The 576716-nt window shown below is 40.8% G+C and overlaps 6 protein-coding genes, 4 long non-coding RNA genes, 4 other non-coding genes and 3 pseudogenes across 40 annotated transcripts; 11 read left to right on the forward strand and 6 right to left on the reverse strand.

Annotated features, from left to right (window-relative positions):
- The first annotated feature begins 12596 nt into the window (after positions 1 to 12596).
- Positions 12597 to 12856, forward strand: LOC107000999 (small ribosomal subunit protein eS27 pseudogene; annotated as a pseudogene).
- Positions 12857 to 48598: 35742 nt separating this feature from the next.
- On the forward strand, positions 48599 to 48714 carry LOC114671251 (U5 spliceosomal RNA). The gene has a single exon (XR_003721125.1). It is a non-coding gene; the product is annotated as a U5 spliceosomal RNA (small nuclear RNA).
- An 8580-nt stretch (positions 48715 to 57294) lies between these two features.
- Positions 57295 to 72988, forward strand: SPIC (Spi-C transcription factor). 2 transcript variants are annotated; one of them, XM_015152579.3, is made up of 6 exons: positions 57295 to 57468; positions 59143 to 59188; positions 59848 to 59941; positions 61708 to 61820; positions 64927 to 65035; positions 68412 to 72988. In XM_015152579.3, the coding sequence occupies exons 2-6, from the start codon at positions 59186 to 59188 to the stop codon at positions 68837 to 68839; spliced, it is 747 nt and encodes a 248-aa protein (XP_015008065.3). In that variant the 5' UTR covers positions 57295 to 57468; positions 59143 to 59185; the 3' UTR covers positions 68840 to 72988. The 2 variants fall into 2 exon arrangements, with proteins under 2 accessions (XP_015008065.3, XP_077810929.1); XM_077954803.1 differs by having other exon boundaries at positions 57316 to 57468; positions 61756 to 61820.
- Positions 72989 to 146678: 73690 nt separating this feature from the next.
- LOC144332995 (uncharacterized) lies at positions 146679 to 154829 on the forward strand. The gene is made up of 3 exons (XR_013401285.1): positions 146679 to 146741; positions 154512 to 154613; positions 154706 to 154829. It is a non-coding gene; the product is annotated as an uncharacterized LOC144332995 (long non-coding RNA).
- Positions 154830 to 171419: 16590 nt separating this feature from the next.
- On the forward strand, positions 171420 to 270312 carry MYBPC1 (myosin binding protein C1). 18 transcript variants are annotated; one of them, XM_015152592.3, is made up of 34 exons: positions 171420 to 171803; positions 191297 to 191332; positions 193995 to 194036; positions 194556 to 194597; positions 203995 to 204033; positions 204900 to 204935; positions 206570 to 206680; positions 208825 to 208973; positions 209269 to 209386; positions 212132 to 212183; positions 214235 to 214291; positions 220052 to 220218; positions 222301 to 222433; positions 224391 to 224515; positions 225675 to 225780; positions 226762 to 226928; positions 228726 to 228888; positions 230172 to 230278; positions 230608 to 230741; positions 243668 to 243827; positions 245150 to 245254; positions 246513 to 246701; positions 247589 to 247723; positions 250903 to 250956; positions 251904 to 252071; positions 254528 to 254616; positions 257558 to 257753; positions 259395 to 259534; positions 261362 to 261521; positions 262211 to 262347; positions 264450 to 264636; positions 267047 to 267105; positions 268833 to 268875; positions 270032 to 270312. In XM_015152592.3, exons 1-33 carry the CDS (start codon positions 171779 to 171781, stop codon positions 268854 to 268856), a joined length of 3612 nt encoding a protein of 1203 aa, XP_015008078.1. In that variant the 5' UTR covers positions 171420 to 171778; the 3' UTR covers positions 268857 to 268875; positions 270032 to 270312. The 18 variants fall into 18 exon arrangements, with proteins under 18 accessions (XP_015008078.1, XP_028685639.1, XP_015008069.1 ...); XM_028829806.2 differs by lacking the exon at positions 267047 to 267105; XM_015152583.3 differs by lacking the exon at positions 250903 to 250956.
- LOC144332993 (uncharacterized) lies at positions 176574 to 185478 on the reverse strand. The gene is made up of 3 exons (XR_013401283.1): positions 185364 to 185478; positions 177633 to 177744; positions 176574 to 176709 (listed from the first exon to the last, which is right to left on the reverse strand). It is a non-coding gene; the product is annotated as an uncharacterized LOC144332993 (long non-coding RNA).
- A 9302-nt stretch (positions 270313 to 279614) lies between the features above and the next one.
- CHPT1 (choline phosphotransferase 1) lies at positions 279615 to 309090 on the forward strand. Of its 8 annotated transcripts, none has more exons than XR_013401281.1 (10): positions 279615 to 279934; positions 286116 to 286238; positions 293841 to 293988; positions 294254 to 294395; positions 296480 to 296564; positions 299865 to 299996; positions 302944 to 303102; positions 303500 to 303625; positions 306334 to 306534; positions 308920 to 309090. XR_013401281.1 is itself a non-coding variant. In XM_077954817.1 (10 exons), exons 1-10 carry the CDS (start codon positions 279662 to 279664, stop codon positions 308962 to 308964), a joined length of 1344 nt encoding a protein of 447 aa, XP_077810943.1. In that variant the 5' UTR covers positions 279615 to 279661; the 3' UTR covers positions 308965 to 309090. The 8 variants fall into 8 exon arrangements, 5 of the variants coding, with proteins under 5 accessions (XP_077810943.1, XP_077810944.1, XP_028685640.1 ...); XM_077954817.1 differs by having other exon boundaries at positions 306334 to 306444; XM_077954819.1 differs by lacking the exon at positions 279615 to 279934 and adding an exon at positions 285196 to 285273 and having other exon boundaries at positions 306334 to 306444.
- Positions 308946 to 318405, reverse strand: SYCP3 (synaptonemal complex protein 3). Its single transcript, XM_015152594.3, has 8 exons — positions 318061 to 318405; positions 317498 to 317564; positions 317305 to 317339; positions 315199 to 315316; positions 313848 to 313947; positions 311572 to 311670; positions 309129 to 309233; positions 308946 to 308999 (listed from the first exon to the last, which is right to left on the reverse strand). Exons 1-8 carry the CDS (start codon positions 318254 to 318256, stop codon positions 308946 to 308948), a joined length of 774 nt encoding a protein of 257 aa, XP_015008080.2. The 5' UTR covers positions 318257 to 318405.
- A 4222-nt stretch (positions 318406 to 322627) lies between these two features.
- LOC144332996 (uncharacterized) lies at positions 322628 to 324049 on the forward strand. Its single transcript, XR_013401286.1, has 2 exons — positions 322628 to 322754; positions 323922 to 324049. It is a non-coding gene; the product is annotated as an uncharacterized LOC144332996 (long non-coding RNA).
- Positions 324050 to 324085: 36 nt separating this feature from the next.
- On the forward strand, positions 324086 to 331235 carry LOC144332994 (uncharacterized). The gene is made up of 2 exons (XR_013401284.1): positions 324086 to 324237; positions 330679 to 331235. It is a non-coding gene; the product is annotated as an uncharacterized LOC144332994 (long non-coding RNA).
- Positions 325725 to 412839, reverse strand: GNPTAB (N-acetylglucosamine-1-phosphate transferase subunits alpha and beta). The gene is made up of 21 exons (XM_077954804.1): positions 412528 to 412839; positions 378736 to 378821; positions 372168 to 372287; positions 370686 to 370727; positions 368135 to 368340; positions 362674 to 362738; positions 362270 to 362404; positions 352945 to 353106; positions 352355 to 352534; positions 351970 to 352140; positions 349946 to 350069; positions 347957 to 348160; positions 346064 to 347166; positions 343470 to 343669; positions 343033 to 343252; positions 341946 to 342059; positions 339860 to 339945; positions 339500 to 339598; positions 335634 to 335801; positions 330269 to 330359; positions 325725 to 327811 (listed from the first exon to the last, which is right to left on the reverse strand). Exons 1-21 carry the CDS (start codon positions 412642 to 412644, stop codon positions 327734 to 327736), a joined length of 3771 nt encoding a protein of 1256 aa, XP_077810930.1. The 5' UTR covers positions 412645 to 412839; the 3' UTR covers positions 325725 to 327733.
- On the reverse strand, positions 347269 to 347372 carry LOC114671158 (U6 spliceosomal RNA). The gene has a single exon (XR_003721048.1). It is a non-coding gene; the product is annotated as a U6 spliceosomal RNA (small nuclear RNA).
- Positions 372042 to 372142, forward strand: LOC114671210 (small nucleolar RNA U13). Its single transcript, XR_003721095.2, has one exon. It is a non-coding gene; the product is annotated as a small nucleolar RNA U13 (small nucleolar RNA).
- LOC114671148 (U6 spliceosomal RNA) lies at positions 378469 to 378577 on the reverse strand. The gene has a single exon (XR_003721044.2). It is a non-coding gene; the product is annotated as a U6 spliceosomal RNA (small nuclear RNA).
- A 24594-nt stretch (positions 412840 to 437433) lies between the features above and the next one.
- Positions 437434 to 438276, forward strand: LOC114675486 (insulin-induced gene 1 protein pseudogene; annotated as a pseudogene).
- Positions 438277 to 461853: 23577 nt separating this feature from the next.
- LOC697558 (10 kDa heat shock protein, mitochondrial pseudogene) lies at positions 461854 to 462395 on the reverse strand (annotated as a pseudogene).
- Positions 462396 to 464907: 2512 nt separating this feature from the next.
- DRAM1 (DNA damage regulated autophagy modulator 1) lies at positions 464908 to 512883 on the forward strand. Of its 2 annotated transcripts, none has more exons than XR_013400567.1 (7): positions 464908 to 466798; positions 480883 to 481004; positions 488402 to 488469; positions 491811 to 491953; positions 503556 to 503614; positions 509473 to 509565; positions 510470 to 512883. XR_013400567.1 is itself a non-coding variant. In NM_001193971.2 (7 exon segments), coding segments are annotated over 7 exon segments (717 nt in total). In that variant the 5' UTR covers positions 466237 to 466667; the 3' UTR covers positions 510515 to 510879.
- The last annotated feature ends 63833 nt before the right edge of the window (positions 512884 to 576716 follow it).

Here is a 576716-nt window from a genome sequence, read left to right on the forward strand (position 1 = left end):
GTGTCATCATGGCTCATGGCAGCCTCAACCTTCGGGGCTCAAGCGATTCTCCCAGCTCAGCCTCGCAAGTAGCTGGGACTACAGGTGTGCAAAGCAAATTAAAAACTTTTTAATTTGTTAGTAGAAATGGGGTCCCATTAGGTTGCCCAGGCTGAGCTTGACTTCTTAGACTCAAGTAATCCTCCTGCCTCAGCCTCCCAAAGTGTTAGGATTACAGGCATGAGCCACTGCACCTGGTCAAAACTAAATGTTTAGATTGTAAGTCTTTGGAATTTTTTTCTTTAGACAACCATGTAGAATTGATCTCACCTCAAATGTCATCCTATTTAAAAATTGCAACCTACCCTTTTAATACAACTTCTCACCAAACAGATTATAATTTACTTGCTTATTATGCTTATTATTTATTGTCTTACATTCACTAGAATGTAAGATCTATGAATGCAAATATTCTTGCCTATTGGTTCACTATTTTGTTCCTGTACATGGCCAATAAACAGATATTTAAATTCCAAAATAAGTTTTTGAGGCCAAGGCCATAAATATTAGTTTAATTCTTGAGCATATATTCTGCAATATGATTAAACTTGTTTCCTAGGATAGTCATAACTGAAGCACTTGTCCTAATTTGATACAAGAGGCCAAACCATCATCTTCAAGGAAATTGTGATATTTGAAGAGAAGCCACCAGGTGGTGGTGTTGTTTCAGACTAATTCTTACTAGAATCAGGTCAATTGGTCAGTTTACTAAAAGATGAGTGGGCAGTTTCATCCTTTTCAGATCTTATGGTCCAGGAATCACTAAGTTTTAAAATGTGAATGTTTTAATGCAGTTCAAGCAAATAAAATAATTCAAAAACTCCTCTGATTAAAGTCCCAATAAGATCAAATAAGCTCAGAATTTTAAAGCTAGAAAAATCCTCAATTTCAGCCACCTCAATTACACATAAAGAAGTAAAAACAAGCTAGACAGGACAGCAAATTTGATCATTTAACCTAGCCTGGAATAACTAGATTATGATGTCTTTTGTAAATGAGCCATGATCTATACATTTCATAAATTTCTCTTCAAATACATGACTATGCCTCAAGTATTTGCTGTAGTTTGGGGAAAGGATTCCCTATTTAATAAATGGTGCTGGGAAAATTGGCTAGCCATAAGTAGAAAGCTGAAACTGGATCCTTTCCTTACTCCTTATACGAAAATTAATTCAAGATGGATTAGAGACTTAAATGTTAGACCTAATACCATAAAAACCCTAGAGGAAAACCTAGGTAGTACCATTCAGGACATAGGCATGGGCAAAGACTTCATGTCTAAAACACCAAAAGCAACGGCAGCAAAAGCCAAAATTGACAAATGGGATCTCATTAAACTAAAGAGCTTCTGCACAGCAAAAGAAACTACTATCAGAGTAAACAGGCAACCTACAGAATGGGAGAAAATTTTTGCAATCTACTCATCTGACAAAGGACTAATATCCAGAACCTACAAAGAACTCAAACAAATTTACAAGAAAAAAACAAACAGCCCCATCAAAAAGTGGGCAAAGGATATGAACAGACATTTCTCGAAAGAAGACATTCATACAGCCAACAGACACATGAAAAAATGCTCATCATCACTGGCCATCAGAGAAATGCAAATCAAAACCACAATGAGATACCATCTCACACCAGTTAGAATGGCGATCATTAAAGTCAGGAAACATCAGGTGCTGGAGAGGATGTAGAGAAATAGGAACACTTTTACACTGTTGGTGGGATTGTAAACTAGTTCAACCATTATGGAAAACAGTATGGCGATTCCTCAAGGATCTAGAACTAGATGTACCATATGACCCAGCCATCCCATTACTGGGTATATACCCAAAGGATGATAAATCATGCTGCTCTAAAGACACATGCACACGTATGTTTATTGCGGCACTATTCACAATAGCAAAGACTTGGAATCAACCCAAATGTCCATCAGTGACAGACTGGATTAAGAAAATGTGGCACATATACACCATGGAATACTATGCAGCCATAAAAAAGGATGAGTTTGTGTCCTTTGTAGGGACATGGATGCAGCTGGAAACCATCATTCTTAGCAAACTATCACAAGAACAGAAAACCAAATACCGCATGTTCCCACTCATAGGTGGGAACTGAACAATGAGATCACTTGGACTCAGGAAGGGGAACATCACACACCGGGGCCTATCACGGGGAGGGGGGAGGAGGGAGAGGGGAGGGATTGCATTGGGAGTTATACCTGATGTAAATGACGAGTTGATGGGTGCTGACGAGTTGATGGGTGCAGCACACCAACATGGCACAAGTATACATATGTAACAAACCTGCACGTTATGCACATGTACCCTAGAACTTAAAGTATAATTAAAAAAAAAAAAGAAAAAAGTGAAAAACAAAATATTTTGTTACAACAGGACTATATGGACAATAGAGTTAATTACAATCTATTTTTAAATATTATACAAAGTTGTTGTGGTTTAAACAATATACTACTGGCCAAAAAATAAAGACTACTGGAATAGGAAAAAAAAAAAAAAGAACTTAGCATTTATGTGTGTTCCATTGCCTATTGGAAGTTACATTCTGTTGTTCAGATTTTATTCTACAAAGAAGAAACCCATAAAATATAATAAGTGTAAATATATAAGTATAATAAATATAGGCTTCATAAGGGCTTATAACTATGTATATTTATAATTGTATTTTAAATTTAGGAGCAATTTGAGATCATAACTAGGTGTGTGAGTTTCACAAATCAGGATATTTATAGTGTTTCAAACATGTTTCCTTTTAAGGACATGTATTTTGCCAACAAAGCACAATTTCTCTTTAGACTAAAGGTTGTTATTTTTTCAATTAAGATACAATTCACATACCATAACTCACCATTTTTAAATGTACAATTCAGTGGTTTTTAGTAGATTCACAAGGTTTGTAACTGTCACCACTATCTAATACCAGAACATTTTCAGCAGGCTGAATAGAAAGTCTGTACCCATTAAGTAATAATTCTCTAGTCCCTGCCCCAAATTCCTGCCTCTGGTAACCTCTCATCTACTTTCTTTCTCTATGAATTTGCCTAATCTAGGTAGTTCATATAAGTAGGATCATACAGTATTTGTTCTTTTGTGTTTGGTTTATTTGGCATTATGTTTTCAAGGTTCATCCATATTGTAGCATGTATCAATATGTCATTCCTTTTTATGGCTGAATAATATTCTGTTATATGAATATACCACAATTTGTTTATCCATTCATAAGTTAATGGACATTGGGTTGTTTTCACTTTTTGGCTATTTGAATAAAGGTGCTATTAACATCTCTGCACAAGTTTTCGTGGGCACATATGTTTTCAGTTCTCTTGGGTATATACCTAGGAGTGGAATTGGTGGGTCATATGTGTGTTTAACTTTTTGAAGAACTACCAAACTATTTCCCATGGTGGCTATGCCATTTTACATTCACACCAGCAATGCATCTGGGTTCTGTTTTTTCCACATTCTCACCATCACTTATTTTCCACTTTTTAAATTATAGCCATCCTACTAGGTGGTTTGCATCATGGTTTTGATTTGAATTTTGCTGATAAAAACTAATGATGTTGAAAATCTTTTCACATGTTTATTGGACATATGTATATCTTCTTTGGAGAAATGTCTATTCACATGTTTTGACCATCTTTCAATTGGGTTATCTTTTTATTGTTGAGTCATGAAAGTTCTTTATATATTCTGTGTACTAGATCCTTATCAGATTTACGATTTACAAATATTTTCTCCCATTCTGTGAGTTTTTTCACTTTGTTGAGCATGCCCTTTGACACACAAACTTTTTAAATTTTTTATTTGTTTGTTTGTTTGTTTGAGACAGAGTCTTGCTCTGTTGCCCAAGCTGGAATGCAGTGGCGCAATCTCGACTCACTGCAAGCTCCGCCTCCCAGGTTCACGCCATTCTCCTGCCTCAGCCTCCCGAGTAGCTAGGACTACAGGTGCCCGCCACCACGCCTGGCTAATTTTTTTGTATTTTTAGTAGAGACGGGGTTTCACCATGTTAACCAGAATGGTCTCGATTTCCTGACCTCGTGATCCACCCGCCTCGGCCTTCCAAAGTGCTAGGAGTACAGGCTTGAGCTATCGCACTTGGCCAAAAGTTTTTAATTTTGTTGAAGTCCAGTGCTCTGGTTTGAATGTGTCCTCCAAAGCTCATGTGTTGGAAACATGATCCCCAATGCAACACTATTGAGAAGTGGGACTTTTATGAGGTGATTAGATCATAAGAGGCTTTATCTTCATGAATGAATTCATGTTGTTATCAAAGGAGTGGGTTTGTTATCACTAGAGTAAGTTTGTTATGAAAGCGAGTTCTGCCCTTTCTCTCAAGAGTGCTCTCTTGCCCTCCCACCTTCTGCCATGGGATGACAGAGCAAGAAGGCCCTCACAGGATGCAGGCACCTTGATGTTGAACTTCCCAGCCTCCAAAATTGTGAGAAGTAACTTTTTCTTCTTTATCAGTTACTCAGTCTGTGATATTATGTTATAACAATATGAAATGGTTTAAGACATACAAGTTATCATTTTTTTCTCAGCTGGGTGTGGTGGCCCACGCCTGCCTTCCTAGCACTTTGAAAGGCCGAGATGGGTGGACCACCTGAGGTCAGGAGTTCAAGACCAGGCTGGCCAACATGGCAAAACCCTGTTTCTACTAAAGATACAAAAATTAGCCACGTGTGGTGGTGCACACCTGTAATCCCAGTTACCCAGGAGGAGGCTGAGGCAGGAGAATGGAGGTTGCAGTGAGCCCAGGAGGTGGAGGTTGCAGTGAGCCAAGATCGCGCCACTGCACTCCCGCCTGGGCAACAGGGCAAGACTCTCGCTCTCAAAAAAAAAAAAAAAAAAAAAAAAGTTACCTATTTTTTTTCTTTTGTAGCTTGTGCTTTTGGTATCATATCTGAGAAACCATTGCCTCACCCAAGCTCACAAAGATTTACTTATATTTTCTTCTAGGAGTTTTTTAGTTTTAGCTCTTACATTTTGATCTTTTTCTATTTTGGGTTGATTTTTGCAAATCATGTGAAATATGGATCCAAATTCATTCGCTTGACCAGGCTCAAGTGGCTCATGCCTATAATCCCTGTACTTTGGGAGGCCAAGGCAGGCAGATCACTTGAGGCCAGGAGTTTGAAACCAGCTTGGCCAACATGGTGAAACCTCTCTCTACTAAAAATACAAAAATTAGCCAGGTGTGGTGTTGCATGCTTGTAATCCCACCTACTTGGGAGGCTGAGGCAGGAGAATCACTTGGAGGTGGAGGTTGCAGTGAGCCGAGATTGCACCACTGCACTTCTGCCTGAGTGACAGAGCAAGACTCTGTCTCAGAAAAAAAAAAAAAAGCCCTGGCATGTGAATATTCAGTTGTCCCGGCACCTTTTGTTGAAAAAAGTAGAGTACACTTCCTCCATTAAATGGTCTTCACAACTTGTCAAAAATCAATTGATCATAGATAATATAAATGTCTTTTCTTTTATTTTTCTTTTTTTTTGAGACAGTCTCACTCTGTCACCCAGGCTGGAGTGTAGTGGCACAATCTCCACTCACTGCAACTTCCACCTCCTGGGCTCAATTGAGTCTCCTGCCTCAGCCTCCCAAGTAGCCGGAACTACATGCGTGTGCCACCATGCCCGGCTAATTTTTTTTGTTGTTGTTGTTGAGATGGAGTCTTACTCTGTTGCCCAGGCTGGAATGCAGTGGTGCAAACTCGGCTCACCACAACCTCCACCTCCCAGGTTCAAGTGATTCTCCTGCCTCCGCCTCCCGAGTAGCTGGGATTACAGGCACCCACCACCATGCCCGGCTAATTTTTTGTTTGTTTAGTAGAGATAGGGTTTCACCATGTTGGCCAAGCTGGTCTTGAACTCCTGACCTCAGGTGATCCGCCCACTTTGGACTCCCAAAGTGCTGGGATTACAGGTGTGAACCACTGCGCCCAGCATCTTTTTTTAATTTTCTTTCTTTTATTCTTTTCTTTTTTTTTTTTTTTGAGTCTTGCTCTGTCACGTAGGCTGGAGTGCAGTGGCATAATCTCAGCTCACTACAACCTCTGCCTCCCGGGCTCAAGTGATCTTCCCACCTAGGCTTCTGAGTAGCTGGAACTACAGGTGTGCACCAACACACCCAGATAATTTTTGTATTTTTAGTAGAGACAGGGTTTCAACATGTTGCCAAGGCTGGTCTCAAACTCCTGTACTCAAGTGATCTGCCTGCCTTGGCCTCCCAAAGTACTGCTGGCATTGCAGAAGTGAGCCACCACACTTGACCCATCTTTTTTCTTTTTTTAATAATTTTAACTAATTTTACAAAAAAGTCAGTATTCATTTCAAGTTACTACATTACAAATTTATTTCTGAATTCTCTCTCTCTCTTTTTTTTTTTCCTGAGACAGAGTCTCTCTCTGTTGCCCAAGCTGCAGTACAGGCACACAATCTCGGCTCACTGCAACCTTCACCTCCTGGGTTCAAGCGATTCTCGTGCCTCAGCCTCCCCAGAAGCCGGCATTACAGGTGCACACCACCATGCCTGGCTAATTTTTGTATTTTTAGTAGAAACGGGTTTTCACCTTGTTGGCCAGCCTGATCTCAAACTCCTGGCCTCAAGTGATCCACCCACCTCGGCCTCCCAAAGTGCTGAGATTACAGGTATGAGCCACTGTGCCCAACCTCTGAATGATCAATTCTAGTCCATTGATGTATATGTTTATCTTTGCGCCAGTACCACACACACTGAGTTGATTTTTTTTTTTTTTAATTTCGAGACAGAGCATCACTCTGTTGCCCAGACTGGAATATGGTGATGCAATCATAGCTCACTGTAGTCTCAAACTCCTGGACTCAAGCAATCCCCCTGCCTCAGTCTCCTGAATAGCAAGGACTATGAGTGTGCGACACCATCCCTGGCTAATTTTTTAATTTTTTGCAGGGATGGAGCCTCACTATGTTGCCCAGGCTGGTCTTAAACTCCTGGCCTTGAGTGATCCTCCCACCTTAGCCTCCCACAGCAGCTGTTGATTGTTGTAGCTTTGTAGTAGATTTTAAAATTAGGAAATGTGAGTCCTCCAACTTTGTTCTTTTCCTACTTTGTCTTTGCTATTCTGGGTCGGTCCCTTAAATTTCCATGTGAATTTTAGAATCAGTTTATTCATTTCTGCAAAAAAAAAAAAAAAAAAAAAAAAAAAAAAGGCAGTTGGAATTTTTATAGGGATTACATTGAATCTGTAGGTTAATTTGGGAAGTGTCTTAGTTTGTTCCTGCTGCTATAACAAAATACCTTAGACTGAGTAATTTATAAACAATAGAAATTTATTTATCACAGTTCTAGAGCTGGAAAGTTCAAGATCAACACACTAGCAGATTTGGGCTTGGTAAGGATTGCTGTCTGCTTCCAAGATGGTGCCTCTTGGTGCATTCTCATATGGTTGAAGGACAAAAGGCATTGAGCACTCCTTTCGACCTTTTTTTTTTTGAGATGGAGTCTCACTCCGTCAGCAGACTGGAGTGCAATGGTGAGATCTCAGCTCACTGCACCCTCCGCCTCCCAGGTTCAAGGGATTCTCCTGCCTCAGCCCCACAAGTAGCTGGGACTACAGGCACGTGCCACTACACCTGGCTAATTTTTGTACTTTTAGTAGAGACAGGGTTTCACCATGTTGGCCAGGATGGTCTCGGCCTCCTGACCTCGTGATCCACCCGCCTCGGCCTCCCAAAGTGCTGGAATTACAGGCCTGAGCCACCACGCCCGACCACCTTCAACCTTTTTAAAAAGAGTACTAATCCATTCATGAGGTCAGAGCCCTCATGAGTTAATCCTTTCACTAGAAGTCCTACCTCTTACTGCTATCACATAAACAGAGTAGTTTCCCCTTATCTGTGGTGAACTTTTCAAGGTTTCACTTACCCATGGTCCACCTCGGTCCAAAATATTCAATTGAAAATTCCAGAAATAATTCATAAGTTTTAAATTGCTTTCTATTCTGAGTAGCATGTTAATATCTCACACCATCCTGCTCTGTGCTGTCCTGAATGTTAATTTTATTTCTTTGTTCAGCATATCCCTGCTATATATGCTACCCACCTGCTAGTCACTTAGTAGCCATCTCAGTTATCAAATCAACTGTCACAGTATTACAGTGCTTGTGTTCAAGTAACTCTTGTTTTACTTAATAATCACCCCAGGCTGGGTGCAGTGGCTCATGCCTGTAATCCCAACACTTCAGGTGGATCACCTGAGGTCAGGAGTTCGCGAACAGCCTGACCAAGGTGGTGAAACCCCGTCTCTACTAAAAATACAAAATTGGCAGGACACAGCAGCTCACGTCTGTAATCCCAGCACTTTGGAAGGCTGAGGCGGGTGGATCATGAGGTCAGGAGTTCAAGACCAGCCTGGTCAACCCGATGAAACCCCATCTCTACTAAAAATACAAAAATTAGCTGGGCATGGTGGTGCGTGCCTGTAATCCCAGTTTACTCTGGAGGCTGAGTCAGGAGAATCACTTGAACCCCGGAGGCAGAGGTTACAGTGAGCCGAGATCATGCCCTGCACTCCAGCCTGGGCAGCAGAGCAACACTCTATCTTGCAAAATAAATAAATAAATAAGCCATGTGTGGTGGCACATGCCTGTAATACCAGGTACTAGGGAGGCAGAGGCAGGAGAATCACCTCAACCCAGGAGGCAGAGGTTGCGGTGAGCTAAGATTGCACCATTGTACTCCAGCCTGTACCACAAGAGCGAAACTCCGTCTCAAAAAAAAAAAAAAGAAAAGAAAATCACCCCAAAATGCAAGGGTAGTGATCCTGGCAATTCTGATATGCCAAAAAGAAGCCTTTGCTTTTTCCAACCCTCTCTTCCATACTACTCGTTTTCCAACTTCCATGCTTTATACTCTGATGCAATACTAGTAATCAGCAGTGAGGAGATCTAGTCCTGGGCGCTCCAGAGCATTGTCATCATATAAGGTTTGATACTATCTGCAGTTTCAGGCATCCACTGGGAGTCTTGAAACATATCCCCCATAGATAAGGTTGAGAGGAGGGTACTGGGTTGAATTCCAACATATGAATTTTGGAGGGATACCTATATTCAAACCATAGCAGGAAGTGGTGTCCTCTTAACAACATTTATGGGCCAGGCACAGCAGCTTATGCTGGTAATCCTAGCATTTTGGTAGGCCAAAGCAGATGGATCGCTTGAACCCAGGAGTTTGAGACCAGCCTGGGAAACATGGTAAAACCCCATATCTATTTAAAAAAAAAAATTAGGCTGGGTGTGATGGCTCACACCTATAATCCCAGCATTTTGGGAGGCCAAGGCAGACGGATCATGAAGTCAGGAGTTCAAGACCAGCCTGGCCAACATAGTGAAACCCCATCTCTATTAAAAATACAAAAATTAGCTGGGCGTGGTGGCACACACCTGTAGTCCCAGATACTTGAGAGGCTGAGGTGGGATAACTGCTTGAACTTGGGAGATGGTGGTTGTAGTGAACCGAGATCATGCCATGGCACTCCAGCCTGGGTGACAGAGTGAGACTCCCTCTCAAAAAAAAAAACAAAAAAATTACAAAAATTAGCTGGGCATGGTGGCACACACCTGTAATCCTAGCTACTCAGAAGGCTGAGGTGAGAGGATCGCCTGAGTTCAGAAAGTCAAGGTTGCAGTGAGCTGTGATCGCACCACTGCACTCCAGCATGGGAAATAGAGAGAGACTGTGTCTGAAAAAAAAAAAAATTAATTAATTAATTAAAAACCATAAAAAAGCAATATTGTATAGGCCAGGAGTGGTTGTTCACACCTGTAATCCCAACACTTTGGGAGGCCAAGGTAGGTGGATCACCTGAGGTCAGGATTTAGAGTTCAGCCTGGCCAAATGGTGAAACCCCGTGTCTACTAAAAATACTAAAATTAGCCCGGCATGGTGGTGTGCGTCTGTAGTCTCAGCTACTCTGGAGGCTGAGGCAAGAGAATTGCTTGAACCAAGGAGGCAGAGGTTGCAGTGAGCTGAGATTGTGCCATCGCACTCCAGCCTGGATGACAGAGTGAGACACCATCTCCAAAAAAAACCAAAAAACAGAAAAAACCCCACAATATCATGTCTTCCAATCCATGTCTATGTGATGTATTTTCATTAATTAAAATATCTTTTGCGTAGCACAGTGGCTCACACCTGTAATCCCAGCACTTTGGGAGGCTGAGGCATGTGGATCACCTGAGGGCAGGAGTTTGAGACCAGCCTGGCCAACACTGTGAAACCCCATCTCTACTAAAAATACAAAAATTAGCCAGGCATGGTGGTGTGCACCTATAATGCCAGCTACTCAGGAGGCTGAGGCGGGAGAATGGCATGAACCCAGGAGGCAGAGCTTACAGTGAGCCGAGATGGCACCACTGCACTCCATCCTGGGTGACAGAGTGAGACTCTGCCTCAAAAAAATATATACACATATATATATATTTTTTCAATGTTTTGGAGTTTTCAGTAACAGGTATTATAGTTCTTTGGTTAAACTTATTTATTTTGTTGAGACAAATGGTTCTTAACCTGACATTCTGTTAATTCACAGTAGACTTCTGGGAGCCTGCACACCTACTAAAATTATTTTCAGAATTTTATCTCTGTGTGGCATGCATTTTTTTTTTTTTTTTTTTTTTTTTTTGAGACGGAGTCTCACGCTGTTGCCCAGGCTGGAGTGCAGTGGCGCGATCTCGGCTCACTGCAAGCTCCGCCTCCCGGGTTCCCGCCATTCTCCTGCCTCAGCCTCCTGAGTAGCTGGGACTACAGGCGCCCGCCACCGCGCCCGGCTAATTTTTTGTATTTTTAGTAGAGACGGGGTTTCACTGTGGTCTCGATCTCCTGACCTTGTGATCCGCCCGCCTCGGCCTCCCAAAGTGCTGGGATTATAGGCTTGAGCCACCGCGCCCGGCCTTTTTTTTTTTTTTTTTGAGATGGACTCTTGCTCTGTCACCTGGGCTAGAGTGCAATGGCACGATCTTGGCTCACTGCAACCTCCGCCTCCTGGGTTCAAGCAATTCTCCTGCCTCAGTTGCCCGAGTACCTGGGATTACAGGCGTGCGCTACCACGCACGGCTAATTTTTGTATTTTTAGTAGAGATGGGGTTTCACCATGTTCTTCAGGCTGGTCTCAAACTCCTGACCTCGTGATCCACCTGCCTCGGCCTCCCAAAGTGCTGGAATTACAGGCATGAGCCACCGCATCTGGCCCATGCATTCTTTTCTCAGAAAGACAGTCTGGAACCTCTATCAGAATCTCAAAGGATCTGTCTGTGACCTAAATTTTTTGTTTTGTTTTGTTTTGTTTTGTTTTTGAGACAGAATCTCACTCTGTTGCCCACGCTGGAGTGCAATGGCACGATTTCGGCTCCCCGCAACCTCTGCCTCCCAGATTCAAGTGATTTTCCTGCCTCAGCGTCCTGAATAGCTGGGATTGCAGGCATGCACCACCACACCTGGCTAATTTTTGGTTTTTTTACTAGAGACAGGATTTCACCATGTTGGCCAGGCTGATCTTGAACTCCTGCACCTGGCCTGTGACTTAAATTTTTATTTTTGTTTTTATTTATTTATTATATATAATAAACAGAAATGTATTGGCTCAGGATTCAGGAGGCTGGGAAGTCCAAGACTGAAGGGCTGACATCTGGCAAGGGCCTTATTCTGTGTTATCCCATGGTGGAAGGGCAAAGAGAGGGCAAGAGAGAGCCAAAAGGTGGCCAGACTCATCCTTTTATAAAGAAACTTTGATGCCTGGGAGCAGTGGCTCACATCTGTAATCTCAGCATTTTGTGAGGCTAAAGAGGGTGGATCACTTGACCCCAAGAGTTTGAGACCAGCATGGGCAACATGATGAAACCTTATCTGTATAAAACATTTAAAACTCGTCCAGGCACGGTGGCTCATACCTGTAATCCCAGCACTTTGGAGGCTGAGGTGGGTGGATCATGAGGTCAGAAGTTCGAGACCAGCCTGGCCAATATGGTGAAACCCTGTCTCTACTAAAAATACAGAAATTAGCTGGGCATGGTGGCGTGTGCCTGTAATCCCAGCTACTTGGCAGGCTGAGGCAGGAGAATAACTTGAACCCAAGAGGCAGAGGTTGCAGTGAGCCAAGATTGCCCCACTGTACTCTAGCCTGGGCAACAGAGCGAGACTCTATCTCAAAAAAAAAATTGCCTAACGCAGTGGCTCATGCCTGTAATCTCAGCACTTTGGGAGGCCAAGGCTAGCGGATCACCTGAGATCAGGAGTTTGAGACCAGCCTGACCAACATAGAGAAACTCTGTCTCTACTAAAAATACAAAATTAGCTTGGTATGGTGGCACATGCCTGTAAGCCCAGCTACTTGGGAGGGTGAGGCAGGAGAATTGCTTGAACCTGCGAGATGGAGGTTGTGGTGAGCCAAGATTGTGCCATTGCACTCCAGCCTGGGCAACAAGAGTGAAACTCCGTCTCAAACAAACAAACGAAAAAAAAGTAAAAAAATCCTTTCTGGCAGTGATGACCTACCCACAAGAACATGCCTCTTGCAAAGGATCTCCTTCATTCCTCTTCAGAAGAGGAGAAGAGGAAACACAAGAGGAAACGCCTGGTGCAGAGCCCCAATTCCTACTTCATGGATGTGAAATGCCCAGGATGCTATAAAATCACCATAGTCTTTAGCATGCACAAACAGTCGTTTTGTGTTTTGGCTGCTCTACTGTCCTCTGCTAGCCTACAAGAGGAAAAGCAAGGCTTACAGAAGGATGTTTCTTTAGGAGGAAGCAGCACTAAAAGCACGCTGAATCAAGATGAGTGGGAAACCATCTCAATAAACAGGTTTTGGATCTAAAAAAAAAAAAAAATAGCTGGGCATGTTGGCACACATTTATAGTCCCAGCTATTTGGGAGGCTAAGGTGGAAAAAATCACTTGAGCCTGGGAGGTGGCTCATGCCTGTAATTCCAGCACTTTGAGAGGCTGAGGCAGGCGGGTCACTTGAGTCCAGGAATTCAAGACCAGCCTAGGCAACATGGTGAAACCCAGTCTCTATTATTAAAAAAAAAGTTCAAAAAATTAAAAATTAAATTATTTGTTACATAATTTTTAGAGGAATTTATTAACTACCCAGCTATGCATTAACTAGAATAACTATTTATATAGTTGGTCAAATTTTGTAGGCTATAGGACAGCTGTTGTTTCTGAAGTTGAAGTTAGTTAATATATTTTAAAAAGTGAACACTTGCATGATAAAATATACTACAATAGGACTTGGAAAAAATGGAGTGAAAAAAAAAAACTTGGTTACTGACATTTTTGCTGTTAATGTTGCACTGGCAGGAAAAAGAAATTAGGTGACTTTTTTGATGTAGGGTCCAAAGGAAAGGTTCCTTTTGGCCCTCTGAAGAGTACTGAAAAATCAATCCACAAAAAGGCAGATTAATTGAAGAAAATACTTACAACAACTGGGGACAGTTGGTGCACATCTGTAATCCCAGCAACTCAGAAGGCTCAGGCAGGAGTATTGTTTGAGGCCAGGAGTTGGAGACCAGCCTGGGAAACATAGAAAGACCCAGTCTCTAAAGAATAAAAATAAAAATGAAAAACAAAAACAGAAAAGACATATGGATTTATTTAACATGTATACACAGGAGCCTTTAGAATGAAGATCCAAAAATACAGGGAAAATTGTCCTTTAATGTTTAGGTTTACAAACTAGAACAGCGGTGTAGAAATGTGATTGGACAAAAGGGTTATGACCTAATGCTAGTAGCCTGAGTAGGACACCCAGAAATGCCTGTGTGTCTATATTCTTTTTGGCCTCTCTGGGTATTTTTTTTTTTTTTTTCTGGTTATGGGGCAGGACCCTCTCTGAAATGGAGAGTCTTAGGATCAATAATCAAACAAGACAGGTCAGATAATTTTTTTATGGCCAATTTTTACACAGAAGGGTAGAAGGAAAATAAAAGTAATATTTTTAGGTTTTATGGTTGGCTTTGGGGAAAAGGGGTTCTGGTTTCTATGATCTGCCTTGGGAAGAGGGATTCTGGTTTCTATGGCTAGGTTTTGGGGAGAATGGGACTGTAAGAACATCAGGAGAAAGAGGAAAAGTTTTGCTTCTGAGGCCTTCATCTTGGGGGTATTGTGTTTTTCTAAGAGACAGGGTTTCACTCTGTCACCCAGGCTGGAGTGCAGTGGCATGATCTCGGCTCACTGCAGCCTCAGCCTCCCAGGTTCAAGTGATCCTCCCACCTCAGCCTCCCAAGTAGCTGAAACTACTACACCACCACACCCAGCTAATTTCTAAACTTTTTTTTTTTGTAGAGACGGTGTCTCACTATGTTGCCAGCCTGGTCTCAAACTCCTGGCCTCATATGATCCTCCTGCCTCAACCTTCAAGTAGCTAGGATTACAGGCACATGCCACCATGCCTGGATATTTTGTTTTTGTTTTTGTAGAGACAGAGTCTGCTGTGTTACCCAGGCTGATCTCGAACTCCTGGCCTCAAGCAGTCGCCCGCCTCAGCCTCCTAAAGTGCTGGATTACAAGCATAAGCCACTATAATCAGCCGGATATTGTTTTCTGAGTCCCAAAAGTGAGCATAATGATTGTTATAATTGAACATAACTGTGTTAGTTGTAGCTGAGAAAGCAAAGGCTTTGGAATTTTATTTAAAAGCAAACAAAGCCATGCGTGGTGGTGCATGCCTATAGTCCCAGCACTTTGGGAGGATGAGGCAGGAAGATTACTTGATCTGGGGAGATTGAGGCTGCACTGGTGAGTGATCATGCCACTGCACTCCAGCCAGACCAACAGAGTGAGACCCTGTCTCTAAATAAATAAATAAATAAATAAATAAATAAATAAAAGCAAACAAAATATATCTAACCAATCAACAACTTGAAACTGCCCAATCAATCCTATTGACTTACCAGTGATTAAAATGAACTGTTGGCTTTTTTTTTTTTTTTTTAAAGAGACAGGGTCTCCTGTCACCCATGCTGGGATGTATGGCACGATCATAGCTCACTGCAGCTTTGAACTCCAGGTCTCAAGCAATCCTCCTGCCTCAGCCTCCCAAAGAAAATGGATTATTTTGAACAAAAACATCTGATGAACCCTTTTTCCAGACCTGATTTTCTGTCAAGCTTCTGTTCTGAATCTCCAACTACTTACTAGAGAGTTCTTTATGGGATATTCACTCAAGCTTCATATGTCTAAAACCAAACATATCTTTTTGCTAACTAAAAAGTAAAACAAACAACTCTAAAAATCGGATTTACTCTCCCAACTTTCTTAGTTCTCTGCTCAGTGAGCCAAATTCTACCTCTCCTTGCCATGTATGAGTTAATGCAGAGGGCCTTTCTCTGGCCTCACAGTGACCAAATCTTATTCATTCATCCTTTATCTCCTACTCTTGGACAGCAGCCTATTTCTCCTCACCCTCAAATACCTTTGAACACCACCACTTTGCATCTAAAGTCTGTCCTCTACTAGGTACTGAATAAAAGTTCACAGAATATATCATGTTAGTTTCTTTATTAGAAACCTTTAAAACTTGTTGCCCAAGGATGTTCGTAATTGTTGGTTACTATCTTAGTCAGTTTTCTGCTGCTATAATGGAATACCACAGGCTGGGTGATTTATAAAGAAAACAAATTAATTTCTCACAGTTCTAGAGACTGGAAAGTCCAAGAGCATGGCATTGCTATCTGGTGAGGCCTTTATGCTGTATCATAACATGGCAGAAGGTTAAGCAAGCTTGTGAGAACAAGAGGAGAAATAGAACTGAACTCATCCTTTTATCAGGAGCCCACTTCTGAGATAATAGCATTAATCCATTTATGATGGCAGAGCTCTCGTGACTGAATTACCTCTTAAAGAAAGCACCTCTTTTTTGTTTTGTTTTGTTTTGAGGCAAGGTCTTGCTATGTTGCCAAGGATGGTCTCAAACTCCTGGCCTCAAGTGATCCTCCTGCCTCAGCATTCCAAAGTGCTGGGATTACAGGCGTGAGCCTCTGTGCCCAGTCAATAGCACCTCTTAATACTGTTATAATGGAAATTATATATATATTTTTTGAGGTGGAGTCTCGCTCTGTTGCCCAGGCTGGAGTGCAATGGTGTGATCTCAGCTCACTGCAACCCCCTCCTCCCAGGTTCAAGCAATTCTCCTGCCTCAGGAGAGTAGCTGGGATTACAGGCACCCACCACCACGCCCAGCTAATTTTTGTATTTTTAGTAGAGACGGGATTTCACCATATTGGCCAGGCTGGTCTCGAACTCCTGACCTCATGATCCCCCCCCCTCAGCCTCCCAAAGTTTTGGGATTACAGGTGTGAACCACTGCGCCCAACTGGCAATTACATTTCAACATGAGTTTTGGCAGGAACACTTAAATCATAGTAGTTACTTACTTGTTTAGAAGGCTAACTTTTTAAGGGCAGCGTCTTTCTTCTTCTTCTCTGTATCCCTAGTGCTACCATACTGGAGTTCAATAAATGTTTGTTGAATTCATGAAGGATGAGGCTTGACTTTCTTAGCATTCAAATACTCCCATAATCAGATCCAACTGATTACCTCCCTCCAGTTCAGTCAAACATTGTGGAATTGCGGGGAAACTCACTGTTCCCAGGACTCTGTAGATTTTGCTTCTAAAGTGAGGTTTGCCATTATCATCGGGAAAGCCATCCAGCCACTCTGTGGTTCAGATTCCTCTGCAAAATGAAGGATTGGTCAAGAGTGAAACCTCTTAGACTAAATGCATACAAAGCACCAAGGCTGGGCGCGGTGGCTCACGCCTGCAATCCCAGCACTTTGGGAGGCTGAGGCGGGTAGATCATGAGGTCAGGAGATCGAGACCAGCCTGGCTCATATGGTGAAACCCCGTCTCTACTAAAAATACAAAAATTAGCTGGGTGTGGTGGCGGGCGTGCCTGTAGTCCCAGCTACTCGGGAGGCTGAGGCAGGAGAATGGCGTGAATCTGGAGGCGGAACTTGCAGTGAGCCGAGATCGCGCCACTGCACTCCAGCCTGGGCAACAGAGCGAGACTGTCTCTTAAAAAACAACAACAACAACAACAACAAAGCACCAAAGACCTTGAACATGCAGAATCAGACTGTGATTCTGCACCTCTACAAGCTCCCAGGGGATGCTAATGCAGCTAGATCCACAGACTATCCTTGCTATGGTCTGAATATTTGTACCTTTCAAAGATCATGTTGAAATTTAATCCCCAATGTGGCAGTATTGAGAAGTGGGGCCTTCAAGAGGTGACTGGGCCATGAGGGCTCTGCTTTCATGGTGGATTAATCCATTTCTGGATTCACGGATTAATGAATTAATGGATTGTTGTGAGAGCAGGACTGGTGGCTTTCTAAGCATACTCAGTCTCCTTACCATGAGACATCCTGCACAGCCTTGGGAGCCTGCAGAGAGCCATCACCAGCAAGAAGGCCCTCACCAGATATGGTCCCTTGACCTTGGACTTCTCAGCCTCCATAACTATAAGGAATAAATTCCTTTTCTTATAAATTACCTGGTTTCGGGTATTCTGTTTTAAGCAACAGAAAGACTAAGACAACCGTTTAATTACGAAGTTCTATGTTCTCTGGCTTATTTATTGTCTTTTTCATGACTGACGCTATAAAGTTCTGTATATTGCTTCTCTTCCCTGAGATGCTTTCTCTATTCATTTCCCTCCATATAAGTCCAACTCATCTTTTCAAGCTCTTTCTCCTGGGCAAAGCCTTCCCTGACTACTCTAGTTCCCCAGTTCCTCCCATCTTTCTTTTTTCTATTATAGTATCCATTGTTGGCACTTGGAATGTTACACTAATCACCTACAACTATTAATTGTTGCTTATCATTATGTATACAAGTAACCAGTTATATAGTTATATATATTTTTTCTTTCCTGGGAGGCTTACCATAATGCCTCAGGTATAGTAAGTTGCAAGTTTTGTTGAATAAATGAATGAATGAATGAATGAATGAATGAATGAATGAATAACTTACTACAGTATTGGTGCTCCAGAGAGATAGCAAATGTTTCAGTATTTTATAAAATTGTTTTCCAGAACATGGAGGAAACTGCCAATTTGGAATTTCCCCAGCCTATTCAAATGAGGCAGTCCAAGCTAAGCAATAATTTGATCCATTCAAAAGTTAATGACATTAAAAATATCTTAAATATTGATATTAAATTTCAAATTTCTCTTGAGCTTCTGAAACACTGGCATTTGCTACTGCTGTTTTTGTCTCACTTTTCAAAGCCAAATATACACAATATATTATGCATGAGAAATTAGCGTCATATTGCATAAAAGATTTGTCCATAGAGTATGATTTGTTATTATATCATGATTTCAACAGCCTGGTCAAACAATCTACTTTATACTAAATATCATGCTGCATATCAAATAATGAAGTGGACTTTCTGCCTGTTGAAAGACAAAGAATCTTTATTATTGATATAGAGAAGTTGTTTTAAATCTTAAAGTTAAAATAAGGAAGTTCTTTGAATATTGCTTAACTCACTACTGTGGGAAAAAATGTAGAAGCATTTCAGAACCTACCACTCTATTTTGCATTTCTATTGAACAGTTGCTTTTTTAACCAACTTGCAATATTTGTTTTATAAAATATACTTTAACTCAAATATCAATTTGTCATTTTTGACAAGAGTAAATAACTATATTACATATTACCAAATTTTTGATCAGATAAATATTTTGGATGTAAGTCATTATAATTGAAATTTACTGTAAAATCTCTTGGTAAACTTGTAAAGTACTAGCTCCACAAATGTAAAGCTTTATAATCATTACTATGCAAAACATATAATATTTCTGCAAATGCTGGAAAATATAAGCTAAATGAGTACACCTAGTAAAAGTAATGTATCACTTGAATAGGAGCTATAAAGTATAATGGATCTTATTCTTAACAGATTTTAGCCATTTAAGTTTGTTTTCTTTACATGCTAAAGAATTTCTGTTCTTAGTTTAGTTTATATACTTCTGATGGAAACTTCTCGTCACAAAGTAAAGTGCAAATTCTCAGAAGACAGACGTTAATATTCACTTTTAACCAGCTTTTCATTTATTTAATTCTCTAGCGTCTGATAAAATAGTTATGAGAGGAGGTCATCTTTAGTTCTGGTTTTGCAAAGCTCTCTGTCACCTCTAATCTCAGTTCTTCAGAATAGAGCAACACAGAATATGGAATTCATAGAGACCAGAAGAGCTGACTCCGACCTGGCATTTTTATAGAATGCTTAGAGCCAGAAGAACCTTGGAGATCTCTTTGTTTTACAATTGGGGATGCTGTGGCCTTGAGGTCACCCTGCTCATTAACTTGAACTCTTCTCTTCTTCAGTCCATAGTTCTTTCCATCTTGTGAAGTGAGACATGGGAAAACTAAGAATATTAAGAGCATCAGAAAACACAGGTAGGTGAAGGAGGTAACAAAATCTCTTCCAGACGGCTGGGAAGCTCTACCATTTGCAGCTTGCATCTCCACACCTGGCTCAGTTCTCAATGGCTGCCATCCTTGGGAGGCTTAAACTTCAACCAGTGACTGGCACTTACTAGACTGTTGATTAGACAAATGGAATATCTCTAATTGGGGTTTATTATCTGTATCTGTCACAAGATAACCACATTTTTCAAAAAGGAAAGCAAATGTTTACTTTATCCCACAGATTCTTATTGTGTGTGCACTGAATGTTCATTACATGTACTTCCTTCTAACCTTTATCAAGTGCTTACTGTGGGCCAGTCAGTATGCTGTTTGCTTCAACTGCATTGCATAGTCCCTGCTTGTCTGCAGGGGATACGTTCCAAGACTCCAGTAGGTGCCTGGAACTGCAGATAGTATCCTGAACCCTATATATACTGTTTTATCCTATATATACAAACCTATGATAAAGTTCAACGTATAAATTAGGCACAGAAATAGATTAACAACAATAACTAATAATAAAATAAAATATAGCAATTATAACAATACACTGTAATAAAAGTTATGTGAATGTAATCTCTCTGTCTCAAAATGTCTTACTGTACTGTATTCACCTATTTTCCTCAACCAGGGTTGACCATGGGTAACTGACGTCAAGGAAAGCAAAACCACAGATGAGTGGCAACTATTGTACTTCATTAAATCTTTATAGCTGAGTGCGGTGGCTCACACCTGTAATCCCAGCACTTTGGGAGGCCGAGGCGGGCGGATCGCCTGAATTCAGGAGTTTGAGACCAGCCTGGCCAACATGGTAAAACCTCGTCTCTACTAAGAATACAAAAAATTAGCCTGGCGTGGTAGTGGTGCCTGTAGTCTCAGCTACTCAGGAGGCTGAGGCAGGAGAATCGCTTGAACCAGGGAGGCAGTGGTTACAGTGGGCTGAGATTGCGCCATTGCACTCCAGCCTGGGAGAGTAAGACTCTCATCTCCAAAATAAATAAATAAATAAATAAATAAATAAATAAATCTTTATAAACAACACTATTAAGTAAATACTATTATTCTTCCATATTTTAAAGGAATGAAATTGAAGCTTAGGTAAGTTAAGCAATTTACCCAAGGTGCATAGCTAGTAAGCAGCAGAGCTAGAATTGGAGTCCTAGCTGTCTGACATCAGAACCAGACCTCCTCAGCACTGTTTCTGTGCTCTGCCTCTGGGGAAAAAAAACTGGCCTACCCAAAATAAGAAATTTCCTTATAAAAAAACACACACACACATACACACATACACATATGAAAACTGAAAATATTTACAAATTATTCTCTAAATGGTGTGTTCTTCTTTTCCTATTATTTGGGAAGAGTAAGTACATAGTCGATACTATGAGAAACTTCAGACTAATTCACCAGTCTTCTTTTTTTTTTTCTTTGAGGCAGGGTCTTACTCTGTCACCCAGGCTGGAATGAAGTAGTGTGATCCTGGCTCACTGCAGCCTCAACCTCCAGGCTCAAGCAATCCCCCCACTTGGGACTGCAGGCATGTGCCACTATGCCTGGCTATTTTTTTTTTTTTTTAATGTTTTGGTAGAGATGAAGTCTCACTATGTTGTCCAGGCTGAGTCATTTTCAATTTCAATTTTATTTTTGCAATGCATCATTTTAAATATATATATATATTTAAAATTTGTGTGTATATATATACATATATATATACAAACCTAACTTCCTCACCCAGAATCACCTTCTCAGAACGAATCACTTTTTTTTTTTTTTTTTTGGAGACAGATTTTTGCTCTTGTTGCCCAGGCTGGAGTGCAGTGGTGCGATCTCAGCTCACTGCAACCTCCACCTCCCAGGTTCAAGCGACTGTCCTGCCTCAGCCTCCCAAGTAGCTGGGATTACAGGCATGCACCACAACACCCGGCTAATTTTGTATTTTTAGTAGAAACGAGGTTTCTCCATGTTGGTCAGGCTGGTCTCGAACTCCTAACTTCAGGTCATCCACCCGCCTTGGCCTCCCAAAGTGCTGGGATTACAGGCGTGAGTTGCTGCGCCCGGCCAAACTAATCACTATTAATGGTCTTGTGTTTATTTCTAAATGTATTATATGCATATACAGATGCATGCATATTTCCTTTAATATAAATAGCAGCATAATATTTACACTGTTCTGTACCTTTTTACACTTAAAAATAACATATCTTGGCAAATATTCTGTATCAATACACGTAGAGTTACTTTGCTCTTTTCAACAGCTGTAAAATATTCTGTTGGGTAGATACTGGGAAGAAGATGAACTGAAAAGGTAGAAATTTATTAACAATAATACATAGCATTTCTCAGGCTCTGTTTTCTATACATAAAACCGTAAGACTCCTAACCCCCATGCAAAGCCCATGTGTGTGTGTTCTGTCAGCCTACAATGGGGAGATATTCAGGTGCACTCTCCGATGTGCCAACACACAGAAAGGTTCAAGCCATGTGGGGTAATCCTTTCCCCATCACGTCTCATAAAAACCTCTGTGTCAAAAGAACTTACTCAGCTGGGTACAGTGGCTCATGCCTGTAATCCCAGCACTTTGGGAGGCTGAGGCAGGCAGATCACTTGAGGTCAGGAGTTCGAGACCAGCCTGGCCAACATGGTGAAAACTTCTCTTCTAAAGATACAAAAATTAGCCGGGCTTGGTGACACATGGCTATAGTCCCAGCTACCTGGTGGGCTGGGGTAGTAGAATTGCTTGAACCGGGAGGGGGAGATTGCAGTGAGCTGAGATCGAGCCACTGTACTCCAGCCTGGGAGACAGAGTGAGACGCCATCTCCAAAAAAAAAAAAAAAGAAAAAAAAAAGAGAGAGAAAAAAAGAACTTAGTTCTTGGTTTCAACATGATACATAAACTCTTCAAATCAGAGGGAGTAGCAACATGCAACATTCGGAATTGGCTTTCTCCTACAGTAACTGATTCCTTGGAATATGAATCTTCTTAGAAGGCTCCTGGTCTTTCATGCAGATAGACCTCTGGTGGGCCCTCTCCGGCTAACCTCCCAACAGTCCCATTTGGCTCTCAACCATTTAATGAAACTATAACCATTAACTCAAGATGAGTGATTCCAGTCTTCCCCGCCACCCCCTGAATACACATAATGAGCTGCTCCTGCAGAGTCAGCGCCCCTCCTGTAAGCCTCATTGGCGTGCGTGGAGAAAAGTCACTTCCATTAATGGACACCAAAGTTGATGTTATTGCTGTCATTTATAGCTTAGGAAAGTGAGGTTAAGTACTAGCTAAGGAAAGAAGTGGGGCTGAAGTATTCATGCAGGGGACTGTTATTAGTCTTCTGTTCCCCCAAACTGCCTCTCCAGAGCTGGAGAACCCCTGTCTATCCACAACCATTTGAAGCACAACCTGTATTTACACTCCTATTACATTCTGAGTTTATCATGTAGAGCTGTGTGCCCTTGGTCACTATGCATGTTTGATCATTCATTCATTCATTCATTCAATAAATATTCATCCCAACACTTTGGGAGGCTGAGGCAGGTGGGTCACTTGAGGTCAGGAATTCAAGACTAGCCTGGCCAACATGGCAAAACCCTGTCTCTACTAAAAATACAAAAATTAGGTGGGTGCAGTGACTCCTGCCTGTAATCCCAGCACTTTGAGAGGCCAAGGTGGGCAGATCACCTGGGGTCAGGAGTTTGAGACCAGCTTGGCCAACATGGAAAATCCCTGTCTTTACTAAAAATACAAAAATTAGCCAGGCATGGTGGTGGACGCCTGTAATCTCATCTACTGGGGAGGCTGAGGCAGGAGAATCATTTGAACCCAGGAAGTAGAGGTTGCAGTGAGCCAAGATCGTACTGCTGCACTCCAACCTGGGTGACAGAGCAGACTCCATCTCAAAAATAGATAAGGCTGGGCATGGTGGCTCATGCCTGTAAACCCAGCACTTCAGGAGGCCAACGCAGGCAGATCACCTGAGGTCGGGAGTTTGAGACCAGCCTGACCAACATGGAGACACTCTGTCTCTAACAAAAATACAAAATTAGCCAGGTGTGGTGGCACATGCCTGTAACCCCAGCTACTTGGGAGGCTTAGGCAGGAGAATCGCTTGAACCTGGGAGGTGGAGGTTGCAGTGAGCCGAGATCACACCATTGCACTCCAACCTGGGCAAGAAGAGTGAAACTCCATCTTAAAAATATGCATAAATAAATAAAAATAAATAAATAAATAAACAAATAAATATTTACTGAGACCTGGCCATTGAGCCTGGGCATGCTTGCTCCTGGGGCTTTGTCCCAAAAGAGGCACAACTTGAAGCTTTCAACACGTAAACAAGTAGGTAAGTAAGATATACACAGATCGCAATAAATTCTCTGGAGGAGAGAAAGGGTAAGGCGATAAATTGTAACTAGGAAGAAGAGGCTGTTTTAGAAGCACTGGGAAAGGGCTAAAAGAAGGTGATGTTCCAGCTGAAGCCTGAATTGTGGGAGTTAAGAAGGAGCCAGTCATGCAAAGACTGAGGATAAGCATATAGGCACAGTGGAGAGCAGCTGTTGGACCCATTTGGCTCATTTCAGCATAGTACAATGTGTCACTCAAAATGTACCTCTCAAATAAAAATAAATCCACATTGCTTTGCCAAGGGCTAAAACATACTTTAAGGCCAAGTATTACCATAAAATTTTACTTAAAATATATTGAAATAGGCCGGGCGCAGTGGCTCACGTCTCACGCCTGGAATTCCAGCACTTTGGGAGGCTGAGGCAGGTGGATCACCTGAGCTCAGGAGTTCAAGACCAGCCTGACCAACATAGCAAAACCCCATCCCTACTAAAAACAACAAAAATTAGCCAAGCGTGGTGGCACATGCCTGTAATCCCAGCTACTTGGGAGGCTGAAGCAGGAGAATCACTTGAACCTGGGAGGCAGAGGTTGTAGTGAGCTGAGATCGTGTCTGGGCAACAAGGGTAAAACTCTGTCTCAAAAAAAAAAAAAAAAAGATATTAAAATAGTTTATATTATTACATTTATTTATTTATTTATGTATTTGCAACCTCCACCTCCCGCCTCCTGGGTTCAAGTGATTCTCCTGCCTCAGCCTCCCAAGTAACTAGGATTACAGGTGTGCGCCACCACACCTGGCTAATTTTGCATTTTTAGTAGAGATGGGGTTTCACCATGTTGGTCAGGCTGTTCTCAAACTCCTGACCTCAAGTGATCCACCTGCCTAGGCCTCCCAAAGTGTTGGGATTACAGGTGTGAGCCACCATGCCCAGCATTACATTACTTTAATAAATTTTTTAGTGTATATTATAAGTGATGACCTTGGCTAGGCGAGATGGCTCACACCTGTAATTCCAAGCACTTTGGGAGACCAAGACAAGCAGATCGCTTGACCCCAGGAATTCAAGACCAGCCTGGGCAATATGGCAAAACGCCATTTCTATAAAATTTTTTTTAAAAAGCATTTAAAAAATACATATATAAGTGATGATCTCTATTTGATATTGACTGAGTCAGCCTAATATATTCTTTCAAGACCCTATGACATGTGCCAGATCCTGTGTTGAACTCTGGTGATAAAATAGTGATAGAGAGAAAGTTTATTTTAAAATGAATGCTGGGGCCAGGCGCGGTGGCTTACGCCTGTAATCCCAGCACTTTGGGAGGCCAAGACAAACGGATCACTTGAGGTCAAGAGTTTGAGACCAGCCTAGGCAACATGGTAAAACCCCATCTCTACTAAAACTACAAAAATTAGCCAGGCGTGGTGGTGCATGCCTGTAGTATCAGCTACTCAGGAGGCTGAGGTAGGAGAATCGCTTGAATCTGGGAGACAGAGGTTGCAGTGAGCCGAGAGCATGCACTGTAGCCTGGGTGACAGACCAAGACTCTGTCTCGAAAAAAAAATTTTTTTTTAATACTGGGTTGAGAATCAAAGACCAATGTTCTAGTACCAGGTTCTCTCTCTCTCTCTCTCTTTTTTTTTTTTTTTTTTTGAGATGGAGTCTTGCTCTGTCAGCCAGGCAGGAGTGCAGTGGCATGATCCCAGCTCACTGCAACCTCCACCTCCCGGGTTCAAGAGATTCTCCTGCCTCAGCCTCCCAAATAGCTGGGATTACAGGCACCTGCCACCATGCCCTGCTGATTTTTGTAGTTTTAGTAGAGATTAGCTTTCACCATCTTGGCCAGGCTGGTCTTGAACTCCTGACCGCAACTGATCGCCCACCTTGGCCTCCCAAAGTGTTGGGATTATAGGTGTGAGCCACCATGCTGGGCCCCAGATTCTCTTTTAAACCAGCTTTATGTTTTGGGACCAGCCAGTTAACCTAAATTAGGCAACATAGTTTTCCTTTTTGAGCAGCATCAACAGCTTGGGATAGATCAGTGATTTTTCAGACAGTTCTATGATGCCTTTGGAGGGTCAGATGCGAGGTGCAGTCTCAGTTACCTTTCACTAGGGTAACTTTCCTGTGTTTTATCTGTTGACATTCCATGTGACAGTCTGTTGTAAGAATATGTTCCACTGGTTGAAAAAGAAAAAGATTTGAAAACCACTGGATCCCCAAATTTCCTTCTGTAATACAAGATATGGATATAATTGTGAAGAATTTTTTTCTCTTTTCTTAGAATTCCTTGCAAACTATATGTGTACATCATGTTTGAGACAACTCAAGAATAATATGAAATATTGGAACTAAGCTATGAGGATGCAAAGGCATAAGAATGATAAAATGGACTTTGAGGGCTACACATTGAGTACAACGTACACTCCTCGGGTGACAGGTGCACCAAAATCTCAGAGATTACCACGAGAGAACTCGTCTATGTAACCAAAATCCACCTGTTCCCCAAAAACTATTGAAATAAGAATAGTTAAAAAAATAATAATTTCATTGACCAACAAGAGAAAAGAAGGCTGGGCGCTGTGGCTCAAGCCTGTAATCCCAGCACTTTGGGAGGCCGAGACGGGCGGATCACGAGGTCAGGAGATCGAGACCATCCTGGCTAACACGGTGAAACCCCGTCTCTACTAAAAAAAAATACAAAAATCTAGCCGGGTGAGGTGGCGGGCGCCTGTAGTCCCAGCTACTCGGGAGGCTGAGGCAGGAGAATGTCGGGAACCCGGGAGGCGGAGCTTGCAGTGAGCTGAGATTCGGCCACTGCACTCCAGCCTGGGCGACAGAGCGAGACTCTGTCTCAAAAAAAAAAAAAAAAAAAAAAAGAGAAAAGAATAACATGAAATAAAGTGAATTGGCTGGGCGCAGCGGCTCATGCCTGTAATCCTAACACTTTGGGAGGCCGAGGTGGAGGGATGTCCTGAGATCAGGAGTTCAGGACCAGCCTGGCCAACATAGTGAAACCCCATCTCTACTAAAAATATAAAAAGTTAGCCAGGCATGATGGTGGGCACCTGTAATCCCAGTGCTTGGGAGACTGAGGTGGGAGAATCACTTGAACCCAGAAGGTGGAGGTCGCAGTGAGGTGAGATCGCACCATTGCAGTCCAGCCTGGGCAACAAGAGTGAAACTCCATCTCAAAATAAATAAATAAATACATAAATAAATAAATAAAGTGAATTGCTTCACTTGAATGAATGCAGAAAATATATTTACTTTTAATATAAATATGACATTGTCCTCTAAGAATACAGAATGTTAACCAAAGCTCCTTGCCCTTTCAATTAAAAAAAAAACATATTTAATTGTTTCTGATTTAAATTCTCCTTGTTCTATCAGAATTGTTGAGAACAGTCTACACACATTGGAATGGACTTCTTTTCTCCTTTCAAAATACTGACAATCTTTAACAATAAGGAAGGAAATACCAAACTGGCAAAATGCGGGATGTGAAAATGGTGCTATGGGCATGAGAAAACTCCTCCTATTAAGTTAGCAAGTTTCGAGTCCTTTACAAAAAGAAGAACTGACTTATTAATACCAGCTTTGCTTAGTCATGTCATTTTTTTAAAAGTTATTTTGCTGTTATGTATTGACTTTTTCGCTGGCATCAATGTGGGAATCAATGTCACATGAATTCGTGTCATGCTAATTTTTTCTTCTTCTTTTTGTCTTTGACAGCTATCTGGGGTATACAGATGTTATGGATCTGGTAGCAAAGACCTTCAGTCATTCGAAAAACTTCACACCCCTTTCTTCTCTTGTTTGAAATACTTAGGCTATGCTTCTTTCTTTAGACTATGCAAGACCATTGTTGCATGATATAGTGCTTGATAATAGATGGGGAACTTATTTGGTCATGAACATGTCAGGCACTCATTGTCATCCCCTGAAAACACTGTGCAGTAAAGTTGTTTTTCCTTGATTTTTCTTTTAATTAAAAAAAAAATTTTTTTTTGAAACAGGTCTTCTTCTGTCACCCAGGCTGGAGTACAGTGGCTCAATCACAGCTCACTGCAGCCTTAACTTCCTGGACTCCAACAATCCTCCTACCTCAGCCTCCCGAGTAGCTGGGACCACAAGCGTGAGCCACACACACCTGGTTAATTTTTGTATTTTTTGTAGAGATGGGTTTTTACCATGTTGCCCACGCTGGTCTCAAACTCCTGAGTTCTATGACAGTGTCCAGCTTGATCTCTCATTTTGGGTAGTCTCCTTGGCCTGGCAGCCAGGGTCTTCCTAGGGCATCCCTATTTCTGGACCCCAACCTAAGTCTGCATTCTCTGGACAAGTCCCTCAAGCTCCAGGTCTTTCTGAACTCCTTCCTTAGTGTCCAGTGACTTCAATATGAGCAAAACTCTGTCTCAAAAAAAAAAAAAAAGAAAAAGAAAAAAAAGAAATTCGCACTCAAGTATTAGGAAAAAAAAAAAGTGGTATTGTTTGCAAGTAAACACATTCATTGTGATTCAATAATTTTCTGAAGAGTTATGAATACCGCGGGGTTTCAGGTAGTTAGAAGGAGAGATGGTTTCCCATTGCCAGCTTTCTTAGCATTCTTTTCAAACGCCACCACAGAGAGGGCCATCGTTGCTAAATGAATGTAAGCTGCCTTTTTCTCATTCAATGAAACTTGCTTACTCATAGCTCACAAAGTTCCTCTGAAGATGATTAGTAAGCAATATTTCAAAGTTTCAGCAAAAACACTGAAGGAGGCTACCCATAACTATTGGATTTACATTAGCAGTGTGAAAAGAAGTCACATTGCCATATCAGCTAGTCAATGTTTCTGCTAAATTTTTTTTTTTCCATTAAAAAACTGCTTACACACATAAAGAGAAAGAGGACTTCACAAAGAAATGTAGAATATTAGAGCTGGAAGGGAGCTTTGTGATCATCTAAGCCTATGTACTTACACAGAAAAAAACTGAGGCTATTAAGTTACCAAAGATCATCCAGCTGGTGGCAGATCTCATTTCTCAGCTACAGGCTCTCATAGCACCCTTTAGAGCATGACACCAGTAACACTTCTTTAAAAATTAATACATAATAGTTGTACATATTTTGGGGGTGCATGTGATATTTTTATACATACATACAATGTGTAATGATCAAATCAGAGTGATTGAGATATCCATCTTCTCAAACATTTATCCTTTCTTTATGTTGGAAACATTCCAATTCTTCTCTTCTAGCTATTTTGAAATATATAATGTATTGCTGTTAGCTATAGTCACCCTACTGTACTATCAAACATGAGATCTTGTTCCTTCTAACTGTATTTTTGTACCCATTCACCAATCTCTCTTCCTTGTCCCCTGCCTCACTTCTCTTGCCAGCCTCTGGTAACCACCAATCAACTCTCTACCTCTATGAGATCCACTTTTTAAGCTCCCATCTATGAGTGAGATCATGTGGTATTTGTCATTCTGTGCCTGGCTCATTTCACTTAACATAATAACCTCCAGTTCCATCCATGTTGCTGCATTTTACGGGGTTTTATTCTTATGTATGGCTAAATAATGTTTCATTTTCTATGTACCACATTTTCTTTAACTATTTATCCATTGGTGGACACTTAGGCTGATTCCATATCTTGGCTATTGTAAATGGTGCTGCAATAAACATGGGAGTGCAGATAATTCTTCCATACTATGATTTCCTTTCTTTTGGACATATACTCAGCAGTGGGATTGCTACATGATATGGTAGTTCTATTTTTAGTTTTTTGAGGAACCGCCATACTGTTCTGCATAGTGCTTGTATTAATTTGCAATCCCACCAACAGTGCACAAGAATTTCCCTTTCTCCACATCCTCATCAGCATCTATTATTTTTTGTCTTTTTGGTTATAGCCATTTTAACTGGAATGAGATAATATCTCAGTGTGGTTTTGATTTGCATTTCTCTGAGGATTAGTGATGTTGAGCATTTTTTTACATATACTCGTAAGCCATTTGTCTTCTTTTTGACAAATGTCTATTCACATCTTTTGTTCATTTTAAAATCAGATTATCCTTTTTTTGCTATTTAGTTGTTTGAGTTCCTTAATATTTTGCCTATTAATCTCTTGTTGGATGGCTGGTTTGCAAATACTTTCTCCCATTCTGTAAACTCTCTCTTCACTTCATTGATTCCTTTGCTGTGCAGAAGCTTTTTAGCTTGATGTAATCCCATTCGTCTATTTTTGTTTCTGTTGTCTGTGCTTTTGAGGTCTTACCCAAAAAGTCTTTGCCAGACCAATGTCCTGAAGCATTTCCCAAGGTTTTCTTCTAGTAGTTGCCTAGTTTCAGGTCTTAGATTTAAGTCTTTAATCCATTTTGATTTGATTATTATATATGATGAGAGATAGGGGTCTACCTTCATGCTTCTGCATAGGATTATCCTATGCAGTTTTCCCATCACCATTTATTGAAGAGGCTGTCCATTCCCCAACATATCTTCTTGGTGCCTCTGCCAAAAATGAGTCAGCTGTAAATTTGTGGTTTTATATCTGAGTTCTCTATTGTTTTCTATTGGTCTGTGTGTCTGTTTTTATGCCAGTGATACATCCACTTGTCATTATTTGATTAATGCCTATCTCCCCCACTATTCCTTCTTGATTGCAAGAACCCTGTCCTGGCCGGGCGCAGTGGCTCACACTAGTAATCCCAGCACTTTGGGAGGCTGAGACAGGTGGATCACTTGAGGTTAGGAGTTTGAGACCAGCCTGGCCAACATGGTGAAATCCCATCTCTACTAAAAATATAAAAATTAGTTGGGCACGGTGGCACATGCCTGTAGTCTCAGCTACTCAGGACACTGAGGCAGGAGAATTGCTTGAACTCGGGAGGTGGAGGTTGCAGTGAGCCGAGATCGAGCCATTGCACTCCAGTGTACGCGAGAGAGGGAGATTCTGTCTCGAAAAAACAAAAAACAACAACAACAAAAAACCCTGTCTAGTTTTCCTTGCTGTTTGACAGTACAGTGTCAGACATGTAGTCAGTGCTCAGTAAATATGTGTTGAATGAGTATCAGGAAACACAGAATAAACTATCAATAAATTATCGATAAACAAAAAATCAATAGTATATTTAGACTGGGCGTGGTGGCTCACATCTGTAATCCCAGCACTTTGGGATGGTGAGGTGGGAGGATCATTTGAGCCCAGGAGTTCAAGATCAGCCTAGGCAACTAGGCAACAACAAGACCCCATCTCTACAAAAATTTTATTTATTTATTTATATTTTTTGAGACAGAGTTTTGCTCTCATTGTCCAGGCTGAAGTGCGTGGCACAATCTTGGCTCACTGCAACCTCCGCCTCCTGGGTTCAAGCGATTCTCCTGCCTCAGCCTTCTGAGTAGCTGGGACTACAGGCGTGTGCCATCACACCCAGGTAATTTTGTATTTTTAGTAGAGACGGAGTTTCACCATGTTGGCCAGGCTGGTCTCGAACTCCTGACCTCAAGTGATCCATCCACCTCAGCCTCCCAAAGTGCTGGGATTACAGGCATGAGCCACTGAGCCCGGCCTTATTTATTTATTTTATTTTTTGAGACGGAGTCTTGCTCTGTCTCCCAGGCTGGCATGCAGTGGCACAGGGTCTCAGCTCACTGCAACCTCTGCCTCCTCAAGTGATTCTCCTGCCTTAACCTTCCGAGTAGCTGGGATTACAGCACCCACCACAATGCCCGGCTAATTTTGTACTTTTAGTAGAGACAGGTTTTCGCGATGTTAGCCAGGCTGGTCTCACACTCCTGACCTCAAGTGATCCGCCCGCCTCGGCCTCCCAAAGTGCTGAAATTACTGGTGCGAGCAATTGTATCTGATCCCCCAATTGTTTTTTTTGTTTTTTGTTTTTGCTTTTCTAATTAACCAGTTGTGGTGGCATGCGCCTGTAGTCTCAGCTACTTGGGAGGCTGAGGTGAGAGGATCATTTGAGCCCAGGAGGTTGAGGCTGCAGTGAGCTGTGATTGCACCATTGCATTCCAGCCTGGACTATAGAGCAAGACCCCGTCTCAAAAAAAAAAAAAAAAGAATGAATGAAAAAGAAAAAAGGAAAACAACAACAAAAAGTCATATATTTAGTCTGTGGAATAATTGTCAAACTCTCATTCACACCTTATATGGACATGCTAGTTAAATTAGTCGAGGATATGTTAGATTCTACTACAGTAAAATATAAACCTTGAAATCTGTGGCTGGAGACAAAAAGATTTTCTTTCTTTCTTTCTTTCTTTCTTTCTTTCTTTCTTTCTTTCTTTCTTTCTTTCTTTCGTTCTTTCTAAGAGAAAGTCTTGCTCTGCTGCTCATGCTGAAGTGCAATGGCGCAATCTCAGCTCACTGCAACCTCCACCTCCCGGGTTCGAGCGATTCTCCTGCCTCAGCCTCCTGAGTAGCTAGGATTATAGGCGTGTGTCACCATGACCGGCTAATGTTTGTATTTTTAGTAGAGATAGGGCTTCACCGTGTTGGCCAGGCTCAACTCCTAACCTCATGGTCCACCCACCTCAGCCTCCCAAAGTGCTGGGATTACAGGCGTGAGCCACTGCGCCCAGCCAAGATTTACTTCTTATTCATTGAAATTCTATATGTGCCAGGCAACCTATCTCCATCTTGTAGCTACTTCTTCTGGAGCATGCATCCTCCAAGGTCCTTGTAGCAGGAAAAGTGCCAGATAGAGGCAGCATATGGCACTTCCACCTATAGTCCTTTGGCCAGAATGAATCATATGGCCCTATCTGAATGGCAAAAGAGGCTGACAGTCTTAGGGAGAACGAGCTGTCTCTGCTTGATCTTGTATGCATTAATTATAATAATAGGCCAGGCATGGTGGCTCATGCCTGTAATCCCAGCACTTTGGGAGGCTGAGGCGGGTGGATTATGAGGTCAAGAGATGGAGACCATCCTGGCCAACATGGTGAAACCGCATCTCTACTAACAAACGCAAAACTTAGCTGGGCGTGGTGGCGCATGCCTGTAGTCCCAGTTACTTGGGAGGCTGTGGCAGGAGAATCGCTTGAACCTAGGAGGTAGAGGTTGCAGTGAGCCGAGATCGCGTCACTGCACTCTAGCCTGTTGGCAGAGAAAGACTCTGTCTCAAAAAAAAAAATTAATAATAACAATCATGCCCCTAGCAGTCTAGTGGCTAGGATTTTTTTTTTAAATCTTGAATATTTATTGAGCACTTACTTTGTGCCAGGTCAAGTGCTAGGTGCGTGGCCTCCCAAAGTGCTGGGATTACAGGCATGAGCCACTTCACCTGACGTGTACATTGATTTTGTACCCTGAGAATTTACTGAATTCATTTATCAAATATAGAAGTCTTTTGGAGGAGTCTTTAAGATTTTCTAGGTATATGACCGTATCATTGGCAAAAAGATAGTTTGACTTCCTTTTCCAATTTGGATGCCCTTTATTTTGTTTTCTTGCCTGATTACTCTGGCTAAGACTTCCTATTTATTTATTTACTTTAGTTTTCAGAAAACCAGAGGTAAAAAGCTAACTTTCAAATTTCTCTTTTTTTGCAGGCATGCTTCTTTTTTTTTCTTTTTCTTTCTTTCTTTTTTTTTTCTTTTGAGATGGAGTCTCGCTTTGTTGTCCAGGCTGGAGTGCAAAGGCATGATCTCAGCTCACTGCAACCTCCACCTCCTGGGTTCAAGAGATTCTCCTGCCTCAGCCTCCTGAGCTGGGATTACCAGTGCCTGCCACTATGCCCGGCTGATTTTTGTACTTTTAGTAGAGATGGAGTTTCACCATGTTGGCCAGGCTGGTCTCGAACTCCTGACCTCAGATGATCCGCCCCCACTTGGCCTCCCAAATTGCTGGGATTACAGGTGAGCCATTGTGCCCTGCCACAGGCATGCTTCTGCAGACCAATACAGAAAACACAGAATACGGCCACGTATGGTGGCTCATGCCTGTAATCCTAACACTTTGGAATGCAGAGGCGGGTGGATCACCTGAGGTCAGGAGTTCGAGACCAGCCTGGCCAATGTGGTGAAACCCCGTCTCTACTAAAAATACAAAAATTAGCTGGGCGTGGTGGTGCATGCCTGTAGTGCCAGCTACTCGGGAGGCTAAGACAGGAGAATCACTTGAACCCCGGAGGCAGAGGTTGCAGTGAGCCAAGATTGGACTGCTACCCTCCAGCCTGGGTGACAGAGCGAGATGCTCAAAAAAAAAAAAAAAAAAAAAAAAAAAAAAAAAAAAAAAAAGAAGGAAAGAAAAAGAAAAAAAAGCAATACAGAATAAATGATTTAATGTATGTGAAATGCTTAAAACAATGCTAGACACATAGGACATTCTCAGTTAAGGATAGCTGATTTTTGAAAAGTGATAAAATATAAATATTAGTGGAGCAGAGTTGAAGTTGACCCTCGCTTAACCTATAGTTATCTCAGAACAGGTAAGGATCCATTGCAAAGTGTTCTAGGGACCTAGAACTTCATTCAATCCTAGAATTATTTACCTGGAAGGGCATGGAATTGGGAGACTGGTAGACCTAGGTTCAAATCAATCTGATTAGTAACCTTTTGAATGCTTTAGTTGTCAAGTTGGACTTTGTTCTGACATTTCTGGGTAGTCTAAGATCCTTAGAACAAACCACAGCTGATTATTTTTATTTTTTCCATTATTTTTTATGTTGTATTTTATTTTGAGACAAGGTCTCATTCTGTCGCCCAGGCTGGAGCGCAGTGATGCCATCTTGGCTCACTGCAACCTCTGCCTCCTGGGTTCAGGCGATTCTCCTGCTTCAGGCTCCAGAGTAGCTGGGATTACAGGTGCACACCACCATGCCTGGCTAATTTTTGTATTTTTAGTAGAGATGGAATTTTGCCATGTTGGTCAGGCTGGTGGCAAACTCCTGGCCTCAAGTGAGCCACATGCCTTGGCCTCCCAAAGTGCTGGAATTACAGGCATAAGCGACCACTCCCAGCCTGTTTTATTTTTTAGAGGCAGTGTCTTGCTCTGTTGTCCATGCTGAAGTGCGATGACACAATCATAGCTCACTGCAGCCTCAAACTCTTGAGTTCAAGCCATCCTCCTGCCTCAGTCTTCAGAGTTGCTGGGAGTACAGGCGCACCACCACACCCAGTTTCAATAGCAGGCTATTATTATGTGTGCCCAGAAGGAAAGAACAATGGAGAAAAGCGTGAACTTTAGAAGGTCACTGTGCTTGGTTCCACCACCTCCTAGATTTTGACCTTGAGAATCTGTGTAACTTGATTTCCTTCATTGCATAATGGGACTGATAATACTGCTTACCTGGAGGTAAAATTGTTGGGCAGATTAAAAAGAGCTAATACATCCAAAGTGCTTAGAACAGGGAACACCCAGAATATTCTAGATAATTGATGAATGCTAGCCCTCTTGTTATGGCTATGCTGAGTATGCCTGTGGTGACCAAGTCTTCCTGGTTAACCTGGGACTTCTTTTTTTTTTTTAGATGGAGTTTCACTCTTGTTTCCCAGACTGGAGTGCAATGGCATGATTTCGGCTCACTGCAACCTCCGCCTCCCGGGTTGAAGCGATTCTCCTGCCTCAGCCTCCCAAGTAGGTGGGATTATAGGTGCCCGCCACCATGCCTGGCTAATTTTTTGTTTTTTTAGTAGAGATGGGGTTTCACTATGTTGGCCAGGCTGATCTGGAACTCCTGACCTCAGATGATCCACCTGCCTCAGCCTCCCAAAGTGCTGGGATTACAGGTGTGAGACACCGTGCCCGGCCTAAAATTTGAGGGTTTATTATTATTATTATTATTATTTATTATTATTATTATTGAGAGAGGGTCTTGCTTTTTTGTCCAGGCTGGAGTGCAGTGGTGCGATCTCGGCTCACTGCAACCTCCGCCTCCTGGGTTCAAGCGATCCTCCTGCCTCAGCCTCCCAAGTAGCTAGGATTGCAGGCATGCGCCACCATGCCCAGCTAATTTTTGTACTTTTTGTAGAGAAGAGCCTTCACCATGTTGACCAGGCTGGTCTCTAACTCCTGATCTCAAGTGATCCACTCGCCTCGGCCTCCAAAGTGGTGGGATTATAGGCGTGAGCCACTGTACCCCACCAATTTCTCTATTACTATTATTTTATTTATTTATTGAGACAGAGTCTTGTGCTGTTGCCCAGGCTGGAGTGCAATGGCACAATCTTGGCTCACTGCAAACTCTGCCTCCTGGGTTCAAATGAATCTCGTGCCTCAGTCTCCCAAGTGGCTGGGATTACAGGTGTGCACCACCACACCCAGCTGATGTTTTTGTATTTTTAGTAGAGACAGGATTTTGCCATGTTGCCCAGGCTGGTTTCGAACTCCTGAACTCAAGTGATCTGCCTGCCTCATCCTCCCAAAGTGCTGGGATTACAGGCGTGAGCTGCCCTGTCCAACAAGACCAAAGCACTTTTTTTTTTTTTTTTTTTGGAGACAGAGTTTCGCTCTTTGTTGCCCAGGCTGGAGTGCAATGGCGCGATCTTGGCTCACTGCAACCTCCACCTCCCGGGTTCAAGATTCTCCTGCCTCAGCCTCCCGAGTAGCTGGGACTACAGGCATGCGCCACCATGCCCGGCTAATTTTGTATTTTTAGTAGAGATGGGGTTTCTCCATATTGGTCAGGCTGGTCTCGAACTCCCGACCTCAGGTGATCCGCCTGCCTCGGCTTCCCAAAGTGCTGGGATTACAGGCGTGAGTCACCGTACCTGGCCAGCACTTTTAATATTAAACAAATAAATGGAAGCTATGTACTCATTTAAGAAAGATAAATAAAAACAAGTAAGAAAATTATTTATCTGATTTTGGGGGAATCAGTGATGAAGGCAGTCACAGTGGCCATTGGTTAAATCAAGGAATACATGTTTGCAAAGCAAAAATTGTTGAAAGCTCCTCCCCTCACCCAAAGCAAACACTGATTAAAATGGTGGCTCTCTGAGCACTCTTGTGTCACATCACTTATTGTCATGCATTTGTATAATTATCCTATACTTTACAAACTTTTATTTGACAATAATTTGTATAAATTTCTTCATTCCTTTTCCAATCTGCTTATACCAGTTCCGGGCTGAAGGTGGCCAGAGTCTCTCCAACAGCTAAAGGACCAGGTGGGAAACAGCCCTGAAAGGACACCATCCCATCTCAGGGTGGGTCCACACCTACAACCACACCTACACTCACTCAGACTGGAACCATGTAGACATCCCAATAAACCTAACATACCCATCTTTGGGATGTGAGAGGAAAGTGGAGTACCAAAACAAATCCATACAGACTATGGAGAGAAGGTGCCAACCCCACACAGGAAGTGCCAACCCCACACAGGAAGTGCCAACCCCATACAGGAAGTGGCCCAGGCCAGGAATCCATTTGTTTTCTCATCAAAGTTAGAGCCAAAGGACAAAAGAAGATGGTCTGAAAGGGCGTGTTATTTGAGGGCTTGATGTGTGTTCTTTCAGTTTGTGGCTTGGGTTTTAATTTTCTTCACAGCGTCCTTTGAAGAGACAAAGTTAAATTTTAATGAAGTTCAGTTTTTTGAGCCTTTTTTTTTTTTTTTTTTGAGACAGAGTCTCATCTATCACCCAGGCTGAAGTGCAGTAGTGGGACGGCTCATTGCAACCTCCACCTCCTGAGTTCAAGCAATTCTCCTTCCTTAGCCTCCCAAGTAGCTGGGATTATGATATTGGTATATAGAAATACCCTTATATTTTGCAACCTTTTTGTGAATTTCTTAGGATTGTAATCATAACCAATCATATCATATTCAAATAAAGACAGTTTTACTTCTTCATTTCCAATCTGAATACTCATTCCTTTTTCTTGCCTTATTACATTGGTTAGGACCACCAATACAATGTTAAATAGAGGGATACACAGAGCCTCACTCTGTCACCCAGGCTGAAGTGCATTGGTATGATCATGGCTCACTGTAGCCTCAAACTCCTGGGCTCAGGCAGTCCTCCCACCTCAGCCTCCCAAGTAGCTAGGTTTACAAATGCAGGCCACCACACCCAGTTTAACTTCCTTTTAAAAAGAACTAAACTTTTCTGGAACCTGGACCATGGATATGGGGCAAAAGGTAATCCTGCTTAAAATGTAACTTTTAGGCTGGGTGTGGTAGCTCACGCCTGTAATCCCAGCACCTTGGGAGGCTGAGGCAGACGGATCACCAGGTCAGGAGATGGAGACCATCCTGGCTAACATGGTGAAACCTCATCTCTACAAAAAATACAAAAATTAGCTGGGCGTGGTGGTGGGTGCCTATAGTCCCAGCTATTCAGGACGCTGAGGCAGGAGTATAGCGTGAACCCGGGAGGCGGAGCTTGCAGTGAGCCGAGATCGCGCCACTGCACTCGAGCCTGGGCAACAGAGGGAGACTCCATCTATTAAAAAAAAAAAAAAAAGTAAGTTTTAGCATGTTCAGCCAGTGTTTAAATGCATGCTGAAGGTTTTGTTTTTCATTTTGTCAACACCTAGGAGGGTTTCTTTATTCTATTGAGGCTATGTATTGATGGAATATTCCTGTGTTTTCAAAGCACATTTTATTCCTAACTGTGAAAAATTTCTTCCAAACGAGGAACATATATATTAAATTTGTGTTACAAGAGAAAATTTTAGCTTTTAATTTTTAAAAGGTTTTATATTTTTATTTAGTTAGTTGTTTATTTATTTATATTTTGAGATGGGGTCTTGCACTGTCACCCAGGCTGGAGTGCAGTGGTGCTATCTCAGCTCACTGCAACCTCTGCCTCCCAGATTCAAGTGATTCTCCTGCCTCAGCCTCCCAATTAGCTGGGACAACAGGCGTGAGCCACCATAGCCAGTTAATTTTTTGTATTTTTAGTAGAGACGGGGTCTCTCCATGTTGGCAAGGCTGGTCTCAAACTCCTAACCTCAAGTGATCTGCCCACCTTGGCCTCCCAAAGCGCTGGGATTACAGGCATGAGCCACCGCACCAGCTTTATATTTTTTAAAACTAGATGATTAAAAAATTCAGAGTACCAAAAGGTATATAGTGAAAAATAAGTCTCCTACCTCTGGTACCCAATCTCTAGTCTTGCCTAGAGACACCCATTTTTAGTAATTTATTATGAATCTTTGCAGGCTATTCCATGTATACCATGTATAGATAAGCACATACAATATTTAATGTATCTTTTTTTTTCTTAGAGAGACAAGGTCCCACCATGTTGCCCAAGCTGGTCTTGAATTCTTGGGCTCAAGTGCTCGAGTGATCCTCCCGCACTGGCCTCCCAAAGTGCTGGGACTACAGGTATGAGCCACCCTACCTGGCCCAATATATCCTTTAAAATATAAATTAAATTAGGCTACACATGGCATGGCTCCTCACGTTTTTTATTTCATAATATAATATACCTTAGGATTCCATATTGATATAAATAAATGATTCATTCTAATGGCTACACAGCATTCCTTTCAGGTGGATTACCATGGTTTGCTTCATAATTCTTTATTGATGGACATGATTTCTTTCCTATCTTTTGCTGAAATGAATACTTTTTTATTTTTTACTTTTTTTTTGAGACAGAGACTCTCTCTGTTGCCCAGGCTGAAGTGCAGCAGTGCGATCTCATCTCACTGCAATCTGTACCTCCCAGGTTCGAGCGACTCTCCTGCCTCAGCCTCCCGAGTAGCTTGATTATAGGCATGCACCACCACACCCAGCTAATTTTTGTATTTTTAGTAGAAAAGGGGTTTCACCGTATTGGCCAGGCTGGTCTCGAACTCCTGACCTCAGGTGATCCACCCACCTCCGCCTCCCAAAGTGCTGGGATTATAGGCATGATCCATCATGCCCATCCAATGAATATTTTTAAATTTTACTATTATTATTATTATTATTATTATTTTGAGACAGTCTCACTCTATCACCCAGGCTAGAGTGCAGTGGCGAGATCTTGGCTCACTGCAACCTCCACCTCCTGGGTTTAAGCAATCTTCTTGCCTGGGCCTCCCCGATAGCTGGGGTTACAGGCATGTGCCACCACACCTGGCTGATTTTTGTATTTTCAGTAGAGATGGAATTTCACTATATTGGTCAGGTTGGTCTCAAACTCCTGACCTCAGGTTGTCTGCCTGCCTCGGCCTCCCAAAGTGTTGGAATTACAGGCGTGAGCCATTGCACCTGGTCTGAAATGAGTACTTTTATATACATATCCCTGTATATATTATTTGTGAGTGTATCTGCAAAAAAAAACAGAAAGAAAAAAGAAAATCCTAGAAGTACTGCAGGTAGAAGGGATACAACATGCTGTTTGTAATCTTCTGAGACTTGATTTTTTATTCAACATTGTGTTACTGAGATTCCATTTCATTACTGCATACTATTCGGTTATGTAAATATACTTTACCCTTATTCTGTCAATGGGCATTTGAATTATCGTCTCCTTTTTGCTATAATGAACAACACTGGTTTGCACACATTTATCTATGTCCCTTGGTATACATTAGCCAGAGTTTCTCTTGAATGTATGCACACAAATGGTATACATATTTGTGAATGTCCAAATTTGACAGATAATACTAAACTAGGTTCCAAAATGATTGTGCCAATTTACACTTCTGCCACCGATGTCTGAGTTTCAGTTGGTTATCTTCTCCTAGTTGCTTGTCTTTCCATTTTCTTTAATTTTTTTTTTTTTTTGAAACATAGTTTCACTCTTGTTTCCAAGGCTGAAGTGCAATGGCATGATCTCGGCTCACTGCAACCTCCGCCTCCTGGGTTCAAGTGATTGTTCTGCCTCAGCCTCTTGAATAGCTGAGATTACAAGTGCCTGCCACCACGCCCAGCTCATTTTTTGTATTTTTAGTAGAGACGGGGTTTCACCATGTTGGTTAGGGTGGTCTTGAACTCCTGACCTCAGGTGATCCACCCTCCTCGGCTTCCCAAAGTGCTGGGATTATAGGCATGAGCCACCTTGCCCAACCTCATTTTCTTTAAATTTTTTTAAAAATTGTTGTTTTTAAAATTTAAATTGGCAATACTTCATTCCATAAAACGGAATACGTGGTGGCTCTTTTCATTTTATTTAAGACACTTTTTAATTATTATGAGTCATGTTTGCCCCTCTAGATTGATTTCTACCTCCCCTCTGTCCCAGAAGGCCTACCTATATGAAGCTCATCAATGGGCTTTAAATTTCCTACTTTCTACTGGAGTTTGGCCAAAAAGAGGAACCCCAGCGGGAAGTTGGAGGGAACAGAATGAGGTCAGGGTTTTTTTCTTCCTAGCCCTTTCCCTGCGAGGTTGCATGAGGTACTGCATTTCCTGGCCAAAGGATCCCTGTCTTAGAGGATTCTCCTTCTCTTCCAAGTTCTGTTTACCTCTCCATCCCTCCTGTTGGTGGTGGGAGCTCCTTTACTGCTAACCCTGGCTTCTTGCATTGTTTTCTTGATAGTTCCCCAACACTCTGTTCCTCTTGTTATAATTAATCCCTTTGTAAATAAACTCTAGTTGAATCATCTCCACCTGAGTTTGTCATCTGTTTCCAGTTGAAACTTGGCCTGGGCCAGGCACGGTGGCTCAGGACTGTAATCCCAGCACTTTAGGAGGCCAAGGTGGGTGGATTACCTGAGGTCAGAAGTTCGAGACCAGCCTGGCCAAAATGGTGAAATCCTGTCTCTACTAAAAATAAAAAAATTAGCTGGGTGTGGTGGCGGGTGCCTGTAATCCCAGCTACTTGGGAGGCTGAGGCAGGAAAATTGCTTGAACTGGTGAGGCAGAGGTTGCAGTGAGCCGAGATTGTGCCATTGCACTCCAGCCTGGGTGACAGAGCAAGAGTCTGTTCTCAAAAAAAAAAAAAAAAAAAAAAAAGAAGAAGAAACTCTGCCTGATACAGAAGTTCTTCACAGTAAGATTAAGGTGAAATGTTTGAATTTTCATTTGATTAGTATTTGTTTTGTATTTTCTTCTCTAAAGAAGTTCTTTTCAGGCAGGCGCAGTGCCCTGTAATCCCAGTTACTCAGGAGGCTGCGGTAGAAGAATTGCTTGAACCTGGGAGGCAGAGGTTGCAGTGAGCTGAGACTGCACCATGGTGCTCTAGCCTGGGCGACAGAGTGAGACTCTGTCTCAAAATTAATTAATTAATTAATTAATTAGCCAGGCATGATGTGCATGCCTGTAATCCCAACTACTTGGGAGGCTGAGGCAGGAGAATCACTTGAACCTGAGAGGCGGAGGTTGCAGTGAGCCGAGATTGCACCACTGCACTCCAGCCTAGGTGATTTTGTCTCCAAAAAAAAAAAAAAAAAAACACAAAAAGTGCTTTTCTACTTTGAAATGATAAGGATAAGGATATTTACCATCTTTTCTCTTAAAAGTTTAAAAGTTTTGCTTTTGCATTTATGTTCTTAATCCATTAAAATTTGATTCTTATATTTAGTGTGAGGCAAGAAAGTAATTTGGTTTTTTTCCGTCTCGATAACCATTTTTCTTTGGCTCCAGATTTTGGATATTATTTTTTTTTTCCTAAGTGACTGACTTTGCCATTTCCTCCATATTTCAAAATATCAGTCAGTATTAGTCAAAGAAAGTTGCTGGAGTTATAGCAATCAGGGACAAAATGGCTTAGTGTGCAGATGGGTGAACCAAAAAAATAAAGAAAAAAGAACAGACAAAATGGTAAAAACAGTTTTTACTTTTTTTTTTTTTTTCTCTCTTTTTCGAGATGGAGTCTCACTTTGTTGCCCAGACTGGAGTGCAGTGGCATGATCTCAGCCCACTGCAAGCTCCGCCTCCCGGGTTCAAGCGATTCTCCTGCCTCAGCCTCCTGTGCAGCTGAGACTACAGGCGTCGGCCACCATACCTGGCTAATTTTTGTATTTTTAGTAGAGACGGGGTTTCTCCATGTTGGTCAGGCTGATCTCGAACTCCTGGCCTCGGATGATCCTCCCGCCTCAGCCTCCCAAAGTGTTGGGATTACCAGCATGAGCCACCACAACCCGGCTGATACACACCATAATTTATTAATGCATTCATCCATAAAAAACACTTTATTTGTTTCCATATTTTGGTTATTGTGAATAATGCAGCAATGAAAATGGGAGTGCAGATACCTCTGCAACATACTGGTTTTCTTTCCTTTGGGTATGTACCCCGACGTGGAATTGCTGGATCATGCGGTAATTCTGTTTTTAATTTTTTGAGGAACCTCTGTACCGTTTTCCATAGTGTCTGCACCAATTTACATTCCCACCAATAGTGTACAGTGGTCCCTTTTCTCCAACTCTATTTAATGCATCAGAAGAGATGGAGACAAATAGGCATCTAGCTGCAAATTTGGTGAACTCTCAAACCTACATTCCTTAAATATCAACTTGATGTTTAAAGCATTTAGGAGTGCATCCAACTACAAGAAGGGTGAAAAAAAGATCCTTTCTCTTTTTTTTTTTTGAAAGGAGTCTCACTCTGTCACCAGGCTGGAGTGCAGTGACGTGATCTCAGCTCACTGCAACCTCTGGCACTTTGGGAGGCCAATACCAGAGGATCACATGAGCTCAGGAGTTCAAAACTAGCCTGGACAAAATGGCAAAACCCCATTTTATCAAAATCACTTGAATCACAGTTTCAAGCGATTATCCTGCCTCAGCCTCCCAAGTAGCTGGGACTACAGGCACACGCCACCACACCCAGCTAATTTTTTTGTATTTTTAGTAGAGATGGAGTTTTACCATGTTGGCCAGGATGGTCTTGATCTCTTGACCTCGTGATCTGCCTGCCTCGGCCTCCCAAAGTGCTGGGATTACAGGCGTGAGCCACCGCGCCCGGCCTCTTTCTTTCTTTATTCTTTTTTTTTTTTTTCTTGAGACAGAGTTTCGCTCTTTTTGCCCAGGCTGGAGCGCAATGGTGCGATCTTGGCTCACTGCAATCTCTGCCTCTCTGGTTCAAGCGATTCTCCTGCCTCAGCCTCTCAAGTAGCTGGGGTTACAGGCATACGCCACCACGCCCAGCTAATTTTTGTATTTTTTGTGGATACAGGGTTTCATCATGTTGGCCAGGCTGGTCTCAAACTCCTGACCTCAGGTGGTCTGCCCATCTTGGCCTCCCAGAGTGCTGGGATTACAGGTGTGAGCCACTGCACCTGGCCAAAAGATCACTTTCATCAGTGCCCCCAAGCAACCAATATAGTCCTCCAATGAACTGGGACCCTCCCTCCAGAAAGGCACTCAAACCCTCAGCTCTCATGTTCTCAGAACACATGAGCTGCTAGCTCTCTCTCTCTCTCTCTCTCTCTCTTTTTTTTTTTTTTAAACAGAGTCTCATTCCATCACCCAGGCTGGAGTGCAGTAGCATGATCTCGGCCCAATGCAAACTTCACCTCCCCGATTCAAGTGATTCTCCTGCCTCAGCCTCCTGACCTCAAGTGATCTGCCCATCTCAGCCTCCCAAAGTGCTGGGATTACAGGCATGAGCCACCAAGCCCGGCCCTCTCTCTCTCTTTTTTTTTTTTTTTTTTTTTTGAGACAGGATCTTGCTCTGTCACCCAGGCTCTGTCACAGCAGCCTTGACCACTTGGGCTCAAGCAATCCTCCCACCTCAGCCTCCCAGGTAGCTGGGACCACAGGCATGTGACACCATGCCCAGCTAATTTTTGTATTTGTTGTAGAGATGGGGTTTTGCCATGTTGCCCAGGCTAGTTTTGAACTCCTGAGCTCCTGTGATCCTCCAGTGTTGGCCTCCCAAAGTGCTGGGATTACAGGTGTGAGGAGCTGCTATTTCACTTGCTGCTCTCTTGCCTGAGTCACCTTCCCACAGATGTTCACACGCTTAACTTCCTCACCTCCTTCAAGTCTTGGCTCAAATGCTACCATCTTAATATGGCATGGCTTGATCACTCTGTATAAAGGGGGACCCTCTCCCATTCTAGATTCTCCTTACTCCGCTTGGCTTTTTATTCTTTCACAAATTATTCATCTTCTACTATGGATTCTAATTCATGCATCAGACCCATGCTTATTGCAGAAATGATACAAAGACAGGAATCTCTGTCTGCTTTGTTCATTGATGTATCCCAGCATCTAGAGCAGCAGCTATTGGTGCTCAGTAGATGTGCATGAGACGAATAAAGGAAGACATCCCAGGGACTATCATGGAGACAAGAGCAGATCCCTCAACTCCTCCATGGTTTATCAAACATTTTTTTCCAACCCATATAATCCAGTCCTCAGAAGGAATTCTGCTAAATAGACTTCGCCAATATCCTTACATTTATGGTAATATTTTAGAGCTCATGGTAAAGTGTTGTTCTGGATCTTGTCTATCTGGTCTACTTTTCATCTGTCTCTGCATCTCACAAGGGGGCTGGTCTCCTTGAACATTTCTGAAATATTCTAAAAATCACGGCCTATCACACCCTGCATCCATCTTCACAATAGTGATGACATTTGTTCAGAAATGGATTGCTTCCTCCTCCTCACTTGGGAGGCTGAGGTGGGAAAATCACTTAAGCTCAGGAGTTCGAGACCAGCCTTGGCAACATAGTGAGAGCCTGTCTCAATCAAGTGTTTCTTCTTTCATATTTACCCACATTGGCACACCAAGAAACATGAATTGAGACAGTCCATATGTTAAGTATAGTGTTATCTGATGGCAAAATTATTCCCATTTGAGTATAGGAATTTATTTTTTTTAATTTTCTATTTTATATTATTTTATTTTATTTTTGAGACAGAGTCTCGCTCTGTTGCCCAGGCTGGAGTGCAGGTATGTGACCTTGGCTCTCTGCAATCTCCGCCTCCTAGGTTCAAGGGATTCTAGTGCCCCAGCCTCCCGAGTAGCTGGGATTACAGGTGCATGCCACCATGCCCGGCTAATTTTTGTAATTTTAGTAGAGACAGGGTTTTGCCATGTTGGCCAGGCTGGTCTCAAGCTCCTGGCCTCAGGTGATCCACCTGCCTTAGCCTCCCAAAGTATTAGGATTACAGGCATGAGCCACTGTGCCCAGCTAAGCATAGGACTTTAAATAAGAAAAAACTCTTGCAATTGAAGGGAGCAGAATAAGTTTCCAAAACGTTTTGTTGTTGGTCTCGCACTGTCATCCAGGCTGGGATGTAGTCGCATGATCATAGCTCACTGCAGACTGGACCTTCTGGGCTCAAGTGATCCTCCCACCTCAGCCTCCCAAGCAGCTGAGACCACAAACACATGCCACTATGCCCAGGCTATGTTGCCCAGGCTGGTCTCAAACTCCTGGGCTCAAGCTATTCTCCTGCTTTGGCCTCCCAAAGTGCTGGGATTAGAGGCTTGAGCCACCATGCCCAGCCTGTTTTCCAAACTTTCATAATTTATTTCTGTCACAAATTTAAACTATTATACTTAGGCAAGAATTTTCACATACTGAAAACTAATTTTACAATACTGAATGATGAATGTTTTCACTCTTAAAAGCAAAATCGTGTCACTGTACTCCAGGCTGAGTGACAGAGCAAGACCTTGTCTTAGGAAAAAAAAAAAAAGGAAAAAAAAAAAGAAAAAAAAAAAAGAAGAAGCAGCAGGAAAATTGTTTCCTTAGAATTTTTTTTGAAACTTCACTTGCTTTGTTAGTTGACCTTCTCTTATCCCTTGTTCCTTTTGTCTGTCATTGTTTATTATTATTTTAGTTGTTATTTTTTTGTCTGTCATTATTATTTTAGTAATGTTTATGATTAGTTATGTTTTTTGAAACATACAAACCGTATATGTAATACTTCAGTGAAATAAACACCCAGGAGCCCATCTCCTGGCCCAAAAACAATTTTTTTTTTTTTTTGAGACAGAGTCTTGCTTTGTTGCTGATGCTAGAGTGAGGTGGCATGATTTTGGCTCACTGCAACCTCCACCTCCTGGTTCAAGTGATTCTCCTGCCTCAGCCTCCCAAGTAGCTGGGACTACAGGCATGCACCACCATGCTCGGCTAATTTTTATATGTTTAATGCAGACAGGCTTCGCCACGTTGGCCACGCTGGTCTCGAACTCCTGACCTCGGGTGATCTACCCACCTTAGTCTCCAAAGTGCTGGGATTACATGTATGAGCCACCACGCCGAGCTAAAAAAAAATTGTTTTGATAAATTATGTGCCACACCTAGACCATCTATTTCCTTGTCTTTCCATTCCTAAAAGTATCCATTGTCCTAAGTTTTGTGCTTATTATTCCCTTGCTTTACTCACACACACACACACACATATACACACACGCGATTGGTGATAGATAGATAGATAGAGACAGATAACATATTGTGTAGTTTTGTTTATTTTTGAACTCTATAGAAATCTTATCATATTTTAAGTGGTTTTCTAGGTTTTCCTTTTTTCCCTGAATATTATGTGTTCAAGATTCTTCCATGTAATTGCACTTGGCTATAGTTTATTCATTTTCACATTTCTATATTCTATTATGTGAACATACCACAATTCACACATTCTCTTGTCACTATGTATGTGAGTATATATCTATCAGACCTACATATGTTTGAGTTTATCTGTCTATACTTATATATCTATAGATAGATATAGATATATAGTTTGTAGTTCTTTCCCCTTATAAACAGGGCTGCTAAACCGTCTTCTTTCCACATATGTCCTGATGCTTGTATACAAGAGTTTCTCTTATATATATGCCTGAAAAGGATTTGTGAGCTAAACTTTGCTAAAGACTATTTTCTTAAATGATTGTCCCCATTTAGACTCCTATCAGCAGTGAATTCTCACTGATGACAACTGGAACCAGAAATGTATAGCCAGTTATAAGCACGTAGCTAAAACTTGGGATCCCATTAATGTGCCAGTTTCCTAAACTTCTTTGAGTTTAGAGGACTCCCCCACCCTTCTTCTCTAGTCCCAGTTAACCAGCTGGCTTCTGTAAGAACAGGATGCTTCTTCTCTGTAAAAAGGACATTATTACCCCGCTAATTAATTTTGTTAAAACAGGGAGAGTTGCCACTCACAAACTGCTAGAAAAAAAATTCTTAACCAAAAGGACATAAATTTAAAGCAGAATCAATTGCAAGTCTGTCTTCTTAGTAAACTAGAAAGTGAAAATAGGCATTACAAACCCACTAAGAGATGAAGGGAGGAGTCGTTTTCCTCTTCCCTTTCCCAGGCTGGTAAATGGCTTAGGTTTAGAAACTTCTGAGGCCAAAAGGGAAGAAGCAGAGGGATATGTGTTCTTCAGGCTTAAGATAAAGATGTATAAAGAATTTGGTAGACCAGCCTGGGCAACATGGCGAAACCCTGTCTCTACAAAAAATACACAAATTAGCCAGGCGTGGTGGTGCGCACCTGTAGTCCCAGGTACTAGTGGGGCTGAGACAGGAGGATCACTTGAGCCGGGGAGGTCGAGGCTGCAGCGAGCTGCGATTGCACCACTGCACTCCAGCCTGACACAGTGAGACCCTATCTCAAGAAAAATAAAAAAGAGGCCGGGCACAGGGGCTCATGCCTGTAATCCCAGCACTTTGGGAGGCTGAGGCAGGTGGATCACGAGTTCAAGAGATCCAGACCATCCTGGCCAGCGTGGTAAAACTCCGTCTCTACTGAATACTAAAATTAGCTGGGCGTGGTGGAGGGCACCTGTAGTCTCAGCTACTCGGGAGGCTGAGGCAGGAGAGTTGCTTGAACCCGGGAGGTGAAGCTTGCAGTGAGCCGAGATTGCGCCACTGCACTCCAGTCTGGTGACAGAGCGAGACCCCATCTCTCGACCCCCCACAAAAAAAGTCTAGTATACTCTGGTTTCTCTTCAGATTATATCAAATTTTCACCTTTTCCTAAAGATTTATGTGGAGAGGAACAATTGTGAGTCTTAACCCAATTTTTTGAGGCCTTGAATCTTCAAGGCGATTTTATTTTATTATTATTTTTTGAGACGGAGTCTCCCTTTGTCGCCCAGGCTGGAGTGCAGTGGCGCAATTTCGGCTCACTGCAACCCCCATCGCCTGGGTTCAAGCAATTCTTCTGCCTCAGCCTCCCAAGTAGCTGGGTTACAGTCATGCACCACCACACCCAGCTAATTTTTGTATTTTTAGTAGAGATGGGATTTCACCATGTTGGCCAGGCTGTTCTCAAAATCCTGACCTCAGGTGATTTGCCCACCTCGGCCTCCCAAAGTTCTATGATTACAGGCATGAGCCACTGCGATTCAGGGCTAATTTAAAAAGAAAAAAAAAGAAAAAGAATTTAGCTGAGATTTAGCCCACCTCTCTGTGCCTGGAATTAGAATGCAGTAATATACACCAGAAGATCCTCAGAGTTTAGCTGCTTCAGAAAGACTAGAAAGTGCCCTTTCACCATCAGTCATGGTTCAGAACACACCACTAAAAAAATCACTACCTCGGCCAGGCGCGGTGGCTCAAGCCTGTAATCCCAGCACTTTGGGAGGCTGAGACGGGTGGATCACGAGGTCAGGAGATCGAGACCATCCTGGCTAACACGGTGAAACTCCGTCTCTACTAAAAAATACAAAATACTAGCCGGGCCAGGTGGCGGGTGCCTGTAGTCCCAGCTACTTGGGAGGCTGAGGCAGGAGAATGGCGTAAACCCGGGAGGCGGAGCTTGCAGTGAGCTGAGATCTGGCCACTGCACTTCAGCCTGGGCGGCAGAGCTAGACTCCTTCTCAAGAAAAAAAAAAAAAAAAATCACTACCTCGCTGGCACCCCATTGGGGACCATGAGAATGGGTCTGTAGTCTCATCTTTCTCTGTGTAGCTGTGCTGTTCCCTACTAGTTCTGTGTCAGAGAAGTTTCCTCTGTTGGTGTAAACACTGGTAGGAGCCATTAAAGTAATTATGATCAATACACACAGCCTATGGGGCATAGTTGTGCAACTTGATAATCAGGAAGAGGTACCAGACATGGCAAGGGAAGAACTGGGTTTGAGCCCTGGTTCTGTCACTTACCAGCGAGGCTGCAGGTCCCAGACATGGTAAAAGCAGAGCACTTTTGGTGCTAAAACAGCTATCATGATGTGTGTTTACTCCTGTTCTCAAGCACCATAAAAGCTCTCAAGATCAGGTGCGGTGGCTCACGCCTGTAATCCTAGCACTTTGGGATGCCGTGGCGGCCGGATCAAACGAGGTCAGATGTTAAAGATCAGCCTGGCCAACATGGTGAAACCCTGTCTCTACTAAAAATACAAAAATTAGCCAGGTGTGGTTGTACACGCCTGTAATTCCAGCTACTCTGGAGGCTGAGGCAGGAGAATTGCTTGAACCTGGGAGGCAGAGGTTGCAGTGAGCCAAGATCGCGCCACTGCACTCCAACCTGGGCGACAAAGCAAGACTCTGTCTCAAAAAAAAAAAAAAAAAAAGCTGTCAAGAGCCATAGGACATAAGGCCATTGTTATCACATTCTTCTTCTCATCCTCACTCCATATAAGGAAACAAAGTCAGACAGAATGGTTAAAAACCTTTGGTTAGAGTCAGGTAGAACCGGTTTGAAAACCTCCACCTCTATCTTTTCCTAGCTGTATGACCTTAAATATGCTACTTAGCCTCTCTGAGTCTCTGTTTCTTCATCTGTAAAATGAGCGTAGTTAAGAAAGCAAGACCTAGGCCTTTTTTTTTTTTTTTTTTTTTTTGATACGGAGTCTCGCTCTTGTCACCCAGGCTATAGTGCAATGGTGCAATCTTGGCTTACTGCAACCTCTGCCTTCCAGGCTCAAGTGATTCTCCTGCCTTAGCCTCCCTAGTAACTGGGATTACAGGCATGTGAAACCACATCAGGCTAATTTTAGTATTTTTAGTAGAGATGGGGTTTCACCATGTTGGCCAGGCTGGTCTCAAGCTCCTGACCTCATGTGATCCGCCCGCCTCGGCCTCCCAAAGTGCTGGGATTACAGGCGTGAGCCACCACGCCAGGCTGAGCATGTATTAAAACCAGGACTGTCCCAAGCACATTACATAGATTCCCTGGGATAAATTTCACAGTAACCTTACTTGTAAGTAAAATTATTATCCACAATTTACAGAAGAAGAAACTGAGAGATTAAGTTATTTGTTCAGGTTTACACAGCTAGGAGATTTAGAGTCCCAGATAGAACTCAGGGACAATAATACCACCTCACATCATTACGTGAGATTTAAATAATCAACTGTGATAACGTGGAAGTGAATAAATGACAACAGTGGCACAAAGAATGGGAGGTGACGTAAAGGGAATTATCCTTCTTCCAGCATACATAAAGTGGTATAATATTAACCCAAAGTAGACTGTGATAAATTAAAAATTCATATTGTAATCCCCACAGCAACCACTAAAAAAAAAAATCTACAAAAGTATATCATATAATCAGGCCAGCCGCAGTGGCTCATACCTGTAATTCCAACACGTTGGGAGGCTGACTCAAGAGGTTCAGCCCAGGAGTTTGAGACCAGCCTTGCCAACATAGCAAGACTCCTATCTCTACAAAAATTAAAATTAAAATTAAAAAAAATTAAAAATCCACACACACACAAAGAAAATAAAAATATATAATCACATTATAAAGAGATGATAGATGAAATAAAGTGAAATAATAAAAATATTCAATAAAAAAGAAAGTAAGAAAGCAAGAACAAAGGAACAGAAAAAAATGGGATCAATAGAAAACAAATAGCAAAATGGTAGACTTAAACCTAGCTATTTCAGGAGTTACTAAATTGGACTAAACACTAAAAAGGCAGAGATTGTCAAACTAGATTAATAAGCCATATCCAACTATATGCTGCTTAAAGCGACATACTTTAAATAGAGACACACAGACAAGTGGGACAGGTTGCAAGTGAAAATATAAATGATATATACACTAAGGAGAAGAAAGCTGAGGTGGTTAATATCAAAGTAGACTTCAAGACAGGGAAGATTACCAGAAAAAAAAAGACGGAAATTTTATAATGATAAAAGGCTCAGTTTATCAAGAACACATAGCAATTAATTCTGAGTATGCAGCTAATGAGAAAATTTCAAAATACATCGTGCAAAAACAGAACTAAAGAAGAGAAATAGACACACTCAACAATTATAATTGGAGATTTCCCTTACACTAATGTATAGACCACGAAGACAAAAGAAGTCCCTCAAAATATAAAAGATTTGAACAATATTATCAGCCAACTAGATATAATTGATATTTGTCAGCCACTGCATTTTATAGCTGCAAGGTATACATTCTTCCAAGTGCAAATTCAGTCAAGATGGACTCCATGTTGGGCCACAAAACATGTCTCAGTAAATTTCAAAGAATATCTATTGCAAGTAATTATTATTAAAATGAGAGTGAGGTTAACTATTTGTCTCATAATCTCTGGTTCTATGATTCCTCCTACTCAAATGTGAGGATTTTTTTTTTTCTTTTTCCTCTTTTTTTTTTTTGAGATGGAGTTTCGCTTTTTGTTTTGCTTTTTGTTTTTTTTTTTTTTGAAACAAGAGTCTCGCTCTTGTTGCCCAGGCTGGAGTGCAATGGCGCGATCTCGGCTCAGCGCAACCTCCGCTTCCTGGGTTCAAGCAATTCTCCTGCCTCAGCCTTCCGAGTAGCTGGGATTACAGGCATGAGCCACTGCGCCCAGCCAGAGTTTTGCTCTTGGTGCCCAGGCTGGAGTGCAATGGCGCGGTCTGGGCTCACCGAAACCTCCGCCTCCCAGGTCCAAGCAATTCTCCTGCCTCAGTCTCCCGAGTAGCTGGGATTACAGGCATGTGCCACCACGCCCCGCTAATTTTGTATTTTTAGTAGAGATGGAGTTTCTCCATGTTGGTCAGGCTGGTCTTGAACTCCCACCTTGGCCTCCCAAAGTGCTGGGATTACAGGCATGAGCCAGTGTGCCCAGCCTTCTTTTCTTTTTTTAAAAAAAAATTGAGATTGGGGGGGGTCTCACTATGTTGACCAGGCTGGTCTTGAACTCATGGCCTCAAGCGATCTTCTCACTTTAGCCACCCAAAGTAATGAGATTATAGGCGTGAGCCACCGCACCCAGCCAAGCATGAGAAGTTTTCTAGCACCTTCTCCCCAGTCTGCTAACAATCTTTATTATTTGCTTATTGGAGTTTCCAAAGATCTTGACAAGATTAAGACACAATTCTGTAGTCACTTCAACAATTAAATTATTTAAGAAGAAATTGTGAAGAATGACAAGAGCTTGAACTTGATCTCCATTTTTGGGTTCTGCAGTTCTCTATTCTCAGAAAACACAGTCTTCCACCTGAAGTGTGTCACCATATGATTTGTGTGCCAGCACATGTGTTGCTTAAGATTTTCTAAAATAATCTCCATGGCCACTGAGGACAATGAACTTCTGCAAAAGTGAATCTGTCAATCAGGGATCCTCTCTTCAGAGCCCTTAGCTTATTACTCAGCTCATTTCTGGAGTCGAGGGAAACATTGGTGTCCATATATTAAATAAATATACTGCAGGGGCTCCCAAATTGGAGTTCACTGGCCCTACTGGGAGGGTTTGCCTGAAAATGTGCACTGATGGCATTTTCCTGGGAAAATAACTGCCAGCTTTCATCAGATTCTCAAGAAATAGGAGTTTTGACTTCTCAAATGCTAAAAATCTATTGCGTTATCTTTTCCAGTTGCCAAAACAACTTCACCTCTTAACCCCACAGAGAACTCTAAAGCTGCATTTCTGTTTTCTCATCTGTAATGTAGGGTTGTATCCAATAGGCTGTATGCAGTGTCTCACACCTGTATTCCCAGTACTTTGGGAGGCTGAGGCAGGAGGATGGCTTGAGCCCAGGAGTTTGAGACCAGCCTGGGCAACACTGTGAGACCCCATCTCTACAAAAAATTTAAAAATTAGCTCAGCATGATGACATCTGCCTGCAGTCTCAGCTACTTGGGAGGTTGAGGCAGGAGGATAACTTGAGCCTAAGCCTAAGAGGTTGAGGCTTTAGTGAGCTATGATTGCACCATTGCACTCTAGCCTGGGTGACAGAGTGAGAGCCTACCTCAAAAAAAAAAAAAAAAAAAAAATCAACACACTCATTGACTTCACTAAGGAAGTTCTAGGCAGCAATCCTAGCTTCCACTGAACACTTTTGCAAGGTTTGTTTATTAATATCCTGCATAATCAAACTCTAGAGACAATAGTTGGGGAAATGCTAGCTTAGATAGTTCACTTGTTGGCTGGGCGCAGTGGCTCATGCCTGTAATCCCAGCACTTTGGAAGGCTGAGGCGGGCAGATCACTTGAGGTCAGGAGTTTGAGACCAGCCCGGCCAACATGGTGAAACCCCATCTCTACTGAAAATAGAAAAATTAGCCAGGTGTGGTGGCAGGCGCCTGTAATCACAGCTACTTGGGAAGCTGATGCATGAGAATCACTTAAGCCTGGGAGGTGGAGGTTGCAGTGAGCTGATACGATGCCACTGCACCCCAGCCTGGGCAATAGAGCAAGGCTCACTCTCAAAAAAAAAAAAAAAAAAGTTCACTTTTTTATGGTCATAACACCTTGAACAGGCCTGACCTCTTCTGATTTTGGACACCAAGGAGTGTAGGGCCAGTTTAGTACTTGGATGAGATCCCGCCTAGAAATATCAGAGTTTTAATTTATTTACATTAAAACAAACAAACAAAAATATCGGCCAGGCGTGGTAGCTCATGCCTGTAATCCCAGCAATTTAGGAGGTCGAGGCAGGCATATCACCTGAGGTCAGGAGTTTCAGCCCAGCCTGGCCAACATGGTGAAACCCCATCTCTACTAAAAATGCAAAAATTAACCCAGTGTGATGGCATGGGCCTGTAATCCCAGCTACTCAGGAGGCTGAGGCAGGAGAATCACTTGAACCCGGCAGGCAGAGGTTGCAGTGAGCCGAGATCACGTCACGGCACTCCAGCCTGGGTGACAGACAGAGACTCCATCTCAGAAATAAAAATAAAAATTAAAAATTAAAAAAAGAAAAAAGAAAGTTCAGGCTGGGTGTAGTGGCTCACGCCTATAATCCCAGCACTTTGGGAGGTTGAGGCGGGCGGATTACCTGAGGTCGGGAGTTCAAGACCAGCCTGGCCAACATAGTGAAACCCCACGTCTACTAAAAATACAAAAATTAACCAGCCTGAGTAGCTGGAATTACAGCCTGGCCTATATGGTGAAACCCCGTCTTTACTAAAAATATAAAAATTAGCTGGATGTGGTGGTGGCCTGTAATCCCAGCTACTTGGCAGGCTGAGGCAGGAGAATCTCTTGAACCTAGGACGTGGAAGTTGCAGTGAGCCAAGATCGCGCGATTGCACTCCAGCCTAGGGGACTGAGGGAGACTCTGTCTCAAAAAAAAAAAAAAAAAAAAAAAAAAAAAAAAAAAAAGTTCACTGTGTTTACATTCATTTCAAATACTCACCACACCTGTAGTATTAATATGTGACAAGTATGGGCTGGGTGCTGCGGAGTTTGCCGTTGGGACTGAGCACCTGGTCGAAGGCAGCCTCAACCGCACACACAGGGCTCCAGGGCTGAGAGCATGCACATGAAGTGGAATTAACCCAAATTTGAATCTGGCCCAGCCCACCTCACTAGCAGTTGAAACTTAGGGAAAATCACAAAACATCTTCGAACTTCAGTTTAGATTCCTCATCTGTGACATGGGGGTGCACAGGTAACCACTGCCATACATGACTTTTGATTATTTTAGGACTTGATGTGTATGTTGATCTGGATCCTGCCTCTTCTCCAACTTTGCTTCTTAGCCCCCAGGAGCATTTCCTGCAGCCTCCTCTCCTCCTCCTGCTTTTTTCCTGTGTCTTGAATGCCAAGCTCATTTCCATCCCAGGCTCTTCACACCTGCTGTTTCCTCTGCCAGGAGGTGCTCCTCCAAATATTTGCATCTCTGCTTTTTGTTTTGCTCACTCCTTCATTTTTTTGAGACAGGGTGGGGAGGCAGGGCTTGGGGGTTTCACTGTGCTGTCCAGGCTGGTCTCGAACTCCTGACCTCAAGTCATCCTCCTGAGTAGTTGCTTAGTGGGGATATAGGCACCAGACACCCTGCCCGCCTGCTCACTCTTAAGTCTTCTTGGGTTTCAGCTCACACCAGTTTCCTCCTCAGAGATTTTTCCTGGCTATTCGCACACTCTCTTCATAATCTTTCTCTTTTGTATTGTTGTTTTTGACACTTCTTATGTAACACTTTTCCAATGTGTGTATTTTTTTAAAATCATTTCTTCTCATAAGGATTTGTTCAGGGCTGTAGCTCCTGGACATGGGGCAGTGCCCAGAAGAGTGAAGAGCTCAGTAAAATGTTGAACGAATGAACCAAATAAGGTGGCTTGAAAAGGGTGTAGGCTGGCATAGATTAAAAACAAATCAACATTAGTGATTACCGTTTTATACTTGTTATTATAAGATCTACATATCAGAAGAAGGGCTGTGTGTTTACATTTGCATAACAAATTGGCTCAAAGAAGTAATTGGTCCAAAACAATAGTCCCATATCAAAGGTGAGGTCAGGCTCCACAATGCAAAATTGAAATTACTGGCAGCTTTGATCACAGGCTCTCTTCACTCTCCCCACCCACAAGGTTTACAAAAAATTCTTAGGCGGTTTTCCCCCTGGCCAAAAGGTGACAGCTATTAAAATGGCAGGTTTCAGGTGAGCCAAGTGAGAGGCAGACATGTGTTTCAGGGCACAGGAAGGTTATTTCCACCGCGTACAAGTGGATGCTGCTTTGGACACTGATGGACAGGTAACATAAAAAGGGTGTATCTGCAGGGGGATGAACTGGGAAGAAAGTATTATAGGTGGAGGGAGCATCTCATAATTTCCATCAGAGCCACCCCAAATAAACCTTCAAGCCAAGTAAGAGAACGGGACCTGCATTAGGAATGCAGCAGCCTCAGGTATGTCCAACCACATGGCCACCCATAAGCTTCTCCTAACCATTTTGGAGCCCCTACTGAATTTAGATGTGGAGGAAAGCAAGAGCATGGATTCCATTATCCCCACTCAAGTGAGTGGCAAGACATAAGGCTAAGGTTCAAGAGCCTTGAATGTCAGGGCAACGGCCATAGGCCTTTAAGCTCTCTAAGTCAGGCGATCGGTGAACGGCAGTGTAAGTAAAGGGGTTTAGGAGGGAAGACTGATTTGGAGAGTCCAGAGTGAAGGCTGTTGACAGTGCAGGCAAGAAAGAGTATAGAATCCAGAATTGGGAGAGAAGTAATATGCATTAAAAAAAAAAGAAGGGTGGGCCTGAGTTGCGTGGGTTAGAAGTTTCCAGTGGGGCTATGAAATCTGAAGAGCTACAACCTAAGTTGGGCGGGGTTTCATGGGGTTTGTTCTAATGCTTTTTTGCTTTTTGGCTGATGGGGTGCAAACTACTATGTGTCTCTTCAAAATAATAGCCCCTGGTGTCTACTGGTAGTATCATGAAATAGAAATTGTGAAGGCACTGTATCTTTTAAAAAAAATCCCCTTTTGAAGAACTTCCTTAAAAACAGCTATTTAATGCAACTCTGCCAGTGTGTTCTTGATGGTTGTGTCTTAACAATTCTAATTTTAAAAAATATTACTATTTTTTTCGTCAGAGCCATCACACTGGAAAATAATTTTTTATTTTCACGATAGCCTTCCGTTGAATTTACCATTCTGATATTAATGAAACATTTCTATAAAGGGTTGAAGTGTCTTCCCGGTAAGTTCTCAGCTTATGTTTTTCTAAATATCTTCTAATCACTGTTCATTTTTTCCTTTGGCCTAATGAGTGTTTCTCATTGTCTGCGTGTTCAGATGCAAGAAATATTAAGCAATCGTGGTAATCAATAATGTTTTTGAGCTTTTTCGTCCCTTTAGATTTGCTACTTTTAATAGTTGTGATAGTCTTGTGAAGCATTTTAGTCAAAGAGAACATGTTCATTTTTAAGCATTTAATTCAAAATACAACATTCAGTGCTTCTGCACTTTTGAGTCAAAGCAAGTAGTTGAAAATCATTGACATGACTTTTAAAAAATATGTACTACTGATAATATTCACTAAAGACCATGAGCCAAAGAGTGATTTCTGGATTTTCTTCTATTTTCTTTTAACTGACATGATGTAGTGATTTCAAAGAGCCAAATAGAATTTTGATGTTTAACATGTTATGTTGATATATGATGGATATGTATAATATTGGCATTAGATTACATCATCTCATTTTATTATTCAGCATTAAATACTAAAGAGTAAACACATTGTGTTTGCGGGAAAAATACTAAGAAGATAAACACTTATATAAAAAGAATCGCTGGGTTTACTTAATGGAATGATAAACAATTTTGGACCCACCACAGTTCTTTTTATTATGTGGGTTGGTTTTTGTTTGTTCCTTGTGTTGTTCTATAGAATGTACAGTTAAAAGCATTTAATTGTGGGTCTGTGTGATAATTGTTTATCTAAAGTAAAATCAGAATTACTTAGAGATAAGAAAGTAAATAACAAAATTCTAGACCAGTTTTCTTAACCTAGGATTCAAACAAGTCCAAGATAGTCTTCATAGGCTAAATTTTATTTGCAATTTAAGCCCAATTTTCATGGGAGGAAAAGGATGGCTTTTGCCAGATTCTCAGAAGGCAATATAACACCAAAGAAAGGTTTTTAAAAAAGTCCTACTTTTATAAGGCTATGCTAAGGTAAAAAGGATTTTGATTTTCAGAATTTTAGAATATTTAAAGTAATTTTGAAATACTTACATATACTTTTGAGTTATTTCCAATTTCTCTTATCAATCAAACAGCTTAGATAATTAACTATAAAGCTATTTTAATATTTAAAACATTTTGTAATCATGGAAAAGCAAAAAGAAGTGTCTGGGCCGGGCGCGGTGGCTCAAGCCTGTAATCCCAGCACTTTGGGAGGCCGAGACGGGCGGATCACGAGGTCAGGAGATCGAGACCATCCTGGCTAACACAGTGAAACCCCGTCTCTACTAAAATATACAAAAAACTAGCCGGGCGAGGTGGCGGGCGCCTGTAGTCCCAGCTACTTGGGCGGCTGAGGCAGGAGAATGGCGTGAACCTGGGAGGCGGAGCTTGCAGTGAGCTGAGATCCGGCCACTGCACTCCAGCCTGGGCGGCAGAGCGAGACTCCGTCTCAAAAAAAAAAAAAAAAAATTCAAGAAGTGTCTGTAGAAAATTTTGTAGAAAAAAATTTGTACTCATCAAAGAGAATTCAGGAGGTACTCTTGGTTTATGTAAGATATTTTCAGAAAATATCTTTGAGCAAGATCTTATTCAGAATAAAATTAGAGACTGCATTTAATTTTGCTTTTTAAATATTAATTTTTTTCAGGATTGTCAACTTATTTTATTTTGTTTTATTTTCTTCAAGCAACAACTGCTAAGGAACAGAATTGTCAATTTATTAATGAAATATGGTAAGTTGACATTTTAAAATTTTCTTTACTCTGTCCACAGAGGATGTCTATAGCATAATAATTAAAATTTTTTTTCTTTACCGACCATTCATTTTAAAAGTAAAATATATCGATCATATTAATAAGGATATGAAATAGTTTGCAAAGCAATTCAATTTTAGGTCTTGGAGACATACTTTAGAAAATAAGAGCATTTCACTTTTAAAGAACAATTCACAGGTTCTGTTCCATTGAAGATATTTCCTTGACCCTTTTTTCTAAATCACTCTCCTCTGCTCTACAACTCCTTGCTAAAATTTTGCAATAATGTTAAATACTATACTACAGAATGAATACCATTCTCTAAATACTATACTATCATGGAGTGGGTTTCACCTGTGATTGATTTTGTGCCTCAGGGTTCATTTGGTGATGTCAGAAACATTTTTGATGGTCACATCTGTGAAGGTGCTACTGGCAACCAGTGGGTAGAGGCCAGGGAAGCTGCTGAACATCATACAATGCATAGGCAGCCCCCTGACAACAGAGACGGCCAGCACAAAATGTCCATAGTGTCAAGATTGAGAAACCCTCCTTTAGACTAAATACTATTTTAAATCAGGGAGATTCAGTTTAACTGGTAATTCTAAAACTCCAGAATTCTATCATTGTTCCAATAGACGTGTGTTGAACAAGACAAGCTGGGTCAAGCATTTGAGGATGCTTTTGAGGTTCTGAGGCAACATTCAACTGGAGATCTTCAGTACTCGCCAGGTAAAGATAAGTCATTTACCCTCTTCTGCTGGTACATCAAATGGCTTGTTGGTCACATACACATATAAGAATAATGATCAACTGATCAGGTGTGGTGGCTCACGTCTGTAATCCCAGCACTTTGGGAGGCCAAGGTAGGCAGATCACTTAAGACTAGGAGTTCAAGACCTGCCTGGCCAACATGGCGAAACCCTGTCTTTACTAAAAATACAAAAATTAGCTAGGCATGGTAGCATGCTCGTAATCCCAGCTACTCTGGAGGCTGAGGCTTAAGAAGTGCGAACCCGAGAGGCAGAAGCTTCAGTAAGCTGAGATGGCGCCACTATATTCCAGAATAATGATCAGAACAGAGAAGACCTTTTCTTTGTTTTTTTCCTTTTTTTTTTTTTTTTTTTTTTTTTGAGACGGAGTCTTGCTCTGTCACCCAGGCAGGAGTGCAGTGGCGTGATCTCGGCTCACTGCAAGCTCCACCTCCCTGGTTCAGGCCATTCTCCTGCCTCAGCCTCCCAAGTAGCTGGGACTACAGGCGCCCACCACCACGCCCGGCTAATTTTTTCTATTTTTGGTAGAGACAGAGTTTCACCGTGTTAACCAGGATGGTCTCGATCTCCTGACCTCATGATCCGTCCATCTTGGCCTCCCAAAGTGCTGGGATTACAGGCGTGAGCCACCGTGCCCGGCGACCTTTTTTTCTATAATTTAATTTTTTTTTTTTTTTGTAGAGAGAGAGTCTTACTATGTTGCCCAGGCTGGTCTGGAACTTCTGGACTCAAAAACGAGAAGATCATTTTCATTTTTACCTGAAGCATCCAGGATTAATTCTAGCAAAGGCAAAATATGCCCAGGAGTATCTAGCCTAAATAAAACTAAAGTCTCACATACAAAAATGCGGAGAATATAGAGGATGACATTCCACACAGGAATACAAAGATACATAATTATCTGCTATTAGAAATATCTGGTTGACATTTATTTATCTAATAGACAGTTCATTTTAACTATTCACAAAAGGCTTTTAAATTGTTCTAATAAATCTTATAGACCTTCCACCCACCCAACAAGATATATTCTACCTGGAAGAATAAGTATTTTTAAATTTCCTCATCCATTATCCTATGGACTATGTAGTCTAAATAGAATGCAAATATGTTGTGTATTAAGTTTACACAGGGTATTACAGAGTGTTCCAAGATAAGAGAAATCATGTGAGCTGGGCATGGTGGCTCACACATGTAATTCCAGCACTTTGGGAGGCCGAGCTGGGTGGGTCACTCGAGCCCAGGAGTTCAAGACCAGCCTGGGCAACATGGCAAAACCCTGTCTCTACAAAAAATACAAAAATTAGCGAAGTGTGGTGGTGTGAGCCTGGAGTCTCAGCTACTTGGGAGGCTGAGGTGGGAGGATCACTTGAGGCTGGGAGGCACAGGCTGCAGTGAACCAAGATAACACGGCTGCATTCCAGCCTGGGTAACAGAGAGAGACCCTGTCTTAAAAAAAAAAAAAAAAAAGAAAGAAAGAAAGAAAAGAAATCATGAGGTCTCAGCCGACAAGGAGCATGTTCTCCAAATGGGATATGTATAACAGTATCCATAATAGCAGCGTAATGAGATAAACACCACAGGAGAAGTGCAAAGTGGCAAGAAAACAGATAAAAGCAATTGCATCTGTAAGTGCATATATGTACACACACACACACACACACATATATATATATGCACAAATACAAACTTCGACTTTTTTAGTTTCTTTCTCTGATTTAAAATTAGATTACAAAAATTACCTGGCTTTAATCAACCATCGTCCTCATGTCAAAGGAAGTTCCAGCTGCTATGGAGTGTTGCCTACAGAGGAGCCTGTCTATAATTGGAGAACGGTAATTGTAAGTATCAGACCATCCGTCAGTAACAGTCAAATATCCTATTCTTGCCAGGCTTCCATTTCACATACACTGTCTGAAACCCAGCTTAAAGACAGCAATGACTATGAAAATGGTTTCTTCTTTCTTTTTTTTTTTTTTTTTTTGAGATGGAGTCTGGCTCTGTCACCCAGGCTGGGGTTCAGTGGCTCAATTTCAGCTCACTGCAACCTCCGCCTCCTGGGTTCAAGCGATTCTCCTGCCTCAGCCTCCCAAGTAGCTGGGGTTACAGGCATGCACCACAACGCCCAGTTAACTTCTGTATTTTTGGTGGAGACAGGATTTCCACATATTGGCCAGGCTGGCTTCAAACTCCTGACTTCAGGTGATCCACCCGCCTTAGCCTCCCAAAGTGCTAGGATTACAGATGTGAGCCACTGTGCTCTGTCTGAAAATGCTTTTTAAGGACCATCAGCTGTAGTCTGAAATTGACAGTCAACATGGATGATCATATGCTGTTAGGAAGGAAGTGACCCTTCATCATTGCTCTGTTTAGCCTCAGACTGGTTTGAACGACTTCTGTAAAAAGGAGGTGTTTTCAGGATGTTCACATCAATTGCTTCTCCTTAGTCCATCTGAGAAATTGCAAAAAAGTTTCCCCTAAAAACCACAGGGCAAAGGTCCAAACTGTCCCTGCACTGGCTTTACCTACAGTCTTGTATTAGCCTGCTCTGTTTTCCTTCTCAAACTCAGTGTTATCTGTATGTATTGGACCAATTCATTTATATTTTATTAATAGCAGCACCTGCAAAGGGAAACGTCCTGCTATCTCCACATTCATGTATTCTTTTCATTTTCCTCACACATCCATTTTATCAAGCAGTCTTCATGGGATGAGGTATAAATGTGAATTGGTTTTTATTTTTCTTCCGTCATTACCTTCAATCATGCCATGTCAAATGTCCTTTTTCTGTTTCTATAAATTGTTCCCTTGGGGCCTCTTCACAAGACATTTTATTTTAAGAGAGTGCTTCGGGCTGGGTGCAGTAGCTCACGCCTGTAATCCCAAAGCTTTGGGAGGCTGGGGTGGAAGGATCACTTGAGCCCAAGAGTTCGAGACCAGCCTGAGCAACACAGCAAGACCCTGTCTCAAAAAGAAAAAAAATTTAAATAAAAATTTTAATTAGAGAGTGCTTTGGTTCCAGCTTAACCTCTTCCACCTCCACTTAGGATTCCCAGGTAAAATGAAAGATGCCCAATATTTTTGTTTACTAAATCTGGCAGCCCTACTTCTTTCTACTTCAACTCCCATTTTCTAGCACGCACCTCACAACCTCTTATCCCTGGGGACTCCTTGCTTGCTGGTCAGTCTTCTTGACTGGGGTGTGGAAAGACAGCTCAAGCCCACCCCTTCCCGATGTTTAACCCTTGGAAACCCACATATTCTTGCCATATGTAAATAGTAGGAGCTTGGGCTGCTTCTTCCTGTCCCCTTTCTTTATTCTGCCTTCCCTTGGCTGTCATCTTTCTTTCTTTCCCTCCTTCCCTTCCTCCCTCTCTCCCTCCCGCCCTCTCTCTCTCTCCCTCTCCCTCCCTCCCTCCCCTTCTTTCTTTCTTTCTTTCTTTCTTTCTTTCTTTCTTTCTTTCTTTCTTTCTTTCTTTCTTTCTTTCTTTCTTTCTTTCTTTTTCCTTCCTTCCTTCCTTCCTTCCTTCCTTCCTTCCTTCCTTCCTTCCTTCCTTCCTTCCTTCCTTTCTTTCTTTCTTTCTTTCTTTCTTTCTTTCTTTCTTTCTTTCTTTCTTTCTTTTTCTTTCTTTCTTTCTTTTTCGACAGGGTATTGTTCTCTCATTTAGGTTGGAGTGCAGTGGTACAATTGTAACTCACCGAAGCCTCAAACTCCTGGGGTCAAGAGATCCTCCTGCCCCAGCTTCCTAAGTAGCTGGGACTATAGGCATGTGCCACCACGCCTGGGTAATTTTTAAATTTAAATTTTTTTGCTCTGTTGCCCGGGCTGTAGTGCAATGGCACCATCTTGGCTCACTGCAACCTCTGCCTCCTGGGTTCAAGCGATTCTCCTGCCTCAGCCTCCCAAGTAGGTGGGATTACAGGTGCACACCACCAGCCACAGCTAATTATTATTATTATTTTGAGACAGAGTTTCACTGTTGTCACCCAGGCTGGAGTGCAATGGTTCGATCTCGGCTCACTGCAACCTCCGCTTCCCAGGTTCAAGCGATTCTCCCGCCTCAGCCTCCCTAGTAGCTAGCTGAGATTATAGGTGCCTGCCACCATGCCCAGCTAATTTTCGTATTTTTAGTAGAGACGGGGTTTCATCATGTTGCCCAGGCTGGTCTCAAACTCCTGACCTCAGGTGATCCACCCACCTCGGCCTCCCAAAGTGTTGGGATTACAAGAGTGAGCCACTGAGCACCCAGCCAATATATTCTTTTTTTTGTACTTTTTTTAGAAATGGGGTTTCACCATGTTGGCCAGGCTGGGTCTCGAACTCTTGACTTCAGGTGATCCACCTGCCTCAGCCTCCCAAAGTGCTAGGATTACAGGCATGAGCCACTGCACCTGGCCTAATTTTTAAAACTTTTGTAGAGTTGGGGCCTCTCTGAGTTGCCCAGGCTGGTCTTGAACTCCTGGGCTCAAGTGATTCTCCTGCCTTGGCTTCCCAAATTGTTGAGATTACAGGCCTGAGTCACCGTGCTGGGTCCTTTCTTGTCTTATAAAATTTTTATTGTTTTCATTACTTAATTTATCTTCCTAGCTGCCTACTGACATCTTTCTTATCTCCCCTTGCCTACATGGGCATCCAGCACAGGAATGGAAGCCCATCTTCCCTTTCTGCTGGTACCACGGGCTTTAAGCAATCCCTTCTTTCTTGTAGGGAGGGTAGGACATGACACGACTCACAAAGCCAAAGATTACCCTCTGTCCCCTGGTCCTCTCCTTATGTGGGTTTGATGTTAGTGCTGCCCTGGGAGCTATCTGGCTGGCTGCAGTTGGGGGTAATTCCTTTAACAACCTGGGAGGGGCTTAGCCTCTTTTTCCCCTAGCTTTTGACTTCAGTCTATAATAGGCCACAGGGAAAGTCTCACTTAACATCCTGCTACATTATTTATATAGAACAGTGCTGCGGACTTCTATTTTGAAGGAAATATTCATCAATCTCTGCAGAACATAACTGAAAACCAGCTGGTACAACCCACTGTTCTCCAGCAAAAGGGGGGAAAAGGTACGTTGATCCATCATTCATTATCTAGGTAAAAGAACCAGATCTTCCTCATAGCCACTTTAAAGGGAATTTATAACTGAGTTTGGAATTGTATTTGCAAAATATTCTCTTATCACAATTGAGAGTAATTTAACTCTGACTTCTTGAACCAGTCCAAGCCATTCATCTTGGGTGAGACGTCATATGTCTTTTTTTTTGAGACAGAGTCTCACTCTGTTGTCCAGGCTGGGTCTGAAACTCCTGGATTCAAGCCATCTGAAATGCTAGGATTACAGGTGTGAGCCACCACACCCAGCCTCCTATTTTTAAACTTTTAAATTTTTATTTATTTTTCACTTTTTGAACTTATTTTGTTAAAAATGGAGACACAAACACACACATTAGCCTAGGCGTAACAGTGTCAGGATCGTCACTGTCACTGTCTTCCACCTCCCCATCTTGTTCCACTGGAACGTCTTCAGGGACAATAACACATGGAGCTGTCATCTCCTATGATAACAGTGCCTTGTGGAATACCTGCTGAAGCACTTGCCTGAGGCTGTTTCACAGTTAACTTTTTATTTTTTTAATTTTAATTTTATTATTTATTGATTGTTTTACAGTTAACTTTAAAAGAAAATTAAGTAGAAGGAGTATAATCCAAAATAATGATAAAACGTATATATAGTAGATACTAGGTGATAGGAATTTTTCAGCTCCACTATCATCCTTTTTTTTTTTTTTTCCTCTTGTTGCCCAGGCTGGAGTGCAGTGGCATGATCTCAGTTCACTGCAGCTTCCGCCTCCCTGGCTCAAGCAGTTCTCCTACCTCAGCCTCCCGAGTAGCTGGGATTACAGGCACCCACCATCATGCCTGGCCTATTTTTTGTATTTTTAGTAGAGACGGAGTTTTGCCATGTTGGCCAGGCTGGTCTCGAACCTCTGGCCTCAGGTGATCCAGCCTTCCAAAGTGCTGGGATTAGAGGCATGAGCCACCATGCCCGGCCAGATAATTTTTTAAAAATGTGATTCAGGCAGCCCCCCTGAACCAAAATAGGTTCAGAGAGACTCCCTCACCAATACATTTTATTTATTTATTTTTATTTTTATTTATTCATTTATTTATTTTTTAATTTTTCTGAGACAGAGTTTAGCTCTTTTTATTTTTTTAAATAAAAATATTATAATACTCATGGTAAAAGACTCAAACTAAAGTACAAAGTGAAAGTAAAAGTTCCAGTGTATTTTACATATTTTTAGAAAAGCTTTTTTTTTTTTTTAATTTTTCACATGTACAAGTATATGCATATCCTTTGAAATTACAAAGGGGGTTATACTCTTGCATTTTTTCCTGTAAATAATATATCTTAAGTAAATTCTGGGCACGGAGGCTCACGCCTGTAATCCCAGCACTTTGGGAGGCCAAGGTAGACAGATCTCTTGAGGTCAGGAGTTAGAGACCAGCCTGGCCAACTTGGTGAAACTCCGTCTCTACAAAAAATACAAAAAATTTAGCCGGGCATGGTGGTGGGTGCCTGTAATCCCAGCTACTGGGGAGGCTGAGGTGGGAGGATCACTTGAGTCCAGGAGGTTGAGGTTGCAGTGAGCCAAGATCAAGTCACTGCACTCCAGCCTGAGTGACAGAGTGAGACTTCAACTCAAAAAAAAAAAATTAATTAATTAATTAAAATAAAAATAGATAAATAAATAAATAGATAAAATATATAGCTGAGGGAGTCTTTCTGAACCGCTTCTGGTTCAAGGAGGCTACCTGATTCACTTTAAAAAAAAATTATAGGCCGGGCATGGTAGCTCATGCCTGTAATCTCAGCACTTTGGGAGACCGAAGTGGGCAGATCACTTGAGGTCAGGAGGCTGAGGCAGGAGAATCACCTGAACCCGGGAGGCAGAGGTTGCAGTGAGCTAAGATTGCACCACTGCACTCCAGGCTGGGTGACAGAGCAAGACTCCGTCTCAAAAATAAATAAATAAATAAAATCTAAACATTAAAAATATATGGAAAACTTTAAAAGATGATGATCCATTAAGACTGACTTGATCACTGAATGAGAGGCAGAGAGTTTTGTTTAAGTTGTGACTTTAATTCACGATGTGTTTTTTGGTAAGTCCCTTTTTTCATTTCTCAATTCATAAACTCAAGATAATATAATATAAAAGATAATCTTTGTAAAAATGTTTGAGGTCTTTGGATGAGTGATAAATGTATCATACAAAAGTACTATTCCCCAGAGACTGTTTAAAGAGTTTGGGAATCCACTAGTATACCTCCTCGAGGGAAAACAGAATTTGGCTGCAAATTTTTAGCTACTGATAGATCTGGCAGAGCACGGTATTTACAGACTAACTCTGAAGTCACAAAATGGGCTGTCACTTTTGTTCTCCTGGGCTGTCATGCAAAAGAAATCCTATCAACTGAACAAACCCCACACAGATTCTCTCAACGTCCTGCCTAGTTATTTTGAAATATAAATGGCCATGTTCCTAAAAAGACAAAACTTCTAGTGGTACCATTTTATTTCACAACAATGAGAAATATCACAGTGTCCACTGCATTGTGAAATAAAGAAAGTGATATAAAAACATTTTTGGCATTTCCATTTGAGTTTTTCTTTTTTATTTTTCAAGTAATTGTGCAGACCCAGAGTTAGCATTTTTGCCTAGGTCTTTAGTATTAATTTTCTTAATATTACCTTATATTTGCACTTTACAAAGTGCATTTACATCCCTTAACTCATTTGAATAAAGCCCCTTCAAATGACTTGCTTTCTGGAAGTGGCTTTTTGAGGCTTCTCTTCAAAACCGCTAAACTTTGTGGGCCATTTTGCTCAGTATTGTTCTGTAGAAAGTTTTGTTTTGTTTTGTTATTTGAGACAGTCTCAGTCTGTTGCCCAGGCTGGAGTACAGTGGCTCACTGCAACCTCATTCTCAAGTGATTTTCCTGGGTTCAAGCGATTCTCCTGCCTCAGCCTCCCAGGCGCGTGCCACCACGCCTGGCTAATTTTTGTATTTTTAGTAGACACGGGGTTTCACCATATTGGCCGGGCTGGTGAACTCCTGACCTCAAAGGATCCGCCCTCCTCGGCCTCCCAAAGTGCTGGGATTACAGGCGTGAGCCACCGCGCCTGACCGGACAACATTCTTAACCTCTCCACCAAAGAAAGATCCAGCTGAAACTTCAGTAGGCCAGATAGATCCTTGACCTTCGAGTCCCGTAAAATGATGCCATCATGCATGTGATGGCATGTAAGGGCAGTGAGTAGGAGAAAAACCAGTCTCGATGCAGCTTTTAATTCGGTAGTCGCTGAACAAACCCTTCCTGAAGATGTTCTTGGTGTATAGCCACGGTGGAGTCTGACCTTGTTTCCCTTCATTTTAGGCAGGAAGAAGCTGCGACTGTTTGAATACCTTCACGAATCCCTGTGTAATCCAGAGATGGCATCTTGTATTCAGTGGGTAGATAAAACCAAAGGCATCTTTCAGTTTGTTTCAAAAAACAAAGAAAAACTTGCCGAGCTTTGGGGGAAAAGAAAAGGCAACAGGAAGACCATGACTTACCAGAAAATGGCCAGGGCGCTGAGAAATTACGGAAGAAGTGGGGAAATTACCAAAATCCGGAGGAAGCTGACTTACCAGTTCAGTGAGGCCATTCTCCAAAGACTGTCTCCATCCTATTTCCTGGGGAAAGAGATCTTCTACTCACAATGTGTTCAACCTGATCAAGAATATCTCAGTTTAAATAACTGGAATGCAAATTATAATTATACATATGCCAATTACCATGAGCTAAATCACCATGATTGCTAAATATACGCTCATATTTCATGGTTTACTGGCATCGGAAATACCTACAAATTTTAAGGATTTCTCCTTCTGTCTCTTTTTTCCCTCTTTTGAAGAAATTTAGAATTTTTTTCTTAAAGCAAATACTAAAGAGAAAAAAATTAACTTTATTGTTGCTTTTATCAAAGAGCATGTGATCTATACTAACTTGTTGGGAAATTCTACCAATGAAAAAACTTTTTTATAATACTTTGTGAAGATTCAATGAACAACTTTATTGTTTCTTTTTTTTTTTTTTTTTGTGACGGAGTCTAGCGCTGTGTCACCCAGGCTGGAGTGCAGTGGCGCGATCGGCTCACTGCAAGCTCCGCCTCCCAGGTTCACGCCAATTCTCCTGCCTCAGCCTCCGAGTAGCTGGGACTACAGGCGCCCGCCACCACGCCCGGCTAGTTTTTTGTATTTTTAGTAGAGACGGGGTTTCACCATGTTAGCCAGGATGGTCTCGATCTCCTGACCTCGTGATCCACCCGCCTCGGCCTCCCAAAGTGCTGGGATTACAGGCTTGAGCCACCGCGCCCGGCCAACTTTATTGTTTCAAATGATCAAGCCCATTTGAAAGTATAGATTAAATGTCCTTGCTCTGCTCTTACTATTCTCTCTCTTTTTAACATTTTTATTTTTTTATTTTATTATTTTTTAAAGAGGTCTCAGCCAAGATAATTTTTTACTTTTATGGATTTAGGAGTACAAATGCAGTTTTGTTGCTTTGATATATTGCATAGTGGTGAAGTATATTGCATAGCATCCTCATCACCAGAATACTGAACATTGTACCCAATAGGTAGGATTTCATCCCTCATACCCCTGCCATCCTCCCACCTTTTGGAGCCTCCCGTGTCTATTACTCCATTCTGTATGTCCATTGCTAAGCTCCCAACTTACCCACTTCATTTTATTTTAAAAATTGTTTCTTTTTCTGCATACTTCAGTGGATGCAAAGTCTTTTTCTTTTTTCTTTTCCTTTCACAGACGATGACAGCTTTTTCTGTTTGTTTGTTTGTTTGTTTTTGGCTGCTGACTCCCAAACACAACACTGACAGTGACTTATAATTTTTAATTTTTCTAAGAGGCAGACCCTACCTCCGAAGCTCTTTGATTTGGCTTTTCCCACTTCAATAAGCTGGTCTAAATTCTTGCTATCTTCTATGCAACCACCTTCTTCTAGATTAACAGTGCCAGTACAGATGATTTGACTTATATATTGATTTCAGCATTTTCTTGTCATGTACTCAGGTAAGGAAATTCACTCTTGTATATCTGATGGCTTTATAAAAAATCATTTACAAAAAAATGACTGCATATGATAAAGCCTTTGTGCCAAAATGGGTTCATGGCTTTAAAAACATCACTAGAAATGTCTATTCAGGTTCCTTAGCATTTTTTTCTTTCGTTCTCTTTTGATCTTACCCATTTTTACAACTTAAAGCTTTTTTTTTTTTTTTTTTTTGAGACAGGGTTTCATTCTGTCACCCATGCTCAAGTGCAGTGACGCAAACATGGTTGAAGCCCAGCTAATTTTTTTTTTTTTGTAGAGACTGTTTTGCCATCTTGCCTAGGCTGGTCTCTAACTCCCAGGCTCAGGCGATCTGCCCAACTTGGCCTTCAAAAGTGCTGGGATTATAGGTGTGAGCCACCGAGCTGGCCCCAAAACTTTTTTAATGTTTAAATTTTACTATTATGCTAAGGAGGAGTTACCCATTTTTTAATTGCCTTTTTTCTTCCTTATTAGAGAGGGGTAAGGAAGAAGACTTGGTCAGCAGAAAGCAGGTCTTAATTGCTTTTTTTTTTTTGCGGGGGTGGGAGTTTGTTGCTATTGAGTTGTTTGAGTTCCTTATATGTATTGGATATTAACCCCTTATAAGATGTCTGGCTTGAAAGTATTTTTTCCCATTCCATAAGTTGTCTCTTTACTCTGGTGATTGTTTCCTTACTTTTTAGTTTGTTTGTTTTAACTACACATCATAAACTAAGGAACTTTTTAGTTTGCTGTAATACCATTTGTCTATATTTAATTTTGTTGTTCATGCTTTTGGGACCAAATCCAACATATCTTTACCCAGACCAATGTCTTGTATGTTTCCCCTATGTGTTCTTCCCTCCCTCCCTCTCTCTCTCTCTCTTTCTCTCTTTCTCTTTTTCTTTCTTTCTCTCTCTCTCTCTCTCTCTCTCTCTCTTTCTTTCTTCTTTCTTTCTTTCTGAAGGCTGTCATCTGACCCCCCTATGTTTTCTTCAAGTAGTTTTAGGGTTCTTGCTCTTTCTTTCTTTCTTTCTTTCTTTCTTTTCTTGTTGACAATTTTCCTGAGCAAACTAATGAAGGAATGTTTAAGTTTTTAATCCATTTTGAATTGACTTTGGTATATGGTGTTGAAATAAGGGTCCAATTTTATTTTTCTGTGTGCCGAAATTCAGTTTCCCCTACACCATTTATTGAATAAAGCTGCCTTTTTCTTCTTGGCATATTTGTTGAAAATCAGTTAGATTCATCTTTGGGCTCTCTAATCTGTTCCATTCATTGATATATCTTTTTCTTTTTTGCCAATTCCATGCTGTTTTGATTAGTATAGCTTTGCAGTATAGTTTAAAATCAGGTAGTGTGATACCTCCAGCTTTGTCAACTTCAGAGATCTCTGAAACAAATACCTCCAGCACTGTTCTTTTTGCTCATGGTTGCCTTGGCTTTTTTTTTTTTTTTTTTTTTTCAGTTTCATATGAATTTTAATTTTTTTTCTTTTTTTAATTTAAATTTTTATTTTGCTTTAAGTTCCAGGATACATGTGCAGAATGTACAGGCTTGTTACATAGGTATACATGTGCCATGGGGGTTTGCTGCAGCTATCAACCTGTCACCTAGGTTTTAAGCCCCACATGCATTAGGTATTTGTCCTAATGCTCTCCCTCCCCTTGTCCCCTACCTCCCGACAGGCCCCAGTGTGTGATGTTCCCCTCCCTGTGTCCATGTGTTCTCATTGTTCATCTCCCACGTATGAGTGACAACATGTGGTGTTTGGATTTCTGTTCCTGTGTTAGTTTGCTAAGGATGATGGTTTCCAGCTTCATGTCCCTGCAAAAGACTTTTTTTTTTTTTGAGACATAGTCTCCAAGGCTGGAGTGCTGTGTCACAATCATGGCTCACTGCGGCCTCAACCTCCTGGGCTCAAACAAACCATCCTTCTACTTTAGCCCCTAGAGTAGCTGGTACCACAGGTGTGCATTGCCAGGCCTGGCTAAGTTTTTTTGTGTGGAGGTAGAGATGAACTCCTCAACTCAAGCAGTTTTTCCACTTTAGCCTCCCAAAGTGCCAGGATTACAGGCTAGAATTTTTTTTTTTTTCTTTTTTTGAGACAGGGTCTCTTTCTCTTCCCCAGGCTGGAATGCGGTGACACAATCATAACTCATTGCAGCCTTGACCTCCTGGGCTCAAGCAATCCTCCAACTGCAGTTGCCCATGTACTTTGGACCACAGGCGCACACCATGACTGGTTAATTTTTTGTAGAGATGGAGTCTTTTTTTTGTTTTTTTGATGAAGTCTCACCCTGTTGCCCAGGCTGGAGTGCTATGGTGTGATCTCAAGCTCACTGCAACCTCCACTTCCCAGGTTCAAGTGATTCTCCTGCCTCAGCCTCCTGAGTAGCTGGGATTACAGGCATGTTCCACCATGCCCAGCTAATTTTTTGTATCTTTAATAGAGACGGGGTTTGAGAGCCAGGCTGGTCTCAAACTCCTGACCTTGTAATTCATCCACCTTGGCCTCCCAAAGTGCTGGGATTACAGGCGTGAGCCACCATGTCTGGCCAAGTCTCACTTTTTTGCCCAGGCTGGTTGGTCTTGAATTCTTGGGCTCAGGTGATCTTCCCATCTCACCCTCCCAAGTGCTGGGATTACAGGCATGAGTCACTGTGCCCAACCAAGAGCTGATTATTGAAAAGATCCTGGCACCTCCTGCCCCTCTGTCTTGCTTCCACTCTCTTATCATGTAATCTGCACATTCTGGCTCCCCTTCACTTTCCACCATGAATGGAAGCTACCTGAGGCCCTTACCAGAAGCAGATTTGGCACCACGCTTGTATAGCCTGCAGAAACATGAGCCAAATAAACCACGTTTCTTTGTAAATTACCTGGGCTCAGATATTTTATTGAGCAACAGAAACAGACTGAAACAGTATAAATCCTTGTCTTGCTCCAGATCTTACAGGAAAGGTTTTGAGTGTAATGTTAGCTGTGGGCCTCTCATAAATGACCTTTATTGTGTTGAGTTACATTTCATTTCATTTCATTTCTTTTTTTTTTTTTTTTTTTTTTGAGAGTCTCACTCTGTCGCCCAGGCTGGAGTGCAGTGGCACGATCTTGGCTCACTGCAACCTCCTCCTCCCGGATTCAAGCGATTCTCCTGCCTCAGTCTCCCAAGTTGCTGGGATTACAGACACATGCCACCACACCCAGCTAATTGTTTATATTTTTGGTAGAGATGGGGTTTCACAATGTTGACCAGGCTAGTCTTGAACTCCTGACCTCAAGTGATCTACTCACCTCAGTCTCCCAAAGTGCTGGGATTACAGGCATGAGCCACCGCAATTGGCCTTACCTTTCTTTTTAAAAATTTGTGCTCAAGGGTATCCTCAAAGAGGTATATGCCCTTTATATCTAATTTGGTGAACACTTTTTTGTCATCTTTCTCTGTCTTGCTCTCTCTTGCTCTCATTCTCTGCTTAGAGAGTGGAAGATAAGAGAGTTTTTATCATAAAAGGATATTAAATTTTGTGAAATGATTTTTGACATCTAATAGATGATTATATGGTTTTTGCCTTTCATTCTGTTAATGAGGCATGTCACATTTATTGATTTGCATATGTTGAACTATCCTTGCATTCCAGTGATAAAAATATTTCTCAAAAGAAGACATGCAAGTAGCCAACAGACAATGAAAAAATGCTCAGCATCAGTAATCATTAGAGAAATGCAAATTAAAACCACAATAAGATATAATCTCTCACCTGTCAGAATGTCTTAAAATGTTTATTATTATATTTTTAATCGTCCTGTACTTTATTTTAAAACAATGTTTTCAGGAGAAAACAAAAGATAAGTGTTGGTGAAGATGTAGAGCAAAGGAAACACTTGTACACTGTTGGTGTAAATGTAAACTGGTGTAGCCATTATGGAAAACAGTATGGAGCTTCCCCCCCACAAAAAAAAACCTAAAAATAGAATTATATGATCTAGTCCCACTTTGGGTATTAATGCAAAAGTCCTGAAATCAGTTTGTCAAAAGGATATCTGCATTCCTATGTTCATTGCAACACTATGCACAATAGCCAAATTAGGTAATCAACCTCTGCCCATCAACAGATGAATGGATTTAAAAAATGTATTGCATATACACAGTGGAATACTATTCAGCCTTTAAAAAGAAGGACATTCTGACCAGGTGCAATGGCTCACATCTGTAATTCCAACACTTTGGGAGATCAAGGTAGGCAGATCACTTGAAGTCAGGAGTTTGAAACCAGCCTGGCCAACATGGTGAAACTCCATCTCTACTAAAAATACAAAAATTAGCTGGACGTGGTGGTGCATGCCTATAATCTCAGCTACTTGGGAGGCTGAGGCAAGAAAATGGCTTCAACCTGGGAGGCAGAGGTTTCAGTGAGCTGAGATGGTACCACTGCACTCCAGCCTGGGCGACACAGACTCCATCTCAAAAAATAAAAATAAAAATAAGAGAAGGTAATCCTGAAATTTGTGACAACATTGACGAAATTGGAGAACATTGTGCTAAGTGAAATAAGTCAGGGCCAGAAAGGCAAATACCACATATTCTCATTTATATGTGGAGTTAAAACAATTAACTTATAGAAGTGGAGAATAGAATTGTGGTGACAGAAGCTGGAGGAGGGGGAAATGGGTATGTGATGAGCAAAGGGTATACAATTTCAAACAGGGAGAATATGTTTTCTCTTTTTGTGCATTCTATTGCACAGCATGGTGAATATAGTTAATAGTAAAGTGTTGTACATTTCAAATTGCTAAGTAAACTTCAAATGTTCTTGTCACACAAAAAAGTTAAGTATTTGAGGTGATAAATATGTTGACTAGCTTGACTTAATTATTTCACATTGCATTCATAAATCGTAACATCATTATGTACCCCATAAATTTTTCCCCACGCAACTCCCTCTTTACAGAACCCACAAATCTATACAATTATCAACTGTCAATTTACAATAAAAAAGAAAACTTTAGTGGATACCTTGAGTCTATATTTTCTCTGCATTTCCACTCATGGTCTGTAACTGTGTGGCATTCAACAGATGACAGCCTAAGGAAAATGCCACTTTCCTTAATGATAATAAAAATCTAAAGCTTACACCTCCTACAAATCCCCTTCGTAGTTGACCTTTTTCTTGGGTAGATCCAGGTGCTAATGTTTCTTGCTATCCTGCCATGAAGCCATAGGGAGGTGCTGTTGCCCTGATATCTATCTGGCACATGGTCTCTTCCCTTGAACTAGCCCAGCGGAAACAGGCTAGAATAGAATGAAAACAAAAAGACTTTATAAAGGCTGGAGACCAGCAAATAGTAAACTCAAGAAGGAACCAGGATATAGGCAGTCTGGCTTGAAAGCTATGGCTTATTCTCCACATTTCACAAGGAACCCTGGAAAGAAACCCTTTGTTTCTTTCTTCATGCTTGGCAGGTGAGTGTATATGCCATCTGTATTACCACAAGGCAGGAAAACTTTCTAGACTACATGGGCCACTTCAGTCCAGGCCAAGAGCTCCCTGGGCCTGACCTCTGAGAGTTTAAGAATGCTCCAGTGTCCTCTTTTCCTTCATGTCCCTCTCTCTGGTGGTCTTGGGTCCCTTCCCCAGGGACTCTGAGGAAAAGACATGATCAATCCAGAGTGACTGAGGGAAGGTGGACTTGATATTGGCCATCTCCAAGTGTAGTCTATTTCAATCCCTGCTAACCTCAAAGCAGGACTGAGATTTACACCCATGCCCCCACAAAGAAAACACCTTATAAAGCATTAATAAGAAACACAAATTTTGGCTGGGCGTGATGGCTCACACCCATAATCATAGCACTTTGGGAGGCCAAGGCAGGAGGATCACTTGAGCACAAGAGTTTGAGACCAGCCCAGACAACACAGTGAGACCCCATCTCGATTTAAAATAGCAACAACAGTGAAGTTAAAAAGAAACATAAGTTTTACCAAAGATTGAAAGGACAAATGGCCCCTGGGCAATGGGAACTTAAAAAATAAAAATAAAAAAAAGAAAGGAGAAAGGGTAAAAAGGGTGTATCACACAAATCATTCAGCCAACAACTTAATACAATTCCATCAACATTTAGTTCTCCCCTTAGCTCCTCCCGTAACCCATGACAACTTGATGGGTTCATCTTGACATTTCTTCCCCAAAGCCCCCAGTCAGCTCTAATTCTCTTCCCTACATTACACAGAGTTGCTTTCTCTCAGGCAGAAGCCTGGACTCTGCCTTCAACGCAAAAAGCGCTGACCAAAGCCCATTTCTGCAAGCGGGTTCCTCCTTATAAAGACATGCTCATACCAGTGCTCAGAGATTAAAACCCTCTTCCTCTATTATGAAAAATGATGTCCTATTACAAACAGGGTCATTCTTCCCTGCCATGGCGTGTGCACCCATCGGCCAAGGACAAGGAAGGAAGACTTCTTAGTTTTATTCATGGCCCCTCAATCTCTAGTGTATGGTACTCCATCCTCCATTTTGTCACTTTCATCTGGTTGAATGGCTCAGTTAAACTCTTCTCCACTGAGCTGGAGGTCTGAGAAGCAAACTTGACCTACTCACTGTGCAACCCATGGGCAGCTTCCCATTGCTAGTTTTCTTGGCCCAGGTATTATGCATTAAACTTCTGCTTCCATGTCCTTCCTGTCAGTGCTTCCTTTATTTTATTATTTTTGTAGACCTGATTTTATTTATTTTTTAAGAGCTTTATTGAAGTATAATTGATATACAATAAAAACTACACATTTAGTGTATACAATTTCATAAGCTTGATATATGTGTACACCCATGATACCATGACCACTATCAAGGAAATAAACATATCCACCACCTCCAAAAGTTTCCCTGTGTCCCCTTGTGTGTGGAGGGTGGGTCAGGGAAGGTAGGTAGGTCAAGGGCGTCCCAGTAGTAAGAACTCATTTTTTTTTTTTTTTTGACACAGAGTCTCGCTCTATTGCCCAGGCTAGAGTGCAATGGCGTGATCTTGACTCACTGCAACCTCTGCCTCATGGGTTCAAGCAATTCTCCTGCCTCAGCCTCCTGAGTAGTTGGGATTACAGGTGCCCACCATCATGCCCAGCTAATTTTTGTATTTTTAGTAGAGGTGAGGTTTCACCATGTTGGTCAGGCTGGTCTCGAACTCCTGACCTCAGGTGATCCACCCACCTCGGCCTCCCAAAGTGCTGAGATTACAGGCATGAGCCACCGGGCCTGGCCTAGTAAGAACTCTTAACATGAGATCTACCCTCTTAACAAATTTTTAGGAATACAATACCATATTATGAACTATAGGCACTATGTTAGTCTCATGCTGCTAATAAAGACATACTCGAGACTGGGTAGTTTATAAAGGAAAGAGGTTTAATTGACTCACAGTTCCACATGGCTGGGGAGCCTTCACAATCATGGTGGAAGGCAAATGAGGAGCATAGTCATGTCTTATATGGCGGCAGGCAAGAGAGTGTGCAAGGGAACTTCCCTTTTTAAAACCACCAGATCTCGTGAGACTGATTCACTACCATGAGAACAGTATGGGGGAAACCGCCCCCATTATTCAATTATCTCCACCTGGCCCTGCCCTTGACATGTGGAAATTATTACAGTTCAAGGTGAGATTTGGGTGGGGACACAGGCAAACCATATCAGGCCCTATGTTGTATAGCAGATCTCTAGAACATTTTTGTCTTAGCATCACTGAAATGTTATATACCTTGAGCAACAACTCTCCCTTTCCTCCTTCCCCCCTACCCCTAGCAGTCTCTGTTCTAGTGTCTCCTTCTGAGTATGACTATTTTAGATATCTCATATAAGTGAAATCATGCAATATTTGTCCTTCTTTGACTAGCTTATTTCATTTAGCATAATATTTTCCAGGTTCATCCATGTCATCACAAATTGGAGAATTTCTTTCTTTCTTTTTCACAGTGAATAGTACTATACACACATACACACACACACCACACCACACCACATTTTCTTTATCTATTCATCTGTTGATGGACATTTGGGTTGTTTCCATATCTTGGCTATTGTGAATGATGCTGCAACAAATGTGGGAATGCCAATATCACTTCAGTATTCTGATTACAATTCTTTTGGATTAAATTCTTTTGGAGTGGGATTGTTGGATCTCATGGTAGTACTCTTTTTAAATTTTTGAGGAACCTCCATGTTGTTTTCCATAGTGGCCATGCCATTTTACATTCCCACCGACAATGTACAAGAGTTCTAATTTCTCCACAGTCTTACCAAGACTTATTCTATTTTGATAAAAGCCATCTTAACAGGTGTGAGGTGACACCTCATTGTGTTTTTGATTTGCATTTCCCTGATGATCAGCCATAGCACTTCTTTTAAATCACTGGATGCTCCTCTGAGCTCCACGCCATTGCACTCCAGCCTGGGCCACAGAGCGAGACTCTGTCTCAAAAAAAAAAAAAAAAAAAAAAAAAAGAAATTAAATTAAATTAAAATCCACTAAGAATGGCTTGAGGTATATGCAACTTTCATTTTTTTATTATTTTAATTTTGACTGCGGCCTTGCATTTCTTTCTTTTTTTATTTTAATTTTGACTGCTTCTTTCTTTTTCTTTTTGAGACAGAGTCTCACTCCATCACCCAGGATGGAGTGCAGTGGCGTGATCTTGGCTCACTGCAATCTCTGCCTTCCAGCTTCAAGTAATTCCTGTAGCTCAGCCTCCCAAGCAGCTAGAATTACAGATGTGTGCCACCATGCCTGGTTAATTTTTGTATTTTCAGTAGAGATGACATTTTGCCATGGTGGCTAGGCTGGTCTTGAACTCCCATCCTCAAGTGATCCACCTGCCTCGGCCTCCCAAAGTGCTGGGATTACAGGCGTGAGATCCGCCTGGCTTTTTTTTTTTTTTTTTTTTTTTTTTTTTTTGAGACAGTGGCTCTGTTGCCCAGGCTGGAATGCAGTGGCACAATCTTGACTCACTGCAGCCTTTACTTCCCAGGCTCAAATGATCCTCTCGACTCAGCCTCCCAAGTAGCTGGATTACAGATGCCCACCACCAGATCTGGCTAACTTTTATATTTTTTATGGAGACGGGATTTCACTATGTTACCCAGGCTGGTCTCGAACTCCTGAGCTGAAGCCATTTGCCTGCCTCGGCCTCCCAAAGTGCTGGGATTATAGGCATGAGCCCCCGTGCCCGGCCTGCTACTTTCATGTAAACAATTTCCTATGATTTTCCAAGATTCAAGTCCCCTAATTCTAGGTTTTTAGAGGTAGAAATCATTCTAAGACTCCTGCTGGTTAGTGTCACATGGATAACAGCATGGTTTAGCTTCTAATTTTTTTCAAGGGATATAATAAATATAAAGTGCACTAATATTTACTGTATGTTGTGATTGATGTATACACCCATAAAACCAACATCCAGACCAAAGTACAGAATATTCCCAGCACCTTCTAATGTTCCCTCATGCCCTTTCCCAATCTATATCAACCTTCCTATCACATAAGTGAATTCATATAGTATGTAGCGCGAGACTCCCTCTCAAAAGAAAAATCTTTAAATATCTGGTAGAATTCAGTGGTGAAGTCATTTAGTTCTGGGCTTTTACTGCTGTTTTGTTGTTGTTGTTGTTGTTTTGGTTTTTTTTGAGACAGAGTCTTGCTTGGTCATTCAGGCTGAAGTGCGGTGGCGCGATCTCGGTTCACTTCAATCTCCACCTCCCGGGTTCAAGCAATTCTTCTGCCTCAGCCTCCTGAGTAGCTGGGACTACAGGCGCCTGCCACCGTGCTCGGCTAATTTTTTTGTATTTTTAGTAGAGACTGGGTTTCACCATGTTAGTCAGCATGGTCTAAATCTCCTGACCGTGTGATCTGCCTGCCTTGGCCTCCAAAAGTGCTGGGATTACAGGCATGAGCCGCCGCGCCCGGCCTTTTTTTTTTTTTTTTTTTTTTAATTTTATTTTATTACTAATGCACTCTCTTTACTATCATAGGTTGTGGTATTATATTTTTATTTATTTTTTATTTCTGTATTTATTTATTAGAGACAGGGTCTCAGTTTGTCACCAGGCTGGAGTGCAGTGGCGCCATCTCAGCTCACCCAAATCTCTGTCTCCCAGGTTCAAACAATTATCCTGCCTCAGTAGCTGGGATTACAGGTGCACGCCACCATGCCCGGCTAATATTTGTCTTTTCAGTAGAGACGGGTTCGCTATGTTGGCTAGGCTGGTCTTGAACTCCTGACCTCAAGTGATCTGCCCGCCACGGCCTACCAAAGTACTAGGATTACAAGTGTGTACCACTGCGCCTGGCCTTATATTTTTAAAAATTGGTCTTTGTCCTTTCTTGGCATGCAGCTCCTAAAACCCTTCAAATTTCCCCGAGTGATAGGAGTATCTTTTTTATTTCATTTTATTTTTAGAAAGCTCTTGCTCTGTCATCCAGGCTGGAGTGCCATGGCATGATGACGTCTCACTGCAGCCTGCCTTCGTCTCCCAGGTTCAAGCAATCCTCCCACTTCAGCCTCTTGAATAGTTGAGACTACCAGCATGTGCTACCATGCCCAGCTACTTGTTTATTTTTTTAGTAGAGACGAGGTCTTTCCATGTCGCCCAGACTGGCTTTGAACCCCTGGCCTCAAGCAATTCTCTGGTTTCAGCCTCCCAAAGTGCTGAGATTACAGGCATGAGCCACCACACCCTAGCAAGAGAGTATCTTTTACTATTTTTAACAAGTCCCCTTTTATCACACTGAAGTTTATGCTAATGAGATGACTTAGGGTGGGGCCTCTAGATAGCCTAAGGATGGGGCGTGTACCAGAAAGAGCCAGTGATTAAAGGGTGTGAATTTTCAGCCCCACCTACAGCTGTGGAAAGGAGATGGAGACTGGAGATTGAGATCTTTTTAAATTTTATTTTATTTATTTTTATTTTTTTCTTTGAGATGGGGTCTCACTCTGTCACCCAGGCTGGAGTGCAGTGGCGTGATCTTGGCTCACTGCAACCTCCACCTCCCAGGTTCAAGGGATCCTCCTGCCTCAGCCTCCTGAGTAGCTGGGACTACAGGTGCCTGCCACCCCGCCCGACTAATATTTGTATTTTGCTAGAGAGGGGGTTTCGCCATGTTGGCCAGGTTGGTCTCGAACTCCTGACCTCAAGTGATCCATCTGCCTCGGCCTCCCAAAGTGCTGAGATTACAGGTGTGAGCCACTGCGCCCAGCCAGAGATTGAGCTCTTTAGAAACTCTTGAACATTGAGATCGGGAAAGCTTCAGCTTGGTGAAGACATGGACTTGCTGGAAGGGTGTTGTTAAATTAAACAGCTGGTCTCTATTGTTTCAGGTGTCTTAAATTCCTTCTAGATGTCCAGAATAAATTATAGGAATTTGGACCAATTGAATAAGTGGGCAGTGTTAGTGCTTGTTCATACACCTGGTCTCTTTGAGGATTTAAGTCACAGTCAGGTCTCCAGTTGATGTACGTGTGGGTTGGGGTACCTTCTTAAGGTGTGAAAACATGGATCCAGGAGTCTATTACAACTCCAGGCTTCAGTGGGCACTGAGATCCCGCATTAAAACATTTTTAACAACTGTATTTCTTGACGTTTCTTGACCACAAATCTAAGCTCAAGATACCTTAGATTTGCCCTTGCAAAGTGATGAAAAAGTGTTTTGAGTTTGGTGGATGGCTGCCTCTCTCATTTAGGCCTGGGTGGATTTTAAGGGCATGGATAGATTCAAGAGAGAAAGAGGACTGCAGGTAGGGATTGGCTGTGCTTTGCCATGGTTGTGTGAAATAGAGTACTTCAATAATTTTCTGGCCAGGCTCGGTGGCTCACGGTTGTAATCTTAGTGCTTTGGGAGGCCAAGACCAGCCTGGCCGACACGGCAAAACTCTGTCTCTACTAAAAATACAAAAATTATCTGGGTGTGTTGATGTGTGCCTATAATCCTAGCTACTTGAGAGGCTGAGGCACAAGAATCACTTGAACCCAGGAGGCGGAGGTTGCAGTGAGTGGGGTTCATGCCGCTGCACTCTAGCCTGGGTGACAGAGCAAGACGGTCTCAAAAATACAAAAATAAATTTTCTGTCAGGGGTAGTCCCAACTTACTCCAGCCATGAATAAAGAGCAGAAAGTGGAAGATGAATCTGTAGCATCCAGTTTTCTCAGTTGTGGACCACAAGATTAAAAACCCAAAAACGGAGTGCCACATGAATCTGTTATATAACATATTCATGGTGATCTTGAGCCAGAGAAGTAGACGTGGTTCAAATAAGAGATATTTGCAATTTGTGCAAGAACAAAGCTTTGCAAAATGTTTGGATTAGCTGTCAGAGGTAGCTTTATTCTCTACAGCTGTAGGAGCTAGGGAAGATTCTCTTTGACAAGTAAACCCATCTGGGATCTGCAGTGGTGAATTAATCAATGAGAGGTTGATGAGTCCATATGCAGCTCAAGTAAGCAAATGGAATTTCTTATAATAAACTTTTTTTTTTTTTGGTTGTTTGGGGTGTGTGTGTGTGTGTGTGTGTGTGTGTAAGAGACAGGCTCTCGCTCTGTTACCCAGGCTGGACTGCAGTGGTGAGATCATAGCTCACTGCAGCCTTGAATTCCTGGGCTCAAGCGACCCTTTCACCTCAGCTTCCCAAGTAGCTGGAACTACAGGTGTGCACCACCACATCCAGCTAATTTTTAATATATATATCTATATTTTTGGTAGAGACTAGGTCTCCATACGTTGCCCCTGTTGGTCTTGAACTTCTGGCCTCAAGCAATCCTCCCACCTTGGCCTCCAGAAGAGTGGGATTACAGGTGTGAGCCACTGTGCCTGGCTAATAAACACCTTATGATGTAAGTGAACCAATAAGATTTTATATAACCAGCATGTTTTACATAAGCAATTAAATTCTAGCAAGTCATGCAGTGAAAGATCACATTTACAAGCTTTGCAGTCAGAATGCTATTTCTCAGAATACTTTGTTTCTTCTCATTAACTGAGTAAAAGCAAGAAAATTGATTGGGATACTGTGAGCATCAAGTAACCAAAAAATTCTGACATGAACTGGTTTAAACAATAACATTTATTATGCCACTGACCAAGAAGTCCAAACTAAGAGTGGGCTACAATCATGATACATTCTTGCTCTGGCTTCAGTGTTAGTTGAGTCTTTGGTCTCCTATTCTTGCCACTGGCCTTCACACTGCAGTTCCAGATACATCTCAACACAGCAATGTTCAGAGGCAGAAAGGGTCATTTCTTTTTTTTCTTTTTCTTTTTTTTTTTTTTTTTTTTTGAGATGGAGTCTCGCCCCGTGGCCCAGGCTGGAGTGCAGTGGTGGGATCTTGCCTCACTGTAAGCTCCGCCTCCTGGGTTCACGCCATTCTCCTGACTCATCCCGAGTAGCTAGGACTACAGGCACCCGCCACCATGCCCAGCTAATTTTTTTGTATTTTTAGTAAAGACGGTGTTTCACCGTGTTAGCCAGGATGGTCACGATCTCCTGACCTTGTGATCTGCCTGCCTCGGCCTCCCGAAGTGCTGGGATTACAGGCGTGATCCACCGCGCCCAGCCAAGAAGGGTCATTTCTTCCAGTGTCTCCTTTCTGGTCATGAGGAAACTACCCAGAGACCCCCAGAACACATCTCCTCATGTCTTAGTGACCAGACCTGGCGCTCATGCTCAGCACTGAATCAATCACTGGCGAGGAGAAGGGGACAGCTGTGACTGATTCAAACCAAATAGAATCTATCTCTGGAGGAGGAGAAGGGTCACTGTAGGAGAGAAGGACACACACCTAAGTAAAATGAGTTTTTCTTGGAAGGAGAAAGGGAGTAGTGAATATTGAGTAGGAAACCAACAACTTTTGCTCTAGTCCACCTCTTCGACTGCTCATGTTTTCTGAAAACACTTAAAAAATGTTCATGCCTTTGTGGAAATTATTCAAATACTCTTTAAGGGATGGCAACCCTAAGTATCATCAGGTCACTACCTCCAAGCCCAGGATTGCAGTGAAACGTTCAGTCGTCTCCTCTGATCCATGACTGAATTTGCTCTTCCAGCAATGCAGCAGTCCAGCAATAGACAACAATATAAAGTCTGATCTGGAAAGGAGAGGAGCAGAAAGCAACTCCCACTTATCTATAACACATATTAACACGTATCTTATCCAAGAAAATGTGGGACATATACACCACGGAATACTATGCAGCCACAAAAAAGAAACAAAATCATGTCCTTTGCAGCAACATAGATGCAGCTGGAGGCCACTATCCTAAGTGAATTAACCCAGAAACAGAAAAGCAAATACCGCATGTTCTACTTCTAAGTGGGAGCTAAACAATGGCTACTCATGGACATAAAGATGGCAACAGTAGCCACTGGGGACTACTAGAGTGGGAGGCAGGGAAGGGGGTAAGGGTTGAAAAACTACCTATTGGGAATTATGCTCACTACCTGGTTGACAGGATCATTCATTCCCCAAATCTCTGCATCACACAATATACCCCTGTAACAAACCTGCACATGTAATGTACCCCCTGAATCTTTTATTTATTGTTTATTTATTTATTTATTTATTGAAACAGAGTCTTGTTCTGTTGCCCAGGCTGGAGTGCAGTCCAGCTAATTTTTGTATTTTTGGTAGAGACAGGGTTTTGACATGTTGGCTAGGCTGGTCTCAAACTCCTGAGCTCAGGTGATCCACCTTCCTTGACCTCCCAAAGTGCTGGGATTACAGGTGTGAGCCACTGTGCCCAGCCCTGAATCTCAATAGAAGTTGAAATTATAAATAAGCAAGCAAGTAAGTAAATAAAACACGTGTCTTGTAAGTAAATAAGTAAAACACGTCTTTTCCAACATCACAGGAGTTGTGAGATTCCTGCCTGAGAGCGGACATTCTTTGGTCATCCCCTCAGGCTGGCCCTATTTCCACCGTCTTCAGGGAATACTCTTTATCATATCCTCCATAGGCCCTGCTTCTGCCTTTTGAGATAATTTTCCTGTTTATGTTTTTCTGTGGCACTGTCTGAGATGGGCATTAGAAAGATGTTTTTTCTTGGTGCTATATAGCAATATGTTCATATGTGTTCAGAGGTCTGGGATTGCCAGTTCTACATTTTGGCATTTGCTACTGACAACACCCTTCTTCCTAGGTGCTGAATTTTGAAGTAGTAAACTTTCCTGTTTGTAACTAACTGAAATTAGCTTTGCCTCACTTAGGTGCAAAGGGAACTTGCTGAATGGTATTAGATAGCCTACGGAATCTCCAAGAAGGCTAGAGAACATGCGGTCAGACAAAGCCCTGAACCACACCAAAGATCTATTCAAGAGAAGACATCATTGTCACTGTTACCAATCCCTACTTACCTCTAGTTTATGTCACTCATATGTCACTGAAAAGAACCAGCATAGCATCCACAGTATTGTGGCTGCCCCCAGAAACTCTCCGCCTGCAACTGCCATTGTGTTCAGAGATGGTTCTCCATCATCCCTGCCTCTTGACATCCCTAACCTCCCACTGGAATTCTTGTGGAGGGGGTTTCTTATTGGCTGAGGTTTCTCTGCTTCTTCTTGATATCCCTATCTCCCTATTTAAATTCTAGGGGAAGGGGCTTCTGATTGGCTGAGGCTCAGTCAGGACCCCATGTTTGGCTGTGAAGAAAACTAGAAAATTGATTATCTGGAACTCTCAACTCTTATACTGGGAGACTGTTTCTTCTTCCTACCAAGACACAAGATCAAGAATTCCCCAAACATAGGAAGGAGTTCAGATGCTGGGCAGCCAAAAAAATGACAAACGTTTATTAGATTTTTAAACCATAATAACAAGGATCACAGCATGTATAGTTTAATTCTAAAGACCTTTGCCCCACCTGGCTAATCTCCAAAAATACTGTTTGTTCTTAGTACTTCTGTGGTCATAGGAATTTAAATAGCTCCTAAACAACTTTTCCTTATCTTTCTGAGAGGGCAACTTCAGCACAGAATTTAAATTCTCCAAATATCAAGTAAAATTGTAACTTATATTACTATAACTGAAGCTAGTCTAAGAAATTAAAGTCTATAATTTCTAACTTTCTCAATATAGAGGCTTTCTTTATATGGTTTCCTTCTTTCAGGAAGCTCTTATAATATTCCAGTTTTATGATTGAATTTCACTGAAATTAAGTTTGAAGAGCTTAAAATAATGCAATCAACCGGTTACAATTATAGAAGATAATTGGTGCTGCCTCTTTGCCCAGGAGCACTTTCTGGCCGCCAGAGCTCACTTTGAGGACTTGAGGGGTACCTTGGAAGTACTCAGGTTTTAATGTCCCCTTGGGAGTTGTTCTTAATCAATGACAACTGGGAGTGGTAGACACATACCTCTGTTTCTTCACTCTTAGTTGGGATAATTCTGAGACATGTTCTACACGGTTTCCCCAGAATTACCCAGTAGGACTGAGTTCCAGTAACCTGCTGGATAACTTGCCTTCAACTGGCTTTCTTCTCTTCTCTGTCTTACTTCCCTACTCTCCTACTGATGCTTCCTGGACCACCTCTTAAACAACTAACATTCACATTCTTGTCAGAGTGTCTGCTTCTGAGGGTGAAGGAGAACCCAACATAAACCATTAACTGAATCAAGTTACTTATGATACTCAGTTGATCAATTATAAATAAGAGCAGTGGTCAGGTAGTCAGAGCTTACTAGAATACTAGTATGTTTGCTAACTGACTCTCTCTGTCTCTTTCAGGCAAGCTACACCAGAAGTCAGGGTGGGTGTTAACAGTTCCATTTTATAAATGGAGAAACTGGTGCTGGAAGAATTTTAATATCTTTTCTAAATTCATACAGCTAATAAGTCCATTTGAACTCAGGTCCATCTAATTCTTTCTACCATTCCACACTACTCACTGACTGAGGACTATCTAAGGAATGCATTCCTACAGATTCTCCACCTGCGGCAATGTTAGATCTCTATAACGTTATCATTTGCCAAAAAGCGTTTGCTAAGTTTATTCAATGTTATTAGCAAAAATCATATGCAAAATAACTCCCTCTTCTCTGTCACTGTTAATGGGAGTATACATGAGTACAACCTTTGGAGGACAACATGGCAATTATTTTTTAAACTTGTATTTTAGGTCCAGGGGTACATGTGCAGGTTTGTTATATAGGTAAACTTGTGTCACAGGGATTTTTTCTGTCTTCTCATTTTGAAACTTCTAATTGGTAGACCTAATGAATTAACTCTAGAAGTCTTATCATTTTTATTCTCTTTTTGTATTTCTTCTACTTTCTGGGAGACTTTTGTCAACTTCCTCTTCCAATTCCTCATGTACAGTTTATTTTAGCTATTATATTTTTAACTTCCAAGTGTTTTCTTGTTTTCCGATTGTTTCATTTTCATTATATCTTGTTTTTATTCTACAAATGCACTATCCTTTGTCTCTGTAAGATTATTAATTACATATGTAGCTTTAAGTTTTCTTCCATTTCTGGTATAATCTCCTTTCTTTCCAAGCCCCTCCTTTACTTTATGTTTTTCCTACTTGCTTTCCCCTCTCTTTTATGTTTGTTACTTTCTTCGACTGTCTATTGATTCTTGTCTCTTTACTAATGTTTAAGTGTGAGGCACTGAAAAGCATTTATGGATAGAACTTGCTGACTATGGGGTCCATTTTAAGATGATATAGTTGGGAGCAGGATATTTTGGGGGGAACCCAAATATCATCACATGGAGAAAATCTTTCTTAGAAGAATATTCCAGTCTTCTGACTGGAGGGGCATATGCTTTGCCCTCTAACCTAAATTGGAGCCATTCTGATTCAAGTTATCTACATAATAAAACTGATCTCCTAGGAGAGGAAATAGTTACTTTTTTGGATAGTGGACTCAGGGATGTATTTGTTCCACTTAAAGATTTACAACCAACTACCCTATTTTCAACACTACGTTGACCTCTGTTTTCCATGATACCTGCTGCCCTCAAATTCCAAACTTCTTAAGTAGAGGAAAATCCACTTTGCTCTTAAGTTTCCCCTTCTATGAACACATAGATTGAGGTTTTCTCTTCTTAGCCAAGACAGTTATTATACCTCTGTTGTATCAGCTGTGAGTCTGTTTCTTTTTCCTTTTTCCCTTTTTTTTTCTTTTTTGAGACGGAGTTTTGCTCTTGTTGCCCAGGCTGAAGTGCAATGGTGCTCTCAGCTCACCACAACCTCTGCCTCCTGGGTTCAAGCAATTCTTCTGTCTCAGCCTCCCGAGTAGCTGGGATTACAGGCATGAGCCACTACACCTGGCCAATTTCATTACTTTTTTTTTCACTTTTTTTTTTTTTTTTTTTTCTGAGATAGAGTTTTGCTCTTGTTGCCCAGGCTGGAGTGCGGTGGTGCTATCTCGGCTCACCACAACCTCTGCCTCCTGGGTTCAAGCAATTCTTCTGCCTCAGCCTCCCGAGTAGCTGGGATTACAGGCATGCTGCCCGGCTAATTTTGTATTTTTAGTAGAGACGGGGTTTCTCCATGTTGGTCAGGCTGGTCTTGAACTCCTGACCTCAGGTTATCTGCCCGCCTTGGCCTCCCAAAGTGCGTGAGCCACTGAGCCCAGCCCAATTTCATTGATTTTAAAGAGAATGTTAGATATTGCAGATGTAAAATTATAGGCTGTGAATGATATTATTTCCTCCAGAAAAGATTTATCTTAGCTTCAGTTGAGGATAGATTAGGAGTAGATCACCTTATTCAGTCAGAGACCAGGCTAATTCAAGACAGTCTTTACATTTTATAAAGACTACAACCTATTTCCCTTTTTACACTATCTCTTGGGGGGAATCCCTGCCCATATATTATATTTGAATTTCAAGATTCTATTTTTAAAAGTCTGTTATATGATTTTTAAAATTTTTCTTTTTTTGAGACAGTCTCACAGTGTCCCCCAGGCTGTAGTGCAGTGGCAAGATCTTGGCTTGCTGCAACTTCTGCTTCCTGGGTTTAAGCAATTCTCCTGCCTCAGTCTCCTGAGTAGCTGGGATTCCAGGTGTGCACAACCACACCTGGCTAATTTTTAAAAATATTTTCAGTAGAGATGGGGTTTCACCATGTTGACCAGACTGGTCTCAAACTCCTTACCTCAGATGATCTGCCTGTGTCAGCCCCCCAAAGTGTTGAGATTATGGGCATGAGCCACTAAACCTAGCCTGGTTTTTAAAAATTAATAAGATGAGAAATTTGTAAACTTAGACTTCTAAAATTATATTTACTTCCCAGGGATAAGAGGAAATGTATCATATTGTGGGAACATGGTATAAAGCTATAGAATTAACATGGTACTTTATTTTGGAGAACAAATTTTACTCCATGGAATAGTTTGGTTCTGTGTCCCCACCCACATCTCATCTTGAATTGTACTCCCGTAATTCCCACGTGTTGTGGGAGGGACCCAGTGGGAGATAATTTGAATCATGGAGGTGGTTTCCCCCATACTGTTTTTGTGGTAGTGAAAAAGTCTCATGAGATCTGATGATTTTATCAGGGGTTTCTGCTTTTGCATCTTCCCCATTTTCTCTTGCCACCACTGTGTAAGCAGTGACTTTCACCTCTTGCCAAGATTCTGAGGCATCCCTGGCCATGTGGAACTCTAAGTGCAATTAAACCTGTTTTTCTTCCCAGTCTCAGATATGTCTTTATCAGCAGTGTGAAAACAGAATAATACAGTAAATTGATACCAGGAGTGGGGTGCTGCTGAAAAGATACCCCAAAATGTGGAAATGACTTTGGAACTGGGTAACAGGCAGAGGTTGGAACAGTTTGGAAGGCTCAGAAGAAGACAGGAAAATGTGGGAAAGTTTGGAACCTTCTAAAGAGTTGTTGAATGGCTTTAACAAAAATACTAATAATGATATGGACAATGAAATTCAGGCTGAGGTGGTCTCAGATGGAGATGAGGAACTTGTTAAGAACTGGAGTAAAGGTGACTCTTACTATGTTTTAGCAAAGAGACTGGTGGCATTTTGCCCGTGCCCTAGAGATCTGTGGAACTATGAACTTCAGGGAGATAATTTAGGATATCTGGTGGAATAAATTTCTAAGCAGCCAAGCATTAGAGGTGACTTGGGTGCTGTCAAAGGCATTCAGTTTAAAAAAGGAAACAGCATAAAAATTTGGAAAATTTGCAGCCTGACTTTGCAATAGAAAAGAAAATCCCATTTTCTGTGGAGAAATTCAAGCCAGCTGAAGATATTTGCATGAGTCACAAGGAGCGGAATGTTAATCACCAAGACAATGGGGAAAATGTCTCCAGGGCTTGTCAGAGACTTTTGCAGCAGCCTCTTCCATCACAGGCCTGGAGGTTTAGGAGGACAAAATGGTTTTGTGGGCAGGGCCCAAGGTCCCCATGCTGTGCACTATCTAGGGACTTGGTGTGCTGTGTCCCAGCTGCTCCAGCCATAGCTGAAAAGAACCAACATAGAGCTTGGGCCATTACTTCAGAGGGTGCAAACCCCAAGCCTTGGCAGTTTCCACATGGTGTTGAGCCTACAGGTACACAGAAGTCAAGAACTGAGGTTTGGGAACCTGCACCTAGATTTCAGAAGATGTATGGAAATGTATGGATGTCCAGGCAGAAGTTTGTTGTAGGGGTGGGCTCTCATGGAGAACCTCTGCTAGGGCAGTGCAGAAGGCAAATGTGGGATCAGAGCCCCACGGAGTCCCTACTTGGGCACTGCCTAGTGGAGCTGTGAGAATAAGGCCACCATCCGCCAGACCCCAGAATGGTAGATCCACCTATAGTTTGCACCGTGCAGCTGGAAAAGCTGCAGACATTCAATGCCAGCCCATGAAAGCAGCCCAGAAGAGGCTGTACCCTGCAAACTATAGTGGCATAGCTGCCCAAGACCATGGGAACCCACCTCTTGCATCAGCATGACCTTGATGTGAGACATGGAGTCAAAGGAGATCATTTTGGAGCTTTACAATTTCACTGCCCTGCTGGAGTTTGGACTGGCTGGAGGCCTTTAGTCCCTTTGTTTGGGCCAATTTCTCCCATTTAGAATGGTTGTATTTACCCAATACCTGTACCCCCATTGTACCTATGTATTAACTAGCTTACTTTTGATTTTATAGACGCATAGGTGGAAGGGACTTGCCTTGTCTCAGATAAGACTTTGGATTGTGGACTTTGGGGTAAATGTTGAAATGAGTTAAGACTTTGGGGACTGTTGGGAAAGCATGATTGATTTTGAAATATGAGGACATGATATTTGGAGGGGCAAAGGGTGGAATGATATTGTTTGGCTCTGTGTCTACACCCAAATCTCATCTTGAGTTGTATTCCCATAATTCTCACCTATTGTGGGAGGGACCCAGTGGGAGATAGCTGGATCATAGGAGTGGTTTCCCCCATACTGTTCTCATGGTAGTGAATAAGTCTCATGAAATCTGATAGTTTTATCAGGGGTTTCTGCTTTTGCATCTTTCTCATTTTCTCCTGCTGCTGCCATGTAAGAAGTGCTTTTCACTTCCTGCCATGATTATGGGGCCTCCCCAGCCATGTGGAACTGTAAGTCCAATTAAACCTCTTTTTCTTCCCAGTCTCAGATTTGTCTTTATTAGTAGTATGAAAACAGACTAATATACTCTAGATTAGGGACAATAAAAATTATTATTTTATAATTAATTCCAACATGTCAAAGATAGAATGCAGCATTTTAATGAATTCTTATGCCAAATTGCAAAATGATTTCTCACTTCTGGCAGGTTATTTCAGTCTATGCACCCCAGGAGTCATTCTCTTTGAACTCTATGGGAAAATTTCAGAAGCACTGATTCTATCTAATTCTACTTCTTTCTCTTTCTTTCTTCTTGCTTTGGTAGCCAGAAACTTCAAAACATTACATAATAGACATTCAGTAATAATCTTATTAATTTATTCATTTATTTAAGCACTCTAATTCATAACTTCTGATTTAATTTTCACTTTTTTGTCTATACTTGGTTTCTATTTTTTTCTTATCTTTATCCAATATGCTTTTTGTGTGTTTATTGTCTGCTGCTCTATAGTCTTTTGAGGTACTATATCAATCTATTACTTATATCTATATACATGTACCTATCTATTGCATTGAGTATTTTGTTTATTGCTTTTTTTCTTTCTTTCTTTTTCGAGGTAGAGTCTCACTCTGTCACCCAGGCTGGAGTGCAGTGGCATGATCTTGGCTCACTGCAACCTCTGCCTCCCAAGTTCAAGCAATTCTCCTGCCTCAGCCTCCTGAGTAGCTGGGATTACAGGTGCTCGCCACTGTATCCTGCTGATTTTTGTATTTTTAGTAGAGACGGGGTTTCACCATGTTGGCCAGCCTGGCCAGACCCCGTGATCTGCCTGCCTCAGCCTCCCAAAGTGCAGGGAATACAGGCATGAGCCACCGCACCTGGCCTCATTGCTTTTTTTGTAAGGTGACAGTTTCCTTCAAAGACAGTGACATGATTTGTTAATTTTATGTAACCTTTTTATTAAATCACTGGGAAATCAACCTAATCTAATACAAAGAAGTTAGATAATCAGCATTAGAGACATTTGGTGTTTCTTAGACTATGTAAAAAGTTTCTTAGACTTTATTTTTCTATACTTAAAATATGTAAGACATTTTAAAATACAAGAACAATTTTCTACCTCTCTTCACATTAATACAAAAAAATAAACTACAAGGAAAACTATCAGTTATATGTATTTGCCCACATGAAATTAGTATTTCTTATAGGTTTCTCTATGCAAATTTCTTCAGAGGCAAAAACAACCCAACATTTATTATAGATATTTTTAGAAACATTTCTATGTAGGGACTACTTGATATCAGCATGATGTAAAAACATTTTTGTAGAGCAAGAATATCCTATCATGTCCACTGAGTGGCAGAAGGAATATGTCAATCCAACTCATAAAAATATTTTGCTATCTTATTACCTTCATACTGAATAAGTTATTCAACTCATTTGACTTTGGTGGAGTACAGAGACTTACTTTGGTTGGTAAATAAATAAAAAATAATGAAGAGAACTTAGTCATAAATTCCTTGCCTAGGCCAATGTCTAGAAGATTATTTCCTAGGTTATCTTTTAGGATTTTTTTATAGTTTGAGGTCTTACATTTACTTTTTTTTTTTTTTTTGAGACAGAGTCTTGCTCTGTCACCCAGGCTGACGTGCAGTGGTGCCATCTTGGCTCACTTCAGCCACCGCCTCCCAGGTTCAAGCAGTTCTCATGCCTCAGCCTCCCAAATAGCTGGAACTATAGGTGTGCACTACCACACCTGGCTAGTTTTTGTATTTTTAGTATAGATTGGGTTTGCCATGTTGCCCAGCTTGGTCTGGAATGCCTTTCCTCAAGTGATCTACCCGCTTCAGCCTTCCAAAGCACTGAGGTTACAGGTGTGAGCCACCATGCTCTGCCACAGTTATGTCTCTAATCCATCGTGAGTTAATTTTTGTACATGGTGAGAGGTAGTAGTCGTTTCATTATTCTACATATGGTTAGCCAGTTTTCCCAGCAACATTTATCGAATAGAGTGTCCTTTCCCTACTGTTTATATTTGTCAACTTTGTCTAAGATTAATTGATTGTAGGTGTTCAACTTTATTTCTGGGTTCTCTATTCTGTTCTATTGGTTTATATGTCTATTTTTGTACCAATACCATGCTGTATTGGTTATGATAGTATAACCAAACTTGTAGTATAGTTTGAAGTTGGGTAATGTGATGCTTCTGGCTTTGCTCTTTTTGTTTAGGATTGCTTTGACTATTCGGACTCTTTTTTTGGTTCTGTATGTATTTTATAAGACTTTTTCCAATTCTGTGAAGAATGATGTTGGTAATGTCATAGGAATTGCATTGAGTCTATAGATTGTTTTGGGCAGTACAGACAGTACTTTAATGATGTTGTTCCTTCCAATCCATGATCATGGACTGTTCTTCCATTTGTTTGTGTCATCTACAATTTTTTGTAAATGTTTTGCAATGTTTTGTAGTTCTCTTTGTAGAGGTATTTCACCTCCTTTTTAGGTATATTTTATTTTTGTGTATGGTTATTGTAAATGGTATCATGTTTTTTATTTGGTTCTTAGCTTGAGCATTATTGGTGTATAGAAATGTTACTAAATTTTGACTAGGCACAGTGGCTCATGTCTGTAATTTCAGCATTTTGGGAGGCTGAGGTAGGAGGATCGCATGAGTCCAGGAGTCTGAGACCAGCCTGAGCAACACAGGGATACCACATCTCTTAAAAAAAAAAACAAACAAAAATTAGGTGGGTGTGGTGGCACACACTTGTGGTCCTGGCTACTTGGGAAGCTGAAGGTCAGAGGATCACTTGGACCCAGGAGGTCAAGGCTGCAGTGAGCCATGATCATGCTACTGCACTGCAGTTTGGGTGACAGAGTGAGACTCTGTCTCAAAAAAATAAAAATAAAAATAAAATTAGAAGTGCTACTGGTTTTTATACATTGATTTTGTATCCCGGAAATTTGCTGAAGCTATTTATCAGGTCTAGGAGTCTTTTGGTGTAATCTTTAGGGTTTTCTAGGTATAAAATCATATCATCAGCAAAAAGAGATAATGTGACCTCCTCTTTTCCTATTTGGATGTCTTTTTATTTCTTTCTCTTGCCTGATTGCTTTGGTTGGGACTTCCAGTACTATATTGAATAGGAGTGGTGAGAGTGGGCATCCTTGTCTTATTCAAGTTCTTGAGGGGAATGCTTCCAGCTTTTGCCCATTCAGCATGATATTGGCTGTGGGTTTGTATAGATGGCTCTTATTATTTTGAGTTATGTTCCTATAATGCCTAGTCTGTTGAGGGTTTATATCATGAAGGGATGTTGAGTTTTTGTTGTTTTTGAGACAGGGTCTCACTCTGTCACCCAAGCTGGAGTGCAGTGGCGTGATCACAGCTCACTGCAGGCTTGACCTCCCAGGTTCAAACAATCCTCCCACCTCAGCCTCCAGAGTAACTGGGACCAGAGGCAGATGCCCAGCTAATTTTTGTATTTTTTGTAGAGAAAGGGTTTCAGCCTGTTATCCAGGCTGTTCTCAAACTCTTGGCCTGAAGTAAGCTGGCCACCTTGACCTTCCAAAGTGCTGGAATTATAGGCATGAGCTACTGCACCTGGTCAGATGTTGGATTATATAGAATGCTTTTTCTGCCTCCATTAGAATGATCATATGTTTTTGTTTTTAATTCTGTTTATGTGGTGAATCACATTTGTTGATTTGCGTATGTTGAAACATCCTTCCATCCCAGGAATAGAGCCCACTTGATTGTGGTGAATTAACTTTTGATGTTAATTCAACTGCTGGGTTCAGTTTGCTAGTATTTTGTTGAAGATTTTTGCATCTATGTTCACCAGAAATATTGGCCTGTAGTTTTCTTTTTTGTGTGTGTCTTTACCAGATTTTGGTATCAGACAATACTGATTGCATAGAACGAATTGGGGAGGAATACTTGCTCCTCAATTCTGTAAAGCAAATGCAACAAAAACAAAAACTGAAAATTGGAACATAATTAAACTAAATAGCTTCTGCACAGCAAAAGAAAATATTAATGGAGTAAACAGACAACCTACTGAATGGGAGAAAATATTTGCAAGCTATGCATCTGACAAAGGACTAATATCCACAATCTATAAAGAACTTAAACAAATCAATAAGAAAAACACAAACAACTCCATTAAAAAGTAGGCAAAGGACATGGACAGGTACTTCTCAAAAGAAGGCATACAAGCAGCCAAGAAGCATATGAAAAAATGTTCAACATCACTAATCATCAGGAAAATGCAAATAAAAACCACAATGAGATATCATCATACACCAGTCAGAATGGGTATTATTTAAAAGTCAGAAAATGACAGAAGTTGGCAAAGTTGTAGAGAAAAGGGAATGCTCATACACTGTTGGTGGGGTTGTAAATTAGTTCAGACCCTGTGGAAAGCAGTTTGGAGATTTCTCAAAGAATTAAAAACAGAGCTACCATTCAAACCAACAATACCATTACTGGGTATTGGAATTGCTGATTTGAAAATCAACCATTCTACCAAAAAGATACCTGCATTTGTATGTTTATCACAGCGCTGTTCATAATAGCAAAGATATGGAATCAAACCAAGTGCCCATCAACAGTAGATTGGATAAAGAAAATGTAGTAAATATATACCATGGAATACTATATAGCCATAAAAAAGAATGAAATCATGTTCTTTGCAGCAACATAAATGCAGCTGGAGGCTTTTATCTTAAGTGAATTAACATAGGAATAGAAAACCAAATACCACATGTTCTCACTTATAAGTGGGAGCTAAACATTGCGTACGCATGGACATAATGCTGGGAACAATAGACACTGGGGACTCCAAAAGGCGGTGAGAAGGAAGGGGGCAAGAATTGAAAAACTATCTCTTGGGTATTATGTTCACTATCTGGGTGTTGGGTTCAATCAAAGCCCAAACCTCATCATCATCAATATATCCGTGTAACAAACCTGCACATATGCCCTCTGAATCTAAACATTGAAAATAAAAATAAAAACATGTAGAAGAGAAGAGGACTTTTAAATTTATTTCTTGGATTTATATTTGGTGTTTTTTATTTTGTTTGTTTGTTTGTTTGTTTGTTTTTGAGGTGGAGTCTTGCTCTGCCATCCAGGCTGGAGTGCAGTGGCACGATCTCGACTCACTGCAACCTCCACCTCCCAGGTTCAAGCGATTCTCCTGCCTCACCCTCCTGAGTAGCTGAGACTACAGACACACACCACTACCCATGCCCAGCTAATTTTTGTATTTTTAGTAGAGACAGGGTTTCACCATGTTGGCCAGGATGGTCTCGATCTCCTGACCTCGTGATCCACCTGCCTTGGCCTCCCTAAATGCTGGGATTACAGGCATGAGCAACCCCACCCAGCCAATTTTTGTATTTTTAGTAGAGATACAGTTTCACCATTTTGGCCAGGCTGGTCTTGAACTGCTGACTTTAGTTGATCCTCTCATCTCAGCCTCCCAAAGTGCAAGGATTACAAACATGAGCCACTGCGCCCGGCTGGTATATGGTTTTTGATAAGGAGAAGATGTCTATCTGGCAATTCATTTGTAGGAGAAAGGAAATCACAATTAAATTAAATAGTTATAGCTGAAATTAAATAAATGAAAGAGCATTACAATGAGGCATATGGCATAGAAAATGTTACTGATATAACAAAATATGGTATTGTGCTTTTTAATATGAGTGGTTGACAAGTATTAAGTTCCTTCTGTGAAAGTACACCAGATTTAGAGTAGAAAAATCTGAGTTTGAATCTTCATTCTTGGACAAGTGACTTAAATTATTTGAGACACAAAGAATTATTATTATTTGTTGTTATAATATAGATATTACTGTCTCTCAAGGCTATCATGAGGGCTAAATGACATATCTGCCCCACAGAACAGCTATATTTCCCCCAATTAAAACTGACTCCAAATATAACTCAATCCCTTGTTTTCTCACTGAGAAGTCCAAAAAATAAGTTTTCAGTTACTTGAAAATACAAACTTCAGCCGGGCACAGTGGCTCACGCCTGTAATCCTAGCACTTTGGGAGGCTGACGTGGGTGGATTGCCTGAGTCCAGGAGTTTGAGACCAGCCTGGGGAACACAGTGAAACCCCATCTCTACTAAAAATACAAAAAATTAGCCGGGCCTGGCTGCATGCACCTGTAATCCCAGCTACTTGGGAGGCTGAGGCAGGAGAATTGCTTGAACCTGGGAGGCAGAAGTTGCAGTGAGCCTAGATTGCTCCATTGTACTCCAGCCTGGGCGACAGAGGGAGACTCCGTCTCAAAAAAGAAAAAAAAAAGAAAAGAAAAAGAAAATACAAACTTTTGGGTATAGATTAGTCAAATGACTACATTTAGTATAGTAATGTTATTACTCATAAATATTTAAAATTACATATATAAAATAATATAGAATAATTCATAATTATATCAATAATATAAATGCGTTATTGGTTTAAAGAGATATGTATGGGTGCCAAGTTGACAAGGAGTGGACTGGTGATGGTTGATTTTATGTGTCAACTGGACAGGGCCACAGGTTGCCCAGACATTTAGCCACACATTATTCTGACTGTGTCTATATTATTCAGGTGTTTCTGGAGGAGATTAACATTTGAGTTGGTAGACTGAGTAAGGGAAATCGCCCTCTGTTGTAGTGGAAGAACTCAAACTGTTCTTTTCCTCTCATACAACAAAAATCAACCCAGAAGACTTCTGTAACCTGATGTGTGTGAGATTTTCCCCACCATCAAGCAAGCAAGTGATTCTGCAGCGGACACCAGCCAGATGTCCTCTGGTTCAATTCTGACACTATCTACCTGCAGATAGTGTCAAATCCCACAGGCTGAGGGCTCAGTCCCACAAGACTGCCTCCCCTATCTTCCAGGTGCCAGTCACAAACCTGGGCCTCCAGAACTTCTGATTGACTTCAAGTTGAAGTTCCCATGACTCTTTTTTGGTTAATTTGCTATAGTAACTGGCAGAAATCAGGGAAACACTTACTTACATTTACTGGCTGATGATAAAGGATATTACAAAGGATACAGATGAAGTAAGGCACAGGATGTGCTATGGGGCTAAAAGCATGGACCTTCCATGCCCTCCCTGGGCATTCCACCCTACAGGAACCTCCACATGTTCAGCTATCCAGAAGCGCCCCGAACCCTGTTCTCTTGGGCCTTTTATGGAAATCTTATTGCATAGGCATGATTGACCACCATGTAGGAAAATGACTGGACAAAAAGGGTGTGATCTAATACTATAAACCAAGTCGGGAAACGCATTCAGATTCTTCTTGACCTCTCTGTGCAGCATCCCTTCCTCTGGCGTATATGGTAGAAACCCTTCTGAAATGGGGGTCTTTTTTTTTTTTTTTTTTGAGACGGAGTCTCGCTCTGTAGCCCAGGCTGGAGTGCAGTGGCCGGATCTCAGCTCACTGCAAGCTCCGCCTCCCGGGTTCACGCCATTCTCCTGCCTCAGCCTCCCGAGTAGCTGGGACTACAGGCGCTGCCACCTCGCCCGGCTATTTTTTGTATTTCTTAGTAGAGACGGGGTTTCACCGTGTTAGCCAGGATGGTCTCGATCTCTTGACCTCGTGATCCGCCCATCTCGGCCTCCCAAAGTGCTGGGATTACAGGCTTGAGCCACCGCGCCCGGCCTGAAATGGGGGTCTTATGACCTTACTATCAGACAAGGTGGGTCAGAGGATTTCTTCATGGCCAACTCATTGATTGATTGATTGATTGATTGAGATAGGGTCTCACTCTGTCACTCAGGTTGGAGTGCAGTGGCAAGATCTCAGCTCACTGTAACCTCTGCCTCCCTGGCTCAAGCGATCCTCCCTCTTCAACCTTCCAAGTAGCTGGGACTACAGGCGCACGCCACCACTCCTGGCTGATTTTTGTATTTGTTTGTGGAGATGGGGTCTTGCCATGTTGCTGAGGCTGGTCTTGAACTCCTGGGCTCAAGGGATCCACATGCTGTGGCCTCCAAAGTGTTGGGTTACCGGCATGAGGCCTACATGGCCAACTTTAAGGTATTAATAGAAAAGTGTCTGGGCATGGTGGCTTATGCCTGTAATCCCAGCACTTTGGGAGGCCAAGGCAGGTGGATCACCTGAGCCAGGGGTTTGAGACCAGCCTGGCCAACATGGCGAAATGCTGTCTCTACTAAAAATACAAAAATTAGCTGGGTGTGGTGGTGCATGTCTGTAATCCCACCTACTTGGGTGGCTGAAGCAGGAGAATCGCTTGAATCTGGGAGGCAGAGGTTGAAGTGAGCTGAGATCATGACCCTGCACTGGGCAACAGAGTGAGACTCCATCTCAATAAAAAAAAAAAAAAAGAAAGAAAGAAAAAAAAAGAAAGGTGAGGGGAGATTCACGCCTTGGAAAGAGAAAGGAGCAGGTAAAGGGAGGGCAGAAGAAGGTCAGAGAGAGAGAGTCTGTTTTCTGTGGCCTATTTCTGAGGTCTAAAGCACCCTGACATTATAACAAAAGCTATGGGAATTATGAGTCAAGAACCATGGGCAAAAACCTATACACACGTGCACACACATACACACACGCATGTAAACACACATGTCATGCCACACCCTCCCTAATGTGTGTGGGCCTCATTCAATCAATTGAAAACCTTAATAGTGCAAAAAGGCTAAGTAAGAAAGAACTCCTGTCTGACTGCTTGAGTTGGGACATTGGTCTTTTCTTGCCTCTGAAGTCAAACTGAAACCACTTAACACCACAGGCTCTCCTGGTCCTCAGGCCTTCAGGCTCAGACTGGAGCTGCACCATCAGCTCTCCCGCATCTCCAGCTCACTGACTGCAGCTCTTGAGACTACTCAGCCTTTATAATTGAATAAGACAATTCATTATAACAAATTATTTACACATATATACACACACACACACACACACACACTATTCTTTTGGAGAACCCTGACTAATATAAGCTTTTACAACAAAACGCAACATACTTGGTGGCTTTAACAACATAAATTTATTTCTCACAGTTCTGGAGGCTAGGAAATCCAAGATCAAGGTGCCAGCCAATTTAGTTCCCAATGAGGGCTCCCTTCCTGGCATGCCAATTGCTATCTTCTTGCTCTGTCCTCAAGAGGTGGGGAGGAGAAGGCGGGAGAGAGAGAGAACTCTTTAGTGTCTCTTCTTATAAAGACACTAATCCCATGAGATCAGGGCCCCACCCTTAAAGACCCCTTTTAACCTTAATTACATCCTTACTCCAAATACAGTCACATTGGGAATTAGAGATTCAAAATATGAATTTTAGGGGACACATACATTCAACCCATTGCCAATATTAACTTAGAGAAACTGCTTTTTTTTTTTTTTTTCTTTTTTTTGAGATGGAGTCTTGCTCTGTTACCTAGGCTGGAGCGCAATGGCACGATCTTGGCTCACTGCAACCTCCGCCTCCTGGGTTCAAGCGATTCTCCTGCCTCAGCCTTCTGAGTAACTGGGATTACAGGTGCCTGCCACCAGGTCTGGCCTATTTTTGTATTTTTAGTAGAGATGGAGTTTCACCATGTTGGTCAGGCTGGTCTCAAACTCCTGACATTGTGATCCACCCACCTTGGCCTCACAAAGTGCTGGGATTACAGGTGTAAGCCACCACACCTGGCCAGAAAAAACTGCTTTTTAAAAGTGTTCTCACTCTACAGAATGTTTTTAATTCCAATTTTTACATGGGTCTTTAGCATCCAAGTCACTGAGGCCGCTTTTTAAGCCACCAACCCAATTTGTCCTTGCCATCTGAGTTGTTTCTATAGCTCTCCTTGGATCACTTGTGATTCCATTACAAGAAATGTCATCACAAGACCAAGTACTCACTTGCAAACATTAAGGTGATCTTTTTAATACAAAAAAACCCAAAAAACAAAAAACAAAACAAAACAAAACAGATGGCTAGGATGCGGAGAAAAGAGAACTCTTCTTACACACTGTTGGTGGGAATGGAAACTAGAATAGCCACTGTGGAAAACAGTATGGAGGTTTCTCAAAAAACTAACAATAGAACTTCCATATGATCCAGCAATCCCCCTACTGGGTATCTACCCACAGGAAAAGAAATCAATTTATCAACAGGATACCTGTCCTCACATGTTTATCACGGAGCTATTCACAATAGCAAAGATACGGAATCAACCTAAATGTCCATCAACAGATGACTGGATTTTAAAATGTGGTATATATACACAATAGGAAACTGTTCACTCATAAAAAAGAATAAAATCATGTCATTTGCAGCAACATGGATGGAACTGGAAGTCATTATCTTAAGTGAAATAAGCCAGGCACAAAAAGACAAATACCACACATTCTGACTCATATGTGGGAGCTAAAATATTAGCTCACATGGAGGTAAGAGTGAAAATATAGATAACAGAAACTGGGAAGAGTGAGCTGAGGGGAGAGGAGGGAATGAAGAGAAGTGAATTAAAGAGTATAAACATATAGTAAAATAGAAGGAATAAATTTAAAGTGAACTTTAAAAATCTTGCTGACACCAACACTCACAATTGTGAAGTCACATCCTCAGAAACAATAACTAAATCTGTGTTAGATTTTTTTGTCTACATTTTTACCAATTTTATATGCCTTTCAGACAAACATTGATCGAGGTGGTTTCAGACAAACAACTCTTCCCCAAACAGAACTTTGTTGCACAAAATAAAGTAATTGCAAGAGTGTGGCAGTGTATTAGTCCGTTCTCACACTGCTATAAAGAACTACCTGAGACTGGATAACTTATGAAGAAAAGAGGTTTAATGGACTCACAGTTCCGCAGGCTTAAAAGGAATCTTGACTCGGAGGTCTTAGGAAACTTACAATCATGATGGAAGGCAAAGGAGAAGCAAGCACTTTCTTCACAGGGAGGCAGAAGAGAAGTGGTGGGGAGAGATGTCACACACTTTTAAACCACCAGATCTCGTGAGAACTCACTATCATGAGCACAGCATGGGGGAAATCTGACCCTATGATGCAATCACTTCCCACCAGGTTCTTCCCCTGACACATGGGGATTACAGTTTGACATGAGATTTGGATGGGGACACAGAGCCAAACTATATCAATCATAATATAAGTTTTTCTAAGGATTCAAAAACAGGGAGACTCTTAAGTCTCCTATTCAAAGTCTCCTTTGAATGAAACATCTTATAAACTTTCAAACTTCTTCTTTTTTTTTTTTTTCTGAGAGACAGTGTATTTGGGGAAATTACATTTTTAGTCCTTAAAGATCTACTAGTTGAACTCGAAGCTTGTCTCTTCTCTGGACACTGGTACTCCCCAGGGACTTGTTGAGACACTCACCCTCCCTTGGCCACTTTGGAAAACTCAGTTTGATTGTTTGTTTAGAAGGGGGCCTTATGTTACCCTTCTGAGCATCCACATGGCATCGATGCAGCAGGGAACATTTGTTGAGCCCTTATTATGTGCCAGGAACTCTGCTAAGGGCTTTTACATCTTATCTTACTAAATCCACTCAACGACCCAGTGGTGGTACCAACAGGTATCTTGGGAGGTCTACACAAAGTCCACCAAATCTCCATCAGGGCCTCAAAATAAACAATCTAAATAAAGAGCCAAACCAGCTCTAAACAAATCTCCTCACATCTCTTTCCAACCACACTGCTGCTCCTAAGCCCTTGCTACATAGGAATTCTGGACCTAATATGCAATAATTATCATCCACACAGATGAAGAAAGTGAGACTCTGAAAGGTTATGATTTGTGTAAGGGGTCACAGTGAAGAAGGGGCAGAGCTGGGGTGCAAGTCCAGGCTGACTGACAATAGAGACCCTGATCTAACTAACATACTTACTGAACAAAGCTGGTGAAGTGAGTTGACCGGGAAGGAAATTTCATTTGCTATTCTTATTCAGGAGCATTTCTTTTCTATGGACTGTTCAGGTTTTCAAGCCCAACCTGCATCATAATATACAGCTAGTCCTCACTTAACATCATTGACAAGTTCTTGGAAACTGTGACTTTAGGCGAAATGACATATAAAGAAACCAGTTTGACCATAGGCTAATTTATATAAACAAGAGCTAAGTTCTTATGGCATATTTCTGGTCATGAAAACAGCACCAAATTTCTTTTTTTGTTGTTGTTGTTGTTTTTTTTGAGACAGAATTTCGCTTTTGTTTCCAGGCTGGAGTGCAATGGCACAATCGTGGCTCACCACAACCTCCACCTCCTGGGTTTAAGCGATTCTCCTGCCTCAGCCTCTTGAGTAGCTAAGATTACAGGCATGTGCCACCACGCCTTGCTAATTTTTTTTTTTTCCTTTTTTTGTATTTTTAGTAGAGACAGGGTTTCTCCATGTTGGTCAGGTTGGTCTCGAATTCCTGACCTCAGGCGATCCACCCACCTCGGCCCCCCAAAATGCTGGGATTACGGGCATGAGCCACCACGCCCAGCCAACATCACCACATTTCTAAATAAAGATCAAAACACTTCTCATGTTAAACATTGAAATGAATGTGAGTTATACATATGTTCAAGAAAAATTAATAAAAACAAGATAATGATTTACCCAATTATTTCAGTCAGGATCTCAGGAGGCCGGAGCCTGACTGAGGCACTCAAGGCACAAGGCAGGTCCATCCCTGAACAAGACACCATTTCACCGCAGGGCACACTCACAACCACACCCATACCCACTCCCACACCCACGCTTACTCACCCTGGGACCATGCAGTCGTGCCAGTTAACCTAACATGCACACATCTTTGGAAGGTGGGAGGAAACTGAAGAACCTGAAGAACATCTATGCAGACATGGAGAGAACATGCACATTTCAGACTGCAGCCCCAGCTAGGAAGCATTTTTTTCCCTCATCAACATTATAAGGAAATGATGTTGAAAGAAAGGACATTTTGTGAGGACCTGCTGTACTGAGATTCTTCTCCTATACATCATACAATCACGCTTTCCTACACTAGGGTCAAGAAAGAAACCATTCAGCCAGGTCAGGCGTGGTAGCTCACGCCTGTAATCCCAGCACTTTGGGAGGTTGAGGCGGGTGGATTGTTTAAGGTCCGGAGTTAGAGACCAGCTTGACCAACATGGTAAAATCCCATCTCTACTGAAAATACAAAAACTAGCCAGGTGTGGTGGTGTGCGTCTTTGGTCCCAGCTACTTGGGAGGCTGAAGCAGGAGAATAGCTTGAATCGGGGAGGTGGAGGTTGCAGTGAGTCGAGATTGTGCCACTGCACTCCATCCTGGGCAACAGAGCGAAATTCCAGCTCAAAAGAAAAAAAAAAAAAAGAAAAGAAAAGAAAAGAAAAAGAAACCATTCAGCCTCTCACAGTGTGTGTGGCATGCCTAATTTTGTTAAAGACCACCCCGCTACACTCCTGCACTAATATTAAGAATTGGCACCAACAGAATTTCAATGAAACATTCCATAAACTGCCAAAAGAGATGAGGTCTCAGCATGTTGCCCAGGTTGGTCTTGAACTCCTGGCCTCAAGCGATCCTCCAGCTTCAGCCTCTCAATGTGCTGGGATTACAGGTGCCAGCCACCACAGCGGGCCCGAACTTCTTTATTAATTTAAATGGAAAATGCCCATTCATTTATTCAGTGAACATTTATTGAACCCCACTGAGCATTGCGAGGAACACAGGACAGATGAGGTCCCAACTCTCATGGATCTCACTTTCTAGAAGGGAAAGACAGATCATGACCAAATAAATAGTTAAACAAAAATGTCCTAGTGCCCTTCAGAGAATCCCAAGTGGAACATGAAATCAAGATGGTGAAGGGGGTCCATGTTACATCAGGTAGGCAGGGAAGGCCTCCCTAAAGAGAGAATCTCTGCATTGAGACCTGAAGAACAAGCCAGTCATGTGAGAAGCTGGGGGCAGTGTGCACGTGATGAGAGAAAGAATGAGATGAGATGAGCTGGAGGGCAGGCCTTGGAGGTCAGGGCTGGAGCGTGATTTGATCCTAAGGGCCATAAGAAGGATTTGAAGAACATTGAAGGAAGCTAAGAGGGGGAGTAACACGGTCTCAATACTGAGGTCAGTTGCATCCCCTGCCTGGTTATTTATTTTGTGTCTTTTGCTATTATGTCTTTTCCCCTCCTGCCACCCTGAGTATCAATCCACTGATACCTGCCGCTACTCAGGGACGCTTACGGCTTTTCATTTTAGATGATGATTTTCTTCTTTTGGAGAAAACTCAGCAAGCACAAATTCCTCCCTAAATTTTTCATGGTACTTTTTTTTTTTTTTTTTTTTTTGAGACAGAGTCTTACTCTGTTGCTCAGACTAGAGTGCAGTGGTGCTATCTCAGCTCACTGCAACCTCTACCTCGCAGGTTCAAGTGATTCTCCTGCCTCAGCCTCCCAAGTAGCTGAGAATACAGGAGCGTGCAACCATGCCCAGCTAACTTTTGTAATTTTAGTAGAGACGGGGTTTCACCATGTTGGCCAGGATGGTCTCAATCTCTTGACCTCCTGATCTGCCCACCTCAGCCTCCCAAAGTGCTGGGATTACAGGCGTGAGCCACCGCGCCCAGCCAGTACTTTTAATAATTGATCCAAGGCCGGGCGCGGTGGCTCAAGCCTGTAATCCCAGCACTTTGGGAGGCCGAGACGGGCGGATCACGAGGTCAGGAGATCGAGACCATCCTGGCTAACACGGTGAAACCCCGTCTCTACTAAAAAGTACAAAAAACTAGCCGGGCGAGGTGGCGGGCGCCTGTAGTCCCAGCTACTCGGGAGGCTGAGGCAGGAGAATGGCGTGAACCCAGGAGGCGGAGCTTGCAGTGAGCCGAGATCGCGCCACTGCACTCCAGCCTGGGCGACAGAGCGGGACTCCGTCTCAAAAAAAAAAAAAAAAAAAAAAAAAAAAAAAAATTATTGATCCAGTCCTTTCTGCTATTAATGGGTAACACAGTCTACATCCTCAGCAAAGGGTTGATTTGCTAGGGATAAATGACTTTACCATTTGCGATGTCCTTCTAAGGATTTAGGTGGAGAATTGTTTCTGGGGAACCCAGATTTAGAAAGAGAACATGCAGACAATTTGTGGCTCTACTTGACCTTGGTCAAGTAGACTATAAACAAGCACTGACTGTAAACTTTTGGACATGATGCCTGATTAATTATTTTACAGCTTCTATTTACCTTCATGGACTTTTTAGATGTTGTTTGAATACAAGTCTATACATCTAATCTGCAAATCACATCACACCAACATTATATTAACAAATTGAGGACAATTTTAGAAACAGAACACTGTTTTATGAAAACAGCAGAAACAAAACTTGAGTTAAGGACTTGGGTGCTTTCTTACCCATAAGTCCTTTACTTAGGAGCTTTGGGGATGTCGCCCATAAATGAGGAAAACATGATGTGTCACCTTCAATACTTCTTTTGAAGTATTGTAGAATTGAACACACAAATATCATTAGAATATATTGAACAGAAATGAAGACACAAATATCATTAGAATATATTGCATTCTGTCTTAATTTACTGAAGCAAAGTGTTACAAACTGAGTGGCTTAACAACAGAAGTATATTATCTCACAGTTCTGGAGGCTGGAAGTTCAAAATCAAGGTGCCGGCAGGGTTGGCTCCTGAGGGCAATGAGGGGAGGATCTGCTCCAGGCCTCTCTCCTTGGCCTGCAGGTGATCACTTTCTCTCTGCGGATCTTCACGCATGGTGGCTCTCCATGTATGTGGATCTTCTCTCTGTGTCTTCCTTCTATGCATGTCTGTCTCTGTGTTCAGATTTCCCCTTTTTATAAGGATACCAGTCATATTTAATTAGGACTCACACTATTCTACATCCCTATCAACTGTGTTTCCAAATAAGGCCACATTCTGGCAGGGCGCTGTGGCTCACGCCTGTAATCCCAGCACTCTGGGAGGCCGAGGTGGTGGATCACCTGAGGTCAAGAGTTCAAGACCAGCCTGGCCAACATGATGAAACCTCATCTCTACTAAAAATACAAAAATTAGCTGGGTGTGGTGGCGGATGCCTGTAATCCCAGCTACAGGGAGGCTGAGGCAAGAAAATCACTTGAGCCTGGTAGGCAGAGGTTGCAGTGAGCCAAGATCATGCCACTGCACTCCAGCCTGGGCAACAAGAGCAAAACTTCATCTCAAAAAAAATTTTTTAAATAAAAATATAAAAATTAGCCAGGTGTGGTGGCGGGTGCCTGTAATCCCAGCTACTCGGGAGGCTGAGGCAGGAGAATTGCTTGAACCTGGGAGGTGGAAGTTGCAGTGAACCAAGATTGCTCCACTGTGCTCCAGCCCGGGCGACAAGAGCGAAACTCGTCTAAAAAAAAGAAAAAAGAAAAAGTCCACATTCTGAGATACTAGGGGTTAAGACTTCAATATATGAATTTTGCAGAAACACAATTCAATCCATAACACACCCACATAGAACTTTGTGTTGTGTATCATAATTGCATAATATTTAATATATTTCATATCTTCCAAACTGTTAATGAAAATGACAACCTCTTTTAAGTTAAATATTTACTCAAAATGTTATGCCATTTAAATGAATCAAGGTTTAGGAGAATATCTAGTCAAAACCCTCTCACTAAATTGAAGAGCTGAAGACTGAAGAGGACAGGTGAGTTCTGCGCTGTCACATGGTGAGGTGAAATTTTTATTTCCCCTATTCAGTGTGGTCTCTGTTAACTCTCATAGTCACAGTGCTGGAAGCTCTTTGACCTCCTGCCTTGCAGACTTCATCTCTCCTCTCCCAGGGCTCTCTGCCTATAGTAGATGTCTGTTAGCCCTGCATGAATAGTTGTCTTGACTCTGGCCAAAGCATTCGATGTTAATTAGTCCCTGAGCACTGACTATAAACTTTGGGACATGATGCCTGATTAATTTTTACAGCTTCTATTTACCATCCTTGACTTTTTAGATGTTGTTTGAATACAAATCTATATGTCTAATCACATCACATCAACATTATATTAACAAGTTGAGGACAATTTTAGAAACAGAACACTGTTTAATAAGAATAGCAGAAACAAAACTTGAGTTAAGGACTTGGGTGCTTTCTTACCCAAACCTCACCCTAGAAGATTTCCTTTAATCCTTAACTTGTCATGAATCCTTTGATCACCATATTTTTTCCTTAAAAATGGAAATTGCTTCATCTTTTTTGTTCTGGTTATATCCACATATCTATATTTATAAAAAGTTCATAGGCCAGGCGCAGTAGCTCTTGCCCGTAATCCCAGCACTTTAGGAGGCCGAGGTGGGTGGATCACTTGAGACCAGTAGTTCAAGACCAGCCTAGCCAACATGATGAAACTCTGTCTGTACTAAAAATACAAAAATTAGTTGGGCATGGTGGACATGCCTGTAATCCCAGCTACTTGGGTGCCTGAGGCACGAGAATCGCTTGAACTCTGGAGGTGGAGGCTGCAGTGAGCCAAGATCGCACCACTGCACTCCATCTTGTGCGACAGAGTGAGACTCAGTCTCAAAAAAAAAAAAAAAAAGTTTATAGACAGAATATAAAGACTCAATAACCACCATTTTAGGTCTCCTTTTTCTATACATGTACGCACATGCATATACTTTAAAAAATGATGCCATTAACATACATTGTTTTGTAACCATCTTTTTGCATGGAAAAATTTCACATGAATATATTTCCTTATTGACAAGCAAAACTTCATATCATCATTTTATAGCTGCATCGTGTTCCTTTGTGTAGCCGTCTTACGATGGACTCAACAGATTGACTCTCCAGTCTTAATCTGTGACATTTTCCAGTAAGGTTTTCAGATTTCATGTCAACTTTTACCTCTTTCCTAGGGGGCCGGCCCTTTTAGAGTTCAAATTGCAAGTTTAGCAATAAAAATAGAAACCCAGAGCACTGACACCTGAGCTGTAACTCATGTCAGGTCACATCCTGCTGCAGAGTGCCACCATTTTTCCACTGTGAAACATTACTTGACCAGATTCTCAAAATAGCACTCCCTCTTTTTAGCATGCCGGCGTCTCACTTGTGTTATCTGGCTCTCTTGAGCCGCCAGCAAGAATTCTCAGCTCCTAGGCCTCGGAGTCCCTCTGCTCCTGTGCCAGACCAGACTTAGCAATCAAGGCACGACGTCGGGGAGCTGCAAGCGATTGGGCCTTTGGGACAGCAAGTGGGAATGCAGACACACAGAGCCGGCCAGCTCCCTGTCTCCACCTGTGGCAAGATATCCTGGTGTCAGGCATAGGAATATTCTGAGTTGGGGATAAAAGGTCAGGGGTGCAGGCTTATGGTGTGCTCTAAACCCAGCCTAACTAGCTCCCATTTTGTATACGCTGTTATCTGTAAATTGCGGAGCAGGTTTAGTAAGGTTATACATTTTTCTTTTTTTTCTTCTCTCTCTTTCTTTCTTTTTTTTTTTAAGAGGTGGGGGTCTTGCTATGTTGCCCGGGATGGTCTCAAACTCCTGGGCTCAAACGATCCTCTCTCGCCTCAGACTCTGGCATACCTGGAACTACAGGTATGTGCCACCAGGCCCAGCAGAATTTTCAATTCTTTAATTATTACTAGAGGTAGTGTAACCTAGTGAAAGTGCATAAGCTTCAAAATCAGACTGTCCTGGGTTCAAAACTAGCTCTGCCACTTTATTCATGGAACCCTGCACATAAGACACTGGATACACACTTACAGAGCAAGTGTATTGAATGTATACGTTTGTGAATTTGTTTTCCCAGCTGTAAAATGGGCACGATAATAGTACCCACTTCATAGGGTTGTTGTGAGGACAAATTGATGAATGCATAATTGGCTTACAAAAGGTACTCTGTAAATGAGAGCTGCCAGAAGAGAAGAGAAGAGATCTTAGCACTCTTCTTACTGGAGTCCTTTTTAGAGTCCTCATGCTGGATTTATTTGTTCAACAAATAGTTATTAAACAGGTACTATTTTAAGTACTGAGGAGATATGTTGACTAAGACACTGTCCAGGGGTGGGATTTAGAACTATCTCATTCATTGAGTACATAGTTATTCACTGACCACCCCTCCTTATTTTTTGAGACAAGGTATCACTCTGTTGCCCAGGCTAGAGTGCAGTGGTGTGATCATAGCTCACTACAGCCTCAAACTCCTGGGCTCAAGCAATCCTCCTGCCTCAGTCTCTCTTATAACTGGGACTACAAGTGTGCACCACCACATCTGCCTCCACCGTCTGTTAATCAGGTACTGAGTACACTATCATCTTCCTCCAAAATGTCTCTTGTGTCTATTTACTTACCTCCGTCTCCATTGCCATCATCCAGTCAGCCTCCTAACTCATCTCCCCACTTCCACTCTTGACTTTTGTTGTTGTTGTTGGGGGGACAGGGTCTTGTTCTGTCACCCAGGCTGGAGTGCAGTGGCATGATTATAGCTCACTGCAGCCTCAACCCCCTGAGCTCAAGTGATTCTCCTGCCTCAGCCTCCCAAGTAACTGGGACCAGAGGCGTGTGCCACCATACCTGATTAATTTTTAAATTTTTGTAGACAAGGGGTGTCACTATGTTGCCCAGGCTAGTCTTGAACTCCTGGGATCAAGTGATCCTCTTGCCTCAGCCTCCCAAAGTGCTGGGATTACAGACATGAGCACCGTGCTCAGCATCGCTCTAGACTCAATTTTACCCATTTCACAGCCAGAGTGATCTTTCAAAACTGTAAAAGATGGTGATGAGATCATGCTGCTCCTTTATTAAAGCACAAACCCTCATTAACAATAAAATGCAAACATTTTACCTTGGCCATGGGGCCTTGCATGACCTGGCCTCTTCCTACCTCTCCAAAATCAGTTCAGCCCACCTGTATCCACTCTCCCTCTATGTCCCACAGCCTGTCAGCTCCTAGAACTGGGCCAAGTTCTTTCCCACCTCAGGGCCTTTATCAATGCTGCCCCTGTCTGAAATGCCATCTCCTAGGCTCTTCAGATGACAGGCATCTTCTCATCCTTTATACATCAGCCTAAACATCACCTCTGCAGAGTGGTCTTCCCTAATGACCATCATTTACTCCCTAAGACAGCAGCCTTCTGACTGTTGTATACAATCTGCATTTATTGTTTTTATGTATTTGCTTATGTATTGTGTGTCTCTCCCACAAACAATATAAGAATATAGTTTCCTATAAGATACTAAGAATATAAGCCCCATAAGGGGAGGAGCCTTGTTTTTTATTCATTGTAGCTTCTTTGTTGCCTAGGACTATGTGTGTCACATAGTAGATATTCGATAAAGATCTGTTACATAGAAGAATAAATGGAGGGATTTCTGCTGTTTGAAAACCCCAGTAGAGTATACTGCCATACCACCCAGAATGGGCCTGATCTTGTCTGGAAACCTCCGACGATAGAAATTCTGAATCTTGGCCCAATGGCTCACATCTGTAATCCCAGCACTTTGGGAGGCTGAGGCAGGCCAATAACTTGAGGTCAGGAGTTCAAGAGCAGCCTGGCTAACATGGTGAAGCCTCATCTCTACTACAAATACAAAAATTAACCGGGCATGGTGGTGGGCACCTGTAATCCCAGCTACATGGGAGGCTAAGGCAGGAGAATCACTTGAACCCGGGAGGTGGAGATTGCAATGAGCTGAGATTGCACCACTGTACTCCAGCCTGGGCAGCAGAATGAGTGAGACTCTGTCTCAAAAACAAAAACAAAAACAAAAAACAAACAACAAAAAAAATTCTGAATATCAGGTTGGCATGCTCCAGGACAGAAATCTTTTGGGGTGAGAACTTATTATTCTATCGGACTAGTTATTTTTTGAAAATCAATAGAATGTTACCTGGAGGGGAAAAAGGGAGAGTCTGTTTCCTTTAGAATAGAAATGAGGACACTCCAAGTAGCAGATTAAAAAACAAATTTGTATTTAGGGACAGGACGCGTTACTTCTTGCTCCGTAGGTCCACTAAATACTGTCCACTAAATAAGACCTGGTGGGGCAGAGGAAAGAGGAGGGCCGGTGGGGTCCGGGTCCTGGCTTCCCATTCCCTAGCCCACCACATACGAGCCAGGTGACCATGGGCAAATTAGATAGTGGCTCTGAGTCCACTTGAGCAAAAAGTGGACCCCCAGGTTTTCTGTAGGGTAAGTGCTCAGTACATGTTAATTAATAATTATTCTTTTTATTCTGTTAAAAAGATTTCTTGGACACATTATTTCCTGTTTAAAAGACACTAATAGTCAAGGCTTAGCACTGTGCTGGGCATGTCAGAGATGCTTAAAAAGTGGAATGCAACATAGAAAGTACAGTGGTCAAACCTGAGCCTGCATCAGTGTCAGCTCGGGGTGAGGGGGCTGGTTAAAACCTAGGGCTGGACATCCCCACCATGAGTTTCTGATTCAGTCGGTCTGGTGGGGCCTGATAATTTGAATTTCAAACAAGTTTCCAGGTGCTGCTACTGCTGCCTGCGGCACCACACTTGGAGAATGACTGACACAGTGGTTAAGTCACCCACTCTGGTGCCAGACTAACTGAATTCAAATCCCAACTATACCTCCTCACTAGACACATGATCTTGAGCAAGTTGCTTAATCCTTCTGGCCTCAGGTCTTTCATCTGAAAATGGAGATAGTAATAGAGTCTTCCTCATGAGGTTGTTAGGAAGTTTAAATGGAGTCTCACATTAATAAGCATTGATTGTTACTTGTTAATACATGCCAGTTAAAATGAATTAGTAGTAGGGCTAGCTTACAGAATTTTCTGGAATTATGCAAATGTTCTATTCTGTGCTGTTCAATCTGGTAGCCACTAGCTACAAGTGGCTATTGAGAATTTAAAATGTCACTGGACCACTTAAAACCTGAATATTTAATATTTTTAAATTCATTTCAATTTAAATAGCCATATGTGGCTAGTGGCTACCATATTAGAGAGCACAGATGTCTGCTTAGAGTTCCTTCTCAATACATGGGCAGAGCCTTCTTGTGGCAGTGCTTTGAAAAGCTGATAACGCTGGGTAAAGGCCTGCTAATGTGTGAGTCTACCACTTTCTTTTTTTTTTTTTTTTGAGACAGAGTCTTGCCCTGTTGCCCAGGCTGGAGTGCCGTGGTGAGATCTCAGCTCACTACAACTTCCGCCTCCCGGGTTCAAGCAATTCTTTGCCTCAGCCTCCCGAGTAGCTGGGATTACAGGTATGCACCACCATGCCCGGCTAATTTTTGTATTTTTAGTAGAGACAAGGTTCGCCCTCTTAACCAGGCTAATCTTGAACTCCTGACCTCGTGATCCACCCGTCTCAGTCATCCAAAGTGCTGGGATTACAGACGTGAGCCACTGTGTCTGGCCCGAATCTACCACTTTCTAACCATATGACCTTGAGCAAGGACCTCAGTTTCTCAGCAGCATAGCCTCATCTGTAAAATGGGAATAATAGCACTGGCCTTACTGACTTCTTCAAAAATGCTGTATGTATTTTAATGTGCTAACTAAAAGTAATATGGTAAACCCAGTACAATTGCAAGGATATTTTTAAAGCAATATTTCACTTCTTCAGATTTTCTTTTCCATGATCTTCTTTAAGGACAAGAACTTTATCATTCAGCCTTTTATGTCCATAGTGCTCACCTGCTCATCACATAGTAGGTCCTCATAAATGTTTGCTCAATTAAAATGCAGCTTCCAGGTCAGGCGCAGTGGCTCATCCCTGTAATCCCACCACTTTGGGAGGCCAAGGCAGGTGGATCTCTTGAGGTCAGGAGTTCAAGACCAGCCTGGCCAACATGGTGAAACTCCCCCTCTACTAAAAATATAAAAATTATCTGGGCGTGGTGGTGGGTGCCTGTAATCCCATCTACTCTGGAGGTTGAGGCAGGATAACCCGGATGCTTGAACCTGGGAGGTGGAGGTTGCAGTGAGCCGAGATGATGCCACTGCATTTCAGCCTGGGTGACAGAGCGAGACTCTGTCTCAAACAACAACAACAACAACAAAAAACAGCTTCCATATCAAACATCTTTTAATTTGTCCTGTTATATAAAGATGTCTAAAACTTGTGGTAAAAGGAACTATGTATGTTAATTAAACACACCGATATACTTTAAGAAGTTATTGTCTAAATGTCTTTCTAAAGTGATATCTATTTTGTTCCAATTACAAATTATTCATGGTTATTCCTAAAACTGGTAAATGCAGAATATTATAAAGAAAAAATACAATTCACTCATAACCCTCATTAACATTTTGAGACATTTCTTTCTAATTATATGAGTGGGACTGTGCATTCACTCATTCCTTTATTTATTCAACAAACATCTTTTTAGTCAGCGCTACGGGCCAGACACTGTTCTAGGTGACGGTGATACAGCAGGGACCAAAACAGACAAATAACCTTTGCCATCATGGTGTTTACATTCTCGTAGAGGATATTTAAAGACTCAGGAAAATATACAAATTTAACAACCAAATCAGGCTAATGATTTTGTTATTGTTCAGTAAGCTGTTTATTGTTTCTTCCCTCTTCTATATGCTGGGAGCATTTTTCTTTTCTTTTTCTTTTTTTAAGCAAGATTGTCCTTGTTACACTGCTTTCTGAGCCAACATAAAGGCCTTGTTGGGGTAAAAGGAAAACTCAATGTTTAAATTATGACTTCAGGAAGTTTATCCCATGGCGTGATCTTCTTAGCGGACCGATGACTGCCCAGTGGAGGCCTCAGAGTGCAGTCTGGAGTATCCTGTCCAGAGAGCCAGACAATCCGAGTCCAGGACTCAATGTTCACATCTCAGGTTTTACTGAGTGGTCAGGCATCACCATTTCTTCTTGTGACTCTGAAACATGTATTTTGGTCTTGAAAAGAAAGTTTCCTGGAGGTATCAGAACGCATATTGTTTGTAGTGCATCGTCTTCTATTTCTACAAGACTAACCTGGCTAATTACCCTGTCCCTTTGGAGGTTCTGATGAAAACAATTAAAACTTAAATCTTGAAACAGGCGAGAGAGTAGTGGGAAGCATGGAGGTGGTTGGAGGGTGGGGGTGGAGCGAAGCTCATCCTGTAATGGGCATTGTGGCCCCTGGACAAAGAGCGCAAGGACAGTGGGTCCGTTTCTATGTCTGGGCCATGACCATCGTGCCTCCCTCCTTTTCACACTGAGTCTCTCACTTCTCATTCCTCTCGTTTCTCCTCTCTCCCACAGCCCCACACCTTTGTCCCATAGAATCTGCAAAAAGGAAGAGAAGAAGACTGTATTCCTCAAAATATCAAGGACGAGGATATTGTCTGACTCGGGAGTAAACCAATGGCATATACAAAGGTGCTTAACATCACTAATCGTTGGGGAAATGCAAGTCAAAACCATAATGACGTAGCTCCTCACACCTGTTAAGATGACATTTATCAGAAAGTCAAATGATAAGTGTTCATTGAGGGTGTGGAAAAAATGGAACTCTTGTACACTGTTGGTGGGATGGGAAATCGGTTTGGCCATTGTGAAAAACAATGTGGAGGTTGCCCATAAAACTAAAATAGAATTCCCATATGATCAGCAATTCGACTTCTGGGTGTTTATCCAAATACATTGAAATCAGTATTTCAAGTTGCTAGCTACACTCCCATGTTCATTACGGCCTTACTCACAACAGCCAAGACATGAAAACAACCTAAGTGTCCACGGATGAATGACAAAATAAAGAAAAGATGGAATGTATACATATACAATGGAACATTATTCAGCCATAAAAAGAAGAAAATCCTGCTATTTTAAACAACATGGAAGAAACTGGAGGACATTTGCTGAGTGAAATGAGCCAGACACAGAAAGTCAAATACTGCATGATCTCACTTATATGTGGAAAGTAAAGAGGTTGAACTCGTAAAATCAGGAAGTACCAAAGGAGGTTCCCAAGGGCTGGGGTGTTGGAGAAATGCGGGATTTGGGTCAAAGGACACATTTTCACTGATAAGATGAATAAGTTCTGGAGATCTAATGTACAGCATGGTAACTATAGTTCATAATAATGTACTGCATACTTGAAATGTTCTGAGAGAGTAGATCTTAAGTGTTCTCATCACACATTAAAAAAGGTAAGTATACAAGATAATGGATAGGTTAATTAGCTTCATTGTGATAATCACTTCACAATGTGTATGTGTATCAAAGTATCTCTTTGTACACTGTAAGTATACACAAGTTTTATCTGTTAATTCTACCTCAATACAACTGGCAGGGAAAAAATAAATCCATGAATGAATATAACCGCTGGGTAGAGGGAAGTGTTATATTAACACAAAGGTAAGTCATCAAGAGGCATGGTTTTTCTTCTATTGTCTAGAAGGGAACAAGGAAGATGTTGATTGGTTGCCGGTGTCTGCCCATCAAAGTCCGATCCATGACAGAGTCTAGACGTGAGGAGGCATTGCATGCAATGAATAGCTCCACAGAGCTGTAGGTGATGAAGACAATAGCTAACTTGTCTCCATGCTTCAGGATTTTAATGCTAATACCTTTGGATGACATCTCGGCTTCTCTTCTTGTTTTTCATTCCACATTCTTCAATGCACTGTTGACTTTACCTTATGCAAAATGCAGCCATTAGCCACAAAGGGCTTTGCTACCAGACGGAGAGAGAATATAATGTAGTGTACGATTGTGGATCAGCACTGTCCAACAGAAACATAACGAAAGCCATAAATATAATTGCAAATTTTCTAGTAACCATATTAAAAACAGAAAAAGAATAGATGAAATTAATTTTAATAATGTTGGTTGGGCACAGTGGCTCACATCTGTAATCCTAGCACTTTGGGAGGCGAGAGCTGGCAGCTTGCTTGAGCTCAAGAGTTCGAGACCTGCCTGGGCAACATAGTAAAACCCCTTCTCTACTAAAAACATAAACAACAACAACAAAAAAACCAAATTAACAAGGCATGGTGTTGCATGCCTGTGGTCCCAGGTATTCGAAAGCTGAGGTGGAAGGATTGCTTGAACCTGGGAGGTTGAGGCTGCAGTGAGCCCAGATCGCACCTCTGTACTCCAGCCTGGGTGACAAAGTGAAACCCTGTCTCACAAAAAAAGGAAAGAAAGAAAGAAAAATTAATTTTAATAATGTCTTACCTAACCCTGTGTATTCAAAATATTATCATTTCAACACACTATCAATAGAAAAAATTAATGAGATTTTTATATAGCATTTTATACTAAGTCTTCAAAATCCAGTATGTATTTTATACTTAGAGCACATCTCAACTCTGGCTGCACCACATTTCAAGTGCCCAAGAGCCACAGGGGCTAGTAGGAAGTGTACTGGAGTGCAGGTGTGGCCTCTGCAGCCAGAAGACCGAAGTGTATAATCTTGGGAAAATTACATAATCTCTCTGTGCTTCAGTTTCCTTGTCTATAAACTGGGAGAAGTTATAGTACAAACCTCATTTGGAATTGTTATGGAGATTAAAAGAGCACTTAAAACATTGCCTGCCACAGAGTTGGTGCCCAATACACGTTAGCTCTTACTGTAATCAGATATAAGTTTAACCACCTCCTAATGATCAAAGCAATCTCTCAGTAAGGTCTGACTCTGGGGTTTTTCTAAATTAGAACCGTATGTCTGGTGTCTTAAGATGATGAAAATCATATGCCATTTCAAAATTCCTACCTCACTTCAAAGCTTAACAGGGAAAGTTTGGTCTTGAGCTGTGCTTTCACAGCTGGGCAACCTGTAACCTGACAAACTTCTTTACACCATTAAGTCTGCAAATAGACTCTTATTGAATTTTGAAAATAAGCAGTATCATATTTTTATTAGGATGTAAAATTAGGTTCATGGCTATAGAATTTTCCCAGCTTGTGTTTTGGTGATCTCTCAAGAGATTTAAACCCTACTTTACCAGGGTAAGAAGATAGTAGTTGTCTTCTCAAAACTATGGCTTCCAGCCACAAATTCATATTAATATCACAGGATAACTTTGAGAGGCTGAGGTGGGTGGGTCACTTGAGGCCAGGAGTTCAAGACCAGCCTGGCCAACATGGTGAAACCCTGTCTTTACTAAAAGTACAAAAATCAGCCATGCTGGTGGTGCGAGCCTGTACTCCCAGCTACTCGGGAGGTTGAGGCAGGAGAATGACTTGAACCTGGGAGGTGGAGGTTGCAGTGAGTCAAGATTGTGCCACTGCACTCCAGCCTGGGTGACAGAGTGGGACCCTGTCTCAAAAATAAATAAATAAATAAATAAAAATAAAAATCACAGGATATATTTGAGGGCCTAAGCACGGTGATATGTAAACCATGACTTATTGTCCAGTCGAGGAGAAAGAAGTTAATCAAACAATCACACAAATAAACTTGCCAACTGGTATCATTGCTATTAAGAAGATGAAAGGTTGCTCAGATTGTCTATGAAGAGGAAATTTGATTTGGTCAGGGATGTTTTCCCCGAAAGAAGTGCTGATGAGGCTGACAGCTGAAGGATAGGCAGAGTTAACCAGGTGGAGAGGGAAGGAAATGCATCCTAGGTGAGGAAACAGCATGAACAGAAATCCTGGGGTGGCAGGAGTGTGGAGAGATGGAAAGAGGGCAGTGGGCCTTACACAGAGAGTAAGGATAGAACTGAGGGTTGGCTGGAGCAGTCAGTAGGACCAGAGATGGCAGGCTCTTGACAGCTATTAAAGAATTTATATTTACATGGAGAACTTTGGGAAGCTGTTACTGGGTCTCCAACACTTCAGGATGCTTTTCTTTGCTGGGTTAAACCACACTTTGATTCTTTATAATGGTGATTAAATAAAAATGTCAGTGCATCAAGAGATAGAGAGACTAGGCTTCACGTGCCTTTTATTCCCTATCAAGTGCAACCTGACACTAGAGCCATGTAACCCCTGTCTCTGGTCCTCCTTTCCGCTACCCTTCTCCAGTTATCCAACCAATTCTGAGCCTCTGTCTCAGGATTTCTGTCTTGATGTTTGGGAGACCAGACAACAGAGGAGTTGGACCGCAACTTAGAGGTGAACTTCAGAAGAGACCAACTCTTCCAGACAAGGAAGTGAAGCTCTTACACTTTAAGGCCAATGAGTCTCAATTCTAGGTAAGAGCAAAGTCAAAAGACATGATTAGATTTGCCTTAGAAAAGACAGCTGGCTGGGCGCAGTGGCTCACGCCTGTAATCCCAGCACTTTGGAAGGCCGAGGCGGGTGGATCACCTGAGGTTGAGAGTTCGAGACCAGCCTGGCCAACATGGCAAAATGCCCCCTCTACTAAAAATACAAAAATTAGCCAGGTGTGGTGACACATGCCTGTAATCTCAGCTACTCGGGAGGCTGAGGCAGGAGAATCACTTGAACCTGGGAGGCGGAGGTTGCAGTGACCTGAGATTGCATCACTGCGCTCCAGCCTGGGTGACAGAGTGAGACTTTGTCAAAAAAAAAAAAAAAAAAAAAGACAACTAAATATAATGTGAAAAAAATTGTTAGAGGAGCTAAAGAGAACATGCAGGGAGATAATAATCCTATTTGCTATAGTCTAGGCAAGAGGTGATATTAAATATGAGGACAAGTAGACAAATTTGAAAGATAATAAGAAAATCAGAACAACTGGACTTGGTAATGACTGCAAATAGAAGGTAAGGGAGAGGGAGATGTCAAGAATAATTCCCAGAGTTTTCAGCTGTATAGCTGGATGGATGCCTGTACCCTTCTTCAAGATACGGAGCACAGAGACAACAAGATTTGAGAGAAAAGACTATATGTTCAATTTTCGGCTTGTGGAATTTGAGATGCCTCAAAGATATCCAAGGAAAACTGTGGTGTAAGCAGTGATGTTAAAGTTCAGACCAGAGACACATATTCTCCACTAATACATGCATAGCGTGACATCAACAATTTCTCTTTAGCTTTTGAACCACATACAATATCTAGTTCAAACCCTTAAATGTCTTGCTCAAAATGGCAACATGGGTGAAATCTCACTGGTTCATGCTCATTATAAGCATAACAAAGGTCATATCAGAGACTCAAATCTAATCCAGATCAAGACTCTACCATGTGTCAGACGTGAGGGTTACAGTTACCTATGGGCTTTGTCCTTGAGATCGCTGCTGAGAAAGAACCTTCAGCCTCAAACTATAGGAGGCTCAATTGTGTCTACTTGGCTCCCCATTGTAATTCTTGCTATCGTCTTTTTCTTTCAGAGGAAGAGATCATAAACATTTTGAGAACAGAAACTATGCCATTTTCAATGACGTGCCCCTTAGGCCTAGCACAGTGCCTGGCCCATGGTATTTATTTAATAAGTATTTGAATGAATGAAGGGCATGCTTCCATCTTCCTTTTGGGATGCAGTATTTCCCTATAAATATCAATCTGTCTAGATAAAGATAGCAGATGAAATATATGCAATAATCTCCATGCTCTCCTAAATACCCCACTAAAAAGCCAGTAAAGGGTTAAAGAAGAGGTACAAACGCAAACAAGGACAAAGAGAATGGATGATAAGACTTTACCCACAACACTTTGGAAGTTTGAATGTACATTGGTAATTACTAACCAGCTTTAGCAGATCTGAGAAAACAGAAGCCCATGCCAGAAGCAGGGAAAGCCAAGAAGAATTGCAAGACACTATCAGTTATCTGGGGAAGCGTGAGGAGATGAGGCTGAAAATTGGAAGGTCATTTAAAAGGCTGTTTTTAAGAAAGATTTTAATTCCTAGTATTAATACCTAGAATAGTGCTTCGTACGTAATAGGGGCTTGATAAATATTGTTATGTGGATGAAGAGGTAAATGAAATTCAGCTACATAAAAACTTGGATACCTAAAAATGTTTTTATTTATTTATATTTTTTATTTTTGTAGAGACAAGGTCTCATTCTGTCACTCAGGCTACACTAGAATGGTGCTATCATAACTTACTGCAGCCTTAAACTCCTGGGCACAAGTGATCTTCCTGCCTCCCAAATAGCTAGGATTACAGGCTTCTGCCACCGCCTGGCTTTTTTTTTTTTTTTTGAAATAGGGCCTCACAAATTTGCCCTACATGGTCTCAAACACCTGGCCTCAAGGGATCCTCCTGCCTCAGCCTCCCAAAGTGTGGGGATTACAGGTGTGAGCCACCACACCTGGCCCTAAACATTTTTATTCTGCTGGTGCACTTAATCGCTGATTTGGCTGGTGTATCCATTATCTACTGCTGCATAACAAACTACCCCAAAACTTGGTAGCCTAAAACAACAACCACTTATTTAGCACACATTTCTATGGGATGCCAATTTTGGCTGTCCACTGAGTTCATTCACTAGTGTGTCTGAGGACAGCTGCTAATCACCTAGGTTGTTTCGCTTCTTGGGATCAGCTAGTTGTTGGTTAGGGTGACAAGGCTGACTGGGCCATATGTCTCTTGTTATCCACCATGCTGCCCAGGCTAGTTCACTTGGTAGTTGAAGTTTCTAAGAGCAGCAAGAGAAGAAACGTCAAGGCTTCTTGAGGTCTTGGAACTTGCAAAACATCACTTCCGCCACATTCTATCGTTCAAGCCCACATTCAAGGGGCAGGGTGGGGTGGGGGTGGGTGGTGACTCTACGTCTTTACGGGAAGAACTGCAAGTCTTGGGGTTGTTTTTCCAAAGTATAGAGCTGGGCATAGAATTCTTGGATGGAGCTAATTTTCTTTCAGAATTTTGAAAACATGGCTTTCTTTTTGTTTGTTTTGCTTCCTAGTTCCCGGCATTGCTACTTAAAACTCTGACACCATCCTGTTTTATTATTATTTAGATATGAAATCTGTTTTTGATTTTTTTTTACCATCTCTGAAAGCTTTGTGGATCTTTTTTTTTTAATGGAAAGAGTGCTAAGATTTTATAATAATGTGACTTGGTATGAGTCCATTCTTATCCTTTGAGCAAGATGCTTGATGGATGCTTTCAATCTGGAAGCTCAGGTACTTCAAGCTGAAATATTTAATTGATGCTTTTCTTCCCTTCATTTCCTCTGTTCTTTCCACAACTCTTTATAGTCAGGTGTTGGAGCTCCTATACTGGCCCTATAATTTTATCTTTCTCTCTCTTTTTTTATTCTCTGAGATAACGTCTCACTCTATTGCCTAGGCTAGAGTACACTGGCGCGGTCTTGGCTTACAGCAACCTCTGCCTCCCAGGATTAAGCGATTCTTGTGCATCAGCCTCCCGAGTAACTGGGACTACAGGTGTGTGCCACCATGCCTGGCTAATTTTTTGTATTTGTAATAGAGGGTTTCACCATGTTGTCCAGGCTTATGTCGAACTCCTGAGCTCAGACAATCTGCCAGCCTCAGCCTCCCAATGTACTAAGATTACAGGTGTGAGCCACCATGCCCTGCGTCTCTCCTTTTTTTTTTCTTTTTCTTTCTTTCTTTCTTTCAGCATCTCACTCTGTCACCCAGGCCAGAGTGCAGTGGCACAACTGTGGCTCACTGGAGCCCTGACCTCTTGGGCTCAAGTGATCCTCCCACCTCAGCCTGCCAAGTAGTTGGTGCTATAGGCATGTGCTACTATGTCCAGCTAATTTTTATGTCTTTTGTAGAGATAGGTTCTTACTGTGTTGCCCAGGCTGGTCTCAAATTCCTGGGCTCAAGTGATCCTCTTGCCTCAACCTCTCTAAGTGCTAGGATTACAGGTATGAGCCACCACTCTTCTATTTTTCTTTTTTTGAGACAGAGTCTTGCTCTGTCACCGAGGCTGGCGTGCATAGTACGATCTCGGCTCACTGCAACCTCTGCCCCCTGGGTTCAAGCGATTCTCCTGTCTCAGCCTCCTGAGTAGCTGGGATTACAGGTGTGTGCCACCATGCCCGGCTAATTTTTGTCTTTTTAATAGAGACGGGGTTTTGCCATGTTGGTTAGACAGGTCTCAAACTCCTGACCTCAGGTGATCTGCCCACCTTGGCCTCCCAAAATGCTGGAATTACAGGCATGAGCCACCGCACCCGACCAACTTCAGGTCCTATTTTTCATATCTGTCTTTTCGCCAGGTTTTCTGGAAGATTTCCTCAAATTTATCATACAGCACTTATATCAACTGTCAGAGAAAAACTAATAAATGTAGGCCTGCCCTCACAGGGAGTTATCTGAAAATCATCACACACCTGACTGGTGATCAGTGTTTTTTAAAGTTTGGGAATTGTTGCCTTTCCTAATATGGTGAAGACCTTCATTTCTATTTCTTTTTCTTTTTAAATTATAGATTCAGGGGGGTACAAGTGCAGGTTTGTTACATGAGTGTATTGTATATAATGCTGAGGTTTGAGCTTCTAGCAAACCCATCACTACAACAGTGAACATGGTACCCAACAGGTCACTTTTCAGACCTTGCCTCACTCCCATCCTCCCCACTTTTACAGTCCCCAGTATCTATTATTTTTCCTTCCTTCCTTTCTTCCTTCCATTCTCCCTCCCTCCCTCTCTCTCTCCTCTTTCTTACTTTCTTTCTTTTCTTTCTTTTTTCTTTCTTTCTTTCTTTATTTTCTTTCCTTCTTTCTCTTTCTTTCCTTTTTCTTTCCTTCTTTCTCTTTCTTTCCTTCTTTTCTTTCTTCCTCTTTCTTTTCTTTCTCTTTTCTTTTCTTTCTTTTATTTCCTTCTTTTTCTTTCTTTCCTTCTTTCTTTTCTTTCTTCCTCTTTCTTTTCTTTCTCCTTTCTTTCTTTTTCTCTCTCTCCTTCCTTCCTTCCTTCCTTCCTTCCTTCCTTCCTTCCTTCCTTCCTTCCTTCCTTCCTTCCTTCCTTCCTTCCTTCACAGAGTCTTGCTCTGTTACCAAGGCTGGAGTGCAGTGGCACTGTCACGGCTCACTGCAACCTCCACCTTCCAGGTTCAAATGATTCTCCTGCCTCAGCCTTCCAAGTGGCTGGGATTACAGGTGCCCACCACCATGCCTGGCTAATTTTTTTGTATTTTTTAGTAGAGACAGGGTTTCACCATGTTGGCCAGGCTGGTCTCGAACTCCTGACCGCAGGTGATTCACCCACCTTGCCCTCCCAAAGTGCTGGGACTATAGGCTGTGAGCCACTGTTCCTGGCCCCACTTTTTTTTTTTAAATAGAGATGGCATCTCCCTGTGTTGCCCAGGCTGGTCTCGAACTCCTGGGCTCAAGGGTTCCTCCCATCTTGGCCTCACAAAGTGCTAGGTTTACAGGCATAAGCCTCCATGCCCAGCCATTTGCTGACTTTTTAGTGGGGTTATTTCTTTTTTTCTTGTTGATTTATTTAAGTTGTAAATAGATTATAGATTCTGGATACTACCTAGTCTTTTGTGGGATGCATAGCTTGCAAATATTTTCTCCCACTCTGAAGGTTGTCTGCTTACTGTGTTGATTGTTTCTTTTGCTGAGCAGAAGCTCTTTTCTATTCCTACACATTCATCTTGAAGGTTTTTATCTATTCCTGCAAACTCATCCTGAAAGTTGAGTTTTGCTATGGGTCTAAGCAGTACTGTGGGTGCTACTGGAAAATCTTACGCTTGAGAAAGAAAGAGGCCAGGCATGGTGGCTCATGCCTGTAATCCCAGCACTTTGGAAGGCCAAGTTGGATGGATGGCTTGAGCTCAGGAGTTCAAGACCAGCCTGAGCAACACAGCGAAACTCCGTTTCTACAAAATATACAAAAATTAGCCAGGCATAGTGGTGCGTGCCTGTAATCCCAGATACTTGGGAGACAGAGGCATAAGACTAACTTGAACTTGGGAGGCAAAGGTTGCAGTGAGCTGAGATCACACCACTGCACTCCAGCCTGGGCAACAGAGAGAGACTCTGTCTCAAAAAAAACAAAAAAGAAACTAGCACAGACTCAGAAAATGGGAATAAGGAGTGAAATGAAGAGTAGATTTAAAAAAAGATTGCATAAGTCAAAACACTTTGAGTCAAAAATGACAGAAATTGTACTCAATGAGAAAAATAAAATTTTTTGCTCATGTAATTGACAAATTCATCTATCCATGTATTTACCCGCTTAACAATACTTACCAACTACTCTTTTCCAGGCCCTATTTTAGGCCCTTGAGATACATTAGTGAAACAATTAATAAAGTGAAGCGGTAACCCATAGAATGTGAGAAAATATTTGCAAACTATTCATCTGACAAGGAATTAATAACCAGAATATACAAGGAGCTCAAACAACTCTATAGGAAAAGATCTAATAATCTGATTAAAAATGAGCAAAAGATCTGAATTAACATTTCTTGAAAGAAGACATACAAATGGAAAACAGGTATATAAAAGGGTGCTCGACATCACTGATTATCAGAGAAATGCAAATCAAAACTATAATGAGATATCACGTGACCCCAGTTAAAATGGCTTTTATCCAAAAGACAAGCAATTACAAATGCTAGCAATAATGTAGAGAAAAGAGAACCTTTATACACTGTTGGTGGGAATGTAAATTAGTAAAACCATTATGGAGAACAGTTTGGAGGTGCTTCAAGAAACTAAAAAATAGAGCTACCATATGACCTAGCCATCCCACTCATAGGTATACACCCCCCAAAAAAGAAATCAGTATACAGAAGAGATAGCTGCACTCCCATGTTTATTGCAGCACTATTCACAATAGCCAAGATTTGGAAGCAACCTCACCACCCATCATCAGATGAATGGATAAAAAAAATGTGGTACTTATACACCATGAAGAACTATTCAGTCATAAAAAAGAATGAGAACCTGTCATTGGCAACAACATGGATGGAAATGGAAGTCACTATGTTAAGTGAAATAAGTCAGGCACTGAAAGATAAATATTGCATTGTTCTTGCTTATCCGTGGGAGCTAAAAATTAAAACAATTGAACCTATGGAGACAGAGTAGAAGGATGGTTACCAGAAGGGTAGTTGGAGAGGATGGGGGAAGGAGGTTTGTTCATGGGTACAAAAATAATAGAACAACTAAGACATAGTATTTGCTAGCACAACAGGGTGACTATAGTAAAACATAATTTAATTGTACCTTTTTTTTTTTTGAGACAGAGTCTTGCTCTGTCACCCAGGCTGGAGTGCAGTGGCACAATCTCGACTCACTGCAATCTCCACCTCCTAGGTTCAAGCAACTGTTGTGCCTCAGCCTCCTGAGTATCTGGAATTATAGGCATGTATCACCACGCCTGGCTAAGTTTTGTATTTTTAGTAGAGATGGGGTTAGGCCATGTTGGCCAGGCTGGTGTCAAACTCCTGACTTCAGGTGATCCACCTGCCTTGGTCTCTCAAAGTGCTGGGATTACAGGCATGAGTCACCATGCCCAGCCTTAATTGTACATTTAAAAATAGCTAAAAGAGTAGAATTGGATTGTTTGAAACACAAAGGATAAATGCTTAAGGTGACAGATACCCTATTTACCCTGATGTGATTGTTACTCATTGCATGCCTATATAAAAATATCTCATGTAATCCATAAATATATACACCTACTATGTACCCACAAAAATCAACAGTTAAAAAATAAGAAACAAAATTTTGTTACTTTAAGCCACGTCAGGCCAACCAAACTCAAAAAATGAGTATGAAGAAAGTTATTTTATGGCTTAAAAGTTGCAGCTATTACTTCAATGTGAGATTCCAAGAGGGGCAATGTTAGATTGTACCTTAGTTTGTGCTTTTTGAAAGAGAGGCTTGAGTTGATATTTGACACATGCTTAGGTTGACTTGAACTCTAATACAGAAAAGAATCCCTATTGAGAGCATCAATAATGCCGAGTGAGAAGTCTTGTTAACTTACTTCAGTATGATTTCCCAAAGTTAGTCCTGTGCTTTGAGTGGACTTTTTTTCAATATTTACTGTATTAGTCCATTTTCCCGCTGCTGATAAAGACATACCTGAGACTGGGCAATTTATAAAAGAAAGGGGTTTAATCGAATCACAGTTCCACATGGCTTGGGAGGCCTCACAATCATAGCTGAAGGTGAAAGGCAGGTCTCACAAGACAAAATCATGAAATCACTTTCTTCTGACTGATTTTTAAAATTTGATTGGATTGAGCTGCCTTTAAGTCATAAACTTTTATTTTTTTTTTTTAATTTTTGATTTTTGTGGGTACATAGTAGGTTACATGAGTTTTTGTTTTTTGGTTTTTTTTTGACAGAGTCTCACTCTGTCGTCAGGCTGGAGTGCAGTGGTGCCATCTTGGCTCACTGCAACCTCTGCCTCCTGGGTTCCAGTGATTCTCCTGCCTCAGTCTCCCAGGTAGCTGAGACTACAGGTGTGTGCCACCGTGCCCAGCTAAATTTTTTTGTATTTTTAGTAGAGATGGGGTTTCACCATGTTGACCAGGATGGTCTCCATCTCTTGACCTCGTGATCTGCCCACCTCGGCCTCCCAAAGTGCTGGGATTACAGATATGAACCACCACGCCTGGCCGAGATATTTTTGTGTAGGCATGTAATGCATACTAATGACACCAAGATAAATAAGGTATCTACCACCCCAAGCATTTATCTTTTGTGTTTCAAACAATCCAACTCTACTCTTTTAGTTATTTTTAAATGTATAATTAAGGCCAGGCATGGTGGCTCATGCCTGTAATCCCAGCACTTTGGGAGGCTGAGGCAGGTGGATCACCAGAAGTCAGCCTGGCCAACATGGCCTAACCCCATCTCCACTGAAAAAAAAAAAAAAAATTATCCAGGCATGGTGGCACGTGCCTGTAATCCCAGACACTTGGGAGGCAGATGAGAAGAGAACTTGTACAGGGAAACTTCCCTTTATAAAACCATCAGCTCTTGAGAGACTTATTCACTATCACAAGACTAGCATGGGAAAGAACCACCCCCATGTTTCAATTCACTTCCACCAGGTCCCTCCCACAACACATGGGAATTATGGGAGCTACAATTCAAGATGAGATTTGGGTGGGGACACAGCCAAACTATATCATTCCACCCTGACCCCTCCCAAATCTCATGTCCTCACATTTCAAAACCAATCATGCCTTCCCAATAGTCCCCAAAGTCTTAACTCATTTCAGCATTAACTCAAAAGTCCACAGTCCAAAGTCTCATCTGAGACAAGGAAAGACATTTCCACCTATGAGCCAGTAAAATCAAAAGCAAGTTAGTTACTTCCTAGATAAAATGGAGGTATAGATATTGAATAAGTATACCCACTCTAAAGGGGAGAAATTGGCCAAAATGAAGGGGTTAAATATCCCATGCAAGTTCAAACTCCAGCAGGGCAGTCAAATATTAAAGCTCCAAAATGATCTCCTTTGACTCCATGTCTCACATCCAGGTCATGCTGATGCAAGAGGTAAGTTTCCATGGTCTTGGGCAGCTCTGCCCCATGGTTTTGGAGGGTACAGCCTCCCTTTCAGATGTTTCACAGGGTGATGTTGAGTGTCTGCAGCTTTTCCAGGCACACAGTGCAAGCTGTAGGTGGATCTACCATTCTGGGGTCTGGAGGACAGTGGCCTTCTTCTCACAGCTTCACTAGGCAGCACCCCAATGGGGACTCTGTGCAGGGGCACCCACCCCACATTTCCCTTCTGCACTTCCCTAGCAGAGGTTCTCCATGAGAGCTCTGCCCCTGCAGCAAACTTCTGCCTGGATATCCAGGAGTCTCCATACATCTTCTGAAATCTAGGTGGAGGTTCCCAAACCTCAATTCTTGACTTCTATGCACCTACAGGCTCAACACCACATGGAAGCTGCCAAGGATTAGGGCTTGCACCCTCTGAAGCCATGGTCTGAGCTTCACCTTGGCCCCATTTAGTCATGGTTGGAGTGGCTGGGACACAGGGCACCAAGTCCCTAGACTGCATGTAGCACGAGGACCCTGGGCCCAGCCCACGAAACCATTTTTTCTTGCAAGGCTTCTGGGCCTGTGATGGGAGGGGCTGCCTCAGAGGTCTCCGATATGCCTTGTAGACATTTTCCTCATTGTCTTGGTGATTAATGTTTGGCTCCTCCTTACTTATGCAAATGCCTGCAGCCAGCTTGAATTTGTTCTCAGAAAATGGGATTTTCTTTTCTATTGCATTGTCAGGCTGCAAATTTTCCAAACTTTTACGCTCTGTTTCCCTTTTAAAACTGAATGCCTTTAACAGCACTGAAGTCACCTCTTGAATGCTTTGCTGCTTAGAAATTTCTTCCACCAGATACCCAAAATCATCTCTCTCAAGTTCAACATTCCACAAATCTCTAGGTCAGGGGCAAAATGCCACCAGTCTCGTTGATGAAACATAACAAGAATCACCTTTGCTCCAGTTCACAAGTTTCTCATCTCCATCTGAGACCATCTCAGCCTGGATGTCATTGTCCATATCATTATCAGCATTTTGGTCAAAGCTGTTCAACAAGTCTTTAGGGAGTTCCAAACTTTTCCACATTTTTCTGTCTTCTTCTGGGCCCTCCAAATTGTTCCAACCCCTGCCTGTTACCCAGTTCCAAAGCTGCTTCCACATTTTCAGGTATCTGCAACAGCACCCCACTCCTGGTACCAATTTACTGTATTAGTCTGTTTACATGCTGCTGATAAAGACATACCCAAGATAGAGCAATTTAAAAAAGAAGAGGTTTAATGGACTCACATTTCCACGTGGCTGGGCAGGCCTCATAATCATGGCTGAAGTTTACCTTCAGCCATGTTTACCTTCAGGCACATCTCACATGGTGGCAGACAAGAGAAGAGAGCTTTTGCAGGGAAACTTCCCTTTATAAAACTATCAGATCTCATGAGTCTTATTCACTATTACAAGAATAGCATGAGAAAAACCTGCCCCCATAATTCAATTACATCCCACCAGGTTCCTCCCATAACATGTGGGAATTGTGAGAGCTACAATTCAAGATGCAAGTTGGGTGGGGACACAGCCCAACCATATCAGTGCATGTCCTTTTTAGATTTTTTTAACACTGTATTGATTTATTTCTTCCTATTATTTAAGCCCCCATCCTTTAAGCACTCAGCATTTTCAGATCACTTAAAAATATTTCTCAAGTCATCTTTGCAAAATTCTGCAACGTAAACTCTTAAAAATGTCTTTAGGATAACCACTGTAGTCCCTTCTCAAGATACAGTGACCTTATGTAACTCTCTGTACCTCAGTTTCCTCATCTTTCAAAGGCCAGTAACAACAGTACCTATATCAGAGGGTTGTCATAGGGAGAATAACAGTTAATGCATGTAAAGTGTTTGGAATAGCTTCTATCTATAGTAATCATTCAAAAACTAATAGTGACTACTCTATTATGAATATCAGTACTGTTAGCATACATGAGAGCTGAGTGGTTGGAAGGAAATATTTCTGGCCCAGTGTTATCTTAGGATGATATCAGAGAATGAGTCGGTATTTGAGAGTTCTGGTCTTTTCAGGATGAATAAATGTAACGCAGTGTTTGTTCTTTTTTTTTTTTTCGTTTGAGACAGAATCTCACTCTGTCACCCAGGTTGAAGTGCAGTGGCATGATCACAGCTCACTACAGCCTGTACCTCCCAGGCTCAAACAATCCTCCCACCTCTGCCTCCCAGGTAGCTGGGACTATAGGTGCACCATCATGCCCAGCTAATTTTTATTTTTACTTTAGTAGAGACAGGGTCTTGTTATGTTGTGGAGACTACTCTTGAACTCCTGGCCTCAATTGATCCTCCCACCTTGGCCTCCCAAAGTGTTTTGATTATAGGTGTCAGCCACTGCACCCAGCTACATTTTTGTATTTTTTGTAGATGTGGGGTTTTGTCATGTTTCCTAGGCTGGTCTTGAACTCCTGAACTCAAGAAATCCACCTGCCTCAGCCTCCCAAAGTGCTGGAATTATAGGCATGAGCCACCACACCCAGCTATCACAGTGTTCTTTCTGTATCCATCAAAGACTTGAGAGGACCTTAAACTCTGCCCTTGAGACTTTTCTAAGGTACACAGAGTCACCAAGCAGACAGCGATTCTAACCACGTGACATTTAAACCTGTAGATCCAAAAACTAATGCCTTGCACCTTTATAAGGAACTGAAAATAGACAGGATTTGTTATTCACCCTGCCTCCTGATAATAAGAGTACAAACTAAAGCAAGGGTGGCGTGGTCGTGATTGGGAAAGTGACCTGGTTGATGTGGCACAACATAATCTCATGAAGCAGTCCCTGCCCAGCTTCTTATTTAAAGAAAGACAGGCCATGCCAGTCCTAGGGCTGACCAATTTGCACAGCAACCCCTGCCCCCTGCCCCTCACCCTGGCTGTGATTTATGCATGGCCAAAAGCATATCAGCTAATTATCTTGCAGCCTAAGTGTCTCCCCAGCATGCCATTTGAAGATGGCTCCTGGACAAAGAGCTTGTCTCTGGAAAGGGGAAAGAGCTAAATATTTTTCCAGTGGGCACTGCACCAAAGGCGGCCCTAGCTTTTTCACTTTGTTGGTTGCTTCAAGGTAGGATTTTACACATCTATCTGCTGTATACTTAACCATCGAGACAGACTTGTCAGCCTCAGAAAAGCAGGCCAATTTACACATTCCCTTTACCTAATCAGAATCAATTCTCCATTTCTGATTCCCAAGTCTAATCCTTTCAGACTACTCCTCTAAGTTCAATATGACTGGAGGAGGCTCAAAGAGCTTCAGATAAAATTAAAATTAATGTTAAAGTCAGGGATTATCTCAGCTGAATTTGAGGAGGTCCTTTTTTTTATTTTTTTCCAGCAGCTGGTGCTGTGTTTTCATATGTATATAAAAGTATTCTGTAGAAAATGTCAATCCTACAAATCTGGGGGCAGGGCATAAGGTAGATTTAACCAATTGGGAGATATTTTTCATGCCTTCTCAAAGTAACTCACAGATGCCTGACAGCTGCAGCTGTTCGAGCCCCTGCAATGGCATGGCTCTGTGACTCAGAGGGATGTTTATGCCAGAGAATGTTGCCACTGCAATACTACCCCCGAGATGCCCCAGGAGAAAATAATTTGGAGCAATGAGTGGGAAAGGCAGGTCACTGAGAAAATTTAGTCAAACTCAGATCCATATCTGAATATAATTAATTAGCGGAATATGGAGAGGTAGAAAGTGCAGGGGCTTTGGAGTCAGACAGACCCAGCCATGATTCTTTGCTCTGGACACTTTATATTTAGTTAGTCCATCATTTATCCACTCTCTCTCATTCAACTAATATTTATTAAGGACCTACTATGTGCCAGACACCGTGCTAGGTGCTCGAGATATAATGATAAGCAGGACTGGCTATGTAGTTTGTGAGACCAGTGCAAAAGGAAAATGCAGGACCTCTTGTTCAAAAATCATTACCAATTTCAAGATGGCAATGGCAGACCGTGAAAGCAGGCACGTGGCCCTTCTGAGTATAGGTTCCTGTGAGACTGCACTGTGTGTCCATGAAGCTGGCCCTGATGATAAGCTTCAGGAAAGAAGAAACTTTGTCTTCATGGAGCTGAGTTTCTGTGGAGAAATGTATTAATCACACTAATTAATCTAAAATTATGAACGGGCATGGTGGCTCATGCCTGTAATCCTGGCACTTTGGGAGGCCCAGGCGGGTGGATCACGAGGTCAGGAAATTGAGACCATCCTGGCTAACACGGTGAAACCCTGTCTCTACTAGAAACACAAAAAATTAGCCAGGCATGGTGGCACACACCTGTAGTCCCAGCTATTCGGGAGGCTGAGGCAGGAGAATTGCTTGAACCTGGGAGGTGGAGGTTGCAGTGAGCCGAGATTGCACCACAGCATTCCAGTCTGGGCAACAGAGCGAGACTCCGTCTCGTTAAAAAAAAAAAAAAAAAAAAAATTATGACTATGACAAGGGCTGTGAAGGAAAGGAGCCTGTGCTATGCCTGCTTATGAGAGAGAAGTTTGATTTGTCAAGGAGACCAGGAAAGGCTTCCCCACAAGAGTGATGCTTGGGATGAGATTTGGAGGATGAATGGGAGTTAACCAGGCAGAAATGAGAGCTGATCTTTTCGGGACTTCATCATTCCAAAGCCCATGGACAGGGGATGAGCCTGCAAAGGAGAAAGAGGAGAAAATGTTTGCGTAAGAAGAAAACTAGGAGAGGGTCATGGAAGACAAGGAAGGGTAGCGCTTCAAGAAGGAAGGAAGATCCACTCAGGTAGCCCTGGCAAGTGAATCTCACATGCAACACAGAGATAACACTCCCAAAGGCTTAGTGGAATTCCTGGCACATAGGTCATTTTTGTTTTTATTTTCATTTATTTGTTTTATTTTATTTTATATTTTTTTGAGACAGGGTCTCACTCTGTCACCCAGGCTGGAGGGCAGTGGCACAATCTTGGCTCACTGCAACCTCTGCCTCCTGGGCTCAAGCGATCCTCCCACCTCACCCTCCCAGGTAGCTGGGACTACAGGCATGCACTATCGCACCCAGCTAAGTTTTGTATTTTTAGTAGAGACGGAGTTTCACCATGTTGCCCAGGTTGGTCTTGAACTCCTGATCTCAAGCAATCTGTCCACCTTGGCCTCTGAAAGTGCTGGGATTACAGGCATGAGCCACTATGCCTGGCCCACACAGGTCATTTTTATTCCTTTGTAGTAATTGTCCTTACTTGAAAGCAAGCTCATCTTTTCCCAATCAGATGATCCAATTCTCAACCTTGGTGCATATTTCAGAGAGGGAAGTTGAGGCACAGAGAAGCCAAGTCGAAGGTGGAAAAGCTAGGGCTGCCTTTGACGCAGCACACATTGGGCATTCCAGATGCGAGCTTCCTAGGAGGTGGACAATGATCTTCAACAGGCACGTGAAGCCACCGAACTCCTGGCCCATCACCACACTCTCTCTCATTCACAGCACATCCATCTCTCTATTCTTTCAGTCCCAGGATGTCGCAGGCTTTTCTACCCTGTGGCCTTGGCAGTGCTGTTTCCTCTTCCTGGAGCATTCTTCTTCATGCCAACCCCACATGCTTGACCTTTCTTGATGTTTCCTCATTCTTCTGATTTACTTTAATACTTCCTTGCCCCGTCCAGCTCAAACCAAACTAGATGCTCTGTTTTTCTCTTCAAGTTATCACAAATATAATATATAAATAAATAACAAATATAAAACATCATTATTCTTGGCCAGGCGTGGTGGCTCACACCTGTAATCCCAGCACTTTGGGAGGCTGAGGCGGGCAGATCACTTGAGGCCAGGAGTTTGAGACCAGCCTGGCCAACATGGTGAAATCCCATCTCTACTAAAAATATAAGAATTAGCCAGGCATGGTGGCACACGCCTGCAGTCCCAGCTACTTGGGAGACTGAGGCAGAAGAATCTTTTGAACCCGGGAGGTGGAGGTTGCAGTGAGTCGAGATCATGCCACTGCACTCCAACCTGGGCAATAGAACAAGACTCTGTCTCAAAAAAAAAAAAAAAAAAAAAAAAGTCATTATTCTTATAGGTCCTACTTTTTTCTTGACATTTATTCTCCTTATGCATCTACTTGCTAATGAAGGTGCATCGTTTCACTGTGGACTCCCAGCAGGCAGGTACTGTGTCTGTTTGTACTCCCGCTGCACACCAATCACCTGGCACACTGAGGTTATGAAATGAGCGAACACAGAGACATGTTCACCACAGAGTCAAGGAAGCCTGAAAAGTGTTCCCATCTAAGACTCAGAGAGGAAAACGTTTGGGAAGATTAGTTAAGCCTCCATTTACGATAACTTCTGCAGGTGCACATCAATTCCACAGATGTCCTGGCAGCATAGCAACCCATATATCAAAAGGGAAGTATTCTGTATCTTGTACTCAGTCTCTTCATTGAGGTAGTGGGATATGGGGGTGAATGGGTGGATGTGGAGGGCTGTGTGCGTGTGTGTATATAGGAAGCAGTACTTACAATCCATCAAACAGGACACAGTGTCAAGATCAACACTGGGCTCTGAGATCCTCTGTGACTTACAATTTACCTATCACTCAGAATGGATGCCTGATGAGAGGCGGGGATGGGGTGGGGCTGGCATAGGGAATGTAAACACCTGAGACTTAGAAACATGTGGTTGTTCAAGAGTGGTCAGCTTACAGAAACTCATATCAAATTCCTTTTTTTTTTCTTTTTCTTTTTTTTTTTTTTAATGAATCAGGGTTTTGCTCTGCTGCCCAGGCTGGAGTGCAGTGGTACAATTGTAGCTCACTGCAGCCTCAAACTCCTGGGCGCAAGCAATCCTCTTGCCTCAGCTCCTAAGGAGTTGAGACTACAGATGTGCACCACCATACCTGGCCAAGTTTTTAAATTTTTTTATAGAGATGGGGTCTTGCCATGTTGCCAAGGCTGGTCTTGAATTCCTGGCCTTAAGCAATCCTCCCATCTCAGCCTCTCAAAGCACTGGGATTACAGGTGTGAGCCACCATGCCCAGCCCATGTCAGATTGCTAACAAAGAGTGGGAGAAGGAGCACATTCCAAGTTTTCCACCCCTCTGAGTTCATGCTGATGCTGTTTGAATATTAGGCCTCTTTATGAATAATATTGGGCTTCTGCAGAGGCTGTTTTCTGCAGTCCGCACTTGTTGATGCTCTTCAACAAATTTGGAAGGATGGCAATTGGAAATCATATGGCTAAGATCACATGGGCAAGGACCTTGGGCATCTTCTTCACTGGTGTGGATTCAGCAGTTCACGAAGTGCCTGGCTAAAAGTAGAGGTTCAGTAATATTCCCGAGGAAGCATGAACAAGGAGATGGGGGAGTAAGACAGAGAAGGGAAGGAAGCCAATACAGGGTGTGTTTCCGAGCAATTGAGACAATCTTACTGGGGGTTCTGGGAGGCCATATCACACACATCTCAAAACTCTCTCTCTCCCCCAGCAGGGAGGAAGCTAGGGCATTTATACTTCATCTCCCATCCACCTGCCCTGTCCCTCAAGGGTCAAGAAATGACCCTGGGGTGGAGAGTCAGTAAGATCCTGGAGGCACATATTGGCATGGTCAGTGCCAGGGGACATGCGTGGGGCACCAACAGGGTCTGCTATAGAGGAAGAGAAAAGCAGAGCAAAGGGCAAGAACAAAGGAGAAGCTGGAGATGAGCTGAGTGTGTGTATGTGTGTGTGAGTGTGTTCATGTGTATGTGTGCGTTCATGTGTGTATAGTAGTGAGATCCATTAACAAAACATTTTAAACAATAAATAGAAAAACTCCACGATTAACTCTATACAACTCTTATCTCCATCTGAAACAACCACTTTTAGTTTTATAAATTTATAAAAATTATTGTTTCTCTTGCATGGATTTTCAAATAGAGCTACACATTATAAAGTGTTTATGAATAAAAATAGCTTCATAATAGAGAATGTTCCCCAAAGGGCTAATAAACATGTTCAATCTCCTTGGTGATCAGGGAAATCCATATCAAAACAATGAGATATTGAGTCTTGGGTGGGCGCGGTAGCTCACGCCTCTATTCCCAGCATTTTGGGAGGCCAAGGTGGGCAGATCACTTTAGGCCAGGAGTTTGAGATCAGCCTGGCCAAAATGGTGAAACCTGCGTCTCTACTAAAAAAAAAAAAAACCCTGGCATGGTGGCATGCATCTGTAATCCCAGCTACTTGGGAGGCTGAGGCACGAGAATTACTTGAACCCAGGAGACGGACGTTGCAGTGAGCTGAGATGGTGCCACTGCACTCCAGCCTGGGAGACAGAGTGAGACTCCATCTCAAAAAATAAGAAAAGAAAAAGAAAAAAGAGATATTGACTCTTAGTGGTGGATCACTAAAAACGAAACAAAACAATACAAACAAACAAAAAATAAGATACCAGCCAAGCACGGTGGCTCACGCCTGTAATCCCAACACTTTGGGGGGCTGAGGCAGGTGGATCATCTGAGGTCAAGAGTTCGAGACCAGCCTGGCCAACATGATGAAACCCTGTCTCTACTAAAAATACAAAAAATTAGCCAGGCATGGTGGTCTGCTCCTGTAATCCCAGCTACTCAGGGAGCGCTGAAGCAGGAGAATCACTTGAACCCAGGAAGCAGAGGTTGCAGTGAGCTGAGATTGTGCCACTGCACTCCAGCCTGGGTGACATAGTGAGACTCCATCTCAATAATAATAATAATAATACACCATTTGGGGGGTAAAATATTGGGGGAAATATTTAAAATATTGATAGCATTCACTGCTGACAAAGACACTGGGCAATAGACATTGTGATATGTTGCTTTAAGACTTTGAGTTACTACAAGTTTTGGGGAAGGAAATGTAGCAGTATACACCAAAATAAAAAATACTATACCCCTTTGCCCAGGAATTGTTCTTCCTGGAGTCTCTCCTAAATAAATAAAAGTACCAGAATATAAAGCTATTCATATAAGGATGTTTACTGAAGCATTATTTGGGCAAAAATTTTGGAAGCAACTTGAATAACCCAAAGATGGAAAAAATGAAGACTTTTTATATATTCACACTAATAAAAATAGTGAATTAGTGCTGTATGTATTGACTTAGTAATATTCATGATATAGTGAGGGAAATCAAAAATTTGTACTATAATGTGCATAGTTCAATCCATTCAACATTTTTTTTTTCCTCCGAGATGGGGTCTTGCTCTGTTGCCTGGGCTGGAGTGTTGTGGCATGATCATAACTCACTCCAGCCTTGAACTTCTGGGCTCAAGTCATTCTCCTGCCTCAGTCTTCCAAGTAACTGAAATTATAGGTACAAGCCATGGTGCCCAGCACATTCAAATAGTTAAAAAGGAAAAAGTAAAAGGCTTACATATGCACAAATGTATTTGTATGAAATAGAGAAAGGGGTGGAAGGATACACATTAACTGTTATACCATTAGTTACCTTGAGGTTAGAAATATAAACTGTTGAGAAAAATACTTGTCCATGCTGGTGGTCTGTTGAGAAACCGGTTTGTGGACAGATATTTGGGGACCTTGAAAGTCAGTGGAATCATTATGGGAAGGATTAAATGAATTACACTCACTTTGGGATATAGCCAAAGAAATAGCTATATCTCTTTATGACTTCTTTCCTTAAAAAAACAAAAATGCTATGAATGATTCTGTGGCAGTGCTATAGAAAACCCACATGGCTGAAAAGTAGGCAGTAGTTAAGCAAACCACAAGGTACTGAGTCACAAAGCAATAGAATAGTAGAGGCCAGAAGTATGGTATCTGTTGGGTACGTGTTTGAGTTCTGGCTCTACTAGTTGCTGGCTGTGTGACCATAGGCAAGTTGCTTGTCTTTGAGCTTTGATGTCTTCATCTAGAAATGGCAATAGCAATAGTGTCTAGCTCATAGATTTGCTCTGAGGATTAAATGAGATATGCATATTTATGATAACTACTACCACTTTATAACTCATGAAACGAATGAGTGAATGAATATGTGAATGGAGAACTCTGTGAGTTACTGTTACTTGAAAAGGCAGGTTAGGACATGTTGCTCGATCTTAATTTTATAAAAATTACTTACACAATGATTAAAATAAAAAAGTCTTAAAATTTTGTAAATGCCAGTAGTTGGTATTTTAACATTGAATTATTTGTCTCTTTAATTTATTGATACTTTATTTTATTTATTTATAAATAAAGCACCCAGCTGATACTTTACTTTAAAGGTGGTTAATTATTTAATTACATAATAGCTTAAGTAACTGTATCATATTGGAAGCAAATCCAAGAAATAAAAATGTTTAGCCTACTCTTTGACAATAAAAAGTAATGATTTGTGGCAGGCTTTATACAAGTGTTTATTATGTCTCCCCCATGTCCCCTACACACACACACACACACACACACACACCCCTCCCAGAATAGCCCCATATTCCCCAGGCTGCTCATCAAGCTTGTGGCTGGCAGTTGCTGTCTTACCAAAATACAGTCTTCTAGGATGTCTTGCCAGAAAGACCAAGGCCAGGGCTGGCTGAGGCAGTTGGAGCAGATTCACTCAAGTCAGAGATCCAAGAGCAGGGAACACACAGACACTGTGTACCTATGCAGGAAAACTATGTCAGCCTGGTGACAAACAAACAAAAACCCTAGAACCCCCGGTCCTTAGTAGAGCAGATGAGTCCCCTCAGAACTGGCTCCGCTTCTTTGTTAGTCACCCAGGGCCCTGCCCACTGCTCTGGCCAAACCAGCCCTCTCACCAGTCCCTGTACATGCTATGATGTACACACCTGCATGCCTTTGCCCTGACTGCTTTCTCTCCTCCACATCCCTCCGGTCTCACCTGAAAAACTTGCTTGATCATTCTCTTCTCTCCTTTCCACAGAAGGTGGAATCACTGTCCACTCCGCGCAGCACTGGGTACGTTCTTCCTCCAGAGCACCTGTCATCCTGTACTGGAACTATTGGGTTTTCTATGATGACCCTGACTAGACTATCACCCCTACTCATTTTTGTTTCTCTTTTAGCCAGCACAACCATTGATAAATATCCAAAACCTATTGGTTGGCAAGAACTGCAAAATACATGGAGAATGAAAACACAGGGAAAAAAAATCACTTAGTGACATCCAAGGATAATCGAATCCAGTATCTCAGTAGTGCACAACCAATTATAACACAGAATTAAGTATAAACCTAGGTCTTGCTCAGATGTCACCCAGAGGGTTCTGGTTATAAGAAACATAAAAATAACTATGATAATAATTTCACCTAACTTAATCTCTGCTTTCCATGAGCTCAAACATAGTAATATACATGACTTTGATATTAAATTTCTTTTTTTCTTCCCTTTTTATGCTTTCCTTTTTCTCCATGTTATTCATAAATGAATTGACTGCATATTTAACTACATATTTTTACTAAGCCCCTATTGTTCGATTAGCTCTGTTAATTATAGAAATTACATTGTAATTATAATAATTCTGCTGATAAGTGATGGAGCCAAGATTCTAAATCTGAGCATTATAGAAATTGCGTTGGAATGTTCCTTCCTTCCTTCCTTCCTTCCTTCCTTCCTTCCTTCCTTCCTTCCTTCCTTCCTTCCTTCCTTCCTTCCTTCCTTCCTTCCTTCCTTCCTTCCTTCCTTCCTTCCTTTCTGTCTTTCTCTGCCCCCTAGGTTGGAGTACAGTGGTGCAATCTCGGCTCACTGCAACCTCTGCCTCCTGGGTTCAAGCAATTCTCCTCCTCAGCCTCCTGAGTAGCTGGGATTACTGGCACCTGCCACCACATGTGGCTAATTTTTGTATTTTTAGTAGAGATGAGGTTTCACCATGTTGGCCAGGCTGGTCTTGAACTCCTGATCTCAGGTGATCTGCCCTCCTCGGTCTCCCAAAGTGCTGACATTACAGGCATGAGCCACCGTGCTTGGCCGACATTGTAATTTCTGTAATACTCAGATTTAGAATCTTGGCTCCATCACTTAACAGCTGAATGGAGTTTCAGGAAAATGCTTGACCTCTCTGGCCCACAGTTTCCTCATCTATAAAATGAGCATGCATTTAATAATACCTTCATCAGGAGTTTATTGAGAGGATTAAATAAAGCTGTTGATCATTGCCATCAGCATGAAAACATTCTCTAGAATCTTCTATGTAAAAACAAAACAAAGCCTGTCTTGAGCGTTGTCTTTGAGCTGCCTCTGCTTCACACATGACAGTGTCCTGAGTCATTGGAAGCTGTGCCTCCACTTCCTCACCTCCGTCTCTCCTCAAGTCACTCCAGTTTGGTTTCCTTTCCTCCTATCCACCAGGAATCACCAAAGTCACCGGTGACTTCCATCATGCCAAATTCAGCAGTCATTTCTCTAGTGTTATTTTCATCCCTCAACAGCATTTGGTACCTTTGGCCTTCTTTCTGTTAAAACCTTTCTTCTCTTCAGCTTCCCTGCTGTCGTACTCTACTTATTTTCGTTTTAGCTCGCAAGCCTCTACTCCTCAGTCCCCTTTGACTACCTCTGGTCTGCCTGTAAATTTGGAGTCTCAGAGTTTGTTCCTGGGCCTGCTCTCTTCTGTAGCAGCAGAATTTTAGGACGTCTCATTTGGACCCATGGTTCAATTGATATGCCAATGACTCCTAAATCAATACCTCCAGCCCTGAACTCTTCCCTGAATGAATTCTAGATTCATATAGCCAACTGCCTACTTAATCACTCCATGTGGATGTCTGTACCAGGCATCACAAACAGCACGGCCAAAACAGAACTTTTTACTTCCCCCACCCCAAATCTGCTCCCTCTTCTGTCTCCCCCATCTCAGTAAATGGCAATATCACACATCCAGAGACTCATGCTAAAAATTTATGAGGTCCTTGATTTCTTCTTTTCCCCAACTTCCCTACATTAATCCATCAGCAAACCCTGTAAACCCTAATCTCCAAAGCATATCCCAAATCTTACACATCTCTCCATCCCTTTGCTACCAGTATCATCCAAGCCAGCTAGACAGATGTAAAACCCTGTTAACTGATCTCCCTGATTCTACTACCACCTGCCCCATAAATCCAGTCACCTCACAGCAACCAAAAAGTCTTTTTTTTTTTGATGGAGTCTCGCTCTGTCATCCAGGCTGGAGTGCAGTGGTGCGATCTCAGCTTACTGCAAGCTCTGCCTCCCAGGTTCATGCCATTCTCCTGCCTCAGCCTCCGGAGTAGATGGGACTACAGGCGCCCGCCACCATGCCTGGCTAATTTTTTATATTTTTAGTAGAGACGAGGTTTCACCGTGTTAGCCAGGATGGTCTCGATCTCCTGACCTTGTGATCCGCCCACCTTGGCCTCCCCAAGTGCTGGGATTACAGTCTTGAACCACCGCACCTGGCCTTTTGTTTTTTTTTTTTTTTGAGATGGAATTTCGCTCTTGATGCCCAAGCTGGAGTGCAATGACGCGATCTCGGCTCACCGCAACCTCCACCTCCCGGGTTCAAGTGATTCTCCCACGTCAACCTCTTTGTCAGTTAGGATTACAAGCATGTTATCTGGGATGTTTGTTACAGGCATGTTTCTTAGCTGGGATTACAGGCATGCGCCATCACATCCGGCTAATTTTTGTATTTTCAGTAGAGACAGGGTTTCTCCATGTTGGTGAGGTTAGTCTTGAACTCCCAACCTCAGGTGATCTGCCTGCCTTGGCCTCCAAAAGTGCTGGGATTATAGGCATGAGCCACCGCACCCGGCCCAAGTCTTATTTATTTATTTAAAAGTCTTGCTCTTGCCTAGGCTTGAGTACAGTGGCACAATCATGGCTCACTACAGCCTCGACCTCCCATTCTCAAGCAATCCTTCCACCTCAGCCTCCCCAGTAGCTGGGGCCACTGGCGTGTGCCACCACACCTGGCTAATTTTTGTATTTTTTTTGTAGAGACGGGGTTTCACCATGTTGCCCAGGCCGGTCTCAAACTCTTGAGCTCAAGTAATGTTCCTACCTTGGCCTCCCAAAGTGCTGAAATTACAGATGTGAACTACTGCACCCGGCCCAGAAACTCTTAAAAAATAAAATAAATCATTTCATTTGTCTCAGTTTGTGCTGTTATGACAAATTTCCGTAAACTGGTGGCTTACAAACAACATAAATTTATTTCTCACAGTCCTGAGTGCTGAGAAGTTCAAGATCAAGACGCTCGGTCAATCCAGTATTTGGTGAGGATCCACTTTCTGGTTTTACAGACTGCCATCTTCTTGAATCTTCACATGTTGGAGTGCAGAAGGAGAGCAAGCTCTCTTGTCTCTTGTCATAAGGGCAGTATTCCCATTCATGAGGCTCTACCCTCATGACCTAATCACCCCTGAAAGACCCACTTACTAACACCATCACATTGGAGGTTAGGATTTCAACATGAATTTTGGGGAGACATACACATTTGGTTCACAAGTCATTCGGTTTTAAGTCATTGACTTTCCCTTACACTTAGAATAGACTCTGAAATCTTTCCTGAACTTCAGAGTGCTCCAGGATCTAACCTCTGCCCATCACTCCAACCCATTTTGTAACTCCCTGCCTTCCCCTAAACTCCACTCACACCAACTTCCTCCAATAACTCAAACTTGTTCCCATTTAGGGATTTCACATTGTCTGTTCCCTCTGCCTCTTCCAGAAACAGTCTTCTCCTTGATCTTTGCCTAGGGTTGTGAAGTGTGAACAAGGATATAGCAATATTACATCTGGAAGGGGGAAGTTCCATATATACCCATCTCTGCACAGAGTTGCATTTAAAGAAGCCAAAGTTGGCCGGGCATGGCGGCTCACGCCTATAATTCCAGCACTTTGGGGGGCTGAGGCGGACAGATCATTTGAGGCCAGGAGTTTGACACTAGCCTGGCCAACATGGCGAAACCGCATCTCTACTGAAAATACAAAAAGTAGCCTGGTGTGATGGCGCACACCTGCAGTCCTGGCTGCTCGGGAGGCTGAGGCATGAGAATCGCTTGAACCTGGGAGGCGGAGTCTGCAGGGAGCTGAGATTGCACCACTGCTCTCCAACCTGGGTGACAGAGTGAGACTCTGTCTCAAAAACAAAACAAAACAAAAAAACAAGAAGCAAAAGTCAATAGAAAAAAAATTACAAAAGGCTTCCACTTTTGCTTGCATCTCTCAAAGATATTTCAAAAGAACCCAAATGCATATTTCACTGCAGCACTTATTAAAATCCTCTCTCCTGTCTAATCTACCTCCTTCCCACTCTGCAGTTACAAACCTTTCTCCAGCATCTCCAAATCTCTAACATTCATTCCCAGAATGTTTTCCTCTCACTCTAACTCCTACTACCTCCATCCCCAACTTTTTCTTTAGGCTTACCTAGCTTTCCTTCCATAAGCAAGAATCCTTCCTCGTTAGGGGTTTGGGTGCAGGGAGAATGCCCTTTGAGAGGCTAGAGAGGAAAGGAAGCTTTCTTTCCTTTTACATGACTTTTTCTTGAGTCCTATAACAAGGATGTTTGGCAACCTATAGGAAAGAATGTGTCATAGTCAAATTAAGGGGAGACAACCAAATTAGGAGTGGAAAGGCACATGAAAGGAATAGCAGCAGATGGGTCTGCCAGGGTGGAGGGGAGGAAGGGATGACTCAACAACCTGATTGTAACTTAAAATACCACCTCTACTCTATTGATATGTCTGTTGGATGCTAGGCATGTGGTAGAATTTTCACGGTTGCAAAATTAATTCTATCCATGAATATAAGGTGATTTGATATCTTTGGAGCAGGTGTTATTGCTTAAATTTTTAAGGGTCACATGTGAAAGTGAGTTACTGAATAATCAAACTGAGAACAAGCACATTACCAGATTTTGCTTGAAATGCATAAAGAAGCTTATTGTTGTGAGGGGCAGAGAAGATGAGAGACCAAGGTATTAGCGAATTTATTTTCTCTGAGGTTTAGAATATAGGTTTGCAGCCTGACAATCTAGAGTCAAATCTCACCTCCACCTTACTTCCCAGCTCTGTGGCCTTGGGCAAACTACTTAAACATTTATTCCTGAATTTCCTCATCCATAAAATGAGGACATTAATACCTACCACATAGGACTGCTATACTTGATAAATTATTGTACCAGTGATATTATCACATTCGCCATGAGATGGAGAGTTAAGAATGGTTTCCTTCTTCTATTAAACCTTTTGATGATATAGAGCTTGAGCACTCTAATTAAATCTAAATGGGGTGAGAAAAAAAACAAAGGGGCTGGGAGAAATTTTCATTTAACTGAATTGTTACTAGCTGGGATAATAGAATCATCATATATTACGAGCAAAGAGAGCGCTGCAGATTTTTGGCCAGGTAGTCACTGAAACCATTAGCACTTCATATGTCAGAAGTTAAAACCTAACCCCATGAGTGAGGCAGTTTGAGCCTATATTTATAACTGCTCTGGAAGTCTGTTGCTGAGATGAAAGATCCTTATTCATTTGGGATCTTAGTCAAGTTCCTGCAAATGGAAGGAAAGGGAGGAAGACTCCAGTTAACTGGTGCTAATCTAAGACAGGACTTGGGATCGATGTCTCAACTTGCCACAGAGATATTTTCCAGAGTGGCTACCAAGTAATGTTGAACTTGGAGGGATGTAAATATTGTCCAACAAAATATAGTGTGTCTTGTTTATTATTTTTTTAGGAGTGGTTTTCTCTTTATTATTATTTTAAATTTATTCTACTGTCTCTGTTAGGAAAGGCTTGAAGGCTTGAATATTCCTGAATTGCTTATCTGCAAGGAAAGCTGGCTTTGGGCATGTGTTCCTGGTAATGCTAGTTTTCCTTTCACTCTGAGGACAAAGCTGGCTAAAACCAAGTGTAACTGGAGTTATTAAGATTTTCTTACTGTACCTGTCACCAGCTAACTCAGACGCCCACTCTGAGCATGTCACCAGTCCTGTCTGATGTTCCCTTAGGCAGACCATTATAAATGCCACAGAAAAACAGGGCTAAACATGAGTTTTGGAACAAAGAGGCTTTTTAAGAGAAAAGCAAAGCAAGAGAATGGAGAGACCCCATTCACTTGCCTTTTGGTTAGGGTTTTGCAGTTGCATCAGACTCTGGGCACTTAAAACACTTCCCTGTCATCTGCAATAGGATAAGGCAAGGAGAAGTTCTTTGTTCAGGGTTCAAGTGCTCTCTCGTGACCATCCCAAAATAACTCTGAAGTGTAATACAGTAGGGCCTCATGTAACTAAACCCACAAGTCTCGGACCTATCATCATTGTCAACCCAATTGTTCTCTCCTCCCCTCTTAGGCAAGCAAGGCACTTGGATATATTTTTCTGTCAACACTCAAAGTTGCATAAACCTCTTATTTTTACTTTTGCAAATCCACTAGGAGTCTCCCTGCCAGTTACAAGGAAATATATAGAAGGTGGACACACCAGGTGCTTATCTTCCAAATAAGCTTTCTTAGTGGCTTATGCTGTTCTTCACTTGGATTTGAACCCGATCAGGCCAATCTTCCCTCCTGCTTTCCTTTCACCAAAGGCTCTTATTTTTGTAATTTGTCAGACTTTGCAAGATTTGTGATATTCTCAACCAGCTCTTTATTCATAAGGCATGTGTGCCGCTGTTCAGCGTGTATTTATTCCATTAGCCAAGTTATTGCGCTGAGTTGAGCATTAAAGAAATCTGATCGTTTCCTTGGTCTCTATTTTGGAAGATGCTGAAGCTTTATCCTTGGTGACAGCATGTAAACAATATTTAAACAAGGCTAACAAAGAGAACGTGTTGAGATAGGAAGGTAAAACTGCAAATGTTTTGTTTCAAGTGACATCAAGATGCAACAGAGGAGATGAAAGAGAGGACATTTTAAAACTGGTCAGTTTCTAGAGTTAAAACAACACAGAAAACAGCACATGAAATACATGTGTATAGAACGATGTGAAATTGATAGAAAGGAAGGAAATACACCTATGACATTGAATGCTTGGGTAATGGAATTTCAGATGATTTATTTTTTCTTTTCTATATTGCATGGTATTTTAAAATTTCTATAGCTTTTCTGTATCTTGTCTACATCTACGTGATTTTACATCATCTTTGCCATCTTTTGCAAGTGCTTTTTGTAGAGTAAATACCTAGAAGAGGAAGTGTTTGTACAAACTAAAGTTTTTAAAAGAGTATAAGCCATTTTTGCTTTAGAAATATAGCAAACTTAAATAATAAAATATTATACAGGTAAAACTTCTAAAACTTTTCATTTTCTTTTTAAAATTACTTTTGTCGGTTTCTTTTTATCCTGGTTACAAGTGGTACATGGTATAAAAAATAAAAACTGTCACTATGTTACTAAGTAATCCTCCATATTACCATTAACTATAGTAATAATTTTATGGGTTCTATTGTAATACTGGATTCTATCATAATACTGTTATATTACAGGATGCTATTATAATGCTGTTTTGCAATTTGCTTATTTCCCTTGATGTATCTCAAACATATTACTTTATGTCAATATGTATAATTCTTATCATTTTGATGGTTATATGCTCCTTTGTTTGGGAGAGGGAAGTTCTTTTTCTTTTTTTACATTTAATTTAATTTATTATGTTTTTATTTTTATTTTATTTTATTTTATTTTTTGAGAAAGGGGCTCGCTCTGTTGCCCAGGCTGGAGTGCGGTGGTGCTATTACAGCTCACTGCAGTCTCAAGCTCCCAGGCTCAAATGATCCTACCTCAACCTCCCAAGTAGCTGGGGCGACAGGCACATGCCACCTCACCCAGCTAATTTTTGTTGTTGTTGTTATTGTTGTTGAAATGGGGTATCACCATGTTGCCTAGGCTGGTCTTGAATTCCTGAGCTCAAGCAATCCTCCTGCTTTGACCTCTCAAAGTGCTGGGATTACAGGCGTGAGCCACCATGCCCAGTGCATATGATCCTTTGTATGTGCCATTTTAATGTACAGCAATTATGTATAATATATTTAATCAGACTCTCATTACTGGACGTTGGGCTTTTTTTAGTAATTGCAAACAGTGCCACAGTGAACATCCTTTTACATAACTTTACCGCTTTGTGCACAGAGATTTGGAAAGTAAATTTTTAGAAATGGAAATGTAAGTTTCCAAATCAGGCTGGTGAACGGGTTAAGCAGCCTTTCCAACTTATCATGACCGCAGGATGATCCTTTGCATATCCTGTAAATATCTGTATATCTTGCAGACTGCATGGTCTAAAGAGACTGAGTTTTGTTGGAAAAATGCAAAGTATGTTTTATTTTCAGTTTCCTCACCAGTAGATGGCACCTAGTCTTCCTTTACAATGGACTAAAATCCCCCCTAACTTCATTGCATTCCCTACATGTCAATGAGCCTGCACTAACACGGCAATGACTACATCACATACAAATGCTCCTCTCTCATTCCCCTTATCCCATGTTTGTATTGTTCTAGTTCCAGGATGCTGATACTTTAAGCCTGAGGCTCTAACTTGAGCAGGAAGAGTTTATTTTGGGATGAAGAATCTTCCCCCATAGGAGGGCCTCTCAACCAGTGTCTCTCTTTCTCTGTCTTTAGAAACTGGGAAATTCTAGAGGAGAAAATTGGTGTTCTGCATCTGCAGAATGACTTCTTTCTCTTAAAAATATCAGACTCATATGTTGGCTGAATTTACTGTTTATAGAGGGGACTGCAGAGTTGCAAGGACATTAAAGTTTTGTGTTGAGAGTGGTTTCAGTCAATTATATTAAGAAAATGACCCCTGAATATGTGAAGTTGATGGGATGAATATATACATAGGGTCCATTTCACTAAAAGTATAAATACACGCATTTAAAATGGCCACGGAGTAAGGAAGGAACTGCAAACTCTAAGTAGGAAAAACGCGATGACACATCAGTTTGTTTTATGTTGTTCTCTGTGTGCAGGTATCAGTTTTGTTAAAAAAAAAAAATCAGAAAGGCTGAGTGTAAGAGTTTAATATTCTTTATTTTTTATTTTACTTATTGATTAATTTTTTGAGGCAGGGTCTAGCTCTGTCACCCAGGCTGGAGGGCAGTGGTTCAGTCATAGCTCACTGCAGCCTCGACCTCCTGGGCTCAAGCAATCTCCCTGCCTCAGCTTCCCAAGAAGCTGGGACTATAGGCACCTGCCACCACAGCCAGCTAATATTTTTTTTTAAATGTAGATACATTACATGCTATGTTGCCCAGGATGGTCTTGAATTCCCAGGCCAAGTGATCCTCCCACCTCAGCCTCCCAAAGGGCTGGGATTACAGGCATGAGCCATCACACCCAGCCTGCCCTTTCTATAAATATATGGATATGTCCTGAGAGAGTTCTTGTCTCAAAGAGCAATTCAGAGCACGTGAGGTTTTCTTGGAGTAGATAAGAAAGGTGAGCTTTTGGGTTTGGTAGGAAAGGAAAAAATAACAAATGTATTATACATTTGGCGAGCTATGCCAGGTAGCACTGTGAAAATTCTTTGGGCCCTCTGGGGAAGATTTTACACTACCACATATGGGATTTGCTTATCACCACCATAGCCTGCAAAAGTATAGTTCTTTTAAAAAATCCAGATCTGGACAGGCACAGTGGTGGCTCACACCTGTAATCCTAGCACTTTGGGAGGCCAAGGAGAGTGGATTACTTGAGGTTAGGAGTTTGAGACCAGCTTGGCCAATGAGGTGAAACCCTGTCTCTACTAAAAATTAGCCAGGCATGGTGGTTTGCCCCTGTAATCCCAGCCACTCAGGATGCTGAGGCAGGAGAATCGCTTGAACCCGGGAGGCAGAGGTTGCAGTGAGCTGAGATGGCCCCATTCCAGTCTGGGCAACAGAGAGAGACTCCATCTCAAACAAAACAAAACAAAACAAAACAAAACAAACAAACAAACAAAAAAAACAAATCCAGATCTTCTTCCCCTCCTCTTCTTTCCCTTTCAACCCCAGATAGAGCATTTAAGGTTAGGGTCCATTATAGCAGAATATTTCATAAACAATTAGGTGGTATGAACCAATAAAACACAAAATATCTTTGTTTTTGTTCTCATTTAGGTTGACCCCTGTTCCCCAAGAACATCATGATACTGTTATTGGGAAAAAAATAAGTGATGAATTTTCCATTTAAGAAATTAAATAATGTAGAATTATTTGCTCCCTTATTTATGCAGACACATTTTCTTTTCTTTCTTTTTTATTTTATTATTTTATGGGTTTTTTTCCCATTTTCTTTTTTAGCTATAACTTTGGGTTTAAAAAAAATCTGCTTGTTCAGTCTGTCTGATATAACACTAAAATTTCACCTTACCCTACCTTGAGATTTTAAACGAAAGATATGTGATAACTTTGGTAGGAAATGGGAAAGAAAACTCATTTTTAGTATGACTTATAAACAGAATATGATACAATGCTCAGCTTGGTATTAGGCTGTTAAAAATAACCATAAAACTGTTCAGTGCAGAATTCCTTTTATATCAGTTTTCTTGGTGTATTTAATGATGATGGTTTTAGATCATTAGCTACTTGACAAAAAAGCTGACATGTCAATGAGAAGCCTCCAATGAAGAATAGGCCTTCTGAAATTATAAAGTTATTGAGTTTGATGGTGTTATATTTACAGCGGTCTTTTGGAAATACCCCTATTGCATAAAGCGAGTTACATCTGTGGGAATCATTCATCTGGACCAATCGGCTACAGCTATTCAGCCTTTAAAACTCTGAAATGGGTAAAGGATTTAATAGACATTTCTCCAAAAGAGACATAAAAATGGGCAACCGGTATGTGAAAATGTGCTCAACGTCACTAATCGAAACCACTGTATCACCTCACGCCAGCTAGGATGGGCTAAAAAAGATAAGAGATAACAAATGTTGGTGAGGGTGTGTAGGAGAGGGAACCCTTTTACACTGCTGGTGGGAATACAGATTGGTGTAGCCATATTAAAAAAACAGAATAAAGGTTCCTAAAGAAACTAAAAATAGTACTACCACATGACCTAGAAATCCTCCTTCTGGGTATATAAGTCCCAAAAATGAAATCACCGCCTTGTAAAGATACCTGCACTACCATGTTCATTGTAGCATTATTCACAATAGCAAGATATGGAAACGACATGAGTCCATTGACAAATGAATGGATAAAGACACTGCGATAAATCTATCCAGTGGAATATCATTCAGCTTTAAATAAAGAAAGATATCCTGCCATTTGCCATAACATGGATGAATGTGGAGAACATTATGCTAAGTGAAATAAGCCAGACACAGAAAAAAAATTTTTTTTAAGAATATATGATGATAGAGAATAAAGCACTGGTTATCAGGTGGAAGGGGGGTGGTTACCAATGGAGTAGGGGAAGAAATAGGGAGATGTAGGTAGGTCAAAGGGTAAAAAGTTCCAGATGTGTAGGCTGAATAAGTCTAGAGATCTAATGTGCAATAGGTGGAATATAGTTAGTAATACTGTATTTAGGATTTTTGCTAAATGGGCAGATGTTAGCTGTTCTTGACACACACCAAAGTAGGTAATTATGTGAGATGATGGATGTGGTAATTTGCTTCACTATAGTAACCATTTTACTGTCTATATGTTCTTCATGATATCATGTTGTTTACCTTAAATATATAGAAAAAAATTTATTTTTTTAAAAAGTCTGACTGTTGAGAGCCGTGGTCGCAACTCTGGGCTGCACGTTTTCTCCACTTTAGGAGAATACTAATTTAAAAATAGTTGTGCCAGAGCTCCGCCCCACCCCATGCCAATTAAATCAGAATATGGGCTTGGCCGAGGCAGTGAAGCTTCAACATGGGTGTTTAGTAAAAGTTGCCCTGGAGATTCTGACATGTAACAGGGTTGCAAATGACCTAATTTTAAGAGAAATTTCCCATTTTATATTCCATGAGCAACTTCAAAGCATCTGGGTAAAATCTGAGGTATTTTTTTCCTCTCTTCCTCAGAAGAGGGCAACTGGACTGTATTAATGATGTAACCAAGACAGCTGAGGATAAAAGAGTCTGACATGTGAAAGTCTGAAGATACCCACACAAATTCATTAAAAAAAGTAAACTTTTCTTGCCAAGAGTGTCTCACTGCTATTATTTATGACATCATCCTTGCCAGTGTTTTTTTCTCCTTTCAGAGCCAGTTTCCTAAGAAAAGATGAAGCAGGGAATTTGGCTTTCTCCAGTCTCTAGCCCCATCATCCATTTCATGAGCCCTAATGATGATCTGAGCCATTGAAACTTCCACCTGGAAGACATTTGCCATCAAATGGAGTTCTCCTAGTTTAGGTACTGGGCAGACATCTTATTTCTTCCCAGCTTTCATGGCTGAGCATAGGAAATGGTATACCACAGGGGTAAGGAGTGGGCATTGGAAACAGACAACCCAGGTTCAAATTCTGATTCCTCTACTTCCGAAACATGTACATATTTGGGCAAAGTACCCAATTTATCTGAAACATGTTTTGCCATGTGTGAAAAGATGATGTTCATTTGTTCAAGGATACTGTAAGGATGAAATGGAATTATGCATGCAGAATGTAAGCATTAAATAATATGTGCAAAATGCTCAGGAGAGCACTCGACTCATAGTAAGTAGTCAAGAAATAATAGATACTACTATTTTAACTATCTTTAGCTAGTTAACTGAATGACATTCCACTTAAATGAATGACAAAATTAACCACCTCCCTTTACTGTCTCTAAAAAAACATACTGACTGACTGACGCCTCTAGCATTCTGGGCTACTCTTAAGTGTACTGGCTTTCTTCTCCTACCAGTTGAGTCAGTTATAGGCTTATCAAGAGTATTATTTGTTCCCAAACCTGTTTATGCCAGTTATTTTTGTTGTCGGAATTTAATTAAATATTAAGTAAACAGATGAAATATAAATGTGGAGAGTTGTTTCTATGAAAACTAAGTTGAGGCCAAGAACGGTGGCTCATGCCTGTAATTCCAGCACTTTGGGAGGCCAAGGCGGGTGGATCACCTGAGGTCAGGAGTTTGAGACCATCCTGGCCAACATGGTGAAACCCCGTCTCTACTAAAAGTACAAAAATTAGCCGAGCGTGGTGGTGGGCACCTGTAATCCCAGCTACTCAGGAAGCTGAGACAGGAGAATCACTTGAACCCGTGAGGTGGAGGTTGCAGTGAGCCAAGATCATGCCACTGCACTCCAGCCTGAGTGACAGGAGTGAAACTCTAAAAAAATCTCTAGGTCGGATGCATAAATACATTCAAATTACAAAAATAAATGTCAAAGTAGGTGTGGTAAAACAATCAGCTGTAACAGATGTTTTTGATTAGCCAACTTATATTGGATAAAAGGACTTTTACTAAATTATGCTTTTCCAAAGATTTCACACCAAGAGAAAGAGGGAAAAGGTGATTTTCTTTCCTCAGGACAATCTCTTTCCAGTCATAATTAGCATAGAATGGAAAAGAAGGTTTTGTCCTTGCTTTGGTATTTTTAGTACCAAAAGTTTTAATATAAGAATAGTATAATGACACTGTGAGTATAATGACCCATCATCCAGCTTTAACAACTGTCAACTCATAGCCAATTTTGTTTAATTTATAGTCTGCCAAGTTCCCCGCTTCCCATATTATTTTGAAGAAAATATTGTATTTTGAAAATTGCTTTTTTATATCTAAAATAATTCGTTGTTCCCATTTAAAATGTTAGTAAAGTGTAACATCCATGTGGAAAAGTGTGTGTATATAATATGCGTATAGTTCAATTAATTTTTCCAAACACAATAATTGATGTAACCAGCATCTAAATAGAGAAATAGAATGTTATGACTTAAAATAACTAAAGTTAGCTTTGCCTGTTTTGTTCTTCATAAGATGGAATCATATAGTATGTTCTTTCTGTGTCTGGCAACTTTTGCTTAGCATAAGTTTTGTGAGATTCATCCATATCATTCATTCTTATTGCTATTTAATATTCTCTTAAGTGGACACACCACAGTTTATCCATTATACATTGTGATAAAATTGGATGATTTTCAGTTTTTGATGTCATGAATAATGGTGTTATTTGTCTTCTCATGAGCATATGAATGCATTTCTGTTGGGTATAAACCTGGAAGTAGAATTGCTGGGTCACACTGAGCTTTTTGTAAATGCTGTCAAGCATTTTTTCAAGTTGGTTGTCCTAGTTTCAGTTTAAAAATATTTGCTCTGTGTTGTTAGCCTGGAAGGTTCAGACAACCCATCCACATAGCCCTTAGGATTAGAAGGATCTTTGTGGAAAAGTTCTTAATCCCATATAGGAAGGTCTAAGAGGTATCATGATATCTTTGATACCATCTCTGAACCTTCTCCCTCTTCAAGAGCTTTCTGGAAAAGATTTAGAATTCTCTTATTGAGATTGTAGAACAGACCCAAACTTCATGGGACATGAAGTCCTATGTGGGGGGCTCAAGATGACAGGCAAACTGTAGAATTTTTAACATGCTATTGGAGATTTAGGTCATTTACATAAAATTCATTTGGATATGAATCTGTAGATCGTGTACTTGAGAAAGTATGTTTGGAAATATGTCCCCGGATGCAAATTACATACAAGCAAAGGTCTATGAATGTAACTGGAGACTTGATCTATATGTTCAATTATGATAATCTCCATTTGTCTCTGACAGGAAATGACCATGGTGTAATGGTGGAAATAGACTTGGTAGAGCTTGGAGGATGGTGGAGTTAATGAGGAGTCAAATCTCCTAATCTGCATGACTGGGGTGAAGGTAGGACTATTCACCTGATAAGAAAGATGGGAGAAACAACAGCCATTCTGTGTGGTGAATGAAACTTTGACTCTAAGAAATCTTTTATGCAGGTGGAGACATAGCTTCTTCAACCAGTGAAAGAAATAATATCTGGTTTCTTGAATAATTTCATGGTGCCACCAACAAAAACCATCATAGACCAACAATGGCAAGATGGCATCAGCAAGAATGAGCTAGTATGAAGAGGTGCTCAACCCATCCCACCACCATGGGAAATAACGTGGTAAACTGCCAAGAGCGTAACTGTTTACTTTCCTGTCTCCCTAGAAACTGTAGGTTCTATGTGGGCAATACTCCGGATCTTCTTCGTTGTTGACTAGCCAGTGCTAACACTGTGCTGGGCCCAGAAAAGGTGCTCAATAAAGGGGTGTTGAGATGAATTGAATTGAGATCCCCTAAAGATTGGCCACAGAGTCTTAGTTATCTCAGGATGCTGGTGGAATCGAATCACAAGCAAGAGATGTTTCCTGTGAGTGGAAGGTTTAGGGTGCTGTGGAGCCTTCTGTATGCAGAAAAGGTTATTCAGTGGTTTACTTTGGAATACACAATAGGTATTAAATTTATTATAATTATACATTGAAAAGCATAATTTTAAAAACTTTTAAATTCAGCTTAAAACTAATTATTATATTTTTTTCTGGCAAAGTTTATCCATCACTTTTTTTTTTTTTTTTTTTTTTTTTGAGACAGAGTTTCACTCTTGTTGCTCAGGCTGGAATGCAATGGCGCAGTCTCAGCTCACCACAACCTCCGCCTCCCGGGTTCAAGCAATTCTCCTGCCTCAGCCTCCCGAGTAGCTGGGATTACAGGCACGCACCACCATGCCCGGCTAATTTTGTATTTTTAGTAGAGATGGGGTTTCTCCGTGTTGGTCAGACTGATCTCAAACTCCCAACCTCAGGTGATCCGCCTGCCTTGGCCTCCCAAAGTGCTGCGATTACAGGTGTGAGCCACCGCGCCCAGCCTATCCATCACTTTTAAGAAGATATAATAATATTGCTTCATTTACAAATCTAGTTAGCTAAAGCTAAATAATCTTTCTAAAATATCACATCACTTTAATAGGCTAGATTTTGTAAGTTTAATATATTTGTTTTCTTTTTAAATATTTTGCTTTTATGAACTAAATGAATTCTTAAATGCTTAACTCTTGTGCTCGTACATGTGCATAAATGAAAACTCTCTGAAATGAAAACTCTCTGAAATATGTTAATGAGATTTAGTGAGATTTCAACTTAAAATCAAAAGTGTAAATTTATTTTTTATTTTTTATTTTTTGGAAACAGGGTCTCACTCTATCTCCCAGGCTGGAGTGCAATGGCACCGTCTTGGCTCATTGCAACCTCTGCCTCCCAGGTTCAAGCGATTCTCATGCCTCAGTCTCCTGAACAACTAGGATCACAGGTGTGCGCCACCATGTCTGGCAATTTTTTTTTTTACATTTTTAGTACAGACGGGGTTTTGCTACATTGGCCAGGCTGGTCTCAAACTCCTGTCCTCAAATGATCCGCCCACCTCGGCCTCGCACAGTGCTGGGATTGCAGGCGTGAGCCACCGTGCCTGGCCAAAAGTATAAATTATTTACTCAATTACACGTTTTAAATTAGAATTATAAGAGTATCTCTTAACTAGCACAGTACAAATATCTAATATTAATGCAAAAATAGTAATGCATTAGTTTTGATTCTCTGAGAATTTTCTACATCTAGTTCTAAATCTTCCTGGGGTTTTAAAAAATGAATATTCAATGAAGATGATTACTGTCCTAGTTAACTGAGGTTGCTCTCTCATCCCAATTAATGAAAGTCACTTAGAACTAGAAATTTTGTCCAGACTTGAGACCTACAGCTCCAGAGATGCTTAGTGACTCTTCTCCCTACTCCACTGTCACCCTGAGCTCCTTTTTCTAAACAGTGCGTTTTGGGCTTTGACACTTGAAAGAAGGTTGTCCTTTAACCTGTATCACCCAATTCTCTGTCTATTCTCAGGTATCTGTAATTCGAAGCCAACTTCAAACCAGTTTGCTCATTTGCTTATATTTTGTGTTTCTTCAGCTCTTAAGATACGTGCATAGGTTTGTCATTCACAGCAAAGACTTTTAGACTTGACAGGATTTGAGTATACATAAATAGTTTTCCATTAAACTTGAAATACCTTAAAGTCAGTGGGGTCCTAAGATATGAAAATGCTTTTCTATGTTGCTTGATGAACACTAAGGACAATATAACTTTCAGGAATATCTTAAATGACAACTATGACTTCTTCATACTTGTGGTCCTAACTCATAAAATCATTCTATTGATATGTCTTTGAAAATTAAAATTCTAAGACGCTTACATATGGTCCCTTCCCCTCCATAATCAATAGATTTATACTCCGAAAGCCCACGGCAGCCTTTGCTAATTGATCACTACATTTTCCTTAGCCCAAATATGATTCAGAATCCTTAAAGTATTGTTGCCGGCAGCCACTACGGAGATCTAGGGGGAAACCTTTGTCACACTCTTTGTTGTGCTAAGGGAGCAATAAACACCTCAGGTTGGAAGAAATATGTTTTCAAAGGAAAGATGTTCTCCCAAATTTATTTGAGGAAGTATAGTTTAGTTGTTAAGGCCATGGATTCTGGAAAACATACCTGTTTTCAAATATTGGCTCCATCTCTTACTGACTGTGTGAGCTTTGGAAAATTATTTAACCTCCTCAGTTTCCTCATCTTAAAATGAGGATAACAGTGGTACCCATCTCATAGTGTTTTATGAATATTAAATAAGGTAATACATGAAAAATGCTTAGCAGAATGCCAGGGACACTATAAATGTTTACTAAACAATGGTGATCAGACAAACATGGTGGCTAATGGCTGTAATCCCAGCACTTTGGGAGGCCGAGGCAGAGGGATCACTTGAGCCCAGGAGTTCAAAACCAGTCTAGGCAACATAGTGAGACTGCCATCTCTATAAATAAATACATACATAAATAAATACGTAAAGTTATTTTTATTCTGTTAAAATCAATTTTATTTTATTTTATTTTATTTTGAGATGGAGGCTCGCTCTGTTGCCCAGGCTGGAGTGCAATGACGTGATCTCGGCTCACCACAACCTCCGCCTCCCAGGTTCAAGTGATTTTCCTGCCTCAGCCTCCCAAGCAGCTGGAACTACAGGCGTGCACCACCACGCCTAGCTAATATTTTTGTATTTTTAGTAGAGATGAGGTTTCACTATGTTGGTCAGGCTGGTCTCGAACTCCTGACCTTGTAATCTGCCTGCCTCGGCCTCCCAAAGTGCTGGATTACAAGTGTGAGCCACTGCGCCTGGCTAAAATCAATTTTCTTTTCATTTAAAGTTTTATCTTAGGTTCAGCAGTACAAGTGAAGGTTTGCTACATAGGTAAACTTGTGTCACGGGGCTTTGTTGTATACAGATTATTTCATCACCCAGGTATTACGCCTGGTACCCAATAGTTATGTTTTTTGCTCCTCTCCCTCCTCCCACCCCTACCCACAAGTCAACCCCAGTATCTGTTGTTCCCTTCTTGTTTTTGTTTTTTGTTTTTTTTTTTTTTTGAGATAGAGTCTTGCTCTGTTTCCTAGGCTGGGGTGCAATGGTGCAATCTGAGCTCATTGCAACGCCTGCCTCCCAGGTTCAAGCGATTCTCCTGCCTCAGCCTCCCAGGTAGCTGGGATTACAGGCGCCCACCACCACACCCAGCTAATTTTTTTTGTATTTTCAGTAGAGACAGCCTTCACCATATTGACCAGGCTGGTCTCAAACTCCTGACCTCAGGTGATCCACCCACCTTGGCCTCCTAAAGTGCTGGGATTACAGGCATGAGCCACCCTGCCCGGCCTGTTGTTCCCTTCTTTGTGTTCATAAGTTCTCATCATTTAGCTCCCACTTATAAGTGAGAACATGAGTTTCTGTTCCTGTGTTAGTGTGCTAAGGATAATGGCCTTCAGCTCTATCCACGTTGCTGCAAAAGACACGATCTCTTCTTTTTTATGGCTGCATAGTATTCTATGGTGTATATGTACCACATTTTCTTTATCCAATTCATTACTGAATGGCATTTAGGTTGATTCCATGTTTTTCCTATTGTGACAAGTGCTGCAACAAACACTCATGTGTATGTGTCTTTATGGTAGAATGATTTCTATTCCTCTGTGTATATACTCACTAATGGGATTGCTGGGTCAAATGGTAGTTCTGCTTTTAGCTCTTTGAAGAATCGCCATACTGCTTTCCACAATGGTTAAATGAATTTACACTCCTAACAACAGTGTATAAGTGTTCCCTTTTTCTCTACAACCTCGCCAGCATCTGTTATTTTTTGACTTTTTAGTGATAGCTCCTTTGACTGGTGTGAGATAGTATCTCATTGTGATATTAATTTGCATTTCTCTGTTGATCGGTGATGTTTAACTCTTTTTCATATGCTTGTTGGCTGCATGTATGTCTTCTTTTGAAAAGAGTCTGTTCGTGTCCTTTGCCTACTTTTTAATGGGGATGTTTTTCTCTTGTAAATTTCTTTTAAGTTTCCTATAGATGCTGGATATTAGACCTTTGTCAGATGCATAGTTTGCAAATAATACATAAATAAAGATGATGATTTCCCTGAATATTCTGGAACAGAGCTGAGGGAGGAAGCACATCTTCAACCATGAGGCAAAATAAGAGCGCTGTGGGACAGCAGCAACAGCCAGGGCAGCTGGGCAGGCCTAGGGTCTTTCAAACAAAGGCACAGGGCAGAAAATAAATCAGAGCCCCAGAATCTCATCGTGCAGGCTACAAATAGCAGCTGCAGCTGCAGACCAAGGGCTGGCCTTTACATGTCCATGGTGCAAAAGGCTCCTGGTGAGAAGCTGATCTTTTCCGTCACACCCACACAGAGCCAGCAGTCACACATAGAGTAAACTCTGAATATTTAGGAGCCATTTTTAGTAGAGAATAGCAAACTGTTTGATAATATAGACTGGATCGGAGATGGAGCATGGTTAATTTTATATACTGATTAGATGTTTCTGTATGTCCATACATAATTCTGGATCATTAGGCTGCCAATAATATCTCCCACATCTGTAGAACACTTACCATGTTCAGACACTGCCAAGGACTTCACATGTATAGTTCATTTAATCCTCCCATGCTTCTGTGGAGCAGATATGATTATTGTCCTAACCTAGATCTTAGAGGAGGACTAGCAAAAGTTGGAGAAACTAAGGCTCAGAGAGGTTAAATAATTTACCCAACATCACAAGATTCTGGGTCTAGAGCTGCAGTATAAACCAAGTCTGTCTGAATCCAGCATCTCATCTCTTAAACACTTTGTTGGGCTGCCATGCAATTACAATGATATCTTGCTCACAAATTATTTTATGTGCTTATTTCTTACTGCCTCAAATAGTCCTCTGTGGGGAGGGGCAGGGTGCTGCACTTGCTTGTTTTGTACCTCCAAGCTTTCAATACGTAGCAGAAGGTGAGCAGATACTTATTGATACAATCTGAACAAAGTTCTGATGGAATAGGAGAGAGGGAGGAATTGGTCAGGTCCCAACGGCGTAACCTCAAGGTCACTTAAAAAACTCTCAATCCATTTACATTTTTTCAGCTACAAATTATGTTTACTATAAACTACGAGCCATAAAGATGATTAAGACAAGGTCCTGGCTCAAGAACACAATGGTTTAGATTAGGTATTGCAAATTCAACTGTTCTCCTGGCTAGGCAGTTAACATGAACAAGTGAAGGGATCCAAGAAGCAAACTAGGGTGTTCCCTACTGAGTTCCGGCTTATTGTTTCTATCCAAATTCATTATTGCCAGGAGAAACCAGAAATTTATATTTTACATAATTTTCTTATTTTTATGTGAAACAAGCGTGTGGGTCAAATAAAACTGATTTGCAAACTGGATTTAGCTCATAGGCTACCAAGTTGAGACCTCTGTTTTAAACAATAACACATACACATAAAGACAAGAGAAGGTAGACAAGACTGATTAACGTACAAGGAGGATACATAAAGTTTTCAGGGAAGTCAGAGATTATTTTCAGCTAGAGCATCAGAGAAGACTTTGTGAAGAAAGTCACCTTTGAGTTTCTTCTACTAAAGTGAATCAGCTTTGCAATCACTGTGATGGAAGGGAATGCTATTCAGCTGTAAGCAATGATGGGTGCAAAGACCCACAGGTGGAAAATCATGAGTCAAGCTCAGGGACCTCTGAATTACACTGTACTTTGATTTTTGTGTTTTGTTTTGTCTTGCTTTTTGGTTTCTTACTAGAGACAAATGTAATGTGATTTACGTTCATCAGAATTAGGAAAATTTTTGTGTTTTTCCAGTAAGCACTATAAGCAAAGAGTGGAAGATGATGAAGATCGAAACTTGTTAGGGTCTATCAATTAAAGGAGATTTTAAAGCAAAGGAACTGTCACTCCTTGTAGCCTACTGCATGGTGTGTGGTAGGACATGAAGCTTAAAAGAACATCCGAGTCTTGGAAGGGATCCAGCAAAGGCACCAGGACTAATTTGGGAGATGAAGGGTATGTCTTATGAGGAGAGGCTTAGAGGGCTTAGCATGCTTTAGCTTTAAAATAAGGTGGGTGAGCAGAGTTCTATTGATAGCCTACAAGTCTTCCAGTATGAACTTGTACTTGATGTGACATGAAACTCTAAGTTACACAAAGGAATTTCAAGAAGGCAGTTTTCTTTCTTTTTCATTTCAAGAATGATGAGCCCTGGAACTTTTTGTGCAAAAATGTTTTAAAAGGCAAAATGGATTTTCATAAAGGATTTGGGGGAACAATTTCAGTTTTATTACCATGCATTCACTGAAGTGCTGAATTTAAGGATCGATTATCCATAATATCAATTTATATCATAGTAGATAGAAATGCCATTGTCCTGGTAGCTGCAAGTGAACATAAAACAAATTTCACACACAGGCACACTCCTGCACAGAGAGAGGGAGAGAATGCACTTAGCCGTTACTTAGCACAACCATGCTGAAATTCACAAATTCACCAAACCTTTTTTTTTGTTTTGTTTTGTTTTTGAGATGGAGTCTTGCTCTGTCACCCAGGTCAGAGTGCAGTGGCACAATCTTGGCTCACTGCAATATCCACCTTCTGGGTTCAAGTAATTCTCCTGCCTCAGCTTCCCAAGTAGCTGGGATTACAGGTGTGTACCACCACGACTGGCTAATTTATATATATATATATATATATATATATACACATTTTTTAATTTTTTTTTTTTTTGAGATGGAGTCTCGCTCTGTCACCCAGGCTGCAGTGCAGTGGCACGATCTCGGCTCACTGCAAGCTCTGCCTCCCAGGTTCACGCCATTCTCCTGCCTCAGCCTCCCAAGTAGTTGGGACTACAGGCGCCCACCACCACGCCCAGCTAATTTTTTGTATTTTTAGTAGAGACGAGGTTTCGCCGGCGTTGGCCAGGCTGGTCTCCAACTCCTGACCTTAGGTGATCCGCCCACCTCAGCCTCTCAAAGTGCTGCGATTACAGGCATGAGCCACCGTGCCCTGCCAAATTCACCAAATCTTTACCACCTGTACCACTGGATATTTCTTGTGTCATATAGAATGAGGCAGTTCATGGGAGGGAGAACTGGTAGACCTAAGAACATGAGTAATAATTCTATGGAGTCATCCTTCAAATTTTAAATTACTTGACAATCTGCTTTGTTTTGGATTTTGACAAATTTTATTTTGGCTCCTAGATCTCTGATTTTCATGACTTAGTTTAAACTCAAAAAGCCCCACAACATATGCATAGGAAAAAAACTGAAAGGACATATAGCAATTTTAGTGATTGTTAGTATTTCTAACTGATTAAGTTTTAATATTTGATATATAGACTATACAGATTCAGAAGCTGAGGTTCAGGATCAAGGTCAGAGGTGGGTCCCAAGAGTCATTCACACAGTAATAGCTGAGAATGTGAGAGGGGATTAGCTCACTGAGGGAGAGGATGTACACAGACAGCAGAGAGCCACGAGCTGAATCTTGGGAAAAGTCTCCTGCAAGGGCCCAGGCAAATGAAGAGAGGGACAGCAGGGGACAGGCAGGGTCTGTTCACTGCTATTTAGATCCAGGAGCCCCTTCCTCCTGATCACCATCTTCTTCCAAATGGTCATTGGATTCGTCTCTTCTCATGCTGCTTGGGTATGTAACATACCCAAGACTGGGTAACTTACAAAGGAAAGAGATTTAATGGACTCACAGTTCCATATGGTTGGGGAGGTCTCACAATCATGGCTGAAGGAAAAAGAGAAACAAAGTCACATTTTACATGGCAGCAGGCATAGAGAGCGTTTATAAGGGAACTCCCCTTCATAAAACCATCAGATCTCATTAGACTTACTCACTGTCACGAGAACAGCACGGGAAAGACCTGTGCCCATGATTCAGTTGTCTCCTGCTGGGTCCCTCCCATGACATGTGGGGACTATGGGAACTGCAATCCAGATGAGATTGGGCCGGGACACAGCCATATCATATCAGTCATCTAAGCAGAAGTCTTAAGCTATTTTGTTCACATATTTCCTGCTATGAACTGAACCATGTTCTCTCCCCAAATTAATATGTTGAAGCCCTACCTTCCAATGTGATGGTATTTGGAGATGGGGTCTTTGGCAGGTAGTTAGGTTTAAGAGGTTATGAGGGTCTGGCCCTCATGATGGGATTAATGCCCTTTCAGGAAGATACACCAGAGAGCTTGCTCCCTGTCTCCACCGTTGTGAGGTCTTAGCGAGAAGGCAGTGGTCTACAAGACAGGAAGCGGACCTTCACCAGAACCCAAACATGCTGGCACCCTGATCTCAGACTTCCAGCCTCCAGAACTGTGAAAAATAAATTTGTGTTGTTTAAGCCTCCCAGGCTATGGTATTTTGTTATGGCATCCCAAACTGAATAATAGCACCTTCTAAAATTTTGGGGGTAATTTTTCACATATTTCCAAATTAATATTCAAAATTTTCTATCATAAATTTAAATAGTTGCAAAGACTGTAATTTCCAACATTCTGTTAAAGTTGATATTAAAAATCAAAATAAAACTGTACATATTTTAAATATCTCTTATGCAATAAAAATGTCATAGTGATATGACATTTTTAACGTCCCATCATAATGTATTAAAGACATATAAATAAGCTCTTTAGCTACTGAGATTTTGACATTATTTCCTTCTTTCCCTGAGCAAGTATTTTGTTCTACTTAACTCACAGGATTCTACTTCTATTTAATATAATTTTTGGCCTTAAAAGTTAAAAAAGTTTTTCACTTTATATTTGTCTGTCTCAAAAGATAAATAAAATTTCAAAAAACTTTGTTCTGTGACTACAAGGATTTAAAGTAATTTTTAAATGTATTTGAAATTAAGTTATTGATATGAGTATTATTTGTACACAATTCATCAAAGCAACTTAAAAGATAAAACTGATTGATAAGTCATTATTAAGCACAAAATAATATTTTATTAGAAATGTATCCTTGAGGCAGAAAATAATTTTTTCCAAACAGTTTGTTTATTCATGGCCGAATATTATTTATTGTCAGAAAGGTACAGAGTTCACATCAATATCAGACAAAATAGATTTTAATTAAAAAATTATTTCAAGAGACAAAAATAACAATATATGTTAATAAAAGGGTCAATTAAAAATGTATAACAATTATAAGCACATACACATCAAACAATAGTTCCCCAAAATACATAAAGCAAACATTGACAGGATTGAAGTGAGAAATAGACCACTCTACAATAGTAGTTGGGGTCTCCAACACCCTACTTTCAATAATGTATAAAACATCTAGACGGAAGATCAGGAAGAAAACAGAGAACTTGAACAACATGATAAACCAACTAGACCTAATACACATATATAGAATTCTCTACTCAACAACAGCAGAATACACATTCTTCTCAGTGCACATTGAATACTCTTCAGGGTAGATGATATGTTAGGTGAAAAAACAAGTCTCAGTAAATTTCTAAAAATGTAAATCATACATATCTTCTCTGACTACAATGGAATAAAGCTATAAATGAATAACCGAAGGAAAACTAGAAATTTCACAAATATATGGAAATCAAGCCACATGCTTTCAAACAACCAAAAGATCAAAGAAGAAGTCACCAGGAAAATCAGAAAATACTAAAAAGTAAATGAAAGCAAAAATACAACATACCAAAAGTAAAAAACATACTATATGAGATGTAGTGAAAGCAGTGCTAAGGGGGAAATGTATAGCAATGAACAACTATATTAAAAAAGAATGATCTCAAATTAATAAATGTACACCTTAAGAAACTAGAAAAAAAATACCAAAATCAATCCAAATCTTACAGAAATAAATAATAAAGATTAGGGCAGAGATAAATTAAATAGAGAATAGAACAATAGTCAATAAAACTAAAAGTTGGTTCTTGAAAAGATCAACAAAATTGACAAAGCTTTAGCTAAAATAACAAAGAATAAAAGAGAGAAGATGAAAATAAGTAAAATCAGAAATGAAAGTGGGGACGTTACTGACCTTATAGAAATAAAAAGGATTATAAGAGAATATTATGAACAAAAGTATAACAAATAGGATACCCTAGAGGAAACGCAAAAATTCCCAGAAATATTCAAATTACCAAAACAGACTCAAGAAGAAATAGAAAATCTGAACAGCTATAACAAGTAAAGAGATGGTATCAATAATCAAAAATTTTCCAACCAAAAAAGAATCAGATAGCTTCACTGGTGAATTCTACTAAACACTTAAAGAAAAATTAACAGCAATCCTTCTCAAGCTTTTCCAAAAAATAGAAGAGGAGGGAATACTTTGTGATTAGTTTTATGAAACCAGTATTATCCTGATACCAAAGCCAAACGAAGATACTACAAGAAAAAAAAATTAGAGACCAATATCCCTTGTGAATATCGATGCAAAAATCCTCAACAAAATGCTAGAAAAGTGAATACAATAGCATATTAAAAGGATTATACCCCATGATCAAGTAGAATTTATCCTAGAAACATGAGTATCTCAACATAAGAAAATCAAGCAATGTTACACCAAATTCATAGAATGAAGGGGAAATTCATTCTATGTAGAAATGCATAATTGCAGAAAATGCATTTGACAAAATCTGACACCTTTTCATGATTTTTTTAAAAACCTCTCTGAAAACTAGGAATAGAAAATAACTTCCTCAACATGATAAAGGGCATTTATTAAAAAACTCATGGCTAACATCATACTCTATGATGAAAGGTGGCAATCCTTTTCCTTAAAATCTGGGACATGAGAAGATGCTTTCTTTCACAATTGCTATTCAACATTACCCTGTGGGTTTTACCTAGAGCAGTTAGGCAAGAAAACAAAATGAAGGCATCCAAGCTGAAAACTGTCTCAATTTGCAGACAACATAATTATGCACATAGAAAATTCCAAAGAACACACGCACACACACTCACAAATACACACACACAACCCTGAGCCAAAAAGCAAATTCAGCAAAGTTTGGGGTGCAAGGTAAACACACAAAAATCAGTTGCATTTTAATACAACAACAAGGAACAACTCAATAAGGAAATTAAGAAAACAATTCCATTTACAATAGCATCCAAGAGAATACAATGCCTAGGAATAAATTTAACCAAGGAGGTAAAAGACTTGGACGCTGAAAACTACAAAACATTGCTGAAAGGTATTAATAATCTTTGAAAAACTCAATAAAAAACTAATTTAAAAAAGAAAACAATGACAAGAAAATCTTAATTTCTTTTTTAAAATTTTTTTTTCAGGGCAGTTCTCTTAACCAGAATATGTTCAGAGTGACTCCCAAAAATCTTAATTCCTTAGCAATTGAGAAATGTCCTTTTATTTTTTAAATATTTATTATTATTTTCTTGAGACAGGGTCTCACTTTATCACCCAGGCTGGAGTGCAATGGTGCCATCAAGGCTCACTGCAGCCTCCACCTCCCAGGCTTAAGCAATCCTCCCACCTCAGCCTCCCAAGTAACTGGGATTACAGGCGCTCGCCACCATGCTCAGCTAATTTTTCAATTTTTTGCGGAGATGGGGTTTCACCATGTTGCCCAGGCTAGTCTTGAACTCCTGGACTCAAGTGATCCACTCGTTTCTGCCTCCCAAAATGGGAATTGCAGGTGTGAGCCACTGCACCCAGTCAAAAATTGCCCTTTTAAATAACTCCCAGATCAACAAGAAAATTACAACCAAATTGGAGATTATTCAGAAATTATAAACATGATTACATTAAATCAAAATCTATGTGGTATAGTTAAAGCCCTACACTGAAAATAAGGTCTAATCTAAATCTTTAATATAGAAAAAACAAACAAACAAGCAAAAAAACTTGACAAAAAGAAACCAGGCAGAGAAAACATAATTAAACCATAAACTAGTTCTTTCAAAGCGCCAATAAAATTAGTTATACCTTGGAAAAACTTACTAATGAAAAGGGAGAAAATACAAATATTTATTAGAAATAAAAAGGAACCATAATCTTACATATGGATACTTTTAAGTTAGTAGGATTGATTTTAAAAGTGAGAATCGATCCTCCTAATTTGCTGGTGCATATACATAGCTTAAATTGTAATCGATTTTTGCTAGACTACTTTCCCAAAAGGTTACCTATCCAACTGTTTGATCAGCAATGTATAAGATTTTCCTGTTTTCTCATACCCTGAATGTTGTCATTAAAAAAACAAAAAGTTGCCAGCTTAATGGATGAGAAATGACTCCTCATTGTTTGTTTCCATTTTCCTGAAAGCTTAAGCAATATATCATATGTATTCATGGTTTCTATTTCTTTTGTGAATTGCTTTTTGAAATCTTTTACTCTATTTTTAAATTAATAATATTAACTCTATGATGTGTTTAAACTAACTTTTTCTCCTTTCCTTTTTTACTTTATGATTTTATGGTGTCTTTGCTAGAGATAAGGAATTTTAAAATTTTATTTACTCAAATCTGTCACCTTCTTCATAGCTTCTAGATTTTCTTACTTTAACACAAGTTTCTCCACTTATGTGGAGTAGTATTATTCAAATACTCTCATATTTGTTCTTTAAATATTTTTATTAATTTTTTATCTTAAAACTTTATTTCTTCTATAATTTGCTCTTCTATATTGTGTGAATTAGAGGTCTAAAGTTTTTTATTCCCCACCCATCCACACCCGCCACGTGCTTCCAACTTACCAGAGAGTCATACGAACACCAGTTTCTGTTATTTTACCATGATGTTGATTGCAGTATTAGTTATGGTGGTCAAACACTGAAAACAACCTGAATGCCCATCAAAAGGCATGTGATTGAGAAAATATGGCATACTACGGCACATCCATACCGTGAACAATTATTTAGCTATTAAAAAGGATTGAGTTAGGTCTATGTATATTAACATGAATGAATGTCTATGAGAGGTTACATGGAAAAAGAAGATGGAAAAATAATGTAAATAGTATAACCCCATTCATTAAAAAATAGATGAAGAACTCTCTACATATGAATATGTACATTTGTATACATATGTATGAGCACAAAGGAAAATTAGACCCTAATTCACACACTGGAATGAAGATGAGGTTGGGGAGAGAGTGAAATTGTTGAGATTGTTTTTTTACTATTTATACTTCTCCATATTCTTTGGTTAATGCAGGGAACATTATTGCTTATATTTTGAAAGGTGTGAGATTGATACTTGCCTATCCGACATCCATTCTCCTTGGTCTCCTTAATAACAGAATTCCAATTTTACCTGAGAATCAGACTACACTTCCCAGCTCCTTTTGTAGTCAGATATAGCCATGTAATCAAGTTCTGGCCTGTGGGATGTAGTAGATGTGTGTGGGACTTCAAACAAGTTTCTTTAAAATGAAGAAAGTGACTCTTCTTTTCTTCTCCTCCTCCTCCTCCTCCTCCTCCTCCTCCTCCTCCTCCTCCTCCTCCTACTCCTCCTCCTCCTCCTCCTCCTCCCCCTCCTCCTCGTTCTTCTTCTTCTTTTCGGCTGCCTGGAATAGGAATGTAGTGGCTACGGATCTGCAGCTATTTTGGACCATGAGGTTACCAGGAGGATGGTAGAGCAAGAAGGAGTCTGGTTTCCTGGATACACTGTGAAGCCATTGTATGACTCTAAGCCATTTGATTTTGGACTTGCTTTATGTGAGGGAGAAATACTTCTATCTTGATTCAACTGCTGGTATTTGGTGGTTTTGTTTTGTATTTGAGCAAACCTCATCCTCAGTAATACAAAAGGAAAAATATAATAAAGCACTTAGCAAAAGAAACAAAAGCCTATTGACCATCCCCCTGTCTTTCCTGAGAGTACAGCTAAGGCGTCTGCAACCTTCTAGATGAATGCATAAGATCTGAAATAGGGGTTATGTATTCCTAAAACAATATAACCCTAGGAAAATTAGAATTTGTCCGTACTTCCAATTCCTATAATAATGCTTTGCCTTTTTATAATTAATTCCTTTATTACCAAAAAGTTCCCCAGGTCATAAAATACTTTCTCTGTGGATTGCAATATTTCCTGGCATATGTTCACCTCAGTAAGATGATCAGTGTATTAAAAACCCAATGGGGTTTCTGCAGAAGCCAATGATGGCATGGCACCTCTTTTGTGGCATGTGTGAAATCTGCCCTTCGCTATAAACATTCTTATGCAACACGACACTCTGCCCTATGTCCATTTCATATGTGGTGTTCAGTGTGCTGGGAACGCTGAAAAAAACAATTCTCTCTTAGAGATTTCCCAAATAAAATCACAGTGTTAAAACTCTCAGGAGCCTCCAAGATCATTGTTTTAAAGCCCCCTTTTTTTACACAAAAAGAAACTGAGGCCCAGAAACCCCCCTGACTTTCTTAGAGTCACTAAGCTGGTTAATGATAGATCCAGAAATAGAACCCAAGGGACTGACTTCAGATTCTAGGCTCTTTCATTTGTTTCATCTATTAATTGATATTACCAGAGTGGACTCAGCAAAGGAACTTTTTTTTTTTTTTTAAGTACAACAATGTCCTCAGTAGTATTATGTGGTTAAGGAGAGGCTTTCTTTATAAACGATGTTCATTACCATCTTGACTGGCTTCCCCCGCCTCCCCGCCACATAACTAAAGCATGATGCTATTGACTTCTAAGTCGAGTTTCCACCCTTATATGAAAAGTCAGCTTGGCACATAGTTTGGTAGAGCTAAGTCTGACCAGCTGCACTCTCAGCCACAAGGGAAATTAGACGAGACAGTGCGGCTGCTTCAGAACCAATCAATCAAAGTTTTTTGAAAATTATCTTGAAAACACACACCAATAAAGGCATGTGGGTACCTGTCTTTCCATAGAAACTCGGGTTAGTACTAGCGCATGTGAACAAAGAAAGTCAGGTGTCTTCTTCGGGTTGACTACTTGGTAGTTCCTATTTCTCTATCAGTTCCATGAGTGTTTTGGGAGAAAGTGACCACATCTACTACAGTCTTTCAACATCTTAAGTTAGATTTGTGTACCCTCCAATTACCATCTTGAATCAAAACAGTAGCTACTAGTCCATTTGACTTTCTTTGCCCAGGCCCCATACATATCTTTTTATTTTATTTTTATTTTTTGTAGAGACAGGGTCTTGGTTTGTTACCCAGGCTAGTCTCCAACTCTTGGCTTCAAATAATCTTCCCACCTTGGCCTCCCAAAGTGCCAGGATTATAGGCCCGAGCACTGCACCCAGCCTCCACATATATTTTTAAGTGTATAATTCAGTGGTTTTTAATATATTCACAAAGTTGTACAACCATCACCAGTATCTAATCCCAGAACATTTTCATCATGACCAAAAGAAACCCCGTATGCCCTGGCAGTCACTCCCAATTCCACCTCCCTCAGGCCGCTGGCAAACACTGATACACTGATACGGATTTGCCTATCCTGGACATTTCATATAAGTGGAATTGTACAATGTGTGATCTATTATTTATTATTATTATTATTATTTTGAGATGGAGTTTCACTCTTGTTGCCCAGGTTGGAGTGCAATGGTGCAGTCTCGGCTCACCGCAACCTCCACCTCCCAGGTTCAAGTGATTCTCCTGCCTCAGCCTCCCGAGTAGCTGGGATTACAGGCAAGTGCCACCATGCCCAGATAATTTTGTATTTTTAGTAGAGATGGGGTTTCTTCATGTTGGTCAGGCTGGTCTTGAACTCCTGACCTCAGGTGATCCACCCGCCTCAACCTCCCAAAGTGCTGGGATTACAGGCACGAGCCCAGCAGTGATCTATTATTTTATAGTCTATGTTTGTATATCTGACTGACTTCTTTCACTTAGTGTGATGCTCTCAAGCTTCATCCATGTTGTAGCATGTGCCATTGTCTCATTCTTTTATATGTCCTATAATTTTGAAAAATGATGCTTTTGGAAAAAAATGCAAACGCAGAGTATCCCTTAATAGAAATCTTTGCTCTTCTTAGAGGAGAACAAGAGACAAGTTATTTAACCTAGAGATTTGGCTTGAAAACTTAATATTGACATATCAATAAGGAACAAGAAAAAATATAATGCAATAATTAAGGATTGATGAAAATGAAAAGCTAATTGGAGCATAAAAATGATCATCTGAATACAAAGACTTTTCTGCCTAGTCTTGGTGAAAATTAAGGCATTGGTTGGATTGGCATATCATGATTTTTAATTTGATTTTTTTTTTTAATCATCCAGCAAACTTTTTGCACTCCTGAGTCAGCACATGCATCTGTCAGAGAGAGAAGAGCAAGACGGAGCACGAGGCTGCGGCTGAATTTAGAAAGTTAGAGGTGTTCTCATCAGCCACATGAGATGGGCAGGAGATTCCTTCCAGTAGGCGAGAGAGCAGAGTGCAGACAACAGATGTGAGAAAGGTCCCCATAGCTGTCAAGTTCCTGCATCCTTGTGCTGAAGAAAGGGAGGTGCCATCATGATTGATGTTCAGAGGCAGTATAAAAGCACTGAGTTTCTCCCCAACTGCTTGTCACACCGACCTGCACTATCTCTCGCCTGCCTGTGGGTTTCTGTCAACTAGTCGTGGAGGGGAGAAAACTCTTTAAAGAATAACATCTTACTGTGGTCATGCCAGAACCCACTAAGAAAGAGGGTAAGACTTATCCAGAAATCTTTTTGTTGTACTCCTTAATAAAGTGTGTTTATTTTGGTATTTGTCTTCAAACAAATAACAAATTTCTTAACTAGATGAGAAAATAAAATCACTATGATTTAAGGAAAAGATGGTTTAAATTAAACAGACCAAAGGAAAAATACAGTGAGAGTATACTGAATTTAAAAATTTCTGATAATGATAGTTTCTAAAGGGATATTGACTAAAATTATCAAATGATAATTCTATCACTCAATTGTAAAGAATCCTTAAAGTGTAATTTAAGGATGTTAATTGCTGATGGTAAACAGATTACATTTTCAAGCATATTTTCTTAGGTTTAGTCACAAATTTTTACCATGTATTTGCAATTTGCAGAGAGTAGAAGACTTAAAATATTTTCTAAAATGGTTAATACATTGGATCAAGATTTCAAAAAAGAATTTGTGACATTATTTCCAGATTTGCTACATTTTTAAAATGGAAACATATTTAAAATATACAGATGAAGGGTTTTTTGTTGTGTTCTTATCAGTGCCTTTGGAGGTTCATTATTAAATTCTTGCATGGAAAGAAAACCAAACACCAGGAAAAAAGGATATCCCTGAATGTCATGAATAGATTGTTCTTTCACGAGTTTTATTTTAGAGAATTTCATAATATGTAGCCTTTAAGAATAGTTAAGCTGAAAGTATAAAAATATTCTTCCTTAGAAGAAATGTTTCTCTAACAAAGTTTCTCCTTTCTAAAAAGTTATTAGTATATTAAAACTACCAATTGGTAACAGAAGTAAATTGGAATTATTAATTATGAAAATAAATAATTAGCACAAATTAATAGTATGCATGCATTGAATTTAATTTTTAAAGAAAATATCTTTTAAAATATTATTTCATTTATATTCATCTTCACTAGTGCTTCTTGAATCTTTATTATTCCCTTCTGCAAATAAAAGAAAAAGAAAAAGTAGCAGGAAACATTAAAATGTCATAGTTTTCAGTTTTTAATTCTTAAAAATGCTTTAGCCATTATTTTAAGGAATCTTGAAAAATATGTTACACGTTGAACTCAAAGTTGAAATATTAACCAAATTATCAAAAGTCTTTTAAATATATTTTCTTTATATAATTAAGTAACCAGTGTTGACAGGCTGTGGTGATCAGTTTACAGGTTGGCCTTACTTAGTGGCAGAGGGCATTGATGGATGAAGTCTTTCACCCAAAATAACCACACCAAATGCATGCATTAATATGGGAACTTAATCCTGACTGTCAGGCAGGGAGTCCAACCCCTGCTAAAGTATCTTATTTGTAATGCAAATGATTTACGTGTGTATTAAGTGTCCTTTTTATCTGCTCTGTCACTTTAACCTCTCCGAAGTGTACCCAGATGAAATGCATTCTACCATGTTTCCAAACTGGAAACACAATATTGTTTTAATTATTCTGAATTTAGTGAATGATTTTGCATTTTTTTAAAGCCTAATTGAAAATGAGAAGAAAGCTGAAAAACCAATAAATAAGGTGACAGGCTGTGAGAGCCAATAAAGCTAATTAAATTACTCTGATTACTCGAGGCAATGAAGTTTACTTTTCATTTGACAACTCAGTCTGATTCACTCTGCTTTTACAGGGAAAGAAATTGTAGGGCTGCAAAGAGGAAAATATATCTTTAACTTTAGCCCCCACCCCCCGATATATATTTTTTCTTTCTGAATAAATCAGCATGGATACTAAAGACTCCATGATCTTCTTTTGCTCTAAAAGCACGTTGCTATTCTGTGTAGCAGTTCCTCCACCCAGGACAGTAATTTTATACCCATAAATTCTTTGGTTAGTGTAAATTTGGATGATGGGGAGTGGAGCAAAAACAGTTACTGATATATTTAAAATCCATTGAGGAAGTACAGAGATTTTTTTGGTTCCCTTACCAGTGCAACTGATTCTTAAAGGAACTGTACCTCGAAGAGCGTTCCTTAGTGAAATAATTGCATTTTAATATTGTTTACATCAGAAGAGTAAGGAGTATGGCAATTCATGAACTGTTCTGCTCCTTTCTTCTCCTAACTGCGATTTCATTTTCACTGGGGTTAGTTTGATTACATATAAGCATCCCTCTGAAAAATAAAACATGGCCTCGAACCAGTTCTTCAGAATCATTTCGAACTATCTGCAGAAACCTGCCCAAAGGAGAGGTTCCTTCAGCCCATATGGGTCTTCTGAATCTTTCCCACAGCTCGGAAAGCCATGCCCAGGGAGGCCATGACCACTTGCTATGAATCTTGAGAGGGCACATGGGCTGGTTGGGCCTTCCTAGGATCCAGGAGGATCTGGCAACTCTTCAAAAGAGGCTGAGTTTTCAGCACCTGAAGGTACAAAACATGTCTCACTCAACTACCTCCCAGCCTACCCTGACTGAATTCTGGGAGTTTTCTTCTTAAATCTTGGGAGAGCTGGTTCTTCTAAGGAGGAGGAGGAAGGACAGCTGTAACTCTGGATCTCGAGGAGGAAGTCTAATGGAAGTAATTAGTCCATAGTCCTTGTTTAGACTCTTGGAATATGCTGGGTGGCTCAGTGAGCCCTTTTGGAGAAAGCAAGTAGTATTCTTAAGGAGTAACCACTTCCCATTGTTCTACTTTTTACCATCATCAGTTGTATATTATCTATTCTTTGGAGAACTATGTTATTTGTACTGTCAGTTCCAGATAAAACTTACCTTACACCACTTTGGATTCTTACAGAACCTAAGGCCTAGTACAAATAAGTTATTCAGATCAAACTGGGGGGATGTGGTAGGAAGCTTCAGATTTGTGGGGCTCTCCCAGGATGCCTTTGATATATTCATTTATATAGCAATTATTAATTGAGTACAAGTAAGTGCCCTACAGTTAATTCCTCGGTTCCTACTGTGTAAAGAAATCATCTTTCTTTCTTTCTTTTTTCTTTTTTTTTTTTTTTTTGAGACAGTATCTCACTCTGTGGCCTAGGCTGGAGTGCAGTGCCATGATCTTCGCTCACTGCAGCCTTTGCCTCCCAGGTTCGAGTGATTCATGTGCCTCAGCATCTCAAATAGCTGGGATTACAGGCACCCACCAACACACCCAGTTAATTTTTGTATTTTTAGTAGAGACGGGGTTTCACCATGTTGGCCAGGCTGGTCTCGACCTGCTGACCTCAGGTGATCCACCTACCTCGGCCTCCCAAAGTGCTGGGATTACAGGTGTGAGCCACCGAGCCCGGCCAAGAAATCACCTTTCACTGGAAATTTCTCTTTTCGAGTCAAAAAGAAATTTTATCAACCCCAAACTAAACAATTGCAACAGGCTTTCTTCTGTGGCAGAATCTCTGTTCATTAAAGAATAGTATGAATGGCTGCTAAACACATAAAAATGATTTTCTCAGAATTTTACCTCTGGCATATGTAATGATTAAAACCATAAAACCTGATTCTTTAACATCCTGGGACACCTGTTAGCTGTCAGATTCTTCTTCTTTTTTTTTTTTTTTTTCCAGAAAAGTTCTCATTCTGTCACCAGGCTGGAGTGCAGTGGTGCAATCATGGCTCACTGCAAACACTGCCTCCCAGGCTCAAGCGATCCTCCCACCTCAGCCTCCCCAGTAGCTGGGACCACAGATGCATGCCATCATGCCCAGCTAATAGCCAATTTTTATATTTTCAGTAGAGATGGCGGGGTCTCACTGTGTTGCCCAGGCTGGTCTCGAACTCCTGGGCTCAAGAGATCCACTTGTCTCTGCCTTCGAAAGTGCTGAGACTACAGGCGTGAGTTACCATGCCTGGCCTATTAACTGTTAGATACTATAAAACACAGAAAAAATACCTTCTAAAACACTGAGTTGAGGTCTTAACATGAATTTCACTTTTTGTTTCTGATTTATCAGAGCTTATTATATTTAATGTACTTAAATTCTCCAAAAAGGCAAAAGTTCCTCTTTGGTGCTTGTGTGTCATTCAGAACATCTCAAGAGTCACTGTGGTTTTCTCATTTTCTGTGTAAGATCCCTTCTTGAAAACTCAAATGTATGGCCAAACACAGGTTCCATTATGACCATAATTTTAAGGTGCCATTCTGATAACTTCAGGAGGCAAAGGCATACCTTTGTTACTGCAGATTCTTTTGCTGTGTCAACATACAATATTCATCTTATCCATCTTGATCTACATTTCAGTAGGAATAGATGGGACCATGGGAGCAGAGAACAGTGTTGTTGTTGTTGTTGTTGTTGTTTGAGTCCATAAGGGTTTTTCCATTTCTGTATCTTTTTTTCCTTGGTCTCTAGAGATTTCATCACATTTTAAAGTTCTGCCGAGCCCCAAACCTACCTGAATGTACAGCAGCATTCATCACCTCTTGCCTATTTCTAAGCATTTCTCAGGGCTTAGTCATCCATCAGAAAAGGAGCTCCCTTGATGGGAAACCTCCTTCTCATATTTCTTCTTTGACCTTCAGTTTCTACATGCAAGAGAGTGAATGGCCTATTTCAAACACCGAAATCAATTTGTCTTTGGAAATATTTATTAATATATAAATACTACCCTTACCTCAAATTGGGGAAAAGTTAATAATTAATGCAGAAAACTAAGAGAAAGGAAGAGGGGAGGAGGAAAGATAGTTTATCAAGGGCAATTGTTTCCCTTTTGACTTCGAATGGCTCATCAAGGCCAAGTTGAAGGTTTGGACGGAAAATAAAGAAGTTATATGAATGAATGCCATCATATTTTTTCCTCCTGAGAAAAACCGCCATGCTGTGCTGGAGATTCATGGCATATAATTGAGCTCTGTGTTGTAAGAAGGAATACTCTAGGGCAAATGCGTACTAGAGGGGCTTAATACTTGGCAGAATCCTTCTTTTTCAGTAGCCTGCTTTTATGACTGCTCCGACTGCACCTGTTAGGAAGATAAATAAAGGACCGGCCAATTCTTTCCTCTGAAGCGCCCTAAATATATCGCTTTAAAAACACTTTGGAAAAACAAATTGTATCCTTACTTCTCACTCAGTAAATCTAAAGAAATTCCCTCTTGTTCTCAGGCATTTCAAACAGTGAGGTCAGGAGTAAGGGAGATTGTGGAGTGATCAAAGGTGGAAGTTAGGCTCACTAGCTGGTCTAAGGAACCCAGAAGGGTGGAAAGCATGAAGAGCTTACAATCCTTTATGCTCTCAATGACTCACTTTATTTTGGCCATGAGACATGGCCTTGAAGCTTTTTTTTTTTTTTTTAGGCTCTGTATACACACGCAATTCATAGCGTTTCCTTATTTACAGCAATTTCAAAGTATCCCCGAATCAAACATGAGTGTTGAAGTCAACTACCCAGGCTGAAGTTGCTTTTAAAAAATGCTTGGACACAAAAACAAATAAATAAGTGGTCTCTTTAAAAACTTGAATAAATACAAAATGACGTTTTTGCAACACTTTTGTAAACAAATGCATTCTTCTTTTCAATTTCATATGGTTGTGAGAGGAGATTGCTGTGTCATTATTGCTATTGTTTTTACAGTCCAAGGAAGCATTTTTGTTACTTGTATTTAAAATTATTGCAACTGTTTTTTTTAAAAATTATTTTTAGGCTGTTTATGGACACAGAATAATTTTTATTATAATTAATAATGGCTATTTTTATCTTCACTGCTCCTTAATTAGTCTATGAAAACTATATTAAGAGACACAAAATACTCTTGCCTGCCAGTATCTTCTGTGGTAATTCTAAACTTCATCTCTAGACATGCGTAAGTGTGTTAGATGATAAAGAACGGGATTAAAGTTCTAGCAGCCAAAAATAAGTACGGAAATTTTAATTTAATGTGTGTACCTGAGAGCATGTGGCCACGTCTTCTTTGTTCTTATTCCATGTTAGTTCTTGATGGAAACAGATGTCTTTTCTGGAACCCTTGGTTTGTTCAGAGTACTGCATCCTGGGGAAACTGAATAAATACACAGAAAGGTAGCAGCTGAATTAGTGCTCTGAGTTAGGTTAATCATGAAGTAGCTACTGTTTATTCAAGAGGGGTTTCCTAAAATTTGAGAGCATAGCAATTAAGGAAAATGAAACTGTGAAAAAGAAGAAAAGACTTTGTCACTTAATTTCCTATATGTATGCAAATTATCTCATAACCAGATGAGAAGAGGGCTTCTGACCACGCAGCTTTTTACAAAGAGCCCCTCAAAATCAAAGTGATGATACTGTCTTGTCATAATTCTGCTCTCTGTGGATAGGCTCAGTTTTAATTTACAAAGAGTACATTTGGTTTAGACAGCCCAAAGATAGACCACAGGCCAAATTTTGAGATACTCCCATTCATGGGACAGAGTATTCATGGGCTGGCTTCAACATACATTTCCAGAGTAAAGTTTTAGGTACCATTAGATTGGGGCATGAATTGATTGATGTGGCAGAGGCAAAGAACAGGATCATTCAATCTCACACTTATTTCTCTTTCTAAAATGAGTTCACAAAAAGCTAACTGTAATCTGACTTTCATTATGCCTTTCAAGTCTAAATCCACTTTGATAAGGCTTGCCCTTTTATATTCCCTTAGGAATCATTTTTAGGCCAATTTGGCACATCAGGGCAGCGTCTAAAATTACACTTAATAATATGTCAGATGTTAGATCTTATGATTTTGTTCTATTCATTTTTTTTGATGTGTATTTAGCTATTTTGGCTAAATATTATTCTTCTCCAAAATTGTCCAAATCTTTCTCTAAATAGTATCAGATCTCTTTATAAATTACTCAACTATAATATAATACTCTTTATAAATTGCTTTGCTTGCATCCGTTAATATCGTTTGCCTTCTAAAAACTTTTATGAATCTTGGAAGACAATGCTCTACTTAAAACTAAAAATTTGTCCATGTGTGTAATTCTACATTTTGTCATGTTTAGAGTTAGATGTCTTTAGGGTTGTTATGCACATAGTATGTATCTTGGCTTTTTCTTTATGCATCTTAAATCATATTCATTATTAAACATGGTGACATAAAAAGTTATAATATTCATAGAACATTCTAGACAGCTCAAATTCCAGCTGCACCATGAACTGAGTTACTTACACTTTGTATGCCTCTGTTTCCTCATCTGTATGTGAATAAAACAGTATCAACTCATTGGGTCTCAGTAAGAATTAACTGAAATACACCAGGTAAAGTGCTTATTTTATCTTATTTTATTTTTTATTTGAGATGGAGTCTTTCTCTGTTGCCCAGGCCGTAGTGCAGTGGCGTGATCTCGACTCACTGCGACCTCTGCCTCCCTGGTTCAAGCAATTCTCCTACCTCAGCCTCCCGAGTAGCTGGGGTTACAGGCGTGTGCCACCACGTCCGGCTAATTTTTGTATTCTTTTGGTAGAGATGGGGTTTCACCTTATTGGCCAGGCTGGTCTCAAACTCCTGACCTCAGGTGATCCACCTGCCTCGGCCTCCCAAAGTGCTGGGATTACAGGCATAAGCCACCATGCCTGGACAGGTAAAGTGCTTAGAACAGGGCCTAACATATGGAAAGATTTCAAGTATTTTCCTCCTAAAGCAGTAAAGTCAGAAATCTTGTCTGGTATAAGCTATTAAATGCCTCAAATTTCATATAAACTTTGATGGCATTTCCCTCAACATAAGGGATGTAACAACCACTGCTCGCCTCCTCACTAGTGTAATATTTATAATACATGCCAAGAAAGCTGCTATGATAGTCATAACCGTCATTGCCACCACCACGTTTCCTTCTTTTACTTGTAGTGAGACATCTTTGCTTTCACCCATAGAAGCTCAGATCAAATAAAAGGTCTGTACTCCATGAGCTCTGCTGTGTTCTTACTGAAATGAGCCATGTCCAATTCAGGGGTCTCTAGTTGTCAGCATATAGCATAAGGTGATAACAGTTGGGTTGTTTCTTCACTGTTCCATTGTGGGGACATGGCCTTTCCCACTTAGATGAAAGAGTTACCCTACACAGTTGAACAATAACTATATCTGACACCAAGGGTTATAAGGCTTGGGTTTTTGGGACTTTACAATTTCTCTCCCTGGCTGGGTGCAGTGGCTCATGCCTGTAATCCCAACACTTTGGGAGGCCAAGGTGGGAGGATCACCTGAGGTCGGGAGTTCGAGACCAGCCTGACCAACATGGAGAAACCTCATGTCTACTAAAAATACAAAATTAGCCGGGTGTGGCGATGCATGCCTGTAATCCCAGCTACTCAGGAGGCTGAGGCAGGACAATCGCTTGAACCCGGAGATGGAGGTTGTGGTGAGCCAAGATTGTGCCATCGTACTCCAGCCTGGGCAACAAGAGCGAAACTCCGTCTCAAAAAAAAAAAAGATTTCTCTCCCTATCAGGGGTGCTTTTTGGTGGATAGGGTCTTCCTCAGTCTGCGCTTTCCTGAGATAACCACATAAAGAACTCTCCATGACCACATATGGATGTGGTGGGTGACTGATTGAATGTCACTGTGTTTACTGTGGTGGAATTTTATTTTTATGACCCCACCTGGCGTCAGGACTCTTCTGCCTCTATTTTTAAAAAGTCACCCAATGTGAGGTCCAGCAATGGCTTGGAGCAAGACCTTTAAGAGATTTATCCTATAACCCTATAGCCACATAAATAAATGACACAGGTCAGGTACAGTGGCTCATGCCTGTAATCCCAGCACTTTGGGAGGCCAAGGCCAGAGAATTGCTTGAGCCCAGGAGTTTGAGACCAGCCTGAGCAACATGGTGAAACCTCATCTCTACAAAAAATACAAAAATTATCTGGGTGTGGTGGTGCACACCTGTAATCCCAGCTACTTGGAATCACTTGAGCCCACGAGGTCAAGGCTGCAGTGAGCCATGATCATGCCACTGCACTCCTGCCTGGGTGACAGAGCGAGATCCTGTCTCAAAATAATAATAATAATAATAAGTGATGCAAGATTCCCAGAAAAGACACAGTAAAGGATGAAATTGTTAACAATACAAATTGCTTTTGCAATAATTTCCTTTTGACCTATGCTAAAATGTTAAGCTCCTTCAATTTGAGTAAATCTTCCTCTGCAAAACACACCCTCATATATGCCACTCCAATCCCATTTGATTCTTTAAAACATGGTAAGCGTGGGGAGGAAGGCAAGTCCTCAGATCTTAGCAATTTTCCTCCAGCCCCATGTTAACAATGAGAAGTTATTTGTTGCTATGTAATAAGGACCATATTTTAATCCTCTTCCTGTGTGAAATGACATCCTGAGTTGAAACTTGCATAATTAGAAGGACAAAAGAATGAATTGACTAGGGGAGGAAAAAAACCCTGTAGATTCAGGGAAATTCCAAAAGTTGAATAATGAGTCATTGAAAATTTACATGATTGATGTATCATTAGACCTCATCTATTCAGAACATTAGAATACAGTACAGACTTTGGCAACATTTGACCACAGTAAATAAATATGGATTAAATTGATTGAATCATTCTGTATAACCAGATTCTCTGCACAGCTAAAGGTTAATTTTGTTATATAACCTCAGAGCCTTATTTTTTCCACCAGTTTGAATAGAAACATTCTTAAAATGTAGTATATTACTCCTTGATTTGAAAAATAAAGTACAGTGGATATAATTTGTCTTAAATTATAGACATCAGTTGTTAGTATCATGTGACACCCTGAGAGACCAAATTATTTGCTTTTTTGAAAACTGGGCTCATATTGATTTGTATTTTGAATTTCTGTCCAATTTTTTCTTAGCTTTCTCACTTTTTGCCTCCTAGAAGTGTGCTGTCTTCTTTAGTACTCTTGTCAGTCAGCATATGAAGCTGTTGCCCTCACTCCCCTTTGTCCTTTGTTATAGACTCCGTTCCAGGTCATTAATCTGGCTGAGTAGAGTTTAGCACCATCTAAGGCACAATATTTAAGAAGGCACTCACTTTCTGGGTCACCAAAATGCAGGGTCAGCACCTTAAGTGACCTCCTTAAATTTTGCTCCTCAGGCACCCTGCTTACCTTTCCCAAGCCCCAGGCTCTGGGTTTACTGAGGAGCTAGGGCCTTGTTCCATGAGGAAAACACAGAAACTCGTAGTGCACAGAACGCAGAAGCTTGAGATAAATGCAGAGGCCCTTCAGAGGTCTTTTTATTTGGGTGGTCAGAAGCCATTAGGTAAGTTGCTAGATAGCTGAATTCTGCGTAGAGGAGGTGCTACTAGGCACTATTGCCCTTTTGTCTCTATTACGGTGCACTTAGGAAAATGAGTTATTGCCCTCAAAATCAATGTATGGTTTTTATTTTGACTGATTCATTTGTTTTATCAAAGCTGCAGATGTATATGATGTATATGACCTGAGTTTGTTTTAAAATAACATGCACAAAATCTTTTTCCAAAGAGGTTTGCAATAAATTCAAAACCAGTGGTTCAAACCTTTTGGTCTCAGATCCATTTGCACCCTTAACAATTACTGATAAACTAAAGAGCATTTGTTTATGTGCATAAATAGTGAATTATACACACTAATTTTAATTTGTAATACAGTAAATATTGTATTCGTGTGTCATATAATATTTACTGTATTAAAAATTAAAATTGGCTGGGTGTGGTGGCTCATGCCTGTAATCCCAGCACTCAGGGAGGCCGAGGCAGATGGATCACCTGAGGTCAGGAGTTTGAGACCAACCTGGCCAACATGGTGAAACCCTGTCTCTACTAAAAATACAAAAAATTAGCTGGATGTGCTGTTGGACCCCTGTAATTCCAGCTATTCAGGAGGCTGAGGCAAGAGAATCTCTTGAATCCGGGAGGTGGAGGTTGTAGTGAGCCAAGATCACGCCATTGCACTCCAGCCTGGGCAACAAGAGCAAAACTCTGTCTCAAAATAAATAAATAAATAAATAAATAAATAAATAAATAAATAAAAGTAAAATTGATAATGTTTAAAATACAAGAATACAGCCAAGCGTGGTGGCTTATGCCTGTAATCCAAGCACTTTGGAAAGCTGAGGTGGGCAGATCGCTTGAGCCCAGGAATTCGAGACCAGCCTAAGAAACATGGCAAAACCTCGTCTCTACTAAAAAATACAAAAATTAGTCGGACATGGTACATGCCTGTAGACCCAGCTACTCAGGAGGTTGATCTGGGAAGTTCATCTGAGCCTGGGGAGATCGAGGCTGCAGTGAGCCGAGATCACGCCACTGCACTCCAGCCTGGGTGACAGAATGAGACCCTTCTCAAAAAAGAAACACACACACACACACAAGAATACACAAACAATTCTATTAGCTGTCAGAACGTTGATATCATTACACATTATGTATCCTCTGGAAAACTTCACTGTCTATTTCTTAGAGAATATGAGTGAAAAAGGCAAATAATGTCTTAGCATTACTATTATGAAAATCATTTTGACCTGGTAAACTCCCTACCTAGGGAGCTCCTGAAGATCCCAGATCATACTTTGAGAACCACTAATATAAATCAATTTAGTTTATTTGTTGTTGTTGTTTTGTTTTTGTATAGAGACAGGGTCTCACTACATTGCCAGGCCTGGTCTTGAACTCCTGAGCTCAAGCAAGCCACCCACCCCCATCTGCCAAAGTGATGGGATTACAGGCGTGAGCCACCAAGCCCAGCCTACTTATTTAAAAAGTATGTAATTCTCTTAAATCCCAAAGTATAAGGTATCCAGACCCATAATGCCTATAATGAATAGAGTGGGGAACAAAATAAGCAAGTAACTGTGAAAATGTTGAATTAAATGTTGATTTCTGTCCAAATTCTGCATCTGTGATACATAAGCAATTTGGCCAATAAAAATACACTGTCATTTATATTTGCTGATTTTGGGGGTACACTGTTTTTGGTTTGTTTTGTTTTGTTTGAGATGGGTCTTACTCTGTCACTCAGGAGTGCGGTGGTGCAATCTTGGCTCACTGCAACCTTCGCCTACCCAGCTCAAGCAATCCTCCCACCTCAGCCTCCAAAGTAGCTGGGACCACAGGCATGCAACACCATGCCCGACTAATTTCTTGTATTTTTGGTAGAGATGTGGTTTTGCCATGTTGCACAGGCTAGTCGTGAACTCCTGAGCTCAAGCGATTCCATCTGCCTCCCCAAGTGCTGAGATTATAGGCGAGAGCCACCACACCTGGCCATGGGGTACACTTATGATTAACAGAATCAAACATCTCTAAGCATTATTAATGTCCCTGTGAAAGCAATATTTTATGCTATGGCAGCTTCCATTGTGCTCGTGTCTGGGCAAATAAGGTCCAGGTTAGAGTATGCATATAGAGTCAGACCCCATCATCAAGAGGGGAGACACCTGATAGTGTTTATTACATATTTAATCTAAAAAGAAAGATAATTTGCTATACCACCAAAAATGACAGTACAGGAGTTGGCCAAGTAGACACTTCCTTATTCATCATGATGTTTACAAAACATAAAGCCTTCACGCGTTTTTTTTCAAAGCTAGAATTTTACTTTGAGAATAAGAAAAAATAATTAGGAATAGCATACAATTTTCCCCTATGCCTCAAATTTCCAAAGAATATTTTTTATTGTTTAAAAATTTTCCCCAAGAAAGTGACAGAAAGCCACAAAAAGAGACCTAGAATCATAACATTTAGTGATAACTGTTATCATGTGTTCTTCTGTCTTTTTTATGCCTATATAATATACTCATGTGATATGCTCTCCTTGTATAAAAAACTAAATTAAATTGTACATAATGGCCCAGAAGATAGTTTAAGTAGGTAAAATAATGTAATATTTGAGACAGCCCATGGGAAGAAGAGAACTGGGTGTTTTGTTTTGTTTTAAGTGTATAAACACAGACATAGAGAGAGAGACAGTTAAATGAATTTTAAGATGTAAGATTTCTTTTTTTCCCCTTTAAATTACTGACCATGAAACCCTTGATCATTGAAAATAGAAATGGACTCCACTGGAGAGGGCCAAACCATTTATGGAGTTACTGGGTCCCTAGTGTTTCTGCAGCAGCACAAAGGCCACATATGGGGCTGTCTATTTCATAGCTGCCACCAGTGCCCGTCAATTAGAATGCCTTGGCACAGGCTGTGCAGGCATGCCATTGGTGGCATACCTGTGCTTTTTACAGTAGGTGACCATAGGAAAAATCCACCATAAATAGATCTACCCCTTTGAAAGCATTTCAGTGCTGCAGAGGGAGAGAAAGTCTGTATCTGTTCATTAGAAAGGATCGAAGAACAGCCGCCCTTGCCCAGGAAAGAAGGGGCTGGCTTTAGTTGTTGGTTCACAAACCAGTTCATTTTTAGGTTGTCCCTTAAAATATTTCCTTGGGCTTATTTTTTTTCAAAAAGTATCCTTGTTTTTCCTTTTTTATTCAAACATTTTAAAGCATGCTTCTTTAGTCCTGTTAGCATGTTTTCTAACAAAGATATTATGTGGGAGAACCAAGAGAGGAGAACAAAAAACCAACTGTATTTACCTAGCAGGAATGTTCCACAGAACTTTGCCCCTTGGCTTTTGAATAAGCAGAAGTACAGCAGGACCTCACCTCAATAAATATCTGTTTGCTTGTTTAAGATTTAGAGAGCTTACCAAAGGTGGGTGCCTCTCGAACATTGCAACACAGCCAACCTTGTTGACAACAGTTGGTGTGATTGACTGTTATTTGCTAAGAAACTGGTGGGACAGGTTCCTCGACACAAGTTGCTTTGCTGTTTTTGGGAGCCCCGATTTTAAAAGGGGAGGATTCCTTAGAAAGGCGAGGGGTGTAATATTCCTGAGAGCCAAAACTAACCCTAATTGCTCTCCTGCCCTTGTTAAGAAATGGAAGACATTTGTTGACAGTAAGAAGAAATGTAAATGATGGCGCTTGGCTGAATGCCCCTGGAGCCTTGGCCAGCGGGAGGGGAACCAACCAAAGACATGGTGTTCCCTGTGGGGAACACAGACGAAGAAAGCTGCCCACAGAATGCCAGGGGACGGTTATGGGTTTCTTGGCAGCAAGGAGAAGGGGCTTTTGTGCAGGGAGGAACAGCCTGCCAGTTAACTATATTTATGGAGCACCTGCTGTGTGGAATCTGAAAAGGAGAAGGAGAAGGGCCTTGTCCTCAAGAAGCTTGTGATCCAAGGGAGAAGAAAAGTCCCCATCTACTGTAAACCCATTAGGATTCCCACTCACATTTGAAAAAGGAGAGGAACGGGTGATATTTAGGGGGTGTGCTGAGCCTTGTTACTCAAAATGTGGGTTGTGGACCAGCAGCATCACCTGGGAGCCTTTTAGAAACATGCAGAATCTTTTTATTTTTAAAATTAAAAAAAAAATTTCTGGAGATGGGGTCTTGCTCTGTCACCCTGGCTGAAGTATAGTGGTACAATCTTGGCTCACTGCAGCCTCCACCTCCTGGGCTTAAGTGATACTCCCACCTCAGCCTCCCAAGTCACTGGGACTTAGGAAGCACCAGCTAATGTAAAATGTTTTTTTGTGAAGACAGGATTTCATTATGTTGCCCAGGTAGGTCTCAAACACCTGGGCTCAAGCGATCCTCCCGCTGTGACCTCCTGAGCCACTGCGCAACCTTGAAATGCAGAATCGTGAACCCTACTGCTGCAGACCCCAAGAGTCAGAACCTGCAGTTCGATCAGATCCCTAAGTGATTAATATGCATACTGCAGTTTGAGAAGTTCTAGAGGATTTCTGGAAGTAATGAGTCTTGAATGTTTTAAGAGAGCAGCGTGACTTGGTTCAGTGACTCAATTGATACTGAAAGGCAATTCATTTACCTGTGAATTTCCTAAACACAGGTATCTTATCGCATTGCAACCACTTTTATAACCCACTGACCTTGTTAAATTCATAATGGGAGTTGAATGAATTTAGCTTGCAAGGGTGCTCCTGCCTATGGTTCCTATTCAGTGAGGTACTGTGGAAATTGCTGTTAATGAACGAATGTTACAGAGGCAGACAGTGAAATTTAGGAACATGTAAATTATTTTTAGAGAAATGGGCAAAGCTGACCATGACAGGACCTGTCAGTGACAAACATATGAATTAGAGTGAGAGAGATGCGTGAGAAGTTCCTTCAAGGTAAATGGGCACACGTTGGGGTCTCTGAGACTTACCTGCAATGCTTCATTTTCCATTTAAGTCATGTGCTGCTTGGCCTTTACCACTCCTTGGTTTTCCAGTTTCCAGGTTTAAGACAACTGGAATTTTCTGTTTCAAATGCTCCGAAAAAGACTAAGGTCCTATTTTCTCTGATCATTTCTGTCTTGCCATGATTGATTGATTGATTGAATCATTGTTTGATCTACTTATCTGCAGTCTGCAAACTATAATGCATATAAATTGCATCGAGCTCAACTACTATTCCCACTTTGCAGTAGGGTTATGAGGGACTCACCTCTTCTGTCCAGTCCCCACCCCACATGCAAACATGTTTTAACACATACAGCTCGTAGACCTAGAAATAAGACATATCCTTAGCAGGCAGCATGTGGAGGAAAACATAAGTGTCTTTTTCATAGGTGTGTCCGAGTAAAAATGATGATCATAACGATAAAAACCATGAAAAGATAAAGCCTATGTGACATTTGCCATGTTCTCTACCCCTGCTAATGCATTCATTCCGCCAATGACCCCTGAGTTAGGCTGTGCTATTATTTCTATCTCATACTTGAGGAAATCGATGTGCACCCCACTCCTACAAATAGGGAGGACAACATCCATATGAGGCTATGTGGTCTTGAGATTAAGACCAACTAATTCAGTGGGGAAAATGGTGTCATTGTTCTGAGAAGTCCATCAACCCTGTTCTGACTTGATGAACTTAAGTAGCAGGGAAAGGAAGTGCAGGGCGGGGCTGCAGAGGCCAGGCTTAGCCAAGCAAGCCTGGAGTACAGCCTGGTTCCACCCTTCCTAGACTGTGCGATCTCAAAGAGCCTCAGTTCCCACTTGCAAAATGGAGATAATCATAGTACTGATTTCACAGAGTTGTAAGGATTAAAAGGATTAATATACACTAGGTCCTACATGTGGTGGATTCTAATAAGGGGTTGCAATGTATTTACTCCTTCACTGGCTATAAAGTAAAGAGGTTTCTGTGATTTTGAGAAGAAAAAGTTCTGGATCTGCCTATTTACCAGGCCAGTATACATTTTTCTATTTCTACTCCCTGCAACCATCCCACAATGGTCCTAACATTAATATCCTATAATGTTTCTGCCATTCTCTCTGGTAGAGTTGGCTATTCATGACCAATGTTTTGTGGATTAAGTGGAAGTTGAATTAAGCCCTTTACATTATCATTTTGATTTTTGGTCTGTTACATAGCCCATGGGGCTATAGAAAAAATGGAAATGGAGAATGTACATTCAGGGAACATCTACAGTTTTAGTGCCCAAGATGATTCTCTTTTATGTATTTGATTAGAATTTACCATTGGCCTTAGCTGGATTTTTAAGCAACTATGGTTACCCTTAAAAAATGAGAATTGGGCACATAGATGCTAAACAGGTATTATCGATTTAATAGTTGATATCCAACCACCAAAAGAAGCCCTTCTTAATTCTTTTGTATCAATTCTCTATGCATTTAACGTGTTTTCAGCAATAAAATGAGACACCAGGGAGATAAGAAAAGAAGGAAAGACCCCTGACTTTGTTTAGATGGGGGAGAAACAGAAACATAAATATACAGAGACTATTAGACAATAATTAAGTCATAGTAAAAAGAGAATGTGTTATGACATGGTCCAGAATGCAAAAGAGTAAGAAAGAAGAACGGAATAGAATAATCAGCTCTGACCGGGCGCAGTGGCTCACACCTATAATCCCAGCACTTTGGGAGGCAGAGGCGGGTGGTTCATGAGGTCAAGAGATCGAGACCATCCTGGCCAACATGGTGAAACCCTGTCTCTACTAAAAATACAAAAATTCACTGGGCATAGTGGCACGTGCCTATAGTCCCAGCCACTTGGGAGGTTGAGGCAGGAGAACTGCTTGAAACCAGGAGGTGGAGACTGCAGTGAGCCAAGGTCACGCCACTGCACTCCAGCCTGGCGATAGAGCGAGACTTCGTCTCAAAAAAAAAAAAAAAAAAAAAAAGAATAATCAGTTCCGAGTGCCTTGAGAAAAATGTTGGCGATGTGGATAAAGATTGCCAAATAATAGTAATGGAAACAGTTCATTCTGTGAATTATAGAGCTCTTTCTACATGTCAGGAACTACCCTACGCATTTTACATAGAATTGGCACCCTAAGAGGTTATTTATTTTGTTAATCTTATTTCACAGATGAAGGACCCAAGGCTGTTAGAGATTAAGGAATTGCACATGATTGCACAATGAATAAGGCAGAGAGTCAGGATTCAGACCTAAGTCTGACTCCATCATATGTTCAGAAAAAGCAGGAGGTCTGCTGGGGAGAACAGTGGCAGAAAGGTCAGAAGGTGAACAGAAATGGCTCTAGAACAGAGGGGCCACTGGAACGTAGTAAGAGAAGGGAGAGAAAGAAGTGCCCATGAACAAAGGCTTTGAATGCAAACCTGGGGAGGGTAGACCTAATCAAATAGTAATAGAAACCCTTTCAAGCAGAATAATGGGATGAAACACAGTTGTAGGATAAATAACTTCTGCAGCTGTGGGGAAAGGAGACTGGAGGGATGAGAAACTTGTCTGTAGACAGAACCAGGAAGAAGTCCTTGGGCATGTCATGGCAATGGCCCTGTCTGAAAGATAGCGTGTCAAAGAAATCGGTGTCTCGCTCTCAGTATTCTGATATCCATGTGCTGCAATAACTTATTCAAAGCCAAGAGGACAATATTAGATTTCCATTTCTGCACTCAGATCTCTGAAAATAAAATGCTTTGACTGACAGTTTCATGTTTTGATTGATGATAACCTGAGTGATTCTTTCCATGATGTAGTGAAGAAACAAAAACATTTCTGACAATGCCATCCAAGGGACATTTGTGTTTTCACTGTATCTGCGAATTACATCACATCCTGCTACATTTTCTTCTGCCCATGTATAAGGTTATGTTTTTTGTCTATTGGTTATATATATTCTTCTCCCTCACTAGTAAATAGTAATAAACTTATTTATGGCCACCTGAATAAAAGTTTTTAAAAAGCAATAAATTGAAGTTTATACTAGCCACAAAATGAGTGATGGAAAAAGACATTATTGCATCCTGGCAGGCCTGCATTACTCTTTTCTTGATTTCTGTTACGGTGCAATCCATTCCTTTTTCCATGCTCATTCCAGCCTTCCTAGACTAGAATGGGGCACTTGGCCTACACATAGTGGTGACTGTTCTGCCAAACTGCTTGTTACAGGGCATCGTTCTCCCTGTTCAACAAGAGTCACTTGTGGAAAAAAAAGTGGAAAATCCCATATGCTGACAAAGGCTCCCAGGATTCCACAATGTGTCTATAATACAAAAACTTTGCTATCTTTATATTTTATTTAGTAGTCAAGTAGAAGATAATTTTAGAAGCGATCACCTTCATTAACTGCCTCTTCTTGTCCTGGAGATGAAGCAGCTGGTTCATGAGTGAGTGATACTCACATGTCACTAATTCCCAATTCTGGGCATCCATGGGGATTTGGCAGGGGAAATGCTGTGCTCTTTGTTCATGGGGATGCCTTCAGCTACTTGGAAATAGTATATTCTTTAACAGAAGTTTCTTTGTCAGACTTCATAGCCAGACTGCTCTGTAATAACCAGACATCCAAAGCCAGGTAAACCAAAACCTCAAAATCAGAGCTTGGAAAATTTTGAATCAGTGTAGGTGGGAATCTATTCCAAGCACGTATGTTTCCAGAAGCGACTCTGAGAGGGCTTAATTCTGTTTCCCAATGAATTGCACCTTCCTTGTAAAACAACAACAACAACAACAACAAAAAGCGCTGCAAAGCCAGAGGACTTTGATGTCATCTGCATTCAGAAAGTGTCTCCCATGCAGGCAGAACAATGTTGAAGATGCAGTGCTCTTGCTTTCTGGGAAAAAGGGGTCTCATTTCTGCACCGACCTTACCTTAGACTCTATGGGATATGCTCGCCATATGCTTGCTACCCACTGTGTTTCACTTCATCCTAACAGCAGTCCTGCCCGTGTAAGATGGGTGTTGTGGCCATTTCTCTAGAGGCAGGAAAACAGGCTCAGCACAAGTAAATGCCCGGCCTGCCTCGGAGAGGATAACTAAGTGGCAAGGACACTTGGATCCCCATTCTACTTTTATCTTTCCATCACTACACCATGCCACCTTCTGGAAATCTATATACCACACATAAATGGCAGCATGAATGTCTTGGGCCTCTTGATGCAGTAGGGTGTGTGTGTGGGTGTGGGGGTGTGTGTGTGAGACAGAGCGAGAGAGGAGAGAATGTGTTTTCCTGCTCCATCCTTCTTGTGAGTACACACAGGTGAGATGGCTGCCTGCAGCAGAAGCAGCCTGGGGCTGTGGAAAGCAGTTCTTCTCTGTGATAAATGAGCCTAACATTTCCATGACTTTTCCATTTCTAGAAAATGAAGTGCCAGCCCCAGCCCCGCCCCCGGAAGGTGAGTAAAAACACTGCCTCACACACATTTGGGCTGCAAATACAGAACGTCCATCCCAGCATGATTTGGCCTCCATGGTGCTGTGAGCTGTGAGCTTTAACCTAATTCCTACTGAGAAGTTGGATGGTGACCATTGTGATAAGTTGATAATAATAAAAATAATACATTGTGTTTATATAATCCTCTTGTGTTAATCTAATTTGGATGGCACTTCATATATATTAGGGGAAGAATTCTTATGAAACCTTTCAAGTTACATAAAAGTTATTATGTCCGCATTTTACAGCATGGAGGCTGAGCCTCCGTTCAAGGGGTTGAAGGATTTGTGAGGCTTTTTCCTATATAGTGAAGGTCAAACAAACCCACATCTTCTTCATGAGAGTGGGGAGTGGATCCATCTCTACCCTGGAAGATCAGCTGTCCCTTCTCAACTTGACATATGTCACCATTGAGCACCTGCAGAAACTCCCTAGGGACTTTCCAGAAAGGTTTGGTGGCCTCTGAGGTTCAACGTGAGGACCAACTTCTTGAGTTCTTAGTACCATATTGTCCACCAGCTGGCAGTAGGAAACAAGCACAAGGATCCAGTGAGACCCTTGGCAGGTAGGGCAGTCCTCAATGTCATGCAATATGTGAAGCTTGTTTTTAGGTCCACATACACCTAAAGAAGAGAAGAGGATTGAAAGATTGAAAGCTCGAAAGATTGAAAGCTCAACATGGCTTAAATTCCCAACATGGCTCTTCAGAGCCATTTATCAGCCAAACAGCCCCAAGATGGAAGCAACCAAAATCACGTGCATTGTCCTATAAAGACTCCAAAGTGGCCTTTCTCATCCCTCTTCCTCCTTGAAAAGGGTGATAAACTGGCATCCATTCAATAATTATTCACTAGGTATTTACCTTGTGCACAACTCTGACCTAACCCTTCAGAGGGATTCAGACATACCTACCATATACGTATTAATAGCTAGGTGCAAGCATATTGTGCCAGATGTAGTGGGGAACTCTACATAGAACACATCTCCCTGTATTCAGTTTGTTTGCAGCCAGGTAGAAAATAGAATACAGCCTGGAGAACAATTATATAAAATGCAACTAAAACATTAAAACATTAGGCAATATTATAAGAACCCCCCACCCCCACCAAGCAGTATGTGATTACTTTTGGGTTGCTTAAACTGACAATGTGTTATGAAGCCAGCAGGTGACTGTAGACCTGGTCCAGCTTAGGTGAAAGCAGGAGTTGGAGAAGGTCTCAGTTTCTAATCATCTTTTCACACAAAAACTTATGAGGCAATTATAAAGCTCTTCCTCTTCCTCCCTGGAGATCGTTTTACTCTTTTCTTTGTTTTCTTTTTTCTTTTCTTTCTCTTTCTTGAGACAGCGTCTTGCTCTGTTATCCAAGCTGGAGTGCAGTGGCACCATTACAGCTCACCGCAGCCTCAAACTCCTGGGCTCAAGCAGAGATTGTTTTTCAGGAGGGCAGTTTAAGAAAACTAGCTACTCACAAGAGGCCCTTTGTCCAGCTAAAAATACTAGATTCACACACTAAACCCTAAACAGTATAGAGAAGTATTACAATGTGTCAAAATGAACAAAACTGGCTCAGTGTCATATGAGTTCAAACAGGGGCAAGCTCAGATTTATTTTCTTTAGATCTTGATCTTGAAACTAGTATAGATGTGTGACATTTTTCTTAGGATCTTCCTCTTCCTTAGTATGTTTTCTTCTTGCGCATAACAAATTTACTTTGATCAACATTGGTACACTAAGAACCTACTGACCATTACAAACAAACCTTTCCCTTCTGTTTTTCATATTAGTTACTGCCACTGAGCCCCTATCATTTCCTTTGCATGCCATATTTCATATTCATTGCACAACATTGACTTCCTCTTGCTCAAATGTCTCCTCCCAAATTCTGCTAAAATTGTCCTTCTTAGTTAACTGAGATTTGAATCTCTATTCATCAGTCCAAAAAAAGAGAATCCATTCTTGAAACAATTCTTTTTTTACATATACCATAAGTCAGATATCATTTGCAGGTCTAAACTAATATGATTCCAAACACAGAGAAATGCAAACTAGATGGTCTCAACTGACAGAATCTGATGTTACCGCTCTTGTTTTGCATTTATTGCCACTAAACCCAATCCAGAAGATTCACATGGACACTGAAACATTTTCCTTGAATTAACATACACTGCACACAATTACACATTTTGTACTTTACTATAAAATCTAGAAGTCCAAAGTCTTGGAATCATTACATGGGGCAAACTGACTTTTCTTTAAAAAGTCAGTCCCTTGTTGAGGTCTAAAATTAAGTGGCTCACATTTTTGTTTTTGCCCAATTCTACTCCAGCATGTTATATAACATGATCCAAGTATAGTTGAGTGCATTTTAACAAAATCTGTATTGAGTGTTCTTATGTGTACTTTTTCAAAATTGATCAGATTAATTGCCTTTCACGAAAAGTTTAGTGTGGCTCTAAATTATAACTTCTAAATTCATAATTCATGTACAGCACGAGTATTCGGTATCATTTATGACCTGTTCTGTTGTCATTTATTTCTTCCCTCCCCCTCTCCACCCCGTTGCTCATCACACAATAAAATGCTTAAAGATACTTTAAAAAATATGCTTGTACTTTCTACACAGAACCAAGTAAAGAGAAGGAGGCCGGAACTACACCAGCAAAAGGTGAGTTGGAGGGAGGGAGAATGAGGCTGAAGTCAACAAAATTAGAAGCAGAAAGAGGTCAGTAAGACAATTAGATATTTTGTACTTTACTATAAAATCTGTAAGTCCAAACTCTTGAAATAATTACATGGGGCAAACTGACTTTTCTTTAAAAAGTCAGTCCCTTGTTGAGGTCTAAAATAAAGTGGCTCACATTTTTTTTTTTGCCCAATTCTACTCCAGCATGTTATATAACATGATCCAAGTATAGTTGAGTGCATTTTAACAAAATCTGTATTGAGTGTTCTTATGTGTACTTTTTCAAAATTGATCAGATTAATTGCTTTTCACGAAAAGTTTAGTGTGGCTCTAAATTATAACTTCTAAATTCATAATTCATGTACAGCACGAGTATTCAGTATCATTTATGACCTGTTCTGTTGTCATTTATTTCTTTCCTCCCCCTCTCCACCCCGTTGCTCATCACACAATAAAATGCTTAAAGACACTTTAAAAAATATGCTTGTACTTTCTACACAGAACCAAGTAAAGAGAAGGAGGCCGGAACTACACCAGCAAAAGGTGAGTTGGAGGGAGGGAGAGTGAGGCTGAAGTCCACAAAATTAGAAGCAGAAGGAGGTCAGTAATGATTGTCATGGTGGCCCCATAAACTTCTCTGCATTATCTTTCATCAATGTGGTTTAGTGTTCTGCCTTTGCATCTTATCTGCAAGACCCAGTCAGTATAATGACAAATGGTGTGTTGTTAAGTTTCCATTACATGTATTTCTAAAAGAAAAACAACAATGATAAAAATACCACAAGCATTTGTTGAGATGCCAGCCAATTAATTGGTAGTTTCCAAGTTTCAATGTGCATGCTAAGGAAAAGAGGTGTTTGGTCTTCTTAGGATTATATCAATTGAGAAAATGATCTGAATTACCCAGATTTTTTTGAAAAAATTAAATGTTTTCGTGTTATTGTGTGAACTGTTCCAGGTTCCACTAGTAATTTTGAAGGCTAGCATCTCACTTTGTGACACTGACTATGGATTCGTGTAGATTTATATAATTATTTCTACAGATTCACAATATAACATTAAGCAAACACGTTGCTCCTTCTTGAACTGGAAACTGTACAGAGATTATTTTTCAGGAGGGCAGTTTGAGAAAACTAGCTCCTGTAATATTACCCTATTTTTACTTTATATGGAGATACTCTCGTTTTACAAAACAATCTTAATCATATACTTCAGTTACTCCATGAAATACTAATTCCTTTGTCTCACCATGGAGGAAATGATTTTCATCTGTCTTAAGCTAAGGAACATTAGCCTTTCATAGAGGGAAGTTTTCATGAAGGTGGATTAGACAGTTTTGCTTTATATGTTTGTACTGTCATTTTAAAAAGTGAACCTTTTATTTGCATAATGAATAACAAAGTTTAAATTTTGAAATAATTGTTTCCTGACTGCAACATGAAGTTTCTCTTTTTCCTGGACACGGCTCAAAAGCTTGTTAGGTATCGCTTTGGTCTCGATGTGTCATCTTTCATTATCTAATTTCTATGATATTCTTGTCTCCTATACATTAGTAAAATACTTTTTTCTTTCTTTCAGTACATTGGATTACTTTTCTTCAGCTAACTTGAACTTATGCTCTCATAATGAATGCATAATGTTAGTATACTGACTTTGTCCTTGACCTTCAGTGGCTCCCATGGAGAGTAACATGAATACTAATCCTGGCCACGTGGGCCACAGTTTGAAGGTTATTTGCTTATGGAATGCAGACAGTGCAAACTCCTAGAACTCCTTCCATGGGATGGTTTCAAGGAGGTTTGGACATACTGGCCGAAATTATTGTAACATTATTCTCTACAAGGCCAATGGGCAAACACCTCTGTTTCCAAATTTGGAAAGGTGTTTGGGCCAGGCTGCAAGGCTCAACCAACAGAGCAGATGATGTAATCCCAGAGGGCAAGCTGTCAAAGTTTAAACAAAGCCTGTGCCTGACCCTTAATTTGAAAAGTCACCATATTATACTTGTATGCTTAAATGAGAAAATGCCTTTCCTTAAATTCAACCGACCAACCAACCAACAAAAGACTCTTATTTATGGAGAACACAGCATGATGAAAGAGCAAGGCTAGATGACTAGGGCATTTTGAAATTAGTAGCATTTTTCTGACATTTGCAGAAGATAAGCAAAACCATGACCACCTGCAGTTGCACGCCCAGGTACAAAAACTGCCGTGTGTGTGTGTGTATACATATATAATGGCAAATACATGTATATATATGTATTTGCCTTACATGCCTAGGAAGCAAATCAATTTAGGATAGAAAGTGACATCCCTAAATAAAGAAGGTAAGTGGATGGAAGTTTATTATAAATATACAGTCCTCTTCAACTATTACCCACTTTCATCAAGCACAGACAAAATACTTAACCAAAAAGTAGACACAATAATTACTGCTACATGTATATCCCCAGTTGAGAAAAGAGTCCTGCACGGGCATAAACAGGATTGATGGGTGCAACCTACCTTTTCTCCAGCATGAGCTAGAACTCTCCTGCTCTCCCTCCGTCCTCCAACTGTCAGTCTATCTAATTTTTTTTTTTTTTTTTTTTTTTAACTATCCAACTCAGGTTTCACTCCTTTGTACAGCTTTCCCCTGACCATCCTGGCTCACTTTTATCTCCCCTTCTTTCTCCTGATTTCTCTTGGACCTACTGCCTCCATCTTTCACTCTTGTCTCCATGTAATCACGCATTAATGGTTGACTCCTTTTCCTAACAGGCTGTGAGCTTTTTGACATTGGGCCCCTCATCTTATTCCATCCAGCATCTGGCAGAGAGCTGTACAGAGCAATCATCTAATAAATACTTGCAAAATGAATGAGCAGTTGAATTTCCATGCTGGCTTAGCTGCTGACCATTCAGTGGTAATCTGGATAGATTTTTATTTCCGTTCACCATGAGTGCTGGGTAGGAGGATGAGCATCCCATGTACGTTCTTAGTCACTGAGGGTTAGAATGAGGCACTACTGCAGAACAGATGGATGATTTTCTCTGTAAGACCAACTTGCCTAAAGCTACTAAAAATGGTCATGCCTGGATTTTGGTACATTTTCAGCACTTTAACTGGTCTTTAATTAGTTGACAGATATTCAATTAATTGCTCCAAATCTGTCACTATTAAGATTATTAATCATAGCAATGCAGCCTTAACATCATTTCCAGATTGATTGAATCATTCTGCAACAGCTCAGAAATGTTCTGAAAATACTTTTTGAAGCCACAGAGAGTTGATTCTGATATTAATCTTAGAAGCAGTGTTTGTGGTTAGATTTGCCAACTTTTTCAGATTTGCTAAAAGTCTCTGTCTGGAAAGCAGCCAATTTCCCAGCACGGGGTTTTATTATTGTTTGTTTGCTTGCTTGCTTGTTTGCATCTGGCTATCCATCCAGCTATCCTGTTCCTTAATACTGACCACTTTGTCCTGGGACCTGGGCAAAGTATCCTGGAATTGAAACAAGAGAGATGACAATAAAGAAATATGTTTAACCAAACAGCAATAGCAGAAATTAGATGGGCAAATCTCCTTCAGAGGAATTATACCAGGAGGCATTGCCCTTATAAAAATAATGCTGTCCTGGCTTAGAATTCTTTCATAATAATAATAGGTAGCAAGTCAATGGAACGCTAAGTATAGATTCTTTTCTGTATGCTCAGTAGGGCCAAAGATCCGCCTTTTATTCTAGCACATATTTATTCAGCAAGATTTGCTGAGTGTTGGCTACATGCCAGGCACAGATCTGGGCACTGGGTCCTGCCCTCCTGGAGCCAAGTTACACTTTATGGGGAAGAACAACCATCAACAGAGGAAGGTGGATTTCACTTTTGGAAGCAGACAAGAGTTACAGAGGGCCATGTGTAGAGAATAATGTGGGTGATCAAGTGGGATCATACTTTTTTTTCGTCAACTAAGATCCAACATCCTATGTCTGAACATAGGGTAATCGGAGTAGGTTTCTGCTGTGCCTCAACAGCTGGCCCTGTGGAAAGCTCTGAAAATGGTTCTGTGGCTGGTTCAAAAAGTGACAGCAGCATTAGAATCAGAGACCACTTTGAAGACCAGTACTCATTTCCATGCCTAAGTGCTGATATTTTATTTTTACATCTTATTAGCTTAGAGTCTGTATCTTTTCAATTGGTGAAGTTACTTCCTTTTTTTATTACTGTTTTTGGTAATTGCTAAAAGGGAAATAAAAACTTATTTTCTTTTCCCAGGCATTCACCACATAAACTATCGTGAATGAACCCTGTGTGTATTAAATATCTCACATAACCTGAGATGAAGTCTTTCTTTTTTATGAAGGTGACTGACAGATGAGGAAGTGAATCAGCAGAAGTTCCAACACACTTTCTCCTAAATTATGTGATTTTGTTTTAAATTTAAAAAAGATTTTTAAAAAAATTTAGGTTCTTTTACATCTGCAATAACATTACCCTGGCGCTTTTTACCAGCATGCTAAAATATTTTTGTACAATTTACCTTTAGGTGTCAATCAACCATCTATTAAAATTTCTCCATGCTTGATCTATGTATTCTAATTACATTACTTCTTTGTAATGAACTTTGTTAAAAATTGATGTCACCACACTTTTCAATTCAAAGACACAGCCACTATTAGGCAAGATTGATTTAATAGATTCTGGGAAGAAAAAAATCATTAAATGTACATATGTATTGTAGGATAAATCATGGTTTTATAAGCACCAAAGTGTGAAGGCATGTATCGTCTCATTAAGAAAATGCAATAAATTAACCGAATGCCTCAAAACATGATGAATTAACATTAGCTATTGTTATTGTCTCCCATATTTTATTGCTGTTGTTATTTTGGTCACAAACACCAGTATGTACCACAACTGATTGCTCTGCTTGAGGAATTCATGAATTTGTCTCAATCAAACAAGGTATTGTATCAGTATGTCACTGTTTGTTTACAAGTCACAATTTTATAAGCTTTTGGTCTTTATTCTTAAATCTCAACAATTGTCTCAAGTGTATATTGCTTAAATAATTTTAAAAGGCAATTTAAAATCAACCATAGGTAGGAGTTACTTTATGCTCCAGAGAGTTTGGATAACTAGAAGAATGTATACATTCTACTATCTCTGGAGCTTTTTATTCAGTTACGAGTCTCTCACTCACATTACGAAGTATTTATGTGTACTCCCTAAAATCCCAGGCTTGTAATATAAGACTGGGTTCTTTCCCTACTTTCTAGAAGTTCTTCTCTGGGAACTTCGGTTGTTTAAAGAATCATTTTTATGGTCTTACAAATGCTATTTTCCCATGACTTACAGATGAATAAAATTCCACTTTGGTAAACTGCCCTTCTATGCAGCTAGGGGAAGATAGCCCTGCTACGCTGAGTGTGTGGTTTCCCTGTATGTCATATTCCAACAAGCTAAAACTTGATGTTTATGTATTCATCATCACCACTTTTAGATAGGAAAAAAATGAAATATGACACATATATTTTTTGGTTTGTTTGAAAATGTTGTTTGTAAGATGCTACGTCATTCATATATGTATTGTTGAACTGGACACAACCAGAAAGGTTTGGATATTCAATCTACCTCGTAGCAATAGAATCTGGTTTCTATGACAAATAAGAACCATTAAACATTTCAGTATCATTGAACTCAACCAAATCAATCCAGGCAATTTTTTTTTTAGAATTTAAAGTCAGAATCCCAATATCTTAACTACATTTCCCAATCTAAAAAAAGTGCCAGGACTGAAACAACTTTTAAAAGAAAGGAAACTGGCTGGGCAAGGTGGCTCATGCCTGTTACCCCAGCAATCTGGGAGGCCAAGGCAGGAGGATCACTTGAGCTCAGGAGTTTGAGACCAGTCTGGCCAACATGGTGAAACCCCATCTCTATTAAAAATACAAAAATTAGCCAGGCGTGGTAACAAGCACCTGTATTTCCAGCTACTTGGGAGGCTGAGGCAGGAGAATTGCTTGAACCTGGGAGGCAGAGGTTGCCATGAGCTGAGATGGCGCCACTGCACTCCAGCCTGGGCAACAGAGTGAGACTTCATCTAAAACGAAAATTAATTAATAAATAAAAATAAAAGAAAGGAAACAGTCAACTTTGCTCATGTTGATTATGTTTTCTAGCACTTTTGTAAATTTGAAAATTTATGTGCAATGAATCAAAGATTGCCAATTGAGAAGTAATTGCTGTTTGAAATTACTGTTGGGTAATCTAGAGGAAGACTATTTCATGATACTCTGAAGCATTGCATTAATATGTGTTCCTTCATAGTCTAAAACAATTGTGCATGTCCTCCAAATAGTCTTAACATTTAGTAGACGTTGAAACTACTCACCTATCAAATTTTTGCTTAAAAAACAGATTTCTGGCCAGGCGTGGTGCCTCCTCATTCCTGTAATCCCAGCACTTCAGGAGGCCGAGGCAGGAGGATTGCTTGAGCCCAGGAGTTCGAGACCAGCTGGCCAATATGGCGAAACCCTGTCTCTACTAAAAATACAAAAATTAGCTGGGTGTGGTGGCAGATGTCTGTAGTCTCAGCTACTCAGGAGGTTCAGGCACGAGAATTGCTTGAACCTTGGAGGTAGAGGTTGCAGTGAGCCAAGATCGTACCACTGCACTCCAGCCTAGGTGATAGAGTGAGACTCTGTCTCAAACAACAAACAAAAAAACCCGGACTGCCATCATTACATACTCTATGCATGTAACAAACCATCACATGTACCCTGTAAATATGTGCAAATATCATTATGTATCAATCAATTTTTTAAAGACAAGATTATTTTTCTTCATTTTAGTTTCATGAAAGTAAGTGAACACTCTTCTCAATCATTTTGTGTTCTAGATCATTAACTCAATGTTTCATTATGCTCTGTGCACAAACAAAAAGTAAACCATCACAAAACCTTTATAAAGTGTTCATTTGAATCAAATTGGTTCAAGCTTCTAGTTTACATTTAACAAAGAAAGCTCCTTTCTAGGATTTGATTGAATTTTAAATTCATTTCTGTTCATTTTTACAGGACTTTAAATTAACAATCTTATATATTTCAGTAAATAAGTCTTTGACTAGGTGACAAGAATAAAGTACTGAATACTGAATTAAATCTATGGCAAGTAATATTATGGGAAAATTACAAGTTATTTTATTTTTGATAATGTAAAATTTTAATTATTTCACAGTCTTCTGAAACACAGAATTCTCCTAATAGCTCAGAAATCCCTATACCGGGCAAATGCGCAATTTTGTGGAATGTGAATGCATGCATATTAGTTCAGGAGAAAAAAATTCAAAGCGAACTAAGTTTGGGAGGTGCTAACGACTATATCATTTCTTGTCACCCCCATTTCCAGTACACATTATTTGCACACTGAGAGCTTTGAGATGTCCTGCAGCAAACACACAAACACAAAACAATAAAATACAAGCATTTAACTCCAGCCTAGCATTTTTCAAGCTTCTTTGACCACAGAGAGCTTCGTGTTAAGAATCTCAAATCCCACATGACCCAGTGAATCACCTCTTGGATTCTGAAGTAATGATATTAATATATTATATTAATATATTATAAATGCATTAGTTATTTTAATAAAAAGTAATAACACATATCCCTGTTTGACAGTTTGGGAAAAGAAATTTCAGGCCAGCAGGTAATACTTGTAGTAAATATTCTAATAGATTATATAAAAACATACTATTTTATGTCTTTTTGTCAGGAATTTTTTAAAGCACTTTTTAATTAACATTCCTGTGCATGTGTTTCCTGTATCCTGTTTTATACAGTCATATACATTTACATTTTGAAATCTACAATTATTCTAGTTTGTTTTTGTTTTTGTTTTTAGAGTCAGGGTCTTGCTGTGTCATCCAGGCTAGAGTACAGTGGCATGATCATGGCTCACTACAGCTTTCAATTCCTGGACTCAAGTAACCCTCTAGCCTCAACCTCTCAAGTGGTTGAGACTACAGGCACACACCACCAAGCTCTCAGCATGCAAATAATATGCAAGCCTGGCTAATTAATTTTTTTTATTTTTTATTTTTTACAGAGATAGTCTTGTTACGTTGCCCAGGCCGTAAATTCACAAATATTCTAGTATTTTAAGTACGAAGATTTTATTATTCATAAAAGCACTAGTGTATGCTTTGGAAAGAGCACAGCAGAGGTCCAGATGACACCAAATGCCTCTTTAAGGATGTAAAATGTGAACTTTGACTGTTCACAGACCTCCGTGATGTGAGCACTGTAGCTCACAAGTAACAAGTTGCTTTAATGCAGAAGGGATGGGTAGTATTTCTTGCTTCTCGTGATGAATGTTTCTGTATGTTAGTGACTTGCTGGGTAACTAGGAAGGTACTAGAATTGACAAATGTGTACAGGGTCCTTTGCAATAAAACTGGTTATGACTTGATCCAGTGTTTAACAACTGGGGCTGTTAAGTCTGACCATACATCACTGTGATAGAATGTGGGCTTTTTCAAAGATGAAGATAAATGTCTTAACCACACTGTAACTTATAGTTTCCTTAAAAAAAACCAAACAAACCTGGCAGCTATAGAATATACCAGGTGCATTCATAGTAGCTGTTTTATATATTGGAATGTTAACATTTTTAAATTAAATGTTTTACATTCACAAGTGATGGGGAATCTTATCATTAAGGTGTGTGTAGAGTCCAGTTGGTTCTATTCTAACTGGACTGTACTTGTTTTCATAGTGGTGAATGCTATGCGCATTTATACCTTGCATAAGTCCTCATTCTACCACACGATAACTAACCCTCTGGCTGATAATATAAACACTAACTGGGGAGATCCTATTTATAAGGGCTCTAGAATAAAATGCAAGTTGTTCATGCCAGCATCATGTGTTACTAATATTCTTCATTAGTTAGTGCAGCTTTTCATTTTGTTGTGGTTGGTCTCCTAACTAGGTTGAGCTTTCCTCCTCTGCTAACAGGAAACAATACTGATGTTCTTTTTCTCATAGCATTTGTATTATAAAAAGCAAAAAGCACAAAGCTCCAGCCCACTGAACCTCTGCCAATTAAGATGGTGTTGGGTTAGGCTGCGTCTGGTTACTGTCCTGGGAAAATCACTTTTATAGAGATGGTCTTCCAAGTGGTTTTAAAATGTATCCTTCTACTGAAGTTTTTAAGTCAACTAGGTATGCTGACTGAATTTACATATAAACTTGTTTATCCAAAATAAATACATAAAATGTGAACTTTGAAGTTCAGATGTTTTTAAAAAGGGAAATATTCTGCACATAAACATGAAAAGACATATTTTGAATTTCACAAATACGTATGGGTAAATATTAAGAAATTACACAGCACTGTTCAATACCAATATAATGTTGGAAAAAATGCTTATAAAGTTTATATTTATATTAATTTATCTTGACTTTTGTTTCTTAAATACTGAAGAGCAATTAATCATGAGGTTTTCTGGGTGGAAATGAGTTCTCAGATAGTACATATATAGACTTTTATGTCTGTGTCCAAACGAATGTGATGTATGAATAATGTCTGCCATTCACTTTAGCTACAAAATCAGGACTTGAAAACCACTTCCATTACTGATTTCATCAAGGTTTGATTTTTAGCATTCATTTTTTTCCTAACCTACAGTCACATAAAACACTTGCAGTGTTCCATTTTTAAATCTGCGCGCTTCCATGTGGATTACCCTACTCTATCAACTTTTTATTTATTATGTTTTCTTTCTTTGCCAGCAATACTCAGGTTTCACTTTGCAGGTACCAAGTTTTCTAAGGCTTGTTCAGCAGTTGAAAGTGTATTGTGTGGTTTGTCATCTTCTTTTTCAGATTTCTCTTTTCTCAGGTTACTTGGGATGAAGTCCTTTTCTCCTTGACTCTTTACTCCTATTTCTTGTTTCAGATGAAGAGGAAGTCTCCCCGCCTAGCGCCTTGCCTCCAGGTTAGGATAATTTCTACCATTTTCCCTGCTTTTAAATGTATTCTTCATTGACAGTAGAGGAAAAGAAAAGGCAGTGAGCCTCCTTGCTGAGCCAGTGCACAGAGCAGGGGCAACAGGTTTCGCCTGTGATGGCACCAAGAAGGAAATGTTGGCTTTAATGACAATTTTTTGTTTTACATGAGAAACTTCTTAGAAAGAGGCATTCTTTGAGAAATAAAAAAGATTGGTAAATCTTGGGTATAAATGTTAGGGGTCAACATATCTGTCTTCTATTTCTCACTGTATATCCACGTTTTTCCCCTGTTCTTTAAACTTAGATATTTGGATTTTTAAATCTTTCTTTCCTTTCTTTTTTTAAGACTGAGTCTCCCTCTATTGCTCAGGCTGGAGTGCAGTGGTGCGATCTCAGCTCACTGCAACCTGTGCCTCCCAGGTTCGAGTGATTCTCGTACCTTAGCCTCCTGAGTAGTTGAGATTACAGGCGTGCACCAACAAGCCGGGCTAATTTTTATATTTTTAGAAGAGACAGGGTTTCACCATGTTGGCCAGACTGGTCTCGAACACCTGACCTCAAGTGATCCACCCACTTTGGCCCCCCAAAGTGCTGGGATTACAGGCATGAACCACCGCACCCAGCTGGGATTTTTAAATGTTTCTATCATTTTAAAATAAGACATACACTTTTATAGATGCTTTCATACTTGGAGCTCTACTGATTTTCTATCCAAGCCAACTTGTAGGGGTTTTTTTCCTTCCTATCACCAGAGGAGACAGGGTTTAGCGGAGCCTAAGAAGGTTGAAGTCAGCACACCATTTTCATCGTCTTTCCATCCCTCTGCATCACCCAAATCACACTTTCCTTTCAGGTTTGGGTAGTCGGGCCCTGGAGAGAAAAGATTCAGGTGAGCACAAGCCCAGACAAGGCATCCTGACCTCATCCTAATACAATCACTAATGAGCTCATTCCTTGAAGCTGTATTGATTCTAATCCTTGTCTTATTCAGATTGTAGTTTTTACAGCAATCTTTCATTATGTTTCCTCTTACAAGAAAACTAATGTATTGAGAAACAATTAATTTTGCATGATACACACACGTTCAAGGATCTAGCCACATATGCCACAGATTTGTTCTATCACATTTAATATTTAGCAAATACACAGAGATCAATCTTCATTTTGGGGATGTACTAAAGTTAGATAATAATTCACATTTTTATAGAACTTTACATACAGACGATAAAACACTTTCAAATGCATCCTATCAGCTGTAGCTCCTGTTCTGTGAAGTCATTCATTCATTCATTCGTTCGACAAATTTGTATTGAGGACCTAATATGATCCTATTATGGGCCTCTTATGGGCCAGCCACTCCTATAGGCACTGCAGGTATAGAAGTGAACAAAACAAGAGAAACACTTATCCTCATGTTCTAAATGTGTTCCTATTAATATCATAAACACAAACAACATAAAATCTTAACATTAACTTGGGTGTTTAAAAACGTGTAATCATATGACTATGATTGTCACATGATTGTGAAAATGTTTAACTTCATTGTGAAAATGATGGCCTACTACTACAGATAGAAATATCAAGCATGATTGATACATGAAAACTAAAATAATTAAATGTGCATTTTCCTTCTTTTCAAGAAACATTAACAAGCAGAAAGTTTGCAACCTATGCATTTTTTTCCAGTTATTAAGTGGCTGCACCTGAACTCTGCATTCGGCTCAGAGACAGGGGGACTATCTACAGTTCTCTCTACTATCCTAGAATTGGAATTGACTGCAGATTAACACTAACCACCAGAGTGCAAATGAGAAGATGCAAAAGAAACTCTATTTCCAGCTTGTCTCTCTTCATGGGAAAGCCTCAGTTTTTTTTCTTTCCAGTTCTCTGTTTTGTTTTGTTTTTTCCCCTTGCAGCACAATCCTAGTATCCTTGCAATTTGTACCACAGGTCATGATCTGTTACTTCCTTGTCAAACTATGGCCACATCTGTACAACCCTAATAAAACTCTCTTTCAAAAGCAAGGAATCTAGAAATACCAGGCCAGGCGTGGCTTTCTGACCCTTGTCAGACAGTTTACTCTCCAAATGACCTATCCCTTTAGTCTTTTTCATGTAGTTGTATCGATGTGGCCTTATAGTCCATCACCTAGAAAAACACCAAGAGTCCTGCTTCGATATGCTGACCACCACTGTTTACCTGTTAGGGGACAGGCAAGATGGGGAAGCAAAGGAACTATGGCAGTCAACAAAGAGAGAATAACAGCTTACCTGGAAAGTTCCACTTTTTCTAGGAATTACATAATGTGCCTTTGCCCTGTCATGGAAGAGATACCCCTGTAAGAATGGGAATCTGTTCCCCTCTACTGATGGCTGCTGGGAGTGGAAAGAATGATGTTGTATTTATCTAGGTTTATTAGACAAAGAAAAGCTGCAACATTGGTGAGAACAACAAATCTAGGTAAGACTGCCTAAGAAGAGCCTGGCTCTGAAATAATCCTTTTCCTCCTTTCTGCTCATCAGAATGGTCCCTTGGCGAGTCACCTGTTGGGGAGGAACAAGACAAGCAGAATGCCAACTCCCAGCTGTCCATCTTGTTCGTTGAAAAACCTCAAGGAGGAACAGTGAAAGTTGGTGAGTGCCTAGCATTCAATCCTACCTTTTTTAAAAAATTAAGGTGAGCCAAGCACGGTGCCTCACGCCTGTAATCCCAGCACTCTGGGAGGCCAAGGCAGGCAGATCATTTGAGCTTAGGAGTTCCAGACCAGCCTGGCCAACATGGTGAAACCCAGTCTCTACTAAAAATACAAAAATTAGCCGGGCGTGGTGGCAGACACCTGTAATCTCAGCCACTCAGGAAGCTGAGGCAGGAGAATCTCTTGAACCCACGAGGCAGAGGCTGCAGTGAATGGAGAACGCACCACTGCATTCCAGCTTGGGCAACAGAGCCAGGCTCTGTCTCAAAAAAAAAAAAAAAAAAAAAAAAAAATTGAGATGAAATTCACTTATAACATTAACCATTTTAAAGTGAACAATTCAGTGGCTATTAGTATGTTCGCCATGTTGTACAGCCACTACTTCTATTTCTAAAACATTTTCATCATCCCAAAAAGACCCTATATCCCATATCCCATTAAGCAGTTACTCCCCCTTGCCCTCTCCTCCCAGGCCCTGGCAACCATTAATCTGCTTTGTCTCTCTGGGTTTACCTATTTTGGATATTTCATGTTAATGGAATCAGACAATGCAGGACTTTTTGTGTCTGGCTTCTTTCACTCAGCATAATGTTTCCAAAGTTCATCCACATTGTTGCATGTATCAGAACTTCATTCCTTTTGACAGCTGGATAATATTCCACTGTGTGTATATACTAAATCCTGCTTTTCACAACCTGAAAAGATGAGTGACAGCTATGATTTCAGTAACCTTCGGCACATAGGAGTCCAGTGCCTGGACCCTGGAACCCTGGAACCCTGGGTTCCAATCTTGATTCTGCTTCCTGCTAGCTGTTGCCCTTGGAAAGACAGTTTAACTTCCTTATGCTTCAGTTTCCCCATCTGTAAAATGGTGACAATAATAGGACCTAGCTGTGAAGTATTGTCAACAGTGCCTGACACACCATAATGCTCTGAGCCAGTGTCTGCTGACATTATCATAGCTCACTCCATAAGATGATTCCAAATCTACACATGCGCTAGGTCATAATTCATAATATCTGAGACAGCTGATCAGACAAATGGTTCAACTCTTCAAATATTCAAATTTAAAAATATTGATTATATACCTCCTGTTTTAGGTACTGAGTATAACATGTAAGCACTCAGAACTTACAGTCTGAGAGGAGCAGACAAAAAATTAAACAAATAATCACAAATGCCAAGTGCTATGAAGGGATGGTGAGCTGGAGGAGGACCCGAGGGTTGAAGAAGTTTAACCAAATAAATCTTTATAAGGGATATATTATGATCTGAACTAGTCTTTGATACTTATCAATATTATGCAAATGAGTACATAGCTAACTGTATTCCAGAATTACTTCTTTCCAGGCTAGAATGTCAAAGTACACGGCATGTGAACAGAAATGTTGGTTCCCCTTGTGTTCCTGTAAGACACTGAAATGCTGGGCTGGAAGCTGGACTACAATGTCATGTCGTCAGGGTCTAAATCACCCAATACAAATAGATTGGCAGGTTTACTTCAAGCAGATCAGTTTGATTTAGTCACATTCCTATAATTCCAAGCTTCTCATCACCTTGCCTAACAAAAAGGGTGAAAAAAATTCAATTTTTTCATTTTTATTTCATATTATATCCAGATATATGAAATAAAATTTTATACATATCCATATATGCATCTATCCATCTATATGAAATAAAATTTTGTATGCATCCATCTATATGAAATAAAATTTCACATATATCCATATATATGAAATAAAATTTCACATATATCCATATATATGAAATAAAATTTCGTATACATCCATATACATGAAATTTTAAAATTATCCAAATGTAAAATTATCCATATATAAAAATCACTTTCACTGGTTTCCCTATTGTTTTTTCTGCTTCATAAACCCCCAAAGCAGAACAAGCTGGAACAGCCTAAGGACCTCTAGAGCATTCATAAAAAAATCAGGACCAATTCATTGCACAATACAAGGGCACCAATCACACCGTGTTCTGTAGTGCAGTCCTGTGTCAACTCCTTCCAGTTGAAAGCAAAACAAATGACACTAGTTAAAGAGCAAGCTGAATTCCTTATGCTTCTTCTAGGTGAAAATATCACCTTCATAGCCAAAGTCAAGGCTGAAGATCTTCTGAGAAAACCCACTGTCAAATGGTTCAAAGGAAAATGGATGGATCTGGCCAGCAAAGCCGGGAAGCACCTTCAGTTGAAGGAAACCTTTGAGAGGCACAGTCGGGTAAGGCCCTGAACTGCCAGGACAGGGGCTCAGCTAGCGCATTCCTTCTGTGTGAATAAATGATCACTTTCAGGTTCAGCTTTGAGAGACTCTGAAGTCTCTCTGAAGTTACCATTGCTAGTGCCTACACTCTATTGCGATTGCCCTGCTGTGTCCGGGGGCTGCAGGACACATTTGCCCTCCTATATTGAGAACATTGTACTGGAATTCCCACAGATAGACACAGCTTTAAGCCAATGCTGAGAAATTTGGAAAATAAACCGAAATGTGTGTGTCTGGATGCATTTCATTGCAGGTGTACACATTTGAGATGCAGATCATCAAGGCCAAAGAGAACTATGCAGGAAATTACAGATGCGAGGTCACCTATAAGGATAAGTTTGACAGCTGTTCATTTGATCTTGAAGTGCATGGTAAGAGAATCTTCTTGCCTAGATAAATGTAATTTTTTAATAGGATGTGAGGGGATGGAGGAGAAGAAGTTCATTTAATACTATGAGATTTCGGGGAAATTTTTCCTTTAAAACTATGTGGTTTTGATTGTGGTAGTCTCAGCAAGCCTGCTGAATTGAATTGTAATGAAATACTTTATACTAAAAGTAGAATTGGGGGGATTTTGCCGGGCGCGGTGGCTCACGCCTGTAATCCCAGCACTTTGGGAGGCCGAGGCGGGCGGATCACAAGGTCAGGAGATCGAGACCACGGTGAAACCCCGTCTCTACTAAAAATACAAAAAATTAGCCGGGCGCGGTGGCGGGCGCCTGTAGTCCCAGCTACTCAGGAGGCTGAGGCAGGAGAATGGCGTGAACCCGGGAGGCGGAGCTTGCAGTGAGCCGAGATCACGCCACTGCACTCCAGCCTGGGCGACAGAGCGAGACTCCGTCTCAAAAAAAAAAAAAAAAAAAGAATTGGGGGGATTTTATTGCTAAATATCTCTTGTCCATGCTATCTATATTTCTTCAGTCTCCCAGATAAAAGATGTTGTCAGTTTTTGCTGCTACAGAATGTATGTTTCATGGGGTCCACTTTCCCACTTAGGTTTGGGGATAGGGTAATATGCTATGAGAGTTCAGGATACCCAGGTGGAAGGGAGAATTTCTTTTATAAGGACTAATGTCAGGCATGGCAGTTCTTCATCCATATGTCCTGTGTACTACCCAGAGTAAACATAGAAGGCCTAAATGCATACATTGAAGTTGGAAAAAAACTCACTTTTACAAGTATACAAAGGAAAAGTTGACTTGGCAGCAAATATTATAAACTTAAGGTGAATGTAAAGTGTGATGTAGTTGCAAAAGACAAAGCAAATGTAATTTTATTTTATTTTATTTATTTTGAGACAAAGTCTCACTCTATTGCTCAGGCTAGAGTCCTGTGGCACAGTCTTGGTTCACTGCAATCTCCAACTCCTGGGTTCAAGCGATTTTCATGCCTCAGCTTCCCAAATAGCTGGGATTACAGGCATGCGCCACCACGCTGGGCTAATTTTGTGGGGGTATTTTTAGAAGAGATGGGGTTTCGCCATATTAGCCAGCCTAGTCTCAAACTCCAGGCCTCAAGTGATCCACCTGCCTTGGCCTCCCAAAGGGCTGGGATTACAGGTGTGAGCCACGGTGCCCAACCATGACTGTAATTTTAAACTGGGCTATTCCAAGTGGTATAGGATCTAAGTTTAGGAAATGATACTTCCCTGTACAACATGCTACTTGTTCTACATTTGGAGTGATGTCTTTAGCCTGGGCAGTGTACCTCTGCCTGGACATCTTCTGGAGTAGGGTAACCAGGAAGATGAAGAATCCAAAAACCACACCCTATCCAGCTTGAGTGTGTGGGTGAAGGAAGTCAAGCATACATGGCTTGTTGCAAAGAGGGGAAGGGGCTGTCATATAGAACATGGAAAACAAATTTCCACGCATGAGAAACATTTAGGCAGTTTAGAATCAAAAGGTGGAAACGATGAGGAGGTGAATTTTGTCTTAGCATTAGGATGAGCTGGCCAGGTGCGGTGCTTCACTCCTGTAATCCCAGCACTTTGGGAGGCCGAGGCGGGCGGATCACGAGGACAGCAGTTCGAGAGTAGCCTGGCCAACATGGTGAAACCCCGTCTCTACTAAAAATACAAATATTAGCCAGCCGTGGTGGTGGGCGCCTATAATCCCAGCTACTTGGGAGGCTGAGGCAGGAGAATCGCTTGAACCCGGGAGGCGGAGGTTGCAGTGAGCTCAGACTGTGCCATTGCACTCCAGCCTGGGCAACAGAGCGAGACTCCATCTCAAAAACAAAAAAAAAGGATGAGCTCTTTGGTTAAAGCTATACAGACAGCCCGGGAAGGTTGTGAGAGTCCCACTGAGAGTGATGTCAAGCAGAGGCTGGAGGGCCATGGGTCGGGTGCTGTCGAAATTTCCATATCAGGTGGGATCTGGGATCCTGGGCAGCACTGCTTCACCCTGGCTGTCTCTGAGAAGATCACCTGGAGGGCTTTTTGTTTGTTTGTTTTTGTTTTGTTTTGTTTTGTTTTTGCGACGGAGTCTTGCTCCGCTCTGTCGCCCAGGCCGGAGTGCAGTGGCACCATCTCAGCTCATTGCAAGCTCCGCCTCCTGGGCTTATGCCATTCTCCTGCCTCAGCCTCCCAAGTAGCTGGGACTACAGGCGCCCGCCACCACACCCGGCTAATTTTGGTACTTTTAGCAGAGACGGGGTTTCACCGTGTTAGCCAGGATGGTTTCGATCTCCTGACCTCGTGATCCGCCCGCCTCGGCCTCCCAAAGTGCTGGGATTACAGGCGTGAGCCACTGCGCCCGGCCCCTGGAGGGCTTTTTAAGAATATTGATTTCTGGGTGCCCCTCCCTAATCTGGTGGATCAACATCTCTGGCAGACAGGATCAAAAAACTGATACATTTTTAAGTCCCTCAGTGATTCTAGTGGGCAGACAAGTTGAATGACACCTGGACAAGGTGACCCCAAGGTCCCTTCATTGGTTCTTCATGAGGGAGGAGGAGGTATGATGAGGCTGTGGCAGCACGGCTGTTCAGGGGAAAAGCATCCCCACTTCACCTGACATTCTTCCATCTAAAGAATCCCCACAGCCTATAAAGGAACTGAACACAAACTACCGCCTTAATGGGTATTTATGTTATTGTTTTCTTTCCTTTCAAAGAATCTACTGGGACTACTCCAAACATTGACATCAGATCTGCTTTCAAGAGAAGGTAACTCCAAAAGGAAAATCTAGATAGCTTTTGTATAACACAGAAGTGGAGGATTTTCAAACACATTTCCCTTCCCCTGTATTCCGTATTCCAAATACGAACAACCCTTTTCACCACAGTCAAACACACCATATATTTAAACGTGGGTGTTCTAGAAAAGCCATGGGTTTAAGGCCCAGTCAAGCATATACTGACCATTTTTTAGGATATTCTTGTTATAATGAAGTTCCTGTTTCTGAGGTTTCACAGTTGCCTTAGAAAGACACTTTCAATTTATTCATACGTGGCTTCTTCCTTAAAGCATTATTTTCCACCAAATGGCCAAAAGAAATATGCAAAGAGACTCATTTCATTGGTTAAGTCATGGCAGAAAACTTTTTATTTATATTGCCTTTCATCTAGAAATCCCTTAGGGAGCTACTGAACCATGTGCCCAAGAAAATCACAACTAAGTAGCTACTTACTGAAGTTAGTGCCATATAATTTTGGATTATCCTAAATGAAACTGGCATTAAGAATACCACAGAAAGGCAAAATTTAGATACCTATTTCATATATTTTTGCAATTACCAAGGCTGAAAAATTGGGGGTGGGAGGTCAAGGAAAAAATTTCAGAGATTTTTGGTCTCTAAGAAATATAACCAGCCCCTTCCTGTCATTATGTTATTCTCCATACTTAATTATTCCATAATATAAATTCTTTAATGAGACCAAATGTTTTGTTTTTCCTAAGACCGAATCCACATACAGTTTTGCTGAATAAGGAAAGTCACTCCAAACTATTACAAAACAATAATTTAGCCTGTTAATGAGGCATATTTTCCTCCAATATTACAAATAAATCAAAAAATTACTTTGAAAAGTTATTTAATATTACTGGTATTAGGTATTTTTTAATTTTAAAAAATGTCATAACTTTCAAATTTTATTACTTTCCTTCCACTTCCCCTTCATCCCATGCTCAGCAAATGCATAGGTCTAAATCTATGCTCATACTGTATACACGTATATCTCAGGAGAGGGAAACATGACCTACTAAGTTTCCAGCTTTAAAAGAACACAAATGTATTTACTTCAAAAGGCCTGCAAACACCTGAAGAAATTTTGAAAACACGTTATTGAGTTTAATTCTTATGACTTACGTTATACACACTGTTTTTAAACCCACAGACTCTTTTCTTAGAAACTATAACTAACATTTGTAAAGAGCAGGAAACAAAACTTCATTAAAAAATTAAACATGTAAGTAACTATGTAGTGCCATTTAAATGTTAGCTCTATAGCTTCTAGTTAGAGTTTATATGAAATCACAATGGTGGCTGCATGCCTAATTTAAGATGCATTTCTCTACAGGAAAGCACTTTTTAAAACTGCTAGTAAAAGTTTCGTTAACAATTCAAGACAAATTTTTTAAAAATACATTTAAGAAGGTATAAATATTAATAAGAAAATTAGAATAATTATCACCCTTTAAGACAGAAAGGAATGCATCTTTTAAAAAGTTCTGTGTTAGCTCCTTTTTTATTTTTGCCATGTTGGTATCACATTATCTGATTCACCTGTTCATGGACACAAAGAGGTTACCATTGAATATAAGGCTTTGTACTTATATATCTGACATTGGTACACTTGGTCCTCCAAGCCAATCTCTGTCTTACATGAATAACAGAGATTAGCAAAAAGTTCTTTGCTTTTTACACAGGTATGTTTCCAGAGCCCCCAGCTTGCAAAAACAAAGTACTTTGTGTTGCTTGGCTTAAGTGCATTTGTGTTACCTGGTTTTAACACAAATCCAAGCAGTTTTATATATGCAATCTACAAAAATGTGTCTTCTGAAATCATAGAGTAACACAAGCTCCTCATGTTTACTTTTCCACAAGTACATACTCCAAAAACTTAACATGTCACTTGTGTGAAAAGAAATAGTTTGTGTTGATTTAGTCCTCGTGTGGTACAAAATTGCATATACGTTACATGTAGAGTGTTTGGGGGAAATCGTTGTGTATGTCTCTGCATTAAACCCAGATTTGCTTTTCTTTTGTTAACGACAGTGGAGAAGGTCAAGACGATGCAGGGGAACTTGACTTTAGTGGTCTCCTGAAACGTAGGTGAGAACCAAGTGATGGAGTGAGACATTGTGGCCTGGAAGTCTTTCAGACACCCACTCAGAGAAGTCAAGTTTAAAGTGGATGTTTTTCAAAGAATTTTTCATTTCTGAAAATGTGTTTTGCTTATAGAATATAACAGAGTTGTCTAAGAAAGAGAGAAACAACAGCATACTAATCTTTTAAAGACTTTAACGGATGCTTTTAAACTTTCTTTTTAAATGTTTCCTGACTCTTCACCTGTTTTTTTTTTAAGTGGGGATGAAGAGACATGAAAACTGAGACATAAGACAAATACCTAGAAACCTCTAAGACTGTACATATGATTCCTTCTCATGACTGAATAAATAAAGCCTTCATTCTCTTTGATATTTGATCAAAAAATCAATTTTACAATTTTGGTAGAAGTCTGAAGGTATATACATTGTAAGAGGCACACCTACTTTCATATATTATTTATTATGTACTGTATTTCTGCAGGTCTAAGACACCACTGCTTTTAAGATATACCAGTACTTTATAAATCACTAAGCAATGAAAAAATTGTTCCAAATGGTTTGACACACCATTGATGATAAGATGCATTGTCATTTCAGAGGTCTTTAAAATGCCTCAAAAATGTGTTTTAGAAGTGATAAAATGGAAATAAAAGTTTAGTATTATCACACACTCACACTTCCTTTTCATTGTTCTCTCCTGCAATAAAATTTATAGAATTTCATTATGGATACTTAGAACATAACCATTTTATAAGATTTCTCTCCATATATATATTTCTATAACTGCTATACTCTTCACTAGGATTCCTTATATATATACACTATATTATATGTACATTAGAGATATCTAGATATTTACTATAGTGCAGAAGCAACAAAAAGAAATACTTTTTTCTGAGATTATGTTTTATCTAGCAAATTTGTAAATAAACAGAGTAAAACTATAATTTTAAATTAATTGTATATAATATCAGTTTTCACTTTAACTTTCCAGGCTTTTAAAATTACTTTTAGTGCTTTCTATGGTTATTAAAAGACTACAAGTACAAATATCCTTCATAACAAATTACAAACACTTGAAATAAACTGGGATTGTGTTTATTCTCTGTTTAGATAGCTTTATTCAAGTCTCTATGAATGAAAAATTTACCCTTACCCCTCAACATATAGGTTGAGAACAGAAATATTAATGGGTGTGATTTATTAATTACTGAGGGATATCAGCCCATCAGTAGACTAATTCAAATAACCATTAGTCTCAATAGTATTGATTAATTCCCCAAATGCATTTAAAGCAATAGTATATGAAGTGCCCTTAAGTGAGCCTCACATTTCCTCATTCTACAGATAAGAAACCAAGGTCCAGAGATAACAAGTAACTTACCCCAAGTCACACAGGAGTTAAAGGCAGGGCCAGGACCCAAATCCAGGTTTCCCTTTTATGAGTCAGTTCATTTCCTGCGACTCCACATTAAAGATGCCACTCTGAATTTGCCTTGGAAGCTGGTGCTTCAGTTTATAATACAAATTGACACGTTAGGAAGACAAAAGAGCTTTTTATTCCCCCCACAATCATTTACTCATTCAGGAAAATACTAAACACTATCTTTGTGTAGAATATAATGCTACTGATGTGAGGAAAAGAAATCCAGTGTCTGGCACATAGAAAAGGATAGATACACTTTTGTGGGAGGAAAAACAGTGGTAAAAACATGGAATTGAGTCTCAACTCTACCATTTACTAATTATGTGACTTTGGTCAAATATTTGACCCCTCCGAGACTTGGATTTCACACCTGGAAATGTGAAGAATAAATGCTACTTAATAGAATTATTGTGCACATTAAATTAAGTGTAAAAAGCTTGGTTTACAGTAGGTGGCAAATAAATATGCACCTCCTCTAAGGAAATGTGTCATTTTCTCTAATGTAGTTTATATTCATAAGGAGACAACACACAAACACACACACAATCAATCAACAAAAATGTGATAGAGTATTAAGCACCATGCTCTGATTAAAAAGGAAAAAAAGAAAGAAAAAAGAACAGACTTTTTCAACCAGTAATTCCAGAATAAAATAAATCTAATTACATGGTCAAAATGACAAAATTTTAAAATCACTTAATGGGCAGCCAATATGTCTTCAGTTCTCATTTTCTCTTATCCCCTACTTAAGATTTTCATTCATAATTAGATTGTTGTTAATATAAGGCTATGTTACGTTCTGTTAGTATACTGTGCTAATCCACTAATATAACTTTAGAACTCATTGTGTTCTCCTACTAATTAGTGAGTTGCCTGTGTTTTCATTGCGGTAATGACGCATGGTTACCATTTCTACTCCTCCAAGTGTGTGTGCCAAAATCCCCACGAGAAAAAATATATATATATGATTAAAACCAACATCTCTGTACAACGAAAGATCATCCTGCTCTGAACAAAGCCAGCTTACTTCAAATAGACATTAGCTAAATCAGATTAAATCTTTTGGGCAGCATCCTGTTATAGGAATTGACCTGTATAAATACTTGTAAGTTGTATTCTACATGAAATTTCTATAACTGTTTACTCTTCACTAGGATCACCAAGTTATTGAAATTTTGATGTAGATGAAAATACCATGAGCATTATACAGGTCTATCCCGAGGCTTGGAAAAGAATCAGAAGTGCCTACAGAAATGTGGCTTTTTCTCCTCACTGTAACTTAACATAGCCATGCAGACAGGGTCATGTGCAGCCACCATGGTAAGTAACTAAAGATATGTTCCAGGTGCATTAAGGAAATGCTGAAGGTGAGAGCCTTGACCTCACATTTCAGTACAAGATAGATGCTTCTCTATATTGAGCTACTTAATTGAGATACAATTAAGTAATGGAAAGAAAAGGAAGGAATAGGCAAGAGGTCATTGGTGTTCTTATATGAAATTTGATACGACTAAGTATGTGATAGAGTGGAGAGTATCCTGGCATTTTAATGAAAAATGGTGAGGATGATTGGTTTTATAAATCTATCAACAAAACTGACTCAGGAAATCACACTCAAAATTATCATCTTTATTACTGGTTTCCTTCATATAAATATTCCCCTCATGGATCTATGTAGGACTCAATGACATGTGCCTCTTGTTAGCTGTTTTAATTATATCTAGCTTGATATCTTTAAATCCTCTGCCAATGTCAGGAGGATACCTGAAGTATGTAATGTATATATGCAATTCTTCATGGTTCAAATAGAAATTTAACATAATCCAGTATAGTATAATTTTATAGTCTGAGGACTATATTTAGGCTCGAATGTGACAAAAATAGAGCACTAATAAATTAGATTGAGGGAACACCCCACAGAAAAGATATACATATGAATATGCATATGTATCTTTTTTGGGTTTTTCTTTGAGACAGGGTCTCACTTTGTCACCCAGGGTGGAGTGCTCACTGCAGCCTCGACCTCCTGGGCTCAAGCAATCCTTCCACTTCAGCCTAAGTAGCTGGGATGACAGGCATGTGCCACCATGCCCAGCTAATTTTTGTATTTTTTGTAGATACAGGGTTTCACCATGTTGCCCAGGCTGGTTTCGAACTCCTGAGCCCAAGTAATCTTCCCATGTCAGCCTCCTAAAGTGCTGGGATTACAAGATTGAGCCACCTCACCGGCCTATACATATACATCATAATTGCGATTCTCCTAGACTTCCTACTAAAATATTTAAAGGATGTATTTGAAGTGTTTACTGTTTCCAGGAAGTAGATTTAGTGGATCTGGCAAATTATTACCAATATTCCAATTTCAGGACAATTTTCTTAAGCTTTTCAATTTTCCCATGTTAATAAAGGATGTACCTATTATCAGTGAGATGAAGATAATGCTTGTGTCTTGAGTTTTTAAGAGGCACATTTTCCTAATGGTGTTGTCTAGTCCTTCCCATCAAGATTATTGGAGAGACCAGTGACCTTTCACTTCCCTCCATTTTCCAGGAGTTCTGCCTCAATGTCCCCCTAACCCACTGGGCAAAAAAAACTTACATGACAATGTAAAATGGAAGTTAGATATTTAGATGTCATCCTTGCTTAATGCCACCCTAAACTCTATGTTAATATTTATAATCTCCTCCCCTGCCCTGCATATTTTTATCCATGATTACAACTCAGTATTTCCTTCTCAAAGTACACATGAGTATAAAGATGACATTCCGGGCTGGGTGTGGTGGTCAGCACTTTGGAATGCTGAGGTGGATGAACCACTTCAGGTCAGGAGTTTGAGACCAGCCTGGCCAACATGGTGAAATCCCATCTCTACTAAAAATACAAAAATTAGCTGGGTGTGGTGGCGCACACCTGTAATCCCAGCTACTTGGGAGGCTGAGGCAAGAGACTCGTTAGAACCCAAGAGGCACAGGTTGCAGTGAGCTGAGATCATGCCACTTCAATCCAACCTGGGCAACAGAGTGAGACTCTGTCTTAAAGGAAAAAAAAAAAGAAGAAGAAGGCACTCTGAAACAGGTGTAATGAATATGACAATGCAAACAGATGTAACCCATCATTCCCTAACATGATAGCATGAATTCATTTTCACACTGATGTACGAGATGTTTGACCAGTTTTCCAGAAAATCATATCCAAACCAGCATTATGGTAAGCAGTCATTGTAACATTTCCAAATTAACCTGATAAAAACAGTCATGTAAACATAAACAAAATCAGGATTATTTATTCAATGAAGGAAACCAATTTGTTTACACTAAGCCTGTTTTCCAAAAGAGTGTTTATTTCTGAGTTTTACTTTTATTTTATGCTTTTAAAAGAAAGGAAGGCAAGTGTAAATCTTAAATCTTATTTTTTAAAGTCATATATGTTCTTTATGTGTTCTGTAGTCAATGATCAAAAGTTGGGGTCATAATTTTGATATGCACCCTAAGAAGTTACTTTCCTCTTGTTCATGGTGCTCTAAACCATTTGTTCCACAGTTTAACATTTATATTTTTATAACTCATACCCAATTTGCTTCCAAAAAACATTCAAGACAGTACTTTAAGATGAAATGTAAGAAAAATTTTAAAATCCAGTCTCCTTTCCCCCTGCCAATTTAGAAAAAAAAAAAATTAAAAAACCATCAGTATCCATAAACACTATGTGAAAAACAAACAAAAAACTCATGGCAGTTTCTTTTTCTTTTTCTTTTTGTATTTTAAAAAAGGTAAAAAATGGTTAATGTATTCAGTTACTATTATGGTAGGGAAAATGCTATTTGCAAAATCCAAATGTTTGAAATAATGTATTTGTACTATCTCCATATTTAGCTGGGGCATGTACATCAAAGAAAATAGAAAGAGATCATTTTTATTTCATAGGCCAAATCTAAACCTTTTAGTTCTAGTCCAATTTTCAATAATTCAATATCCATATCTTAGATGAAAACTGTTGTTTCTCAAAATCCCATCTTCTAATTAGACTTTAAATTTGAAAATAAGTAAAATATATTTTTAGGCTATTTCCTGATGTCCTCTACTCCCCCTAAAATTGTTTTTATTAACTGGGAAAACGAGAGGTGTTACTGTAAGGGCACACATTTGATCTTCTACTACCTGCAAGTTTCCCTAAGACTTCCATTCCAGCAAGGCAAGACTTGACTTTTGGGCTTCAAGTACTCAGGCTTTAAACAGAGCTTTTTTACACTGAACTGAAAAAGCAGAATCATACCTCGACCTTCCTGGTCTCTAAGGGCCAGTGCAGCTACTAAACTAGACCATGGTTCTCCCCTGTTAGGGAGGTGAAGCAGCAGGAGGAAGAACCCGAGGTGGACGTGTGGGAGTTGCTGAAGAACGCGAAACCCAGCGAATACGAGAAGATCGCCTTCCAGTATGGAATCACCGACCTGCGCGGCATGCTCAAGCGCCTCAAGCGCATGCGCAGGGTGGAGAAAAAGAGCGCAGGTGAGCGCGCCCGGGAACGTGGCAGCGGGGTTGAGGGGAGTGGCAGGGTTCGAAAGACCTGACCGTGAACCCCATCCCACGCCCTTTCCAGTCTCCCGCGGGGGTGGGAGTGGGCCTGGGTAAGCGTGCAGGGGTTACGGTTGTCTTGGCGGACAGCTCCTGAAGGTTCAAGGTAACAGGAGATTCATGGTCCACACACAACGTAGAATGTAATAGTACATTACCCCCGCTGTTATTGCGAATTTCTTAGCGGCCCCCTTTGTCCAGCCTCCACATCCCCCCTCACTGTCAAATTCTTGATTTTTACTTAAGCAGAGTGGACTCTTTCACCATCCTTTTCTTCCACCCACTTCATGGTGTGTGGAGAGTTCACTTTCTCACACCCAGCATGGTTAGCAAAATGTTTTGTAAAACCAATAAGCAGCTCCGTGGGGGTCTGAAATGGGTCCAATTTGTTGTGGTCTGAAATGCCTTTTTAAAGTGGAAATTTTAAAGAAAGAGGAAGGAATGCATTTTACACTGACCATGAGCTCTTCGAAGCTTCCTGTACTTAGTCATTATTGGTTATGGGTTTTATGACACATCAGGTTAGTAATATATCAATCCTATTATTATTATTTTGTTAATGTTCAAATAGAATTTAAAGATTTTTACCACCTCTTTAAAAAAATCTGACCTTTATTTCTGATCTTCCTGGAAACTGGTTGAGAAATGACCGCAGAGAAATGTAGAAGGGTGTATTTTTTTAGTTTATGGAGTTCAGCCATTCCCACTATCCCAGAACTCTTGATGTTGTATTTTTGAGAGGTGTGTGCATGCTACAGGGGAGAGCCAGCTGACATCTTTTTTCCCCAGGCTGAACTTTGTTATTGTTATCACTTAGCTCTGAATTCATCTCTTAAGATGTGTGGTAGATAGCTTTTTAAAAGCTAGGGTTTATTTTAACTTGTTAAAATATGGGACAGCAAGCTTACCTAAACAATAGTATAATAAGGTTGGAATGATGGAAATACAAGTATGACAACATGAAGCATTTCACATTTGTATTTTCCAAAATGCTAAATGAAAATGATTATCTTTTAAAAACCTGGAAAAAAAAACTTATTAAATTAAAGAAGTTAACTCTCTTTATTTAGGACCTTTCAAAGACAACTTTTTTTTTTTTTTAATTGCTGTGTTCTATGTTATTTAAAATCTTTGGAAATCCTGGGTTCCTACAAGTATGTGCAAGGGGTGTTTTTAAAATGCCACTATTTGGGCAAGTTACCACAATATAAAAAACTTTGGTAAGCCTACTGTTTCAATTAGTCAAAGACATTCGATTTAATACGAATCACTGAATTTATCTTATAAATTCTATTATTTAAAAAACCATCTGTGACATACAAGAAGTGCAGAAATAAGGCCAATGACACTAATAGTAATTGTGCTGGAAAAATAAGCATGTTCTTTTATTTTTATTTTTTTGAAACAGGGTCGCATTCTGTCACCCAGGCTGGAGTGTGCAGTGGCATGATCTCAGCTCACTGCGACCTCTGCCTACCAGATTCAAGTGACTCTCGTGCCTCAGCCTCCTGAGTAGCTGGAATTACAGGCACGCACCACCACACCCCGCTAATTTTCGTATTTTTAGAAGAGACACGGTTTCCCCATGTTGGCCAGGCAGGTTTCGATCTCCTGGCCTCAAGTGATCTGCCCGCCTCAGCCTTCCAAAGTGTTGGGATTACAGGCGTGAGCCACCATGCCCAGCCCCAGCATGTTTTTAAAGTTCACTTTCATTTGGACGTTTTATAGTGCACATTCCCTGAAGAATTAGGGCATTTTTAAAGCTTCTTCAATGATTCTTTTCTCATGTTTCTTCCAGAAACGTGTGGATTCTCTTTTCAATTTAAACCATCTTATTGTATATAAGTCAACACAGTGTTCGAAATATAAAGGATAATTTGGAAGCTTTCTGATTTTTTTCTTCTTTGAGATTCATTTTTTCATTTGTTTTTAGGTTCTCCTACATGTATTGACTACTTAAATTCATAGCATATGTATACATATATTAACATACTTTTGTTTCTTCTATTCTATCAGCTTTCGCAAAAATTCTTGATCCTGCATATCAGGTTGACAAAGGAGGCAGAGTGAGGTTTATGGTGGAGCTGGCAGATCCAAAGTTGGAGGTGAAATGGTATAAAAATGGTCAAGAAATTCGACCCAGTACCAAGTAAGTGGGCTTTGCAAAAATCAGTGATAGCTCTACAGTAAATTAATCAAATAGTAGTTTGACCTACTTTTCTGAGAATAAAAGGATATTTAGTTATATTTTCATAATACAAAATCATATGGAGAGAGAGTAAACATTTAAGTCACACTTTACTTATTATGGAAACATGATAGTTCTATGTAAACTAAACCTTGTTTTATGTTTAATTCTGTAAAACTAAAGTGTTTTCCAATTATGGTTTTGTGTTGCTACAGGTTATATGTGATTATTTCAGAGTATTGCCAAATTTCTCCCAATTTTAAAAAATAAAATTGAAAAATAACTTGCAATCCATATTTGATATGCCACCTGGGAATCACATCTTATAATTAGATGACTTTTGCTTTTCCAAAATAACAACTATATTTAATAATGGGTGAATACCTTCTATTTTCAATTGAAGTACTGTTCTGAGCACTTGCAATATTGCATCTAAAAGGAACTCTTTAATGTTGAGATAAAACAAAATGTGGGTCTAAGCCTGTGTTTTATTATTTTTTGGCCTTCTTGCAAATGGAGACAGACTAAAGACAGACTAATCCCTGACGTCTGATGGTATCTCCAGTCTATTATAAAACTACTTTACAGAGATCCTCCTCAGTCTGAGAGATTTTCAACTCCAATATATTTTTTTAGGTTAACAGGAGCCACGTGTACATTTATAAAAGACGTTAATCCTGGAAAGCTGTTACTTCTGGAGTACAATTAGGTGGCTTCCAATTCTTAATGTGGTCATGCCACAAGAGTGACTTTGTGATGATAACATTTATATCTGGTGTAAAAATCTCTTGAAGATGGCCTGAATTTACCAAAAACATAATTTTAATTGGTTATCTTCGTGTAGAAGATATTTTTAAATATCTTGTTCTTGAAGGCTTCAATTTGAGAAATTCCCAAAGCAGTTATTTTCTAGTCTATTTTAATCCCATAATGTGCTCCTCCATAATACAGATCACAGATAATTACATTTTACAATCTTCTTGGCTTCTAGTTTGTTTCCAAATACTCGCATTCTTTCTTAGTAGATGTAACTGTATGGTAGCACCAGTTCTTAAGCTCATCTAAGAGAACATCACATTCGACAGAACTGCTGCGTGTGTTTGTGATTATATCACATTATTTCTTAAATTGTATAATCATTTATTCACCCAAGAGAATCTACTATACCACTGGAATAGGCAATGAATAGATCTTATTCATACATCAATGAATAAGATCAAGTCTCTACCCACCTATAAAGCACATGAATTGGTCAGTTAAAGAATGTACAGAGTTAAAAATCTCACACCCTCAGCTAACTCTATCTTCCAACAGTGGGTTAAAAAAATTAAATAGCAAATATGTGAGTACTGATTTTTATTTGAAATAAAAACCTTATGTAAAAGAAAATTATAATGAAATTAAATAGTATCTATAAATATGCTTATATATTACACATTATAAAGATAAAAATTGTTGTTTTTTTTTGGTTTGATGTTGAACTGTGTAAGATATGATACCTAAAGAGCAGATCAAAATTATATCCCTGCTGGGCACAATGGCTCATGCCTATAATCCCAACACTTTGGGAGGCTGAGGCAGGAACGCTTGAACCCAGGAGTTCGAGATCAGCCTGGGTAAGATGGTGAGACTCAGTCTTACAAAAAATAAATTAGCTGGGCCTAATGGCCCACACCTGTGGTCCCAGCCACACGGGAGGCTGAGGCAGGAGGATCACTTGAGCCCAGGATGTCAAGGCTCCAATTAGCTATGTTTGCACCACTGCACTCCTGCCTGTGCAACAGAGCAAGACCCTGTCTCAAGAAATAGATCCTTGACTTTCAAACATTATCAAATTATAAGCCAAATTTGCTGGAAATAAAGAAAAGAATAAAATCACTTTCACAGACTCTGTTTATTTTCCTCCTATTCAAAACAGATACATCTTTGAACACAAAGGATGCCAGAGAATCCTGTTTATCAATAACTGTCAGATGACAGATGATTCAGAGTATTATGTGACAGCCGGTGATGAGAAATGTTCCACTGAGCTCTTCGTAAGAGGTAAAAATGAAATCTCTTATTGTGGTCACCAGAGCTGTTGGCTCCTTCTCCCAGGGGTAATGATCAAAGTGAAAGCAACTGAGGCTCCTCTACACTGGCAGCTATTATGGATCCTAATGAGTCTTCTGGTTTGTTGAAGACTAGAACAGCAGAGGGGAGAAAGGAAACCTGCTGAGTACAAATGCCTCATGATTTTGACTCAAGTCAAGCACTATTTTGCAAAAATAATTATTCTAGTTATAGCTTTGGAACCCAACAGATTTTACTGGATAATCCCTGTTTCACACACTCAATTGATCACACATAGGTTTCTCTTGAAACCAGCATCATTAATAAGTGGTTGGCACCAAGCACGCTGAAAATTATCATTTACTAAGACATTGTGAAAAGAGCTGGAGGGTGTGAATGAAGCCATGTCTTCCTTATTTTCTTTATGAGGCCTTCTGATTACAGACAACTCTGAGATCTCTGTCATTCATCTGGAACTAGGATCAAAGATTTGAGTTTTATATATTCTCCTTCATCAGAAATGTCTAACACTTAGTATCTTCTTTGCTAAAAGAATAATATTTGATATATGTTTTGTTTGTTCTTGAAAGCAATAATTTATTTGACTTGGAGAGTTATGAAAAAATTGGGAGAATTTACCCAGGGTTGCCTACTATTTATTTTGCCAAGAACAGACATTGAAAAAAAAAAAAAGAAAGAAAACTCACAGCCAGGCATAGTGGCTCATGTCTGTAATACTAGTACTTTGGGAGGCCGAGGCACGTGATCACTTGAGGTCAGGAGTTCAAGACCAGCTTGGTCAATGTGATAAAATCCCATCTCTACTAAAAATACAAAAATTAGTTGGGTGTTGTGGCGGGCACCTGTAATCCCAGCTACTCAGGAGGCTGAGGCAGGAGAATCACTTGAACCCGGGAGGTGGAGGTTGCATTGAGCCAAGATCACGCCACTGCACCCCAGCCTGGACAACAGAGTGAGACTCTGTCTCAAAACAAGAACAAAAACAAAAACAAAAAACTCACTTACTGTTATCACCATATCAACCATAGATGTTGCTTTCTTACTGTTGGTTTTTCATCTGTGAACAAATCAGGGTTCATGGGATAGCCTTTGGATATTTAATGATTCTGATTTCCCCTTTTTGTACTAGAGCCTCCAATTATGGTGACCAAACAGCTGGAAGATACAACTGCTTATTGTGGGGAGAGAGTGGAATTAGAATGTGAGGTGTCTGAAGATGATGCCAATGTAAAATGGTAAATAGCCTTAATGAAGTCTGTCCATTTTTAATAGGCAAAAAAAAAAAAAAAAAAAAAAATTGGACCTTCATAGTTGATAGGACAGGAAGACAAATAGCTTTTAAACCTTTGAAAAGAATCTCCACCTCATTTGAGTTAGTAGAGATGATAAATAAAAGTATACTAACATACTGGGGTTTTTCCACTCGTGAGACTGAAAACAGAACCAGAGATATATGTGAGCAGGCATGTAGGGATGTGGGTACTTACTACTAAGTGGATGATTCAAGTTGACCCAAATCTGTTTGACCCCAAGGCTATGGATGCTCTTAACCTTTATAGCAGGCTTCCTCTCACTATGCCATATTGGCAAGTTACATGAAAAAACATATTTTCTTTTTATGTAACCCCTAGTCACTTTATCCTCATAGTACCTCAGGGAAAAAACATTTAGACTGAGAATCACCAATTGCTTCTAGAAACAAGAGCTTATTTGTTTTGCTTAGGTGGGGAGTGTTTTCTCAGGTTCCTTGTGAGTAACCTTAAAATTAAAAACTAGAAATTTTAAATCTTAAAATGAAATGTTATATTGAAAGGTACAGTAAATTACACAGCAGGATTTGTAGTTATTGGTATGGTGTAGATTGTTCATTCTAATAGAGAATCATAGTTATCTTTAAAGTGCATTAAATGATATTCTTACTAGTGTGTTTCAAGAGCCTCCGTGTGGGTAATATCCACTCTCAGCAGTTGCACCTGATTCATCTTGAGTGAGAACAGGTGGCTCGTGTTCTTTTAACACAATTTTGTAGACAGTATGTGTTACATTATGAATCTACTGATGGATACAGAGATTGATTCGTACATTTTTTAATTCAACAAATAGTTCTTGTGTGTCTCATATCTGCCAGAAATTCTTCAGGATATTGCAACAAGCAAGATCGACAACGTATTTTTCCTGAAGGATCTTTTATAAATCTTTTTAATATTTTAATTCAGGTTTAAGAATGGTGAAGAGATTATCCCTGGTCCAAAATCAAGATACCGAATTAGAGTTGAGGGTAAGAAACACTTCTTGATCATAGAGGGAGCAACAAAGGCTGATTCTGCAGAATATTCAGTAATGACTACAGGAGGACAATCATCTGCTAAACTTACTGTTGACTGTAAGTAAGACTTCTTTAGATGTCTTCTAAGTGGGCTTACTAATGATGGTTGTGTTAATTTGGTTTTAGAAAAGTTTCTATTTGATTTCTATTTGCAGTGATTTTAAGTATGTAAAATGGATTTCATTCTAGCTAAGTGTCTATGTCAGATCAGTCAGGGTCTTTGAGGAAGGAACCACGACTCAATTTAATAGTAGAGCACCAGTATTAGGAAGAAAGTATAAAAATCACCTGCCAGAAAAGTTATAATTCCAAGACCATATAAATAGGGGATAAATACTTAGATATTATGTCATATCCTGATAATGTTAGCTAGCTATTCATCAAATAAACATTCAACACTCTGCAATTACACTTGACATGAGAAGAAAGTAATTCAAACCAAAAGGGTTCAGTTGAGAAGACTGTAAGAGCTCATTTCCTAGTAGGCTTCAGAGGTATGAGAGAATTAACATACTTCCCTCAATGCCCTCTACTCCTAGTCAGTTAGCAATGGCAGAATCTTTCCCAATTTGCCATAAAAATTAAAACAGCAAATATCTCAAGATGATGTCAAAAACAGAGTAGAAATCTTACTTCCGTATCTATTGCTTAGTCCAGTTGCAGTTCATATAATCATTGAATTATTCAGGATCGATCCCAATACATTCCTTATGCTTTATGGAACTGTGGTCATTTTAGTTTAGCATCAAGAAGTCTTTCAGCCATAGACAGATCCTTATCTGATATTTGTATCCATTTAAAGCAATTACAATCTGTTCTGCTATGATGTAACATGAGCATTTCTAAAAATAATTATGCTATGCAAAGTCATGCAATAAAAACCATAGGGTTTGTAGGGGAAATGGGATTATGGGTACAACACTCAAGAATTTTGTTGGTTTATTAGTCCGTTCTCATGCTGCTAATAAAGACATACCCATGACTGGGTAATTTATAAAGGAAAAAGGTTCAATTGACTCACAGTTCCGCATGGCTGGGGAGACCTCAGGAAACTTACAATCATGGCAGAAGGGAAAGCAAATATGTCCTTCTTCACATGGCGGCAGCAAGGAGAAGTGCCAAGCAAAAGGAGCAAAAGTCCCTTATAAAACTGTCAGATCTCATGAGAACTCACTCACTATCATGAGAACAGCATCATGGGGGTAACCGCCCTCATGATTCAATTACCTCCCACTGGGTCCCTCCCATGACATGTGAGGATTACAATTCAAGATGAGATTTGGGTGGGGGCACAGCCAAACCATATCAGTTAATGACATGTTTTTTAAAATATAATAACCTAATTAAAAGTAGTAGCACAGTTTTACACATGCTAAATGGTTGATAAATATTATAACAAATATGGCACTTAATGTTGAAAAAGACCTGAGATTTGCTTATAGAAGTAATGCTGGAAGTGTTGTGGCTTGTGAACTGTTGTGAAGCAGTAGAAAGAGGATTATTCAACATGTGATGAGTAGTTGTGACCTCCGATGTAAATGGGTGTGGCTTATATCACATGGATGAACTGAGGTAGCTGATATATGTTTGAGGTATGAGTCTGCAGATTTTGTGCATTCCTTGCTGGCTCGTTTCAGCTGGATGCAATTTTCTGCATTCACCTAGTTTTTCTAAGAAATGAAATTGTACATAATCAAATGTGAAATTATCCCGTAATATATTAATTGCATTGGTACAACTTCTCACTTTCAAAACACACATTGTAGTAGAGCTCACTATACCGTTGTGAAATGCCGCCATCTTGGCCTGTCGGGAGTTTGGGCTTGCATTTGTGATGGTCTATCGTTTCTACAGTGAAACCTCTGAAGATTTTGACACCTCTGACTGATCAGACTGTAAATCTTGGAAAAGAAATCTGCCTGAAGTGTGAAATCTCTGAAAACATAACAGGAAAATGGACTAAAAATGGCCTACCTGTTCAGGAAAGTGACCGTCTAAAGGTGGTTCACAAGGGAAGGTAAGTGAGTCAGGTGACCCACAAATGAGGTTTGGTCCCTTTTCTACTTTCTCCATTTTCTAATTACATATTTGGTGAGGGTGTTTGAAGGGTAGCCATAGGGAGATCATCTATTCCTGATTCTTTGCTTCCAACTAGCAAGAAGGTGTGATTTCTCTGTTGTACACCATGTCCTACTCATAATCCTGTATCTGTACCTCACACTACGGTACTTTGTCTATTCAAAATCCATTGACCCTTTTTCCATCTAAACATGAAGTTAGAGGCCAGGCACCATGGCTGATGCCTATAGTCCCAACACTTTGGGAGGCCGAGGCAGACGGATCACTTGAGCTCAGGAGTTCAAGAGCTCCTGGGCTATGTGGCAAAACCTTGTCTCTACAAAAAACACAAAAACTAGCCAGGTGTGGTGGCCTAGTAGGCGTGGTGGCCTACTTGGGAGGTGGGAGGATGGCTTGAGCCCAGTAGGGGGAGGTTGAAGTGAGCTGAGATCACACCACTGCATTCCAGCCTGGGAAATAGAATGAGAGACCCTGTCTCTAAAATAAATAATCAACATGAATTTAGAGGAAAAATACTGAATTCTAATTGAGGACCTGATCAAATGGATTAACTATGTCTAACCAATAAGTGTCACAATGCCTTCCCACAAATCTTTATTTGTGTAGGGGGCATAATATCCTAGAATCTGGCAAAGATCTAAGGCAAGAGTTTAACTTTGAATTCATGGGCTTTTAGGATGTCATAAATGAACTTTAGGAAGCCCCATAACTCCTGTGAAATTGTGAGAAAATTCTGTGTATATAAAAATACATACTTTTTACACAGAAAGGATTCAGAGTGTCCATTAGAGATTCACTGGTTTGTGACCCCAATAAAGTTAAGAGCTGTTGTTCTTAGGGTTTGGAATATAAAGCCAAAATCAAGATTATTCTTGGCAATCTCTTGAATCTTAAAGTATAGCACTATTGATATGTTCTATTTTAGCCTTTTTAAAGCTATGAGATTAAAAAAAAGAATAATAGACTCTGCATATACAATAAGCAGATTGTATTTGTGGAGATAATTCCTTATAGTCCAAAATAAAGATTTAATTTGAATCAATAAATAGGATAATTAAGGCTTCTCCTTCATTCTCTCTCTCTTTCTCTCTCTCTCTCTTTCTTCCTCTCTCTCCTGCACTACAGAAGTTAATCAGATAAAGGCCAAGTGTCTTTTCAGTTTGGGTCATATACAAACTAGATCTTTGCAGTCTTAGAAATACATTTTCCTTGTTTCCTTAGGATACACAAGTTAGTGATAGCCAATGCCCTCATTGAAGATGAAGGTGATTATGTATTTGCACCTGATGCCTACAATGTTACTCTGCCTGCCAAAGTTCGTGTTATTGGTGAGTAGATAAAATAAGTCATTACATAGTTGTGTTCTTTTTTGTTTGCTTTTGCTTACCATGGAATTATAATATATTCAAAACTAAGTGACATTTAAGGAAAAATACATCCATTGGTATTAATCACCAATCAGAAAGATTGGTGACTTATACCAACACCTTACAATAAAATGGTTTTGCAAGGTGCCGGGCACCAACTATCTTGACCTCTCTTATATTCTTTTTGATCAGATAAAATATTGGTTACTACCATCATACAGCCAAACATTAGTGCAGATATTCACACAGAAATGACCGTCTGATAACAAAGACTATGCTGAATATTCTAGATCCTCCTAAGATCATCCTGGATGGTCTTGATGCTGACAATACAGTGACAGTGATTGCAGGAAACAAGCTTCGTCTTGAGATCCCCATCAGTGGAGAACCACCTCCTAAAGCCATTTGGAGCCGGGCAGATAAGGTTTGTTTTATGCTTGCACACAGTTACATGCACACACACATATGCATACACACTGCCTACCCCACCCCTTGCCCTCCATTAGTCAGATGAAGGGAGAAAACGCATAAATGTACAGCAGTACAGTACAGTTGTAATTCCTTTGAAAAAGAGAGATGACTGATTTTCAGGCAAATCTGATCATCATTCATTGACTTCTCATATTTCTGACTATTATGTAGCAAAGCATGTTTTGATGCACAGTGAAGAAAGCCTCATTTTTATTCTAATTGAAATTGGGGGGATGAAAAAGGAAATGAATTATTAAATAAATGAACAAAGTCACTTTGGATAGTAATAAGTACAAGAAGATAATAAAAGAGAATGATACAATTACAAATGACTGCATAGTCAATGGCAGCCTCTGTGAAGAACAAGGAACCCGTTATGCGAAGATCAAAGAGAAGAGATTTCCATATGGAGGCAATTATAAGTGCAAAGGCCAAGGGGAGAGAATGAGCCTGATGTGTTGGAGGAACAGAAGGAAAGCCAGCATGTCTGGGGCAAAGTGAATGATGGGGAGAAAGACAAGTGAGGGTGAAATGGTGGAGTAGTGCCAGCTCATGTGTGACTCTGTGGCTTTCTACAAAAATAAAAGCAAAAAAAAAAAAAGTTACATTTAAAAAGAAGACATGAGGCCGGGTGCAGTGGCTCACACCTGCAATCCCAGCACTTTGGGAGGCTGAGGCAGGCAGACCACCTGAAGCCAGGAGTTCCAGACCAGCCTGAGCCTACATGGAGAAACCCCATCTCTACTAAAAATACAAAAAAATTAACCAAATATGGTGGTGCTTGCCTCTAATTCCAGCTACTCTGGAGACTGAGACACAGAAATCGCTTGAACCCAGGAGGCAGAGGTTACAGTGAGCCGAGATTGCGCCACTGCACTCCAGCTAGATGACAGAGCGAGACTCTATCTCAAAAATATTTTTTAATGTTAAAAATAAAATAAAATAATAAAAAGCAGAGTGAGACTTCTACTTTCAACCATAATTGAATAACAGGAACCAGATTTACTTACTCACTTGAAATAACCACCAAAACAGACAAAATATATGAGCAATGGGTTTCAAGACACTGGACATCAGATCGTGAAAGACAGTGACTATGAAATATGATAAACAAATGAAGTGAGCCCAATAATTGCCTCAAGCTTATTGCCATAAAAGAGTATCCAGGCAGTGGCACAAGAAAGAAAAAGCTGGACAGAACCCAGTGGACTCCCTAAGTTTAGGACTCCCATTGCACAAGGAGACCAAGGCAGCTAGAGTTCATAGGATACATACTATGCATACTGGAGGAGAGAGCTGCACAGAGAGTCCCCCTGAAGCTCGGCAGAGGATCACGCTCAAGTATTCAGCAAAGATCAGTGTACATTTATGAGGAAACTACCCAAGATTCAAGAAAGGAATATCTGAAAGGATTAAAGAGAAGTGGACTGGCACTCACACAAGGCCAATAGTAGTGCCTGTTCCTCCTAGCTAGACGTGAAAACCTCATCATTCGCAGTGCATTGAGTAGAGTACTCGGGAAAGCCTTGCCCCGGTTGCAGGAATAATTAACCCTAGACTGAGTACTGTCATGGACCCACCTAATAAGTCATAAAAACAAGCCTAAAAGATTCAATCAATTTCCAAATAACTTAATTGCATTTCAAAACAAAGCTCAAGATTTATATAGGAATACAAAAATATCAAGCACCCAACATGGCAAAATTAGCAATGTTCTGCCATCCAGTCAAACATGGTAGAGAAATAAGCAGGAAAACACAGCTCAAAATGAGGAGGAAAGTCAGTTACAGCCAACTCAGATCTCACATGTAAATTAGATTTAGCAGTCAAGCATATGAAAATAGTTGTTTTAACTGTATTCCATATGTTCAAAAAGTTAGGTGGAGAAATGTTAAGCTCTTCATTTGAATTAAATAGAGAAAATTAAGTGAAAAAAGTGAAATGAAATGGAAAATATAAAAAGATCCAAATCAAATCACCTACAGATGAAAACAATAAAATGTCTCAGATAAAAAATATGTAGATGGAATTAATGGCTAATTAGACATTGCAGGTGAATTTGGAGACATAGCAATAGAAATGATCCAAAATGAAGTGCAAGAGAAAAAGTCCAAAATAATTTAAAGAATCGGTTAGACTTCCAATTTTCATTCTGGCATGTAATCAACTTAGAAGTTACCACTCTATCCTAACAACAAGTAAAAAGCTGGACAATCTGAAAAATTAGCAACTCCTCTTAGATATGTCAGAGAATTGAAGATACAGGGCAAGCTGCTGAAAAGTGAGAGTGGAGTGACACACTGAAAGTGTTCGGAGTGAAAACCCACTAACCTAGAATTCTGTACCCTCTGAAATTATCTCTCAAAAGTGAAGGAGAAATAAAGACTTTCTCAGACAAACAAAGAGGGAATTTGTTGCCAATGGATCTGTCTTGCCAAAAATGTTAAAATATGTTCTTCAGAAAAAAGGAAAATAATATAGGTCAGAAACTCAGATCTACATAAAAAGAAAGAGTATAAAATAATGAATAAGTGAAGGTAAAATAAACTTTATTTTTCATTTTTCATACTCTCAGTTGATCTAACCAATAACATTTTGTTCAAAATGATAAAAGCAACAATGTATTCCATTAGGTATACTTATATAATTATATTTATGTATTTTTATATATAAGTGAAATGAATGACAGCAATAATACAAAAAATGGGAGAGAGGAATTAGGGACATTTCATTATTTTAAAGTACGTGCACTACTTGTGAACCACTGTAGTGTTGTTTGAAAGTGGAGTTGGGTTAATTGTAAATATATATTGTAAACTAGGGAAACCACTTAAAAAAGTTTAAAAAAGAGGAAGTAAAATTAATATGCTAATAAAGGAGAGAAAATGAAATCACATAGAATACTTAATTAAAACCACAAAAGGCAGAAAAAAATGTAGAAGACAATAATAGGAACAAAGAAGAAGGGCGACCAATAGAAAATAATAACAAATATGACAGATACTGATCCGGCAATACCAATATTTACTTTAAATGTCAATGGTCCAATATACAAATTAAAAGCCCAAGATTGTCAGAGTAGAGCAAAAACATGACCCAAAGATATGTTGACTATAAGAAACCCACTTTAAATATAAAGTTGCATCCCTGAAAGTATAGGGATAGAGAGAGACATACTGTGCTAAGACTAAACAAAAGAAAGTATGAGTAACTATATTAACTTCAGACAAAGCAAACTACAAAGCAAAGAAATTTATCTGGACTAAAAAGGAGCATTACATAATGATAAATGGGTCAATACTCCAAGAAGGCCTAATAATCCTTAACATGTATGCACCTAGAGTCTCAAAATATATGAGACAAAAACTGATAGAACGGCAATGAAAAATAGAGGCATTCATTATTATAGTTGGAGACTCTGACATCCCTCTATCAGAAATGGGCAGATTCAGCAGACAGAACATCAGTAAGGACATAGCTGAATTCAACAGCACTATCAATCTATTGTGTATAACTAACATCTATAGATTACTTCATCCAATAGCAGCAGATCACCCATTCTTTTCAAGAACACATAGCATATTGACCAAAATAGAACACATTCTAGGCCATAAAAACACCTTAACAAATTTTTTAAAATAGAAGTTATACAATATCTGCTGTCAGGGACAATTTAATTCAACTAAAAATAAATAAATCACAGAAGTGAAACCAAAAATCAGTAAGTAACAGAAAAATAGCCGAAAATCCCTCAAATTCCTGAAGATTAAACAACACACTTCAAAAAAGAAATCTTAAAAGAAAATTTAAAATATATTGAATTAAATGAAAATGAAAATACAACATATCAAAATGTTTAGGTTGCAGCAAAAGCAGTGCTTAAAGGGAAATTAATAGCAATGATTGCATATATTTAAAAATAAGAAAGACCTAAAACCAGTAATCAAAGTTTCCATGTTAGAAAACAAGAGAAAGAAGAGTAAATTAAATTCAAAGTAAGCAGATAAAAGACATGATACAAATTAGTGCAGAAATAAATGAAACTGAAAACTGGAAATTAATAGAGAAAATTAACAAAAGCTGGTTCTTTGTAAATATCAGTAAAACTTACAACCCTCTAGCCAGGCTAAGTAGGAAAAGAAGAGTCAAGGCTAATTAACAGAAATGAAAGAGGGACATTACTATAAATCCTATGAACATTAAAAAGATAGTTAAGGAACATTATGAACAACTCTGTGCCCATAAACTTCGCAACCTAGTTGAAATGGACCAACTCCTTGAAAGATACAATTTCTAAAACTCACACAAGAAGAAATAGGCAATCAGAAAAGGATTATCTCTATTAAACAAATTGAATCAATATTAATAACTTACAAAACAGAAAGCAACAGGCACCAGTGGGTTTGTTGGTAAATTCTACCAAACATTTAAAACAGAAATTGTGCCTTAATCTCTTTCAGAATACTTCCTAATTCAATCTATGAGGTCAGCTTTATCCTAATACCAAAGCCAGAAAATTTCAGACCAATATCTCTCATAAATGTAGATGCAAAAATCCTAATAAAACATTAGCAAATCAAGCCCAACAATGTATAAAAAGAATTATACACCAGGACCAAGGGGAACTTAGTCTATGTATATAGTGCTGGCTAAAAATTTGAAAATCAGTTAATGTAATCCACCACATCAACAGGCTACAGGAGAAAAATAACATGATTATGTCAATAGAAGCAGAAAGAATCTTTGACAAAATGCATGAAGAAAACTCTCAGCAAAATAAAAATAGAGGGAAATTTCTTCAATTTGATTTTTAAAAATCTACCAAAAAAAAAAAAACACCCAACAGCCAAAGTTACACTTAACAGTGAGAAACTTGACGCTTTCCTACCAAGATCAGAAATAAGGCAAGAGTGTCCTCCTCTCACCACTGCTTTTTAACATCGTACTGGAAGGCTTAGCTAATGCAATAAAAGGAAAAAAAAAAGTATACAAATTGGGAAAGAAGAAATAAAATGGTCTTTGTTCACAGATGACATGGTTGTCTGTGTAGAAAATCTAAAAGAATTGATACAAAAACTCCTGAAACTAATACTTTATAGCAAAGTTCCAGGATAATACAATGTTCCCATACAAAAGCCAATTGTTTTCCTTTATACCAGCAATAAACAAGTGGAATATAAAATTAAAGACATATTACCATTTATATTCATATCCCCCAAAATGAAACACTTAGGTATAAATCCAATCGGTACAAAATCTATATGAGGAAAACTGTAAAACTCTGATGAAAGAAATCAAAGAAAAAATAAATAAATGAAGAGATACTCCATGTTCATGGATAGGAAGATGCAATATTGTCAAGATGTCCCAACTTAATCTAGAGACTCAATGCAATTCCAGTCAAAATCCAAGCATGTTATTCTGTGGATATGAACAAATGGATTCTGAATTTTATATGCAGAGACAAAACTCCCAGAATAGCCAACTCAATATTGAAGGATAAGAACAAACTCAGAAGACTGATAATACCCAATTTAATGACTTACTATAAAGCTTCCATAATCAAGACAGCATGGTATTGACAAAAGAACATAAAACTTGATCAGTGGAACAGAATAGAAAGCCCAGAAATAGACCCACATAAATATAGTCAACTGGTCTTTGACAAAGGAGCAAAGGCAATACAATGAAGCAAAGGTAGTCTTTTCAACAAATAATGCTGGAACAACTGACAATGAATGCAAACACAGTCTTTATATCCTTCACAAGAATTAACTCAAAGTGGATCATATACCCAAATGTAAAATGTAAAACTATAAAACTCCTGGAACATAACATAGGTGAAAACCTAGATGACCTTGGTTATGGTGATGATCCTTTAGATACAACACTAAAGGCACAATTAGTGGAAAATACATTTGATAAGCTGGACTTCATTAAAATTAAAAACATCTGCTCTGCAAAAGACAACGTCAAGAGAATGAGAAGCGAAGCCATAGATCAGAGAAGATAGCTACAGAAGACACATCTGATAAAGAATCATTACATAAAATATACAAAGAACTCTTAAAACTCAACAATAAAAGAATGAACAACCTGATTGAAAAATGGGCAAAGAGCTGAAAAAACACCTTTCACCAAAGAAGATATATAGATGACAAGTAAGCATATGAAAAGATGTTCAATGTCTCATGTTATTAGGGTATTACAAATTAAAACAACAATGTCATTCACGCATTAGAATGGCCAAAATTCAAAACATTGAGAACATAAAATGCTTGGAAGGATGTGGAGCAACAGGAACTCTCATTCCTTGCTGATGGGAATGCAAAATGGCACAGTTATTTTGGGAGACAGTTTGACAGTTTATTACAAAACTAAACACACTCTTACCATACAATTCAACAATTGTGTTCCTTGATATTTACTCAGATGAGTTGAAAACTTATGCCCCCACAAAACCCTGCACACAAGTGTTTACAGCAGCTTTTTTCATAATTGCCAAAACCTAGAAGCAACCAAGATATCCTTCAGTAGGTGAATGAATTCATAAACTATAGTACATCCAGACAATGGAATATTATTCAGCACTAAAAAGCAATAAGCTACTAAGCCAAGAAAGACATGAAGGAGCCTTAAATAGATATTACTAAGTGAAAGAAGGCTGTCAGAAAAGGTTACATACTGCCTAATTCCAGCTATAGGACATTCTGGAGAAAGCAAAATTATGTAGGTGGTAAAAAGATGAGTGGTTGCCAGGGGCTGGGGGGAAGACAGGGATGAACAGGTGAAGCATGGAGAATTTTTAGGGCAGTGAAACTATTCTGTATGATACTGTAATTGTGCATACATGTCATACGTTTGTCAAAACCCATAGAATGTGCAATGCCAAAAGTGAACTCTAATGAAAACTGTGAAATTTGGGTGATGATAATGTATCAACATGGATTCATCAATTGTAACAAATGTACCACCATGGTGCAGGATGTTAATAGTCGGAGAGGTTGTGCATGTGTGGGGACATGTGATAGATGGAAACTCTCTACACTTTCCACTCCATTTTGTTGTGAATCTAAAATTGCTCTAAAAAATTAAGTTTATTAATGAAAACAAAAGAAAATTGGAGAAGGAGTATTTCCTCCTCTTCCATTTTCTGGAAACAAAAAAAAGAGTATCATTGAACTGTGGAGAACTTTAAGCGGTCAAATATATGTCCCCAAAGACAGGACAGAACTGGAGTTCCCCAAGGAGAAGGAAAAAAAATATTTAATTAACGATGGCCACAAAGTTTCCAAATTTAGTAAAAACTATGAACTTACAGGTGCAAGAAGCTCAATAAACCCTAAGCACGGCCGGGCGCGGTGGCTCAAGCCTGTAATCCCAGCACTTTGGGAGGCCGAGGCGGGTGGATCACGAGGTCGGGAGATCGAGACTATCCTGGCTAACATGGTGAAACCCCGTCTCTACTAAAAAAAATACAAAAAACTAGCCGGGCGTGGTGGCGGGCGCCTGTAGTCTCAGCTACTTGGGAGGCTGAGGCGGGAGAATGGCGTGAACCCGGGAGGCGGAGCTTGCAGTGAGCCGAGATCACGCCACTGCACTCCAGCCTGGGAGACACAGCGAGACTCCGTCTCAAAAAAAAAAAAACAAAAAAAAAACCCTAAGCACAAGAAGCATTAAGAAAACTACACCAAGATCCATCACAATCAAACTGCTCAAAACCAGTGATGAAGAAAAATATTAAAAGCAGATAGAGGAAAATGTCATATTAAGTAAAGAGAAACAAAGGCAAGGATGGCGTATTTCTCTGGAAGCATGGCCAGTGAGAAAACAGGAGCAACATCTTTAAAGAACTGAAAAAAAAAAAAACAAAAAAAACCTGTCAACCTAGGATTCTATACTCAGTAGAAATAAATTTAAGAAATGAAGGCAAAGTAAAATTATTTTCACATATACAAGAATTGAGAGAATTCATCACCAGCTGAACTGCGCTACAAGAAATGTTAGAGGGAATCCTTAAAGTTAGAAGGTAAGTGATGCCAGCTGGAAATATTTTCACAAAAGAACAAAGAGAGCACCAGAAATAGTAACTACATGGATAAACATGGAAGATTTTTTCTTAATATTTAAGTATTTTAAAAAGAAAACTGTTTAAACAAAAATTATGACAATGCATTATAGGGTTTATAACATAAGTATACATGAAATTTGTAACAACAAATATACAAGTTCAGTAGGGAAGAAATAGAAGTAAGAATTAGTAAAGGTAAAAAGGGAAGTGTACTACTATAAATTTCTTCTACAGATACATCTTGGCTTATGATGGAGTTGCACCAGATAAACCCATAGTAAGTTGAAAATATCATAAGTTGAAAAAGCAGCTGGGCGCAGTGGCTCACTTCTGTAATCCCAGCACCTTGGGAGGCAGAAGTGGGCAGATCACCTGAGGCCAGGAGTTCAAGACCAGCCTGACCAACATGGTGAAACCCCGTCTCTACCAAAAATACAAAAAATTAGCCAGGTGTGGTGGTGCACACCTGTAGTCCCAGCTACTTGGGAGGCTGAAGTGGGAGAATTCTTGAACCCTGGATGCAGAGGTTGCAGTGAGCCACTGCAGCCTGAGTGACAGAGCAAGGCCTTGTCTCAAAAAGAAAAAAAGGCATTTAATACACCTAACCTACTGAACATCATAGCTTAGCCTAGCCCACCTAAACATGCTCAGAACACTTACATTAGCCTACAGTTGGACAAATCTTCTGGCAACACAGTACACTATGGAGATCAGTTGTTCACCATCATGGCTATATGGGCTAACTGGGAGCTGAGGCTCGCTGCTGCCACCCACTATCACGAGAGAGTATCATACTGCATATTGCTAGCCTGGGAAAAGAACAATATTCAGAATTCAAAGTATAATTTCTGCTGAATGCATATTGCTTTCATACCATCATAAAGTTGAAAAATTGTATGTTAAAACCATCGTAAGTCAGGGACTGTTTGTAATATATACATGAAGTGTCATATCACTTGAAGGTAGATTGTGAAAAGTTAAAGAGGTTTGCTATAAACCCTAAAGAAGCCACTAAAATAATAAAACAAAGAGTTATAGCTAATAAATCAACAAAGGAAATAAAATGGAATCATAAAAATATTTAACCCAAAAGAAGGCAGAAAAAGAAGCACAAAGAACAGATGGGACAAGCTGAAAATAAATGGCAAGAAGAGGGAATTGCAAGGAGAAATCGAGGAATTTAAGACTTCAATATTCTTCTCTCAATAGTTAATAGAACAAGAAGACAGAAAATCAGTAAGGTTTAGAAGACTTGAACAATACCACCAGCCATTTTGAACTGATTGTCATTTATAGAACTCTCCACTGCACAAAACAAAATGAGTATTATTTTAAACCACACATGGAACATTTAACAAGATAGACCATATTCTGGACCATAAATAATTCTCAATAAATATTAAAGGATTCAAGTCATACAAGGTATGTTTTCTGACCACAATGGAATTAATTAGAAATCAATAATAGATATCTGGAAAAATTCCCAAATATTTGGAACCTAAACAACATATGTCTAAATAATTCATGGATCAAAGACACCATATGGTAAATTAAAAAATATTTATGACACGGCGTGGTGGCTCACACCTGTAGTCCCAGCACTTTGGGAGGCCGAGGCAGGCAGATCACTTGAGGTCAGGAGTTCAAGACCAGCGTGGCCAACATGGTGAAACCCTGTCTCTACTAAAAATACAAAAAAATTAGCCAGGCATTGTGGTGTGTGCCTGTAACGCAAGCTACTCAGGAGGCTGAAGCAGGAGAATTGCTTGAACCCAGGAAGCAGAGGTTGCCGTGAGCTGAGATCATATCACTGCACTCTAGCCTGGGCAACATGGCCAGACTCCATCTCAAAAACAAAAAAGAAAATATTTATGAACACATCACATATTAGACTTGCGGAATACTACTAAATCAGTACTAAATTTCCCTATAACAATTAAAGAAAAGAAATTTGTAATTAAAAACATTTCACAAAAGAAAATTCAGCTCTAGATCACTTTACTAGACAGTTCTAACAAACATTTAGCAAGAAACAATACCAAATTCTACAAAAACTCTTCCCCAAAATTGAAGAAGAGAGAATAAGAATATTTACCAACTCATTCTTTAAGGCCAGTATTGCCCTTATAGTAAAATCAGACAAAGACATTCCAGGAAGAGCAAACTACAAACCATTATCATTCATGAACATGGATTTTAAAGTTCTAAACAAAAGTTAGCAAATCAAATCCAACAATATATAAAAATAATAATATGTAATATATCATGACAAAGTAGGGTTTATCTCAGGAATCCAAAAGTTGGTTTAATATTTGAAAATCAGTTAATATAAGTCATGATATGAACAAGTAGAAAAAAATACAACCCTCTCAGTAGACACAGCAAAAACATTTGGCAAAATCCAGGATCCATTCCTAATATAAATCTCTCAACAAACCAGGAAGTAAAAAGACCCTCCTCAACATGATAAAAGACACCCACAAAAATTTTACAACTATTATCCTACTTAACAATGCAAAAGTGAATGCTTTTCCTCTAAAATCAGAAAGAAGAGAGATATGCCCACTCTCACTATTTCTATTCACCATCATACTTGAGCTTCTAGCCAGAGCAACCAGACAAGAAAAAGAAATAAAAGACATCCATATTCGAAAGGAAGAAGTAAAACTGTCTTTATTTGCAGATGACATGGTTACCAATGTAAAAAATTCAATGTAATCAACAACAATAAAAAAACTACCAGAACAACAAGTGTTCATAATAGCATTATTTGTAATATCCAAAAGCTGAAAACAACTCAAATATCCATCAACAGGTGAATCAATAAACAAATTTTAATATATTCATACAACAGACTACTTTTTATTCATACAATAAATACTATATTCATACAATAAAAAGAAATACTGATATATACAAAAACATGGATGAATCTTAAAATAATTATGCTAAGTGAAAGAAAGTATACTAAAAAAGTATTTTAATGAGTTTAAAAGAAAAACCAAAACACTTTAAAAATGACAATTCCAAGTCCTGACAAGGATATGGAACAATGAAAGGTACATACATCACTTTTCCAAATTGAATGTACCAGCAAAATGGTACATCCTCTTTGGAAAATCGTTTGGTGGTTTTTAATAAAGTAAATGTATTCTTACTATACAATTCTATGATGCTATGTCTAGTCATTCATCCAAGAAAAATGAAGACATGTCCACACAAAAACCTGTATATGAATGTTTTTAGCAGCTTTGTTCATAATTGTCAAAACCTAGAAACAACCCAAAAGTCCAATTGTACAAACCCACAGTTGGTACATACATGAACTAACTACACATGGAATATACAATGGAATACTACTCAGCAATAAAAAGGAATGTACTAGTTATACATGCAGCAACAAGGAAGGATCTAAAAAGTATCATGCTAAGAAAAAAGCCAGAGGCAAAGGCTACATACTGTTGGATTCAGTTATATGGCATTTGGGAAAAAGGAAAACGAAGGACAGATATTAGACCAGTGGTTCCAGTGGTTCCAGGGTGTAAGGTGTAGTTTAATTGCCAAGGAGCTTGGAGCCACGTTGAAGGTGATGGAAATGGTTTATATCTTGACCGTGGTGGTAACACAAATTTGTCAAAATTCATAAAACTATATTTCTAAAAAGTGTGAATTTTGCTCTATGTAAATTACAGTGTACAAGCAAACCAACAAAACAAAATATAGAAAACTGAAGATGATAGTGTAACGTGAGCCTATATAAACTTTTTTCCTCACATTAAAAAGAAAGGAGATGGATTAGCTTTGGGAGTGAGAAAAATAAAAAATAAAAACAAACAAGAACATCTATTATAATCTTACATTAGAATTTGGCTGATATGAGGAAATTTTGTTCTATTACAAAATAGAAGAATTAGAGAATTATTTCAGGTATTCTTACTGTGATCACAATCTTAGGTTGTTGAAGACTTATGAGTCCTAATACAGACACAAAAGAGTAGAGAGTTTACCTAGTAGTTAGTGGCAAATAACCAGATTCTAAATTACTTTGACCTTCTCTCTTTTTCCTCTTTGTATATTGGCTATTTATTGTCTTATAGAAGATAGCACCTGGGAATCAGAAGAATGTAATCCTGCTTTAAATTTCACGTTTAAGAAAGAAGAAAAAAAAAAGTGAAAAATAGAAGAAAAAGAAAATAAAAGAAAGAAAATATAATAGGAGATTCAACCTCACTCTGTCTTTACTTTGGGAATTAGATGTTTATTCTTTTATATTTTTGCTAGAAGAAGAAAGTGGAAAATTGGCCTTGCAGCCTTCTTCAATCCTTTTCAGTATTTTAAAATTTTCCAAACATCTAAGAAAATGAACAAATCATTATTTACTTGCTGATAGGAGTTTGAGGGTTTCTAATTTCATAGACAGGGCCTCCTCTCCTAGAATGACATTTCTGCACTTGTATTTTTAGCCCTCCAGTTTTCTCTTGGGAAAGTTGGTGGCTAGTGGGCTTTGGGATCAAATCCCAATTCTGCTACTTCCTACCTGTGTGACCTTGAGCAAGATAAGTCTCAGTTTCTTTATGTGTAAGATGGTATAATAACACCTTGTCATTAGAGTTGGGGAAGAATTAAACTGAGAAAATATATAATAGGCATGAACACTATATAGTTACACTATATAGTCTGCCAAATACACTATATAATCTATACAGTCTACACTGTATAGTCTGCTCAATTCCTCAATTTATAAGACACTCTGAAGTAGCCCTTTTTTGTGTGTAAATCATGCCACATTTTGTTTCTCTTCTTCTTAGGCTATTATGGAAGGCAGTGGCCGGATAAGGGCAGAATCTTACCCTGATAGCAGCACTCTGGTCATTGATGTAGCTGAAAGAGATGACTCTGGTGTTTACCACATCAATCTGAAAAACGAAGCTGGAGAGGCACATGCAAGCATCAAGATTAAAGTTGTGGGTAAGTCCTCCAGGTAAACACACTTCTAGAATCAAGTTGACATGTCAAGATTCAGAGTAGACTTTCCTTCTTTGTCCTTCCCTTCCATTTCCTTCCTTTGTCTTTCCTTTGTCTTCTTTTTTTTCTTGCCTAGAGGACTTATCATTGGAGGAAGAATAGCTAAGGTCAGCCATTTGGGGTTGCTGGTCATTAGCTCTCCAAAGTCATATTCCCTTTTGGTGCCCTTTAAACATCACTGAAACACAGTTGCTAAATAACTTCTCACATCACAATCATTACAGAGGGATAAGCTCTGCCTTGGTCCTTAGACAACTATCTAAGTGCATTTTTCCTAAGCCCAAAACTGAGTAAAATGAGTCTAGCAGATTACTACTGTTCCAAGGTCTGATGCTCTTCTCTTCTCACTTTAGTTTCTCCTTAAATGACATATTTCAAATTGACCAAAAACTAAGGTCATTTTTATCAGACACCAAACTATACTTACAAGATACTGTGACTTGCCATTTCTGACTTGGATTTCTACCAGCCAACATCTTGAGTCTTGTAAAACTCCTTGATTCAGTTCTGCTGGAAGTTCACTTTGTAGTTAAAAACAACTACAACTACCACAACAACCATATTCAACATTTAGACAATAGTTTCTTGGTTAACATTTTTCAAGGCAAGGAATGAGAGTTTTGGGTTTCACATGGGGCTTATTCTGTAATGCTGGGACACTGGTTTGAGATATCATTATTTTTATTTGGGGTGAGGGGTGGGCTTATCTTCCCTTATCCCATATTGAACACAAAGTTTTGCCCAAATTAGTTACTAACTTGTATTAGTCTGTTTTCACGTTGCTGATAAAGGCCTACTAGAGACTGGGTAATTTATAAAGAAAAAGAGGTCTAATGGACTTAACAGTTCCTTGTAGCAGGGAAAGCCTCACAATCATGGTGGAAGGTGAAAGCCATGTCTTACATGGCAGCAGGCAAGAGAGAGAGAATGAAAACCAAGCCAAAGGGGTTTCCCCTTATAAAACCATCAGATCCCTTGAGACTTACTCACTACCATGAGAACAGTATGTGGGAAACTGCCCCGATGATTCAATTCTCTCCCTCCAGGTCCCTCCCAAAACATGTGGGAATTATGGGAGCTACAATTCAAGATGAGATTTGGATGGGGACATGGCCAAACCATATCATAAGCATAATTCAATAAACATGGAAAAGTCTCGGAAATAACAGTTTCTATGATTATCACCAAGAAACGTATTTTCCTATTAACTTTTTTTCTACTCCCTCTTCCTTATTTTACTTTATCCTATTTTTTGTCTGCCACAGACCTCCCTGATCCTCCAGTGGCACCAACTGTGACAGAGGTGGGAGATGACTGGTGTATCATGAAGTGGGAGCCTCCTGCCTACGATGGAGGGTCTCCAATCCTAGGTAACTGCCTGTTGGTTAGTCTGTGTAACTGCCAGTACAGTTGTGTCCTCTTTACCCATCTTAGTACACAGCACATTTTAAAATATTGCTTTTAGAAGAAAACCTATTTTACTGTGACTTTATGCATTCAAAATGAAATATATATGTTGAGATGCTCTGTAATTACTCGAGATTTAAATAACTCTGATGAATATCCTCTGATTGCCGGTTTTCTTTTCTGTTTGACATTTATACACACTAATTTTGCGGCAACTATAAGGCTAACTTCCACTATCCTAGCCAGTGAATGTCTGATTCTACATGATTTTGTCTATAAAGAAATGTCTTTTAGAATTAAATAATTAGGCTGAGCGTGGTGGCTCATACCTGTAATCCCAGCACTTTGGGAGGCCTAGGCGGGTGGATCACTTGAAGCCAGGAATTCAAGACCAGTCTGGCCAACATGGTAAAACCCCACCTCTATTAAAAATACAAAAATTAGCTGGGCATGGTGGTGCACGCCTGTGGTCCCAGCTACTCGCTACTCCGGAGGCTGAGCCCGGGGGCGTGAAGGTTGCAGTGAGCCAAGATCACACCACTGCCCTCCAGCCTGGGCAACAGAGTGACACTCTGTCAAAAAAAAAAAAAAAAAAAAAAAGAAAGCAAGAAAGAAAGAAAGAAAGGAGAGAAAGAAAGAGAGAGAGAGAGAGAAAGGAAGGAAGGAAGGAAGGGAGGGAGGGAGGGAGGAAGGAAGGAAGGAGAGAAAGAAAGGAAAGAAAGAAAGAAAAAGAAAGAAAGAAAGAAAGAAGAGAAAAGAAAGAAAGAAAAAGAAAGAAAGAAAGAAAAAAGATGTAAATGCTTAGAAGCATTTGCTTCCCCTATGCCATGAGAAGTTTTTCTCTTTGCTAACAATGAGACTCACGAAACTGGTCACTTCCCCCTTCTTATCTTCCTTGCTGGGACTCAGAGTCAACTACATTGTCTCTGATTATATAGGTCACCTACAGTGACTAAGTTGCTATGGTTGACTTATGTGTGATCCATTTTTCTTTTCTTTATAGTACAATTTTAATTTCTTAGTCCCATTATTTTCATCTATATTTTATATTAATATTTATATTCTCTTGGAATAAGGTAGGTTAAAAATATTTACATACACGTATGACTATTTCACATAGATTGATGACAAAATGCAAAATTTTAAGGACTTCTAATATCTGACAAAGTTTATTTTCAGAGACCAAGGAAAAACCTGAGTTTTCATTTTGTGTACCTGCAGGATATTTTATTGAGAGGAAGAAGAAACAAAGCTCCAGGTGGATGAGGCTGAATTTTGATCTCTGCAAAGAAACAACTTTTGAGCCCAAGAAGATGATTGAAGGTGTGGCCTATGAGGTCCGCATCTTTGCAGTCAATGCCATCGGCATCTCCAAGCCCAGTATGCCCTCCAGGCCTTTTGTTCCTTTGGGTAAGTCAAGAGAGATGAGTCTTTGTCATGAGCATCATTGCCCCAGAGTATGACTGCTTTCTCTCTGATCCCTAGCTGGAACAGGCCTGGACACTTCTTAGACTGGTAGGTGGCAGGAGCTTGAAACAGTTAGGGACAATTTTGTGTGTCTAAGAAATTAAAAAGTAGGTTAGGTTAAGTTGAATAGCTTCATAACATAGGTCCTGAAATTCATTACCATAATTCCATTGCCAACTGTGGGTGGCTCTGGTTGCCATTCCCCACTGAAAGCATGTTGCTGAGTCCATGGACATATGACTACCCTCCATTTGCCCTTCTGAAGGTATTAGCCTATTAATATAACCCAGCTTATTGCAAACAACTATCACTGAAACAAATTGAGGTCAGTTCAACAGGCTACACTTGGAAACTGGTTTCTTTGCTTTACGGTCACACCTTAAATGTTATCTATTAAATCAAAAAAGTTAGTTCAGTGAAGGCAAAAAAAAAAAAAAAGACATCTCCATTATTTTATGGCAATGAGGTATTTTTTTCAATGGAAAGAAAATGTAATACAAGAGTTTGCACTTAGAAATTAGAGAGCAATGGGAAAATTACTCTAGATCATTAGATCCCGAACCTTGCCTTCTTCAACTTCCTTGGGCCTCCCAGCTTCCCACACCAGCTTCTCAATTTGGAAAAAACACATGACAGCATTTCCAAAGTTCTCACATTGATTAGATCTTTGCCTTGCACACAACCACGCTCAAGGTGTCTTAATTGAATTTCATTAAGATGTAGGGCTTTTGTGTCTATTTGTATTTGTGTCCCCATTGATTTTATCACAGTTCCTGCACTATAGCTGTGTAGTAAATACTTTATTCTTTTCTGTCTCTTTTATCTTTAAGCTGTAACAAGCCCTCCTACTCTTCTGGCTGTGGACTCTGTCACTGACACGACTGTCACGATGAAGTGGCGTCCCCCAGACCAGATTGGTGCAGCAGGTTTAGATGGCTATGTGCTAGAGTATTGCTTTGAAGGATGTAAGTACAACCAGTAGATAAAACAAATACTGTCATCAATAGGTGAGATATGTCCCTTCCCTTTCTTTTGTCTCTCTTTGTTGAGAATGCATCACCTTCCTACAAAAATAAGATCAAGCCAAATGTCATCCTTCTGAGATGTATACAAACTAAGCCCTTTTTTAGTACTCGGTGCTTATAAATTGGTATCTCAAAAATACCTTGACTAGGCTGCCAGATTGGACACCATAATTGAACTAAGACATGGGAGGAAGAGATTGTAACAAAACTTTGGGGACTTCCACTTCTTAAACTGGCGGAATTGAATTGCACCACAGCAATATAAAAGTCTAGTTATGATGAAGCTAGTTGGAAATTCTAAAACCTACACTGAGCCGAAGTTAACTATCAAAAGATTGGCCTATTTTGGGTAATAAAGGGAGACTACGTATTTATCTAGTGATCATCACCTGCCTTCATCTAAAAATAAGATGAATTAAGAACCACTCTTAGTTTTAAAGGAAGCAGCGTTAAATCCTTGAGCATATAAGAAATAAGTTCAATATGTAGCAGCAAGTTATCTCAGGAGTTGGGGATATAAAAATGTAATCAGTTTAATTTAGGAGGGGAAGAGAAACAAGGCCATAAATTTTTTAAATCACTGATAGAAATAATAGCAAAAGAAAAAATGACAGAAGAAAGTATGGGCCAGAATTACCTGAAAACTAAAAGAATGTGAAACTTATCAAAATCCCGTTGTGTTTCTTGGTTTCTTATTTGCCATAACTAGAAAGGGATGACATTTGAAAATGGCTCTGGACTTGGTCTCCATTCTAGATGATGGTAGGTAAAGAATCACCCAGGAAACTTATTCAAATTCCACAAACAATAGCCCAAGACTTCACCTCCAAGAAAACTCTTTGGACACCAAACTTTAACATAGATCCTCCAAATGAAGGAAGGAGGTTACGAAGCACATTCAGGAAATCAGGAATGTGAACGCAAGTGCACCTCCCCTGGAGGAAACTTACTATGGAGAAGAAACTTCCTATGAAGAGAAAACTACTGAAAAAGAAATCCCAGGTGCCTGGATTGGGACACCTGTGGAAATGCTCACCTCTGTTCTGGAGGGAAGAAGAGGAGAGGGACAATGAAGTACCCTGATACCCCTCAATCCCTCTTGCGCCTGCTCCACACACAGAGTCCTATGATTGGTTTTTCCAGGATTTAAAAAGCCACTAACCAAAAGCAGTGGAAACGTGGTCAGAAACTTCCCAGGGTTAACCCAGCAAGGGAAGGGGTAGCGTCACTAATGCAACAAGTAAATTCTTGAGCACTTCAGTTTATTCCTCTTCCATCCCCCCGCCCCATTTTAAAAAGTCATGAGCACTCCATTCTGCTTTTTATATTGTCCAGCCAGCAGAATATCCCAATCTTATGTGAGATGTGGCCTTTGAGCATAAACCTTTTGTGTATGTATGAATCGAGCAAATTCTTTACTCTTTTCTTTCTGATAGGTTTAAAAAGTAAGAAGATACAGCAAAATGATAGATGGCTGTCATTTTGATGTTACCCACCTTAGATAAAATACAATGAAGTGTATTTTACATAATTTTGCGTGTGGTCTGTGTAGATACATATGTATACCCGTAAATACATATGTATATGTACACAGTCATGTATATATTTTGCTGAGTAATGTTTTGGAATTAGCTTTCTATGGGAGTTCTCTCACAACGTGTATCTCTTTCTCTTTGCAGTCTTTTCTTATTTTCTTTATGTGGCTGCCGACTCTTCATTCTCTTTTAATGGCTATTGTCCTCCAGACTAATTTTCTATAGTGTTTAATGCTTTTAGAGACGTCAGGTTCTATTCTGTAAGAGAATTCTTCGTTTTATAAGATCGTGTGTTGTTTTGGACTCTGCCTTTCTCTCGTTTTTGTTTTGTTATTATTTTTTTAATGCCTGCAATATTTTACTCTTCTTTGTTTTCTTTCTGCACTCAAGTTTGTTCTTTCCTTTCTTAAAACTTCTCCTCACGTGTTAAATAACTTACAAATTCCTTGCCCATCCCCTGGGATGCCATCTTCTTTGTCTGTGTTTCCCCAATTAAAGTGGTTCCAATGTGAAGAGATGGACTGCTTTTGTTCCCCCTCTGGTCTTGTTTTGTCCTGTTTTCTCTTGAAAGTGTCTCTTTTACTAGTTCTTCACTCTTCTGTGCATGTTTTCTGAGTCTCTTATTTTCACTTTCTCATCCACTGTCTCTTGACTCTGAAAATACCAACCTGGAAGCTCCCAAGCAGACCATTTGTTTAAAGATGGTCTCTTTTTCAAAGACATAAGGAATTTTTATTCTCCACATGCCTTCCTAGCTGCCAGGATATTCTAGCTGCCTGCCCTTCTCCTTGATAATCCTGGTAGGGTTAGAACAAGAGAGAGGCAAAGTTTCCAATGGACAGCCAGTCCAGCCCCTGATGCCCCCACTCCTCTCCTGATACCGAGAAAGTCATCATCTCAAACCAGTGGGGTATGCCCAAGACCACCCTGTGAGTCACCCATGTGGGATGCAGGGACCCAGGCAGGCTCAATTTGTTTTCTTGACAGAGTTCATTGTCATGGGAACATGACAATGTTCCCTCTTTAGCTGCTGGGGCAGCCTCCAATTCTATTCAGAACTTGGGCCCTGGTAAAACAGGGCTGGCCTTATCCCAAGGGCCTGCACTCCCAGTCTTGAATGAGGGAGCCCCACTGTGGGAGCACTGTGTTTCCTGGGGACCCAAGAGAATCCTCCCCCGATGGGGTGGCAGAGACAGGAACAAGGATAGACTGTCTCACTGTGCGCTGCTCCTCTGCAGATTCCAGGACCTGCTCCTCTGTTTTCTTCAGGGTCTTGCTTTGTTCTTCTCTATCTCTTCTCACTGCTGGAGGTATCCCAGCCTCCTTTCTCCTCTACTCTTTTCTTTTCTCTCCTCTTCTCTGTGGCAGGTGCCTCAGGACAGAAGCCACAGTCTGCACAGAGCAGGCTGTGCTCTCCTGAGGAACCCCCCTAACACCGTTTGGTCTCTTCCGTCACTGCTCTGAGAACAAATCTCTTTGCACACTTTGCATACTTTACTAACAGAGAATGCTGACTGCTGATACGATATTCTTCTGGTGTGAAAGTGGGTGTCTTTAATTAATTTTAATGACGGATTCTCAAAGGTACGTCAGCAAAACAGTCTGATGAAAATGGGGAGGCTGCGTATGATCTGCCAGGTAAAGTATTCCATGAAGCTCTCAAATTTTCTTACTATATTATAATGTTTCTGGGAATATTGAATGACCAAGCATGAAGTATACTCACCATACACACACACACACACACACACACACACACACACACACACACACAGAGAGAGAGAGACACACACAGATCCTTAGAGTTGGGGGAGAGGGAGCAGTGAGTTAATAATGTGGGGTCAAAGTCCTCTTTCTTCCTGTGGGCAAAATGCATACTAACTTTTAGATGCTGAAACATTTGTAAGGCCTGAATGCGGGGTTAAAATTCTCTTGTACACAAGCTGCCAAAAACTTTTTAAAATTCAATTTTGGTTGCAAGGTTAGAATTTTACCAACTCCTTATGAGGTATCAGCCCATGAACTGTGTTTTGTCTTTGTGATACAAGCTTTTTCTCTTCATCAATGTGAGTAAATATGATCAGGTTCTCTATACCCAAGTTAGTGTCTTACAACAGTAAATCAACCAAGATAAAAATGTATGATATGACTATAAAGGTCAGTGTCTCTCATTCATAAAGATAGCCTTTTCCTGTTTTTCTGAACTTTAATGTGTATAGATGGCTAGCAATCATGATTGCATGAATCATTATAAAACCAAATTGGAATAAAACTGTTACAAACTTCTTATGGACAGTTACTATTATTCAAGATGCCTTCGTGCTGAATAAGAGGTTTTTCAGAAACAGCAGAAGCTTATAGTTTATTTTTCCTATTATTTATGTTAGCTATTTTAGGCTGTTTTTTATTTAATATATGAAAAATGTCCACCCCTGTAGTCGGAGTCCAGACCAAAGTCATAATCTCTCTAAATGATGTATTATTATGAGTAAAATACTAATTTGGAGTTGACTGTAATGGTTAAGATGATTTTTTTTCACTAAACAGCATTCCTCCTTCTTTTCCTCTTCTTTTATGGACTTCAGCTGACAACTGGTTACCTGCAAACAAAGATCTGATCGACAAGACGAAGTTCACCATCACAGATCTGCCGACAGATTCAAAGATCTTTGTGCGTGTGAAGGCTATTAATGCAGCTGGTGCCAGTGAGCCCAAGTACTATTCTCAGCCCATTCTCGTGAAGGAAATCATAGGTAGGTGACAAGGCTTTCAAAATTTAGATTCCATTTTACATTGTTCACTTTTTTTTTCTTCAAACTGACTTTCTTTCTCGAAACCTCCTATTTTGTTGTTACTCCTTTGATATTTTGTTAATGCTTCCTAGTAGTTAGAACTTAACAAAACAGCTCTCTTCAGGCAATATGGGAGATCACCTTCAGGTTTATCTTGGTACTCTGAGGACCAGTTAGTTAACCTCTACTGGTTCCAGGAGCCAACTCTGGCTGGGCTGCCTATTCACAGTGGAGAGAGAGTATGTTAATGCAACCATGCAAACAATCCCTGCAACAACTGTGTGCCTCTAATGAATCTGCAGGGTCAGAACCGTTTTCATAATATTATGAATATATTATTTGTACCTTTCAGTGTTTTGACATCTGCACTGATAGTATAAAAATGAAGATGAGTAAAACTATTGATACCTTGGCATGAAATCAAGTCACTGCCATGGAGTAATACTAGCCAACCTTGCCTTCCTCACCACCATGCACTCAACAGTTGAAACAAAAGGGCCAGTTTTGCCTTAGAGTCTTTCTTTTTTTTTTTTTTTTTTTTATTGAGATGGAGTTTTGCTCTTGTTGCCCAGGCTGGAGTGCAATGGCACAATCTTGGCCACTGCAACCTCTGCCTCCTGGGTTCAAGCAATTCTCCTCCCTCAGCCTCCCAAGTAACTGGGATTATAGGCATGCACCACTATGCCTGGCTAATTTTTTTGGTGTTTTTTAGGAGAGACAGGGTTTCCCTATGTTGGTCAGGCTGGTCTCGAACTCCTGACCTCAAGTGATCCACCTGCCTCAGCCTCCCAAAGTGCTGGGATTACAGGCGTGAGCCACCATGCCTGGCCCTTAGAGTGTTCTTAATGAAGCATAAAAATAATTAATTTTGGCTGAGCATGATGGCTCATGCCTGTAATTTCAGTATTTTGGGAGGCTGAGGCAGGTGGATCACTTAAGCCCAAGAGTTTGAGACCAGGCTGGGGAATATGGCAAAACCACATCTCTACTAAAAATACAAAAATTAGCTGGGTGTGGTGGCACACGCCTGTGGTCCCAGCTAGTCAGGATGCTGAGGTGGGAGAACCGCTTGAAATCAGGAGGCGGAGGCCGCAGTGAGCCAAGATCACGCCACTGTACTTCAGCCTGGGTGACAAAGCAAGACCTTGTCTTGAACAAAACAAAACAAAACAAGAATAAGAATAATAGCTTTCATCAAATCTTGGCTCTTGAGTATGTTTTTTTTCTAGACTTGTGTGACAATGAAATGCAAAGTATGTCTGAACACTTAGACTGCACACTGCAGTACAATGGTTTACCCCAGGAAAAGCACCGTACAACTGAGTTGGAGGATGAATAGGTGACTTTTTTGCATAGAAACTCCACTTTTACTTGAGGAAATAAGTAAGAAGAACCGCTTCATCCCTGTGAGCCTATGAGCCTTCGACTCCCTGCTCCTGATGGATTTGCAGCGACATGCTCTAGTATCTTCATGATGTTTAATTAATGAATATTAATACACAGTGGGCCAGGGTTGCCTATTATGTACTTCACCATAGTCACACAAGGAGAAAGTTACTGTTAAACTCCAACAGAGTCACCTAAATAGCAAGTGCTGGGTGCTAACATTTTTTTTTTTTTTTTTTTTTCTGGTAAGGAAGAATGGACAGTCTTCCCAGCTAATGTAGTGCCTATAGATGTTTTGTGGAATGTTCCCTGGCAAATATACTCACTGTTAGAAACTATGAATAACTAGCTAGATGCGGTGGCTCATGCCTGTAATCCCAGCACTTTGGGAGACTAAGGCGGGTAGATCACCAGAGGTCACAAGTTTGAGACCAGCCTGGCCAACATGGCAAAATCCCATCTCTACTAAAAATACAAAAATTAGCCAGGCGTGGTGGCATGTGCCTGTAGTCTCAGCTACGCGGGAGACTGAGACATGAGAATCGCTTGAACCCAGGAGGTGGAGGTTGCGGTGAGCAATGCCACTGCACTCCAGCCTGGGTGACAGAGACTCTGTCTGAAAAAAAAAAAAAAAAAAAAAAGAGAGAAAGAAACTATGAAAAGTATGCATAGAATGTATAAGGCCCTAAGAGAAAATGTATTTTTCTATAAAGTTGCTTTAGGCTTATTACAACAATGAAAATACAAAGTTGCAATAAAGCCAAGGATATCAGGGATAAATTTTGCTGAGTCAAACTGTTAAAACATCTCTGCTTGAAGAGAAAACAATACAAAACAAAACAAACAAACAAAAACCACACACACATTTTGAACCAGTTACCATACATTGTCTGTTAGTGGCACATCTCAGATTTTATTGCAGTGATATGACCACAAGGGTACTCTGGTGAATATCATGCCATTTTGCTTTTGTAAGGCTATTTTCAGACACCATACTGATTGCAAAATTGTGCTATTTTACCCTCACTCAGAACCTCCAAAGATTCGCATCCCAAGACACCTGAAGCAAACCTATATCCGCAGAGTTGGAGAAGCTGTCAATCTGGTTATACCTTTCCAGGTAAGAGTTCAAAGGTCGCTCTTTTTCTCTTTCCACAGTTGGGTTAGTTTAGGAAGTAGGAAGACGTGCTCTAGCATTTAAGTTCATCATGATTCAGGATTTCCTCAGAGGGAGAGGAGGTAAATAAAGAAAGAAAGAGTGTTGGAGAATGATTAAGCAATCTCCTGCTATCAAAATAGAGAAATCTACAGAAACCATCATAGATTTTCTTTCTGCATGAGACAAATGAGATATAGTCTTGCCTGAAACTCAGGGACTATGGTGGGCAGGGAAGAAACATCAAGGAGATACCAAATGAAGAAATGCTTGAAGATTCTTTTGGTCATATATATTTGTAAAAACCCATGATTTTAAGTGAAGCTCTCAGTGTCACATTCAGGAAAACAGTGTGTGCTTAGTTCCCACGATGACCCCAAACCAAAATAATTTCAATAAGGAGGACAACTGAACTTTGAAATCACGATGACACTAACTGAAATATATGAACAATATTAAATCATTATTTCAGCAAAAGAATCTGTTCTTCACAAAATTCACTAGTCTTCACTTACAATAGTCAATTTTGGTCTTACACAAATACACACACACACCCTGTACCTCCCAACCCTTACTCTCCAGCTCCCTATTCATATGGCACCTCCAGACAGTGCTGTTCAATAGAATTTTCTTCAATGATACCAATGTTCTATATCAGGGCTGTCCAATATGGTAGCCACTAGCCACATGTGGCTATTGAGCACTTGAAATGTGTAACTAGGAACTAGTATGACTGGAGAAATAAATTTTTAATTTTCTTTAATTTTAATTTAAATAGCCACTTGTACCTTGTGGCTATTGTATCAGCCAGACTGGCCTTAGAATGTAGGTCTCTACACACATTTGACACTCATACACACACACACACACGCACACACACACACATGCACACACACACACAGAGAAGTCTGTTCAAACCCAGGCTCCCATGAAACCAAACTAAAGGGATGGCCAATTCAGGCCATCCTCATTGCACTCTGGGCACAAACCTAAGGAGAGGCATTGTGTACTACATACCCCCCGCATGAAATCAGAATGAAAGCCAAGGAGGAAGTGAAGCGGAACACAGCCGAGGAGCAAGCGGGTGACTTGGCAAGGTTCTTCCCACTTTCCTTCTCCTGCAGCATCAAATAAAACCAGAAGTGGCAACAAGGCAGGCACTGGGGACCTAGCCCCAACCCTGCAGTGGGGCTGCTGAATCAGCCCTCAAGTCTCCACACCGTTCCTGCCACCACAGCTAATCCCAGTTCCCAGATCTGGGGGTCTGTGTGTTCAACTTCTGTCCCTGAGTCTGAGAGAGAAAAAAAATCATGAGAACAAGTTCCCCATAGATCTGGCATCCCAGAGACTGTTCAGCCCCCAGGAAGGGAGATGAGACCAAAATGTGATGTTAGTATATTTGTGTAATCTCTAGAGTTCCCAAACATTTTCTCATTTGATCCTCAGAAACACCCTGTGAGGCAGAAAGGCCAGATTTCCTTACCTTGCTTGAGAAGGGAAGAAACTGACAGGGAAGTTAAGTGACTTGCCCAACATCACGCAGAAAGTCAATGGTAGGGCCAAGAACAGAGTCCGTGGCCCCGTGACTTAATTCAGTGGTTTTTTTCACTTTGTGTATTATTAGAGAACCCACATTTTCCCCTAGTGGCTAAGAGCAAGTTGTACATTTAAGGAAATATAAGCTTCAACTGTCTTTCCCTTTCTTCAACAATGTTGTTTCCTGCTTCCCATGTGTGAGTCTGAGCACCCCCAACCACTCTTCAGGCTCTGAGAGCAGGGGTTTGGTGTGTAGCTCTACATCTCTTATTATAACCTAGCCATGTTCAGAGCCCACAGGAAAGCTGTGCCTTACCTGACAGAATTCATGCTTGGTTCCTGTCTGCCAGGGTGAGCCTGGATGCTCAGATCTTCTAGGAAATTCCTTTGTAATAGAAATGGAAACTCAGGTTCATGAATGGGATTATGATTTCTTATATTCTGCTCTTAAAGAATAGTTTCAACAGCTAGAGGGAACAGAGAGAGAATTCAGATGATAGTGGCCGGGCACGGTGGCTCACGCCTGTAATCCCAGCACTTTGGGAGGCGGAGGTGGGTGAATCACATGAGGTCAGGAGTTCGAGACCAGCCTGGTCAACTTGGTGAAACCCTGTTTCTACTAACAACTACAAAAATTAGACAAGCACGGTGGTGTGCACCTGTAAACCCGGGTACTCGGGAGGCTGAGGCAGGAGAATCCCTTGAACCCAGGAGGTGGAGGTTGCAGTGAGCCAAGATTGTGCCACTGCTCTCCAACTTGGGAAGCAAGAGCCAAACTCCGTCAAAAAAAAAAAATTAGATGATATTAATTACAAAAACTTATGTATTGGACAGAAACTTTCTCAGGAATTCAATCTTTATAACCACTCTTTGAGATAGGTACTACCAATATTCCCGTTGAGGCACAGAAAGCTTAGTAAGTAACTTGCCCAAGGTCACACAGACATTAAGTGGTCAGGAGCCAGATATAGATTCCAGGGCCCCAGAGCCCATGCTCTTAACCATTATCCTGTGTTGTGTAGGCTTTTGGAGCCAACAGACCCAGCTGGGAGACCTGGTTCCAGTGCTTACTTAAATGCAAGGCCTTGGGCAAATTATTTAACTTATCTATCCAAAAAATGAGGATAATGATACTAAGCTTGATGTGAAGATTAAGGGAAATAATCAATGTGATGTACCTAAGGTAGTGCCTTGCACATAAAATGCAGATGACAGCTTTGCTGCTGTAATTGCTCACCACCAGACTAGAAGGGTGGTGTTTTCCAGCCCTGCCTAGAATGGGTTAAGCCATTGTCCTTCTCATAATGCTGAAGAAACATCTTGAGACAATGTGATTTACCCCCTCTACTTTTGCTGTCTTTCTTTTTAGGGAAAACCAAGACCAGAATTAACTTGGAAGAAGGATGGTGTAGAAATTGATAAGAATCAAATAAACATTCGCAACTCTGAGACTGATACAATCATATTTATTAGAAAAGCAGAGAGGAGCCACTCTGGGAAATACGATCTGCAAGTCAAAGTGGACAAATTTGTGGAGACCGCATCAATTGACATCCAGATTGTTGGTAGGTTTAGACGAAGGAGCCAGAACGTTCTGTCAAAGCAGTACAGGGATGAATTGTTCTTGTCCCTAAGGCAAGAGCAGGAGTTTTGTTAGGCTGGCTCTACATAAAACTCTTTTTTTAGATTTGTTTTTTAAAAATAGATAAATTAGGCTGGGCGTGGTAGCTCACACCTGTAATCCCAGCACTTTGGGAGGCCGACGTAGGTGGATCACTTGGGGTCGGGAGTTCAAGACCAGCCTGGCCAACATTGTGAAGCCCTGTCTCTACTAAAAATACGAAAATTAGCTGGGTGTGGTGGCGTGCACCTGTAATCCCAGCTACTCGGGAAACTGAGGCAGGAGAATCACTTGAACCCAGGAGGTGGAAGTTGCGTGAGTTGAGATCAAGCCACTGCACTCTATCTAGCCTGGGTGACAGAGCGAGAGACTGTCTTAAAAAAAAAAAAAAAAAAAAAAAAAAAAAAAGGCAGTAAGATTTGTTACCATTTCAAAATGAATTCTCACCAACTCAAAGGACTAATCATGAGAGATTTAAGGCATATATGTTCAAGAAAATTAATGAATGTACTTTTTAGTGAAATCCTTCTGCACTATTCTACAACCCGGCTCTCTCTTACTCTTAGTTTCTCATCTCCCTGATGGTAAAGTTATTTCTTATGTTGAATTCTTACATTCTAGACATTATAGATTCTAGCTATAGTTTAACATGTTTCTTACTACACCTAAAATTTACTGGTAAAAGTTTTCATGGAGAATGAAGAATTTTTTTTTAGTATTAATATAAGGAAGATGTACCTAAGCAAAACTGAACAGTTAAGCACTGAATTCTTTGATCCTGCCAGAGTAGTTAGATACTTACCTGCCCAAAGAATAAATAATGTTAGTTCTTAATTACTTAAATTATTCTGTAATTTTTGCAACTTCAAGAAATAAATTTAAGGCCGGGCATTGTGGCTCACACCTGTAATACCAGCACTTTGGAAGGCGGGCAGATCACTTGAGGCCAGGAGTTTGAAACAAGCCTGGACAACATGGTAAAAACTTGTCTGTACTAAAAATGCAAAAATTAGCCAGACATTGTGGCACACACTTGTCCTAGCTACTTGGGAGGCTGAGGCATGAAAATCACTTGAACCTGAGAGGAGGAGGTTCTTGTGAGCCAAGATTGCACCACTGCAACTCAGCCTGGGTTACAGACCAAGACTCTGTCTCCAAAAAAACAAAAAGAAGGAAATTTAAGAGCAGAGCTAGAAAAAAGCCTTGTTTCCAATCATTGTTATCATTGTATTTCAGTAAATTTGCTGAAAGTTGAGGTTCTCTAACCAACGGGGCAACTTCCTGAATAGCCTCCTATCTTGGTTTAAAGGGTCATTCCCTTTAAACTAAGCACTCTTTTCCCACTGGCTAATCCTTTTTGAGTTTTGTGAAGTTGAAGGGAGTGTTGAGGCTGCTCTGTGCCCTTTGATCTGGCCTGGCTCCATTCTACTGGAAGGCAAAGGGTCTCAGAAGCCCCCATGGTAGGGTCTAGAAGAGTGATGCCTCCTAAAACAGAGGAAAAGGTCATTTAAAATATCCTCCTGAAATGAAATATAGACTGGGAAAGAAAGTGACCTTGCAGTGACACCATGAATTCATCCTGTAGACCGTCCAGGTCCACCCCAATCTGTGAAGATTGAGGATGTCTGGGGAGAAAATGTCGCTCTCACGTGGACTCCACCGAAGGATGATGGAAATGCTGCTATCACAGGGTATACCATCCAGAAGGCTGACAAGAAGAGCATGGTAAGGTCTGGCTTTCTCTGGTTAGCAGCAGCAAAAGCCCATTTCATCAGAGGTAAAGGAGGTGGCACAAGGGCCTCACTGGTGAGGAGCCAGCTGGGACCATGGAGAAGTGATGTGGCAGAGCAGAAAGGAAAGGACCTGTGGAGCCACAGAGCTGGAATTAAACCGAAGCATTGCTACTTAAGACCACGTGTATAAGGACCACACGTGACCACAATCACTTGACCTCTTTCATCTCTATTTTCCTCGTCTATATAATGGGGGCACAAATATCCCTTGCTTGATTATTACAAAGCTTAAATGATATAAAGCAACTGGTTCAATGCTCCATAGAATTCAATAAACTCATTCCTTCCACAAATATTTGCTCGAGACTTTGACTCAGATTCACACCCATGCAACTGTTTCTCCTTGTGAAATAAGTTGGATACTGTGCACTTATACCTACAAAAAAAGAAAAAAGACAGACACTAGTTAGAAAAGAAAGATTCTCCAAGGTTACAGCATGTGCAAATGCAGAAGGGTCTGGAGGAGGACAAGAGCCTAATACAAGCTTGTCCAACTTGTGGCCCCCGGGCCGCATGCAGCCCGGGACGGCTTTGAATGCAGCCCAACACGTATTTGTAAACTTTCTCAAAACATTATGAGATTTTTTTTCAGCTCATCAGCTATCATTAGTGTTAGTGTATTTTATGTGTGGCCCAAGACAATTCTTTTTCCAGGGAAGCCAAAAGATTGAAAACCCCTGGCTTAATGTGTTTAAAAAGCAACCTAGTTGGAGTAAGACTTATTATAAACTTATTTTATAGATGAGGAAACTGAGGCTCACAGAGGATAAATGACTTGCTAAAGATCACCAGATTTTCTCACGCCTGAATTCCCAGCTACTTGGGAGGCTCAGGCAGGAGAATTGCTTGAACCCGGAAGGTGGAGGTTGTAGTGAGCCAAGATTGTGCCACTGCACTCTAGCCAGGATGGCAGAGCAAGACTCCATCTCAAAAAGAAAAAACAGAACCAAAGTTAATAATACAAACGGGGAGCAGTGGCTCATACCTGTAATCCCAGCACTTTGGAAGGCTGAGGTGGGAGGATTGCTTGAGCCCAGGAGTTTGAGACCAGCCTGGACAACATAGGGAGACCCCCTCTCTATAAAAAATAAATTAGCTGGGTGTGGTAGCACGTGCCTGTAGTCCCAGTTACTCAGGAGGCTGAGGTGAAAGGGTCTCTTGAGCCCGGGAGGTCAAGACTGCAGTAAGCCAAGATCGCATCACTGCACTCCAGCCCGGGTGATAGAGTGAGACCGTGTCTCAAAAAGAAAAAAATATATAATAATAATGTTAAGTAAATGTACTGGATATTACTAATGTTTATCTAGTGATTTAGCTTCAGGTCTTTCTGATAAGAAGTTGGCACTAAAATTCTGTAATTATACTTTATTCTACAAAAGATAGCTAGGAAGACAAATAGGTAAGTAGACAGGTAGATAAATAGACGACAGACACCTAAAGGTTATGAAAAAACATAAAGATAGTAGATGACATCTAGGGTATATGAATCTAATGTGTAAATGAAGATTAAATTACATAGTCAATTGCAAATAAGTTGTAAAATATTAAACAAAATATACATTGTTTCAACATATTTTAATAACGTGTATTACTCTCCATATAAACATATTTTAACAACATATTATTACTCTCCATACAAAAATGAGTAGTCTTTTCTTCTTTTTGTTAATAAAGCACTTATTTATCCCAATCTACAGTTAGAAAAATTGTATACTTTTAGGTGATTTTCCTCCAGTTACTATTTTTTTTTCTCTTTTAGGAGTGGTTCACTGTCATCGAGCATTATCACCGAACCAATGCCACCATTACTGAACTGGTCATAGGGAATGAATATTACTTCCGGGTCTTTTCTGAAAACATGTGCGGCCTCAGTGAGGATGCCACCATGACTAAAGAGAGTGCTGTGATCGCTAAGGATGGTGAGTTGGGAATGGACTGACATTTGAAAACCTTGGTTGACAGTGACTACACAGAGAAGACTGGAAAAAGAGATGTGGTGAAAGGGAATTTAAAAAATGGTAAATGTACATTGTAAAATTATGATAATGGTGTTCAAGTAAAATTTAAGTGGAATTATATTATTATTGAATTTTTTTACAAATATAGGCTTTAATTCATTCCAGCTTCTAGGCAGTGGATCTACAAATGGCTAATACCCCAGAGACAGGAAAAAGTAGACATTTTCTTCTAGAGTTTCTACTTTTATTCTTGGACACCTTCAATGTAGCTACACATGGGACCCACTCGATTATAAAAGGAGAAACTAAATTCTATCCTTATCTTTCCATTTCATCATAAACCCCTCTTCTTAAAACCTTCCTTGTGAATTTTCACATTAGAACAAATTTGTGTTCAAAATACTCCGAAAGACACCAAAGTCTTCTCAATATCTGGTTCAGTTTCAGATGACCCCTCTGGCTTTCTATCTCATGTATGATTGGCTATGCATTTGTACCCCTCAGAATGTTTGCCACATGGCATTTGCTCATCTTTTTCCGTGTGTTTCTAAGTTCAGGAAAGTTTTAATCGTGAGTAAAGGATGCCACCAATAATATAGTCTCAGGCCAATTTACATAATTTTAACATATTTGTAATGCTTGTTTTTAAGGTAAAATCTACAAAAATCCAGTGTATGAAGACTTTGATTTCTCAGAGGCACCCATGTTTACTCAGCCTTTGGTTAACACCTATGCCATCGCTGGTTACAATGCCACCCTAAACTGCAGTGTGAGAGGAAATCCTAAGGTACTATGTTCTTCTATCACATCAGTTAAAGTCCCTCGCTTGTACTTGTTGTGTTATAATGTAAGTAACAATAAAAACAAATCCAGCTGCTCCTTGTGTTTTCCCAGGATGGGGGATTAGAGGGTGTTAGTGGTGGTAGATAATTAGGCACACTATTCAGATGCAGTAGTAAAAAATGCTTACATTTCTTTACTAAGGGATTCCTCTGAAGAAAAAGCAAACCACCTATTTAAAAAAGAACATCTCCTGTATAAGGATATGGAAGTGTAATAACATTGTTTCACTTGGAAAATTAGGTGGTAATATCAAGAATTCTGTGATAAATTAAACAACAATTACACTATACTGTAAGACAGAATATAAATGTGCTTTGATAAGGGTACAGTGTGCTAAGAAGGGAGATATCATATCCGGTTGAAGAGATGAGAAAGGTTTCCAGGCTTCATGTTGGCATTTGAAAAGAACAACGATTTAATGAATATCACCCATAGAGATGTACATATCCCTGGGTGCACTGAGAGAAAGTACCCTAGAATTGGGAAAATTTATGAACTTTCTTTTTTTCCTGTATATACCTTGATCGTAAATAGGGAAGTTGTCCGGGTGCAGTGGCTCACACCTGTAATCCCAACACTTTGGAGGCTGAGGCAGGCAGATCACTTGATCAGGAGTTCAAGACCAGCCTGGGCAACATGGTCTCTACTAAAAATACAAAAATTAGCTGGGCATGGTGGCATACAACTGTGATCCCAGCTACTTGGGAGGCTGAGGCAGGAGAATTGCATGAACCTGGGAGGTGGAGGTTGCAGTGAGCCGAGATAGCACCACTGCACTCTAGCCTGGGTGACAGAAGACTCCGAAAAAAAAGAAAAAAAAAAGGAAAGTCAAAGGAAAAAGCCAGACTGAGGATGAGCAAAAGGTGCTAAATTAATGTGTACTTGTAAATGATGTTGGTACATCCAAATGGGGATGATGAGGAAGCAGATGGAGAGGTTCACCCGGAGCCTAGGAGAAAGGCCAGGGCTCTTGCTCTCGGTTTGGGAGTCCCAGACACAAAGATGCTACATTCTACCCCTTGCCAAAGCTTTAGAAAGGAATATCATTGAGGAAAGAGGATAGTGAGTAAAGAGCCAAGGACCAAGGTGTGAGGCTCAGTGATCGCTCCCATTTGAAGGGTGGAAGGAAGAAGAAGACTGTGTGAAGGAGACAGAAAAGGTGCCATCTGTAGGTTCTGAGCAAGACAAAATAATAGAAGAGGTGGAAGAGAGAATGCGGAGGGTGCATATTTACAAAAGAAAGGAGAAGACACTATGAGAGTGAGGAGTCACTGATATCAAATGCGGTTCAGAGGTCAAGGAGAATGAAGTCATCTTCCTGGGTGATTGGGTCATTACTGATCTTGCAGTATCTGATTGGAGTAGATCCATTGCCATGGGATGATAAATATAGACGTCAGAGGACAGGTTAAGTAATGAGGCAGATGCAGTTCATAAAGAATTAAAAAAGAGTATCAGGAAAAGGAAAGGAGGAAAATCAAATGGTCATAACACCTTAAGGGGATTCTCTGAAAAAAAATGCCCAGCAAATATGCACTCTCTACAATGAGTTAATATCATGGACCTATGGACGAAATTGTTTTTAATTTGAAAATATTTAATTGACAAATAAAGGTCATATACATTCAAGCTGAACAATATGATGATTTGATATGTGTACACATTGTGTAATGATTATCACAATCAAATTAATACATTCGTCACCACCGGTGCTGTACATTCAATGCCCCAAACTTGTTCATCCTATAACTGAAAGTTTGTACCCATGTAGATCAAATTGAAATGCAACTGAATCCATTTGAGAAGATTGCCCTAGAGTTGCCTCTGAACAAATCTGGCTTTCTTTGTCAGAACTGTTCGTTTGCTTCTTTGCCAAGCACTAAGTAGAGTTTAATGTGAGAAATAGTGCCCAAGTAGAAATCTATCATTCTCAGATGCACTTTCTTTTTAAGCCATGCTTTAACATCCTGTCACTGGCTTTGATGGTCTATTAATATGCCAAGTACAGATATGTTTTGACCTAAGTTTCTTCAATTTGAACTTCAGCCTAAAATAACCTGGATGAAAAACAAAGTTGCTATTGTGGATGACCCAAGATACAGGATGTTCAGCAACCAGGGAGTCTGTACCCTGGAAATTCGCAAGCCCAGCCCCTATGATGGAGGCACTTACTGCTGCAAAGCAGTCAATGACCTTGGGACAGTGGAGATTGAATGCAAACTGGAGGTGAAAGGTATGACATCCAATATCTCATGTATAGACTAAAGTTAAAGAAAATCATTGAATTATTGTTCTTAATGCTTATTGTTCTTAATCCAAATTGTTTGCCAAAACGCTGCAGCGAGGGTGGGAGAGGGTGGTGAGGGCAAGGGAAGCAGGGAGGGAATTCAGGGAGAGAAGGCAGTTTTACATCCTACATTCACTTCACTTTATTTGTGGAAGGTTATTTGATTATTTAAGTCAACTTATTTTTGTCTTATGTGGTTTGCGCTAAGGGACTGTTAATTTCAGTGGAATGTTAGTATGTGTACACCATGGTAAGAATGAAAGGGGCTATCACTTTGGTGACATCATTCATCTATAAATAGAAGCCTAGTGTGAAAATCCATCTATTGAAATGGCAATTGAGGAATCTGCACTATTTTTAATTAGTTTCCTATTTTGTTAAGTTTATTATTTTCTGATATTTATAGAAATAGTTTTGCTAATTAAGTGTTTGATATTACACATATAGAATATAGTATATACATATTATAACAGGTTGCTTTTCAAATCTCTAACTAGAGAACTTCCATTTATAGGTATACATTTCATTTATACTAGTTTTCAAAGTGTGGCAACTAATGTAAACCAAGAAAACACATAAGGATTTATGTGGTTGAAAAGCATAACCTGCCATCTTAATCAATTTTCATATTAATCAACTACCATTTTTATACTGACATTTTTCTTTACGAGCAGAACCTACTTTGGGACACCATGAAAAACCCTTCAAAGAGTCACCGTTATGAGATAATAGGTGACATGATCCTAGTGTGTTTTCTCTCATTCTTAAGTGTATTATATTGCCATTCTGTAATAACTAAAATCTTTCTTTTTCCAATCTCTCTATAATGAAGAAATTATGACCTAAAACTCAGAAAGTAAATATCTATTTTAGAAAATCATAGTAAATGCTTGGGTATTTATGTTTTTTAAAAAAGAGTCTTTTAGCCAGGCGTGGTGGCTCATACCTGTAATCCCAACTCTTTGGGAGGCTGAGGCGGGCGGATCACGAGGTCAGGAGTTCGAGACCAGCCTGACCAACATGGTGAAACCCCGTCTCTACTAAAAATACAAAAATTAGCCAGGCGTGGTGGCACACGCCTGTAATCCCAACTACTCGGGAGGCTGAGGCAGGAGAATGGCTTGAACCCAGGAGGTGGAGGTTGCAGCAAGCCAAGATCACGCCAGTGCACTCCAACCTGAGTGACAGAGCGAGACTCCGTCTCAAAAAAAAAAAAAAAAAAAAAAAAAAAAGAGTCTTTTAGTGCTAAATCTAATATAAATGTGATAGAGAAACTTCTTGAACAAAATAACTTTTCATATATATATGTATACACACACATATAAATACACACACACACACATACACATATATATATATATATATTTTTTTTTTTTTTTTTGAGAGAAGGTCTCACTCTGTCACCCAGGCTGAAGTGCAAGGGTGCAATCTCAGCTCACTGCAACCTCTGCCTCCTGGGTTCAAGCAATTCTCGTGCCTCAGCCTCTTGAGTAGCCGGGATTACAGGCATGCACCACCACACCTGGCTAATTTTTATATCTTCAGTAAAGACGGGATTTCGCCATGTTGGCCAGGCTGGTCTCAAACTCCTGACCTCAAGCAGTCCATCCGCCTTGGCCTCCCGAAGTTTTGGGATTATAGGCGTGAGCCACTGCACCCAGCCGCTTTCCTCTTATAACTTTTTAAAGCTGTATTTTTTCTTTTATGATTCATAATTGAGTGAAAGGAAAAAGATTTGATTTTTTTCTCACAAATATAAGGCATATAATATTCTTAGAAAATTTCAAGCCTTACTATTGAGATAATCCTTACGAATTTAAACATTTTTAGCTCCTTTATTGGCTTTAAATGATTATTAAGGTCATAATTGCAAATCATCTGGTTTCTCAACTGCTAGCCTTATTAGTTCCAAAGTATTGTTGATGCTTTTGTTTCAATATCCCCCCAAAAAACAAAAACTAAAAAAAAACAGTACCACTTATTTATGCTCTGAAACTAGCTGAATGTTGTTAATGATATAAAATGATGCTTTAACAAATGGAACAATATTTGAGGCCCTCCTTAAAAGTGAATAGTATTATACATATACATGATATAGTCTTTTTAGTGAAAATATAGTAAATGGTACGGTAATTAAATTTGATAAAAAGAATAATGTATTCTAGTACATAAGTTCATAATAAAGTATCAACTGTGATATATTGGTAAAAGTTTTTGGTCCTAAAAGTAACTGAAATTGTTTATCATCAGATTGTTATCTGATAATAGGTAACTTGAATCAAGTTAAGTTGTGAAAAAAGGTAAGAATGTCAACTGAGAATAAATAAATACTGGTACAAATATTCTGATTCTGCAGTGATATATCAAGGAGTAGATACCCCTGGACAACCAGTCTTCCTGGAGGGGCAGCAACAGGTTTAAAACGTTTATATCCCACTGGATATTCTACTTTCCGTTCCATTCCTCTTACATGAAAATGCACCTTGCATGTCAAGCTTGACTTTCTCATTTGCTTTTAATTGTACCTCTTAGCAGCTCATGGCATACAGTGTTTATGCCATGAACAAGGAAGGCCAAATTATTCAAGGATATTAAGTAATGTAGAAACTAAGTTTTGTCAGAAAACTACGTACCTTACCACATGTCTCCATGAATAAAGCCAGAAAGCTACGTTTGAAGATGATCTTGTTTTATATAATAAGACTATCAAAACTTGGGAATCAACATTTCTTTATTATTTTCATTTTTTAACTGTAGAAGTACTTTTTAAAAGATAGTTTACAGCATAGTTTCCTTACATTCATGATGCAATTCAGAGAACTGAACGTTGTAAACATTTTTTTTTAATGTTCCGAGCATTTTTTATGGAAAGAGGATAAAAAAATATTTCCAATATTTAAAGGCCGGGCGTGATGGCTCTCGCCTATAATCCCAGCACTTTGGGAGGCCGAGGTAGGTGGATCGCTTGATCCCAGGAGTCCAAGATCAGATTGGGCAACATGGCAAACTCCCATCTCTACAAAAAGTACAAAACTTAGCCAGGTGTGGTGGTGCAAGCCTGTAGTCCTAGCTACTTGGAGAGCTGAGGCAGGAGGATCGCTTGAATGTGGGAGGTCGAGGAGGCTTCAGTGAGCCGAGATCTCCAGCTTAGGTGACAAAGTGAGAATTTGTCTCAAAAAAATAACAAATAAAAAAAATAAATTGGGAAACTTACATATTTAAAATATTCCCATTACAAATTCGCCAGTAGAATATCTGTAACCCATCTATCTGTTGAAGATTTTGGACATTTTCATGGGGACTCAAATTATTTCACATGTTTATGAACTTAAAAGGAAAGAAAAGTCTAGGCTCTATTATAAAATGTATCAAGCAATAAATGAGTACTATCATATACATGTGATTTGCCCCCATTTGGAATTGCAAATTAAGAGTTATTTGCAGCTGGGTATGCAACTTGATTAAAACCCTGATGATGTAGATCTATGCCTGAGTTTACAATATTTGTTTTGTGAATTTCCAAAGATAATATCAGCTTTCAAAAGAGAAAAAAAGTAAGGTTCTTTCTTGAAAGCTTTGTAGATTGTATACAGAAGAGCTTTGTAACATAAGGTTAAGTTTTGTGTCTATTTAGATCAGTCATATATATTCCATTCAGAGTACAATATTATAGAATACACTAGTCTAATATTTGTACTTGATAATTTTGCCTTTTAGAATTTCAACATATATATATGTACACTAACACTTTGTCCATTGTCTATGTTTTTCTTTTGTTGAAAAACACGATATATATATGTTGTAGGGTTTTGGTTTTTGTATTTGTTTTAAGCTAATGGTTTGGAAGCTCTTACCATAGATATTCACTATACAATCGGATTGACTTTGCCACCTATTCAGGCAAAGTAGTTGTGCATATTAATAAATGTTTTACATATTAATGATCCTTTTGACGTGACTGGATCCCCACCCTTCATTTCATGTGCTTCTATTTTCCTACATCTTTTACATGACTAAGGATTAATGAAATCACCTCATCATAATCATGACCATAATTTCATCCAACAAGTACTCAACTTTGGTGTTAGCACTTTATTAATGCTTACGACTTCTCTCTCTCTCCCTCTTTCTCTTTTCCTTAGTCGTTGCACAATAAGGATTTTTGAATGTATAATATCATCTAAGGTAAGCTTTCATATGGTTTTGGCATATGAAGCTTATGACTGTCATAAGCCATACCAAGCCTGTGGAGTATGGCATGATTTTCATTATGTAATCCAATGAAAATAGACTTATTTTAAATCGCTAACTTAGTAGTTTTAATTTGTAGTTCACTATCTTGAAATTAACAGCTAGTACTTATCCATCACAGCAGTCTCCTGTTGACATGAAGCAAGTTGTTGAATGCAGTAGAGCATGAATCAAAGCATTTAATGTAGACAAAAACGGGTGATACCCAAGCATTCTGAATTATTTGCATCAAGGAATGGACATGTACATAAGTGGCATCATTTCTACCAATATGTGACTTGAGTTGTTTTTTTAAAAAAAGGAGAATGACTTTCTCAAATTTGCATTAAAGAAGTTTTTAAGAATGTTCAAATGGCATGCTGCTTTGTCTGGACGTGAATTTATTAGCAAGTAGTGAAGCACTTCACTAAAGGACCATGAATTTTTGTGGTTTCATGGATTCTCTCTTGAAGGGTACTTTTATTTTTTTGATATAAATCAGAAATTCAGAAGGTAGGTATGAAATATTGGTTGGTGTTTCTCACACCTTCAGAAAGTATTGGACCGGTCTTATCATTATAACTTTAACAAAATATTTCCAATTTTTGTGCTTTTGACGTGCATAAATGACCACAGTTAAAGGGGGTAGTTTATATATTTTCCAATGTGTTTGAATTGAAACTCTCTGTGCCTAATTAAAAACAACATTAACAAACTGGAAGCAGATCTTCCCGCTGATCCATAAGATGGTGTGCATGTATTCTGCTGTTCAGTCGGAACATTTAAATCATCTATGAGGAATCACAAAACCTCTCAAAGAGCAATAAATACTTTCCAACCACTTGGGAATTTAAATGAAGATTGAACAATAGTAGGGGGAAAACGGCTATGGTTCTGCTGGGAACTTGCTTTTCCTTCTAGATGCCAAGTGCTTTAAATTCTAAATGTACTAAAACTAGGAGAAGATTTCCAAGTAGAGACTGAATGAATCTTTGTAACTAATGGGAACATAATTAGTCACATTTCCAGGCAGCTAGTCAAGAAGTATTGTTTCAGCGATTTTTCACGTAGATGGTTTTGATTTATCTCTTTTCCTTTTGGTCCTCTCTAGGTGGGCTGTCCTTCTGCAGGCTCCTCTTGCAAGGCGTACCTCCAAACATAATTGATTCCTATCTGCGAGACGTACACTCAAGCAATCCTGAGGAATACTGAGGGCCTGGCCACTGCCTTTCTGCACTCTGCTGCTTTGAAATCTGGTTGAAATGAGAAAAAGCATTTTCTGTTTTTCCACCAGGCCCCCAAGTGTGGTCTTTTTCTTTCCTCCTAATGTTGAAGAGAAAAAAAAAAAAAATTGCCCAGATTGCTTAATTAAAAATTGCAAACAAAATCTCATTTGAAGTCAGCACTTTGGTCATTATTATCTCTGCTCACTGTATTATACTTTACAAAAATGCAAGCCCTAGAATCAGCAAAAGCAGTTATTTTAAATAGTAGGCTATAAATGCTTTTTTTTCCTCTCAGAGTAAAGAACATGATACAATACACCACGACTGGACCTTGAAAACCCATCTTTCTCTTGATCTAATAGATTTTTCTAACTAAAGCAGAGTTGTTTATTTCATACAGCCCTGCTTAACACCAGGATCTGTGCCCTGTTTTCTTATTTGAATGCAATGAAACATTTTTAAAAGTCTAACTTTCAAACAAATTTCCTCAGAAGGGAAAATGAATTCAGTCAATGGTACAACAAATCTGAAGTGTTTGTGATGAAATGATACAATATTCACTTATGTATTTGGGGTTGTGTGCCTAGACACAGAACTGAGACTAAAGGCTGGGAGCCAGCATGCCCCTGAACCCAGGTCTGCCCTCCCTGTGGCTCTAGCAAGGCATCTTGGCCAACTCTGCCAGAGCTTCTGCCAAAACAGCTAGTCATAGTGACAGAGGGCTGTTGCAGACAACAGACCTATTACAGAGTTAGGGTTTGCTAACGGTATCCATTCAATTTGATGGAAACCTTTATTAAAAAAATCTAGCAGCTGCGAAACATTTATACTAACCCATAACCTTTTCCACAATTTCCCTTACTCTTCCTGATACAAAGTTTCAGTTAAGGGAGTAGAATCGAACTGTAAGGTACCACACCATTACTGTTTATTCCCTTGCCTCCCTTCTGTTTTTCTTTTCGGTCTTTTGTTGCAGGGGCTAAATATGTTGTCACTTGTTGGTGGGCCCATGGCTTCTGTGGATGACATTTTAAACATATCTGCTCTGCTTTCTTTCCAGATTTTAGCTGAGAAGTTCTACGGTCGTCATGGATCTGGGTTGATGTTGGGCTCGTAAAGGGAAGGGTGAATGATTCAGTTCGTTGCAATACATTTGAGAACAAGAGAAAGTCTAGTTTATGTCCAAACTATGGTGGCTCTATATATCTCTTTTGGAGTTGGTTGGTGATGTTGCCTTACTGGTTGTTAATGACATTGGCTATCACCCCTGCTCCTATGCTCCCAACAACTCCAGAATAATATTGTGTGCAATCCCTGTGTAAATACCAGTTTTAAGCAAGAAAGCTACATGCACAGTATTGGCTAAGGTATTTTACATAAAGGAAGTCTGGCTCAACTGTAAAGACATGAAGGCCCTATGTCTATATACAAACCAAAGAAATGACAATGTGGCAAATCTAATCAACATAGTCCCTGCAGCCCAGCTGCTGGGTCTTAGCCATAGCGCAGCAGCTGAACTGGCTACTTAACTCGAATATGCACTGAGCAGTTTTGCCAAGACATTGGCCAAGCTGGTTAGGCTGCTTATACGTGTATGGTTTTACATAGCCTAAAAGAGACTGTAAAACCCCCCTGCTGAATTTTGATTCCTCACTTATGACTTAGGCTCTTTAATTATATTTTATATTAGATAATATTACTTTTCTACATATAATCTTTCCTTATATTAAGGGTACACATACACTGCAAAGTTCTAATAAGGAAGAAAAAGTCTATTGTGAAACTGCAAAGAGCAAAAAATATCAGAAGCTGTTATTACTATTGGTTTTTCTATAATTTTGTTTAAATTTCACTGTATTAAAAAATTATATATCACAGGAATTTACCAAAAATTCTTTAGGGAAACTAAACATTCATGAAAAATTTTAGGCTGGACAAAGTGGCTCAGACGCCTGTAATCCCAGTAGTTTTAGAGGCCGAGGTGGGCAGATCACTTGAGGCTGGGAGTTCAAGCCAGCCTATGCAGCATGGTGAAACCTTGTCTCCACTAAAAATACAAAAATTAGTTGGACGTGGTGGCACACACCTGTAGTCCCAGCTACTTGGGAAGCTGAGGCACAAGAATAGCTTGAACCTGGGAGGTGGAGGTTGCAGTGAGCCGAGATTGCACCACTGTACTCCAGCCTGGGCAACAAAGTGAGACCCTGTCTCAAAAAAAAAAATTTTTTTTAAGGCTCACGTTTCTTTCTTTACCTTAAAAGAAGGCTTAATGGATGTTCTCGTCTAAATTAATATCAAAGTAGAAAAAATAATTCTAAGAGACATTGGAACAAGGTAATATGCCCTTAACTATTCATTTTTAGAATAAATTCTGAAACACTATTCAGCTCAACAAATGAGTTATTGAATGTCTGATATCTGCATGGCACTGTAATGAATTCAGCTTGCAACTTGATAAATAAGGTACTTCAGGCTGGGCGTGGTGGCTCACGTCTGTAATCCCAGCACTTTGGGAGGCCAAGGCAGGCAGATCACTTGAGTGCAGGAGTTCAAGGCTAGCCTGGGCAAGACAGCAAAACCCCATCTCTACAAAAAATTATCCAGGTGTGATAGCATGCACTTGTAGTCTCAGCTACTCAGAAGGCTGATACATGAGAATCGCTTGAACCCAGGAGGTGGAGATTGCAGTGAGCTGAGATCGCACCTCTGTACTTCCAGCCTGGGCAACAGAGCCAGATCCTATCTTAAAAAAAAAAAAAAAAAAAAAAAGAGGTACTTCATGCCTTCAAGGAATTTATAATGTATAAGACTAGTACACAGAGGGGAACATATAAACACGGCAGGATGCAGGTATAAGAGAGGATGACAACAATGCAGAAGCTGGATAATGTGGTTTATGTATTCGTTATTGTCAATGTGTGTATCATACTAGGATGGAGTACAGGACTTACTATATTACTTAACTTTTCTAAATCAGATTAAATGTAACTCTGAGCTCTCCACTAGCTAGGGAGATTGAGAAATTCTCTGCCGTGTTTAGAGATTCAGATTCCAGAGTCAACAGGAATCTTTCTTGGTGCCCAGAAAATGGAGAGAAGGAAAGGCCTCTGGTCTTCAATCTACACTGGTGCCTGCAGAGATGCCTGTCATTGTATTACACTTTATAAAAAAGTCACCCATAGAATAAGCAAAAGCAGTTCTTTTAGTTTAATGGTCAAACCCGGTATGGTTCACTCAAGGACAGGTGACTCTGAAACATCCCTGACGAGCGTGGACCTGGGGTCTTTCAGTCTTGGAGGCTACAACTTGGCTATTATGTTAGGGTTCTTCAGAGGAACAACCAATAGGAGAGGAAGGAAAGAAGAGGGACGGAAGGAAGGAAAGGGGAGGGAGGGAATGGAAAGAAAAAGGGAAAAGAGGAAAGAAAAAGCATGAAAAATCTAGAAAGAGATTAATTATAAGGTATTCATCATGGAATTATGGAGACTGAGAAAGCCCATGATTTGCTGCCCACAGAACCTAGGAAGGCTGGAGGTGTAGTTGAAGGCCTGAGAGCCAGAGAGCTCAAAGTGGTGCCTCCACCCAAGCCTCCTAAGACTGTGTGCTTCAGTCCCTCATTACTCAGCTGACCACCTGGGAGTTTCTTAGAAATGAAAACTTTCCGCCGGGTATGGAGGCTCACCCCTGTAATCCCAGCACTTTGGGAGGCCGAGGGAGGCGGATCACCTGAGGTAAGGAGTTCAAGACCAGCCTGGCCAAAATGGTGAAACCCCGTCTCTACTAAAAATACAAAAATTAGCCAGGCGTGGTGGCGCATGCCTGTAATCCCAGCTACTCAGGAGGCTGAGGGAGGAGATTCACTTGAACCTGGAGGCGGAGTTTGCAGTGAGCCAAGATCACACCACTGCACTCCAGCTTGGGCATTTTTAGAGAGGAGAGCAAAGGTTTTAATCAATCTATTATTGAATACTATCTACCCATGTATTTTGTAAAGTACCAGAGTTCCATAAAATTTAGACTTCAGAGTCTCAAAGTACAAAACTATAAAAATATAAAACCCAAGCAAGTAAAGCAAGTATTATACCATAAAACTATGCTTATCACGAATACTCCAGCCTGTGGATCTAAAGTTCAGAATTCTAAACACTCACACAGGTAGCTTGATGCCCTGATGATAAAATTCTACTGCAATGCAAGCCTAGCCAGGTGAATTTTTTTTTTTTTTTTTTTTTGAGACAGGGTCTCACTCTGTTGCCCATGCTGGAGTATAGTGGTATGATCTGGGCTCACTGTATCCTCCGCCTCCCGGGTTCAAGCAATTCTCCTGCCTCAGCCTCCTGAGTAGCTGGGATTGCAGGCACATGCCACCACACATGGCTAATTTTTGTATTTTTAGTAGAGACTGGGCTTCACCGTTTTGGCCAGGCTAGTCTCAAACTCCTGGCCTCAAGTGATTTGCCTGCCTCAGCCTCCCAAAGTGCTGGGATTACAGGCATGAGCCACTGCGCCCGGCCTCTAGCCACGTGATTTCTTATTGCAACCCACTCTTTCTTCCAAACCAGTGAAAGTCCATGGGCTTCTAACTGGTGGTTTCACACACAACAGTGCCTAATCTGCCTATATGACACGATTTAATATTTTGTGGAAAGTTGGCCTAGAGATTGAGGATGTTAAGGAAGATTTGAAATATGAGTGAAAGTGACACAAAAGAACTAGTAGTAAAACCGAGATCCTAAATCAAGATGTTCTTTCTCCTTTGGAAAAGGAATTCAATTTAGTTAAATCATCAAATAAACATTTATACATCCCTGTTGTGCTATGGAAATGTAAGATGTGACCATAGGAGGAGGCTGTGTGAAGGGTATACAAGGGATTCTTTGTATTATTTTTGCAACTTCCTGTGTGTCTGTAATCATTTTAAAGTATATATATATTTTTAATTATGGATGTTTACTGGATGCCAGGCATTGAGGAGCACACTCAGTGCAGGGTTGATCTGACACTCTATGACCTGGGCAGGGAGGCTGATCAATACACAAATAACTGAACAAAGATAGCCTGCATTACAAGCTACAAAGTGCTCTGTTGTGTGGGAGTAAGAGGGATCAAACTGGAAGAATCTGGGAGTTCATTTTTGAGAAGGTGGAACTTAAGCTGAGTCTTGAGTGACGGACGATGTGACAGGAATAATAAGGGATTCCCAACAGGGAACAAGTGAGAGTGGGTTTGGGGACAGCCAGTGGGCCCACGCAGCTGGAGCATGAGACTTAGGGAGAAGAATGGGGGCAGAGATATTAGGGAGGTAAGACTAGGAGGGTAGACCAGGCCCTCAGATGCCATGTGAGGGAGGCTGGACTTTTATCAAAGGCTTCTGAACATGGGAATATATTATTAGTTTTAGTAAATTTAGTATAATAACTTTTTTCATAATATTTAGAATAGACTGGAATGGCACAAAACCAACATGATATATAGAAACTGGACTGTTCCATATTGACAAAAGTACCCACCAAAGTCCTATATTTAATACATGTAAGTTATTAGGTGGCATTTTGCAGTCATTGGGAACATAAGCTCTGAAATCAGACTACATGGGCTTGAATCCACCATACTAGCTGTGAGCCATGGGTAAGTTTCTGAACTTCACTGTGCTTCAATTTCCTCATCCGTATCACAGAGTTTTTTTGAGGAGTAACTGAAATAACTCCTGATATTTAGAACAGTGCTTGGCATAGGATAGAAACTCATAAATGTGAGCTACCATGTTAATTCAAGAAAAAAGGGAAACATTGTATGTATCAATCACTATATGTAATAAACCATGAAAATGGAGGGGAGTCATGATGCAAGAAATAAAATAGTAGAAAATCTCTAATATACTTTTTTGACTTTAGAGTATGTTAGAGTGGGGTAAGGTAGAAGAAATAAATATGCCTTAGTATGTCTTGAATTAATTTGAAATTTCCAAAAATTCAACAAAGAAGCACAGGGAAAAATCAATTTAGAGCATGATGAGTAGTTTAAAAATGGTTTTTATATTTATTGCTTTCACTATTTTTAAATTATGACATTTCATATTTGCAAAATATACAACCATGCCATCTATATCTGTGTAGATATATAGTTACATAGATGGCATAAATAATAGTAAAATGAACATGTTACTACTACTCAGTTAAAAAACTGTGATTGAGGCAGCTTGATGGCCCCCTGCAATACCCACTCTCTCACTTTTCAATAATAATAGAAATGTTTTGGCCGGTTGTGGTGGCTCACACCTGTAGTCCCAGCACTTTAGGAGGCCAAGGCAGGAGGATCATTTGGGGTCAGGCATTCGAGACCAGCCTGGCCAACATGGTGAAACCCCATCTCTACTAAAAATACAAAAATTAGCTGGGTATGGTGGCGCATGCCTGTAGTCTCAGCTACTCAGGAGGCTGAAGCAGGTGAATCTCTTGAACCTGGGAAGAGGTTGCAGTGAGCTCAGATTGCGCCACTGCACTCCAGCCTGGGCGATAGAGCAAGACTCTGTCTCTAAATAAATAAACAAACAAACAAATAAATAAATAAAAGGAATTTTAGCTGGGCAGGTGGCTGGCTGTCTAAAGATTGCATTTGCAGGCTCTTTTACAGTTTGGCATAGCAACCATGTGGCCAGGTTCTGGCCAGTGGGATAAGAGCAGAAGTGATATGTGCAACCTTTCATCATGGCCTTCAGAAGAAAGGAGTATAGCAGCCCCTTCTCTTTTTCCCCTTCCAATTGGTTGGGAGTCTTGGTCAGTCATTTTTGATCACAAGGACAAGGGCAACATCCTAAGGCAGACTAATAAAATGGAAGAAGACTGTGTCTCTGACACCATTGAGCTGCCATGTAGCCCTACCATGCCTACCCAGACATCGATGTTGCAAAAATAAACTTCTATTCCATTTAGGCTGCTGTAGCTTGCTTAGCTGTACTCTAAAAAATTACCAATACCTTTGAAACTTGCCTACAATTGCATTTCCTTTCTTTCTATCAGGAGTAACCACTATCAGGATTGTACTTACAATTCTTTCCCTTTTCTTCATAACTTTGCCACATGGGAGCTGCAAAGTACAGTTGCATGTTTTTGAAGTTTATATAAGTGAAATAATACTGTGTGTATTTTGCCTATGACCTGCTGTTATGGACGGAATGGTATCCTGCCCCCCTTCCACCCCCAATTCATATGTTGAAGCCCTAATCCTCTACAATGTGATGGTATTTGGAGATGGAGCCTTTAGGATACTGGATATCATGAGGGTGGGGCCTTTATGATGGGATTAGTGCCTTTATAAGGACTTTATAAGGAGACACCAGAGAGCTTCCTTTCTTTCTCTCTCTGTCTGCCATGTGAGGACATAGAAAGTGGCCATCTGCAAGCCAGGAAGAGAGTCCTCACTAAGAAACACACTTTGACTTTGGACTTCCCAACCTCCAGAACTGTGAGAAATAAATTCCTGTTGTCTAAGCTATTCAGTCTATGGCATTTTGTTATGACAACCCAAGCTGACTAATACATCTGCTTTTTTTTTCACTCAGCATATGCTTGTGCAATTCATTCATGTTCATAAGTGCACCCTGGAACATTACCATGTTCCAGGGCTTCTCCTATAGAAACTGAACATAGCCCAGTTGAGTATTTTTTATTTTGATTGATTTTTAGGAGTTCTTTACATAATCTGGGTACTATTCATTGTGGGTTTTGAGGAAAATACCTTTTCCCAGTTTATGGCTTGTCTTTTCATTCTCTTGATGATGTCTTTTGATGAACATTAAAAATTATCTTTAATATGGTGAAATCTGCTAATCTGGAAAAGGATTTTTTCCTTGGACTGTTCATGGCATTGGTAAATTAAAAAGTAGGTACTGTCAAGTTCACTGCACATAAACTGGCATTGTTAAAAGTGGATCTCCACCATTCCATTTCCTTTCCTGCATTTGTCAGCATTGTTTTACCCATTAAAGATGAGGAGGTACACATTCCTAAAACATATACACTTGGTCTGTAGACACACTCATTGGTCTAAGGTAGTGGTTGCCACTTTTTTCCTTAAAGGGCCTAGGAGGACATATTCCAGGCTTTGCCAGCCATATGGTCTCTGTCACAACTGAATTCAGCTGCCCTTGTAGCATGAAGGCAGCCAAACAATATGTAAGGAATAAACATGGCTTTACTTGTGGCACTGAACTTTGAATTTCATATAACTTCACATCACAAAATAGTATTCTTTGATTTTTTCCAATCATTTAAAACTGTCAAAACCATTCTTGGCTGGAGGGCTGTAGGAAAACAGGTGGTGGGCTGGGTCTGGCCCACAGGCAGCAGTTTGTGGACCCCTGTGCCAAGTGTTTGACTAAGCCGGTGAGGCAAACTGCACTCGCTGATAGAGGCTGCACCACACAAGTGTCTTGGAAGCAATTTCTGGTTTGTCCTAGGCCTTAGAGAGTGCGTGCAGATCAGAACCATGAAGTGAAGAGCAAAGCAAGAGACAGGCCTGTCTCAGGTTGTGCAACAGAACATGTTTATGACAGATGTCCCCTGTCCAAGTGAGCGCACTGTGAGATAAGGGGCCGGTGACCTACCAATGCGTGTGGCAAGCCAGCCTGTTCCCCCGTGCAGGGGGAGGACACTCCTGGGTTCCTGACCTCTACTCCAGGGAAAAGCATGTGTCAAAATATCCACCCTTGTTGGTATCAAATGCACTGAAGAAAATAGGTATTGGGATTTCAGCCATTCGGTCTCCTTCTTAGTGTTTCTCAGCCTTGATTTTCAGTTTCAAAACCTTGGTCTCTGAACCTGCAGTGAGGGGTTTCTAGGGCGAATACATGGCAGGGCCGCCTTCCTCCGTGCAGAAAGGGAGAATCGTGCTTATGTGTTTTACCAAGCGGGACAGATGGGGTCGTCACCCCGGTGACCCCAGACCTGCAGAACTGTGTTCTCACACGAAAACCCTCAGGCTCTGCAGGCAGCGCGGTCCTGCAGCGGTTGACACTGGGCGACAGGAGTCGTGTTCCCACCCCTAGGAGAGAAACCGGCTAGGTCGCGGTGCAGCCCGCTAGGAGACGACCTCAGGGCGTAATCGGACGCCGCGGGTTAAGAAATCAGACCTCAGGCGCAGTGCAGCCGGCCCCTGGGGAGTCAGGGACCTGGATGCCAATAACAGGCTGCCGTTGGCGGGCGCCGAGGGTGACCCGCGAGCGCCGCGACCGCCTCCCCGCCCCTAGCCGGACCCCTCCGCCCCGCCCCCAGCCGGACCCCTCCCCGAGGCTCGGCCCCACCCGCGAGCCGCACCCGCGGCCCCACCGCTTCGGGGCTGGGGCCCCGGGACCCGGGCAGCCCGGCTTGACCTCGACCTCCGCCGTGCGGGCCCGACCGGTGAGTCCAGCCCGGCCGGCGCAGGCCCCGGCCGCCAGCCCCTCCCTCCGCCTCTCCCTGCCCCCAATATCAGGCGCGGGCTGCGCTCGGTGGCGGCGGCGGGGCCCGCAGGCGGCCATGGCGGCAGGCGCCGGGGCCAGGCCCGCGCCGCGCTGGCTGAGGGCGCTGAGCGAGCCGCTGAGCGCGGCGCAGCTGCGGCGACTGGAGGAGCACCGCTACAGCGCGGCGGGTGTCTCGCTGCTCGAGCCGCCGCTGCAGCTCTACTGGACCTGGCTGCTGCAGTGGATCCCACTCTGGATGGCCCCTAACTCCATCACCCTGCTCGGGCTCGCCGTCAACGTGGTCACCACGCTCGTGCTCATCTCCTACTGTCCCACGGCCACCGAGGAGGTAGGGCTGGCCGCTCGCCCGAGCCTGGCCCCAGATGCGCTGCGGGCGGGTCACTGGAAGCGCCGGGGAAAGGGCAGACCCACGCGCGGCTGAGCCTCTCCTGGGTCCCGGAGGGGCTGACTGGCCTCTGCCCCGGGGGGTGCCCACCCCGGGCCGCCTGGAGACTGTCACGCCACTATCCCAATCCCGTGACCATCCTGAGCCTTCCCTGGGCAGTGGAGGGGCTGTTAAGGTCACTGCCCCCGGGCCTATGTCCGCGCAGATCCTCCCTGCGGCCGCGGACCGGCCGGAGGGCGCCTGCCCAGCTGCTATCCCATGGGCGCCAACCTGTGGGATGGACCCGCGGTCGGGTGCTTTGCACACTAGGGGCTGAACACCCCCATCTCCGTCCTGCCTGGCACAGGGACTTGTGCCAAGCCCGAGACGCTCTTTGAATACTTTCATAACCGTTCGTTTCTGGAAGGTTGAGCTAGTGATCTTGAAATGACTGGTAGCGCTGATCAAAGATAAGTTAAGAGGTAACTTCCTCTTTGCTTCATCGACTTTTTCAAGAAAAACAAACTGGAATATTATCAAGGCAAATTTTTTTTTTGTCATCACAACCTAGGGATTAAAAAAGCCCAACATTTTATCAGCAATAATTACATTTGACCTTTGTCCAAAATAAGGAGTAAATTTAGGCTTTGGATAGCTGTTCATCAGAAGCACCCTTTGGGTTGAGTGTGGAGAGATAGGGGGCAGAGTGGAGTTCACTCCCATCTATAGTTTATACTACGTGGGATAAATATTACATTGCACATTCTGTGACATTACTTTCTATCCTCTGCTCCAAATAGTGAAGTCCCTTTATAATAATTTGAGTGTAGGCCTTGTGGAGGACTCATGGGGGTTGAGGTTGGATTAACAGAAATACAGTGGAAATATTTCATGCCCTCCATGCATGCATCCATTTTGTTGTTGTTTTTGAGACAGGGTTTTACTCTGTCACCCAGGGTGGAGTGCCGTGGCTCGATCTCAGCTCACCGAAACCTCCGCCTTCAGGGTTCAAGCCATTCTTCTGCCTCAGTCTTCCAAGTAGCTGGGATTACAGGTGCGCGCCACCACGGCCGACTAGCTTTTGTATTTTTAGTAGATACGGCGTTTCACCATGTTGGCCAGGCTCATGGATCCTTTAAAAACAAAAATTTAATTGAGCCTACATTTTAAAATATCTTGTCAATTGATCGATATGCTTATTATGTATTTCTTTTCTTTTTCTTTCTTTCTTTTGAGACAGAGTCTCGCTCTCTCACCCAGGCTGGAGAGCAGTGTGGTGATCTTGGCTCACTGCAACCTCTGCCTCCCGGGTTCAAGCGATTCCCTTGCCTCAGCCTCCTGAGTAGCTGGGACTACAGGCGCCTGCCACCACAGCCAGCTAATTTTTGTATTTTTAGTAGAGACGGGGTTTCACCATGTTGGCCAGGCTGGCCTCGAACCCCTGACCTCAAGTGATCCGCCTTCTTTGGCCTCCCAAAGTGCTGGGATTACAGGAGTGGTGAGCCACTGCGCCAGGCTTATTACATATTTATTAGTAGACATTCCCATTGTCATTTGCCATTGCTATTCATTTACATATTACATATGAAAAGGTAAACTGCTTTAGTTTTTGGTTGTTTTGCTGCCTGTTTCTAGAATTTACCAGAGGGAGTGTATTAGAATGAAAGGATTGCTGGGTTGGAAGTGGAGGTCTTGGTTTCTAACTGACTCCTCCACCACAGACCTGCTGGGTCTGTGTTCCCACATATAAAATAGAAAATAATGCCTGCCAAAACAACTTGACAAGGATGCAGTGAGGACCAAATGATATATATGCAGATAAATGTAAAAGATTGTGATGTGCCTAACAAATTAAAAATATTACTCAACACATTAAAAATATTACTGTTATCAGACAACATCCTGAAAACACATAATGAAATTTAGTTTTGATTGGGTCCAGATTTAGCTAACAGCATTTGGATGTTTCTGATATTGGCCAGTTAAGTTGTGGACTCTTCAATGTTATTATTAATTTAAGAAGCATTTGTTGAACACTTAGAAAGAGCAGGGCATACAAAAAAAGTCAAGACCTTCTGCTTAGGGAGGTAAATGGAGGCCTGATGGAAGAGGTACATTTATGATTAATTAATTTTTAGGATCAGCCTCGTGAAAAAAAAAAAAAAAAAAAAAAAAAGGGTGGAGGGTGGGGATTGGAGGCATTTAAAAATAAAGTGCAAAATCAAATGGCCCCAGAAGGGAAAATGAGAGTTAAAAACAAGAGTTTCTGAAATGTATGTCATTAGAACCTGCATATGCTTCTGAGTGACTGATGCAGGGAGGGGATATGCCATTACAGGATCCACATTGTTTGTTTGGTGAAAGCCCAGCAATAGTGTGAAGAGCATAGCAGTTTCTGGCTATTTTCCCTTAAGGTCATAGAACTAGCAAATGACTGGATCAGGTAGGATTCAGATCTAAGTTGGTATGACTTCAAAAATAAAAAGATCTTATGTTTTATATAATACAAATATGTAAAGTGCTCTTACATCCATGGTTGCATTTGTGTCTTGTATCAGCCAAAGAGGTTGGCAAGTGTTCCGCTCCCTACAATGGCCTTCCTACCACTTCAATATTTCTTCTATCCATCTATCCTAAAGTAACAGTAGTATATGTTTTCATAAGAGGAAATTGAAGCCCAGAGATGTTAAGTGACTTTCACCTAGCTTGAGACTTGTTTTCTGATTCTCAGACTTAAGAATTCTTAGTGCTTTTCAGACTTGACAGGTTGCTTTCAGAAAGGGTCAGAAAAAACACATAAGGTTTTTGGATTTAGATGCTTGGCCTTATCTACTCATATAGGCTTTAATACTGAGTGCATTAATAGCAACATTTGATATGTTTTTAACTACAATGCTAATTTCTAGAACATGACTGGGGATAAAGGAAAACTAATAGAAAAGAAAGTTGTGATTAATATTTAGCTTCTGCAAACTGCTTTTCAAGCCATCATTTCTTTTAAGGAACTTTCTACTCCAGCCAAATTGAACTTCTTACTATAGCAAGGATTTTTCTCCTTCTTATCCCTCTCTTTTCCCCTTCCTCTTCCTTTCTTCTGTACCAGTTATCCAACTATGTACCCATCTTTCAACACCCAATTCTAACACTATATCCTGATGAAAGTTATATTGCTTTTCCTAAGTCAAATCTACCACTCTGAATTCCCATGATAATGACAATAATAACTTTTACTGGGTATTTACTGTGTACCAGAGATGATTTTAAGTCACTTTTATCCTATTATCTCATTGAATCCTCTCACAACCTTATGAATAAGGTACTACTAATATCCTCATTTTATAGATGAGAAACTGAAGGAAAATTAACCTCTTCTAGAGTCACATACATTTCAGTGGGGGCCAGGATTCCAAGCCAGAAGCTATGCTTCCTTTGTAGGGCTTTGTAGCTCTCCTGTGGATCTTCACCATTTTATTTTGGTTATCTGTGTCCTTATTGAGCAGGACAACCTACTGGATTTTAAGTTCAGACAGCAATTGCTCGTTCATTTGTATAATCTCTATAGCACAGTGCTTTACATCAAACAGATGCTTATAATTTTGCATCAAACAGATGCATGAATGAAATAACACAATGTAATGTCAAGAGATGATGTTTTTCAATCCTTATTCAGTTTTAGCTGTTCTTGGGTTAAATACCTAGCAATTGTTTGGCCTTGGTAGTTTTAAGTAGAGTAAGCAAGTGTTAGGGCAAATGGAGAAAACAAGAACTTTGTCTCCTCACTTTGATGAAGCAGTTCTATCTGAACATCACCCTAAGTAGGTAGTCCCTGGTCCCCATTCCTTGGCTACCTAATCTTAAAATAGAATCATAGATTCTTAGAGTTTGGAAGGACCTTAGAGATTATTTAATGCAATTCCTACATATATATATATATGTTTTATATAATACAAATATGTAAAGTGCTCTTACATCCATGGTTGCATTTGTGTCTTGTATCAGCCAAAGAGGTTGGCAATATATATATATATTCCTACCTAGTGATTTGAATCTAGTTCTTCTAGCTCCAGCCTAGTAGCATTCTCTCCTACTAACTCCATGCACTTGTGTTTGACTGGTATAAGCTGTTACTCCATTCTCTATTACATATCTGATTAAATGTTTCTGCCTGTCTTTGTGATCTGTACATATAAATCCATGTCAGTGTCTTTATTAAGAATATGTTTATAGCAGGAACAAGTGCCTAGCTTAAGGTCAGTTCAAAGGGCATTAATTAATGCATTTCTTGTGTTTATGATGATAAAGAGTTGAACTGAAAAGCAAGTATACCTGAGCATGCCAGAAACACCTTAAGAAATGGTTTATTCTCTGTTTAAATAACTCATTTAAATAACTCATATTTTAAACAGAGAATAAACCATTTCTTAAGGTTATCTTTGTACTAAATATTGTCTTTGTATTACATATTGAAGAGTTATTTTTTTGGGGGGGGAATAATAGAAAGAAAAGAAAATAACCTTTAGATTCCTACTCAGACTTTTTTTTATAGGTTTGGTTTCTTTGAGATCTAGTATATTTCCTTTTTAATCACTCTTTTACTCCCACTTTTTTTTTTAAACCAGCTGAGTAACATTTCAAGCATCATTTATTAAGGCAGGACTCTTGTAAGGGCGTGACCTCTCTCATTAAAACAAAATGTAAACTCCAGAATGTGGAGGTAGCTTCCCTTGATTCCTATGGCTTCACTATACTTAATTCCTAAAGAATAAAACTGTTTCTCCTTTCAAATTCTGGTTCAAGTGTGGATAAAACATGGCATTGTGGTATTTAGAAGAAGCTTTAAATTTTCCCCCTGGTGCATTTGATTGGGGTATAAGGCTACAACCAGACCACTTGAGTTTTGTGAAGTTAAAGAACAGAACAGAAGCTAACCAGTACAATTGATGTGGATAATACATTTGGCCTCAGGACAATTCTCTTCACACCTCTCGCTCTTTTTGTTCTCCTTAGCACAGTGACAGGCTGGCATTTTCAACAAGAACCCTAGTAAGTATTAAAGAAGAAAGAAAATCAAAATGATTCACACTAAATATAAAAATAAAGGCCACCTTTCAAAGTACAGATTTCTCAGGTCGTGAGAAAACCCCGTTGGCCCCGAAGTGCTGGTTTAACTGCATTTATGTGCGATGTCTGTCTTGTTTCCTTTGCTGCAGCTTATAACCTGCCTAATTTCCTAAAAATGGATGTGCTCTTCTCAAATGCTGATTCTTAAACTGAGCGAAGACCAAAGGTCTGGGTCGAAACCAGTAAGTCCCTAGGGCCTTCCTGATTGGCTTGGCAGAGAGTAGTCTTACCTTTTCTGACCACCAAGTCTCCTCTGGAGCCTCCGCAGGTCTCAGGTGGGAACCCTCCCCCTGTAAACAAGGAAGCGCTCTGCCCATCACAGGCTCCCAGTAAACAATGTCATAACCACATCTTAGGCACTTACTGGGTTAGAGCAGTTGCAGGAATGGGGCAATCAGTCATTTCTACTTCTTATGTCTTCCAGAGTCAGGTTAGCAGTCTATTAGAAATTCCATAAATTCTCTTTTAAAAATCATAGAATCTCTTGTGACCCTTGGAATAATGAAATGAAAAAAAAAAAATCTTAAGAGTCACCTGTCTGGGTAGAAAGTCTACCTTTAACAGCATACTAACATTACATTTTTTTACATATGCACAGTATGTCTTCTAATTTCCTTTCTTCCCACCTCTTAGAAATGCAGTTTCTATTTTCATGAAGAAAGAAGTCAATCAATATTTGGATAATTGAAATCTTCTTGTTACCAGCTGACCTAATGGTTATTGGTTATCTAATTCTCTTCTGCATAGCTGTCAATTCATCCAAGGCCATTTCAAGCAAAGAGTTGGGTTTTTTTGTTTGTTTGTTTGTTTTCAGTATAAAAATTTACATAATGAACATTGTATAGTTCCAATATTTCCTAGTTTGGGAAGATTTTTGCTTTTATATATTATCTACACTCACTTTTATTTACTATTTTTCTTTACGTCAACTTTAAATCAACTCTCTTTTACAAACTTAGACTCTTACTCTGACTTAGTATTTATTAAATCATAGATATGATATGCTATTTTTCTTTTTTTTGAGATGGAGTTTCGCTGCTGTTGTCCAGGCTGGAGTGCAATGGTGCAATCTTGGCTCACTGCTACCTCTGCCTCCTGGCATCAAGTGATTCTCCTGCCTCAGCCTCCCAAGAAGCTGGGATTACAGGTGTGTGCCACCATGCCTGGCTAATTTTGTGTTTTTAGTAGAGATGGGGTTTGACTATATTGGTCAGGCTGGGCTCGAACTCCTGGCCTCAGGTGATCCAACCACCTCAGCCTCCCAAAGTGCTGGGATTATAGTCATGAGCCACCACACCTGGCCCTATTTTTCAAAATACATTAAATTTTTTCAAAATATATTAAAATAAATATAAATATTCAGATGAAAAGTTTACCTACAGATCACCTAAAATTATCTGATGCAGTATCAGTAATAACAGTAACTAACAAATACTGAGCTCCTTCCATATGCCCAGCACTTTTATAAACATTTTACATGTGATAAGTCATTTAATTTTCACAATGAGAGAGGAGCAATGATTATTACCATTTTCAAATGGAGAGACTAAGGCACTGTAAAGTAATTTATCCAACTCACTTAGCCAGTAAGTAGCAGAGCAAATGTGGATGCAAGTAGAATCTAGAGTCTATGCCCCTAACCACTCTGCAAGAAAAACCTGGGGCATGTATTCTTCCCGTTGCTTTTTTGTTTTGTTTGTTTGTTTTTGAGATAGGGTCTCACTTGGCTCACTGCAACCTTGGCCTACTGGCCTCAAGTGAACCTCCCACCTCAGCCTCCCGAGTAGCTGGGATTACAGGCGTGTACCCCCACGCCCAGCTAATTTTTGTATTTTTAGTAGAGACAGGGTTTCACTATGTTGGCCAAGCTGGTCTTGAACTCCTGGCCTCAAGTGATCTGCCTGCCTCAGCCTTCCAAAGTGGTGGGATTACAGGTGTGAGCTACCACACCCAGTCTGATTTTCATCATCTATGTATTTAGCTCCTATAGAAGATTTTTAAAAATAGAATACGTGGCCAGGCATGGTGGCTCATGCCTGTAATCCCAGCACTTTGGGAGGCTTAGGTGGGTGGATCACAAGGTCTGGAGTTTGAGACCAGCCTGACCAACTGGTGAAACCACGTCTCTACTAAAAACACAAAAACTAGCCAGGTATGATGGTGCACACCTGTAATCCCAGCTACTCAGGAGGCTGAGGCAGGAGAATCACTTGAACCTGGGAGGCAGAGGTTGCAGTGAGCCAAGATTGCACCACTGCACTCCAACTTGGGTGACAGAGCGAGACTCTGTCTCAGAAAGAAAGAAAGAGAGAGAGAGAGAGAAAGAGAGAAAGAGAGAGAAAGAGAGAGGAAGAGAGGGAGAGAGGAAGAGAGATAAAGAAAATACGTGTCTCATGCCCATGAGAGGATTACATTCTAATATGAAAGAGAGGGCCACATACCAATGAGATCACATCAATCTAGACCTGAAACATACCTCAGAAACTATCTAGTCTACTATTTTCATTTAGAGAAGACCTAAGAAGATGTTCCAGAAAAATCAGTATTTTGAGGCTGTAAGTGAAATTTGTCCAGTGAGCTCAGTGGATCTCAGCATGAGGCTTTCATCAGATGCCAGTGTCATGCTCTTGGGCTTCCCAGGCTCCAGAGCCATGAGCCAAATGAGTCTTTTCTTTCTAAATTACCCAGTGTCTAGTATTCTGTTATAGCAACAGAAAATGGAGTTAGACAACTCTTATTTGAAAAAATGGGAGGCTATAATTATGAAACAATTAATGACTTATGTAGAATTACTTCCCTTGGTTAAATTAGATCTTTACTTCATTAACTAAAGACGATAATTTCAAAGCTTTGCTTTTTAAATTTGTTCTGCTGCCTGTGAAATCATTTAAAATCAAGGAAACTATACAACCGAAACAGTACATTGTTATAAAGCCATGAACATCATCCTTATGTAGTTCCTTATATTTGTATACCTGAGGTACTAACCATCTAATGAGCATGTTTTGTACAACAGAAGACCTATATATTTGTGAAGACTACTTTAACCCTGAAAAATATTTGTAGAAGGTGTATTTTTAAGGGAGTAGGTAGGAATGGAATGATTGGAGATAGGTAGGTTTGTGTCCTTTGATTTCTCCCTTACTCCACTCTCCCTAGGTGGAGTAAGAGGTATATCAGGCAGTCCTTGAAGGAGGGAGCACATGAGTGCTTTGCTGAATTGGGTGAGAAGAGTGTTTAGAAAGGAAAAAGCCATGAAATAGTATGAAGTCATAAATAAACAAGAGGACTTTGTGGGTGGAATGGAGCTGGAGTATGAAGGTGGGTGATTGAGAGTTATGCTGTGAAGAGACTCATAGTGAATAAAGAGCTTGTGGGCATTCTATATCTTTTACTTTTTCTAAGATTAGTTTAGGAGTGGCCAGAAGAGCTACTCCTAAACTCATGTGCTCCTTGATGTGCTCCTAAACTAAGCACGTGAAGGCCCTCCCCTAAATCTTCTGTAATACAAATAGAAAATTATTTCTGCACAAAGACCTTTATTGTCACACTCGGTCCATTAATTGAGGGATATTGGTTAAACATATAGTCTGTGCCAGAGTAATGTTCTACAGTCCTGGGAATGTAGGCGTGAGTGAGAAAGACACAATCCCTGCCCTCTCTGCTTTAATCAGTTCAGCCTTAGAAAATGAAATATCTTAGGTGAGAGGGCAAGGAAAAGGGAAGAGTTAATTTTGGAGTTTTGGATTGGGTATGTGGGGGGCACGTGGCGTTGATTAGGGAGACAGAGATGAAAGTACTAGTGCTGTTTCTCAGTGATTCACAGGGTTGTGGGCAAGGAAGAAGAGAAGTAGATGCCTCCTCTCTCACCTCCATCTTTCTCCTTCCGTCACTGTGTACTTCTGTCTCTTAATATGGAAATGTTAAGATTCTTGTACTTATGGGCCTTTTCCCAGAGAATGCAGAGAGCATACAGGATTTTGTCAGAGGTGCAGTTCACCTCTGGATGTTTTCTGGAAAAGTAAATCATGTGTGAAATTGAATAAATTGATGGACTATCAGACTTGGTTTGCTTTTTTCCAGTATAAGCTTTGTGTCTTTGAGACTATAGTGGGAGTGTATAACTTCCTGGCTAGGAAGTTAGAAAAAAAGTGAGAATATGCAAACTATTTAATAGCTTTCACCTAGGAATGGAGGTGGTGACCAGTGGAAAAGAGAAGATAGGTCTGGCTTCTGAGGCCTTGGGAAGACTGGGAAAACTTGGAAAGATTTGGGAAGAATTGGAAAAGGAGTGAATCAAATATTGGCAGATCATTGTGCTTTTCTGGGTTTTAAAGAAAGACTCTTGTGGCTGGCACCATTTCCTGTGGCTCACTGCCACTTGAAACTGTATTGTGTGAGGGGGAAAGTGCTTATCAGCAGGTTTGACGGAATAGGGAGTTTGTGAAGATTTCAGGCAAAGAGTTCCATTCAGTCTGTGTGGCTTGTGGTAGGATAAACGTCATCAAAGGGCAAGTAGGAAGACTCGATCTAGTTCCTGGACCCAGCCTGAGTGCTTACCTTGATGTAAATTATCACTCCTCCGTATGTTTCACTTTCATCTTTAATAAAAAGAATATGATAATAACTGCCCTATCTCTGTGGATTTCTGTATTAATTGAAATAATACATTAGAAGTGCCCTTCGTTAGCTGGGCACGGTGGCTCACGCCTGTAATCCCAGCACTTTGGGAGGCTGAGGCAGGTGGATCACCTGAGGTCAGGAGTTGGAGACCAGGCTGGGCAACATGGCAAAACCCCATCTCTACCAAAAATACAAAAATTTAGCTGGGTGTAGTGGTGTGTGCCTGTAATCCCAGCTATTCGGGAGACTGAGGGGGAGGTTCACTTGGGCCTGGGAGGCGGAGGTTGCAGTGAGCCACGATCCTCCACTGTACTCCAGCCTGGGCAACAGAGGGAGACCCTGTCTCAAGAACAAAAAAAAAGGAAAGAAAAGAAATGCCCTTTGTTATACTGTTTAAGATCACATTACCTTTGCAATATTATCTCTTGTAAATTACCTGTTCCAGGAACATGGATCTAGTCACTGACTCCAGTAAACCTTTTACTTTCAGCCGGAAACTTTGGTTTCTGCCTAGACTTCCTCTCTTCCCTGTTTAAATTCCCAGTCTCTCCCTATTTAAACACCTCTACTATCCTAATGAAGTACTTTTAAACGGTTGAACAGTCTTTATTTCCCTTTTCTAAATGAAGAGCAGGATATAATTTGGGGCAGAGTCACCACCATGTGGTGTAAGGGTTAATCAAATTTATTTCAGTATGAATTTCTGTTAATACCTGACCATTAGACCTGCCTGCAGCTAGTTTCTCAGATCAGAGGTCAGAATTAAGCTTTAAATGTTGACTTTTAGAGTTCTTCTTGAGAAGCTCCAGATTTTCAGTATAAAGAGTTACATAGAGAAATGTAAGATCCCTCTGACATTTTGTCATTACAGAAATTTTGATAACTTCAACTTCCAATTTTACATATGTTTGACGTGTAACTTTGCTTTCCTTTAATCATCAAAATTAAAAACAATTTCTCATAGTAGAAAAAATGGGTAAGAATTTGCTAGTTTGATATGGTCAACTAATTTTTGACAAGGGCACCAAGAGGACACAATGGGGAAATGATAGTCTGTTCAATAAATGATGCTGGGAAAATGATTTCCATAGGCCAAAAGAATGAAATTGGACCTTGTGTTACACTGTGTACAAAAATAAACACAAAATGATAAAATACCTAAATATAAGAACACAAACTATAAAACCATACCCAAAGGAAATGAAATCACCACCTTAAAAAGATATTTGGACTCCCATGATTGTTGCAGCATTATTCACAATAGCCAAAATACAGAAACAGCCTAAGTGTCTGTTAACCTATGAATGGATAAGGAAACTGTAGTATACACAATGGAATATTATTGAGCCCTAAAGAACAAAATCTTGCCATTTACCACAACATGGATGAGCCTGGGAGACATTATGCTAAGTGAAATAAGCCAGACACAGAAAGAGAAATACTGTGTGATCTTAATCTCACTTATATACAGAATCTGAAAAAAAAAAAAAAAATTCAAGGATAGAGAAAGAAACTGGTTATCACGAGCAGAGGGGCATAAAGGGGAGGAAATGGGAAGAAGCAGGTCAAAGGAAACAACATTACAGCTTTGGAAGATGAGCAGGTCTAGAGATCTGATGTACAACCTGAGGGGTATAGGTTAAAAAAAAATTGAACTGTAAAATGAATAGATTTTAGCTGCTCTTGCCACAAAACAAAAACATGGGTAACTATGTGAGATGATGAATATGTTAATTTGCTTCAGTTTAGTACCGTTTCCATCTATCTATATATCCCATAACATCATGTTGTATACATAATAAACTATATCTTTAAAAAAGAATGGACTAGTTGAAAAGAATTTACTAGGTTAACAGAATTGTTCTCTGCAAGACACTTTGGGATTCTTTCGAAAGATTCTAGGTGGGATGTGTTGTTTTTCATTTTTGTACTATCATGATGACTGCTCAGTTTTCTGTTTGCCCTTTCTTAAATTGTTTCATAGTTTCCAACATAAACTTTTAAGAACATGCTCATTGGAACTGAATATGATATTTTATTTATTTAGTGAGACAGGGTCTTGTTCTGTCACCCAGGCTGGAGTGCAGTGGCACTATCACTGCTCACTGCAGCTTCGACTTCCCCAGGCTTGGGTGATCCTCCCACCTCAGCCTCCTGAGTAGCTGGGACTACAAGTGTACGCCACCGCACCAGGCTAATTTTTATATCTTTTCTAGAGAAGGGGTTCGCCGTGTTGCCCAGGCTGGTCTTGAACTCCTGGGTTTAAGCAATACACCCACCTTGGCCTCCCAAAGTGCTAGGATTATAGGTGTGAGCCACCACACCTGGCCTGTGATTTTCTCCTTATTACTAGTTTTCATTGATTTGATTATGATGTGCCTTGATGGGTTTTTAAAAAATATTTATTCTGTTTGGGGTTTGTTGAGCTTCTTGGACATGTGGGTTTATAGATTTCATCAACTTTGGACATTTTTCATCCTTTATTTCTTCGTTTATTTTTCATGCCCCATCTGCTCTTTTCTTTAAGACTCCAGTTACGTATGTGCTAGACTGCTTTCTGTTGTCCCAGCACTCGCTGATGCACAGTTCAATTTTTTTTTAGTCCTTCTTTCGTCATTTTGAGTAGTTTTCATTGGTAGTCCATTGGTACACGCTCACTGATCGTTTCTTCTGTGGTGTCTAATATGCTGTTAATCTCACCCTGTTTATTTTACAATTCAAATATCGTATTTTTCATTTCTAGAGGTTTCACTTGAGTCTTTTCTTCCATTTCTGTTTATAATTTTCGTGTTTTCCTCTACTTTCTTGAACATGTGGAACATATTTATAATTACTATTTTAATGTCCTCATAGGCTAATTCTATTAACTTCTGTTCATATTGATTCTGATTGTATTCTGATTATATGGATTTTACTACTAGTTGTCAATTATATTCTCCTGCTTCTTTGCATGACTGGTAATTTTTTACTGAATGCCAAACCTTGTGAATTTTACATTTGGGATACTAGATTTTTTCCTCTAAGATGTACTTTGTGTTGACTGTAGTTAAGTTGCCAGGAATTACTTGGATCCTTTTGAGGCTGGATTTTAAGTTTCATTAGGGCTGTCCAGAGAAGCCTTCAGTCTATGGTTAATTTATGCCTGCTGGTAAGGCAGTACACTTCTGAGAACTTTACCCAATGCCCCAAGTGTTAATGAGGCTTTTTGCTTTGCCTGGCGGGAACATGAATGTCCCAGCCTTGTATGAGCTTCGAGAATTGTCTGACCTTCTACGTTGCAGTGCTTCCCTCCCTGGCCTTTGTTAGTTTCGTCTCATTCAGGCACAGGTGAGTTCTCAGCCGAAGACTGAAAGATACCCTTCTGTAAGACCTCCACAACTTGTGCTCCTCTCTTTGCAGCTCCATCCTCTCAGGCACTCTGCCTCACAAATCCTAACTGCCTTGACCTTCCTGAACTTTGTGTTTCTCTTCAAAACAGCAAGAACGCTGGGCTTGTTCTGGTCATGGGACCTGCACTGTGGCCTGGAAACTGACCCTGGGAAGTTAGCTGGAGCAATCGCAGGGCGTATCTCATTTGTTTCCCTTCTGTCAGGGATCACAAGCCTGCACTGCTTGTAGTGTTTGAAAATTGTTGTTTTGTTTTTTTATATATATGTGTGTGTGTATATATATATATATATAAAATTGCCTTTCTAGTTATATAGGGTGGGAGAGTAAATCTAGTCCCTGATATTCCATTGTGAATGGAAGCAGAGATCGGCAGTTGGCCCCAAGGTCTTTTTTCACAGCAAAAATTTAACTGAGTAATTTCAAATCTGTGGCATAATGCATAGTATTATATTAAAAGAGCCATGGATGTAGGAATCAAGATCAGGGTCCTAACCCTTGCTCAGTTGCTTAACTTTCTGTTTCTCACATTATGGAGTTCTGCGACCCTCTACCTAGATGACTTAAAGCAGTTAATTTGATTTTGATTTCTCAATTTAATTCTCATCAGTAGAATGAGGGTTAGGAACGTTCTTTATGACACACTGGGGTGCTACAAAGTGTGAAGCCTTAGGTTGAGCTGTTTTCAAAAAGCTTATTATCACTTAACAATCTTTATTTTATTTACATTTTTTTATAGGCACCATACTGGACATACCTTTTATGTGCACTGGGACTTTTTATCTACCAGTCACTGGATGCCATTGATGGGAAACAAGCCAGAAGAACAAACTCTTGTTCTCCTTTAGGGGAGCTCTTTGACCATGGTTGTGACTCTCTTTCCACAGGTAAATTAGTGAAGTTTTTTTTTTTCTTATGATACCTTAAAAATAAAATGAACTGAGTTGTTTGAATGGTCAGTTTTTTGGATGGATATACATTTGGGAGCAAATTTATGGAGTTGTTTATAAAGTATGTCAAGAATTCATTTTGATAAGTGTACTTTAATGCCATGATTATTTCCTTAGAACTCTGTATTTCTAAACAGCATAGGGCAATTATTTCATAAATTATTTTTAATTCTTAATGATTCTTAAACTTTGTTTCTTTCAGTATTTATGGCAGTGGGAGCTTCAATTGCCGCTCGCTTAGGAACTCATCCTGACTGGTTGTTTGTCTGCTCTTTTATTGGGATGTTTGTGTTTTATTGCGCTCATTGGCAGACCTATGTTTCAGGCGTGTTGAGATTTGGAAAGTAAGTATGTTTTTTAAGTTGTACATTAAAAAATATAATTGAATTTATTTGCACAATCTGTTATGTCATTCATTGATAATAAGGAGAACAAAGCTTCAATCAGTAATTTAAATTAATTCGTTGGAGTAATCATAAATGCTATACCTTTAGTCTTTTAGGTATTCTGTATGCTATAAATAGTTACGTTATTTGATAATAATTGTATTTTTCTTCTCCCCTTCTCCAACTTAATCACTAGCCCAAGTTTACAACAGAGAGGATTAAAAGAAAATTAAGGGACCCGGATGATATAGAAAAGGGATATGCAGTACTTAAATAAGCATTTGATTCACATAATAAAATAATGCAGTATGGAGTCTAAGGTCCTTTTTTGGTCGAATCTTCATGTGCACAAAAAGGGGACCCCCCCTTGACAACAGTCATCGTGAGACTCTGAACTGTGGTAGGCAATTGGTGAGACAATGTAAAAGCACCTTGTAAATGCTAGTGCTAAACATTAGATAGTATTATCTGCCTCTGGTGCCTCTTTCTTAGAGACCAGGAAATAGTGCACAAAGCAGCAATGCTATTCTCTGTTCCTCTTTCTCATATAGCTCCCTCTCAGTCTGATCCTTTTAAGAACTTTGTCATTTGCTCATTTTTGGCTTTGGCTTCCCACGTCTACTGATTCTTTTTAGCCCCACTTTATTGCTGAAAAGGAGAAACAGTAGCTCTGAAAAAAATCTCTAATGATAAATGACAGGAGAAGCTCAAAACTATGGGTCATTTAGCAGAGGACAGGCTTCAGGCAGTTGATTCTAAATTATGGAATAATTGTATTTACCACCTATCAAGCACTTACATGTTTCAGGCATTGTACTAAGTGCTCCACAGGCATTATCTTATTTATTCCTTATATCTATCCCGTAAGGTGGGTATTACCTCCATCTAAAGACATTGGGGCATCCAGGCAGAGATGTAAAATATGTAGACAGATATCAAAATCTAGAGCTCAGGAAAAAATGTAGATTGGAGATAAGGATTTAGAAGTCATTAGCATATAGATGGTAGTTTTAAGTATAGATAAAATTGTTCACAGGCTATAAAATTTCAGATGGAATTCTGAAAGCATCATTTAAGATATGGATGAAGAGGCAGTCTAGAAGGAGCATGAGAAGAGCTCCAGCAAGGTAGGAAAATCAGGAGAGAACATGGAATAGATAAAAACACAGCAGAACTTTTCAAGAAAGAGGATATGATCAGCATCTTAAATATTGTAAAGAAGTTATGCAAGATAATTAATGAAGTATATCCCTTAGATTTGTATCCTTTAATTGAAATTGAAAATTAAAGGTCAATTTACCTTAAACAATTTTAGTAGAATAATGGGGCCAAAAGCCAGGCTATGGTGGGTTAGGCAACAAACATGAAGAGAGGAGAAAATTACAAATGTTGACTAATTTTCAGTGAGCCTATTCGTGGAGCATAGGAGAGAGAATGACAGCTTCAGGGGAATACAGACTAGAGGGACTGATGCTGGTTGGTTAGTGGTTTTTTGAAAAATGTAAGCATATTTATTAGGGGAAAAATGCCTATGGAAACTAAAAAAACTACAGTGATGATTAGTACCTCAATAAAGAAGACTATTGGGATTTTCCCTACTTTTTAAGTGAAACTGACCTGGGAGTGTTTAAATTTGCCTTAAATTGTATTTACCACCATTACCATGGTTGTTTTTATTATAATTTTTCCTATGTACACAAGTAGTGGGTAATTGTTGTAAAAAAAACTTCAGACTTTACAGGAGTACCTAAATTAGAAAATAGAAGTCTTCATAACTTCAGTGATAACTATTAGCAATTTGATATATGGTACATATATATCTTCCCTCTCCTTATACTGTTAACTCTGTGTGAGCACATGTTGTTCTGTAACCTTTTTAACTTAACAGTGTAGTCAGCTGATAATTCAATAATGGAAGTAAAGGTAAAAATAAACTAAGCCTACAGAGAGTTTTACATCTTTGCTATTTAATACGTGATTAATCTCCATATTCAGGAATTTTATTTACAAACACCTTATCTATTTTTGTCCTTCCTCTTTAGAGTGGATGTAACTGAAATTCAGATAGCTTTAGTGATTGTCTTTGTATTGTCTGCATTTGGAGGAGCAACAATGTGGGACTATACGGTAAATCTGAATATTTAAATTTATATTTAAGTACTTTTCAAATATTTAGGAAAAAGTATTGTATTGTTAATTTTCTTCAAAAATCCTTGGCATTGTATTTATTTTTTTTCTTTTTTTCTTTTTTGTATTTAATATTTGTTCCATTTCTTAACATTTTTTTCTTCATTTTATAATGTGTATTATCTTATATACCTTATGGCATTTCCTCCTATGCATGAATATATTGCCACATGGAAGAAAACAACCTCATTTCCCTAATACTAAATAAAACAAAAACAACAACAAAAAACACACATTGGAATAACTTTTTCCAGGGTGAAATAAAATAAATATTTTAAAAATAAGTCCAGTAAAATATTTTACATTTAAAACTTGTCACTCAATATTAGGAAAGTAGTTAATTTGCATTTTTATAATCTACTTTGAGGTGAAGATTCCCATATTAAGGAATGTTTTTATTTTCTGCCTGCTTGGTGACCTCAGTATTTTCATAAAAGTTGGCTCTTAGGAGGCCACTGTCATAAATTGAAGCTTTTTTGCAAAAGAAGAACATTTCTGAAGAAACAATTGTCCTGTCACCACAACCTAAGTCCACCATACTGTCTAACTGGCTCACACTTTCTGCTCATAGTGTTAAGAATAATAATAAGGATATCAATAGTCAACAACTAACAGTCATTCAATACTTATGTTCCTAAACATTTATCATCAGTTTTATCTGCCCCTCCGAATAATCCTATGAAAATAGGTATGATTATTATTATGCTTTATAAATAAGCCTTAGGGTGATTAAGTAATTTGTCCAAGGACACATGAGAAGTACTGGAGCTTGGAATTAAACAAAACTGATTCCAGACTGTATGTAATCACTAAGCTATATATCTAGTAAAAATAGTAAGTGATACAAGACTGAACATAGTTTTACCACATGATCAGCAGTTGCACTCCTTGTTATTTACCTAAATGATTTGAAAACTTATGTCCACACAAAAACATGTACACAAATGTTTATAGCAGCTTTATTCATAATTGCCAAAATTTGAAAGCAACTAAGATGTCCTTCATCTTAGTTGGATAAACTAATGCCAAAAAGAACTGAGCTATCAAGCCATGAAAAGAAGTTATGCGAGGAACTTATGGAGTTCCAAGAAGTTATGGAGGAACCTTAAATGTTTATTACTAAGAGAAAGAAGCCAATCTGAAAAGGCTGCATATTGTGTGATTCCAACTATATGACATTCTTTAAAAAGGCAAAATTATGGAGACCGTAAAAGGATCAGAAGTTACCATGGGTTGGAGGAGGAAGGGATGAATACGTGAAGCACAGAGAATTTTTAGGGCAATAAAACTATTTTGTATGATACTAAATGGTGGCTACATGTCATTATACATTTGTCATAGCACATAGAATGTACAACGCCAAGATTGAACTCTCATGTAAACTATGAACTTTGGGTGATAATGATGTGTCAGTGTAGGTTCACCAGTTGTAACAAATGTACCACTCTGGTGTAGGATGTTGTTGGCAGAAGGAGGAGGGGCTATATACTTTTCCACTCAAATTTTGTTGCAAACCTAAAACCGCTCTAAAAAAATTAAGTCCATTAAAAACACAGTATGAGGCCAAGAGTTCAAGACCAGCCTGGGCAACTTAGCAAGACCTTGCCTCTACAAAAATTCTTTAAAATTTTAGCCAGGCATGGTGGCATGCATCTGTAGTCCCAACTACTCAGGAGGCTGAGGCGGGAGGGTCGATTGAACCCAGGAGTTCAAGGCTGCAGTGAGCCGTGATCATGCCACTGACTACACTCCTGCCTGAGTGACAGAGCAAGACCCTATCTCTTAAAAAACAAACGAACAAAAAAAACAAAAAACAAAAAAAAATTCCCTGTAGCATTTCGTGTCAGAATTGCCAATTATCATTTGTCAGTAGGCTCCGAAATAGACTTTGGGCATGTTTTTAAATAGTAGTGGTACATTCCCCAGTACATTCATATTCCCTCTCATCATGTAAGAGTAAATAGAATCAAGGATACACTACTATAGGCCCATACAAGATAACAGAGGGATGCTATGTGTTTTTTATAGTAACTGTTCAGGTTGTGCCTGTAAGAAGGTAAATGTACGGGCGGATCACCTGAGGTCAGGAGTTAAAGACCAGCCTGGCCAACATGGCAAAACCCTGTCTCTGCTAAAAATACAAAAATTAGCCAGGTGTGGTGGTGGGCACCTGTAATCCCAGCTACTCGGGAGGCTGAGGCAGGAGAATCACTTGAACCTGGGAGGCAGAGGTTGCAGTGAGCCAAGATCGCGCCATTGTACTCCAGCCCTGGGCGACAGGAGACTCCGTCTCAAAAAAGTAAAAAATAAAAAAGAAGGTAAATGTAGACCTAGAAGCAGTTAGACAACTCTAGTTGTCAGGTGTGGTTGTCTTAAATTTGGAATTGAATCTTAAAATTGTTTCACTCAATGTTTTGGCGATATCATAGGAAGAAAACATACCTGCTTATTCTTACCAACAAGAATACTTACTTTTGATTCAGGTTTTCTAAATTTAATTATTAACCTGTAGTTTCCACAAATTTTGGTACATTATTTCAGTCTATTTTCTAAACATAGTAGCCTATAGCTTCTGGCAATTCATTGTTACTGTTTTTTAAATCCTTTGCTGCCTTTGGAAGTTTTCTTGAACAGCAGTTGACCAACAGGTAAATATATTGCTAGAGATTTAATCCTGGATATTAACTACAGATTTTTTGCTTGCATACACATCATGATATTTGTTACATTTATGATGCAAATCATGGTGCCTCCCTTTCCTGTGATGCTACTTTTTAGAAGCTACTAAATTCAAGTGAACTATCCTTTTTCATGTTTAAGTCAGATGAAAGCTTATGACATTAAACATTTAATCATAGTTATGTAAACAGACTAAGCTGGTTTGGTGGATTCATTTTTCACTTATGAAGAAAGCATTTTCAAAAAAAAGTCACTTTAGGCTGGTCCAATGGTAGTTATCTCAGTTGATTGCTCACAGTCAGTTACAGGTCAAATTCCTTGTTTTTCTCTTTTCCCTCCTCACTACTGCACTTGACTACTCTAAAAAAAATAAAAATTTAAAAACTAAAAAAAAGTTAAATAAAAAAAGTTTTTAAGTTATTACTTTGGACTATATTCCAGAAGTTAAGGTTTGATCACAAGAAAAAGGACAGCTTATTGTATAGGGCTTATCATTGTTTATTATTTAATAAAAAACCAACATTCTGTTGTCTTAATTGTTTCTTTCTTCTACCCCTAAAGATTCCCATTCTAGAAATAAAATTGAAGATCCTTCCAGTTCTTGGATTTCTAGGTGGAGTAATATTTTCCTGTTCAAATTATTTCCATGTTATCCTCCATGGTGGTGTTGGCAAGAATGGATCTACTATAGCAGTAAGGCATTAATTTCATCATTCAGTATCAATTTTATGATAAATTTTCCTATCACCAGCTATAAAAAGATTAAAATATGCCAAAGTTCAAGAATGGGGAAGGAAACTAAGTATCTTAAAGAATTCATTTTAGGCACATAGTACAAAAGCATTTTAAAAACAGTTTAAACTGATACTTTCCTCTTTCTACAGGCTTGCTCTGCATAGACTTTTCTGACATCTAGTTTCATTGCCGCACATAATTAAGCATTGCCATTTGTATTCCTGCATTTTTTGCCTTGAACTAATAGGGGAGAGGAGGTAGGGGAGAGGAGGAAGGGTAGGGAATGTGAGTTCCTGATTGAAGGCAGGAAAGTGGCCAGAGGTCAATGGTTTCACGTATGAGGCAATTTATTACTCATCAAGTAAATTTTATTGAAATTTCACTGAAATATATTTAAAAGAACTAATATTTCAAAAGGTAAAATTTTAGCCTTAATTCTTAAGTGGGTATACTTTGTGCTTGTGTTCTTTACACCTTGCTCATGCAAGTATTAAATATAATGCTTTTGTATTTTTTCATGTTTGTTTTTTAAGACTTCAGTAATTTTAAGTGGGCAAGAGTTGGAATTCCTGCAAACTTTTTAAACAGATATAACACCTATGTTTTTAAAAAGCCTACTGTCATTTTCAAGGTAGTTGAACAGAAGAAGACAAATACTTATTCCAGTGATACCATCTTACACCAAAACATTGTTAGAATGCCTTTTTTAGGGCTGGGCACAGTGGCTCATGCCTGTAATCCTAGCAATTTGGGAGGCCGAGGCAGGTGGATCACTTGAGGTCAGGAGTTCGAGACCAGCCTGGCCAACATGGTGAAACCCTATCTCTACCAAAAATACAAAAAAATTAGCTGGGCATGATGGCCCATGCTTTTGTAAATCCAACTAACTACTTGGGAGGCTGAGACAGGAGAATTGCTTGAACCAGGAGGCGGCGGTTGCAGTAAGCTGAGACGGTGCCACTGCACTCCAGCCTGGGTGACAGAGCGAGACTCTGTTTCAAAAGAAAAAAAAAAAGAATGCCTTTCTAGGATTGCTTTAAACTATAGCATATTCACTTTAATTTCTTTTGTTGTATAGTTCAAAATTTCTATCCTTAAAGTCATTTGGAGCAAGGTCTAATAAGAGTATTAAACATTAGATGTGGTATTAGGTATAGCATTTTTAGTAAAAAAAAAAAAAAGGCTCTTTTAAGACTCGTAAATAGACTTTCGAGACAATTTCAAAGGGATCCTCATAATTGATAAATTATCAATATTTATGAATACACTATATACATAATTCAAAAGCAAAGTATACAATTCATCTAGAAATATAAGTTCTGATATATTTGGAAAAGTTGTCATTTTTTGAGGTGTTTTGTCAGTTGATCTCAGTATAGTACTGTGCTTAGGAATACATGTTGCTTGACTGTGGATGATAACATAGAACATTAGTTGGAACATTAAGTTCCATTGAAGAAAACAAGATTTAGTAATGATCATTGTCTACTCTAAAGAATATTTTCGGCTGGGTGCGATGGCTCACGCTTATAATCCCAGCACTCTGGGAGGCCGAGGCAGGCAGATAATGAGGTAAGGAGTTCTAGGCCAGTCTGGCCAACACAGTGAAACCCCGTCTCTACTAAAAATACAAAAATTAGCTGGGCTTAGTGGTGGGCGCCTGTAATCCCAGCTACTCGGGAGGCTGAGGCAGGAGAATCGATTGAACCTGGGAGGCAGAGGTTGCAGTAAGACAAGATCATGCCACTGCTCTCCAGCCTGGGTAACAGAGCTAGACTCCATCTCAAAAAAAAAAAAAAAAAAAAATTTTTTTCATAAAAAAAACTGTTAGATGTTTGAAGGATGACTTAAACAGAAGTTAGGAAGCGCTTGGTTTCAAATTCTTAAACTGGTATTTTTCCAACTTTTTTAGGAGCAGATTTTTTTTCTCGAATGAGATTTAAGAACCATAATATAAAGTGCTATTAGATTTTTATAATTTATTACTATACAGTGTCATGTATATAATTTTATAATATAGTATTACTGTAATTTTATAGTAAGTTCTAACTTAAAACATGTAAACTTAATAAACAAGAGTAAAGCTGTTCTTGTGAACCCATTCAAATTGGTTATAGATTTAATAACCTCAATACCAAATTTATTTCAATATTTTGTTTAGGATAAGTAGTGCCGAGAGGATACTAATTCACACAGATAAAAATGTAAGGTCTGGATTTTACAATTTTACATAAAAGAACATTTGCAGTCTGAATGCAAAAAAAAAAAAAAGGAGGTGGGGATGTTGGTGTAGAAAGAAATCAGGATAAGCTGGGTACAGTGGCTCACACCTGTAATCCCAGCACTTTGGGAAGCTGAGGCTGGGAGGATCGCTTGAACCCGAGTTCAAGACTGGCCTGGGCAACATGGGGAAACCCTGTCTCTACTAAAAACACAAAAAAATTAGAAAAAAAAGAAAAGAAAAGAAAATAGGAAAAAAGAAGGAAACCTGGATAGAACTAAACTATTCTTACTCTTCTTCATCAGTGATGTTTTGTAGAATTGGCAGAATAAGCTCTATTTCAGCATCTCCGCAAAAATATGTTAATTTGACAATCCACATGTGGATGGCCTTCAACATAGTAAAAGTTGATATAGAATAAACTGCATTAATTTTTAGCCAGTTTAAAATGTGTGTAAATATCGAACTGGAATCAGACATCTGTAGCACTGTATTATGTCTCTGTCACCCTCAGGTTCTGTGAAAGCTTGAAAAGCACAACTCAGGTTTATATACTCCTGTAGGCCATACACTACATCACACTGTTCTTTAGGCGTCTTGCACAAAATAGATGGTCAGAAAATGTCTACATTGTAATAAATGCAATGTTAAAGTACAATACTGATTTTCTGCTTTATCTCTTAGGGCACCAGTGTCTTGTCACCTGGACTCCACATAGGACTAATTATTATACTGGCAATAATGATCTATAAAAAGTCAGCAACTAATGTGTTTGAAAAGCATCCTTGTCTTTATACCCTAATGTTTGGATGTGTCTTTGCTAAAGTCTCACAAAAATTAGTGGTAAGAAATTTTTATGACTTATGATATAAATAATATACTGAATTCTCTAACACAAAGCTGGAAATTTCATAAAATGTATAGGTTTTCTTTTGTAGTGTCAAAATCATAATTAGCTATTTGTGCTCCAAGCAAACTGTGATAGGAGTTATATTATATTCAGTTAAATTGTTTAGCTGTAGTTGTCATTGACACTTTTCTGATATCAAGAAATTTTAACATTGGAAACTTTAATAAGCTACCCAATTGTGAATTTGAGAAGGTGTAGAAAAGGATTCTTATATCATATGTGAGATTAAATGGTCTGTTTTAATACTGAATTAAAGTTGTAATTAATTGTCTTAAAAGCTAACACATTTAAAACTTAATAGTAAAATTATTTTGTTTCATTTTTTTATAGATAGCTCACATGACCAAAAGTGAACTGTATCTTCAAGACACTGTCTTTTTGGGGCCAGGTCTTTTATTTTTAGACCAGTACTTTAATAATTTTATAGACGAATATGTTGTTCTATGGATAGCAATGGTAAGTATTTTTCTCCATTTTATTTATTTTTTAACCATGCTTAAGAGCTATTTCAGTGAGATATCAGTAGCCTCAAGATCTAGTCTAGGCTGGGCATGGTGGCTCACGCCTGTAATCCCAGCACTTTGGGAGGCTGAGGTGTATGGATCATTTGAGGTCAGGAGTTTGAGACCAACCTGGTCAACATGGTAAAACTCTGTCTGTACCAAAAAATACAAATTATCCGGGTGTGGTGGTGCATCCCTGTAATCCCAGCTACTCAGGAGGCTGAGGCAGGCCAGTCACTTGAACCTGCGAGGCAGAGGTTGCAGTGAGCCGAGATCATGCCACTGCACTCCAGCCTGGGTGACAGAGCGAGACTCTGTCTCAAAAAAAAAGATCTACTCTATACAATATATACAATAAATGTTTCTGAGTATTTGAAATTACTTCTTAGCTGTGAATAATTTCATATTGTGTGTAGAAATGGCCACATATCTATAGGCCAAGTTTCCAACAACCTAGATTCTTGGAAACACAACTGTGTACCTAAAAATAACTATTCTTTTTCTTCCCCAAAATACCAGTACAAAGATGCCAAAAGTCACTTTACTCTGCCCAAAGGACTTTATTCCCAGTTTACAGCAAGTAACAGGAAAATTAGATGGGGTTAGTACTAGCAAAGGTGGGCACTTTATTGTATTGAGAATTATCAGCTAATATTGAGGAAACAAAACAGAATAGACAGTGCTACAAAGTACAGGATTCTCAGACCATTTTATGCTAGACGTAAGGAACCCTTTATATGTGTATGGTCCTTGAGGATAGTGCACAATTTGTATTAATGATGACTCAGTTATCAATTAAATTAAATTCTCTTTGATTATATCCTGCTTAAGGAAAGGATGTGGATATCATAGATATTAATTTTTATTCAAAATAATTATAAAATACAGAATACAGTGCTTGAGAGAGACACATTAGCCAGGAAAAGAAAATCAATATTGGTGACACTTCAATTACAAAGTTGGATAAATGGAGCATTATTGCATTTTTCTTCTATTGAAATATAGTTTTGTTGTATTTCTATTTCTGGACCCCACTGGTCGTCACCAAATTCATAGTGATATATAAATATACTGAAGTACACCAAAACAAAACTCGCCAAAACCCTGCAGTGAATCTTTTCATAATTCAAATAATCTCACCGTATTTGTTAGATTTGGATATTTTAAAAAATCTGTATCAATTCTGTGCATGGATTACAGGAATACATCTGATGATCCTTTACTAGGTTGTGTAGTATGCTTTTCTGGAGTAAGTTAATAACATAATATTCATTCATAGTCCATTCAGAAGTCTTCCATTCTTCCTATGGTGGCAATGAGATGTACTTAATTCTTTTAGGTGGACAATGAATGTTTTCAGACAAAATTTTTAAAAAAATGTTTAAAAATCAGAATAATGTCCTTTAATTTGGTATCCACTATAAATATTTTTAGGGCTCTAAAACAATCCAGTTTAAAAAATAGGGGGGAATTAATCAAAATATCTGAAAACTCAATGTAAGTTTTCTTTTAGTGAACTTAGGTATGTATTACCAAGTGGAATTGTTGAATTAAAATATCAGGTGTTAAAAAAATCAATCATCTTTTGTAACAAGTAATTGGCTTGGTTTATACTTGTGATGGAGACTGGTAAACTGAGGAAGTCAAATTCAGTTTTTATTTAAAACACTATGTGGATGACCAAAAAAAAAAAAAAAAGCCACACCCACAATGTGGAGGTAAACATGGTGCTTTTCAAGTACGCTTTTAACGTAAATGGTAGAGATTTTCCCCTCATGGGTGAGAATTCCCTCTCCAAGGGCAGAGCTATAAGGCTCCTTTTTCTCCTGGGTTTCATTTTCTGAAGAGAAGCATTTGACTGTAGACTCTGGGCAAAGTTTCTAAATAGAGGCCATCTTTAAATTTGTAAACATAATTTTGTATATGCCTCAAGTATGTTACCTTTTTTAGACCTTTTACCTTCTTACAACTAACCTCAAAGAAATAGAAATGTTTGATGGAATTAGTTCATTATAAGATGACTGATAACCTCTTCTAGAAGGAAATTTGCTGCTTCGTGGCACAGCAGGAAGTTGAAACAATGTGGAATCAGGAGACTTGGGTTCTGTTACTTTCTAACTTCTGTATTTTAGTCGTCTTTTTTTACCTCTGAGCCAGTGTCTATAACTGTGAAATAACCGCATTTTCCAGAGGACTACACTGAGGTCCAAATTTGAAATGTATTAAAGTGCTTTAAAATGTAGTATTTGCCGGGCGTGGTGGCTCACGCCTGTAATCCCAGCACTTTGGGAGGCCGAGGCGGGTGGATCACCTGAGGTCAGGAGTTCGAGACCAGCCTGGCCAACATGGTGAAACCCCATCTCTACTAAAAATACACAAAATTAGCTGGGCGTGGTGGTGGGCGCCTGTAATCCCGGCTACTTGGGAGGCTGAGGCAGGAGAATTGCTTGGACCTGGGAGGTGGAGGTTGCAGTGAGCCGAGATCACGCCACTGCACTCCACCCTGGGTGACAGAGCGAGACTCCATCTCAAAAAAAAAAAAAAGTATTTTTGGTGTAGAATTTTAGGTTAAGGTTTGATATTTGGGGGAGAAACAGAATAGTGCTACTTGAGAAAAGATACATCATAATTCATTTTATATTTTCTTTTTTGCTTCTAAAGGTGATTTCTTCATTTGATATGGTGATATACTTTAGTGCTTTGTGCCTGCAAATTTCAAGACACCTTCATCTAAATATATTCAAGACTACATGTCATCAAGCACCTGAACAGGTTCACAAGCATATTGACTGACTAATAGCCCAAGGAAAAGAGATGAAGTTAGGGGAATCTATGAGTGAAGGAAATCCCCCTGTGCAGGAGGCTAGTATACCATAAATAAGGTTATATTTGAATATCAAACATAAACCCTGTAGATTTTGTTGTGTCTATTTCAGTTATGACACCCCCATTGTGTGTATTATCATTTTTTATCACAGATGTTCTCAGAATAGTCTACATATTAATTAGAAACAAGACTAAAGAAAGAAAGGTCAATCCTGAGGGCAACAAAGTGAACCCTGTAATTCTAAGTAGCAGTTTGTCTCTGAGACGTATCAGACACAGGGTTTTCACTGCCAAAGGATTACATAAATATCCAGAACATAAAGGATTTTAGCCATCTTGAGGGTGTTTACCTTGATTGCTAAAAACTGAAAGTGAGCTCAATACTGCTTAAGTGCATGGCTTATAATATTGTAATTACTGAGTCAAGTGATGTTCTAAGAAATGTTTTATACTAATCATTTTTCAAAAGAGGCATGTTAATTAGTATGTCATAAAAAAAATACTTGTTTTTAGTATACTAGAATTTAAAAGGGCTACAGGAATTTTTTAAATAAAATGTGTATTTAATAAAAGGAATTTGTTGTACCAGTTCAGAAAAACATACGAATCTTTACACTGAAGGTAACTTGTTCCTTGATATTTTAAGTTAAAATTTCACTGTCACCAAAAGTGGATGTTAAATATTCCCTTTCATGAAAAATGAAACAGTAGCTAAAAGTCAGTTGACATGTAAGAAAATTAGTAACTTAGAAAAACATGGTAAAAAAAAAATCTTCCTTTTAGAATATAAAAGTTACTCCAAGTATATACTGACTCATTTGAGGTGATAAGGGACAAAATAAGTAAAAGTTTTCAACCACTAAGTGCATTAGGTACTGATTCTTATCTTTCCCCTCTAATTTAAATGTATTTGGATTACTCATTGTGAATAGTACTAGAACTATTACAAAGGTCTCTGGGGATCCAAATCTTCAGATTCCCATCTGACCCTATTTTTAATTTTATGTAATAGTTCAGTAGACCGTATGCCATATGATGAAGTAATCAAAAAATAAAGGAGTAATTTATGTACTACATCTGTTTTAGGCAAGAAAAAGGTATATTGACGAAAACAGTAAAAGATGATATTCCTTAAAAGCAAAAAAACATACGGGAATGAAGTACACAGCAAACACTAGAGTACTTATTTTGCCTCTAACTATTGGTAAAACTTCCCAAATAAGGACTTTCTTACGAGGATGAATAGTACTTACAATTTATATTCCAATATATATATTGACTTAAAAGGAAAATCCTTTACAAAGTTCAAAAATTTAGGAAGTAATGTCAAATATTCATTAACGGTGGAAGACTAATTTCTTCCTGTACAAGTAGGTTGTCACAATTAGAAAAAGTTTATCTGTAGGCACCTGTTTTTTTAAAACTTGGAAAACCTTATAACTAAGATAAGGGTGAGTTATAGAGGCAAAAATTAGAAGTTAAAACATGGAAAAGCAGGAGACCAGGCATGGTGGCTCAAACCTGTAATCCCAGCACTTTGGGAGATCGAGGCGGCCAGATCATCTGAAGTCAGGAGTTCGAGACCAGCCTGGCCAACATGGCGAAACCCCATATCTACTAAAAATACAAAAATAAGCTGGGTGTGGTGGCAAGTGCCTGTAGTCCCTTGGGAAACTGAGGCAGAATTGCTTGAACCTGGGAGGCAGAGGTTGCCGTGAGCTGAGATTGCACCATCACACTCCAGCCAGGGTGACAGAGTGAGACTCCATCTCAAAAAATAAATAAACATAGATGTGATATATGTAAACCATAAGTAATTAGGAGTGTTAATGATGTGCTCTTAATTGCAGACCAAGCCCAATTAAGTGACATTTTAATGTCTTTGTGGCAATGACATATTCACAAACCCATGTATTAAAACTGATATTTATATATTGTTCTATTGCTAGTGATTTAATGCTCAGAGGTTAATGATTTTAACAATTTATTCCAGAACACAAATTTAAATGCATCTTATTGTCATTAGAATTGGTTGTATAACTTAAATATTATAGAAAAGGATGTACATGTAAAATAGATTTTGTATTCCGTTTTTTCCTTAAAGAATATAACCTTCTATACTTGCAGTTTCTACCTTTTGGGATTGATACACATACAATGAAGCCAAACCTAAACTTAAATCGTCTTTATTTAATTGACAGTGTTAGAGAGAAAAATTCCCTATCATTACTAAAGAGCTGAAAGCTTAATACATATTCTTTAGGAATAGTTGCTAACTCATATAACTATTTAGATTTGACTTAACAGAAAGGGAGGTCTTACAATGAAACAGGTTTATGATTAAAGATGTTACAATTAAACTATTCTAAAGACTTACAATATGCTTCTTAGCTAACATTATAATTGTATCATATTACTTAGGTTCAAGTTCTTTCTTCAAAGAGTCATCAGAATAACATGGATTGAAGAGACTTCCGAACACTTGCTATCTCTTGCTGCTGCTGTTTCATGGAAGGAGATATTAAACATTTGTTTAATTTTTAGTTAAGTGTTATACCTATTTCAGCAAATAAAATATTTCATTGCTTATATTAATCCTTATTTTTTTCAATTTCAGTATGATCACTTACAGTTTCCATCATAATTTTTTTTTGCAACATAGCCATTTCTTTTTTAAATTCATTTTGTGCACCAGTAAGTAGATTATCATGATTCTTCTCCAACTCTTCCATACTCTAAGAACACAAAAAACTAGTTAAGTTACAAAGCACCACTTTTCATCTCAGGTTCTAAACTTGTACAATTAATTTTCAAAAGTAGTAATTTTTAAATATTCAAATGCTCATTATTTATTTGAAATAAAAATATTCTAAGTAATACATGAATACCAAAATACCTACTATAAAAGAAAAAAATATCAGACATGAATAAAATGTTATAGGAAGTACAATGTAGTATACTTTACCCAAAATTGGTTTCCTGAACTGTTAAGGTCAAGATAAAAAAGACTGGAAGTCCCATATCAGTAAACACCATTTCTATTAAGCTTTCCAAATATCAAGTAATAATCTACTTATGACTAATAGTGTGCCATGAATTCACTAGAGGGAATAAAATAATCTATAGTACAACCTCTTTCATGTTATGAAAAATAAAAATTATGTCTTACATCTTTATTATTCATTCAACAAATAGTTAATCTAGTGCCTACTATGTAAAAGGTGCTTTATTAAGCACTGTGGAGAAATTAAAAAATAGTAATACATGATTGCTTCCTGATGGCAATGAGAAAAACATGTAGAAACAAAACAAAAATTTTGTAATAGGAATGGAAGCACAACTTGCTATGGCGATATAGTGGAAAATGGGGATTAATCCAATTTAGTGGGCAAAACACTAAGATTTCAATAGATAAAGAAAAAGGAGTTAAAAATATTCTAGGGGAAGGGCATAAGCGAAGCATGGAAGTACATAGTGAGTTGAGAGAAAGCAGTTATGTGGAGGGGTGGGGTAATGCACAAATGTAGTAAATGAAGCTTACAAAGAGGGTCATGTCATAGAGGAATCTTGAATACCTAAGAATTTAGAATGGGAGGCTACTGACAGTTTTCAAGAGGGAAGAGATATATTTTTAAAAGATAGTATGACAGATCTAGGAAGGATAGATTGGAGAACAGAGAAATCAGTTAAGAATTTTAATGGTACAAGCAAATAATAATGAGGTCCTAAACTACGGTAGTAGCAGTGGGCATTAAAAGAAAGAACCACTGCAGAAGTAAAAATTACAGAGCTACTAATAACTGGATGTGACAGAGAAAGGAGATGGAGGAATCAAAGGTTATACTATAGTTCCTATCCTAAACAGTAACATTTAGTGATAACATTTGGAAGAAATCTTCTAGTACTTTATCAAACCTTCACACAAATTACCAAATGGTTCTCGGAGCATTAGAACAAGTTTTCCACTTGGAAATACTTTTTAAAATAATGTGTGTGTATGTATAATTTTTTTTTTTTTTTGAGGCAGGGTCTTGCTCTGTTGCCCAGGCTGGAGTACAGTAGTGTGATTTCAGCTCACTGCAACCTTTGCCTCAAGGGCTCAAGTGATCCTCCCACCTCAGCCTCCCCAGTAGCTGGGACTACAGGTGAGTGCCACCATGCCCAGCTATTTTTGTTTGTTTGTTCTTAATAGAGATGGGGTTTTGTCATGTTGCTCAGGCTGGTCTTGAATTCCTGGGCTCAAGTGATCTCTTGCCTTGGCCTCCCAAAGTGTGAGCCACTGGGCTTGGCCATATATATTATTTTTAAGTTATTCTGAAATATTTATTTTAAAACAATTTTACTAGTTTACTCAGAGCGTCCCAATTCCTTTAATGTTATTTTAACATGTATTTGCACAAGAGTATCTAAAGGAACCACCACTGAAAAAAAGTATATGCAAGATTCCATTGAGCTTCTATGAAGAGTTACTAAAAGGTATATTTCTGCCTGAACAAGAGGGGTACAGGCACAATTTGCTAATATGTATGTGTCAGCAGATAATTATCAATCCACAGACTTTTAATCCTCAAACGTCTATTATATCTATTATTTTATGTTGGATTCATTTGTGGTCACTGTAATCATTCTAAAAGCAAATGTGCCATAAAATACTTCTATTATACATTTGAAAACAAGAGATTTCAATAATTTGGGTACTTTCTATTTAACAAACACTGGGGAAACAAAAACAAGTAAAATACAACCTAAAAATGATTACTATAGACTCTATTTTCAGTTAAACAGAGAACTATGACTAAAGTGTTATTAAAGTATGGATTTTATGCATGATAAATACATTTCTAAGTAAAATTCCCATTTTACCATTTCCTGTCTTGAATAATCCCAACAAAACCATTTGAATCCTCAAGTAAAAATACATTTATCATTTAAATCAGAAACAATGAATTCAAAATGGAAAAGTAGTTAAAGTCTAAAATTTTTTTTCCCATAAACTTAGAAAGAAAATAATTATCTTCTACTTCCATAAATAATGTTTTATAACAATGTATTGTGTTACCACATACAACAAACCTTTATGAACTGCTCATATAACTGTCTAATTGTTTTCAGTCTCTGGCTCTGAACAATTCTAGATTGTTGAAGAATCTTTTGTTGCTGTCGAAACATATTCTACAAATAGAAAAAAACTTAACAATTTGGGTAAAATTTTAAATTTAGAAAAAATAATTCTACATTAAAAGAATGTGTTAAAAATCAATGCTTTTAAAATTTAGTTTTAGCAACTATTATGACTATGTTTAGATAATTTACATTCACCACTAATATGTAACAATACATTAATCCTACCAGTTGCTGAATGGGAAATTTTAACAATAATCAAGACGTCTTAATTCTTGGTGATTTCAATGTCCACACAGATGATCCTTCCAATAATAATGGTTTTCCATTCCATCACCTGTTTCTCAATGATTTTGGCCTCCACCCTACTTTAGCCATTGACTTATACTCCCACCCTAGATTTTGTCATTACCAATAACCACTACACAGCATTAATAATGGTAAACTAAGAGATAGATACTCATTCCCCTTTCATAGATGAGTAAACTGAGGCATAATCTGTCCATGGTTTCACAGCTACAATTGCTCAAACAAGAATTTGATCCCAAACAGTACTGTTGCTGGCATCCAGGCTCTAACCATTACACATACTGTCTCTCTATATATCCTAGTATTTAACCACTACTTCTTTACCATTCTAACTTACTCTCTTTAGTACTACAGCTCAATAATCTATCAGCACCACAAATCCATCCTATTTTACACTGTCATCCCTACCCCTAATATCCTCACTTGCAGGTTAACACAAGTCTGGCCATTAAAAGTCAACAATGTTCTGACTACAGACATCCCTAGGTATCCTGGGGGACCAGTTCCAGGACACCCAACCCTTCAGGAGACCAAAATGTGCAGATGCTTGAGTTCCTGATACAAATTGGCATCATATTTGCATATAACCAATGCACATCCTTCCACAAACTTTAAATCATTTCTAGATCTCTTATAATGCCTAACACAATGTAAATGCTATATAGTTGTAACACTGGATTATTTTTCTAATTTGTACCTTTTTTGATTTGTACTTTTTTTTGTTTTCCTTTTTTTTCGGAGTCTCGCTCTGTCGCCCAGGCTGGAGTGCAGTGGCCGGATCTCAGCTCACTGCAAGCTCCGCCTCCCGGGTTCACGCCATTCTCCGGCCTCAGCCTCCCGAGTAGCTGGGACTACAGGCGCCCGCCACCTCGCCCGGCTAGTTTTTTGTATTTCTTAATAGAGACGGGGTTTCACCGTGTTAGCCAGGATGGTTTCGATCTCCTGACCTCGTGATCCGCCCGTCTCGGCCTCCCAAAGTGCTGGGATTACAGGCTTGACCTTTTTTTTTTTTTTAAGAAAGGGTCTCCCCGTCACCCAGGCTGGCATGCAGTGGCACGATCTCGGCTCACTGTAACCTCCGCCTCCTAGGTTCAAGTGATTCTCCCGCCTCAGCCTCCTGAGTAACTTGGATTATAGGCACGTGCCACCACAGCCTGGCTAATTTTTGTATTTTGAGTAGAGATGGGTTTTCACCATATTGGTCAGGCTGGTGTCAAACTCCTGAACTCAGGTGATCCACCCACCTTGGCCTCCCAAAATCCTGGAATTACAGGCATGAATCACTGCGCCCAGCCTCTTCCAAATATTTTTCGTCCACGATTGGTTGAATACAGATGTGGAGCCCTTATGTACAGAGGGCTAACTATACAATGATTGGTTCAAGAATGGACAAATGATCCAAACTACATCAGTCATATTTTCCCACAGGAATTTTTTGCCAGAGCTATTGAGAAAGATTTTCTCAGTCCACTGGGGTTACTAAATTTCTAATAAGCCTAGGACTGTAAAAACTATCTTGCTACTACATTGAGACACCTTACTGAGAACTGATGACAGAACCCAGATGACACTACATGAGCAACCCCCTTCCCTGTTCCTATCTGGCTATGCCTGAAGCTAAACTGCCCCGACTTCTTTTGTATAAACCAATAATCCTTCTTTTGCACTTTGACAAATTTCTGTCACTTGGAAATGCAAGAATCCCAAACAATATCAAAAGCAAAGACCAATGCCTTTTATGAGTATGGTAAGTGCCTATATGTCTGTGGTTTACAGTTCAGCAGGACTAAAACACATGGCCAGCAATGGTTAATGAAACCTGGCTTAGTTCCATTGGTCACAGGAAAAGGCTAGGTTCTCCATTCCTACTTGAGACTTAGTTATAACGGATTAATTATAAACCTAATCATGATACCAACAAGTATTTTTTCTTCTTGTTCCTCAGCTTTCTGCATATCTAAATCCCACTGCTGAAACAAAGTCAGAAACTGCTGAGAATATTCTTGGTTTAGCTTCTGCCTGTAAAACATAATGATGAATTCTTGTAATATTTCATAACAATATAAAAAGAATTTAAAACAAAACTGAGTTGACATATTTATACTATATAAGAAAAGGAAATACCTGCAGCTTAAGTCTTCTGATGGGAAACCAAAAAGTAAAATTATGATTTACACTGATTCCAGAAGTATTTTTTTTTCTAACAAACTAATAGAAGAAAAGCCCTGTCACAAGCTTTAGCTCTTGAAAACTAAGGAAGTTTTATTATATATATAAATTTTCAAAAAGAAATTCATCTTATCTCTAAGCAGTTTTTCATTTTTTTCCTATTGAACATAGGTTCCGATATAATAAATAGATTAAATAAGGTGATTGTATTTATCCTATAAGATTTCTAAATAGAAATAGTTCACTTAATTTTTTTTCCTATTTTGGCTTAACAAAGATTTTATGCAAAAGAAGAGTTAAGTCAGCTAAAACATACAAATTATATATGATATAAGATTGGTGTTTTTCTACATTGTTGAACATAATTCACCATCATAAGACTAACGGTTTTTAAGACATTTACCTTTTATTCAACTAGTGTATTTCTAGAATGAATATAAATTACTTTTAGGCTAGGCATGGTGGCTCAGGCCTATAATCCCAGCACTTTGGCAGGCTGGGGTGTGAGGATCACTTGAGCCTAGGAGTTCAACACCAGCCTGGGCAACATAATGAGACCCCCATCTCATAAAACAACAACAAAAAAAGAAATTACTTTTATAACCTCACTTGTTACCTAAAAGGAAAAAAGTGATCTTTATTCATTTTTTAGGAAATAATGTCAATTCTATGAAGGAGTGAGGTTATAGGGCTATAGGACTATCATACTTAGAGAAAAATCAAGCCAAATACATTTTCACTAGAAACCCCAGTAACTAGAATAGTATTTTTCTTTTCTTTTCTTTTTTTTTTTTGACAGTCTCACTCTGTTGCCCAGGCTACAGTGCAGTGTCACGATCTTGGCTCACTGTAACCTCTGCCTTCTGGGTTCAAGCAAGCACGCCTGGTTAACTTTTGTATTTTCAGTAGAGATGAGGTTTCACTACGTTGGCCAGGCTGGTCTCTAACTCCTGACCTCAAGTGATCTGCCCGCCTTGGCCTCCCAAAGTGCTGGGATTACCGGCATGAGCCACCATGCCCAGCCTAGAATAGTATTTTTCATAAGTAATTTACACCAGTAAATACTAAGAAATGTGGCTCTAAAAAAAACAGCCACCTTACCTTTGATCTTGCTGTGTTTTCCAAACATGTTCGATTTTCTGGTTACTAGTTTTGAGAGAAGCCTTTGTATACATTTCTAGTCTCTTTCTCTTGGCAAGAAGAGCCTTGTTAATGTCAACTAGATTGAAAATAATAATTCATTAAAATTTAATGTTGAAAAAAGTATTTTGTTCCCACATATTCAAGTAAATATGGGTAAGGTTGGTTCAGCAATATTGGAAAGACATTTAAACATAAATTTAGAAATATGCATAATTTCAAAATGCAGAATTATTTGCTTACTTTTTTTTCTGAGAAAACTTTCTATTACTAGCACCCAAATTCTGATTTTCCTAACTGGAGATAATTTTTTAACTTAGGAACAATAAAAAAGAGCTAATACACAAAACAATGTGTAAAGGACAGACTTCAAATTTCGCCATGAGAAAACACTGTTAATAAAGACTAAATTTAGGCCAGGCGCAGTGGCTCATATCTGTTAATCCCAGCACTTTGGGAGTCCGAGGCGGGCGGATCACGAGGTCAAAAGATCGAGACTATCCTGGCCAACATGGTGAAATCTTGTCTCTACTAAAAATACAAAAATTAGCTGGGCGTGGTGGCGCGCGCCTGTAGTCACAACTACTCGGCAGGCTGAGGCAGGAGAATTGCTTGAACCTGAGAGGCAGAGGTTGCAGTGAGCTGAGATTGCACCACTGCACTCCAGCCTGGGGACAGAGTGAGACTCCGTCTCAAAAATTAAAAAAAAAAAAAAAAAATTTTAAGGCTAAATTTTTCTAAATTTATAAAATATGCCCCAATTAAAAGGACACATTTCAATGAATTATTGTTAGAACTCATTATAGAAATTATGTAAAAGTACTCTGTTAAAATACAGAATCCAAAAAGGATAAAAATAGTTAAAGAAGAAAACTATTTTAAATATAATCAATTTTATATATATATATATATATATATATATATATTTTTTTTTTTTTTTTTAAAAGACATGGGGGTCTCACTATGTTGACCAAGCTGGTCTCGAATTCCTGGCCTCAAGCAATCCTCCTGCCTTGGCCTTCCAAAGTGCTGGAATTGTAAGTGTGAGCCCCTGTGCCTGGCCATCAGTGATACTTTTAAATACATTTTTTACTAAAAGAGACAAAGACCAAGGACAGAAAAAATCTTAGTTTAAGTAAATTTCTAGATAAATTAATTCAAGATCACTTTATTTTTCAATGAGAAATAGGTGAGTAAGATCAGTTTTAAATGCTTTTGTGGAGCTCTTTATTGGGCATTTTTACCCATAAGAACTGCATTTCATAAAATGTTTACTACTTCAAAGAATGCTTTGCTAAACATAAGCCTTTATCTTATGGATCTATCATAAATAGGCATCTTTCAGTAATCATGCTGGAGCTGTACTATTACATAAATATTTTATACTTTCAATATTATCTATAATAAATTTATAAAACAAGTACTTTTTCACCACTGGACAGGGCAGAGCTTTCAAAAAAGATTTGAATGTGTGAATAATCCATTTATAGGAGCTAAATATTAACTTTTTTTAAAGATAACTAATCCCTAACAAAGCTCATATTACTGATACTTCACATATTATTTGAGAATTTTTGAACCTAATTATAAAACTCTCACTAGCAAAACTGTCTTTAGTATCAACTACATAGTTTATTACTGTAAAAAGAGTTATTTTAGAGGCTTAATTTACACTGTCCTCCCTAAAGAAAAGAACACAGGAAAAGTCAGAAAATAACTAAACTGAAAAAATGAAAAACTTATATACAAATATATGTATGTGTGTGTGTGTGTGTATCACTTAGTCTGTGAATACAAAGAAGGGTAAAAACTTTTTCTATTTTTCTTCTAAAATTCCATATCCATTAAATACACATATGTATAAAATAAAAGCACCTCACTCTTAACATCATGGAAAAGATTAACTATGAAAATCTATGATGCTCAATCACAAAGACACGCAGAATCTTCTATGTGAGAACAAAGCATTAAATAACAGTCTTATAGTCCATTATTAACATTTGCTATTATACAAATTATATGGCTTAAAACAATTTTCTTTAAATACAAGTATCTCCTAAAACATACCTCCAACTCCTTCCAGCATATTCTGTACTTCACCCCTGGAAAGAAATTACATTTTAAACACTTTTGAAGATCCACAAAATACCATGTTTGTTTTGGAAGAAATATCAGATGTCAAGTATTGTACATATATTATTTGTTAGCAACTTTTCTTGAAGTGCTTTATCTAAGAAACAAAAATTATTTTGAACGTTACCCCATATCTTCAACTACTCCTGCAGAAGACCTTTTCTTCCTACGTTTTTCAATGACTGCAGTCTTCCCTGTGTTGACAATTTAAAAAAAATAAAAATAAAAATAACAACAACTTTTGAAATTTTAATGAAACATCTTCATTTGGGGATTTTTAGGCTTTTTGCCAACATACAGTTTCAAAGCAGACATACAAACGCAGTATAATCTGCAGGTTAGATGAAATTAAATCAGGATTCAGGACCATTTTATAGGAATAATTTTTCAAGTCTGCCTGGGTTAATGTCACAGTAAGCCACATACTATATATCAGGTATTTTGGAAATAACTGTAAAAGCAAGAGTTGCCGAATAAGCTTCTGTAACTCCAATACTGCAATATGAGGATCAAATGAGAAACACAAAGTACAGCTGGCCATCCGTGTCAGCAGGTTCTGAAACCACAAATACCGGGGGATGAAAGACTATACCTGAAAATCCTTTACAAACTAAGTTGTACGATAGTCTTTAATGGGTTCAAAACAAATTAACTGAAGGACATCACTGCCCAACATGAGATGTACTGCACCTTCAATAACATCTTCCTCTGAACCACTCAGATCTTTCTTTTCTTCAGTCTCAAAGTCATAGGCTCTCGTAAACTGATCTTCCATGGACGGCTTCCCAGATTTCCTGGAATACTTTTTTCCGGAGGACACCATATTTAGATGCTTCCTGACTTTAAAAAACAAATTTCTTGAACCTTCTGAATCCAAAGGCATCATTTTAATACACTGGTAAACGTTTAAATATCAAAGCAGATATCGAACAAGGATTGTTGAATACAATTTTAACAGTTTCCTCATTTATTTGGGGGGCCAAAAGTTAAGAAGATAATGATATTTGTTAAAAACTAAATAGGCCAAGCACGGTAGTTCACGCCTGAAATCCCAGCACTTTGGAAGGTTGAGGCAGGCAGATCACCTGAGGTCAGGAGTTCAAGACCAGCCTGGCCAACATGGTGAAACCCCGTCTCTACTGAAAAAAAAAAATACAAAATTAAGCGGGCGTGGTGGCGCATGCCTATAGTCCCAGCTGCTCAGGAGGCTGAGGCGGGAGAATCGCTTGAACCCGGGAGACAGAGGTTACAGTGAGCCTAGATCGCGCCACTGCACTCCAGCCTGGGTGACAAGAGTGAAACTTCGTCTCAAAAAAGAACAACAACAAAAAGGCCCGCAGCGGCTCATGCCTGTAATCCCATCACTTTGGGAGGCCGAGGCGGGCGGATCACTTGAGGTCAGGAGTTCGAGACCAGCCTGGCCAACATGGTGAAACCCCATCTCTACTAAAAATACAAAATTAGCCGGGCTTAGTGGCAGGTGCCCGTAATCCCAGCTACTCGGGAGGCTGAGGCAGGAGAATCGCTTCAACCCGGGAAGCGGAGGTTGCAGTGAGCCCAGATGGCCCCACTACATTCCAGCCTGGGTGACAGTGCGAGACTCCGTCTCAATCGGTCAATCGATGAGGGAATGACAGCGTCCACCCCGACTCCAAGCGCGCTGTGCTGGAGAGGTGGCCCCTGAGGCCTGGGAGATCCGAATTTTGGGAGCGCCTCTGCCAGATGCTGGCTACATCTGGGCAACTCTAGCAGGCCGCTCAGTCACACGGGGAAATTACGGTTGCTGGCGGGACACGTCATGAGGATGCCAGAAATAAGCTCATAATAATCAAGACAAATACACAATAAAAACGTTCCGCAATTTAGGTCTCGGAATGTGAACGTCGGCAAAAGATTTCGACAACAGATAATACTGAGGAACCACGAAAGGCGCCCTCGGTGTGGAGCGGGCAGGAGGGAGACACGCGCCGAGCGAGGTAGGGCCCTGCCCGGCCCCGCCGCATCTCTGCGTCAGTGGTCCCAGGGTGTAGCGATGGGGCCCGGCCCAGCCCAGCCAGCCCGCCCGCCCGCCCCTCTCTCCAGTGAGGTTCGCGGCCTCCGTTTTCTCGTCAGAGGCCCCAGGCAACACCAGGAGGTAAGATTTACCTCACTGGTCGAGGTCAGCCCCTGGCCTGGACACCTAAGATAGACAGACGCCTCCCCTGCTCACACCTGAAACAAACCGCAATGGCTGAGGCCCAGTTACCGGTCGTCGACAGGCGTCCTCCACAACCTCCACACGCGCCCCTCACCTCAAGCGGCCCCTTCTCCGCGGCGCTTCTGAGGCAAGCTGGGATTCGCACAGGAAAAAAGCGCGTCTCGCCTCATCCGGACACGTCGCTGATTGGCTGGACGCAGAGCGCAGGCGTGAACTGAGTGGCGAGGCTCCGCCCCCATGGTGCGATCGCGCGCCCAAATCGCCGGCCCAGGATGCTTTGGCCGCCCGGGCGGGCTGCGAGTAGACTTGAGGCCTGGTGCCTTCCAGTTTTTAAGGTGTAAATGTTTATGATCGAAAATTGCGGCTGGGCGCAGTGGCTCACACCTGTAATCCCAGCATTTTGGGAGGCCGAGGCGGACGGATCACTTGAGGCCAGGAGTTCGAGACCAGCCTGGCCTCGTCTCTACTAAAAATACAAAAATTAGCCGGACGTGGGGACGTGGTGGAGGGGGCGCCTGTAATCCCAGCTACTCGGGAAGCTGAGGCAGGAGAATCGCTTGAACCCAGGAGGCGGAGCTTGCAGTGAGCAAGACCGCGCCATTGCCAGCCTGGGTGACAGAGTGAGACTCCGTGTCAAAAAAAAAAAAGAAAAAGAAAAGAAAATTGCAGAATAATATGTAAATTATGAAACATGATGAACATACCACCTAATTTATGAAGTAGAGCTTTACCAACATTCACTGAATCTCCTCAGGCAGGCCTTTCCATCCGATCCTCACCTGGTCCCCCACCCTTCCCCATTCAGGGATATAAGAAAATTACCCTAAATTTATGTAAATCATTCACCCTCCCTCATTTTCTAAGTTTCATTACCACATGAAAATGTGTCGTTGAACAACACGGCTTAGTTCCGTTCGCATTTGGCATTACAAAAAATTGTCCCATAGTCTATGTAGTGTTTTGACAGTCCACTACAATGGCAAAACTACAAAATCTGACTACATGGAGTGATGATGAATCTATGTAACCAAGGGAACCCATTCAGTGGGTGGGAGTATAATTGTAAAATTATTTGGTGTCAAACAATTATTTGTAATTCGTATCAATTGCAAAACAATTTTTGAAGATATAATTTATAAAGGAAATGAAACCGATAATCCCACTACCTAGAAATAATATACAGTTTAAAATTGGGGGTATTATTTCCTTTCATCCTTTTTTCTGTGCTTGTATGTATTTCCCCCAAATAATTTTAAAATATATTTCAACCTTTGTACTTGCCTTAGTTTGCCCATAGCTCTGCAATCCTTTTTCTATTTGAAATCATACATTTTATCTTTTTTGTGTGTGAGACAGGGTTTTGCTCTATTGCCTAGGGTGAAGTGCAGTGGCATGATCATGGCTCACTGCAGCCTTGATTTCCTGGGCCCAAATGATCCCCCGTCTCTGCCTCCTGAGTACCTGGGACTCAGGCACATGCCACCATGCCTGGCTAATTAAGAAAAAAAACAAAAAAGTTTGCCGAGATGGGGTCTCACTATGTTGCCCAGGCTGGTCTCAAACTCCTAGGCTCAAATGATCCTCTCACCTCAGCCTTCCAAAGTGCTGGGATTACAGGCATGAGCCAACTTTCCTGGCCTATATTTTACTTCTTTAATATTTGGCAAAGGCTTCAGGATCTTATTGACGCCAATCACTTTTCAACTGCCTAGTTCAAGTAAGAAATTCAAAGGAACCCTCCTGTTTACTCTTTTGCTTTGAATCCTCTTCCTTATGATGCTCAGCAATCCACTGGCTCGTTTAAATACACCAGTGTATTGGGTAAGGAATGACCGATGACGACTCCCAGACTTGTTCCTGTAATTCCATTCACTACATCAAATCTGTTGATACAGGATACAGTGAACCTCGTAAATTTTTCATTACTGAAAGGATTCAAAAAAAGTTTGTAAAGCATAGTACAGTACCTGCCACATAATAAATGCACCATAAATGGTGGTTTTTATGATTGATAATTGGTCCCAATTGGAATCCTGCTTTTCCTCTCTCGCCAGCCTCATTCTTGGCCTCATACTACATCAGCCACATTGCATTTTCCCAAATGTGCTGTGCACTCTTATGCCTCCATACCCTTATACATGCTGTTATTACTAAGTAGTTCCACTCACTACATCATCATATTCAGTTGTTTTTCCTACAGTGACCCTTACAGAAGATCATCTGTCATTTTTCATCTTTATTCGTAGTAAAAATTTCCCAAGATTATCTCCAGCACCTTGGCATTTCACTGCTATAAAGAGCATGTCTGGAGATTTCACCATGTGCTTCAGCAGGTAATTTACAGATAATTTTTAACAGACACACCAATATTTCCAGACCTGTCTCAGTATTCATTCTTAGATGACCACATTGTTAATACTTTCCCATATAGATCATCACCCCATTTATTCCAATTATCTGGATTCCTAACAGAACATTTTCCCATTTTCTTTAGTAACCAATGGTGTAGAATCTTGTGATTATTTGAAAACCTAAATATTACATCCCTTTTTTCCTTATTCAGTCTTGAAGAACTCAGGTAATATAGTCGAAATCTTAGAGGCCAGGAGCAGTGGGGCTCATGCCTGTAATCTTGGCACTTTTGGAGGCTGAAGCAGGAGGATCGTTTAAGCACAAGAGTTTAAGACCAGTCTGGACAAAATGGCGGGACCCCATCTCTATTTATAATTTTTAAAAACTCATAGAAATGTCTCCATAAACTACTCTGTAGATAATAAGAACAGCATGTATAAGGGTATGGAGGCATAAGAGTGCACAGCACATTTGGAAAATGCAATGTGGCTGATGTAGTATGAGGCCAAGAATGAGGCTGGCAAGAGAGGAGAAGCAAGATTCCAATTGGGACCAATTGTGAATCATAAAAGCCATCATTTATGGTGCATTTGTTACGTGGCAGGTACTGTATGAATGCTTTATATTTTTTAAAAATTCTTTCAGTAATGAAAAATTTACAAGGTTCACTGTACTCTGTATCAACAGATTTTTCCAATTGCTTTCAAGTATGGCGGCTTGCCTTCACCTCGAGTACCTAATCCAGGAACTTAGTCTTCCACCTGCACCGTCTCTAATCTGTGAAACTGGAAGGTGATGTTTTTGTCGGCCCAGCATCACTCCCCTCATTCCTTCGGTAAAAATCTCCATCCCTCTGGCTACAGAGGTGGGCACACAGCCCAGAATGAGCCAATCACAGTAACTCATCTCCCACCAGGGTTTTCTATTTTGAAGCCAGAGAGGAAACTTCCTGCCTCTCTGGAGTATGTGAGCCAGGAAATGCCATGTCCTCACCAAGGGGAGAAAAGCTGATGTGCAGAGAGGCACAGATAGACGGTACTGAGTAACGGTTCAGGAAGAGCACCTTCCTCCTGTACCCCTCTTTGTTTTTCTTAAGAAGCTTGAATTAGATTTGTCCCTTGGAATCCACGTTTATGTGGTGGCTAAAAATTTTGTAGAGACTTGGGTGGAAAAGCTGTCTCTATTAATTAATAGTGAGACCTGAGGTGAGGCACTAAACCTAGTTAGGCCCCAGTTCCCTCACTGATAAATGGGGATATGTTGTGGATGAAATGAGATGATGAACTTAAAAGCATTTAGCACATAGTTTGTGTGCAGTAGGATGTAGCTGTTATTAGGGCAAGTGAGAGGAGAAAAGCAATTAGACTGACGAGAAGCCCCCTTCACATCCCTTTAATCACCACGGCTCTGTACTCCTGTCACAATGAAGCCTGGGATTTCCCTTACAATATATCACAAAGAAAAACAGAGCATGAATAAATGTGGCAAAGTCTTGATAACTGTTGAGCAGATAAGAATTCATCTATTGGTCTTTTTAACAATTTTTATGGTCTTTTTTAAAGAAAGATCTGTTGAGATTATCATCGTTTCTCCTTTGGTCTTTCTGACGTGGTAAATTGATTTTCAAGTGTTGGGCCAAATTTGCATTCCTGGAGTAGGCCCCGCTTGACTGTGAAGTGTTGTTCTTCTGGGAATAACTGAATTTGGCTTGCTAGTGTTTTGTTTGGGGTTCTTTTGGAGTAGACTGCCCATGGTTTTTGTCTTGTGGTATCTGAGCCAAGTGTTAGTGTTGGGGTTGTGTTTCAAGGGATGAGTTGGATGATACTGTATTTTCCTTTTTTCTGCTCTCTGGAAGAATTTGTGTGGGACTGGTGCTGTTTCCTCCTTAGATGTTTTGACCTAAGTAGTGATTACACTTCAGTTTAAATCCTTGATCTGTTATTATTTGTATACACTTCTTGGTATATGTAGAAATAATTTTCAAAATGAACACTTTTGCCAGGCGCAGTGGCTCACACCTATAATCCCAGCACCGTGGAAGGCCGAGGCAGAAGTATTGCCTGAGCCCAGGAGTTTGAGACAGCCTGGATAACACAGTGAGAGCCTGTTTCTACAAAAAAATAAACAAAATTAGTCAGGTGTGGTGGAGCACACCTGTAGTCACAGCTGCTCAGGAGGCTGAGGTGAGAGGACTACTTGAGCCTGAGAGGTTGACGCTGCAGTCAGCTGAGATCACGCCACTGCTCTCCAGCCTGGGGCAACAGAGTGAGATCCTGTCTCAAAAGAAACAAACAAAAAAACAATTTTGAAGACATAAGGTAGGTTAAAAAAAATCCTCTTTTTAATTAGAAAATGTATCACTTTTTTAGCTAAGAGCAATGTAATAATCTCACCCTGATGACTAGACTAGGAGCCTCACCTCTGGCCTGGACAACAGTCTTTTACAAGAATTTTCATAATTCCTATCATCACCACTGACATTTAGCAGGCAGGACTATTTGCCAGGCACTGGGTTGCGTGTGTAGCACATGTCATTTCCTTTAATTATCACCATAAGCCTCTGTGGTAGCTACCAGTATTGCCTCCCACATTTTGGCAGAGAAAGCTAAATCATGGCAAGCAGTGTCCAGGATCCAGGACTTGAACTCCTGTAGTCTGACTGCTGGGTGTGCTCTTCACCCACATGTGCCACAGTCCTGGGGAGGCAGCATGGGCTGGTGGGGACAGGAAAGAGGGACAACCTGGGTTCCCACCGTACCTCTTCCTCTAACTGGTTGTAAGACCTTGAGCAACTCATGTCATCCCCTGGCCTTGGTGTCCTTGATGATAAAAAGCAAAGCTTGGTCCAGACAGTTGTTTTGAAACTCTGCCTGAAGGGCCTGGGACCTAGAGGCAACACCTTGAGAATGAGGCAGGAGGAGCAGCCTTCCTTCTTTTGTGTCACAGAATGCTGTGGTTAATATTTTTATCTGTCCAAAATTCATGTTGAAACTTAACTGGCAATTTAAAAGTATTATGAGGTGGGGCTTTCAGAGGGTAATAAGTCATGGGAACAGAGCCCTCATGAATTCAATTAGATGCCTTTTTTAGAGGGCTTGACAGAGGCAGTTTGTGCCTTCTTGCCCTTCTGCTCTGTGAGGACATGGCATTCAAGAAGCCATCTTAAAAGCAGAAAGCAGCCCTCAGCAGACAACCAAACCTGCTAGCCCCTTGATCTTGGACTCTCGGCCTCCAGAACTATAAGAGAACGAAGTCCTGTTCTTTGTAAATTACCTAGTCTGAAGTATTTTGTTACAGCAGCACAAAAAACTAAAACACATAGTGACCTTCTATAGGATTTCATTTGAACAATCGGTTCTGACCATCTGACTGCTCATCAACTTCTGAGGTTCCTCTCTTCTAATGATTCTACTGAATCACAGAATCATTAGAATGAGTCTATGAATAGCCTATGATTATATTATCCATCCCATCATCAAGCTCCTAATTAGGTATGGACTATATTCATCTAACCATAGAAATCGTCATTACAGACAAATGTTCATTTCTCTAACTTTTCTAGAATAAATCTCAGCTTTTATAATGACACCAACATATCCTAAATTTTTACCATATGATAAAGTCCATTTAGAAACTATTTTCCCCCCTATAAAGCAACATTCTTCTGTATAATACTAATCTTTCCTTACTTTCCACTTAATTTTAGTAATGTTCAGCACAGAACCTGATACACAGTAAAGGCACTCAAGTGACTGCTGAATCTGAGTAACAGTAAACTCAATCCTCAAAGATTTAAACATCAAAGTGTCAGACAAAAATTTAACTTTTTATGAGATTTCAGTTTTTGAAATACACAACTCTTACAGCACAAACACAGTATTTACATTTCAAGTTCTTTGTACAAAAGATGTATGCCATTTTGAAAGAATATTGTTGAGATCATGATCTAAAATACCTGTCAGAGTTACTCATGAAATCTGGTCTTCACAAATCCATTGTATTATGACATAAACAAAATATGGCTAGATGCCAAGATTTAACCACACATAAAAATACTAATTCTCAGTTGGGCGCAGTGGCTTACACCTGTAAGCTCAGCACTTTGGGAGGCGGAGCCGGGTGGATTGCCTGAGGTCAGGAGTTCGAGACCAGCCTGACCAATATAGTGGAACCCCGTCTCTACTAAAAATACAAAGATTAGCCAGGTGTGGCGGCGTGCACCTGTAGTCCCAGCTACTTAGGAGGCTGAGACAGGAGAACTGCTTGAACCTGGGAGGCGGACGTTGCAGTGAGCTGAGATTGCACCACTGCACTCTAGCCTGGGCAACAGAGCGAGACTCTGTCTCAAAAAAAAAAAAAAAAAAAAAAAAACAACCACCACCACCACCAAAAACTAATTCGCAGTGATTGGCAAATGATGGCCTGAGGGTCACATCTGGCTGGTGGCCAGTTTTGTACGGCTGCAAGTTAAACATGGTTTTTACATTTTTAGAGGGTTGTTTGAAAAAAACAAACTAAACAACAAGAAGAATATATGACAAAGACACAGGTGGCCTGCAATAATTTACTATCCAGCCTTTTACAAAGAAAGTTTGCTGGCCTCTGTTCTATCTAAAACTGACTGAGAGAGATAGCTACTGGAATATACCGATGAGTATTCAACAAGACACCACTGTAATGTGCCAGTGCCATCAGCACTACTCATTTCTAAAATGAGGCACTTCTGTTTGAATATGTACATTTCCAAAACATAATTACATCTGGTAAGTAGCACTGTTACTAACTCTAGCCCTTTGAAATTAGACCTGCACAGGCCGGGCGCGGTGGCTCAAGCCTGTAATCCCAGCACTGTGGGAGGCCGAGACGGGCGGATCACGAGGTCAGGAGATCGAGACCATCCTGGCTAACACCGTGAAACCCCGTCTCTACTAAAATACAAAAAACTAGCCGGGCGAGGTGGCGGGCGCCTGTAGTCCCAGCTACTCCGGAGGCTGAGGCAGGAGAATGGCGTAAACCCGGGAGGCGGAGCTTGCAGTGAGCTGAGATCCGGCCACTGCACTCCAGCCCAGGCTACAGAGCAAGACTCCGTCTCAAAAAAAAAAAAAAAAGAAATTAGACCTGCACATGAAACTATAGTATTCTTAGGGGCTGAAGTCAATAATTACAAAGCATTTCAGATGTCAATCACTGACCTCTTCAGTAGTTAGTGGTTTAAGACCATTTACAGTCTTAAACATTAGTAAAACCCATAATTTAGGTTATTGTCAGTAAGAGGTGATATTGCTGCATTATTTAAATAACACCTATAAAAATAGGTTTAGACATCCCAATTCATTATACTCAGAAGCAAGAATAACTAGTTAACTTAGTAACTACTCATTTTAAAAATGGGAAATGAAAAAAAAAGTGCAAAACTTCAGCAAAAGGCTTTGGAATGCAAAGACTGGGGCCTCTTAGCAATCACTCCCAGCTGGCATAGGCTTCTCGTAATAAAGTTAGTCTGCAATGATTGCTGTGGGAAATTAGCAGCTGTCTCTTGCCAGTGAGCCTTTTTATAAAAAGGATGACAGGTCCATGAGCAAATTCTTGAAAAGTAAAATCAGTTCAGAGCTGCTCAACACACAAGTTTTCAGTGGGTTGGTTAAATAATTCCTGGTCATCGGGCTATATTCATGCCACAAAACAGCATGGTACTGGATATTTTCCTTCTTCGAGCCAAACTGCTAAGCATCACATCGCAAAGACATCTCTGTGAAGCTGAGTTTTAAAATGCTCAGTAAATGCTGAGGTAGATGGTTTTCAAATGAAGATCTTCTATACTCTGATTCGATTGGGACTAGCTTCTTTGTGTATCCTCCTTCTGGGAAATATCTTCCGCTTAAGTGCAATTAACTAAATGATGAAAGACACAAAATACATTTTAATTATCACGTTGATGAAAGAATATAAGTGCATCATACTTTCTAAGAGCCATATGACCTTAATCATTTCCACAATCTTATACATAAAAAACAGACAACAAACAAATCTCCATCATTCCTCCTCCAAAACAAAAACATTAGTTTTGTTTAGCTTTGTAGGGTCAATATGCCTAGATATGTGCCCACAAAGACACCCAAGAGGATTGCAATTATTTTAGCCCACGCTTCATTTTTCTAAGACCTACAACTACAGACTTTTACACAGCTATTACCAAAGCATATTTATTTACAAGATATCCATTTGTCAAGTCTTTCTACTGAAGGAAACTGTCTCTATTTAGCGATAAGACACTGTCTCTGGGTTTGAAAATGACTACGTTTGTAAAAAAAAAAAAAAAAAAAAAAAAAAAAAAACCACACACCTATATTGAAAATCTTATCAGCATTTCTCCCCCGCTATTTAACCTAATCATAATCATTGGAGAACACAGGCAACACCCAATTTAAAATGGATTGTAATATATAAGTTCATTTGTAAATTAGTAGCTTAGAACTTGAATACTTTTTTCCTCATAAAAAGTTTGCCTATAATACATCTGAAACAGAAAACCAAATCAACACTATAATAAAATTTCAATTTAAAAATGTGGGGTTTATTTTCTTTGAAGAGTCTCACTCACTCTGTTGCCCAACCTGGAGTCCAGTGGCGTGATCTTGGCTCACCGCAACCTCCACCTCCAGGGTTCAAGCGATTCTCCTACCTCAGCGTCCCGAGTAGCTGAGACTACAGATGCACACCACCACACCCAGCTAATTTTTGCATTTTTCGTAAAGATGAGGTTTCACCATGTTGGCCACGCTGGTCTTGAATTCCTGATTTCAAGTGATCTGCCTACCTTGGCTTCCCAAAGTGCTGGGATTACTGGCATGAGCCACCGCACCCGGCCCAAAATGTGCTCTTTATGTTTTCCATCTAGGATCTCTGGGTTTACCCTGTCTTCCCTCTCCCCAGCCATGTAGGACTGGCTTGTTCCTTCATCTCTAGGTGGAGGCAGGGCTTTGTCCAAACATAAGCCACCATGGACTGAATGATGAACTGGGATTTGGGAGGGAAGGAAGAGGCAGCATTGGCTGATTTGTTTGTGAAGGTGGTAGGTATGGCAGGAGGAAGGAGTTTGACTCCAGTAGGTAGAGAGCAGGGTGCTGGGATTTAACCTGCCCTTCCCTTCCCTCTTCCTGCCTCTCTAGTTCCCTATTCTCTGCTGGTATAGATGACACAAAGGAAAGACTAACAGTCCTCTTCCTTTCCACTACCACGACTGCTCCTTTCGGTCAGGGCTCCTTTCCTTCCCCATCCTAGGTCAGCACAGCAGACTCAAAGGTTCCTCACTGGACCCTGTTCTAAAAGCAGGCACAGCCTTTCTGAGATTTTTCGTAAGACTTTTACCTGCCATGAACAATGGTAACAAACATCAAGAATAAGATGTACAATCCCTGGGAAGCAGATGAAGGTTAAGTTGCTGTCCTGTTCACCTGCCCAGTCTCTGTTTCCTGAATTTCCTTCCATTTGCAGCAAGAAGCCCATTCGTTTATCCTAAAGCTCTCAGTACTTAGGTGCCTGTCCTTCTTGGTATAAGTCAATTTGGTGTACATTTCATTTGAGTGACAGCTAGAAAAGCTCCACTCAATAGTCACCTTGATTGGAGGCAGAGGCCAAGTCACTTGCCCAACCCAAGTCAGGTCGGTAAAGATGCCCATTCCCCTCCTTCAATCCTTTATCTTCAGAGTATTTCATATGTGAATAGCCTAATGAGGACTCTCTTATCCCTTTCTTTTTACTTCACAAATCTCCCTCCTACTTCTGGTCGCTCACCTCAAGGAGGCTGCGTGTGTACATGCATGCAGAGGAAAGCCCAGGTGTAGAGGGGCTGATGAGGAGAGGAGGGAGGAGGAGAGAGGAGGGAGAACTCCTAGCGACTGAAAGAAAGATAAATGGGAGCTACCGGTGTGAGTGGGACAACACGACGGAACTGGGGGATGTCTGAAGACACTGTGCTCACTCAAGGAAGGGTGAGAGAGGAAGATAATTGGAGACCCACAGAAAATTAACATTAGATAAGGATCCTAGATGGTTTTTTGGTTATAAATACTTAGAGCTACTTGGTTTTAGCCTGGTATCTACAAGTTAATCTGTTGAGTTCCAGATAAAAAGAATACTGGTAATGGATTTAGAAGAGAAATGAATAAAAGACTGTTATATTTGCTGCCTGAATATTGTGAAACATATTTAACATATTCACATATGAGCTATAAGACAATAAGAGAAGCTAAAATTTTGATTGTAAGTGCATATCATTTTCTAAAACATTCAGACACTAGTATACCAAGAAATACCATTTAATATCCACACAAAATATACAAAACTTACCTGCTCAGCAAAAAATGAGAATATAGTAAACATAATCAATGTTGCTAGTACACAATGGGTCCAAAACTTCAATTTGTCTCGATAAGCCCTCCTGTGCAGAGAGAGAAGAAAGCAACTATGTACTTCTGTATATGGTTTCACTACCATTGGTTAAGCATTATTTATGTACTAGTTTTATAAAAACTATGTTGGGAAACACAAAAACATTGTCTTGCAATTCTAAAATGCTCACACAATATACATTTCCAACATGAGTTCAGATTTTTTATTATGTCATAGTAAATATTATACTTGAATTAGTAAAGTTATCCAGGCAGGGGAGAGGATTTCAAAAGAAAATTACTTCTGGCACTTAAACAAAACCACTCTTTCATTCATTTTTATTCATTCATACTTATTTATTCACTCAGTTACTTGATAAATACTTCCTGTGGATATGGAGAGATGAACAAGATGAAGTCCCTGCTTTAAGTGTTTAGAAACCTGAGGCGTTGCTGACATGCTGACCGATGACTTGCCGTCACATAAGACAGACAGAAATACGCATTATCAAAAGCAGTCTTGTGGAAAAACTTAGAGAAATGAGGACAGCACCACAGAGATGGCGGCATTTCCTGTGAGCCTTGAAGGGGACAGGAAGCATAAGGATGAGAAAGAGAAGGAGCAGTAGAGTGGCACAGTGGCCAGCTGGACCCTGCAGGACTGAGTGGAGTGAATCCATGCAGCAGCATGGGGGGAGCTAAGCCAGGTGAAGGTGAGAAGGTGTGAACTGCAGCTGCTCTGCAAAACCACACAGTGGGGTCTGGACAGAACACTCTAGTGGGAAAGTGGATGAAACAGACAGGTGGGGGTGTGTGTGACATAATCAGGGTAAACATGGTGGCCATTTGAAGGATGGACAAACAAGAAAGGCAGGCATTTTAGTTTTAGACCAGGCATGAAAGGAAGCAGTGACAATGAAAAGAAATAAGCAACAGAAGAGACATTCCTGAGGTAGAATCAACTGGACCTGGAGCCAACAGAATACTGGGGATAAAAAGAGGCAGTATAGCCATTTCCTCATCCGTAATTTGGAAATAATGAACAATTGGTTATGAAGATTAAATAAAAATGCTTACCATAGGTTTGGAAGATATGCTAGTAATTACCAAACTCTGGCCTCTGTGCTGAGTTACAGATTCTCATTTTCCACTGTTTGGGTGTGGATGTCTCTACCTCAAGTCACACATCCAAAATGGCACTCTCCCACACACAGGTCTTCCCCCCGTATTTCCCACATCTGTTAATAGGATCATAACTAGCTCTGTCAACTAATGTCTAGTGTCATTCAGAATCAATGTGGATTCTTAAAGAGCTAAGGAGCCACAGACTACAGACAGTTAACGTGTTGCCTCAGCTGCAAGAGAACCCATGAAATGAGCGCCTGCTATGTACTAGGGAGGCACTGTGGACTCAGCAGTAAGACAACACCTTTGCCCTGGAAGAGGACTCACAGTCTATCGGGAGAGACAAACACAACCAGACAGATGGCTGTGCAGTGCTATACCCCAAAAGGAATGGGCTTCTGTGGGGACAGGAAGAAAGTCAATGCAGGCAACTAGGGAAAGATGGCAGGGAACTCATGGAGGAAAAGAGAAACAAGACAATTTCTAGGAAGCAGGGCTAGCAGTGAGAGACAATGCAGAGCTGAGCAGGAGGAGGAGCAAGCAGCCCCCAGGGCAGGGGAATGACTGCAAGAGCACCCACACCTGATTCACACCATTTGTATAGCACAGAAATCAAGGACCTCTCAAATTACTTTTAAGCCCACTCTTTTCTTATTCAAATGGACCACTGAGGGTAAATTTAGTCACAAATTGGATTTGGGGAGTTAACACTTAGATCCACCTAAAGATCTTTTTCCTCTGAGTTAAGGGAAAGTGAAAATGGTGAGAAGCCATTCCTTGTCATTTCTGGGAGAGAAGACCCATGATTCAGTAATAACTTCTCCTTATGAAAATAAACACATAAAGATAGCAGCAATATTCATCCTAATTGTCTCATTTGCCCAACTCCAAGACAGCGAGGAGTTCTAGTGCCAAGGTCTGCCAATTTCCCTTTTAAAATGTCTCCCAATTCGTCTACTGCTTTTTCTTTATTGCCTGTATCCTTGGTTCACACCTGACTGTTTCTAGGACTATTGAAATGCTTACTTGTCTCCCTGCCTCCAGTTCCCAGACAACCCTGCCCCACTCTTAAGTACTTCTCCAACACTCCAGCCTCCACTCTAATACTAATTATCATCTCAAATCATGAAGTCTGATCATGACAAACATCTAAAAAAAAATGTCTCCTGGGGGTCCATTCTCAAAAGAAAAAAGTCTAATTCAAATACAGTCTTTCACAATCTTCTTCCTTGACACAGGATTATCTTACACCTCTGTGCCTTTGCACATGCCATTTCTTCTACCAGGAATGCTCTTTCTTACCTGGAGAAGTCATTTTCATAATTCAAACCCAAGTCCAAATGTCACCTTCCTATAATAGAATCAGCTGGTCCTTCCTACGTACACCAACTGCACTGAACTCTTATTGCTGCCCTCAATATACTGTATCACAATTTGCCTAGTATCTGTCTCCCTGGATAGACTGTGAACATCTCAAAGTCTGGTACCACATACCTTTTATCTTAGTATTCCTAGCACCTGGCACAGAGAGGCAAGCAAAGGGTCAAAAATCTTCCTGTTACCAGGGGGTTCCTTGCAGGGGTTCCTTGCTCCCAGAGCTCCCAAGATGGTGGCAGGCCGCTTCCAAGATGGTGGCAAGCCTCGTGTTCTCTGACCTGGGGTTCTTGGCCTCACAGATTCCAAGGAATGGAGTCTTGGGCCATGCGGTGAGTGTTATAGCTCTATTAGAAGCCATGGGTCACGGAAGAGAACCACGGAACCCAATGACTAGTGTTCAGCTCGATTAGGACGAACCCCGGCACTTAGCCACGCAGGAACAATGGCGAGCCTTTAGCCCGATCGGGAGTGGCAATGGGCGCCTGGCTGGATCAGGAGCACAGCAGACACCCTGCTGGATCCGGAGGGATGGAAGTCATCAGCAGGTCTGTGACGGCGGCAAACAGCAGTGGTGGACGGTGAGTGAAAGCTCAGCTCAAGCCGTAACAAACAGGGACCAAAAGAATGTGCAGTTGCAAGATTTAATAGAGTGAAGACAGAGCTCCCATACAAAGGGAGGGGACCCAAAGAGGGTAGCCATTGCCAGCTCGAATGCCTGGGTTTATATCCCGATCATTGTCCCTCCTGCTGTGCTCTCAGGCAATAGATGATTGGCTATTCTTTATCACCTGTTTTTGCCTAATTAGCATTTTAGTGAGCTCTCTCTACTATCTGATTGGTCGGGTGTGAGCTAAGTTGCAAGCCCCATGTTTAAAGGTGGAAGCGGTCACCTTCTCAGCTAGGCTTAGGGATTCTTAGTCGGCCTAGGAAATCTAGCTAGTCCTGTCTCTCATTCCTAAACCAAAAGATAAAATTATTTTTATAATTAAATGTTGGCAATTGCAGTAGAATGAAAGATGAAGAAAACTTATAAAGCAGCTTTGGAATACAGTGGAATGTGCAGAGGGTTGGGAGTCAGGCTGGATCAGCCACTTGCCAGCTACTTCAGCAGGAGCAAGTTACTCAACTCACATTACTATGTTCTCATCTTTAACGTGGCAGTAACAATACTTTTAACTGTAGAGAGTAAATATCTTGCCTAGCACAGTGTTTAACAGACAACAGGTTCTTAAGAAAAAGGGTAGCTACTCTGATGGCAGTGATGATGATGAAGCACACTTAGCCGGTGTTGTAGGCAGAATCTGGTGAATGGGCTGCCCAGGTTCATACATGGGCTCCCCCATTCAGGAGCCAAGATGCCTTATGCAAGTTACTTCCTTTTGCTGTACTGAGGATAAAATGGACCTACTACAGAGTTGTTAGAAGAGTTAAATGAGAATGTGCAAGAAAAGCTCTTAGTCAAGTACCATGTTACAATTAAGTTAAAAAAAAAAAAAAAGGTCTTAGTAAGTACTGCTAGTGATTATTCCCACAGCAGATACTCAATAAATTAGCTGATTTAACAAATATAAGAATGAAAATTAGAGCCGGATGCGGTGGCTCACGCCTGTAATCTCAGCACTTTGGAAGCCTGAGGTGGAAGGATCGCTCGAGCCAAGGAGTTTGAGACCAGCCTGGCCAACCTGGCAAAACCCTGTCTCTACTAAAAATAACAAAAATTAGCTGGGCGTGGTGGCACATGCCTGTAATCCCAGCTACTCAGGAGGCTGAGGCATTAGAATCGCTTGAACCCGGGAGGTGGAGATTGCAGTGAGTAGACATCATGCCACTGCACTCCAGCCTGGGTGACAGAGCAAGGCTCTGTCTCAAAGCAAAAGAAAACAAAACAAACTGCTTAACTCAATCCTTTACTCATTATAAAGTTTCCCAGTTGATTATAAAGGCTAACTAGATAGTCTGGTTGTTGAAGTACTGAATGAAATGGCTCCTAATACCTTTTCAGATTTACATTCCACGATTTCAATATATGAATTCTCCAACTAAGCTGGGCTAGCCCTCAAATTGCCCAGATCATTCCCACCTCCAAGCTTTTGCTCATTGTTCCCTTCTCACCACTTCTGAGATTCTGCCTTCAGGACTTAGTTTAATTCATTTTCCCCAAAGTCTTTGACTATCAGCGCAGCACATACTGACCTCATGTACCTCTCATTTTATACTAAACAATTCCTTCACTTACACATTGGTCAACAAACAGCTGAATAAATGAAGTTCCAAATAGACTGAAAGAACCCAGTTATGCATTTTTTCAAATCCCTTAAAATGCAAATAAATGTCTTTCAAATATTAAACTCAATAAAAATTATAACTATACTTTTACAAATAAATTACAGAGCAAATAACACATTAAAGAAATTTCAGCTGGGCACGGTGGCTCACACCTGTAATCCCAGCACTTTGGGAGGCCAAGGCGGGCGCATCACCTGAGGTCAGGAGTTCGAGACCAGTCTGGCTAACATGTTGAAACCCTGTTTCTACTAAAAATACAAAAAATTAGCCGGGCTTGGTGGCGCATGCCTATAATCCCAGCTACTCAGGAGGCTGAGGCAGGAGAATCACTGAACCCAGGAGGCGGAGGTTGCAGTGAGCTGAGATTGCGCCATTGCACTCCAGCTTGGGCAACAAGAGCAAAACTCCGTCTCAAAAAAAAAAAAAAAAAAAAAAGAAATTAAAAAATTTCATCGCTAACATATAGATACATACGTATGTATAATGTATACACTCATACACACACACACATATATATAAAAAACATGAGAATTTACCATTCCTGCAGCTCATGCATATGAAGGAAACGGTTTCGATACTCTCTTGGCAGCTCAAACTGGGAAGGTATGGGGAACATGGATTCATAGAAGTCCCTGAGAACAGCCTTCACTGTCTGGGCATCTTTATGATTGTGGTCAATGTTGTCATTCAGGCAAACAAACTTCCTGAAATAACAGAGAGCCAGGGTTATTAGTTACATACGGATAATCCTGACCTAACAAAACAAGGATGTGGATTCCAAATATATTTTAAATGGACTTATGTCCCAAGTTGGTATATTTGCTGATATGATTCTCTGGGGGAATGATGTTCTATACATTTTTTCTTTAGATATTCCTCACCTATAAAACAAGAGAACTAGGGTAGATGGCCTTTTAACTATGGGAGTAAATTAATTTAATGACTTCTTTTTGGAGTGTCCTGAATTAATTGTTCAATAAATGTAGTTAATAGAGTGTCCTGAATTAATTGTTCAATAAATGTAGTTAACTGACTAGAATATTTTGTTGGCAGCTAGAAAAGACAATCAGTGGCCAGGCATGGTGGTTCACACCTGTTATCCCAGCACTTTGGGAGGCAGAGGCGGGAAGATCACCTGAGGTCAGGAGTTTGAGACCAGTTTGACCAACATGGCAAAACCCCGTCTCTACTACAAATACAAAAATTAGCCAGATGTGGTGGCATGTGCCTGTAGTCCCAGCTCTTCGGGAAGCTGAGGCAGGAGAATCACTTGAACTTGGGAAGCAGAGGCTGTGGTGAGGCAAAAAAAAAGACAATCCATAAGTACCTAAAACCAAGTTCTCTGAAGGCCACGTGTGGTGGCTCATGCCTGTAATCCCAGCACCTTGGGAGATCAAGGTAGGCTGATCACTTGAGGTCAGAAATTTGAGACCAGCCTGGCCAACAGGGTGAAACCCCGTCTCTACTAAAAATACAAAAAAATTAGCCGGGCGTGGTGGCGTGCCTGTAATCCCAGCTACTCAAAAGAATGAGGCACGAGAATTGCTTAACTCGGGAGGCAGAGGTTGCAGTGAGCAATCTTTAGATTGCACCATTGCACTCCAGCCTGGATGACAGAGTGAGACTGTCTCAGAAAGATTAAAAAAAAAAAATCAAAACTAAGTTCTCTGAACTGATAGTTATATTACAAAGAAAAATCATGTAAATGATTGAGAGAGACAGACAGTGCCTTATAGCTACAGATTCTATGAATTTGATAATTTCTGCTTACTATGTCTCTAACCAAGTTGTAAGATGCTAGAGTTCTGGCAAAAAAGCAGATTACAGTGGTGCTTCCTTGCTTATTTCAAGTTCCTTTCAAGGCAAAGGTCACTAAACTGAGGGCCCATTAAAATGGCTTGTAGGTATGCCAACACTTTTGAAGTAGATTCACCAAAAAAAATCAAACAAACCTGATAAAGCCTTCAGATCCAACTACCAATTTATGGGAAATACAAGAGACATAGAAACATGTTAAACAACTAGGATTCAATCAGAGAAGGACAAAGTGTAAGATAGCTATAGAATCTATAATCAGACTTCTTCATATACACATGCAAAAAATTATATGGTTAAAAAAAGAGAGATGGAGGGAAAACCCATAGATTTAACTTCAAACCAACAAACTTAAAAACCAAAAAACACATAAGTCCTTATGAAAGTTAAGAGGAGTGAAAGGTGTACATTGACAAAGTAGTTGGTCATATTAAGGAATCGTTATTGATTTTTTTAGGGTGATAATGGTATTGTGGTTATATATACAAAAAATATGGAGCTAAAATGATACAAAGTTTGAGATTCACTTAATATTAATCAGGTAGCAGTGATGGAGTGGGTGTGTTTAGATGAAACAAGGTTAAATATAAACGGAAGTAAATAAATGTAAATCACTTGTCTTCCTTCTGAAGAAGGATTCGATCAGGATTCAATCTTTCTGAAGAAGGAAGACAAGTGACAGGTATGTGCGAGCTCACTAATCTTTCTCTAAACCTGGAGACTGCTTTAAATTAAAGGATACGAAAGAGCTATGTCAACCTAATATAATATATGAGCCTTGGCTGTATCTTGGATTTAAAAACAAACAAAAGAGGCAGACAACAGCTATCAAGGGCATTTGGAGGCAACTGGGGAAATGTGAAGACAGGCTATTAGATGGTATTATTTAATCAATGGTAAAGTTCTTGAATGTGTTAATGGTCTATGGCCTGATGATGAAGCCAACACAAGCAGAGCTAAGAAAATCAAAGAAAAACAAAGCCTGGATATTGTCTATCCCAGACTCCTTGTTAACGGGATAAACATGTCCTTCGAGCTGAAGTCAGTCTGAAGTCTAGTTTTCCACACCTGACTTAAAATAAGCCTTCATTAAAGTAAAACAAAACAACATAAACAAGAGTTAATGATAAAATCTGTTCAGGTACACACATAGCAGCTGGGCCTGGCAAACTGTGGAAAAAGCCTGGCTTGCCATGTGTCTTTCTACTAAACCCCTGTCCCTCTAAGTACCATGAAAATGTCTATGAATACTCTAACCCAGTAACTTTCAAATTGGCACAAAGACCTAAAAGTATTGGCTACAACTAAAAACTGCAAATTCTCTCATTATTACTACTCATGAATGAGACAGCTCATCAAGAAAATAGGGGGAAGTCTGTACTCCCATCAAAATTGGTTCTTAAAAGCTAAAGTTATTTTAAGAAATTGAAACAGTACACTTCAAGTGCAGGGAACAGCATATGCAAAGAGGGCTGTATGCTGGCTAATTATTATTGTACCTTATGGTTTGGTTGGCTTGTGGGAAACATTTTGTAAAAAATCAAGTATATTACTGGATTACTGAAGACACTAAATGGGTGTTAAAGATATTTTTACTTTTTTGAAAATTCCAATTTCTTTCTCCTCCAAACGAGAACAGGATTTGTAGAAAAAATATAACGGCTTTAAAATGCCTATAAGGTTCACATCTTTGATCATTTGTAATTAGAATCCTAATTTCAGCGAGGTAAAACTGAAGACCTCCTAATGCATTTAAAAGACTCAGAAATTAAAAATACTCAATTTTAGCTGGGTGCAGCAGCTCATGCCTGTGGTTCCAGCTACTCAGGAGGCTGAAGTGGGAGGATTGCTCGAGCCCAGGAGGTGGAGGCTACAGTGAGCCGTGTTTGCATTACTGCACTCCAGCTTGGGCAACAGAGTGAGATCCTATCTCAAAAATATATAGTTTATATGCCAGTGTCTTTATTTTCCAAAGAAGTTGATGAAACACCTATTTCCCACTAAAGTTAAAAACTCAAAAATGCATATTTTTAGCACATTTTATCAAACCTGCTAAAGTAACAGTTAAGGGGCTGGTAAAGAAATTGTTAAGGCTTAGGTAAACCTGAAAATTTATTCATCCCCAAAGGATGGCTGGAGTATACTGGATTAATGTTCCCATTTATGGTAGCATTCCGTTTTCCTCAAAAGCTAATCTGAACTTTACTTTGAATTGCTAAGATAAATCTAACCATCTAAACAACTGTTCTGGAAGCACCTTTTTAGAAATGCCACAATTCTAAAAAGGCATTTCTAGAATGTCCCAGCTGCCTGGCCTCACCTCCCCACAATGAGATCTGCCCCAGCTCTCCCTGAACAGCTTGTTATTAACAGAACCCAGTTCTTAGAAGTTCAGGCTCATCCCTTTGCATGGGGGACCCCACCTCAACTTGCAACTCCTATCTCTCACTCAACCCCCAACACTGCCTCCACTGTTCGGCCTTTTGGTATGTTCCATACAGAAATAAGCTACTCCCTTCTCTCCAGTCCTGCTGCCTTTTATTCAGGTTTATTTGCGTAATTAAAAATTATATATAAAAATCAATACCTAGGGTTTTTTCTTATGTCATCCAACTGGCCAACCACATGAGAAACGTTGGTACGAATCATTTTAAAAGCGATTTCTTCTTCTCCCATGATTTCAAACCTAATTATCAAACATATTTGAAGAGTTTAAATAATTACATGGATATAAAAAATAAAACTTCAATAGAAAATACATTTTTAAAAACTGTAGTGGACTCAACATCCACAGGAATAACTTAAACTTTTAATACTACTACAGCAAACAATCTCATATAAATTTTAGAAGAGTGCTTAACAGACAAAATATTGTAGATTTATGAAAAAGCCAGACTTTTGTAACTACTCTTATACTAAACAAATGGAATATGTGTGTACTACTTACCTATATTTGTTTTTGTCCTTATATGCTTTGTGGATTTTGTCAGTTACTGGTTTACAGTTTGTTACTAGACTTTTAGTGACCGGTGGCTATGAGAAAACATAAGTAGATCAGATATCACATCAGAGCTGAAAGTAGGGCAATTTAGTCCTAAGTTCTGATTTTTAAAACTTTGATTCTATTCTCTTCGGAAGTAAGAAAAACACCAACTGTGACTACATATACATCTTTTTCATCTTTAAGAACACATTGGCAAACAATTACTACGATTTATATAATAGAGAGTTTATAATGCATTTTTCACAAACAAACCTGAAGTACTTTATCCTACTGGATCATGCCAAAAACCCAAAAGAAACTGAAGTACATAGACAAGCTGCTCCTCTGTTATTAGCTTGACTGCATACCAGCTCTACATGAGGCATCTGGTGAATTCCCAACCCACAAGTAGTCTCATAGTCTCATTCTTTTTTTTTTTTTTTTTGGAGACGGAGTCTCACTCTATTGCCCAGGCTGGAGTGCAGTGGCGCGATCTCAGCTCACCGCAACTTCCACCTCTCGGGTTCAAGTGATTCTCCTGTCTCAACCTCCTGAGAAGCTGGGATTACAGGAACCTGCCACCACACCCAACTCATTTTTGTATTTTTAGAAGATATGGGGTTTCACCATGTTGGCCAGGCTAGTCTCGAACTCCTGACCTCAAGTGATCCGCCCGCCTTGGCCTCCCAAAGTGGTGGGATTACAGGCATGAGCCATCATGCCCGGCTGATTTTTGTATTTTTTAGTATAGATGGGGTTTCACCATGTTGGCCAGGCTGGTCTTGAACTCCTGCCCTCAGGTGATCCACCCACCTGGGCCTCCCAAAGTGCTGAGATTATAGGCATGTGCCACCGTGCCCAGCCCTAGTCTCATTCTTGACCTGCTGATTCCTATCTGTTAATCTCACTAGAGCAAATTCCTTTAGGGCTGATACCAGGTCTTTACTCCTCTATTTATCTCAACTTTATTAATTTAGTAATGTTAAGTCTTAGCACATTTAGAGAATTGGCTTTTAAGTGGCACATATCTATATACTAACCCATGCCATATGCTAAATTAATCTACATGTGATAGGCAATACTCATACTGTATGCTCTGATGGCTGCTATGCTGACCTCTTTCACCAATGGCTGCCACTTTTCACACTACGTCCCCTCATGAGGGAGGAGGTGTCCTATCTGCAGTCATTATTTATACATGGCTTGAAGATTTGCAAGATAGTAATTTTTTTAAATACCATTTTATTCTGATTATGAAAGCAAAATCTACTCATTATAGAAAACGTGAAAAATTCTAGTGTACAAAAAGGATATTAAAAACTACCTGTGATTTAACCTACTGTCATTTCTGTTGTCTTTTGGGGTATGTGTGTTGTATATGTACTTGCGGGATTTCTACAGTTCAAATCATACTGTCTATATGATAGTACCCATTATTTCCCCCACCTAATTATATAAGAATTTTTCCATTTATCAGTAAAAAATTAACAGAAAATATCTAATGGCTGTATTATATTCATTTCATCAATTCTACGATTTTCTTCACATTTTAACTTCTCTGAAACTAAAATGTCTCTCATAATCTACAGTCTTCCAATTATTTCAGCTAAATGATATCCCAATGTAGTTGTGTGTTAGTCACCCACTGCCCCTACTGGTAAAATGGAGTAAGTGCCAGCATTAAAGCAATTGAGCTTTGATGAACGATGACATTCCATGTGATGAATATTTTCTTGATTGTTAGACCTCAGGATTGTTCTCTCTGGCCAATGAGAACAATCTGGGGCTATTTTCTGTCACCCTCAGCGAACAGGACATCTGTTTATGGAATACAAGCAACAAATCCAAATTACGCATCTATGGGGTGAACAGGAAGATTCCAAAGCAAGCTATGAATGATTCTGGATTACCTGTGCTACTATTTTGCAACAAAGCCATATAAAACCATAGAGCCTGCTTCTAGTTCTGAAGTGCTATACAGAAATGCTGTAAATAACACTTGATAAGGATGTACTTTCTGTTGTACATAAAAGTAACCCATTCCACTTACCAGATTGGGATCATAGTAGGCTTCCTGAGTTGGTGGAATATTATTTAGCTGAGTGATATCAGCAGGCAGCATTTTTGAGCAATTTATTAGCATGTGTTCCAGACCTGTCAAATCCTAACAAAGAAAAAGAAGAAGATAAACCTGTTATGTGCATTGTAAGTAATGACTGTGGTTTTAAAAATAAAAATTAAGTGAAAGCTTCCAAAAATGGTTTAAATGCTATCTTCAAAGAGAATCTGACTACATGATTCTTAAGATAAAGGCACTCTAAGAGAAGCAGAATGAGACAATGCCAACACAAATATTTCATCTTCATCTCAAAGAACGTTCTGGCCTCTGAGATACCCATTTACACAAGGTGGTCCAAGGCTCAGGAGAAATCATGCCCTGCAGCTAGATTCATCTGGGCACCTCCATTAGTTAGTTTCCTACTCCTGGGACTAGAGGATGCCATGAAGGAAGGGCCTGGCTGAGCTCTCTGGTTAGCCACATCTGAAGTCCTAGAATGGATATACCACAAGAATCTTATATGCAGGTATGGTCTGGCTCTTTTCCAGACAATCAAGATCAATCTCTACTGAAAAACCTACAAAAAGTAATTTCATAAAATACGAACCTCAAATTTGGTTATAATTCTGGCACTAAAACAGACTAGCTATGAATACCCACAGTAAATATTAAGAGTTATTTTTACTTGCAATAAATTATGTAGGGGAAAAAGAGACATGGTCAGAATTAAAATTTTCTCTTTGTTTTGAGACAGAGTCTGACTCTGTTGCCCAGCCTGGAGTACAGTGGCATGATCTTGGCTCACTGCAACCTCCACCTCCCCAGGTTGAAGCGGTTCTCCTATTTCAGCCTTCCAAGTAGCTGGAATGACAGGTGCATGCCACCATGTCTGGCTAATTTTTTGTATTTTTAGTAGAGACGGGGTTTCACTGTGTCGCCCAGGTTGGTCTTGAACTCCTGAGCTCAGCCGACTAGGCCTCCCAAAGTGCTGGGATTACAGGTGTGAGCCACCGTGCCTGACCAGAATTAAAATTCTCATTTAAAACATCAAAAAGTTTAGAATAAGACAATACGACACCTGCAAACTTAATGGCAGTTCGTGAATTCTGGTAGCCAGTGTTCGGATTTCTCTGTCAGACAAGACACCAGATTGGTCTGTATCAACTTCATCAAAGACTTGAGATATATTCAGTGGCTGAACTGCACTCATGAGATAGTAAAAATAAGAGAAGGCAAACTGCATATCCTCAGAATGGCGCACTTTGTGAAATGACGTCTTGTCAAATTCTTCAGGGAACCTGTCCAAATATAACATATTACAAACTCTGGATATTCAAAGTATGTACCGTATCTAACATTTGCAGAGATGGACTTTTTTCTTTCGCACTTAGATCATACCTTTAACATATTAGTCATCAAATATTAGAGTCATAAATTTAGTATGGTAAATATGCAAACTTCAGGTAGCCTTAGTTCTGAACACAAGCCAACAACTCAAACACGAGGAAGACTTACATATCTTGCAGCTCTTGCATAACAATCCGGTCAATCATGTGAGGCATGTGAGCGGGGACTTTCCGTGATGTGAATCCAAACTTGCTATTTAGAATTTTATTTACATATCTGAGGGAATCTGCAAACGTATCTTTCAGTTGCCTCCCAGTATTTTTGCTATCAGTGAAGTATGCCAATTGTGTCTTCAATGACTCTTCTTCCTGAAAAGAGAATTCTACATGTAACTCAGCATTATGTTTAGTGCACAAGTATACTTTGTTACAAGACATTTTATATAATGTGGTAATAACTAGTCACGAACTCTCCATTAGGAGCAAATGCAATGCATGTTAACAAGTCACTTTAAGGATCTAAACTGGATTTAGCAGGACTCAACTGGATTTCAGTGCAAGTATCACCAATATTGGTTTGAGAACAACAGCTGTATGAGGGAGATCTACGTAACAACAGTCACATATGGAGGATATTCTTCAAGGACTGGTCATTGTGAGATTTCAAAGCCAATTCAATGCAACATTTAGAAAATTTATTTACATATAAATTTGATAGTACTTTCAGTAACAAGCTAATTCTGCAGATGATATCAAATGTGCAAGTCCTTGAGTTGTAAGCACAAGGACTAGAAACAAATTTGGTTTCATCGTATAATAGTTTTAATATTATAAAATCAAAACCAGTTAAGTGGCAGAACTAAATAGGCAAAGAAAATTGGTAAAGCATTCAAATACTTTACAGAAATACTTTTGCTTCTCAAACTGATAAAAATGTAAGGAGACTGATATTAACTGGTGTTGGTTAGACTGCAGTGAAGCAAGCACTCCTGTATACTTTTTGTGGAAATATGAAGTGGTACAACATTTCAGAAAGACATATTTAAAGTTTATATCTGCTAACCTAGTAATCCTAGCCACAGAACTAAAACTCACTGAAGTGTAAGATATATGTACAAGAGTATTCACTGCAACACTATTTGTAATCACAAAACATTGGAAATAACTAACCTGCAGCTATTAAAAAGAATAATGGCATTGGCATGGGTATAAATAAATAAATAAATAACAGCATTTGCCCACATACTACAACTGCAGGGAAATACATGTAAATTTACACTATATATATATATATTTCTCTCTATATAACCATACATACATATAGGTATGTTTGCATAGCTATAGAAAGATACTGGAAGAATACCCATCAAAGTATTAACAGTGATTATCTCCAGGAGGGAGACTGAAAAAGGAAGAACTTCCCTTTTTTTACTGTATTTTTTTGAATTGCTTGCAATTTTTACTACTAACCTATAATGCTTCTGTAAATTAAAAAAAAAAAAAAAAGGAAAGAAGCCAGGCATGGTGGCTCACGCCTGTAGTCCTAGCACTTTGGGAGGCCAAGACGGGCGGATCACCTGAAATCAGGAGTTCAAGACGAGCCTGGCTAACATGGTGAAACCCCGTCTCCACTAAAAATACAAAAAATTAGCTGGGCGTGCTGGCATGCGCCTGTAATCCCAGCCACTCAGGAGGCTGAGGCAGGAGAATCGCTTGAACCTAGGAGGCAGAGATTGCAGTGAGCCGAGATCACGCCATTGCACCACTCCAGCTTGGGAAAAAGAGCGAAACTCCATCTCAAAAAAAAAAAAAAAAGGAAAGGAAAGACAACAGGGGAAACTGAGGAAATAAACATCGTCAAGAACACTGCAGTCCTTCATTAGATCTGTAAATGCCTCATGTGCAAGGCACAAGATACTTCCTAAAATGCTGAGGACATAGTTCCTCCTTCCCCCTCTTTTCTCCCAGTCTTACACCCACTCGTGGCTGTGTGCCTTCACTATCCAGCCTAGACTGTGTATTTTTGTCTTGGTCTGTCAACTCCCACCTCTTTGAAGGTCAGTCCACAGGGAACTTCCTCCTGTATGCCTTCCTAGTACTTCTAGGCAGAGCTAAGGAGTCCTCCCCTCCGGATTTTTTGCCCATATCTCAACACAAACACACCTCTTTGTTATCTCCCCACAAATTTGTCTTCTCTACTGGTCCCTGAGCTTCCATGAGCAGTGGCTATGTTCCTGTCATCTTGCATTCCCCCGTGGTTAGCACCGTGAGAGCACTGAGGAGAGGTACAGATGACACCACAGCACAGTGGGGCCATGGTACAGGGGACGAGCACTCCAACTTTGAGGCTTGGCTCACACTGGTTTGCTGTTATAATGTTGGGGAAGCGAATGAACTTAATTGAACTCCAGGGTTTTTTCATCAGTAGAGCTGGAGAAATACCAGATCTGAAATGTCAAGACAAGACAACATACCACTTCCCGCTCTCCTTCCTCGAAGTATGCCCCTGGCTAAATCCCTTACTCATTCACACTTGAGCTGTTTCCTAAACTACAAAATGTGGATAACAATAATAAATACCTTCATGTGGTATTTTTTATTATTAGGGTTATTGGGCAAATTAAATGAAACCACATAAGAAAAGCATTTAGTTCCGTGGCCGGCACAAGGAAGTGCTGAATAAATGGTAGCTATAATGATATTATCACGAGATTTATTTACCCTTCCTGAGCATGAGAAAGAATGAGGCTGGATGGAACTTACATCAAGAAGATCTTGGAAATACTTTTTTTTCTCCCATGGCAAAAAGCCCAAGTAACTCTCCGTGTAATGCTGCAGCTTTCTTCCAAGTAACACTTCAGTAACGCCTATGTGATTTTCGGCATTTTCCTCCATTCTGTTGTTCTCTTTTTCTTTCCCTGTGATTTTCTTTTCTTTTGTCATCTGGCTTGCCAGTGGAACAATCAGAGATGAGAGCTTTTCTTTTGTCACATTTCCACCTACAGTTTTTTGGGTGTGAGTTTCCGATCTAAATCTTGCTGTGGTCTCCAAGTCCAGGGGTAGATTCTGACCCTGGTCATGACCATTCACTTTTACACTCACTGCAGGAAAAGTCAACCTCTGTAATCTTTCAGACACTCCTAAGCTGTTTGGCAAGATGCTTTTATGAACCTGTTTTTCCTGTGGAGTCACCAAACTGTCATTTGTTTCATCTGTTATTATAGCTTGATTTTTTACTTTAGCATGCTGTGAGTTCATCAGAAATGATCTCAGCAAGGCTGACTTGGACAAATTGTATCCTTTCAAAGTGATGTCTCCATGTTCCAGTTGCAAATCCAATTTATTGAGACTTAACTGGGCCTCTTTTGGAAGGAGTGAAATATTTACCAGGGGAATTTTCACCTCTTCCTGGGCTCTCCTGGTTGAGTTAACATCGTGTCTCCTGAACTTCGGGAAGCGTTTTTCTTTGGGAATATCCTCAAAAAGGATTTCCGCCTCCGGAAGAAGTGTTGTGGGACTAACTAAATTTTCGTAACCTTTCTGGGCCGTGGAATTCAGTTTTGGTCCCTCCCTTGTGTCCACCTCCACTGTTATCTGGATTTTGAACTCTTCATCATTTCTATTTTGAAATGTGAGATTAAAATGTATTGTGGTGGCATTCATTCCGCTGTGCATTATGAGGTGGATGGTTTTCCACTTGTTGGCAATAGAAGCATGTCGAATTATTGGATTGTCACTATAGGCACCTTCAACTCCTCTTTTGGCTATTTCTGCAAAGCTGAAATAAGGCAGGCATTCACCTTTTGGAATAATATAGTGAGTCTGGTTTGGGAGAAGGGTCACTTTATACAATTCATGAAAATGATCTAGAGGAAAAAACAGAAACATGATTTTTTTTAAAAACTAGGCATTTTTCCTCTGTTTTCCTTTAATTCTTTGGGTCTGAGTTTTCACTTTCTTTAAAAAAAAATAATAGGGAATGCATCACAAATTTGCACGTCATCCTTGTGCAGGGGCCATACTCACGCCTAAACTGTTCTAATTTTAGTATATGTGCTGCTGAAGTAAGCACTGAGTTTTCACTTTCTAAGAGTGACTTTAATTTCAAAATAATTAGATATCCTAATACAACAGTTACTGGTACAGGGCTCATTTCACTATCTGAGGCAGTCACAATAATTACCATGAAATAGTGATCCTGACTCACTACAGAGATATGGCATGATTCTTAACAATAAATTACAATAATCAATTTCCATGTTTTTATCCATTTGAAAAAAACTTTCTGCCAAAACAAATTCCATTTATATGTTACCAACAAAATCCAGGATTTGAACCATCTTTATTTAATGAATTATTGATGGATATCAATAATTTTTTGTTTCCAAATTAAAACTTCACCACATATTTTCAGCTAAGGTAAATCTGCTTGGTCAAAACAAAACAAAACAAAACACCAGACTGCAACAATAACACTAAAGAAATAACACTCTTTAGTGATTTCTGTTGTTCTCTTACTTTTATAACAAGTCTGAATGTAAGGCTGGAAAAAGGATACACAGATAATCATTATTGTAAATAACAAAAGCCATTCAAAACTCTACCTGTCAAGAACTTTTTATCCTCCTATTCTTGTTTGTTTGGCAGTAAACATACCTTGCCCACAGTCGCCAGCATCAAACCCACAGGACAAGACATTGCACGCTTGGTCACAGAACTTATCAGCAAGCCAGGAATTTGCACATCCCTGATTACAGTAAGAGACACTGTTTATTCCTCCACCAAACTGCCAGGGCTGTCCAACTCCAATACTCCCAGTACCTCCACCTCCTGCAATATAGCGACTCCCTCCACTGTTACCTGTAGAGCGGAGGAAGAAGAGGGAATCTTGCTGTAATTACAATTTTGAAAGGCAGTTCTGAACTGGGCACGGTGGCTCACGCCTGTATTCTCAACACTTTGGGAGGCCAAGGCGGCTGGATCACCTGAGGTCAGGAGTTTGAGACCAGCCTGGTCAACATGGTAAACCCCATCTCTGCTAAAAACACAAAAATTAGCTGGGCGTGGTGGTGGGCACCTGTAATCCCAACTACTTGGGAGGCTGAGGCGGGAGAATTGCTCGAACCCAGGAGGTGGAGGTTGCAGTGAATCAAGATTACTCCACTGCACTCCAGCCTCGGCAACAAGATTGAAACTCCATCTCAAAAAACAAACAAAAAAGACAGTTCCTTATTTCATATTAATGTTTTCAAGGTTGATGTGTAAGTTTTAGTCAGAAAAGGTTCACCTCATTCTTTAGTAAAAGATTTCATGTACCTTAAGAAGAAAATAAACTGAAAAGGCAGTCACTTGACAGAAGTGTAATGAACAGGCCCTAGCATTTTGTAGCTATGCAACCTATAAGTACAGGCCTTACATTTGCTCAAGCGGCACATGCTGACAGAAATGGAGGAGCACGAAAACAAAAAGAGATTATTCCAAAGACTGTGACTATCAGAACTGCCAAAAACTTGTCCAAATGTGGGTATCGTGTTTGATACCCCTTGTTATCAAATGCTAATGTTCTAGTAGAGACTGACTTCTCTGGTCTACACAGATCTACTTTGCACATCTGTATTCTCTCCCCACAGTTAAAGAGCATCTGACATATCTGACTGAAATACAACTTGAAGCTTTGTTTTCTCCAATATGCAAACATTTCCAAATCCGTTTCTTCATATGGAAATGGGGATGATAACATTTGTGTACATACTCACTCTCAGGTGACAAACAAAATTCAAGTGAATATAATGAATAATGCTGTATACATTTAATGCTTTATAATTGAAAGGCAGTAAGTAAATGTAACAAATTGCTATTATCAGTAAGTCAAAATATAAGTATGTGAGGGAGGGAGAAGAGTTGCTGAGGAAAATACTTATTTCTTTTGCAACTCTTTAGTCATTCTGTAACCTATCATAATCTGCTGCTGACGGCAACCAGCAGTGAGCTCCTATAAGAACCAGTGAGAGTGATGCTTGCTCTTGGGTTTATAGAACTAAGTATATTCCAGATTTTCATATTTTAAATAAGATGACATTTTCAAGTGTATTTTCTCTTGTTCAATGCCCTCAACAACGAATAAACTGGGCCACATGGGAGCACTAATTACCACCTCCAAAGAGTGTACTGATTACTGATATATATATATATATATATATATACACACACACATACACACACACACATTCATATATATATATTTTTTTTGAGACAGGGTGTCACTCTGCCGCCCAGGTTGGAGTACAGAGGCACAATCACAGCTCACGGCAGCCTCGGACTCCTAGGCTCAAGTGATCCTCCTGCCTTAGCCTCCCAAGCACCTAGGACTACAGGTGTGCACCACCACACTTGGCTAATTTTTTTTGATAGAGATGGGGTCTTACTATGTTGCCCAGGCTGGTCTTAAACTCCTGGCCTCAAGCAATCCTCCCAGCTCAGCTTTGCAAAGCACTGGATTATAAGCTTGAGTCACCATGTCCAGCATTACTGATTCTTTATTAATACATAAAGAATGTTTGGTTACGTCTATAGTACATGTTCAATAATGATTAAGAAGAAAATATTCCATAAAAATGAACGAACGACAGTTTAACACATCCTTACCAGAGCAATCGCCACCATCCCAATCGCAGGCTGAATTATTACAAGCCTTGTCACAATAGCCATCTTTAATCCAGGAACCGGGGCAGCCCTCGGCACAGTTTGGCACAGGCCACGTCAAATAAACCTACGATAAAACCAAAGAGAAAATAAAATGACTTCTGGCTTCTGATACGTTTTATTCTTAAGATTCCCTTTATAAAAAGAAATTAAGTCTCTAGAAAGATTAAAATTTTCAAAGGGCTGAGTGTTCACACTCACAAGCGCTTTAAGTTTGCCTGTACCTATAGTTATTGTTTAGATCCTGCTGTGTTGACCATTCTTACTGAGCATATTTACTTTTTTCCATTACTCAAGGAAAGCAGACAAGGATTCAACTCATGGATTAGCCTCTCACAACATGCTTTGATAATCTACTGTGAAACAAAGTAACACCATGCCAGACTTGACTGCAAGTACCGAAGCATGTCAAAGCTGGTGGGAAGTATGCACGGTCACTGCTTTTCTGCAACAACTATCAGTAGCTCATCAGTGTATTTGTGCATAATCTTGTCTCAAGGCTGAGAGACAATATCCTCTATCTTCAGGCATAAGGCCCTGTGATAAATTAATCGGCACAGCATTCTGAGCTGTGCATTCACCTGCTCTAAAAATGAGTGATGGGGTACATGGTTACTTTTTAAATTCAAAATCATTGAAAAAAAATACACTCCTCTTTAAAAATCTCTGTGCCTTTGCATATTCTGTCTAATTGGAATATCTTTTTTCACCTAAACTAACTCTTACTTGTTCTTCAAAGTACGTGTCAATTCGGATGGGCATTCTTCCTATCCCATCTGATTTAAGCCTCCTATGCTCACATGCCTCAGCACCAAGGCACACCTGTCAGCAGGAAAAGCACTGCACAGTCATTGATCTTGTGTTTGTCCCCTTGTTAAGCCACAAGCTCCCCTTTTAGCCCTACAATCTGATACAGAGGAGACAGGTCAATAGGGGAACAGGAGAATGGGCCTGGTTGGGTAGCATAAACAATAACAGACAAAGTAGTTTTGTTATTAGCACTTAGTTGCAGAGTTTTATAACTTATAAGTTTACGGTGATAAGTCTCTAACTGATCACTGAACCCTTCCAACAATGCTACAAGGGTTTTTGTACTTTCCACACTATGCAGACAGAAAACACAGAAGTAGAGCCACTGCCCAAGGTCATCCTGAAGAGTTGGCCCCCAAGTCTGCACTCTTAACCACTTCTCCATCCCACCTCTCAACAAAGTTAGAGCGCAACAGGCTGCCTTAAATGAAATTTCATCTATAGCTTTCAGCACTAACTTGAGTTAACTTTCTATTTTGGCCCTTTTGCTGACATTCTAACCATGATTTTCTGTTTCACAGTGATTTTGCTTTTTCTGCTATCGTAGTAGTAGAAAATTTAGATGGTCAGGGAAAAGTGAGGATCCTGGGTGTCTAAGAATGTAGCAAAGCAAATTTCTAACTGTAGTGTTCTTCTTAATTGTTGACTTCTGAGCTTAGCACTCAAAAATGATTATTTGATCATATATATATATATATTTTTTATTTTATTTTTCAAGATCAGGTTCTCACTCTGTCACCCAAGCTGGGGTGCAGTGGTACAATCACAGCTCACTGCAGCCTCAACATTCAGGCTAAAGTAATCTTCTCATTTTGGCCAGTGAGCCCCCACTCCCCCGACTGGCCCCCAACACCCAAGTAGCTGAGACTACATGAGTATTCCACTGGGCCCAAATAATTGTTTTACTTTTTGTAAAGTAAAACAATTTACTTTTTGTAAAGTAAAACAATTATTTGTCTCCCTGTGCTTCCCAAGCTGGTCTCAAACTCCTAGGGTCAAGTGATCCACCCACCTCTGCCTCCCAAAGTACTGGGATTACAGGTGTAAGCCACCGTGCCTGGCCTGTGTGATATTTGACTATAGTAGTATGTGCACTGATTTTCTGATTTGCTAAGTGACTTCCACACTAGACATCCCCCCTCCTCTTAGGCACTCACCTTTTGGCCTTTGGAGTGACTGTAAAAATCATCTGGCCAGACATCCTTCCCAAACATGACATCATCATTTAGGTAAATAAACTTCTGGGACAGCCCTTCGATGCGATGAATGTGACTTTCAATAGCAGGTGAACTAAAGGTAGGCAAGTGGCTCAAATTTCGAAAAACATCCTTTTAACAACAGCAAACAAAAAAAGAGAGTGAATGAGAGCTGTTTGGGTTTGGTTTAGTTTTTGAAAGGAAGGAAGGGAAGGCAATGAAGAGCTAAAGAAAGGCAGAAATGAAGGTAGAAGGGTACGGAGAATGAAATTATGGAAATCCCTGTACCACACTAAAGGAGCAGAATTAGAAACCACAGTCTCGTAATTTTTAGAAAGTCTTGTACCTGGTGTGTTACTATTGTCACTCGAGGATTGTCAAGGTTCAGCCAGGATGGAATCTGCCCGTTGGTGACAATGAAAATATTCCGAACCCATGGTGCATGCTTCTCAATAGATCGCAGTGAGTACCTCAGTTCTTCGTTATCTTCAAAACGACTGGCAGAGATGTCTTCATCCTGCTTAGACTGAGAAAAACCCTTGGCACATGAAGATGTGAAATACCCCTTAAGTCACACCTCCTCCTCTTTGTCCCTTCCTTCTGCCCCATCTGCTCTCAAGGTGCTCTGGCAGACTTTTAACAATGGAGTCTTAATTTTAAACATTACAAAAAATGCAGAAGATCAGTATATATATTTTTAAACCCAAAATTCAAACAGACAGCATTTCTCTAACACACTTTATAAAAAAGGTTATTGGATCTGATTCTAGGTCACTTCAGTTAATACCAAACCAACGGCAGTGACTGGAAAATTAGAAAAGTTCCAATCAACTCACCTCTCTGTAAGTCCCCTTTCCTCTTCTAATACAGTAACTTACACATTTTTAACATCCTAACTCTTGATTTGGGTTGTAAAAGCTTCTGTGCATCCCTTACCTGGCTGATAGCACTCAGATCCCATAATAAATATGCAGGACTTATGGTCAGTTCTTTTCCATCAATGGTCATGTTCTTCTTAGTTTGCTTGTTCAATTCTTGAAAATCCTTGGGGTTATTCAGTTTCAGAAGTGCTACACTGGCCTCTGAATACAACTGCAACTATCAAATAACAAGAGGATTACACATGAAAAGACTGAGTCTCAAGGATGAGGCACCTTCAAATTCCCAGTCTGCTCTTTAATCTTTCTTTTTTTTTTTTTTTTTTTTTTTTTGAGACGGAGTCTCGCGCTGTCACCCAGGCTGGAGTGCAGTGGCCGGATCTCAGCTCACTGCAAGCTCCGCCTCCCGGGTTCACACCATTCTCCTGCCTCAGCCTCCCGAGTAGCTGGGACTACAGGCGCCCGCCACCTCACCCGGCTAATTTTTTGTATTTTTTAGTAGAGACGGGGTTTCACCGTGTTAACCAGCATGGTCTCGATCTCCTGACCTCGTGATCCGCCCGTCTCGGCCTCCCAAAGTGCTGGGATTACAGGCTTGAGCCACCACGCCCGGCCTTTTTTTTTTTTTTTTTTGAGATAGAGTCTCGCTCTGTCGCCAGGCTGGAGCACAGTGGCGTGATCTTGGCTCACCTCAACCTCCGCCTCCAGGGTTCAAACGATTCTCCTTCCTCAGCCTCCCAAGTAGCTGGGACTACAGGAATGCATCACCACGGCCAGCTGATTTTTGTATTTTTAGTAGAGACAGGGTTTCACCATGTTGGCCAGGCTGGTCTCCACCTCCTGACCTCAGGTGATCCGCCTGCCTTGGCCTCCCAAAGTGCTGGGATAACAGGCGTGAGCCACCACAACCACCCTGATCTTTAATCTTGAAATGGTAAGACAATATCAAAACACAACAAAAAGACCTACACAGACCAGATGCATTTCCCAAATGAATGTTAACAAAACAGGCATCTAAAAATAAGAAGGAGTGGTAAAGGCAGTGGCAAACTCGACACCTCAGAGCCATCTGAAAGCTGCAACCACTCAGTGGCACCAAGTGCTGCCAGTCTCCTCAGAGGCAAGAATCCCCAACTGCTGTATGAAATCTCCCCAATTTTTCAATGTTGGCTCAAATGATTTTTGACTTCTTTGCAAATATGCCTGCTGGCCAACAGTTTTGTGACTTTTCTTCTAGAATATTATCAATCTGCTTATATTGGGCTTAAAACCTGCAATGTAATTAACCTTGCTGGAATTGGTGACAAGCACATCTGCTAGTCGGGTGTCTGAACAGCTTTTGTGCCACATGCCCGGGAGGAGCATCTTCGGCAGGGCTGCCTGAAGTGCTTCCATGGGAAAACTAGCTTTCGGAGCAAAGCTTTTGGGGCAATCATAAATCTAAGAGTGAACATCACAAACATCAAGTTCTACAAACAGGCTTTGCCACCCCTACCAAAGTCCACACCACGCTTTATCTGTTGTCTGTTCTGACTCTGTATCACGCAACTTCCTACGAAGAGGCTTTCATCACTCAGGAAAAGTGGAGAGGCCTGAAAACCACAAATGTAGGATAGTAAAATCCTTCTCCTGAACTAGTGCTTCTAAAAGAGCCTATGGTTTTCTTTCTCAATCTATAAAACAGAAGCAAACACAAATTATTATGAGCTTATTCTGAGCTCTTCTGTTTGCTGCATGACTATTCTTAGCTCATTTTCTAAGCAGTTTCCTAAGCGTACGTAGTCCAAAACACCAGAGGTTAGAGTTAGAAATTTCATTTATATCTTTTCCCCTTATTACATAGGCCATTAACTCTTCTCACAGATTAGGTGCATGTGTGAGCACCTGCAGGTGCTTGTAACTGTCTTCCTGACTCATCACTTTCTTTTACCTCTTTTACTTAGTGAGTGCCTGGCATATATTTAGCACTCGCTAAGCTGGTTCTCACTGAGTCACTATCTTGCCTCGGCATATGTGCCGGGTGTTGGGAGGCAGGCCACGCAGGGGATTAGTAGTCTGCCTGGGTCCCTGTCCTCCCTCTCACAGCACCCCAAAGCATTTCTGAGGGCTCCCTGGAGAGAAAAAGTCACTATTCTAGAATAATTTATTTATTTACTTATTTTTATTTCTATTTTTTGAGATGAAGTCTCACTTTATTGCCAAGGCTGGAATACAGTGATGTGATCTCAGCTCACTGCAACCTCCATCTCCCGGGTTCAAGTGATTCTCCTGCCTCAGCCTCCCGAATAGCTGGGATTACAGGCATGCATCACCATGCCCAGCTAATTTTTTTTTGTATTTTTAGTAGAGGCAGGATTTCACCACATTGGCCAGGCTGGTCTCCTGACATATGATCCACCCGCCTTGGCCTCCCAAAGTGCTGGGATTACAGGCATGAGCCACCAGGCCTGGCCCCCATCTCCCGTTTCTCAAGGGGCATCAGTGTCTGGTTCAATCACAGCTTCGTTATCAATTTCTAGATCACTTTCCTCACTTGAAGGCTCGTCTGTGTTTATGTTTTCCTCCACCTTCTTACTACCTGTTTTTGTTTTTAATTCCTTGGTATTTTCGTCTGATTTATAATAGCTTTCTGAGTAGCACGTGGTACTTCACCCCCATGCTCTCCACACACTCCCTCAGGAAGCACATTTCCTCGGTGTGCAGACTGCTCGGATCCTGCTTATACATTTTCACGAAGTCCTGAAGCTCGTTCACTTTGCGAAGGTCCAGGGTCGGAAGGCAGTGGGCGAAGCTGAGGGGCTGCAGGCCAGTTTTGGGCCCAGGTGCTGGCTTGGCATCACCTCGAAGACGAGGTGTGTCTAGTTTAATTTCATAACTTGTACTGGCCCTTTGTTTGGTAAGAAGGTATATCACTAAAATTATTCTTTTATTAGAAGCCTTGCCTAGGGTTGGTTTCTAATTATATGGGCATAAAAGAGCAAGAAGAGGTTTTTCTACAGTAACTATACAATAATTCGGAAAGAGATGAAAATTAATGACGTTAAAGTAATATTTACATGTATGAGAAAGATTTTCTGCCACCGTAAAAAGGGTGGGGAAGTACCCTCTGAGAGCCACTAGGTGGCAGCCCAATCCTGAACATCATTATTACTTTTGTCAGCCGAGAGGAGGTAGTGGGAAGACTAGTTGTAGTTTGTGCCTAAGGTTGGAGTTCGTGGCTTGGGCAATTGTGGGCAACTGCCTCCATATATAGCATCTTACTTTAAATTATAAGTTTACATAAATTATAAGTTTCTGCAAAAAGGAACAACTTCTATGCCCACCCCCTACAGACCCACAGTGAACAACAACATGTGGCATGACTAAGAAATAAAGCTTTGTTGTTTTTAGCCATTGAGATTCCAGAATGTCTGTTCCAGCAGCATCATCTAGAATAACATGACTGATACACCTGGCACTTGTAGGAGTATGAGGCAAGGGCAGACAGACAGACGGAGAACTAAATGGTGGTTGAGGCCAAGGCCTGGGTAGGCTACAATGATTGAGCAACTGATGGATCAATTCGAGTCAAGGAAAGACAATACAGATGATGGTCAGGAGAAGCAGTGTTGCAGAACCCAAGAGAAAAAAATATTAATTCTGGTATATTTCTAAAGACAAAAAACAAGCATCAAAATTAAGGGACAAGAAACAAAATTAAGTGGGTTTTGTAATTAGTAGCTCAATGGAGACCAATTTCAATGGCATGACAGATATGGAAACCAGATTTCAAGTGCTTGATACTTCACAGTTAAACTTCTAGATACAATATGTACATAAGTATGTATATATTGGAAGCAAATCTAACACATTTTGTACACTGTATAACATAGGACAGGGATGATAAAACAATCCCAGAAGTATTAAATTCAGTATAATTCAGTATAAATGACCAAGTCACAAGATACAAGAATTGAAAAAACAGTGTAAATAATCTTCGCTTTTAAATTCTACAAATGATTAACTATCAAGGCAAGATTAGAGTATATTAATATAAAACATATAGAACCACTTTAAAATATTGCTAATTGTGAGAATAATAAACAGTTCGTTCTACTGTTCTCAGCATTGTAGCCTATATTTAAAAATTGGCTTTAAAAACAATAGTAGTCAACAAATACAAGTAAGTTTGAATGCATGTTTTTAAGTCAACCAAAAACAATGAGTGCAAAAGAGAAAGTATCCTTTTAAGGCAGACAAAATAGTTGTATTTTAAGATAAGCCTTAGTTAAAAATCATGATATCGAACTGGTCATTTCTGAATGCCACAAAGAAAGGCTGTGTCAAGTTGTCTAAACAATCACATATCTGCAAATACTACTGGAGGATAAAGACCTGGGATGCTGCTAAACATCCTACAATACACAGGACAGTCCCCTAAGGATAGTGGCATCCAGTCTCAACTGTCTCAATGGTGCAAAGGTGGAGAAAACTTGGTCTAGAAGAAATGCAAATCCAAAATAACAACAAAGGCTTTCCTATTAGAAGTTATGTTCCCAACAACTTTGAAGTGCTTACAAATTCAGAAGGTGTAATCTACTTTCATTTTGGATTCATTTGATCTAAAATCATTAAAAATCTTTTAGGAAAAAAACCCCACATGTCTGCTAATACCAACTGAAAACCAAATTAGTGTCTTTAAGTGATTCAACAATTCAAAGCTACTAGATTTTTTTTTTTTTTTTTTTTTTTTTTTGAGATGAAGTCTCACTCTGTCACCAGACTGGAATACAGTGGCGCCACCTCAGCTCGCTGCAACCTCTGCCTCCTGGGTTCAAGTGATTCTCATGCCTGAGCCTCCCAAGTAGCTGGGATTATAGGCATGTGCCACCACACCCAGCTAATTTTTGTATTTTCAGTAGAGATGGAGTTTCACCATGTTGGCCAGGATGGTATCAGTCTCCAATCAGATCAACCTCATGATCTGCCCGCCTCGGCCTCAAAGTGCTGGGATTACAGGTGTGAGCCACTGCGCCCAGCCGCTACTAGATCTTAATATGTCCTGGTGGTTTTCCAAAACTTAAATCAGTTTCAGAGTTGGTTGTTTCATCTATTGAAGCTTTTTTATTTTAGAAATAAAACAAAAAAAGAAAAAGGTACCATGCTTTAAAACAAGTGCACAAGGTGGTTTCAGAGAATTATCTAAAAGAAAGAGCTTCAGTACAAAATTATGACAATTTACTGTGACCTTAGGCCCTGACCAGAGCTTTGAGGGGGGCAGAGTCCACGCAGGACAATATGCTGTTCCCACCCTGCCTGCACAAACAACCTGTTCAGTCTTCAAGAACCCAGTTCAGCCTCTTTCTCTTTGAAAACTTCCCCCATGTCTCTGACCCACAGACCTTTCCTGTTTCCAGCTCTAAACACACACGCTGCTTCCAAAATGTGACTATAAATGCTTAAGGGCAGGGTCTACATCTCCTCCACCTTTTGCACACCCACTCAGCAACTACTATAATTGAAGGAAACTTAGCATGAGAATTCACTTGACAGCTTTGGGAAGATTTCCCACTTGCTCTAAAATATGTTTAAAAAAGAAGTGAAGAAAAACAAAAATCAAAAAATAAATGCAAAAACCCACCATGAATGAAAATGTCTACAGATACAAAATGATTTAGAGGTATCTGAAAATAAGGACTGATGATCTGATTTATCAAAAGGTGAATTATATGTCCGTCATACACAAAAATCATACAGATAGAGTACTTAATCAGATCATTGAAGACCCACCTCAAGGTATCTCAAATTAGAAAGCCTCTTATAGAGAAGACTGATTTATAAGACTACAGTCAAAAGAGTTTATGAATTCAAATCCATTACCTTACAAATGAAACTATTTTCAAGTCCCACATTTCTGCCTCAGGAAAAAAAAAACTTCAGGTTTTATTCTAAACAGAATGACAAAGGCCTAGTTGTGTATATACAACAATGTACAAAGACACATTTCTGTGCCTAGAGTGACTCCTATGAATAATCACACTGCTGAAAATGTTTCCCTATATATCCCAAGACTGTTGCACCTGGCTCATTCCTTAAGCAGCCCCCTAAGTGCCAAGTAATCACTAAGGGTAAAAAGGTGAATAGGGCTGTACCTGTCCTGAGACAGCCGTGGCCTAGTGAGAATCTGTGGGACAGAGCTGAGCTGAGCCCTAGGTGGCTCCAGGGCCACAGGCCTTGGCAAAGGCCTCCTGGGGGAACCTGGAAGGGCAAAGTGGTTCAGCGGTTCAAGTCTTGAAGTCCAATGCCTAACAGCCCTCTCCTCTGACATGCCACATACACCGCTAATGCAACACATCCAAAACTGACCTCTGGGTCTCCTTCCAAAAGACGTTTGCTTCTGCCACTGAAGCTCTGAGTGTGGTTAATTCCATAACTTCCATCTTCACCAGAAAGGTCCACTTTCCCTTTCATTCTCCCCTTCCTTCTCCTGAATAGCTTGTAGTTCACCAATTGATACTAAGTGTCTCTCTTAGACGCTTCTGGAACCATTTCCATTGTTGGCATCCCACTGCCAAGGCACTTGCTGCATGGGAACGTCTTGCTGAGCTATGGCAGCAGCAGCTGAACTGGTTTTCCTACCACACCTTTCCCTGTTATGTTCTTTAGAAGCAGATCAGACTGTGTCCTCACCCTGCCTTCAGGAAAAAATCTAGGCTTCTTAACAGAGACGTTTCTCAACCTGTCTTTACAATCTCATCCTCACCAAAATCCCTGCCTGTGCCAGAAACCATTGCCTTGGTTCCCTGAAAATGCCATTTATGTTCAGGCCTCCAACCCTTTGGCTCAGGCTGTTCTCTCTACATAGAATGGTCTCTTCTGCTCCCTTCTCTGCTGGGAGAATGGCTGCTCTGTTTAGGGCCCAGCTAAAATGCTTCTATTATGCAAACTCTGCCTTGACCCCAAGTACACCTAAAGCCCAGATGTTCTCATGGCACTCTGTATAAACTCTTATTTGGAGCTCATCATACACACAAAAGGTGTTTTGTTTGTTTAGGAACCCAATGATAGGAAACTTCATTCTCAGAGTACTCATAACATAATCAGGAAGCAGAGCCTAAGGAAAGCAAGTCACTTGAGGCCTGGACTCTAATGCTGACACTGCTTCTCTTCTTCCTCTTTCTCACTTTCTCTCTAGTCTCTAAAAATCTTAAGTCCTAGTACCTGAAGTTGATCACAGGTGTTGGAATCATGAAAAAAACCTTCAAGGAACATTATGTGTGATGAGTTTGATGCTCTGAGAGGTGTTGGCCCCCACAAAGACAACTCTGAAAATCCAAATAAATCTCCGACTTGGTGAGTGAACTGTGGAAAGGCATCTCCCCATGCCTGGAGGCTGCTGGTTCTCCTTGTCCAATTCAAGTTGCTACCCTACTCCACCTCGACCTGCTTATACCACACATGCCACCCAAAAATAGTTTGCTGAAGTGTCAACCATGACTTGGGACTGGCATTCTCTGGCAGCACACAGCCATCCATCAGTAGACGCATGAGAGCAGTCCGCACTAGTGGGCAGTGGCAGCAGGCCAAGTGATGTGGGATATTCAAATGGAGTGGAGTGTGGAGAAGTGGAATGAAACTTCTTTCTTTTCAGCATTTATTATATTAAAATTATATAAACAGAATCAAGAATGCCATTCTATCTACATCAGCAAGTTGAACTGGTGATCAAAAGTACAAATATACATGTGTCTATAATTCTAGAAGTAATAACTAGGAAGCCAAGAAGTCAAATAAACATTGGCTGAAATGAAAGTTAATCCATGGTTTTATCTGCCCAAATCAGTACCAAAAATAACTCAGAGGAAGGACAAATGTATTATCTATTCTAAAATAACTGCAGTTAAGAACAAATTCAACTCTAATATAGCCAGGCATTACAGTATTTCAAAGTACAATAAAGAAAGTCATGAAGGGCGAGGAATGGTGGCTCATGCCTGTAATCCTAGCACTTTGGGAGGCCAAGGTGGTTGGATCACCTGAGGTCAGGAGTTGGAGACCAGCCTGGCCAAAATGGTGAAACACCTTCTCTACTTAAAATACAAAAATTAGCCAGGCATGGTGGTGCATGCCTGTAATCCCAGCCATTTGGAGGCTGAGGCAGGAGAATCGTTTGAACCCGGGAGGCAGAGGTTGCAGTGTGCCCAGATCGCACCACTGCACTCCAGCCAGGGTGACGGATGGAGTGAGACTGTCTCTAAAAAAAAAAAAAAAAAAAAGTTATGAAGAAAAATACGAAAAAAGTAAAAACTTCGTAAGTGGTTATTCACATTACCATTGTATTACAACGATAATACAATGTAGCATAAAACAGTAAAACACTTGGTCTGGGGTAGGGAGAAACAAGTTAAAAGGAATTTCGTTGGGGGGGGGTGCATATAAAAACATGGTTAAGACAGGAACTAAGCAAAAACCCCTCTCTAGTCACCTCTAATCACAGCTCCTCCATCACTACTGCATCTTCAGCCTTTCCCCCTCAAAATTGTTAAATGACATACAACAGGAGGAAGTCAGAATCAGGTAAGCTAAACCCAGGGACAGAACTCAAAGAGCATTTCTTTATAAAATCAAGAAAACTAGAACCTCATAAATTCTGAGGCAAGGACTTTATGCTCTCTACTCTAAGAGATGAGACATTCACGATTTACAACCTGAAACACTTCTGACAGAATAGCAGGCATCTTGACGTAAGGTCAAATAGAGAGAACACCTGCATGGACTATGTCCTAAGTCAATCAGACAAAGGCGTTGAAAACAATACATGTTAAGGAAAAGGCATGTCCCAGGCCAGCCTCCAGAGTCCACCTTAACAAATGGCATCAATGGTCAAACCTGAAGAGCGAATAAGTATCAATTTTAAATACACTTGTCCCTCAATTAGCTACTAATGAATGGTTCTCATTAGCAAATGTTCCATATATCTGAAGCACACTACCTTTATGAGTGAAAGCTTTGGGTAAACAACAGGCTGTGTGCATTGATGACATTTATGACTTCCCCTCATCTCCTCCTCCCATGCTTCCATTGTTCACACCCTAAGTTCCATCCGGGCCTTTGTCTATTTTGTCCACTGCTGCATCCCCAGCAGCTGTAATGTCACCTAAGACATTGTAGGAGCTCATCTGTTAAACAAATGAATCCTGCCCTATCCAGGAACCAAGCAAACGAAATAAGACTCTTAGATTTTTGCCCAAATTAAAAGTAAGGAATGAGGCTCTTCTGGCAGAACAGAATCCCTCTTTGCTTCTTATGTTTATCAGCTAAACTTTGAGAAAAAAATGGACCACAAGAATCACACATTAAATGAGAATGTGCCAGGCTAACTGCTCTATTTTCTATGTTCTTACCAGTTTGATTTTAGAGGAAAGATTTTCTGGCAATTTTGTTTTTAGTTGATTTGTTTCCTTGAATGTCGGTGGAAATCCACTCAGGAAAGCCAAATCTTGCATTAGCACTAATCCAGGGACTTCTTTATCTGTTGTCTAAAATAAGGGGAAAAACACAACTCATTTTCCACATCATGAGGCTGGTGAAAACCTACAGCTGAGAAAACTAATAAAGATCTAATGCATCACAACACAAGCTTCAAAATATGACTTTTAGGATTACTTGAATCAATAGTCATTAATATTAGTAAGCTACCCTTAGACAAAAAAAAACATTAAAAAGATTCTCAAAGACAAACAGCTTTATTATTCATATTTTTATTCTAGTCTATTGTAAAAATGCAATTTAATTTAAAATAACATACCAAGTAGCCCCTCCATACTGTCTGTCTGTTGTTTCCTTTAAGCAGTCCAGAGTGGGCATCTTCAACTACAACCAAGAATACAATAAACAAGCACATTTTTAATGAATACTTAACTATGGTGTCTGGCAGAACATTGTGAAAACATTCTGAGACCTATTAAAGCAGCATAATATATGGTCCAAAAAAGGAAGCTGAAGGAGACAAAATTAGCCCATTCAACAAAAGGGGAACAGTGTAAATCAGTGTACATTGAAATGTTAAATTTCACAATACTATAAGTGACTGACACAAAGGGAATGCTTCATGGAAGCAAATTTAAGCTAGAATGCGAAGAAGGAAATGATAGGATGATAGAAATCACAGATGTATGTGCAAAGATGGGGGGAACAAAGAATTGTTTGACTAGAGTAAAATATTTGGGAGTGGTGAGTACTAGGAAACAAGGGTAACCAAAGGGGGCCTTTGAATGCCAGGCAGTGGCATGTATGTTAACAGCAGGGGGCTACTATGGATCTTGTGGTTCCTTAAGAGGCACAGTTTTCTCAAAATGAATCCCTAAAATTCACTGGGTGCTGCTGCATGGAGCATCGTAAATCAGGGTAGGGATTGGGGGTGACACAGCCCTACTGGGACAGAGTTAGTGATGGGGACAAGTGAGATCAGCAAACTCGTTGCTGACATTCAGGGATTGTGGAAAACAGAAGACAGGTCAGAAAGCTCCAATTCTGATCTTCAAGATAAACAAAGAAGGCAGGTTCTCCAAATTATAGCCTGATGAGATGAGACGTCAATCCTGGGCATGAGTCTCAAGTGTACTAGAGTTACAAGGCACAGTAGCTCATGCCTGTAATCCCAGCACTTTGGGAGGCTGAGGCAGGAGTATCACTTGAGCCCGTAAGTTCTAGATCAGCCTGGACAACATGGCAAAACCCTGTCTTTACAACAAACAAACAAAAAACACAAAAACTAGCCGAGTGTGGTGGTGGTGGCGGTGACGGTGGTGTGCACCTATAATCCCAGCTACTCCGCAGGCTGAGATGGGAGGATCATCTGAGCCCGGGAGTTGGGGCTGTGGTGAGCCACGATCATGCCACTGCACCCTAGCCTGGGGACAGAGTGAGACCTGGTCTCAAAAACTGAAACACAACAATATAGTTGGTAAGCACGGGAGAAAAGAAAGCCCTCATAATACACTGTTTATCTTAAAAGGAAGCACTGGCTGTTAAGAGTATGAGTTCATTACAACTTTATCAGATAAACTTTTCTCTCTCTCTTTCCATTGACATGATGAATTCTACCTAACAGATCTGGTATATGTATTTGTAATCCTAGCAAAGTAGCTAAGAGCATCTCATGTCATCTTCATGGATATAACAAAGATGTACAGGCTTGGTGCTCAGATGGGCTAGAACTTAACCAATTCTACCAAAGAGGTGAGATAACAAAGCCGCAATCAACCTAGAGGGAGGTTTAGGAGATTACTCACAGGTCCCGTCTTGCTGAACCCTCTATCAGTGTTTTGGAAGTTACAGAAGGCATGCTTGTGAAATGTGTAGATTCATATGAAGATGGCAGAGAAGCTATCGTCCTGGATAAGAAACTATGGATTCCCCAAATTTGTGACTATTTGGAGCAATGAGTCAAATCTGGCAAAATAAAATCTCCTATGAAGTAAAACCTTTATAACTTGGTACCAAAACCAACTATACAACCATAAACTAAAATAGGTATTTCAGCATTAGAGCATGTAAGTGTTTTTTTTTTTTTAAAGGTAAGTTTTACTCAACAGTGAGTTCAGTATGAGTCTACAATGTGCTGTGGCCATACTGAATTTCCATCACATTTTTGTGTTTTTAAACAGAAGTAAAGTACATCGAATAAGAATAAAAAGGTGACGATGTTCTCCAAAACTGAGTCATTAGGAAACCCTGTTGGGTTGACCTTCAAAATGTCCAGAATCCAACCCCTTCTTACCTTCACTGCACCTCCCTGGTCTAATCAACCTTCCCTCTTGTCTGAATTATCACAACTTTTGCCCCTCCTCAGTCTATTTCCACCAAAGAAGCCAGACTGATCCCTCTGGAATGTAAGTCAGATCACATTACATTTCCACTCAAAACCCTCTGGTGATTCCGCATCCCACTCCAAGTTAAAGCCAGGTCCTTGTTATGGGTACCAAGGCTTATGCCATTTGGTCCCCCGCTTACTTCTTCAGGTTCATCTACTGCCTGTCTCTGCCTTGTTTACTTCATTCCAGCCACACTGGCCTCCTTGCTTTTCTTCAAACATGCCAGATACACTCCTGCCTCAGGGCCTTTGCAATGGCTATTCTACTTACTCAGATCACTCTTTCCCCAGATAGTCACGTTGCTGGCTACCTCACCTTCTTCACATTTCCACTCAAAAGTCACCTTCTGAGTGAGGAATGTCCCTACCATCCAAATTAGAATTGCAATCCCCGTGCCCTGGCCAACACTTCTCTGCTGCTGCCCCTGCTTGTGTTTTTTGTTTTTTTTTTTTTTTTCCACAGCATTATCTTCTACAAACTATGTAATCTACTTATTTATCGCATTTACCGTCTGACTCCCTCCACCAAGATGTAAACTCAAGATAAGGGCAGAGATTTTTGTCCATCTGTTCCCTGCTCTATCTTCAGTACAGGGAACAGTACCTGGCACATGGCAGGCACTTAATAAGCACTCGTTAAATGGACAGTCCTGCTCTCCCTGCCAAGACGGAACCACACTAAAATAGAATGTTCACTTCCCATTGACACATTTTAGAAGTAATCTGAGAAGAGCAAACTGGGACACTCACAAGTCCCTGAGAGACAACCAAAGAAAGGAAAATAAAATGTCCCAAGGGAGAGGGATTACATGAGTTCTGTGTGACCATAGGAGGTACAACTTTAACCTATATGAGAAAGTTATAAGGAAGCAGTTTGTGGTTCCTTTTGAAAGTCAGTTTAGAGGTAAAATGAACTGCCACTGGAGGAAATTTGTTTGCTATAAATCAGAAAGTGTAAGCTTGATTGGAAAACTACTTTGCTGAGTAGACCCCGCTCCAGGCTGCAGATGGAATATGTGAGTGCTGAGGTACAAATCAGTTCAGGATCTATAGAGGGGGTATATATTTATACTTGGAAAGATTAACATTTCCTTTCATACTAAAAATAACTTTTTTTTTTTTTTTTCCAGACAGAGTCTCACTCTTGCACAGGCTGGAGATCACTGGTATAATCTCAGCTCACTGCAGTCTCAACCTCCCAGGCTCAAGCGATCCTCCCATCTCAGCCTCCCAAGTAGCTGGGATTACAGGTGTATGCCATCATGCCAGACTAATTTTCGGGTTTTTTTGTAAAGACAGGGTTTTGCCATGTTACCAAGGCTGGTTTTGAACTCCTGAGCTCAAGCAATCTGCCCACCTTGACCTCCCAAAGTGCTGGGATTACAGGCGTGGGCCACCACACCCAACCTCAAACTAAAAATAACTTGTTAAGTATCAGGGAGCAAGCACTGTTAGGCACTGATCGGGACATAAACTGGTGAGTGGTAAGTCTTCTGTTCAACAAAAAAAATTCCATGAGAAAAACCATAAACCCCTGTGCAATCAAACCTGAGTTATGAGTTAGATTGTAAGTATTATAGAAATGCAGGAAAGTAAAAATAAAAATAAAATCATGATGAATATATTAGTCTGGGAGCTTCATGAAGGAGAGAGGGCTTAAAGTGGGGCTGAATGAAGCAGGGGATGGACTGAGAGGGAAGGAGAAGGGGACAGGCAGCGGGACACAAGGCCTAGCACCACATGTGTGAAGACACTGACAGCTGCAACATGATGTGGGGAAGGCAGGGATATGGGGATCAACTGACAAAATCAAGGCAATTAAAGCTGAATCCCAAACACCAGGAAAAGAAGTTTGTATCCATGTGAAAAGCAAACATACACTGCTATATTATTCTTTTCATAAAGGCAGTGAACCCATAAAATCAGGGTTTTCAGGTTTATTTGAGACCTGTGTGCCAGACAGACTGAGATGGACTTTACACAGACAGAGCAGGAGTCTTATTACTGGAGTCTGAGGGAATTCAGTCTGGTGTGGAGGAAATAAGTAAGGTAAGAACCTAAGAATCATGTGCAAAAAAAGAAAAGCAAGTCATACGATGAAGTTAATTATTAGTTATATATGTAAAAGGTAAGAAGGGGTCAAAGATGGTTCCAAAGATTTAAGCTGGGAGGTACGACACTGGCAGAATGGGAGCTAGAGAACTAGACTTGGTGTTGGAAAGGGAACATGACAGCTTTCATTTTATACATAAAAACCACAGACCTTCCAAATAGAGACAATCCATGCAGAGGAGGAATGAGTCAGACAAGAGGCTAGAGCAGAAGATGCAGGTTATGGGCTCAGCAGTGCACTGGCCAAGTGGGAGAATGGGATCTCTAAGGATGTGGGTGCAGTTTTATGCCAGGAATTACCATTTTAATTCCATTATCTGCCCAAATCATCTGTTGTCTTATAAACAAGAGAAATTTGTTTTTCACAGTTCTGGTGGCCAAAGTCTGAGATCAGATTGCCAGCACGCTTGGGTTTTGGTGAGGGTACTCTTCCAGGCTGCAGAGGGCATCTTCTCACAACGCCACATGGTGGAGAGCAGAGGGAGCTCTCTGGAGTCTCTTCTGCTATTATTTATTATTTTGAGGCAAGGCCTCACTCTACTGTCCAGGCTGGAGAACCGCTCAGCCTTGAATTCCTGGGCTCAAGCGATCCTCCTGCCTTAGCCTCCCAAGTAGCTAGGACTACAGGCACATACCACCATGTCCAGCTGTGTTTTTGTTTTTGTTGTTGTTGTTGTTGTTATTGTTTGGTAGAGACAGGTTCTCACTATGTTGCCCAGGCTGGTCTTGAACTCCTTAGGCTCAAGCAGTCCTCCTTAGTTTCCCAAAATAGGTATGAGCCACTATGCCCAGCCGAGGATCTCTTTTATAAGGGCACTAATCCCATCAAAGGCTCCACCTCCCAATACCATCATGCTGGGGGTTATGATTTCAACATACAAATTTTGGAGGAAACACAAACATTCAGTTCATATATCTCAGAATGAATACTCCAGGTATGTTCTGTCCAAACTGCAGAACGCAACCTTGTAGAGGAGTTATATGGTAGAAAAATTGCCTCCAGAATAACTCATGGCCAAGAGAACAAGGTAATTATGATGTCAGATTGAAGGTCCTCATCACAGCACAGAAAGGTATGTGTATTACACAGAGTAAAATATATGCAGCAATCCCTTTTTGAGGTTAGGCCAAAATACAATGGCAGCTCTTTTGCTTCTCTTTGTGCATTTTTAGAAAAGTTTATCAGACACTTAACAATGAATTGTTTCTATTCCACTCAGAATTTTGTTATTCAAACATCCAATGATAATATGATTTTAAAATATCCATAAAAAGATCTTACCATCCTTAGTACTGTCAAAAACAACAACTGAGACATTAGTAGAAGGGTTTTTTGGTTTTGCAACATTGAATATGTCACTGGCAGAATGAAAAGAAGGATAAAGAGATGGCAGGTCCTTCAGGGTGATGCTGGCTGGCAGGGCTGGGTCCAGGACAAGCATGGGCACCTTGATGCAGTGCGTCAGCAAACACTCTAACTGCTTCTCACTGGAAAGAAACACCAACATGCTCACAGCTACATTCTTGAAATGCAATCGACAATGAGAAGCTTGTCATACTACTGAATTTTTCAGATTTTTTATAGCCCATCAAAAAAATCATAGTATTTTAACAAATGAAGACTTTTATTTCATGGATACAAAAATTAAGTTCGCAAGTATGATATAAAATTGTTCAATCCAACTCTAAAGATAGAGCTTCCAAACTCCCACTAATAAGACCCCCACCAATATTTACTAACTCCAAAGTGCAGATGAAATTAAGCACTTCATTACTATCATTTTAAAAAGATTATTCATAATTCCAATAAAGCCCATTATTGGGCAGATTAGGAAGGAGGTAGATTCTGGTTAATAGAGTGTCATGTTACCAGATACAAGTTACCAATTCCAGTTAGAAAACAACTAAACGCATTGGATATGACACTACATTGATGTAAACAAAAGCAACTGTGACAAGGTTCTAGTATAAATTTATATGAGATATTTCTATCTGATTATAAGAAATATCTACAATAAACCTATTACCTGAATAAACAAATGGATGGTCAAAGGACATGGCTAGAAAATTCACAAAGTAGGACCAATAACCAGTCAAACAGTATAAAAAATTGTTCAACTTCCTTTATAAAGAAATGTAAAAGAAAACAAAGAGCTATCACCTTTACTAAATTAGCACCCCTCAAAAAATGATGACTCAATATTAGCACAAATGCAGTAAATCTACTTATCTTAAATACTGCTGGTATCACTCCAAACGACACCAACTCTTTTGGGAAAGCAAGTTGGTAATATATACATATATGCTTGTCTAATACGCATATGCAATACATACATACTTATTCAGAACCATAAAAACATATATAAGCTTCTTCCTCAGTAACCTTACTTTCAGGAATCTAGTCCAGTCCAAGTATGGAAGAGAAACAAAACAGAAAAAACAAACTCACACACAGAAAATGCCACAGACCCAAATATAAGAATCATGAAATAATGACAATAGTGAAATACAGAAATGTCTAACATTTAGTAAATTACAGTACTCACTTTATGGAATATTATACAACTATTAAAACTGAAAGATATGAAGTATGAAGATAATACATCAACATGATACATATGTATAATTACATAAAGTTTAAAAAGTAGGATACAAAACTGCACACAAGATTATAAACTACAACTACTCAAATATGCATGAAAAGGGAATAATAAAAATAACAGTTGTTAAATAAGGGTTATAAAATTTTGTGAGTTTTTTCTTTTCACTTTCTTCTCAATCTTTCTTCGTGTTGCACTATTGCTTTTATTTAAATAATTTAAAAACCATTTAAAAACCAGTATTAATGTTAATATAGTTTATAAATAAAGTTATATAATTAACATAAAAAGATAGCTTAGAAGGCACTTCTGAGGCCTGGCACGGTGGCTCACACCTGTAATCCCAATACTATGGGAGGCCGAGGCGGGCAGATCACCTGAGGCTGCAAGTTTGAGACCAGCCTGACCAACATGGAGAAACCCTGTCTCTACTAAAAACACAAAATTAGCTGGGCGTGGTGGTGCATGCCTGTAATCCCAGCTACTTGGGAGGCTGAGGCAAGAGAATTGCTTGAACCTGGGAGGCGGAGGTTGCGGTGAGCCGAGATTGCACCATTGCACTCCAGCCTGGGCAACAAGAGCAAACTCCGTCTCAAAAAAAAAAAAGAAGGCACTTCTGGATCTTGAAATTCTCAGGATCTTCTCCATCAATAAGCATTTTAAAAAGTCTGATGGTTAAGTGGGTAGGTGACAATTAACAGAGATGGCTTGTCAGTGAGAAAGTCTTGTTTTAAGGACCTGTCAGAGTCAGGAATGACTCAAGTCAAGATAGGTGTATTTGGTTCTTCTTGTTGGGCTAAATCTCCTTCCTAGGTTCTTAAACATAAAATATACAGCTTTTAAAGATAAGGACGTATATATTGAACCTACAAGTAAATGATGGACATAAATTTTATAAATGAAAATACTGGGTAGAAGTTAGAGTATAAGTGGACCAAGAGAATAATGCACCAAGACAGATTAATAGGAGGGAACTATAGAGAAGGAAATCTTGGGACTCTAACCCTCACCAATGCAGTGAAGCTTTGGTTAGCAAAATAACCAGAGTTCTCAATCAACTATGCACTCAGCACTGCAAAATTTCCCATCTAATAGATGTACCTAATTTGGGGTCAAAAACTATATGGATAATAGAGTAAATAGAAAATCCTGAATACCCAACAAAAATAAATAATCTGAAATTTCACTTCTATCTTTCAATTTTTATTCTTGAGAGGAAATCAAAATGCTTACCTCTTCTTAGTTGGTTCCGTTGTGTTTTTCCCAAGGATTTCTCTAATAAAAGGCAAATACAGTTTATTACATACATATGGACTAGTGGTAACCCTAAATGTGAGTAAGAGGGACTGACAATGCTTACCACACTTAAAATGCATAATGAATTATATGTTCCAGTGAAATATTACCAACAATACTGTACCTCCCACTGTAACCAAGACAGTTTGCTTAAAGCATAAACTTTTATATTTTATTAGTAAAACATTGTACCAGGCTGCCAGCCATTTTCATGCACTGGGTAAGTCGTATAACCTCAAACAAAGAGAAAATGAATTTGCTCCAATATAAGGTGGCCAAAGACCTGCACTGGGATGCACTCTTGACATTCACAAAGAAGTCAACAAGTAGGTACTAACAAATACTCCTAACGAATCAAAGGGGAATTACATCCGCCAGGTTCCTACCCCTGATGGCTATCCAGAAGTCTGCTGTATCTTTCCCAGATAAAGTAAATAAAATGACCAATCTCATATATTAAATAAAAAATACCAAAGTTTCTAATTCCATAATCTGGAATTTATTCCTAAATGGCATAAAGGGAATATACCTTTTACTGCCATTTTCAAATGGAAACAAGTCTGTGGCCCTATTATATTTTTTAAGGGAAGAATCTGTCTTACTATGGAGATATCTGTCATAACAAACACTTATTTCAAGAAGATACCACACCTGGGGCTCTAAATGAGTAAGCAGGCAGCCAGGGGGGTGGGGGAGGGGGTCCTCTGTCTTTAAGTCCCTTGGAGAGCAAGCCATCACTAGAGCACCACATTCATAAAATCATCTAACAAAGTGAGGCCAGTATCTGGCAAGAGTGGCTGAGTCCTCCTTAGGCACCAAGAAACACAGGCCAGATGGATGACTGCCAAGATCTCGTAATGGCATGAACTGAGAGGCAAGTTTGTTTGGATGGCACTGTGAAAATCAACTTATCTTTCGCTAATGCATGCTTGCTTGTACTCACGGGACGATGTGTTTTGTTTTGTTTCTTTTTCTTTTTTGAGACAGGGTCTTGCTCTGTCACCCAAGTTGGAAGGCAGTGGCACAATCACGGCTCACTGCAATCTCAACCTCCTGAGCTCAAATGATTCTCCTGCCTCAGCCTCCCAAGTAGGTGGGACTGCAGGCGTGCGCCACCACACCCAACAATATTTTTTTTTTTTTGTAGAGATGAAGTCTCACTATGTTGCCCAGTCTGGTCTTGAACTCCTGGCCTCAAGTGATCCTCCCATCTCCACCTCCCAAAGTTCTGAGATTACAGGTGTGAGGCACCATGCCTGGCCTGTTTTGTTTTTTAAGAATCAGTTTTACCAGATCCTTTTGTAGTTCATTAGCATGATGATTGGGTTTTCATGCTCATGTGTGAGATGTGCCACCCTCAGACCTTATTACATCGCCACATTACCCATCTGATGTGGAAAAAAAAAAAATCAGTTTTACCTCATTGCTTTCTGCTCCTCCTCCATCTGTTCTCTGACCTGCTGTAGCTCCTTCAGTAGTTCAAGATCTGTGCCATTCACCCAGGTGTAAACAACGTCAATCGGCATGGGCAGGCACAGCCTAGAGCAAACCAAGAAATCCTACAGTTTAAATGAATTTTTCCAATATATTTGGGAATAAGAATATCACAGGGCTTAAACCCAGAGATTAAGAAAAAAAAAAATCTATGAAGAAGTAATCCAACCATGACATATTATCACAGAACTGCATGTTTTCAAACTGTAGCTGGGGGGCTAATATTTGTCAGGTACCTTCTCTGTGAGTTGTATTATGCTAGACACGTACGTAATTTGCATCGCTTGATCCTCACAGCCACTCTGTAAGAAGGCTAATATTAAAGATTTAAAGATGGTTCGTGGATGAAGTAGAGTAGTCTTGGAAGCTCAGTTTACATTAAACTGCCTGTTCTCATAATTTAGCAAACAAGGACGCTGGGACACAAATGCAGTCAAACATAGAAAATAAATTAGAAGTTTAAAGAACAAAATTACAGGCTCTGCACAGTGGCTCACACCTATAACCACAGCACTTTGGGAGGCCAGAATGAGAGGATCACTTGAGCCCAGGAGTTTGAGACCAGCCTGGGCAACATAGTGAGAACCTGTCTCTACAAAAAATTTTAAAAATCAGCTGGGTATGGTGGTGTGCATCTGTAGTCCCAGCTACTCAGAAGGCTGAGGTGGGACTGCAGTGAGCTATGATTGTACCACTGCACTTCAGCCCGGGTGATAGATCGAGGCCTTGTCTCTAAAAAAAAGAACAAATTACAAAAAAAGTTATCAAAACCTACAATGAAGACCTAGCCCTACTTAATGCTGTAGACTTCTTGTGCCTTGCTCCCCGCAAGCCCGGACCCTCCCCAGCCTCACCTTTGCTTTTCCTTTTTTTTTTTTTTTTTTTTGTTCACAGCACTTACTACTTTTGTAACATATTAAATAATTAACTTGTAACCTATTCCATTAATTATGTGTGGCCCTCTCCTAGAATGTAAGCTCCAAGAAAGCAGAAAACTTTCCTGCTTTGTTCTCTAAAGTATCCAAGCAATGAGAAGAGTGCCTGGCACACAGGAGCCCAATAAGTATCTGCTGACATATGAGACACTAGTACAGAAGACCTTCCTGAACTTGCACCATTTCTTCCTGATCATCTTATCCCATAATAAAGAGTCAGGCAGGCTTTTAACTACTGAGTATGTTGTTTAAGCCTCACCTTAGTGATTTTACCCAGATTTTATCCCTGCCAAAAGCACTCTTCCCTTTTCTCTCACTTTTCAAAAACCTACCCATCTTTCAGGGGCCTGCCCGGATGCATGCCACTCTGACTTATGACACAGGAGTTCATGTGTATGTACATCTGGGTACTGACATTACTTTAGATCAGGGGTGTCCAACCTTTTGGCTTTCCTGAGCCACAGTGGGAGAAGAATTGTCTTGGGTCACACATAAAATACACTAACACTAAAAATAGTTGATGAGCTAAAACAAAACAAAAAACACGCAAAAAAAAATCTCATCATGTTTTAAGAAAGTTTACAAATTTGTGTTGGGTCACATTCAAAGCCGTTCTTGGCCACATGTGGCCCGCAGGTTGGACAAATTTGCTTTAGATAGTGCTATTTCATGTTTAGTACTTTCCAAGAAACTGTATGGGTTTCGCAGTCTGATTTTTAGGCCACGGACCAAAGCATACCATCCTTTTATCCTCCTCACAGCCCAGGCACAGCCTAGACTTTCTACCATATTATCTTGTGGTAATATGGTAGACTTGCTACCATATTATCTCGTGGGAAAATAAATACCATTTGGTAGATAAATCTTTTGAATTATGGAAGGAAAAAATAAACAGAAATGACAACAACCTTTAGCTTACAAGAAGTAGGGGAGATAACTGGATGAGTTTATCCATTCACTGAATAATTCTTATTGAGCACTTAGTATATGCTAGGTACTGTTCTAGGTGCACAGGTTTCAGCAGTAAATAAAACAAAGCCCAAATCTGTGCTTTCATGGAGCTTACATTCCAGAAGGGAGAAGACAGGAAATAAATCAAATAAATAAAGTCAGATGATGTTAAATGTTGTGGAGAAAGTAAAGCAGCAAATGGGGATAGAAAGAGTGCCTATGGGGTGGAGGGGGTGGTCAGTTTTAAATAGGGAGATCAGAGATGGCCTCAGTACATTCAGCAAAGAGATGAAGGAAGTGAGGAAGCTAGCCAGGTGGGTAACTGGGAGAAGAATGTGCCAGAGAAAGGGAATACCAAATGCAAATGCCCTGAGGCAGGAACATATCTTGCTTGTTCAAGGACCCAGAGGCCAAGTTCCCTGAGCAGAGGGGAGAGAGCAAATGGAAGAGAACAGTGGAAAATAAAGATCAAAGAGACAACAGAGTTCCAGAGCTTCATCAGGAAAATAAGGAATCAACTTATTCTCTGGCATATGTGATAGCTGAGTATTTACCAACTGAGTATTTCCTCAACCCCCTCCCTTCCCTCACCCCTCACAAAGAGAATCTATAGCTTAATATGCAGCTTCCACACTACTTTGGACTGTAAGGAATCCTGATCGTACTGTGTTGTGCTATTTTCCATGCAGCCCTATCTTCCACTAGATGGAATATCTCTAGGGCAGAAATTGTATCATGCATTCTGTGCCCTGCTTCATTAATTATTTCCTCTCTTTCCTACATCTTCAGGCTCTCTCTCCCTACTGTAATGATTTGCAAAGGTTTCCCTATCTAGGGTTTTTCAGAATTTATCAATAAACAAATTCTAGTGTTTGTAGAATTTCTTTTTCTCACAAGCTCTCAGGTAATGCTGATGTTGCTGCTCCAGAAATTGCACTTTGGGAACCACTGATATACATGTAGGTTATATACTTCACTTTTTTTCCCCCTAAAATGCCAGTTCTATCTATATAAGGCCAATGAGTTCATTTTGTTCACCACTATATGCCTAGGGCCTAGAACAGTTCCTCCCACATGGGTGGGGTTTAATACATATTTGTTGCCTAACTATTAGTTCATTCCTTTATCATATATACATCAGTCTTTCTCATTAAAAAAAAAAAAAATCCATCTGCCTCACACTGCCTACATGTAAATTATCCAAGGTCATCTCATTCCCAGCCTCCCAGGTGATTTATGCTCAGACTAACAATAAATTTTTAAAAACTGCTTAAGTGATGTTTTTAAAAGAAAAGGTTAAAGGAGAGAATTACATCTTAAGTTTTCCTGTAAAAGTAATCATCTGCTATTAAATATTTTTAATATATCATATATATTTAGCTGATTAAAACATAATATACTGTATGTATTACATTATCAATGTAACTTTGGTGAAACTGACAAATGGAAAGAGATTGTGTGATCTGCACGAGGTCAATGAGTCAGTTGTTTTCCTATTAGACATGGTCACACTCTAAATCTTTCATTCTAACCACTAGGTCACTATCTTGGTTTACAGATGAGAAGGAATGCTTTATCTTAGAACTGGAAACTAAGACTAAGTCACCCATGACTCAGAACCAAAGCAGCGATGACACTGACACAACTTTCATTTTAATCACTGTTAAGTGAATATTAAAGCCACTTAACAGTCCCTTAGTTCTACATTCTATAAAGTAGGTGAGAAAACAGAGAACTTAAATAGTATTTTGTGTCTTATTTATTTATTTATTTTTTTGAGATAGTCTCGCTCTGTCACCCAGGCTGGAATGCCGTGGTGCCATCTCAGTTCACTGCAACCTCTGCATCCCAGGTTCAACCAATTCTCCCTGCCTCAGCCTCCCAAGTAGCTGGGATTATAGGCACTCACCACCGCCTGGGCTTATTTTTATATTTTTGGTAGAGACGGGGTTTCACTATGTTGGCCAGACTGGTGTTGAACTCCTGACCTCAAGTGATGTGCCCACCTTGGCCTCCCAAAGTGCTATGACTATAGGCATGAGCCACCACGCCTGGCCTTAAATAGTATTTTAGAACCAAACACTTGGAAGAGATTGTAATCTTAATCTAACAGATCTTAATCTAATATCTACATTTTATGGATGACAAAATTGAGCCCCAGATAGACGTAAAGACCCACAATAAGTAGCAGTGGATAGTTTACATATTCACTTTTACTGACATATGGAATGGGATTTTTTTCATTCAGAGCAAACAACCTTAAAAAGATTTACACTGGCCAGGCATGGTGGCTCACGCCTCTAATCTTAACACTTTGGGAGGCTTAGGTAAGAGGATCACTTGAAGTCAGGAGTTTGAGACCAGCCTGGGCAATACAGCAAGACCTTATCTCTATTAAAATAAATAATTTTTTTAAAATAAAAAAAAATTGTAGAGAAACTAGCAAAATAATGAAAATATATGAATGTTATGGTATTTTAAAATATATTAGACCACGTGAAATGTTATTTATGATCCATTTATTTGTCACCATCAAAATGAGGAAATTTTGAATTATGCCTACATAAAAATCAAACTATATTTTAGTACAACCTCTAAACTTTAGAAAGAGAACAAGAGTGTTTGATTAAAACTGCTGACCTCAAAATCTGCATTTTCTAATAAGCTAGTTTTCTTTCTAAAAGTTTGAAGCAGCTGTGCATGGTGACTCATCCCTTTAATCCCAGCACTTTGGGAGGTCAAGATGGGAGGATTGCTTGAGTCCAGGAGTTTGAGACCTGCCTGGGCAACACAGTAAGATCTCATCTCTAAAAATAAATAAGTAATGAATTAATTTTTAAAATTAATTTTAAAAATTTTAAAAAGGTTTGAAGCTCCTTCGGGGCAGAGATCTATGTATCTGTAAACCATCTGCACGTGGCACAGCATAAAGCACAAATCAATAAATATCGGATTTTAAAAAGTTAATCAATTTAGAACTTTCCTTAGGGAAATTAACTTGTTAAAGTGAAAATTATATTTCATTAAAAATCCTTTACTGCAGTAGTTTTCACAGTGGGGGCACCAGACCAGCAACTTTGGTATCACCAGGAAGTTCGGTAGAAGTGCAGATTCTCAGAACCCCTCTGAGACCTACAGACACAGAAACTCTGGGCTGGGAAGTAACTGTTATTTTCTTAAGCCTTCCACTGAAAGTTAGTTTCAGAACTGCTATATTAAGGAATGATCCTCAAACTTTTACTGTTTGGTCCCTTAAAATTAAAAAATTCTTATGGACCCCAAAGTGCTTTAGTTTGTAAGGTTATAATTATCCATATTTGCCATATTTGAAAATAAAACTGAAACATTTTAAAAATACTTAATTCGTTTTAAAATGACAATAGGCCAAGAGCGGTGGTTCACGCCTATAACCTCAGCACTTTCGGAAGCTGAGGCGGGTGGATCACCTGAGGTCAGGAGTTTGAGACCAGCCTTGCCAACATGGCGAAACTCTGTCTCTACTAAAAATACAAAAATTAGCTGTGTGTGGTGGCACACACCTGTAATCCCAGCTACTCGGGAGGCTGAGGGAGGAGAATCACTTGAACCCAGGAGGTGCAGGCTGCAGTAAGCCGAAATTACGCCACTGCACTCCAGCCTGGGAAAGAGTGCAACTCCATCTCCCAAAAAGATAAGATGAGATAAGATAAGATAAGATAAGGTAAGATAAGATAAGATAGCATCTTTTATAATGAAATGGCTACATTTTCTAAAACAAACCAAAAAAATAGTGAGAAGACAGAAACAAAATCAGAAAGGACTTGTGTGATTCATTTTATCTGCAAAAAGGGAAGGAGGGTGTTGAAAAAAAATTGCTTCCATTCTGAGGCCTGTCTTGCAAAGAGGAAAAAAAAATCCCCAAAGGCAAGAAATGGTGAAGGCTGCATTCCAGAATGGCGGCACTAAGAAGCTTGGCCTTCCAAGAGAAAGACCCACACTATAAGGTATGAGGCTGTTTGCTCCTCCCTCACAGATAAGCAGCAACACGTGACCAACGGAGTGGGGTTCAGGCCCAGTGGTTACTGGGGAGTGGTCTCAGTTCACAGGACGTTGTCAACAGAATTCTGGCCAGGGCTCAGAAACTGGCTATGTAGTAGCCACCTGGTTTCATCATCCTACAGGGGAATGAAATTCCCTTTACCTCACAGACCTGGGGAGACAGAAAATGCAATCATGCAATTTAAGATACCCAATAAACTATTAGGTGGGATTACTCTCTGAGAATCAGATTTTTCACCCACCAAATGTGGTGAACACACTTTCTTCAGATGGGCATATTATGTTTTCTTTCCTTATTTTAAAAAAAGATTTTATGGAATACTTCATGAATTGGTGTGTCACCCTTGCACAGGGGCCACACTAATCTTCTCTGTATCATTCCTTTTTTTTTTTTTTTTATATATAGTATATGCACTGCTGAAGTGAACACACCAGATGGGCATACTCTTGAGTAAGTTAAACCATATCTATAACTCAGAAAGACCACTTAAACTGTCATATTTACAGGATGGCAATTTATGACTCATGATTTAGGTCCAAATAATAGATTTCTCCAAAATAGATCTCACCGATTCTGAAAGGACTTTCCAGCAATATTGTCTCTATAGGAATCAAACAGAACGTGGTATTGATCTCGGCTCCATTCCAGAACCACCTAGAACAAAAAAAGAAACAGCGTTTTCTTCGCATCGAAGACTGAGAGTAAGTAACTTTCATTAAATTTTAATTTCATTAGAATTGCTAGAGAAATGGGTAAAGCAATCAAAATTCATGTATTCACTTACTGCCTACCACACACATAGTGTTATATCCAGGTGAATAAGCTACAGTTCCTGACACGGACAAACTAAAAGACTTAGTGTCTCACCATGCTTGGAATGGGGTAGCAGAATCAAAGAGGTTTAAATGGATGTGGTATTTGAAATGGGTCTTGAAGAATGAGTTCACCAGGTAGGGAAAAAAGGACTGGGCTAGCCAGTTAGAAAAGCATGCTAGAAGGCTGAGAAGCAGCAAGGGCAAATTGTTTTAGGGCAACTGAGTGGCTGGCTTTGTCCAGAAGACAGGTAGGTAACTGTTGAGAAATGGGTCTAGGAAAGAAAGCTGGGCCCTAAGCGTGACGTGCCCTCTGTGTCTTGGGAGCACTGAAGGATTTTAAGGCAGTTACTAGAATCCCTCTAAAGTTTAAGACTCTTCCCAGAGCATTTACAAACACAAGCAGAAACAGAAGGGACCGTCTGGGCACGGTGGCTCACGCCTGTAATCCTAGCACTTTGGAAGGCTGAGGAGGGTGGATTCCTGAGCTCAGGAGTTAGAGATCAGCCTGGACAATATGGTGAAACCCTGTCTCTACTAATATACAAAAAATTAGCTGGGCATGGTGGCGTGCGCCTTTAATCCCAGCTACTCGGGAGGCTGAGACAGAAGAATTGCTTGAACCTGGGAGACACAGGTTGCAATGAGCCAAGATCATGCCACTGCACTCCAGCCTGGGCAACACAGTGAGACTCCACCTCAAAAAACCAAAAAACCAAGAAACAGAAGGGACTGACAAGATATGGGAGGATAACGACCTTATTACCTGTGAGGTTTCGGCTAATGACCTTGCTAAATATGTCAGGAGAAAATGGAAAGCTTTAGATAGAAGTTCCCTCATGTTTGCACCCTAAATCTATAAACCTACCCACACATATATCCCATTTTCTTTTTCATTCCTCTTACCATAGAGGAAGTGTCCCTCCACCTTGCAGACATCCAATCTCTATTTGCTCTGGATCTCAACTTGTGTGTTCTCAAGACCCTGCCTCTCTTTTCCTTTCAATAGGATTATTCCCATTGGCACGCGAACATGTTCCCGTACCTTGGGAACACCTTCCCTGCACTCCATATCCATTCCAGTGAGTCCCTCTACCCCACATTTTCTGTCCCTTTCAAGGTAATCTCCTGCCTTCCCATTCACCCTTCAGCTCAATCCAGTATCACTCATGCTCTCGCCATTTTCGTGGCCTTACCAACGCCCCCACATTGTCGGGGCATTGGTAATGTCGTTAGCGCTGTTAATATTGCAGCGAGCTCATGTGCTGCGAGTATCTGTAGTGACAATAATTATCTCCATGTGAGCAGTTTGTCTCTCTAGTAAATTGCATGTTGTGGTAAAAAGTGATCTCTTATCTTTCTTACGTATTTTTCATATTTAAGGCAATACCGTAAACTGTGAAGAACACCATGGGACTCAGAAAGTGCCACTAGCGCTAATGGAAGTGCTCCCAAGAAGCAGAGGAAAGTCATGACATTACAAGAAAAAGTTGAATGGTTTGATATGCACCATAAATTGAGGTCTGCAGCAGTGGTTGCTGGCCATTTCAAGACAAATGAATTTAGCTAAGAATCACTGTGAAGCTGTCACTGACAGCTCGAAAACTGCATTTTTTGCTAAATGCCTTTTTATCTTGTATTGAAAATGCGCTTTAACATGGGTCCAGAATTGCTATAAGAAACACATTCCTATAGACTAACATAATGCAAGAAAAAGCAAAGTTGTTAGATGACAACTTAAAGCAAAAGGACAATAAGGGTCTAAAGCAGGAGAATGTAATGCCAGCAAAGAACGATTTGATCATTTTAAAAAGAGATTTGGCTTAAAAATGTCAAGATAACCGGAGAAGCACCTTCTGCGGACAAAAAGGCAGCAGATCAGTTCCCAAAGAAAATCACTGATGAGAAAGGATATCTACCTGAACACGTTTTTAATACTGATGAAATTTAATTATGGGAAAAATGTGACAAAGAACATTTATTAGTAACGAAGAGAAGCAAGCATCAGGATTTAAAGCAGGAAGGGAAGGGACAGGCTGACTCTACTGTTTTGTGCAAATGCTGTCAGGCTTTCCTTATCTGTAATGCTGCTAACCCCCAAGGCTTGATGGAAAAAGATTAACACCAACAGTCAGTGTTTTGGTTGTACAACAAGAAGACCTGAATAAGAGCTCTTTTACTGGACTAGTTCCTTCGACACATTGTCTCTGAAGTCAGGAAGTACCTTGCCAGTAAGGTACTGCCTTTTAAAGTCCTTTTGATTGGACAATGTCCATGGCCACCCAGAACCCCATGAGTTCAACACTGAAGGCACTGAAGCGGTCTACCTGCCCTAAAACACAGCATCTCTCTAATCAGCCTCTAGATTTGGGGTAGGGGGGTAAGTGGAAGGGCATAAAGATCTTTAATGCTCATTATGGTACTCTATGGAAAGAACTGTCAACACCGTGGAAGAGAACCCCAATAGAACTTTTGGTTTTGGTTTTGTTCTGACATGTTTCCATACACTTACACGTGTACTTTAGTTTGTGGAACCCTGGTCCAAACCCCAAACATTCCCTGACAGGGCTTATAGGGTTCTTACTTTGTTCTTGGGAGATGAATGAGAAGCCGAAAAAAGCATGTAATCATAGTCCCCCTCCTGGGACCCCTGCCAGCTAGCTACATGTTCAAAAATTATGGTCTTTGGCCAGGTGTGGTGGCTCACACCTGTAGTCCTAGCACTTCGGGAGGCTGAGTTGGGAGGACTATCTGAGCCCAGGAGCTCAAGACCAGCCTGGACAACACAGTAAGACCTCGTCTCTATTTTTTCCCTGTTATAAAAAATTTTTTAATTAAAAAAAAATTATGATCTTCTCTTGTGAACAGTTTTAAATCAATGGATAGAGAACATCAAAACTAATTTGGATGGCCATCCTGGAGATCTTTTGAGTCCACAAACTTGTCTTTCTTAGAACAAAATCAGGGCCAGGCGTGGTGGCTCAGGCCTGTAATCCCAGCACTTTGGGAGGCCATGGAGGGAGGATCACTTGAGGTCAGGAGTTCGAGATCAGCCTAACCAACATGGTGAAACCCCATTACTAAAAATACAAAAACAAAAATCAGCCAGGCATGGTGGCAGGTGCCTGTAATCCCAGTTACTTGGGAGCCTAAGGCAGGAGAATCGCTTGAACCTGGGAGGCGGAGGTTGTAGTAAGCTGAGATCGCGCCACTGCACTCTAACCTGGGCGACAGAGTGAGGCTCCATCTCAAAAGAAAAAAACAATACAAGACAGCAGTCTTATAATTAAAAATCTGAGTGGGAGGCATACTTTAATTGGTACCTTGAAGCGTCTAAGCACACTCAGGGTCCTAAAATTGCCTCTCTACAACACAGAATCTCAAAATTAATTAAGATAAACAGTTAAGAAAAAACAAGGACCAGGTGGCTGACGCCTGTAAAGCCAGCACTTTCAGAGGCTGAGGTGGGAGAATCACTTGAGGCCAGGAGTTCAAGACCAGCCTGGGTAACATAGTGAGACCTCATCTCTACAAAAAAATTAAAAATTGGCCAGGCATGGTGGCACACACCTGTAGTCCCAGCTACTCAGGAGGCTGAGTCTGGAGTATTATTTGAGCCCAAGAGGTGGAGGCTGCAGTAAGCCATGACTGCATCACTGCACTCTAGTCTAGGTGACAGAATGAGACCCTGTCTCAAAAAAAAAAAAAAAAAAAAAAAAAAAAAAAAAAGGCCAGATATAGTGGCTCACACCTTTAATCCCAGCATTTTGGGAGGCAGAGGTAGGTGGATCACTTGAGCCCAGGAGCTCGAGACCAGCATGGGTAACATGGCAAAACCCTGTCTCTACAACACCAAAAAATTAGCCAGGCGTGGTGGCACGCACCTGTAGTCACAGCTACCTGGGAGGCTGAGGCAGGAGAATTGCTTGAGCCCAGAAGGTGGAGGCTGCAGTGAGCATTTATTACTGTGCCACAGTGCTCTAGCCTGGGTGACAGAAGGAGACCCTGTCTCAAAAGAAAAAAAAAAAAAAGCTGGAAAAAAATTAAAAAAAGAACAAGGCCTTAAGGACCCAAACTCTTTCCTCTCTGGAACAGATGAGACTTCCCCTTCCTTCTTTTCTCTCTGTTCTCCTCTCTTTTTCTGGTCTGCCAAAATCTGTCCCTTTAAAGTTAAAGGAGGCTGCATGAAGGAAAAAAATAAAAATAAAACAATTCAATTAAACTAGCCTGAGTGTGGTAGCTCATTCTGTAATTCCAGCATTTTGCAAGGCCAAGAAGTTGGGCATTCGAGACCAGCTGGGGTAACATAGTAAGACCTTGTCTTTACAGAAAAAAAAAAAAAAATTTTAATGAGCCAGACATGGTGGCGCACACCTGGAGTCCAGCTACTCAGGAGGCCAAGGCTGGAGGATGGCTTGAAGTCAGGAGTTCATGGCCAGCCTGGGCAACATACAGAGATCCTGTCTCTAAAAAAAAAAAAAAAAAAACCAACAAATCAATTAGCCAGGCATGGTGCATGTCTGTAGTCTCAGCTACTTGGGAGGGTAAGGTGGGAGAATCACTTTAGCCCAAGAGTTGGAGGCTGAAGTGAGCCATGATCGTAATACAACACTTGAGCCCAGATGACAGAGCAAGACCCTGTCTCTTAAAAAAAAAAAAAAAAAAAAAAAAGAGAGAGAGGAAAGAAAGAAGAAGAAAGAAATGAAAATTAAACTCATTGACAATTCCTCTAGACTCCAAATTTCTTTTGTTCTTTGGAGCAAGGCTGAACTTCATGCCACTGCCAGGGAACTTCCAGAGGTTACTGGGGATCCTCATCAATTTGCTGATTAATTCAACATAGTAACTTAGGGTTATCAGCCAGGGTTTCTCACCCACAACAGGTGGTTCACATTCTCCTCAGTGAAGGTCAGGCACAACACTGGATGGTCAAGGCTCACTGGCATGATCCTGAGGGGGATTTAGACAAAAACACCCCTAAAGACTATGGATAGAGTCGAAGGTATAGAAGAAAAAACCAAAACAAAACAAAACAAAACAAAAAAACACTCCACAAGTCTATTCTCGAGGCTCTTCCTAAAGCCTTACCCTGGAAAAATCTCCAGGCCTACGCCCAAGAACCTTATGTACAACTATTACAGTACGCTCCAGGTTGTATTTAAAGAAAATGTTGAATCTATTCAAGTAGCCTTTTATTCCATGTTCGTGAACAGCCTTTCTTGAGAACTCTCCCAGCTTGTCAAAAGGGCCCGAACAGAATGGGAAACTATGCCCACTTCTGATCTAGTTAATTTGGCAAATCAGCTTGCCAGCACCCTTGAGGACAATACTAAAAAGAAAACCACTAAAATCCTTAATCTCCACTTACAGCAGATGGAGACTCCCAGACATAACACTATGAGGAGACCTCCTGGGCTACGCCACTTCTGTAAGAAGCCAGGACTCAAAAAGGTGCTGAAAAAGATGGAATCTCTCAACAACTTTAATGAATCTCCAGGGAATTAGGCTGAGTTAAAAAAAAAAAAAAAGTCTCAAAAGTCTAGCAAGTGGACTCAGAAAGTGATACCGCAAAGACTGGCACTTTAACATGCCAAGAAGCCTTAGAAGCTGCCTTAGAATCAAGGTCCCTCTAACCTTGTCTTCCCTCCAACAAGGGAAAAAGAAAAGATAAATGTACCATGTTCCTAGATTACAAAAGTCTCCCTAGTTTCTGAAAACAAAATTTGTTTTGCAATGAAGCACTAAAAGAAAGACTAAGATATATTAAAGACATTTTAAGCTTTATCTTTTCTATTAAACCTCTTCCTCCTATGATATTAATCAGGAAGTAAAATCTGCTGATCACCAGCAGCATTTCTAATCACATTTGATTAAAGACACCCGTTTTCTCAATGCAAAGTGGCTTAGTGCAATAAAGCACAATTTTAAAAAATTAGGAGCTCAATGGTTAACACAGGGATGATTTCTTCTCTTCACATAAATTAAAGGAAATGATTCAAACCAAAAATGGATGACCACTATTTAGTCAAACATTAATTAAACTCAGACACTTTTCGACACCATGCCTACCCTCTTTGGATCCTCCACAGCAACAGACAACACAACATAACAGATTTTTTTAAGGAAGATAAAATGGAAATCAGGGCTTTGTCCTCAAGGAGCTGACATCCCTGTTGAGGATTAATCATTTATTTGCATGAAATGATGTAGGACTACTGTATAGCTTTTAAATGAGTACAGATTAAAATATAACAAACACTATTAATAGACAAAAGGGATAATCATGAGAGACTTTTCCATGGAGAGAGAGCTGAGATTTTTATGGAAATAAGGGAGTGGAGAAAAAGGAAGGATTTGTTTGCCACTTGGGGAGTAGGGAAGAAAATTGTATTAGAAGTCAGAATTAAGAATACTGGCCAGGCATGGTGGCTCATGCCTGTAATCCCAGCACTTTGGGAGGCCAAGGCAGGAGGATTGCTTGAGCCTGGAAGTTCAAGACCAGTCTGGGCAATATAGTAAGACATTGTCTCTATTTAAAAAAAAAAAAAAAAAAAAACTAAAAAGTTAGCCAAGCGTTGTGGCACTCACTGGCAGGAGAATTGCTTGAGCCCAGGAGCCAGAGGTTGCGGTGAACCAAGATCACTGGGTGACAGTGAGACTGTCTCAAAAAACCAAAACAAACAAAGTATTGCTTTGTGCTCTGACAATGCACTGTACTATATAAAAGTCATATCTAAAAGAAAACAAAAAGAACCCTTAGCAATCACACTTGGCTAAAAAGAAAAGAGAGAGAGAAAAAAAAAGGCACCAACGAACTACCAAAAATACTTTCAAAAAGTATTCAAACCGACTTTCTGAATATATCCAGGTTGCTTGTTTCATTGCTCAGAGTTTTCAGAATCACCAAATTCTACAGGAAGAACTTTAAATCCAGTGCCCTACTCTGCAGCCAATGTTTGAGTTGTTGTTACAACGTCCTGACAAATAGTTATTCTACCTATGAGAGTAGACCTGTGCTGTCCAATATGGTATCTGGCCACAAGTCATTATTTAAAATGTAAACTAAATAATATAAGAGATTCACTACTTTAATCACCTAGCCACATTTCAAGTACTCAACAGCCACATGCAGTTAGTGGTCACCATAACGGGCCAAACAGAAATAGAGATTTTGGTCACAGCACTAAGTTTGATTAGTGCTGCAGCTATTCAAACCTTAAAGACTGTCACAAAAGTACGCAAGGTGGCAATTCAGAACAACTGGACCTAAGCTCCAGTTTTGTGATTTTAGACAAGTCAATTTAACCCTAAATTTCAGTTTTAAAATTTAAATAATACTATCTTATCCCCCTAAGGAGTTATTAGAAAATTCAAGTGAGCTGATATATTAATACATTAAAATATTCTGGCAACTACAAAGTACTATAGGATGTATAAGATATTAAAATTATGATATAATACTGAATTTATTACACCCCACAAGGGGCTCACAGACTACTGAGGAGACAAATATGAAGCAAATAATTAAAATACATCACGTGAAAAAAATACAACCAACATATGAACAAAAAAAATGGTTTAACTTGGTATAGACTTTTAGTATAATTAGTAAACCAGAAGCCAAACTAGTCAAATTAATATTTTCAAATCTTATTTTTGCAAAATTGTCATAAAAAAGTTTACTGAAATGAAGTTTTGCACGATATCGGTTTGTGAAACTCATTGTATTTACCTCCACTAACAAATGAATTTTATCTCTTACTGTTACCTAGATATTTTTAAAATACACCAAGAAGAGGTCTTATAAAAAACGGATTTGAAATGCTAGAAAGTCATAAAAGGTGAAAAGAATGTTTTTGTTTTTGTTTTGAGACAGGGTCTTGCTCTGTCACCCAGGCTGGAGTGCAGTGGCGTCATCAAGGTTCACTGCAGCCTTGACGTACTGAGCCTAGGCTCAAGCGATCCTCCTATCTCAGTCTCCTGAGCAGCCGGGACTATAGGTGCACATCACTATGCCTGGCTAATTTTTGGATTTTTTTGTAGAGACAGGGTTTCACCACATTGCCCAGGTTGGTCTCAAACTCCTGGGCTCAAGCAATCTGCCTGCTTCTGCCTCCAAAAATGCTGGGATTCAGGCCTGAGCCAGGCCAAGAATGTTATTTTTTTTAAAAAAATAGCTGCCAGGCCATTTTAAAAACTTGCTCCTTTCTTGAGGAGCAATTGGCAGTATGTACCAAAGAAACAAAGAAATAAATGTTCATGCCTATTTATCTGGTTAATTCCACTACAAGAAACACATGCCAAGGAAATTATCATAGATCCACCCAAAGGCTTCGGTATGATAATCACCATTATTACTGATAAAAATAAAAATTAAATGATCTAATGTTTAGATCATTAAACATGATCTAAAACTTAAACAGGAAATTGAGTAAATAATTATGGTACATTCATATAAATATGATAAAGCTATTAAAAATCACATTTTCAAACAATCATTTAAAACACAGTAACTTAATTATCTCAGTCAATAAATATTATGTGGCATCATTCTAGACACAGCAATGACCAAAACAAAGTTTCTTCCTTTGTGGAGCATTACAAAGTAGTCAAGGGATAAAGTGTTTGATAAAATATTATACTAAAAAAGCAACAATCAAAACTATCAGTCTGGAGCTTGACATCACGAAATGGTGGAACAGGCTGCTACAATTTTTCTTTCCCCATGTAAACATAGACAAGCCAAAACTGCCAGAATAATAACAAAAAACAAAAAGACAAATACTGTATGATTCCATTATATAAAACATCCAGAACAGGCAAATCCATAGAAACAGAAAGTAGATTAGAGGCAACCAGGAGCTAAAGGAAGAGATGAATGAGGAATTTAATGGTTACAAAGTTCCTGTTTGGGGCTATGAAAAAGTTTTCGAAATAGACAGTGGTGATGGTTGCACAACTTTGTATATGTAACTAACGCCACTGAGTTATACAACTAAAAATAGCTAAAATGGCAAATTTTATGTTATATATGTTTAACCACAATAATTTAAAAGAAAAGTAAATCACTACAATACCCTCCCTGCTAAAAAAAATAAAGGAGCATTATGAACAACTCTATCTCCGCGGATATTATAATTTGTATGAAATGGACCAACTCCTTGAAACATACGATCCAAAACTCAAAAAAGAAAAGGTCATCTGAATAGCGCTGTATCTGTAAAAAATTTTGAATCAATAATTAATAAACTTCCAAAATAGAAAGTCCCAAACCCAGATGGCTTCACTGGTGAATTTTACCAAACATTTAAGGGGAAAAAAATGATACCACTCCTCTACAATCTCTTCTAGAAAATAGAAGCAGAGGGAACACTTCCTAATTCATTCTGAGGGCACAATTACCCTAATACCAAAACAAGGCAAAGACATTACAAGAAAGGAAACTTATAAACCAATCTCTCATGAACACAGATATGAAAACCCTCAATAAAATATTATCAAAATTGGCCAGGCACGGTGGCTCACGCCTGTAATCCCAGCACTTTGGGAGGCTGAGGCGGGTGGATCACAAGGTCAGGAGATCGAGACCACGGTGAAACCCCGTCTCTACTAAAAATACAAAAAATTAGCCGGGCGCAATGGCGGGCGCCTGTAGTCCCAGCTACTCAGGAGGCTGAGGCAGGAGAATGGCGTGTACCCAGGAGGCGGAGCTTGCAGCGAGCCGAGATCGCGCCACTGCACTCCAACCTGGGTGACAGAGCGAGACTCCGTCTCAAAAAAAAAAAAAAAAAAAAAATTATCAAATCAAATCCAACAATATATAAAAAGAATTATTTACCACAACCAAGTGGGATTCATCCCAGGTATACAAGCCTGGTTTAACAATCAAAAATCAATTAATAAAATCCTTCACATCAATAAGGTAAAAAAGAAAAATTGTATGACCATACCAATAGATGCAGAAAAAGCATTTGACAATCCAACATTAATTTATGATCAAAGCTTTCAGCAAACTAGGAATACAGGAGAACGTCCTCAATTTGATAAAGAACATCCACAAAAAAAGTTTCACCTAATATTATACTTAGTGATGAGAAACTACATGCTTTCCTCCTAAAACCAGGAACAAGACAAGAATGGATTCCTCCCCCCATCACCATTCTTATTCAAAATGGTACCTGAAGTCCTAGCTGATGCAGTAACACAAAAAAAGGAAATAAAAGGTAACAGATTGAGAAGGATGAAATAAAACTGTCTTGGTTTGAGTAGAAGAAAAAAAATAAAACTGTCTTTGTTCACAGATGACATGATTGTCTATGTAGAAAATCCCAAAGAATCAACAACAAAAAAAATCTGAAACAAATAAGCAAATATAGTAAGACTGCAGGATTCAAAGTTAACGTACAGGGCCAGCACGGTGGCTCACACCTGTAATCCCAACACTTTTGGAGGCCCAGGCTGGTGGATCACCTGAGGTCAAGAGTTCAAGACCAGCCTGGCCAACATGGTGAAACTCCATCTCTACTAAAAATACAAAAATTAGCCAGGTGTGGTGGCACACACTTGTAGTCCCAGCTACTCAGTAGACGGAGGCACGATAGCACCACTGTACTCTAGCTTGTGCAACAGTAAGACTCTCTCTCAAAAAGCAAACAAATAAAAACAAAGTTAACACACAAAAGTCAAGTTCTTTCCTATAACCAACAATGGACAATTGGAATTTAAAACTAAAAAACACGATACAATTTAGGTTAGCACCCCCAGCTAAAAAAGAAAACCAAGAAATGCATAGGCATTACTCTAACAAAATATGTATGAATATGTATGAAATCTTTGTGAAGAAAACTACAGAAAGCCAATGAAAACAATCTAAGAAGATCTAAATGAAATTCCATGTTCATAGACAGGAAGGCTCGATATTGTTAAGATGTCAGTTCTTCCCAATTTGACTAACAGATTCAATGCAAACTCAAAATTTCAGCAAGTTATTTTGTGGATATAGACAAACTGACTCTAAAGTTACATGGCTGGGCATGGTGGCTCATGCCTGTAATCCCAACACTTTAGGAGGCCAAGGAGGGAGGACTGCTTGAGCCCAGGAGTTTGAGACCAGCCTGGGCAACAAAGTGAGACCCATCTCTACAAAAAAAAAAAAAAAATTTAAAAAAAAAAAGCTGGGCATAGTGGCAGGCACCTGTGGACCCAGCTACTCAGGAAGCTGAGGTGAGAGGAACACTTGAACTCAGGAGGTGGAGGCTGCAGTGAGTCGTTGTTTGGGCCACTGTACTCCAGCCTGGATGACAGAGCAAGATCTCGTCTCCAAAACAACGAAAATATAGGTGACCTTGGATTTGATGGTAACTTTTTGGATACAACACCAAAAGTACAATCCATAGGTGAGAAAAAGACTGATCAGTTGTACTAATTAAAAACTTCTGGCTGGGCATGGTGGCTCATGTCTGTAAACCCAGCACTTTGGGAGGCTGAGGTGAGTGGATCACCTGGGGTTGGGAGTTCGAGACCAGCCTGGTCAACATGGAGAAACCCCATCTTTCTACTAAAAATACAAAATTAGCTGGGCGTGGTGGCGCATGCCTGTAACCCCAGCTACTTGGGAGGCCGAGGAAGGAGAATCGCCTGAACCCAGGAGACGGAGGTTGCAGTGAGCCGAGAAATCACCACTGCACTCCAGCCTGGGCAATAAGAGTGAAACTCCATCTAAAAAAACTTCTGCTCTGCTCTGGGAGACACTGTTAAAAGAATGAAAAGATAACTATTGACTGAGAAAAAATATTTGTAAGACACATATCTGATAAGGGACTGGTATCCAAAATGTACAAAGAATTCTTAAAATTCAACAATAAGGAAACAAACAACCCAATTAAAAACTGGGCAAAAAAAATCTGAAGATACCCAACCAAAGAAAACATACAGATGGTAAACAAGTATATAAAATGATGCTCAACATCACATGTCATTAGGGAATAACAAATTAAGACAGCAATGAGATACCACTACACACGTAATGGAATGGCTAAAATCCAAAACACTGACAACACCAAGTCAGGAAAGGTGAAGCAACAGGAATTCTCATTGGTTGTTGGTGGGAATTCAAATGGTGCAGCCACTTTGGAAGACAGTTTGGCAGTGTCTCACAAAGCTAAACATAGACTTAGCACAGTCATGTCTCTAGGTATTTACCTAATTGAGTTGAAAAATTATGTCCATATAAAAATGTGCACATAAATGTATACAGGAGCTTTACTCATAATTGCACCAAATTGGAAGCAATCAAGAGTCTTTCAAAAGGTGAATGGCACCAGACAATGGAATATTATTCAGTGCTGCAAAGAAAAGATCCAAGTCATGAAAAGACATAGAGGAAACTTAAATGAGTATTACTAAGGGAAAGAAGCAAACTAAAAAGGCTACATATTATGTGATTCCGAGAAATGACATTCTGGAAAAGGCCTGACTACAGACACAGCAGAAAGATCAGTGGTTGCCAGTGGGGAGGAAGGAGAAGATGGGAATGAATAGGTGAAGCACAGAGCAAGAACAATTGTAGGGCAGTGAAACTATTCTGTACAATACTATAGTGGTAGACACAGCACATTATGCTTTTGTCAAAACCCACAGAACTGTATAAAATGAAGAATGAATCCTAATGTAATCTATGTACGTTAGTTAATAAAAAATCTGTCAATATTGATTTGCCAACTGTAACAAATGTAACACACTGATGCAAGATGTTTTTAGGGGAAACAGGCCAGGTATGGTGATTCACACCTGTAATCCCAGTGCTTTGGGAGGCCAAGGCAGGAGAATCCCTTCAGACCAGGAGTTCAATATAGTGCGACTCAGTCTCTACGAAAAAAAAAAAAAAAAAAAAGTGTGGTCTGTGTCTGTACACCTAGCTACTTGGGAGGCTGAAGGAAGGAAGATCGCTTGAATCCAGGAGTTCAAGGCTGCAGTGAGCTGACTGTACAACTGCACTCCAGCCTGGGCAACAGAGCAAGACCCAGTCTCTAAAAATAATAATAAGTAAATAAACCAAGCCTATTAAAAAAATATGGAAAACTATTTAGGGGAGAAGGGGTATATGGGAATTTCCTGTATCTTCCATATAATTTTTCCGTAAACCTAAAACTGCTCTAAAATGTAAAGTCTACTCCAACTTCATATATACACACATACATATATATAAACTAAATTCACATTCTTTCTTTTAAGCTCAAATTTAGAAACTGCTCACCAGGGGTGACCTTTCCATATTTAGATAGTAGAAAAAAATATTTCTGTGCTCAGCTTACTTCTAGGTGCCAGCTTTCCAGGGGCCGAAAATACAGTGGTGAACAAGACAGAAAGGCCCCTGCTCCCACAGAACCTACATTTTAAAGGAGAGAGGTAAGAAATCATATATATCAACATACAATTTCAGATTGGTACTCAAAGTATTATTTTTAAAAAAAGGAAAAATAGGGGAATGTGATAAAGCAGGACTTGGGGAAAGAGGCTGCTTTAGGACAGGTGGTGGGGAAGGCCCAAGTGAAGTGTTACAGCTGAGACCTATGTGACAAGAAAGCCTGTCAGCAGATGATCTGGGGGGAGTGCTCCCCCGCTCATGGAACAGGCAGTACAAAGCTCCTAAGACAAGAAAAGTTGAATGCCTTCAAAGACAAAGACGGTGACTGCAGCAGTTCTAAGCTAACACCTCAGAAGCGTTTGCCAGTATCTAGAGGATCTCTCGGCCTCTGCCTTTGCCTTGAGAAGAACATGACCAGGTTTGTTTGCTGGTCCCTGGAGGATGAGGGACCCGTGGAGCAGAGCCAACCAAGTCCAACCCCAATCAGTTAACCAATGACCTGCACATCCAGAGAGCAAGTCATTGCCACTGTAAATCAAGGACTGGAAATCTTTCTCTGTAAAAGACCAAACAGCAACATCTTAGACTTTGCAGGCCATATAGTTTCTGTCTCAGCTATTTAATTCGGCCACTGTAATGTGAAAAGAGCCACAGACAGCATGTAAATAAATGCACATGGCTGTGTTCCAATGAAACTTAAATTACAAAAACTGACATTTAAATTTCACATAATTTTTTTTTCTTTTTTACTCTATCCCTGTGGATTAGTCTGTTCTCACATTGCTATAAAGAACTACCAAGATTGAGTAATTTTTAATTAAAAGAGGTTTAACTGACTCACAGTTCTGCAGGATATACAGAAAGCACTGCTGGGAGGCCTCAGGAAACTTACAATCATGGCAGAAGGCAAAGGGGAAGCTGGCACATCATCTTACATGGCCAGAGGGAAGGAGGAAGAGAGCAAAGGGGGAGGTGCTACACACTCTTTTTTTTTTTTTTTTGAGATGGAGTCTCGCTATGTCACCCAGGCTGGAGTGCAGTGGTGAGATCACAGCCCACTGCAACCTCCGCCTCCTGGGTTCAAGTGATTCTCCTGCCTCAGATTCCGGAGGAGCTGGGATTACAGGTGTCTGCCACCACACCCAACTAATTTTTGTATTTTTAGTAGAGACAGGGTTTCACCATGTTGGCTGGGCTGGCCTTGAACTCCTGACCTCAGGTGATCTACCCACCTCGGCCTCCCAAAGGGCTGGGATTACAGGTTGAGCCACCGCACCCGGCCAGTGCTACACACTTTTAAACAACCAGATCTCGGGCAGAGCGTGGTGGCTCACACCTGTAATCCCAGCACTTTGGAAGGCCAAGGCGGGCAGATCACTTGAGGCCAGGAGTTTGAGACCAGCCTGGCTAACATGGTGAAGCCCTGTCTCTACTAAAAAAAATGCTGGGATGCTGGACATGGTAGCGTGTGCCTGTAATCCTAGCTACTTGGGAGGCTGAGGCAGAAGAACTACTTGAACTCAGGAGGCAGAGTTTGCAGTCATCTGACATCACGCCATTGCACTCCAGCCTGGGCAACAGAGTGAGACCTTGTCTCAAAACAAATAAAATAAAATAAAAATAACCAGATCTGAGAATTCACTCACTATCACAAGAACAGCAAAGGGGAGATCCCCTCCATGATCCAATCACTTCCCACCATGCCTCTTCTCCCACTTTGGGGATGACAATTCAACATGAGATTTGGTCAGGGACACAAATCCAAACTGTATCACCTTGCCAAAGCAAGGCCTCAAAAAATTAGCAAAAAACTCAAACTTGGGCTGGGCACAGTGGCTCATGCATGTAATCTTAACATTTTCAGAAGCTGAGGTGCGAGGAATGCTTGAGTCCACGAGTTCAAGACCAGCTTGGGCAACATAGTGAGACCCCCCCCTCCCCGATCTCTACAAAAAAATGAAAAAAAATCATCTGGGCTTGGTGGCACACACCTGTGGTCTCAGCTACTCAGGAAGCTGAGGCAGGAGGATCTTGAGCCCAGGAGGCTGAGGCTGCAGTGAGCTGTGTTCACACCACTGAACTCCAACCTGGGTGACAGAGTGAGACCCTGTCTCAAAAATAAAACAAAAAAATCAGAGTTGTTCCTCTCCATGAAAATATTTATTTTTGTTTGTAGAGATGGGGGTCTTACTATGTTGCTCAGGCAGGAGCACAGTAGCACAATCTCGGCTTACTGAAGTGTCAACCTCCCAGACTTAAGCAATCCTCCCACCTTAGCCTCTGAGTAGCTGGGACTACAAACATGCGCCACCATGCTGAGCTAAGTGGTTTTTTTGGTTTCGTTTTTTTGTTTTTTGTTTTTTGCTTTTTTTTGGTAGAGATGGGGTCTCACTATGTTGCCCAGGCTGGTCTTGAACTCCTGAACTCAAGTGATCCTCCCACCTCAGCCTCCCAAATTGCTGGGATTACAGGCATGAGCCACCACACCCAGCCCCATGGAAATCTTAGTATGAGGCAAAAGATTTATGAAATCCAAAGAGAAACCAGAGTATGAATTTCATATAATTTTCATGTTGTTGTGAAATGTTAATTCTTAAAAACCACTCAAAAATGTAAAACCCATTATTAAATTACAGCCCACACAAAAACAGGTGGAGTCTGCTGCTCTCATTTTAAGCCAGCAATTTTGGGGATAGTTTTTTACAAGACATTTTCATAGAAATAGTTACACGATACACACTGGTTACCTGATACAGGCTCTTCAGAGAAGTGGGTAGGGTGCTACATTTAGGGACATATATAAGACATTGAAAGGAGTCTGGATTTTCTATTATGTGCAACGGACATGATATAATCTGATTCACATTTTAAAAATGTACTCTGGTTGCAGTCTGGATAATCGATTATAATGGAGCAAGAGTGTTAAGAAATGACAGTGGCTTATATTTGTATTTGCATGATAGAGATACCATGTATTTCTTTTTTTTAACATATGTTTCTTGTTAAATACTAGCAGCAGCAGTAGTCAAACTTTTTGGTCTCAGGACCCCTTTAAACTCTTAAAATTATTGAGGACTGGCTGGGTGTGGTGGCTCACACCTCTAAACTCAGCACTTTGTGAGGCCAAGGCAGGAAGATCACTTGAGCTCAAGAGTTCAGGCCGGGCACGGTGGCTCACACCTGTAAGCCCAGCATTTTGGGAGGTCGAGGCGGGCAGATCATGAGGTCAGGAGTTCAAGACCAGCCTGGCCAATATGGTGAAATCCCATCTCTACTGAAAATACAAAAATTAGCCAGGCGTGGTGGCATGTACCTGTAGTCCCAGCTACTTGGGAGGCTGAGGCAGAAGAATCATTTGAACCCGGGAGGCAGAGGTTGCAGTGAGCCGAGATTGCACTGCTGCACTCCAGTCTGGGCAACAGAGCGAGACTCCATCTCAAAAAAAAAAACAAAAAAAGAGTTCAAGACCAGCTGGGCAACATGATGAAACACAATCTCTACAAAAAAATACAAAAATTAGCCAGGTATGGTGGCATGAGCCTGTAGTCCCAGCTACTGGCAAGGCTGGGGCAGGAGAATCACTTGAACACAGGAGGCAAAGGCTGCAGTGAGCTGAAATTGAGCCATTGCACTCCAGCCTGGGCAACGAGAGTAAAACCCCGTCTCAAAAAAATAAAAAATTATTGAGGACTCCAAACAGCTTTGAAAAATGTATGTGGATTATATTTATTGATATCTACTGTATTAAAATTAAAACTGAGGAAAAATTTAGGTGCTCATTTAGGCTGGACACGGTGGCTCACACCTGTAATTCCAGCACTTTGGGAGGCCGAGGCGGGCAGATCACTTGAGGTCAGAGGTTCGAGACCAGTCTGGCCAACATGGTGAAACCCTGTCTCTACTGAAAATACAAAAATTAGCCAGCTGTGGTGGCAGGCGCCTGCAATCCCAGTTACTCGTGAGACTGAGGCAGGAGAATTGTTTGAACCTGGGAGGCGGAGGTTGCAGTGAGCCGGGACCATGCCACTGCACTCTAGCCGGGGCAAAAGAGCAAGACTCCATCTCATAAATAAAAGAGTATTTATTTAATACTCATGTAAAAATAAATAAACCCATTACAGGTTAACATTATTTCTCATAAATAATAACTACATTTTCAAAAATTAAAAAATGTGAGAAATGGTACTTAGTAATTTTTAAAAATCTCTTTAATGTCTATTTAATAGAAGACAATGTCTGTTCTGCATCAGTCTGTTGCAATGTCACATGTCCTATAGGCCTCAAGAAAACTCCACTGTGCTCTCATGAGAGAATGTGAGTAAAAGGCAAATAATGTCCTAATATTATTACATAACTAGGTTTGACCTTAAGGATAACTGAAAAGGATCTTGGCGCCCCAGGAGTCCCCAAACTATACTTTGAAAACTGCTGGCAGCATAATAACTTACTTTTTTTAATTTTTTATTTTTTTATTGAGACGGGGTCTCATTTCATTGTCCAGGCTGGAATGCAGTGGTGTGATCTCAGGCTCACTGCAACCTCTGCCTCCCAGGCTCAAGCAGTCCTCCCACCTCAGCCTCCCAAGCAGTTGGGACTACAGGGGCATGCCACTATGCTGGCTAATTTTTGTATTTTTTTGTAGAGATGGGGTTTCACCATGTTGCCTAGGCTGGTCTCCCACCTTGGTCTCCCAAAATGCTGGGATTACAGGCATAAGCCACCATGCCCGGCCCATAATAGCTCACTGCCAAATGCTAGACTGTAAGTGATTTTGAAGAACTCTGACGTAAGTTATTCTACCCTCTATATTATAAAGAAACAAAGAGACTTGTCCAAAGCCAAACAATAAGGCAGCAATAAACAATGCTAGCTGGATGTGGTGGTGTACACCTGTAGTACCAGCTACTCAGGAGGCTGACATCAGAGGATTGCTTAAGCCCAGGACTTTGAGGCTACAGTTTGCTATGATCATGTCTGTGAATAGCCATTGCACTCCAGCCTGGGCAACAAAGCAAGACCCTGTTCCAGAAAAAAAAAAAAAAAAAAAAAAAAAAAGCCTCTCTCTAAAAACAAAGACACTTTCCTTTCAGGTCTTTGTACAGTTATAAAAGTCAATATTTAATGCTCACTGATTCTGCTCCCAAATAGGAAAAGCAATCCTGAAAGACTGCAAAAAGAACTAAGCTTGAGGCATCACACCACCTGACTTCAAAGTATACCACAGAGCTACAGAAACTAAACAGCATGGTGATGCTATAAAACAGACACAAAGATCAACAGAACAGAATACAGAACTCAGAAATAAATCTGCAGATTTACAGCAAACTAATTTCTGACAAAAGTGCCAAGAACATACAGTGGGGAAAGGACAGTCTCTTCAATACATGATGCTGGGAAAACAGGATTTCCATATGCAGAAGAATGAAACTGGACCCCTATCTCTCACCATATACAAAACTCAAATCAAAATGGATTAAAGACTTAAATCTAAGACCTGAAACTATGAAACTACTAGAAGAAAATAACTGGGGAAATTCAGGACAATCGTCTGGGCAAAGACTTCTTGAGTAAGACCTAAAGAGAATACACAGCCAAAGATAAACGGAAAAATGGAATTACATGAAGCTAAAAAGCTTCTGCACAGTAAAGGAAACAATCAACAAAATGAAGAGACTACCTACAGAATGAGAAAAATTATTTGTAAACTATTCATTTGACAAGGATTTAATAATCAGAATATATAAGAAACTCAAACAACACAACGGCATTAAAAAAACCCAAATAATCTGATTTTAATATTGGCGAAACATCAGAATAGACACTTCTCAAAAGAAGACACATGTAAGTGGCCATAGGTATATTAAAAAATGCTCAACATTACAAGTCATCAGGGAAATATGTAATTAAAACCACAGTGAGACATCTCACCTTAATCAAACTGGCTACTATCAAAAAGACAGAAAAAAGAAACGCTAGCAAGGACATGGTGAAAAGGCTATGCTTGTACTCTGTTAGTGGGAATGTAAATTAGTATAGCCACTATGGAAAACACTTTGAAGATTCCTCAAAAAACTAAAAATAGAATGACTATATGATATAGCAATCCCACTACTGGGTATAAACCCAAAAGAAAGGAAATCAGTATATGGAAGAGATACCTACACTCCCATGTTTATTTCAGCACTATTCACAATGGCCAAGATTTGGAAGCAACCTAAGTGTCCATCAATGGATGAATGGATAAAGAAAATAGTATACACACACAATGGGATATTATTCAGCCATAAATAAGAATAAAATCCTATAATTTGCAGCAACATGGATGGAACCAGAGGATACGATGTTAAGTAAAATAAGCCAGGCACGGAAAAACAAATTTCATTCACATTTCTCACTCATATGTGGGAGCTAAAAAACTGATCTCATGGAGGTAGAGAATAGAATGGTGGTTACCAGAGTATGGAAAGGGTAGTGCGGGCAGTGGGGATGAAGAGTGATTGGCTAATAGGTACAAAAATACAGTTAGATAGTCCTAGTGTTCGACAGCACAATAGGGCAACTGAAAAATAGTTTATTGTATATTTCAAAATAGCTAAAAATGAAGATCTGGAATGTTCCCAACACAAAGAAATGAAACATGGTTGAGATTATGGATATTCCAATTACCCAGATGTTATCATTCCCTTTTTTTTTTTTTTTTTTTTTGAGACAGGGTCTCACTCTGTCACCCAGGGTGGAGCAGTGGCACAATCATGGCTCAAAGTAGCCTCAATCTCCTGGGCTCCAGTGATCCTCCTACCTCAGCCTCCAGAGTAGCTGGGACTACAGGCATGTGCCACCACACCTAGCTAAGTTTTGTATTTTTTTGTAGAGATACGGTTTCGTCATGTTGCCCAGGCTGGCCTTGAACACCTGAGTTCAAGCAATCCACCCATCTAAGTCTCTCAAAGTGCTGGGATTCAGGTGTGAGCCACTGCACCCAGCCTGATCATGACACATTGTATGCATGTATAAAACTATCACATGTACTCCATAAATGTGCATAACTATTGTACAGCCATAAAAATTAAAAATTGGCTGGGCGCGGTGGCTCAAGCCTGTAATCCCAGCACTCTGGGAGGCCGAGACGGGCGGATCACGAGGTCAGGAGATCGAGACCATCCTGGCTAACACGGTGAAACCCCGTCTCTAAAAAAAAATACAAAAAACTAGCCGGGCAAGGTGGCAGGCGCCTGTAGTCCCAGCTACTCGGGAGGCTGAGACAGGAGAATGGCGTAAACCCGGGAGGCGGAGCTTGCAGTGAGCTGAGATCCGGCCACTGCACTCCAGCCTGGGCGACAGAGCGAGACTCCGTCTCAAAAAAAAAAAAAAAAAATTAAAAATTAAAAGTAATTAATTTTTTAAATAGCTTACTAGCTAGCCAAGGTGACACATGCCTACAATCCCAGCTATGGGGAGTCTGAGGTGGGAGGATCACTTGAGCCCAGGAGTTCAAGACCAGCCTGGGGAACACAGTGAGATCCTGTCCCAAAAAATAAAAATATAAAAAAAACTTGTAGATTCTGAAGCATTATACTTGATGTGGGAGTTTCACCCTGTCTCCTGTTGCCCGTTTTCTCCCACCTGCAATTCATCTTCCACATTACCTCTGGAGCAACTGTTCTAAGCACAGATTTGATTTCATCACTCTTCCTTAAAATCCTTTCATGGTCCCCATTTACTTCAGGATGAATTCACATTTCTTAGCACCACCCAGCAGGCGAGTCCTAAACTGGCCCCTGCCTGCCTCTTCGGCTTCATTCCCCTGTCACTCCAAAGATGCTACAGCCCTTTAGAACTATTTTTATTCTTAGCAGTTAATAATGTCTCATATCCATACCTTTACACCAATGGCATCTTTCCCTTAAAAAACAAAACAAACAAACAAAAACACTCCCCGTCCTTTACTCAGCCATCTCCTTCCAGACCAAGCTCAGGTGTCACACCATCTGAGAAAGTGTGCCTGACACCCACACCTACCTCTTCAACTGCATTCATCACATTAAGTTTGCCTATTTGCTTGTCCATCTCCCTGTCTGGACCATGAGTTGTTCCAGAGCAGAAAGCAACCTAAATATCTTTGTGCGTCTTTTTTTTTTTTTTTTTTTTGAGACAGAGTCTCACTCTGTCACCCAGGCTGGAGTGCAGTGGCACGATCTCAGCTCGCTGCAACCTCCACCTCCCAGGTTCAAGTGATTCTCCTGCCTTAGCCTCCCGAGTAGCTGGGATTATAGGTACCTGCCACCACACAACTAATTTTTGTGTTTTTAGTAGAGACAAGGTTTCACCATGTTGGCCAGGCTGGTCTCAAACTCCTGACTTCAGGTGATCCACCCACCTCGGACTCCCAAAGTGTTGGGATTACAGGCCTGTGCAACCATGCCCAGCTCTCTGTGTCTTTAGTCAGCAGTAGAGATCCTGGCTGATATAGGTTGGTTGTGTCCCTACCCAAATCTCATTTTGAATTGTAGCTCCCATAATCCCCATGTGTCATGGTAGGGACCTAGTGGGAGCTAAGCAAATCATGGGAGCAGGCTTTTCCCAAGCTGTTCCTGTGATAGTGAGTAAGTCTCACAAGAGCTGATGGGAAAGGGCAGTTCCAAGAGGGCATCTGCACATGTTCTCTTGACTGCCACCATGTAAGACGTGCCTTTGCTCCCCCTTCCCCTTTCACCATGATTGTAAGGCATCCCCAGCCACGTGGAACTGTGAGTACCTTAAACCTCTTTTTTCTCTCTTTTTTTTTTTTTTCAGACAGAGTCTCGCTTTTGTCACCCAGGCTGGAGTGCAATGACACGATCTTGGCTCACTGCAACCTCTACCTCCTGGGTTCAAGCAGTTCTCCTGCCTCAGCCTCCCAAGTAGCTGGGATTACAGGTGTCCACCACCACACTTGGCTAATTTTTGTATTTTTAGTAGAGACAAGTTTTCACCATGTTGGCCAGACTGGTCTTGAACTCCTGACCTCAGGTGATCCGCCTGCCTCGGCCTCCCAAAGTGCTGGGATTACAGGCATGAGCCACGGTGTCTGACCTAAGCCTCCTTTTCTTTATAAACTACTCAGTCTCAGGTATTTCTTCGCAGCAGTATGAAATGGACTAATACACTGGCCCAGAGTGAACACCTCCATAAGCCTGTCACATGAACAACTTCTGAAAATTTGCTTTAGAAGCATTATCAAATTTGGAATTAATGAGAGACAGAAATGAAGTGAGAAAATGAAGGGGGAAAAAAGGTGTATCAAAGGAAAAAGATAAACTAGAATCCTAAAATATGAAGCAATTTTGGGAAGTAATCTTAAAGTGGGCAACATGGTTTTTAGTCTGATCGTAGGATGAGTTTCACTCCCTGAATGGGTGTGACCTGGTCTTTCTGAAAGATCACTTTTTCCTGTTTAATTTAGTACACACATGAATCACACATAGGCTGACTAATCAACTGCTAAAGATTCTGCATCTGTATCACAAGATGAGAACCATCTAAAGAACGACAGAAATTTTAAAAAGATATATCATGAATATATATAATCTATTATAGATACACCTGTTATATTTTAGAAATAACTGGAGAAAGCCTACATATATTAGTATACAGTACAAGCTATATTAAATAAAGCACTTGCTCCCTCTGATTTCGTAGCAATCATAACAAAGCACACCAAGGTAAAGAAATCACTGTGAGTTCTTCTATTCTGTATTTAAGGAAAGATTAACAGGCATAAGCCCACAGGGTGGTCTCCTGTCCTGTCTTCATGAGCACTGTGGCCACATGGACAACAATCCTGAGATGGGACAGCTGGCACTTAATTAGCTGAATATCTAGCGCCAGGCTCTATACAAGATGTCTTATATACATTAGGCACCTCACTTAAACCACTCTTCCTAAGTTCAGTCACAATCAGCAACAAAAATAAATTTTGATGCTTGTAAGTATTCATTCAACAAATATTCACGGAAGACCTACAAGTAGGGTCTGTGAGAGCAAATGAACTTGTCTATCTCACTTACTTTTGTATCCCAAGATGTTAGTGGAGTGCCTAGCACATAATGGAAGATAAGGACTGGAGGATTTTGCCTCCTAGGCCTCTTGAATCTGTCCATTTCTCTTCCTATGTCCTTCCACTGACCTAGTCCCAGGCCAGACCTGCAGACTAACTGCCCTGCAGTCATTCTTGCCCCTTCTAATTCTGGATTTCTCAACTTCAGCGCTATCGACATTTTGGGCTGGATGTTCTTTGTTGTAGGGGCTGTCCTGTGCACTATAGATGTTTGGCAGGATCCCTGGCTTCTACCCACTAAATGCCAGTAGCAGCAACCCCATGCCATGCCCCAGTTGTATCAACCAACAATGTTTCTAGACATGTGGCAAAATCGCACCTAGCTAAGAACCACTGTCCTAGAGCTGCCTTGACCTCCTGTCCTCAGTCTCAACAATTCTTACCATTTACTGTTGAACTCAAACAGCATCAAGCAAGAAAGCATCTCCCGGCTGGGCACAGTGGCTCACACCTGTAATCCCAGCACTTTAGGAGGCTGACGTGGATGGATCACCTGAGTCAGGGGTTCAAGACCAGCCTGGCCAACACAGTGAAACCCCATCTCTACTAAAAATTTAAGAAGTCGCTGGGCATGGCAGTGCAAGCCTGTAATCCCAGCTACTCAGGAGCCTGAGGCAGGAGAATCACTTGAACCCAGGAGGTGGAGGTTGCAGTGAGCCGAAGTCATAGCCACTGCACTCCAGACTGGGTGACAGAGCGAGACTCCATCTCAAAAATAAAAGAAAAAAAAAAAGCAAGCATCTCCTGATCCCCTGCCACCAGACCAAACTGATTCTCACTGCTGGTCTCTTCCACAACGATGCTCTATTTCTTTGCAGCAATTCTCACAATAGTAATGAAGTAGCAGTTAACGTCTGACTGCACCACCAGAATATAAGCTCCTTGTCAGCAGGAGCTGAGTCTGCTTTGTTCACTGCTGGATCCCGAGGGGCCTGGCACAGTACTCAAAAATTAACTACTAACTGAATGAATGAGGCGGTACTCTGCCAGGGCACAGGGATTTGAAGATAAGGAAGATTCCAGCTTTGTGACCAGGATGCTGAGCACAGAAATAGCAAATAAGTTTCATCTCCCAGGCAAGCCCAATTAACTGGTACCCAAATTGAGAAGCTGTGCATGTAAAAATAAATTTCTTCTGAGGCAGCAAAATACAAGATACCACATTCCAAAGTGAAATGTTGGGCCGAGTTTCTTAAGGAAGAGTTGTAAACTCATCCAAATCATGGTAGAAAGGTCCAAGAGGTGGCGATCAGAGGAGGTTTTCACAGGCAGCTGGCATTCTGTGACTCCTGCTCCACCTCATTCAAGGGGGAGCAGTGGAAGTCCGTTTCCCACTTCCTTACGCCCAAGAAAAGGGCTCAACAAAATTACCAAGAGAACTCACTATGGGTCCATGAAGTTGGGCGGGTACCAGGTCTGTGTAACACCTGAAAAATATAAAGGGCTGGCCGGCTAAGCTCTGAGGACAAGAGAGAAGTTGTCACTCTGCTGGAATCAGCCCACCCTCCCCTAGTCTGAGCAAAGAGTGTGGGCCACACACAACAGAGAACCAGCAGAAGGTCACCCTGGGCCTACTCACTGGGCAAAAGAGGCTGAAAGGAGAAGCTCCCATTATTATCAGATTCTTAGGATCTATGGAAGGAATAAGCAACCAAACAGAATGAAGAGGCATTTGGTCTCATCAGGGGAAAAGCGAGTGACCACTCCTGAGCACGGTGGTGGCTGTGGTCTCTGAAGGACGCCCCTTGAAAACACTCAGGAGAGAATAAGCTCTGACACCTGCAAATCCCAGAGAGCTCCTGCACTCATTCAGGAAGAAGTTTCCTGTCCTCATTTCCTTCCTTTCTTCCACGTGCTCTAACACAGGAGGGATCAGAAACAGGTTACAGAGCAGAAAGAGAAGCATCAAGTGAGGAAAAGTGAGAAGATGCCCCCTGTGGCCACCCTCCCTTCCTCAACTGCAGGCTTTCTGCCTGCAGCAGGCCTGTACTGGGAGAGGGAACTTAGGCTTTAAGTTGTTATGCTTTAGGACGGAAGACTCTAATGCTGAATTCACATTCTGTTCTATAGTGTGAAGTGACCACAGAAGTCTCAGGCCCACCTGAATTTTCATCCAGGGGCAGGAGTGCAAGACAACAGAAAGAGCCAGTGGAAGATAAAGAATAAAGGGATTGGCTACACATCCCACAAGGTGTGCTTGTTCAACATGACAATTACAGCCAACTGCCTACCCAGCATCACTTATCGATTCTTCTTCCATAAAAGTACCTATCCCTACATAACAAATGTATGTAGACCAGCCCCCGGATTCAGAGGTAGGTCAGATTGGTCTAAAAGTAACCCCTTTCTCCTTTCAACAGATTTGCTTAAGAATGGCTCTATAAGCATAACTGCGACCAACACCAGGAAAGGATTGCTGAGGTCCTGGGTCAAGTTATTCCTCCATCTTCTGAGAGTCCTCCCAAAAGCAGCAGGAACACCAAACTGTTAGAGAAATTATTCTGAAACTATGTCTGGGCTTAGGAAGGGAAAAGTGCCAGGATGAACAAGGCCGAGTCTTAGGAAGGCAGGAGGCCATGTATGCGGTGTAGGCAGCTGGTAGGAAGTGTGGTGCTAGAGCTTGTTGGAGAGGCAGCAGGCATGGTTAAGGCCAGGCGCGGAGGCTCACATCTGTAATCCCAGCACTTTGGGAGGCCGAGACGGGCAAACCACTTGAGGTCAGGAGTTTGAGACCAGCCTGGCCAACATGCTGTAACTCCGTCTCTACTAAAATTACAAAAACTAGCCAGGTGTTGTGGTGGGTGCCTGTAATCCCAGCTACTCGGGAGGCTGACACAAGAGAATCACTTGAACCCAGGAGGTGGAGGTTGCAGTGAGCTGAGATTGCGCCACTGCACTCCAGCCTGGGCGACAGAACGAGACTCTGTCTCAAAAAAAAAAAGGTCAGGTTAAGTTTTTCTCTCACAATGTGATAAAATTCATTAACAAAATGAACAATATTTAGATCTCAAGAGAAAGACCAAATGCAATTATCAAATCACCATATTAAGTTAAAGGTATATATTTGATCATTACTGAAAGATTTATAAGGGCACACTTGGGCTGTGTTTAACAAAGCTCCATATTAATATATCCATGCAAGAAAACAAGTTTCACAGATAATTAACCAGATATTAAAAACAGAAACAACCCACTTTACAACTTCTAGAGTAAGGTAAAGGGCTAACAGCTATCACAGACACAATGTCAACAGTAAAGTCAGGGAAAGGAAATGGGTTTTGACTAAAGCCAGTGTCTTCAAGACATCTGTTGTTCCCGCTCTTTGGGTAACAGCCTCGTGATTATCTTCTGGGGCTCTCCTCTCAGTTCATGTGGTTCAGCTAAGACTGATAGCCCCACCCACTCCCCTATTTCTGGAGATGATCCCAGTGGTTAACAAGGGTATAACAAGGACACTTATTTCTCTGGCTAGGCAGCCCTGAGTCTAGTTGGCACTAATGAGAAAGAAAAGCTTTCTGCTGCAGTTACTGAACTGGTAGAACAGAAGCTGGGGTTGCCAGCAGCAATCTTTGTTCTCATATGAGGAGAGCATGCTGAGAAGTAAACTAAAAGAGGGGAAGGCAGAGGTGAGGAACAGGGACAAAAAGAGATTCCTGGTGACATCATTTGAGCACCTCGATTCACTCCTGCCAGAAACTTTACCATATATATTTTTGTTGTTGTTGTTAATTTTTTGTTTTTTGTTTGAGACAGAGCCTCACTCATCGCCCAAGCTGGAGTGCAGTGGCACAATCTTGGCTCACTGGAACCTCTGCCTCTGGGGTTCAAGCAATTCTCCTGCCTCAGCCTACCAAGTAGCTGGGACTACAGGCACGCACCACCACGCCCAGTTAATTTTTGTATTTTTAGTAGAGACACGGTTTCACCATGTTGGCCAGGCTGGTTTCGAACTCGCCTTGGCCTCCCAAAGTGCTGGGATTACACATGTGAGCCACCACACCTGGCCTCATCCTGTATTTTTCAACTATCCCAGTTAATAAACTGGCTAATAATAAACTAGTTAATAAGCTAGGTCTGAGTTGGGAGTCTGTCACTTGCAACCTAGTGCTGTTAACTAATTCCAGCAGCAATGTTAAACCACCAGTAATTCAAAAAGAAAAAGCAATCACAAACTTTTCTGACATTACCAACTTTATGCTAAAATTACTCCCACTACTTTCTAAAATAATCTTTCCTTGTCTCTCCTCTGTTTAAACTCCTACTTATCCATGAAGCCTCCCTAAAGCTCATGCCTCCCTGTAAAGGTCTTGGAACTGTCCCAAGGATGTTTCAACCCACAACATTCTTCTGTCTTCTGACTTTCTAAGCAATTGTTGTGTGCCAACTCAGGCATTCAATTGCTTATTCCCCTGTGTTGTTATTCAGTCCTCATACATGTATCTCGGCCTCATCTCAACTAAAGGATAGCCAAAGGCATGAGCTATAATTGTTTGTATCTCTGACAGCATTTTCCACTGTACATTCTAACAACAGCATCTTCCACTGTATATTCTAACAACAGCATCTTCCACTGTACAGTCTAACAACAGGTCTCAGGTTTTTAGAGAAAGTTACCAGAGCAGGAATGACTCTCAAAGCATGAAAATGTTCAAGTTATAATCAGATCAATCACATTTGAGAAATAAAAGGCAACTATAAACACTGCATCAGAGCAAAAAATTTACCTTTACTTGAAATAAATTTGAAGGGGTGTCAGTTAAGATCAACCCAATTCATCGATCCATTCATTCGTGCACCCGTCAAGTATTTATTCAGCATCTACTGGGTACCAATCACTTTCTAGTTGCTAAGAATACAGCAGAGAATAAGACAAGGTCCCTACTTTGATAGTTAGCTGGACTATGTATCTCTCTCAAACCCCTCAAAAGAAAGAGACCTTTTAAAAAGGCTCTGTGTGGCCACTGGCATTTTCTCTCTGGTATAAAATCCATTACACTGTAATTCATGCTTCTCATGTGAAGCATCTAATAAATATATATTCACAGAACATTAAAGCTAAAATGAGGCCCTTAGAAATACAGTCTCATAGTTTTTAAACTTTTTTTTTTGAGAGGGAGTCTCGCTCTGTCGCCCAGGCTGGAGTGCAGTGGCGCGATCTCAGCTCACTGCAAGCTCCGCCTCCCGGGTTTACGCCATTCTCCTGCCTCAGCCTCAAGAGTACCGGCACCTGCCACCACACCCAGCTAATTTTTTGTATTCTTTAGTAGAGATGGGTTTCACAGTGTTAGCCAGGATGGTCTCGATCTCCTGACCTCGTGATCCTCCCACCTTGGCCTCCCAGAGTGTTGGGATTACAGGCGTGAGCCACCGCGCCCAGCCTTAAACATTTTTTAAACAATGAAACTTTCCCCATCCCCTGAAAAAGAAGTTTACACAAAACAGATAAGAGGGGCTACTCCCAACCCACAAGGTGGCTGGCAGTAACTCAGTTTGGGAACCACCGAGAAGCAGGCCAGACAGTCCCTGACTCTCAGGCCAGGCCTCTTTCTAATTCATCTATTTGTTGCCTTTGGCCAAGAACACACTCAAATATATCTGTTTAATGAGTGAACTAATCAAATACAAACATGATAACTAATTTCTTGAAATAAGGCCAGTATGAGACACTGGTCACCACTGAGGCTGAACACAACTTGAGCTAGACCCAGTTTTCAATTCTCCTTTTCACAGAAAATAACTCATTGATTCAAAACGGCAACAGAAAACAGGAAAGCAAAAGGGAGCAGAGAGGTCAGGAAAACATTACTATTCATTACCAGCAGATTCTATGTGAACCTATTTTGCTTCTTTATGTAAGTTAATTCTTGGATATTTGTTTCCATATTTGGATATTTGTTTCCATATTTGGATATTTGTTTTCATACTTAGTGCGCAAAGGAAGTGATATGCTATACATATACCATATCCCCACACAGATACACACATACACAGTGATCTACAATCCTCTATTAGTAATCCTGAAATCCAAAATGCTCTGAATACTGGAAGGGCTTTTAACTTTTTGTTTCTCATTTTTATTTATTTTATTTTGTTTTTCTGATTTTTAATTTTTTTTTTTTCCAAAATAGACCAGTACTAACTAGAGATCTTTTTGTACCGTATTTGGCAACTAAACTTGACCTGCCCTGTACTTATTTGGTGGCAAAATGACCTAAACTGACTTGAGGCTATGTATAGTCTGTATTTTCCTGAGTGTGAGGAATTGTGGACTTGCATACAAATGGTTCGATTAAATAATGATGGCCCTGAAATAAATTTTAACTCAAAAGCACGTTTTAAAATCTATATAGTAGCAACTAACAGAGAACAAACTATTTAAAAATTGGAAGTTTCTAAGCTAAAAAACATCTTAAGAGCAGTCAATCTAGTAACCCCATTTGTGGAGCTAACAAACTTACAACAGTCTGATACCTGCTACCTACAGCCCAAGGCAATGCATTTTTGTGACCACTAGTCCCCATTCTGAGGGCTCTCCCTGTAGGAGTTTTTTTTGTTTGTTTGTTGAGACAGGGTCAACCAGGCTGGAGTGCGTGGCACAATCATAGGCACTGTACTTCAAACTCCTGGGCTCAAGCAACACTCCTGCCGCAGCCTCCTGAGTAGCTGGGACTACAGGCATGTGCCACCACACCTAGCTAACTTTTTTTATGTATTTATTTTTGAGACAAGGTTTCACTCTGTCACCCAGACTGAAGTGCAATGGTGTAATCACGGCTCATGCAGCCTCAACCACCAGGGCTCAAGTAATCCTCCCACATCAGTCTCCCAAGCAGCTGGGACTACTCTACCTTTTTTGTAGAGACAGGGTTTCACCATGTTGCCCCGGCTATTCTCAAACTCCTGAGCTCAAGCAATTCTCCTGCCTCAGCCTGCCAAAGTGCTGGGATTACAGGTGTGAGCCACCACGCCCAGCCTTTGTTTTTATTTTTTATTTTTTTGTAGAGACAGAGTCTCCTTTGTTTCCCAGGCTAGTCCAACTGCAGGCTTCAAGCAATCCTTCAGCCTTCCCAAAGTCCTGGGATTAGAGGCGTGAGCCACCTCACCCAGCTTGTTTTTGTTTGATACTTCCTTCCCTCAATTCTACTTGTCAAAGTTTGGATGAGTACAGAAAAGGCTTATCAAAATACAGCATCAAATACCTGTTATATTGAGAGGAGGAGAAGAAGATAACAAATTTACAGTTAATGATCTTCTGAGGGCCAGGCACGGTGGCTCACATCTATAATCCCAGCATTTTGGGAGGCCAAGGCAGGCGGATCACCTAAGGTCCAGAATTTGAGACCAGCCTGGCCAACATGGTGAAACCCCATCTCTACTAAAAATATAAAAAAATTAGCCTGGCATGGTGGCGGTCGCCTGTAAACCCAGCTACTCGAGAGGGTGGGGCAGGGAAAATGACTTGAACCTAGAAAGTGGAGGTTGCAGTGATCTGAGATCACCCCACTGCACTCCAGCCTGGGCAACAGAGTGAGACTCTATCTCAAAACAAAAAATAATGATCTTCTTAGTCCAAAAGGACTTACAATTAGTGAGCTTACAATCCATTACAATTAGTGAGATTATTAACAAGTTGGTAATATTAACTATATGATCAAAGTATTCTGATTCAAGGATATATTTCAAAATAAGGTTTAAGGACATAAATAGTTGATAATAGCAGCAGTAGCCATGACCATTTAATGAGGGTCTGTTATGTAGTAAGATCTGTGTGAGGTGCTTTACATACAGGTCTTACTTAATCCTCATTATCAACACTGCAAGGAAGGTATTCTTGCCTCCATTTCAAAGATGAGGAAGCTCAGAGAGCTTCCCAAGATCAGACAAGGAACAGCCTGGGCTGTTTGAGAAACCATAAAAAGGGGTGCTTGAGAGCACAGCTTGGGCCGGTCGTGGTGGCTCACGCCTGTAATCCCATGGGAGGCCAAAGCGAGCGAATCACGAGGTCGGGAGTTCGAGACCAGTCTGGCCAACATAGTGAAACCCCGACTCTACTAAAAATACAAAAAATGAGCCAGGTGTGGTGGTGTGCGCCTGTAATCCCAGCTACTCAGGACGCTGAGAGAGGAGACTCATGTGAACCCAGGAGGCAGAGGCTGCAGTGAGCCGAGATTGTGCCATTGCACTCCAGCTTGGGTGACAGTGTAAGACTCCGTCTCAAAAAAAAAAAAAAAAAAAAAAAAAAAAGCACAGCTCAGAGCCAGCCTGCCTTGGTTTGAAGCCCAGCTCTGCTGGGCTTAAGTTAGCTGGATTAAGTTATGCAAATGCCTCCATTTCATCACCTATAAAATGAGTATAATAATAGTACCTATCTCACAGGGGTGATGTTGAGGATTAAATTAGTTAATATTTGTAAAGCAATTAAGAGAGTGCCTGACACCTGTTAAGACCAATATACGTATTAGCTATTATTATGATCATTATCAACTGGAGCCAGCATTCAAGCCCAAATCTGCCTAATCATGCAGCTCCTCTTTTCCACTATGCCTTACAAGTTAACCACAGACCAGCTGCCTGCACCTCTCATGGCACCTGTTGGCATTGTCTGCCTCTCATTTCTCTTGTCTGTTCCAAACCTTATGATCTGTGGCCATTTCAATACTACAACAAAATGTCTCTCTTTTGGTAAACAGCCAGGCATGGAATGAAAGCAAAAGGAAAAGGATATAAAATGAAAAATTCAGGCCAGGTGCGGTGGCTTACTCCTGTAATCCCAACACTTTGGGAGGCCGAGGCAGGCAGATCACTTGGAGTCAGGAGTTTGAGACCAGCCTGGCCAACATAGTGAAACCAGATCTCTACTAAAAATACAAAAATTAGCTGGGCATGGTGGTACGCGCCTGTAGTCCCAGCTACTTGGGAGGCTGAGGCAGAAGAATTTCTTGAACCTGGGAGGTAGAGGTTGCAGTGAGCCGAGATCGAGCCACTGCACTCCAGCCTGGGGAACAGAGCAAGGATCTGTCTCAAAAAATAAAGTAAAATGAAAAATTCTAACACCTGATGCCTTTAAGTCACCTTCACACTGCATGGGACTTAATAAACAGTTAACTCAAAATTAATCAAGGCCAAAAAAATCACACAAAAGCAATAAGGCACCTAACTACACACAGATACATTAAGTTGCAACACATGAAACCAAGACGAGCAAGTGCTATGATATTCAGTAGATAGTCCACACTTACAAATCTGGAGCTTTCTCACCCTTATGGTAAGACATTTTTTCCCAGCCTCCAGAACCAAGAACTACTAAAAAAGTACATGCTCTGAATTCATGCCATATAATTTAGCCATTAAACAAATACTTGCACTGCATACTCTGGCAGTACCTGGCACTGTGCTTGGGCCAGGGTTACAGTATTTAGACAGACAGAACCTTCTCTTATGGAGCTTACAATCCAGGATGGGTAAAGACTTCAAGCAAATGTATACTATGGCATTTCTAAAAACTACTGTTAATTTTAAAACCTTTTGTAACATCCTACCAAAAAAAAGAAAAGAAAAGAAAAAAATTAAAACTGAGAGACAGATTTCAAACCACTCGAAAATACAGCTTTTCTCCCAGTTGCTAAAAGTGGCATTCTTGGGCCAGGTGCGGCAGCTCACGCCTGTAACCCCAGCACTTTGGGAAGCCAACAAGGAAGGATCACTAGAGCCCATGAGTTCCAAATCAACCTGGGCAACATAGGGAGGCCTCCGTCTCTATTTTTAAAAAAGGTGGGCGGGGGGGGCAATATCTAAAATCACATACATGCCTTCTTTCAGTTCTGACTTTCGCATAGTCTGTACACGTTTATGATAAAGAATACTGTATTTGGCCGGGCGCGGTGGCTCACGCCTGTAATCCCAGCACTCTGGGACGCCGAGGCAGGGAGATCGCCTGAGCTCAGGAATTCGAGACCAGCCTAGGCAACATGGCAAAACCCCATCTCCAATAATGAAAAAAAACATACAGTATTGGGGCATCGCGGGGCACGGCGAGGGCAGCGCAGGGTCTAGGCGCCCGGTCCAGGCGGCGGCGCCGCTACTCACCTCTCCGAACTGGAAAGCGGAGACGATGGTGACAACGACGCCCACGAAGCAGACGTAGAGCCCATACCTGTGAGACAGGCAGGTATAGGTCTGTCTCTGCAGGAGCTTGAGCAGCATCACCTCGGCCGCCGCCACGCCACGCCCCGAGGAGCCTGAGCCGCCGCCGCCGCCTCAGCTAGCCGCCATTCAGGGGCCCCGGTCGGGCCGCCGCGCGCAGGTCACAGCCTCCGGGCGCCGCTCATTGCAGCTCCGGCGACGGACGCCGGCTCGGCTCCGCGCCGCGGCCGCCGCTTCCGGGAGCCGGGAGCCCACGCCCTCGGCGCGGCGGAGGCGGACCTGCGGCCGGCAGGGCGGCCGGCGCCGCCCGGGTCTGGCCGGGCGAGAGGCGGCGGCGGCGGCGGGGTCTCCAGCGCCACCTGGAGGACGGAGGGGCATGGGGCAGGCGCGCGCCCTCCCCATCTGCGCATGCGCAGCGGGCCCTGAGGGCTGGGCTGGGCTGGGCTGGGAGGGGCGGAGCTGAGCTGGCGGAGCCGGGATCCACTTAGCCGGTTGGGCAGGCGACCAAGAGAAAACTGCCCCCTGTGTCGAGACTGTGCCATAGACGGTACTATAATGCCATGAATATTTTTGTGCATAAAACCTTCTCTGCATTTAGCATTCTCTGCAGAGTGCTAAAAGGAGATGTTGTATGTGGCTCCTTTCCTCCAACCCCCCAACTATATTGTTTGAAAGAGGAAACCTTTGGGTTAAATCTGCCAAAACAGAATTTCATTCATTCATTTATTCGTTAAATATGTAATTTGTGCCTGGTGGGTGGCATAGTGCTTGGTGTCAGGTATTCAAAAATGAACTAGACTTGGCCACTGTTCTCAGAGACTCTAGTGGGGGAGATAAACATGTAAACCACTAAATACAAGAGTTGTTACGATAGAAATCATGCGATGAACTGGAGGGGAACCAGCTCAGGGGTGGCCGGGTAATCTGACTTTGAAACCAGGTTTTCCCACGAGATCCTTTCCTTGGTGCCTGTGATTTACAAAAGGGAGATCTTTTTCTTAATCCCAATGCACCCTAGTTAATAAGATTTTTTTCCTAGTCACCCTGGGAAACAATACACTTATCTGATGTTGCCATGATTCAAAGCATTTTAAAAAATATCTTGGGAACCAGCTTTTCAGGAAATACTCAAATTTTTACCCTCAACTTGATGATCAGGTGGAATTAACAGACTTGCAAAAGGGATTAGCTTCACTCCAATCCCAGGCAAGATTTTTACACTTTGCTGTCACTTCTTTTAATCCTTCTTTTAAAAAAGATGATTGATATATGCTATATGTACATGGCAAAAGATTATTGCCGTTGTACAAGACACATATAGTTCTGAGGTCTTTTCAAGCATGATAACAGATCTGAGGACTTAATCAGAAGGGGAAAAAAAGCATGGTAACAGATATAAAAACATCTGCCACTCAACAGGACTCTCAGTATACTGGCCAACATTTAGGTAGCATCTACCATGTGCCCAGCTCATCTAATCCTCACAACAATCTTATAATGGAGATACCATTATTATCCCCATTCTACAAATCAAGAAACTGATGAAAAGAAGTAACTGTCTAACATCACACAAATAGTAAATGACAGAATTGATATTTGAACCAGGTACTTAGGCTGTAGAACAGGGCCAAGATTAGGGGAAAGTATAGTGAAATGAGTCATGCAAGTTTGGAGTCAGATTCTGTCTTTGTTTACAGTTTTGATATTGGGGCTGGGTGCGGTGGCTCATGCATGTAATCCCAATACTTTGGGAGGTCAATGTGGGAGGATAGCTTGAGCCCAGTAGTTTGGGAGCCCAGAAGTTTGAGACCAGCCTGGGTAACATAGACCCTGTTCCTATTAAAATAAAAAAAGTTTAAAACATAAAATAAAACATAAAGTTTGGGTATTTTGCTTTTCATGGATATTCTTCAGTAATTTTTTTTTGTTTTTTTAGGTTTTGGGGTTTTTTTGTTTTGTTTTATTTTTGTTTTTGTTTTTGAGACATTCACAAGTCTTGTTCTGTTGCCCAGACTGGATTGCAGTGGCGTGATCTCAGCTCCCTGCAACCTCCGCCTCCTGGCTTCAAGCAATTCTCCTGACTCAGCCTCCCAAGTAGCTGGGACAGGCACATGCCACCAACCCCGGCTAATTTTTGTATTTTTAGTAGAGATGGGGTTTCAGCATCTTGGCCAGGCTGGTCTTGAACTCCTGACCTCAAGTGATTCACCCGCCTTGACCTCCCAAAGTGCTAGGATTACAAGCATGAGCCACTGCACCCAACCATTAATTTTGGTTTTTTAAAAATATTGTGTTAGGCTAGGAGTGGTGGCTCACGCCTGTAATCCCAACAATTTGGGAGGCCACGGTGGGTGGATCACCTGAGGTCAGGAGTCCGAGACCAGCCTGACCAACATGGAGAAACCCCATCTCTACTAAAAATACAAAATTAGCAGGTCGTGGTGGCACATGCCTGTAATCCCAGCTACTTGGGAAGCTGAGACAGGAGAATCGCTTGAACCCGGGAGAGAGAGGTTGCGGTGAGCCGAGATCACGTCACTGCACTCCAGCCTGGGCAACAAAGTGAAACTCTGTCTAAAATATATTTTAATGCCATATGTGTGTGTGTGTGTGTGTGTGTGTGTATATATATATGCCGTGTATATATATATAAAATGCCATATATATAACATTTAATGCCATATATAACATTATAATGCTATATATATATATATCATTAAAATATTATTGCTCTTGATGAGTGAGTTTTTTGGAGTTCCCTCAGATTTTGCACCCAAGACAAGTGCCTCACTGTCCTCACTCTAGTCCTGGTCTTGCCTAGAACCTGTCCTCCTTAAAAAGTATGCTTTGTTGTAGCACAAATTACCCTTAAATTTTTTCCTTTATCTTTAGGCTCCAACCAGACAGCCTCAAGGGAGGTCAGAAGCATTGTCTAAGTCCCTTCTTCCAGAGAACTTGCTCTTGTTCACTCCCTTTTCCCCCTCCTCAGGCAGTATGGTTGAACTTGAGTAAAATAAATATGGGTGCAATATAATACACCTGTAGTAGCTAGCTACCTTATACAGTTAGGAAGGTTATGTAAAATAACACATGAAAATGCTCAAGTGCCTGGGACATTTTTAGTGTTGGAAAAATTTAAGGAAAGAACATTTAGCCTTGTTCTGAAAGCAATGAGGTTTTCAGCGGAGAATTAACTGATTAAATATGCACTTCAAGAGCATTAGTAGTATGTAAATGCATAATTTGTGAAAATTATTTTTTTAAATTTTTTTGTAGAGACAGGGCCTCACTATGTTGCCCAGGCTGGTATTGAACTCCTGGACTCAAGCAGTCCTCCCACTTTGGACTCCCAACATGCTGGGAGCCTCCTCGCCTGGCCTGGAAATGATTTTAAACTCTCCACATCTGAACAGTGGAAAAAATATGCAATAGCATCTCATTTATCTGGAAATCTTTTATCTGGCAACCTAAAAGAGCCAGAAAAGCCAAAAAAGCAAAAAGGACTCCCAGGAACCCAATGAAACCCCCGAGTTTTTCTTTTAGAAGAACCCCACAGTCCCTCTCTCAAAATCTGATAAATGTAATTCCGAGAAACTTGTTATCTGGGTTCTCAGTCCATAGCAGATAAATAAATAAATAAAGAGCTCCCTTTCCTGCCTTTGCCCCAAACATGAAGTAACTAGAGGAAAAAAAGGAGAGAGAAAATATTTTTTAAAAAGAAGTCAAATGAATTCCAAAAGTGTAATCATCTTCACATCAATGATGTAGATATCTGTAAGAGCAGAGAGATACAGTGAAGGCAACAGTACCTCCAAGTACAGTAGACTAATATGGCATATAGTGGTGAGCACAATCTTTGAGAAAAGTTTAAGTAATGGTTGATATTTATTTAGCATTTGTGAATGAACGCTTTGTGCTGGGCATTTTATTGGACATTGAGTCTATCTCGTAGTGACTTGGGTACCCAAATACTTGGGTACCAAGAAAGACATGTTCCCTGCTTTTGTGGGATTTACACTCTGGAGGGGCACATATATATTGGGTTAGTATTGTGAGGGGCAATAACCTAGCCTTCCTGAAGGAAGGGGATGTCTTCCTGAAGGATGTGATGCTAAAGATTGAGCTGGAGGACTCAAGATGTGGGGTGGGGAGGGAACTATATTCCAGGCAAGGCTGGCCACATGAAAGACTCTAATCTAAGGCAAGAAGGGCTGGAGATGCAATGAGATGGAACTAGAGAGTCTGGCAGGACCTTAAAGGCCATAGCAAGAATGAAAGAACTTATCCTAAATACAATGAAGAATTGAAATAAAATCTAACAAATGACGCGATCAGATAATGAATTTCAAGAGTTATCATAACTGTGGTGTGGAAAATGTATTGGAGGGAACCTGAGGAGTTGAAATGAGACCAGTGGCAGTAGAGTTGCCAGATAAAATAACCAGTTAAACGTGAATTTCAGATAAGCAGCCACATACATTTAGCATAAACAAATCCCATGCAATACTTTAAAAACTTTATTTACTTGAAATTCACATTTAACTGTGTGTCCTGTATTTATTTATTTATTTTTTGAGACAGAGTTTCGCTCTTACTGCCCAGGACAGAGTGCAATGGCATGATCTTGGCTCACTGTAACCTCCGCCTCTCGGGTTCAATCGATTCTCATGCTTCAGCCTCCTGAGTAGCTTGGATTACAGGTGCCCACCACCACACCTGGCTAATTTTTTGTATTTTTAGTAGAGACAAGGTTTCATCATGTTCACCAGGCTGGTCTTGAACTCCTGACCTCAGGTGATCCACCTGCCTCAGCCTCCCAAAGTGTTGGGATTATAGGCATGAGCCACAGCCACCGTGCCCAGCTGTGTCCTGTATTTTTATTTGCTACAGATGTTCTGAGCCACTCTTGACCAGGCATGGGAGTTCCTTTCCCTTGGCCCAAACCTGTGCCTAGAAAGTGTATCAAAGTCAGGGATGAAGTATTAGCCTATATATCCCCTTGTCCACAGATGTAAAACAACATTCTCCAGTTAGCTTCATCAATATTAAAGCTGATCCTCATCTGTTTGTATCTTGCATGATCTTCTCAATTGGTTCAAAACTCATAAGACAATGAGAATGCTTTTATGTATTGGACCCTAAAACATCTCCCATCTTTGAGTCTCCCTTTGCTTAGCCAGGGTGAAAACTGAACATCCAAAGTAAACAATCTTGCTCAAACAGGGACCTTTTTTCCCAGACCTATACATATTTTGTATATAGAAATAGTGTGCTTCAAAAGCCTCACCTTGAGCTCATAAGAAAAGTAAAGAGCTTTAAGTAGCTGATTAAAGTTAAAATACCTCCCGTTAAGTCTATATTTAATTGAGTCCTTGCTTTATTAATAATAATAAGATAAAATGTTCATGTTGTAAATGCTTTCCTTTTAAGCTCTAGGCTTGAAAACCTTCCTTGTTCCCAGGAAACATATTTTTATTTTATTCCCTCCCTTAGTGTATATTCATTGACATGTAAGTTGTAAGTGATCCTATTCCTTTCTTTAGTCTAAGAAAGCCAGACCGTCATAAAAAAGAATGAAATTATGTCCTTTGCAGCAACATGAATTGAGCTGGAGGCTATCATCCTAAGTGAACTAACTCGGAAACAGAAAATCAAATGCTGCATGTTCTCATTGATAAGTGGGAGCTAAACAATGGGGACACATGGACATAAAAATGGCAATATTAATAATAAACGCCAGGGACTCCAAAAAAGGTGACCGCTGGGGGATGATAAGAGTTGAAAAATTACCTGTCAGGTACAATGTTCACTATTTGGGTAATGGTACACTAGAAGTTCAATCTTTACTAGTACTCAGTATACCCGTTTAACAAACATGCGTGTGTATCCCTTCAATCTGGAATAAAATTAAACACATTCTAAAAAGAAAGTGAGGATGGCTTTTAATTTTGCAAACTAGTGCAAACAAAAGTATTAAGTAATTTAACTGTTTCTGATAGATTTTTTTTTTTTTTTTTTTTTTTTTTTTTTTTTGTGCCAGAGTCTCACTCTGATGCCCAGGCAGGAGTGCTTTGGCACGGTCTCTGCTCACTGCAACCTCTGCCTCCTTGGTTCAAGCGACTCTCCTGCCTCAGCCTCCCAAGTATCTGAGATTACAAGTGTCTGCCACCATGCTTGGCTAATTTTCGTATTTTTAGTAGAAACGGGGTTTCACCATATTGGCCAGGCTGGTCTCGAACTTCTGACCTCAGGTGATCCACCTGCCTCGGCCTCCCAAAGTGCTGGGATTACAGGCATGAGCCACCACACCCAGCCTCTGACAGAATTTCAAGAGCCAACTCTATGGCCATACCACCCTGAAGGTGCCCAATTTCAACTGATCCCCTTAAAGCTAAGCAGGGTTGGGCCTGGTTAGTACTTGGATGGAAGAATTTCAAGAGCCAAAACATAACATGGCCCACTGTTAACTTTTTTGTGAGTTCAAATACATCTCATATATATATATTTTAAAAATACCTAATTTTCACATAAATGTAACCATACTTTATTTTTATTTTATTTTATTTTATTTTTTGAGTTGGAGCCTAGCCCTGTTACCCAGGCTGTAGTGCAATGGCACGATCTTGGCTCACTGCAACCTCTGCCTCCCAGGTTCAAGCAATTCTCCTGCCTCAGCCTCCCAAGTAGCTGGGATTACAGGCACGTGCTACCACGCCCAGTTAATTTTGTATTTTTAGTAGAAACGGGGTTTCACCATGTTAGTCAGGTTGGTTTCAAAGTCTCGACCTCAGGTGATCCGCCCACCTCGGCCTCCCAAAGTCCTAGGATTACACGCATGAGCCACCACACCAGGCCCAACCATACTTTATTCTGTTTATGTGATATTTACTTGTGGGTTTTTTTGTACATTTCATCCACTGGAATATAGGCAACATAAAGGCAAGAGACTTACACATCTTATCCAGAAATGTATCCCCAATCTTAGCATTGTGTCTTGCCAATAGAAACTAATTGATAAAAATTTATTACGTGAATTAATATATTTTGCACTGATAAAAGTACCAACCATTGGCCAAGGTGGCTCACATCTATAATACCTGCACTTTGGGAGGCCAAGGAGGGTGGATCACTTGAGCCCAGGAGTTCGAAACCAGCCTGGCCAACATGGTGAAACCACATCTCCGCTAAAAATACAAAAATGAGCCAGGTGTGATGGTGTATGCCTGTAATCCCAGCTATTTGGGAGACTGAGGGAGGAGAATTGCTTGAGCCTGGGAGGCAGAGGTTGCAGCGAGCCGAGATTGCACCACTGCACTCCAGCCTGGGTGACAGAGGGGGACTCTGTTTCAAAAAAAGAAAAGCACCAATCACAGAGCTGTATAAAATTTTGATGACTTGAATTACAATATGTTATTAAAGGACAGTAGAATATTATAGAGAATAACCCTATGTTTTGAGGGAGAGCTCATTTGGAAAACTTTCTAGTTTGGGATCATTTTTATATGGGGGATTATACTAATGTCAACTTGGTTTTAAAACCTCTGTTATTTCTATTATTATTGACTCTGGTTGTTTGTTTGCTTCATTTTGTCTACTACTTCTTTGTATCTTTTATCCCTTTGCCTAAATTACCTTTTCTTTTTTTAGAGACAGGGTCTCTCTGTCACCCTGGCTGGAGTGCAGTGGTACCATCTTGGCTTACTGCAGCCTCAACCTCCTGGGCTCAAGTGATCCTCCCACTGCAGCCCCCGGAGTAGCTGGGATTACAGGTGTGCACCATCATGCCTGGCTAACTTTTGTATTTTTTGTAGAGATAGGTTTTCGCCGTGTTGTCCAAGCTGGTCTTGAACTCCTGAGCTCAGACAATACACCCATCTTGGCCTCCCAAAGTGCTGGGATTACAGGCGTGAGCCACTGTGCACAGCCTAAGTAATCTTTTCAAAAAACCAGCTTCTGCCAAGCATGGTGGCTCACGCCTGTAATCCCAACACTTTGGGTGGCCGAAGCCAGTGGGTCACTTGAGGCCAGGAGTTCAAGACCAACATGGCGAAACCCTGTCTCTACTAAAAATACAAAAAATGTGCTGGGCATGGTTGCATGCACCTGGAGTCCCAGCTACTCGGGAGGCTGAGGCGGGAGAATCACTTGAACCTGGGAGGCAGAGGTTGCAGTGAGCCGAGATTGCACCACTGCACTCCAGGCTGGGCAACAGAGTGAGACTCTGTCTCAAAAAAAACAAAAAAACAAAAAACCACCAAACAGACAGAAAACCCAGCTTCCTGTTTGGGCCATTCTCTCTAATTTTCTGTGGTTTTCTATTCATTGATTTGTGCCTCTATCTTTGTAATTTTTCCCCTTATTCTGTTTGCTCTGTTGCTCTTGAACTCGTTTTTCAAATTTAATATTTAGCTCAATTTTTTCAATTTTATGGGTTTTTAATAAATGTTTTCCAAAGCATAAATGTCCCTCTAATTACTAATTTTATTGCATCCCATCAATATTGGCACGGAATGCAGGTGCATAATGGGAGTTGGAGCACTGCAGTGGGTGTCAGGGTTGGGCACACAATGTACCCATCAGGAGGACCAAGACAAGGAGGTCACCAGGCCTAGGCCAGGGTGGCAAGGTTCTGAGATACTGTGATCTCTGGGTGCACATGGCTGCTGCAGAGCACCACTGATGTCCTCCCATACTGGTACCCTAACCCACCATGTGGCAGGAGGAAGAAAACACAAAAACCAAACAATGAAATATGGAAAAGAAGGCTGGCCCACTGGCTCATGCCAGTAGCCCCAGAACCTTGGGACACCAAGGCAGGAGGATTGCTTGAGGTCACGAGTTCAAGACCAGTCTGGGAAACATATCGTGATGCCCATCTCTACAAAAACTTTTTTAAAAAGAAAGAAAGAAATTAGCTGGGCATGATGGCCCATGCCTGTGGTCCCAGCTACTTGGTACTCAGGAGGCTGAGGCAGGAGAGTTTTCTAAGCCTAAGAGTTTGAGGCTGCAGTGAGCTGTGATTGTACCACTGCTCTCCAGCCTGGGTGACAGAGCAAGACCCTATAAACAAAACAAAACAAAACAAAACAAACAAACAAAAAACCCAGGCACAATGCCTCATGCCTGTAATCCCAGTGCACTTTGGGAGGCCAAGGTGGGAGGATCACTTGAGCCCAGGAGTTTGAGATCAGCCTGGGCAGCATAGTGAGACCCTGTCTCTAAAATAAGTAAAAATAAATAAAACATAAATGGGCACACTATGGAGTAGCCCTACTCCACAAAGAGCAGTAAAAAAATATGCAAAAATAAATAAATATTTGTAAAAGGACGAAGGGAGGGAGAGAAAATCTGGAAAGGGATGAGGGGGGCGGTGGTGCCACCTTCTTCCTGTAACAGTCCTTCATCGCCCTCTACTGGCAAAGCTTCACATCACACTCACTGCAAAAGAAATGCTTCAAAAGAAGTCGAATCCATTAATATACACAGCAGGTTCTAAGAGAGTGAATTTGGAACTGAGAGGCAAAAATTGATTATTGGCACATCCTTGAAGCCAGGGTTCTAGGTGTGATTGAAGTTCTCCTAATCAGGTGAATTCGCAGAAGATTTTAGCCTGGAAGTAAGCTATATGGAGAGAGAGAGGCAGTGCACAGGGTGCCTGTTTTGGCTGGAGTGAGTAAAGGCAGATGTGGAGCAGTTGGAAGCGGCTTCCTGCCTCTGTGGAAAGCATCCTGATCCTGCTCTTTCTGATCCCAGCGACATCAGTAGCTCCCTTGACAGCCTAGTTCAGTGGAGTATTAGGACCTGATCTTACAAATTCAACCTAGTATTCTCTTTCTAGAATACTATCGTAGGTAAAGCCTCTTTGTTCAGAACTCCTGAGGGCTTATGGGTAAGCCAACTTAATCCCTTTCTGTTTAAATCAGTGAATATATTCCTTAATCTACAAATAATTACCCTGACCAAAGTAAGGTAAGAGAACATAGCTTGTATAATAGTAAAACTCCTTGGAATTAATTGACTCTTCCTTTGTTGCCTAGCAATACATTGCCCATTTTTGTAAAGTTTCAGGTTTGCTCAAAAAGAAAATATTCTTACCAACTACTGTGGCTCATGCCTGTAATCCCAGTGCTTTGGGAGGCCAAGGTTAGAGGATCGCTTGAGCCCAGGAGTTTACAACCAGCCTGGGCAACATCGTGAGACCCATCTCTAGGAAAAGAAAAAATATTAGCCAGTCGCAGTGGCTGACACCTGTAATCCCAGCACTTTGGGAGGCCAAGGAGGGTGGATCACCTGAGATCAGGAGTTTGAGACCAGCCTGGCCAACATGGTGAAACCCTGTCTCTACTAAAAATATAAAAATTAGCCAGGCATGGTGGCACATGCTTGTAATCCGAGCTACTCAGGATGCTGAGGCATGAGAATTGCTTGAATGCCGGAGGCGGAGACTGCAGTGAGCCGAGATTCTGCCACTGTACTCTAGCCTGGGCGACAAGAGTAGGACTCCCAACTCAAAATAAATAAATAAATAAATAAATAATTAAATTAGCTAGGTGTGGTGGTACAGACTTGTAGTTCTAGCTACTTGGGAGGCTGAGGAGGGAGGATCACTTGAGCTGAGAAGTTTGAGGTTACAATGAGCTATGATTGCACCACTGCACTCTAGCCTGGGCAAAGGAGTAAGACAAAAGAAAATAAGGAAGGGAGGAAGAAAGGAAGGAAGGAAGGGAGAGAGAGGGGGGAAAGAAAAGGAAGGAAGGAAGGAAGGAAGGAAGGAAGGAAGGAAGGAAGAAAGGGACGGAAGGAAGGGAAGAGAGAGGGAGGGAGGGAGGGAGGAAGGAAGGAAGGAAGGAAGGAAGGAAGGAAGGAAGGAAGGAAGGAAGGAAGGAAGGAGAGAGAAAATTTCCTCTGTGTGTTTTCTCTGTCTCTCTTGTCTCCTGTCTCCCTCTTGGTTCCTAGTGTCTTCCCTGTTTAAGTTCTCACAAGCCTCAGGATCAACATGAAGTCCACCGTGATATACTTGGCAGAATCGACCTATTTGCGAAAACTAACTCCTACCCTCATCTTTGCACCTGGTGTTTGAAAACTGGATCAATTTTCCGATCCCCAAGCATTTGGAACTTTCTTTAGTTTTCTTCTCCTTAAAACCAAAGCTTCCAACCCCACGGGAAACAAACAAACAAATAAAACACCCAAAGCAGTGAGCACTCAATATATATATTGATTATCCATAAAGGCTGATTCTCTAATTCATTGCAATGTCAAGTGCATAATTAAATAGGGAGACTTTTGCATTTTGCACAGTATGCTTTCCAGAATACTGTCAGAGGTGCTCTGATATTTTGCTATAATGCTTTGGCAGTGCTCTAGATGTATTAAACTCATTGTAACCAATCCCAGGAGAACAGTATAAGTCCAAGTGATGCCAACCAACAAGGAAATTTCAGAGTTCATTTATCTAAAGTGTATATGTCACAGTGAAAGAGTAAAAACTGGTGCTTCTGACATTTTAGGCTAAAGGAACAAATAAATGACTGTGGCAAGAACCTCTAGATTATACCAAAAGAAGGGTGAATAATCATTAGGGTTAGTGTGAATAGAGAGAAGCTTATGAAAAGGAAAAAGATTTCCTGTTGTCTTTTCTTCTGACATCAAGTTCGAACTAGCTGCAGGTTTATCTCAGTTGCTCTGCTGTGAGATCCACGTGAAACAAAAAGATTCTAAAAGCTATATTTTAATTCCCTTCCAATGTGGACAGCCCCATTCCTTTCTAAGGCCTATATATTCTTTGGATTCTTAGTTTAAAGCAGTAACATTAAAATTGCAAATGAAATAAGGCAGGACTCGTTTTACCATTTTCACATCTTACTTCATATTGACCTGGATTCAAAGTAAAGTCATTTTCCTTGGATTTATTTTCATGTCACACAATATGCAGATTCACCACTAATTAATTTTGAGATTTCTCCTCTAGAAACATGCTTTTATATTAAGACAAATTTCTCTCAAACAAGGTTAAATAAAAAAAAAAAAATTATGGGTCAAATCTTCATTGTCTGCTGAGCAATCATGTATAATTGCTTTAATTCTTTTTCCTCAATTTCCTTGAACATTCTCTATTTAACTTTATTGAGATTATAATTAAGATTCTATAAAATTAGGCCAGGCGCAGTGGCTCACGCCTATAATCCCAGCACTTTGGGAGGCCAAGGCAGGTGGATCACAAAGTCATGAGTTTGAGACCAGCTGGGCCAACATGGTGAAACCCCATCTCTGCTGAAAAAAAATACAAAACATTAGCTGAGCATTGTGGCATGGGCCTGTAATCCTGGCTACTCAGAAGGCTGAGGCAGGAGAATTGCTTAAACCTGGGAGGTGGAGGTTGCAGTGAGCCAAGATCGTGCGACTGTACTCTAGCCTGGGCGACAGAGCAAGACTTCGTCTCAAAAAAAAAAACCACACACACAAAAAACAAGATTCTATAAAATTGGCCCATTAGCTGGGTATGGTAACTCACATCTGTAATCCCAGTACTTTGGGAGGCCAAGGAGGGAGGATCACTTGAGCTCAGGAGTTCCAGACTAGCCTGGGTAACAGAGTGAGACCCATTTCTACAAAAAATAAAATAAAATAAAATAAAATAACTTTTTTTTTTAATTAGCTGGGCATGTTGGCACACACCTATAGTCCCAGCTACTTGGGAGGCTGAGGTGGGAGGATTGCTTAAGCCCAGCAGGTCGAGGCTGCAGTGAGCTGTGATGATGACACTACATTATAATCCAGCCTGGGCAACAGAGTGAGACCCTGTCTCAAAGTAAATAAAATAAAATAAACCCTTTATAGGTGAACAGTGCCACTATATATGCATGCCATTTGTGTGACTTCTTTGCTGAAAAGTCTTCTTCAAACCTTTTTCCCACTTTTTAAATTTGGTTAACCTTCAACAACCTGGCATCTACCCCTGCTTCTATTAAAACTAACCTCTGATATAATGAAATGCAATGGATATAGTGAATCCTAATTAACAAGTCTAGTAGTATATTTTGGTTCATCTTCTCCTTGACCCTCCTGCAGTATTGGATAATGTCTTCAATAACGTTTTCTTGAAATGTTGTCTTACTTTGGTGTCTAGGACAGAACATGTTTCTGATTTTTCTGGAAGATCTTTGATGGCTTCCTTTTTTGGGTTGTAGTCCATCTCCCACCCTTTCTAGGTGGTGGTTCAGTTCACATAGACTAGACCTCTGCCCTCTACTTTACTTCTACATTTTATTTCACGGAAACTATGATGTCTTCAAGAAAATTTCTAGATTAGCCAGGTGTGGTGGTGGCTGCCTGTAGTCCCAGCTACTCAGGAGGCTGAGACATGAGAATCTATTGAACCTGGGAGGCACAGGTTGGAGTGAGCCAAGATTGCGCCACTGCACTCCAGCCCGTGGGACACAGTGAGACTCCATCTCAAAAAAAAAAAAAAAAAAGGAAAAAGAAAAGAAAATTTATAGAAGGCAGTGAGGTATCTGACGATGTCACCAAGAAACTGGTGTTATGTGAGCATGGTGAGAGCTGGAGCTGTGGGAAGGAAACTGACTGACAGGCCCTACCATAGTGGAGGGATGCAGCACTGTGAGAAGAGACGCAGCTAGGCAGGAGAGAAACACCCCTTTGATCTCTTCCTGGTACCTCCCATGGGTTGAAACCAGAAGTTAGGAGAGTCTGTGTCAAACCATCCATGTGGTCAGCGAAGGGTGTGGGAATGAATCTGGGAGCAAATGAAGACTAGCCAAAACATTCGGGGTCTAAAGCAATCATTTCACCATCTCACCATTTTTTTTTTCTTTTTGAGTCAGAGTCTTGCTGCGTCATCCAGGCTAGAGTGCAGTGGTATGATCTCCGCTCACTGCAGCCCCCTGCCTCCCAGGTTCAAGCAATTCTCCTGCCTCAGCAACCCCAGTAACTGGGATTACAGGCACACACCACCACATCCAACTAATTTTTGTATTTTTAGTAGAGAGAGGGTTTCATCATGTTGGCTAGGCTGGTCTTTTTTTTTTTTTTTTTTTTTTTTTTTTTGAGACGGAGTCTCGCTCTGTCGCCCAGGCTGGAGTGCAGTGGCGCGATCTCGGCTCACTGCAAGCTCCGCCTCCCGGGTTCACGCCATTCTCCTGCCTCAGCCTCCCGAGTAGCTGGGACTACAGGCGCCCACAACCGCGCCCGGCTAATTTTTTGTATTTTTAGTAGAGACGGGGTTTCACCGTGGTCTCGATCTCCTGACCTTGTGATCCGCCCGCCTCGGCCTCCCAAAGTGCTGGGATTACAGGCGTGAGCCACCGCGCCGGGCCGGCTAGGCTGGTCTTGAACTCCCGACTGCAAGTGATCTGCCCGCCTCAGCCTCCCAAAGTGTTGGGATTACAGGCGTGAGCCACTGCGTCCGGCCCTCACCTCTTTTGTGCCTAAATCATCTCCCTGTTTTAACTTCTGTGCCTCCATCAATGGCACCATTACTCTCCCAGCCTCTTAAGCTAGAACCTCAGAAATCACTCCAACTCCCTTCATGGATTTTTTTTTTCTGCTAGTAAATTCTTATCCCTTATTTGGCATTACCCATCTCATAGGGTTGAACTGTTAAATCCTCTATAAATATGAGACTTCACAATTTCATGGTACTTAGCATCACGGTTTAATTAAAATCCTCATGTGTGTACTTGTCTCTTGAATGAGCATTTTCAGGGCAGGGTCTGTGCTTCATACTTCAAATGCTCATTGTGCCTCTCAGCATTCTGTCAGGGTAGGGACTCAGCAATGCTTGTAAAATAAATAAAGGAATTATCTGTTCACTGTGGACATGGGCCTACAACTTGCCTGAATTCCTTGTCCGAATGACAGAATATGGCAACAAAGAGTCAACACATTTCACCACTAAGTGGCAGCATCTACAATGATAACTTCCAAAGATGCTCAATACTAGCAAGCATATCACTGCGACTTCAGTAACCATAGTAACAAGACTACGAGATAAGATCATAACCAGCTAGTCAGACTAATCTCTTTATGGTGGAAATGACCAATGAATTACTTTCTGTGAGGACTGGGTTACTCGAAAGAAGATAATTTATTTATTTATTTCTCTCCCTTCCTTTTTCTTTCTTCCTTCCTCTTTCTTCTTTCTTTCTCTATCTCTTTCTTTCTTTCTTTCTTTCTTTCTTTCTTTCTTTCTTTCTCTCTCTCTCTCTCTTTCCTTCTTTCTTTCTCCCTTCCTTCCTTCCTTCCTTACTTCCTTCCTTCCTTCCTTCCTTCCTTCCTTCCTTCCTTCCTTCTTTCAGGGTCTCACTCTGTCACCCAGGCTGGAGTGCAGTGGTGTAATTATAGCTCACTGCATCCTTGAAGTCTGGGCTCAAATGATCCTCCTACCTCAGCCTCCTGAGTAGCTGGGGCTACAGGCACACACAACCATTCCCAGCTAATTAAATTAATCAATTAATTAATTTTTGTAGAAATGGGTTATCAGTATGTTGCCCAGGCTGGTCTCAAATCCTGGCCTCAAGTGATCCCCCATCTCAGCCTCCCAAAGTGCTGGGAATACAGGTGTGAGCCACTGCACCTAATAATTTCTTTCTTTCTTTCTTTTTTTTTTCGATTTTAGAGTACATAGAGATGGGGTCTTGCTGTGTTGCCCAGGTTGGTCTCAAACTCCTGAGTTTAAACAATACTCCCACCTCAGCCTCCCAAAGCACTGGGATTACAGGCATGAACTGCTGCACCCAGCCCAGCTGATATATATATATATATGTGTGTGTGTGTGTGTGTGTGTATATATATTCTATATATATATATTTTAAGGCAGGGTCTCAGTCTGTCACACAGACTGGAGTGCAGTGGCACAGTCTTGGCTCACTGCAACTTCTGCCTCTTGGGTTCAGGCCATTCTCCTGCCTCAGCCTCCCGAGTAGCTGGGACTACAGGAACACACCACAGTGCCCAGGTAATTTTTGTATTTTTAGTAGAGACAGGGTTTCACCACGCTGGCCAGGTTGGTCTGGAATCCCGACCTCAAGTGATCCACCCGCCTTGGACTCCCGAAATGCTGAGATTACAGGTGTGAGCCACTGAACCTGGTTAAACATTTTAAATAAATATAGTTGAGAATCAAAAAAATCTACTGCTAATAGCAAATATTTGCTTTCATGTATGATTAAAATGCATTTTAATATCTTTTTGTTTTTAAAGTTTAGTTTTATTTCCTTAAAGTATTATATCCTTAGTACAAAACACGTAAAAGAAGACAAAATCTCCTATGGCTCTCCTTGTTGCTTGTTTTCTCTGTAAATGTTTCACCTTCCTTTTCTCTTTTGTAAATCGACCTTAATGTTATATTGTTGCGGCTGGGCATGGTAACTCCTGTCTGTAATCCTAGTGCTTTGGGAGTGCTAGGCTAAGGTGGGAGGATTGATTGCTTGAGGCCAGGAGATTGAGACCACGAGTTTGAGACCACCCTAGCCAACATAGGGAGACCCCATTCCTAGAAAAAAAGATTATATTATTCTAAAACAATTCATACTCATAAAAATAAAAGCAATTAAAGGTGCATAGAGTAAAAAGTTAAAGACTTCCTTCTCTCCAAGGCCTTGTTCTCACTCCTAAGGAGTTAACTATTGTATTATTTCAGAAGATTATTTTTTGTAATGTAGTTTTTTTTTAAGTGTAAGTATTTTTTTTTTAATCACAAGCACAACACAAGTAATATTCTCTTTTTCTGTTTCCTTCCCTTACCCCTAGACCCCTCAAATGAAACTGCACAGAAATAATCATAGTTACCAGTTTCATGCGGATTCTGGTTCACAACACTTGGGCATTTGGAAATGTGGAAGAGCGTTTTTGGTTGTCACAGTGAGTAGCTCTACTGGTTGTTGAGGGCATAGTGCTCAGGGACGCTAACAACTGCAGTATGTCCAGTAGGCTCCCAAACGACAGAGCGATGTTCTGGAGCATGTGGAATGCTGCTGGCACCCCCTGCTGAGAAACCCTGTACGATCAATCTCTTCCATGCTAACTAAACGTATGTACGTGCAGGTGAACACACACACACACACCACACACATACACAGTCTCATACACAAAAGTTGAAAGCCTTGTACACTGAAACTCTCATGTACCCACCACTTAGATTCTACTATTAACATGTTACCTTATTTTCTTTATCACCTATCTATCCAGCCATCTATGCCAATTCCCATTCATCAATAATTCGTCTTTTTAAAAATGTGTTTTAGAGTAAGTTGCAGAGGTGAATATACTTCATCTCTAAACACTTTAGCATTAAATTACTCTTTTTTGGCCAGGCGTGGTGGCTCACGCCTGTAATCCCAGCACTTTGGGAGGCCAAGGTGGATAGATCACCTGAGGTCGGAAGTTCAAGACCAGCCTGACCAACATGGAGAAACCCTGCTTCTACTAAAAATACAAAATTAGCTGGACATGGTGGTGCATGCCTGTAATCCCAGTTACTCAGGAAGGCTGAGGCAGGAGAATCCCTTGAACCTGGGATGTGGAGGTTGCGGTGAGCTGAGATTGTGCCATTGCACTTCAGCCTGGGCAACAAGAGCAAAACTCCGTCTCAAAAAATAAAAATAAAATAAAAATAAATGACTCTTTTTTTTTTTTTTTTTGAGATGGGGTCTTGCTCTGTTGCCCAGACTGGAGTACAGTGGCACAATCTTAGCTCACTGCAACCTATGCCTCCTGGGTAGAAGTGATTCTCCTGCCTCAGCCTTCCAATTAGCTGGGATTACAGGCATGTGCTACCACACTCAGCTAGAGTTTTGTATTTTTGGTAGAGATTGGATTTTGCCATGTTGGCCAGGCTGGTTTCAAATTCCTGACCTGAAGCGATCTGCTTACCATGGCCTCCCAAAGTGATGGAATTATAGGCATGAGCCACTGTACGCTGCCAAATTACCTTTTAAAGGGCATATTATACATATTGTTCTACAGCTTGTGGTATAAATATATTATCATTCAATAAGTCAGTATTTATTAATGGTTGTCTATGTGCCAGATACTTGGCTAGGCTCTGGGGTTACAATGACAAGCAAAGCAAACACACTTCCTAACTCATCCTAGAAAAGCTTACTCTAATACAGCTTTTGAAACTATTTCTATAGTAGCAGTAATAATAACAATTAGTAGTAAAATATATAACAATTATTATTATAACAACAACATAACCATAAAGTTATTTATTGTGTGCCTACCATATTCCTGACAGTGTTCTAAGTACTTTCAATTATTAACAAGTTAACTCTATAAGGTGAGAACAACTGCAATCCTTGTGTAGCAGAAGATGAGACTGAGACACAGAGAAATTAAGTAACTTGCCTAAGAACACAGAGCTAGTAAATGGCAAAGCTGGGGTATAAACCCAGGCAGCTCAGCTCCAGAGCCTCAAAACTGCACCATTACTCTGTACGGTCCTCTAGTGCATTGTCTCCTTGTTAATACTATATAATCTACCCTATTATTTATTTACAGGTGCAACATATTCCACAGAATTAGCTTAAATATAATAATAATTCCCTTACTTTTTTATTTTTTTTTTCCACGCTCTGTCACCTAGGCTGGAGTGCAGTGATGTGATCTCGGCTCACTGCAACCTCTGCCTCCCAGGTTCAAGCGATTCTCCTGCCTCAGCCTCCCAAGTAGCTGGGACTACAGGCGCCCACCACCATGCCCAGTTAATATTTACATTTTTAGTAGAGATGGGGTTTCACCATGTTGTCCAGGATGGTCTTGAACTCCTGACCTCAGGTGATCCACCTGCCTTGGCCTCCCAAAGTGTTGAGATTACAGGCATAAGCCACTGCACTCGGCCTAATTCCCTTACTTTTTAACTAATTCTTCACTGTTATGTTTAATGATACAGTGAAGATCCTTGTTTGTATATCTCTGTACATATTTCTAAATATTTCTGTCAAATAGACTCTAGAAATAGACTTACTGAATCAAAAAGTACACACATTTTAATTTTGATAGATATTGGTTAACTGCCCTCCAAAAACATTGTGCCAATCTACATTCCTCTATAGAATATAATAGTACTAATTTCTGGCAAAGTGTGATGGCTCAGGCTTGTAATCCCAGCACTTTGGGAGGCCAACGGGGGCAGATCGCTTGAGCTCAGGAGTTCAAGACCAGCCTGGACAATGTGGTGAAATTCCATCTCTACAAAAAATACAAAAATTAGCTGGGCCTGGTGACATGCATCTGTAGTCTCAGCTACTCAAGAGGCTGAGGTGGAAGGATCACTTTGAACCCCAGAGGCTGAGATTGCAGTGAGTGGTGATCTCATCACTGTAGTCCAGGCTGGGTGACAGAACGAGACCCTGTCTCAAAAAAAAAAAAAAAAAAAAAAGTACCCAATTTTTTGTATTTCCCAGAACAGTATAAGTTTTTCACATCTGCTGAAAGAAAAGTACCTATATAAAACCATTTCTCCTTCATTCATTTATTCATTTAATTAACAAATATTCATTGAGTACCGATTATGTTACAAGCGTTGTGCTAGGCCAAAGAGACAATTGATGAACAACAATAAAAAAAATTCTTTCCCCTGTGGGTGTATAATCTACTAGGGATAGAGTCAATAAAGAAACGGGTAAATTAATATACATACAGTGTTCGGTGATGATAAGTGTGATGAAGAAAAATAAAGCAGAATAAGGAAGTAGAGAGTGATGAAATGAAGGGTTAGATAGTGTCATCAGGAAGGGTCTCAGAGGAAGTGACTTTTTTAGCACATGTGAATGAAGTGAGGGAGAGCCACGTGAAACCCTGGGGAAAGATCATTTCAGGCAGGAGGTGCAAAGGCCCTGAGATGGAGACTTGATGAAACTGAGAAACCTCCACTGGTGTTCTAAGTCGCCTTTCCCTAATCACTGCTGAGATGAAACAACGTTTTCCCCCTCCACCTCTTCATCTATTAAATGTATGAATGTAGCAGTTTCATAGACTTCCAACCCCTTCCGTCACTAAATGTTAATCAGTCTGTGATTTCAATATGTTTAATGATTTTCAGCTAAGCCAATAGTAAGGATATTTTTTCATCCTTGTTTAAAAGTCAGGTTTATTGAGGTATTACTTACATGCAGTAAAATGTATCCTTTTAAAATGCAATGACTTCTGACAAAGGTATACAGTTGTGTAACCATCCCCACAATCAAGACAGGAAAATTATTCCACCAGCAACCTCCCCCAAAAAACTTCACTTGTAGTCTTTGAGATCAATCTCCTTTTTTTACTCTCAGTCTCTGGAAATCGATTTTTTGTACCTGTAGTCTTATCTTCTCTAGAATGTCACATAAATGGAATCATACAGTGAATAGCTTTTCGTGCCTGGCTTAGCATAATGCTTTTACGATACATCCATGTTGTTTCATGTATTGGTAGTTATTTAATCTTTACTGCTGAGTAGTTTCCAGGGTCTGGTTGTACTGATGCAGAGCAGGCGAGCCCCAAAACTGGGGCTTAACCTGGGAGGATTCTTGGCCTCACCCAGGAAAGAATTCAAGGGTGAGCTGGTGGTGTTAAACAGCAACTTTTCTTGAAATGGCAGTGTACAGCAGCAGCAGAGGTACTGCTTGTCGTAGAGCAGGACCACCCCAAAGGCAGTATGCCCAGAGTAGCAGCTCAGAGGCAATTCCATGGTCATATTTATATCCACCTTTAATTACATGCAAATTAAGGGGCAGATTACACAGAAATTTCTAGGAAAAGGGTGGTAACTTCTGGGTCATCAGGCGGTTGCCATGGAAAGGGGTGGTAACTTCCAGGTGTTGCCATGGCAATGGTAAACTGATATGGCACACTGGTGGGCGTGTCTTGTGGAAAGCAGCTTCCTCTCCATCCCTGTTTTAGCTAGTCCTCAATTTGGTCCAGTGTCTGAGCCCTGACTCTGGAGTCAAGTCCAGTCTCCTACCTCAGTCCTACAATTTGTTTATCCATTCATGAGTTGGTGAGCATCTGAGTTGTTTCCAGTTTATGGCTATTATAAATAAAGCTGCTATAAACATTCACATACACATCTTTGTATGGACACATTCTTTCATCACTGGGTAAATAATAAAGAGTGGGCCCGGTGTGGTGGCTCACCAAGGTGTTGGTAATTCCAACACCTTGAGAGGCCAGGGTGGGTGGATCATTTGCGGTCAGGAGTTCGAGACTAGCCTGGCCAACATGGTGAAACCCCACTTCTACTAAAAATACAAAAATTAGCTGGGCATAGTGGCAGGCACCTGTAGTCCCAGCTACTCAGGAGGCTGAGGCAGGAGAATTGCTTGAACCCAGGAGATGGAGGTTGCAGTGAGCTGAGATTGCGTCACTGCACTCCAGTGTGGGTGACAGAGCAAGACTCTGTCTCAAATGTCTCAAATAATAATAATAATAATTAATAGTGGGATGACTGGATTATATGGCAAGTGTATGTTTAACTCAATGTGATGTTGCCAAATGTTTTCCAAAGCATCTATACCATTGCATTCCAATCAGTGGTGTAAAGGAGTTCCAGTTCCTTCATCTCTTTGCCAGTGTTTGATATATTACTTGGTACATAGTGACATCCCATTGTAGTTTCACTCTGCATTTCCTTATACACTAATGAGGCTGAGCATCTCTTAATGTGCACATTTGCCACCTGTACAATTTCTTTAGTGTAGTGTCTGCTGAAATCTTGTCAACATTTTTTATTGGTTGTTTGTTCTTCTTATTGAATTTTGAGAGTCCTTTATATATTCTGACTATAGGTCCTTCATCATATCTTCAAAACTTTGCTGGGCATGGTGGCACACGCCTGTAATCCCAGCTACTTGGGAGGCTGAGGCAGGAGAATTGCTTGAACCTGGGAGGCAGAGGTTACAGTGAGCCGAGATCGCGCCATTGTACTCCAGCCTGGGCAACATGCAAGACTCCATCTCAAAAAAAAAAAAGAAAAGAAAAGAAAAGATTTTCCTTTTTCTCTTGAATTGCTTGGCACCATTTTGAGAATCAACTGATCTTATATTTATCAATCTATTTTTGTTCTATTGAACTTCATATCTTTCCTTACACCAATACTACACTGCCCTGATTACTGTGAGAAAGCTATCAGTGATAAACATTCTCAATTTTTGCTTATCTGAAAAAACTCGGTTTTGCCCTTACTTTCAAAAGATAGTTTTCTTTAGTCTTTGAAGATATTTGAAGATCTTATTCCATACTCTTCTAGCATCCATTTGCTTTTGAGAAGTCAGTAGTCAGTTGTAGGTGACCTGTCTCTCTGATTGTTTTTAAAGTTTTTTCTTTATATATATATATGGAGAGAGAGAGAGAGAGAGAGAGAGAGAGAGAGAGAGAGAGAGAGAGAGACAGAGAGAAGATCTAACTGTGTTGCCCAGGCTGGTCTTGAATCCTTGGCCTCAAGCAATCCTGACTTGGCCTCCCAAAGTCCTGGGATTACAAGCATGAGCCACTGCACTCAGCCTGTCAACTTTTAAAATACTGCTATTTATACCTTGTTTTATTTATCCTGCTAGCTATACATGTGTTTCTTATGTTTACATTTGTAAAATTACATTTTTATCAGGTTTAGAAGCCATTATTTGTTCAAATATTGCCTTTCTTCTCTCACTCTATTCTCTCTGTCTCAGTCTCCATTAATATGTATTAATTCTTCCTCTCCTCCATACCTCTTTATCTTTTTTTATATTTTCCATTGGTTTCTTTGTGCTCTGTTCCATATAATTTCTTCAGGTTTATATCCCAGTTTAATTCTCTCTTTGGCTATGTCTAATTTATTGTTTAATCCATTCACTGTAATTTTTGTCAAATATACACATTTGACAAAATATACATAAATATATGTAATAAATATAGAAATATAAATATATATTTAAAATATAAATATAAATATTATAAATATAAATATAATAAATATGATATAAATATATAATAAATATAATACATAAATATACATATACATACAAAATATGTTTTTTTTTAAGATAGTATCTCACTTTGTTGCCCAGGCTGGAGTGCAGTGGCACAATTATGGCTTACTGTGGCCCTGACCTCCTGGACTCAAGCAATCCTCCCACCCCAGTCTCCTGAGTAGCTGGGATTACAGGTGCACTCCACCACACCCAGCTAATTTTTCAATTTTTTGCAGAGACAGGCTCTCCCTATGTTGCGCAGGCTCATCTCAAACTCCTGGGCTCAAGGAGTTTGAGCCTTGACCTCCTTCAGCCTTGGCCTCCCAAAGAGATAAGATTATAGGTTTGAGTCACCACACCCAGCCAATTGTATATTTTTATTTCCAGAAGCTGTGTTTGATTCCTTTAAAATATTTCTAAACATTTTATAATATCCTTTTTTCCTTGCTCATTTCTGTGATTCCATCCTTTATTTCTTTAAATTATTTTATTCTTCAATATTTTTTACTTTGTGTATGTGTATTCAATATCTGAAGTCTTTGTGGGTCTACATTTGCTTTTATTGTTGCTATTGACTTTTATTATATTGGCTTGTTACCTTATTTATTTGTTTGTTTGTTTTTTCTTTTTTTTGAGATAGAGTCTTGCTCTGTGGCCCAGGCTGGAGTGCAGTGGCCTTGATCTCGGCTCATTGCAACCTCTGCCTCCCAGGTTCAAGCAATTCTCTGGCCTCAACCTTCAGAATAGCTGGGTCTACAGGCATGTGCCACCACACCCGGCTAATTTTTGTATTTTTAGTAGAGATGGGGTTTTACCACGTTGGCTAGGCTGGTCTCGAACTCCTGACCTCAGGTTTTCCACCCACCTTGGCCTCCCAAAGTGCTGAGATTACAGGCATGAGCCATCGCACCCGGCTACCTTATTTATTTGGAAGAGCTGTTTCAGAGTTCATTTTTGGTTGATTTCAGTCTGAGTGACCTTTGGTAACTATATAAAGATGTGGATATTGCCACTCCACCCTTCATCCCAGAAGATTTAATTGTTTTCTTGTGCTAGGAACAAGGTTTGTTAACAATGTTACATGGTCTTAGATCCGATCCCTTTGAGAATCCCTGCTCAGTGTGAAATTCTCAGATTTCATTATTTCACCTTGACCCTGACCCCAAGTCTACTTTGCTAATAGTTTGCAGTGATTATTTTGGAATGTTCTCATGGGACAATCTCATTTCTTACATGTCCTTGCTACTTACTGTTCCCTGTATTAGCCTTAACTCACTTTTAAGGATCTTAGGGAACTTCTGAGACCTTCTTTATAGCAATTCAAATAAATTAAATAATCTCTTTGGGCTAATTTTTTTTTTTTTTTTTTTTTTGAGATGGAGTCGTGCACTGTCACCCAGGCCGGAGTGCAGTGGCACAATCTCGGCTTACTGCAACCTCTGCCTCTGGGATTGAAGCGATTCTCCTGCCTCAGCTTCCTGAGTAGCTGGAATTACAGGTGCCCACCACCATGCCGGGCTAATTTTTTGTAGTTTTAGTAGAGACGGGGTTTCACTATGTTGGCCAGGCTGGCCTGGAACTCCTGATGTCGTGATCCAGCCGCCTTGGCCTCCCAAGTAGCTGGGATTACAGGGGTGAGCCACCGAGCCCAGCCTCTTTGGGCTAAATGTTAACATACTTATGAGACATTTACATTTTTTCCTTTGTGAATTTCTTGAGTTGTGTAATTTATCATTTTTCTCAATGTTCTGTACTTCGTATTTTCCATCTAGTCTCGAATGTTTCGAAAGCATGATTTCAGGCCCTCCATATAAGCCGCACTTGGGGATGTCCCGGGCCACTACTCTTCATTCCGCGCCGCCTGGGCCAGGAAGCGCCTCTCCGATGGGGGTGATGGATGCCCAGATTGCACGACGACCACTTCTGGTGCTACTCCTGAGCCTACAGCGCCAGACGCCGAGGCCCCCAGTGAGCCCGGGCCGCAGGGCCGGCTGCCAAGGTTGGGGATACGATCAACACCTCCGTCTCCGGCCCCTCCCTGCTGGCGGTCTGTGGGGCCCTGGACACTGACCCTGCGCCCGGGGGGCCGCAGCGCTAGGATGAGCAGCCCCGGGCCCGGAGGCCTCCACACCAGCACCTGGCATCATTGCCTGGTGCAGAGGAGCTTCATGCTCTTCTCAGTAGGGGCGGTCCTAGCCCTGGTGCTTAACCTGCTGCAGATCCAGAAGAATGTCACCCTCTTCCCAGAGGAGGTGATCGCCACCATTTTTTTCTCTGCCTGATAGGTCCCTCCCTGCTGCGGGACAGCAGCTGCTGTTGTTGGTTTACTGTACCCTGTATCGACAGTCACCTCGGAGAACCCCACAAATTTAAGAGAGTGGGCCAGTGTCATGCGCTGCATAGCAGTTTTTGTTGGCATTAACCAAGCCAGTGCCAAACTGGATTTTGTCAATAAAGTCCAGCTGTCCTTGACTTTAGCAGCCCTGTCTTAGGGCTTTTGGTGGACATTTGATGGTTCAAGAAGTGGCCTGGAGCTTGGGATCACCATAGCCTTTCTAGCTACTCTGATCAGTCAGTTTCCGTTTGTAATGGTGTCTATGAGTACACATCCCCAGGTCTCCTCTATGTTCCTTCTTGGTTCCCACGTATAATCTTTCTCAGGGGGTGTCACAGTGGGAAGCATAGGACGACAGTTAGCTATGGGTGTCCCTGAAAAGCCACATAGTGATTGAGTCTTCAAAACCACTGATTCTGAAGAATAAGTAAGATTTGGGAAGAAAATCTGATTGTGGATTATGACAAAAATTATCTTTTTTGTTAAATAATCTATTTAGATTGGGCTGACTGCACAAATGATTCATGGAAAAAGATGTTCAATGGTGAAGTGGAGAAAATAACTACTTACCTTGAAATCCTACCTTGACTGACTGCGCTAGTGCCTCTCTGTGCCCTGGAACATTCTGCCAAGGCTGTGTAGGTTCAGGCAGGTGGCAGTTTCCTGAGTGTTAGATTTCATTCATGATTAAAACAAGATGCCATATTTCAAAGCCTTGAACTGAGACTTAATTACCAACTATGAGTTTTCTGTCACTGCCCAAAGGAGATGGGTTGGTGGTGCTTAACAAAGATGAAGTATGGCATAATAGGAATAATATTTATCCAAAATATTTTTAAAAATAAGTTTGTGTGGCTAGGCGCAGTGGCTCATGCCCGTACTCCTAGCACTTTGGGAGGCCAAGGTGGGTGGGTCGTCTGAGGTTAGGAGTTCAAGACCAGCCTGGCCAACATGGTGAAACCCTGTCTCTAAGAAAAATTCAAAAATTAGCCGGGCGTGGTGGCGGGCACCTGTAATCCCAGCTACTTGGGAGGCTGAGGCGGGAGAATCACTTGAACGTGGGAGATGGAGGTTGCGGTGAGCTGAGGTTGTGCCATTGCACTCCAGCCTGTGCAACAAGAGCCAAACTCTCTCAAAAAAAAAAAAAAAGTTTGTGTTGAAGAAGGAGAAGGAGAGGAAGAGGAAGATGAAGAAGAAGAAGAGGAGGAGGAGGAGGAGGAAGAAAAGAAGCAGCAGTGAGTATAGAAAGGTCCTGCTCTAAGTAGGGTTGCAGTGTGGCCACACTTTATGATGTCTCTCGTTCATGCTATGGTGATGTGCTTACATGGTCACATGTGTACGTATCACCAGTGAGTCAACTGTGCTTTTCATTCCACCCATGGAAGTTTGTATAGACAATCTTACTGAGCAAAAGGCAATGAAAAGTCATGGTTCTACACTGTGATATATTGGAATTTTCACCCCAGTTTATGAAGTTTATTTTCAAATCCATAATCATCTAAGAATGAATACCTATCTGCCATGTATTTCAATCTTAGTGGGCCAAAATGGTTTGTTTCTTTGTTACTCCAGAAGGGAGATGACTGTTTTTTTCCACAGCCCTATGGAATTTGCAATCTGTGATTGCTTTGTGAAAAGGAGAGTGCATATGTCATTGCATTAAACATGTGGTGTTTCCAAATATTCCATGATATTGGTGAGCACAATGGTGAGCACAATTTAATGGCATAGACCATACTAGACCTAATTTGCAAGTATTGGATCTTAAACTTCAAGTGCAATGTATATGAAAACCAAGCTGAGCTTCGTAGCTCTTAAATGGTTATTTATTTTTTTAACGTGTGAGATGTTCAAGAGAAGAGTTCTCCATTACTTTCAGCGCTGCATGGAGGAAACTCAGCAATGGTTTCTTTCAGTTGTGAAGTTTCTTTCGTGTTGTACCCTCCACTGAACCCTCCACCTTTGAAGTACTCCAGTTTTGTGGGTTTGTTAATTTTTACCTACAAATTTACCTTGCTGTGTTTTGCAATTTAAATGATTTTGGTTTGTTTTAAAATCTGAGAAAGTGGCCTGATTAAAAAACTCATTTTACATAGAAGTCACCGGTCAGTAGAACAAAAACTTAGACTAACTTGCCTATGAGTGTTGATCTGTGTATTTGGTTTCATGTATGTGATGATCCTTTTTGGGGCTGTGTTTTGCTTTGTTTCGAGGGATCTTGGAGTAAATTTCAGGTTCCTGAAGCTAATTTATTTTAGAGGAATTTTGTTTTAAAAAATAAGATTATTGGCTGGGTGTGGTGGCTCAATGTCTTTTTCTCTTAAACTGGAAATACATCTATATCTGTTAGAAATAATGTAGCCTAAGAAATGTAAATTTGGCCAGGCATGGTGGCTAACACCTGTAATCCCAGCACTTTGGGAGGCCAAGGCAGGTGGATCACCTGAAGTCAGGCATTCGAGACTAGCCTGGCCAACACAGTGAAACCCCGTCTCTACTAAACATACAAAAATTAGCTGGGCATGGTGGTGTGCTCCTGTAATCCCAGCTACTAGGGAGGCTGAGGCAGGAGAATCGCTTAAACATGTAAGGCGGAGGTTGCAGTGAGCTGAGATCGTGCCACTGCCCTGCAACCTGGGTTACAGAGCAAGACTCCATCTCAAAAAAAAAAAAAAAAAAAAAAAAGAAAAAGAAAATCCAAAACCAATTAAAGCTTTATTTTGAAGAATGACAAATCTAGATTCTATTTTTAAAATTTGTGTTTTTGTTTTTGTATCTTGTTTTGAGACAGGGTCTCACTCTGTCACCCAGGCTGGGATGCAGTGATTTGATCTCAGCTCACTGGAACCTCTGCCTCCTAAGCTCCAGCGATCCTGCCATCTCAGCCTCCCAAATAGCTGGGAATACAGGCATGTGCCTCCATGCTCGGCTAATTTCTTGTGTGTGTGTGTGTGTGGTGTATGTGTTTGTTTTTCTAGAGATGGGGTCTCACCATGTCGCCCAGGCTGGTCTGGAACTCTTGGGCTCAAGCGATCTGCCCACCTGGGCTTCCCAAAGTGCTAGGCTTATAGGCATGAGCCACCACACCCAGCCCTGAAAAAATGTTTGAAACTCATATATGTTTAAGTGTGTGATGTATCTATTTTTAAATTAAACACTAAAAGACAAAGACAAACAACACATGTTAATGCCTCAGGACTCCAAATCTCAGTGTCAACTCAGCCTGTGTTGAATGGTCCTTGAATGCCTCTGGGTATTCTTCTTTCCCCAGTGCCCAGCTACTTCAGTAAATGACCACTGGTCTTTTTGATAAAGGACTGAAAATCATTACAGAATATACTCAAGATGATGTTTCAGGGTTCTTTATTCTGGTGAACTGGCCACCTCTTCAGTCCCCCAGTACCAGGTCTGAAAATTGACTTAGGTTCAACATCAGGGCAAGAGATCCTGATTTTCTTTTGGGTGACCACCCCCAATTTTGTCAAATGCAGTTTATTAACCATTACACACCTACTGCTAAGCCCAGGGACTGACACATAGTAAGTACTCAAAAATATTTCTTGAATGAATGAATGATGCTTGGAATTTCAGAGACATAAAAGTTTAGGGTGGTATACAAAACCTCAATCAATCAGTGATTATTGAAATGTTTATTGTTTCATTAAGTATTCTACTTGACCTACAGGGAAAACATAGAGACCTACAGGGAAACATAAAAAACATAGCCTCTGGAATCAATCAGTGTGATTTGATATCAAGTCTCGTCTTATCATTTCTAAGTCTCAGTTTCCTCATGTGTAAAGTGGGTATAATAATAACTTACAAGGCTGCTGTGTGGATCACATGAGATAATGCACATAAAGATCTCATCACGGTGCCTGATACATAGCAAATGTTATAAGGTTAAAATTTTATTTATTCATTTTGTTATTTTATTATTATTAGTTTTTGAGACAGTGTTCCTCCGTCACCCAGGCTGAAGTGCAGTGGTGTGATCTCAGCTCACTGAAACCTCTGTTTCCCGGGTTCAAGCGATTCTCCTGCCTCAGCCTTCTGAGTAGCTGGGATCACAGGCCTGCACCCCCACGCCCAGCCAATTTTTTTTTTTGAGACGGAGTTTCGCTTTTTGTTGCCCAGGCTGGAGTGCAGTGGTGCAATCTCCATTCACTGCAACCTCTGCCTCCCGGGTTCAAGCAGTTCTCCTGTCTCAGCCTCCTAAGTAGCTGGGATTACAAGCTCTCACCACCACACCCAGCTCATTTTTGTATTTTTAGTGAGGCAGGGTTTCACCACGTTGGCCAGGCTGGTCTCAAACTCCTGACCTCAGGTGAGGCGCTTGCCTTGGCCTCCCAAAGTGCTGGGATTACAGGTGTGAGCCACCACACCTGGCCAATTTTTTTTGTATTTTTAGTAGAGACAGGTTTTGCCATGTTGGCCCGGCTGGTCTCGAACTCCTGGCCTCAAGTGATCCACCTGCCTTTGCCTCCCAAAATACTGGGATTAATAGATGTGAGCCACCATGCCTGGCATAAGGTTAAAAATTTAAATACCACTACTCACATATGCCACAACTGTTACTCCTTTGTCTCTGCTTATAATTGATCTAAACATTCTCACTAAACTCCACCCTGTTTGGTTGGAGGGAGGAGGGAGGCAGAGAAGTAGGATGCCACAGGAGTTAAACTTGTCAGATGAGGGTCCCTTAGTCTCTGCAAGATGGTTAAGACCATCTCCTGCTGGGTAAATATGAAATAATCTAATATTTAACTCCACATCAGAGCCATTTCATCCTTCTTTCTCTTACTTTTCAAGGTGTCAGGGTTCCACGGGCAAGCCATGTGTGCTTTTGGCAGGAAGAGGGAACCCTATTATCCATAAATGAGTCTCTCCATAGGCTTTGGAATCCTTGTGGGCTTCAAGGTTTTTGCTCAACTTAGTATTGATATCCTGGTTATGCTCAGCCACTGGGACACTGGGGACATTTGCTGCTGGAGTGTGTGGTATGACTATTGGTCTGTCCTCTTGGTTGGCGTATATCAGTCTGTTCTTACACTGCTAATAAAGACATACCTGAGACTGGGTAATTTATAAAGGAAAGAGGTTTAATTGACTCAGTTCCACATGGCTGGGAGGCCTCACTATCATGGTGGTAGGCGAATGAGGAGCAAAGCCATGTCTTACATGGTGGCAGGCAAGAGAGCTTGTTCAGGAAAACTGTCCTTTATAAAACCATCAGATCTTGAGAGACTTATTCACTACCACAGGAACAGTATGGGTGAAAATGCCCCATGATTCAATTATCTCCACCTGTCCCTGCCCTTGACATCTGGGGATTATTACAATTCAAGCTGAGATTTGGGTGAGGACACAGCCAAACCATATCAGTTGTGGTAGGGCCCATTGATCTACAAATATGACTTGACCTCACCTTTGCATCCCTTCAAGACTCAGCCACTGTCTCCCTCAGACATGTGGCAGAGGTTATCAGGTCCCTGTCTACCCAATTCCTCATGGTGACCCAATGGCAGGTCACACTCAATTACCTTCCAGTTCCCCAAAAAGGATGCTGGAAAGGGGACTTTTGACTCTCTTCTGAGTCATCAAGGGAGGTCTGCACTAATTAGGCTACCGTTACATCACTGTAGGCCTAGGTGCACTCTGCAGTGGTGTTCTCTCCATTTCAAAACAAGAGGTCAGGCTAAATCTGTCTTTACATATATTTTCTCCCCTCAACATAAACTGGGTTTTCCCTTTTCTAATCAATTACTGATGCAGGATTTTTTACTCCTTAGCGCAGCTAGGTCTGGGTCCTCATCTCACCACCAGGAAGAATTAGGCATGCAGACACTTGAAGAGTGAGAGGAGTAGAATTTATTAAGTGAAAGGAAAGCTCTCAGCAAAAAAAGGGGACTTGAAAGCAGGTTACTGGTTGCTGCCCCTTTCACAGTCGCATACCAAGGCTTAAGGCATGAATTTCTGGTGACTCCACCCTGTCTTTCCAGTGCTCATGCAGGCCCTTGGACTGAGCAGTTCCATATTGATCTATTTCCCTTACTGCGTATGTGTTAAGGAACGGAATTTTCCACTGCAGGCATGTTTAGGCAAGCTCCCTGTGCAAGTTCCCTTATCTGAGCAAAACATCTGGTGTAAGCACTTGTGGGGTGGGTGGGAGGTTCTCCGGGGACCCTTCCCTTACTGTCTGCCTAAAGCAAGCTGGCTAACTCTTATCATTACAATCCCTTGAGTTTTGACAGGGAGAAGGAGCTATGTATAAAGGAAGGGTCTTGGTGTCTAATCTCTTCCTGCACATCTTCTACATCCTGCACCACTAGACCAGTGGAAGGCTTCCTCTGGGTAGACGTCCCTTTTAGAAATTTTTTTTTTCCTTAACCTAAAGCTAGTTCTTCTCTTTCTTTTCCCTGAGGCAATAAGCATCTCCTAGTCTTAAAGTGAGGAATGTTTGCAAGAACAGGAAAAAGATTATAGAGAAAAAACTATTTGGGGAGTTTATATTTATATCACCCTTTAACTATCAAATTTGAGTGTCCTGAAATTTGAGTGCCTCTCTTCTATTTTTAGATTAATTATGCAAAATCAAGAGTACATGTTTTTACATAGCTAAGATATAATATGATATGATCTTGCCGTGTCCCCACCCAAATCTCATTTGAACTATAGCTCCCATAATCCCTACGTGTCATGGGAGGGACCTAGTGGGAGGTAATTGAATCATGGAGGCAGTTACCTTCATGCTGTTCTCATGACAGTGAGTTCTCACCAGATCTGATGGTTTTAAAGGGCTTCCCCCAACAACGCCTTCACTCTGCACTTCTTGCCGCCACCAGATGAAGAAGGACATGTTTACTTCCCCTTCTGCCATGATTGTGTTTCCTGAGGCCTCCCCTGCCCTGTGGAACTGTGAGCCAGTTAAACCTCTTTCCTTTAAAAATTTCCCAGGCTCAGGTATGTCCTTACAGCAGCATGAGAAGAGACTAACACATAATATTTAAATTTTGATCATGAAACATTGGAGCTCTATACATATTAATGATGATATAGTAATGACAGAATTGAGCAAAAACACAGAAAACTGCACTTGATAGGAATTGGAATGCATTCTGCCACAAAGATCTGTTTATAAAAAATAAACATAAAAAAGTAATCAGAATACTTAATGCTTCAGATTTTGGTCTGCTGATGAGTAATTTGAGCCAATCTTAAATAAGATTTATCTTATTTTAATTCTTTTTTTTTAAGTTGGAGTCTTGTTCTGTCACCCAGGCTGGAGTGTAGTGGCATGATCTTAGCTCACTGCAACCTCGGCTTCCCGGGCTCAAGTGATTCTCCTGCCTCAGCCTCTTGACAGCTGGGACTACAGGTGCACAACACCACGCATGGCTAATTTTTGTATTTTTAGTAGAAATGGGGTTTCACCCTGTTGGCCAGCTGGTCTCAAACTCCTGACCTCAAGTGATACTCCCCCTTCAGCCTCCCAAAGTGCTGGGATTACAGGTGTGAGCCACTGCCCCCGGCTTCTTATTTTAATTCTTTAACCAAAGAAATGTGAGGACAAAGGTCCTGGATAAGACCATAAAACCTGGATTATGATCATTATGATGGAGACTGATACTAAATAGCATATGAGTATGCACATGTTACCTCTCTGGTTTTACAGTTTCCTCTTGTGCAAATCCAAGACATTAGACCAGATGACCACTAAGGAACTTTTCTGTAGATCTATAATTTTTTCTGAAATGCTCAGATGGCTCATTGTCTATAAATGTGTCAGCCAGCTGAGTTATTCATTGAGTCACATGTTAACCTCTTACTGGAACTGCAATGCATTGCAGTGCTATTATGTAACTCTCCAGTCCCTTAGAATTGGGGTCATTATAATTGGCCAGAATGGAAAGAACTCCTGAATGATACATCCGGTCTAAGCACAGGCACATGAATTATGTGGCTGAGATTGGTAAACCTGAAAACTTTCTGAGAAGTAAACACATTTAGGCCGGGCGCGGTGGCTCAAGCCTGTAATCCCAGCACTTTGGGAGGCCGAGACGGGCGGATCACAAGGTCAGGAGATCGAGACCATCCTGGCTGACACGGTGAAACCCCGTCTCTACTAAAAAATACAAAAAACTAGCCGGGCGAGGTGGCGGGCGCCTGTAGTCCCAGCTACTTGGGAGGCTGAGGCAGGAGAATGGCGTGAACCCGGGAGGCGGAGCTTGCAGTGAGCTGAGATCCGGCCACTGCACTCCAGCCTGGGTGGCAGAGTGAGACTCCGTCTCAAAAAAAAAAAAAAAAAAAGAAGTAAACACATTTTTGTTACTATTAATTCCTTCCTCCTCCTCCTGCTTTTGCGTCATCACTTACTTCTGCTTTGTCTTCATATTCTCTCTTAGAAAGCATTCTGTCCTAACCCCCAAATATATCTCTCCATTTTGTCTTCTTGTGCTTCTCCAACTGTCTTCTTGGAATAGAAGTTTGAACCTACTGCTTTATTTTTCAGTTCCATGCAATCCAGCTTCTATCTGTACCACTCTCCTGAAATTCCTACAAAGATTGCCAGTGACTGCTTATCTGCCCACACCAATCTCTTCTTTTCCCCTTTGCGCTTGATTCCACTGCAGCATTTGCTTTTTGGTAATCTCTCATACACCAACCCCTTTCCAAGATAATTTCCAACTATCTAGCAGTTGTCTCCACTGAGGTGTCTTACAGACATCTCAAACTGTTGGATGTCTAAAACCAAATTCGTAATCCTCCAGACTTCTTCTATTCCCTGGCTAAATGAATGATTAATATTCACTAAGCCTTATTTATTTATTTACTTATTTATTTATTTTGAGACAGTCTCACTCTGTCACCTAGGTTGGAGTTCAGTGTCACCATCTTGGCTCACTGCAACCTCCACCTCCCGAATTCAAGCAATTGTCATGTCTCAGCCTCCCAAGTAGCTGGGATTACAGATGTGCACCACCATCTGGCCTAAATTTTGTATTATTTTTAGTAGAGACCAGGTTTCACAATGTTTGCCAGGCTGGTCTGGAACTCTCGGCCTCAAGTGATCCGCCCACCTCAGACTCCCAGAGTGTTGGGCGTACAGGCACTAGACACGGCGCCCAGTTCATTGAGCCTTTCAAACTAGAACTAACTCCTCCTCTTCTTCAACTTTTCTATCTCTCTTACTCTGCTCATCCAATTGGCCAGCAAATCCTTTTTCTCTATCCACAATCTACTGCCTTACATTAGGTTTTTAGTATTTCTTAAAAGGACCCTCCTGATGTTAATCGTTAATGCTATCTCTAGTCCAATCTATCCAAGGGTTGCTGGAGTTATCACCACAAAATAATAAACTTGATGATGACACCACCCTACTCATGAGCTCTCCTTATTGCTCTCAGGGCAAAATCCAACCTCCTTAGCATGTTACACAAGGCCCTTTACAAGGTCATCACCACCGATCTCCCCAGTGTTATCCTCATGTGTTCCAGTCACACTGGACCACTTACTCCCTTGACAAATCAAGTTCATTTGAACACCATGACCTTGAATTCAGGCACTGAGTATTTTCTTTCCATATCGTTGATCACAAAGCACAATGACAAATTGTACATCCTCAATCAACCTTTGAATGAATTAATCATGGATCCTGGATGGTGGTTTCTGAATAAGACATTAATAATAATAATTATTATTATCACATTTTTTTGAGACAAAGTCTCTCTGTGTCTCCCAGGCTGGAGTGCAGTGGCTTGATCTGGGCTCACCACAACCTCTGCTCCCGGGTTCAAGTGATTCTCCTCCCTCAGCCTCCTGAGTAGCTGGGACTACAGGTGCATGCCACCACGCCCGACTTATTTTTGTATTTTTGGTAGAGATGGGGTTTCACCATTTTGGCCAGTCTGGTCTTGAACTCCTGACCTCAAGTGATCCACCTGCCTTGGCCTCCCGAAGTGCTGGAATTACAGGCATGAGCCACGGTACCCAGCAAGATATTAATTATTAAGTAGAAGAATTATGAAAGAAACCCTTCCCTTAAAAGAATCCCCCTCCCTTTTTCCTTGAGCAGGGAAGCAAACAATTACCTTCTGAGCTTTTTGTCATTATTGTAGCCACTTTCAAATCTTGTCCAATTCATGTCAGACTATAAAAAGAAAAACAATTGTGGCCGGGGGTGGCTCATGCCTGTAATCTCAGCACTTTAGGAGGCCGAGGTGGGTAGATCATTTGAGATCAGGAGTTTGAGACCAGACTGGGCAACATGGTGAAACCCCTATTCTACTGAAAACACAAAAATTATCTAGGCGTGGTGGTGGGCACCTGTAGTCCCAGCTACATGGGAAGCTGAGTTGGGGAGAATCGCTTGAACCTGGGAGGCAGAGGTTGCAGTGAGCCAAGATCACGCCACTGCACTCCAGCCTGGACAACAGTGAGACTCTGTCTCAACAAACAAACAAGCAAAAACCTGACAAAGTCTTTTCCTCCTTCTGTAATATATTCACTATGTGGAGAAAGAAATCAATGAGATCTTTGTGAACGGGAGTATCATACTCAGTTTGTCTACAGATAATGACAACTAAAACATGAACTGCGCCTTGTAGGAAAACCCTACGTAGAATTGTTGAAGTAAATAGAGATTTATGATTAGCTAAACTGAGAAAGTTAGACCATATGAGTTCCTATATTCTTGAGGTAATTTAGAAACCATTCATAAGGGGAAGGGAGAAAAACAAAAAAAAACCCTGACCTCTTAAAACTTACAAGAATTTCTCACGTTGTCATAATGGAAATTCCCAAATTTCTCAAACGCCTTTTTTTTCCTTCATCTCTGGTAGCATGAAAACATCTGCCAAAAAATATGAAACTTAAGATGTATTTAATTCCATTGCCCAAACTTGTAATAACTTGTAATAATCAGGTTCTCCTTACAACAGTCAGGTGTCATTCCCACAAAGGGCACTGGTGCTCTCTCCCTTTGAGCAATGAAAATTTTTTTTTTTTTTTTTTGAGATGGAGTCTCGCTCTGTTGCCCAGGCTGGAGTGTAGAGGCGCGATTTCGGCTCACTGCAAGCTCCACCTCTTGGGTTCATGCCATTCTCCTGCCTCAGCCTCCCAAGTAGCTGGGACTACAGGTACCTGCCACCACACCCGGCTAATTTTTTGTATTTTTAATAGAGACGGGGTTTCACCGTGTTAGCCAGGATGGTCTCGATCTCCTGACCTCATGATCCACCCACCTCGGCCTCCCAGAGTGCTGGGATTACAGGCGTGAACCACCGCTCCTAGTCGAGTAATGAAAAATTTTAAACCTTTGCTTCTTCCTTCTGATGTCTGTACTCTTAGGGTTAACAGTACCTCTGGCCGGGCGCGGTGGCTCAAGCCTGTAATCCCAGCACTTTGGGAGGCCGAGACGGGCGGATCACGAGGCCAGGAGATCGAGAGACGATCCCGGCTAACACGGTGAAACCCCGTCTCTACTAAAAAATACAAAAAAACTAGCCGGGCGAGGTGGCGGGCGCCTGTAGTCCCAGCTACTCGGGAGGCTGAGGCAGGAGAATGGCGGGAACCAGGGAGGCGGAGCTTGCAGTGAGCTGAGATCCGGCCACTGCACTCCAGACTGGGTGACAGAGCAAGACTCCGTCTCAAAAAAAAAAAAAAAACAAAAAAAAACCAAAAAAAAACAAAAAAAAAAACAGTACCTCTGAGGTGCTACTATGCTGCTGGTACCTACAAATGTATAGCATCAGATTCTCTAGGTAATAGTGTCTACTATCGAGCATGCATCTATCTGTACATATGTTTTCAATAAACATGTATTAACCACTTATTTTGTGCTGGTGCTTGGCACTGGAAATAGAAATATATGAAATTCGATTCCTGTTCACAATGTTTAGAGTCTAGAGTCTATCCACTAGGTTGACAAGTTGACATTGTGAAATATGTAATAGAAAGAGCCTGAAGATACAGAGAAGTGACACAGAGGTCACACTTTGGGGCTGTTAGGAAAGGCTTCCTGAAGAAGGCTGTTGCTGAGGAGAATATAATCCGCAAGCATTTATTAAGTGCCTATGTCAAGCTCAGCTCCAAGCCCGGGAACACAGCAGTGAATAAAGGAGAAAGATATTCCTGCCTGCATGGAGCTTACATTCTAGGAGAATAACCTGAAGAAAGAACAGAAGCTTGGCGTATGAATGATCTACAAAGAAATGAACAGCATATCTTTGGAGGTTGGTTATATACAAGTAAGTATAGCTCAGAAAAGTTTCCAGCTCGCTGTGTAATCTCTGTGTTATCCAAAACTCATTGAGAACATGTTGAAGTGTCCCCAGTTTCTATAGAGGAGTGCTTCCCTCCACACCTGCAGACAGGGCCTAGAATCCATTCACAGGTGAGGGGCCTCTGTCATGAAAAAGACACGTGCAGGTGCATATGTGCACTCAATCACAGAGACACACACACACATGCACACACACACAGGGTGAGCCATTCATTCACATGGTGACCACTGACACTGCACTGGCTGGTCCCAGTCTTGACATCCCCATTGTGACAATGCTTAATGCCAGAAGCAGGAATAGAAGGAAGAGATTCTACCTGGTCCCTACCCTCAAGAGCTTGTTTTAAGTTTCTTCCCATCACAAAAGGGAGAGGAGAAGTTGTAATATTTATGGTGTTTTTTTAAAGAGACAGTACGCCCTAGTATGTGTGCCCCTTTTTTTCAGAGCAATGGTTATGTACACTCACTCAAATAAACTTACTTAAGTGTTTCAAAGGACTCTTGGATGGATGATGGTAACATCTACTTGGGTGTAATGATCCCTATGATCTTGCAATTTAAAAATATAGTATCACGATTTTTTTCAAAAGATATAAAGATGTGGGCAGGGTGTGGTGGCTCACACCCATAATCCCACCAGTTTGAGAGGACAAGGTGGGAGGATTGCTTGAGCCCATAAGGTCAAGACCAGCCTGGGAAACATAGTGAGATGCTGTCTCTATTAAAATAAGTAAATAAATAAATAAAGGTGTGAGTCTGAATGCATTCCCTCCCTCCTTTCATTTCCCCTTCCCCTTTCCCTTTCCTTCCCTTCTCTTCTTTTCCTTTCCTTTCTTCCCTTCCCTTCCCTTCCCTTCCCTTCCCTTCTCCTCCCTTCCCCTCCCCTCCCCTCCCCTTCCCTTCCCTTCCATTCCCTTCCCTTCCCTTCCTTCCTTCCTCCCTCCATTCCTTCCTTCCTTATTTCTTTATTGAACACATACTATATATCCAGTATAAAAAAATTAGGCATACAGATTTTTTATTTTTATTTTTAATTTTTATTTATTATTATTATTATACTTTAAGTTCTAGGGTACACGTGCATAACGTGCAGGTTTGTTACATATGTATACTTGTGCCATGTTGGTGTGCTGCACCCATCAACTCGTCAGCACCCATCAACTCGTCATTTGCATCAGGTATAACTCCCAGTGCAATCCCTCCCCACCGCCCCCCCATGATAGGCCCCGGTGTGTGATGTTCCCCTTCCCAAGTCCAAGTGATCTCATTGTTCAGTTCCCACCTATGAGTGAGAACATGCGGTGTTTGGTTTTCTGTTCTTGTGATAGTTTGCTAAGAATGATGGATTCCAGCTGCATCCATGTCCCTACAAAGGACACAAACTCATCCTTTTTTATGGCTGCATAGTATTCCATGGTGTATATGTGCCACATTTTCTTAATCCAGTCTGTCACTGATGGACATTTGGGTTGATTCCAAGTCTTTGCTATTGTGAATAGTGCCGCAATAAACATACGTGTGCATGTGTCTTTAGAGCAGCATGATTTATAATCCTTTGGGTATATACCCAGTAATGGGATGGCTGGGTCATATGGTACATCTAGTTCTAGATCCTTGAGGAATCGCCATACTGTTTTCCATAATGGTTGAACTAGTTTACAATCCCACCAACAGTGTAAAAGTGTTCCTATTTCTCCACATCCTCTCCAGCACCTGTTGTTTCCTGACTTTTTAATGATCACCATTCTAACTGGTGTGAGATGGTATCTCATTGTGGTTTTGATTTGCATTTCTCTGATGGCCAGTGATGATGAGCATTTTTTCATGTGTCTGTTGGCTGTATGAATGTCTTCTTTTGAGACATGTCTGTTCATATCCTTTGCCCACTTTTTGATGGGGTTGTTTGTTTTTTTCTTGTAAAATTGGAAAAAACTGCTTTAAAGTTCATATGGAACCAAAAAAGAGCCCGCATCTCCAAGACAATCCTAAGTCAAAAGAACAAAGCTGGAGGCATCACGCTACCTGACTTCAAACTATACTACAAGGCTACAGTAACCAAAACAGCATGGTACTGGTACCAAAACAGAGATATAGACCAATGGAACAGAACAGAGTCCTCAGAAATAATACCACACATCTACAGCCATCTGATCTTTGACAAACTTGAGAGAAACAAGAAATGGGGAAAGGATTCCCTATTTAATAAATGGTGCTGGGAAAATTGGCTAGCCATAAGTAGAAAGCTGAAACTGGATCCTTTCCTTACTCCTTATACGAAAATTAATTCAAGATGGATTAGAGACTTCAATGTTAGACCTAATACTATAAAAACCCTAGAGGAAAACCTAGGTAGTACCATTCAGGACATAGGCATGGGCAAAGACTTCATGTCTAAAACACCAAAAGCAACAGCAGCAAAAGCCAAAATTGACAAATGGGATCTAATTAAACTAAAGAGCTTCTGCACAGCAAAAGAAACTACCATCAGAGTGAACAGGCAACCTACAGAATGGGAGAAAATTTTTGCAATCTACTCATCTGACAAAGGGCTAATATCCAGAACCTACAAAGAACTCAAACAATTTTTTTTTTTTTTTTAACGGAATCTTGCTCTGTCTCCCAGGCTGGAGTGCAATGGCAAGATCTCGGCTCACTGCAAGATCTGCCTCCCGTGTTCACACCATTCTCCCGCCTCAGCCTCCTGAGTAGCTGGGACTACAGGCGCCTGCCACCATGCCCGGCTAATTTTTTTGTATTTTCAGTAGAGATGGGGTTTCACTGTGTTAGCCAGGATGGTCTCTATCTCCTGACCTTGTGATTCGCCCACCTCAGCCTCCCAGGCATACAGATATTTTTATGAATGAAAATAAAAGGGGCCGGGCGTGGTGGCTCAAGCCTGTAATCCCAGCACTTTGGGAGGCTGAGATGGGCGGGTCACCAGGTCAGGAGTTTCAGACCAGCCTGACCAACATGGGGAAAGCCAGTCTCTACTAAAAATACAAAAATTAGCCAGGTGTGGTGGCCTATGACTGTAATCCCAGCTACTCAGGAGGCTAAGGTAGGAGAATCGCTTGAACCCAGGAGGCAGAGGTTGCAGTGAGCTGAGATCATGCCATTGCACTCCAGCCTGGGCGACAGAGCCAGACTCCATCTCAAAAAAAAAAAAAAAAAGAGAAAGAAAAGTAGTATGGTTGTCATAGTGAAACGGGATTGTTTCCTTGACCTTGACACCCTTTATGGGTGGGAACTGGAATGGCTCTTTTCACTCAGCCCACCACTGGTCACTACTCATGACAGGTAGCATGTGAGCAAGTGAGTGTGGGAGCCAGAGGGAATGAATGCTGGAACCAGCCAGTCACTCCTCTCTGGTGGGAGCAGGCTCTGTGCAGTGTTGAAGCCCCTGCCCTCTTGGCACCTGGGTTCTTGTCCAGCGTCCAGGAAGAATCAGGTCACATGAACAGATTGAAGGGTAGTGTATGCAGAGGATTTTATTGGTTGATGGATGTGGCTTTCAGTGGGATGGGAGATGGAAAGGGGATGGTGCAGGAAGAAGGGATCTTTCCTTGAAGCCACACCATCTGAAGTCAGCCGTGTCTATCCATAGTCTACAATGCTCAGTTGCTGCTTCTCTGCTTGCCGTTCAGCGGCTTGTATCTCCCATGCTTAGCTGTTGTTTTTTTTTTGGCTTTGCCAGCTGATGTCCCTTGTGGGCACAGCATAGGGGCAGGGCAAGCCAAAAAGGCAGTGTTTAGATGGAAAAATGGGGTCAGCTGTTTTCACTTAGGGCCAGGCTTAGGGTGGGTTTAGCTGGGACCCCAGGCATTCTGTATCAATAAGGCGACTGAGTGTTATGAGCTACATATTTGTGTCCCCTTCAAAGTCATTTGTTGAAACCATAAACCCCAATGGGGTCAGTTGCAGTGGCTCATGCCTGTAATCCCAGCACTTTGGGAGGCCAAGGCAGGTGGATCACTTGACGTCAGGAGTTTGAGACTCGCCTGGCCAACATAGTGAAATCCCATCTCTACTAAAAATACAAAAATTGGCTGGGCGTGGTGCCATGCACCTGTAGTCTCAGCTACTTGGGAGGCTGGGACAGGAGAATTGCTTGAACCCAGGAGGCGGAGGTTGCATTGAGCTGAGATCCCTCCATTGCACTCCAGCCTGGGCGACAGAGCAAGACTCCATCTCAAAAAAAAAAAAAAAAAAAAAAGGCAGGCGCAGTGGCTCACGCCTGTAATCCCAGCACTTTGGGAGGGTGAGGTGGGTGGATCACAAGGTCAGGAGATTGAGACCATCCTGGCGAACACAGTGAAACCCCGTTTCTACTAAAAATAAAAAAAAATTAGCCAGGCATGGTGGTGGATGCCTGTAGTCCCAGCTACTCGGGAGGCTGAGGCAGGAGAATGGTGTGAACCCAGGAGGTGGAGGTTGCAGTGAGCCGAGATCTCGCCACTGCACTCCAGCCTGGGTAACAGAGCCAGACTTTGACTCAAAAAAAAAAAAAAAAGAAAGAAAAAGAAAAAGAAAACCACAATGGGATGCTAATAGAAGGTGGAGGCTTTGGGAGGTAATTAATTCATGAGGGTGGAGCCCTCATGATGGGATTGGTGCCCTTATTAGAAGTCATGGAGTGTGCCGGCTTCCTCTCTCTTTATACTCTCTACCCTGGGAGGACACAGCAAGAGGATGCAAATCAGGAAGCTGGGGTTTACCAGACATGGGATCTGCAAGCACCTTGATCTTGGACTTCCCAGCATCCACAACTGTGAGAAATATATGATTGTAATTGGAGCCACCCTCTCTATGGTAATTTGTTAGAGCTGTCCAAACTAAGACACTAATGAAGTGTGAAATTATATGAGATTGTATTTTTGGTTTTTGAGATAAGGTCTTGCTTTCTTGCCCAGGCTGCAGTGCAGTGGTGAGATCATGGCTAACTGCAGCTTCAATCCCCTGGGTTCAAGAAATCCCCCTACCTCAGACTCCCAAGTAGCTGGGACCACAGGTCCAGCTATTACACTTGGCTAAATTTTTAAATTTTTTGTAGATACAACTGTCTCCCTATGTTGCCCAGGATGGGCTCGAACTTCTGAGCTCCAGTGATGCTCCCACCTTGGCCTTCCAAATTGTGAGAATTAGCCAGGTGCAGTGACTCATGCCTGAAATCCTAGCACTTTGGGAAGCTGAGGCGGGCAGATCACTTGAGGTTGGAAGTTCGAGACCAGCCTGGCTAACATGGCAAAACCCTGAGGTCGGGAGTTGAAGACCAGCCTGACCAGCATGGTGAAACCCCATCTCTACTAAAAATACAAAAAATTAGCCGGGTGTGGCAGCACATGCCTGTAGCTTCAGCTACTTGAGAGGCTGAGGATTGCTTAAACCCGGGTGGCAGAGGTTGTTGTTAGCTGAGATCATGCCACTGCACTCCAGCCTGGGTGACTGAGTGAGACCCTGTCTCTCTCTCTCTCACACACACACACACACACACACACACACAAATTATGAGAATTACACCCAGAGATGGGCCTGTTGAACTTTCTTCAGGGCTCACCAAATGTGACCAGACGAATAAGAAGGGTTCTCTGAGTTAGGCCTGCTGGACTTCCATCAGCAATTCCTTCTGAGATCCCTTCCACATATACAAACACACACAAAGATATGACGGACAGAAAGCCTTCCAAATCAGATCCCTAACCAAGAATTCCAACAGTATCCCTTCCAAACTAACCTCCTATTCTCTGTCTGAGAAATCTCCCTGAAATCTTCCTCATCAAGGAGAAGTCTCCAGAATCAGGACTCTTCCTATTAGTTAGGGAGAGCCAACTGAGACCTCCCAGGAGCCAAACAAGACAGACACCCTATGATGGAGCTACAAACAGATACCCTCCAATGGGGCTACAGACAGACACCCCACCGTGGGGCTACAGACAGACACCACATAATAGGGCTACCATTAAGGAATGACTCTCCAGGACTATTTCTCTATTGCAATTAAATCCATGCTCTTGGAGTCAACAGTGTTGTGCCAGTAGAGAGTACCAGAGTCAGCCCCCAGTCCAAGAGAACTAGGTGACTGCTTGGGCTGGCCTCTGGATCCATTGCTGGAGGGGGGCTACTGAACCATAGGCATGTAGTTACAGGGCAATCCCAGACGAGCCCCCAAATTTGTAATTGCCCAACAGGTTCACCTTGTCCACTGCCTAGGCAGAGCCAATTTATCAAGACAGGAGAATTGCAATAGAGAAAGAGTAATTCATGCAGAATCAGCTGTGTGGGAGATGGAGGAGTTGTATTATTACTCAGATCAGTCTCCCTGAGCATTTGGGGATCAGAGTTGTTTTTTTCTTTTTTTGAGACAGTTTCGCTCTTGTTGCCCAGGTTAGAGTGCAATGGCGCAATCTCAGCTCACTGCAACCTCTGCCTCCCAGGTCCAAGCGATTCTCCTGCCTCAGCCTCCCAAGTAGCTGGGATTACAGGTGCCTGCCACCACACCCAACTAATTTTTGTAGTTTTAGTAGAGATGGGGTTTCACCATGTTGGTCAGGCTGGTCTAGAATTCCTGACCTTGTGATCTGCCCGCCTTGGCCTCTCAAAGTGCTGGGATTACAGGCATGAGTCACTGTGCCTGGCAAGGGATCAGAATTTTTAAGAATAATTTGGTGAGTGGGGAAGGTCAGTGAGTTAAGAGTGCTGATTGGTTGGGTCAGAGATAAAATCATGGGAAGTTGAAGCTGTCCTCTTGTGCTGAGTCAGTTCCTGGGTGGGGGCCGTAAGATCAGATGAGCCAGTTTATCGATCTAGGGTGGTTCCAGCTGATCCATCAAGTGCAGGGTCTGCAAAATATCTCAAGCACTGATCTTAGTGATACAATGATAGAGGCAGGAGGCAGAGAAATTCTAGGCAGACAGGGGCGGGTCTCTGGCGAATCCCCACCCTCAAGCTGAAAAGCCTGAGCCATGGCTCAAAGTGAGAACTTATATCCCCGTTTTCCTGCTTGAATGTTGCCTTTTCCTAAATCACCTATGGCCCCGCCCTGCCCTAGCCTGTGCCTATAAATACCCCAGACTCACCTTCAGAAAGGAGAAGCAGCTGGACGCTGGGGACCATGGCTGGACGTTAGAGAGAAGTGACTTGACTTCAAAGGGACAGTTTGATGGCAAGACTTCAGAGAACAATCCGGTCAGAGACAGCTGACTTCAGGAGAAGATTACCTACCCACTCCATCTTTTTTTTTAGCTCCCCTTCCCGCTGAAAGCCACTTTAATTAGTCATAAAATCCCCTGCATGACCATTCTTCAGGTAGTTTGTGTGACCTCGTTTCTCCTGGACTCTGGACAAGAGCTCAGGAGCCACAAGTGTGGATTCAAAAGGCTGTCTATTAGCCCTTTGCCTCTGCTAGCAGAGGGCACTCGCCTACACGAAGGGGCAGCGGGTCCACTGAGCTGTTAACAAAGTTGCCCGGGGATGGCAGAGCTGAAAGAGCACTATAACACAACACACCCCCTGGGGCTTTGGAAGTTGCTGTACCCCTGCCTGGACGCTGCTGAGGGGCCTGCACAAAGTTCAATACTGCTGGTGCCCAAAAGCACTCACTCTGGCTCCTGTACCCATTCACCTGCGTGCTCCCTCCCGCAAGGGGTGGAACACAATGAGCCTGCTTGAGTGGAGTTTGGTCCCACTGGTGCTGAAGCAGCCAGCCAATTCCAGTGTTTGTGCACTCCAATTCCTACCTTGCTCGCTTTCCTGCTTCCTCCTGCAAGGAGTTGAGAGTGGCGGGCTAAGTAAACGAGGCACACCTGTTGCAAGTCCCATGAAAGGGTCAGGGAAATAGCCTGCTTCATTAGGAACAGTATAGGGAGGGTCAGAATGTTGTAGCCTCCAGCTGCATGATTCCTAAACCATAATTTCTAATGTTGTGGCTAATTTGTTCGTCCTACAAAGGCAGTCTAGTCCCCAGGGGAGAAGGGGTTTGTTTTGGGAAAGGGCTATTATCATTGTTATCATCTTTGTTTGTGTGGTTGTTTTTTGTTTGTTTGTTTTTTTGAGACAGAGTCTGCCTCTGTCGCCCAGGCTGGAGTGCAATGGTGCAGTCTCAGCTCACTGCAACCTCCACCTCCTGGGTTCAAGCAATTCTTCTGCCTCAGCCTCCCGAGTAGTTGGGACTACAGGCATCCATCACCACGCCTGGCTAATATTTGTATTTTTAGTAGAGACCCCATTTCCCCATGTTGGTCAGGCTGGTCTCAAACTCCTACCTCAGGTCATCCGCCTGCCTCAGCCTCCTGAAGTGCTAGGATTACAGGCGTGAGCCACCGCGCCCGGCTTATCTTTGCTTTAAACCATAAACTGTAAAGTAAGTTCCTCCCAAAATTAGTTCAGCCTACGCCCGAGAATGAACAAGGACAGTTTGGAGGCTGGAAGCAAAATGGAGCTGGTTAGGTCTACTCAGTTATAATTTTGCAATGGCGGTTTCAATGTTCACTTTAATCAGCTTGTTCAATTGGTGTCTACCAGATTTCTCCTGCAAAGATCTTTTTTACCCTTTCCATACTCAAGTCTTCAGAAGCAAGTCACTTAGTCCACACTCCTTTTTATTACACTTTTACATTTTATTTATTTATTTATTTCAGACAGGGTTTCACTCTGTCACTTAGGCTGGAGTGCAGTGGTTTGAGCACACCTCATTGCAACCTCTGCTTCTGGGCTCAGGTAATCCTCCCACCTAAGACTCCTGAGTAGCTGAAACTACAGAACTACAGGTGTGTATCACCATGCCTGGCCAATTTTTAAAATATTTTTTGTAGAGGTGGGTTTTCACTATATTGTACAGGTTGGTCTTGAACTCCTGGCATGAGCCAACATGCCCAGCTTTAGTCCATACTCCAAGAGAGGGGATTGGCTAGGTGTGGTGGCTCATGCCTGTAATCCCAGCACTTTGGGAGGCTGAGGCAGGCAGGCCACCTGAGGTCAGGAGTTTGAGACTAGCCTGGCCAACAGTGGTAAAAACGCCATCTCTACTAAAAATACAAATATTAGCCGGGTGTGGTGGCAGGCGACTGTAACTCCAGCTATTTGGGAGGCTGAGGCAGGAGAATCTCTTGAACCTGGGAGGCAGAGGTTGCAGTGAGGTGAGATCATGCCACTGCACTCCAGACTCTGTCTCAAAAAAAAAAAAAAAAAAAAGAAAGAGAGAGGAGATATTCCAACTTTTTAAATGGAGAGATAATTGAGGTTTTCACTGCCTGTGAATAAAAACATATAGAAGTAAAGACATGAGGCTGGACATGGTGGCTCATGCCTGTAATCACAGTACTTTGGGAAGTTGAGGTCAGCAGATCACCTGAGGTCAGGAGTTCAAGACCAGCCTGGCCAACATGGCGAAACCCAGTCTCTACTAAAAATAAAAATTAGCCAGGCGTGGTGGTGTGTGCCTATAATCCCAGCTACTCAGGAGACTGAGGCCAGAGAATCACTCGAACCTGGGAGGCAGAGGTTGCAGTGAGCCGAGATCATGCCAGTGCACTCTAGCTTGGGCAATAGAGCGAGACTCTGTCTCAAATTAAAAAAAGAAAAAAAAGGCCGGGCGCAGTGGCTCACGCCTGTAATCCCAGCACTTTGGGAGGCCGAGTTGGGTGGATCACAAGATCAGGAGTTCGAGACCAGCTTGGCCAACATGGTGAAACCCCGTCTCTACTAAAAATACAAAATTATCCACGCTGCAGAATGGTTGTGTTGGCAGGCATAAAAACAACATTAATTTCCTTGTGCATCTCTACCAGAGCTCTTGCATGACTAGGTGCATTGTCAATGAGCAGTAATATTTTGAAATAAATCTTCTGAGCAGTAGGTCTAAAAAAGAGGCTTAAAATATTAAGTAAATCATGCTATAAACAGATGTGCTGTCTTCCAGGTGTTATTGCAGATTTAGCATAATTCTTTTTTTTTTTTTTTTTTGAGACAGTCTTGCTGTGTCACCCAGGCTGGAGTGCAGTGCTGGGATCTTAGCTCACTGCAACCTCTGCCTCCCAGGTTCAAGGGATTCTCCTGCCTCAGCCTCCCAAGTAGCTGGGATTACAGGCGCATGCCACCATGCCAGGCTAATTTTTTATTTTTAGTAGAGACAGGATTTCACCATGTTAGCCAGGATGGTCTCGATCTCCTGACTGTGTTCCGCCTGCCTCGGCCTCCCAAAGTGCTGGGATTACAGGCGTGAGCCACCATGCCTGGCCAGCATAATTCTTAAGGGCTCTAGGATTTTTAGAAGGGTAAATGAGCATTGGCTACAACTTAGTCACCGACTGGCTGCATTAGCCCCTAAGAGAGCTTGTCTTTGGAAGCTTCGAAGCCAGGCATTGACTTATCTCTGGCTGTGAAAGTCCTAGGTGGCATCTTCTTCCAATAGAAGGCTGTTTCATCTACATTGAATTTCTGTTGTTTAGTGTAGTCACCTTTATCAGTGATCTTAGCTAGATCTTCTGGGTAATTTGCTGCTTCTGTATTAGTACTTGATGCTTCACCTTGTACTTTTATGTTACAGAGATGGCTTCTTTCCTTAAATCTCATGAACCAACCTCTGCTAGATTCGAACTTTTCTTCCATAGCTTCTTCACCTCTTTCGGCCTTCACAGAACTAAGAGGTAGAGCCTTGCTCTGGATTAGGCTTTAGCTTAAGGGAATGTAGTGGCAGATTTGATCTTCCATCTACAAGACTAAAGGTTTCTACATATCAGCAATAAGGCTGTTTTACTTTGTTATCTTGTGTTCACTGGAGTAACATTTTATTTATTTATTTATATTTTATTTTATTTATTCATTTATTTATTTAAAATAGAGTCTTACTGTGTCACCCAGGCTGGAGTACAGTGGTGTGATCTTGGCTCACTGCAACCTCCTCCTCCCAGGTTCAAGAGATTCTCCTGCCTTAGCCTCTGAGTAGCTGAGATTACATGCATGTGCCAACATACCCAGCTCATTTTTCTATTTTTAGTAAAGATGAGGTTTCACCATGTTGTCCAGGCTGGTCTTGAACTCCTGACCTCAGGTGATCCACTCACCTTGGCCTCCCAAAGTGCTGGGAAGGGCCAGGCACAGTGGCTCACGCCTGTAATCCCAGCACTTTGGGAGGCCAAGGCAGGTGGATCACTTGAAGCCAGCAATTCAAGACCAGCCTGGCCAACATGGCGAAACCCCATCTCTACTAAAAATACAAAAATTAGCTGGGTGTGGTGGTGCATGCCTGTAATCCCAGCTGCTCGGGAGACTGAGGAAGGAGAATCGCTTGAACCTGGGAGGTGGAGGTTGCAGTGAGCAGAGACCGTGCCACTGCACTCCAGCCTGCACGATGGGAGTAAGACTCCATCACAAAACAACAACAACAACAACAATGACAAAATTAGCTGGGCATGGTGGGGCATGCCTGTAGTCCAAGCTACTTGGGAGGCTGAGACACAAGGATTGAGTGAACCCGGGAGGCAGAGGTTGCAGAGAGCCAAGATCACACTACTGCACTCCAGCCTGGGTGACAGAGTGAGACTCTGTCTAGGAAAAAAAAAAAAAAAAAACAGAACTTTTACATTTATAGTGTATTTATTTTAAATATATATGTATACATGCCCCTTTTCCCACTCATTTACATATTTTTATTTGGAAATGTTTATATCAGTACAAGGAAACAATTTGAGACACTGGATGTCGTTAGTTATCATTAGTTTATTATGAAAGAGAAATACTGAAATTATTTACATGAAGAAAGATTTCAGAACTTCAGTGGAATGGGCAGCTTCACGTTGATGCCATTTCAATAGCGACTTATTTCAGTCTATGTACTTTCCAAGAATGTCACCATCTCCAAATAGGAAATAATCCTCGTCATATAGAACTAGTTTGGTGCCTCCATATTCCGGGAGAAGAACTTTATCTCCAACTTTCACGCTAACTGGTTGAATCTCTCCACCCTTTCCTTTAGAACCCGATCCAACAGCGACTACTCTTGCTTGCAATACTTTTCCTTGAGATTTTTCTGGAAGCATAATGCCTCCTTTGGTTACCCTTTCAGCAGCACTCCTTTCAACCAGTACTCGGTCAAAGAGTGGAAGGAACTTTCTAAACGCATGGCCTGCCATGACTCCCTCCGCCTCAGATTGGTACTGTTCTCTCGTGTATACATATTCATCTTAAGCGACAAATTCTTGTTAGTTCTATAGCCAGACAACTCTCTTTTTTTGAGACTGAGTTTTGCTCTTTGTTGCCCAGGCTGGAGTGCAGTGGCCCGATCTCGGCTCACTGCAAGCTCTACTTCCCAGGTTCAGGCCATTCTCCTGCCTCAGCCTCCCGAGTAGCTGGGACTACAGGCGCCCGCCACCACCCCCGGCTAATTTTTTGCATTTTTAGTAGAGACGGGTTTTCACCGCATTAGCCAGGATGGTCTTGATTCCCTGACCTCGTGATCCACCTACCTCGGCCTCCCAAAGTGCTGGGATTAAGGCGTGAGCCACCGCGCCCGGCCAGACAATTCTTATATTTGTGTTAAAAGTGATTAGCCAATTGAATTGCTTAATTCAGGGAATTACATAAGGGTAAGATGATCAGGTGAATTCTCTTTGACATTATAATTTCTTTGCTTAGGGAGAGGTTTTTTTTTTTTTTTTTTTTTTTTTTTTTTTATTCGATGAATCAGTAGCTGGGCAGGAAAGGGAAAAAGGGAAGGAACAGAGTGATTTTCAGAACATAGAAACCTAGGTAGAGATTACAGTGAAACCATGGTTGCTAGCTTTTGTGATTTTTATTTTTTATTTTTAAATTTTATTCATTTATTTATTTAAAGACCGAGTCTCTGTCGCCCAGGCTGGAGTGCAATGGCACGGTCTCTGCTCACTGCAACCTCTGCCTCCCGGGTTCAAGCAATTCTCCTGCCTCAGCCTCCTGAGTAGCTGGGATTACAGGCGCCCACCACCACGCCTGGCTAATTTTCGTATTTTTTAGCAATGATGGGGTTTCACCATGTTGACCAGATTGGTCTTAAACTCCTGACCTCATGATCTGCCCGCCTCTCCCTCTCAAAGTGCTGGAATTACAGGTGTGAGCCACAGAGCCTGGCCATTTTTTTTTTTGACAGGGTCTCGCTCTATTGACCAGGCTGGAGTTCAGTGGCTGCTATCTCAGCTCAACTGCAATCTCTGCTTCCCAGGTTCAAGTAATTCTCATGCCTTAGCTTTCCGAGTAACTGGGATTACAGGCACACACCACCATGCCCAGCTAATTTTTGTATTTTCAGTAGAGGTGGGGCTTCACCATATTGGCCAGGCTGGTCTCGAACTCTTGACCTCAGGTCATGTGCCTGCCTCAACCTCCCAAAGTGCTGGGATTACACTGCACCTGACCATTTTAAAATTTCTATTTATTTGTTTTTGAAATAGAGTCTCAATCTGTGGTCCAGGCTGGAGTTCAGTGGTGTGATCATAGCTCACTGCAGCCTTGAACTCCAGGCTCAAGTGATCCTCCCACCTAAGCCTCTTGTGTAGCTGGAACCGTAGGTTATGCACCACCACACCCAGTTAATTTTTAAATTTTTTGTAGATATGGGGGCGGGTCTCACTATATTGTTCTGGCTTTGGCCTCCCAAAGCGTTGGGATTATAGAACTGCGAGCTACCATGCCTGGCCAGCTTTCGTGATTTTTAAAAAGCCTTATTTAAAATTTTCTGTTTTGTTTTGTATGGTGGGTACTCACTCCACAGCCAGTGATCTCTTGAAATACTAGTCTGCCCATGTTCCTAGTTTCTCCTTAATACCAAAAATAATCCTAGATTCTCAGCAGGACTTTGGTGACTTGGCCTCTTTGTTCCTCTCTCCATTTGCTGCCTCACACTTATTTAAGTGCTTTCATAGTCCCAGGGAAGCAAGCTCTGTGCATGCATTTCCTCCAGTTGTTTTCTGGGCTTGGAATGCTAATCTCATTTTTCTTTGCCTGGTTAATAATTATTTCCTTTTGAAAAGTCTGAGGTCATCTGTCAGAAAATCTCCCTGGTCCTTCATCTGAGCCTGGGCCACTGGCCCTCAGCTCTGGGCATGTCTCTACTTTACTTTTTAAAATCCTCTCCTTTCCATTTAATAGACCACATAACATAATTTTTTTTTTTTTTTGTATTTTGAGACAGTCTCGCTCTGTCACCCAGGCTAAAGTGCAGTGGTGTGGTCTCAGCTCACTGAGAAAACCTCCATCTCCCAGATTCAAGCAATTCTCCTGCTGAAGCCTCCTGAGTAGCTGGGATTACAGGCGAGAGCCATGGTGCCTGGCTAATCTTTTGTATTTTTAGTAGAGAGGGGGGTTTCGCCATGTTGGCCAGGCTGGTCTTGAACTCCTGACCTCAGGTGATCCACCCACCTCGGCCTCCCAAAGTGCTAGGATTACAGGCATGAGCCATCACGTCCGGTCTAATTTTGTTATTTTGATCGATCAGTATCCTAGTCCTGAGGGTACTATTACTATTTCATCTTTGTAGCCTAGCATGGCACCCATGAAATGTGTATATGGCTGAAAGGTGACCTTTGGTCACCAATGACCCAACAATTTCGGCCACAAATGTTGGGCTCAGACTCCCTAAATTATCAAAATCATGTGCTTATAAGTGCCTCCAGAACACAAATCCCTTTCACAGGGTTTGAAACGTATCAAGTCACCATTAATCATCTTAGGCCAAGGCTCCAAGTCTGGGCTACTCCAGAACCCCGAGGGGAGAAAGAGAATTTTTTTTTTTTTTTTTTGAGAAAAGGTCTTGCTCTGTCACCCAGGCTGAGCGAAGTGGTGTGATAAAGGCTCACTGCAGCCTCGACCCCCAAGGCTCAAGTGATCCTCCCAACTCAGTCTCCTGAGTATCTGGAACCGGAATTTTTTTTTTTCTTTTCTCTTTCTGAAGGGGTGGCCTGCCCCTCCACACCTGTGGGTGTTTCTCGTTAGGTGGAACGAGAGACTTGAGAAAAGAAGTAAGACACAGAGACAAAGTATAGAGAAAGAAAAGCGGGGGCCCAGGGGACCGGCGCTCAGCTTACAGAGGACCCACGCCGGCACCGGCCTCTGAGTTCCCTTAGAATTTATAGATAATTATCTTTACCATCTTAAAGATAAGGGAGTAGCAGGACAATAGGATCGTTTTTAGGGAGGAAATTAGCAGTAAGACATAAGAACAAGGATCTCTGTGACATGAATAAGTTTAAAGGAAAATCCTGTGCCTTGAGATAAACCTTTTAGCAACCTTGTTTCATCCTATCACATGGGGATAAACCTTGGACAATACCTAGCTTTTCTAGAAACAAACACACCCTGCACGCCCAAAATCCATTAAACCTTGAGTTACCACAGCACATGTCTCTTGCAAGGACAAGGTTGGGGGTAGAGTCACAGATTAACAGCATCTCAAATACAGAACAAAATGGAGTCTCTTATGTCTACTTCACAGTAACAGGCTGATCTCTTTCTTTTCCCCACATTTTCTTTTTTTTTTTTTTTTTGTAGCATGGGGGTTTCCCTATGTTACCCAGGCTGATCTCTAGTTCTTAGGCTCAAGCGATCCTCGCACCTCGGCCTCCCAAAGTGATGGCATTCCAGGAGTGATGGCTATTCATGGTGCCCGGCATGGGAAATCTTATTTCCAGGAAATATTCTCCAGTTGCGCTCTGCTGGAAAGCAGCACAATGGGCCTCCCGGCTCCGTTGGAGCGCAGTCCCACCCGCACGCACCGCACCCCACCCGCCTACTCTCCACCCAACTCGTTCCCACTCTGTCTGGGTTTTCGGGTGTTCACCATTGAGGTGGGAGCCACATCTGCGCCCCGTGGCCTGGCGAACCTCACTGAACACTTCTGCCCGACCCCCGCAGCAGTAGCGCGACTGGATGGCGTGGGTGTCACCACGCGGTGGACACTCTCTCTGCCGCGACGCGCCGGCGGCGGGACCTCGGAGGGGGCGCCCTCGGGGTGCGAGGCCCGGCACTCCGGAAATCCCCCGGGAGGGAGGGGTTGGGAGAAATAAATCCTTTTCTCCAGAGTTGCGCAAGAGCCAGCGCGGTAGGGCCAGGGTGGGAAGGCCAGAGTGGGCGTCCCAGCCAGTGACCCCAGGCCGCCCGCCCGCGCCCAACCCAGCCCCAGCCGAGTGTCCGAACCAAAAGCGAAAGGAACCCGACCCCCGCGTCCTCTCTGGCGGCTCCGGCGTCGCGTCCGCTGGGAGGTCGCCGCGCGCCTCCGACCCTGCCGGGCAGCTTTGTGACTTCACTCGTTTCGCAACAAGCCCGGGCCGCCCGCGCCCCACCCACTCTGGCCCGGCAGCCTCGCCGCCAGCCACCTCGCTCCGCTTCTCGCGCTTCCCCTCCCTCCGGGGCTGGGCCTGCCCCGGCCGTCGCGGAGCCTCCCCTCCCACCGTCCGTGACCGTCCGCGCCCGGCCGCCGCCTCCAGGCAGCCCGGAGCAACCCGGCGCCTGGCCTGGCTGGGCGCAGCACTCTGTTGGCGGCGGCGGCGCGATGCTGTGCTTCCTGAGGGGAATGGCTTTCGTCCCCTTCCTCTTGGTGACCTGGTCGTCAGCCGCCTTCATCATCTCCTACGTGGTCGCCGTGCTCTCCGGGCACGTCAACCCCTTCCTCCCCTACATCAGGTGAGAGGCAGGGTGGGCGCCGGGGCCCCAGGAGCAGGCACAGGGACCAGAAGGAGCGCTGCTGATGGGGAGGGAAGGCGTCCGGACCCAGCTGGGGGCGTCGTGTGGTTAGGCTAAGGTGTGAGCAGGAGGAGAGGTGCTCCCAACAGCCTGGGATGTTTAGGGAGGCAGTGGGTGGGGCGCTGAGCACTTTTGCCTGTACCCAGAGCGTGAAACAGGGTGGCAGCAAGGAGAGGTTCAGGATAGACGGTAGAGCTTTCAGTCTGGGTATGGGACAGAATCTCAGCAGGACGTTCTCAGGCGATATTTGGAACAAGATGGGTCCTGATAGATGATATGTATTGTACAAGAGGTAGATCCAGGTATATGCTAAACAGCCACTATTTTCACTTCTGCATCCCAACATCCCTTGAAGTGGGTGTTTGGGCTCATTTTTCCTGCAAGGGAGCCGTGGTGTAAAATTGGTGAAATATCATCAACGTGACACTGATGTCACACTAGTTAATGGTAGGAGCAGAATTCACACCCAGCCATGCAGAAAGCAACACTGTGCCGCCCCCAGGTCCTTGGAAGTCTGGCTTAAATTCTCTGGAGCTGCACCAGACACCTCTGGACACTGTGACCCCAAAGCCCTCAACTTGTCGACAACTTGTGACATCTTTTGTATTATTTTACCCATTCAGTTTTCCTGTGCTTTGGCCTCTACCTTTCCTGAGGGGCACTTCAGTGCCAGGGACAATGATCTGATCCTCCTATGTGGGTTCCAGCTCAGTGCCTTTCTCATAGTGGCGGGATTCTTTAAACGTTAGAACCATCCATTCTTATCTAAGTAGTGTGACTCCTCTGGACATGCATTGGTTGGTGAACAGATGATAAGGTTGGTGACACCCAAGGTTTGTTACTGCTATGATAGAAAATGTAGGGCGTCTTCTTCCCTGCAGCCATTCTGTCTGGTGAACAATGTTCTGTGTTTTGTTTTTTTTTTTTTGGTTTTTGTTTGTTTGTTTGTTTCGTTTTTTGGGGGCGGGGGTGGGGAGTGTGGAGAAAGGGGAAACAAAGATCAAGCAGGAGGGGACTAGCATTTTTTTGAAAAAAATTTATTTTATTTTATTTTATTTATTTCATTTTATTTTATTTTTTTGAGACGGAGTCTCGCTCTGTCGCCTGGGCTGGAGTGCAGTGGCCGGATCTCAGCTCACTGCAAGTTCCGCCTCCCGGGTTTACGCCATTCTCCTGCCTCAGCCTCCCGAGTAGCTGGGACTACAGGCGCCCACCACCTCGCCCCGGCTAGTTTTTTTTTGTATTTTTTAGTAGAGACGGGGTTTCACCATGTTAGCCAGGATGGTCTCGATCTCCTGACCTCGTGATCCGCCCGTCTCGGCCTCCCAAAGTGCTGGGATTACAGGCTTGAGCCACCGCGCCCGGCCAAAAAAAATTTTATTTTTTTGAGACAGAGTCTCGTTCTGTCACCTAGGCTGGAGTGCAGTGCCGCAATCTCGGCTCACTGCAACCTCTGCCTCCCTGGTTCAAGCGATTCTCCTGCCTCAGCCTCCTGACTAGCTGAGATTACAGGCATGCACCACCACACCTGGCTTAATTTTTTTGTATTTTTAGTAGAGACAGGGTTTCACTATGTTGGTCAGGCTGGTCTCAAATTCCTGACCTCAAGTGATCCTTCTGCCTTGGCCTCCCAAAGTGCTGGGATTTATAAGTGTGAGCCACCGTACCCGGGGAACTAGCATTTAAAAGATGCAGGGAAGAGAGCAATAGGTAGAATAGTACACAGAAGCAAATTTGAAGTACCTATGAAAGAAGAGATGTTATTTATATTGAGAAGATGTTCCCATCTGGCCTTTTTTTTTTTTCCATTTATTATTATTATTTTTTATTTTCAGTAGATTCAAGGTCTCACTATATTGCCTAGGCTGGTCTTAAACTCTTGAGCTCAAACAGTCCCTCTGCTTTGGCCTCCCAAAGTGTTGGGATTATAGGAGTAAGCCACCACGCCTGGCCCTCCCATCTGGTATTATGCTTGGAAGAAACCTAGGCTTGGTTTCTCATGGCACATCTCAGGCCCAAGTGCCATCCTCCTGCTTCTGAAGCAGGATAGATCCTTCTAGACTTGTGTAAAAGTAAAGAGCTGTGGCCGGGCGCGGTGGCTCAAGCCTGTAATCCCAGCACTTTGGGAGGCCGAGACGGGCGGATCACGAGGTCAGGAGATCAAGACCATCCTGGCTAACGCGGTGAAACCCCGTCTCTACTAAAAAAAATACAAAAAACTAGCCAGGCGGGGTGGCCAGCGCCTGTAGTCCCAGCTACTCAGGAGGCTGAGGCAGGAGAATGGCGTAAACCCGGGAGGCGGAGCTTGCAGTGAGCTGAGATCTGGCCACTGCACTCCAGCCTGGGCGACAGAGCGAGACTCCGTCTCAAAAAAAAAAAAAAAACAAAAAGAAAAAGTAAAGAGCTGCTTGGCTGGGCGCGGTGGCTCACACCTGTAATCCCAGCACTTTGGGAGGCCGAGGTGGGCGGATCACGAGGTCAAGAGATCGAGACCATCCTGGCCAACATGGTGAAACCCCATCTCTACTAAAAATGCAAAAATTAGCTGGACGTGGTGTCCCAGCTACTCGGGAGGCTGGGGCAGAATTGATTGAACCCAGGAGGCAGAGGTTGCAGTAAGCCAAGATAGAGCCACTGCACTCCAGCCTGGTGACAGAGCGAGACTCCGTCTCAGGGGGAAAAAAAAAAAAAAAAGTAAAGTAAAGAACTACTCTACCTGCAGTGCTGCTTCTTTTGTTTGTTTGTTTGTTTTTTCAGACCAAGTCTCACTCTGTTGCTCAATCTGTAGTGAGGTGGTGGGATCACAGCTCACTGCATCCTCCACCTCCTGGGCTCCATTGATCCTCCCACCTCAGCCTCCTGAATAGTTGGGGACTGTAGACAGGCATGCACAACCATGCCCAGCTAATTTTTAATTCTTTTTGTATTTGTAGAGATGGCATCTTGCTGTGTCCTGCAATGCTTCCTTTTTTTTTTAAGACAGAGTCTTGCTTTGTCGCCCAGGCTGGAGTGCAATGGTGCAATCTTGGCTCACTGCAACCTCCACCTCCTGGTTCAAGAAATTCTCCTGACTCAGCCTCCCAAGTAGCTGGGATTACAGGCACCTGCCACCACACCCAGGTAATTTTTTTATATTTTTAGCAGAGACGGGGTTTCACCATGTTGGCCAGGCTGGTCTCGAACTCCTGACCTCAGATGATCCACCTGCCTCAGCCTCCTAAAGTGTTGGGATTACAGGGGTGAGCCACGGCGCCCAGCCTGCAGTGCTTCTTATTGAGAAAACAGTAGCCATGTTTGTCCCAGATCTGAAGACTGAGGACAGATCATGTGTGATATTCATTGGTCAGGCTGTAAAGGCAGGTTTTGAATGTTCATGAAGGTGTCTGATGTAGTTGTGATTAATATCACTCCAAGGTGAACTTGAAATGGGAGACATTCAGAAATGGAAAAATAAGCTGACAAGGTGAACCACTTGTGAGATGCTCAAATCACAGACCCTACAAGGAAAGGGTTTACAATTTACCAAGGAAGCCTTCAGGAAAAGCAGAGTTACAGGAGAAAAAGGCATGGAATTGCCCCTTGGTTGCCAGGAGTTCTCAGCCAACACACAACAAACATATGTATTGATTGCCCATGTGTGCCTGGGGCTTTTAGGTTGTTTGCTCTCTGCTTACCTGAGCAGCCGGAGCACTAGATTGCCTCTGCCCACTCCTAGAAAACAAGTCCTTGGTGCAGCAACAAGATGTGGGTAAGAACCACACATAGAGAAGAAGGCCGGGCGCGGTCTCTACTAAAAATACAAAAAGTTAGCTGAGCGTGGTGGCACATGCCTGTGAGCCCAGCTACTCAGGAGGCTGAGGCGTGAGAATCATTTGAAACTGGGAGCTAGAGGTTGCAGTGAACTGAGATTATGCCACTGCACTCCAGCCTGGTTGACTGAGTGAGACTCTTTCTCAAAAAAAAAAAAAAAAAGAAAAAGAAAAAAAGAACCAGACATAGAGAAGTGATGGAAGTAACTCTACATTTATCCACTGGCCCTGAAATATTCAACCTTATCTCTCTCTCTCTCTTTTTTTTTTTTTTTGAGATGGGGTCTTGCTATGTTGCTCAGGCTGGTCTTGAACTCTAGGGCTCAAGCAATCACCTGACCTCAGCCTCCTGAGTACCTGGGATTAAAAGTGTGCACCCCCATCCCAGGCTGACAGTATCTCTCTTAGCTCATCACCTCCTGCTCTCCTCTACCCCTACCCTTTGTACTTCCCTTCAACCACACTGGCCTTGTGTCTTAACACATCAAGCACCCCTCCTTCTCAAGGCCTTTGCGGTGGCTATTCCCTCTGCCAAGTGTTCTTCCTGCAGCTATTTTTCACTTACCTCTTTTGTTCAAATGTTACCTTCCTGCAGACTTTTTCACTTACCGCCTTTATTCAAATGTTATCATCTTGATGAGACCTGCCCTTATCACCTTTTTTTTTTTTTTGAGAGGGAGTCTCGCTCTACCGCCCAGGCTGGAGTGCAGTTGCCGGATCTCAGCTCACTGCAAGCTCCGCCTCCCGGGTTCACGCCATTCTCCTGCCTCAGCCTCGCGAGTAGTTGGGACTACAGGCGCCTGCCACCGCGCCCGGCTAGTTTTTTGTATTTTTTAGTAGAGACAAGGTTTCACCGTGTTAGCCAGGATGGTCTCGATCTCCTGACCTCGTGATCCGCCCGTCTCGGCCTCCCAAAGTGCTGGGATTACAGGCTTGAGCCACCGCGCCCGGCCCCTTATCACCTTTTTTAAAAATCGCACCTGACCACTACTGGTCCCCATATCCAATCTTATTATTCACCATAGCACCTATCACCTTCTAACAAATCATGTGATTTAACTTATTCATTATGTTTATTTTCTCTCTCCCTTCACTGGATTGTAAGATCGATGAAAGCTCTCAGTATTTGCTGAATGAGTATTTCTTGGGTACTCACTCTTTACCCCAGGACAGGGCAGATCCCATAAGGAAAAGCTTGACATGGCCATTCAGTTTGGTGGCTGGTGATCGGAAGTCCTCAGGATGAGTTTCCTTTTACATTCTAACATTGTTCAGCCTTTCTGATGGTCTGATGTTTTTAGCACAGTTGAACACTTTAAATAAGAGCCACAACCATAAGGAGGACCTCTCCCCAGTATGACATTTACAATCAGCTTTCTTATCAGATGCTTTCTCCTTGTAACATTGTTATTCTTCAGCATATTGGATAAATTGGCGAATGGTTCTTAGACATATGAAAAGATATTCAACTTTATGAATAGGAATAAATATTCAAATTAAAACTCACTGATGCCAGTTGTGATCTACTAGGTTAGCAGAAACGCAAATGTTTGATACTAGTACTGGTGAGAATATGGGGAAACAGTCTCTTTCCTACATTGCTTACAGGAACGTGAACTGATTTCAGTCTCCATGGTGGGACTTGGGCAATATCTATGGGTATGACAGATACACACACACATTTGATGCAACAGCCATTTTTTTTTTGGAAATTTATCCTATAGGTATACATGCCCATGTGAAGAATGGCATTTCTACAATGTTACTCAGGGCATTGCTTTGAATAACAAAAGATTGGAAACTACAAATGACCATCAGTAGAGAATTGCCTAAATAAATGTGGTTTATTTATTAAAGGATACCTCAAGTGAAAGCTCTCTGTACCTAGCAGATTCTTTTTACGTCAATACACTTGTATGGAAAAATCTCCAAGATACATTGTTACATGGGAAAAAGCAAGATGCAGAACAATGTATGTTCTCATTAGTGGAGAAAAAAGAGGAGAAAAATAATATGTATTTGCATTAGCTTGCATAAAGAAACAAATAAAAGTGGTTTATCTGTGTGTGATGGAGGGAGGAGTAGGTCAAGGTCAGTGAGACATTGGCAGATGAGGAGAAAGGATGATTATAAGCCATACCTTTTTGTTTTATTTTTTAGCCAAATGAATGGGTTTCCTATCAGAAAATTAAATTAAAAACATGAGGCTGGGCGCAGTGGCTCACTCACGCCTATAATCCCAGCACTTTGGGAGGCCAAAGTGGGCAGATCATGAGGTCAAGAGATCGCGACCATTCTGGCCAACGTCGTGAAAACCCATCTCTACTAAAAATACAAAAATTAGCTGGGCGTGGTGGCGTGCGCCTGTAGTCCCAGCTACTTGGGAGGCTGAGGCAGGAGAATCGCTTGAACCCGGGAGGTGGAGGTTGCAGTGGGCCGAGATTGCACCACTGCACTCCAGCCTGGGCGACAGAGCAAGACTCCGTCTCAAAAAAAAAAAAAAAAAAAAAATTAAAAATATGGGCCTGGCCGGGCGCGGTGGCTCACGCCTGTAATCCCAGCACTTTGGGAGGCCGAGGCGGGGGATCACAAGGTCAGTAGATGGAGACCACGGTGAAACCCCGTCTCTACTAAAAATACAAAAAATTAGCTGGGTGCAGTGGCGGGCGCCTGTAGTCCCAGCTACTCAGGAGGCTGAGGCAGGAGAATGGCGTAAATCCAGGAGGCGGAACTTGCAGTGAGCCGAGATGGCGCCACTGCACTCCAGCCTGGGCGACAGAGCGAGACTCCGTCTCAAAAAAAAAAAAAAAAAAAAAATGGGCCCAACCACCATGAGATATAACAAGTTAGAATAGCATAAAGTAATATTTCTTTTTCTTTTTTTTTTTTTTTGAGACGGAGTCTCGCTCTATCGCCCAGGCTGGAGTGCCATGGCCGAATCTCAGCTTACTGCAAACTCCGCCTCCCGGGTTTACGCCATTCTCCTGTCTCAGCCTCCCGAGTAGCTGGGACTACAGGCGCCCGCCACCTCACCCGGCTAGTTTTTTGTGTTTTTTTAGGAGAGACGGGGTTTCACCGTGTTAGCCAGGATGGTCTCGATCTGCTGACCTCGTGATCCACCCGTCTCGGCCTCCCAAAGTGCTGGGATTACAGGCTTGAGCCACCGCCCCCGGCCTAAAGTGATATTTCTTATTCTGAAACCATTAACAAAAGCATATCAAAAGGAAGGACAAATAAAAGCTAACCTCAAAAAATTAGTTTAGATTTGCACTTGGGTGTGGTGCCTCATGCCTGTAATCCCACACTTTGGGAGGCTGAAGTGGGCTGATCACTTGAGTCCAGGAGTTTGAGACCAGCCATGGGCAATATGGTGCAACTCTGTCTCTACAATAGTCCCGCCTACTCAGGAGGCTGAGGTGGGAGGATCACTTGAGCCTGGAGTCTGAGGCTGCAGTGATCTGTGATCACACTGTTGCACTCCAGCTTGGGTGACAGAGCGACACCCCTGTCTCAAAAAAAAAAAAAAAAAAAAAAGAGTTGCACAAGGCCACACCCACATTCTCAAGCCGAATCACGCTTACCTTGTTATAGTTTCTTATCAAATTATTAACTTTTTCCAGCTTGTAGACCACTGTCTTCCATCTTCTTTTTGGCATGTGTCTCTTGCCATGATATCTTGCTCATGATATTCTGTGATCCTTTACTCTTCAGTGTTGCCAATTCTAGATCCTGGCTTTTCTCTTTATTAGCACGTCTCACTTTCTGTGTGAATACAGTTTTGTGGCATAGATTGCGGCCTTTGGCCACCCACATTGTTCTACCTCATGACCCCACACTCTCTGCTCAGTAGTTGATGACAGAAAACTGGGTCACCTAGAATCAAGCCACTTTAAAAAGGGGAACAAAATTGCAGAGTAAATGAAGTAAAAGAAGTTTGGTCAGGTCTTTAACTTCAAAAATGATACTAACAATTAGGAAAATAACGAGTTTAACTTACATTTATATAACAATCACAAATTTTGGGTTATGACAAGTATGTGTTAATTCTTCAGATGCTGATCTTTATAGATAAAATATCTTTATAGAGAAAATGCTTTTTTTTTTTTTGAGGTGGAGTTTCACTTTTGTTGCCCAGGCTGGAGTGCAATGGCACACTCTCGGCTCACAGCAACCTCCTGCCTCCCGGTTCAAGCTATTCTCCCACCTCAGCCTCCCGAGTAGCTGTGATTAGAGGCATGTGCCACCTTGCCCCGGCTAATTTTTTTTTTTTTTTTTTTTTTTTTGAGACGAAGTCTCACTCTTATCCCCCAGGCTCAAGTGCAATGGCGCGATCTCGGCTCACTGCAACCTCTGCCTCCCAGGTTCAAAAGATTCTCCTGCCTCAGCCCCCTGAGTAGCTGGAATTACAGGCACCTGCTACCATGCCCAGCCAATTTTTGTATTTTTAGTTGAGACAGGGTTTCACCATGTTGGCCGGGCCCGGACTCCTGACTTCAGGTGTTCCACTGGCCTCGGCCTCCCAAAGTGTTGGGATTACTGGCATGAGCCACCGCGCCCGGCCTCGCCGGCTAATTTTGTACTTTTAGTAGAGATGGGGTTTCTCTCTGTTGGTCAGGCTGGTCTTGAACTCCCGCCTTGGCCTCCCAAAGTGCTGGGATTACAGGCGTGGGTCACTGCGCCCAGCCTTGCATTCTTTTTCCAATACAGAAAAATAGTTTTATGATTATATTATAGTAAGTCTTTCATTTCACATTTAACTTTTTAAGGAAAGTTTCCTTCTCTTTTTGTTTTTTATAAACCCTGGTGTCAAGCGCTGACTTTCAGTAGCTCATAGCGAGGGAGGGAGCTGCTTTGCTACTACGAACCTCTGCCCCAGAAGCAGGTTGTCTATGAGTGGTTTAATACCAGGTTTCCCATTAACTACATTTAGCTTTTGAAGGGGCATATGAAGAGGTTCATTTTTGCAAAAATGTCTGAAGACTCCAATTTTCCCAATGGACTTTTTTTTTTTTTTTTTTTTTTTTTTTTTTTTTAAGACAGAACTTTGCTCTGTCGCCCAGGCTGGAGTGCAGTGGCATGACCTCAGCTCACTGCAACCTCTGCCTCCCAGTTCAAGCAATTCTCCTGTGTCAGCCTCCTGAGTAGACGGGACTACAGGCTCCTGCCACCATGTCCAGCTAATTTTTTGTATTTTTAGTAGAGACAGCGTTTCACCATGTTGGCCAGTCTGGTCTCGAACTCCTGGCCTCAAGTGATCTGCCCGCCTCTGCCTCCAAAATTCCTAGGATTATAGGCGTGAGCCACCGCGCCTGGCCTTCCAGTGGCCATTCTTAATCTGTATGTAAAGATATTGATCTTGTTTATTGCCTGTCTCACACAAAATATACGCTCCATGAGGATAGAGATTTGGGGTTTGTCTATAGCATTTGTGACAGAGCCTGACACATTGCAGGCACTTGGTAAATATTGGTTGAATGTTGAACAAGATAATTTGTGTCATATGGTCCTGTTTCATTAACCTTGTTAGTTTCCTCCTCTTTAATTGTTAACTGATTCTGCCAGCACCTCATTGTTCATTGACTTTGGTTGCAGTTCTGTTTTCCAGCACAATTAGAAATGAAATCCTTGTGTTTCAGAAGATTTGCGGTCCCAGTTTGTGGTTGATTTGACTTGCATTGTTGACTATTTACAATATTTAATAATAATACTAAGAGGGAACATAGCATGATTAAGAGCAACAACTTTGCAACAGACAGCCTGGATTAGGGTATGGCTCTATTATGTGTCCCAACCGTAGAACTTTGGACAGGTTACTTGACGTCTCTCTGCTTCTCTATTGGTTAATAATTGCACGTACTTCATTATTAACACGAACTCACAGAAAACTCATTAACACTCTGGTGGAAGAACATAGTATGTAGAAGCACTTGCTATTAGTATTATGAAGGGGGCCGTCCACATTGGTCTGGATAGGAAAGGATGTTTGGTTGGGAGCTAATTTTAGAAGTGATCGCTTTATATGTGAATGTAATATCAGAAGCTCTTTTATTTAGTAGCCTCAACTTAATCAACTTGCTGGGTTAACTGATGAATTCGTTCTTTGAAAAATGCACTGACTGAAGCCAATGATCCCTCAAAACTCCTTCCTGTGAGGGCCACTCTGTAGGTACTTGCTTCTCTTACCCATGTCTTTGTATTCTTATCAAATGCCAATTGTGTTTATTCCCAAATTATATTTATGTTCATGCCAGTTGTATTTTGTATTGTAACTGTGTGACTTAACGCAACACATATTAACTGTTGATCTGTGTAGGCAAAAAGAGAATTGTAATTTCTAAAAAAATTTGTTTGTGCCGGACACAGTGGCTCACGCCTGTAATCCCAGCACTTTGGGAGGCTGAGGCGGGCGGATCACTTGAGGTCAGGAGTTCAATACCAGCCTGGCCAACATGGTGAAACCCCATCTCTATTAAAAATACAAAATTAGCCAGGCATGGTGGCACACGCCTGTAATCCCAGCTACTCAGGAGGCTGAGGCAGGAGAGTCGCTTGAATCTGGGAGGCAGAGGTTGCAGTGAGCTGGGATTGTGCCATTGCACTCCAGCCTGGGCGACAAGAGTGAAACTCCATCTTAAAACAACAACAACAACAAAAAAATTGGTTGAATGCTTTGGCAAGATTAAAAAGAGACAAATTGTCCAAAAAAAATTTGCAGTCCTTTTAGTAATTGATCTGACAACTGTAAATATTTAGGAAACTGGTATAAGGAAAACTGGAAAGAGTCTGAATTCAAATTGCTTCAAAAGTGTTTTTAAGACTTCCTGCCACTTTAAAGAAACCAAAGTTGGAAATGAGATGATTCAAAGTAGATGTGATGTATATGCCAAGAAGACATAGTGGACCCATACTCTTGTAACGGCACTGGTCTACATCCACAGGTAGGCAAATTAATATACATTGATACACTTCAAGTTAAAATAAAATGTTTGTGGTATGTATTCATTCATACAATTTTTAAGACTTTTTTAAGTACTCACTACTGGCATCTTTTTTTTTTTTCCTTTTTTTCTTTTTTCTTTTTTGAAACAGAGTCTAACTCTTGTCATCCAGGCTGGAGTGTAGTGGCACAATCCAAGCTCACTGCAACCTCTGCCTCACGGGTTTAAGCAATTCTTATGCCTCAGCCTCCCAAGTAGCTGAGATTACAGGCGCCCACCACCACGCATGGCTAATTTTTGTATTTTTAGTAGAGATGGGGTTTCATCATGTTGGCCAGGCTGGTCTCGAACTCCTGACCTCAAGTGATCTGCCTGCCTTGGCCTCCCAAAGTCCTGGGATTACAGGCATGAGCCACTGCGCCTGGCCCTAATTTTTGATGACTTTTGCTTAAACCAACTTTTTTGATTACTTTATTTTTTATTTTTTATTTATTTTTTATTATTTTTTTATTTTTTTATTTTTTTTGAGACGGAGTCTCGCTCTGTCACCCAGGCTGGAGTGCAGTGGCCGGATCTCAGCTCACTGCAAGCTCCACCTCCCGGGTTCGGGCCATTCTCCTGCCTCAGCCTCCTGAGTAGCTGGGACTACAGGCGCCCGCCACCTCGCCCGGCTAGTTTTTTGTATTTTTTAGTAGAGACGGGGTTTCACCGTGTTAGCCAGGATGGTCTCGATCTTCTGACCTAGTGATCCACCCGTCTCGGCCTCCCAAAGTACTGGGATTACAGGCTTGAGCCACCGCGCCCGGCCTACTTTTTTGATTACTGAGACGACACAGAATTTCAGGCAATGGTGATATTGGCTTTCCAGTTCAGCTGTAACAATGGGTATCACGATAAAAAATACTCAATTAATGAGGGCTGTGTGCATAAAATCACATATTCTGACATGATGGTAATATCAGTTTTTACAGTGCAGTGATTATAACCTCATAGTATTTCTAATCTATAGTGTCACAAAGATGAAAAGGCAGGCATGCCATTTAAAACCTTTAGCTAGAAAAGTATTATTATTATTGTTGTTTTGAGACAGAGTTTTTGCTCTGTTGCCCAGGCTGGAGTGCAATGGTGTGATCTCAACTCACTGCAGCCTCCTCCTCCTGGGTTCAAGTGATTCTCCTGGCTCAGTCTCTCAAGTAGATGGGATTACAGGCGTCCGCCACCATGCCCAGCTAATTTTTGTGTTTTTTAGTAAAGATGAGGTTTCGCCATGTTGGTCAGGCTGGTCTCGAACTCTTGACCTCAGGTGATCCACCCACCTCAGCCTCCCAAAATGTTAGGATTACAGGCGTGAGCCACTGTACCTGGCCGAAAAGGATTATTTTTGAGATGATCATTTATAATTGAATATTGACTTCACAAGCACATGAAATTAGTTAATTCTAAGAAAAACAAAATAAGAAAAGTGAAGATCCCAAACTTTTGCAGCCCCAAAATTAATTGAGGGTGATGGATGCAGTGTTCTGCAGCCTGAGTCTACTGTAAATATATAATTTCTCCTCTGATTTAAATTTTCCCTGTCATTTGGGTACAACAAATTCTTTTCTTCTCACTGAATTAAGTAAAATTATGAATTATTTTTATTCTATGTTTCATTTTAAAAAGGCATTAGAGTATTGCTCAAAAGTCTTGACTGATGCAGGGCTGACAACTTTCAAACATCTCAATTTTCTTTTTTTTTTTTTTTTGTTCAGGGGGCAGGGTCTCGCTCTTTTGCCCAGACTGGATTGCAATGGCATGATTTCCGCTCACTGCAGCTTCTGCCTTCCGGGCTCAAGTGATCCTCCCACCTCAGCCTCCCAAGTAGCTAGGACTACAGGAACATGACACCATGCTTGGCTAATTTTGTTTTTTTGTAGAGATGGGGTCTCACTGTATTGCCTGGGCTGGTCTTGAACTCCTGGGCTCAAGAGATCCTCCCACCTCAGCCTCTCATAGTGCTGGGATTACAAGTGTGAGCCACCGTGCCCGGCCTCAATCTCTTTTTTTTTTTTTTTTTTTTTTTTGAGACAGAGTCTCGCTCTGTCGCCCAGGCTGGAGTGCAGTGGCGCAATCTCGGCTCACTGCAAGCTCCGCCTCCCGGGTTCACGCCATTCTCCTGCCTCAGCCTCCTGAGTAGCTGGGACTACAGGCGCCCGCCACCGCGCCCGGCTAATTTTTTTTGTATTTTTAGTAGAAACGGGGTTTCACCGTGGTCTCGATCTCCTGACCTTGTGATCCGCCCGCCTCGGCCTCCCAAAGTGCTGGGATTACAGGCGTGAGCCACCGCGCCCGGCCTCAATCTCAATTAAAAAAAGTTTCATAGTCATCTTTACCTCACGGTAATTGCCTTTCATTCCGTCAAGAACATGCATTGAAGAGTTATTATGAGCCAAGGACACCATAGCTGGCTCCAGAAGAAATAGCTGATACACCCCTGACTGAAATGTACAACATGTAAACTCACATGAAAATGACAATAACTTGAAAGAAATGTAATATAGCACAGCAGAGAAGAGTTCCGGAATTAGAGAGTTCTAGGGTTCTTTCTTCTTGGAAGTCCCCTCTCGTGAGAGAGCTGTTTTCCTTTCTCTTTCTTTTTCCTATTAAACCTCCCCTCAGAAAAGAAAAGAAAAGAGGAGAGAAGAGAAGAGAAGAGAAAAGAAAAGGAAGGAAGGAAAAAAGGGAATTGGAGAGTTCTAGATGCACAGCTTGGCTTCCTTGTTTACTCTGTGACCAAGTTAGTTTTCTAAGACTGTTTCCTCATCTTTAAGATGGCAATAGTGAGCCGGGCGTGGTGGCTTACGCCTGTAATCCCCACACTTTGGGAAGCCAAGGGAGGTGGAGCACTTGAGGTCAGGAGTTTGAGACCAGCCTGGCCAACATGGTGAAACCTCTTCTCTACTAAAAATACAAAAATTAGCCATACGTGGTGGTGGGCGCCTGTAATATCAGCTACTTGAGAGGCTGAGGCACAAGAATTGCTTAAACCCATGAGGCAGAGGTTGCAGTGAGCTGAGATTATGCCACTACACTCCAGCCTGGGTGACAAGAGTTAGACTCTGTCTAAAAAAAGAAAGAAAAAAAAAAAAAAAGATGCCAGTAGTGAGTACTTTTCCTTCTAATGTGAAGATCAAGTAAGATGTGCCTGGCGGAATGTGGTTGCTGAGGAAGTGTTCATTTCTAATTTTTTCTTTTTCTTTTTCTTTTTTTTTTTTTTGATTTTTATTTATTTTTGGAGATGAAGTCTCACTCTGTCGGCCAGGCGGGAGTGCAGTGGCACGATCTCAGCTCACTGTAACCTCTGCCTCCCGGGGTCAAGCGATTCTCCTGCCTCAGCCGCCCGAGTAGCTGGGATTACAGGTATGTGCCACCACGCCTGGCTAATTTTTGTTTTTTAAGTAGAGACAGGGTTTCACTATGTTGCCCAGGCTGGTCTCGAACTCCTGACCTCAGGTGATCTGCCCGCCTTGGCCTCCCAAAGTGCTGGGATTACAGGTGAGAACCACTGAGCCTGGCCCTATTTTTTTTGGTATTTGTAGCCACTGGAGTCATGTGGGGATGGTTTCTAGAGATTCCCCTCAAATAACTTTCTAAATCAAACCACGTTCATTTCCCTCTTTATCATCATACTGGGCTAAGCCACTGTCATCTCTGGACAAACTGCTAAAATAGCTTCCTTACGGTCTCCCTGGTCCACGATTGCCTCTCTACAGTCTTTTCAAAACATCCTTTAAAAACGTGTTGTATGTGTGAACAAGAGGGAACTCTGACGGAGAGAGGGCAGAATTGCTTGTGGGTAGTGAGAAAAGAGCAAGGTGTTTGTATTTGTTGGTAGGAAATTCTTTTTAAGTTTCAGAATAGTTGATATAGCTGAAGGGTGCCCCCCCAATTCTAAAACAGTCATCACCAAGTGAAGCTGCCAGAAAGTTAGCTCTCATAACTAAAAGTAGCTAATAAAATGTAGTATGACTATTCCATACTTATCCCTTTTAAATAATATATTTGAATATTATAAAGATAAAGGAAATAATGGTCTCTTTATACTGGGGCATTATGAGTTGTTTAGATTCTAAGTCCCGATCAATCATCCAAGCAATTAGTCTGTGGGTTTGGAACAATCTAATACATTTCAGGTTGGAGACACACATGATGTTGCATTCTGTTAGCATCTAAGTTCCTCCAGTACACCATAGTTCTAGGCTTTGGAGTATTTATATCCTGTGCAGCCAGTAACTTAGAGAACAATGTTTGACCAAGCTTCGGAAAGTCTTCTGTTATCCAGCATGTTTTCTTTGTATCGTTTTCATTCCTTTCAGTATCAAGTGATTATTCACTAGCTTAACATCATAAATTAGTTTGAAGTAGGATGTTACACAAACGACTTGGAATTTTCCACAGTCTACTTAACTTGCAGAAATGTAAATACAGGAAATGTGGACATAAACGGATTTCCTAGGCACAACCTACCCCTGCAATAACTGTATACACATAACAGCCTCAACAGCTTCTGAACCACAGGCAAATGAGCAATTTGCTGGCCTTGTCCTCCCTACAGCTTCCAGAAAGTGCCTTACTAGCAAGGAGGCAAATGAAGTGGTGGGTGGAGCTGGGCAGGGCCCACCACATTGCAGAAACCGTGTGGTGCAGAATGATGTGGTAGGAGCTGGGTAGAGAGACTACTGCTGCCAGCCTGAGAACCAGCTGGTTTCACCTCTCACTCATTCTCCAGTTTGCTGAATCAGGCACCCAGGCACAGTTAGGCCAACCAAATACTGCTACCTCTGCCCTTGCATGATGGAATCATTTAGTTTGAGCTTAAAAAAAATAAAAATAAAAAGAGGCTACCCATAGGGTCTCTTGGTTACCTCTTAGTGTTATACTCATCTGGATTCCAATATCACCAGAAGAAGATGTGACTTAATATTTACTTATGTATGCTGTCCAAAAAAGCGAAAAACAAAACAACAAAAATAAAAAATATTTACTTAATATGTAAGATCAGACATGGAAAGACTTATAAGAACATTTTTTATTGAGAGGTAAGAGCTCTTTCATTTTTATTTTATTTTATTTTTTCTTTTCTTTTTGAGACAGACTCTTGCTGTGTCGCCCAGGCTGGAGTGCAGTGGCGTGATCTCGGCTCACGGCAACCTCCACCTCCTTGTTTCAAGAGATTCTCATGCCTCAGCCTTCTGAGTAGCTGGGATTACAGGCGCCCACCACCATGGCTGGCTAATTTTTTTTTGTTTTTTGATTTTTGGTAGAGATGGGGTTTCACCATTTTGGCCAGGCTGGTCTCAAGCCCCTGACCACAAGTGATCCACCTGCCTCAGTCTCTCAGAGTGCTGGGATTACAGATATGAGCTAATGTGCGCCCAGCCTTCTTTCATCTTTAAACTGGTAATGGGCAAACGCTATTGTTCTTAAAAGTTTTGAAATGTTCACATTTTGATTTGCCTCTTGGAAAGTTTTCATGAACTATTCTTGAGCAAAATTTCAGCTAATGTAAAATTGGTGCTGCTTTGTCACTTAGTGGAAATTTTTTTTGATTTTTAAAATTTTAAAATTTTTTATTTATGTTTTATTTCCTCACCTCTTTGAATTCTACACTTAGTGGAAATAAATCACTGACTGATACTTGTTACCTGATAGATCTGGGAATTTGTGACTCAGATTGTATCTAACAAATATTTTGCCGATGAAGGGGTGAATTCTATAGCTATCTGTGGAGTTAAAAGAAGAAACTTTGAAAAGATAGGTGTTTCATCAAACAACTAGTTATGAATTTTTGTTGTGTCAACACTGTTGTACTGTTGTAGTGCAAAGGTGTAGGAATGTGGGCTATTGATACTCAGGCATTGATGGTGGGTGTTATAGACTCTGTCATCCTGAAAAATAATCAGATTTACCGTGGCGGTATTTGGCAGAAAGGTTTTACAGTTACAGTATTTGAGGAGTTTCTAAGATCTTCCCTAGTTTACATCTTTCTGGTCTGCAACAAAGGCATAATGATGCCTTCTCATCACCGTGCTGGTTCATTCCCACGGCGTGCTGGAGCTAGCTGGTGTCTGCTCCTGAGCATGGACTGGGCGTTTCTTTTCCAACTCCGTGTCCAGTGACCTGCATTTTGGTAGCCCAGATTTTATTTTTATTTATTTATGTATTTTGTTTTGTTTTTGTTTTGGTTCTTTTGGTAGCCTGAATTTTAACATGTTGGGAGTATTTTCACCACAGAAATTGGCAAATGCCACAAACCAGTCACCCTCCAGAGCTGGCTGTTAAACACTGACCAGCATCTACGTTAGTGTTTGCTCCCCACCCCCAATCATTCTCCTAATGGCTTAGTTCCTTGTCTGCTGTTAAAGCAGAGTAGAGGCTGGGAAGTCAGGGAGTTAAACATCTGGATTGGGATAGGGAATCCTCCGTGTAGCCCTGTGATCTTGAACAAGTTATATAGCCTCTCTAATACCCAGTTTCCTACTTTGTAAAATGGGGTTGATATAGACCCCCCTCAGGATTGTGAAGATGAAATGAAATGATGTATGGTAAGTACCTAATGGTGCCTAGTGGGTACATAGCCAATGCTCAGTAAGTGGTATCGATTAGGTTAATTTTTTTTTTTTTTTTTGCCAGTACTGATATTCATTCAATGGCGATTTGCAAAGTGCTTTTGGTTCCACCTGTATGGTTTTATTTATTTATTTATTTATTTATTTATTTATATCTTAGTCCCAAATATTCTGAGCTTCCCTTCACCTGTATGGTTTTTTTTTTTTTAAATTTATTTATCTATCTATTTATTTTTGAGACAAGGTCTCACTCTGTCTCCCAGGCTGGAGGGCAGTGGCATGATCTCGGCTCACTGCAACCTCTGCCTACTGGGCTCAAGTGATCCTCCCACCTTAGCCTCCTGAGTAGCTGGGACTACAGGTAGGTGCCACCATGCCTGGCTAATTTTTGTATTTATTTATTTTTTTTATTTTTTAATTTTTGAGACGGAGTCTCATTCTGTTGCCTAGGCTGGAGTGCAATGGTGCAATCCCGGCTCACTGCAACCTCCGCCTCCCAGGTTCAAGTGATTCTCCTGCCTCAGCCTCCCGAGTAGGTGGGATTACAGGCATATACCACTAGGCCTGGCTAATTTTTATATTTTAGTAGAGATGGTGTTTCACCATGTTGGCCAGGCTGGTCTTGAACTCCTATCCTCAAGTGATCCACCCGCCTCAGCCTCCCAAAGTGCTGGGATTATAGGCATGAGCCACTGTGCCTGGCCAATTTTTTTATTTTTTGTAGAGACAGGTTTTTACCATGTTGCCCAGGCTGGTTTCGAACTCCTGAGCTCAAGTGATCCATCCTCCTTGGCCTCCCAAAATGCTGGGATTACAGGTGTGAGCTACCATGCCTGGCCTCCACCTATATGGTTTTAAATGTACAGATAAGCAAGAATAAAACATGACCCTGGAATTCAAGTTTTCAGATCACATGTTTGATGTCATGTGGACTCCATACCTGGGCTTTGACATAGTCTTAATTTGCCATCAATAGACAGAGTCCCCAAGTCTGGTCTTCTCTTCTGTCAGAGCATCTGGAGCACCTTCATTCCCACCTTCCTGTCTTTGTAAATGTCCTCCTCATTCTTTCATTGCTTTCCCTTTCTCCACAGCAGGCAAACGACCTCAGTGCTTCTCCTCTGTGTTTGCTCCTATGCCTGGCATGTGGCTGTCTGAGGTTCAGAATTATTCTCAGACCTGTGTAACAAGAACTCTAGGATGAGTCACCTGGTACCTGCTTTTTTATACCCTCAGGCCAAGGCAGGGAGGCCTGATTTCCCTGGCAGAGTTAATTGTATGGCAAAAGTGCTGCCAAAGGTTATGAGCTGTCTCTGCTTTTTTCCCCATTACTGGTTCCCATTCCTGTCTCTCTGCCCTTTCAGCATTGTGCTCAGAAGGGTATCCTCCACCTCAACATTCCTTTAGTGTGAAAAATGGTTATGGTAGGAAAACTGGTGATGCTAAATTCTAAACCCTTCAGGTTCTTTTTTTTTTGAGATGGGTCTTGTTCTGTCACCCAGGCTTGAGTGCAATGCCATGATCTTGGCTCACTGCAAACTCTACCTCCCGGGTTCAAGCAATTCTCCTGCCTCAGTCTCCTGAGTAGCTTGGATTACAGGGACCCTGTACCATGCCCACCTAATGTTTGTATTTTTAGTAGAGACAGGGTTTCACCATGTTGGCCAGGCTGGTCTCGAACTCCTGAGTCGAAGTGATCTTCCTGCCTCAGCCTCCCAAAGTCCTGAAATTATAGACGTGATCCACTGTACCAGGCCTAAATCCTAAACTCTTCAGGTTCTTGCAAGTACCAGTGACACTGAAATTGAATTAATTTGGAATAAAGGCATTTGCTGTAAGAGAGGCTTTTTTTTTTTTTTTTTTTTTTTTTTGAGAAGGAATCTCACTGTCACCCAGGGCTAGAGTGCAGTGGCGCGATCTTGGCTCACTGAAACCTCCGCCCTCTGAGTTTAAGTGATTCTTCTGCCTCAGCCTCCCGAGTAGCTGGGATTACAGGCATCAGCCACTGTGTCCGGCTAATTTTTTGTATGTTTAGTAGAGACAGGGTTTCACCATGTTGGCCAGGCTGGTCTTGAACTCCTGACCTCGTGATCCACCCGCCTCAGCCTCCCATAGTGCTGGGATTACAGGTGTGAGCCACCCTGCCCAGCCATAAGGGAGGCTATTAACTTCTTTTTCTTTTTTTTGAGACAGAATCTTGCTCTGTTGCCCAGGCTGGAGTGCAATGGCACAGTCTTGGCTCACTGCAACCTCTGCCTCCTGGGTTCAAGTGATTCTCCTGCCTCAGCCTCCTAAGTAGCTGGGATTACAGGCACCTGCCACCATGCTCAACTAATTTTTGTATTTTTTAGTAGAGACGGGGTTTCACCATGTTGGTCAGGCTGGTCTCGAACTCCTGACCACAGGTGACCCACCCGCCTCGACCTCCCAAAGTGCTGGGATTACACGCGTGAGCCACTATGCCCAGCCCTATTAACTTCTTTATACTCCAGTTTAAATGTGAAGTGTTAGCAAAGCTTAAAAAGTTCCTGCTTTCTACACGCACAGGCTCCTTGTGGAATTCTTCAAACACTTACAAGTGCATCACTTTCAATGTGATCAGTTTTTCAATACTTAGATTTCAGAGCTGTTTACAAATGTAGAAACACTCGAAATAAGTACAAGTTGTTTCATGTTGGGAGCTCTTTTGCCATCAGTTTTAAAGTGAGCAGCCTGAAAATGAAAAAAATTAAAGCTTGGCACTAATAGAAAATAGAACATGTTGGCCGGACATGGTGGCTGGCACCTGCAATCCCAGCACTTTGGGAGGTTGAGGCGAGAGGATTGCTTGAGCTCAGGATTTCAAAACCAGCCTGGGGAACATAGCAAAACCCTGTCTGTAAAAAATAAAAAAAAGAACATGTCAAACAGTATTTTCCAACTCATTTAATTAATTGAAAGACTGTACCTGAAAAATGTTTTACAGAAACCCTTTTATGTTAAAATAATTTACCACAATTAATATGCCCTAGATACCCTATTATTTCCATAAAGTATTCCTAGGGATCAATAATATTGTTCAGTTTTTTGTTATTGTTGTTGTGGGGGTTTTTTTGTTTTTGTTTTTGTTTTTGCTTTTGTTTTTGTTTTTGTTTTGAGACAGAGTTTCGCTCTTGTTGCCCAGGCTGGAGTGCAATAGTATGATCTCGGCTCACTGCAACCTCTGCCTCCTGGGTTCAAGTGATTCTCCTGCCTCAGCCTCCTGAGTAGCTGGGATTACAGGCATGTGCCAGCATGGCCGGCTAATTTTGTATTTTTAGTAGAGACTGGCTTCTCCGTGTTGGTCAGGCTGGTCTCAAACTTCTGACCTCAGGTGATCTGCCCGCCCTGGACTCCCAAAGTCCTGGGATTACAGGCATGAGCCACTGTGCCCGGCCTCAGCTTTTTATCATAATATTTTCAGCAGATAACAAAATCTCAGTTATTAGAAAATAAAGTGATGTGTTTAAGTGTATTTAACATGCCAATATTAGAATTTTCAAACATGATTTTATTTTAATTTTATTTTATTTTTTTGAGACCAAGTCTCGCTCTGTTGCCCAGGCTGGAATGCAGTGGCGCGATCTCGGCTCGCTGTAACCTCTGCCTCCCTGGTTCAAGAGATTTTCCTTCCTCAGCCTCCCGAGTAGTTGGGACAACAGGCACCTGCCACCACACTGGGCTAAGTTTTGTACTTTTAGCAGAGACGGGGGTTTTACCATGTTGGCCAGGCTGGTCTTGAACTCCTGACCTCAGGTGATCCTCCCACCTCCACCTCCCAAAGTGCTGGGATTACAGGTGTGAGCCACTGCGCCTGGCCTCAAACATTATTTTAGATCATTTTTTTTTTTTCAAAGTAGTCACAATTCTTCACTGAGAATGAACATATGCCAAGGTTAGTGGGTTTGATCATTTGAAAAATGGCAACACCATTCATTTTAAACATTTCCTGACTTTTTACTATGGAACCTCTCATGGTATAAAAATGCCTTTTAGATTTTTCAGAGCCAAAATTAAAATACTTTAGAAAAAAATCAGGCCAAATCTTTGGAATTCAAAGTGACTGAGCACCTAAAAGAAACACAATATAAAACTTGCCAATTACATGTCTTCCCAGAGGTCTGGACTGAATTTCTTTCGAATAATTTGGACATTTCTTCCCTTTGCCAGTGACACAGGAACAACACCTCCAGAGAGTGGTATCTTTGGATTTATGATAAACTTCTCTGCATTTCTTGGTAAGTACACAATAATTAGTACAAATAATTGAAAAACGCACAATTCCAAGTGAAGTCAGATGTGTCCTTTTTAGTTTGTGTATAATTTTTATTTTATTTAGTTTTTCTGAGACAAGGCTGGAGTGCAGTGGTGTGATCACGGCTGGCTGCAGCCTCAACCTCCCAGGCTCAAGCAATCCTCCCACCTCAGCCTCCGGAGTAGCTGGTACGACAGGCACACACCACCACGCCCAGCTAATTTTTTGTATTTTTTTTGTAGAGATGGGGTTTCACCATGTTGCCAGGCTGGCCTCAAACTCCTGGGCTTCAGTGATCCACCTGCCTTGGCCTCTCAAAGTGCTGAACTTACAGGTGTGAGCCACTACACAGGGCCTTGTGTATAATTTTTTTAAAAGCACAACCTTTGCAGCTAGATTTTTGTCCTACGTTGAGAAACTGAAGTGAAAAGATATAAAAAATTATGGCTTTATTAGAGAACGATACTTTAATGAGTAATTTGTAACAGGATTTGCTGTAGGTGGTTTTAAATACCAAACTTCTGGAATGGATTTTAAGTGCAATTTGGTTTTTAAAAGTGTCGATTTATAGTCAAGACATTTATGTAAGCCAAAGACACCCAATGTGTAAGCTAAGTTTCTCAAAGTGTATTCTGAAGGCAAGCTGATGGAAAATCACCTGGAGCTCTGGTAAAGTGCAGGTTCCTGGGCCACGCTACTCAACCAGAACCTTTGGGAGTGTGGGTTCCTGAAGATGTGTTGTAAACAAGCACTCTAGGGGACTTGGATTCTCACTAAAGTTTGTGGACCATTGACAAAGGCATTATCTTACCTGTTAGAGAAAGGGAACAGGTGGAGTAAGAATTAGTATGATTTTTCTTTTCAATTCCTCAGATGTACCCGAGATGCAGTTGATAGGGTACAACCTTGTCATGAACCAATTAATGTAATGCACATTAATTACAACTATTGTACAATAAAGCTCAGTCTTCTATAAGGTGATCCAAGTATACAGATATTAGATGTGGGGCTTTTTCTCTTAGTCCTTCTATAATCTCCCCCCATGGAAAAATCAAGTGTTTGCCAAGGGCCTATCTTTTAACCAGTGCTTTCTGTTCTTCTTTACTGGTACAGTGTGGGAAGGGACAGTGATGCTGACCCTACTTAGTGACTTGGCATTTTTGGAATCTGTTCATCCTACTTGGTAGCGGGAAAGTTTCACTGCATCACCATTTGTAGTCCTCCTAAAGTTTTGGAGGTGAGCAAGGGGAAGTAGCAATATGGAGTCAATCAATCCCAGTGCCCTCTTACACCATCCTTGCCAAGAAACCAGACTTGGAAAACAGAGAGATTATTTTATCACAGCAAGTGATAAATACAGCTTTTGCTTCTGAATAAAGCAGAAGCTGACATAAGTATATTCATTTAAAATAGTCTACGTGAGCTCATGCCTGTAATTTTAGCACTTTGGGAGGCTGAAGCAGGACGACCTGTTGAGCCCAATAGTTCAAGACCAGCCTGGGCAATGTAGTGAGATCTTGTCTCTACAAAAAGTTAAAACAAAAAAAAAAAAAAAAGAAAGAAAAAAGAAATTAGCTGGGTGTGGTGATGTGTGCCTGTAGTTCCAGTTACTTGGGAGGATAAAGTGGGAGAATTGCCTGAGCCCAGGAGGTCAAGGCAGCAGTGAGCCATGACTGTGCCACTGCACTCCCACCCAGCACCCAGGTAACAGAGCAAGTCCCTGTCTCCAAACAAACAGACAAAAAATTATAACAAGTTATTAGTTTTTAGCCTGCTTTTTAAAAATTCAGGAGTAGATACATTATGGCCATCATACTATGTAAATATATACACAATTACTTTATCCTTTCCACACATGCATGATATCCTTCGCAAGGATGTATTATCATTTATTTAATCAGTTCCCTATTGTCCAACATTTAGGCTATTTCTGGTATTTTGTAATTCTAATGTTGAAGTGAACATCTTTTAAATGTATCTTTGCATATTTGTGTGAATTTTTCTATAAGATACATTTGCTGAGTTAAAGGGAATACAAATCTAAAATTACGATAGCTTATTCAACATTTACTAAGTACATACTATATGATAGGGTTTGTGCTTGTTTATGGCTTAGTGTTGAGGTTACAACAGCAAACAAAATGGACAAGGCCCCTGCTCTCATGGAGGCTACATTTTATTGCCAAATTACAACAAATGGTATTTGGTTAATTTACTAGCTATTTGGAAAAACATACCTTTACCATCCTCCTCACATCATACACAAAAACCAATTGCAATTTAATAAACAAGCAAAACTATGCAATAATTAAATTACAGGAGAATATTTTTTAAACCTTGGAATAGAAACTTACACAAAACCTAGAAGAATTGACAGATAGGAGTAGATTAAAAATTAAAACTTCTAAATGATGAAAGATACAAGAAACAATGTTAAAAGACAAATAGCAGAGCAGAAGAAAATTTGCAATATTTATAGCAGATAATAGACTAATGGACATAATGTGTAAAACGTAACTACAAATTAGAAATCGACAAGCACAAGAGAAGAATAAAAAGAAAATTGTAAACATGCATTTCTCAGAAGAAGAAATGCAAATGACCAGTAGATATACTGAAAGTTGCTAAATCTCACTAATGATCAGAGAAATGCAAACTAACCCAATTAAGTTGCATTTTCATTTATTAGATTGATAGTAATTAAAAAGGCAAAGGCATAAAAATTTGCTCGCAAATTCTGCTGGTGGGAGTCTGAATCGTTAACGGGCTGGAGCAATTTGGCGGTGTTTCTATTGTGTGTAGTTTTTTAACCCAGTAATATTACTTCTAGGAACCGGTCTTTCAGAAACACCTGAAAGTGTGTCCAAAGATTTATATACAAGAATAGTCATTGCGTGTTGTTTGTAGCAGGAAGAACATGGAAACAATGTAAAAATTCATTCTTAGGAGAATGAGGAATAAATATAGTATCTCATACCATAGACCATGATGAGACCCCTGAAAACAATGAAGTAGATCTGTTTGTACTTGCATGAAAAGATCTCCACGGTACATTGTTAAGTGGAAAAAGCAAGTCACAGAGTAACACATGTACTATAATAGCATTTACATGAAAAGGACAACAGCTAAGATGTGTGTGTGTGTGTGTGTGTGTGTGTGTGTGTCTGTTCATGATGTGGAGAGAGTAAGATGGAGTCAGGAGGGACAGGGGTGGGAAAGTGGGGAGACTTGCAATCGGTGCATTTTGTGAAACAAAGCCTCTTCTGTTTTTCATCCTAAAGAAATCAAATTATGAACATTCATCAAAGTTCTCTTCTTTTTCAGGTGCAGCCACGATGTATACAAGATATAAAATAGTAGAGAAGCAAAATCAAACCTGCTATTTCAGCACTCCTGTTTTTAACTTGGTGTCTTTAGTCCTTGGATTGGTGGGATGTTTCGGAATGGGCATTGTCGCCAATTTTCAGGTATAACCTGGAGCTTTTTCAGTTAGGAGGACTGGTGGAGCGCATGTGTCTGAGGAGAGTAGCAGAAATGCAAGAGGCACACTTATGCCATTATAGCTATTAAATGCTTGATGAGTTTACAATAAGTGGGTTAGTTTGCTTTTTAAAAACAAACCTTTAACATTTGGAAGTCAGGGCCAAGCGTGGTGACTCACACCTGTAATCCCAGCACTTTGGGAAGCCGAGTTTGATAATGAGGTCAGGGATTCAAGACGAGCCTGACCAACATGGTGAAACCCCATTTCTACTAAAAATACAAAATTAGCCAGGTGTGGTGACACATGCCTGTAATCCCAGCTACTCAGGTGGCTGAGGCAGGAGAATCATTTGAACCTGGGAGGTGGAGGTTGCAGTGAGCCGAGATCGTGCCACTGCACTCGACAGAGCAAGACTCCATATCAAAAAAAAAAAAAAAAAAAAAAAAAAGCATTTGAAAGTGAGTTCTGGTACTTGGGAGAAATGGGGTGCACATTTGCATATTTATGAGAGTGCGTGATTCAGAGGAGGCCTTGGGCTTTGCATTGCTCCATGTTCTCATTGATGTGGTTTGATGTGTTGGAAGAGCTACTTCAGCTACTGTGATGATTTTATTAACAGTGTGAAAATATTTGTATGTGTTTACCAATTCTACCGTTTAAACCTCTGGTATTCAAAGAGGAGGCTCTCGGTGACATTTCCTTATATTTTTATGACAGTATGCATTTTGTTTTTCATAACAACAAACATTTATTGAAATTTTCCTGTGACACATGTTTATGAAAATATTCCATATTTTAACTCAGACAATTATAATAAAAGCCTTGTAAGATAGCCACTATTTTTTTTTTTTTTTTTTTGAGACGGAGTCTCGCTCTGTCGCCCAGGCTGGAGTGCAGTGGCCGGATCTCAGCTCACTGCAAGCTCCGCCTCCCGGGTTCACGCCATTCTCCTGCCTCAGCCTCCCGAGTAGCTGGGACTACAGGCGCCCGCCACCTCGCCCGGCTAGTTTTTTGTATTTTTTAGTAGAGACGGGGTTTCACCGTGTTAGCCAGGATAGTCTCGATCTCCTGACCTCGTGATCCACCCGTCTCGGCCTCCCAAAGTGCTGGGATTACAGGCTTGAGCCACCGCGCCTGGCAGATAGGCACTATTATTTTCCCCATTTATCAATGGTAAAATGGAGGCCTAGAGAGGTTAATACTTTCCCAAGATTAGATGAATAATGCGTGGCAGAGGTGGGCTTTGAATTGAAGTCACCTTCCTAGAGCCCGTGAGAGCTGTCCTTAATGCCAACATGAAGAAATACCTGTGACAAAAAAAAGCAAGTACACGATACATAGTTCTACCATCAGGAAGCACACACACACAAAAACTATAAAAAGGAAGACCTAGCATTATATCATTTGTCTAGTACAGTGTGGTTATGGTTTAATGGGGGCTAGTATAGATCTATCACTTTATCCTCTGAGTAACCACATCATAAGAGATACAGATGTCAGTTTTTAAACCGTATAAGGGCTGACTTTAAGAAGAAAACTTAAGTGGTTAAATAATTTCAACTTTTGGTTCTCCTTAAGTCTTCAATGATGTGATTAAATCTTCACAAAAACCAGAAATAGAATCTTAACTTCCCAAGGAGCGAAGTGTTTGACTTGTCATTGTTCCGATAACTGTATCTTTACAACTTCCTTGTTCGGTATCCCGTAATTCATTTTCGTCATGCCAGGAGCAAACCAACTTGAGCCAACTCAGGAAGATTTTGAGATGTGAGGGCAAGAGAGAGTGTGACTTTTTTTTTTTTTTTTTTTGGTAGAGACAGAGTCTCGCTCTGTCGCCCAGGCTAGAGTGTAGTGGTGCGATCTTGGTCCACTGCAACGTCCGCCCTGGGTTCAAGTGATTCTCATGCCTCAGCCTACCGAGTAGCTGGGATTACAGGCACCCACCACCATGTCCAGCTAATTTTTGTAATTTTAGTAGAGATGGGGTTTCACCATGTTGGCCAGGCTGGTCTTGAACTCCTGGCCTCAAGTGATCTGCCTGCCTTAGCCTCCCAAAGTGTTGGGGTTACAGGCGTGAGCCACCGCACCCAGCCATGATGATTTTTCTTGAGTTGCAGTAAATCACATTTTTGAGAATTTCACAGATAATCTTTTTCCCAAATGGGTGGGTGAGATGGCTACTTTTTGGTGTGTCCTCACTAACTTCTGTCAATACTTTATTTTCCCTCAGAAAGTTTTCTTTTTGAAATTCTGTCATTTGTGGCAACGTGGATGAACCTGGAGAACCTTATGCTAAGTGAAATAAGCCAGTCACAGAGGGACAAATACCGAATGCTGTCACTTATATGTGGAATCTAAGAAAATCAGACTTACAGAAGGAGAGAGTAGAATGGTGTTACAGGAGTGAAGAGGAAGACGAGGAGTGGGGAGGTATTGGTCAAAGGGTACCAAGTTTCAGTTAGACTGAATTAATAATTCTGGAGATCTATTACTGCACAGCATGGTGACTATAGTTAATAATAATGTATATTTCAAAATTGCTAAAACAGTAGATTTTTAAATGTTCTCATCACACAAAAAAGAATAAGTATGTGAGGTGATTGATATATTAATTACCTTGATTTAATCATTCCACAGTGTAAGCATACATCAAAACATCTACAGCCAGTTGTGGTGGCTCATGCCTGTAATCCCAGCACTTAGGGAAGCCGAGGCAGGAGGATTGCTTTAGCCCGGGAGTTTGAGACTAGTCTGGGCAACATAGGGCAACAAAGGGATACCATGCCTCTGGAATCACACACACACACACCCCTACAAGCCTCATAAATATGAACAATTATTATTTTTTGAGATGGAGTCTCGCTCTGTCGCCCAGGCTGGAGTGCAGCGGCGCGATCTTGGCTCACTGCAGCCTCCGCCTCCCAAGTTCAAGCAAATATCCCTGCTTCAGCCTCCCACGTAGCTGGTATTACAGGCACCTGGCACCACACTCAGCTAATTTTTGTATTTTTTAATAGAGATGGTGTTTCGCCATGTTGGCCGGGCATGTCTTGAGCTCCTGACCTCAGGTGATCCGCCCACCTCGGCCTCCCAAAGTGCTGAGAGGTGTGAGCCATTGCGCCCGGCCTATAAACAATTATTATTTGTCAATTAAAAATAAAAATTTTTAAAGTTTCCTTTTTAGAAAAGAAACTTTCCAAGGTTTAACCCTGTCAGTATTCACATAGTCTTTTTTTTTTTTGTTATTACCTTTTAAATTACCAAGAGAGTTTCTGAAAAGCAATCCAAAAAGAGTGCCGGGTTTTAACTTTATGGAAAATTCATGTCTGATCTAAAAATCATTTCTCTGATTTTTTGATTGATTGATTGATTGATTGATTGAGAAAGGGTCTTGCTCTGTCACCTAAGCTGTAGTGCAATAGCACAATCATAACCTTGAACGCTTAGAATAAACCTTGAACTCCTCCTGTCTCAGTCTCTTGAGTAACTGAGACTATGGGTGCGTCACCATGCCCAGCTAATTTTTATTTTTACTTTGGTAGAGATGGGGTCTTGCTATGTTTCTGAGGCTGTTCTTAAACTCCTGGCCTCATGTGATCTTCCCATCTCTGCCTCCCAAAGTGTTGGGATTACAAGCACAAGCCACCTTACTCTGTTGTATTTTATTTTTCATATATAACTTCCCTGAATCTATATGCCCATGCTAGGAATCTTATTTATTTGTATTTGTATTTTTATATTTATTTTTTTAGACAGGGTCTTGATCTGTTGCTCAGGCTGGAGTACAGTGGTGTGATCACAGCTCTCTGCAATCTCCGCCTTGTGAGCTCAAGCAATCCTCCCACCTCAGCCTTCTGAGTAGCTAAAACTACAGGTTCATGCCATCACACCCAGCTAATTTTCATAGTTTTTGTAGATTGTGACTGCCTCTTTTTCTCTTTTTTTTCCACTTTTTTTCTTGTGTTTCACCACATTGCCCAGGTTGATCTTGAACTCCTGAGCTCAGTGATACACCTGCCTTGGCCTCCCGAAGTGATGAGATTACAGACATAAGTCACTGTGCCCAGTCTTTTATTTATTTTTATATTATTTTTTGAGACAAGGTCTCACTTTGTTGCCCAGGCTAGAGTGCAGTGATGCTATCATAGCCCATTTCACCCTTGGTCTCCCAAGCTCAAGTGATTCTCCCACCTCAGCCTCCCAAGTAGCTGGGACTACAGGCATGCACCATCATGCCCGTCTGATTTTATTTATTTATTTATTTATTTATTTATTTATTTATTTATTTAGAGACGGAGTCTCACACTGTCGCCCAGACTGGAGTTCAGTGATGCAATCTTGGCTCGCTGCAGTCTCCATCTCCTGGGGTCCAGTAATTCTCCTGCCTCAGTCTCCCTGGTAGCTGGGATTACAGGCATGCACCAGCATGCCTGGCTAATTTTTGTATTTTTAGTAGAGACAGAGTTTCACCATGTTGACCAGGCTGGTCTCAAAGTCCTGAACTTGTAATCCACCTGCCTCAGCCTCCCAAAGTGCTGGGATTACAGGTGTGAGCCATCATGCCTAGCCATGATTTTTTTATTTTAGTGGAGATGAATACTTGCTATGTTGCCCAGGCTGGTCTCACACTCCTGAGCTCAAGCAATCCTCCTTCCTTGGCTTCCCAAAGTGTTGGGATTATAGGCGTGAGCCATAGTACCTGGCCCATGCAAGGTATCTTAGGTATACAGAAACTATATGATGTGTAGAAGAGTCAGTGCAGTCATATTTGAATATAACACAAATCACGTAATGAATTTCTCCCCTTATTTCTAGGTTTGATACTAGGAAATATATTTCCTTAGAAATAAGTTGGCCGGGCGCGGTGGCTCAAGCCTGTAATCCCAGCACTTTGGGAGGCCGAGGCGGGCGGATCACAAGGTCAGGAGATCGAGACCACAGTGAAACCCCGTCTCTACTAAAAATACAAAAAATTAGCCGGGCGCGGTGGCGGGCGCCTGTAGTCCCAGCCACTCAGGAGGCTGAGGCAGGAGAATGGCGGGAACCCGGGAGGCGGAGATTGCAGTGAGCCGAGATCGCGCCACTGCACTCCAGCCTGGGCAACAGCGTGAGACTCCGTCTCAAAAAAAAAAAAAAAAAGAAATAAGTTAAAATGTCTGTTTTTTTTTTTCCTGCACCTCCCTTTCTTATGTGGAGAATGCAAATTTAATATCAGTTCATTTGTGCTCCAGCTTGAGGTTGAACTGTCTGGATGGCAAACATTGTGGTGCTGGGGAAGCCCAGGTGGCCTAGGTCAGAGGGAAGCTGGGGGAAGAGTATGTTCACTGTGACCTGAGGCCAAGGGGTGGCTTGTGGCCAAAATCAGGCTCTCCTGGACAACACTTTAAGTTGCCCTTTGCAAAGCTTGCATTTTCAAGTTTAAGCCGAGACCCGGTGGTTCCCTCTAAATGTTCCTCGCCTGGAAGGTTGGTGCCCAGTGCACATTTGAAAGGAGCCAAGGCCGGATGTGGTGGCTCATGCCTACAATCCCAGCACTTTGGAAGGCTGAGGTGGGTGGATCACCTGAGGTCAGAAGTTTGAGACCAGCCTGGCCAACATGGAGAAACCTCGTCTCTACCGAAAACAGAACAATTAGCTCAGCGTGGTAGTGCACGCCTGTAATCCCAACTACTTGGGAGGCTGGGGCACGAGAATCGCTTGAACCCGGGAGGTGGAGGCTGCAATGAGCTGAGATCTTGCCACTGCACTCTAGCCTGGGTGACAGAGAAAGACTCTGTCTCAAAAAAAAAAAAAAAAAAAGAGAAAGGAGCTGAAGGTGAGGCGCATTCTGAGTGTGTACAGGGTCTGCACCGACTTTCTGCCTAGACTGGCATAGGGGCTGCCTTCTGGTTGAAATGGCTGGTTACAGGATGGTGGGGACACGGAACTTGTTTAGAAGCTGCCTTTGAAAAAAAAAAATTAGCTGGAACTGGGCGTGGTGGCATGTGCCTGTAGTCCCAGCTACTTTCGAGGCTGAGGTGGGAGTATCCCTTGAGCTCAGGAATTCACGGATGCAGTGAGCTATGATCAGGCCACTGCACTCCCGCCTAGGCAACAGAGTGAGACCCTGTCTCAACAGAAAAAGAAAAAAAAGAAGAAGAAAAAGAAGCTGCCTCTGGGTAACAAAAGCAGCAGTTTTACTTAGATGGTGTGTTCATTTGAGGTGCCTGGGGAGGGATGAGTAGAGATTATCAGGGAGCAGGGAGCCTAAAAACCCCAAACCACCCTTGGCACCATCATGGAACGAGTCATATATTTTTCATTTTTTCAATCATATCATACCAAAGTTTACTGATTATATCAAACAAACATCTCTGTAACGAAAAAGGCAGAGCTGAGCGCGGTGGCTCACGCCTGTAATCCCAGCACTTTGGGAGGCCGAGGTGGGCGGATCATGAGGTCAGGAGTTTGAGACCAGCCTGGCCAATGTGGCAAAACCCCATCTCTACTAAAAATACAAAAATTAGCTGGGCGTGGTGGCATGTGCCTGTAATCCCAGCTACTTGGGAGGCTGAGGCAGGAGAATCGCTTGAACCTGGGCGGCAGAGGTTGCAGTGAGCCGAGTTTGTGTCACTGCACTCCAGCCTGGGCATCTAGAGTGAAACTCTGTCTCAAAAACAAAACAAAACAAAAAACAACAACAACCAAAGAAAATTGTATCTGACATGTATCCTATAATCTTCACTGCAAACACGCAAGACGGAGATGATTATGCCCGTTTTTAGATACGGAAATCGAGGCTTTGCAGTAACGTCACAGAGCCTCATGGTGGAGTCAGGACTTTTAATGCAGTTGTACCAGACTCCGAAGCCCACCATATTCAACCCTCCCACCTCTAAGGCAGACCTTTCCTTGTCCCATGAGCCCAGGTTCGCTGTGGAACAACCAACTTTTTGGCATTAATTTCAGGACCTGGAAGGCTTTTCTTTTGGTAGTCAGACAGCCACATTTTCCAAGGAGTGGTGCATCTGTGATGACCAACGGCTCAAAGCAGCCCAGAGTGAGAGTGCTCGCGGCTCAATGTTGACAAACCCACCCAGAGTAACGCACATTTGTGACTTTTTCTCCAGGAGTTAGCTGTGCCAGTGGTTCATGATGGGGGCGCCCTTTTGGCCTTTGTCTGTGGTGTCGTGTACACGCTCCTACAGTCCATCATCTCTTACAAATCGTGTCCCCAGTGGAACAGTCTCTCGACATGCCACATACGGATGGCCATCTCTGCCGTTTCTTGCGCAGCTGTCGTCCCCAGTATCCTTTTTCACATTTGTGCCTTGTTAAAGGAATAAAACATTCAATGACACTTGTTAAAGAAGGGTAATGAAGACTTTGTAGGGACCACTGCAATGGGGTCTGACAGCGGGGTAAAGAGATGGGGCTCGACTCTGAATACATCCTTGGCAAGTGCGAATTTATAGCCAAGGAGTAGGATGAGGTCAGTGGATGGAAAAGTACTAAAAGGAAACCTCCAGGATGAGGGGGATTCTGGCTAAACCAACCTAACAGGATTCTTGTTGAGTACTGGCCATGTGATCAGACATCACCTGAGAAGGGTGGTGGAGGAGGAACCCAATCAGATATTGAGTGTGATCAGATATCAGGGTGGGGGTTCCTTGCTAAACTGACTTAGCCAGGGGTTCTTTGCTGAAACTGGATCTTACAAGGAAGTGCACAGATGGACCTAGGAGAAGTTTCAGGAGCTTGACTAAAGTTCGGCAAAGCAAAGGATCTTTGTCACAGTTTCTTAGCAAAGTTTGACACTTCCCTTCCCCACAACCAAAAAAAAAAAAAAAAAAAAAAAAAAGGATAACAACCAAGTTTCCACATTTTTCAGAAAAACAATTGGGATAAAAGTATAGATCAAGCTAGGTGCGGTGGCTCACGCCTGTAATCTCAGCACTTTGGAAGGCTGAGGTGGGTGGATCACCTGAGGTTGACAGTTCAAGACCAGCCTGACCAACATGGAGAAACCATGTTTCTACTAAAAAAACAAAATTAGCCAGGTATGGTGGCGCATGCCTGTAATCCCAGCTACTTGGGAGGCAGAGGCAGGAGAATCGCTTGAACCTGGGAGGTGGAGGTTGAGGTGAGCCGAGATCACGCCATTGCACTCCAGCCTGGGCAACAGGAGTGAAACTCCGTCTCAAAAAAAAAAAAAACAGTGCAGCTCATTAAGAAAATGTCTCAACATTGTCTAGTTAGATCAAAAGTCTCTTTGGGGGGAAGAATGGTGTGAAAGAAGGGTGGAAAATGTAGGAACACTTCAGTTTCTGTTTACTTTCCTTCTCACAGGGCCAGTTTCATGAGCCATATGAAAATATTTATTTTTCTTTGTAGTGCTTGGCTAAAGACACCAAATATTGATATTGTACTCAAAGTAATAGCCCCACGAAGTCCCTCAAGGCTAAACTCTCCCCCTCCCTGCACGTAGGTGGCAAGACAGTTTGGTTTACTCATTCATGTGAAGAGATTTTTAAAAGCCTCTAGATCACTTATTACTGAGTAAATTAAAATGTTTAGCCTTTTCTTTTTATAGTCACTAATTTCATTTTCAAAATGAAATCCATTTTATTTTCTAACTCAGCAATCTGAAAGGAAATGAAGATATAAATTTAGCATGCTTGTAGATTCTGATTTAGAGGAAATGAAAGCTTTTTCTTTCTTTCCCTTTTTCTTTTCTTTAATGAAGTACTTAACAAATAAAAAAAGCCATGGTCTTAAAGAGTTGCAGAATTCCCCATCTTTCAAAACACCATCTGTAGTCGTATCAGAACAAGCTTCAGGGTCATTAAACAATGATGACTAATGTCAGATTGTAGGAAAATCGGAAATATGTTATGGGCGACAATTTTGTTAGTCTGGGTTGAGTTACGGTATAAAGTGGGCAAGATGGAGTGAAAACACGTCACTTGCTTCTAAATATTAAGCTTTGTGTTTCTTTTCTAAAATAGAAACTACAAAATGTGAAATCTAAGCATGATTTTGGGTTTTTCCATCTTAGGGAAGGACATTTTTAATTACAAAATTTCTAAACACAGAGTAGCCAAATCCTAGTACCAAGAGATTTACCAACAAAATATATACCCTGTTCCTAAGATAGTTGCTTCTCAAATTCCTTGTCTTACTTGTAGATTAAAGGAACACTGTCTCTTTGAATATATCTCCTTCAACTTTTTAATCTTGTGTTAGTTGTAAAATTCATAATAGTAGTTGTAGTGTTACAAGCAAAGTTTCTTGATGCAGGAAAACTTCCATTGCTTCCAACTTTGGAAACAGATCTCTAGATATCAAAGTCAGAGAGTTTTAGCGAAATAAGCATTTCAGGCCTCAGAGTTTCACTTACTAATAATTCTCATTTCTAGGAAGTTCTTTTTTTTTTTTTTTTTTTTTTGAGACAGAGTCTCGCTCTCTCATCTAGGCTGGAGTGCAGTGGTGCGATCTCGGCTCACTGCAACCTCCACCTCCCGGGTTCAAGCTATTCTCCTGCCTTAGCCTCCCTAGTAGCTGGGATTACAGGTGCCTCCCACCACACCCAGCTACTTTTCATATTTTTGGTAGAGACGGAGTTTCACCATGTTGGCCAGGCTGGTCTCAAACTGCTGAGCTCAGATAATCTACCGGCCCCAGCCTCCCAAAGTACTGGGATTACAGGCATGAGCCACCGCGCCTGGCCTCTAGGAAGTTCTTATTATGGGTCATGCCAACAGGAAGCAGCCCCACACAGAAAGGGGTTATGACCCTATTTCAGATTAACTTGAATGAATTCATCCATATGAAAAGATCTTCTGTCTTAAACATTAGCATGGTATTTATATTTCCTTACAAAGAATTTACAGCATCTTTAAATAGACTGGGTGCGGTGGCTAGGTCAGGAGTTCGAGACCAACCTGGCCAACATGGTGAAACCTCATCTCTACTAAAGATAGAAAAATTAGCCAGGCATGGTGGCGTGTGCCTGTAGTCCCAGCTACTTGGGAGGCTGAGGAAGGAGAATTGCTTGAACTGGGAGTGGGAGGTTACAGTGAGCCAAGATTGCACCACTGCACTCCAGTCCAGGTGACAGAGTGAGACTTCGTCTCCAAAAAAAAAGAAACTGGAATTGAAAGCATCTTTAAAATGTCCTGGTTTCTTCTTACTGCAATATTTCTGTGTAATAGCCTCATTTGACTACCAAAGAAACCGAGGCACCTAGTGAGGCGACATTAGAATCCTGCTTCTAAACCTTTCCTGATGAATTATCTGTCTTGCGCCTGACTTCTAAAGCTTCTGAAAGCCTTTACAGAAGTCACCAACAGCATAAAGTCCAGGTTCCTCTGCATGAGACCCATGATCTGAGACCTCCTATTTCTTCATCCTTGTTTTTACGGCTTTTCCCTCAGGCTTGGCTGTTTCTTGTCCTCTGTTCTTACCCAATCTCTACTTGGCTGGATTATCCTCCTCCACTTTGTCTTGCTAGAGCTGTTGGTTCAACATGGTACCCACAAGTGGCTTTTGCATACTTGAAATGTGGCTAATCCTGATTGAGATGTATTGCTCATGAGGATAGGAGCCTTAGCCCCTGGCATTATTAGGCTGGACTGTAGGCGTGTGTCAGTCATCCCTGAGGTCTGATATGGGGCGAATCTCTTTGATTTGCCAGATCTTTGGGCCAGGAAGGAAGGGCTCACCTTATACCCAATTACCCAACAGAAGTCTGTTTTTTAAAGCTAATAGTTTGAATTTCTGTAGCTTATTTTTGTATATGAGCCTTGGCACTTTGGAATTTAAAATTTTCCTTAAAGCTGTTACCTTGGAAATAGTATTTTAGGCCAGGCACAGTGGCTCACGCCTGTAATCCCAGCACTTTGGGAGGCCGAGGCGGGCGGATCACATGAGGTCAGGAGTTCAAGACCAGCCCAACCAACATGGCGAAACACCGTCTCTAATAAAAATACAAAAAAATTAGCCAGGCATGGTGGTGGGCACCTGTAATCCTAACTATTCAGGAGGCTGAGGCAGGAGAATGCTTGAACCCAGGAGGCGGAGTTTGCAGTGAGCCGAGATCGCGCCATTGCACTCCAGCCTGGGTGACAGAGTGAGATTCTATCTCAAAAAAAAAAAAAAAAAAAAGGAAAATAGTATTTTAGGGAAAAAGTATTTTTATTCAGTGGGAAGTACTCAAAAAGAACCATCTTGGACTGCTGCATCAGTCATTTTGACCAAATTTAAACAGCTAGTTTAAGTGGGAAGATCCAGAAACATGCAGGGTTGTGCAAAATGTAGCCTCAAATTTTAATAAATTTTACTATATACACTGGAAGACTATTGTGAAGGTATTTCCATGTTGTGATTTAACTTTCATCATTGAATTTAAAGTTTGAGTTTATAAGAAGCTAATATAACTGGTTTGATGGTAGAAATGTTGGTATTAACATTTTAATTGATGATAGAAATGTTGGTATTAACATTCTAACACTGTGTAATGATTATATTATTGGGAGAATAATCTAGTCTTAACATTAAAGGAACTGTTGTGTGCTGTAGTTTCCTTAACTGTTTTCCCTTTTCAGTGATTGTCTGTGCTTCACTAATTTCCATAACCAAGCTGGAGTGGAATCCAAGAGAAAAGGTAACATTTAAGTTGTCGTGAATGTGGCTGTTGGACGTGGTTGTGTGAGGTTGTGGCCAGGCTAGGTCTAGGGAAGATCACTGCCATTTTTTAGAACAAGTTGCAAAATGTGAAGTAAACATGGTGTGTAATCAATTTACTGTCCAATCACTTGGCAGTGTGTAGTAATTAACTATCAGGGTAATTCCAAATGCTTTCTGGAATTATATTCAAAATTTTGAGTTCCTAATTTCTTTCTTTGTTCTTCTTTTTTTTGGGGGGGACAGAGTCTTGCTGTGTTGCCCAGGCTGGAGTGCAGTGGTGCAATCTTGGCTCACTGCAACCTCTGCCTCCCAGGCTCAAGCAATTCTCCTGCCTCAGTCTCCCAAGTAGGTGGGACTACAGGCGCCCGCCACCAGGTCCAGCTAATTTTTGGTTTTGTTTTTTTCTGAGACAGCTCTGACACCTAGGCTGGAGTGAAGTGGCATGATCTCATCTCACTGCAACCTTTGCCTCCTGGGTTCAAGCGATTCTTGTGCCTCAGCCTCCTGAGTAGCTGGAACCACAGGTGTGCGCCACTATGCCTGGCTAATTTTTGTATTTTTAGTAGAGACAGGGTTTTTCCCATGTTGGCCAGGCTGGTTTAGAGCTCCTAGCCTCAAGTGATCCTCCTACCTTGACCTCCCAAAGTGCTGGGATTATAGGCGTGACCCACCGCACCCGGCCCTCTAATTTATTTCTTTTCTTTCTTTTTCTTTTTCTTTTTTTTTGAGACAGTCTCGCTCTGCCACCGAGGCTGGAGTGCAGTGGCACAATCTTGGCTCACTGCAAGCTTTGCCTCCCGGGTTCACACCATTCTCCAGCCTAAGCCTCCCGAGTAGCTGGGACTACAGGCACCTGCCACCACGCCCAGCTAATTTTTTGTATTTTTAGTAGGGACAGGGTTTCACTGTGTTAGCCAGGATGGTCTCGATCTCCTGACCTCATGATCCACCTGCCTCGGCCTCCCAAAGTGCTGGGATTACAGGCATGAGCTACCGCACCTGGCCTCTAATTTCTTTCTTAAACACTTCAACTATCTATCCTTAGTAAAAGAGTGTGAATGAAGGTGTTTGGTGGCCAAAGGGAGCATGAAGTGTTTAAAGTAGAGAGGACGATACCAGCTCCAGTGTGGTGTATAGTTCATTTCAGGATAGAGTGAGAAATTGCTGCAGCCAGGGATAACTGTGCAAGGGTGTAGTGGCTGTAAGAGGCAGGCAGAGAGGCTTGTACTTGACATAGGTGACCAGAGTAAGATTTTGAAGACTTTTTTTTCATGAGACGGAGTTTCGCCCTTGTTGCCCAGGCTGGAGTGCAATGTCGTAATCTTGGCTCACTGCAACCTCTGCCTCTCCGGTTCAAGCAGTTCTCCTGTCTCCACCTCCCAAGTAGCTGGGATTACAGGCACACGCCACCATGCCCAGCTAGTTTTTGTATTTTTAGTAGGGACAGGGTTTCATGAAATGTGTTAGCCAGGATGGTCTCGATCTCTGCCCTTGTGATCCCCCCGCCTCGGTCTCCCAAAGTGCTGGGATTACAGGCATGAGCCACTGCGCCCGGCCTGAAGACTTTTGAACAGTAAAGCAAATAGAAAGAGTATTATCAGATGAGCGTTAGACAGAAGCAATGCCTGGGATGGCTTGGAGAGCTTGGCATTAGGAAGGTAAGGAGAAGACAGTTCTACTAGTTCACATTTCAAATAGGGGCAATCTGATGGGTGTTGGCAAATGACTAACACAAGAATGAAGTGGCATGATGAATCAAAGGTGACTTCTAAGTTTTTATCTTAGGTGAACCAAAGAATTTATTCCCTTGACCAGAAATAAGGCCCCTAACAGGGATAAATAATTTAGTAGGTGGAAGTGGATGAGTTTGGTTAGAATTGATGACTCTGAGGTTATCATGATATATCGATGTTCGAAACATGGGCCTAGGCCAGGCGCTGTGGTTCATGCCTGTAATTCCAGCACTTTGGGAGGCTGAGGCAGGAGGATTGCTTGAGTCCAGGAGATCAAGACCAGTCAGGGTAACACAGTAAGACCCTGTCTCTACAAAAATTAGCCAGACATTGTGGCACGCGCGTGTAGTCCCAGCTACTTGGGAAGCTGAGGTGGAAGGATTGCTTGCACCCAGGTGGTCCTAGACTTCTGGTGGGACTGGGAGTCAGAGTGTAGGGTAGAGTTGTTAACAGTGTGGGGTAGACCAGGACTTTTTGGACCAAGGATCAGAACACATGGAACCAAAAGTATGACATTGAGATCAACTCATTCTATTAGATACCTGTAGTAGGGGTTCATCTAGATGCCTTATAGGAGAATCAAGGATGCCCCAGGAAAGAAGAGTTAGTGAGAGACCAACAGAAGATTCTTTCCCTCAAGGATCAGGCAGAAGAGTACCTCCAGCAAAGGAGAAGTTAAAGGATCATGGACCAGCGAGAAGAACTAGACTTGTGTTGTATGGTAGACCTCATTGATGAGTCCCTGCCACACGCAAGACTGTGAAAGATTGTAGAGCGCAGGGTGGCCATGGGATAGAGGATCCTGAAGGATTTTATAGTTCAGAGGGGCAAACATCCAGTTGTCAGTGGCTAAACGTAATACTTTGAAGAATTAAAAAATGCTGAACTGGACTTCAGACAACACAATGTGGAAATGCAGAAGCAATAGCAATTAATCCTAATGATGGAATGAGAGGACATACGATCCCAGAGACTAAGGGAAGGACATTTTTCAAAGGCAAGGGAAGTGGCTAACCATGGCATACGCAGCTGAACAACCTTTAGGAATGAAGTCCCTCAATTTGGGCAATAAGGGAGTCAGTGATGCTTGTCAAAAAGTAGTTTCAGTAAAATGCCAAGCTTAGAAGTCAATGGCAAGAAGTTAAATAGTGAGAGGGATGGTTCATTCATTCAGCTGTCAACCAAATGTTTATTGAGTCCTGTTCTGGACTGGAGGTAAGAGGTAAAGGAGAAACACCAGGGTGGCTAGAGGGGACAGCAGGATTTCCAAAGAAGGAGAACTCTGGCAGGTGATGGAAGCCTGCCAAGACAAGAGAGAGACAGAAGATGGTGAGGAAGAGAATGATCCAGACAAGAGATCAAATAGTGCTTCTTGGCTGGGCACGGTGGCTTATGCCTGTAATCCCAGCACTTTGGGAGGCCGAGGCAGGTGGATCACTTGAGGTCAGAGTTCAAGACTAGCCTGCCCAATATGGTGAAACCCTGTCTCTACTAAAAAAAAAAAAGAAAAAAAAATTAGACAGGTGTGGTGGCACACATCTGTAGTCCCAGCTACTTGGGAGGCTGAGGCAGGAGAATCGCTTGTGCCCAGGAGTTGGAGAGTTGGAGGTTGCAGTGAGCTGAGGTCATGCTAATGCTCTCCAGCCTGAGCAACAAGAGTGAGACTCCATCTCAAAAAAAAAAAAAAAGAAAGAAAGAAAAAGATTAAAAAAGGGCTTCTTTAAAATGTAACCTTAAAATGGTCAAATTAGCCAATAGGTTAGACCTAGACAAAAGGCAGCTTTTTTTTTTTTTTTTTTTTTTTTTTGGTCTTATATGTGGGGAATTAGCCCCATCATGCGAAGGGGGTTCAGTTCCTCTTTCCATTGGTGAGAACCTCTTTCCGAAAGTGAGACCGCGTAGCGGAGCAGCTCAGGTGTACTTTACTTTTCAGCCACTCGGGGGAGACCTTCTACCACAAACCCGCTGCCGGACAGGGCTTACGAAGTTTATTTCCAGGCAGTTAAAAATCTGTTATATTCCACTTTCTATCTTAAAAATGTGAAAAGTACATGGTTTTCTGTTCACTCCATAAATGACTGTGCCACTCTTGCATTTCCTTCTGTTCCTAATGTCAAAGAATGTAAAAAAAAATCCCTTTACATTAATTCACTGAATAATCATTTAGGTACTGCCCCAGACTTCTGTGTAGTGCTTTACAGCTTTCACAGCGCATTTATGTGCAGTGACTTACTTGGTGGTGGTGGTGGTGGGGGGTGATAATTATAATATCACTGTCTCATTTCACATAGCAAGGATATTAGGGCTTTGCCTGCATTCAGGATTCTTGGTTCCATGTACTTTCATTAATATCACACTTAAGAAATTCCCCCCAAAGTTCTGCCTTTATTTTTAGAAGCCATTTTCCTTGTTCAGGAATGATACGGGATGGGGCAGGTCCCCTGGTACTGGTACCAAAAGGAGGAAGCCTCTGTTCTCTACCTCCTACTGTAGGCTGGTCCGGTTCTCCTCACTGTGACCTAGCATGAGAACAGTAGGTGGATGTGACCGTGACAAGGAGAGTGAAGAGTGATGCTTGGAGGGCTTGGTGTGCCTCCTCTAGATCTGTCTGGATGAAAACAGGATCAAAGAAAACAACTGTCAACCATGGAACTGCCCTGTGATCCAGCACGTTACTCACCCTTGCAGCCTACAGCAGTTTGGGGCAGAGCAACAGTGGGATCAGCCCTCAAGGGCACATGCCAAGGGCAGAGCAGCCCGTGTAGACAGCTTTGGAGGGCATGGGGGTTTAGGGAGTTAGGGGTAGCTCCTCGTTTCAGCAAAGCAGAAAGTGATGTAGGAAATCAGAGAGGGCACACTGACAGTCCCCAGGCCTCATTTGGCATGTGAGCTAACATCAGAATGCAGACGTGCATTTTTGACTTAAAGTTTTATTTATTCTTATTTTGTTATTTTTTTTTTTTTGAGATAGAGTCTCGCTCTGTCACCCAGGTGGGAGTAGAGTGACGCAATCATGGTTCACTGCAACCTCTATCCCCCAGGCTCAAGTGATCCCCCCAGTTCAGCCTCCAGTAGCTGGGACAGCAGGCACAGGCCACCACACGCAGCTAATTATTTTTTGTCTCGTTATGTTGCCCAGGCTGGTTTCAAACTCCTGGGCTCAAGTGATCCTCCTGACTCAGCCTTCTGAAGTGCTGAGATTACAGGTGTGAGCCACTGCAACAGAGTTTCAAAATTAGTTTCCAGCACTGAAAAATCAGGAGATAGCACACACAGACAGACACACGGTGTTTTTGTTTTTTTGTTTTTTTTTTAAACCTCTTTGAAAGCAGCAGTAGTGTATTATTTTCTCATGGAATTGAGCTGATGAGGCGTGGGCTCCCTAACTTCCCTCTCTTTTCACAACCACCAGTTTTATTTATTATTGCTAATTTTCTGGCCTCCATAGGCAACTGAGTTTGGACCATCTGATTGAAGCCATTCTCTTTGGCTTCCATTCTCTCATTCTTGACTCCAAGAAGAGATGCAGTTAACCTGTGGATGTCCATTATTAGCAGTTTCTTTGTAGCTGTATTTACCTTATGATATTAAGCAGAACTATTTTCTGAATGATCATTTCTATATAAACAGGGAAACACAAAACCTAGGGGACTAGTTGGCCAGGTTCACCTAGATGTGTACACACATTCTCTGGAGCAACCGTGAGAGTGCTAGTTAAGCATGCCCTTACATTTAGGGATTCTCAGCGGAGGGAGACCAAGTCATGCCTTGTATGGAAAGTTCTTTCTTCTGTTGTGTCCAAATTTGCTTCCCAGTCTCAGCCATTTTGTAGTCCTCAGTCTGCCTTTTGAAATGGTAAACTAATCTTAAAACGAGAGTTTGTGGGAGCCAGAAAGAACTTTGGAATATCTGCCTTCGCATTCTCAGTGGGCAGGTGCCCTGACACTTAGTAACATGGTTGTGCTTACCTTATATCCTCAAAGTTCTGACTTATGCTCACTGGACAGCTTTTTCCTTTGGTTGAACCTCCTCATTGTATTTCAGTATGTACATAAAAGGGAGTCTTTTAGGCTAAATTCTGTTTCTTTTTTATTGGCATTAGGATTATGTATATCACGTAGTGAGTGCGATCTGTGAATGGACAGTGGCCTTTGGTTTTATTTTCTACTTCCTAACTTTCATCCAAGATTTCCAGGTAAGTGTTTATCAATTCAGATGTTTTAAATTGCTGACAATTAGGATTTGTACAAATTTGCAGAAGACATTTTGCATTTTTAAAAAGAGCACTTTCTTTTTAATGTGTTTGACAAAAATATGTAAGGATTGTGCAACTTCATGTATTAGCTTCTTCCCAATGGGAGGCATCTTTAATAGCTCTCCCACCAATGAGATTTTCATATGTCCTCTGCTGTTTGATGTTAATAGTCATAAATCCTGCTTGTTTTCTTTTAGGAGGTCTCACTTACTAGTTCCAAATAATAGAAAGTAAATATATCTTTTTAAAAAATAAAAGTATGCCGGATGCGGTGGTTCATGTCTATAATCCCAGCACTTTGGGAGGCTTAGGCAGGCGGATCACCTGAGGTCGGGAGTTCGAGAGCAGCCCGACCAACATGGAGAAACCCCATCTCTACTAAATATACAAAATTAGCTGGGGGTGGTGGCACATGCCTGTATTCCCAGCTACTCAGGAGGCTGAGGCAGGAGAATCACCTGAACCCGGGAGGCGGAGGTTGCGGTGAGCTGAGATCATACCATTGCACTCCAGCCTGGGCAACAAGAGCGAGACTCTGTCTCAAAATAAATAAATAAATGAATAAATAAAAAATAAAAGTGTTCTTCAAAAAATATTCCCAAAGCAGATAGAAGATGGGACTACATCAGATTTGTCCACAGGAAAAATCTTACATTTTGAGACAAGTGAATTATTAGCTCAAAGGATATAGATAGCCAAGAAAATTGTTTAGGACCTGACTCAAGGATAGCACAAACCATAGTGAGATCATTCCTTAGGTGGTGCAAAGCTGTTGGAAATGTCATCGTCAACGCTGGGATTATTTAACTTCTTTTAAACCTTTTTCTTTCATTTTTTAAAATAGAGTGTCACCCTAAGGATATCCACAGAAATCAATGGTGATCTTTGAAGAAAGAAGAATTTGATCTCACTCAGTGAATGTTGCAGGACATTTCTAGAAGTGCTACAGAGGACAGACAGGGTTTGAGGCCGCCCTGATTATTGGGATGCATCTGCAGCACATCCAGGACTTGAATTTCGTTAAGAGTTCCTAATAGTTGTACTATTTCTAAAGATGTGTTTCCTAGAGAATGTACAGCCTTACGACACTGTAGTGATGTTTTTATAATTTTCTAAGTAGATTTTTTTATATTAACAAATTCATATACAGAAAAAATAAGGTGTTAAAAAAAATGGAGAGCTCTTATTTTTGTACAGATTCTGTCGTTTTTTTTTAATTTGTGTGCGATTTATGGAAATACATTAAATGAGTAATTTAGGTTCAGTACATTTGTTACAAAGTGAAATCGGGATATTCATTTGTAAATTTTATTCTTAATGAATGAACTGTATAATTTTTTTATCATAAGAGCATTTATAAAATTCAATTTATAAAGATCATATACCCAAATCATAAAAATTTAGTTAATACATTAACACTAAGATACTGATTTTTAGCCGAACTAAGCAAAGTGCTTCAACTGAGAGGCCTTTATACCACCATGTACAGTAACTCTAAGTGAATATGGAAGACCTTGGTTTTGAAATTCTGCCACCCACCTTGTTTCTCCCTGCTCATGAGGCCACACCTTTTGCTCTCGCTGCTAACTGGCCATTTGTAGTGAGTGTAATTACAGGTGGAATGGTTTCAGTAAGTCAGGTGAAAGCCACCCTTTATTGTTTTGGGCACAACTTGATACGTAGTCTGACTCAGAACTGAAACTCACATCTCAAATTCATTTCATGCCAGTAAATGTGGCAAAGAGAACAAAGGCCCAAGAGCGAGACAAGGAGAAAGGAGAAAGGGGCAGCCAAGAAGAACTTCTGGGTGAGGGTGCTATTTATATGCTCCTCCTTTTCATGCCTGTGACTGGATGTCCCTCAACACTATAGGAAATATGAGTCAAGCCCATTGTATTAAGCAAGAACTACAGACTCCGTCTTTTCACCCAAATCATGAATGGCCAATAAAAAGCAAGTTATTCCAGAGGAGGAAGCAGCCCTTGAAATGTTACGGCTTAGGCCTGAAAGGTGAAGAGCAGGAATTCTGTCTTTCAAAGACCCTAGAGCATAAACCCATGTGTGGCCAAGTGGGATCAGCCCTCAAGGGCACATGCCAAGGGCAGAGCAGCCCATGTAGACAGCTTCAGAGGGCATGGGGGTGTAGGAGTTGGGGGTAGCTCCTCATTAACTATTTGTTGGGTGAGTATAGGGGTGAGGCTCAGTGGCAGTCAGGTACCTCTGCAATGGCAAGCTGTCTCCCCTCTACGTGTTTAGCATATGTTGTTAGAACACGTCCCGCACCCCTACCACTGCCATGTAGGCCCTTTAATAAGGCTGAGTAGAGAAATCTGGCAATAAAAGGCAAACGTAAGGATGCTTTCTTTAAGATGCACCATAAATGGTTTTCTTTAAGTGAATGGAAGAGTTTGACAGAGAAACACCTTTGTAAGCAAACATTAAGAATGCTGGCTGGGTGTGGTGGCTCACACCTGTAATCCCAGCACTTAGGGAGGCCCAGGCAAGAGGATTGCTTGAGCCTGGGACTTTGAGTCCAGACTGGGAAACGTGGCAAAATCCCTACAACAAAAATACAAAAATTAGCCAGGTGTGGTGGCATGTGCCTGGAGTCCCAGTTACTTGGGAGGCTGAGGTGGGAGGATCACCTGAGCCCAGGAGGTTGAGGCTGCAGTGAGCCATGTCAGTGCACTCCAGTCTGGGCAACAGAGCAAGACCCTGTCTCAAATAAATAAATAAATAAATAAATAGAATGCTAATCATTTCTGGGTTCACTATGACTTGTTGTAATGCTGGGGATCCCCTTTGTAACACTGGAACTGAAAGACAGTGACGAAGACTATGTCAAGCATTCATTATTCTGAAGAGGAATAGAAATGCCACATACCTTTCCCATGGGACCTGTGGTGGAATGAATCCATGGTTCTGCCTCACTTCGAGCAGACTTTTGTTCTCAGTACTCCTCACGATGGATATTCATGCTTCATTTTCACATCTCTCTGCACAATTAGATTGGGAGCTCCTTGAGGGCAGAGTGTGCCTTGATCTTTATCTTTGTAATGCCACAATGAACACAGTGCCTCCTGGTACACTGTAGGTGCTTACGAAATACTCACTGAATGCATGCATGCATGAACGAATGAATGAATGAATGAAGGAAGGAATGACTAAGGATGTTTGTAGTGCTATAATATAGAATGGGATTTACTCTGCTTTACTAGTTAGTTTCTTAATAAACAAATAGTCTGCATCGCCTGGTAATGTTGACTGTTTTTCTTTGTGTACTGTAAACATTTCAGTTGTTTGGACATCCCCATTCTATGACAACTATCTTCAACCTGGACAGTTACCACAGACATTGCTACATGAGCTAGACCAAATGTACACCTGTCTTGGCAAACTGAGAAGGCCAGAAAATCACTCCAGACAACCATATTCAGCAGATTCCATGTGACCTCTAAACCTAGTCTTATTCACATTTTGGTATTATTTCTAATTTCCATGAACTTGCATTTCCTTGGACCTCATGGCTGAAAGAGTTAAATGAAATATTTCTTTATTTTAATTTTTTTTTTTTTTTTTTGAGTCTCGTCCTGTTGCCCAGGTTGGAGTGCAGTGGCGCAATCTAGGCTCACTGCAGCCTCCGCCTCCCGGGTTCAAGCCATTCTCTTGCCTCAGCCTCTCGAGTAGCTGGGACTACAGGCGTCTGCCACCACGCCCGGCTAATTTTTTGTATTTTAGTAGAGACGGGGTTTCACCGTGTTAGCCAGGATGGTCTTGATCTGATCTCATGATCCGCCCGCCTCGGCCTCCCAAAGTGCTGGGACTACAGATCCATTTGGACTTCATAAAGGTATGATTACGATTTAAACCTTATGCTTTCTTAAGTCATGTAGTTTTCCATGTGGGCACGATTGGTTCATCTTCGTAGATTCTCAAACGTTAGCATCAGAAGTTTATGTCAGTCAAGATTGAGAGATGAAGAGATCAGAAATCCAACAAGAAGGAGAAAAGGGAATCAGAAATCCAACAAGAAGAGGAAAAGGGAATCTATATTGCCTCAAGTAACTGAGACATTCAGGAGTGGAACTGGCTTTATGGGTGGCTGGATCTAAATGTGCCATTAGGACTCCATCTTCTCTTTCCTCCTCTCAGCTGGCTTCATTCTCAAGCAGGCTTTCCCCTGGTGGAAGTGAGAGGGCATCTACAACCCCCAGACACACATCATCCAGAAAAAGAGGGGGAAAGAAAGGACTTCTCAACAGTTCCAACCACATGCCCATGACTTGTCTCTGATTGGCTGGCTTAGATCACATGCCATTGGGAGGTCTGAGGCTCTGATTGGTGAGATATGAATCACATGTTCACCCCTGGAGCAGGGAGGGGTCAACACCACCAAAACTAGCGGGCTGATGGTGAGTGAAAGTTGTTTCTCAGAAGAAAGGGGTGGAAATGGGTCTCTAACAGACAAAAAGCAGATTCCACTGTGAAATTAAAACCCCTTTTCCCTTCATACCCTCCCCGCCCAAAAGCCAACCTAACTCGCTTCACAGTAAACCAAAGTATACTTGCTAATAACCTTTTCAAATTTGAAAGTAAATAAGCCATTTAGATAATACAAAAACCTTATGTTAACTCCAAAGTTATGTTTATATTTTTTAAAAGTTGTTTTATTATTTAGTCTCTCTTACTTAGAATCAGTTTTCCTGATTTCTAATCAAGTGGGTCTTTTTTTTTTTTTTTTTTTTTTTTTTTTTTTTTTTAACACTAACACAGAGGATTCCACAGAAATTGCATTTTATAAACCAAATTAAGTGCATCAGTGTTGTGCTGTGTTTGGGTTTCCTAACATCCCTTACATGTGGCATTGTCCCATGTTCCCATTTTTACTCAGTTGGAGACATACTAGTCTGGTGTTTGGGCCTGGAATGAGGAAAGGGCAGTGGGAGGAAGATAAGTGGTATCCCATTCTCTCCCACTGCCTGATTCTGGCAAGCCAGTAAGCCCAGCCGTCTCCCCACACACATACTCTTGGTCTGGCTCTGAATGCCCCACATTCTCCAGTCCAGAATGTCATGCATCTGCATCATGTCTGTTGCACAAGAGAGCAACCACAGCCTCAAGCCCTGGAGTGGAATTTTCTGACTCTCCTTGGTCACTCCCAGCAGATTCATCTTCTTTTCTTTTCTTTTTTTTTTTTTTTTTTAAGATGGAGTCTCGCTCTTGTCGCCCAGGCTGGAGTGCAATGGCATGATCTCGGCTCGCAGCAACCTTCGCTTCCTGGGTTCAAGCGATTCTCCTGCCTCAGCCTCCCAAGTAGCTGGAATTACAGGCGCATGCCACCACACCCAGCTAAGTTTTGTATTTGTAGTAGAGACGGGGTTTCACCATGTTGGCCAGGCTGGTCTCGAACTCCCGACCCCAGGTGATCCACCCACCTCAGCTCCCCAAAGTGCTAGGATTACAGGCGTGAGCCACTGTGCCTGGCCCCAGATTCATCTTCTAAAATGAAGGGTAGCAGGTTTCCAGACCCATATTGGAGTTGGCAGTGACCGCCAAAGTCCATGCTTGGAAAATACTGAAGAAGATGTCAATAGTCTGTCTTGTGGTTTAAGACAAGGTGGTGTAGGGTGCCCAGAAAGCCTGAGGTTTAGGTAGTTCCTCAGCAACAAGCACTGCTCTGTGCCCCACCATCCTCAAGGCCAGTTCCACCTCTGGATGTCTCAGTTACATGAGTTGATAAAAGTCTCTAACTTCAATAAACTGGAGTTAGATTACAGATGATTAGACCTGTAAGAGTCCTGACTGATAACAGATACACAAGAGTTCCCCTAATATGAAAATACAGTAAACTACTATCATCTGGAGTCATTTTTATTTCATTTTTTTTTCTTTTGCAGTTTTCTTTTTTCAGTACAGACTTGCCTTCAGAGGAAAGATCATTTTTACATAAGTGGATTCAGCTGCCCCCACTCACAATCCTCACCCTGTGAACCATTTGTTTTTATTTCAAAAAATTTGAGTAATATTTTCACAATTCAAAACTCAAAACAATATGAAAAGGTATACTGTGAAAAGCCTTTTTGCTTTTCCCTACCTGCATTTACTCAATTAATTCACTCTCTCCTTGCAGATGTCCACTTCTTTTTTTTTTTTTTTTTTTTTTGAGACGGAGTCTTGCTCTGTAGCCCGGGCTGGAGTGCAGTGGCCGGATCTCAGCTCACTGCAAGCTCCGCCTCCCGGGTTTACGCCATTCTCCTGCCTCAGCCTCCGGAGTAGCTGGGACTACAGGTGCCCGCCACCTCGCCCAGCTAGTTTTTTTTGTATTTTTAGTAGAGACGGGGTTTCACGGTGTTAGCCAGGATGGTCTCGATCTCCTGACCTCGTGATCCGCCCGTCTCGGCCTCCCAAAGTGCTGGGATTACAGGCTTGAGCCACCGCGCCCGGCCTTTTTTTTTTTTTTTTTTTTTGAGACAGAGTCTTCCTGTGCATGATGATCATGCAGTGCAGTAGCATGATCTCCACTTACTGCGACCTATGCCTCCTGGGTTCAAGCAGTTCTTCCTGCCGCAGCCTCCTGAGTAGCTGGGATTACAGATGCCCACCACCATGCCCAGCTAACTTTTGTATTTTAGTCAAGATAGGGTTTCACCATGTTGGTGAGGTTGGTCTCAAACTCCTGACCTCAAGTGATCCGCCTGCCTTGGCCTCCCAAAGTGCTGAGATTACAGGTGTCAGCCACTGTGCTCAGCCTAGATATCCACTTTTTATCAGATTTTTATGAAAATACAAGCCAAAACAAATATTTTAACATGTTTCCCTTTTCATTTTTATCCCAAATATAGTATACTGTACAACCGGTTTTGAGTCTTTTTTGACATAGCAATGTATCTTGGAGATGTTTCCTTTATCAATGCATAGAGATCTCCCTCATTTTTAAGGTTAATTTGCTTTGTTTTATACCTGTACAGTATTCCATTGTATGGCTGTGCCATCATTTATTTAACAAGTTCCCTATTTGATGAGCAATTACATGGTTTCCAAATTTTTGCAATTACAAGTAGATGCCTTTGTACATACATCATGTCACACATGTGCAAGGAAATCTCTAGGAGAAATTCCAGTGAGTGGGATGTTGGGAAATCCATCTGTTATTTTGCAAATGTTATCTTGCCTTTAGAACCTTTTCACTTGAATATTTTTATTGGGAATCTTTTTTCCTTTTTCTTCTTTCTTCCTTTCATTCTTTCTTTCTTCTTTTTTTCTCCTTTCTTTTTCTTCCTTCTTTCTTTCTTTTTCTTTTCCTTTTTTTTTTTTTTTTTTTTTTTTTTTTTTTTTTTTTTTTTTTAAAGACTGGTCAAGTGCAGCAGTGGGAGTGGAGAAGGAAGACAAAAATCTGTAACTGGGCTGGGCATGGAGGCTCATGCCTGTGATCCCACACTTTGGGAGGCTGAGGTGGATAGATCACTTGAGTCTAGGAGTTCAAGACCAGCCTGAGCAACATAGCAAGACCCCATCTCTACAAAAAAATTAGCCAAGAATGGTGGTGCAAGCTGTGGTCTCAGCTACTCAGAAGGCAAGGGAGGAGGATCACTTGAGCCTGGGGAGGCAGAGGTTGCGGTGAGCAGAGATTGTGCCACTGCACTCCAGTCTAGGCTATAGAGAAAACTAAACTAAAATAAAGATATCTGTAACTGGTTGTGAACAATTAGTTGTAAACACCAGTGCACTCGGACAAGCCAGGAATCTTTCTGATTACACACATTTTCTCCTAACCTGAGGATGCTGAATATAAGGTCACGTTTCTTTGGTGACTCAGTCATCCATGACTGCAGATCAAGTGCAAATGTGGATTCTGCAGTAGATGGTGTGGGACAGAGGCCTGCCAACTTGGTCACAGGCCTTCTACAAACACCCCTTCTGTTCCCTCTTTTATGTAACCACCTACTGCAGGGAGTGCAAGACTGTGTGCTCCTCTTTCTGATGACAGCAGAACTCACCTGTCTTCTGCCTCCTACCACAACCCTGACATGTCTTCTTTTATGGGCAAGAGTGTCTCCAGTTCACTTGGGTTTTTCATTATGACATTGCAAACTTTTGCAACTAGTTGCAAAATTTTGTCAATGCCTCTTTCAGTTTGTACTCACTTTTCCTTTTTGGTATCTCTCTGAAGTCCATTACTTGTCTTATACTTCTTTCCTATCTTTTGAGGGGATTGTATGTTTGTTGTTGTTTTGTTTGTTTGTTTGTTTTAAATTTTGAGGTGGAGTCTCGCTCTGTCGTGAGGCTAAAGTGCAATGGTGCGAGCTTGGCTCACTGCAACCTCCACCTCTCAGGTTCAAGTAATTCTCCTGCCTCAGTCTCCTGAGTAGCTGGGACTACAGGCACGTGCCAACACGCCCAGCTAATTTTTGTATTTTTAGTAGAGACCGGGTTTCACCATGTTGGCTAGGATGGTCTTGATCTCTTGACCTCATGATCCGCCCACTTTGGCCTCCCAAAGTGCTGGGATTACAGGCGTGAGCCACCATGCCCAGCTGGAGACGATTGTATTTTTATAGACATCAACAATTAAGCACAATATTCTCTTCTCCTTTCTGGCAAAGTGATCCAGGACAGAACACCAGGGGCAACCCACAGAACTTTGAATCCTCCCTGACCTTGTAGCTTGGTGGTCAGTGCAGAACGACCCAATGAGTGGGGGACACCAGCAATGCAGTAGTCAGAAAGAGAGAGAGAGGAAAGATTCTTTACCTTTGAGAAACTTCAAAATGGACTTGGAAATAATCAGCTTTAAGTTTGCTTAAATGTATCCTTTACGTCATTTGGAAAAAGAAAATATCATTTGGAATTACCTATGGGGAGGCATCATAGCTTTTTCAGAACCAGGTATTCACGGACTTTCACCTAAAACTAGGGATATTTCTTTATCTGCTTACATGATCACTTAGGTTCTGTTAATACTGATTATTTCCTGTATCAGACACTGTGAGGGCATTTCCTCATAGTTAACCCTATTTTTTTAATGAGGAAATTAAGGTGTAGCGAGGTTGTCACCAGATACCAAATGATGGGGCTAGAACCAAACCCAGGACTGTGACTCCTACTGTCAACCTTTGCCATGCTGACAGTGTGATTCTTAGTCACTGTCTTATGAGTATGAATTAATTTGTCAGCTTTTCTAGGGTTATATAATATAAGGCCTTGAGAAATGAAACCTTTAAGCTGGCAAGTTCAGAAAAATGGGTGAAATGTTTGGACTGCCACTTCAAAAGGGCAGGTCCTGGTTGAACTCTGGGCATCTAAGACTTGTGGGGGTAGGGGCAGGTGATAGGAATCAGGAGTAGAAACAGTAAGAGAGGGTCTATATGATACACCTGGTCTTTGGTGGGAATGGGGATCAGTTCTTGTATGAGTCCGTTTTCACGCTGCTAATAAAGACATACTGGAGACTGGGTAATTTATAAAGAAAAGAGCTTTAATTGGTTTACAGTTTCACATGGCTAGGGAGGCCTCAGGAAACTTATAATCATGGCGAAAGAGGAAGCAAACATATCCTTCTTCACATGGCAGCAAGAGAGAGAAGGAGAGCCGAGCAAAGGGGGGGTGCCCCTTATAAAACCCCCACATCTCGTGTGAACTCACTATCACAAGAACAGTATGGGGAAACCGTCCTCATGATTCAATTATCTCCACCTGGTCACCCCCTTGACACGTGGGGATTATTACAATTCAAGATGAGATTTCAGGTGGGGACACAGCCAAGCCATATCAGTTCTCCTGCATCCACCACAACCCGAGGAAGAGCACTGAAGAGGCCAGGGATTCCACTGGGCAGTGAGACGGGTGCAGCAGGCTTTCGGTACGATTCAGGCTCTGGTGGCTGTGAGGTGTGGATTCTTAGGACTCTCAACTCCTGGTATCTTTTGCTTCTGGATGGTGCAGTAAGAGGGACTGGGGGTTGTCTTCCGTCTGTGTGGACTTCCCAAAGGAGAAGTCATGGTGAGGCCCAGGGAAAGGAGCATCTAGGCTACCACAGGGCTGGGTAAAAGAAGTCCTCAGAGCTCACTTTTTTAAAAAGTTATTTTAATTTATTATTATTTTTGAACACTGTTGGTGACCATTATTTTACTGCGGTAAAATATAACATAAACTTTATCATCTTGGCAATTTTTTTTTTTTTTTTTGAGACAGGTCTCACTCTGTCTCCCAGACTGGAGTGCAGTGGTGTGATCTTGGCTCACTGCAGCCTCAACCTCTGGGCTCAAGTGATCCTTCCACCTCAGCCTCCCAAGTAGCTGGGACTACAGGTGTGTACCACCATGCTTGGCTACTTTTTGTATTTTTTGTAGCAACAGGGTCTCACTATGTTGCTTAGGCTGGTCTCAAACTCCTGGACTCAAGAGATCCTTTTGTCTGGACCTCCTAAAGTGTTGAGATTATAGGCGTGAGCCACCACACCTGACCATTGTAGCCATTTTTAAGTGTGCAGTTCAGTAATTTTGAATACATTAATAATGTTGTGCAACCATCACCACCATCCATCTCCAGAACCCTTTTAATCTTGTAAAACCGAAACTCTGTGCCTATTGAACAGTAACTCCTGATTCCCCCTTGCCCCAGGCCCTGGCAACCATTATTCTACTTTTTGGCTCTATTATTTTGACTATTCTAGATACCTCATATAAGTGGAATCATACAGCCTTTCTCCTTTTGTGACTGGCTTATTTCATTTAGTGTAATGTCTCAATACCATCCATGTTGTAGCATGTGTTGGAATTTTTTCCATATTAAGGCTTAGTAAGATTCCATTGTATATTTATACCACACTTTGTTTACCAATAATCTGTTGATGGACACTTCAGTTGCTTCCACATTGTGAATAATGCTGCTAAAAACTTGTGTGTACAAATATTTCTTTGAGACCCTGCTTTAAAATCTTCTGGGTATATACCAAGAAGCGGGATTGCTGGATCATATGGAAATTCTATTTTTAATTTTTTGAGGAACCACCATACTATTTTCCATAGGAGTGGTACCATTTTACAGTCCCACCAACAGTACACAAGGGTTCTAATTTCTTCACATCCTCGCCAACATTTGTTTTTTCCTATTTATTTATTTATTTATTTTAGATTTGAGTGTCTTGGTATATTACCCAGGCTGGCCTCCAATTCCTTGGCTCAAGAGATCCTCATGCCTCAGCATCTCAAGTAGCTGGGATTACAGGCACAAACCACAGCACCTGACATATTTTCCATTTTTTTGGCTAGTAGCCTTCCTAATGGGTGTGAGGTGGTATCTTATAGTATTTTGGTTTGCACTTCCCTAAGAATTAGTGATGTTGGGCATTTTTTTCATGTGCTTATTGGTCACCCATATATCTTCTTTGGAGAAAGATCTGTTCAGTTCCTTTTTGAATCGGGTTTTCCTCAGCCCTCAGTCTTGTCACATGTGTGGATTTGATATCAGATCAGCAGCACGTAAATTAGCCTTCTTGGAGCTGAAGCAGCAGCAGGAGGTGGTGAGGACTCTGGCTCCTGGGTTCTAGCTCTCTTGCTCTCCCTTGCTCGTCAGGCTAATTATCAGCACGAGTGACAGCAAAGCCTGGAAGACCAACTTCACCTTCTTTAACAATCCTTTTACTCAGGGTCAGCCCAGAGTAGCAGGTTCCGGGTACCACCTAAGACATCTGATTTAAGGTGAAGAGTGATGTATTTAGAATTGGCCAGTGCTTTGACAGCTGCAAACATAACCTTTAACATGAGTATTAAAATGAATACTGAGCTTAGTTCAGTCTTTCATTTCCTTTTAATACTTGAAAAGCTACAGTTTTGTTTTAAAGTTCCCTTAAAAGGCTCTAGCAGGTGAATTTATTCTTCCGCTTGACTGCATTTGGACCCTTAAGTAAGAGCCACCTTGAAATTGAAACCGGGAAAACCCTGCGTCTCCGGCCAGAAGCAGCAAAGGTATGTTCTGAGATTTATTAAATAATTACCTCGTTGTTGACATGTTGTAGGCAGGAGAAAAAAAAAGCTGAGATGTTGGCAAATATGAGTAGAGATTAGTAAGAATCTTGAGTCATGAGGCTTATAAATGTGGTAGAACATTTTGGTGTTACTGACCTTTGACTCAGGACAGTTGAACCAGGTGATGTGGTCTTCAGACCCAACCTGGCCTTGGCTTGGTGTATCTTTATATTGACTGTCTCGATGACCGCAGTCAAATTGATCCAGTTGTTTGGAGCATTCACAGCGATGACTTGAAGGGAAGAGAATAAGCAGTGAGAAACAAAACTCGGAATTTGTTGGCCTTTGTGACAGCCCAGCCGCAGTTGGTCTGAATAGCACATGGGGAGGGTTTCCTCGTTGCTCTGAAATTAATTTGATTCAGAGCACCAGGGAGGGAGGATGTTTTCACTTGGTGATACCTTCCATCCATGTTCCAGACTTCGGCCATCTGTGCTGCTTTTGAAATTTCTTGTCATGCTGTGTACCATAATTTACTTAATACCTTGCAATGGCTCCTTAACTTAAATATTTTTATTTTAAAGAGAAACTTCTCCTACTGCTTTTTCTCCTGGATTGCCTAGCTTGGTCGATGATGTTACCATCTGTTGAGTCACCCAGGACAGAAACATGAGCGTTATCCTAGACATCTCACTTTGCTTAAAGCCCACGCCCCATATTCTGTTAACATTGTCTCCTGGCTGGGTGCGGTGGCTCACGCTTGCAATCACAGCACTTTGGGAGGCCCAGGCTGGTGGATCACTTGAGGTCAGGAGTTCAAGACCAGCCTGGACAACATGGTGAAACCCTGTCTCTACTACAAATAGAAAAATTGACCGGTGTGGTGGCACATGCCTCTAATCCCAACTACTGGGGAGGCTGAGGCAGGAAAATCGCTTGAATGCTGGAGGCAGAGGTTGCAGTGAGCCGAGATTGCACCACTGCACTCCAACCTGGGCAACAGAGTGAGACTCCATCTCAAAAGAAAAAACAAAAGGCTCCCATGTACAGTATGAATAGATAATTATCATCTAAATTAGGGCATCTTGGGGAGCAAAGGGGACACTAATTATACCCAGGGTAAACTGTCTGAAGCAAATTGGGATATATGGTCAACCCATGCCTATGGTCTTGAATCCTCTTCTCACTACATTCTCCCTACTATCACTGCCTTAGTTCAGGCCTTCAAAATTATTTGCTTAGACTAGTGTAGTAGCTTGCTACTGTTTCCTTGACTTCAATCTTAGTCCTTTCCAATGTGTCTTACACACTGCACATAAACATTTGATCTATCACCCTTTTCAAACCCTTCAGTATCTGCCCATAATGTCATGATACATTTCAAATTCCTTAGCGTGGCTTATGAGGTTCCTCACAGATCTGGTCCCTTCTAGCCTTCCAGCCTGTTTGCTCTTTTAGCTATTGTTCTATTCACATTTATTGTCACTGTGGGTGGTACAATGTTAGACTCCAGGAATATAATAAGATGAGTTTTTGCCCTCAAGATATTTATAGTGGAGTAGAGAAACAGTCAAGGAATGCTGTAGCAATATGTACCATGGCAAAGCACTGCAACCTATGGCCTCAGTATTCAGGGTGTTGTCCAGGAACCAGGAGCATGACCATCACTTGGGAGCGCTGTAGAAATGCAGAATCTAGGTCCTACGGCAGTGCTTCAAATCTGTAATCTCAGCTTTGGGAGGCTGAGGTGGGAGCATCACTTCAGGCCAAGAAATTGAGGCCTGCCTGGGTAACATACCAAGACCCCATCTCTCAAAAAAAAAAAAAAAAAAAAAAAAAAAAAAAAAATTAGCTGGGGTGGTGGCACACATCTGTAGTCCTAGTCATTTGAGAGTTAAGGCAGCAGAATGGATGGCTTGAGCCTAGGAGTTTAAGGCTTCAATGAGCTATGATTGTACCACTGTGCTCCAGCCTGGGCAACAAAGGGAGACTCTGTGTCTGAAGAAAGAAAGAAATGCAGAATCTTAATCTTAATGCCCCAAGCCGGACTCAGTAAATCCGAATCTGCATTTTAACAAGATCCCTAGGTGATTGGCGTGAATGTCAATTTTTGAAGTCCTGGTCTATGGGACCACGCTAGTTGAAGCACTTGATTCAGATCCCCAGGAGTGGTCATGCCTGGCAAGGGACTTGGAGAAGATGGAGTTTGCTAAATGAAGGCGAGAAGGGAAGAGGCACATGTCCTGGACAAATTGGCATGTGCTTTGGCACATAGGCAAAAGAGGATGTGCTGTTTGGGGAAAGTTACAAGTTGTTCCATATTTTGGGAGCAAATTGCTGATGGTGGCCTCACTTAGCTCAGACATGCCATCAATTCAAGGAAAAATTTGATCAAATTTGATACCTCCATCTCGTCTTTGAGCCAATCCTGAAACATAGTGATTAAGAACGATTACTTTGATTCATAAAGGAAAAGCAGAATAGAAGTTACCAGGGGCTGGGGACAGGGGGAGATGGGGAGTTACTGCTTAATGGATAAGAGTTTCTGTTTGGGATGCTGAAAACTTCCTGGAAATGGATAGTTGTACAACATTGTGAAAGCCATGAAATTGTAAATACTTTAAAATGGTTAAAGTGGTAAATTTTATGTTTTGTATATTTTATCATAAATTTTTAAAGAATAAGTACTTTGGAGTCAAGATCTAACTCTCAAGACCTACCACTTCCTTTCTGTCATGCGCCAGTCAAGTCAGACAACATCTTGGTGTCTCAGTATCCTTATCTGTAAAGTGGGAATAATGCTGGCACCTGCCTTGTAGACTTGTCATGAGGATTCCTTGAAGCAATGCCTGAAAGCACCTGGGAGCTTGTTGGTGATCCTTATGCCTGCCCACTGAAGCTCGAAATGCCCAGCCTTAGCACATTGCCTGGCACAGCCACAGCTGTGCATGGCAGATGCTGTTATAGCCCTTCTACCTCCTCTTTGATTGCACACCCTCAGCTGTCTTCTCCCTGTACAGCAGCAGTGTTCAACTCTGGCTGTACATTAGAATCACCTGGAGAGTTTTTTAAAAACCCCGTTGCCTGGAGTGATTAAATCAGAATTTCAGAAAGTCAGATGGAAGCATTATTATTTCAGGTGATTTCAGTGCGCAGCCAAGGTGAGAAACACGGTTCTGTAGTAGCGGTTTGCAAACTTTAGTGTGCATCAGAATCACCTGGAGGGTTTGTTAAAACACAGTTTCTGGGACCTGCCCCAGAGTTTTCAATTTAGTGGATACTCTCCTGCTTCATTCCACCATCTATGTGGCTGCTCTTTGCTTTTGTTTGCCATCTGTATCATTTTACCCCCTTCCTAATAACCTCTTCCAGACCCATTAATGAAATCTTTGTTCAAAAGATTTGCCAATAGGCATCTTCATGCCAGTGGTGTCTGTATTCTCAAACCTGTTCTAGCTTTCGACGTAGTTGACTATGTCTCAAAATTCTCCTTTGAATTCAGAGCTGCCACTCTTGGAGTTCCCTCATTTCTCTTTCCTTCTGCCTCCTCTACTTGGAACTCAGGACTCCCGTGACCTTTCTTTAGGTCCCTATTTTATCCCTTAAAAAGAGCACGGTCTTAAGTGTGAGACAGATGTGGGTTTATGTCTTGTACTTGGGCAATTCAATCAAACTCTGAACCTCATTTTTCTCACAGGTAAGTCATGGGTGATAATAGCACCCCTATAAATAATACATCCCTGACACATAACACTCAACTTTAGCTGTTATACTGGTTCACCTTAAAAACATTGCAACATCTTGACCTCAGAGAGAATTCCAGGGGTGGTGGGACTTGCCCAAGGGATGCAAAGGGGAGAGCTGGGAATACAGAAAACACAGCATGGAGGAATGAAGCCAGGATTTACCAAAAGCAAGGAGACGGTCCCAAGAATTTTCCAGGAGACCTAGGCAGACAGGGAAGTGACTGATGGGATCTGATAATAGGAACTGACCAAGAGACTCCCTATGACGGCATTAAAACGTGGGCCTGACGAACACAGGGAGGGTGTTATTAACGACACTAGGCTGGGCTATGGAATGGCCCCAGAGGAAACTCACAAGGGGATTTCAACCCCATCAGTGTGGAACTCAGTCACTTTGGCAGGAAACAAAGTGAGAAGGAACCTGTTACAGTTTGCACCATCTATTATAGTTGGTGCAAAACATGACCGTGGGGTGTTACACAGAGCTCTCATTACAAGATAAGGTCTCCGCGTGCCATTTCCCGTCGATGATGTTATTCAGCAGGATGGCTCACATGTTGAAACTTGAAACTCCTTGGGTGAAAAAAAAAATCCCTCTGCAGGCTATACCAGATGTTGCTTGTTGTAGCTCCTCAAGCCCAAAAAGATGAGTTAATCCTTGAAGGAAATTATTTTGAACTTGCATCAAACTTAGAGGCTTTGATCCAACAGGCCATGGCAATTAAAAACAAGGCTATCAGAAGAGCTGTGGGTGGCAGTCCTGTGTCTGAGAAAGGAACAGGGCCACTGGCTGACGGATGCATTCCAGAATGCCTCCAGATGCAGAGGGCCACACTTAGTGTGATGTTGTGAAAATACTGCACTTTAAACACATGTAGCCATAAACAAAGCTTCCTCACCCTTTAAAGACCTCACAGAAGTAACACTCCAAGACGCTTCTCTCCTGAATGCTCCAGGCCTTGCTGACCTCAGTTACCTTGAAGTTTCTCTTACCCTCATCACCCACGGCACACAGTTTACCACTTATTATTCTCCAAATACATAGTCTCCTTTCTCCAGTTATATGGTGAGTTCCTAGACATCCTAAACCCATTATATTCGATATTCCTCTATCTCTCTGAATGCCTAGAGATAGATGCCTTAATTAATTAGAATTAATTAATTAATTCTAAGAGGAACGTAATTTAAAAAGCATAATGTTCCCCTTTGCATCCCTGAAATGTAGCACAGCACCTGGCATGTAGCAGACACTCAATAAGCAAATAGATGCTTATTAAATGAGTGGAATTGTTGATAGCTAAGTTGACTTGGCATGAAAAGGTAGATAAGGGAAGTTTTAGCAGGCATCTATTATATTGTTTACCTAGCACCTCACTCCTCTCCTTCCAGAAGTTTCTCTTTAGCCAACCTCATCTTTGTAGCTGCCACAGGAGTTGATACAAACTGCTTCAGTGAGTTCTTTTTTGAGACGTTTTGACTTGGAACCAGAGACAATGTTAAGATAATGTCTTTCCAGTGACCAAATCTATGTGGATATACTGATAAATTTAGGAGCTATTGGCTCCCGTGTTTTTCACTACACAGAGAAGGCTCATCTCTAGCTGGAGTGAAGAATGAAGCTAATGAAGAGATTAAGTGGAACAACAGAAACAAGAAGAATCAAAGAGAACCTTGCTGGTGTTCATGGCCCTCACATTATCTCTTAATACCCTTCCCACTCCTTTTGCCTCAATGAATTTGAGTTAGGTCTCTGTCACTTGTAACCACGCAAGTCCTAACTACTACAGAAGACTCTCTACTATTATTGCATGGTAGATAATAAAAAAGAGGGGATGACTAAAATCTCATGATACCAAGTGATGAAGTCTTGCAAACAGGAATTTTTCAAAACTTCTCATCCTCATCTGTGGCTTTAATAAGCATCTTTTCACCACCCCTCCCAGAGCTGGTGTATGCCAGATATAGAGGAGGCACATAGCATACCTTGATGCTGCCATTTCTGGTAGCTTGGGTCTTTGCTTTTCATTTTCAACAAATTTTTTCCATTTGTGTATTTGTTGAGAAGTTCAGATGCCTGGGGCTGCAGTGCCATCTGTGTATAATGAAAAACATTCATAGAGTTTCTAAAGTGCACAAAGGGTAATGGGCTCTCTGAAAGCAGCCATGGGCTTACACCAAAATACAGTCTCCATGAGCAAGGGCAGTGGGAAAGAGCCTTTGTCCAGTTCCATGGTAGAGAAGATGGTTATAAAGACTGAATGGTGTTCACGTTTTTCTGAACCTCAAACTCGGGCACATAGTACATGAGGGAATTTATGGAAACAACAGTACAGCTTGTTTGATGTTGGGAAACCAGCTTGGCATTGCTGGTAATCATGTTTATAGAGCCAACCTTTAGCATCAAATAATCTTTACCATCTATTCTAGACGGGCTAGTTTACTTACTGCCACCCAAGTGGCCCATGTTGGTTTTATCCTTGGCATATGCCACGAGTTCTGAGTGTCGAATAGTTCTTCCTTCCTTTATCTGTTTTCCATTCACGTCCTACCCATCCTCCAGGTCCAACTTTCTTACCTCCTCCAGAAACTACTGTTCTGTCTAATCTGCCTCACCTGGCATTTCATTATTCATTCTAAGAATGGCAAATACATGTCATATAAGCACATATCCACTCTCCACACATCTGTGACAGACATCACTAATTGATGTTGGTGCTCCTTCCTTGTGTAGCTGGCAAAACCCTCAGAATTCTTCCCACCACAGCTCTGGAGGCAGCCACTAAAGGCTGACTGGAGTTCTGTGAAGCCTAGTTGCTGTCTCTGATCTATCTATTCCCTTATACTGCTAGTTAAAGTTTCTGAGCCTGCTTGTCTTCTTTCTCCAGCTCAGCTAAGTCCCTGAGGGTGGGCACCATGCCTCAATAATCCTAACAATAACAATCCTAACAACAATAATAGCAGTGGCAAATATGCATTGAGTACTTATATGTGCTGGCATGTGCTGGCCATTTAGCATGTATTATCTAATGGAACCCTCAGCACATTCCTCTGGAGGGGGTATTATTACCCCCACTTTACAGATGGGGAGTCTGGGTCTTAGAAGATAAGCTTCTTGTCTGATTACACACAGTCAGGATGTAGCAGAACCAGAACTTGACCCCCAGGTATTTTCTCTTATCCAAAGTAGTGTATTATCTTGACCTCCTTTGTATCTGTGCATAGTAGGTGCTTAATGCAAATTTGTTGAATAGGAGCTTTTTAGAAAGCAATGAAGTTCTTCACAAGAGACAGAAAGAAATTGAATTGAAAATACCAGAAGCAAATTCTCTTCCCCAGGGAGTTAGAACATTCTTGAGAGAGGTTTGCTAAACTCTTTCAACATCCTTGGCTAAAGGCAACACCATTCCCCATTCCACAAGTAAACACGCTTTATGGATACAGAAATACTAAAGACCAACTCCGGTGAGTGGGAGGGATCCTGGTGAGGAAGTGGCCTGGGAGCCTCCTGGCAGGGGCCTTGCAGTGCCTACTACCACCCAGTCACTGGCACCTTCCTGGGCCTCAGTTTCCAGACTTGTAGAACGATTCATTTGGACTTGATTAGCACTTCCCAAGTGTGTTCCCTGAATACTGGCCCTGCAAGAAATTCATATAAAAAGTGGTTCTGTTGTCAAGCACGATTGGGAAATTGCAGTTCCCTTGGGAGAGACACAGTCCATATTAAATGCTCTGAGAAGGCCAGCAGGAAAGAAGCTCCTTATTTAATGTTACTTAATTCTTATTTAACCCAGCATTTCCTAACCCACTTTGGCTTCACATAACAGCAAATATCTCTCATAACTAATCCCATACTTGGTAAAACAAAACAGAACAGAACAGAACAAAACACACAGTTGGCTGAATATATTCTAAGGACCCTCCCTCACATTCTGTAAGTTTATGAAATAATATAAGTTGACTATAGACTACCCCTCAGTGAATTAAAGGTGGAAACACAATTTTGAAGTTTTGAGATGTATCCAAAAAGTTTAAAGGGTTTTCAGATAAGGAACCAAAAGTTTAGTGGTTCGCGCTGCCTGGTTATTTTCACCATATGAACGACAGGGGGCACTAGGGGACTGTAGTGACGGCCACCTCTCCACACACTCAGCAAGAAAAGGGCAAACCAAAGTTACAGCAGAGGGAGGGATTTCAGCAATTCCTTTTCCAGCTGAATGGAAAGCTACTGAGAGCAAACTCCTTTCCCTTTTGGGTTTCTCTCTGGCTTTCTGTTGGAGGAATACAATGAGACAGAATCAGGATAGGTAACATCTTTCTTTTGCTCATTCCCTTTCTAGATAGAAAATCACAGAAAGCAACTCTTTTCAACAACTGCTTGTCAGTGATTTGTTTCCACCTTGAGGCAACTACATTCTACTGTGGAAGTTCTGATTGAAGAAACATAGAGCCTACGAGTAGAGAAATGTATGGTTCTTTCCTTCACCAGCTTTCTCATTCTAAAGGGGGAATAAATTGTACATGTGAGGAAAAGAACAAACTTCTTTAGGACATAAGTTCTTTGTAATTTAAATTTTTTCTCTAGACTTTGGGCTCAAGGCTTATACAATAAGACTCTTTTTAATGATGTGGCAGGCTATAAAAGGATTGGAGGCAATTGAGAGAGGAGAGGAGGGAAAGGGAGGGGAGGGAAGGGGAGAGGAGGTTATTACCCGCCAATACTGCCCCTACACAGAGCCTCCCACATATGTGGATATACCACATAGCTTTTTCTCACTTATCATGTCTTTTTTGTTCTCCTGTGAAGTAGAACAAGACAGACAGGCCTCCCTATCCAAGCCAAACACAACAGACTTACAGAGCCAAACACAAGAGACTTCAGGTAATTGTCAGCAGCAAATGCTCAGGTGGGTTATTTTTTTCTACATCTTCCCTTGTTATTACCCGCCAATACAGCCCCCACACAGAGCCTCCCATGTAGGAGAGAAGACTGTACATAAACTTTTAAAATGTTTTTCTCAAGAGAAAACAAGATCCAGGAATATAGCCCATAGAAACCAGCCAAGGACAGAGGAGTCACTCTCCACGCACAGAAATCACCAGCTCAGAGAAACTCTGAGTTTGGAGAGCCTTCTGCATTCACCTAAGTTCGTCCTTTCGTTGTGTACACAAGGGGACCAGGGAGTCTTGCAGAGAGGTCCCAGCCCGGCCAGTCTTGGAGCTTCTAGACAATTGTTCCCCGAAGCAATGGCCTTCCCACCGCCCTGTGCTGGACCCCAGTTTCAAGCCCTTAAGAGACTTCCTGTGCTTATCTCTGCAGGAGCAATAGCCACTTTCCATCCTAATTCTATACATTGCAGGGTGCGACTTGTTTTTGACAATCCCATTCTTTGTCCCATTGAGAACAGTGGAGAAAATAGCATGTGAGGGGATATTGCTAGGCCAGCAAACAAAGGGCAATTTGTCTGTCTGATGTGTGATCCATTTCTACCATTCACCTCTCAAAGAAATGCTGGGAAGAGCTTGGAAGCTAGCAATTAAGCAGTTTAAACTCTTTGGAAAGTTTCTAGTGCCTTAGAATTCCAGGAAGTGCTGAATCATAGAGTTGCAGAATAGGAAAAGATTTGTAAGACAAGAATAAGATGAATATTTATTGAACACCTCCCATATTATTTGATGTATTTTGTCTCAACCTCACAGTCACTCTCAGAGGTGGGTGTACTGTGATCTCCTGTTAGAGGAGGAAACTGAGGGTCAGAGTGGTTAATTGGAACTGGTAAGCTAGGATTTGAACTTAGGTCTATTTGGACTGAAGAAACAACTACTCAGAAGTATTATGCTATTACTTTCTTTGTTCTCACTTCCTGTTTCTTACTGGAGGATGCTCAGTTCATATCCTCTATCTGTGAAAGATACTTGCCCCCATACTATCTTCAGATTAGTTTCTTACAGATAGAAACATTCTACAACCACAATTGTGTCTGCCTTTCACAACCATTTTAGTGAACAAGTTCTTCCTAGCATCTAACTTAAATCCCCACAATGCACTGAGAGCCACCAGCCCTGCCCTCAGGGAACATGCAACATGGCTAGAACATTCCAGTTAGCAGCAGCTTCCCAGTCTTGGTTCCAAACTGCTTGTGTTAAAAGAATTGCCAATTCAGAACACAAGCACTGTAATGAAGCCTCACCCCAATCCAGATGCTCCACTCCTTAGGCCCCTTTCTGGGTGAACATGAATATCACTCAGGCTCAGGCCCTGTTATCCAAATGCCATCAAGAGGGATTAAGCCTTTCCTTCTGTCTCCATTTCCTAGCTAAGCCTAGATTGGACCTCCTTTTTCAAAGTACATTCTAGGACTACCATTTTATGTGATCAAATAAAGGGAGGGCCTATTTATATCCGAGCTGTGTCAGGGTTGAGAAGACAAAATTCTTCCACTGGGAATTTGGGCACCTTCTATATTCTATGACTCTTTTTTGTTTGAGACAGAGTCTTGCTTTGTCACCCAGCTTGGAGTGCAGTGGTGTGATCTCAGCTCACTGCAACCTCCGCCTCCCAGGTTCAAATGATTCTCATGCTTCAGCCACCCAAGTAGCTTGGATTACAGGAATGTGCCACCACGGTCAGCTAATTGTTTTGTATTTTTAGTAGAGATGGAGTTTCACCATGTTGGCCAGGCTAGTCTTGAACTCCTGGCCTCAAGTGATCCACCTGCCTCAGCATCCCAAATTGTTAAGATTACAGGTGTGAGCCACACTGCCCAGCCCACCTTCTGTGTTTCTTTACTGACAGAAAAATCTAGCCCTTTGCAAATATGCATGCATACAGCATGATAGAGAATAACCTTCAATCTTGCTCCTTTAGGGGCACATCTTTATTCTTTATGTATTTAATAGTTTATTTTAACAATAGCTCATGTTCAATGAGTGTTTACTATGTGCTGGGCTTTCCATGTTTTAAGCTTTACATGTTTTAGCTCATTCTTAGCAATTCCAAGAAGTAGATGCTGTCTTTAGCATTTTCTTTTTTTTTTTTTTTTTTTTTGGTGAGATGGGGGTCTCACTCTGTTGCCCAGGCTGGCGTTCAGTGGCACAATCTTGGCTCATTGCAACCTCTGTCTCCCAGGTTCAAGCTGTTCACCTCAGCCTCCCGAGTAGCTAGGACTGTAGGTGTGCCACCATGCCTGCCTAATTTTTGTGGTTTTTGGTAGAGATGGGGTTTAACCATGTTGGCCAGGCTGGAGCATTTTGATTTTACAACTGAGGCAAAGAAGGGAAGCAAATTACCTAAGGCTGCCAGGTAATAAGTGACTGAACCTAGCCAATCTAATTTCCAGAATACATGCTCCTGAGCACTCTATTAGTTAGTATTCATTTTGGCTGTGAGTAACAGAACCCGAAACAACAATGGTTTAAATTAAATGGAAGTTTATTTCTCTTCAGTAAAAGTCCAGAGGTTAGTCCAAACTAGATAGTCCAAAACTAGACTAGAAGCTCGACTCCACACAGTGCTCAGGGCTCCAGGTTCCTTCTCTATTCCAGTACTCCTAATGTGTAGCTTTATCCCCAACATCCAAAATAGGTGCCAGAACTTCAGCCATTCCATCAGTATTCCAAGCAGCAGGATAAAAGAAGAGACAGGATAGAAAAGGGATGAAACACATGCTGGTTGTTTACTATGGACTGTTTCTGGATGCAGCCATATGACATTTCTGCTTACATCCCACTGATCGTATTAGCAAGAGGGCTGGCAGTAGTTGTTATTCTAGGTGGCTTTGTGACTGGTTATAAATTAGAGGATTTTATTACTGAAAGAAGGAGAGGAGTAATCAGTGGCTAGTTGGGTATATGGAGGGGTAGGGGGAGATGTAGCTGGATAAGGGGGCAGGGCCTGGGTAATAAGAACTTACCAAGACCCTACATTTCCCCTCTTCTAATCTTTGGGTTCATTTTCCATTCCAGCAGGTACCAAGGGAAGGCAGGGCCATCCCTTGAAAACCATCAGTTTTGGCCACTGACTGACCCCCTGAAGCTTTGTAATCAGCACTCCTAGAACACAACTCAGGTGTCCACCTTGGTGATGAATTTTAGGCCGGTTCCAGCCTGGGACCATCATTTCATTGGGTTCAAATGGAGGTGGGTGGCATCTGATCGGTGTCTCCAGAAAGCCCAGAAAGGGAAGGTGGTGTGGGAAGGAGGACACTGTGATGGGCCACAGCCTCAGAGTGGCTTTTGCCTCTGAACCTCCAGAGCGAGCCTGGATACCAGCCAAGAGAGTAACTTCATGGTTTCCAAAGCTCTTTTGCATATGCTATTTCCCTTGAAACAAACACAATTGTGATAGGGCTTGCTCTGCTCCCAGGAAAAAAGGAGTCAGAATCCCCTTGTGATTTTCAGTAGGATGAGGTGAGGTCTTAGAATCTGTCTTTTCACAGGGGTGCCAGGGGACTCTTATGTTTAACTAACTTTGGAAAACACCAAGTTCAAGGTGGCAAGAGATATAGGAGGGCCACATCTTAGGGGGCAGATAAATCACAAGACTGTAGACTCTGTGATGAATAAAATGCTCTAATTTATTTTTGTTTTGTTTTGAGACGTAGTCTCGCACTGTCGCCCAGGCTGGAGTGCAATGGCATAATCTCGGCTCACTTCAACCTCCGCCTCCTGGGTTCAAACAATTCTCCTGCCTCAGCCTCCCAAGTAGCTGGGATTACAGGTGCCCGTCACCATGCCCAGCTAATTTTTATATTTTTAGTAGACCCAGAGTTTCACCATGTTGGCCAGGCTGGTCTCGAACTCCTGACCTCGTGATCTGCCTGCCTCGGCCTCCCAAAGTGCTGAGATTACAAGCGTGAGCCACCATGCCCGGCCAAAATGCTCTAATTTATAACCAGTCACAAAGCCATCTAGAATAATGACTAGCCCAGCCCTCTTGCTGCTATGATCAGTGGGATGTAAGCAGAAATGCTACATGGCTGCATCCAGGAAGTGTCCACAGTAAACAACAGGCATGTGTTTCATCCCTTTTCTATCCTGTCCCTTTGAGTTATGCCTGTCGTCGTCACTGCTATGTCTCTGTACCTGGCACACTGTAGATACCCAATACATATTTGTTGAAAGGATGAATACAGACAAGCTGAGACATTCAGACTTTTAAATCCTACTTCCTCTAGCGCCATGGAAGAATCCTAGAAGGAGCTCACATTTTATTATGCTTACCACCCACAAGATGAGAGATAAGTACTATTAAAACTTGTCGTACAGATGTTAAACACTGGAGTTAAATGACTTGCCCAAGGTTACGCAAACAGTAAGTGGTAGAACCTGGATTCAAACTCAGGCTCTTCAATATGATGCTCTTTTGTTCCTTTTATATGGAGCAACTATTTATTCCATTGCAATAGATTTACCATAACTCAAATCATTCCCTGGGAAACAGAAAGGCTATTCTATAGATTTTTTCATATAACAAGTAACCTAATACACAGATGTGAGCCCTGTCACTTGACACTGCCCACGTTATAGAAAAGTTCCACTCTGCCTCACAGACTATTTGCTTGCATTGAGGTGCCAAACTAGATTGGCGGAGAGGAGCATATATTGACCTGGAATATTTACTTTCCTCGTGAGCACACATCTGTTTTTGTTTATGGGGATGGGGGCAATCAGAGCGAGCTCTCCTCGGCAGACATTCTTGACAGTGGATTTCTCTCCCAGTCTGAGAAGTTTTACCATCTCGGAGGCTGGCAAGCAGGCTGTCAGTTTAAACCGTGCCCTTTTGAACCCAGAGGCTTCTGGGCTCTTCTGTTCTTTCCAAAGAGGCATTATTACTTCAGGGCTGAACTGAACCTTAAGGAGATGTGAGATTTTGTGGTGGCATAACTACATCCAAGGGACCTCGCATAGACCCAGAAGAGTGAAACAGCTCTAAAAACCCCTCTCTTATCCATCAACAAATTCAAAGTACAAGAGCTGAGCCCTTATCTGACCTACTTTCTTAGAGACCCTCATTCCTTGGCCCTCTTTTGCATCCACTGCCCCGGCTCTTGCATGTGCGGTGGAGGGGAGTTTGCCCGCATGGGGAATAGTTTGTTTCCTTCCTTTGTTGACATACCTTTAGGGAAGACATAATGCACACAGATTGCGTGGGCATGTGTTGTCTCATAGCATGTTTGGTATCAGTAGCCTTCAGGTGGCTTCTGGCTAGTTCTTCCTCTGTCTTAGGCACAGACTGGCCCCTGCACTGTCTAACACAGGGGCAGGCTCGGATAGTTGACAATGGGTTTCATGAGGACTTGGCTTTTTCAGTCAGCTACTTTCCTTGAAGAAGAGTTAAAAGCAGGACTTTATGTTCCTTGGGTGCAAGCAACTATGACTGAGTTTTTGCATCTGTCCCGTCACCCCAAGTGATGAGACCAGTAGTCAATTCATTGGCTAGCAGTAGGTACATCCTGTGACACTTTTTGGAAGTGAAGCTTTTTCAAAGAGCAGGGTATGAAAAGTTAGTGGCTGTGGGAGATGGGAATACAGAAGGCCTTGGTAGTAAGTGTGTCCGTGAAGTGCTGTTCAGTCTGACTTTGTATTTATAGTCTAGCTCAATAAACATGATGTGACTTTTTTTCATGGTTACAAAGGAAATAGGCTCATAGTCAATACTTCAATATCTGATTTCTTAGATCTGTGACATTTATATCACACTTCCGACAGTTAAAACTTTTGTCTTCTGAAATAATCTGCTCATTCCACCGGGAAAAGCATTTTGGAATACATGTAACCTCTGTGACCCCAGCCATTCATTTCCCTTTACCTCCCCACACCCTGCATGCCATACTTATTTATTTATTTATTTATTTATTTATTGAGACAGAGTTTCACTCTTGTTGCCCAGGTTGGAGTACAATGGTGTGATCTCAGCTCACTGCAACCACCACCTCCTGGGTTCAAGCGACTCTCCTGCCTCTCAGCCTCCCGAGTAACCAGGATTACAGGTACCCACCACCATGCCCGGCTATTTTTTGTTGTTGTTGTTGTATTTTTAGTAGATATGGGGTTTCACCACGTTGGCCAGGCTGGTCTCGGACTCCTGACCTCAGGTGATCCACCCGCCTTGACCTCCCAAAGTGCTGGGATTACAGGCGTGAGCCACCGGACCCAGCCTATTTGTTTAATTTTATAACCAGCAACAAGCCTAGCATGCCACACTTAAGTGTTCCAAATTATAAAACTCTTCCAAGTAATGGGAACTGGAGGTTTCTTCCTGTGGTGCTGAGAGAAGGTGACAATGGCTAAGCAAGAGGTGGTTAAAGATTTGAGCAGGAAGGGGCCCTGTACCCACTCCAGTGTCTTTGAGGTAGATATAAGGCATGTGGAAGTATGAGAACCAGACACTGCCTTCAATGCTGTGGGAACCCAGGTGAAGTTTCCCCTTTATAAAGTTTTCCCTATGCCTCCCTTGGAGGGATGAGGCAACAGAACAGAGCTCCCCACCTTCACATAGCCGTGCGGGGTCCAGGATCCCCACCGTCTGAGAGAAAGGAAACTGGGAAAGAGATCTGATATTGAGCTTCCTGCCAATTTTGTCCTGTGGGACACTCAAGCTGGATTTAATTCGATATAGCAAAATAAAGAAATACTCATCATACACTCTGAGTGTTGTGTAAAAACTCTTAGTTGTTAACAATATATAAAAAATCTCAATTTGCAAAGATATTAATATTTAAATCAGAAAATTTTCTCCATCAGATTAACATATATATATGGCTGGGTGTGGTGGCTTACGCCTGTAATCCCAGCACTTTGGGAGGCCGAGGCAGGCCGATCATTTAAGGTCAGGAGTTCAAGATCAGCCTGGCTAACATGGTGAAATCCTGTCTCTACTAAAAATAAAAAACTTATTTGGAAGTTGCAGTGAGCCAAGATCACGCCACTGCACTCCAGCCCCAGCAACAGAGTGAGACTTCATCACACACACACAAAAAAAGATTAACAAATATATATATATATAAAATATTTCAGTCTCGGGGCAACAAAGATATTTTTAAAAGCTCACAGCCAACGATGGTAAGTGAGGGTATGGAGAAATGGTCATGCTTACACACTTTCATTAGATATATAAATTTGGCACAAATAAGAAATAATAACAGCCTTAAATTTCGACCTAGTAATTCTTTTACCACCAGTCTATTATTTGTGGAAGTTATTATTATGAAATAATCAGAAACTTGGATAAAAATTTATAAACAAAGTTGTTCATGAGAGAGTTATTTATAGTTCTAATAAATGTGATGTTAAAAGTGTGATTTGAATAATGAAAAATGGTTAAATAAATGATGGCACATCCATAAAATTTAATATTGAGGTAGACATTAAGGTCCTTCAAAACTCATATGGCTCCCTCCCAGATTAAGTTAAAAATAAACATGTGTATAACCCAGCTCTTGCTACGTAAGAAACCACCCCAAAATTCAGTGGCTTAAGATGCTGTTAAAATCCATGGATTGGCTGGATGAATCTTTAGGTCTGAGCTGGCTCAGCTGGAGCTGGTGGCATGTATGGGACAGCCAGGATGGCTCAGCCTCTCTCTCCATGTGGTCTTTCACCCTCTAGGTCAATCTTAGGCTATTCTAAAAGCATGAAGAGAGAAAAACTCCAATGCACAAGCATGTGTCAAGCTTCTGCTCCTGTTACATTTGCTTGTGGTCCCTGAAGGCCTCAGCATCACAGGAGATTCCAGATCTGTTGCTCTGGGGATCCACATGAAGCGGGATGATGCGCCTGCTGAAATTAAAGGGACAGGGCAGTGGGAAAAGTCTCCATCCCAGGATGGCAGGCTTCCACAGCCACAGCAACTCATGACAGGTCTCACGGGGGAATGAGCAGAGCTGCGTCCTTTGGAGCCAGAGACGTCAGGTCTCAGGTAGCGTGAAGGATGCTAGCAGTGAAGTGGCCAGCCACTAAACTGTACTGGGCAGCAGAGGATACTCCTGCTGCATGTCCTTCCGTGGGCAAGAGGAGGCACTGCAAGAGAAGGCAGAAAATGTGTTTTGGAGCATTGGGCAAGCCTTTTTCTTTTCTCCCTCAAATGGAACAGAATCCCAGGGTAGGATGGATCTGTGACCTCCTGATGACAGGTGGACCTATGAATTTGAAATACCAAAGATAAGGAAACAGTCTGTTCTACTGAAGGTTCATATGGCCCAGTGGTCCCCATCCATTTTGGCGCCCAGGGACCAGTTTCATGGAAGACAATTTTTCCATGGACCAGTGTCGGGGGAGGGGTGATTTCAGGCTGATTCAAGCACCTTACATTTATTGTGTACTTTATTTCCATTATTATTACATTGCAATATATAATGAAATAATTATACAGCTCACCATAGCGTAGAATCAGTGGGAGCCCTGAGCTTGTTTTCCTACAACTAGATGGTCCCTTCTGGGGCTGATGGGAGACAGTGACAGATCATCAAGCATTAGATTCTCATAAGGATCTCACAACCTAGATCCCTCACATGTACAGTTCACAATAGGGTTCGCAGTCCTATGAGAATGTAATCCTGCTGCTGATCTGACAGGAGGCAGAGCTCAGGCAGTAATAGGAGTGATGGAGAGTGGCTATAAACACAGATGAAGCTTCTGTCACTCACCTGCCACTCACCTTCTGCAGTGTGGCACAGTTCCTAACAGGCCACGGACCGGTACTAGTCTGTGACCTGGGGCTTAGGGACCCCAGATATGGCCCATCTACTACTACTACTATTACTAGTGCTACTACTATTACTGTCTAACGAGGCACTGTGCTAAAAAAGCTGTACAAGCATTTTTCCACTTAATCCTAGAAATAACCTTATGAGGTAAGTACTGCAATTTAGGAATCTGAAGCTTAGCAAGGCTGCGTAAATTGTCCAAGATAAAATAGCCTGGAGTGGTCTAGCCTGGAACAGAACACAGTTACGTTGGATTCCAGAGTCCACAAGCCTCAGCATTACTCTGTTTTGTGTGCATCTCAAATGTCTTAAGTAATTGGTGCAGCCAAGATAGCTTCCCTCGGTGAGTGCCATGTGGCAAAAATTGTGTTTATTCTTTTTACCACTGTGGTCCCAATGCCGAGTACGGTGCTTGGTTCCCAATAGGTATTAGATATGTGTTTGTGGAATAAAAACAGGGATGTGTGTGTAGCAGAAAACCATCAGTTTATACTGAGCTTCTTTCCTGAAGAGAGTTATGAATCATATTCCCTTACCAGGTCAAGGGAGGGAAAACGTGATCATCAGACTGTTTGTGCTTTTAACATTTCAGATTCAAAATAAGCATTGTTTTATGATCAAAATGAATTATCCTGACATTCTATCACATCTTATCAGACTCTTCTTTATTCAAAATGCTGTTGGTACTATTACTTAATAAACTGGAGCAAGCAATAAATTCCACTGGTCTACAGAGACTGTGGTTGGGTTCCCAGTACCAAAATGATTTTGATTATTGAGTTGGCATATTCCTCTAAACATTCCAAAATCAGTGGTTGGCAGCAGCAATATTCTGAAAGAAAGAGAAAAAGAAAAAACAGCGCGTGCGCATGCACACACATACACGCGCGCACACACACGTGGTAGCTTCAAAGCCTCTTACACATTAATGGATTCCTTATGGATTACATGGCTGTAATTGTGAAAGAGCACAAAGAACTAAAGGGAACTTTATTTCTTTAAACAAAAACATTTTTTTAAAAGATGTTCCTTTTGAAAAGTCATTTGTTTTTTCTGAAGAGAGTAGGAAAAAAAATAAAAAAAAAAAAAGCTCCAACATAATGGAACTCTTAAAATGTGTCAGGAACATAATAGAAAACCAGAATAAATGTAGGCAAGGCAACCACATGAAGCCAGTCACAGAGTGAGTTCATTTGTACTCTAATAGCAGACATGGATGGAGAAAACAACCAGCAGGAGAGAGAGTAGTGAGAAGTGCCAGCTCATAGTAAGGGGGCCAGTAGGAAGGGAGACGGTGTGTGGTAGGGGGAGGGATATTCTAGAATTCAAAACAACAGACTATTCATATCATATTCCTAAAACCGGTATAATGAAACCTGTTTATATTATCCTCAAATTAATTGTTCAATGTTCGAATGTCAGTGTCCCAGCCAATGACCCACCAACAATTTCCTTGTTCATAACATTTTCTTTCCTTGGTCTTTCGAAAAAATAACGAATGAGTTTCTCTATTTATAAAGCTTCTCTGAAATGTCTTCTTACGTCATGGAGGCTGGGAGTTCATCTTGGGACACTGGATGTGATGGGGGGCCCTTGGCTGGGACCAGGAGGTTTTTGTGATTGTGAGGCAACTTCTGATCTCATTAGCTGATGGTTGATTGACATTTTGGAACAAGATTTTGCAAGAGACTGGGGAAAGGAAAAGAAGGAGCATGGGAAGGAGGCACTTAAAAGACTGAGAAGGCAGGAATAAGCTGAGTGCTCCCAGATTTGAGGAGGATTTTATTATTGGACACAGATCTCTGGTGAGCTTGCAGCCAGGATGTTGGAGGCCTGGTATGGGGGACTTAGTTTGGGTTTTCTTGTCAGGTTCGTGTTGACCTTACCAAACAAACTCTCTCTGTGAGAAAAGGTAAATTACTTCCCATTTATAAATTAAGTAGCAATGTATACACGCATGAGGGGGCAGCCTTTCCTGGAGGGTTTAAGATAATATTTCGAGAAAATAAAAGGAAATACCACTTTAGATGCCTGGAAATTGCTTCCCAGAGAAGTGGCATAAGCTGAAAGTAACTAGTTCCATGAAAGATTTATCTAGATTCTTTGTTACTAGATTTGCAAATACTTTTCTTAGTGGAAGTGAAATGCTTTGGGGAATGTTTTTAAGTTTTCCTTAGTATTCGTGTCAGAAGCAGAATATTGGTTGGGTTGCATAGGATCTGACTGATTATGTAATGTTTCACTGAAAAGAATTATTGTACTCTGGAAGATTTCAGGAAGGCCCTCTATCCAAAGTGTGTGGAAAGGCAGAAGAAAAGGAATGGGCTTTGCAGTCAGACAGCCAGGGGTTTGAAGCCTACTTGCACTACCTCCTGGCTGTAAGATCTTGGGTAAACCACTTCACCTCTCTGAATCTCAGCTCAATGCTGAGGACAAAAATATGTGCCTAACAAGGTTTTTGTGAAGAGCAAGAGAGATCATGTGTGTAAAAATGTAGCATAGGACCTGGCACATAGTAGTAGTACTAGTAGTATTAGGTTGGTGCAAAGGTAACTGTGGTTTTTGTCATTTTAAAGTAATGACAGGTCAGGCGCAGTGGCTCATGCCTGTAATCCCAGCACTTTGGGAGGCCAAGGCAAAGGGATCACATAAGGTCAGGAGTTCAAGACCAGCCTGGCCAACATGGTGAAACCCTGTCTCTACTAAAAATACAAAAATTTGCTGGGCTCAGTGGCGGGTGCTTGTAATCTCAGCTACTTGGGAGTCTGAAGCAGGAGAATCACTTGAACCCAGGAGGTGGAGGTTGTGGTGAGCCAAGATTGCACCACTGCACTCTAGCCTGGGCTACAGAGTGAGATTCTGTCTCAAAAAAAAAAAAAAAAAAAGATTTAAAAAACTAAAAGTAATGGCAAAAACTACAATTATTTTTGCACCAACCTACTAGCTGTCCAATAAATGTTAGCTCCACTCATTTTCTCCCTTATATAAATAAGTAACATACTAGCCCTAAGCACTTACCATACATATAACTTGATTTATCCTCAAAACAATTCTATGAGAGAGGTACCATTTTTGACCCAATTTGACAAATCTTAGTGAGTTTAAATACTGTTTAAGATGGAAGTTATCTATGCTGCATAACAAATGACCCCCAGAACATAGTGGCTTGAAACAACCACCATTTTATATCTCATGATTCTGTGAGTTGACTGGGCTCAGTTGGGTGGTTCTTCTGCCCTACCTGGTATTGTCTGGGGCTGCATTTATCTGAAGGCTCAACTGGACTGGAACTTGCAAGATGGCTCCCTTGTATGGCTGGCAGTTGATGCTGGTTTTCAGCTGGGAGCGCAGCTGGGACCATCCATAAGGGCACAAACCCATGCTTCTCCATGTACCTCTCATAGGATGGCAGCTGTGTTCCAAAAGGGGGCATTCCAAGAGAAAAGACATGTAAGCTTCTAGTTCTCTTAACACTTGGGCTCAGAAATCTCAGTATGTCACTTCTGCCACTATCTAGTGATCAAAGCAGTCACAGGCCCACCAAGATTTAAGAGAAGGGGAAACAAATTTTACCTTTCAGTGGAAAAGTGGTGTGAATGTATAGGAGGGAAGGAGTTGATGACAGCCATAATTGGAGACTATCTACCACAAATGCTTTGCCAAAATCACAGAACTAGTGAAGTGTCAGAGTTAAGATTCCAACCATACAAATCAAACTTCAGAATACATATTCTCAACCACTAGGCCATACACATACACAAGACAATATAAAATTACATGCCCGTATGTATGGAAAACACAAGTAAAATATAATTTCAGAGGAAAGATCAGAACAAAATTAAGAGCTTTAAAGGCCAGGCCGGGCGCGGTGGCTCACGCCTGTAATCCCAGCACTTTGGGAGGCCGAGGCGGGCGGATCACAAGGTCAGGAGATCGAGACCACGGTGAAACCCCGTCTCTACTAAAAATAAAAAAAAAATTAGCCGGGCGCGGTGGCGGGCACCTGTAGTCCCAGCTACTCAGGAGGCTGAGGCAGGAGAATGGCGTAAACCCAGGAGGCGGAGCTTGCAGTGAGCCGAGATCGCGCCACTGCACTCCAGCCTGGGCGACAGAGCGAGACTCCGTCTCAAAAAAAAAAAAAAAAAAAAAGCTTTAAAGGCCAGAAACGAAAATCATACCCTTTTTGTGTGCTTTCTCCCCATATAATGCAGAATAAATGTTACTTCTTGAACACATACTCATTTACCCTATTGGGTAACCCATGCTTGTATGGAAGATGTCAGAGAAGACCTGTAATTGTTAAGGGAAGCTTCCAGGGAGAAGCAGAATTTAGCCGGGCTCTGAGGTTTGATTAGGATTTGAGTAAGAGAAAGAGACAAAGGGGAGGAAGATAAAATATGAACAAGAATGAGCAGGAAGTAGTAGCTAAGGGATGGAGGAAGGAACAAGGCTGAAGTGATTTGGAAACAGTAGGGCTGATTAATAACTCAATTGATTATTGAAGGTAAATTGGTTTCCCATCTTTTCTTTTCTTTTTTTTTTTTTTTTTAATTTGAGACAGGGTCTCACTTTGTCACCCAGGCTGGAGTATAGTGGCTCGATCTTGGCTCACTGCAACCTCTGCCTCAGCTTGAGCGATTTTCTTATCTCCTACTTCAGCCTCTTGAGTAGCTGGGATCACAGGTGCATGCCACCGTGCCCAGCTGTTTTTGTATTTTTTGTAGAGAAACATGTTTCACCATGTTTCCCAGGTTGATCTCAAACTCCTGAGCTCAAGTGATCCACCCACTTTGGGCTCCCAAAGTGCTGGGATTACAAGTGTGAGCCATGGCACCCTACTGGTTCCCCATCTTTATAAATATCCCAATGTAGCACTGGGAACCTGAATACAAAGAATGAAGATCCTCATGACACCAGCCCAACTATGCAAACTCTGTTTCAAGACTTGGCCTTGCTGAAGGTGGATGCTGGAGATCCTTTTCAGGGGCTGGGTGGGGAGGATGCTGCTTGAAGATCACCCTGATGGCAGGTGTAGGAAGGACCAGGTTCATACCACTATCTTTCTAGTTAAATTTGGAAATGGATTGATAAGCACATGACAAAACCCAGTCATTATAACTCTTATTATAGAATGCTCTAGAGAGCTCATTAACCTAAATCTCTCTTGTACTACCACTCTTCCAATACTGCCTGAGGAAGGCAAAGACTTGAGCCATTCTGAGCAAATACCATCTTCAGAATATTTTCCCATGAAGGTGGCTTCTATCATTCTCATTTGAAAAAGCTTTGCTCTTTCTTCACATTTGAAAGAAATCCAGTATGACTGTTGTAATTTTTTCACGTAAATTACAAATATTTAGAATCCTTGTCAAAGGAGTGAAAAAAAAACAGATGTTTTCCTTTATGTTGGCCCCAATTAATACCACATTAGAAAATAGTATTTTCAAGAGTTGTTAAAAAATATTTCAAGAAAATAAACATTTGTTGAATGCAAACAAGAACAGAGTATGGCATTCAAAAATATTAATTTAGAGTTAAGGAGTCTGAGGCTCAGAGATGATGAGTGATGTGTATAAGGTCACAGAGTGAGTTTGCATCCATGTCAGAATCTGACCTCAGTTCTCTCAAGTCCCAGTCTGGTGTACTTTTTGTACTCCAGAATGCACTACTCCAGATAAATGCAAAGATGGCCATCCCCATATCCTTTGGGTCTCTCCATATCCACATCCTTTGCAATATGACTTTGCAGTTCCTTTCATCTCAAGGTAGACTATTTTCCCACTTCTTGAACCTGGGATGGCCTTGTGATTTGCTTTGGCCAGTGAAATGTGGTGGAAATGATGGTACACCATTTCTGAGCATAGGCCCCAAGAGACCTGTGAGCTTCTGCTTGCTATAAACTTACTACCACTATGTGGTCAAGTCTAGGTGCTTTAGTCTGTTCCTCCTGCTATGGAAAATGCCTGATACTGGATTAGTTATAATTAATAGAAATTTCTCACAGTTCTGGGGGTTGGGAAGTCCAAGACCAAGGTGCCAGCTGGTTTGGTGCCTGGTGATGGCCCAGTCTCTGCTTCCAGGATGGTGCCTTGAACACTGCTTCCCTCAAGTGGGATGAATGCTGTGTCCCTACATAGTGAAATAGAAACATGGAGGGGAAAATGGGCAAACAGCTCCCTTGCACTTCTTTTATAAGGTAATTAATCCCATTCATGAGGGCTGTGCCTTTATGACTTAATCACCTCCTAAAGGCTCCACCTCTTAATATTGTCACATTGGTGACTAAATTTCAACATATGGATTGTTGGAGGACACATTCAGGACATTGCACTAGGCTATACTTAGAAGATAAAAAGTAATGGAGAAGATCCCAGTGATTCCAGTCAAAGCCATCCTAAACTAGCCAACAACCAGTCAACCACCACAGATGAGAGAGCTTACCCCACATTGCCAGAGCTTACAGATGATCATGAGTGAGGCTTGAGTGAGCACAGCTGAGACTAGAAAAACTGCCCAGCTGACTCATGGGTAGTCATAAATACTCATTGTTTTAAGCAGAATTCAGCAAACCTTTACTTTTAAAGGACCCTATAGTACATAATATAGGTTTGTGCAGCATAGCTTGTGTTGTAACTCTGCTCTGCTATTGTAGTGCCAAAAAATAGCCATAGATCATGTGTAAATGAACAGACATGGCGGTGTCCAAATAAACTATTCACAAAACTGGCATTTGGACCACAGGCTATCATTTTCTGACCCCAGATTTTAAGGCATTGAGGTGTCAATTGGTTATACAACCAGTTGAGTGACTGGTTATATAACAAGAACTAGCTGATACACTACACGATTCTGAATTGATATCCTAAATAAAGAAAAACATCAAAGTTAATACCAAGCAATGCATTTGCAAAGATAAAAGGAAGTAGCAACAGGAAAATATCTCCATTTGCTTGAAGTTTACACCTTAGCTGTCTTTAAAGTTTATACCTCAGCTGCCTTTACAATACTTTGTTTGCAGACTGGGTATATTGTTGTCATAGAACTGCTATTTCAATCTTTACAAATAAGATTTTAATGAGGCTAGTCACACTTCTAGTGGAAAAAAAAACTTATTTTCGTTGTAAACTCAGTTTGCAAGCTTCTGAATTCTGATTTCGACCCCATTGAAACAGATTTCAAAGATTCCTGGAGAGTTTTTAAAGCCAAATTCATCAGCTTCTGCTTAGTTCTCCTTATCCTCACTGTCTCCATCACAGTTAGTGCTTCTGACCTCAGCCTTTTTGAAATTCTCTTCTTTGGCAGTTCATTTCTTTCATCTCTGGTCTACAATAGGAGCTCCGTATTCAAAGCTGTTCCCCTCCTTACACATTTCAGTCCTGAGCCACTTTTTCTAGTGGGTCTTGGTCAGGCATATGTTTCCTCTATGTAATTTCCTTAAAACTTTGAAGCATAATTGCTATAATTTGCAAAAGCTCCTCAGTGACTTTGGTGAACACCTTTGTGGTAGACAGTATTTTTCAAATATGGCTCCAAAATATCTCCTATCCCACATGCCCTTCTTCGGTGTGACTGTGCCACTCCCACATCAAGAGAATCAAGAGAGATAAAGTCTAGGCCGGCCAGGCTGCCCTTGCTCTGCACATGTGCTCACTGTGGTGGGCCCCATGCCAGGGCAGTGGCTGCAGCAGCTGGCAGTGCTAGTCCTGATCCTGGTGCTAGCCTGGGGGGCTGGTTCACTATGGCAGGAGGAGGATCAGTCCATCTATTTGGCAGTGAAGGGAGTGGGGCTTGATGTCACCTCTGGAAAGGGGTTTTATGGACAAAGAACCCCCTACAATGCCTTGACCAGGAAGGACTCCACTAGAGGGGTAGCCAAGATGTCCTTGGATCATGTAGACCTTACCTGTGACACACCACAGGTCTCATAGCCAAGAAGTTGGAGTCTGTGGATGATATTTTCACCAGCATGTACAAAGCCAAATACCCCATTGTCAGCTACAGGGCTCAGACAATTCTCAGTGAGTTTGGCAGCCCTAACCTATACTTCAAGCCTGAAGACAAGCCCCTTTTTGACAAGAAGGAAGGGTTCTGAGGTTTCATCTGCAGGAGCAGATTCTTGGGAGTGTGAGGTAGGAAGATACTCCAACACTAAATCTCCTGCAAAACAGGCTGCCTAAAGTTCCTGACTTACCTAGGTTTAAATAAAACAGATGCTTAATCTGGAAAAAAAAAAGAGAGAGAGAGAGAGAGATGAAGTCTATTTCTCAACCTCTTGAATATAGTGGGGCCCTGTGACATCTTTGGCCAATAGAATGTGATAGAAGTGACTGTGCTAGTTCTAGACAGAGCCCTTTATTGGTCTGGTAGCTTTCATCTCCTAACTCTTGTAAGAAGTGTGATTATCTTGAGACAACCATGGTATGAGAAAGCCAAGCCATATGAAGCAGCTGCAAAGGATGAGATCCCATGTGTCAGTGGAGAATTCATCTGGGAGGTGGATCCTTCAGGCCCAGCCACTATCATGTGGAACAAAACTACCTGGCTATACCCTTTCCAAATGCCTGACCCACAAAATCATAAACAAAATGAATGGTTATGTTATGTCATTAAACTCTGGGGTAGTTTGTTACTCAACAATAGGTAAACTAGACCAACCCTCTTTACCTATACACACATACAATCCTGTTAAGAATCATTGATGAACCTGGCCAGGTGCAGTGGCTCAGGCCTGTAATCCCAGCACTTTGGGAGGCTGAAGAGGGCAGATCACCTGAGGTCAGGAGTTCGAGACCAGCCTGGCAACATGGTGAAACCCCGTCTCTACTAAAAATACAAAATTAGGCATGGTGGCATGTGCCTGTAATCCCAGCTACTCTAGAGGCTGATGCAGGAGAATCTCTTGAACCTGGGAGGCAGAGGTTGCAGTGAGCCGAGATTGTGCCACTGCACTCCAGCCTGGGCAACGGAGCAATACTCCATCTCAAAAAAAAAAAAAAAAAAAAAAAAATAGAACCACTGAAGAACCTATATTGTCTACCTGGCCTTAACCCTGTTAAGAACCAGTAACATCCTAAACTGCTGCCCACCTGGCCTATATGGATTAAGTCACCCTCCATGAGCTAATACTTCAGAAATCTAATCTTACCTCTTTTCTGAGCTCTGCACCAGGTATTTATGTAGACATCCTGCTGGTACTTCAAATGTAACATATTTGTTGCTAAACTGAACAGGTCAGCTCCCTTTTTAAAAGTCCTGTCCCCTTTTGCAATTAATTGTGCCATTGTCTACCAAGTCACCCTTGGAATAATTTTTTATTCCCCTTTCACCTACAGCAGCCAATAAGTCACAACGTTCTTTTTGTCTTCTTCCTTCTATCCTTTTTTTCATTGTCGTAATTATGACTTTATCATCTCTCAGCTGCATTACAGCAGTGGTCTCTCTGCCTTTTATTCTTTAGTCCATCTTCCACACAACGGCCGGAGTGAGCTTTCTAAAACATGAGTTGGCTCCCATTATTTCCCTTCTTCAAAAGCAACAATAGTTCCTGAATGCTCACCAAGAAAATCTCACACTTACTATGGCAGGCAATGTCCTCCATTATTGAGTGGCAAAGTAACTTCTCTACCTGTCATCCATTACCTCTTTATCACAACATAGCTCTTAACTACCTGGTCTACTAGCTGCCTTTCTGGGCTTCTGTACAGACTTTTCCCTCAGTATGGAATGCCTCTGCACTCTTTCTCCACATGTAGAATTTTTTTGCGTATCTCAAAGCCCAGTTCAATTTTCATGTTTTCCTGGATGCGTTTTCTGATTGCTCTTTTCCATAGGGCTGCCACATATACCTGTGAGGTGTGTACCACACAACTCTAAGGAGAGCCATTCATAATTACAATGTAAGTTGCGCCTCCTAGAGTTGTACAATGTACAACTTATAACAAGCTCCAGTCACAAGCAATTATTTTGTTCTCTGTACTCCTTCAATACAGTTCTTTTTTTTGTTCCCTAAACATACATTTATAACACTCACTATATGCTAGGCAGTGACAAAAGATCACAGATGCAAATATGAATATTATCAGGTCTTGGCCTCAAGAAGGTTAAAGTTAGAGCAGATGGACATAATCTCTAAGTTACATATATACATACACATGTATGTTACATATATACACACATAGAATGTATATTACAAAAATCTTTCACCTTTATTTTGTCCTTACTTTCATCTTCTCTATATCAGTGTTGGTTGAGATCTCTATTTTAGTGCAAAATTCTTAAAGGCAGGAGTAACGTTTCATTTATCACAGCCCACTGCTAACACTAGAATGTGCACCATACAGGGCTGAGATAATGGATATTGGATTGATTCAGATGTACAAATAGTAACAAGAGTAACCATTTATTGACTTTTTACATAGAACATTGTGAACTCTGACATGCTGGATGAGAAGTACACATTTAGAGCTGTGGCAGAGGCTGTTGTGTGTTCACCTAACCCCATTCCATTTTCTTATTGGCCATTCAGCTAGACTACATTTCCCAGCCTTCCTTGCTGTTAGGTGTGATCATGTAACTAAGCTCTGACCAATGGAATGTGGACAGGAAGTGATTATATATATATATAAAATCGAATATGTAATATATATCATATTGTGTTAATAATATATATCATATATATTATATTATATATTTATATATAATCACTTCCTGTCCACAATAATATATATTATACATCATATATTATGACATATATATTATATATTATGTATTCTTTAGTCCATCTTCCACACAATGGCCAGAGTGAGCTTTCTAAAACATGAGTATGCTCACATTATTTCCTTTCTTCAAAAACAATAGTTCCTGAATATGTATTATTCCATAATATATATTATATATTATGACATATATATTTTACATATATGTATCTGGCCTATAAAAACCTTCTGCTTAATCTATATTTTTTTCTATATCCTATAGCTTAATGGAGAGGACCCTGAAGATCTAGAGGAGGTAGAATTACAAAACAGAAGGAATCTAGGCCCCTGAGTTGCTATTAGGGGGATTAATAGCTGACTAAGAACACCTTCATGATACTATTGCATGAGTCAGAAATAAAATTCTATTGTGTACAGTCTCTGAATTTGGGACTGCTTGTTACAAATGTTAGCTTATCTTGACTATTCTAAATACTAAGTTTAATGTAACCTTCCTAGATTGATCATACTTAGCTACTTTTCAAAAAAGTACCCCATAAAAAAGATTCCAAAACTGTATTTATTAATCCATTTAAGTATAAACTCTCTCATTTCTGTGATTAGAAATAATAGCCTTGTTCAATTGCTTACATTTATAGTCTTCAAAATATGTGAGTGGCAATAATACCCCCAAAAGATCAATTTCTCTTAAGAGACACTTTAATGAACCTAGAGAAAACTACTAGGCCTAGAGTATGAAAAGATCTCCGGGATCCATGTCCCTGGTAAGGACAGTGCTCGAGCCCGCCACAGCAGGCTGCTGTTTACAGAGGTTGTCATAAGATGGGGATACTGAGCTTCATGCCTGCTGAATGTTGCAAAAGAAATAGAGGGACCAAGCTTTGATTTCCTTGATGCCTTAGAACCAGTATGGCACTTGTCACTACTCTGTGATTTGTATTTATGTCACAACCTTACCACTTCCTGTTTTGATCCCCAAAAAGAGCTCCTAGGAGAAAAACAAGGCCATAAAGTGTAGAAGGCTGACTGTGCCCCTTTCTTCTTGTACTTTCTCAACATACATTCACTAGGCACCCACTACGTATACTTCTCTGTGTGTGCATGGTGTGTGTGGCGGAATAGTTCAAACAAACATAATAAGCAGAGCTGCTTCCAGGGAAGATTTTAGGCTGTTGAGGCTTGACAAAGCAAACAGCTGTTTAAAACACAGTACAGTGTAGGAAGGACATTGACTTTCATGAGACAGACCTGGGTTCAAATTCTGGCTCCATTAATGACTATGGTTTAAACATGGGCACCTACTTAAGCACTTAAATTCAGTTTTCCTAATTGCAATTTTTCAGGATTATTATAAGAATTAGAAAATTTTATAGCATGGTGCCTGGAAAATAGTGGCTGCTTAATTCGTGATAGCTATTCTTATACAGGGAGACAGCATACACCTATGCACACGTGCATGCACACACATACACACACACATACGATCAGTTAAATATATGAGAAATGGCAAATAATTGGCACAAACAAAAATAATAGACAAGTGTGGAGGAGGGGAATAACACTGGGCTGATACAGATGAATAAAGAACAGGGTTTCCTTTTAGAACATTTATCATTTCTAATATAATAAGGAAGCCAGATCTAAATGGGCAACTGTCCTGCAGGTATCACCAACAAAGAATAAAAGGAGAAAGGAATTCATTGTTACAGAAGAAACATTTTTATATCATGTGAAAAAATTTTGAGTAGGCACCGTTGACTCATACACATTTGTGTGTGTGTATGCATGTGTGTGTGATAAGTATGCTACATATATGAAGGATAAATCATAAAAATTGTTCATATGTTCTGGAACAAAATCAGGATATATTTTCTAAAATTGTAGAGATCCAGAGTCAGAAGAGGACCTTTCAACCCAAATGAATCATTTCACAATCTAAGCGACAGACTCAAAGAGGTGAAATGACTTGTCTAAGGCCAACAACTAGGAAATAGTTGAGCTAGGACTTGACTCTTGATCTGGATTTCCAGTCCAATACTTTCTAGTCAAGAAAGGAGTTATTCCATGCCACTGAATAGACCTTTTTGGAGGTCTTAGTTCCATTTTACAGGTGATAAAAATGAGGCCAAGAGAATGATAATGATGTCTACCATCTATCAACCACCTACCTTGTTCCAGGCACTTTTCCAAGCACTCTCTTTGATAGTCTTCACCACAACCCTATGAGATTGGAAATGAGACACAGGAAGCTAAGTGGCTGGTTCAAGATCACATAAGTAGTAAGCAATAGAGCAAGAATTGACACCAAGGCTGTCTGACACCAATGCACATGATCTTAGCCACGACATTATACTAACAGATTGAATTCCTGCTCTTAATCTTTTTGTTAAAATATGATGCACATTGGCTGGGCACGGTGGCTCACGCCTGTAATCCCAGCACTTTGGGAGGCCAAGGCAGGTGGATCACTTGATGTCAGGAGTTGGAGACCAGCCTGGCCAACATGGCGAACCCCGTCTGTACTGAAAATACAAAAATTAGCTGGGCGTGGTGGCACATGCTTGTAATCCCAGCTACTTGGGAGGCTGAGGCAGGAGAATAGCTTGAACTCAGGAGGCAGAGGTTTCAGTGAGACAAAAGATCACGCCACTGCACCCCAGCCTGGGTGACAGAGTGAAACTCTGTCTCAAAAAAAAAAAAAAAAAAAAAAAAAAAAAAGATGATGCACATTATGTCAAAACTCTGCTGTTGAGAAGCATAAATTACTTTGTCTACAGGCACATCTGCTGAGAGCACAAGTATTATTTTATAGATAAGAACATTTGCTTGAGTGCTTACCATGTGTCAGAGTTCTGCACCTGTACATATGACCTCAGGTAAAGCATGCAGCATAATGCTGGCCCACAAAAGGTCAATGAAACAAAAGTCGGTCATTTGAAAAGATAAAGCTGACAAACCTTCAGTCAGACTAAGAAAAAAAGGGAAAAAACCCAAATAAACAAAATCAGCGATGAAAAAGGAGACATTATAACTGATACCACAGAAATTCAAAGGATCATTAGAGACTATTAGGAGCAACTATATGCCAGTAAATTGGAAAACCTAGAATAAGTGAATAAATTCCTGGATACATACAACCTACCAATATTGAACCATGAAGACACTGAAGACCTGAATAAAGCAATAACATGTAATGAGATAAAAGCAGTAATAAAAAGTCTCCTATCAAAGAAATGCCCAGGACCTCATGGTTTCACTGCTGAATTCCATCAAACATTTAAATAACACTAATCCTACTCAAACTATTCCAAAAAATTAAGGATGAAGGAATACTTCCAAACTCATTCTACAAGGCCAGTATTGCCCTGATACCAAAACCAAACAAAGACACAACAAAAGAGAGAAAAACTACAGGCCAATACCTCTGATAAACATAAAGGCAAAAATCCTCAACAAAATATTAGAAAACTAATTTCAACAACACATTTAAGAGATCATTCATCCTGATCAAGTGAGATTCATCCCAGGAATGCAAGGGTGTTTCCACATATGCAAATCAGTTAATGTGATACATCATATCAACAGAATAAAGGACAAAAACCAGATAATCATTTCAATTGATGCCAAAAACGCATTCAATAAACTCCAACATCTCTTTATGATAAAAACTTTCTCAAAAAACAGAAAGAGCATACCTCAACGTGATAAAAGACATGCAAAAAACGCATAGCTAGTATCATACTGAATGGGCAAAAGCTGAAAGCCTTTCCTCTAAGATCTAGAACAAGACAAAGATACCCACTTTTACCAATATTATTCAACATAGTACTGGAAGTCCTAGTGGGAGCAATTAGACAAAGAAATAAAGGACATTTAAACTGAAAAGGAAAAAGTTAAATTATCATTGTTTCAGACGATATAATTTTATATTTAGAACAACCTAAAGACTCCACTAAAGAAATCTATTAGAAGTGATAAATTCAATGAAGTTGCAAGATACAAAATCAACATACGAAAATCAGTAGCATTTCAATATGCCAAAAGGTAACAATCTGAACAAGAAACAAAGAAAGTAATCTCAATTACAATAGCTACAAATAAAGTAAAATACCTAGTATTAGGCCTGGGGCAGTGGCTCATGCCTGTCATCCCACACTCTGGAAGGCTGAGGCAGGTGGATCACCTAAGGTCAGGAGTTCAAGGCCAACCTGGCCAACATGGTGAAACCCTCATCTCTACTAAAAAATATATAGATTAGCTGGGCATGGTGGTGTGTGCCTGTAGTCCCTGTAGTCTCAGCTAGGGAGACTGAGGCAGGAGAATCACTTGAACTTGGGAGGTGGATGTTGCAGTGAGCCAAGATCGTGCCACTGCACTCCAGCCTGGACAACAGAGAGAGACTCCATCTCAAAAAACAAAAACAACAACAACAGCAACAAAACAAAACAAAAAACTAGTATTAAATATCTAGTAGTAAAATACCTTTTTAATCAAACAAGTTAAAAATCTCTACAATAAAAACTATCAAATATTGACAAAAGAAATTGAAGAGGACACAGACAAATGGAAAAGATATTCCATGTTCATGGTTTGGAAGAACCAATATTGTCAAAATGTCCATACTACCCAAAGCAATCTATAGATTCAATGCGATCCCTATCAAAATACCAAGGACATACATCACAGAAACAACAACAACAAAAATCCTAAAGTTTGTATGGAACCACAAAAGACCCAGAATAGCCAAAGCCATCCTGAGCAAAAAGAAAAAAATTGGAGGAATCACATTACCTGGCTGTAAATTATAATACAAAGTTATAGTAACCAAAACAGTGTGGTATTGGCATAAAAACAGAAAAATAGACCAATGGAGCTGAATAAAGAACACAGAAATAAATCCACTGTAGATCCATACATCTACAGTGAACTCATTTGCAACAAAAGTGTCAAGAACATACACTGGGGAAAGTATGGCGTCTTCAATAAATGGTGCTTGAAAAACTGGATATCCATATGCAGAAGAATGAAACTAGACTCCTAACTCTTACCATGTACAAAAATCAAATCACATGGATTAAAGCCTTAAATCTAAGACCTGAAACTATGAAAATACTAGAAGAAAACATTGGGGAAACACTTCAGGACATTGGTCTGGGCAAAGATTTATTGAGTAAGTACTTAAAAGCACAGTTAACCAAAGCAGGAAAAAAAAAAAAAAGACAAATGGAATCACATCACACTAAAAAGCTTGTGCACACCAAAGGAAACAATCAACAAAGTGAAGAGACAACCCACAGAATGTGAGAAAATAGTTGCAAACTATCTACCTGACAAGGGATTAATAACGAGACTATATGAGGAACTCAAACAACTCAAAAGGAAAAATAAAATAAAATAATTCTTTTTTTTTTTCCTCCAAGATGGAGTTTTGCTCTTTCACCTGGGCTGGAGTGAAGTGGCACAATCTCGGCTCACTGCAACCTGCACTTCCTGGGTTCAACCGATTCTTCTGCCTCAGGCTCCTGAGTAGCTGGGACTGTAGGTGCATGCCACCACACTTTGCTAAATTTTGTATTTTTAGTAGAGACAGGGTTTCACCATGTTGGCCAGCCTGGTCTTGAACTCCTGACCTCAGGTGATCCACCTGCCTTGGCCTCCAAAAGTGTTAGGATTATGGGCGTGAGCCACTGCACCCGGCCATAATTCATTTTTAAAAAGGCAAAAGATCTGAATAAACATTTCTCAAGACATACAAATGGCCAATAGGTAAATAAAAAATGCTCAACATCACTAGATATCAGAGAAATTGAAATCAAAATTATAATGTGATATCATCTCTCCATAAATGGCTTTTATCCAAAAGACAGGCTATAACAAATGCTGGTGAAGATGTGGAGAACGGTGAACTCTTGTATACTGTTGGGGTAAATATAAATTATTGCAGCTACTATAGAGAACAGTATAGCATTAAAAAAAAATAATAGTACTACCATATGACCCAGAAATCACACTACTCTGTGTATATATCCAAAAGTAAGAAAATCAGTATATCAAAGAGGTATCTGTACTCTCAGCACTATTCACAACAGCCAAGATATGGAATCAACCTAAGTGTACATCAGTGAATGAATGGATAAAGAAAATATGATTCTTATACACAACAGAATATTACTCAGCCATAAAAAGTAAGATCCTGTCATTTGCAACAACATGGATGGAACTAAAGGACATTATGTTAAGTGAAATAAGCCAGGCACAGAAAAACAAATATTGCATTTCCTCACTCATATGTGGGAGCTAAAAAAAAAAAGACAACTCACAGAGATAGAGAGTAGAAGGATGGTTACCAGAGGCTGGGAAAGGTAGCAGGTAAGGGTGGATAAAATGGGACTTGTTAATAAATACAAAAATACACTTAGATAAAATGAATAAGAGCTAGTATTTAGTAGCACAATAGGGTGACTATAGTTAACAATAATTTATTGTATATTTAAAAATAACTGAAAAAGTGGAATTAGAATGTTCCTAACACATAAATGATAGATAGCTGAGATGATGGGTGCCCCGATTACCTGATTTGATCATTACACATTATATGCTGGTATCAAAATATCTCATGCATCCCATAAATACATATAACAATTATGAACTCATGAAAATAAATTAGCTTAAAAATGCTGGCTCTTAATAGGTCCTCAATATAGTAGAAAAAAATGATAAGCAGTAGGAATAAATATGTAATGCTAGAAAGAACCAAGAAATTTTTAAGGAGTGGGGCTGCTGGTAGCAATATTCCTTAGTCTGTATTTGGACAAAAATGTTTGTGTTTTTGCAAGGCTGGGTTTGCTTTATTTAAATATAAACAGCAAGTATCGGCATAAACTTTCACATACCTGTTAGAAAGAGGACAATTTCTCTAGAATTATACATCAGTCAAAAAAATTATTGTATAACATAATTTACCTGTCTGTTTAAGCCATCCCATTGCAAAGCAGGGACACAGGCCTTGTGAATTAAAAGCAGATTAAACAATTTTCACTTTCAAGTCAATTCTTTTAAGAGGGAATAAAACAGTGAAATCACAAAAGTTGTTCATTCTCTTCCACCATATGGGTTTCTTTGAGGTTTAATAACATTATAAATAAAGCAGCTCTGAGATGAAATACAAAGCAGTGAACAATTTAGAAATATTTTGAAGGAGCAAGTATTATATCCTAGTGTTGCCAGGCTTTCAGCGTAAGTAAGATAGAAAACAGAGTGCTGACTCTCATTTGTTCTATCAAGAAAGCATAAATACTGAGTTCTTATTAAGACGACCTCTTGCAGCTGTACACCAGCTCTCAACAATTAAAAAGATTCTTAAATTCCCAGGGAAACAAAAATCAATTTCAGTCATATAAGTTTGCATATAAACTTTGCTTTATTCCAAATATTTTCTCATCGAGGAGTTTGGAAGAAAATTTTTTTGAAAGAGAGTCTTCAGTTCACCTATTACACCATCATAAATATTTGAATGACCTCCAGCAACTTTGCTTAGAAAATTTCAACGTCTGTATACATGCCAATGGCAGCACAGCATTAGTGTCAATACATTTCATTATTTGGCAAGATAACCACTCATAGCAATAGACTGAAATTCAGACTGTCATTTTCATACATTTCATTTCATCACAGCACACTGGATGGTTGCTCTTGACTTTTCTTGCCTTCTTGGCAAGATACTCATTTGTCAGATTATATTGAAAATTTGTTTTATGTGTTAAAGCTTAGAGAGTGAGCAAAAACTTAGAAAGTGAGCTAAGTGATACTGTTTTAATCCCAAATCAGTATGTGTAGTCAGGTCTTGAAAGAATTCCAATCATTGTAGCCCTTGTTCATATTTTAGATGGATAATAATGCTATTGTGTCATTTTCCTTGGAGCTCATTTTATATATTCTGTTTGTAGGAATTATAGTGACAATTGATCACATAGCCTAAACAAGGAAATGGATGTGATATTCATATTCTGGGTTTTGTAAGAATCTTCACTGGCAAAGTGAAATATTATATATATTTTCTTAAGTTTGGAGAAATAGAGTAGAGGTGTACTTCTCAAACTTTAGTGAGCTTTAGAATCTCCTGGAGAGGTGCTTAAAATAGACTTGTAGGTTTCATAGCCAGAGATTCTGATTCAGTAGGCCTGGGTAGAATTTGGGACTTCGGGATAGATTCTCCATTGATGCTGACGTTGTCAATTCAACTACCATCCTTTGAAAAACCATAAAATAATATGGAGTGGTCAATAGCAAAGGCTTTGCCATTAAACAATCATGGGGTTAAATCCTGCTTTCTTGTTTAAAGATCTATTGATTTGAGGTAATTTATTTAAACGATTTTTAAGCCTTTGTTTCTCATCTGCTCAGTAGGGGTTTTGTATGTATTAAATAAAATAATGACTGTCCGGCACTTGATACAGTGCTGATAATAAATGACAGCCACAGTTATTAGAAATATGGTCATCTCTTTTGCTGGGATCTGTCTGGTTGACCACGCAGTGCTTCTGCTTCATATCCTGGTGTATTTGGCAAATTATTTGTCAGTTATGACTAGATTAGGAGTTACCTGATTAGTGAGCTAGCAGCTATTCAAGACTTGAATTGCTCAGGTGGGTCTCAAAACACTTAAATATTTTTATTTTTGGGCCCTCTTTAAACAGGAACTCCAACTAAATACCATACTAAAAGTTTGTTTGGTTCTGTCCTTTAAATTATTTTCCATGTAAATAACTTTATAGTTCCACAGTTATGTCTTCTGAATGATTTTTTAAAAATGAACATCAGTTTATTTTCAAAATCAAACTCAAGTCTTTGGAGACTAATATCCTTTCTCTCCATATTTTGCTATTAAGAAGCCTGGTGTTCTGCCAAGGCAACATATTAATAAATTTAAGCTTGAGATTTTCACTGTCATGCGAACGTGGAAATTGGCCCTCAATTACACAAAGCAGCCAATTCAACAGGATACGTGAATTGGATTTATAACGAACACGTTTGTGAAGAATTACTTTTAAATCCCTGATTTTGTGGTTTATTTCTAATTCGTTCAAAAAGCATGATCCAGCAGTCACGAAAGTCTCAGCCAATTCAGACCAAGTTTATTTTGAGAAATACATGATTTTACTTTAGTCAAGTGTTAATAAATAAATTGGTTTTACATTCAGTCATTTTTTCAGTTGTTCATGTAACACTAAATCCCATCTTGCTGGTAGGCACTGGGCTAGACACTATGGAAAACACCTCATCCTCCCACAGCCTATAGTCTAGTGAAAAAGGTAAAAGTACAGTTATTAGAACCTCATTTTAACAGGCTGATAAATCTCCAGTCCTTATTAGTTGACAAGTGTTAGAAAAATGTTTGTGTTCCTACCCAGTTACCCATGAATCTATTAACCATCACCCAAAACTTCACAGACTTCAGTGGGTGGTGTCTTCTAGATGTGGTATCCTCCAGGGTATCTAGTTAAAGGAGAACTTTACATTTCCCATGGTTGTATTTGTAAAATGAACGTAGACATGGCAAATCAAGTCAGCTCTGTAATTTGCAATTAGCTGTCACTTAAACTCTCTAGCAAAATGATGTGATTGAAGACAATAGCAGTCTACACCTCAAACTTGATTTGGGGGGATTTTCATACAATGCTGGAATTTACATTCACATGATCTGTTATGAAATGAATGTTTGTGTTCTCTAAAAATGCATATATTGAAGCCCTAACCACTAATGTGATGGTATTTGGCAATGGGGCCTTTGGTAGGTAATTAGGGCTAGACAAAATCATGAGAGTTGGGGCCCTTATGATGAGATTAGTCCCTTTATAAGAAGAAACACCAGAGAGTTTGCTCTGTCTCTCTCCACCACGTGAGGACATAGTGAGAAGTCTGCCATCTGCAAACCAGGAATAGAGATCTCACCAGAAGCTGAATTGGTTGGCATCTTGATCTTGGACTTCCCAGCCTCCAGAGTGGTGACAAATAAATGTCTGTGGTTTAAGCCACCCAGTCTATGGATTTTGTTATGGCAGCCCTAGCCAACTAAGATATGATCTTAGAAAGATCACAGGGATTTGTACAAAACTATGGAAACACTCTAAACTTATCTCTTATTATATCCACATGGGGCCCCTCAGCCCCAGTCTTCCAGGCTGGCTCTTTACCATTGCCCAAACACAATTTGCTCTTTCTTGCCTCTACTATATACGCCTCCTTGTGCTGTTTTATTTACCAAAAATGCCCTCCCCAAATCTTCCACTTCTGGCTGAGAGGCTCGTCTTTAAGAAATCTTTCCTGATTAGCCCTAGTCCTTTCCTAAACAATCCTTCATTACAAACTTTATGTTTCACCATGTGCTCACGTCTGTCTCACTGTATTGTGTCCTTAGGTTGGTTCAAGGCTGTAGGTCTTATCCCTTCAACTAGACCCTGAGCATTCCAAAGACAAGTGTAGGGTCTAGATTTTTAAAATCTTTTGTGTCCTCCATTGGCTCTCTTAGAGTATTGTGCAAATAAAATGGGAATAAAACTTATTGAATGAAAATTGAACTGGATGCCAAGAGCCAACAAATGCTCTAAGGCAAATGAATCAAGTAGTACAGGGAAGCACAATAAAACCCTGACTCCAGAGGCGGTGGGTGCAGGGTGGGGTGAGAGTTGTTCTGGATAAGTGAGTTTAATGGATGGCTGAGGATTTATCTTTTTAAACATCAAAAGTTTTACTTTTAATTATCTTGGATGGAAACATTTCCAATACAGCAACCTTAACTGCCTTCTCAAATACTGCATTATGAACATGATCCAGCCAGAGGACTCAGGGTTGTAATTAAAGGCTGTAACACTGAGAAGCCCTCAGGCCCCTCTGAGGTCTGCAGAACTGTTTGTCCCTATTCTAAATGGCTGCAGATTGCTGTGTTTTTTATTGTTGTTTTGTTTTTTTGGCTCTTCTGAGTCCTCTTTTGCTGCTGTCCATCTCACTGATGTCCATGTGACTGTGCCATTTCTATTCCCTGATCCTAATTTTCTGCTTCTCATCTAAAATGAGTTGGAAATCAGATGCCCAAGCTCACTGTGGTTGTTGTCATTATTATTATTGTTAGAAATGTGTGTAAATGAAGAGAAAAGGGCTCTCTGTGTGAGGGCTTGCCAGAGTGTCCATGGCCAAACTGGGCAAGAGTCAAACACATCTATGTTGTGAACGCCGAGTTTGGCTGTTCCGAAGCCTTTTAAATTTATCTCCTATTCTTACTTTTCTGTTCTGAAAATAAAACTTTCTGGATATATATGTTCCAGATAAATTCAGTCAGGTATTCAACAAATAATCATTGAGTGTTTACAAAGTACAAGATGCATGCTAGGCACTGTATGATGACCCTCTAAAATGAATATATCTGTCTGGCTCACTGTTTTCTATATTGCATTAGTACAGCACAAATACTCAATAAACATTAGTTGAACAAATGAAATGAATCTTATAATTTGAGCAGTGATGAGATACTGTCATACCACACACACAAACAAACTTACAATGTAAACTACAGAGCGAGTTATCATAGAGATAAAACTAAAGTCTACGCTAAAGACCAAAAGATTATTTTCTGGTGAAAAATCCAGAAGGACTGCCTGGAAGAGATAGTAGCTTTGACTGGGACTTGAAGGATGGTGTCATATTTCAATCAGTGAGAAGTTGGGGAAGTAAGAAAGGACAAGAACACTGCAGACAAGACCCAGATGCTAGAATGGGTAGGGTGTATTTGGGAGTTGATGAGTACATTTTGGCTGGAGAGCCTGTAGGGGAGTAGGAGGAGATCACATTATAATGTTTTATTGGGGTCAGAGCATGGGTGGGCCTTGACTATCAGGCTAAAGAATTTGGACTGTGTTTATTAGGTGAAGGGAAGGAGCTGAGGGTTTTTGAGCTGGGAGGCAATGTGCTTAGACCTGGGCCTTAGAAACATCACCTTGGTAAAAGTTGAAATTTAGGAGTTGAAGGGAAACAGGGCTACAGGTGATTTCAAGGGTATAAGTGAGAAGTGATGTGGCCCTGAACTAGAATGTGGCAGTGGAAACAGCAAGGAGGAACAAATGCCAACGATGCCGCAGAAGTAGAATAAGAAAACTTGGCAATGTGTTTGTTGTCAGGAGTGACAAAGAGGGACACATTGAGTGTAATTCCAAGTAATGTCCTTTTGATAACTCAGAGAGTCCACAAGAACAGGTTTTAGAGAGATGGTGATGATCTGGAATATGCTTAGATATGAGAGTGAACTGTTGATACCTCTGCTGTAAAAACATGAATAAATGCTGGGCATGGTGGCTTATGCCTATAATCCCAGCACTTTGGGAGGCCGAGGCAGGCGAATCACTTGAGGCCAGGAGTTCAAGACCAGCCTGGCCAACGTGACGAAACCCATCTCCATTAAAAATACAAAATTAGCTGGGTGTGGTGGCACATGCCTGTAATCCCAGCTACTCAGGAGGCCGAGGCATGAGAATTGCTTGAACCCAGGAGGTGGAGGTTGCAGTGAGCTGAGATCATGCCATTGCACTCCAGCCTAGGTGACAGGAGTGAGACTCTGTCTTAAAAATAAAATAAAATAAATGAAATAGACCAGTCCTGGTGGCTCACACCTGTAATCCTAGCACTTTGGGAGGCCCATGTGGGCTGGATCATTTAAGGTCAGGAGTTCGAGACCAGCCTTGTCAACATGGTGAAACCCCATCTGTACTAAAAATACAAAAATTAGCTGGGTGTGGTGGTGGGTGCCTATAATCCCAGCTACTTGTGAGGCTGAGGCAGGAGAATCGCTTGAACCCAGGAGGCGAAGGGTGCAGTGAGTTGCATTGTGCCACTGCACTCCAGCCTGGGTGACAGAGTGAGACTCCATCTCAAAAATAAAATAAATAAAAATAAAATAAAATAATAAAAAACATGAATGGAAAACGACACTAAAAAATACTAAAGAGAGAATTCGTACTCACAAAATGAGTGCTCATGTGGATTCAGGCCACAAAAGGGCACTAGAAGATCCACGTCTCATTTTTAGTCCCTTCTTGATATGACTATGCTAAAACGTATTAATTCTTCTCTTCAAATGTTTCCAAGTGAACCTTTAAAATAAAGCTTTTACTCGTTTTTTAAAGAGACTACTCTTGATAAGACTGAAACGTTAATGCTCTTCAAAGTTTGAGCATTTTTGGACTGGCTCATGGAAGTAGCTGTAGATCCTCTCATCAGAAACAAAGGTGTTTTTGGATTAGCAGGGCAACTCACCGTGGAATAAGTAGGGAAGCTAAGACACTGCACTAGATTTCATAGAATGGATGTGTAGGATTTTAACCTGTAAATAAGAGGGAAAAGTTCATTCTAGACAAAGGTGTGATAAGAATGATAAGCCATGGTCAGAGACTGGCAAGAAGCGATTTCCATGTGGCTGGAGCACCTGCAGAGAGAGCGTGGGGGAGATGCTGTACAATTAGGGAACTAGATGGACACTACACTACTGATGGGCTGCTGAAAGCAAATGAGGATCTGAGCAAATGAGGTTATGAACAAAGCTACTGACCAGCCTACAGTGGCACTGAATGTGTGCTCGCTGATAGGCTGTTCATGTTGACAACAGCTTTTGGCCCATCAGAATTGAATGAGCCTCCTCTTAAGTTCAAATCAGCGTCAGTAGTAGGTTGCAGGGGCAGAGGCCTTGAAGTGGGAAAGATTCTAGAAGATTAATACTACAGCCGGCAACCAAGATTCACTTTTGGCTTGGGGCACAATTTTAATATAGAAGACAAAGGGAAACAAAATGCCACCTTGTAACATGCATAGCATCCTAAGACATAATCATTCTGGACAGGAACATATCAGGTCCTTGGGGGTCAGTGAGGGGCATAATATAGTTTCTAAACAAGACCAAGGGGAAGACTGCAAGGGCTATACATCAAAGAGACTCTATTTCTTTTTTAAATGCAATAGATATGTCAAGCAATTCTATCCTGTAGAATTGCTCTCTCCAACATGGTAGCACTAGCCACATGTGGCTATTGAGCATCTGAAATGTGACTAGTCTGAATTCAGATTCGCCGTGAGTATCAAATACAGTTTACCATATATCAAAGACTTAATATGAGAAAAAAAATGTAAAATGTTTCATTACTTCTTTTTGTACCAGCTGCATATTGAATACAATTTCAGATATATTGGGTTAAATAAAATATATTATTAAAATAAATGTTTCTTTTTACTTTGAAAAATATGACTTCTAGAAAAAATTAAAATAACTTATATGGCCTATTATACTGTTGGTCAGAACTTCTATAGAAAGTTCATATTGCAATAGTAAAATTGCTGTATTTCCCCTGATTTTTCTGAACTTTTTTCCTCTTAGGGAACTTGCCCATATGTGTACTAGGAGGAAGTTCAAACTGTAATAAACAGGTTAATGCATTCTTATCTATTGTCTAGGATTGTTTATCTGCATTTTAATGTTTCTGTGGAGATTAGTGTAACTGCAGGCTCGTTTTGATAGCCATGGTGTCCAGTACAGTTTACATATTGTAAAAATTATTTAAACAAAAAATTTGAAATGTTTTATTATTTGGGGATGTTAAAAAGCAAAAAAGTCAAGGAGGGGAAAAGGTCTCATAATAATAACTTTCATGTCAGGCAAGTTGTAGTCTGACATGTTCACATCGAGTCAACCTTTTTAAAGAAGAGGTTATTGCAAAATACTCCTCTCTTGCAAAGAGATATTGGAGCCAATATCTCTATTAGAAGGTCACATAACAATAGCAAATTCTCAGGAAACAGGACTTGAAAGATCGTTTTGCTTTCACATTGGTAAACAGCAAGCAACTGTTCAGAAAGGGCATTCGTGGATTCCACTGCAATTATTATTATTTTCTTGTGGACTAGTGGAAATTGTAATGTTTGATCATAACACTGACATGTAGCTTAATTTCTCTTAATTTTGCAAACCTTCCTGCTTCATACCAACCATCTGCCATGATTCTACAAATTTGGTATGTGTTAGCATTGAACAGAATGTGAAATAGCCCCACAGAGTCTCCACCAATGAAAATAAACTTAAGCAAGGGTCTGAGACATCCTGTAAAGTATTTTACTACATTTTGCAAGGCTCTTTGCATTTAGGAAGTAAGTTTGTTTTTATATAGAAGGGGTCTCTTTAAAAAAACGAAGCATTATTCACTGTTTCTGAAGGGTAAGCAAGCAAAAAAAAAAAATTCAAAAGTTAAATAGTGACTATCCAGTTCAAAGGGGAGAGTTACAACCTGAGGCGTGCCTACCACACAGAAGGTCTGTGGTGCTTTAAAACAGTTGGGAGCAGTTTAACTATGTATATGGACAGTCTGATAGTACTTGGTAGACAGTGAACCTTTTGGAAGAACGGGCAGTTCCTAAATACCTGTCACCAGGGTTATATTGCAGAGCGAGATGGGACTGAAAGATTCTCATGTCAAGCCTTTAATATCAGCACAACAAAAATGACTTCATCTGTGCAATTAATGAACAAGCTGTTCCCACTCGTGTCATAGTTCCAGAAGGAGAAACTTATTTTGACTTTGATTTGTCCCGGTTTTCCTCTGCACTGAATGTTGTAACCTTGTCGACTAAAATCTCTTGGCCTAATAATTACAGTCAACATTGAAAAGCTCTGCCCTCAAATTATTAGCGCAAATAAAAGGAGGGAAAAATAAATTAAACTTGGCCCTTCCACCCCTACGTGATGGATGACATCCACCTGCACCTTGGAAGTTTTGTGCTTGAAATGTTTCAGCACTTTTTCATCTGGAAAAGCAAACTAAGTTTCTGCTAATAAATTAAATTTACAGAATTTTGTTTTGCTACTACTATCATTGCTTTACTAGCCTGTTTGGGCAGTGTAGTTTCTAAAGTTGAGAAATAATTACATTCTTTTTCTTAAAGGTAAGAAACTCTAAGAGATCCCTTTCATTTCCAATCAGTTTCAACTGTTTAAAGTGAGATCGCTTCCAGAGATGTATGGTTACTATGAGGCCAATGTATAATAAGAACTAAATTGTGACTTGAGCATCTCACCTAGAAGAAAACTTTCAGTTATTAACATGCTATGTCTCAGAAAAAAAAAAAAAAAAAAGGCTGTGTGTCTTAACTTTGACTCAACAGTAAGCCCAAATAAGCAGACTTATTGCTCTTCTTCATCGAAAACTGAAAAGAAATATCCAAAAACCTGTCTAAACAAATCATACTTCCAGTCCTGATCCATCTTGCTAGTGATAAGCCCTCGGAGTCTAGGGACTATGATTCAAGTTACTAAGTGAAGCCAATTCCTTCTAGGACTTAAGGATCTAGATTTATTATTCTAAAGTAAAAAAATAAATGTAGAGCAAAAACAATACGTCAGGAAATGCTCCCTTTAAAAGCAGCAGTGATAAGTCATTTATGCTGTGGCTGTCTGGTGGTACTCTCACTAAATTCCATTTTAAGTTGAGGAGAATATGTTAAGAGAATGTATTTAAGTGAAATTATTTTCACTTAAAAATTTGTTTTCATTTAATTCACATCTGATTCTTCTAATCCAAATAGTGTTATTTTTTCTCTTAATGCTGGAATGATGTATGCAGTTCAACTCTCGTTTCAAATTACAAACATGCCAGTAGGGATAAAAGAAGACCAGCTGTAGTGAGGATGGAGGGAGCCTAAATGCCTACTATGTGCTGACACAATTAACTTTGAACTGAATTTACTTTATTCTTCTGATTTAAGAGACAATTTTACCCAAGACATTTTTTTTTTTAAGCAAGTAGCATGGAAGAGACAGAGTCAGTATGCCAAAACTAGCCATTCTCTAGCACTTTCTAGTGTTCAGAGCATAAATTATAATGTGAGAGCAGGGCCACACTAAATTATTTTGGCAGATCACACATACGAATCATTTCCACTGGATTAGACTACTGTTTGATGGGTACACAACTGATTAGAGAGTCTGCTCACGAAGATATCAGGAGATTAGGTCAGCCAGAGGAATGTACAGTTCATGTAGGTCCTCTCTTGGAAATTTTTTTTCTAAACGTTTTAAAAGTTCTATGGAAGGTGGGGTGCATTGGCTTATGCCTATAATCCCAAAACGTTGGAAGGCCAAGGTGGGAGGATCACTTGAGCCCAGGAGTTCAAGACCAGCCTGGGCAACATAACAAGACCCGTCTCTGAAAAATAAAATAAAATAAATTTATGGAAGTGTGTTAACCACACCAAGATGGATATAGGAAAGTCAATATTTCAGGATAGTAAATAGGAACTGATAATGTTCTTGGTATATTAGAGAAATGGTTAGAATTAAAAGGAAAAAAGTGTATTGAGGACAATACTGAAGGAAACAGACCTCATTCATTCAAAACATATTTAACGAATGTCTACTATGTGCCAAGTTCTATTCTAGGTGCTAGCTTAATTTCAAGGAGCTCACATTCTATCTAAATTTAAGACTCTAATTGAAGTTAAAGCATTAAAGTTTCACTTATGGCCATAATAGAGCAGCCAGAACAAAATTTGTCCTCCCTTTTTAAAAAATTAAAAAGTTGGTCAAAAATCTATGAGACAATGATTGTCAGACATTAGAAAAAAGGCATTCCCCCCAGAGGAAAAAAAAGCCAGGATGAACCTGAAGAATGACCCAGATTACTGGCTAAAGAATTTCCAGGCCACTGCATAGAAATGGGAACCCAGCCTAGTTTGGTGATCTCCCTGAGCTGAAGAGACAGAATTCGGAGTTCAGAGAGGCCAAGGCAGCCAGACTTCATAGAGGGGCAAAGCACAGGATAGAAGGAAGCTTCAAGGAGAGAGAGAGAGCACTCCACATATCTGCAGAGGGTCCCTTTGAGTCTTTAGCTGAGTAATTATTAGTGCATGAATTTGAGGAAACTATCAAGCTCGAGAAGAAACCACTGGAAAGGAGCAGGTGGAGCAATCCTTGGAACATATGCAGGACTGGGAATACTTTACATTCCCATGAGCTACAGTAGAAAGACTTCTTAACACAAAAGAGACCAAGTGGAGCCTTCCAAAGGGTATTGCCTCAATAGTAGTGTTAAACTATTCCTAGACTAAAGGCTGCTCTGCACCCACCAAACGAAGCTTAAGAGCAAGCCTTGAAAACATCACACTGTTTTCAAGGTTTTTGTTTTTGTTTTTGTTTTTTCCAGATGGAGTCTCGCTCTGTTGCCCAAGCTGGAATGCAGTGGTGTGATCTTAACTTATGGCAACCTCTGCCTCCTGGGTTCAAGTGATTCTTGTGCCCCAGCCTCCTGAGTAGCTGGGATTACAGGCATGTGCCACCATGCCCAGTGGCTAATTTTTGTATTTTTAATAGAGATGGGGTTTCGCCATGTTGGCCAGGCTGGTCTCGAACTCCTGACTTCAAGTGATCCACCCGCCTCGGTCTCCCAAAGTGCTGGGGTTACTTGCTAAATTACTTGCCTGTTTGCAAGTAATTTAACTGCATTCTTGTGCAAAGACCAAAAATATTGAAAGGATTACAAACATATCCAGCATCCCTCAAAAGTTTACAATATCTGACATTAAACAAAAAATTACCAGACATGCATGGAAGCAGGAACATAAGATCCATGATGAGAAGAAAATCAATAGGAGCAGACTCAGTGACATAGATGATGGAATTAGTAGACAACGACCTTAAAACAGCTATTATAAATTTATCCCATATGTTTAAAGTGTACGAGGAAAGTATGAGCATGACAAGAAGAGAAATGGAAGCTATGAAAAAAGACCCAAATCAAACCTCTAGAGTTGAAAAGTGCACTGAATGTAGCTGAAATTAACAGCAGATCAGACATCACAAGAAGAAAAGAGCAATGGACTAGAAGTTCATAATAGAAACTACCTAAAATGAAGGCTGAGTGTGGTGGCTCATGCCTGTAATCCCAGTACTTTTGGAGGCTGAGGCGGGCGGATCATCTGAGGTCAGGAGTTTGAGACCAGCCTGGCCAACATGGTGAAACCCTGTCTCTACTAAAAATACAAAAATTAGCCAAATGTGGTGGTGCATGCCTGTAATCCCAGCTACTTGGGCGGCTGAGGCAGAAGAATAGCTTGAACCTGGGAGGCAGAGGCAACAGTGAGCCAAGATCATGGCCACTGCACTCCAGCCTGAGTGACAGAGTGAGACTATCTTAAAAAAAAAAGAAAGAAAGAAAGAAAGAAAGAAAGAAACTACCTAAAATGAAACACAGAGACTAAAACATTGGGGAAAAGCCTGTGCAACACTCTCAAACCCTGTCTCTACAAAAAATAAAAATATTGGCTGGGCATGGTGGTGTGTACCTGTAGTCCCAGCTACTTGGGAGGCTGATGTGGGAGGATTGCTTAAGCCCTGGAGCTGAAGCTCTGGTGAGCTAAGATCATGCCACTGTACTCCAGCCTGGGTGACAGTGAGATCCTATCTTAAAAACAAAGAAAGAAAGAAAACCAACCAAACAATAAAACAGTTGAGGGAAAAAATGAATAGAACATCAGTGAATAAGCTATGGGCAACACCAAGCAGCATAACAAGTGTAATTGGAGTCCCAAAGGGTGAGAAGAGGAAGACAGGGAAAGAAAAAAATATTTAAAGAAACAGTGGCTGAAATTTTCCACATTTGATAAATTTGAAGCATGACTTAAAAGATCCAGGGCCTTTTTCTCATCATAAACCACTACTTCTGTTGTCCTTTCACCTAGAATGCTCTCGCTGTTTCTTCACCTTCTCCACCTAAAACACTTTAAGAGTCATCCTCCAAAAGAACATTCCTAGACCCATCCAAATGATTTAGTCTTTTCCTGTACACTGAACCTGTTTGACAAGATGCAATAAATACTCGTTTCAATGAATACTTGAATTCTTATTTTCGATGAATACTTGTTTCTATAGTTAATTTTTTAATTTGTATGCAACTATTGCCATGTTTGTATCTTTCCTCCACTCAGGTTTGGATTCTGTCTCCTTCCCCATTCAGAACATACTTTCTCCCTCAATTATCTTCTTCTCCTGTTCAGATCTCTACCAGCTTTTGAAATATAAAAGGTTTAAAGGCCAAAAAGCCTACCGTGACCCTTCTACCCCACTTGACTTGTGGCTGTATTATCTTTTCCCCTCCACAACAAGCCTCTGAAAAGATTTCTCTGTTTTTTTCATATCCCATTTATACCACAACATGTTGTACCATATGGCTTCCATCTTCATCATTCCCCTGAATTTTTTCTCATCAAGGTTACCAGTGACCTATTTGCTACCAAATCCAGTGTATTCTTTTAGCTTAATCGTTGTGTTTTTTCTCCTCTTTTTTATTTTTAATTTTTATCGGTACAAAGTAGGTGTATATATTTATAGATTACATGAGATATTTTCATACAGGCATGCAATGCGTAATAATCACATCAGGGTGAATGGGGTATCCATCACCTCAAGCATTTATCCTCTGTGTTATAAGCAATCCAAGTATACTTTTAGTTAGTTTGAAAGGAACAATTAAATTACTTCAGACTTATCTGTGATGCTATCAAATACTAGGTCTATTCTTTCTATTTCTTGGTACTCTTTAACCAGCCCCACTCCCGTCCCCTGATCCCTACTACCCTTCCCATCCTTTGGAAATCATCATTCTACTCTCTACCTCCATGAGTTCAATTATTTTAATTTTTAGCTTCTACAAATAAGTGAGAGCAGGTAAACTTTGTCTTTTTGTGCTTGGCTTATTTCATTTAGCATAGTGACGGCCAGTTTCACCAATGTTATTGTAAATGACAGGATCTCATTTTCTTTTAATGAGAGTGTAAGTGCCCCATTTTCTTTATCTGTTCACCTATTAATGGACACTGAGGTTGCTTCCAAATCTTGGCTATTGTGAATAGTGCTACAACGAACATGAGAGTGCAGATATCTCTTTGATATACTGATTTCCTTTCTTTTTGGTATATATTATACCTAGCAATGGGATTACTGGATCACATGATACCTCTATTTTTCTTTTTTCAGGAAGTTTCATATTGTTCTCCATAGTGGTTGTACTAATTTACATTCCCACCAACAGTGTATGAGGGTTTCTTTTTCTCCACATCCTCACTAGCATTTGTTATTGCCTGTCTTTTGGATACAAGCCATTTTAATTGGGGTGAGATGATATCTCATTGTAGTTTTGATTTGCATTTCTCTGATCATCAATGATGTTGAGCACCTTTTCACACACCTGTTTGCCATTTGTTTGTCTTCTTCTGAGAAATATCTACTCAGGTCATTTGTCCGTTTTAAAATCAGATTATTAAATGTTTTCCTATACAGTTGCTTGAGCTCCTTATATATTCTGGTTATTAATCCCTTGTCAGATGGGTAGGTTGCAAATATTTTTTCCTATTCTTTCTATTGTGTGAGTTGTCTCTTCACTTTGTTGATTGTTTCCTTTGCTGTGCAAAAGCTTTTTTGTTTGTTTGTTTTTTATTTTTTGAGACAGGGTCTCACTCTGTCACCCAGGCTGGGGTGCAAAAGTTTTTTAACTTGATGTTATCATATTTGTCCATTTTTACTTTGGTTGCCTATGCTCATAGTGTATTATTCGAGAAATCTTTGCCCAGTCCAATGTCCTGGAGTTTCCCCAATGTTTTCTTATAGTTGTTTCATAGTTTCAGGTATCAGTTTCTAAGTCTTTAATGTATTTATATTTGATTTTTGTATGTGGTGAGAGATAACGGTTTAGTTTCTTTCTTTTTTTTTTTTTTTTTTTTTTTTGACGTTTTTATCCATGTTCCCCAGTACCACTTATTGAAGAGATTATCCTTCCCCAATGTGTGTTCTTGGCACTTTTGTCAAAAGTAAATTCACTGTAGATTTGTGGATTTATTTCTGGGTTCTCTATTGTGTCTCATTGATTTTTGTGTTTCTTTTTATGCCAGTACCATGCCATTTCTGTTACTACAGGTAGCTCTGTAGTATAATTTAAAATCAGGTAATGGTGATTCTTCCAGTTTTGTTCTTTTTGCTTAGAATAGGTTTGGATATTCTGAGTCTTTTGTGGTTCCATATAAATTTTAGGATTGTTTTTTCTATTTTTGTGTAGAATGTCATTGGTATTTTGACAGGAATTGATCACATTAAATCTGTAGATTGGTTTGGATAATACGGGCATTTTAACAATATTGATTCTTCCAATCCATGAACATGGGATATCGTTCCATTTTTTGTGTGTGTTTTCTTCAATTTCTTGCATCAATTATAGTTTTCATTGTAAAGATTTTTCACTTCTTTGGCTAAGTTAATACTCAGATATTTTATTTTATTTTAGCTATTGCAAATGGGATTACTTTCTCAAACTCTTTTTTCAGATTGTTCATTGTTGGCAGATAGAAATGCTACTCTCTTTTGGATGTTGATTTTGTATCCTGAAACGTCACTGTATTTCTTTATCAGTTCTAATAGACTTTTGATGGAGTCTTTAGGTTTTTCTAAATATAAGGTCATCCTATCTGCAAACATTAATAATTTTACTTCTTCCTTTCAAATTTGGATGCCCTTTATTTCTTTTCTTTCTTTTTTCTAATTGCTTCTGCTAGGACTTCTAGTACTATGTTGAATAACTGGTAAAAGTGGGCATCCTTGTCTTGTTCCAGATCTTAAAGGAAAGGCTTTCAGGTTTGCCCCATTCAGTATGATACTAGCTGTGGGTTTGTTGCTTATGTCTTTTATCATGTTGAGATATGTTCTTTCTATTTCTTTGAGAGTTTTTATCATGAAGAGATGTTGAATTTTATCAAATGCTTTTTCAGCATCAATTGAAATGATCATATGGTTTTGTTCTTGTATCCCTGGGTTATATTACACTTGGTCATGATTACTGATATTTTTTGACATATTGTTGAATTTGATTTGCTAGTATTTTGTTGAGGATTTTGCATTCATATTCATTAGTGATACTGGCCTATATTTTTCTTTTTTTGATATGTCTTTGTCTGATTTTGGTATCAGAGTGATACTGGCCTCATAGAAGGAGTTTGGAAGTATTCCCTCCTCTATTTTTCAGAATAGTTTTAAGTAGGATTGGTGTTCTTTCTTTACATGTTTGGCAGAAATCAGCAGTGAAACCATCAAGTCTTGAGCTTTTCTTTGCGGGGAGACTTTTTATTATGCCTTTGCTCTTATTACTTGTTATTGGTCTCTTCAGATTTTGGATTTCTTTATGGTTCAATCTTGGTAGGTTGCATGTGTCCAGGAACTTATCCATGTCTTCTAGGTGTTCTAATTTATTGACATATAGTTGCTCACAGTAGTCACTAATGATCCTTTGAATTTCTGTGGTATCAGTTGTAATGTCTCCTTTTTCATCTCTGATTTTATTTGTTTGGATCTTCTTCTTTTTTTTTTTAATTAGTTTGGCTAAAGTCTTGTCAATTTTGTTTATCCTTTCAAAAAATCCATTTTTGTTTCTTTGATCTTTTGTATTGTTTTCTTCATTTCAAATATATTTCTGTTCTTATCTTTATTATTTCTTTTCTTCTACTAATTTTGGGTTTGGTTTACTTTTGTCTAGTTTAATTATGTTTAAGATGCATCATTAAGTTGTTTAAAGTTTTTCTTCTTTTTTGATGTAAGCACTTACAGCTATGAACTTCACACTTAGTACTGCTTTCACTGTATCCTATAGGTTTTGCTATACTGTATTTCCATTATCAGTTGTTTAAAGAAGTTTTTGATTTCCTTTTTAATTTCTTCATTGATTCATTGGTCATTCAGGATTATATTGTTTAATTTCCATGTGTTTGTATAGTTTCCAAAATTCCTCTTGATGTTGATTTCTAGTTTTATTCCATTGTGGTCAGAGAAGATGCTTGATATTATTTCAATTTTATGAATGTTTTAAGACTTGTTTTGTGGTAACATATGGCCTATCCTTGAGACTGATTCATGTGCTGAAGAAAGCAATGTATATTCTGCAGCAGTTGGATGGAATGTTCTGTAAATATCTATTAGATCCACTTGGTTTATGGTGTAAATTAAGTCTGATGTTTCTTTGTTGATTTTCTGTCTCAAAGATCTGTCCAGTGCTAAAAGTGGGATGTTGAAATCTCCAGCTATTATTGTATTGGGATGTGTCTCTTTCTTTAGCTCTAGTAATATTTGCTTTATATATCTGGGTGCTCCACTACTGGGAGCATATATATTTAAAATTGTTATATCCTTCTACTGAATTGACCCCTTTATCATTAACAGTGACCTTTTTTTTGGTCTCTTCTTATAGTTTTTGTCTTGAAATCTATTTTGTCTGATGTAAGTGTAGCGACTCTGGTCTTTTTTTGGTTTGCATTGGCATGGAATATCGTTTTCCATCACTTAATTTTCAGTCTCTGTATGTCTTTACAGGTGAAGTGTGTTTTCTATAGGCAACAGATCATTGGGTTTTGTTTTTTTAATCCATTCAGTCACTCACTCTCTGTCTTTTGATTAGAGAGTTAGTCCATTTACATTCAATGTTATTATTGATAAGTAGGGACTTACTCTTGTCATTTTGTGATTTGTTTTCAAGTTGTTTTGTGGTCTTGTCTTTTTTCCTGCCTTTCTTTTAGTAAAGTGATTTTCTCTGGTGGTATTATTTAATTTCTTGCTTTTTACTTTTTGTGTATCTGTTCTATGTTTTTTGATGTGAGATTACCATGAGGCTTAAAATACTATCTTATAACCCATCATTTTAAGCTGATAACATTGTATGTTATTTGCTTCTTTTCTTTTGTTGCTTTTAGGAGCCTTTCCTTATCCTTGACCTTTGGGAGTTTGATTATTAAATGCCTTGAGGTAGTCTTATTTGGTTTAAATCTGCTTGGTGTTGATAAAAGAAAAATTTCAGCTGAATTAAATTTAAAGGAGTTTAATTGAGCAATAAATGATTCACAAATCAGGCAACCTTCCCAGCCAGAGTTGGCTTAGAGATTCCAGAACAGCCACATGGTGGATGAAAAAGGAAAGTGATGTACAGAAACTGTAAGTGAGGCACAGAAACAGCTGGATTGGTTACAACTTGGCATTTGCCTTATTTGAACACAGTTCAAACAGTTGGTTACATTTGATTGGCCAAAACTCAGTGATTGGCACAAGTGTAGGCTATAGTCTGGTTACACCTCCCCTGATAGTTCATGATGTACAGAAAAGGTTCTAGGCCCAATTTAAAAACTGTTGGGTCTAAAGGAGGCAGCTTCAGGCTAAACTTGCTTTAACAAGCATTCTATAACCTTCTTGCACTTGGATATTAATATCTTTCTCAAGGTTTGGGAAGATCTCTGATATTATCTCTTTGAATAAACTTTCTATCCCCATCTCTTTCTCTACCTCCCCTTTAGAGCCAATAACTCTTAGATTTGCCCTTCTGAGGCTACTTTCTAGATCTTGTAGGCATGCTTCATTCTTTTTTCTTTTGTCTTGACTGTGTATTTTCAAATAGGCTGTCTTGAAGCTCACTAATTCTTTCTTCTGTTTGATCAATTCTGCTATTAAAAGACTCTCATGCATTCTTCAGTATGTCAACTGCATTTTTCAACTGCAGAATTTCTGCTTGATTCTTTTTAATTATTTCAATCTCTTTATTAAATTTATCTGATAGAATTCTGAATTCCTTCTCTGTTGTCTTGGATTTGTTTGAGTTTCCTCAAAACAGCTATTTGAATTATCTGTCTGAAAGGTCACATATCTCTGCTTCTCCAGGATTGGTTCCTGGTGGCTCGTTTAGTTCATTTGGTAAGGTCATGTTTCCCTCGATGGTCTTGATGCTTGTGGATGTTTGTGTCTGGCCATTAAAGAGTTAGGTATTTATTACAGTCTTCACAGTCTGGGCTTGTTGTACCCATTCTTTTTGGGTACAGCTATTTTCAGGTATTTGAAAGGTCTTGGGAATTTTTTTTATCTAAGCCTTATATGCATTAGGGGATACCACTAGCCCAGTAATGCTGTGGCTCTTGCAGACTCATGAAGGGACCACTAGTGGTCTTGGATATGATCTGGAAGAATTATCTGGATTACCAGACAGAGATTCTTGCTCTCTTCTTCTACTTTCTCCCAAACAGAGTCTCTCTTTCTCTCTCTCTGTTGTAAGGTTCTTGGACCTGGGCATAGGGCAACAAAATCACCCTTGTGGGCACCACCACTGGCACTGTGCTTGGTCAGGCCTGAAGCCAGCACATCACTGAGACTTGCCCAAGGCCTGCTGTAACCACTACCTGGCTATCACCTTTGTTTGCTCAAGGCCCTGGGGCTCTACAATCAGCAGGTGGTGAAGCCAGTCAGGTTTGTGTCCTTCCCTTCATGGTAGCAAGCTCCCCCTGTCCCTGGGCAGGTCCAGAGGTACTGTCTGCGAGCCAGGGACTGGAGTCCAAAATCTTAGACATGTACCTGGTGTTCTATTGTACTACAGCTGAACTGGCATTCAAACAACAAGACACAGTCCTTCCCATTTTTCCCTCCCATTTCTACCAGCAGAGGAGCCTCACTCCATGACCACCACCAGCATAGGCCCACAGGGTACACTGCCAGGCTACCACTGATGTTCCCTTAAGACCCAAGGGTTCTTCAGTCAGCTTGTGGTAAATGCAGCCTGGCCTGGAACTCATCCTTCAGAACAGTGAGCACGCGCTGGCCCACAGCAGGTCCAGAAATGCCATCCAAGAGCCAAGTCTTAGAAGTGGGGACCTCAAAAACCTGCTTGATGCTCTACCCCCATATGGCTGAGCTGATATTTAAGGGCAAAACAAGTCTCCTTTACTTTTCCCTCCACTTTTCTCAAGCAGGAGGAGTCTATCCCCATAAGCACAACAGATGGGAATGTACCGAGTCTCACCTGAAGCCATCGTTCTGAGTCTCACCCAAGGCTCATGGCTCACTACCTGGGTATCTCTGCTAGTTATTCAGGA

The sequence above is a fragment of the Macaca mulatta genome, chromosome 11, assembly GCF_049350105.2.
Source record: "Macaca mulatta isolate MMU2019108-1 chromosome 11, T2T-MMU8v2.0, whole genome shotgun sequence".
Taxonomy (NCBI): Eukaryota; Metazoa; Chordata; class Mammalia; order Primates; family Cercopithecidae; genus Macaca; species Macaca mulatta.

Excerpts from the sequence above, each read along its gene's own strand:
- SPIC (XM_015152579.3), top strand. Across the intron at positions 59,942-61,707 it reads AGATCTTCAGTACTCGCCAG|ATTACAAAAATTACCTGGCT; the intron begins GTAAAGATAAGT and ends ATTTAAAATTAG. Across the intron at positions 61,821-64,926 it reads ATAATTGGAGAACGGTAATT|AACAGTGCTGCGGACTTCTA; the intron begins GTAAGTATCAGA and ends TTATTTATATAG.
- MYBPC1 (XM_028829801.2), top strand. The coding sequence starts at position 171,779 with ATGCCAGAACCCACTAAGAAAGAGG. Across the intron at positions 225,781-226,761 it reads GATGATGCCAATGTAAAATG|GTTTAAGAATGGTGAAGAGA; the intron begins GTAAATAGCCTT and ends ATTTTAATTCAG. Across the intron at positions 262,348-264,449 it reads GTGTGAGAGGAAATCCTAAG|CCTAAAATAACCTGGATGAA; the intron begins GTACTATGTTCT and ends TTTGAACTTCAG.
- CHPT1 (XM_077954817.1), top strand. The coding sequence starts at position 279,662 with ATGGCGGCAGGCGCCGGGGCCAGGCCCGCGCCGCGCTGGCTGAGGGCG. Across the intron at positions 294,396-296,479 it reads GGCGTGTTGAGATTTGGAAA|AGTGGATGTAACTGAAATTC; the intron begins GTAAGTATGTTT and ends CTTCCTCTTTAG. Across the intron at positions 306,445-308,919 it reads GTCATCAAGCACCTGAACAG|GTTCAAGTTCTTTCTTCAAA; the intron begins GTTCACAAGCAT and ends CATATTACTTAG.
- SYCP3 (XM_015152594.3), bottom strand. The coding sequence starts at position 318,256 with ATGATGCCTTTGGATTCAGAAGGTTCAAGAAATTTGTTTTTTAAAGTC. Across the intron at positions 317,340-317,497 it reads GGAGTAGTTGAAGATATGGG|GGGTGAAGTACAGAATATGC; the intron begins GTAACGTTCAAA and ends ATTTCTTTCCAG. Across the intron at positions 315,317-317,304 it reads TATGCTGGAAGGAGTTGGAG|TTGACATTAACAAGGCTCTT; the intron begins GTATGTTTTAGG and ends TTTTCAATCTAG.
- GNPTAB (XM_077954804.1), bottom strand. The coding sequence starts at position 412,644 with ATGCTGCTCAAGCTCCTGCAGAGACAGACCTATACCTGCCTGTCTCAC. Across the intron at positions 378,822-412,527 it reads CCGCTTTCCAGTTCGGAGAG|GTGGTTCTGGAATGGAGCCG; the intron begins GTGAGTAGCGGC and ends TTTTTGTTCTAG. Across the intron at positions 362,405-362,673 it reads CAGTATGGAGGGGCTACTTG|ACAACAGATAAAGAAGTCCC; the intron begins GTATGTTATTTT and ends CCCTTATTTTAG.